The 576,716-nt window shown below is 38.8% G+C and overlaps 1 protein-coding gene and 2 long non-coding RNA genes across 4 annotated transcripts; 2 read left to right on the top strand and 1 right to left on the bottom strand.

The window, feature by feature from the left end:
• Positions 1-212,542: 212,542 nt before the first annotated feature.
• CNTNAP5 (contactin associated protein family member 5) lies at positions 212,543-480,973 on the top strand. Its single transcript, XM_066190217.1, has 24 exons — positions 212,543-212,718; positions 281,390-281,500; positions 287,802-287,995; positions 332,855-333,002; positions 339,893-340,096; positions 342,059-342,243; positions 345,818-345,961; positions 355,671-355,935; positions 358,275-358,424; positions 359,498-359,669; positions 375,593-375,699; positions 389,028-389,147; positions 400,897-401,097; positions 427,818-427,974; positions 436,691-436,818; positions 437,008-437,178; positions 439,255-439,473; positions 445,246-445,485; positions 446,803-447,027; positions 463,116-463,246; positions 464,589-464,673; positions 473,456-473,674; positions 476,604-476,675; positions 477,664-480,973. Exons 1-24 carry the CDS (start codon positions 212,643-212,645, stop codon positions 477,858-477,860), a joined length of 3,921 nt encoding a protein of 1,306 aa, XP_066046314.1. The 5' UTR covers positions 212,543-212,642; the 3' UTR covers positions 477,861-480,973.
• Positions 480,974-493,592: 12,619 nt separating this feature from the next.
• On the bottom strand, positions 493,593-498,225 carry LOC136293437 (uncharacterized). Its single transcript, XR_010722149.1, has 4 exons — positions 498,152-498,225; positions 497,153-497,224; positions 494,857-495,026; positions 493,593-494,659 (listed from the first exon to the last, which is right to left on the bottom strand). It is a non-coding gene; the product is annotated as an uncharacterized lncRNA (long non-coding RNA).
• A 3,961-nt stretch (positions 498,226-502,186) lies between these two features.
• Positions 502,187-509,078, top strand: LOC136293436 (uncharacterized). 2 transcript variants are annotated; one of them, XR_010722148.1, is made up of 5 exons: positions 502,187-502,302; positions 503,016-503,132; positions 505,722-505,770; positions 507,596-507,764; positions 508,930-509,078. It is a non-coding gene; the product is annotated as an uncharacterized lncRNA (long non-coding RNA). The 2 variants fall into 2 exon arrangements; XR_010722147.1 differs by having other exon boundaries at positions 502,187-502,306.
• The last annotated feature ends 67,638 nt before the right edge of the window (positions 509,079-576,716 follow it).

The following is a 576,716-nucleotide window of genomic DNA, read 5'->3' as shown; positions in this document are numbered from 1 at the left end:
GAAAACTTTAATTAGCAAAGTTTTTAGGAATAAGCAGAAAACTGAGACACATAGGAGCTCCCATTGTTTTAGGAGCTCATTCAGCTGAGAGAAAATATTTCTATTTTAAATGGGAAATTTTGGCCAAAAGAAAGAAAAGTGCCCTTTCTTACCCGCCAGAATTGCCACCTAGTGCCCAAATATTTTATTTGACTAATGTATTATAATTCATTATTTCTCAGTGAACTGTTAAATTTTGAAATTTAATTTTGAGGGTTTTAATGTTGTTTTGAAAAATTATAATTTAATAATGAACATAATTAAGGCTCTGTACCATATATTTCCGTGTTTACTAGGAAAAATCTCAGAAAGATTTCAATGGAATATTTTGAAGAAATGGAAGAGTCATCCTAAAAAAGAGACAGGCAAATGAGATACAGAAGTACTTAAACCACAGACCTTCCACACTCAGAGTTTATATGTTACTTCAGTGACTTCAGAAGAAATCTGCTTGCAGATATTCACTTTCATTTATTCAACAATTTTCACTCAGTTTTGGAGAAATGAGTTCACTCTTGTTCGTTGTTTTAGCCTAACTTAGGAGTGAGGGACCTCTGGAGGTCACCTATGCCCATCTCCTGCTAAAGTGGGGCCAAATCACCTTGCTCAAGGACCGAGATTTGTTGTTCCTTTATCTAGACATAACCTCTGTAGTATTCTGTTCTTCATAAGTAAATCTCCTTAGCACTCAGCCTGGAAGTCAAAACTGGAATTTTCCAAGAACTGCTTTTTCAGTCTTTAATTCTACATCTTTCGGGTGGTTTTGATAAAACAAATATTAGAAAATAAAGAAGTCAACAACAAGAGAATGTACGAAAACAATTAGAATAAAAATTTAGAGAAAATAACAAAGGAATCAGACTGAGTGAACATGAATGATATACTCATGTCTGGGTTGTGTGTGTATGGTTTTGTGTGTGGTTGGTTTTTTGTTTGTTTGTTTGTTTTTGGTTTTGTTTGTTTGGTTGGTTGGTTTGTTTTGGTTTGGTTTGTTTTTTTTTTCCCAATAATAACCACTTTTTATCCAATCTAGAGTGACTGGATGATAAGAAAAATGTGTAATGAGCATACTTGGAAATGATAAGCGTGTCTTCCCAGGCTGGTAATCACCCATAGTCAGCTGGAACAGAAATATTTGCATGTTATGGTTAATGAAGCCATTGCTTTCTTGTTTTTTGAGCTAATGGAAGTCCACAGATGTTCCGAGTGTTAAAAATTAATTTATTAACATCTTGTAGTACAAATTCCCTTTCTGACTATATAGAGCACATTTACATGTTGATTATTCTTAAAACCTTTTGTCTTTGTCTATAATTTCCAATAAAAATTTGGATTATGTTGTTCACTGGTCTGAAATCCCATGAAGACTGCAGTGGATTATTTTGCTCATTGTTCTGGAGTTACCTGAAGTGGATTATGCAGTTCGCTGGACTGGAAGCCTTGCACTGGGCTACTGAATCCTATTATTATCTGAGCTCGAGGCAGATCCTTGGAATTTCTGCCAGAGGAACCCACTTTCCTTTGTTCAGTAAATTCAATCTTTTGTAATTTCTAAGATGTTAAAAGATGTTCTGTTTAATCTGGGCAACAGTAGATTCACCCATTTGCCAGTAAACATCCTCTGATGAAAGTGGGAAGTGCATTAGAGCTTGCTAATAATTTTAATTGAGGTGAAAAACCCAATCAGTTATTCAGAGGCTGGAGTTCTCCAATTAAGTCTTCCTTTCATCTTTCTGTGCACCTGGTTTGACTAAACACATCTCTGTGACATTTAAACACCCTAAGAATATGGTGATTATTTGCACTCCAGTAAAACCTAAAGGACCTATTGTGCCAGACTTTGCACAGAAGACAGATCTGTAATCCCTCTCTACCCTCAAGAAAATACAAGCAGAATTTGATGACTGAGAAGATGTGACGGAAAGAATTGAATAAAGGCTGTATTTCTTTGAAGTAATTATTAAACTTCCAGGTTGAATTCTGTTAGAAGGTACACTGTATTTAATTATAATTCAGCTGGGATTTTTATGCAATTCTGTGAATAATTTGTCCCATCAGTTCAGCTTTAAACTAGAGTAAACAAACTGAGGTGATGTCATGGTTTAGTCCCAGCTGTTAACGTACCCACACACATTCACTTATTCGCTTTCTGCCCATAGGATGGGGAAGAGAAGTGGAAGAATAAAAGTGAGTAAATTGATCAGCTGAGATGAAGCATAATAGGTAAAGCAAAGCCAAACTAACAAAGCCTAAGCAAGGAATTCATCCATCACTTCCCAAGGACAGACCCTGTTCAGCCATTCCCAGGACAACCAGGTTCCATCACATGTAACAGTGGCTTGGGAAAACAAACACTGTCTCTCCAAATGTTCCCCGCCTTCCTTCTTCATGCCCCAGCTCCATATGCTGAGCATGATGCCATATGGGATGGGATACCCCTGTGGTTGCTTGGGGTCAGCTGTCCTGCCTCTGTCCCCTCCCAGCTCCTTGTGCACCCCCTGCCTGCTCACTGGTGGGTGGTGCAGAAAAGGCCTTGGCTGTGCATGCACTGCTCAGCAATAATGAAAACACCATGAACCACGAGCACTGCTTGCAGCACAAATCCAAACCACAGCCCCGTAGTAGCTACTGTGAAGAAACTACTCCAGCCAAAACCAACACAGGTAGAGTAGTCACTGAGGTGAGAAGAAGAAGAAAAAACTTTCATCTTTCAGCAATAAAATGTAACAATAAAGGATTACAGAGATAATGCAGGGGAGTTGATCTTAAAGGAGTGATCATTGACATGGAAGGGATGAGGGAAATTCTTTAAGTCTTTAGGATACTGGCAGAAATTATTTTGTCAAATACAGGGATTTATGTCTAATAGGCATGTGATTTTTTCCTAACTAGAATGCTGCTGGGAATGGGAAGGCATCACTTGGTTATCATGAAGAGCTTTAGAATTAATTAAACACAGTCTGTTTTTTCTTACCACAATATTCTAGAGAAACTACTGGAGACAGAGTTCCACATGACAGATTTATATATTCCTTTGTAATCCAGTAAAATAATGTGAACAAAACCCCCACCTTGCACTGATATCCATCTCTCAGCATATCAGCATATCTAAAGATCCACAGAAGTGGAGGAACCTGAGACAGCTTAGTTTTGGTTTCACAGAGCCTGTTGTGAAAACAGGTGAACAACATCTAAATTCTGATTTTTATGTAGACAGACTAATAGATAGCAGTGAAACCTGTTAAAATTACCTGTGCTTTTAAGTATTTCAGGAGTTAAAAGCAGTCTCTGAAATGTTCAAGAGAATTCATGAAGGATTGATGGAAGCTGAAAGGCTAAGTGTTAGGCAAATACCTGAAGAAAGAGGAAAAAAGGAGTTACAGTAGTAGAAAAAGAGAGCTGCTTAATAAAGTTAGGACCCAGCTTTCTGCAATTCCAAGCAGGCAAAGCTGGGGCAGCCATGCATGATTTGGGAATCAGGTGCTGAGTTTCAGAGTGGCCTGAAGATCTGGGGCCAGTTTGTAGCTTCACACCAGCTCTGAATTGATCGTGACCAGGGGGATGTTGTGAGGCTTCTTGTTTGTGAAAACTTTGTCACTGGCTGCAAAACCAGTACTGTGCAGGTCATACACACGGGAAGAGCTGTTATCTACCACCACAGAGGAATAGTTCACATGTTTAATAGACATCTATTTTAGAAATTTCAAGACATACATTTGGAGTTGACTGATAAGACCTGGGACCTAGAAGACACCAGTACCTTTTCATTGTGGAAATTGGAATGTTGACAGAAAACTGGAAGTGCTCATTTTAAGCATTTACATTGCTCCCATAAATCCTTTTTATGTACCTTCCAGAGATGAAAACCTGTTCAAGGACTATATCACCCCTAGCTAAATACAAGAAAATGTGTTGCATGTGAAGTTTTCCATAGAAGTGGGAAAGAAAATAAGGAAACTGTATGTTAGCCTACAGCAGCCTGAAGGTTTGCTGAGGAGACGTGATGTAACCTTACAAAGTGAAGCTCTACTGGGACTACAGCTACTCTGGTTGAACACCAGGGTTTTTCTGCCACCTGTCAGTGAACTTCAGGACAAAGTCCCTGCAACGGAGCCTAAGTGTAACCCAGAACTTCCCTCTGTTTCTCCTCCCACCTCAGCCCCCAGGTTTTCTTGCCTCCAGCATCAGTCACTCAAAGCTGAAACTAAAATGACAGCTAGGCTGGAGATTGGACAGAGAGGACTCAGGACCTTGGATTTAGTTACATTACCTAAGATTTAAAATTTAAATACTAATATACTTGGTTTTCCTCTCAGTTATAAAGATGGTGAAGGCCCTGGTCAGGAAGCCATATGTTAGGAAAAGGCTCTCCACCCAGAGGGTGGACACTGGAACAGGCTCCCCGAGGAAGGGATCACAGCACCAAGCCTGACAGAGTTCAGGAGGTCTTTGGACAATGCTCTTTGGCACATGCTGTGACTTTTGGTGATGGTGCAGTGCAGGGCCGGGAGTTGGACTCGTTGATCCTTGTGGCCCCCTTCTCACTCAGCATATTCTGTGGTTTTGTGATTCTGTGAAAACATTCACAGAATGTTAGCAGTAGCTGAAATCCTAATAAATGAGTTTTGCAAGAGTAAAACAATTTTCCCCAGGTAGCCGAAAAGTACCTGCTGTTAGCAAGGTAGTCCTGACATGAGCATAATTTTAAGCTAGAATTTTCCATGAAGCACTGCCTGGCGCAGTGTCTTGTTTCTCTCTCTCTGCTTTCTTGGTGCTCACCCTTTTCATGACCAGCTGTTTACATGTTACTGTCAGCTACTAACTGTGGCTGAACAAATGTATTTGGGCACATGTAGTGTCTGCAGTGACCATGAAAACATTTTTCATGGGCCACCAAATTCCAGTGAAGGGATTCCTTTTTAATCTCCTAAATGATAGTAGTATATGAATAGGAAAAAACCATTATGAATAGAAAATTCAGTTTGTAAGCTTTATGCAACAAATAATAAAATGTCATTAGTTTCTATAAAATATAGATAATTTTAACTTAGTAAAACAAAATATCAAACAGCAAATCCATTTTGATGAAGATTTAATCACCACGTTGGAAGTTAACAATTACTTGGGGAATGCTGTTGTTGCAATTACATTTAATCCAGTAAAAAAAATAGAGCAGCACAAACTAGTACTATATTTAAATTCACAGTGTTTTAGAAGGCTTTATTTCTGAGAGAATTGGGAGGATTTAGGAGGAAAAAAGTGAATGAAAACAGGAGGCATGATAGAAGCCCTGATGGCCAAAAACCTGTGATTCTGCAGTCTGCGAAGAAGACAAGAAGCTATCACTATTCAATTTGAAGGAAGAAATTATAAACAAAACACAAGAGAGAACAGAACAAAAGAGAATGTATTTTTATCTTAAGGAAGAGAGTACCATTTTTAACATAAAAAGCAGAAGAACAATTAGTGAATCTAGAAGTGTCCCAGAAATATTAGTATCTAATAGTGTTTGAGAATAAGCAGGAAAAAAATGTATCCAGGATAAAACAAATTCTTTGTAGAGCTTTAAAATTTAGGTACCATATGTCATTAGACTAAGTATACAAACTAGGGGGACAGCTGGCCAAGGGCATCAGTCAGTTCACTGTGAGAGATTATTTTTCATTTGAACCTCTTGTTAAATACGGGGTTTATTTCTCTGTCTTTTTGATATTTTCCTTTTCATTGCAATTGCCCTTTAGTGTTTTTAATATCTATTTTATATTTAATTTTGTTTAGTTTCAATTATTAAAATAACTCAACTCAAGAGCTTTCTCACTTTTGTGCTTCTAATTCTTTACCCCATCCCACTGAGGAGGAATGAGTGAGCTGCTGTGTGGGGCTGAATTGCCAGCTGGAGTTAAACCATGACATCATTGAAGGTATATAGACTCATATATCCCCAAGAAAACCTTAAATCCTCCCCTTGTACGTACCAGAAAGTGAAAAAGTGTGTCAGAATGATGCCTTTCTATCATATGAAGGTGTTAATGAACCCTTTAGAAAGACTCTCTGACTTAATTTTTCATTAACTTCATTAATACCAAATTTTGTATTGCAAGTGTACTGAAATCTAATCAATAGACTTGCTCATGGAAATACCTTGTCTATGGCCATCATTCTTAGAATCAATCAATAACAGCCAATTCCCAATGTAAGCAAGAAAGAATTGAAGACTGCTTTTCTTATTTTTATTCTGAAATATGATACTGTGAGTTAGCAGCTCATAGCAAGAAACTCAGTAAAAATTATATAAAGCACACTAATACAAATTGTCAGAGTATACCTCGTTGCAAAAATTGCCATGTAAATGGAAACAAGTTCCTCTAATTAAATCTAAACCCTTTACAGCTGTGAAACTATAATTTCTTATCTATACTAGTAGTTGCTGTAAAATTAAATCTAAGTTGAAGTAGATTTTTCTCCCCCTCCTACAAGAAGATTTACATGGAATTTGAACATGCTTTTTAACTTCTTCCACATGAGCACTACTTCTCAGACATCAGTGTGCTCTTCCCAGCAAAAATGTTTATCAGGCTTATGCTCATTAAATATTCTCTTTCATCCTCCCCTTTCTTTTTCTGTGGAAATGGTTTTATTTTTAGTGAGAGAGGAGAGAAACACAACCTTTTTTTCCTTCATATATCTGATGACCTTGTAAAAATAAATTCAGGTTTTTGGGTTGTGCTGACCAGCTGTGTTTGGTGCTCCAGGGAGCTGATTCATAGTTAGGGTAACTACTCTTCTGGGCTCATGTTTGAACCTCATGAGAGAGGTTTTTTAACCAGTTCAGATTAAAGCATTTAGGAATTTTAGGTGGTAGCTATATTTTTATTAATAAAAATAAATCAAAAATAAAAACAAACTAAAAAAGGTCCAAGAAAGATTCTAAGTAGGGGAAGTGATTTTCACAACCTCAAAATTCTCCATCTGATTCATCTCTTGCATTAATCTGCTTTGGATTTACAGTGCTAAACCAAACAGGGACAGAGTCCTGTGGGCTGGTGGGGTAGTTCCAAGGGCGGGACAGTCTCATAAAGACAGTGTTGCCATAGCTCAGGCCTTCTGTGTAAAAAGCATAAAGAAAATCTCAGGGCACAGTAGGATAACTGGCCAGCACTCCTCCACAGTTCTAGCCTAGGTAGCAAATCCTTGAATATCCCTTCAGCAGCCTCATAAAGCAATTTTATTCACAGCCTTGGGTAGTCTGGGTTTTGTTTTTGTTGTTTTGTGTGTTTGATTTTAATTTCTGCCCTCTGAGAGAATCACTTTTCTAGCAGTAAGAACTGCGAGAAAGAAATAATTCACAAAGACATTCAGAATTCACACTGAGGCCTGTTTAATCCAAAATCAGATAAGTTTCATATTTATGGTGATGATGAGGAGGAATGTGTCAATGCAGTTAATCCAGTTATGATCCTCTCAACTTCAGTATTTTATTCAAGTTTGATCTGCAGTGTGTTCTGAGAGTTCATGCTATATAGATCCAGGTCTGGCTGATACAAGCCTCTGAGGTGCTGGTCTAGCCTGGACATTTTTCATACAATCCTGTTACATGTTCTCTGAGAAACAGCATTTTTGCTGGGACATTAAAACCAGGTCTTTTTGGATACTAAATATTTTGTAGCATTCTTGTAGGGATATAAAACCCAACACAGAAATACTGGCCACTTCCTAAAGGAGAAAATGGCACTGTTGTGCCAACTGTAAATGCTGGGGTTTCCAGCTGGATATTTGCTAGCAGTAATGGAATTACACTGTAAGACTTGAGCTACCACAGAGTAATCTAGACCTTCTTTGAGAAGTGGGAATTCCTGGAGTGGTGTGAAATCTCTTGGTGCAGACAGCAGTGCAAATCTGTCAGTGTTTGTTGACATTCCAGTGTGTGATGGCTGCTGCTGCTGACACAAATTAGCTGGATGCTTATAAACAAGCCCAAGCAAAAGGAAATATCACTGCAGTGGGAGAAGCCCACAGGGAACATAAGGTATGAGGGCATTAAGGTACAGGCCTGTGCTGATATTGAATGTCTAATTCAGTTCTTGGTGAAGAACAAGAAGAACAAGTTGCATAACCTCACCCTGTACCCATTCCCAAACTGCAAATTAAATCCTTTTTGCTGTAAGGCTGAAAAGCAGAGCTGGGGCTGGACTTTTATTGTGCTTATGTGCAGTACTTAGAATTCTTAATAACCCAATCCTAAGTGAAGTGTCCAAGTACTATGAATAATAATCAAACTGTAACAGCAGGAGGTACCTAATGAACAGAATTAATGTATCTCTTGTTCCAATTTACTGAGATTAGTACACTTGTTATAATCCTAGTGATAAATACCTGGCACTGATATCTTCACTGTTGGCATTGTTGGAGGATCTTTTGATTACTTCTTTTCAGTGCTGGTTTGTTTTGTTTTGTTTTGTTTTTTCCCAAATGTGTTGCTAGACATTATATTTATGCCCAAAATCAGGTTCTTGTATACCGCTCCTGACTTATCTGTCATGAAATTAGCTTGGCAGCTTCACAAGTATTTTCATCACTATCAACACATGAAAGAGTACAACAGGCAAGTGTTGCTTTCACGGTAATTCAGGGCAGTGTTAGCCTCCATTAGTGGCTTTTATTGAGACTGGGCATCCCTATAGGCAGGGACAACTGATCTGTTTTGTTAGATGGTAAAGGACCTTATGATTCTTTTTAATAGAGCAACACTCTGCTTAAAAGCCACAGAACATAAGTGCTCTTTTTAATAGTTCATGTTCAAGTCATTGTTTCTACTGTGATGCTGGAGAACAAAAGTGAGTGCAAAGAGGACTTTTATCTAATCCCCAAATTTAGAACATCAGACAGTAAGATATACTGCTAAAATGCCAATTTTCTATGCCAGACTTGGTATTGTGTGTATGTGTGTGTCTGTGGCTTGATGTAACTTTCCAGAATTTTTCTACTCATAAATACAAATAATACAGCTGTTCTTTTCAATGTTTTTTTCTGGGTTTCATATACTGCAGTGAGAATGTTTCCTTGAATAGTGTAATTTTTCAGTTAAAAAGATGACACTGAACAAGAGTATTCCGGTAAACAGCGTTAGACAGATGGCATAAATGATGAACTTTACAAATGTAAATCTTTTTTTCTACTTTCAAGCGCACACCTTGACAAAACACTTCTTTTGGAACCCTACACAATTTCAGCTACTTAGAAACATTTCCTGTGTCAGATCTCCCTAGCTTTAAAAAACATGATTTTGAGTGGAGTGTGATCATAATGGCACTAAGATGCTCTAAGTGATGCTTTATAGGGAGGAAAGTGGGGGGAATCTACTTTCAGTTTTTCTATATCAAAAGGCAGAAGCAGAGAAAACAGAGCCAGACTTTGGAGGGGCAAAATAAATGTGCAAGATGCAAAAGAAGGTAAATCCAATTAGTTAACAGGAAAAATAAATCACCAAGAGGATTGTCAAGCATGGAAAAATGGTCCAGGGAAGTGTAAAATTTTCATTCTTGGAAATTTCTGATGGTTCTCTGGAAAAACCTATACATCCAATCTTAATTTTTGTTGGCTCTTTTTTGAACAGGACATTAGACCAAACAAGTTCCAGAGCTTCCTTCCAGCTTGCTTTATTCTGTGAGCAGAAACAGGGAAGTCTGCAGACAGTTGATTATTAATTTTATTTATTTTTTAAAATTTCTTTGGTTTTGTTTTCCTTCCTTCTCCGTAAGGGCTTTCTGCACGGAGATGCCAAAGTGCAGTGTGTGCAAGCAGGGTTTTACAGCGCGTTAGTGTTCTCTCCTCCTCCACACACTCACTCTTCAGGTTCTGATTCATGAAGGACAATTTAAATTGGCAGATCTATTGACATTGCTCCACTGTTCAACCTACTGCTTCTGCACTCAGGTGAGCTGCTCTCCTGCAGTTTCCAGGCCAGTGCTTTGAGGCCAGCCAGTGTACCTCAGACCAACAAACTGGGCAGTTGTGTGATTCATCAGCTGGTTCTCAGGGTGCTCGTTTGTCCTTGAGATGGGGCTGCAGTAAGATTACTTCACCTTGACGCACTAAGATACATGGACTTTCAAAATCACTTTGTGCACTGCAAGGCTCATTTACTGCTTCATAACTTTCTACGGGGATCAAGGCTATTATTTTCTACTTTCAAAAGCAAAATTTAAAGCTATGTGTTAGTATTTCCTCATAGGAGATACTGTGTTTTAAACTACACAAAGAAAAAAGAATTAGCTGTATTATCAATGCAGTCACTCTGAATTCACTCTGAATTCACTTGTGAGTAGCTATCCAATGAATCTTTACAAAACAACTTGTTAATCAGAATTTCATAGTGGGGTGCTACTTTTAAGTATTTATCTTGATATATACTGAATTTCTCAAAAAATTCCCTCCTCAAGTCTAATAATAAACATAAGCTTCCCCATGGGAATTTTCCACCTAGATTTTGTCCCAGGTCTCCAAGATAGAGGAGAATAATAAAGATAAGTATTTTTACATAGTTTCATCAGAAAAGTACAAATTAAGTCAGTTGTATAAGTATTCCGAGAAAAGACAAAACCCATTTACCTTTAGTAAAAGGATCAAAAAGCATTTCCAAAGAGTTCTCAAAGTATTTTGTGTTTATCCCTGAACTGGAAGAGTTTTTCACAAAGGGACAAAGGACTTCAATACAAATAGTTTGATGAACTTATTTTTAGTTCCAGTGACAGAAACTGATACTTGGCTTAATTCAGGACCTGTTCATGGTTCCCCAGAAACTTGTATAGTTTGAGTGGCAATTGTGTTTCCTCTTTGCCCCGGACTGAAGATTTTTGATAAAAAGAGAGCTGAAAACACATGTATTTGAATAGGATATGGGGAAATTTAGAAGAGCATTTTTAGGTGTTTTTAATTGTATGGAAAGGAATTACTGCATAATGGATGCAGCTTCTTATTCATAATCTAAAGAATTGTTGCATTAGTTTTATAACTTTTGTACGAAGCTTTATATACCTAGATAAGTAATTTCAAAAAGCATTACTCCACTGCACCTCATAAAACAGAGTTTCTGCACAAATGAAGGGTCACAGTAGAATTCAAAATGAATTCTAGATCCATAAACTCCCATTAGCTAGAGCTGGGTATTATTGCTGGTACCTGAGGGCAAAGCAGCCTTATGGCAGGAATTAGTACACCTACACTGACATAAGCCAGATTTAGGAGTAATGGATATTCCAGACCTACAGTTGTGCTATTTCTGGACCAGATGCTGTATATTTTGGGCCAGTAGCAGCAATGTCTCCAATTAAAAAAAGGTATCAACACAGTTCATTCTTTGAAAAGTCTCTGCCTCTATCAGTATCTTTGTTGTTTGTGCTAGAACGTTAGGCCAGATTCACTATGCAAAATGGATTTCACCTTCAGTTATCATTTAGTTGGCCAAATTCTAGTTACTTAGCCCCTGAAAAGGTGAGCCTTGGTTCACCGGCAGAAATAGAAAAGATGGCAGTTTTGACACAGGCTTCAGAAACCAGAGAAAATTACCCAGGGAGTGGCATGCTTGATAACACTGGACTTTTAGAAATAGGGCAGGGAATTTAATATAACTTCAAGGAATCAGCTTGTTCTAAACACACACACACACAGATCATTTGACTGGGGTTATATAGATTATTTGCAAACATGTATGGGAGAATCTTAGTGATTACACTGGGGCTGGGATGGTTCCTGTACAGAAGACCATTCACTCACCTCAGCAGAGATTTATTTCACCATCCTTGGTGCAGCAAAATATCAGTGCCTGTTGATGAAATGCTTACTGTGAATCTGTAGGCTTAGTTGTTGACTAGTCCTCTGATTAAAAAAAAAAAAAAGAAGATATTGATGAAAGATGTTAGGGAGCAAATTAATGTTTTTTACACTTGATTAACTGCTTAATATTCCTAATGTGCTCAAAGTACTGGAAACACTTGGAGGGTAAACACAGAGACAAATCAGGACCTGAAAGTAAAAGTCAGTGAGGCCAGATTTTAATTAAATTTAAATTAAAAAGAGACAGGAAATTAAAGTATCTATCACATTTAAAAAATTAAAACATGTTCAACTGCTAAAAAAAACCAACTCCATTTAAAACTAACAGTGTAGCTTTAAAGAATCTATAGAGAATTTATTGTTACAGTGAAGGAGTTTTCATGATCCTCTGAGGCCAAAAGTCATTTGATTCTTGTGCTGTTAAAAGAACCAGGAACCATATAAACATGCAGCTTAAAATCTAAAGTAATTAAAAAAGTTAAATTCTTATGAGATTCCATTACTTTGCCCAAGAAATCTGTCTATCTATGTGGGCCAGAAACTCAAAGTAAAAGTGCTTTTGCCACGTTTGAAATCCAAGCATTGCTGGTGATACTTTATTGCATGTTCCTTAGGCAGGAGGACATTAAAACCCACATTTGTGTGATGAGGGTATCCATCAGTTACATTTGTGGATCCTGAATACTACTTTGGAATGTGACTGACAAGAAAAAAGGAAAAACAGGTGCATAAAGACAATCCAATTTTTTGGTCACTCCTGTGTAGAGAATCAATATGTTATGTGCCATTTTATTTACAAATAATTCTCACTTTATATTTCATTTGTAATATAGAGTCTTTACAATCTTTTAAATTAACTGAAGTAATTTAGATATTTACTTTTGAACTCCAGATTAAATTGAAATGGAAACAATTTTTTAAAAACTAAAAACTTGTGAGTTGTAAAGACTGAATTTTAACCACAATAAAAAATGCCTCTCATTAAAATCCATTTACTTTAAATCTTTGATATGATACTTATACCAAGATTCCTGTGTATATATGTTACAAATTTGAAAAGATAATTAATGGGGACATTCTTAGGGCATTGAACTGGGTGAAAGAATAGTCCTGCAAAAAGACTGTATTCCCTACATATTCCCCAGAGAGTGAAAAAACGTGATGCAGTTTCCTGTGTGTGTCACAAAATATTTCTGTTCAGATGACTGGCTCTACTGAAGATTTAACTGATGTCCATACAGTTGGAATTCCAGTGCTGCATCAGTCTGATCCCTTTGTATCACTTTACTATTGCTCCAAGGAAAATAACAATGCCTGTTTTAGACTGATATGGGGGATATAGGTGTGGATAAGTTAATTAATTTATGTGAGGTGCTTAGGTTGGTAATGGAATATAGGACAATCAACTAAACCAACTAAATTTAAAAGCAGCCTTGGTAACTTTATGAGTTGATTGATTTAGTTTCCTTGAACTCAAGGTCTATTAGAAATTTATTGTTCCAGTGTTCCCTTGGTTTCATGTCCCCTTGAAATGTAAAATAGGATGGTGTGTTTGTCCTATCAAAAATATATGCTTAAATCCCAATTAATGAGGCACAAAAATAAGAAAATGAGTTTTATATGGATGAGTGAAAAGTGGACAGGAAGATCAGGAGAATGGCAATTTATATAAATTGCACATTAAAATTTCTGCCTGTTTTTTGTGTTTTTTTTTTTTTTAAATCCTGATTTTTGTTTTAAAATAAAACCAGTTCTGTAGTAAGCCAATCAAATTAGTTTTCACTCTTAGATATCCAGGAATTACTCTCCGACTTCATGATAAAATCATCTTCATTACAGACAGCGACTGCCTTCCTCCTGCTGGCAGTCATAACACACTGTGGCAATATCACTATTGTTATGGTTGAAGAAACACGATGCTGCCTTCAAGAACATAAAACTAAAATAATGGCCCCCTAGGCTGAGGTTTCTTACACTTGTTTTTTACCCTAAGGTGATGTCTTTTTTTTTTTTTTTTGAAAGCTTCATAAAATCCAAGTTGGGCATTTTATTACCTATCCCAACTTGAAGCACAGAAGCAAGTATTTTTTCTCAACTCACATCAGCAAAACAAACAAAAAAATTAAATGCATTTTATATGTGTCTGAATGTGCATATGCATGCTTTTCCTTTGAAATTCTAAAGATATACCAAAAATGCTTTCAAGAACATCGAATATCTGCATAAAAATCTTCTGCTGATCTCTAGCAAGGAATATATAAACCACTTCTATTCCTCTTTCTACGTATGCTATCAAAATCCAGAGTAACATCTGAATACATTTTGTGGGATAGAAAGAAAAAGTAAAGGGATTTACCTCTAAAACTCATCCCTCTCATTTTTGTTACATAAATATTTCAAGTAGCTCTGACCAGTTCTTATCATGCAAGTATCTTTGTAACCCCAGACTTTCCACTTGCTTCCAATTTGCCATATTCCTTGTGTCACTGCATTTGTTGCCAGATATCATCAGATTTGCAGCAGAAGCTTGAGCAGTTATTTTTATTCAGATTCCAGTCTTGGGAGTCAAATAACTTCTATTACTAAGCCCAGTTTTAATTTGGACTGAATTTCTAGTCCTCATTAGCACCTTGTGAATACAAATTTCCATAACAGAATAAATATAAGAAGGGTTTTTATTCATCTATTGACAATTTAAAAATCACCTCAGACTGCTGATGGTTACATCTTCTCCCTCAACTGCTAAATTTTTCATTTTCACAACAGGATCGTTAATCTCAGAGGTTTTGGTAATGGCTGTATTATTTAAAAACAGTGTGGGTGGACTCATATAAACTATCTGAGATATTCATTATAAAGATCCTATTCACCTGTACTGTAGCCTGTACAAACCCTGATTTGTGCCCTACTCTTTTGTCCACCTCCTGCTGCTTGGCCATTTTAACATTCAGCAAAACAGAACTATAGAATTGCAAAGCCCTCATCTTGCAGGTTACTGGAAATGAGAACCAGAATGTATCTTAAGAGAGAATGCTGGACAAAACACAACTTCCCCGGAATGTCAAATGTCAGAATGAAGCATCCAAACTTCAGTTATGCAAGACAATACTTCTTGTAAGAATAGCTGGTTTTAGTGAAAAAGATAATTGCTTAGTTTTTTTAAAATTTTCTGGAGAAATATAATCCTTTCCTGCTTCAATCTACTTAAAAGCACTTTTAAAAACATAATCTGACGTTTCTGCTCTTGGTAGTTCAATACTTCAAAAATAAAAACCAACACTGACTTTTCACAGAACTGTAAAATACTTTCCCTACAAGATATCCTGACACTGGTTTATATATGCGTACTCAGTAACTCCTAGCACACAGAATTCAGAATTCAGTCTGTAGGGATGTGACTTGCAAAAAATACTACTCTGTAGAGCATTTAAAAGATGGCTTTGTACTTAAGGTTAACTAGGGAAATAATGTGACATTTACAGGGGTAATGCTGGGCTGTATCTTGATTGTGTTTGTCTTACCTTTTGTTTCTGTTACAACCAGGTATTTGCATGACATTTTTATTTAAAGAGAAAACACAAGAAGGAAATTGTGTTTGCACTTTATGCTGATTTCCACATGATCCTTTAGGAGGAAAACAATGGCGTTGATTATGAGAGAAGTTACTCCACAGACTTCACAGAAATCATGGAAGTTAAACTTTGGGTCTTCAAGGAAGGGACTCTGAGCAGATGAAATTAAAACCATTGTAACCTTCTTAAGCTGACTGCTTTTCTTTCAATCTAGAATTAATGTAAAGAACTCCACTTGGCAAACCAGACTGAGCCCACTACTGACTACATGCTCACTGTAGTGTAGGCATGTAAGCAGAGGAAGCATCAACATTTTTATCAGTCATTCTGGGGAAAGACTTGTGAGCAGCTGGAAAAAGAGGACAGGAAGAATAGATTAGAGATAATATCAAAACTCTAAGAGCCAGAATTTCAACCTGTGTAAATCAAACTCTCTTGGGGTGGGCAGAGCCCTGCTGTTTTTAAAACTGAGGTGCTTTCCCTCACCAGCAGTCTGAAATTCCAGTAGCATTCAAGAGGTCAAAAGAAGTTACACTTCATTGACTTGTGCAGGGCTTAAGCCTTATAACAGTTGTTACAGTGTATACTTTTCTCATGGTTAAGGAAATATGGAAACAGTCCGAGTATATACAAAATTGTGTCTAATGCTCTAAAGAGAATAGTAATTGATGACGATTCTCTTTCTGAAAATTGTGGCACAGTTGTTTATGGACTGACCCCTGATGTCAGTCAAACATTGTGTTGATTGTCACCCACTTCTCAGAGAATAAACTGGTCAATTTGCTTTTGTTTGCAAAATGGAAAATCACCATGTTTGTGTTAAATGCAGTGGAAAAACAAGAGTTGGAAGAAGCAAAATTCCTGTAAGTTTTTGACGTGACCAAAAGACATTGACACGATGTAGCATAGCCAAATAGTCGGAACTCCAGCTCTAGAGCTGTTGTATGTCTGCTTTATTTCTGATCAGTCCTTCAGTGTCCTTCTCACTTTCCCCCATAAACACTGCCAGCCTGATTCTCCACTGCGTTGCTTCAGTTTTCCACCAACACAATTTAGAAGATAAACCTGCAGTAATGTAGCGAGTAATCAGCCCCAGAATTGGCAATGAGCCGCCAAACTACACAGCACCATGTGAGTAGCATTGCCTCTCTTTGTGCCCAGTTTTGCCGTAATTTACAACTCTTCTGTACTATTCAGTCTTCATCTCTTTGGAGATGATGTTCTTTGTGGGAAAACCTGTTGTGAGGCAAAGCATCCTGCTGAAGACTAAACTAATTTTTGAACTCTTATTTCTGTGCAACTTTGCCAGTACCTCGGTCGCTCAGGTTCCTACAGGGACCTAATTACTGTTTTCTCTAAGTTGAGTAACTTTCTGCTTAACCTAGGATAGTCATGACTACTTTTACCTGTCAAGGATCCTCATTAGTAGCATTTTTTTGGTTCTCCTAAATCTCATCTTTAGTACAGCTAGATATTTATGATCAAGTGGTTTTAAAGGAGAGATTCTTGTACAGAAAAAGAGGGGTTTATGGCAGATTTACTATCTGTTTGCCAATGGCACCCTTACCCAATAAGAGTATAAAGTTCTCATAACAGGAATTGAGCTGTCATCCATTTTTGGAGAGAAAAACTGCAAACCTTTGCAGTCTTTTTAATCCTCAGTAAGGGGAAAGTTGGAGAGAAAATATTGGTTAGCTGAGAGTCTTTTTCTCAAAATATCTTCTCTTCTTCCCTTAGGAAAAAGTACAGTCTAATTATCCAAGCAGTGGGTGAGAAACATTGATACAAAATGTTAAATTGTGTCATTTTCAGATTTTTTTTGCTGTTCTTATTCCATAGGAGTGGATTCTTTTACAGAATGCTGTGTGGCCATTCAGAAGCAGCTCAGGACAATCTGAGAAAAGTTTTAGTGACATGAACTCCATCCCAAAATAACTGCAAGACAGATTGAGGTCCATTTTTGAATGTTAAATTAACAAAATGCCTCAAAGGGTGTTGTCTATTTCTGGTTACTCATTCCTTCTGCAAACAGTAAATCCAAGAAAAAAATTTAAAGAGATGACCACATAAAAGATGAATTCTACTAAACCATTTGGTTTATATCTCTGAGAACCTCCTATACTAAAAAGGAGAGTTGCTAGTTCTGTCATTATTACTTCAATAGTATATAGTAGGAAAAATAAAATGTCCCTGCTTCCCACTCCTTTACACACTGTGTGCAGCTGAATGACATGTAGTGGTACTTCAAAATCAACTTGCACTTACCAGCACCATTAAACTTCAGTGAACAGAAGATTGCTATCACCAGTGAATACTCTTCAGAATAAGAAGGGCTGTAAAATGTATTTCTTTGCCATCTTCAGACACTTTTCAGATTACAGTTGTTTATGTGAGTCTCTGCAAACCAAGCAACAAAACATTTTCTTTGATAATGTAATAATCTAAGCACCACTGGAGGTCAACTAAAGGATTCTTTGTGACTTTATTGGACTTGGATTCAACCTCTAATGGTCTGTGCCAGGCATTTTTACAGAGCATTTATGTTGGGCAGTGTATCAAATCTTATATTGGCCCCAATCCTACTCTCCATGTTGAAAGCCATAGCAGATCAAAACTTTAACACTTAAAAGAATCCCTCTTCTGGCTTGTTTTCACAGCTCCCCATTTTGCCTGACTTAACATTATTGAAAATTTCTCTCTAGTCTCCATTCACATTGATCTGGGCATCTTCTGAAGGAGTGACAGACAAGTTTGGAACCGCAGATCACAAAAGCAAGAAGGAAGAAAGCAAATCAGCATGAAACTTTCCAGAGGCCAGCACTGGTGAGGAGCAGGCTGGTAAAGCAGAGCACAGAAAAGAAATGAGGTGTGCGGTGGATGTTAATGGTTCTGTTTCCTGTACATTTCTGGATAGTGATTAATGAGGCCTTGGATCTGGAATGCAAAACTACAATTTTAATATATCGACAGGTAAAATAACAAAGAGCTGCAAAGAAAGTGTGGAGTGAGTGGTTTGTCAGGGTGCTCACTACCTACAGTTATTATGAATTTGAATCAAAGGGTCCTGTCCCATCCACAGGCCACAGTCTCTCTCAAGGCCACTCTTCCTCACAGTGTGACCTACTTGGTTCACTACAAAAGGGATACAAGAACAGCGCCTAGAAATAAGGCATTTTCTTTCAATATTGCAATCTTTCCGTTCACAAAAACATGAAGTGCCACAGAATTCCTGTTGAAAGAAGCAAGCTAAAGCAGCACTCTTCTTTATATGACCCTTGTCTGGTAAAGAGATGATCTCTGTCAAAAAAACAGATAAGGGAAAGGAAGTGACTAAGATTTGGTGTGAAGGAACATCAGATTGTTTCCTAAGAATTAAATAATGCTATATCTTGTCAGACCTGTAAAGCTTGCCATCAAAGAAGATCTTTTCAGCCTATTGCAAAGAGGAAAGCCCTCATTTTAGATCTGAACAAAAAACAATAGGCAAACATTTAGGGAAGCTGATTTCTTGTATAAATAGTCCTGTAAAATTTAAGGACATCATAGAGAAATGCTTCACAGAAGGTATTTATTACTTCTAACCAATTTATCCATTTTGAAGGTTGCTGTTGCTGTTTGAATATGTAATGTGTATAATAATTTTAAAAAATACTTAAGTATTCTGTACCTACTTGAAAGTTTCTATATGAAAATTTGCTGGATGTTTTGTTATCAGTAATTGCCTGGTATTGTGAACAGTGAGATATTGCAGGTAAAAATGCAGAAAGTTTATGGACAATCCTTAACTGTTTTCTGAAATAACAAGCTGTTTGAATTTTTTAAATATGGAAGTTTACTGGAAAGTTACTAATTATCAGACAACGCTTAGGCAACATCTCACAAAATGATAAGGGCAGGCTTTCCTTTGCTAGTGATTGGTAAGAAAGAAAAGACAATTCTTTCTCTGAAGTATTTTTTTCCCTTATTTTGAAGATTTCAAGAAATATTTAAGTTTTAAAAGACTGCTTATAGGGCAGAGAACTTTGATAAAATTGGAGCATGAGCTATTTTGAAATATAATTTCAGATGCTATTTTTAACTCTGATTGATATAAAGGGATGACAAGGAAATAGCACCAAAATGAAGAATTGAGACTTCAGTTTCAAAAGTAATACATGAATTTTCTCTTACTAAGGTCCAAACCAACGACAAATTTTCTGCATTGGCAGTTGTATATTCAAGCTTTGTCCAGAGCACTGTGACCATTCATGAGTTCCTCCTTTCAAAGAAGAAATTAACAGAGACATTCAGTTGTTACCTGCCTTTACTGAGACTAACATTCTTCTTTGGTCTGAAAACAAGTCCTTCTCATTTAATGATTTAGCCCTAAAACTTCTGTGCTTGGCTGTGTAATTTTAACAGTCAATTTCTATTCTGAGCAAGTTGTTCAATGAGATGTCTAAAATCAGTATTGCATATAAAACTAACTTTGCCCATGTCTGCCAACAATCACCTCTAGGTCAATAGAATTCACTAGGCCTATGTGTAACAGAAAGAAAATAATTCTACCTCCTTTTGACACTACAGGAAGCGTTCTAATACCTAATCATTTGTGGATGAGGTAGATGTCTCTATTGGTGGAAATGAGTCCCTGCAAGAATTTTATTTAATCTAACTCTTGGTAATTATCTAAAATTGCATTTAACAGTATATAAGAATCTATCAAATCTAAATGTTCTAAGCTGTTGAGATATTTTTTCTTTACCTCTTCCCAAAACTTTTGAGAATTTATTTCTCATCCAAACTATGCTTCTCAATGTTGAATAAATGACAGTGGGTCACTGACAATGCTGACTCATGTTTCATTGAACCATGGAGATATTGATCACTTTCTGAAGCAAGATATTCTCTACCTATAACATCCTGTTTTTTCTTGCAAGGTCTTTCATTTATGAACTGATCAAAGGCAACTTTTGTTTCCTTGTCAGAACAGAGAAGGTGCTTCAGAGATGATCTGTTGCTTGTTTTATTTCTAGTGTTCTCTCCTGTTATCTACAATAGCCATTCCAACTACACCATCAACTCTGTAACAAAATCACATGCATCAGTCTGTGGAGGATTCAAGTTCACATTGGCACTTAGGGTGAAGTTTTCCCTTTCTCTTTTCTTTACATGACAACAATCTTAAAGAAAAAGAGTGTATTGCCTGCATCTGCTAAGTTTTAGTAGCTACAGTATGTAGCATACATGTGTTAACATGTAAAAAAATTGACCAACATTTGATTTAAATTTGTTTCTATGACAGAATATAAAGTGGAGCAATATTGGTCTAACAGGTTTGTTCTTTTATGGATCAAGTCAAATGATACACAGAACATTGTTTTTTTTGGTTTTTAGCTAAATGTGTCTAGTCATGTAACACCCAGAGTATTTCAATGGGAGTACTAATGATAATAAGCAGACAGCACTCTATCCAAATCCAATGGACTTCGAGATGACTAATTTTCTTTTAGAATAACAAATGGACTTGTCAAGAAGAAACAGAAGTAGCCATAACAATGAAACACCTGTTATTTCTTTTTTTCATGGACATAGCTGCATATGGGCAGAGATACTTAAATATAAAGTAGTTGAAATATTACATAGAAAATTAATCACTCTGTGGTTTCAAAAAATTAAACAGATCTAAGAAAAGAAATACAGAGGCACTGAAATCTGTATCTACTAGCACAGTTCCAATGACTCCTCTACCCATGTTACCCATGTTACTGTTTTCCTAGGGATTTTGATAAAATGTTGTCTTCAAGCTTCAAATTGTCACAACGGTTCACAAGTCATTAGCATTGCTTTCTCAGTTTCAGGACACTTTTACAACAGTCTCAGATATCTGTTTAATTGCAGAGAAGACATTCTCTATGATTCTAACTTAAAAGATATCTTCTCTGATCTTTTCACATTAAGATATTAAAATTTTGGCTTCTCTTTTGAACCTAGCACCATTACTGGATAAACAATGATGATGTTTATGGATTCTTCAGTTCCCTGCAGGAATATATGATTCTATTTAGTTTACAATGAACCAGTAATTTACATATATATCAGCAGTCTGTAGATGGAATTATGATTCATTTAAAAGCCAAAATTTTAGAGCCTCTGATTTTAGCTTTCTTTTCTGTCATCATATGGCATGTGGCTTCTAAAATTTTTACATATGAAGGGAAAAATTCTTATTCTGCCAAGTCAAGTGGAATTTTATAACTTAAATGACATTTCATCATCTATCCCGTTTGCCAATCATAAAACAGATGTGTAAATACTTCTTCCTAGCAGACATTTGTTTTTATTTTTTCATAGGTGAATATACAGTACATATGAAAAGATGCCCCAGTGACTTCTGTTCCTGCTAGGGTAAGTTAATGAAATAATTTCAAAACAAACCATCTTACTGGTAGAAAAACATGGTACTTTTTCATAAAACTTTTAATCTTTTTAAAAAAGACTTTTATAATTGTTAGTATTACTAATCCTGATGGAACGCAGAGACTTATTATGATAAAATAGGATTTCATGTAGTATATCTTAATTAATAAATAATCAGCTATAGGGTATATTTCGCACTTAATTTGGCAAGGATCACTTCTATACCATATCAAAATTATGATTTGCCATTCTCTGCTCCTAAGGGATGTGGCTAGGTCCAAATGTACTATAACATCCAGAGAAGAGTGAGTGAGATATTCTTTCAAGTTTATAAAAGCCAAAGAACAAAGAAGCAAGAGAGAGGGGGAAACTGAAAGCTATCTAAATTATAAGGAGAGAAACTCTCAACATCAGAATTCAATGGGAATGTGACAGGTCAGTCTTGATGTATTGACAAATCTTTTTCAGGAATTCTTTAGTCAATTTCCTAATCCTATACCCGTAGAAAGTGGATCTAAGAGAGTGGAAAGCTGTGTGTATTTGCTTTCCAGGCAGCTTTTCTCTGTTTCCTTTCCTCAGCCCCTGTGCTCTTCCATGCCATCCCCCATGAGATGGAAGTGGCAGCAGAAGCTGCTGCAAGGGTGAGAGCAATGTGGTGAAAAATGCTGTCCATTTATAGGAATCTGCATGGATTAACTGATGTGATTCCCCGGGTGTTTACCATCCACTGAGTCTATTGTTGCAGGCACAAAGTTATTTACTGGCAGCAATTTCTGCTGATTTTTTTTTTCTTTTTTTTGTCATAGAAAATTAGGTGCTTTCACAGGTGCTTTCAGAGCTGTCTGACAGAGATTACTCTTTTCCCTCTATGTATGTTGTTTCCCATTGATTTTATTATATAAAGGGTCTCATTTGTGCTTGAAAGCAAGGTCTGTCTGCAAAAGTGTTTGTGATGACTGGGATGAAGAGAGTGAATGGGTGGAAAAACATAGAAGATGAAGTTTTTGTGGTTACAGTTTGAGTGTACTGACTTTCTTGAGTGAGTGTATGGCCCAATGAAGTTCAGGCAGCTGAAGTCCTGCCACTGAGTGCTACATATGCCTAGTGCTTCTCTCTCTGGAAATTGGCTTTTCAAGGATCTGCTTTGGAGCAGAGGATGAAGTGTGGCTAAACATGGCTATAGACATAGGTATCTAGTTTTGTTCAGATAAATAAGGGTCCCAGAGATTTGAGAAGCCTTGGGGTTCTTGCACTGCTATTTATTTCTCCTGGTATTGGTCCAGAGTGTAGTTAACTCAATCAGAAGTATTAGTTACTTCTCCAAATTCGTTTGCAAACAGTAAACCCCACTCAGGCCGGTAATAATACAGTAGTATATCTTTTACAGCACAATGCAGAGCTCTTTTGTGTCTGCCTCATTAATTTCAGTGGACTTTGCTGATAGTGCATACAAAAGAAACTGTTAGGTAAGAGCACTACAATGGCAAAGCTAAAGCCTGGCTTAACTGGGTGTGTTGATATAATTCTACTTAAATATTTTACCTGTGATATTTCACCTGCAGTTCATGATGGCTGAGTGCTAATCGAAAGTAGAAAAACAAAACTACACCAGCTTGCTTAGCAGAGGTGTTCGGTTGTGTGCTGCAACTCTTCCCCCTTTGAATAAATTGAGGATCAAGTGGAAAGTTCAGCTGTAAATAAAGAATATTTCTAATATTGCAATATTAGAACAACTGCTAGGTAAGAATCTGAAAGGGCTTTGGTCAAGTAACATGGAATATAATCCTCTAAGTCATGGGTGAGATATGTAACCCAATATGGTTTAGGGAGCAGTTGGAATAATTAATGTGAATGTGTCAGAACCCTGAGGGCACTAATAAGCCTTAATGACTCTGACCAGCCTCTTCTGGGGCCTCCAGCCACAATCATGAGCTCGAGAATTCTATTGAAGCTTGACCCTAGCTGGGTATGGCTGGGGGCTGTTAGTCTGCTTTTTATGCCTGGTCATGGGTTTTGCTAATTGTGACTTCCCCAGGCGTGGGCTGATGTCAGGACTCTGCTTTGTTATCATAAAGCTGTGTGTGACCCTGGTTGCCCTCACAAGCTGACTTCTCTGTCTTAGCCTGATTCCAGAGGTGCCTGATGCCTTGGGCTAAGAGCTGCTAGCTCTGAGATTCCCCTTAGCTCTTGGCCGTTGTGGTGCCCTGACAAAGAAAAAAAGACTTGGGGTTTTGACGTGGCTTTTTTGAAAATATGGATATGCCATTATCAGAGAAGATTAAATGGGGAAGGAAGAATCTAGATTATGAAATGATTTTGTTGTGTATCTTTAGAGGGATGATTATTTTACTGTTTACATAATAAAGTAATGGTAATTCAGGTGCAGTAGCATTCTTTGGAAACCTGTATCTTGTTGCAGCCTTTTCAGGCCTGAAGATCAATGAGGCAACACTACTATGTATCAAGACCATACATGTTTTATTGGCTTTATTTGATATGATTAAGCAACAGGTGGTTGGTCAACAGTCTTGTTCAGGTGTTTTTCTCAAATCTAGAAGTTGTCAGTATAACCAAAACCCCTTGAGGTACTTTATGGAGTAAATTACTCCCCCTGTATAATCAGTTTAGTACTTGTGAAGAAAATTCTGGTAGCATGTTTGGGCCTGATAACTGAAAAGATCAAGATGATGCTCTTATGAGATGTTCTCTTGAGGAGGAAGGAGGCTCTTAATTTTATATCGTATTGGTGATCATGTTTATTGATAGCAGCAAGAAAACTGTTCCTGCTATGGACAGTTTGTAGTTAAGGCTTAGTATTTTTTAGCCATGGTTAGAAATGTTTAATAATCAGATTATAATTATTTTGCATGCTTTTGGATGTTGCGAAGATGGTATTTCATGAAACTTTCATATTGTATCCTTAAGATGTGGAAATCAGAGACAAGACGAGCATGGCAAAATCAAGAACAAAAGAGACCATTCTACATAATGAACCATGAATTCTGTTCAAGTACTGTATGAAGTACAGACTCCTTCATACTCCTGGGAATACCCAGCAGCATAGAAGTGTGAACAGACATTGGTGGTACTCAATGAGTTTGGAGGGATGAAGAACATGACACGTTTCTACAATGCAATTTTAGATTAGCCAGAATTTGGGAGAATTCTTTGTTTAATTCCTGTTCTGTCTCTGGGAAGCTTCTAAGTAAGTATTTTGGAGGGGCTGAGACAAAAATATTAACAATAATGTGCATAAAATTACCATTATGAATTTGTCTTTTAGTCAGGCACAGGCAAGTTAGTGGAGTTTGAAAGCAAAAAAGTCAGATTAGCAGTCAGATGAGAAACTGCATTAAACATGATAATATGTATAAAGATCACCAATATGCAGAGATCTGTAAGCTGAGTCCAACCCAGTAAAAATCAACCGAAATATGACTTTCGCTGTTCAGTTGGTGCTGTCTGAGTGTTGAAATGTTAAATCATTTCATTGTAGAACTTGTATATCTCTCAGGATCAGTGTGAGGTTCTAGTTCCAGGGATGACTGCTTATCCCTTTTTATTTTTAAATACTGTAAGTATAAGGGTTCAGTATTTCATAGTATTTAAAGCTATAGGGTATAGCATGAGATAAGGGACAGTAAAATAATATAGATAGCTTCTTCCTTAAAAGATACATCTTGCGTGGGTAACATGCACCTTTAAGGAAGATAAAAGGTTAAAGGGCTAAGTGCTAAAATGTTCTGGTCTCCTTGCTCATTGTTGCAGTCAGTTTCTTGGTAATCATAACTTTTTTGGGTACTCTAAACATACGTTGCTACTATGCCTGGAGTGTTCTCCATCTCAGACTCCCCTAAATGGTGTACAGGCCTTACACATGCATGTGTTTCATAGGCCTTGTGAGCCCAGTAATTTAAAGAGTATCAACAGAGTTTCTCTTTGGTATTGAGCTCCTCACATGAAATTGCATCTCTATTACTGGATGTAAAACAGGATTTTTAAGTTCACCCATGCTCAAGCTTGAGAAGGCGTTCATTAAGGCTGAGAACTAATCCTCTTGATGCCTCTCTTGGAATGTAGAACATAATCTTCATTCTTGTCTGGGCATATGCATCCTGAATCCCTTTACGTGAGTCCAAGATTGATATGGTATCACCAGGCAGATTCATACCAGTAAGTGCAGGTAATAACAGCAGTACAGTCATTTTCAGGGAGCAGGCTAATAACTTCAAGACGAAGCTAATAGATTTTTCCAGTGCAGTCTGAACTCTAAACCACAACATCTTCAGTTATTAACCGTGTTGGTGCAAACCCAGTTACACTTGGCTGCAAGAACTCTTTTAAGTGCATTTCAGACACATGCTGAGGTGTCCAGACAGAAAACTATTCTGTGCTTTGAACAAATGGGAAGAATATCCTTATGCGACATAAATGGCTCTTCATAAATGACTTTTGGCAGGGGAAATCTTCCTTTCCTTCAGTCCATTTTTTTTTTTTTAATTTTTTTTTTTTTTTTTTTTTTTTTTTTTGTTCCTGAACTCAACTGTTTTCAGCAATTCTCCATGTCTGTCTCCTCCTAGACTTGGTCAGCAGGGCTACCAATCAATGTAGTAAAACTACATAGCACAAAGCTGGGTTTAGAAGCCCTGGAGCCTGGAGTATTACACTAGCAAGGTATTCTCTAGAGCCAAACCACACCCCGTGCAAAGAATCTGCATGAAGCCTTGTAATTAAATCTTGCATAAGAGTGAATTTCTCTCAAAGATCCCAAAGTATAGTAAATATTAATATAAGGTCAGAAGAAAGGAATAAATTATAGATTAAGACCTCACCACCACTGTTCTTTTTCCTACTTATATGTAGCTCTTCTCTACCAAATCAACTGGACTGAGTATTTCACTCTTAATTTCTCTATAGACCTTCATATAGCATGCTGAAAGTCCTGAAGTTTCAAGCAGCAATATAAGCAGGTGCTGCTAGGTCAGAACCCTTAATCTCTGAATGGGGCTCCTGGAGTAACTTTACGTTGTATTTTTTATTTACTTACTTTTTTTTCTAAATCAGTGATGGTTCACTCTCGAGCTGGAAGGCCTTGCCTTTGTTTCTTCCCATGTCTGTTGCAGGAAGATTTAAGATTTGTCTAAAAGGTTTCCATAATTTTTTGTTAGGAAAGAAGGATAGTAGGTTAAAAAAGGTTCTTTGGACATATAACATCGAGAGAGATAATCCTGACACGTAATTTGAAACACAACAGATCCAACAAATATCGTTTTAGTCTTCAGATGAAACCAGGGCTGTAAATTCAATGTGGGTGAAACATGATCATTTTGATTCGTGGAATGCCTTGGAATGTAAGATACTGTATGCCAGAACAATTTAAAAGGATATTTTTCTTCCCTATTTGGTTATGGAAGAACATGTAACTTAGAGGTAAGGTAGGAGTCAAGGCAGCAAGCATTTTTCTTTCCTACCCTGTGCAGCAAGAAACAAATTAAAGTCAGGAGAATTGAAAATGTTCTAATAGAAAATTGAATGGAAAATTGAGTATCTGTTTAAAAAAGCAGGACAAGTTCTATTAGTAACATCTAAAGCAACATTTGCATTTAATCATCATGATTATATTCATTTGACTACCTTTTGCAGCTGTAAGCACAGAATGTCTCCAAAAAACTCACAGGAAAAGACATTAAATGTTATAGTGCATTTAAAGTTAAAGAATCCAGCTTCATCTTCTGTCCCTAGACAGTCTGCTTTTAAGATGAAGAGATGGTAGGCAGCATCATTTTTATGTTTATCACTGTGAAGAGGCTGATCTTCACTGGACAGTTTAGTTGGCTCCTGCCATGAAGTCCATGTACAGCATTGAAAACAGCTATTGCACTTTGTGATGGAGGCCTCTATTTAAAGGCATTGTACTGGTGAAGAAGAGACAAATTCTTTATCTCTGTAGTTAATGCTGGTGATGTTTGCTTAGAATATAATTCATGGAAATTTACTTCATTCCTTTTCCATTCCAAATAAGATATTTTTCTTTCAAGGTCTGTTCATATAAGGTAGATCAGAAGCCATGTTCATTGTGAGAACTGTCAAGTTTTTTAACAGAGTACATATGAGGTATTGCCCAGCTGTAGTACCTGATGTGTTGGAGCTAGAACAAATAAAACAAAATAAAAATCCACAGAAGAAAGTCTCTAAAAATTATGTCCAGATGAAGTTTCTACTGGAGTCGCAATGACAACCTTTAGGGAGGACAAGACAACATCCAAACCTAATCAATTTCCTTGCTTGCATCTCAGAAGTGTTCCTTCATGTCTTTTATTCAATGGAGAACGTAATTCTCCTTGTTTATGTTCTCAAAGGTCATCTGCCCTTGATAGAGTTATTTCAGCTTTATACCTGTACAAGAACAATGTCAAGCCCAGTGAACCAATGTTTGCCCAATTAGAGCCAAGGAAATCTCTGTGCAGTCACAAATCAAATACCCAAGTCCTTCCTGGCTCTGCTAATGGTTATGTAGTGCTGCTCACACACAGATAAATCCTGGAGATTCCAGGCAGGAGTTACTCTTTCATGACAGCATGTATACACATCTATATGCAAATCTGTCTCTGAATATATGCGTATTGAGGTACTTATATGCATGTGTGTATGTGACACTTTCTTTTAAAGACCTTTTTTTTCAAGTATTTCCAAATACAAGAACCATTTCAAAGGAAACAGTTATGTAAGGCAGACCTGGACGCCACTGCTCTGTTTTCCTTTTTGGTGCCTGAATGCATATGAAAGTGAACTGTACTAACGTCTCCAATTTCATGTGTAAATATCTCTGCAAGGTTGGTTACCTGGTCTGCAGGTGTAGTAGGAAAATTGGTAAAGCAATACAGTTGGTCAATTAACTGACTGCCATGCAGTCCCAGCAACCGTATGTGCCACATGGTCATGACAGAAACCAAGTCAGACTGCAAATCTGTGCAAAAAAGTTTGTAATTGCAAAGATATCTCTGAAGATATTGCTAGAAACTAGTTCCAAGAGAAGTTTATCCAAGTGTGTAGTGGGTCACAACCCAACAGAGTTGTTAAACTCTGGTTTTAGTGTGTAGAATACTCTATTGTGACTCGCTGCACTAGCCTCATCTTCAGCTTCAGGGCTTCTTAAATGTTCACTGGCTAGCAGCTGCTTATTATGGCTGGGTTTTTTTCTTCAAAAAAAGTAATAATGGTACATACAAACCTCCCAAAACACATCTGAAAATGTCAAGTCCCAGAAGAGGATCTAATAAAACTGCAGAGTGTCCAGTTACAGTCAGAATGATAGCCATTAGTTCAGCTCTGAATATCAGGAGACATTTAGCCAAGTGCACTTGCTGGCTGTGAATCTGGTTTGACATAGACCCATTTTTCTACAGATTGACAGTTAAAAACTAGGTTCTCTACAGTCTGTAAACCGTGATTTCATACCCAACAGTGATTTGAAAAACTACTACTACAAATGCAGATTTATAATGAGCTCTTTGAGTGAATACCCCCATTAGCTGCCCTATTTTCAAGACTTCTTATAATATTAAAAGTTCTTATAATATTAAAAGTTGCCTCTTTTAAAATTATATTTTATTAGGACTGTGTTTTCCCCTTTGCATTTTTGTCATCACTGTTTTCAACAGGAAACCTCATAATTATCCTGGCTACTCAGTCCCTTCTACTTCTAATGATTTCTTTATCCATCATTATAGTGTGATCACACTAATGATTGTTTCCCATACCTCTGTGGTGTAATTAATGTAATATTGCAGGCTGAAAAAGATCATTTTCAAAAAGCCTCTTAACTTTTATATGTTCATTTGCAGCTATTGAATAATGTGCTTGTACTCTGAAACACAGGAGCTGCCATAATAGAGCACTGTAGCGGTCCATCTACTGTGATATCCCGTCTCAGAGCACAGCCAATCGCATATATTCCAAAAGAAAATATAATTTCCCCATTGGCTGTAACAGTAAAAATAACTGAATAGCACTGCCTTACCCATGGGGGAAGTTTCTTGCAATTGCATTTAACTGTTGTAGCATATCATCCACATCATTCACTCCCAGTACCAAGCCCTGCTAAATGTGATGTCTGGGGCACTTTAGAGATCCAGGGAGGTGAAGGGGGAAGATTAATACATCTCATTAAAACAATTGTATGCCTCTGCAGTCAGTCTGAACATAACATCCAGAGAGCTGCCTGAACTTGCACTATTCTGTCTTTGCTTTGCATTATTCTGATTTTACATAGTGCAATCCCTACTCTCTGACCTGCCCAAGTACTCTACTTCCTAATAGAAATCTGGACTGTCTATATCCCATGATGTTCTGCACATTTCTCCCTACATTCCCCAGTTTTGCTGAGATCTCTGCCCTGCATTTTGTTTCCTGGCCTGGTCTGTCTCTATGGGTGATGCAGGATACATAATGACAAGATTCACCTTGCTCTGACTTCCCAGGTGTTTGTGGTAGGTTTTAAATGCCAGTCTGTTAATTGGAATGGGAATGGTGAAGCAGAGCAGTCAGTGAAGTGTGGCTGTGTCTCCAACCTTTCATCTCCATGGAATATAGAAGCCTTATTTACTGGAGTTAGGAAATTCTCCTCCCGGAGATGCTTCACAGTATAGTGCTCTGTATGGCATAAACTTCACTTAAGTTTGAAAGATGTCTTTCTGACAGTTCATTGAATAATATTCATCTAGAATAGATACACCTTGGCAGGATTCCTTCCAGGCTGTCAAGAATAAGCTATGGACCACCTGCATTGCCTGGTCAGCTCAAAGAGTAAAGCAATGGATTTCAGATTCTCATGGGTTAATATTGTTACTCTCTTAAATGAGGATAGACTTTTACAACCCCTTCCCATTACAAATCTTCCAAATACCTAGAAAATTCTCCTCAAGTTCACAGCTGAATTATCAGAACTCCTAATTTTTCTGTTGATATTAGTGTGACTAATTTTGTGGCAGCTGTTGGGAGATTTTAGCCATTACAGTATCATCTTAAACCTAAAGTGTGTCTATAGAGTGACATTTGCCAAATAAGTGCCATGTAACCAGCACACAAAGAGTTTTATTAAAACCATTCCTAGCCTCACACCATCTGTTTGGAAGGAAGACAAAATTCATTGAGCAAAGTGACTCAGTCAAACAAACTGATGTGCAGAATGTTACAGTAAAAACAAAGCAAAGACAGAACGACAGATTCTGTGTTGTATTATCTTCCTCTGTTTTGGTGGGAACTCCACCTTTGATTTTGGAATTCTGGGATATGGGTTCAAAGGTGGACGCAAGGTATTGAGGTCAGAATGCCAGCCCAGAGGATGCTTGCTTTTGTTATTCATTTGGGCCTGATTTAGCACAGCTCTGCTCTGAGAAAGAGAAGGCCCGGTGGGTCGCTTCTCAGGAGGCAGTCAGATCTCTTCGCTACTGCCTTATTCAGTAACTTAGACAGGGTGCCTTTTCCATCATGTGTGTCATTTTGTCTGCTTACTCAAGGCTGTAAAAAAAGGTCCCAGTCAGCTTTGAAATCCTTGTAATTAAGATGATATTTTTGCAAATACTCTTCGTTCCCTCGTCAAATATTCAGAAATCTTTCCTACTAGCCCAGGCCTCCCTGTCTATTGCAAATGACTCCCCCAAGCTGTCTGCTCTTGTTGGTTTCCTAGGTAAACTTCAGAGTGGAGACTCTTTCTTAGAATTAGCTCCATTAAATTTCCATTAGAAATTTCTGTGAGTGGAGAGAAATCCTAGAAAATTAAAAGACTCTTGAGCTTTCTCTTTCCTCTATTAGACTCCTTTGCAGTGATATTTTGCTCACAAATTGCAGCTTTCCTCTGAGACTTGAGCTAGCTTTTGTCCCATCTAAAACCTGACTTGTAATAAATTCCCATGTTTCAGAGAAAGTTGTGTAGGGCCTTGCTTCATGACATCATTTCTGGGTTAAAAGCAGCAAGATGGAAAAAAACCCAACAACCCAGGGTTGTTCTGGTTGAGTCTTACAGCCCAAACTTTTGTCAGTCTTTCATTTAGAAGTTGAGGAAATTATTGCTTTGGTTGCTCATTTAAACTCCATCTGTCTGATGAGTAACAAACTCACCAAAATAAGATTTCAATTATAGTGACCAGAAAAGTTCTCAGATGTTAACTTCACATGGAAATGCTTTAGATGTGCCTGAAAACTGAGAGTTTTTACTCTACATTGGAGATCCCTACAGTATTTAGGAAATTTAGCTCACCATCTGCACATGGGACAAGGAGACATAATCATCCCATTAGAAATCGAAAAGGCTCAGGGAAGGTAACATATTTTCATGAAGTCACTGGAGGTATCTTGGCAGAGTGCTTATTTGAAAAGCTCAAGTTGTCTACAAGTAGAATTGGCCTTGGGAATTTGATCAATTCTTCTTTCATCACACTTAATTTCCATAGAAACAAAGGTAGAATTAGTTCTGGAAATCAGCTATCACCTAATCAGATCAGGCCTTTGGACTTATTTGATTTCAGGTTGGGGAAATCCATTTTTGCTTAATATTTGTGACCCTCCTCAGTGAGGATTCTAGTCTTGGAAACCAAGTGTGAAATAGGCACTGTCCTGCAAGTAAAGCCCAGCATGACCTACTCTTCATTCCCTCCTGCAAATCCTTGCTGGAGGACAGAGCCAGAGAAAGAGGCCTGCCAAGGGTGCCTAGAGATGCCTTCCTCCTGTAACTGGAGCTAGCTTTTTCTGCATCATCTTCATTTCTGAGGAATGATGGCTTGACAGATGGAAGGATTTCATGTCTTCTGCAAACAAGGACAAAAGCAACAGCAGCAATTATCAGGAAGGGGAGAGGGAAATACCTCCAAAGTGCTTTTGTTTCTGCTGCTGCAAATGTGGAGCTTGATATATGTGGTAATTTGGGCTTTGTTTTTCCGGCTATTTCATTATACGTTTACTGTTTTCAGACACACACAGTAGCCAAGTACTCTGGAATGTTTAAAAGGAGAAGTGATGCACTCTCCCAGCTCACTCAGCTGAAAAGACCAAATTCCTTGACTGTGTAAGGGCAAAATGATAGATATGATGTATTGCACACAATTCAAGATGTGAACAGTGAAGCAAAACACCTGCTAAGAAATATGTCTCTGGGATGAATTCCTGCAGAAATTAGCTATGTTTCAGGGGTGGAGAGGTGTTCACATGCATTTACTGCAGTTGAAGTTGGCAAAGAAACATTTTCTATTTCTTTAACATGTGAATTGCAGAAATGGATTTTCTAAATGAAAGATTTCCACCACTAAATCCTTTTAAGTGTCTCCTAGTTCCCACAAGACAGCTTGGAAATTGCTCCAAGGCAACAGACACTTATTTCAATGTGTAATATTCAGTGAACCTTTCAAAATATCCTTAATAATAAAACCCCCGAGTGTGGACATCAGACTAATATAGGTGATTTATTGATTACATTTACTCTGAAATATGAACTGGACTGGTTAATTCAGTACCCCTGCAAACCTGAGAAATGCAAAGTATAGAGGGGTGATTGCAGAATATGAACAGAAACACCTGCCTCAGCAAATTAACAGGTGTTTGAATTCTGTTCTGTAAGCAAGTGGACAAGAGATCTTTTTCACACTTCCTTAGGACAGTCACAATATATGATATAATGTGACAAAGATGACCATGCTGACATTCAGCAATTTTGTTTAAAATCTCTGTTGACAGAAGGGAAAGTACCAGCAAAACTGCAACTTTGGATATGAGGATATCAGAATTCAGGCTCCTCAGGGATCTAGTAAGGTCCTCCGAGGAAATGTCACTTTCTCTGTTCAGTCTGGAGAAGGGGAGACTGTGGGGAGAGTTCATCTCAGTTACAACTTCCCCATGAGGGGAAGAGAGGGGGAAGACACTGATCTCTGCTCTGTGGTGACAGTGACAGGACCCAAGGGAACAGGCTGAAGTTGTGTCAGGGGATGTTTAAGTTGGATATTGGAAAAAATTTCTTCACCCAAAGGGTGACTGGACACTGGAACAGGCTCCCCAGGGAAGGGATCACAGCACCAAGCCTTGACCACAGAGGTCAGGCAGTGTTTGGATGATTCTCACAGGCACATGGTGTGACTCTTGGGGTGTCCTGTGCAGGACCAGGAGTTGGACTCAATGATCCCTCTGGGTCTCTTCCGACCTAGCATATTCTCTGATTATGTGATTCTGTGATATTGTGCAGTGCTGTCTGGTTGATAAGGAGCTGTATGTCTTCTCCAGATAAAGGATGTTGATCCCAAGGTTGTGGCAGAGGATATTTTTCGTAATCTTATTTTTCCCAATGCATTTCAACACTTTTTGCTTAAAAAAAATCATGTTTGTCAAGTGAACTTAATGTTAGCAACTCCCTAAAATAGTTTGCAGACCTAGGTTTCTGGAAGTATCAATCATATGGCAGGCTAGATGAAACCAGAAAAATGTTTTGGATTACTTTTTTAGGTCTGAATGATGCTTTTCCACAGATCTCCTTGTTATTCATGTTTTAATCAACCCTCAGGTCAAGACTTCTATAATTTAATTTCATTTTGAATATTTCAGCTTTAATATGTACCTAGAAAGCCTTCATGAGAGGTGCATTTTGTAACTGCTCTTGGAGATAAATGCTAATTTCCATCACTGAATTCTTGAAAGCTTATAAGGTGGTTGCGTGTCACAGCTGTTTTTTACCAGCACAGGGTAATATGTCTTTCTGAAAACAGAATCTTTTGAGTAGCAGCTAATACATATTGCTAGATACTGCTGCTATTAGAATGCATAGTAGGAGTTCAAAGTAGCGATAAATACATTAGAAGAAAATAATTAATGATTATTAGTCATGGTTACAAACAACCTAACAAATAGTTGTCCTCTATAATTGCTGGTTTCAGAAAATGTCTGCTAACCATTCATTATTTTTCATTGTGATGGGTGTAATCTCCCCTACCACCCCCCAATATAATGTATGACTCAGCCCAATCTTTGAAAAATTATCTGAGGATAGCAGTATTACACTTCATTGAGCATTTTTTCCTTTGTTAAGGGATTATGAGTATTTTACCAAAAGAAGTACTGCAAAGCTTCCTTACAGTTCAATGTGGTGTTATGCTGTTATATAATCAATACTATAGAACAGAGCGTATACACACACATATATTAAACTCAGCAAAATATTTAAATTCATGCTGGAGTTACTTTGAAGTAAATAATATTTGTCATATTCTTTTATAATCCTGTCCCATAAGATATTGCTTGAGAGTAGCTTTCTTTGCCCCATTTACTAGATGAGTGTAATAGCTGGAGTCCAGTCACTTTTGGTGCTAGACTTAAATGAGATTCTCAGAGTTATTCACATGTATTAGCTTATCTGCTGTATCTGAAGAGAGAGATTTATTCTCTAATTAAAGTCAAAATTAGCTTGGTTTTTTTTTAATTGACTTCTGTAGCCCCAGGATAAAGTCCCATGATCATGTATATGTGGTAAAGTAGAAGACATTCTTACTCATAAATGTTTCCAGACCCCTGCATGATCAATAAGGTGCTACAGTGATTGGTAAAAATTTTTCTAAGGCAGTGATTTTCCCTGGATTTTTTTCCCCTTTCCCCCGTCATGAACATCAAGCTCTGATACCAGACCTCTACAAGAACAAAGATGCCATTAAACCTAGCTAAAATTTGGCGAATTATTCAGGGAAAAAAAAAAAAAAAGTTTTATTCTAGGTTTCAGGCGAGCTTAGTTTTCCCAGGGTTTTAAAACAATTTTTCATTTCACAAAATAGCCAACCAACTTTTATTATCAAGCTGTGTATTATGTTCTTCCTCAAAAAAGCCCCCCAACCCCCCAGTCAACTCCCTCTCCCGTCCCCTCCAACCACTTTTTCTTTTTATTTGTTTTGGTTTATACATACTTTCATTATATGGCTAAATGGAAAAGCAGAACTGAGTAAGAATAAACTTTTCTGCAAGATTCTCAGCCTACAAATGAAATAAACAACCTCAACAAATAGTCCCTTTTCAAAACCTGATTTTTCACCCTCACTCCCCCTTTTACTATTGTAGTCCTAAATTAGCTCCTAATCAAACAAGTTCAGAAGATTTTTCTTCAAAAAGTGCCCTGCAGGAATGAGAAAGACATTTCAGTAATGAGAACAGCTCTCTTTGTGCTTAACTTTTGTCCTATCTACTGAAATTTATTTGGCCAAAGTTTATGGCCATGAAGAAATGTTGGCAGCATTGGAAGAAGGTAACATGTAACAAGGAATTCATATAACAGATCTTAACTCAGCAAGCAAAATCATCATACAAAGCATTAGAACCACAAAAATATACTGAAAATAAAATCACATTCCTTTATTAATAATATCTGCCAGAATCTAATACATGGTTAAAAGTCTCTGTTGCCTTTTTTTTTTTCCTTGTAATGATGATCAAAAAATGAAAAAAAAGCTTCCAAAATATTTGCAATATTATTAGGAGGCAGAGTGATTCTCATCACTCTTTTGTGTACAGTTAAGAGGGAATCAGGAGTATTTCCAAGATCTCAAATTAAGCTGGGAGAGGGGATGTGCAAGTAGTGACTCCAGTTTCTAAAATAAAGAACAATTCCTGACCTACTGGGATTCAAGCAGTATGAATAAGAGTCTGCAGAAAATGCTAAGTGAGTATTCTCTTCAATTCAACTTTCCCCCCTCTCCAGTAATTTTCTGACACTTATCCTTTGTCTACTCTTTCGGTTTCTTGAAACAGAATCTGAAAATCAAATTGATGGCATCCTGTCTTGGTTTAGTTAAGTTCTCTGTGGTTAGCAGTACAGGAAGGAGTGTCTGTCTCCAGCTAAAGAAGTGTTAACTGTCCCTATCCTGTGGTGACAAGTGGCTTCATCAGTGAGTGAAGATGTGTGCCTGTGCAGTCGGTTTTCTTGATGAGACAGTTTATCCTGGGCAAAGGTCTGAGTCCTATTTGGTCAGCACCACTTCATTTCTTTACCCCCTGAAGTCCTATCAGCATTTAAACTAACAATTCTCACAGCTTTCACAGGCTCTAAGTAGTGCCAACTCCTTTAACAGAATCTAAAGGAAGAAACTATTTTGTCCCAATGGATGTGCACTCACATGAGAATACTGACAATACTGAATGGTGATTTAGGTTTTGCATTTAACATAATACAAGTCCATGGACCCAAGGAGTCTATTTAGCTGGAAAGATTTTTGGGTCAGGTTATCAAAAAAAAAAAAAAAAGGGCATAACACAACACCTTGTGAAGCCCTTGAAAGGCTATGAGAGTGAGTAAGAGTAATTCACTGAGAAAGACAGTTCAGTGGGAAGACATGAGCTCTCAGGTCCAGGAATGGCACAAGTTTTGTCCATGAAATCCTATGGAGTCTTGAGAAAAAAAACAGCTGAAAATCTCAAGTATTTTTGATCTTACATAAGTGAAGGCTTGGCTACTTCTGACTTGAAAGATCCCAGCTCCTTCCTTATTGCCTTTCAAAGAGTGTGGTCCCTTTCCTCATGCTTTCACTTGCCCCTTTCATATCCATGACACCCCATCCCTGAATGGCCAGGATCATTCAGTCAGCATTGCCAACTGCAATGGTTTGTAATCAATTAACCTCCAAAAGGTCAGATAATTCAGATGAAGAATAGGTGGAGTTTGCAGTGGGGCACTTTAAGCAAAGTCATGACTTTTTCATTCTGTAACATTAGTTAATTTTCTATTAATTTGCTTTTATTGCACTTTTTTCCCTAGGACTGAACATGACAATTTTAAAATGAAGATGAGAGGCAAAAAATAAATAAAATGAATGATAGTATTGTCCATTGATTTAGTGTTGTGCACCAGAAGGCAAAGGGAGTTTGATTTGAGGGCAAATATAAAATGAAGAGAAAGCAAAGGAACAATCTCACAAATGTGGTATATGATTCTGCCTCTACAATTTTATTTTTTAATTAGGACAAGTTTTAATTACTTTTTTGCAATCTTACCGTGTACACAAGCACAGCAATTCCTTTCAACATTCAGTTTCCTAGAGACAGCAGGTTAATGTTGGAACCATAACAAAGGATGCCTTACTCTGTACCGTGTTCCTTCACCCTCAAAAATGTATTACTGGCTCAGTTCAGTTCAATGCCAAATCTCAGCATGGGGCTTCTAGCAGTTTATTTTTCTGTGACTAAGCTCTCCATCCAGGTTACATAAAACCTCACACCTTCTAGGATTTCCACTATCCATAAAGCTCTAGTAAAAGAAAATGAGGACGTGCTTCATCCAACTGTCTCAATACCATATCCGAAAATCTTTAATTTCCTCTTCTGAGAAGAGAAGCAAGCTGCAGAACTTTCCTTTGTTTTTTCTTTACAACTAAATCTGCTGGAAGTCCACAGATAAATTACTATCCTAATAGTCGTATGATACAGCCTTCATAATTTATGGGACTTGAATTTTTAGTCTATTATATGTGTCCTTTAGCATTCCTACACTTTTTTAAAGCTCCCCTGTTCTTCCTGACTTTTAAGAAGGAAAGTTCCTAAAATAAAAACCACCCCAAAACTCAAGGGCTAGCTAAACAAAAATTTTACCTCTTTTCCCCCCACTGATGGTAACATGAATGTCTTCTCTTTGAAGATGGAGCTTATGTAAATATCATTACAGCCATGAAAGAAATTACAAGAAAATTAAAGCAGTTGAATATGCATCATCTTTTGGAATACTGAATGGTGGGGTAATTCAAGCCTATCTCTGGGAAAAATTAAATCTTTCAGTGAAGTGCAGAAGCAGCAAACCCTGGTCTGGGGTTGTAACAAGGAAGATGTTTTCCATTAAAGAGAAGGAAAGCCAAAATATGCTGGCAATAAGGCCGAAATTTGTTTGCCCAGATTTCTCCTTCTGTAGGCTGACAGTCTAAGATGACAGTGGTTGCTGTAGGAAACTGTTTTATACTAATATGAGTATCTGTTTAGCATGAAATAAATTCAAGGAAGGTTGGTTAACATGGGTAGAGAAGAACCACAATGTAACAGCAGGAAAAATGCCTCGAGATTAATGTTGGTAGCCACAGGTGAATAATCAAGCCAGTAGGAGGAAAGAGCTGACAAAAAAAGCAAGCCATATGGGTTGACACTTTGTCATACATTTATAGGCATGTCAATCCCATTAGTCACATGTTCTTTTGAACATGCCAGATGAAAAACATAATTGAACATTTTGTTTTCAGTTATTTTTGAGTAAGTCCAAAGCCTTTCTCAGTTATCCCATAGAATTACTGCAGATTTACTCCCAGAGAAATGGCAGCACAATTTGTTTCATTTGTTCATGAAGAGATATACAAGCACCTGTCACCTCTTGCTTTCTCTGGCAACCTCAACAACAGAGGAAAGTGCTGGCACTGGATAATGGAGAAAGCTTCAGAGAAAACCTCTTTCATTACTAACTACTGGGAAAGCATTCTTCAATTATTCAGTAAGTCTAAAGGGATAGAACAATTGTGGAAGGCTATTTTTATCCTATTGGAGAAAAGCTGTTTTCTCAGAGAAAACAAAAAATAAGACAAAAGCTGAGTACTGACCGCATTTCCCCACCTGTGTCCTGTAAAAGGCACAGTGAAACTGGGCAGAGGAGTGAACACTGTAACCCCAGGCCTGGCCTCCCTTTTAGCAACAGACTTTTCCAACACTGCTCAACAGGAAGGGAGAACCATTTTCAAATCTGGGAGCAGCATTCACTGCTTCTGCTGGGATTCTGGAAGGGTGAAGATCACAAAATTATGGAATGTTTGAGATGGGAAGGGACACCTGTTGGTCATTGTGAGCAAGCCCCTACTGCTGTGTTATCTACAGCTGCTGTGCCAGGACCATGTCCAGGCATGTTTTAGTATCACTGAGGACAGAGATTCCTCCAGGAAACCTGTGCCAGTGTCCAGTCACTTCTACAGTGAAAATGTGTTTCCTTGTGTGACATGACTCAGGGATTGCACTGGTTGAGGAAATGTTGCACGTTGTCAAGGGGAACAAAAGTTTCTGGGCAGGAGTTCCAAGAGCTTGGTTTCACTCCATTGCTTTGGAACAGTTTATTGGACAATGAGTATATATATCCCTTGCACTCTCCATCTTGTCATTAATTGTGGATATCAATTATTTTCACTGATCTTGTGTTCATTTTTACTGTTACTGGGCTCAGGGTAACAGGTGCCAGGATGTGGATGCACAAGAACGGTGGATGTCTCTGGTTACAGGTATCAGTGCTATAACAAGAATTAATAGACCTTCCCTTTTCATACAGCATGTAGATGTCTCCTGAGCACCCTCTAATCATTAAGACTCACACTTACACCAGTATCTTCTTTCCTCTAGAAACATTTCAAATAGGGATATGAAGAGTATTGTATGATGAGGTAATGTGACATGTTTAGACTAAGAGTAAAAAATTTCCAAATTGGAGCTTGGGTAGTGAAAACACAGCACAGATATGCAGGACTTTTTGCTAGCTAATGCATATGATTTATTAGGAGTGGAAGAGAGATGGTATTGGCTCTGAAGCGTGGTGAGAATAGGGGAATATGCCAAGGACGAAGTTAATCTGTTCTGGTGAGGATGGTCTACAAGAAAGTAGCCAGTAGAATGGAACAAAAAATGAGGGGAGTCAAAGAAAAGAAGACATGAATTCCTGGTTTAGGGGAATCTTTTAGAGGTCATTTGCTTCTCCAGTGTTCTGGACATTGATGAGTGCAACTTCAATAGATGCACTCTAGAACCTCCAATTCTCCCTTACTCATTTGTATGGCTATCCTCTGCCTACTTCCTTTCCTCACCTATAGTCATAACACCCAGCTATGACTATGTGTTGATAACACTGGAATGTAAACTATTTTTCAAGGTGGTGTGAAGGGATTGAAAACAACCTGGGTCGTTTGTTTTAAAATTTCATTTTAATTAAGTTATTCTTAACTTGAATTCCCATACCATCCAATTACCTGTGCAAATTTTAATGCGGTCTCTAAATGTAAGCTTCCTCCTCTTACTATTATTAAAAACAGTTATTAGTTTCATAAAACTTAGCACATAATTAGGAAAAAAAGTATCACAGCCCTGCTGGCTCATCAGCTTCTGCATTGGGTTTATTATGGAATTAAAAAATAAAGGTCTAAGCATTTACCAAATATCTACAAATAGTGCTTTTCAGTGATACCCATTTTTGGCAGGAAAAACATACTGCTACTTTTGAAAACACTTGTAATGAATGTTTTCCTCATTAGCAACAGGATTTGGTAAAACTTGCTACTTTTGATCTTGAGCAGTTCACAAGAGAGTCTTAGCCTTGTTTCCCAGGGAAATGGAGCTCACACACTCACTGTGTCTGTTTAATCTGCTGGAGGGAAAAGATCATCTATTTGTATCCTGTACGAGTAGGAAACTGCTCTGTCATCTCGAGCAATTTTAGACACTATGACATTTACATGCATTGTGGATTGTCTGTGCCTGAGCTGCAGAAAAAACCTTTGGTTGGAGCCTGGGCCTTCAAAGGCTGAGTCCCTGCCACAGGGAGGGTGGGCCATTTGCGGGCTCAGTGGTCTGTCTGGCACTTGTCTGACTTATTTTGGATATTTTGGAGAGCTCAATATCTTCCTTCCAGAAGTGGACAGCTGTGCATAATCTATCTTGCCCCAGCTTTGGAGAAGGTCAGAAAGTTTGGGAGACCAAGATTGCAGGAGGACGAGATTGCAAGGCAGATGCCATATGCCAGAGCTTTTTATGCCAAAGATACAAATTCTAGATCAAGTCAATCTTGTATGGCTCCAGAGTTCAAATACTACTTGTTTCCTTTGAAGTTTGCTTCAGCAAAATGAACAAGTGGTCACCATTGCTACAATATTTGTGACTCCTTGTGAACCTGCAGGCACTCCTGCACCCACTTAGTAAATCATAGAGAATTTACATTACCTTCTGTTGGGGGGTAAAACATCCACAACTAACAGAGACAAAGATCACACAGACAATAACCAAGCAGTTACAAATGTGCATGTTTCATAGCCATGCTTCCAAGGTGTGCTAGTAAACCCATGGTCTTACACTAATGAGTTTGATTTCCAAATACCTCCAAAGAGCTAAGATGAGAGTTTCCTATAACTCTGAACATGAAGATTAAAGATTCTTTTGTAACACATTCCAACAATTTGTAATGTTATAGTTCCAGGACTCATTGAACATCCATTTAATTTCATTACCATTTCAGACCCCTGAATTCACTGTCTTTGGTATTAGGTCTTGTACATTTTATGCACTTTTGGACTGAGTATCAGTTGAGGTTACCGTGGATCTGCATACTTAATAGCTTTCCCTTTGAGAATTTAGAGTCACTTGTATCAAGAGAATGACTAGACTTCAAAAAAATCTTGTGTATTTACATTTGCAAAAGAAATGGAGCTTTTGAAAAGCACATCAATGGAATTTTAAAAGTCTAAAGGCAGCTCTACCTTACAGTTTACAATGCACAGAATATAACATAATAGAGACTAAAATTTTCAGACACAGACTGTGTCACAGCCTGGTTCTTTCAAACAACACTATTAAGGTAGTGGGACGTCTTTCAGTTTCTTCCAGGAAGCATTCCTTTCATCTCAGCTGAAAGCCTTTCCTATCATTTTCTCTTAATAATCTTAAATAAAGGACTGCATATCTCCTGCCATGTTTTTTTCCTGGACTTCTCCCCAGTGTATCTATACTACAAGCACTCCAGGAACAATTTCAGCACAAAAAGCTCACATAGCCCTGTAGAGCTTATCCAAACTCTCTGCTTTCAGTTACCATTAGTGCCTGTCTAAGCTCTAGCCACTTGTCAGATGTCAGAACTCTACAACAAAATCAGTGCCACGATTCAGCCTAGCCTGACCCTTGTCCTGGGCCTTGTCACTCCCAACTTCCTCTCTAATCATTTGGAGAGAGGGAAATGGTCTCCCTTATTAGTTGCCTCATTATTTTAATGCAGCCCAGAGTTCTTTTCACAGTGACCCAATATTCCTTTTCTTACTTCAGCATCTTTACCACAAGGCTTTATATTGATTTGCTGTCATAAGCTTTCTTTTTTGAGCATCTCAGTCTCATAGTTAGTTCTCAAGCTCACTCAGTATGGCTTTAGAGGCTCCAGGTTGTTTATTGATGCATATGTTGGGGTTTTCTTCCCTCTTGCCTAGTATCTGATCAAAGCGATCAATAAATGAGTGCTGTTATTATATTTCTGAAGTCTTTGAGCATCTGTTACATAGAAAGCATTGCCTGCTTAATTGATGAAAGCAACGCTAAAAAGAGCCTTTTTGGTGGCACATATAGACACTCGAGAAGTATGAAAAGGAAGAGACATCCCTTTTTCCTCATAAGACCTTGAAGTCTGACTTGAAAGGCTTCTACTCACTGGCAACTTTTTAACTTAGAGGCCTCTGACTTACCTGCATCCACAGCTGTACCACTATACTCCAGTTTGGCAGGGTAAGCAAAGTACAGTATCACCCATTTTCTTTTTCTTTAAAACTCTTTAATTGTCAAGCAAAATTTTGAGATTACTCATCTAACTATATGTTCTGTGAAAAGACCTGAAATTCTTGCAAAAATTACACAATTAAATAGCCACGCATAGCTAAATTAGTGCTCAATATTACAGGAATTAGGAGTTCAAAAGAATATGATTTGCATAATTTATAATTACAACAGCCAGCTTATAATACATTTTCTTGTGTCATACTTGACTTCTTAGGCTTTCGGAAGACCTTGATCACTCTGAAAATAATCCCACCAAAGCTTTTTCTTTATGAACCTATGGATTTCAGATCAACTCTGAAGTGTAATTAGCTTGGGAAAAAGCCCACCCACCTGACAGACAGCACTTAGCAGGCACAGCAGAAATTCATTATATACATCTTTCGATTCCTTTATTGTATCCGTGACATTACTTAGGGCCTCAGAACTGGACTCAACTCTCAGTCTTCCACCTTTGATCTCCCATCTCAGCTTGGCAAGTGCTCTCCCAAGTGCACTGTTTACACATTTTGTAGGTACAGGGCAAGTCCCTCCTAACCTAACTTTATGACCCCAGTGCCTTTACGTCTGGTGTGAAATTGCTTCTGAATAGAATGGTCAGGTTGAGAGGATTTCATTAATATGTACCTGGGTGATGCATGTTGCCCAGACCTACCTTCTCAATATTTTATTAAAAATTGAGCTTCCTGTGACAACGATCTCTCAGGAATGCTAAAATTTGAGCCTGTGACAGTTAAAATCTATAGGGCTGCTCATGGGCATAAGTGTTTCTGCGGGATCATGGCCTCTCGGGGTGCATTGGCAGGGATACCTGATGGAGATTAATAGCAAGGAGGCCTGGAGGCCAAATTAATTTTCCTCATGGAGTATAGGAAGCAAGACTGTAGCTTATTTTTCTTTGTATGAAATGCCATTGAATAAAACAATTTGTCCTGCCAAAGCTCCAAATGGCTGTCAGAAGAGTAGTGTTACATTTATTTTTAGGCTGTTTTCCTAAGGAAATATGGCTTCTTTGATCATCCTGTATGCATGACTGTGAGTGAAACAATATGTGCATAACTGCTTAAATGTCTGATTTTGTCCCTCTTCCACCATAATATTGGGCTGACGGGGCAATTTCAACCACATTCTTGACAGTAGTACAGAGGTCTCAAGGAAATTATTTCCTACAGTGTGAAAATAGAAAGGCAGGTAAAAAACAAGAGGCCCATTTACTTTCCTCCCGTGAGAGAGGCTGGAGCAAGAGCTTGTTGCTTATTAGACATCTGAGAGGGCACATTGTTCAAAGTGATGGCATAAATCCATATGAAAGCGAGTTCCTTTCTTTCTGGTGGTCACAAATCTACTGATTTTATTCACAGATATTACTGTTTCCCACTTCCAAAATCCATGTGATATTCTGGAGTCTTTTCCTGTACTGCTTTAAAAGGTCACACTTCTTTAATAACAACGTGCATCAAGGAATTAAAAAGTCCCTGGATAGGGTATTAAAATGAGAAATATCAAATTTGACTTGGCCATGAAACAAAGGACTTCTCTATATACCTCTGTTGCCCCATCAAACTTCACTGAGTTTAGAATATTTTCTTTTTAGAGAAAACTACTCTACCCTGTAGACAGAGTATTCCGGCTCTGCCTGATTTAGGTTCTTCACAAGCTCAAAAAATTGGAAATTTTAATGATCTAAGGGCCTGTTTTTATGTGACCAAGGGATTTTTTTTAATTATTATTTTTTAATTTTTTTTTTAATTTGGGAGAGTTGTTTATAATTTACACCTCTTACCTTTGTGTTTGCTACACAGCTGGAAAGGTTTCTCTTTGAAGTATATAAATTTGAGATGGAGTGGATCTTCCTCTTGCACTGAAAGAGTCTGTTTCCCAGCCCAGTGTAATGGGTAGTGCAAAATGCTACAGTCAAAATTAAAACGTGCCTCGAGCGGGCTCCAGTAGGATATGAAATTATCAAAATATGTACTCAAAAAGGCACTAGAGCACACAGCTTAAACACCTTTTTGGATTCTCAGTGATATTTAAGCATTTTGAGATCTGTGTGCTCTTTAGTACATTTTCCCGGTGGAATACCCCCAAGGGTGGTTTTTACAGGGCTGAACTTATTAACTTCTACACACAATGGTGAGCCTTCCCAGCAGCAGAGTGGATATCCTGTGCCTTCTAATGTAGCCAGCTGAAGCAGGAATTATGAAAAGAAACAGACTGAACCTCTTAAATCTAAAGTACTACATGTGAACTGAGGATATAAAATGAAAGTATCAACCCCCAAATGCTTTGTTCTACCTTATACTGTTTTTCTCCAGAGGCTGAATGGGAGAGGGCAAAAAATAGAGATGATTCAATTTAGAAAATGAGGTGCCACTCTTCATGAAAAAGTTAATATAAAATGTAATTTCTTCCCCAAAAGAGATTGATATTTTGACACTTGGTCCTGAGTCAGGAAAAAATAAAACTGAAATATCAAAATTTTTCATAGGGATAAAAAGTTATATGAAAAAGTGGAGTTTTGAAATGTCAAACTGGTTTGATTCATTTCATGCGGATACCATACTGTGCTCTAGTCTATAGGAATGGTAGTTCTACATCACTGAAAGATACTTTCCTTAAGGCTTACCTCTTATCACACAAATTCCTCTGCAAGGAACGTTGGTTTTTCATTTGGTTAAAATACCATGGGATCTGGTGTGCCCAGCTGTGGCTGATCAATGACTCAGATGCTAATATTCTTTTGATTTCCAGATCCATGGAAGAACATATAATTTTTTCCAAAATAATCTTTGCCTCAGGGAAAACATTCATTCAGGTATTAGAGAAGACATGGAATAAACAGAATTTTCTAAAATGATCATATTTTGCTTGTACAAACAGACTTCCAGACTGCCTGTGTGGCCAAACAGTGGACATGTGATTCCTTTGTGATGGATCGTGGGGGCATTTACACCCTCCAGCTGGGCTATAATACCTTTCTCTTGAGATATTTCTTAATGATGAATATCACTTGAGTGTGACCCAGAGTGTGCTGAACAACACAACCCCTGCATGTTTGCTTGAACTTGCAGGGTGTTTTGCTTCATTTTGATTTGCGGTCCTCTGCAAACATTCCTTGTAAACACCAACATCAATGAGCTTCCTTAGTAAAATCCAAACAGCAAACAAATAAATAAGGCAAATAAAGTAGGTAAAATAATGAATTTCTCTCGGATCACCAGAAGTGCTTAGGAAAAAAAACAACTGTTCGAGTCCTCCTCGATGATGCACAGGAATTACCATGTCTCTTATACTGGCAACAATTTTCAGAATTTAAACTGCTTCATGTCCTTTAAAAATGGCCAGCACTGCACCAAGTGCCAGTGATTATTGCTTATGCACCTGTGCCTTCTCTGAAAACAAATGTGGGGCTTTTTTTACGTCTGTAAATTCCGAGAACTCTGACACTGACAAGATGATCAATTTATTCCAAGTTCAGAAGACAGTAATTTATTCCATCCTACACTTGCAGGTGAAAATGTTTTTTTCCATTTAGGAGAGTTTTGGAAACTGATGGAAATGGTTGTTTTTAAAAATAAGAAAATAAAAATCACTGTATAAATTCAATAATATAGAAAATGGCTAATTTTCTATACTAAAAAGCTTTCCTAAAATAAAAAGTTTACCTGAACTGCTTCTCCTGACCTCTGTGTAAGATGCATAACTGGTGACCTTAAATTAAAATCAATGCAGAAATAAGACTTTCTATGCCTTGGCTAAAACTCAACATACATGCATTCTTTATATAACACCTCTTATTTTGTGCATTGTATTGTTTGAAGGAGGGCTATCTAGACCCTAAGGAGATATGCATAAGCATCTCTTAGGATTAAGTTTTTATTTAATATGCTATGATAGTTAATTATTAGCAGGTGCACAAAAATACAATGGGAAGATATTTTGGGTGCTACAAATAATTGCAAATAAGATTGAGAATCTGGTCTCAATCTTTCTCACCTTCCAATTAATTTAATTTGAAGTCATGATCCTTTTTATTGATTGTATTTTAAAGCATTTTAACAGTAATTATTTGTCCTGTGGACCTTCTCAGGCAATTGCAATGTAAGAATCAAAACTTCTTTTCATACTTGTTGAAATATTACAGAAATATTACAGCAATATCTTAACCAAGAGCTTGGTGTAAGCCTTGATCTATATATTTCTTCAAAAACATCTTGAAAAACTAGATAATGAATTAGGGCAAAATCCTGGGGGAGTCTGTGTATTCCCCACACTCTTGCAGGGAAATTGAATGACTGCAAGTGCAAAATGAGCACTGAGTTTTAAAAGAAACATAATATGGACAGGAGCAGGCACAAATCAAGGCCAGACATTACTATCTAGACAGGTTTCTTAGTGATGTCAAAATCAGCATAAGTTTCTCATGGATTAACCTTTCTGGTGTGATGTTTGTTGTTAACTTATTTATTAGGGCTTATTTTGAATTCAATATACACTGCCTTTATCCTCCATGGAAGTAAGTACCCCATCCCAGACTGGCAAATTTTAACTTCACCTGTCCTCCTGCCTGGTATTTTCACGGGTAGGTCTGTACTTCTGCTTTTATTTCTTTGAGGAAATAATCCTGTCAGATTTTCTTTCCAATTAACATGTTATTTTTATTTAATTCATCCAGTCATGGGTCATTTCTTTATATTGCATTATCTGATTGAGTTTACTGTTCAATTTCCTGGCTTCCTTCTCCATCTCTCTCTCTCAAAAAAAAAAAAAAAAAAAAAAAAAGAATTCTTATCTCATTGTGGTTTGAATTCTGAGGAAAAGGACAAACAAAACCCCATCACCTATTCTTAGGGAAATACAAATATATAATTTGATTGAGGTCATTAGATCATTTGGAGGTTTTTTGGTTTTCTGTGGAGATGGGAAAAATTATTTTTATTAATTTAAAAATCTCTTTCAAGAACTTTAAACCAAGTTTTCAAGTATCAGATTCTTCACTGCATTGCCATCTTTCCCCCAAGAAGGGGAAATATGCTTTTCCTATATTTTTTTCTAAATGTTAAACAGGCTATTATAAGCAATTGAACTATTTTCCCATTTTTAAGGGCAGTCTTCAATGAGACTACTCAGTGTTTTTGTTGGGATTTGTGTGCTATCTACCATCTTTCTGAGCCAAAAGTCATGAGTGCAAGCAGCTCAGTGTTTCCTGTGATTTTTCCAGATTCATACAGTCCAGGAAAAGACTGAAAACTGTCAGGCTCTGAATTACTGATCCTCTTTTAACTCCACTAGGCAGGGATCTTTTGGCCATCAGGGCACACATTCAACTGAACAGGACAAGTCTGTGTGGCAGATTCATGACTGGTGTAAGTACATATCATATTTCTGGTGGCAGTTAATTTCTTCTTGCCACATAAGCAAAATCATTATTATTTCCTACTTTTAGGATGAAGAAGATGAAAAATATATATCTATCACTGTGAATTTACAAGTCTTGATCCATAAATCAGCCCTATGCTGAAGGTACTTCTTTTTTTGGTCCTATCTTTTCTATCTTAATTTAGCAAGGGAGAGGAGTAGGTATTACGAAGGGTTACATTGTCAGCTGTATTTCTGTTCCTTTATAGGAAGAAAAAGTTACTTTCCTTTGGCTTTTTGTCTTCACAAAATATCAGTCTTTGGCTCCTGAGTTAATTTCTTACACATAATACCTGCATATTTGGTTTCACTTGCAAATAACTGCCTTATAAAGCAGGAAGAGGGCTTCTAATCTGAGGACAACTGGTAATTTATTTCTATTTTCAAATATTTCTATAGAAACTAAGCAGAAATTGAAATATTTATGCCAGGTGGATTTGCTACTCTGATCATGCCTCCACTAGCTTGATTAATACTAAAAATAAATGCCTAAAGAGAAGATTTTGGTAGCACAAAGAGTTAGTTATGTTAATGATTCCTGATCTGTTACCATAAAATTCTAATTTACATTTAATAATTATATTAATATCAAAAAAACCCCATGCAAACCCAAACCAACATGTCTCTGTGCCTTGAAAGATCATCCTGAAGCTGCCATAATTTTTCATCCTGCAATCTGGCTTGCATTCCTGCTTGTCCAAGGGTGCACTGAGGTAGTGGGACATTGCAAAAGCTTTTCACTTGGCTTAGCACTGCCCAGTCACAGACCTTCCCCTGTAACTGGATGATTAAATTCAATTCTTCTCTTTGAGAGATGCCCTGGCTGGTCACAGGGCTCCTTGCAGTCTGGAGCACATCTGGATTGAAATCCCCATTTTGTGTGACTCAGAACAACAATTCACACCTAGTTATTTCCCATCAAAGTCGAGTGTTCTTGTCAGCACCTGTAAAAAGCCAAACACTCCTGAGTGTATTTTGAATATGTATGTAACAATAAAACTCCTTGCAGACAGGTTCAAGATATTCCTCACTTCTCTAACAACACCTGTGAGGACCTGTTTCAATGGAGAAAGGGTGTTGTATATTTAGCCAAAAATTTGCTTCTCATCTTTTCAATCAAGCCTGAGGTTTTGAAATTCCTGCTGATTTGATGAGGCAACATCAGTGACAAATGGAACAAATCCAGGTTCTGCTAATTCTGTTACTGTCTTCTCATCTGACAGCCGTTGTTAGAGTTTGCGTTTAATTTTAGCCAGCTCATGTGCTCTACCTGGCAATGCCCTGGTATTGTGTACCTTCCAGGGAGAATAAGGAAACACTTGTGCAGTCATGCTGTTCTAGACAGCTAGACCATAAGGCAGCTCTGTCATTTTTGTGAGGGAAGTTTAGAGGTCACCAGTTCAGCCCTGGATGTCAGTGACAAAATACTTGGCATTTCCTTGTTGCCGTTCATTCAGAGAAAGGCACTCATTCTCCTATTTTTAATTAATTAATGCTCCTTGTAATTAGTCATTGTTAATCTTTTCTGTTCATGGATTAACAATAATTATGGTTGCAAAAGTTGCTGAAATTTTACAAATTTTAAATGGTTTTATGTGGGAAAATGAGGCTGTATTTTAGTACAAACTCTTTTTGTCTTTTCTGGTAAACACAATGGACCTTTCTCAAAGTGACAAAGTGACACCCAGAGCAGAGGGACCTACATGAATTTCAGCAGCATTTACCTTCAAATTCCTGCTTAAACCTCTCATATATGACAGAATCACAGTAGCTCAGCTGCTGTTCTGCTTTCTGGCCAGTGCTCCTGAGACCAGCTGTATATGCCTGTTTTGGCCTCTCTTCCTTAGACTGCAAACCCTCTGGCACCGGGAAAGTCTTGCATTGTGTAGGGTTTTTGTAGTCTGCAGCACCACAGGCTTTTATTCAAGCCTGAAAACAAAGAAATTTTATGGCTTTGTCTAAGTTACAGGACCTGGGAGTGCTTCCAGGTGCTCCTGGGACTGGGTGAATGTTTTGATGCATCCAAGCTCTTTCTTTTGCCAACATTTGTGGAATGCAATGCCCATATGGGAGGGAAAAGCAATTAGTCTGCAATGGCATGTTCTGGTCTAGACGATCAAAGAATTGGGATACTGAATATGTTGGGGGTTGTATATAATTAGAATACCTTATACAAAGGTCATCACTATTATTAATTATAAAGATACTGTTGGAAATAAGAATTATTAAGCATTCAGTGAAACATAACCTTTCAACAAAAGAACGAGTTGTATGTAATGATGAAAACTAAAGAAAAGCAGCATTCATTTTCTGATAAATTATATTATTTGATTTAATAAAAATTGCTTATATAAGAAACATAATTTGAGTTTTAAAATGGAGAGCCATGTATCAATACTAATATATCTGGATATTACACAACACCATGGTAAATAAGCAGCATTTTAAAGAGACATAGCAAAAAAATAATAGTAATACATTTAAAAACTCTAGGCACTGACTGCATATGAAAGTGCAAGTCATCACTCTCAGCTGCATGGATTTCATCCAAAGCCCACTGTAGTGAATGGAAAGACTGTCATTGACTTTACTGAGTTCTGAGTTAGGTAATGTGGCTTGAAACACTTGATCATTGATTTCAATTAAAAATGTGTGTCTACTGTAATCCTCATATTCTTCAACAGGGAAAAAAAAAAAAGTCAATCAACTGGAAAGAAAAATGTATCTTTGTTTTGAATTCATCACTTGATTCCCCATGAATATTACCTGAAGTGATCATTTTCGTGTCTGTGCCAGGCCTGGTACTTTCATTAATAAAAGGCAGAAGAGTTTTAAGCTGTTTCCAGAATATACAGGAGGACAAGCACATCTTTTCCATGATCTTTGCCCCTCTTGTGCAGTAGTTTCAAAACAAACAAACACAGAGTGAGAGCATCTTCTGACTCAAAGAGGAAGCATCCAGCAAGTGCCTTTCGTCCTAAAATGCTGGGTCACCTTGTGCAGGCTCTGAAATTGTTGTCTCAACCCTGCAGTGTTCTCCTTGTAACCTCCTAACACCTGAACCTACAACCCACACAGAGACTGTATCTTCTCACCTTCTCTCTCTCCGCATATCAGGGCTCCATATCTTCTCTTTCCTGCTACTGTCCTGCAGGAAATGGACACAACTTCCCAAACGTGCTGAGTGTTCTCACAAATTATTCCCTCCGTGGAGGGTCTGATGCAATGCCTGTGGGGAATTTTCCTGAGCTTTGAGCTGTGGTGAGTGATTAAATAAGTGGTATTTGATAAGGTCTCAGACTTTCCTGCTAGAAATGCCAGAGTAGGACCCTATTCTTTTTCCTGCAGCTTGGCTAAAGAAGTGAGGAGGAGGTGGAACAGTTTCCCTGCCCAGCCAGCTGCTTGCTACCTCAGCAGCCAGCTATAAAGCCCTGACTAAACTGGAGTGCTTCTAGGTAAGGGCAGAAGCAGGATTTAATCAGCTGAAAGAAATGGCTGAGGTACTCAGAACAATAAATAAACAAATAAATAAAAATAAATAAATAATAAATAAATGGTGTTTTGGGGTAGAAAGGCACGTCTTAAATTTTAGGCTGGATATTAGAAACAAAATAGGGAAGAGGGAGTAGAAAGGTTTGCAATCCATGTCACTGCTTCCTGCATGTGTATCTAAAAAAACCCTCTTAAATGTTTCCAGCAGCCACAAGATGGTCCAAAAAAAAACTTTTCATGTGGATTTTTCTCAGCTTTTGAGAAACTACTGGGTTGCTCTATTTTACAATGTGAATTTACAATTGGGGTGGAAAATTTACCACATCTTTCTTTTTTTCCTCTTGCACGTATGCACTCACACAGACTAGTTTCTGTTTTAATTTCTTATCAGATTTCCCATTTGCACAACATCTGTGCACCTTTTTCACATTTCCAGCAGTGCTGGCAGTAAGACTGTGGCTGGTAGTCTGAGGCCCTTTGACAGCAAGCCTTACAATAGCCTTACACAAAGTTGAATTGCAGTGACTATATTGTGGTCTCAGTGGGCTAGGGACTGTATTTGTCCTTCCCTTCCTCCTGCAACAGCTCCTGCTACATCCCTTGAGGAGCTGAACAAATCACAATTTCAGGTATTGCTTTCCTGTGGCTCCAGAATTGTTCCCTGGGCTTTGTACCGTGATGTGAACTCCTAGCAGAATTCAGAGGAGCAAAGGAAAAGAGTTAACCTTGAACCTCTCCTAAATGTCTTGCTCATTCTCTAAGTACACAATTTTCTGCTTCCCTTCCCAAAGGTTCTTCGTTTACAGTTACATAATTGATAGCTCAACCCTCTGTCCCCTCAGACCATTTTAAAATCCAATATAAATAACACCTCAGAAACAACCTCCTGTGGCCTTCTACTCTTGGCATCAGAAACCAGAGAAACCAGGTGTGGGCCACTTTTGCTTTACTTATTATATGGAAATGTTTTATAAAGTCTTCTTAAAATCTCTGGCCATCCATTTAAGTGTAGCTTCCAGTTCCCTAGACATAGGGTTCCTTCCAGCACTTCATGCTCTCTTTAAGTGTTCATTTTCCATGGGATGCTTAGTGAGTAATCCTAAGGGGGAAAAAGGCATGGACCATTTTGGGGAATTTTGCTTGTTTGCCTGATTATCTTTTAAATGTGGCTTCTTTTTTTTTTTTTTTTTTTTTTTTTTTTTTTTTTTTTTGGGGGGGTGTGTGGGGGTGTGTGTGTGTGTTTTTGGTTTGGTGGTTGTTTTTTTTTTGTGTTTTTTTTTTTTTTTTTTTGAGGAGGAGGAGGATGGGAATGTGCTGTTGTGTCCAAAGACAGTTAAAAATAATCCATGGGGGTTCAGTTCCTGTGATTTATATCTGGATTTTTTTTTTCATATTTAGAACACTTGGGACTGTACTAGAACACTACAAAGAAAGAACACTTTTACCAAAATATGGACAACTCTATACAGACACTACAAAGTAACAAATACTTTTATTAAAAGAAAGGTAGCACTGTACATGGAATAGGCTTACTCATCATCTGCAAGAGGGCTTGCAGGTCTATAGAAGGGAGAGGTCCCCATCTCTGTAGGTTACTGTGGAGAGAAACACTGGTAGTTCAATAGGATCTCCAGACCCTGTACAACAAGATAGATACACTAACAGACACTTCACCAGAGGAGGCTGAGGCACTGCGAAGGCCCTCAGAAGAGCACATGATCTTCTACAGAGCAAACTGTTCAGCACAGTGGGGCAGCTGCAGTAGCCTGTGTGCCTGTGAAGGATGACTTAAGGAAGGAGAATATTCATCTTTATCACTTGTTTCAGTTTGGTGGAGGGTGCTGCCGCTTTTCTCCCTGACCCACAATGCTCTGCAACGCTTACTTGTGCCATTCCTTCAGCTTCAACAAAAAAACCCCAAAACCAAAACCAAAAAAAAATATTTTCACTGCTTGGAAGGCTTCACACTTTGAGTCGATTTTCCTCCGCTGCTGTTGCTCCTGCCTTCTCCCCCTCTGTGCAGTGCAGTACACAAGTAAGTGAAACCGCTGATGAATTGAAGCCGGCCAGAATGTAGGTATCAGTACTTTGCTGTCTCTTGAGCAGCATTTGATAGCTTGTCCTGGGTGTCATCAGGGAATTTGTAAAAGCCTTCTTGCGAGCCTCTTCACACCACAGTCATGGTGGATACTTAGCTTTTTTGGTGACCTCTTGAAATTAATAGCAAATGAATTCCTTAGGGTCCCATGGGTGGAGGCAGGGGGAGAGCAGTGATTTCTGTATTCCCAATGAAACCCTTTTAATACCACAACACAAGCTGTCTGAGCTGCTGTTGAGTTAGATACACTGCAAAGCTCTGAATCAGAGCCTCAACTTCAGCTTGAGCTGTGTTCTGCTAGTTCAGAGAGATGCTTTAGATTTCTTTTTGTGCATTTTCTATATTCAAATCTGTTGTGACTTTCAAAGTCAGATTTTCTCCTTCTTCTTCTTCCTTGTTTCCATGAATCATTCGGGGTACTTGGGAATCTGTGCACAACAGGCTCCACATTTCCGAGTATTGTATCTAGGAGTGTAACCTTTCAAATCCATTCTACAATCTTTCCTAACTGGAAAATACTGCTTTCAAACCAGGCTGAAAACCAGTCTTATCAGGATTAATAATCAGTGTGCAAATAGTAACATGTTTTCAGCTTACATAACATATGGAAAGGAAAGGGTAAAACTCCCAAAGCCTTCAGTGCCACACTGTCATTTTGGGTATGATGAAAACAGGGAAAAGATTGCTCTAGCGTGATATATGCTGGATCTAGGCAAAATTTATTGTTTGTTGCACACTACACAAGTCATGTAAAGAAATAAAAAGCACTAAATACAGTTTTCTTTGATCTGCCATACTGCACACACATTCTTATCATCTTGTGTGTCCCAAGTGAAAAAGAAATTCAGTGAAGAACTAGAAAACACCAGAAAAGGAAAAGATAAAAGCTGGGACTATGTATGGGTTTTGTGTTCTTAAGTTTTCTCAGTGAGAACTATTCTCTGTCTTCTTAAAATACAGAGAAGAAATTCAGGAGTTAAATAACTGCTTTTAATGATTGGCATTTTTTTAGGGGAAAAATTCTACTTTTTTTGCATGATATCCAGATTCTGAATTAGCTATAATGGGTGTCTGGATAATGAATCTTCCATGAATGTATCTTAGACCAAGGAATGCAATAGTCTCCATGTGGTATGGGCCTGTGATGATGCAGTTCTGAGAATGTGAGCTTACAAATTCTGCAGCTGACAGGCTGCCAAACTTCCCTGTGAGAGCAGAGCTCCCTCAGCTTCTCAGCTGTCTGTTGTGAGTGCAGTGCACAAGCACTGGCACCAGCCACTTCTGTATCTGGCACAAGGCTGACCACATGCAATTGTTAAAATCTGTTTATCATCCATTCAGATGCAGCACCACTGAGTGAGTTTTGGTTGGTGGCCAAAGCCAAGAAGCAGATTAGGCAGATTCTCCTTTTATTCTTCTTCCTCAACCTGCACCCTCATGCCCCCCTATTTTTATTTTTTTCCTCCTGTTTGTTTGGGTTTTAGTCTGAGTTTATATGTTAAGAGATTAGCTTGTCTGTATCCTACGGAAAAGATGTAGGGAATGGAAATGTGCCACTCCTGGAAGTTTTCTACTGGTAGACAAAGAATCCTTTGGAGAAGTAGGGATATTTTTAGATTATTCTTTTCAAGCTAGGTAATATTTTACTTATTAAAGTCTAGAGATAATGTTTTCTGAATTTATTAATAAAGTCTTCGGCTGTCAGCATTCTTGTGACAGCCAACTGTGAGCTCATAATTCTTCATGACCTTTTACTCCCTTCCCTACACCTGATTCCTCACCGTTCTTTTTTTGTGAGGCCCCTTCTTTAGTACACTGGGAAACATGAAGATCTTCTCTTTTGCTTTAGATTTTGATCATTCAGATCCAAAAAAGGAAAGTGACAAAGGCTCTTGGCCAAGTAAACATCCTGAGAAAGACCTAGGAAAGTCAGGCAAACCCTAGATACTATAATGTATACAGTATACACCATGCTAGGTGATCAACTTCTTTAGGGAACAAAAAACCAAACAAACAAACAAACAAAAACAACAACAACAAAAAAAGCAACACAAAAAAACCCCCACCTCAAACAAAGCCAGGGAGAAGGGAAAAGGGTTTAATTCTGGCTAAAATTTAAAAAATAAATATTTTTTATTAAAAAAACTCTATGAAGACCATTTTTTTGTCAAAAGTAGTTATTGTAAAAATCAAAATTTTCCAGCTAGCTTTAATCCCAAAGGAGTTAACAGATGAGCCTCTATTGCTATTACTAAGTGATCTGTGTGATTCTTATTGAAAATCAATTTTTACAGACTTGTCCTTATCACCGTCATTTTAACTTCAAAAAAACATGACTTCTATGAAGTGCAGACATCATCTAAGAACTGCCACTAACTAACAAGAGGGATGGGAAAGACACCAATAACTGAAATTAGGCTTCATGATTTGGATGCTTATTGCAACACTAATTGTGCTGCTCGTGATTTTAATGCTTCTAGATAGAAAGTGAGTATTTCAGAAAGCAGGAGTCTCACTGGGGGGAATGCATTGTTATTCATTCCTGGTAATTCAGGCTATCCTTAGCAAAGTCGAGTGTTTTCTCCAGATTTCTGCTTGGTTGTGTGGTTTGTTGGGGACTCTGCAGTATAATCTATCAAATATATACAGAATATATAAGAAGTTTTTAGAAATACTATCTTTCTTTTTTTCACAATACTTTTGTAAGGACACATCAGAAGTGCCAAAAATCCACCGGATTTCATGATTTTGACTACTAGGTATTACAAGCAGAAGTATAACAAACACTTATACGTGTTTCTTACAGTGAGAAACAAAAGTTGGGATTCTATTTACCAGCAGCATGTTAATTGCAGGCTGTTGATGTATTTGTAAGGTCTTGCTTAATCAGGGTTAGTTAATCCTAAATTATATACAATCAAGACAATATTAAATTGCTTAAGGGTTAGCTTGCCATCTCCTTCATTTACATAAAGTGAGCAGAATAATGTTTAGTCATTCTGCAGCATCTGATCTGAAGGAGGAGGAATTCAACTGGTACTGTGCCTCTTAAAGTTTTACTGTCATATTCAAGTTTATTAATGTTTAGCCTTCTTAGGGAACATTAATATAGAGTCATAAGAAAATTCTGTCCTGTTAACAAGTTAATCAATCACTAAATATGCTTTAATGAAGGATCTACAGAGACTATGTGAAAGCTTGCTAGTGGCATGCGATTTGTATAACAGAGATACAGACTCTGAACAAATGAGTGCCGTGTTACAATTTCTCTGCATGCCTGTCTGCCTGGTATACCATGGGTGAGCATCTGCAGGTTTTCTTCAGAGATTTATCTCAATTTTAGGCAGGCTTGCATTTCTTTCACACGCCCACATGAACATGCACACTGTATTCATTTCCCGAACAATTCGTGTGACATGGCACACAGAGCACTATGATTGAGTTCCATGGCAGCCAGCAGCTGAAGATGCCTCACACTCAGTAGCTGGGTGTTGTAACAAATAAGCAGTACTTATGAGAGGGAGGGTTATAACTTCCTATGCTATTAACTATAGCTCATTCATACGCAGACTATTGTCAAAAATCAATGAAAGCAGTATCACACAGAAGCTATATATTGATATTCATTTTCCTCTGGAATATGGCTGTATTTTATAGCCCCTTCCTTTTAGGCAGCCAGCTCTTTGGCTTGTGTAACTCCATACAGTTTCAGTGCAACTGCAGATTGATGGGTATATATTTATACATACACACACACACATAGGCACACAGGCACTTCCATATGTTTTTGCCTTGGACTAGATTTTTCCCCTGTAAAACTTTTGTAAAATAATTCTATATACACAGTAGAGCAGAATGTTGGAAGGGATAATTTGTATTAATTGGTCATGCTGTATAATATACAGTCACTACTCTTCCTTTAGCAGCATGTACCATGATTTTAATACTTTTTTTTCAAAGCTATCTTTTCTCTGAGAGGAGAATTTTGCACCTAGTTGGCTTCTTAAGAATTATAGTTGACTGGCAAAAGGCTTGGTAAAATGTCAGTGTGATCTTCATGAACTTTCCATCATTTGCCTTTTCCCCTCTTTTATTGCCTTTTTACTTCTCACTTGTCTTTTCCCAATTCACTGCCCTTTGTTTTTCTCTTGATAACTGGAGTTTTCCAGCCAACACCCAATCCACTTAACAGATGGCTGGCAGGCAGAAACCAGATGTGTAGTGAGTCCTTGTCCAACATTATGACTTTGGCTTAGTTGCATTCATGGCTTTTCTAGGCAAGGGTCCCAGATTTCAAGAACCCTGCCTTCATCCTCTCTTGGCTTCGTGTGTGTTGTACCAGAGGGACTGATAAAATGATGGGGACTGATACAGCTTAAGCAGAAAGACTTCCATTTGAGAAAAGGGCAATCTCTGACAAACTCATCTCAAGAGTCAGGTTTCTTCTTAAATAGCCTTCATCCATGTTAGAAAATTTCTGAAGCAATAACAGTATTCAGGAAGCTTGAATGGTATGGCCTTCACCAGACTTTTGCTGGAACCTGCCTATGACCTTGACTGCCTGCTATAAGGGTTATAATAAAGGATGTGCAGTCAGTTTCAGGAAATCTCTTGCTTCTCAAAGCTGACTAGATAAAGCCCTCCTCATGTTTCCCTGCTCTGTCTGATGTCTGTAAATATATAGGAAAATGAACACAGCTGTTAGTGTATACAAGCAAGTTCATGTAATATAGAACAGTTTGCACACCCTTGGCCAGGGGAATTTTTAAAATATTTTTTGTCAAAAAAATATGAAAGCTCATTTTTATATTGAGTGTCACAGCTGCCATGATAATTTAAATAATTTATCATAAATAACTTATTATATACTTGCAGATATCTTTAAGAAGTCTTAGATGGTTATTTAGGAACTATATTTGTGAGAATTGTCCAGTTTTGCACCAACATAGAATTTACCTGGCCTTTGTCTTTGTTACAAGGTGTCCTCCGTAAAATGAAATTTAATTCATCTCTTTTCATGTCTAAATGCCTCATAGTTGTCATATAACTGTGAAAGATGATCCTGCTTTTGGTCAAAACTGAATAATGGAGTCTCTGAAAACTCAAGGATGGAAACCTTGGAAGTCTGGGTCTGAATTTGGCACAGCAAAACCTGAAACCTGTCAACAATTATAGCGGTTATAGCAAGCTAATGAACAGTCAGTATCATAGAGGACAACAGCTAACTGTTGCACTAAATCAAATGCAAAAGGAACCTGAAAGAAAAGTAATTTCTTTCGTAGAATAAATCAGACCAGCTTCATTCCGTTAAAGCAATATCACTCTAAAAGAAGTAAATCCAGCCTGGTGAATGGAAAATCTCTAATGTGTTCCTGGTTTCTGACCAGTCCCTATCCTGGCCAGTAACTCGCTGGCTCACAGGCAGAGCTGTCATGCTTACCTAGCAGAGTGAGAAAGGCCCTGATAAGCTGAAACTGCTGGATATTGTGAACTGGTTCATCAATGCACAGATGGTTCATTAGAATAAAATATCTACTTTACATTTGTGGTAATGATTTGAGGAAATTCTTTTCTTCTGTGACCAGAGGAACTGGTTATGGTGTGCTGTACTTTTCTCTCTTGCCCCACCTTCCATTTCACTATGCCCTAATAACACCCCACTGCTTGACTTTATTACCATTCCTAACAGTTCCAGTCCCACAAGCAGCATACTTACTTCAAACTTCCAAATGGTGCACTGGTAATTTATGTGATATTCTGTGATATGACACATCCCCTTTAGCTACACAGGACAACAGGGCATATAAGAGCAGCTGACAGCAGCCCAAGTAGCAGTCTGGGAGAGTTTAATGGATGTACAAGAGAAAAATGCATTTTTTCCAGCTTTTACAATTCAAACCCTGCTCATAAGCAGTTAAACCTTTGTGACAAAGCAGAACATGATGCCTTCCTATGAATCTTAATGGATTACATTTGCTCCACAGTAGTGTTTATAGTGAGCATGATTTTATACATGATTCGTTAATTAAGCAAATTAGTGTTAACAGCTTTCTCAAAACCCCATTACCTTTATATCAATTGACTTTTTACAAATTAACATGATTAATTTAAAAAGCATGAAAAATGAGAAACAAGACTAAGAATATAAGGATGAAGCTTGAGGTCACTATTTCTGGATGTGGAAACAGTACCTTATACTAAATTTTCATTGGCATTTTACAACAAAAGGAAAAAAATACTGAAAGAGAGAAAAATACACTTGACCATGTAAACTTGCACTCAGCTTTCAACCACAAAAAAATTCATTGTAAAGCTAAACCTGATGGAGAGCTAAGATTTAAGAGCTCCTACCAAAAAGTAAAAAAAAAACCCAAACAAAAACAAACCAAAATGACCACCAACACCAAAAAGTCAACACACAAACAAAGATTATGCATTCTAATGGTAAAGCAAAATGTGGCTGGGTGAAACCCAGAGCAGCCTGATCCAGCTTTATAAATCTTTATAAAGCTCAGCCCTGCTTTGAGCAGAGCAGGTGGACTAGGTGATTTCCATAGGTCCCTTGTAACTGTATTTTATGAATCCAAGTATCTTTTTTCTCAGTTGTGAGGGATAAACTTAGGAATGTGCATATAAAGGGAAATGGGATTCTTTTCCATTGCTTTAATACAGTAAGGGAGGAGTCAGTCCTCAGGCAGAAAAGGGGAGTGAGCCAATTCTGTGGTTTCAGCTGGGGGAAAGGAAGGAAAGAATTGGGATGTTTTGCCTGATAAGACTGCACTTGTAGACGAGAAGCCAGAGACCTCTCTGTGTCAGCTGCTGAACACATCCATAATGTGAGAAGAGCTCTGCCTTGAAGAGTTTACAATTTAAGTATGAACCAGAAACGACAGGAGCAATATCTGTCTTGTTCAGGTAACTAAAGTGAATTAACTTCAGGTTAACCAGGAAGTCAAGAGAACCGAGTTTAGTTGTCAAAATCTATGTCCATCATTTCAAACATGAAACCATTTTTCCACTTCAAGTTCCATCAATCGTGTAAGTAATACCAGAAAGAACATAGCTCCTCTGCACTTTTTCAGTACATTTCAGTTTTCCATTTGACCTTGTGTTCACTCAGTTTCCCACAACATTTTGTGTAATTATTCACACAACATCCTGTTGTTAGTCTGGGTATCTCAGGAATTTATAGAGGAGGGAAAAGCACGTACATAATCAAAAATATATCCTTGTTAAAAATTTGCTTGGGGACTCCGGAACCAGAACACATCCTGAAACTGCTTTTAACTTTGATTTTTCACTGACAATGTGTCTCTCTGCATATGTGGAAAGAACTGTAGAATTTCAGTCTGCTCTGTGTGTTTATTTCTCATTTTATTTTTAGAGTATATTAGAGACTAGTAACAGTATTCAGCAGTTCTGTACGTATTTGCTGACCTGCTTTTCCTTACAATAGAAATGTCTGACAGCTGAAGCTTTTCTTTATCTTTAAAAAGTCAAACAGTTAATGTCTGATTTGGCATTGTACACATTATGATCACCTGCAGGACCTTTTAATTTCAGATTCCAGAGGCAAGTATTAACCTTTTAACAGCAGGCTAGTCCCATTTGGACATATTTTTAGCAAAGAATCTTACACAGTGTTGCTAACAAGTAGCCTAGTCCTCTTTGGGTCAACTAATGACAATAGAATGTTAAATAAACAAATAAATGAAATGCAAGTGTTTCTGACTTTGCCAATCTCAGGTACAGATGTCTGTAATTCCCCTTCCTATTTCTAGATGCCTTCATTATGGTAGTACTCATGATTCTGTCTTTATCTGAATTAAAAGATTCTTATTTTTACCTTTTTTTTTTTCCCTTCTCTCAGGAGCGCATTAACAGTTTGCACTCACAGTTCCTGTAAAGGTCTTGATACCTCCAGTCATAGAAGCCAAATAGAAGTCTTATGATTCACCTCACATGGGGTCAAGATTTTGTCTCTTTTCTTGGAGCACACATTTTCTTGTATAGTGACTATGGATTGTGCCCACTATGAAGCCCCAGGTTTCAATACTAATCAAAATAGTGCTCACTACTTAGAACCAATCCTCTGAGCAGTGTCTCAGTAATTTTTGTGGTTGGTTGCATCTCTTCAGATCAGTGAAAATTCAACTCTTAATGAGCTGAGGCAGGGGTTTTGTTACTGCTACATGTTTATAAATTCTTGACACCAACTGTGATCTTCAACAAAGAGATCATTCATATCAATACTCACACAGCTACATGAAGAAAAGGTTTCCTCATATGAAGGAAAGGCTATTTTACCACAGAGTTGACAGTGTGAACTGAGGTGTATCATCATTGTCATACAGTAATGCAGAGAAGTGGAAATGACCCCTAAAGTATTTCAAGTACCTCTTTATTTATTAAAAAGCTAATAGTGTGACAGGGCAATGTGTGTTGGGTTAATGAGAAGGTATCTGGCCTTGGAATTACCATGAAAGTGGAAGAACCAAGGCTGGATATTAATTTTAATTTCTTTTTTCATTGTTTTCTTTTGAAGGCTTTATTATTTGTTCAAACACCCATTCAAACTTCCATCCCCACATGTAATACCTGAACAAAATTCCTCCTGGGAAGTATCCAGGCTACGGAAGCTTCTACTGAGACACTACTCACAGTTATGGTTCTAATAAACCATAACTGTGTAAGTGCAGTAAATTTTCATTTGTGTCCAGGGGTCAAGTCCTGTAAAGGAGATCACAAGCAGAATAATCAAATGGGTATCTAAGATGAGATGAAGGAAAAGAGAATGCAGCAGGTCCTGTGGCTTGCAATGCAACTAGAAGGGCTTTCAATTTCCTGTGAAATAGTTCTTTAAAAACAAATCAATGACGTACAAAGAGCATTGATACTATCTTATTCAAACAGAAATATAAAATACCAGAAAAATTGACATATTGCAGACAAAAAAGACCTTTAGTTGTTCTAAGTTTTCTTCTCTCATTTTAAATGCCAGTGAGTTTGTTGTTTTCCTAAGGACTCTGTTCATGTAGGGCTAATCATCACTTTCTGATGGAAACTTGTTCTTTTCAAAAAATGTCCCGCTGGCCATCATTGTCATTTTTGTTTGACAGTTTTGGTGAAACACACCACTGCACTTCCTCTTCGTGTATTCCCAACCAGAGAAGTGTTTGTTTGCTTAGCATTAATCCATCTGTAACCTGAAGAAGTGGAGAGAATCAGCTCACACTGAGGATTGTGCTACTGCAAGGTGACTGAGTCCAGGATCCAACCTGTCTCTTTTAAAGCAACCTCCAGTATATTCACACAACTGCAGACTGCAGTATAGGCTTATCCTGAGTAAAGCCCTGGGAAAGATTTAAAGATTTTCTTCATATCTTGTGTCTTGGGAGTTATAAAATGAAAAGAAAAAGTGGGGATCCAGGGGGAAGATGTGTTTCTGGGAATTGCAGCCAGCAGTGTGTCAGTGAAGTTTTATTTTTGTTATTCATATCTCTTCATTTCAAATTGTAAATCATGCTCTGAGGCAACAGGTCTCGAAAGGACTTGACTATAGTGCTTACTTCTTTTCCCTTCATTGATGAAACAGCCCCTCCAGTTTAAATACTAACCCCTGATCATGCAAATCATGGCAGATCAAAAAGACAGTAGAACTGAAATACATGCAAATCCCTCCTGCCAGATTTTAATGGCATTAGCTGTAGTGAAAAGATCTTCCAGAAAAGCCATCACCACATGTGACCACAGCAGAGCGACTCCAGATGTTTAGCAGTATAGCTGAAAGCAGTTTGTCCTGCTTTGGGTATCATCCTTATGTGCCAAAATCCTAGTCATTTAGATGTCTCCTAGGTTAAATCAGTCCCAAATAGGATTTTTTTTTTTGTTTCTAATTACCCACTTGATTTCACAGGGAGTATAGTTCATGAAACCTACGGGTTACTTTTGACCATTTCTAGGTATCTAAATACTTCAATAAAATATTTCTTCTCAGTCTTGCTAGAGCTCAAGAGATTATTTCCCTTTTTTTCCCCCCATTTCTCTCCCACCTCAAAGACCCAAGGAATTAAGGTAGGAAGTCCTTCTTGACAAGTTATTGTTGCTTTTGTTGTTAACAACTAACACAACTGTCTGCAGGGTTTCAAGGAGAATTAAAAAAAGTGGGATTTTCACGAGCCGCAGCAAAAAAGTGCAGATCTTTGTTCCAAGATTACCCTTTGGTCTTCAGTCTCATATTGAGGAAGACATGTAGTGGTCTTGGCACATAGATTTAAGAGCCTGGCTGAACAACCTTCCAAACAGAGAGTGCCAATAGCTTTATTGTGCTGCATAGGTAAATATAACAGGGTCACTTGCTCTACTTTTCATCGTGTTTTGACTATTCCTTGGTGGCAATAAAGAGATTTGGGTTCCATGTTAGAGGTTACGAAAGATATCCTATGTCGCCATGGAAAGCTATTTAGGACACATTTTAAAAGTTCTAATTTCTTTTAGTTGCCTCCTTCCATTGCAGAAACTGAAGCTAATAAACCGAGTCTGGAAAAAGGGGAACAAAATTATCAAACAATTTTGAAGCCCTTGACCTTAATCTCCCTGTTCTATACTTTTTCCAAATGTGATATTTCAGTTTTTCCCAGATCTGGCTTGCAAATAATATAACTGGTATTCAGAAGGAAGTTAGGCCATAGATGAAGCCATAAATCTGTGATTGGAAACACCAACACTGGAATACATCTCACTGTTTTGATTTTGCTGAAATATTTTTGGTCTTATTGCTAATGCATTTCCATCTACTGAGTACTAAATTATTTCACCAGCATCCGGTGCTATACTTTAGGGGTTGGCAAAACTTTTCAGCCATATTAATGAATAAATGCTCATATAAAACTAAACTGAATCAAATATCAGAGATAATCAGCAGGAATATTTTGTCCTGAGGGTTTGCCAGGAGTACAAGAGAGGAAGGATGGTCAGCAACGGCTGCCTTTTGCCTCTACCCTAAATACTGACATTTTTTATTTGTACAAACTTTATGGTTCAGATTAGTTTATCTGACTTTAGACACTTATTTTTAAAAAGGTGTTATTTTAAATTTATTGAATCATGGTCTGAGAATACCCTCATTGACTATACAACTTGCTTCAGACATCTGAGTTTCACACTTAGTCACCTCTTTTAAGTGTTTAAAGCTGGATGAAGCTGATTCCGCCTGAAGAGAGCATTCTTGGGACATTTTCATTAGGGTACATACACTGAAATTCTGTATTGAGCTTCCTATGAGAGGATGGACATCATGTATCATCAATTAATGAAAAAGGGTCTGAACATGGCTCTTCAATTAGTATAATAATTTTTATGTGGAATTAGGAAACAAATGACAGGTTGACCCAGAATACTTTGGTGCTTAAAATCAGTAATACTAGAAGATGTTTGATCATGTCAAATGCAAACACCTTATGAATATTCCATTTTGTGTCTTCTTCTACCTTATTATTTTCAGTGATTCTGCCTTCTGACAAAGAAATATTTGTTCTATACGGCATTTCAAAGAGAGCCAGGAAAGAAAAAGAAATACTGTAATTGACTTTTATTGTCATTGTCAGTGGAAAAAACAGGTATCATTATAAAGACTTCATAGAGTTTTTGGGAAAAAATATCCCAACAGCTGTCAGCTGTCAGTGATATGTCAATAGGAACACTGTTTTACTTCAGAGCATGCCTTGGTTTGCTGCAGGAAAGTTAATATTTTAAAATACTTTAGATTTGCAATAACCCAAACTACAGAGTTTGGCAAGATACTTAGGGAGCAAAAACAAACCAATGTAGTGGGGTTTTTTTGCTTTTTTTTTTTAGAGTTATGAAAGCCCATTTTAAATTATAGTGAGGCAGGACCCCAGAAAACATACCCTGTGGGACCTGTACCTGTGCTGGCTCTGTGCTGTCCTAGGGTAATTTTTGCATGAAGAGCTTTTGAAACACAATATCCTTCCGTGATTGCTTTATATACACAGTGTATATTTTTAAAAATTCAGTAATATGTTGCTGGTGAAACCAGAAAGGAAGAGATCTAAAGACAAAGAATGCTAAGTGATCAGAGATATCATCTAAATCTGTAAAAAACCATAATTCTCCAATGCAAGCAAAGTTGAACTTGAAGTTATTTTTTTTAACTTTTCCTATTTGTGGATGCAGGAAAGTTTTTTTCTTTATTACTAGTTTTAATAATTTTATTCACTTGATCTACAGGGTGACTCCCCCACCAACACCTCTCACTCCCATTCCACTTCAATGGCCCCAGTGTTAGTACATGATCATCTCCAGGGGAAATAGAGATGAATAAAGGAAATGAACAATAGTATAATTTCCGAAATAACATTGAGGTACTAGCTGTAAACCACCACAGATGATTGCATCTTTGCACGCTGGGATGGAATTTACTTGCATTGATATTTCCTGATCTGAAAATGGATTCATTTTTAGCCTCAACTATTTTTACACCTCTTTGTGGTCCAATTTAATATACAATCAAGAATATAATGTAATAGTTTTAGTCTTCAGTCCTAGGTAATTTTCTTATCTATTTTTAATGAGATCACCATAAACTATGGGATGTTTTATTCTGGATATGAAATTTCAACTGTGTTTTGAGCTGCACTAGCAAAAGCTCAGCCAGTAGGCAGAGGTGAAAGACTGATCCCCTCTACTCAGTCCAAGACCACATCTGGAGGATAGTGTCCAGCTTGGGTCTTCCCAGTGTAGGAAAGATGCTGATTAACTGGAGTGACTTCAGAGGTGAATCACCAAGTTGGGTGAGTGCCTCGTTATGCTAGAAGAGGTTTTTGTTCAGCCTGGAGAAAAAAAAGCCAAGGGTGGTGCCTTCTGTTGTCCTCATCTTCTCCAGAATCTCCCATTAGGTGATTAAATCATACTATTCTCAAATTACCAGGTTTTGAGAGGAGTTGGTTACAAGCTGCAGCAAGTCAAACTGTGTTGGATATGAAGAAAAAAAAATCATGATGGTGGTTCCACCCTGTGTCAGGATGACCAGAGAAGCTGTAGAGTCTCCATCCTCAAAAATATATATTAAAAAAAAAAAAAAAAAAATTGGAATGTTTCTAAAAACCAAAAGGGAGGGTTGAAGTATATTGGTTTCCCCTCACTACACAAGAGATTAAAAAAAGGTAAAAAAACCACCAAAACAATTTCAGCAAACAATAAGAGGGAAAAGAAGTTAAATTTTATTCTAGAATTTTAACAAGGCTTTTCCTTGTCCCTAATAAAAATACTGATATCTGATATTTCAGCTGTAATGTGTCCTAACACCTTTCCACCCCAGAATTAAAACTCTAACTTTTCATGCCACATATAGATGACACCAAGACCGAGTTTGAATCTTTTTTTCCTTTCAGGAAAGACAAGGAATAACAGATGGTTCCAATTAAAAAACAGCAGGAGAATTTTTTTTTTTAACTGAGCAATCTGGGTCATGAGCAAATACATTTTTTTCTTCCTGCTTCATCTTGAAATTGCAAAGAATTTTGAAAAAAGTCATAACTGGATATCTGTAAGATAAGAAATGTAATTAAGCCTAGTAGGAGTCAAGCTGCTTTTAAATACCTTTAGGCAGATGGAAGAATGGAAGGAAATCTTAGGTGATACGATATATCCTTTGGAAAACTGACGAATTATACTCATTCCTCAGTGACTGCTGTATTCCAGTGTTATTCCCAATGGTTTGGGTAATCTGATACTAAATGCAACTATTTTGAAATTTGTCCATATAGGTTGTCCAATATAAAGACTTGGGAGAAACTACTGTTTTTCTGTTTCTAGGCAGAACACAAGAATCATCAGTACACCTCACAAAGTGCAAACACACCAAAATAAGTATTGCTTCTCCAGTCCCCAAACTGCTCACAGAAATAGTACTAAGATTTATTTTATTACTCAGTGTAACACTCTCTCAGAGGAGTATCATCATGGTGGGGGCTGGTTGTGCAGACAACAGAGGATTCCTGGTGCTCTTGATGAAGTCATCTCACTTATGAAAGGGGCAGAAATTGGTGGCAAGAGGTCTGGGTTCAAATCTGATATTTGATGCAATTCCTTGTATCAGCTATTGAATATTGGCTAATTAGTACCTATTTCTTCAATCAAGGTGCAGTATTGGTCTGTACAGTTGACAGAAATGTCTTTCTGCTATCACATAAGAAAACTGCTTTTTAAGTTCAAAGTGCTATAAATTGTGTCTTGGTATCTAAGATGCCAGGCTTGCAGCTAGGGTCAAGCCAGAATAACAATCAATCCCATGTATAAAGCATTTACTGTGTTCTACCCTTAATGAGAAACAATCCACTTCACACTGGAAAATAAATACATAGATAAAAGTAGTTCTTTAAATTATGATCAGCACCAGCAATTTAAAAGTGGTGCTTTATGTAATTAATGTTTAGCAACTAATACATTTCTTTACCAGTAATTAAACACTAATTAAATAATTTCCTCAGGAATGTGTTTACTAATGGTATTTCTGGATATTCATTTTCCTTTTAAATGTTTCATAACTGTTGTTGAGTAATTAATGTTCACTAATTAATTTTGAGGTAAAAGTCTTGACCCTTCCAGCAGTCTAGGAATGGAATTCCCTTAGCTGATGTGTATTCATTTAAAGCTATTCATAGTAAGACCAAAATATAGTATAGCCTAGAGAGGACAAAATACCAGTGCCTTATAGTTCTGAAACCTCTGGATTCTCAGTGAGATGTGAGTTCCCAGAGGCAGGGCTACAAGGATTTATTTGGGTGTTGGATCTGTGGTTGCACTGTGAGTGACTTGGGGATGAGCTGCTACTCCAGTGCACCATCCATCCAGGGGCCTTGATGTTATTGCAGTTCTCAGGTTAAATGAAGTGGCTGAAAGATTACAGTGTTTTTGGGTTGATTTTTTTCATGTTGTCCAAGCTCACTGGAAGTGCCTCTCTCTCTCTCCTTCCTAGACTTTGGAGTGGGAGCTTCCCTAAGGCTCGCGGGGATGTCAGTGCTAGGAGTTCTCCTGGCACCCGCAGCTGCAGACAGACCCTGGTGCAAAGGTAAGGTCTCAGGCAGCCTTGGAGGATGGATGTAGGATGGATGCACAGACTTTGCAGTGCCCAGCAGCAGCTACATTTAAAAGGTACCTCTGCTTTGTAAAACACCATGGATGGAGAGTCAGTGTTTGTGGTGCCATTGGCCTCACTTCCTAAAAACCACAGCAAGGCTTACTCACCTAGACATTGCTATAAGGTTTGGAAAATGAAGCTACTTCCACCTAATTATTTCAGACTTAAAGTATTTTTAAAAGAACAAGTATTTTGAAAAGTATTTTGAAAGAACCAGCTGCAGCTCCAATATCACAGGGTCAAATCTCATTTTCATTAACAGTGGCTTTAGAAGGGTCAAAAAGCTCTGTCTGAGTCAGTCAATATTACGAGATCACAAGTAGCAAAATGAATGAGTTATAACTGCTTGAATGCACATGACCTATCTGTGCTCAGTGGTAATTGACTTCAGAGTGACAATTTGTGGGCATTAAGTCAGAGCATGTTCTTAGCCCATGGATGTTCTCAGTGGCAGAGGGTTCTCTTTAAAATGCGTCTTTTCAGCCCAGGCATGTCAGGAGCAGTCAAGAGCTAATGAACTACTAAAACCACCATAAATCTTGAAGAAATAGCAAGAAACTATAGAATAATGATTCCTTCCTACCATTTGATTGAAAAACATGGCTTGGCTTCATTATGGCCCCATGATACTCACAGGCAAAATAAAGAAAGGAAATAATCTGAACCTAGTCAGAAAGGTAGGCACAATTCTGCTTTTATTCATGCTGAGGTAAATCTGGAGCCACTCATGTACTGCCTAAAGGTGGCCTTTATTTTTAATTGCTGTATTTTAGTGTTATTTGTTCAGTACAAAAAGGGAAGGCGTCAACCTGGGAAGCAGAGGTGGTGATATCTATGAGCTAATACTATACTACGAAAAGGGTGTCTTTATAACAGTAAAGAAAATACTAATGACTTAGTTGGAAAAATAATTAAAGGATATTGTTGACATTTTTGTCAATTGCAAACATATATTTTACTTGCTTTCAGTTTATGAAACAATGACTAATTTCACCAATTAATTGCTGTGATGGAGAACTGTGTATTTGAAGTTGACATACCCCTTAATTTTACATTATGCTTCATGAACCTAGTAATTTTAAACGAGTATCATTTAATTCTGAGGACAATGAATGAAATAAAGGAGACCCGGGAAGTTATGATGCAGTGTAGAGGAGTTTCTTCCCCTCCAATCAAGCCTGTATTATTATTTTTCTTCTGGTGTTTTTACAATATCTTATTCCTCAAAAGCCACTGTGAGGCCATTCCTACAAAAGGCTGCAAAATGCTCAAATTGCCATTTGGGAAGTGCAGCTCTGCTTTCTGATCCTGCCTTAGCTTTGAGTCATCTGTGGGTGACTGCAGCACGCTGTGAGTCTTGGCTGTGTCCCTGCCGCGAGGGGGGCGGCAGCGTTGTCGCAGCGGTGCTGCTTCTGCCCCGAAGCCTTCTCCGGCATTCCCAGGGCAGGACAGGCCAGTCCTCTGGCTCTCACACAGGACGAATACTGCAGAAATGAGGGAGTGTAGCATAAATAAGGTCCCAGCAGCGCCAGGTGACCTTTGCTGGGGGAGCAGGACCAGGATGCGACTCTGCCACAGGCAAACAGAATAGCGAAAACTCGGCAGGTGAGGCAGGCGGAGGGCAACCAGAGAAATGGAAATTAAGTGATGGAACAAGTGGCAGCAAAGGCTAGCAACACATACTGGATTAAAAAATATAGGTCCCCCGAGTCTGAGGTGAATCTGGTAAACCTAAGATTATCTGCTCATCTAGCTCTTCTCTAATTTGACCCCAGTGGGATTCTGTGTGGGAACGAGGAGAGAAGCAGGGAAAGGGAGCAGCAACTGGTGATCAGAGAAATGCTTAATTTCCTTTGTGCCATTTCTGCAAGCCTGTGCAGCCAAAACTGAAAATCCCATGACAGGTTTGCCCAGCAAAGTAACACAAATGACATAGTTTTTTTCAAACTGTGGGTATTTTCCAAGTAGCTCCTCCTTCCCAAAATCCAGAGATGAATATAATTGTGGATATCCGTGAAAATCATGTAGGAGTGACTAGTATGAGTGAAGGAGCTTTATACATTCAGATGAAGAACTGCACAATGCAGAGCTGAGATCTTGCTGCTTGCTGCTGGAGTTAGGCTGTCACCATAACTGAGAGAAAAGTGTGTGCATTAAAGAGGCTGCCCTGTGCTTTCCAGGTATGTTCATTTACTCCTTCGGGTGATTTATGTGTAAATGAGACCTAAAGCCTTAAAGGGAGGCTGGGTGGAGAGACTGCAAAGTGTTGGGCACACCATATTCAGGAAGATCGTGCACTTTGAAGGTGCACTTTGTGTGAAGTGTTATTTTGCCAGTGTTAGCCTGCCCTCTAGGTGCTAGATTTCTCTTTGAGATATATTGCACAGGTGGCGTGTAAAGGCTGGATCTCTGTGTGTGTGTGTGTATTTCCAGGACACAGCATTTGTTTAAAATGAAATTCCACAGCATTTGTTTAAAATGAAATTCTCTACCCAGAACTGGTCTTGCAGAACCAAGCTGCTTTATGCTGTGCTTCTTGTCACAGGTGCCTTTGAGGAAGTGTCAGAGTTAAGTGCTTTCCAGGCAGCCTGAGAAGTATGGGGAACTTGAAGCAAGAATAAAAATATGGTAGTAGTAATAGTAATAATAGTAGTGAAACAATATTATGCATGAACAAAATTAACTTCCTGAGCTTCCAAAATAATATATTTTTACCATCTTTACCTTTAAAACCCATAATTTTTCATCTCCATCTGCTTCATGGCTACATAAGATAAGATTAGTCTTTGAGAACCAACAGAAGGTCAATTGTCAAGGGAGTTATCGTGCCAAGAGGTATGAAACTTCATGGGGCTAATATAATTTATCACTATTATTTCAAAAAGACTTGAATTCTGTGCATTAACTAAATACTATAAAGATTTAGCTGAGCAGGGAAAGAAACACTTCTTGGTTCTTCCTGTGTCATGATTAGATGATGGGCTTGTTTGATATTCCTGTTGTTCTTTAAAGTTTTAATGGATTCAGCTTCATGGGATTACAGAGGTGGCTCAAGCTGACGATCAGTTAATCAAATTAATTTAAGTATTTCTTTGGTGAAAGAAAGGATAATCTTAGGAGTAAAATTGAAGTTTATGACAGCAAGAAATTTCTCTTGGATCTGTTCTCTGCTATTGTACTTCTTTGCTGCAGTGTTCACTTAGTTGACTCATGTCTCAGTTTCTCCATTTGTCTGAAATAAACTGTAGTAGCACTGACAAGTTTTTTGAATGGGTTAATGAGCTTTGTCTGAAGTTCTACTGCTACTGCTTTTTACAGCCTGATGTTCTGCAGGGCTTCTCCAGTTTTGTACATGAATGTACTGCCCTGGTAGTGAAGGAGGAAGGAAAATACCATTCTGCTGTGGCCAGGTCTGCTCTAAGCCCAGTTTTCTCTGCAGCCAAATTGAGTTTATCAGCTTGTTTATATTTATCTTTTGGAACAAAACTGGAAGAAAAGGATGAAGTTAATGAGGACAGATAGTAATGAGGGATGAAAACCATGATACAAATTTGCCTCTCTTGGGAAGAGGTGTTACACAGAGGGCACTGTGTTGTTGATGTATGTGCATAAGGAGAGTAGTGAAGAAAATCAGAATCAAACAATTTGGGAAAGAAATGGGGTAAATTGAAATGACTGCTGTCGGAGACTGTACTGCAACTCCTAACCTTCAAATTTCTTCTTTTAACTTGAACTTTACATTCTTGATTTTCAGGTATAATAGAGAATCTTTGGTTTGCAGTAGAGAGAAAGAAAATAACTCTTAGCTGATTGCTATTTGTTACCAAACACTAGCTGAGGTTTTCCAGCATTTGAGAGCTGGGCACTGCATCCATCTTAAGTAAATTTAATGACACAAGCTCTGGTTTATTAATGGATGAATACTTCTGGTTTCTGTGAGGCCTTTCTTGCAGGAGAAATGTCATCATCATACTTCAGCACTGCCTGTTGCTTGGTAATTAGGCTGCTTTTCTGTCAAGGAAGACACGTGAATTTGAATCCTTGTTAGGAAAGGAGCTGATTAGATCTAGCTCTTATTTTTTGCGATTCTTATTCTGCATGAGTAGATGAATTTAGGAGAAATCACTGAAATGGGGAAGATGCCCATGCCAGCTTATCTGGCAAAGTTTTGTACAGAGCCCAACATAACTCCTGGGTGTATTCATCAGATGTACAGCTTTTGGCAGGGGTAATGTTCATGTGTCTAGTGTTCATGAGGATGTGGGCTTCCATGTCATATTCTGTTATGACAAAAACAGTCTTGTTCAAGCTCAGCACTAGAAATCTGAATGCCCAAGAGGTCTAAAATTGACCACTGTGTAGTTCACAGATGACTGGAGGGAGAAGTGAAGCTGAAATCAGGGATCAAGGGCTGTGGTTCTGGAGTTGGAAACACATGTTCCAGTGCGCTGAAGTACATTCACAGATCTAGCCATCAGCCTTTACCGTAAAAATGTATCAAAACAACAGCATTAGAATCATCTTCTCAAGTTATCTAAGTATAGTATGGGTTTCAGCTGTCAAACTTGCTGGGAATATTCAATCTGACCTATAATCAGAGGCTTGTGTGTAACAGGCCTTTACAAACCAAGTGCCAATTATCTGAGGGATGAATGAGTCCTAACAGAGTGATAAATGGATATGTTTGTCAGTGATACTCCAGTACATGTCAGCTTGAAGTTCATCAGGTTCCCCACTTATATTCCCTGTTGCTGGCTTACAGTCTCCTTAGGTGCAGATGTTGGACATGCATTGGGTTTGTCCATGTGAGATCTTTGTATTTAAAATGTTGCTCTAGGCTGAAAAGAAGAAATATGTCAGCCCAAGTCTTCACAGCTCGGCAGACAGCTCTGCACTCCCTTTGTCAGTCAGATCTTCGGAAGCACCCAGCTTTGAGAAAAGGTGTCTTCTCAGAGACACACTGAGCTGAGCTCCAGCAGGATCCTTATTCTGTGTCAGATTTCTACACTGCAGTGTCTCATGAGTCATACAGGTGATTGAGTGCCCCCTGACATGAAACACAATGGGCCGTGTGCAATGTCAGATTTCCATTTGATGTGAGTAATAAACCATTAGGTGTAAAGTGTAATGATCACAGGGGTAATATTTTTAAATAAACTTGTTAATTTTCTCACTTTATTCCAAGAGTCACTAGGATTTCCATTCCTTGCAGCTCAAGTTTATTTTTTCCAGTCTTGGCCATTTTTAACTACAGTGAAATTTTAACAGGCTCTCTTGAGGTCCACAAGAATATGTAAAGTTCAGCTGCTCCCTAGTGTCCAATTCAAAAATCCCTAGAATAATTCTGTTTGGTAAGCAACACAGTAGTTCTCATTCCCTAATTGCCCCTGTTCCCTCATCATATGTCTTGAGGGAAGAGTAATCCTTGATGAATGATAAATTTCCCTTCATGGAGTTTTACTGCATGGTTTAAGGTCTCTCTCAGAGAACTTGTTGATTATAAATCACATGCAATTTCTGTCAAAGCTTGGGGATCTTAAGCCAATGATAACTTCTTGATTTATTAAAATCAAGCCAAACTTGGTAACAAAACTCTTTGCAAGAAGGAATCAGCTGTGCTGCTGATGTCTCCTGTAGCCTAAGACATCGTTGTTTGCTGTCCTTTTCTGAGATGAGAGAGCTTTTAGGCTGCTGATAATTTAGGGTCTCAGACAGACAGGATCAGGCATGCCATAATTTTCAGTCTTTAAAATAGCTATGTAGCTCTGACAGTTCCATGGGATATATACCATTTTCAAAACAAAGAAAACAATTTCACTTTGATCAGTACTAATGCCATAGGAGGACATTCCTCCTTTTAGAAAATCAGCTTCGTCTGAGGGGAAAAAAAAAAGAGCTGCAAAATACTTGTAATATTTTCACGCAGAAACATGAATTTTCCTGTTCTAGTTAATTAAGAAAATGTCATTGAAGTTGAAACTGTCATAGCTATGAAAGAATGCTTGGCTTCACACCTTGAGAAAGGAAGAAGTGCACTTTGAGATTCAGTACTGAGTCAGTAAATAATGATCTTGTTTTATCAGTGCTTAGATATGGAAACAAACAGCAAGAAAATAGTGACTAAAATATTTGACAACCAAATATATCTAAACAAAGCTCTTTTTTTGGAGAGAATGGGCTCATGATATAGAAAACTGGGAGCTGATTGTGCAACTCTTAATGCAACATGGACATGATCATATCTTGTTAATTTAAATTTGTGGAAGGATTGCTGTTTTATGTAGTGTGTACATGGATTATGATAGCAGATATATACACAGACTCATGCTATATAGAATATACTTTAAAAAATTAAACATTTTACAGTGATTAAAAAAGATATTCTTGGTCAGGTAGTAGACCAACACCCAACATTCAGGGAAAAACATCAATCAAATCATCATAGTGTTCCTTAAATATATGCAATATAATTTCTTGTTAATGTCAAAAATAAATTGATGCCCATTTGGGAAAAGGGGAATCAGCAGCCTTCTTGTAGCAATTATAAAAACTCAATACAGTTGAAGAAAGAGAGTTGCCATTCTAATTTTATTTTTCTCTTACAGCACAAATCGCAGAAGTTTGAAAAATTAATTAAATGCTTATCATATTTTCAAACATCTTCAACCAATTTTACCAAAAGTTGTGTAATGAAAAAAAGTTAATTAAAAAGCAAAATAATTTTAATTTCTGATGTTGCTTTTAATTGTTTCAGGAGTGACTGGCATGAAGTTAGAAGCTTAAATATGAACTTCTGCTAGCCTGCAGATGTGCAGGTTCTCTTTGTAACTCTGATCTCCTGACTGATTTATTCCTTCCGTTCTGTCTTTGGTGAGAGCTTGGGTTCATTCAAACAGAATAATTTCAAAGTGATTAGGCTCTGTCTCCAGTGGTGCAGGTAGACTTTCACCATTTTCTGCTTGGTTAAATTACATTACTTTGGACTAGCTGGGTAGAGAATAAGCTTGTACAACCACTTTACTACCAGAGGTATTTTAGTGATGAGAGTAAAGCCATGGCATGAAAAAGGAATATTCCAATTGTTCACCTAAGAGCGGTGTCACCAGTTTTGATGAGCTATGTACCTCAAGCTGTTTTTTTTTTTTTTTTTTCACTTAATATTAATCTCTTCAGGACAGTACTAATAGCTCAGTTGCACTAATACAAGCTGAATAGGAACCAGTTGCTGAATTAGAACTCTAGTTTGTAGCATGTAAGACAGTGGAGGGGAAGATGGCAGGGGGAAAGTTAGAACCTGGGAGTCCAAATAATGCTTTTGAATGTGGTCTTAAAGAGAAAACTTTATTTTGCTGAGAGAATATTTTTTCAGTAAATATTAACACATATGATCTGTTGAGTGAGTCTAAAAATACTAAAATGTTTACTAAGTTTTACAAACAAACATGCCTTTAGAACCTTTGAGCCTCCCATCTCATGCCCCAGGAAATTAGGTTATTTTGCTTCAGTTCCTGTTGAGCTCTTGGTTTACTTCAGGTCTGCTCACAGTTTTCTACCCCTCATATCTCCTGCATTTAAACAGCCACACCATCAGCTGTGGGCAGAGTGAGGGGATTTTGTACAGCCTGGGAAATATTTTCAGCCCCACTAAAACAAGTCCCACTCATCTCCTGGGCTTTTGAAGAACACCCCAGCAGATTCTTACCCACACATTCTCTAATCTCCAAAGGCTCCCTTTAGCTGCAAAATTCCCCTCTCTGTCTTGTCTTGGCATACATCTGCCTCATGGCATGTCCTGGTTTTTTTTAAGAGAGATCCAGCTGCAAATTACCCTGACACATGGGAGTTCTCTGTTGGTGCCTCATTAGTGCAGCTACAGTTATAGCAGCAAAATCCACTAACTTCACACACAGGGCACGCTGAAATTGTATCCTCATTCAAGGCAGGCTGCACCCATCTACAGACTAAAGTCCCTTCATGGTGGAATAATTTTTTTCAGGGGTGCCACAGACAGAATTTTTGGGAGCATGAGCCTGCTAAAGCACAGCACCCATTTACAGGGCCACTTGCCAGTGCTCAACAGCATAAATCTGAGAGCATGGCTCTCATGGGAGCCAGCCGTTGGCTTGTTGCAGCTTGTTCAGAAAACATGGGGTTTCTTTCCTATGTTGCAACACATCTTTCTGTTTACAGGGCATCTCATACTGCAGAGAATTATACATTAGAAATTAATGAAGGCTGAGTTAAAATTACCAAAATAGCACTTCCTATTTATAAATAATTATGTTCATTATGAATGTGTTATTTGTACATATAATCTCCTCCAGCTGAGGGAATATGGGTATTTCTAAAATTTTTTTTTCTCATGGGGATTGCTAGTTTTAAGTTTTTTGCTACCTTCTTCTCTCCTACGAGAAGTTATTTCCTTATTTTTAAGCAACTCCATGCTTTATGGGTGTAAGGATAAGGCTCATGGACAACTTTGTATGATCTATGGGAACAAGGATCTAGAGACAGCTTGAAGGGAAGAGCCAGGGCTAAAAGATAAGAGTCAACCAGCAGGTGGATGAGCAGCTGTGGGAGTGCTCAGAGCCATGGAGGTGAAGGACCAGTTAAATTGAAAGATTTTATAAAGCCTGCTTTTTCCAATGACAAATCGTGACAATGGTCAGATTCCTTTCCCAGCTGCAAGGACAGAGCACCAAATGCATACTCATAAACCTATTTATTTTTAATAATTTGAGACTTCAGTTTTACTAGCAGGATAGAGAACTGGATCAAGTAATAAGAAGAAGTACCCCAAGAGTCAAACACCAGACCTGGCACCTGCCCCTCTCTGTGACTGTGCATTGATGGCCTCTGTGAATTGCCCCTCATCCCTACGTTTATGACTTGGGTGTAAATTTCCCTGGTCAGACAATGTGAATCCTTCTCCCAGACAATGGGGAAAAGTCATATCAAGATGTAAGCAGTAGCTTACCCTGCCACTGTTCTTCCCCACTGTAGGCCATGCTTTTAAAACAAAAGGATGTCATGTAGATTACTGTGGGCAAGGTAACACCATGTGTTTAAATGGTTTTATTTATCACAAGGTTCCCTTGTGCCTCTCAGAACAGGAATAAAGAAACCCTTTATGCTCAGCTGATTAGGACCTCACTCAAGAAATAAACCCTTTTCACACTCCCCTCAATTTTTAGGCATAAGAATGACCATGCTATGGTTTACATAGCTGAAAATAAAAGCTGCTTAAACTCCTTTTGCCGGTATCTACATTGTTCTCTGTATGCTTCAGAAGTAGTTTTGTTAGAATACTGTGACACTTGCCTTTGCATTGCTGGCTAATCAATGCTATGCCTAGCACAGCTAGTAAATACTCATGGTATTTAATTTTTTTTTAAAAAGTTTGCTCTGGTTTTACCCAATTTTCTTACTGGATAGTAGATTTCTTTTCTCAGTCATGCTTTTGGGAAGAGGGCTTGGATTTGTATTTTTCCTTTTTCAGAAGAAAAAATTGGTCCAATGATGGCTAAGAAAAATTTTTACAGCAGAAAAGATTCTGCTTCATAGAACAGTGAATGCTTAGAGATTTGTGGCACATTGCTACTTTTTAAATGCAGCAAAATGTAGTTATTTCTGGACATTTAAAGAGTTATGTTGAATGTGTTTTCAGGCTTGTGCGTAACAATTTTATGGCACATAGGTAAAAACCAGTAATAAAAATGAAGGTTTTCTCATAGCTGTGGATGTCTTTCACTGTGCTGCTCAGTTTCTGAGCACCAGCCACAGGGAGAAAACAGGAGCTCCTTTTGTGTTTGATCTCCAGAATGAACTGGAGCAATCTGAACACTGGCCTGAACTAAACAGTTGTGGCTAACACCATCCTGCTCACTGGCCCTCAATCCCTTTTTGTAGTCAAAAATACTAGCTGTGAATTAGCTGTTGAGAAAGCTGTCCTGATCCATGGACATGCAACATGGAACGAACTTTCAGTAGAAGAACAGAAACCTGTTTTAGTCTTCAGTTATGTGTCTCAAGTATTACAGGAAAAATAAAACTAAGGTTTGACTTCCAAAGCCAGAAAAAGATGTTTCCTTGTTTTCTGTTGCCCAGAAAGGTGATCTGCTTAATTCTGAAGAGCCATAAGACATGTCAGTCATTAAAAATAGCAATAATTAAAGAAATGAAACCCAAACACAAACCTGATTATTCCTCTGTAATTTCCTTAGAGGTTTTCCTGTTTTGTTTTTTTTCTCCTCCATATAGTACAAATGGAGACATGGGTATTTATAGTACAAAGTACAAATACATATTTTCATATATAAAAGAATTCAAACATCTGAACTAACTTTAGTTTTTTAACTCTCATTTTGACAGTTTTGTGTTTCAGCTACATTTTTCTTCTAATGTGGAAGTGTCGGGCAGGAAAGAGAAAGGGAAAGCTTATCTCAAAAAAACCTTCTGTGGTATTTATTTGGCTTCTAAAACAGCAATGTCCAAAATAAGTACTTATAATAGTCTTGTGAAAGTGCTACTTAATTCTACAGGTCAGCGCACATAACAACTTTCTGAGGTAAAATTCTTGAAAAGAGTGTAAGCAGTCATGTCAGGTGCAGTAATGCGTAATTTTGAAGCGTGAGAGAAGGTTTCCTGGACTAAAACTTCATTTGTGAAAGTGTTAGTGGGTCAGTAAACTTATCTTCCAAACAAACTAGAAGGTTTTCCCTCATTCTCTGGGCAATTTAGAAAGATATTCATATTCAGAGCAGTAATTTAAACCAAAATGCCTAGAATAGGAAGTGACGTTTATCCAACTTTTTATTATCGTGGTTTGCCACAGTTTTCTCCTTGGTAGAAGATGTGTTAAAAAGGATAATTTAGCATGACCAAAGCTGGTGATGAGCTGTAGAAAATGCAGTTTCAGATAGATCATTGCAGCTGTCTGCCTCCTGGTTTGCTGGTGTGAATTTTGCTGCATGGGTTGTTCATGCTTTTGAATATCTGCCACCAACAGACCACGTGTGGAACCCTAGAAATGCGCAATACACAATTGTATCTTCCCAAAGAGGGACAAAAAACTAGAATCTGACAACTTTTTAAAGAAGTACAATATATGAGAGAAAATGCAATAAGCTGGGATGGCGTAACCCAAATGAGGCTCTGAATAAAAACATGGAAAGTTGTGGGGTTTTTTAATCCAATGATTTGTATTGTACCCCATTACACATCTGGTTTTGGCAGCTGCTCAGGATTTATAAAGATGGTCATCTACTGACATGAGTATTGCTTAGGCTGCACTTTTCATCACTAGAGCTACTAATGAAATACTAGATGCTGATCACTCCAAACATTCGCAGCTACAATTTTTGCTCGGTAGCCCAAAACTAATGAAGAAGAAAAATCCACAAAACTGGAGTTGTTTCCAAATGTCTTGTTTATTTTTTTTTCTTTTCTTTTTTGTTGTTGTTGCTGTTGTTGTTGTTGTTTTTCAGATTAAAACCTGAATTTTTAACTTTAGGAAGATATGTAGGGTCGAGAGAGACTGTGATATCGTATGTGTGGTTCTGTGAGAATGAAAATTTAATCCTAGTTCAAGTAATTCAAAACACCACTTTAATTCAGTCTGAGGGAAAAGTGTCAGTACTCCTGAGCCTGTTTCCTCAAGGAGAAGGGTTATTGCCAGAACATTCTGGGTCTTTCCAGTTTATGTATATTTTTGGTAAACAAACGTGCAATTCAGCTGCAAAGTGCCTTTGAAATGTCACTGGTTGGAAACTTCTCTGTCTACCTCTACTTTTATGGCTGCAGAGTCACTCATGTCATTTTTGAGAACACCATGTAAAGGGCTTCTCACCAGCACTTGGTGTTTCCCTGGTGCCATGTCATTTCACGGCTGGAAGCTGGCAAATGTACTGTGATTTTAACAGGTGGATATCTGTGAGAAATACTCTTTGCATTCATGGCAACAGTGTGGATTATAAAATTAAGAGAGACACAGAACTGTCCAGCTCGGTCTCCAGAAAATTTGTTTTTAGAAGCAAAGACTGCAGATACTTTGTAGACCCACACAATATTTAAACATTTTCTTATTTTTCATGGTGCAAATCATACAAATTCCATTGGTTTGGTGCTTGTTCAATCTCATCCTATTTTATTCAGCAAGAACTACAAGGAATTTCGTTCCTTAACTTTTATGTCTGGAGTATATGTAGCTTTTCTGCATCTTAATCTTTTATACCATTTTTAGTTAGACACACTTCCTGACCTGCTATAAGTGAAATCTTCTTTTGGATTAAATAACAGGTACAGTCACTAAAGAAATAAGGATAAAACATAGTCTTAAAGCACAGTGTCAGACTTGTTAATTGCTTGGCTTCAAGGCATATTGATTGACAATATTACTGCTCTGATTTCCAACAACGTGGTCCCGAGAGGAGTCTATCATGGAGAGAACAGATTAACCAACAGAAAAGGCTGCAGCAAGGGCAGCCTCTTTTTTTTTTAACCTCATGAAACCTTTTTCAGGATGTGATGAGGTGACCACTCAGATCCTGTGAGAGAAGAAATGAAGGTATATCCTAGCTTCCTGCTGTGTACCCACAACACCAGAATGGGCTGATGGGTCTAGGGTTATAAACCTCCATTGAACTGCAGAGAAGAGGAGCTCAGACTCTCTGGGATGCAGCTTTTTGCTACTTTTAGCATCCCTACAAGGAATGGAAGTTATTCATAGAGTTTCTTGGAAGAAGACTGTCCACAAGAACAGTCAGAAGGAACAAGGAAAATTCAGGCTGACTGTCTCATCACATACCTCAAATGGAAAGATGGAGGTCTGTCAGTGGGTGCCAGATTGAAAAGCAGAAAGAAAAGGGACAGTCCAATTTCCTGAGCAGTCTGTGACAGGGAGGGATGCAGGTGACATTTTCATTTAAATGGCTGTTTTCATTGCAAATACCTGTTTCAATGGCTGCTTCATACACCTTTAAAATATTTTTTGACTACAGAACAGACTGGAAAATTCTATGGCTTACAATTGCAGAAAACAAACAAAAAATTACCAAAAAACCCCATATTTTGCCTCTGTTATTGCTATTTTGAATATTTTGGCAAAAGTTGTTGTGTTCCAAATAAGTCTCATAGGTGACACTGCAGTTTGTGAGCCAAAGGAATAGAGCTGGGTTGTCAAGGAGCCAATGACTCTGCTGATTACCCAGAAACTTCTCACTGGGTATCTGAGTCTCATAGCAGCCTAGTGGTGGAAAGAGGGTTACATCAACTTGAGGAAATGCTGGTACATCTCTGTTGTGGGCTGGAGGCAAAAAGAACAAAATGGAATTTATACACAGGGTTTGAGACTGTCCAGATTTTAAAAACAAATTAGCCTGTGTTACTGTTGCAGAGCATGCACTCCATTCAGCTGGGGTGGAAACGCATCCTGATTGCCTGTGAAAAATGAAATTGCAGTGCCTGACCTTCACCAAAAGAAAGCAATCTCAGAAATCCATGCTCAAGTCTGTGCCCTGGCTAATTTTTTTTTGCATCTGTGCGTCAGGATGCAGTGTCGAGGCGTACACAAAGCATCAGTTTGACTCCAGGAATGCTAGAGAAGAAGTTAAGCACTGGGACAAGTTTTAAGAAAATATGAGATTTCTGTGGATAATGCTGACATTGACTAGTTGACAATTTGGAGTGTAGTTATCTACTTTATAGGCTAAGACCCTTCTGTGGGACTCTGCTTCTTCCAAAAAGACACAGGTAATGTGGCAGCAGGAGGAACACGTAAGTGGCTCCTTGATGAGAAAGCCCTTTAATGAAGCAAATACTCTGGCAGTCAACTTCTTTCTGCATAAGTTCCCTGTAACTTCTGGGAGAAAACAGATTGTGTCAATAAAGGAAGAGTAGAAAAGAGCATCTTGACATAGCAAAGGACAAGGCTGGGAAACAAAGGATGAGGCTTGCGAGAAAGAGGGCTATTGCTGACACCGGCAAGAGGCTCTCCTAGCATGTGAAGCTAAGGCATAATACTATTCTCTTAAGAATTAACCAGGGGAAGAAATGCTTCTGTTGCAATCATCAGAATTTTTTAAATGCTAGAGGATCCCCTGGTCTTATACAGTTGCCAAATAAACTGTATTTGTTATGAAAATTGCCATGCAGCTTTATGTTTTGAAAAAGGATTTTTTGATGAGGTGGTTTAGCCTACCCAGCTTAAACAAAGGCCTGAAATATATGGCTGTGGCTCTATTCAGCAAGAACTCTTCTGTTTCCATCTGGATATCAGCCATGCTCTGTTTCTGTGACTTATCTGTCTTGGGACAGCAAAACAGAGGTTTGTTTTGCACTTTTTTATGTATCAGTTTTGTTCCACCAGATTAATACAGAGAAAATCTAAATTAACCTCGTAGATATCATGTGAGGCTTGCACTCAAACGGGATTGGTAAGAAACTCTTTGGAGCAGAGCAGATATTTCTGTCTTGCTTTATATTTTGCTGTGACCATGGAATCAGCCAAAGCGACTAGCACTTCTTCAAGGCAGTCTTCTGTTATGCAAGTTTATTTCCACAATATCTGCCACACATCCATCCATTCCTGACACATTTTGTTACAAATCCAGCCTTTTTAATGTTTCTACACATCCTTTGTATGGAGGATAAGTATGGAATATACTTGCATTCTTTAGTGCTCTTAATGGATCTGACTCCACTCCACATGACTTCACTTTGGAGACCTCACAGAGAGACTGAGCAAATTATACCTTTGATAAATGTCTTACTTGAATCTGAACAAATAATTCAAAAATAACAAGTACACTGCAGCAATGAGAACCTTGCAAGGCTCTACGTGGGAGGATATACACTTAAACACAGGCATGTTCAAATGGTATCCTGGACCCTGTGTGTCTGGTTCTTCAGCCTTAAGGGCCTAGTCTGGAGTCTCCTTTCTCTGAGCAGCAGAGGAGGGTCAAAAAAGAAGCTTGCCAGTCACAACCCATCTGACCAGCTATCTTCAAGGTGGTCTGATAGCAGAACCATCATGTCATAACACTCCCATTTCTGCTTCCTGGAGAGCTCTTGTAACTGTTCTGAACCAGTCAGTGGGTCATACTGAAAAAAGGAATCAAATCCCACAGTGATGCCTCTTGGAGTGAAAAGAAGAGATGGACAAGAGCATGAATTATTTATTTTTATTGCCCTGTGCAGAAGCAGAAGTGTTTTAGAACAGTTTTTTGACATTTATTCGCTGCTTTGTACTTCTGGAACCTTTAAAAAGTTTTTGCACTGGATAAACCCTGAATGCTCTGGGCACTACCATTTATATGAAAGAATACAATAAACATTGCTGCTGCAATCTTGCACATATATATATATATATACATATATATATAAATGCATGTCTACATAATGCGGGGCTAAATAAAGATAGAAATCAATCCTGATTCATTTGTACCACACTATGCAGGCAAAATGAGTTGGTCACTCAGATGTTGTCTCACTCCTGAAATGCAGCCACCTCCAGGAAGGCTCACAAATGTTGGTTGTCACACTGCAAAAAAAATTGAGACAGGAAAGGTAAAAATACTAGCTACAACTGCCTCAGTCAGTGCATAAATTTATACTGTTGTAATAAATTTATCCACTAGATTTTCTTGCTTAGAAAATTCAGGAGCATATCTGATTTTTAAAAAAGTAAAATCAGTGCATGATTATCCCTCTTTTCTCAATCAATACAATCACCCCAGCAGTGTAGCTTATTCAAAAGCACTCATCATATCTGCTTTGTGTGAAGAAAGACTCTTAACACCTCTTTGTGATTTTATAGCAGTGAGTATTTTTCTAATGCTGCTTCCACTCAGCTGTGGATCAGGGTCAGATGGGTGGCCAGAGAAAAACAAGCATAATCTACTATCTGTTTGTGAATCTGGAAACTTTGAAAGCCATGCTGCTTAGGTCTTACAGCAATAAACTAGGCCTTCCAAATAAATCAGAGGCCTGTGTTTGGAAGCTGTGTATAGCAGATCCTTGCCTATGAACTTTCTCTTTCCCCTGGATAACTCACTCCTGCTTTCATCATAACACTCCATTTACATCCCTCTGAACTTAAAGGCTGTATTTCTCTCTCCTTCTCTGCTGTCAGGGGACTGCTCCTTCTTCTTTATCTTTCCTTCTTTCTGGGGCTCTGTGTCGGTCTTTGCGTGACAGACATACCAAGGTAGAAAGTACCCACAAGCCGAGCAGGACAGGAATGCGTGTATGCTGTTAAACATGCATCCAGTCCTACTGCCAAAACTAGATTTGCCATCCACCTACACTGTTACATTTCAATTTTGGTAAACTACTTTTTTCTCAACTCTTAGTCATTTTTTTGCATAGTCAGGCATGACTGGTGCTTTAGTAAGAGCATCAGCTTTGTGTTGTGGACAGACAGCTGCCTGCAGCTTGAGCCTATTCATGCCTAATGTAAGTCAAAAAAAATATTTTTCATCTGACAGCTTAACTAAGATTCTGTAAGCATTCCCACTCTTCCTTATCTTTTGTCTTGGCTGAGAACAAGTCACTGAAGAACAAACTCAGTGTCTTCCTGCAGACCTGCAGTGAGTGCCGCAGGTGTAATCAAGGGAGCTCAATAAAGGTCCTGAGCAACCAGGTCTGATCTCATGGCTGACCCCACTTGGAGCAGGAGGTTGGACTACAGACCTCCTGACTTCCTTTTTTTCCCAAGTGACCATCAGATGATCTTGTCTGTGATCCTGGTCTTGTGGTAGTGGGATGCTCTGTGTCTGCACCAGCCAGTGTGGTTTTATCACTGCAATATTCTTAGTCCAGGATAGAGTAACTTTAAGAAAAATAAGACATATGAGATATACTTTTGTTGTAGATTAGATGCACTCTAAAGCCTGCTCTGGGCTACTCAGACTCTGCTAGGAGGGGCCCTAAGTCTTGCCCGGACATTGGAGAGAGGTGAGGAATAATGCAGCTACTTGAGCTGCTGTGATTTTTTCCTTCTTGTACTTTGAACCATCGCACTCGGTTCTCCTAGCTTGAACGCAGATCTGTAAGAAGTCCTTGGAGAACTACTAGTATCTGAGTGATAGAGCCATCATGCTCACCTCAAGAGCATCTTTAGTAAAATGGAAAACTGAAATTATGTCCAGAGTGTCTCATGTTTCAGTTTCCTAAGAAGCAATTCCTCTCTTATTCACTTAACCCACCAACTGTCTGAAATTCCATTAGCTCCATGTCTTACAATCCTAGGATGTCCTGTGGGACTGTGGTGGTCAGGTCACCTGATGGTGGCTTAATCATGCTATTCTAATTTCAATCCAAGAGCCAGGACTGCTCCTAAATATACTGTACGTTAATCAGCAAGACAAGTATTTTGCTTTCTTTCTTCTTCAGTTGCATAGATTTGATGGTTGAATTCTGTTGAAAATCCCTTTTTTAATGTAATGAAATAGCTCAAAAATATTCTCTGTGGTCACTTCTCACTTCTGAACAGCTTACTGCTGCTGAAGTTATTTCAAAATAATGCTTCACCATATTTTGATATTGAATTTGCTTGTGACTGTCTCTTGTGTGAACTGAAAATTGCAGTCCCCTTATGTCTTGAGAGTGGCTTAACCAACCTGAAATCGAAATCCAAGCAAGTAAGTTCAGATTGAGTATCATTCTAGTGATATCATTGATTTCTTTCCCTGGCAAAAAACAATTCCAAAACACAGGTATTGACTAAGTAATTAGGGAGGGCAAAGAGATAAAAGTGATTAAAAAAAAACCAAAACCAACTATTTATAAAATAATTCTGTGAAGTATTTTTTATACTTACTGAGTACTGAGTGGGGATTTATCACCAGTTTTAAAAATTCTTCTTTCAAATGTTCATTTTAGTAAACACAGGGTTAAAATCAATTTTCAGTGGAGCAGTTTTGCAGTCCTTCCCATACAGTCTGTGGTATGGAAAAATGCAATTTTCAAAGAAGCCATTTCTTTCAGAGTGGCACCTTAGCAATCCCATGGAATTACACCAAGAATGACTATTTCTTTTTTTAATATGAATTTAATATTATTGAAACACTTAGTTGACAAGTACATTTCCAACTCTACCTGCAATGAAATCCATTCTCATCAGCCTCTGCTTTGAGAGATCTATGCACTGTAATATCATCTATTAGAATCTATGTGCTGTATCACTGAACATTATAGATAAACTTACAGATTTTCACCTAATGTTTGGGGGGCTGTAAAGAAGGAATGGAAATACAGAAAATGCTATAATCTCTTTAGCTCCCTTATGCACTTCATTTACTAAAAAACATAAAAGGGATAGTAAAATATTTACTACTACTTTGCAGTTCTCAAATGGCAAAAATCAAATTGTCTAGTGTCTCACTTTTACAGAAAGACAACTTCAAGCAGGCGGCCACTGAAAGAAATAGACTTTTTAACCAGCGTGCTTTGAGGACTAACAAATTTTTTACTGGTTCAATGCATCACTGGAATTGGGAATTTTGGCATTTATGGTGAATCCAGAAAAGTCCAGAAAATGTGCGTGGTTTTGGTCAACTCAGGTAAGAGATTAAGTTAATTTTTTGAGAGCTGCAAATGACCCAGTTGAAGTGATTTAAGAAAAAGTAAACAACAGAAAGTTTCAGCAAAGCACTTTGATTTTCTGTTGTAGCAGACAGCTCACCTATTGAGATGAACACTGACTGCAGCTCAGATGGGGAATGATAACCTTTAATTCTGTGTGTGTAACATGAAGTAAGTGTTTTACTAGGAGAGCTCTTATCAGAGTGACATTCTTGAGTGAGGTGTGTGTGTTTTCAGTTCCAATCAGAAATATTTCCCAACCCTGTAGTTCCACAAAAGGAAAGATTCTAATGGATTTTGGATCATGTTAAAATGTAACATAGTGGAAACATAAAATTACAGTCATCCATCTGAAAAACACTACTGGATAGACCTTAGAGTTTCCATCTTTCAGGTCATCCTTTTTCTAATTTCACCTCTACCTTACATGAATCAGTCAGTCCAGTTTAAGCTCTTTTCATTTCAACTGGATGAAAAGCAAGCGCTGCCTTGATTTTAACAGCCACCGTTGCAATGCAGGGATAATCCTCTTTCCAGTGTAAGTTATAATCTGAACATAGTTAACTCGTGCAATCTGTGTGGATTCTATGGTTTTTTCATCCATTTGATGACACTTGGAAATTACTTAATACAGACTTAAGCACATCCCATCGTTCTAGTATTTTGCAAATTGTTTTCTGTATCTCTAGGCAGAAAATCTTTTCTCAGTGTTTCAGAGGACTTACAAATTCTGTACATCTCATACTATCATATTTCATATTATTATATTTTGTCCATCATCTTTTTGCCACTAGATAATATATTCTTTAGGTAATGCAAATATACATATCCTGACATTTCATGTCTGAGATAATAGTCCAGCATACTTATTCTGGAATCCAACTCATGGATCTCAATTCTTATTCATGGAAGTGTAGAAAACCACAAAAAGAAATTAATTTGAAATGCAAATATACAACTTGGAACTGCCTACGGAATAAAAACAGGTTTTATTAATGCAAGCATTAATAAGACATTATGTGGCAAAAAACATTGTCTTTTTTTACCGAGGGAGAAAAGTCTTCAAAAGATGCACCTTCATCCCTATGTGTATTTGGCTAGTTTTTGCACTAATTGTTGAATAACCATCCTTTTAACTTGAGCACCTAGCCATGACAGATCAATGCATCCTTGTAAAGATAAAGAAGCAATATCACTTTTTACCAACAGAAGGTTTTGCTCACTAAGAGGTTTCCCTGTTACCACTGCCCATTTCTGGCACTTTCTTTTCCAGCATTTCACCAGTGGATCCCTAGGAATCCAGCTGTGACTCCCCAGCTGTTGATGGGTGAGGTGGGGACCATGGCATGGCCACAGCATGATGGTCTGATTCTTTCTGACTGGGAAGTCACCTTGAATAACCAAAAAAATGCTGTAAAGGATGGAGAGTCCTAAATGCTTTTCCTGTGGTGAGAATTAGGCACCCAAAGGAGGTGAGGATGTGTGGCTCAAAAGAAGCCCTGGATCTTCATAGTTTAATACTATCTTAAAAAACTTGCATGCACAGGGAGAACCCTAAACACCAGATTGCATATCAACCCGAGGGTGAAATGTTTTCTGTCCCTCATGTTCAGACCATGGTACTATGCAAAGAAGGGAATCAGGCCTTACTGAGGCACAGGAAAGGCTGTGAGAGGGATGCTTATTCAAGAACCTGGGATTTGGTTCTAGTTCTGGCTTGTTGAACCACGCACAAGATATTCTGTTCTCATTAGGAACCAGCACCCAGGGCCAGTCTCTTCTTTCCAGTTGTCAGTCAGGAAATCATCAGTGCTGAAGTCTCATCCATAAAGTCTTGGTGCAGCTCTTTTAACTGAACATTGAACTTTCAATTTCCCTGGACATTGTCAGGTTGTAGTCACCTCTCTGGAATACATACATTTATTTACATGGGACTTAAATCTCACTTTCTCACACTCTCAGTCTGTTTTGAGCTTTGTTGACACTTCAAGGTCACTTATGATTTTTACACATAATACAAAATCATTAATTAATTTTTCCATAATGAAAATTAGCATTTCTCTAAGAAATGCAGCTGCTGCGAGTGCAATCAGCAAAGATTAACTTTTTAAGTTTTTCTCATTACTCTTGCAATTCTGAAAGCATGAACATGAGGTCATAGAAACTGCTATTCTATAATTACAAATAATAAAACCATGTTGTGGCTGGCAGCTGTGGAGTGGCACATTAGAGTTAACCAACATCTCACAAAAGTTTATTGCTCTTTTATGAATTAGATGGTGGGAAGGAAAATGTGTGAAAAAAAATTCACAGCTACTTTGGCTAATTGATGAATCTGTTGAAATTCTTTGACTTTATAATATCATGACAAATATATATATATGCATATCCACCTGTGCAAAAATAGAAACCTCAAAACTGAAATCATAACTTCTTTTTCAACTAAATCTTCTCCTTTCACATACTGATTACACTAGACATGAATTCAAGAATTTAAGAAAAGCCTGAAGTAAGACCAGTCATTCCTTGTCATTTATCCTTGGAAAAAGCAGGTTTTTGGGTTTTGTATTTTAACTAGATATTTTAATTTCACTGACATAAGAAGAAAGTTTTCCATTTATTCCACTGCATCTGTAGTTTCTAACCCATGTTTTGCTACATATATTGAATATTACCAGGTCTATATAACACACTTGGGTAGCTAATTCACTTCAAAAAGGTGTTTGAAATAAACAGAGTCTGTATTGAAGCAGGTGAAAAATGCTCTTGTCCTGCTCTTTCAGCTCTGCATGGTGTGTTTTTGCTTGAGGGGTGGCAATGGACAGCAACAGGGAGTTAGTTGAAGGGTAACACTGGTGTTGCTGCTCTTAACCTTTCCTGACCTTCTCCCAGGGAGTGTTGCAGGAGAATTGGCAAACCAAGAAAGCCAAAGCTGAGACTCTCTTGCTGCAGTTGCCTGTTGAAGATTTGTCTGGGTCTTTCAGTTCCACCATGTGTTCGGCTATGCCTGACATGGTAGAGAGTCTGGCAAAAAATCGGCATAGAAATATATCAAGATCTATTTTCTATTGATGCAAATGAGATATTTAGTGCAGGAAGTGTATCATATTGGAAACAGGATCAGTGATGCCTTGTGTTATACTCCCTGTGGAAGCAGGATATTTACTTTTAAATTAGTTTCCTATTATCAACCTGTTAAGATATCCAAAGCTTATGAAATAGTATAGCAGGGGGCAATTGCTTGAATTGAAAAAAAATAAAAAGCCAAATTGCTTATTTATCATTTATCGGCCTCTCTCAGCTGTCAATCTAATTTTCCTGCCTTCACTGATCATATTTTTGCTGTCTGTTCCTTAACAGATTTTGTTTTGATTGCTTCTGTTCAGATTCTGTCTGTCATCTCAGTGTCTAAACAGACCATATGTTAGCTTGACCCACTACCAAAAAAACTTCAGTCTGAGTTCACTTGAGAAGTTACTCTTGCTATTATTTGAAGATTTATTAATTTTTCAATGGCATCTGGTTCTTTACCACCTGCCCTGAAATCTGCTTTTGTTTTTTTCACTACTGACAAAAAAAAAAAAAGACAATAATTTCTGCCTTCAAATACATTCAGAAATAACAACTCTTTCAGCCTTTTATCCTATCATAAGATAGATAATAACAAAACAGCATCTTTATGCTGTTAAAATACATTCTGAGATACACATTGAAATAATATTGCCATTTTGTTGCTTCAGAAGTTGAGCCACAAATGAACAATCTGATCCAACTGGCTCTAGTAAAAGGATGGTGGTGTAATGAAGACGTCTCCCAAGCTTATAATTGATGTTGGTAAACAGTTAAATTTTTTCCTTAATCTTTGATGTTGCAGAAGTTACTCAGAAGGAAAGCACAGCCAGCTCTGAACTCTGCCCTCTCTGGCACTCTTACAACTGGGGGTAGAACTCGCTAAGTCCTTTGCATCTCCTGCAAAAGCAAGAGAGGAGATTCTGAAGAAGGTTTGGAGACCCCATTGCTGGCTATTTCTAGTGTTGGCCTTGAGTGGAATGATGAATGACTTTCCAGATGCCAGAACATTGACAGGTCTGTTTACCCTCACTGAATGGAGGAGTCACCCAGGAATGAGTCTGTAAACTGCGGTGTCCAAGTTCCTTTCTGCTGCTTTGCAGTGTCCTAAGAGTTGCATTTTTAGTCATTCAGTGTTTTTGTGACAAACCCCTCAAAAGACTTGCATCTGAACCTTGTCTGTGCATGAAAACAAGACCTCTACAGTTTGTGCCCAAATCTGTTTTCTTTGTAATGAATTGTCCATCCTCTGTCTTTCACTCCCTGCTGAAACACTTCTAAATATTATCTTGCATTGAGCTTAGCCCCTCAAATCGGAGTGATATGTGAGAGTCACAAATGCTGGAAGATACCTATGGGAATGCACAGAAGAGAGCCTTGGGGTGGCAGAGGAGAATGCTGTGCTAGATACAGGTAGTTATTTTTTGAATAATGCAGAGATGTAACTTGAAAATTCATTCTCCATGTAGTGTTGATCTGGAGATAAATCAGACCACGTATCTCTTTATTGATCAGGGTTCAATAATCATTCCTAAATTTTTACTTGACTTTATAATTCCTACCTGTTCCCTTCAACTAGTCAAATGATAAGGAGTGCATTTGCTAAGCAGTTGTGTTGTTTGTGTTATCTCTCCACTCACTCAGAACTATAACAGGATGTTTATCTACTGAAAAAAACCCTGTCTCTCATTTACTCTGCATAGCACTCCACAGCCTTCACAGTAACGGCAACTGCAACTGCAATTATCATTGTTGGCATCCAGAGATAGTAGTTTTTCTATTTACACTCCATGCCTGGCCCTTGTGAAGTTTAATAAATGAAGTCAGCAGTTGCATTATCATTTGATAGACTCATCACCTGACAGTAGCTGCTGAAATATGCAATAAATAAAGGTCCTAGAGGGAAGAAAAAGGATTAGAAAAAAAGGTGTTATATGTTTTTTTCAAAGGAATCACATCTTTTCTTCTACACTATGTGAAGAAATTTAATTACAGTTTTGATGTCCTTTTTTAATATTTACTTTCTTCTGCATTTTATGAGAAGTCACCTTCAAGAATTCATTGAAGCAAAATTTAACTCAGGATGTAGGACACAAAGGAACAAACATAATAGCAAGAATTGCCTGGCATTTTGCTGAGGTCTTCACTGGCAGTAACTGGGTACGGTTTGTGGTCTGTAGAGACATGTTAATTCAAAACATGTATCCAGAAACCTACTCTAGCAGAGCTGTTGTGATGCTCCTTTGGTGGACCTTAAAACCAACTTCTCCACAGTGCTGGAAAGAGCCCAGCCAGCCTAAGACAAAAGTCTAACCCTCAGCAGCAAACAGAACCAGATCCTCTGGAGACAACAAAGTCTTCTTAATGGACAAGCCCTCTCTGTTGAGAAATCAACAGAAAAGAATCTCATTTCAGCACAGGGCTGAAGATTTCATGAATTTTATAAGTGATGCCATGCATTTTCCTAAATGGGTTTCTTCTTTTAGCCAGACAGTAAACACTATCATGACTAGCACCGTTTTCCTGGTAATAAGTGCTGAACATAAACTCAAATAGTCTATTCACCACTAGCACAGATTAATACCCACCTACACACATGCATGTTTTTCCTGGTACTCCTTTCATTATATTTTTCAAGTAGACAAGTAACAAAGTCATTGAAAGAATTTAGCTCACTCATTGTATTTCAGGTTCTCTGTGGCAGGAAAATACTAGTTCTAATCCCTGCAGAGTCCTAATGAGAAATGGACGTAGGCTAGATGGAAACTGGTGAAAAAAATGTTGATCTGTTTTACTATGTGCAGCTCTAATGGCCCCTGCAAGTAGCAAAAGCACACACATTTAGAAGAAGTATTATGTAGAGGCACCACTTTTATTAAAGCCACTAATAATGAGGAAGCATGGAAAATGTTTGTGTAGTTTAATTCAGAATAATCTTGTCAGAGCTGCTTGAACTTTACCCTCTGTAACAGATTTTGTATCTTCTGGAGATTCCTGGGTTGCTTGGCAAGATCTTCGCAAAATTTTCATTTGTGGAGAAACATGGATAGATGCGTGTCCTTCCTCTCAACCACCCCAACAGAAGAAGAGAGTTGGGGTGGATTTAATGTGTTTTCTGCTCCTTCCCTTTTGAGACTTCATGTTTTTTTTAGTTCTTCGTGCTGTTCAGCATATCAAATCCTTTTTTCTGCATCATGGTGAGCACTTATTCAGTATTTCTCATTCTTTCTTCATTCACAGGCAGCAGCAGCCTCTGCCTGAGAACAGGGTGCTTGATTTTGGACCTGGGACCTCTTCTGCTTCAGTTGGACAAGCTTTGCTTCTTCACTGCTCTGAGAATGAGCTACAGCTCTGGGCTTAAGCCAGAAATGATTGCTATAAACTGAATGTTCATTGGCTTGGGAGGGCTCAAAGGCCTTGATTAAACCATAAATCCTAGGAAAAAATACTATCCCTTTTCCAAACAGCACACTCAGAGATGGCCCCAAGAACAGCTTTGCATTTGGGGCCAATAATAAATGAAGCAGTGATTTCCTGGCCTCCTAGTTTGTTCTTATTCTTAAAAGCATTTAGACACCTGCCCCGTTAATTCTCAGTTAACCCTTCCTTGTCCCTTCTTACCAAAACAATGCACCAGATGCCAGTGACTACAAACATGGCCCTTAATATAAATCTACATAATATATATAAGATATATATAAGATCTTATCTATGGTATAGATAAGATGTATATGAATATATAAAGATATAAAATAAGAGTAAATATTAAAATGGTCCTGCTAGCATGGGCTTTTCACAGCAATTTCCAGTCTGTGAAGTATCTCTGCTTTCATTTTTTTCTTTAATGAAATAGAAATCAAAGGTGGAAGGGCTCAGAAAAAAAAATAAATAAACAAAGTGCAAATTCAAGGACCTGTGAAAAAAATAAAATCAGTCTAAGTTTAGATAATCTGAACACAAAATACATTGCAATAATAAAAAATAATATTAATAAGAATAATAATGATAATAAAAATAAAAATGAATTCTAAGTCAAAATGTTCCTAGCCAGATTTTGACAGAGCAAATTGTTGCTTCAATTAATTTTTTTTTTTCTTCTATGAAATGATGGTACAGTATCTTGTGGTCTCTAAATTCTAAATAACTATTAAGCATGTTTCTCTTTCAAATAGGGTAGGTTGTGTATTTTTTTAAAGGGAACTGGGCTGTTGAGAAGAAACAGTATAAGTCTGAACTGTGGTCATACTGAATATTGTCAAAGTCACCAAAAATCTACAAGAGCCAGTTGTTTTTCTTACACAAGTCTGTTCTTTTTCTTTTATGAGTTTTGGATCAAGTCCATTTTGAAACATTGTCTACTGACACCTCCCCATTTTCCAGAGAGAAATGGGCCTGCTGATGAAACAGTCATTTTCTGCCTTTGAACTGAAACTTATACATTATGGATGATCTGATTGAAAATTTTAGCATGAAATCCTACTCAGTTTTATATCAATACTAAAACTGCGATTAAACTCAATAGGGTTAAAATTTCTATCTGGATCCTTGAGGGAAGTTTGGATCAGATTAGAATGTTAAATCTACCCCATTCTAAAAACAGATAGGGAAAAACTGGAGAAGACACATGCCAGGAAATTCAAAGTTAACATAACTTTGATGCTTAACTCATCTTGGGAACCTTTATTTTTAGAACCATCCAAGATAAGAAAAAGATGGTGCCTGTAGAGCCTTAACAGGTTTTGTCATTTTGCATTGCAAAGTAACTTAGATCCTAAGATTTATATTATCTGTGAATATCAGTTTCAGGTTTCAAATTCTAAATACTATAGAGCAAAAAAAGCTGCAAAAATATCACCTGTCTTTATGGTGCTGAAACATGCCAGTGATTTTCTGAGATGTCAAAAGCAACTCAAACAATAAACCAAATCCTAATCAACAGAAGTCATCAGAGTTATTTTTTTTATTGCTCTCTACATCAGCTTGTTTTCATAACACAGACATTTCACTTTATGCAGGAACAGATGTATTTGTGACTATTTGCACTGAAATATCCAAACATTACAGTAAAGCAGCAATTTACAGTTGGCTGACTGTGTCTCATCTTTAGTAGACAATTAGTGAACAATGAAAAACTCATTATCTTCTTATTTCACTACAGCCAGGGAAGCAAACAATTAAATTTGGTGGTTTAAATGACATAGAAACAACAACAACAAAAAAGCATCTTGACTTCCCAGAAAGAACGAAGTGCAAATAATTCCATCAACAGCACTTAAGTGAAATTCATCAAAGGGGTGTGCTCCAAAAACAGAGTTCATCTTAAATGCTTTCCTTTAATTTTCATTTTTAGAGAATGATAGAGAATAAACTTATACATTCACCATCATCAAGATACTTATATTATATAGGGAGGTAATATATATGTAAAATGCACATATGTTTGTAACATATCTAGGAATCTAGGCATCTTTGAACTGCTTTAAAATATAATTCTTTTTTTTTTCCCTTTCACACTTGTTTAGTGTTTGATCTTGACTATAAAGCATGGATCATAGTATCTGTGTCAGAATCTCTAAATGTTGCTGATATATATTGACCAAATAAATGACCAAATGTTCCCTGAATTTCAAAAAACTCACATATACAGAAGTTTCAGTATTGCAAAATTTCATGGAGATTAATTTTAGCATGGAAATTTAACAAATTTTAACAGTTTGGAAATAAGCAATTCCTCATATTTACTTTTTTTTTCACTCATGCTTATGTTGCTAAAAAGAAAGAAATATAAAAGCCAGCTCAGTGAAATCTGGGCATGCCACATATTAGTATACAGCAGTAATTCCTGTCTTTCCTTCTTATCTCTAGCTTTCCAGTAGTCATTATGTCCATCTTTCCACTGATAAAAATCAAACATCTAATTTTCACTGTATCTAGACATTCATATTTTGCTTGTGAAATGCAGAAACTGATATGATTCACAGATTCAGAGGTTAATCTTCACCAGCTCTTTATCAAATCTCAGTATTCTTTCTTCACACTTTTTCATATGTCATAACTAGTGTAGCTTGAATTTAGAATCCACAGGGTAGACAAGGATTCTAATGCAATTCCATCAAAATTGAATTTCACTAAGCTATCTGCTCTTACAGTCCAATATTCTAGAATGTCTTCATTATTTTTCCCCTTTCTTTTTTCTGTCTCATCTGGAAAAAAAAAATTACTTTCATGGGTTTTCTACAGCTCAGAATCTTCTGTAATTTATGCATGTCCTGATGTCCTGATTTGTTGAAGGTTGTTTCATGCCACTAAAGCTACTTATATTGAACAGAGGCGAAAGGTACAAAGTTTCTGTAGTTTGCAACACTGACATAGAACTTCCCTCTATGACTCAGGGTGGTACAGGGAAAAGGATGTTCAAAAGCAAAAGGAGTTGTCAGTTCACTTACTTCATGTGGATGTTCAGAAAGAGCCAAGAAGGTTGTAGGGATCCAAGTTTCTTTACTTCACCCTTCACACCCTATGTCATTGTTCAGTTTTTTATTTCCACCGTTTAATATTGACTGATCCTGCTCCCTAGCTGCCCTTCAGATTCCATGAACATTCTCTTTTAAGATGTTAATTCTATTCTTTGAGGACACTTGCTTGTGGGTGTACATCTTCCTACTGTCTTCTTAGGCCAAAGATGATGCAGGAACTTTTAATTCCATTTTATCCTTCTCTCTCACTTGTCCCTTATTCTCATAACAACGGCAGCAAAGACTGAATGTTAAGTTTCGTTATGCCATTTGTATTTAATATTCACCCTGACTAATTTTAAAAAAAAATCCACATCAAAAATCACAACCACTTAGGGGTTATAAAGTTCTTGGGTGAAAGGAGATACAGAAAAATATAAGGTGCTAATACTGAATCCCACAGTAAAAGTTCTTTACTACATAAAATGAGCATGTCTAGGGGAAGACCTAAGAAAAAATCAAGGCAAGAATCTAATTTCATCTACTTTTCCCCATGGTAATCAGAGGAGAGAACTAGCGTTGGGAAGGTATGTCCTTCTGTGTATTCCACAATGGATAGATCTTCCTCTGTCAGGGCCTATGGATATTGAGGGAAGACATACAACCCTTACTCTGCCACAGTTATAGACAGAGAATGGCTGATTAGCTTCAACCGGGTGCCCAACTTTCTGGTAACAATAGACTAGGTGAGGTGAATCCTTACTTGGTGATGAAAGAACATGTATGAATTTAGGAGGATGCACCATGACTCTGCTCCTTCTGGAACAAAAGCAGATCATTGCACAGGTGCTTTTGATAACACCTGTGTCAGGTTTACATGGCACTGAGGAGAATGGATTAGATGAACTCGGGAGATCTCTTCCTTATCTCTGGACTCCAGGCTTTTTTTCTTCTGAGAGAGACAAAGCCAACAGCAATTGTTTTGAAGAAAGATTTAAGCATCAGAGCAAAAGTTAATGACAATTGCACTGATTAGAGCTGTTCAAAATCCCTGTTCCATGGGAAAGGTTGATAATCTGACATATGTTTTCTTTGAAAAATGGGACAAGAATGGTCTAAATATCAGCAATTTTCAGGGTAATATTTCTTCAGGAATGCTGCAAAGATGAAAAAATATTTCATTTTGGAATAGCTATATTTTCAGCATTTCAACACAACATTTGAAATATTTCCTCTTAGTTCTCAGGTTTTCACACAACACACGTATTTCTGTACATGTATATATAAATATTCATACACATATTTATATGTGCATATTGGGGTCTTTATAAACTGCAATATGCAATTTATGAAATAGTGGCACCTCCTCAGAATTAATTTATTGGCTGTGCTCTGAGACACAAAATCCATATTTTGTTTTACAAGTGGTCATGAAGCTTTTTGAAATGATTAAGAATATTGTTTCTAGATTTTTCTTTAAAGCTCCTCTCGGAAGCTAAATCCTGGTGTGAATACATAAGAAACTGCCAAAGTAAAACTTTGGAAAAACATTTAGAATATTATTAGAAGTTGAAGATCCACTATCACAGTAAGTATTTTCAGGGTCTGAAATCAGTACATCACTATTTTTTTTACTTGCTTGGGTTTAAAGAACACAGAAAATACTTTTAAAGCTTCCTGGCTTTATGTCTGCTTTGTTTGTTTGGAGCCTGTGTATTTTAGTGTATACAGTTTCTGGCTCTGTTTAATACCTAGAACACCAATGACCCCCTTGGCTCAGGCCACTGGCTGCAAATGCAAAAGAATGTCATTAAAAATACAGCAGGAAATCAATTTGGTGACTTTAAATTGCTTCATAGTGGACATTTTTGCCTCTAACTGTGAATTTTGCCAGAATGTTGCTGAACAAAAGAACATCCTGTGAAACCTAAATTTTAACTGATCCAAAGCCCATAAATGGCAATTTTTGCAAGTTACTCTTTTTATTGAGATTTCAGCTCACACCTCCATGCTTCAACCCTCACAACTACATTAGTTTGGGATTTCTTTTATTTATGTTGCCAAAGAAAAATCCTGTATTTCAAAAATGGTAATTTGAAACAAATGGACAACAAATTTTAGTATCAGAAAATAGTCCTACATTGTAATATACACACATATATACATAATATAAAACATATACATCTTTTAAATTACTATAGTGGGTGGCCAATTTATTTAATGCAAAAAACCATGAGAAGGCAGGGTCTTATTACCCCTCCTTGAAAGAAAGTATTAACCTGCATTGTGACACTGTAAAGGAAGCCCCATGAAGTAACACTATGTACACTTTTTTAGATATTTTTATTTCAGAGGAAATATATGCATAAAGTCAGAGTGCATTTATTGGATACGTTTCCCCAATCACACCATTTCGGCATCCAGCTCTTACGGGAGAATTAAGAGGGCAAAAATAGCATAGCAAAAATCTCTGTTGTTGGACAGGCCTGAAGAGTTTGCAGTGACTCTCAATGCCTCAAATGTTCAAGGCACTCATTCAAAAGAACAAAAAATTACAACAGATACAATCACAAATTGTTCTAACTTGTGAAAGTGTGTTTTGTCAGGAACCTCTGCCTAATAATGTTCAGATTCTTCATAATGTTTGGATGTTAATCAAGTGCACATTGCCAAAATACGCATTTTCTTGCATTATCAGTCTGATTCTACAGAAAACAAGAATAGTCAAAGCATAAAAAAAATAATTTCCTGTGTTTTTCCTTGACATTGATTTGCTAAGAGTTGAATAAGAGTACATTAGACCTCTAAGAAAAGTAATTTTGTTGAAAGAACATGAAGACAACAAGAAAAATTCCTTCAATAACTGCTGGGAGTTTAGGAGAAAACAGAGGCTTGTACATTTTAGGACTGGAAGTCCTTCTGGTATGGTTGTGCAGTTGAGCTGGCAGTCACAGTTTGGGACTGCCCTATCCTATTCTACAGCAAATGGTCTGTGAGTGCCCTTCCAGCCCTCACATGGATCATATGCAATGTGAAAATTTTTTTTTTCTAACTCCACCACTCATCCAAAGTTGCATCCTCCCTGCAGCCAAGCTTAAACAAATCAAGGACCAGATTCTTCTCACTCAGATACAGTGAAGTCAACTGTGGCATGATCTGTGCTTTCCTAAAATCAAAGGAAATTTTGCTTCAAAGATGGATGGACCTTGCCAAGGAAATCCTCTTGAACTGGAGGACAATACTGCAATTTTGTGCAAGGGCAATGATTCTTCGTTTAGCTCAAAGAAAATTATCCCTTAATAAGATCAGTGACAAACAAGATTAATCATACGTGTATATACATGCTTGAAATCCAGAGATCCAGGCTGAAACTTTTTTCTGACATTATGTGAGTACTGGAACATCTGTCTGATGTGTGACAGAGTGTTAGGATGGAGGGTTGTCTCAGGCTACTGCATTTTCACCACTGCTTGAAAATAAGGATTTTTTTAGGGTATTGTTTACACAAAGTGTCATAGCTGTCAGCCCTGCAGACCAAAGCCTGTTCCTCAATGGAGGACGTGCTTCACACAGTGTGTGCTGATAAAATGCTTCCTCTTCTACCGGGTCAGCCATGTTAGGAAAACACTTCTTTGCCTGTGGGAGTGGTCCCTCAGCTTTGCCCCAGCATCAGCCACTGCACAGAATCAAGGGCTTACTGCAGCAGCTGTGCTGGGCCTTTCCTTTGAGACCAGAGTCAAAAGTCTCTGCTTAGTATTGCTACCTGCAGATTTGGGGTGTGAACAATGAGAGAAAGATTGTAGAAAATTTTAAATAAAGTATCTTACTTAGTGCCATAGATTGAAAAAGGCTAGTCACAAAAATTAATTTCCTTCTTTTTCTCTGAAATACCATATGTAGGAATGCCACAGAAATAACTGTGTGCCTTTGGTTGTTTGCATATAAGCAAGAATTTAATATTTTATGTTATTTACTAATTTTTTCTCATTTTAGCTTTTTTACTATTCATTTTCATACCAAAATAAAAAGATAAAGGAACAGAAGATAACACACCGTAGAAATAAGAGTTCTATTTTCTTTACTTTGTAACACATTTTAGTTTTGTCTGTAGCACTTTAGCTCTCATGTAAGCAGGTATTTCTAATCATCTCTGCAATCTGAGTTGTGGTCTGGGAGTCAAATAAGCCGGGAGAAATAACAAGAAAGCCACAATCCAACATCAAACAAACAAGGACTACAAAAGTAATTCTCTTACCAATCAGAAGTGCAACCATACAAGCACATATACAGAGAAGCACTGCCACTCTCTCTGCTGTAAATCCAGGGTTTCTGAGATACAATCCTTATTTGTAATGATAGCCATTTCCGTTTCCCATCTATTCTGGCAATTGCAACATTCCTGCCCCGGGTTGCAGTGGATAGACTGGTTCAGATGAAATTACAACTGATCTAAATTTTCACCCCAGGCCTGAAATGCATTGTTATCCATAGCTGGAAGAATTATGATTTTTTTTTTCTTTTTCTGTAACTCCAAGTGGTTCAGGAAAAAACCCCAACAAAACAACAAAACAACACAACAACAACCGACCAAACAAAACCACCCAAAACCCACAAAAAAACCCCCCACCAAAACCCTAAAAACGACAACCAAAAAAAACCCCCCACACCACAATAACAAAACCAAAACAAAAAATAAACTCAAATAGACAAGAAAAAACCCAAAAAAACCAAACAAAACCCCCAAACCAGCAAACACTGAAAAGCTCAGAAAGGATCAAGCAAGTGAAAAATGCCAGATTTCTAAGATTTCACAGGTTTACCCTGAAGACATTTTTACAAGAACATTCAGGATAAAACTGACCTATCTCTGTTTGGAGGGATACAGTTATTTTTAAATAAATGAATTTGTAATTTTTTTCAAACAATATAACTGTTAGCAGTCAGTTTTCCAGTCACTGATGAGTTTTGCATTAGGTGTTTCTGGAAATCTGAAGACTGTCTTTAGAAGCAAAATGATTGAGAATCCAGCTGTTCCAATATAGGATCTGAAAGCAATACTTTGTAAAAATGCTTATTGTCAGCTGTTACGCACCTATTTTTAGAACTGAACATTGCTACCAAAGGTTGTTCTCATTCCCAACATTCCTCTGCCTAAGGGTATGCTCATTCCACATTCCCAAGGTATATTTGCAGCTCAGGTAGTTGTATTTGCTTTAGATCTAATTTAACAAGTGCACGTAGGAAAAAAATGAAAGAAGTGCACAGAGTCTGAAAGTCAGCACTGGGATTCTGGGAACTTCCTTGGCTTGCTACCACCCCACACCCCATTGCTGCATTGTCATGGCTCCTGCTGCAAAGTAAATGACGAAACCTTAAGTGTTTTGTAATTGCAGCTCTGAACTGCAGAGTAGGTAGACACCCACTTCTCTCCCGCCCCAGCAGAGCCTGTGAGTGATAGTGTTCTTCTGTTTCAATCAGAACCAGAGACTTGCAGTTGTGGGTGGACTGAATAGCCAAGAAACTTACCCAAAATCTATTATTTCATAATATTTTGAAGCACCAACTTGAGCCATAGGGCATCAAAATATCCAAACAGCAGCTGAAATGTGAAAAGAGTTGAACTGATGGACAGATCACATAATGACTTTTCTCTTTAGTTGTGGTTTTAAAGAATGGTTTCTCAAAGTCAAGCAAGGAGTGGTGATCTTGCCTAAGAAGGATGTGAAAACTAGATTGGATCCAAGATCCTGTCCCTAAAAATAGCTGCAGAGAGCACCAGCAAGAGAAGAGCTCGAGAGGGAAGGGCAATTTTACATTTGTTCTGCATCTTCCCATTTCCTCTCCTCTTCTGTCAAGTGGATATCCTTTCCTGAACTTGCTGCTTTTCAGCTTATTTTGGGCACTGCTCTGCTTTTGATAGGGAGATCTGAGAGCCCAGTACTGTCAGGAAGGTTTCCTCCCACATACCATTAACAGATGTAGCTTCCTGTCTTTCCACTGAAAGGTGCACACTATGACCATGGAACTCATGCTCTGGCTCAGCACTTGTATAGTACCATGGGGCTGCTAAAAACTCTGAGAGGTACCGCTGGAAATACAGAGATCTCACTCTTCCATTTCTCCTTTCCCGTTCCCAGGCCAAAATGATCAAGCAGGTCAGGATTTTTCTGAAGGCCAGGAGAGTTTTCCTCTGAAAGGCACTAGATCACCCAGAGCTAATTCCTGACTCTTTCTCATGCTTCATGGCTCACTATTGTTAATTTAGACCATTACGTTTCAAAAGCATTAGCTAGCTCTTGATTATGTTTCGTTCCTGGGGCAGAGCCACAACTCTGCACAACTCTGTGGTTGGTTAAGACCTGAAAGCACTGCTCTAATTAGCACTCCAGCTGTGCAGAAGGGTGCTTTCCTAGGCATGGAGGGAGGCAGATGGCTTTTGTGGAAAGAGATGTGACGTGTTCTTCCAGAGGCTAAAGCTTGTATTGAAGTACCTTTTAAAATGAAGTGTCTCCTTCTCTGCAGATTCCTCCCTCTCTTCATGCACTGCCAGGTGCTTTTCTGTGCTTCTGTGCTGAGTCACACAGCCTCAGCCTACTCCAGAGTGCCAAGTGTCACCATCTGACAAAATGACGCATCACAGTTGGACTGAAGATGTCTCCAGTTTTTTTGAGAAACATAAGAGACGGGAATCTTATGGCCCAGCCTGGTATTTATAATTCTAGCTTCACTCCTAAGCAAAGGGAAATGCCTGCCTTGAAAACTCTGGCTTTCCTGAGGTGTTACTGGAAATGTGAGCAGAGCTGCAGTGCAAGGGAAGGACGCTTTCTGTGTTAGTCATTGACTTGGAAAATCTGCATTGTATTCCTGTCTGGAATCAAGCCCCTAGTGTAACCCTAGGCAAGTCATTCAGCCTCTCAGTGGGTCTGCTCATGTCTGTGAAATGGTTTCCCAAATATATCCTGTCTTTTTAGTCTGTTTTGGCTATTCATACTGACAGCCCCTCAGTAGGAAGCCAGGCTATGGCTTATTATTAGCTCAGCACCTAGCCCAGCTGACCATTATTTCTTGCTTCTATCTGGTACTGCAGCATAAAGCAATAATTATGTGCCTATTCCAAAGCTGTATTAAAATAGTGTCTTAAAAAATGAGTACTTAAAGTGCTTCTTGAGGATTTAAAGCAAGCCCCTTTGTGGAAATGCATTAAGATGCTGCCTTAAGAGTATCTTTTATTCCTAGAAGACTGCTGTTTTCTTTCACACAGAGAATGAAACGAGCTTAGAGAATGACCCAACTGATCAATAGTTTTTCCAGCCATTATATCAGTGGGTGTTGATTTTGTCTTTTGTTTTCTTCTCTCCTTATCCCCCCTCCCTGAAGTCTAACCTGAGATTGCAAAGAATGAGTGATTGATCTCTTTGTACAATTATGATGTTTCAGGGAAGTCTTCAGCAAAACATTAAATTCCTCCAAAAAAAATGAATTAAATAATTTAAGCCTTATATTCCTTAGCATCAGAGGAGGCAAAACTGATTTCTGTATAAGAGAGAAAACTTATGGCATAATGAGAGCTACAGGGCAAGTCCTTCTGCAGTGGGGCAATAAGATATGAATAGGTGCTCTTTTATGGGATACAGAAGCTAGATGCACAGCATTTTATGGAAATTTAACATCCTCCTTAGGAGTATGAAAACTCAAGTATGATTACCCTTACTTGACACTCTGGAGATTTTTGACCTCATACCAATTTTGGTTTTTTGGTTTATTTTATTTAATTTATTTAGTTTATATAGTTCATCTAATGAAGATTGAAGAGAATTATCAGTGAGGAAACTGGAGTTTTTCGCTCCTCATTCATCCAGGCAGTTGTTTCATCTTTTAATAATCTTAGTAAGTAAAAGTCCCAAACATTTATAATCATCATCTCCTTCCTCTGGATCTGTTATTTTACTCCTTGCATGTGCCTTTTCTTTCCATTTGACTACTCTTTTCACTACATAGGTCATCTCTTTGCTTCTTCCCCCCCTCCAAACATATTTATTGCTGGGTAGCTCACAGCCCTTTGGGTATGCATTAATTTACCTAGGAACACTTTCCATTTCTCCTCTGTGTCCTTTACCTCTGTTGCCTCATTCCATTGATTTCAGTGAACACTTCTTGCATGTCTACACAAATTATCTCTGCTGAAATTCAGTGTCTTTATTTATTATTTTTTGTTGTTCTTTTTATGGCCCCTATTACTTATACCATACATTCTCCTCCTTTCATCTACCATCAATTTGTGTTACAGTAAGCTAATCACAAATTGCCTCCCTCCTACAGTTCTTTTTGATCATTTACACACTGTGCTTTATGTAGGAAAAAAAAAAAATAACCTCCAAGAAGCTGCCTATCAACTACTGGCTCTTTTTCCATAGTAGTAGGATTGGTTTGAAAAGTCCATATCAGTTTTTAAGGGTAAGCTGTTCTTTAAAAAAATGTTATATGTTTTCAGAATGCATATATTTAATTTAGGAAGTTTTCGTTTTCTCTTAGAAAAATTAAATTATGTTGGGATAGTTTACAAACATACACAAAATCAGTGCACTATGGGAAGTATAAACAAAATGATTTTGACATTGTAGGGAAAATAAACTAATCTCTTGAACAATTCACTCTCCTTAGACATAAATTGGCTTTTCCTGAAGACTTCAATACATCCTTATTTATTGAGAATATTTTTAGTGATATTTGCAGATTTTCAGGTAACAAAAATAATTGCCAGGGAAGATCCTGAACTGATGAGACTCTCTTCTGTTAAATAAATGGAGGTTTTTGCTTGGGGAGCTCTGGCCTGTGGTAATCCTAGCTCTGTGAGTCTTAAAATTTTAGGTTAGACTGATTTTGATATTCCCTCTCGTCTGGTATAAATATAACCTTTGGCTGTAGGGTGCAAAATAAAAGAATTAGCCATGATGTCTAAAGATGAAACTCCAAACTGAAGATTTCTAGATGTTTGTGAATCTCCATTACTGGAATTATTTCTTCAGATCTGGATGGACTGTCAGGTGATAAGAAAAATTACTCTGTCATGGATTCTGTTGCCCATCTTGGTGTATGGCTATTCACAGACAGGACATAATTTATCATCAGCAAGGATTGGTGAGATGAGATGTTTTTAAGGGACTCAATTGGTTTCATGCTCATAGAGTTTACATTCTGTAGTGGTTTAGCTTCCTAGCTGCTCTCCCATCCACTAAAATGGAGTTACTCTGTGCTGTCACTTTGGATCATAATTCTGGACTTTGTGTTCCAGACTTATATTTGGTTTACCCAGAGTTGTCATGACATTTCAGACCCAGAAGAAATCAAAGCTCTGCTCCTGGGGACTGTGGTGAGGGAGATCATTCTTGATTCAGAGGGTGGGGAGAAGCACTCAGATCCAAAAAGATGGGCCTCCAGCAAATTCACACAGGTAGAAATGGACAACCCTCTCTCCTGCCTCCTTGAATAAATTAGTCACCTTTTTCATGCCTCTCTGATGCCCCTTTCCAGTTCGTTGTTTCTTTCCCTGCTTATCAATGAACACACATTGGCTGACTTTTCTCTGCATCCTAGCTAGAGACTTGATCACTTTAGCTGTATTTTCTGTTTGCCAACTGTTGAGTAGATTCTCACTGCAGCTGTATTTTTCTTCTCTCTCTCTCTTTGCCTGTGCATGGGCTCTCCTAAGGACACTATGTATTCATTATGAGCTACCCGCACTGTAACTCTCAATTCTCCAAAGCCCAAATGTATGACTCAGGCTTCTGAAATAAGTGAGAGAGACCTAGGGCAAGGTACATAGCAAAAATAGCATTGGGAATGATGTGAGATTATTAGATACATATATTTTTTTTAATTAGAGATGGTCCCAAACCAAATCAGTCATTCCCAATGCACTGAAGTGTTGGGCTAGTTTGATATGAGATCTGGGTATGAACTTTGCAGTTCAGCCTCACCTCTAATTTTAATATTTATACAGTTTTCTATAAACTCACCTCTGAAGGTCAGAACTGAGAGCCAAGTTTTGGCTAAGCAGTGTAGGATTTTACAGCCATCTTTTGTGGAGCACCAAACACCTATATATTGCTGTGTTTTATCTAGCTCATTAAACTAATGAGAGTTTTTAATGTGAGCCTCCTATTGTGCCACAGTAACACTGTGAGATGCCCTGATGAAGAGACAGCACCAGCTGCCTTCTGAGTCCCACAAATCCATACATCCAGTTGTGCCTTAGAGTCATAATGAAACTTTAATTTTTTTGTTTGTCCTGCCTGTGTCAGTAAAAAAAAGGGGAGTGGAGCAGGAGTGATTATAGGGGAGAAAAAGAGTGTGCTCAGTGTGAAATATAAATAAAAAGCAGAAAAAAGTGATACGAATTTAGCCAATTCCTGCCAAAATAGATATTTGCATGGCATATTGTGTCCCTTAACTTTCCTGAGTTACAAAGGTGTTATCAGCATCTGAAATAGCTAGGAGTGGTGCACTGCTTGCAGCTGACTGGGCAGCAATAAAAAATTAATCAAGTAGCGGTCTCTTTTCTGCCATACTTCACAGTCCCTGGCAAGGCTGCTTGTCTTCAGTGACTCATTCCTTGACCACATTTGGATGTATCCGGGCTCTGCTGCCATATGTAGAATAAAAAGCCTTTCTAGGAACTTATTTGCAGTTGTGTTGGTTGTTCTTCTGGGGCTGTCAGTGGTTAGGGACAACTAGAGGAGCAGACCTACGCTCTGAATGTCAGAAAGGTGTTACAGGATTTTTCACCCAAAATAGCTGCAGGCAGAATTCCAATGCTTGAATGACTGAGCATGATTTTAAGTTTGAAAAATGAAGGAATGTGGTGGGAAAGCAAACTTCAAAGCCAGAAGCTCAGCTGAATGGGTTTCATTAAGAAATACTGCTTTCAGGCTTTGGTGCCCTGTAGGTTACCTTCAACTTGGCTCAGGTAATCAATTTAGACCTCACTGTGTCTTCTGTTGTTTCTTTTATTTGTATATGGTGAACCTAAACCCTTTGTGTCAGAAGCTATTCAAAAGGTGAATGTGCTGAAGATTTCGAGTCATTATGTTTTCCTATCCATAAATGTAAGAGAAATGCCTTCAAAAGACACTCTAACCTTTTCTATACCCTTCTACCAAGATTTTCAAATTATTTTGTAAGTATCACTATGAGACTGTGGCATGAAACCGTGATATTCTTATTTAGTCAAAACACCTTCAGCAGAGTGAAGGCTTCAGAACATGGACCATTAATTTTATGTAATATCTCTGACATTTTATGACTAGGTGATGAGGTTTCAGTTTGCTTTCACTTTCCGTATGCAAGTGTATTTGGATTTCTGAACTATTTGTATGTACTGCTGTGTATTTGTGCACACACCTTAAGTGTGTATGCGAGCGTCCATGTGCACACATTTTTACAACACCTCCACTAGAATGTTCAGTAGATTTTAAAAGATATGGTACTTCAAGAAACATTTCTCCACTTCATTTAATATCAGTATTTTTCAAATCCCATTTTAAAAACACCCTCTCTTCTTTGCTTGTACTGGTTAATTCCCTTGTCCACATAACACTGTCTTTATAAATTGTACACGTTTTAATATGCCCACCTTCTGGTGTGTTCCCAGGACTCCTGTCTGTGGTTTATAGCAGGGATTGCTATCTGTTCTGTGTTATTTAAGGACTCTGAGGTCTGTGCAGCAGGGGAGAATGGAGTTCTCTTAAGTAGTGCATGCTGGTGTTGGCTGAGATCACCACTGTCTTAGAGAATGAAGAGGAAAAAAATGTGGTAGAACGGATCAGGATAACTTGAAAGTAATTTTTTTCCATAGCCTGCTTAGTGTGTAAGGAGGTTCCTGCTAGAGGAAGAGCTACCAGAAAATAACTTTATTCTGAAGCTTTTTCAGCTGAGCATTGTAATGGTTCTGTTAATTGAAATCCAGTGGGACAAGGGCTATATATTTTGCTTGAAATTTAGAAATAAAATAAGTTTCAAAAGTTTGAATGCACTGTTAAATCAATTTCTTTAACTTACTGCAAACAGAGATTTTTATTTCCCTCTTGTTGTGCATGTGCATATATAACACAGGCATACTGGTTTTGGTGTTTTATCTTTTGCAGGGGTCAACCAAACTTCTGCATGCCATGTCATATGTAGATAAAGTCTGGCTATGGCTAGAAACCCAGCCCTTTGGTTTATGCACTAATCCAGCATTGGAATAAATAACTGCAACGCATAACATCTGTAACTTACAAGACTTCAGAGGCTTTTTCAGCCAAAAGTGTGTAAGTTCACTGCACACAATTGCATCAGGTACATCCAGGAAAGAAAGGAAGGCATGTTTATGATGATTTGCTGTAAATAAACAAGGTTTTTTTGCTATATAGAGGTTTGCAGTCAACACAGCAAAATGCATTTGTTGTTATTAAAAGGCTGAAAACAAGCCACTATTCTTCTGGTGTATGCCTCTTTTTTTCTCCTTTTTTTGTAGAAAATTGTAAAAACTTGAAAATTCTTGAGCAAGCTCTTAAGATGAAGTGGGGTCTTACATACAACAACACAGCAGATATCATTCCCTTACAATCCTTGCATTTGTACCACTGTTACACCAGCATAGGAAATGTATGACTCCTGTAGTTGTAAAAAATACAATTAATTCAGCCAAACCTGAAACAAATAATTACCTTTTTAACAGTTTGAATGAGGTGAGAAAATCTTAGCATCCCAGACTCAAAGCCTGATATTATCATCCGTGGTTTGCCCAATAATTTTTCACAAATGAAAATAGATTGGAGGAATAAACATTCAAGTCACAACAATTCAATCAGAATAATTTATTTATGAGTCATTTTTCAAAACACTCAGTGTATATTTTCCCATCTCTTTCCTTGCATGCACTTTGAGCCTTCTGGTGCTCTAAACAGTGCATGTATTATCATTTAGTGCAGACGAATTTGCAGTGATTTAATAAAGGAATTGGAAGTATCTTTCATTTTACCTCTCGAAAAAAGTTGCACACTATTTAAAATGCATGTTAGTTATATGTGAAAAGAATCAAATGTTGACATGTTTTCATACAGTGAGAATGTGTGGCTATTCCAGGATGTCTGCATTCATGTCGACTATTCTCTTGTGGCTTATTTTAAGTTTATTGAAATGAATATCCGTATTAGACCTCTCAAACCACAATCTATCTTTTTGCCTGTCAAAAACCCCTCCTGATTATCTACCGGTCTTTTTCTGGATGTCCTTGAGCGACAAGAATAAATAACAGTATTTAAAAAAAAAAAAAAAAAAAAACAAAAAAAAAAAACCAAAAAAACCCAAACCCACAACAACAACAACAACAACAACAAAAACCCAAAAAAACCCATCTTGATGCCTGTGCTAGTTCTACCCTCTTCAGGCCAAAGTCTAGCAGTCACTATAAATCCTTCAGGGTAAGATTCCTGCTCTGTCTGGTCTGTGGATCACCTGCCTTCCATGGGTGATGAGTGGGTTCCCTCCATTACACTGTCAATTGATTTATTTCTGTTGTAGCCACATTCACATCCTCAACTCCTGATACGTTGTAAACTTTACAAGTCTATCCCTGATCATTCAGTTTTGGATTGAACCAATCTTCAGAAACATGGAAAGGAAGGAGCTGTCTCCCAGGAATGAGTTTATGGATATGTCACTGGAAAGCACCACTAAGGCAGTGCTTTGTGTTCTCACCCACTCTGTGTTCCTGTTTCCACATATCCTTTTCAGTTGTGCCACAGAAACTTTGTATGGGACTGGGCAGAGAAGTGAATAATGGAATTGATCTAACATAAAATTCAACCTTTAAAAAACTGTGATGAGTATTTTTAATGTGGATAAATGTTTGAGACTAGTTCCTTGCCAGTCTCCAAAAGCACATATTTAATATGTATAGAGCAGCATAAAGAATAGGTGCTGCAGGGGTGAGAATAGGTGTGCATGAAGTTGGAGAGGAGGCAGCACAGGATGAGTGCCAAACACTCCTATGAAAAATGTCCTTGGAGTCTTGACTGTACATAAAAAGAGATAAAGTACAGCCCTCTGCAAAAGCCTTTAAAAAGGTGTCCCTAAACACACAAAGAAAGGAGGAAACTTGATGAGGAGAAGAAACTTGAACAAGCTGAGGGACTATGGATCAGAAAAGATATTATGTTGCAAAAGAAACTTTTCAATTGAGGTCTTGTTTTGCTTTCTCCGTTTCTAGTCTTCTAAGCTTATGAACTGTATTGATCCCATTTTTAAAGAATACTCAGAATCTCCTCCAAGTTATATATTTAATTTTAATTCTGAAGACATTAAGAAAGAAGTATTGGGAAATTGCAACAGGTCAATTTCCACTTACTTCTTGCCCATGAATGGAAGCAGTTTCCCATTATTGCTGTGCTGATATGTGGTTCTTCCTCCAGAGCCTTTCAAGACCTGTTAAGAATTTTGTTCCTTGTCTCAGTGCTGCATTCTCATGATTCAGGTCAGACTTGTCCTTTATATGCAGTAGTTTGTATTTGCATTACATAAAAACAAATATACATATATGAAATTGTATATTTATAGAGAGAGGGAGAGAGATCACAGATTCACTGAATACATTACATAGGAAGTTAGCAAACTGGCCCTGCTTTAAGCAGGGTGGAGTGTGTTGAGATGACCTCCAGTGCTAAATTTAAAATAAATGAGTTTACTTAGAGAATGATTTTGTTTGAAATATACATATGTGTATGATACACATTATAAATATAAACACACGCCTCTATATCTGCCTTAGGATTTTAGCTATTTGAAAATACCCAGTGCCCAAAGTGAACTAGAACCTTGCAATTTGAAGCAGTACAGGGTGTGATACATAAATGTCTATTCACTTCACACCTAAGGTCTTCATTAAACACGCTCACATAGATTTTAACACAATTATATTAGTCTGAAGAGACAGGTTGCAGTCTAGTGCTTCCTTGTTTAAACGGTTTCCAGTGACTTCACTGTTTGATTTCTTTGAATGCTTGCTACCTGCCCTCACCCAGCTCTCTTTTAGATCTTCAGCTGATAGATATGTAGCAAGGAGAAATGAATTTTACATTGAGAGCAAGAATTGCTTAAGTTGATAATGACTGCATTGATCATAGGAGCTGGATAAGATATTTACAGCTGTTCAGGTGTTGGTAGTTCTTTCCTTTGTATGAAACCATAGTGTTTATGGACAAGTAGGTTTTGAGCTATTGGTTCTTGATTCAGATTTCATTTCCCGCGAGCACCAAACTGGTGTATCCATATTTGTTGTAACAGATATTTTCCATGTTTACCTCTGTGTGTAAGGGGCCAATCCATCCTTTCTGATTTTTATGGCTGCCATATATTAATGTGTGCTGTATCTAGCTTATCATTTTCTTTATCCTTTGCTCTCTGGGTTTATGAGTTACATCTCTGCATAAAATGTCATCATATAACATTGTGCTTTAAAAAGCCCGTTACTTATATAAGAGTGTGAGTTTACGCTGCTGGAGACATTTTATTTTCCCGCCAGGAAAATGAAAATGTCATTGAGGTCTAACCAGACCCCTGAGCTTTTCAGGCAGACAAAAATTGTTTTTAGGATTCCCTGCAGGACCCAGTAGCCTTTGTGCACATACTCTATGTCTGAAATACAATTTTCCCCTCATTTATCTCCCTCCTCTCTTCCTAAAGAAGCAATGACACAATATTGCACCTTAAGGTTCCCAGTTCCTCTGTATTACTTTGCTTCTTGAAAGATGTGACACTGGAGCTATGTAATTATCCTGGCAGGAGTCATCTCTACATTTTTAGCTGCTGCTCTAAGAGCTAACTTGCAACCTGAGGCACAGCCCTGAGCAAGGAATCATGCATAAAATGTTCCCATTTCCCATCCTTAGAGTAACTCAAGGACAGTTTAGAAACATGCCAACATTTTCCCACTCTGCCCCATTTAGATCATATCTGGTTCTCTATAACCAGCTGTGTTGAGGTGCAGATCCCTTTCAGGACTCTACCACTGACTCTTTTCCTTTTCATGCTGTGAAAGCCTGGAAGTGGAATTACTTTTGAGTCACTGGCTTCACCCACCATCCACAAGGTTATCCTTCAAGTCTCTGCTCTTAGGACACCCTGCTTCAAGTTCTGCACTCCTCTTTCTAGAGGAAGGAAGCATTTGACACTTCACTGCTGAGCTCTGCTCATATTTTTATGCTCTAGAGGCAGAAAATGGCCAGAGAGGAAACTGTCCTATCCACTAGATGATATTCTGAACTTGAATACTACCCTTGCTCCAGCTAAAATAAAAATACACTAGGCTTTCAAAAATCACCATGACCGCTGTGAAGCTTGCAAATTCACAGTTCTTCTTTGGAACCTTCTCTGTCTTGGGTCAGAAGACCTGACTCAAAGAAGAAAGCCCATGAATTATTTTGCTTTGCCTGTTGCTGTCCCTGAGATAAGATGCTCTTGGCAACACAAGAATACTTGAATTTATCAGCCAAAGAGGAAGGAGGGCTGCTGGGGTCCTGCCCAACCACTTGGCAGCATTTAAATCCTTTTCAAAAACACTAAGGGAAGGATAAGACAGAACTGCTGTATCTGCACTGGGGCTTCCTGCTCTTTGTGGCTGAAAATGAGGTGGAGGCCGTGGACACTGTGAGATTGTCCCCTCTACAACTGAATGGTTCCTCTGCGAACCTCTACACAAAAGCTGGCAACACTTCACTTTATAGTGCCTATATCATTGGAATGGAGAAATTACTCACAGGCATCTTTCTTCAACACTGCTGAGAACCTATCTCACAGTGAGTATTATTTTCAAAACTAAAAGATAATGAAGACCACCAGAGGTAGAGCTAGTAGAAGTTCTGGAATGAACTTTTCTTTTAAATTTAAAAATGCATTTTTATAGTCAATTCTCCATAGAAAAGTTTGGTTCTGCTTTGTATTTCCTGATTTTATTCAATGAATTATCTCTACATGAATTATATTTTCTGGTTGCTTTTTTGTGTGGGTGTGCAGAAAGTTTAAAAATGGTTTAAGAAATTCTTCCTGCTGACATTTCCCGCAGATTTTAATGCTATTTTTGAGTAATTCTCATCTGTGAATTTTGTACATTGCATATATATTTATCAGCAATCGTATTTTTAAACTATTTTTTTTTCCTTAAGACTGGAGTGAACCTAAATTGAAGCTTAAATTCAAGTTATCTCATCCACCAGAGCAGTTAATGAGATGTTTTCTAGCAAAAGTAAAAATGCAAGAATTTGTTGAGTCATCCTTGTCTTCCAGGTGTCTTGCCAAACCTGAGGCAGGTTTTCTGAGCATCTCCTGGAAATCCAGGAATGAAGTGCTTGTTCTGGGAATCCATCTTGGAGCAAGCAGACAGACATAGATTTCTGGGTTATTGCACATGAATTTAGGGCTTAGGAAGCCCTGGAAACCTGGGTCAAACAAGAACTGCAAACCAATATCTGATCCTCAGAAAAGCATTAATTCCACTGAGCATCACAATTCTTGCAGTATATATATGCCTGTTTCCTGCATAAGCATTTCCAAATTTGTTTATATTTATTCAAAATTAAGTTGAATAATAATTTTGTAAGAATAACAAAACCCTAAGAAGCTGTATGTTTTCCTCTTTGGCTTGCTCTATTTGGCTTAATTCAGAGCTACACCATTGCATACATCATTCGACTGCAGTGCAAAATTGGAGGAGCAAAATGAAGACTCAAGATTTTCTTTTTCTTTCTAGTTCATTAGCAGGTGCAATGAGGATTAATAGTTATCAAATAATTCTCTGTTTTCATCTTCCTCCAGACTGAAACAAAGTCAGACTTTAGTGGACAGCGCCAATTGTTTGTGAAACAGAAAAGGCAGGGCAGGTCATTTGCAAGAACGATTAACAGTTTAGTAGTTTATATTTTCCAAAGATAAAATTTATTTAGGAGCATCTAATGTCTCCACGACTCTTCATTTCCTTTCAAGTTTGCAACCTGAAGACACAGAGTTATTTTAGCTCACAAATATTCTATTTCATCTGTATTTGACAAACAATTTAGAAAGAAGCAGGTTTGTTTTGTATTTCTCTTATGAGGATATCTGTGTACTGTAACAAGCATAATTTTCCAAAAGGACTTTATGTAGCCTGACAATATAGTGTTGCTCCTTGGGTTTTTTTACCTTTTCTCTTCATGTGGATTAAGGCAAATCTGAATCATCAGGAGCATTTTACAGATGTCCACATGATATAAACAGTAGTTCCAACCTGCAGTGACAAGGTTTCATATGGATTTAGATAAACAGATTAGGCTTTCAACATCAGGGGGCAAATAGATCAGAATACATTAGCCTAAAACACAATGAAAACATCACTGCTTCATGAGCTATGTGAAAATCAAAAATTTCAAAATCTACTACAGCTGAAGATAGAATTCTCAGAGACAAACATAAAGAGATGGATAATGTAGCTCAAGTAGAATTTCTACTTTCTGACAGAAAGTAGAATTGGTAAATACTAATCAAGAGTTTTCTGGAAGCTTTGTTTAAGCAGCAATTCCAGCTTTCAACAATGCTGAACAAATAATGCAGAGAGATGGTGTTGGGTTGTGCCCTTGCTGTTGGCTTCAGCTGAAAATTTTAAAGTTCTTATGGGGGACCAATAATGAAGAATTAGTTCTGACGATTTGCCACCTAAGAATGACAGGTTAAAGACCAATACAAAACTAATTAAAAGGTCATATGAAAGCTTTTTTTGATGCATCTCAAATCAAATGCAAAGAGTATATGTAGTCAATAACAAGAGAGTAAAGCAATGTTTGGAATGTGGAAGATGAACTATGAGTAGCTGAAGGAGCATCTTGAAGCAGAAATCCATTCCAGGCAGAGAGAAATAAATTCATCTAAATTACACAGAAATTTACAGGATTGTACACAGAAACTGTGCAAAACTATCCAGCAAAACAGCTAAAGCAACAAATAGTTTGGCTTCTGCAGACAACTGAAGGTTTCTTGGAACTTTAAAGTAGATATCTTGCCCAATGTGATACAAGAGGAGAAGGCAGGAAGATAAAAAATAACATCTGAGCAAGAAACACATGAAAATTTCGAGAACGACTGTGAGCTTTGCAGATTGAAAATATAACAGCAAGATTCTAGGGAATATGACATGAAAATTTGACATATGTCATATTCAGGAAGAAAATCTGATACTAATTAAAAATTATGCTCTTAATTTAGTTACAGTGTTCAGGTTTTCATCCTGTCTTGAATCAGGCATATTTTTATTAGTAAGGAGTTGGCAGAGCTAAGTGAGTTTTATCCATTTTCCAGCCTTATGAATTCCAACTGGTGTCTGATTTTCTCCATACTAAGGCCTAGAGCAATATCCATATAGTTCTAATGTCCTCTTACTTGCCTATTAGGACCATGGCTGATTTTACTCCTGTAAATACTGTAAAAATGTGATAACTTTAAATGGAAACATTATCTTTTAATTTCATAATAATTTTGTATCCCAAATCAAATATTAGGAAGATGAAAAATGAGGGGTGACCCATAACCTCAGAAGGGAGTCTTGTCTAATGATGTAAAAGAACACTTTAATGTGGTTCAGAAAGGAGAAAGAAGAGGAAATTATCTACTTGAACTGGCAGAGCAATTAAAGGCTTTAATAAGGAAAGATAAAGATAACAGGTAAATAGTTCTGAGGTAGGTCAAGTAGACACACAGAAAGGGGATTTTTTTTTTTAGCATATTGGGGGAAAAATATTAAAACTTGAGAAAGACACTTTCACCTGTAGCTAATAGAGTAGTTATTATTAATACATTAAAGGAGCACTGTTCAACAAATATTTGGTTTAGTATCTGGGAAGAAGGGCAAGGTACTTCTAGCAAAGTGAAAATAATAAAACAACTTCCAGTTCACTAACAATTAAGAACTTTAAAATAAAGCAAATTTTCTCTACAAGAAAAATAGGTTTTGAATGATAAAGCTCAGATTAATCCCCTTGGGAATTCCAGAGGGTTTTGTTGAAAATATCCTTATCTAGCCATTAACTTTTGATCCCTGAAGCAAAGCCAAAAGCCTGGGAGGGAATGAGTGACTGATGTAACTGTGGATCATTACCCTACCAGCAATCTTAAGTAAAGTAAAATAATGGAAAACTGATGCAGTATTCAATTAAAAAATAATTAAGGCCAAAAAATATAATCAATAGCAATGTTATTTTATGGAAAATAAATATCAAAAAAATTATTTTCTCTGATGACTCTAGAAGTTTGAGGAGTAATCAAAAAAATGAACTACTCTTTAACTTTTATGGAACATTTGATTAAGTACTGCAAAATATCCTGGAAAAAAAAGAAGTAGAACTATATCATGTTAAAAGAGCAGATATTGAATTAATTAAGGATTGGCTGATTGAATTGTCTCACTGCTGGAAGTAGCAGTCCACCTGAAGTTATTCTGTAGTTTTGCCAGTAAGTTGCATGTAATATTATTGCTGCTAAAACTGGGAGCTGAGGAGAAGGGTAGTAGATGTGATGGAAAAGATGGACTAGATTAAAATACATTTTAAAAAATCAGGGTTTCACACCTTGTTTCCATAGCCAGAAGCCATTCTATAGAGAGTGTGTAAAGGTAAGCATTTCTGACACAGTGCTGAGATAATATGTGCTTTCAATTTATAAGCTGGGAAGTGGTAGATACAAGGAAGTTATTTTAAAATTTAAATATCATACCAAAAAGACTGATAAAATAACTGTCTGTTTCTGGCCATAGTTTTAGTAGATTGTTTCAAAACTGGAGCAGATGTAGGAAATAATAAAATTTTATAGAGATAAGGGAAAACGTCAAACAACTTTGTGGACCTCAAGTTAGCATCAGGTTCAGAGTACAGCTTTCCTACAAAGGGTGCCCAACATCAGTGGGAATGAGTGGATACGGAAGCAGGATGGTAATTGGAAGGTGTAAAGCAAGATGTATCTTGGGTATTGTGGTTGGATATAGAAACTTACTTTTCTTAACCCTGTAAAAAAATCTAAAACCCAGGCCTCTGCCACTTCTGTAGGTTCTTCCCCATAGACAATGGGAAGATATTGCCACCTTTTGAAGATGATTCGTGCATGTTTGAGGTTTTAAGTTAGGCTTGTATTATGTTCTTTGCATACTTCATGCTCTGTGGGTCAGAGAGAGCCTGGGTAACTAGATGCTTACATTTTAGGAGGTAAAATTATATAGAAAGAATTTCACCTTAGTTCTTGTGTATGAGAAAGCAGAAGCCTAAAGCCTTTCATATGTGATGGATTTATGCCAAAACTGGCTGAGGAATAATTTGTATTAGTTCTGCATGCAGTTGTAGCCCTGTCTAAGGGCTTAAAGAAAAAGATCCCTTTGCAATGGATGCACAGCTTTTGGATAGGTTAATGTCCAGAGGATTCTGTGTTTGAGGGGAGGGAACTTGCTCTGAGCATCCGTGCAGCCAAATACTAAACAACGCACCTTCATCCTTCACACTCTTAAAACCCTGCATAACCAGGCAAATCTTTGCAGAATTCTCCACTATGCCAGAAATTAAACTATGATGCCATAAAATGCCTTTGCCATCTGTGAATGAATAAGTCATACTGAAGTCTACTTCCCCAATATGTGCCTGTTGGTTACTTTTGTACAGTAGCAATACACTCTGAAATTATGCCAGTTTATTTTAATTACTCTGGTTTATTATTCAGACCACTCTCTGAAGGAAGGCAATTATCTGCAGATACAAATGCAATATTGTAGTAGATGAACCGTCTGTGATTAAAACAGTAAGAACAATATCATTCATATTATGTGATATTACAATTTCTACATTCTTGGATCAAGAGGAGAGACAAAATTTAATTTATTTCTATATAAATATGCCATCCTTATTCAGTAAGTAGATAGGAAATCTCTTATTTTTAAAATCATCATGGATTGAAACGCATTTTCTTTTCCTAAAATGCAAATTTTTGTCTTAAAACTGATCAGAAATGTTTTGGAGGCACCTTTCCTGGCAAGTATAAGAGCAACTTCATTTGTGCTACCTCAACATCTGTTACTCTGTTGTATGTACCTTCTCTTCCAAGAAAAGGAATATATGTGCATGGTTGTGAGGGATTTTCTACTCCTATTTAATAAAACAATGTGATCCACTGTTATTTATGAATTTATTCTGTTGAGAACGGAACAAATCCTCCCTTTGCAGAAAGAGAAATACTAGAGATGAAAAGAAAGCCAAACCAAGCTTTTGAGTGTTCCCTGAGTGCTTCAGATCTGTATACTCCAAGAATATTTATTGGTGACTTAGTAGGCTGGAGAGAATTTCTGAAAAAGAGGGAGAGAAAATTAAAATTTGAGATCTCACCATTTCTTGTGTCCAAATGTGCCAATTATGCATTAAAAATTTATAGCACAAATTATTACTTCTTATGAATCAAAATAATACTTGCACCCTCAGGCAATAAAAAATATCAGATGCTATCCTTTCTTTCTTCAGACTGATAGGAAATCATGTCTAGATATCAAGGGGTCTTATTTTACTCCCTGATAAGTGTATCTTACATATAATGTGGTACAGAAATAAACATAAAATTAGATACAAAAGCCTAGAAGCAAAAAAGAAAAAAATTGTTTATGTTATTAAACTTATGCACTTCATCCACTTTACGTCATGTTAGTGACATGGCTAAGCTCAGAAGACTGTTCCAGGAGTCCTTTTAAAAATATACTGGTTTGTGTCTAATTATTAAAAAAGAAGAAAAAAAGAAAAAAAAAGAAAATTACAGCCTAGTACAATTTGGGAATATTGTTTTTAAGTGTATCTTGTACAATACACTGCTCTGCACTTTGGGAATCTGATGCAGCATGGTATATTTGAGTTGTGCATATATTTGTGTTAGTAAAACGTTGAATAAAAAGTTTATGCCCCCACCGGTAGGATTCCTTTTGTCAAATACTTGCAAAGTTAATTAGACTGGAGGAGTAATTTAGATGAAAAACTTACATGTCAGAGTGTTTGAAGGGATAAATAAACTGTCCAAACCAGTTCAATATCTTAATCCCTAGACTTCTGTGAAGATCTCCAAGGCCTTTTTTTCCAAAGCCTTTGCAGAATGAGGGAATGGATGTCAGGGGACAGCTGGTGGCAGGAGCAGTGATGGGAATGGTTTTACTGCTGCTCTGTTGGTGTGGGACTATTGGTGCCATACTCTGCATTGTACTAGCATAGGTGAGGTCAGAATTTGACTGTTGAAGAATCAAGGACAGGATTAAAGAAACTGCCAAACAGGATGTCCCACGTGAAATAATTATGGTATCTGGTATTTGAGATAATTTTCAATGTTTTCGATTTCATTGCCATGGGTTCATGTCCCTGACATCACAGGCAATCAGACAATGTCTATTTATCTTTGCCTTTTCTTTTTTTTTTTTTTTTTTTTTTTTTTTTTTACTTTAATGCTGTTAATAGTGAAGTAAACTTACTCCTTTTGTTTATGTGCTCAGGTAATTAGGGGGTTGTATTAGACTATTGTGAGTTCCTGTAGTTTTATGTGGTTGTGATCAAACTTAGCAAAATGAAAATTGTGCTTGCAGGTGAAACAACATCTAAAAGAAGCCACTGAAAAGGAGAGAGAAAGTAATTTAACTGACTAATTAAGGGCCCAATCTGTGTCTGATGGGACAATGCTTACCTCAGAAGTACTTAGCCTTTCTGGGTTTGTCCACTTAAGAGTACATTATAACATATTCAGCATAGAATTATATACTCCAGGGAATTCATTCAGCTGAAGTACCCACATTTGTTATATCTTCAAGGAACATGGCCCTCATTATACCACTTGAGTATGTAATTATCTTGGAACAGCTACACACCTTAGTGCATTTTATAATCTCCTTAAAATGTTATATTTACTCTTTTCTTCTAAAGCTCCAGAAAGACAAAAAAGTTAGAAACAGAATGATTAAGGTATTTTTTACAAACCTAGGGATTTGAGTTTCAGCCCACTAGAACTTATGAGAAGAACTTCCTTCAACTGGCACTGTTTTAAATGAGAATTTGGTCTCCTTTCTCAGGGAAATGGTTAGCATTGGGTCTAATGGATTGATCTGACCTCTTGAACAGGGTCAACCCACAAAAGAAATTGTCTTGCTTCTACCATAATAACCCAGAAAACTACTTGAGCTTCATGGAGACTTTTAACCTGGTATTATTCAGAGCAAAATCATCAACAAATGCATTATCCAAAATTATCTGATCTCATCCACGGCTGTTACAAGACAATGAAGCTCTCTAATATATTGAGGGGAGGGGGATTGATCAAGCCCTTGCAGGTTTTATTTGCTGCCTTCACATATGAAAAGGAACTTGTGCCATCCTTTATTCCCTTTATTTTTTTGAGAGCTGTACATGCATTTCCCTATAGAAAGATACTCCTCAGACATTCTTATCCAAAATTTTAGTTTATATGTAGAATCCTTCACAGGCATATTTTTCTAACTAACAACTCAGAAGATTGTATTTCTGTGGCTTGAATTAATGTGTGCTTCCATGTTTTGCTGGGCAATCAGATTGGAGTTCTCTGTAAGACATTAAACAAATAAAATTATCACATGCCACAACACCAGGAAAAAAATCCAGTAATTTTCATCATTCAGTTTTTCTCTATGGATAAAGCCATATGACCTTAGAACATAAGAACAGAAGAATTTGCTCAGACAGAAGACCCACCTGTGACTGGTACAAGTGAAACCAATGAAGAAATACAGTACTAGAGCAAACATCTCTCAGAATATTCCCCTGGTCCCCAAGAATGTTCAGCTTAGCTGTGTTTGAATTCCTCAATAGATTTTAGATCCATGAGAGTGGATGTATTTAACAGAACAGACTTCTGCATGGTGCTACCAGTGGGACTTCTCCTTTGCACCCAGTGCTAGTGTTATTTTTTTTGTTTTCTTAGTGCAGAAGCATCAAACTAGCACATGAACACTATCACAAGATCTCAGGCAAGTTGTTATTTCCTGGCAAGGAGGGCAAAACACAACAAGGGTAAAACTGTACTCTTGTTTTTGTTCTACATTTGGATTTTTTTTTCCTGTTTTGTGTTATTTTCAAAGGTAATTTTAATTTCCTCCAGCTGTAAATCTATCATGACTTGCATTTAAATGAATATAGTTTTATTCTGTGCTCATTTGAGAAACTGGAAACCTTCAGCTATTCACAGCAGAGTTGTACAAATCCCACACTTGTACCACGCTAACTACAGAGGCTTCCTGGAGTTACTCCAGATTTTCAGCAGGTGGGCACAGAAAGAATGTGATTCAATCTCCTACAATTATTTTCATGCCACTTAGATTTACTAGCTGCTAAACAGAGGTATCTAATATGCATTTACTTTCTACTATTCATGTGCCACTCTTACCAGCACATTGATGGTCAGTCACAATAGGATTTTTGGTGTTAAACTAGTTGCCAGTTGTGATATAGGAAAGTGAAGTTGTTCACATGTAATGGTAGAACATCAGGTCCTTCAGGTTTTGTTCAGTGCTTTTAGTCTTTTTAAGCAACTCTCGTTGTTTTTTTCTTGACTTCTGTAAATACTGGGTTTGTGTTGTGTGCTGGTTGACAATGAGTGAGCAAGTGGCTGTGTGGGGCTGGGCTGCTGGCTGGGATTAAACCACAACACATCTTTTGCACTTTGCAGTTAACTCCTTTTAATTGTTGTAGGGTCTTGTATGTGTTTTTCCTGTTTCTAAATCTACCCACGTTTTGTAGCTATTTCATCTTTGCAATACGAGCAATGAATTAATGGAGTTTCTGTGTGATTGACATGGAGGCTCTATGTCTGTCAGACACTAGCAGGAATTATTAATTGTCATGATAACCCAACCAAGGTGATCCATCTCCTAAAGAGATGTGCTGTACCAGTTGAGCTCTTATGTGAGATTCAAAGTAAGCACTGACATTGCTATCATTTAACCTCTTTTTAAAAATGACATTGAGGGACCCATTTTGTATTTTCTTACAGTCTTCTGGTTGTTTACACAGTATATCTCTATCATCTGAAAGTAGTATTATTCCAGGGACAGTCTCAGGTGTAATTTTTTGGTCTGTCCAGTTCATGCCAAACTGTAGATCCAAGCCAGAATTCAGAATTTTTACTTCTGCTGATGGCTGTAGCTAAGGCTGGATTTTTTCCTGAGTCAGGAGTTGGGGCTTTACTGCCACATCCTTTTCCAGATTGTCCTGTTATTTGTGTCTTATTGTCTTGTCCCTTTATATTTTTATTTGTATTTCACTTTATCATGCTTATATGGATATTTTCTTTCTGGGAATTTCCATCCACCGAATATTTATGTGTAAATGTGCTTTCCCATATCTCATTACCTGCATTTGGTCAAGATGAAGCCTGTGTTGATCCCTGCTCATTTTTCTAACCTGTCTTTCCCATTGTATAATTTTCCCTTTTCTCAATGGTGTTTGCAAAACATCTCTGTTCAGGTGGATCCACAGACTTAAATTAATGTCCTATTTGTGTCTTCTTCAAGACCATTAATAATGCTGTTAAGTAAAAGCAGGGCTAAGAGACCAGTGTCTCTCTTCTGCTGAATAGTGTCTCATCTTAGTGCATGGTTATTTATTCTTACGTCCTGTGTATCGTCCTTTAGCCTGTTCTCAGTCGACATGACATTGTTCCTTTCTGAGCCGTGGTATGAATGGTTGTGATTCAAATTTTAAACAATTCCTGGAAGAAAATAAAACAGAGGCTAATAAAAATATACATAAACATTGTTACAGCTTGTTTTATTGCAGGCTTGTGTAAGTCTTATGAAAGAAGTTTATTATCAGTTTTTCTAAGCAGTCTTCTGTATTGAGGTCCTGTCTCTAGAGGTGTTGCACTGGATTCATACCCTTGTAATGAAAGCAGTGGTGAAGATGGTACAAATAAACAGAACTGCTCCTGGCAAATGTAAAGCAAACCTGAGTCAAGAGCCAAAGGCACAGCTGGTATTATTTGTTATAGCTCTACTGAAATTAATAATTTCAAGTCATTATTTTTACATTGGGGAAAATTAAGCATTGGAATGACCCAGTATGGCATTTGGAAGATTTTTATTTGTGTACCTTTTCATCAGGACAAGGTATGTTATTTGCATATATTTTCTGAATGTGTAGCTCAGCTAAAAACTATGGGTCTAGTGGAAATCATAGAATATCATGTTTAAAGGGGAACTTAAGGATATTTGGTCCATCCTTTCTTGGCAAAATCACGGCCTAGACAAGATGTCCTAGCACCCTGTGCAAGTGAACCTTAAATGTGTCCAATGACAGGGAATCTACCACTTCCCTGGGGAGATTATTTCAATGGCTGACTGTTCTTACAGTGAAAAATTCTCCTCTTGTGTCTAATCAAAATCCTCTCAGGAATAATTTGTAGCCTCTTCCCCCCACCTTTACCATATGGCTCCCTGTGAAATAGAAGTCTACATCTTCTTTCTAGCCACCCTATAAGCAGTGGAATATGGTGATATTGTTTTTCTTAAGCCTTTTTTCTCAAAGGCTGAATAAACCCAGTTCTCTCACCCTTTTCTCACACAGCAGCTTCCCAGTCCCTTGCTTATCTTTGGCCTTTCTCTGGATCTTCTCTAGCCTGTCCAGCCTTACAAATGCATAAGGACCTTCAGCTTGTACCTTGCAGGTGGTCAGCCAAGATTAACATTCATGATTTTTTTTTTATTTTACCTTGTAAACTGATGAGTTTATGTTTGACACCAATAAGTGTATGTATGTAAAATACATTTTTCTTACATTCCTGTATTTCTTTTTCAAGATTATTTAGATCATAAGTAGTACAAGCAGTATAATAAGTAAGTCCACATGGGGAATAATATGAAACAGCCTTTTCCTTGCTAGCTCCTCTCAGTTCTGGGGAATCACGTTTCAAAACATTGCTTCAGCCATTGAATGTTTATTGAAGCAGAACAAAATTTGGGTAACATTTCAGATTTGTCTATAACTGCAAACACAACAGTCATTCTCTGTCCCTGGGTTACAACAATGGAGAAGATTAATAGAATTGTTCTCCCCAAGAAAACCTGATATCAAAAGACTAAAAACTGCCTTTGCTGAGAAACATCAAAGTGGAGGACAATCTGGAGACTTAGCAGAGCAGAGCACCTAAGTCAGTTCATATGAAATTACCTGTTTGACTCTAAATCCAGTTTATTAGTGCAGTGCTGCACCTGGCCTGCTAAACCCTGAGGGGTGCAATTGTCCTGTACACGGATTTGAATGGACTCTTCTTATACTCTTAATCCCAGGATTACAAAAATAGAGCTTTTTAAAATTATTTATTTATTTATACCATTTAGCAGCACAGGTCTACCAACAGTGCCCTGTCAGCTGAATAGGGTAGAGTAGCCTTTGTCCTGGAATGGAGGAGAATCTGCCTAGGAAAAAGGTGTGCTTTGCTGTGCCTATCACATGTGTGGGAGTACCTCACTTCTTGGAAAATGTAAACTGCAGATCACAGTGAAGGCCAAGAGGAGTCTTTGCCCAATTTTCCAAAAACACAGTCAGGCCCAGAAACAGTGTGGTTGTGACTGTCGCCATTAATGCCTGCAGAGATTTTGTTGTCCTGAATTTTTAATATGGGGGTGCTATTTGTACATTTATTAGAAGTGCAGGTCTGTGCACATTAACTGGAAGTGCAGGTCTCTGTATAGCAATGGCTGCTTTGAACCCACCGAGTTTTCCTTCACAGCTTTGCAGCATCCCAGTAATACTGGGGGAGGGTTTCTTTTTCTCTTTTTTCTTTTAATGTAGGATGAAAAATGATGAGGTAATTTGCCAGCCTTTATGCAACTGGCAGATGGGTTATATTAATATCATAAGAACATATTGTTCCCAATGCCTGCTTTAAAGGAGAAATACTATATCAGGCTTAGATTCAGCAAAGTTCCAAGGAACGTGCCAGTATTTATTCCTCCTTAGAAAACATATAATTATATGTTACATACGTATCTGATTTAATTGAAATAGACATTTTCACTGGTTTACCTCTGGGCTGAGGCATTAACAACATGAGACAGTTGATATTCTCATGCCAGTATTTTGGTTCTGATTGTTTAATAGCATTCTGTGACCCAGCATGACCAAGTGTTAGACACAGCTTTCCTAGAGTAACTACAACAACACTGTGTTGATGTTTGAGTACATGAAAGATTGTAAATAAAAGCCAGGACTTGTCAGGATGTGGAAGACAATTTCAGTTGCTGAACTGAGATCTAAAGTATGTCTGCAACAAATCCAATAAGGGTGAATATTTCATACACTGAGATCCCAATTCACTGTGAACATCATCTTGATTCTGTTGATTATACATAGTCACTGTATAGATGTCATTTCTGCATACTCCCCCTCCACACTTCACATTAAGGAGAGGGTTGTAAGTAGAGAAATCTTAAATTCATAATACACATGTTGGTATGCAGCTAATGAACCAACTGACATATCAGTAGCTTTTGCATAACTACTGTACTATATAGGCACCTCTGGTATTTTCTACAGGTACAGTTATAGACATATATATGTACTAAAAGCTCTAAGGTACCTGTAACATGCCTTGATAGTATATTGTTACTGCAGACACTCACTTTTACTGTTCAGAGAGACTCAGAATTCTGCAGATGATGAAACTGCTTCTTATTCTCTTGACAGGGATCTGAAGAATATTTTTCCTTTTCTTCAAGCGCCTTGCCCAAACAGAGCAAGCAAGATTTCTTCTTTCATCTAAAAACCATACTGCCAACAGAAAAAGTACAAAAGGGAATATTCCTGATTAGATTGTATCTTCCTTAGCTCTCCTTCCACTTGTGCAGCAGCAACAACACTTCTAAGCTTTGAACAAACTGCATTAAAATTAAAACTATTTCATTCAAAAACCTGTTCCATATCAGCAGCTCTGGTCAGGACACACATAATAAAGGACTGGGGGAATGGAAAAGCCTTTTTCATCTCCTGAGAATGTCTTCGATAGAAAGCATCACTTGTATTGCAAGATGACAATTAAACAAAAAAAATTAACACAAACATAAGCACATGAGCTGTTCTCTCATTTTCAATTTTTTATCCCAAAGAGAGGGATTTAACTGTGATAACAGACCATTTCCAGGGGATTAACAACCTGTACCTTTAGCCAATGTGTTCACACAGTCTCTCTCTGCATTCTGTCCAGCTCTGTAATTCTGGCTTGAAAAATGGATTGAAGCAAGTTAAAAAACCCCCAGCTGTTGGTCTGATTCTTCAAATTGATCTGCATGGGACATGTTATTAATATTTTTTATTATTATTTATGCATGGTGTTAGAGCATGGAAAGACTTTTCCTTGATTTTCTCATGCACACGTATTGACATATAAACAAAAAGACAGTGCTTGTAAACTTTAGGTTTGAATCAAAGACCTGCTGTGGTTACCTCAAAACCATGGGGCTCAAATATACAATGAAGTAGTGATTTTAGAAAATTTAGGATTCTTTCCCTCCAAATAAAGCAGTTTTAGGTGAATCAGAAAGGTAAGAAGCTGCATGCTGTGATTTCATTGCTCCTGCCTTTAGGAGACAGCTAACCTTTCAGAGGCTGGGACTGTGGAGAATATATTCATCAGGGAGGGGAAGAACACTGATGGATTTACTAGCATCTCCTTTCTATTTTATTACCAAAACAAATAGCTGTCTTTTTGATATACAATTCCATAGGTTGGCTCATAGAACATGGAAGGTAAAACACTATCAGGATTGAAATACAATAGTTTTTGACTTCAGCAAGGCCAAGATTTTGATCCAGCATAAGTTTCAGTGTTTTAGCTTTTAAATTGAAAGGCTGTGTTCTCTCTTCATAGAATTTTGTTGTTTGGGGTTTTTTTTGTTGTTGTTGCATTTTTTTGGGTTTTTTTTGGTTTTTTTTTTAATAAATCATGACCCCAAGTACCTTTTAAACTTATGATGATAACTTACAATGAAGTTATGATAAGTACTTTTGAACTTATATCAACCAAATAGATTAGACAGACAGGTCTTTCTCCTAAAATTTCTCAGAAGCTGTCATCTGACTAGAGGACAAATTTTTTAATACTGCTTCTAGTTGCAGAAAGCCAGTTCTGTCCTTTATCTGTTTCAAAAGAAGCCAGTAAACAACTACATATTGGATACCGTGGACCAGTGTATGCAGACTTGTTTGTGTCCTGCTGTTGACACATGTAGCATTTCCATTGTTGATAATGGATTTTTCAAACCAGGAAAAGTCTATGGTGAAGAGAACAATATACTGCTAACAGTAAAAAAATAAAATAAAATAAAATAAAATAAAATAAAATAAAATAAAATAAAATAAAATAAAATAAAATAAATACAGGTAGATCCACAATTTCTGGTGGACTTCACCCTTTGAGGCTTCGTTGCTTAATAAAATATGGAGTACAGAATAGAATAAACAACATCCTCTATAAATCTGTGTGAGCAGCCTCTGATAAGGGACATTTCTGTCCGCGCCAGCACAGGGAGTGGAAAGGCACCAAAAGCAGACAAGAGTAGATGCTGAGGAGGGAATGTACAGAGACATGACCCTCATGTGTCTTATACCTGTGAGGACACAGCAACATTCAAATAGGAGCCAGGTCTGTGGTCCAGCCCTTGTGTTAACACGCTTGTATCCACTCTGGCCAATGAAATATGGGTAGAGAGAGCTGCGGTGGTTGCACTGGAGGGCTAGGTAGTGCAGCTGCCAGGAGTTTATAGCTTAAAGCTGAAATTCTTTTTTCTGTCGGGGTAAGTGTTAGTACATACATGTTCTCACTTTCCCAGCTTACTCTTAGAACAACTTGTAAGGTACAGATTATTGCAGGTGCCTTGGCAGTAGCTGATGGTGCAGTGTGTGTCCTTTCAGAGAGGGATCCAAGGATTTCCATCACCTCTGGGTGACCCTTGAACTACATAACTGCATGACAAAAGGGAACATGGACATGGCCCTCTGAAATACTATGTGTGCTGGTGTCCAAACTGATAATAGGTGTGGAAAACGTGTGCTACTCTGAGTTGCTGCTGAAAGGAGTGCCTCCTACTGAAAACCACATAGGCCTTCAGTACTACCAAGTTTCACACAGCTGGCCTTAGCGCATTTACTAATACTTATTACTCTAAAAATTCAGGATTTGTGAATTCTGTGTATGTTATAGGGCTTGAGGACTATGACAGTGAGATTTAGGCACACACTTCCTCTGGTAAATCTAATCTATAGCCTTCCTTCCAGACTGTTGATTGCTAGAGTGGAGGATATCCTTGTACAGCTTAAATCACTATTCACTTTCTTGGCTGTGGTAGGATGCTAAATACTCACACATACTGTGAAAAGATTAACACTTGTTCAGATGTAAGGTGGCAAAAGAGCTGTTGGTTCTTAAAGATTCAGTAGCAGCTGCCATGAATCTGGAAAAGTTCCTTCAGGTAAAAGCACAACCCAATCTACTGTCTCATTTCTGGGCTTCCTCAGTCGACTGGGACTAATTAGGAAAACTGAGCTATAAAATGGCAGTGAAAAGCATTTCCTGGCTCTTCTGGGTAGCTGATTTGCTGGGGTGGATTTTGATGCACTATGAGCGGTGAGAGAAATGGAGCATGTTAATGCTACTGGCCGGGGAGAAGGGGAAGTTGTGGAATTCAGTGCTCTGCTAGAAACTTGCCCTCTTAATGAGGTGATCATAAAATGCCAATTCCCCAAAGCTAACACATATTTTTGTATAGTATCTTTATTTTTATAGGGCATAGGGATAGCTATTTTTCCACTTTCTCTGACAGCAGGCTGACCAAATACTACTCAAAGGAGTACTGTGGCTGCACTAGGCTTTCCTCTTTCCTTTGGCTGTACAGTTCTCAATTAGCTTTTAAGTTGCATTATAGATCTGCTAACAGTTGTGCAGTTAAATCATTAATTACCTTCAAAGTCAGTTGGGAACTCAATTTCACTTTGGTTTGCAGTTTGTGCTCCACAGTAGATTACTTAGGAAATCCATAAACATCTTCAGACAGTATAATTTAAAGAAGTTAATGATGAGGAAGTTCAGACAATTTTATCACAAAATAATTTTTAGTTAGGCATGTGAAATAGTGTTTATGAGGAAGAGAGTTTATCTATGCAAATATCAGCCATGTAAGCAAATGGAATGAAAAATTATGTGAGATTGTGGGTTTTTTTCCCCTGATGAGCAAGAAAATTATTGTTGTTGTTGTTGTTATTTTTATTTCTGTCTAAAAGATTGAGGGAGAAATAAAGATTCAGAGAATAACTAGATTGGAGATCAAAACATCTGAGATTGCTTCTAGCTCTGTTTCTGACCTGTGTTCTAAGCAAGTCTCTGGCCTTCTGAGTTCTGGTTTGTTTTTCACCCTTTAATTTAAATTAGAAAATCTTCAGCACAATCTGTTGTCAATATATTTACACCTACTCCAGTACAGTCCTAATTTCAATTTGCATGCTAAAGAAATACTCTAGTACTACTAATAGATTCATGTTCAAATGCAGCAAAGCTTTTAGGTGTGTTGTGGGTTTTGTCTTGGGACGGAGACAAAGGTTTCTACAACAAGCTTTTCAAAGCCTGTTGATTTTCTAATTAATCTAATTACTCTAGAGTGTTTCAAGGCTTCCTTAGTCCAAACATGATTTGCTTTGAGTATGGAGGCCTGGACTTGTTTCTCCAGACAGAAAAGCAAAGCTGTCTGGAGAGACTGTTATCACCCTGTCTCAGTTGTAAGAGTAACAGCAGAGAGAAGCAGAGATATTTTTATAGTGCCTGATGGTCATTTGTCAGGGAGCAGGAGCTCCAAAGAAGGGTCTGGCATTAAAAGATGTATTCTAGCATAAGAATAAACACCCATCAGATAACTATTTTCTGAGATCTGATAAGGCAATGCTCATAGAGGTGTAAAGTGTTTAAAATTAAAGTTGTCACTTTGCCATGTGTTCCCAGATTAGGGCAGTCTTACCTTTCCTTTCCAAACGGAATGAAAACCAAACTGAATATGCCTCCAACCTATTTTGCCATGCTAGTGACAGGAAAGTAGTTATGGAACAATTGTTTTTCTCATAACTTATGAAATTGGAGAGGAGATCAGAGTTAAGAAACTGGTGCGTAAAAATGGGAGTTGAATTCCAGTGAATGAAAATGCTCTTCCTCATCCACGAGGAGATAATTGAGACTGCTGCAGACTCTGCCCCCCTAATTCAAAAGGAAAATAGAAGAATCTCGGCTGAAAACATTAGGAAGAGAAAGGGAAGGACAGGCTGAGCTATCTTGGATGGCTCTAGGCAAGCTGACAGGATTCTGACCATCTCCTTTTATGGATCTGAGATTTATTCAGATGAAGGCTGAATGGTTAACAGCATAGAGCTTCAAACACAATGGCATGGTATATAAAATTGAATGAAAACACAGAAGCTTAACAGAGGACTTTGCTTCCTCTAATGCAATGCTATTTTGCATTTGATTCCCCACTGTTCCCTGGGAAAGGCCAGCATGCAAAATGTTCTTTATATTCCTTCATTAATAATTTGCCTCCATTATGTCAAGCTGTCTTGTTCCTCTTGTGCAGTAAGAGGGTAAAAGAGCTCTATTTTGTAATTATAATCATTTAACTAACGTGATAAGAAGGAAATGTTAGCAGTGCAGAATTTTCTCAGTCTTCTACAGTACAATTTTAGCCATGAAGAGACAGTTGACTGATCTATAAACAATTGAGGTGGGTTGACTGTGCCTGGACACCAGGTGCTACCAAAGCTGATTTATCTCTGCTCTCCTCAGCTGGACAGGGGAAAGGAAATGTAAAGAAAAGGTTTGTGAGTTGAGATAAAGGTAGGGAGAGGTTCACCAGTTACCACAAAACAGACCTGACTTGGGAAAAATTAATTGAATTTGTTGCTAATCAAATCAGAGTAGGATAATGAGAAAAAACCCCAGATCTTTAAATACCTTTCTCCCACTCCTGGCTTCTTCCTGCGCATAGCTTCACTCACAATTGTTTCTCCCTCTCCTCCAGCAGGATGGGGGAGAGGGGCTGCAACCAGTTTATCACACACTGTCTCTGCTGCTCCATCCTCCCCAGGGGCAGGGCTCTCACAGTTACCCTGCTCCAGCATGGGTCATCCCTGCAGCCCTCCTGCCAGCAAAACTTTGCCATGCAAACCCAATACAATGAGCTATTAGACGTGATTGGAGGGAGCAGCAGTACATTTTACAGAACACCAAGGAAATGCACATTATTTCATGCAATTTTTTCAATCCTTGTTAAATTTAAAAAGCTGGCATTTCAGTACAGAATAGTACTGAAAAAAGTGAAAAGCTGAAATGCTTTACTAATATTTTGAGGTTTAATCCTTTATTCTCTGTAAATGTTACTTGACAAAAATCGTGTCAATATCAGTGTTTTAGTGACATCAGCATTCTACGGGATATTATCTGTTTTGTTTTACCTCCTATTTGCAGGTACTTTTTTCCTTTGTCCTACTTCTCAGAAAGTTGCTGTGAATTTTAAATATTTGCAAAAATGTTTCTATTCTGTCTGGCCAACCAGCTCCAGGAGCATCATTACCTCTTTTCCTAAAGGCTAAAGGGAATTGATGCATGCCAAATTGCGTCCAAAACACAGACAGGGTAGGCACCCCTCTGACTACACTAATGGCTGCACTTCCTGCACACTTCTGAGGATTTGCCGTGAATCCTGTCACCTCCCAAAAAGTCATGTTAAGTCTGTATAATCTGTCATATTTTTGACCACTGCTTTTGTCATTTAAGTGTCTTGTGCTCACCCTTGTGCAGTACCCTGTGGTGCAGTGTGCTGGCAGAACTGGCCTGCCTGGTGCTTGTGAGCTGTATGGATTTGTGAGCTGTATGGACTCCAGATGTGTGCGGATGGGCTCATCATGGGCGTGTTTCAGCTTGCCCAGAAAAGAGGGGGAAGCACAAACATTGAACTTAAAAAAATTTCAAGGAGAGGGAATTGTACACAGCTTCCTGAAATCTTTAATAAAGGGTGTCTTAGCACAATAGACCAAGTTACAAAGGCAGCTTTATGTTCCATGTGGCAAATATATCTGAGATCCATTAAAGATACTGCCTTTGCCGTTTTTTTTTTCCTTTTGGTTGTTTTAGTTCTTTCTTTCTTTCTTTCTTTCTTTCTTTCTTTCTTTCTTTCTTTCTTTCTTTCTTTCTTTCTTTCTTTCTTTCTTCCTTCCTTCCTTCCTTCCTTCCTTCCTTCCTTCCTTCCTTCCTTCCTTCCTTCCTTCCTTCCTTCCTTCCTTCCTTCCTTCCTTCCTTCCTTCCTTCCTTCCTTCCTTCCTTCCTTCCTTCCTTTCTTTTTTTTCCTGGAGATAGGTTAGAGAAATTTAGTATTAAAAGAAAAGCTCAAGAAGGTAAATTCACTCTGTACTGGATCTCTTAAACAAACAAGTCATTCTTTCCCAAGGAGGATTTTCTGTCTGAATTGTTCCCTCTTGCTGATGAAGACTATCTGTAGAATTTGGCTCTCCTACAAGTACAACCATGAATAATGCATGTTGACTAGGAAAGAATGGACAGCAAATGACAACAGGAAACAAATACCACACTTTGCAGAACAAATTTCCAGGTGCACAATAATTCCTTCTAAAATCTGTGAACCTCATGGGATTCTCATATATTTTCATGAACACCTGCAAGCAATAAATATCCTGATGCCACATATTGCAGCTGAATTTGCTGCCTTCATTTGTGTGTGGGAAAAATCATATTCGTATATCTCATCTATCTCCTGTGTCAACTCCTCTGCTGTGCTTCACTGTGCTGCAGTTCAGTGTAAATAGTGGGAGAGTTTGCAGCTACCTCATACACTGAATAGCTTCTTGTGGGGATCCTGATTGCAGGCAGGTAAAGAATTGCCACAGGACCTGATTAAGTTTGCAGGGAGTACCTGACATATTGTTGATAAGGGCCTGCTAAGGGACCAGTCTTTTCTTCTGTCTCCCCTTCAGGCGTCCCACATCCAGCTGGTGGAAGGAAGGGTGATGTTGGTGGGGCTTTTCTTGTGTCCACCCTGCAGTGAGGATTTATTCCAGCAGCTACTGTAATTTCTCACTCTCAACAATTCTACAAAGTCTTATATTGTGGAAACATTGATAAAGCCTCGACAGCAGTGGCTCAAGGAGATAAGACTCACCAGCAGATAAAAGAGGATATTGCTGCATTTGTGGACAGAACCCCAGCATTGAAAAAATGTGGAGGACACCACACAGGTCTTCACTATGAAAAACTGAAGTAATTTGTGATATATGGTTTTAGTTAATGCATTTGCAACAAATGCTGTGATTTTTTTTTTAGTTGAAAACAGCCTTGAACTAAAAAAAATAATAAAAAATAACAATTGAAAAAATAGAGTAACTCAAAACTTGGGCTTGGGAAAATCAGAGAAACACCTTCCAGGACAGCTGATGTTGGCAACTGAGGGGAGGGAGTCAACATCATCAGATCAGCATGTAATTCAACTCACACAATGGCATTTGACTGATAGGAAATCACTTCTGTTAGTGTTTCCTCATTTTGAACTTCTTTATTTGTGTATTCAATTGGGGCAATCAGAATACAGCCCTTTATATGACTCAGGTGCAGCAATAGCAATGAAATACAAGTAAAGCTCATTGATTTTTATTTCAAGAACACTGAAATGAAGTCAAAAGAACCTCAAAGGTCATGTACCTGCAAGGAATGGATCCATTCCCTGCGCGCAGAAAATCCATGTGAATCCCAGGAGATTTCCACCCTCTGCGGACTAATCTAAGAACTAGAAACATTTTCTACCTTTAGTGTTCATGTGTTGCAACAGAATTGGGACACAGCAGCACTGTTTTGCAGTCTTGAGGAACAGGACAGTATATGCTTATAATTTCTTCTGTATTCACCTTATCCTGCCCTTTCTTCCAGGAAAAAAAAAAAAAAAAAAAAAAAAAAAAAAAAAAAAAAAAAAAAAAAAAAAAGAAGCTGTTTCACTCAGTCCTGCTGGAATTCTCACCCCTCACCCCAAGACAAATCAATGCCTCAACTGTCAGTGTAAGAAACATTTCCCAAAAGAATTTCTGGGCTTGATAATTTACCTTTGTGCCAACAGGTATTTTCATGAGAAAGCCAATGGGTCAAAGAGGCCCTTGTGACAGATGCAAATATATCGTGGTTTGGGTTTTATCAACATACACTTCAACAAAGAATGCATGCACTTTGACTGTGCAGAGACTTTATAATTTGTAAATGGAAAACCTGGAGATCATTAGTTAGGCTTCAAACAACTAGAAGGTGAGACAGCCTGTGGCTGTATGTTTTAGAACTAAACCTTGTTGCTAAAATAAATTACATATTCTGCATAGTTTACAGCTAAGAAAGTACTATGCAAATAGAATAAGAGTGAGGAAGAGAACACAGCTTTATCTTGCTTTGCAATACTATTCCTTAGCCTGATTTCCCAGATTGAGATAGAAGTTACATATTATTGCAAGAAAGGAAAACAAATCCAGATGTGAGATAAGAGAAGTCTTCCAAAAATTGAGCTGTGATTCCGTGATCGTGCCTAGCTTTCCACCTATCTACCTTTTTGAAGCCTAGTCTTGTTGTTTCATGTAAAAAGGCTTACCTGTACAGACTGTCTGAAATCTGAGCCATGGGGGTGGAAAGTGTTTTATCTGTTGTCCATTCTCTGTGGCCACCAGTCACAGGAAAAAAATGGCCTTGAGGACCTACTCCTTGAAGACTTTATTATAGCTTTTCAATATATTAAGGAGGCTTTTAAGAAAAATGGAGGAAGACTTTTTATCAGAGTCTGCAGTGACAGGACAAGGGGAAAAGGTTTCAAAATGAAACTGAGTAGACTTAGGTTGGATATAATGAAGAAATTCTTCACTATGTGGGAAGTAAGATACTTGAACATGTTTACCCAGAGAAATTGTGGAGAGCCTGTCACTGGAATTGTTCAAGGCCAGGTTGGATGGGACTTTGAACAACCTGTCCTTGTAAAATATGTCCCTGCCCATTGCAGAGGAGCTGAACTTGTTGATCTTTAAATGCCTTTTCCAACCCAAATCATTCTGTGATTCCATGATTCACCTGTTGTATGGGACATCTGGGTGCTGTGTTGAGGGAAAAACAGCCTTCTACACAAAGAAGCAACAACCTCCCAAGGTGGAGATGAGAGGGGAAAGTGGCAACTTGTTCTTAGGACTTTGAAGTTATTCAGTGACACACTGTCCCTTTGTCCTATTGATTCTGTAGTTGGTGTCTGCTCCTGTCCTAGGAAACTAGTAGTTAAGAGAGAAGGAGCAGTGTCTGGAATAAACAAAGCTGAGGTGGAGAAAGGAAGACGCCTGGCAATGCAGACAGACTGACACTGTCTAAGTCAGCAAGCATACCTTGCAGCAGAGCAGTGATGCCCTAGATTTTGAAACATCCTTTTCCATTCTGATTTGGACAGATAAGGCAGCAGTTGTGCAGGTGAGATGGATTTCCCATAAATGAGAAAAAAGAGTTGCTACTAACAGGGAGGACAGCAGGGTGGAAGGGCGTGAGAATAAAAATTTATCTTCACAAAGAAAATAACCAGAGTTCAGGAACACCATTCTGGCACTAGACTTCTGATTAAATAAGTTGCAGTAGACCTAGTATTACCTTCAATACACATGAAATCAGTTCAAAATTGGACAGGATGGAGTAACCTGTCTACCTTCCAGCTAAGTGCCTACATCATCCCACGACTCTGAAATGTAAGAAAAACTGGAAGGAGGGCAGGTGCGTAGTGAGCAAGGCCAGGAAAGATTGGATTTTCCCTTCTGAGTGGAACAGGATGAGAAATCTCTAACGCTCTACAAGTGCTGTCCTGGGACCTAAGCTAAGCTGGTGGATGCCCAGGGCAAGGAGCTTCTGCTTCATTCAGTGATGTCAAGCTCCTAAGGAAGGTGGTGCTGCATGAGTGAGACCCAAGAGAAAGCTAAGGCCAACAAGAATGCCATGGCATGGAGAAGGGATGAAGGCTGACGGACAGTTGAAAAAGAAGAAACCTGCTAATTTTTTTTTCCAGGAAAGATGACTATATCAGGCTTTTAAAATAATACATTTAATTTCTCCACATCAGCTTTATTTTGGTCAGCAGCAAGGCTCATGACAGAGCATTAACACAACCCTGTGTATCCATGCCTGCTGACTGCTGCCCTGGAAATGCACTGAGCTGCTTGCAGTCTAGTGAAACAAATTCAAAACCAAAAAAATAGACTAAGGGTCATGACTGGCCAATAATTCATTAATTCTTTCCTTCAAAGTATATATTCTTCTAGTGAGTTTCCTTTAAATGCAGTGGCTGTAATTTTTGGTATTTTCCTATTGAGGAAGCCATAAAATATAAGCAATGACATAAAAAAATACTTATTTCAGTTGCAGTGCAAAATGTTTCTGAATATAACTTAATGGTTTACATTTTAATTCTCTCATCTCTCTGATGGGCAGAAAATTGCATTAATATAAAAGCAGTTAAATTTGTCATTTCATATCTACATAACTTAGGTTTAAAAATTTATTACAAGCAGTATCAAATTGTTTCATAGCAATTTAGCAGATTTTGAGGAAGAAAAATGTGTCAAGTTGGAGGTTGAAGTAAATTTTTTCTCACATTATAATTAATGTACTTTTTATGTTTATTGTCTAATCAATTATTTTAAAGGAGACTGAAGGAATGTAATAAAAGTGATTCTTGGGAAAGTTAAGCTGTGCTTCTGAGAGTGCAGACAGATTTTATTCTTATTACTGAAATAAAAAGATCTAAAAATCGCTCTTCTCGGGTAAAAGTAAAAATGGCAACAATTTTGGATCAAAAATTCTCCAACTGTCCAGTATGTGAGAGATTAAGATGGGAAATAATTTATCTGTTTGATCAATTCAGATTCCCATTTTAAAACCATACTTCTGTTCCACAGATTCTGCCATCAACTTACTCAGGAAAATAAAAAATCATGGTCTTATACTGGGGAATTATATTATCAACTTGTCTGAGGTTGTTCAGAGCCCTTCCAGTGAAGGCACAAAGTCTGTTCCTAATATTATGTGTTCTTTGAGTTCATGTCTACCCAGCAGCAATTGATGCTGAAAGGCTTTTGTAACTTAGATCATCCATGCAGCATCACCAATGCTGTCCAAAGGGACTGTAGGTGTGCTTTGTCTTGGGCAGTGCTTCAAGGACATTTTTGATTTGGGACTTGAATTCTCTTATGTCATCTGGAATTAATCCTATCCAATAATTAATTAAGCGTTGTTTTTGTTGTTATTATTATTATCTATTTTGCATCAAAAGCCATCCCCAGGCAATGCACCGCAAAGGACAATAGTTTAATCCCAAGTCTGAGAGGAGGTTTTTGCACCAATTTCCCATACTGGGAAAATGATCTGAAGCAGGAAAATGTGACTCTCTCTTTTTCTTCTCCCCACCCCCATTTTAGAAATTGTTCATGGATTTTTTTCTCCAGCCCTGCTCTCTGTAACATCCACTATAACTAAGTGTACCAGTTACATTGATTTGTGTTCTGCCCGTGTGATTCATGGCATGCCATTGTGGTCATTATAATTGAGTTCCAGAATGAAGATAAGCAAGAAAAAGATAAAGCGATAACCTCCAAAAAGCGAGAGATTAATGAGAGGCTTTAGTCCTGGAGAAGGCAGTGAGTGCATGTGCTTGGGAAAGTTAGGCCTTGCCAGAAGGGGAAGAAAGTGAATGTCTTTAACTATTACGTGTCAAAAACCCCAAAAAGGGTAAAACTGTACACTTTAGATAAGATCTGGGAAAAAAAGTAAAGTTTCTTCCCTTTTTATTCCCTTCTGGCCCGCTTTCCATTTTAAAACATCACCTCCATTACTTTTCTTTTTGACTCCTTTCCTTTCTGCTGCAGGGTATCAGCTAATCATCAGAACACAGTGAAGAGATGTAACAGAATTTTTAAAAGTGTAGACTTGAGTTCTAAATGCCTATATCTGTTTCATAAAATATACTCATCAACATACTATCTTTTTTTTAACATTGATGAGGCACCCAGATTTAACTCATATCTGTAGGAGAACATAACTTCCAGGGAGAAAATATCCAATCTGGACTTAAATATACTGCTGATTTTTTTTTCTTCTTTTTTTTTTTTCTTTTTTCTCTGTAAGATTCATCTTCCAGTGAATTCATTCTTGAATTTTTCAATATCCTTCTTGAGTTTCAACTCCAAGTTTTCATGGGCAGTTGCAGCTCAGTATGGATAATCTATCCTTTCTCAGCTAATGTTCTGTCTTTTTCTTCAGATCTTGCCTTACCTTTTGTCCATGGCACTTCACTGATACCTCACATTCATTTCAGTGCCACACAAATCTCAAAGAAAAACTGTTCATTGCCATTAATTATTTCAACTTTGGTTAATTCTTCATTGAGTCTTGTACCACTATTCTAGTAATTTCCCCAGGATCAACGTGAACCTGACATGCCTGTGATCATGCAAATAATTCCATTTACATTTGTTAAGCAGTGGCATCCTACCAGTTTTTTCTAAGCTCTAGGAGCTTTCTGAGAAAGAAGCAAGAAAAACCCCAAAACCCAAAACACAAACAAACAGTAAGAAAACAACAACAAAAGCCTGTAAAGTATGAATGTTTCACATGTTCTCAGGATTTTTTCTCTAACTTTTAAAGAGAAATATTAATATTTTTTTATATCAAATGCACAGAGTGTGTATCCAATATTCCTGTAAGTTAGACATCCATTTCTGGCTTCCAGTTCTTCTTGCCCATTTGCTGCTTTTTTTTCTTACTCTTCTACTGAAATGTTTCCCAATTTACTGTAGAGAATGGGCTGTGAAGAGAATAAGCAAGAAATAACAAAGTCCATAATATGTATAATAAAAAAATATCTGATAAATATTTATTTTTCATTATAAAGGTCTTGAAAGCTTTGCTTTCAACTTCCATTAATTAAAATATGGAAATATATTGACATTCACAATGTAAATTTAAACTATTTAATTTAAAAATTGACATTAAAATGTCAAGATTTTTCTCTTTTTATAATACAGACGTAGCAAACTAGACCTTTCTCTGATAACCATTTTTGTCTGCCTTGGATGAAGAAAAGCATAGCTAGTTGAGTTGGTGAATAGGAGAATTTAGCTCAGCAGTTCTGCAAAGCCTGGAAGGAATGCTATTCCCCTCATCTGATGCCAAATGTACTCTGGATAACGATATTTGCCTGGCAGAAGAGACTGAGAACATCTGCTACCTCAGCACCCCTAGTCCCTGCTTTCCTGGGACTAGCAGGTGTGGATACTGGTTGGATTTATGCATCAGAAAGGGATGCATCCAGCAAAATATTTTGAAAACAGGAAACTGCTTGCCCACAAAATAAAATGTAAATACTTCAGGGAAAAAAAAAACAAAACAAAAAACAACAACAAACCCACTCAGATTTCATTAAAGAGTCTCAGAGACCTATTTGTGATACTTATTAACTATTAATGTGAGACAATTTATAAGTTTTAGTGAGTTTTTAACTATTGTGGGAATATATTAGCTGGCAACAAGCTGTAATGCAAAGTGTATATGGGTACAGTGTGTCTCAGAGCTTGCTAAATGCTTTGTTTTTTGTGCCATCTGTGTGCTGCTATCTTTATCTAGCTGAGGATTTTGTTTATACATCTATATTTAGTACACTGAAAAGAAGGGGGAAAGAAAAGATAATGATTTTGTTTTCTTTTTCAAATGAACCTAGGATGACATCCAAAGCCTACCAGAGCAGAAAACGTGGGCTGGGACCAACCTTAGGGTGAGGTATTTGTGTAAACACCTGCTATTCCTTAAATGAAAATACTGACCAAACAATCCTGAGAACCTCTTAAGAGTTTCTTTCAAAGGGTGCATTCAGGTTCTAGGTGCCCTCAGCATCTGCTGTAGGTTGGCAGATACAACAAAAGGCCTGTGGGAACTGTGCCCAGGAGTAACGAGGGCTGCAGTCAAGGAGTAGCTGTTTTAGGTTGTGTGCAAAGGCATTGGTTCAGATACTGTGCAAGTGAGGTGCGTTAAATGGATGGAGATGAGAAGACTACAGGGCTGAAAGATCCTCAGTCAGGGGTGGAGATGGAGCTTGAAACTGGGAAGAGTTGGGTGTACCAATATGGAAGGCTGAGGAAGTATGGACCCTGGCTACCAAAATCTCTCTTTATAGCTTAGTTATGGATATATCTTGACTAAAGAAGCTCTAATCTCATTATGCAAATGAGAAAGTAATGACACCTGTCATCTCCTTTCCATGGGAAAGGAGCTAGCACTCGTTTCAATTAATCATTTTGTAGCAAAGGAAAACCAAAATACTCATGTGCTTTTCTGACCCAGACATAAAACGGAGCTATTTTCTGGATAGGCAAAGCCTTTATGTAACTTGTGATGGACTGTGGGTGTGGGAAGACCTGAGCTCTGAGTTCCTCTGCAAACTTTCTGCCAACATGGGATAAATAATTTCACTTCTCTGTGCCTAATTTGTTAGATGGCATTTGGTAGAAGTAGGAGAAAGGCACCATAAGACTTCAAAAAATGCATAGATGGAACCAACATAGTTCTTGAATATGCCTATGTAATTCTGAAAAAGTTAATATACTAATTTATATTAACAAGTGAATTCTTGTCCCCTGGATTTCAAGATTTTCTTTGTTTATGTACTTTAAATCTTTGTTTGATCAGGGTGTTTAACAGGAAGGATGTGCATTTCTTTGGCTAATTTACTAAAACAAAGACATTTTTGGCTTGAACCAGACAGAAATAACATTCAACGGGAAGTAAGAAAAAGAGTTGATGAGACAAGATTTGTACTGTAAGCCACAGTCACTTGATCAGTGGTAAGCATTTGTTTCCATTGTGTGGGTTATTTGAATGCTTAACAGCATCTGAGCAGTTAAGTTAGTTCTGCCTTGAGTTAAGCAAAATCTGGTCTGCACTGCGATTTCGTGAGGATTTCATCAGCAATTCTTTCTTACTATCTGGTTTTCACCAGTTTTCCACTCTTACGTTTATACCTGGGGGAACATCTCCCAGAAGACCTGGTTTCTTTTTCCTAAAGTGCATTCTGTGGCTTTTTCTAGCAGTACTATAAACTACAGGAGAATTTGTCTGTCCTCAATAGAAAGATAACACAGAATGTCAAACAAATGGAATTTTAAAGCATTTATACTCCTGATTCCTTGGAAGTTTCTCTACGAGAGTGCTGGTACGAGTAATGATGTATCATTATGATGAGAGCCTGGTCTACCTGTGCTGCCAGAACATATCCCTTTAGACATATTAGATTGCTCAGTTTTAACTCTGCTGATCTTACTGCCTGATACTGGATCATAAAAGACCCCGGAGTCATGGTGACAGTTGGAATAAGGATAAAGAATGTGACCATATGGTGCTTTTCTGTGTTATAGGATGCAATTGTGTAACTTGGCATGGCTCATTTTGTGAACCAAGAATGCTGGAGACAGATATGTCGCTGGGAGATAACAAATTTCACATATCTGACACAAGACTGAAGCTCATGTCTCTGCTAGAACTGTTTTGATCTTATCCACAAACTTATCCCCATGCCATGCCACAGAGCTGTCAGTTATCAGTGCTGTATCTGCAGAACAGCTGGAAATTTGGATTTTAGGCCATCACAAAGTAGAATTTTGCCCCTGCTGAACAGATTGACGGGTAACTTATTTGGTTCTTTATGCACAGATTGTGCCTATGACCTCCAGCAGCATGGACAGCTGCCTATCTTTTAAAATTACCAGCCTCTCCAGTCTATTTTGTGTGCCTCTGTGTAAAATAGGATTAGATGAGTAGGAAATGCAATGTATTATTTTCAAGAGATCATTTGCAGCATTTAACTGGTAAGCATAGCCAGTCATATTTCTTGCTTAACGAATGACTCCAACTGACAGAGGTGAACCAACCTCTATAGACTAAAAGAAAAAAAAAAAAGTGCTTAAAAGTCAGGATTTTCAAACAGCCCCTACATAATGACAGACAAACCAGGATCTTGAACTTGAATCAATGAACTGACTAGTTCACCATATTAGTCACATGCAAAAAAGAGGCATCAAAATCACTTCCTGATAAATCATTCATTCCTTATAAATGCATTTGCATCGTTTTATAGTGATACATAAATGCATGAGCCCTTAATTTAGTCTGATGTCACTCTCCAGCCTCAGTTTGGGTCTCCCATGGTCCTAAAGCTGCTGTGAGACAGGGCAAATGCCATCGACCAGGGAAGAATGAGTGGCACAGTGTATTTCCAGAGCAGGTATAATCACCATTTTGTGTGCCAATTAATATTAGATTAAAAAAAGACATCCTCCAAAGAAACCTATTTATTATTTAAAAGCCCCCCAGGGTATCTTCTGACATGGATTGGTGCTATAGCAAAGCAGAGGCATGAAAGCAGCTGAAAGCAGACAAACTCTTAAGCAGCATTTAATCCTTTATGCATGTTTTATACATAAACAAATTGGAATGTGTAGATCAATGTCCTCCAGCTGTTTTTCAAACCCCATTCTGCCTTCATTAAAGATTTAGGGAGGAAGTTTCCAAACATAGATATGATGTCGGGAAAAACAGGATAGGATCTTTTTTCTTTTTTTTCCCCTGAGCGGTTTTCTTAAAACCACCACTGCCTCTCGCTCAAGTAGCAGTACACTGTTAAGTGTTCCTTTGCCACTGCAGCCTGCACATTAAATCCTCTATACAGTCTTTATTGCTGAGTCACGTTAATTAGACAACAGATATAACTGCCTGATAAAGTGTCCTCAGAGAGAGCCAATTTGGCCATATCAAGTTCACACGGGAGTCATAAAATACTAGGCTCAAATCAATTCCATGTAAACTCAGCCTATTTTCAGTGACGTAGTGCTCTATGGCTCCTTGAACATTTATGCTAACAGCCACAGTGAGAATTCATTGATTTAATCAGAAAGGAAGTTTTTTCAATTTGCCCCTTCTTGTCATTAAATATCTTGACAAAAAGGGAAAAATTGTTCTCCAGACTGAGGTGGAGAAGAGCAGGATCAAACGAGGGTGTTGGTGGTCTGCTCAGCATTTCAGAGACTGGCATTGCAGAGATACTGCCTTTGCAGTTCCAGCTCTCTTCTTTCCCATAGGTCTTTCCTGTCCTGAGGGCTGCACTCTTCTCCCAGCCTAATGGTACTTTTTGGGCTTCATAGCAGGAGCCGTCATGGCCAGGTCTCTATTTCAGCTAACAGAAGGGGTTTAGCAATAAATAGCTCCTCTGTATCTTTGACTGTACTATTGTTGTCTTTACTAGCCATATGCTGATTATAAACCCCCAAAGCTGAACCCTCTTCCATCTAATTGCACAAACATAAAAGGACAAATGTGGTGATTTGTGGAGACCTCTGAGAGGGCATATAACCCTGTTTCCTGGATCAGCATACAGCTCTGCCTTCACTACATCCCATTAACAGCAGCTTGAGTTTTCTGTTTTTACATCCTAGCTTTGTGTGTGCTGGAAACATTGAGCACTACCCTGAAACCACTGTTAAGAAATAGTAAGATTTGAGCTCTATCCTATGTCATCTCTTCCCTCTGAGATAGAAAGCAGTATCTCTGCCTTACTTCAAACCTGGCATGAATTTCAGAGTCAGATTCTTTACCTGACTGCTGCCTGCACTGAGTTAAATGGGCTGCCACAATGCCAGATGTTGTTTTTTTTTTTTCTTGCTTTGGTATTACTTGGCTCCCTCGAACATGTGAAAAAGAAAAATACCTCTTCCATGGCAAAAGATGAGCTAAGATTTCCACTCCATGTGCCTTGAATTTAGAATCCTGGGACCTGATTCTAAACAGCACTACAAAGTCAGTGAGTCTTACAGATGTTCAAAAGCTGTAAAATTCCTACCCATACACACAACTCCTAGACCTGCCAACTTTAAGCCCTCCCAGCAGCTGCTGTTAAATGCAGCTCTCATTTACCTTTTACTCCTACACTAGGGTTATTACTATTAAGAATTAATATCCAGCTGCTGTATCACAGACCTGTGGGGGTCCCAGTTTTGTAGTGGGTGGGTTCTCTGCACAGAAGCCTTGCAGAGCACTGTGAAGTGAACGGCATCATATAAAAGTAATAGATTATTAGAGCAGGCAGCCTGTATTATGAGTTTCCAGTGCATAAACACTCCAGCCTTTCTAGCTGGAGAAATTAAAATGTAAACACAAGATGCTGCTTTACTACTTTCACATCTGGTGTTGTAACTGGCTTTACTGTGAATATTTTCAAAACAGCCAGATTGTTCAGAACAAAATCGCAAATACCACGTCTGCTCCTGAAGGTCTCCAGGAGCTTTGCACCCGGATGAAGGCAAAAAAATGGAAATTTGGCAGCACTTGATAGATATCAGGAAATACAGGGAAATATAGTCAGAAGAACTTGCCTCATTTACATTAGGAAGAGAGCTGCTTTCTGACAACACAGGCTGCATACCTGAAATCTCCAAAGTATGAGATTTCATGACTTATATTGTATTCCATCTATGCTTGAATAGATGCATGAACTGTTGCATCTCAATCCTCTAACTCCATCTGAGGTGTAGAAGTAAAGATAAATATTAGCTGGAAATTCTGGGCATGTTTTCTTTTGTTACAAGTTGCTTCAGAACATCTTTATGGAGGACAGGAAATGTACCTTTATGAGCATGTAGATAGGTAGATAAAAGTAACCATCACTGAAGAGCTTTCCCCTGTCAGAGGTTCCCATTGGCTAAGACAGTGTTAGTATATGAGGAAATTACCAGGAAAGTATAGATTTGTCTTTTGTCTTGCCTTTTCTGCTGACATGAAGCCAACAAGTTGATCTGTCTTCTAAATCATGTGCCAGGTTGGAATTCCTTCTTCCCTTATCTTCATCTTGCTTCCAGGCTGCAAGGACACTACCGTGAAACCAGGTAATTTATAGATGCCTCTTTCCACTCTTTTCTCAGGCCTCTTTTCAATAACCTAAAGATCCAAGACTGAAAATGTAATTTCTCTCAGATCTCCTAGCAGAATTTAATAAACCCAAACCCCAAACAAACAGCTGCCTGTAATTTATTTCCCAATTGTGTGAAATCTTCACCCACATTTACAAGTGATAGATCTAGACAGTGCTGCTTGTTGGCAGCACTATTAGCCTCTGCCTTGGAGAGTCTTCTCTTCTCCAGACTGAACAACCCCAATGCTCTCAGCTTTTTTTCAAAGGAGAGGTGCTCCAAAACTCTGATCATCTTCAAGGCCGTCCTCCAGATTTGTTCCAACAAGTCCACATCCATCTTCTGTTGGGGACTGTGGTTTAGTTGAACCTTAGTGAGAAAAGTGATAATAGAAAAACTTTGCGTCCACACAGCATAGTTTGTGACTGCAAAGATACTTTAGAAACCTTCATGTGTGGGCGTGAATTCTCAGGATCACTCAGTGCTGGCTGGTGTTAAAATGGCTGTCATCCCACCAGCTGCAATCGAACCCAATGGACAAGCACAGAAATCAGAACAACCACGTTAACAAGGAGTCCTAAATACAAGCTGTGCAATGCAGCCAGCCCTGCATCTGATGTCGACGTGGTGTCACTGTTTGGTGGACGACCCCTATCCACCAAAGTGACCCTCAGGCAGGATGAATTTAGGCTTTGCTCCCGGCTCTGAGCAGCTGCAAATTTGGGCCTGGACGTCAACTCAAGGCTACTTTGGATACAGCAAAATTGTAATACTAATTTTGGTACAAAGACTCAGGATTTAATTTCATTTTCACAGCCAGTATATAAATAGGGCCTTTATCCAGCTGGACTGCCTGCAAACCTGCCCCTTGTAGTGTCTTCTTGGCTTGGTTTTTAGTCAAACTGACATTTTGGAATCCAAATACATTTGAACTAAAAGATAAAGCAAGAGAGGCCAGGACTGAGAAGCTCCATTCTTAGTAACGAGCTAATCTCCTTCTCTTAAACAAAACTCTAACTCCAGATTTGGATTTGCAGATTTTTGTGACTTAATGTAATAACTTTTGTTATTACATTAATTCCCAGTGTCACAATAAATATTTTGACAAAAACAACTCTAATTCTTTGTGTGACTGGATGCCTTTAGTTGCATGGCAGAGGTAGTATGTAGAAAAGGCAGTTCCTCGTTCGACAGGCACTGGTTTGATTGCACAGACTGTAAACTCTCAGCCTGGCATTCCAAAGAAACAGAAAATGCAGACAATGAGTACAAGACATGTTCTCATGTGTTTGTTACCTGAGGTAAATAAATACAAAATGGCCAAAATTTTTATATATATATATATATATATGTCCGTTTGACTTTAAAGGCCAAAAATAATCAATTCCTCAGAATGCTCCCCCATCTTTACCCAAAACTGAATTAGCAAGCCAAGAAAAACTATTTCTGTACAACTGCTGCAGTACTTTACATTTCTCTTGCTTGGTAAGATGATATTTTTCTAGTGGTATTAGAGTGTCTCTTGTGGCAATTTCAGGTAATTATGATTTAGTATGAACAAACCTGGAAAATGCATGGAGAAAAGACTGGAAAGATTATAAAGTCATCATTGAGTACAAATTTCATAGGGAGATGTACTAGCAGATTGTCTCTATTCCTTTTCTTGTTTTCTATCTTATTCAGAGGAATAGAATATAATTTTGAGAGATGTCTGAAGATAATTTACAGACCTTTTCTTTGGGCATCATCTGGGGGGACAGTCTGCATTAATCTAGGAGTGGATGGATAGCTTTACATTTCAGCCACCATATCCCTACAGGGGTTCTTTGGGAGGGAACAGGAAGGTGGTGGTGACATGCAATATCCAGGTGCACATGCAGAAGGACCTAGCCACAAAATAAACCTTTCCTGATTTATGATGGCTCTGCTGGATTAGGAATTTTCCTAGAAAGTGATCTACTGCAGCAACAGTGACACAAAACCAAATGGGAAAAGCAAAAAGGCAGAAGACAATTCTGGTAAATTTATGCAAGAGGTGAGTCTACCTCTCTGTGAGTGTCCCTGTTTAGCCCAGACATTTAATTGTTCCTTCTGTAAAGAGCATCTGCTGAATCTTTATAGGGTAACCTTCAAGCTAAGTAACTTCAGTTATTAAACCAAAGTTGATCCTTCCCTATAGACGTGAAAAAGTCTCCTTGCAGACCTGGGGACTGAAAGGAGTTTGATCCATTACCTGAACTTCCTTTGTACTGCAATTGGTCACAGACATCTGACCTCCTTTGGCCACAAGAAGCCTATTGTTATCTCTGAGATATGTTCTGATTCTACAATTTCTTTCTGTTTTTATCTTTTAATTCTAGTCTTTAGTACCAAGATGACTGTTGCTGCATCCTTCTAAGTGACAGTCAGGCATGAAATGAAAATAAAAGTTGTATAAACTATAAGAGTGAGAAAACACCCGGTATTATCACATCCTGCTTGAGCTCTACATTCTTTGTCAACAATCCATTAAGCTGTTCATAGTCTGAAGAGCAGATTTAGGCATAAGCCCCTTTGAAAGCACTTTGTCTGGCAAAACACACCCAAAAATCTCTATTTGATGGATTGTTGTGAGGACTAAGTTTTCCTCTGCATAAGAGGAAAAACTAAACTAAAACCCAGAATTTAAAAGTCAAGTATTGCCAGTAGTATATGAAGCATATTTATTCAGTAAACTCAAAGGCAATCTATCTTTCGAGTAACTGCTTTCACAAACAGAAATGAACTAATTTAAATTTAACTGAATGAACCTAAGGCATTACAAGAGAATGCACAAAAGCCAAATGCAGAGAGATAAGGTCAGCTAATAAAACCAACTTCTATACCAGCTGTAAAGTAACCATTTCAGTGAATCATTATTAAGACCTACTATTTTTGATAGGATAAAAGTTAAAATATTAAGTTCAATGTGTTGTATGGTTAGTAACTGATGTTTAAAAAATTAAAGCAGGAAAACACTTTTTTGTGTGTGTTTTCTGAGTTTAGAGTTTATAATTAAGGATAGAAAGAGATACAATAGAAGTGGTTTGCCCAAAACCAAAGGTTAAAAAAAAAAAAAAAAAAAATCAGTGGAAGAATGAGGTTTAAACTCCAGGACTGTACGATTTCCACTTTTGTATTCTTTCTCACAGATGTCTCTGCTTATCTTTTAATAGAAAAGCTATTAAAAATATTGAAGCAGATAGTCACTCTACCTATCCTTTCAAATCATTCATCTCTGCTTACTCTGTGCAGTGTAAACAGTTTAATTTGGAATGCTGGCCTCAGGAAATACCCATAAAGGATCAGAAACAATCTGTCCCCATTGTATTGGTGCTTTATAGCTAAGGGTTGGTCTCACAACATTTCTAAGCTGCAGCTTTTCTTAGTCAGGATTCTAAGTGGCGTCACTTGAGTGCCTCTATTGATAATCAGTATGTTATTTTGTTTACCTCCAGTACCAGCTTATTTTACCCATATGTCACCTACTGCTAGACATAAAGTCTAGGCAAGTTTTGTGATTGTATCTACCCTTACCACTGTGGTCCTGGGGCTTCCCTGGGACTGTAGCCAGAGCAATCTCTCTCCTGCATCAGCTCTTGGGGCCATCGATCAGCTCCAACAGGGTATGAATTTCCATTCTGAAAATCATTTCAAAGCCCCAGAATGCAGGGAGGGATGAAAGTATCTGAGAGAAGCTTCCACTTATACAGCCAGTACATGAACACCAAACCACTGAATTGTGATGAAACCTGGACTCACTCTTCCCCCAACTCTTCGTCTGGGCTTCATCTTCTCCCAGCAAGCCTCCTCTAGCAGGTGCAAGTTGTAGCAAGGAGAAAGCAGAGTGAGGTTTTGGCTCAGGCTGGGCATGAGGAATCACATCCAGCCCGAGCCAAAGGGCAGGGGGATTCATTGTCTGCCTCAAAGGTGCTCAGTCCAAGCGTGTCGAACAGGCTCTTGTCAGTGGAAAGAGGAAGGCGTTACAGAAAATGAACTGTCACATCTTAAACTAGGGAATCTGCAATCAGTGAAAAGACTCTCCCACCATGTCTCAGCTCACTCTCTAATTAATCAGTTAATCAATCAATCAGCAGAAAGGGACTGCCCATTAACCAATTGCCTTTAGATGGGGGGAAATCCTACTGAAACATCTGCCACACCACAACAGACTTCAGAATTTGTAAAAGAAAAGTAACCAACCAAAACTGCTTAAACCAAATCTCTCTACCCTTGGAAGATGTCTGTATCGTAAAGCAGATTCACCCTGCTCAGCAGCCATAAGAAATCTTTGTCTTTCAGCTTTCTCTGTAGCCTTTAAGGAGTACAACTTAGATTTAACTTTGTTATTTCAGTACATACATAAAGTTCATACCCCATACTCCCTCCTGCCTTGTATCTCATGCAATGACCAAGGTCCCTTCACAGCTCCCAGGAGAAAAGCAGTCTGTAACCTTCTTCACTGCTTCCTCTTGAAAACACCTCGAAAATTTTTTCCTTCAAACTTCCATAAAAATAGAGCTCACACAATATGGAACATAATTTAAGTGTCAGAATTAGTGACAAAGCTCTGCACTGTCCAGCTTTAATCAGCCCAGCTAGTTTCTGGAGGAAGTCTGGCACCAGCAAAAAAATATTGAAGACAAATAAATGAGCTGTGACTTGAATGATGGATGATTGCTCTTGTATTTTATTCTACGTATTTAGCGTCATTACCAAACTGGCACAAATTGTATTATGGTATCATCTTGTTCACTCAATAGTCTCATCAGTTTCAGCTTTTTCCATAAGCCATTTCTTAAACCTAGAGATTACACTTCTTTTTCTTTCTTCTACTCTCCTATTTCTTTAGCTATTCCAATGGATAAACAGGTTTTGAAATTGAATGTTTTGAAGGCAGAGTTAGCAATTTGCATGTTTATTGGTTTTGTTGTTGTTTGTTCCTATGTTTTTTTCCTCTTGTTCATTATAAATGAATAAGCTGCTTTTATATAACAAACATGGTTTTCTTGCCTGGATAGCTTGGCTTTTGCCATGACAGAAGAAGAATTTGCAATCTCAGGATTCCTTTCCTCTTGCTTTGGTGTTTCTTCAGTTTTCTATCCTGTTGCATATGGAGGTTTTAGTGGTGCTCAACATGAGTAAGGGATTGTTCTTTCACCAAACCACTGAGACGGAGTTAATATGCTTCCCCCTTTTAACTGGTATTCATTTATATTTGATGGGAAGAGGTGGGAGGGAAAGTATTTCATGTTCACTTAGAAATGCTGGCAATAATTTTAAAAAAACCCCAACCAAACACAACACAACAGGAAGAACAAAAGAACAGGGGGAAGAACATCATGTAGTTCTACTTATTTCCAAATTTACATATTTCTTATTAAAAGGAGAAGAGAAAGTGTCCATGGTAACAGTGCTAACTCAATTTATGAGAGGTTACAGAGAGCACTTGGGCCTGAAGGATATGAATACTTTGGGAATGAGATCCTTTTTCTGTTGTAGATTCATAATATTTCCAATGCCTTATGACTCTGATCATCTGTTCTGACCCAGTAGTTGAGAAACCATCAGTATGGCTAGTTTAGGAATAGTTCCTTAAAACAGCACTGTGAGGAAATACATAAGCTCAAAATCTTTACCTTCTGACCAATGCAAATTTGGCAAGTGGAATAAATAACTGGTCTCAACCTCATTATTTCTGGTCAGTCTCCTCAGAATTGTCATGAGCTGAGTTCAGTGCTCAGCTACAAAGGGTCTTTGCTCATCACAGTAAGGGACACTGTGGGACACGTTATTTCCACAGGCTGTTGGCTTTTTTTCTAATGTGTAGCTGGTGTCATCTGCAGGGGCTGTCTCAAAAGGCACACAAATGGCCATGTGAGGGAATAAAAGAAGAAACATGTTGAAATGAAAAAATACTGAATTCTTTGGCATAACTTGATGATTGAGTGTTGCCTTTTTTTCTCTTGTACTGCTATCGGAGGTCACATGGGAAGATGCACCATCCAATGGTTATCAACACGAACTGGTTTGGACCTAAATGTACTTTTTTCCCCTGATTTTCTATGTAAACTGAGGCAAGTGACTCAGCTCCTTTGTCATTATCCTACTGGGACTGTAGGCTAATCAGATCCTGGAATGTCTCTCTTGATTGTATTCTCTGCTGGGATTTCACCCGAAACATCTGATGCCACCAGGACAGGAAAAGTAGGGAGGGGAAAGACACCAGACTGTTAGAGTACTGAATTATCTTAAGACTGTTCTTGTAACTTTGTTCACAAAATTGTTGCCATAAATCTCTAATGTCAGGACCCAACATGGAGTACTCTGAAAATTCTTCGGTTGTCTTTCTCAGTACAGACTGCATTGTGGGGTTTTTGAATGGCAACATTAGCATTTTCTCCATTTGCAGACTTCTCTTTTCAATAGTCAAACACGGCTTTTACCTTAAAACTTCCTCTCCTTCACTGAGCTGGATGGATTTTTTTTTCCTACAAAATGCAAAAGTGTTTGAAGATGTCAGAGTGTTAAACCACACAAGTCTAGTGAGTGGTGGTGGAAAGGAAATAAAGGTTCTATTGCTTGATTATCTACACGAAAGATTTTTCTTGAAAATAAAGATCCATGACCTTTTAGCTTCAATTAAAATACCACCCATTTAAAGAATATATTCACATTACATGAATGTGTATGGACAGTGAGTGGAGAATAGCATTTAAAATTCAAAATGCAGGGGAAATCAGGAAGGCAGAACACTACAAACACACACACCCCCATGCATATATGGAAATACATGTGCTGCATTATGAGTGTTTCCTTTATTGTTCGATAACAAAATAATGCATTATTTCCAAATTATGACCATGGAAACAGCCACAAGCTTTTTTTAATTCTCCCATTCCCTCCCAGAAAGTTTGACTAAATCTACAAGTAAACTGTACACTGTGAAAGTACTGAAAGTTTGCTCATAGATGCTGAGAAATTAATAGAGGGGAAAGTGGAGAGTAGAGACTGAACAAAAAGAATAACACAGAGAATTGCTGTGTTTTCAGGATGCCTTAAAATGCAACAAATTCAGCCTTGACAAATGTGCAAAAATCTGGAAAAAGTAATGCTAAAAAAGACATTAGGGTAAAATATTCAAGAGATCTTATCAGTCTCACGGTAGGAAATTTTTACACGCACTCCTTGTCTCATATTACAAGTAATATTGTGGCTTTGCTTGCATATGATATATTTTTTAAGCTTCTGGGGTAGTATTTTTCATCCTATTTGGGAATTTATAATACATGGGTTAGGGTAATGCCATTCTGAGTTCTCTTACTCATTATTGTATATAAGAGACCTGGAAGAGCAGTGTATCTCTTGCTTAGTATTTGTTATGCCAAAAAAAGTAAATTATGACATTTATTGAATTATTAAAATCATAACATTTTAAGTAACTGAATCTGATTTTCTCCAACATTAGGAAACTTTGCCCAGGACCCTCAAAGGAATTTGGGGTTCTGACTTCCAATTTCACTGGCAGAGCTGTCAGAGGGGTTTATCCAGCTTAGTTTAAATGAGTAACAGGTTCACAGTCTCTTCAGGATACCTAAGATATTAATCAGAATTATTTAGTGGGTGTAGTTTTAGTGTTTGAAATTTCTCTTAACAGAAACTGTTTCAGCTACAGTCCTTTGTAATTATGGATTATTTGCATGAATTTCTGAATTTAATTATTGCTGACCTTGAGGCATTGGAGCTAGTTTACTGGTCCTGTGGGAAAAAAAAAATTAAAAAGGAAAAATATCAGAAAAGAACAACATTTTCTTTTCATCATTGTTAAAATTTCACCTTTTTTTCCCCCCCAAATTTATAAAATGTTTTCTAAGCCAGGTCTTTCTGTTTCTATGAGATTATATAATATTTCTCCATTCCTGCAAGTGCACTTTTTAAATAAGTGGATGTTCAGAATAGCAAAGTTTTCCTTCAGATCAAGAACTTCATTATATCCAAAATATATGTGTGGGAGGGAATGCTGGTTGGCTGACTGTATTAATTGGATTTGAGAAGTATTTCTGAAAGCTATCATAAATCCCTGTTCAGTAAAGTTGCTTCTGCTCGTTAGGTGGAATTGGAGATAGTTTTTCACAAGTTAGAACAACAGCAATATTAGTGTGGCTGAAGTGGCGCCGTGTTCAGCCTGGGTTGCACAAGGTACCTGAGCTCCTGGGTGAGTATATAGACTTCTACAAAATACTGATTTCTGTGGGCTGTATTTTGTTGCTTCTATTTTTAAGTTCAGTTTGTCCAAGACTAATATGTCTATTCAAGCTTCTCTCTGGTCTTTACATTATAAGCTTGATTTCCATGGGTAGAAAACATGGCCTTGCAAACATGAAGTCCATATCTCATTGCAAGTAATCTTTAATGTCTCATTCCAGCTTTTGTTTTGAAGAAATTTAGTGGTTTAAAATAAAAATTTGGTTCTAGAAACTGTTGAAAAATTTGGTATATTCACATTAGGGTCAAGCAGCACAACCCTGTAGCTGAAAAAATCAGTGTTGATCAGTTGCCTTCAATGGTGTTGTTCAGGTGATGTTTGCCTCAGTATTCCCAAATATACCTGTCATGCTTGCTTATTTTTAGCTCCTTCTATCCAAACTTTCTCTTCCTCTATCTTCCATTGCAGTTAAAGAACTAGCTGATTACCCAGATGGCTTCACAAGCCTGGTAAATGTTGGTCGAAGCAGGAGAAAAAGAGCAATGATATGACCTGTCTGGACCAACATAAAAAAAATTAAATATTTCAAAATAACTTTTATAGAGCTAAAATACAAATAGAACCTACACCATCTTCTGCTTTATCCTATGCAGTTAGAAAACACGAATGGCACCACAGGAGTGATTCTATAAAATAAAAGCTTTCTGAATGTTATAAGCAAATACCAGGATTCCTGGCTCTTTCTTGCTCCTATGCTTCAAATAAGTTCACTAATTTACTGGTTTTTCTACTCCTTTCATGGAGAGAAAAAGCTAAAGCTCTGATTATTCCAATTACAGCAAAATCATATTCACATTTGCAAACTAAAAGATTCATGTCCCCCACATAGACCTTGCACTTCACCTTCACCTACAGACTTTTAGAGGCAAAAATGTAACTCTCTCCACAGGCACTCAGCAGCTTAAAGTCTTGGGCTATGTCTTGAAACACGACTTCCATGAGGGCAACCCTCCTGACCCTCTCTTAATGATGATAGAACACATACAAACTAGCGAGCAAAGCAAATAAAATTCTCTTCATTTCTTATAAGAGGCCAGAAAAAATTACCAGAGAAGGAAAAGAGACTATTACACTGTACATATGTGGTTGTGGTTGGTTCACAAAGTGAACAGGCTGGGAAAATTGAGCTGTTTGTTTATGCTGACAGCAATGTGTATTTCTGCACTTTGCATCATGGAAACACTGCATAACTTCTCTCTGGAATTTCATGGTGAATCCTGTTTTTCAGTACTAGTGAATATTTATTATTTCAATAATTTAGAATATGCAGCAAAGGCAAGGATTACCTTGAAGGGAAGAAATTCCTCAGGTGTGTTCCCTGTTACAACTTTATAGCTTCACAGGTAGATCCTATGTTTGCTAAGAGGAACTGTGAATTTTTTTATGGTGCTTCTAAAAAGTCACTTACTAGAAGCATTGTCCTTGGAAGGTCCCTTTATTTATTTGCCATGCCAGTGCACTACTTTGCTCCCCACATTTGGCTTTCACAGGGTGACCTGAAACAAGGCAGCTCTGAAGAACTCTGATGGTCTGAGTGTAGGTAGAAGAGCTTGTGATCTGGTGAAACTTGAAAGCAGAGGGAACAGAGAGGGTAGAGAAGCAGCACTTGCCATTCATATTCCAGAGCACAAAATGTTCTATTCCCAGAGGATGAAAGCCAGTGAACAATGGTTATAAATTAATTAATTCTTCATGGAGTCCTAATTTTATATCTTTTGCATTAAATAGTCATGGAATGAAATGCATAAACAGTACTATTAGAGTAGATAGAGAGCCATATTTCTCTGTTTCCAGGTGAGTGCCTATCATGAGAACACGTAGTCAGGCTCGGCTGCGCTCTCTCCTCATTCCCTCCAGTCTTTTGTGCAATGCGGAACAGGTTTTTACAGGAGAAATTGAAAATGCCAACTCGCATTAGCCAGTTGATTAGTAGTTATTGCACTCTACAGAATTGTAGATTTGCATCTCAAAAAGAAGAGTTAAATCCAGGTCCTCTCCTTTTCAGCTGCTTGATGTAGCTGCAGAGTACTTTACATGGGTGCACATTGTGTATCCTGCTGTGTGGTCGGTGTGTCCCAAAAGCATTTGCTGAATTGGGTGTGGTACGTGGAGAAGTGCCCAAGGCATAGACTTCGAAGGGCTAAGAAATTAGATACCCCTTGTGTGAGTCAGATCAGAAACGGTGTTTTTGCTTAGCATATGGAGAAACAGAATTCAAGGCAACCAAAGCACTTCACATCCAAATTTTGATGCCAGCTAAGTGGAAATTTTAAGATTGTTCACCCAGGTACTTTAAAAAACACAGAGGTCTTATTTCAATTTCTAAAATTCCATCGTGTTCAGATCTGTCTATGGTGGTATCATAGGTATGGTCTAGGAGAATGACAGGCTGGCTGCAGGAAGGGCTTATGTTGACTGTCAGAGATGGACTATTTTCCACAGTGTCGTAAACTGCCCGCAATACACATTAATAGCATACAGTAAACAAAACAACAAGAAAAACAGGGGGGAAATAAAAACTGTAATGCCCAGCAGCTCAAATACTGTTAACAGCAACTTTTATCATAACTGTGTAATGGTCCTGATAATTGGTCCCATCATGCCAGACAGTATACAGAGGAGAGAGTAAAGGTAGTTCCTGCTTAGTAAAGCAGTAATAAATTTGATAGACCTCGAGGAAAATGTCTAAGTACAGCAGCTATGGGACAGTAAAACTCAATGAACTGAGGTGTCCTGAATCCCAGGGTAGGGCACTGTGCATCATTTATGTGTGGAAATACCTGTTGCAGATGGTAACATCAAGATATCAATCGCTATTAGCTTTTCAGAAACAACAATCAGGAAAGCAGGTTCAATAATGCTAACCCTCCACAGCCTCTGCAGTTGTCAGCTACAGCCTTTGACAATAGGTTTATCATTGCTTTGAGAGAGGTAAACTGATCTCTCTCAGGCATCTGTTGGTTTTTTTTTTTTTTTTTTTTTTTTTTTCCCCCCAAAGGAAGGGCCATTTTTGTCGAGTAACACATAATTTGTTTAGCATTACCTATAACATTTTATGATTGCTTTCATAAAACACCCACTTTTTGGCAGCTTTTCTTACCCCCAAAAATGTGTGAAGGAAGGAAAATAGAGCCAAGAGTAGTTGTCCTAGCTATCACCAGAGCACTTGGGTTGGAAGAAAGTCTTTAAATATGGGAACTAACTCAGAAGTGGGTGGAAGATAATTTGTGTAAATTTGCCTTTACCAATTTTATTTACTCTGGCTTATTTAAACCTATTTCGATTTCTTTATTTCTGGCGATGTCTGTCTCAACCTAATTTTTTCCTCACTATTCTTTCTGTAGTTTTAAGCTATTGTGGGTGTAAAAAGTGGAAAAAAACCCACAAAAACCGTCAGAGCTCTGACAGGTGTCCTCTGACAAGTCTTTCCAGGGAGTTTTAAAATGTTCCTTCTCCTAAGATTGCCCCATCTCTCCTCCCCCACACTATGTAGGACACAATCCAGAAGGAGCCTACACGTCACATTCACTGACTGACAGCCTGAACCACGAGCTTAACCCCGTTTTTATCAGCTGTTCAACCTAGAAAGTGCAGCTGGGTTCTGAAGTTGATAAACCTTCCAGATTTCCCTTCTGACTCTGCTCTGGTGGTGATCCTATCTGGCAGGAGAGCAAGCGCAGACGCGTGTTCAATCACTCCAGGAGTCAGAAAGAGATCTCAGATCCCTGCAGCTCTTTGCCTCACAGCAGCTCTCTGGTATTTTAGAATTTTCTCTTCTTCCACGTCCCCCAGGGAGGCTAATTTCATGGCTCAGCACATCTCGACTGTCCAGATTATTGTTTTTCCCTTCTGGATACTCAGCCTCAATTTTCCTCTTACACTAACCCCATTAGTTACTTGCATGATTAAACTGAGTGAGCCTGACAGAATGTGAGGTCCTCCAAAACCCTCCAGTTTTGGAGAGTGTAGGTTTGCGATCTGCATTTGACTTGGAGAATATTTTTGTCTGAATAAACACACACACATTATGGTAATGAATCATTAAAGTTGAAAACATGTTAAAAATATGTATATATCTATGTATAAAAACAGCTATTAAGGCAAAAAATATCATTGTGGAAGTGATCTGGCTGTGAACTGGGGATTCCTTGAATAAATATCTTTACATTTGTAGAATAGGCCATCTTCTGGCATTTCAGTGATGGTTAAAAGGATTTGAAACCCTTTTAGTTTATTTTCTCAAACAGAAACTGTAGTCACTATTAAAACTGCCATGGCAAAAAGAATATAAGGACAGAAAAATATGTTTTTTTTCATTACTCCACTGTTGGAAGTCCCCAACATTTTTTTCTTGATAATGTTTCTCTCTTCCTCAATTATTCAGTGTCTTATCACCTGCTTTTGAATTGGATACAGGGAAAACCATAGAAACCTAAAACCTTCCACTAAACCCTGCAAAATAAGGTTGTGGTCTTGTATATCTGTTATTAGAAGCTTCATGAGAACAAAAATAAACCCAAATAAATTATTTATGCAGTTATATCTGTGTTTCTAAAATTAAAAATTGTTAGTTCTGGAATAAGGGGCTGATAAGTGAAGAGTCCCACTGACACATGTCCTGAGGGTGATCCTCTGCAAGGGGCCATTCCTTGGGGTTTAGTGTGGTTTAGTGTCACAGTTCACCCCTGCATACTTACCCTTTGTCACAGGTCTCATAAGAACTCAGTAGCAGACAATGGACCATGTGAGCAATGGGGCTAATCAAGGTAAATAAGCTCAGTTTTATAAATGAGCAAATTTTTCAGAGCATCTGTAATTTTTTCTGCATTTAGTCATGTCATTTAAAAAAATGTCAGCACAATGGCTTTAAATATTACAAATTAAATTTACTACCTAAATGAAGATCATTGATATCACAGACAAGCAGGAATAATTTAGACCTTAATTGGACACCTAAAGGTAATTAATTTTCCAGTGATGTTTGGTATAAATATTCTGTTCTTAATTTATGGAAATAGAAATCTGAAATGTTGATGCATCCAAGTATGCTCCAGTTATAAAGAGAAAAAATTAGGAATGCCCAATACTGTCTCGTTCCTTTTTTCTGCAGTGCTAGCAGACCCTGCCATGAAAGTGGTACAAACACAGCAGTTATTCCTTAAAGGTTTTAATAGCTGATACCCTAATCCATAACCATCAGTACATGATGGCATTTAACATAAGTTATATTTGAAACCAAAATAATTGACTGTGTTCATTTAATGGGACATAGCTTATTTATCCAATTGGACCTAAGCCACTTACTGAGCTAAAGCCTAAATGATTTGGAATCAAGGACACGATGGAAGTGGGTCAGGTTTTTTTCCATGTAATATTTCCTGATGGTCTGTAGGTAGGAAAAGCCAAACTGTGTAGTAGGCTTGTGTTTGTTGTACAGGAGTCTGCAATTCCACTGGAAAAGATTTGGAAATCTGCAAATGAAAAAGGCTTAACACTGTGAGCTATTAATTATGAAGTTTCCATAGAAATGCCATTATTCCCTCTCCCTGAGAATTGAGTTCACACGTATTGTGAATGGAAGAACACTATTATTGACAACTATCTGTAACTCTCTAGATTATCCCCATACAAAATGAAGTCATGAAAGAAGTTCAGTGTGATGATGCACACAGCTTCCCCTTTTGCTGCTGCTGCATGGGATTCTTGTTCTTTTCTCTTCTTCTTCCTGTTCTGTTAAAGTGGGACCCCACTGATCTCTTTAAAGAAGTATGACTTTCAGAAGACTTAAGGATAGCAAGGTAGGAACCAATCAGCTCATGAATAGGATTTAAAGAAAATAAAGGATAAAATACTACTGGAAACAAAGACAATTGTTTCTGGTGGAATCTAAGGCTCCCTGCTGGAGCAATCAGGACATACATCCACTGACTGTGGTCACTGTTTAGGTTAGGCCTCAATTCCACCATTTCTTCATCCTTTGATATTTAAAGTATCTTCTCCAAAATAGAAATTACACATAATGCAGTCTGTAAACTGACATAATTTTCGATTTTTTGCTCTTCTATTACGCTGTGATGTTCTGCTTATCTTCCCTGTCTTTACACTAATAGTGGATAGTCTTCCTTGGCTCCAGAGGCTGCCCAGTTCCTCTAGGTCTCACCAGGCTTGCAACCTGCTCACCAGATCTCACTGCTTTGCTCTGGGGAGGAGGCCAACAGCCAATTATATCTGAGCTGCTGCCTTCTGCCTTTCCTATTTGTGTTAGCACTGGAGAATTTTTGAGCAGCTGATCAGGTCAAAGATTAAAAATGGTCCAAAAAAGTGATTAATTGCTTCAGTAAGCATTGACATGCAGAGCAGTAGTGTGAACTCATCTGGGGAGGGGGTGGGTGGTTACCCAGAGGTAATTCGGAATGTGGGTGCATTGAATTTTGTGAATAGTTCTAAAAATCAAAGTGGTTTTGATAATTAGTAAAAACAGATCATAACTTTTCCCCCAAATCGACATGCTCATAAATTCTGTATGAAAATATGCTAGTTCTAATTTGATTTAAATTTCCTCTGAGAAGTGGATGAGAGCAGCATTTCCCAAAAGCTCTATTCTAGCTCTTTTTTTTCTTTCAATTTACCTTCAGGTTTCCACTAAGTGAATAATAAATGTGTTTTCTTCAGAAATTACATGCCTAAAAGTGAACTTCTTTGCTTATAAGCTATGTAGGAAACCATTTTTTGTATTGTACCTGCATGAATAATATCTAACATTACACAAAACCTCATTAAATTTTTTTTTTTCCAAGACAAAACCTAAGCTGTAGAATGTAAGGATTTGACTTAATAGGACAATATTAATGTTCTTAAATGTTCTTAATGTTCTCATTTTTATATGCTTAAAAAAATTATAGGTAAAGAGTAAAAATGCCTAAGAATGATAAAAGGATACTGGAATGAGAAGGCCTGATTCTTTGAAGGCAGGAAACAGTAATGTTTTTCTCCTGACATTAGTATTTCATGATGGCACTATTTAAAATCCTAATTTTTTCAGTGATACATAGCAATTTGGAGTTATCTGTGAAGCATTAGATTATCAGTCACACTTCTATTAGACATTAAATAAATCATACTATCAAATGAACAAAATGTCAGTCAAAAGTAAATGAAAAATAAACCAACAAAAATCAAACCCAAATCACAAAAAGGAAGTCTAGGTTAAGAATGCATGGCTTTAGAGATAAAAATATCATGGCATTTACATTTAAATAAGCCAATGAACACAGTGTTCTGATCATGCAGAAGATGTAAAAGGATGAATTTTTGGCTATTTCAGGAAAAAGGACATAAACACCCAGATACCAGTGACTGCCTGCACTGTGTGAGATGTGTAATTCTACATCACTGAGTCCCTGACAGCAAACCTATCACCACACCAGCCATCAGGTGTACACAAACCATTTTCTGTCTCTGGGTAGAGCTGCACAGCCTCCTTAGAGGTGGAGAGCAGGTGGAGGAGGAAGAGGGAAGGCTCAATGTCATCCTGGGCTGGCCGGGTGGGAGAGCCATCCTGTACAGCTCAGACAGCCCTGAGGGTCCCTAAGTCCCACCACCCTGTCCCCAGACAGGGGACGGACTTGGGTTAGTTCCTGAGAGGGCCCTGCCTCTAAATGTCCTCAGTTAGTGCCATGCCCTCCCTGTGCTCAGCCTCTGAGTGCTCACAACCTGCACTTCACACAGCAGTTCTCAGCTGTGACTGCCAGGTTTTCTTCTGCCAGTGTTTGAGCATCTCAGAAGCCACTTCCCACCACACAGGGCTGTATCGGGGTTACAGCCTGAGACAGGATCACATTCTCTCTGCCTTATTTTCACTGAGAGCCCAAACAGTACCTCCCTTCCTCACCATCTGACAACTTGATTTAAAATCTTGGCTTGACTGCAAGTCCATGGCAAGGTTCCCACTGGATACTAAGTGAATACGTTGTCACTACTGACTGCAAAATCATTAGATGATGGAGAAGAGTTGATCTCAGCCTAACGATGCAGCAGGGCAGGTGATGCTCACAGGGATTGTGAAGATGCTGGGGACCATTTCCTCTTTCTGGAAATCCTTGGCACATGTGAACCTTTGCAACAGAGCCTGTCACATGCCAGAGAAGGCTCCAGTCCTTTACATCTCTTGTGGTGGAAAACAAGGGATCCAGGACTCTTGACTGAGGTGGAGAATCACTGTGTAAACCCAGTGTTAAACAACTCCTTATACACCTTGCTCAGTAAGTTTGCTGGCTTCAGGCACACCATAGATGAGGTGTTTTGTTAATGATTTGCAACAGAGAAAATTTTCTAATTCATTAAGGCCTGAGGAACAGAATAGGGAATCCAAATGTCTTTAAATGTGGATTCCAATTACCAATAGCACAGCACTTTGAAGAGGGGACAGGCTGTATAATCTGTTCAGCCTGTTCATGTGACTGGAAAGATTGTCCTACTGATTATGACACAACTGACATAATTGTTCATTTTTTGCCTATGCTAAAAAATAAACTACAGTAAACAGATATTCGAAATAAAGTGCAGACTTTTCTCAGTGCTTTATCCCACTGTAATGCAAGATTTATTCAGTGCCAAGGTAGTCTTCACAGGATTGGCATTTGAGTTTTTGTTTTCTTTCTCTCATGAACTTGTAGCTATACTTGTCAGCATAGTTGAACAGCTCCTTTGTTAATCTGATTGAAAGATCACAAGGCTCAGGGGAAAAAAGGATACCAAGACAACTCCAACCCTGGCACAAACACAGCCAAGTGCATCTGATTTCAAGTATCACAAAGACATTCTAAGACTGGAAGGAAACTGTCCATTTAAATTTTGCTGTTTTCTTAGGGAAAGGTCAGAATCTTTATTCAGCAGTGCTTTATGTAAATTGGAAAACTATTTTCAAATTACTTTGGTGGGAAGAAAGGAGTATCATTACTTCTACCCAGCTTGTGCTGCAGAACTAGTCTTTAGAATGACCCTTAACTGAAGCAGAAAATGGAACTACAGTCTACCAACTAACCCCTCTGGTTCAATCTAGCTGTCTCTTGAGACTTTTTAATTTCCTTTAACAAATCCAGACACAATGATAGCAATGGCAATGAGAACTGCAGCTTGAGAAATCAATATAAATTACTGCAGCAACCAAAGCTGTTGCAGTTGTGACTTGTAGGGTGCCAGAGAACCAAAGAGGTGTAACAAAAAATACAATGGATGGTAGATACAATTTTATTTTACAGAATGCATCGTTGCTATAAAAGAATTCTCTTTCCTTCCTGTCTTCTTCCACACAGGACTTTGATTTGCCAAAAAATAAGTACAAAATAAGATATCAAGTTTTAATGATCAGTGTTTGCATTAGCAACCTTTTCCAGTCTTTCTGCAGCAGACCATGCCTAGCCTCTGGGCTGACGCTTTCAAAATCATACAATATCTGGTCCTATGTTAATGGCATTTGGGTTGGTGTGTTTGATTTAAAGATAAATATGCATTATTAAATGTAGAATAGTAAGCACAGTGAATGCACCATATCCATGTAAAATATGGTAGCATTCTGAGATGAGAGAGCTGTGTTCATCACTATTATGTGTAGGGACTAAAAGGGGTTATAGTAATTTTTTACAAGTTGGAAATTCTGTGAGAGATGGATTTAATAAGTATAAAGAGAAAGAAAATACAATTAATTGAATTATTGCAAATAATATATATTACTTGACTTTTCAATAAATTTTCCTGTATCAAGTGTAAAATATGCAAACAGTGGCATTTACAACTCTCTGTGGAGGCTGATAATGTTACTTTTTCTGTATTATCAAAATGAGTTAATTAAGAATTTCAAGTCTAGTGTTTGACATGACCTATGGATAACTATATATATTTAGCTTTAGGGTTCAGCCCTTTGGGCCTAGAAGTGCTCACAAAGTGAAACTTACTGAGCTCAAGACAGTTTTAACTGGGAATACTGATAACAAAAGCATAATTCAGATATTCAACTGCTCTTCTACCTGAGAAACCATTTGTTCACCTTGTTTCAAACTTGACAGAGACTTCTATTTGATCTTCCTCTGGCATTTACCAGGCTTTGAAATTAGTAAGTTAATATGCCTTCAGTTAGAGATTCTGTTAATCATTGCATAAACTGCAATGTTAAAGAATTTCCTACCAAGTTGATGTGGATGAAGTTTTGTTGGCTTCAGAAAAAATTCTACTGGACTCCCTTTGACTGAGGGAACTTCTGCCTTCATTCAGGTTGTATGAAAATGAAGTGGCAAATCCACAGGGCAGAACCTCAGCTGACACAGCCTGACCCCCGTCCTCAGATTTTCTGCAGCTAGAGACAGAACTCTCCTCTTCTCATGGAATTACTGGAATCAGGGTCATCCATCCACAAAAGAGGCAGAGATTTCCTGCTCAACTAAGTCACGTCTCAAAGACGTGGAGGATTGTGTTTGATTCCTGCTGATCTCCAGCCAAATGTAAATGTCACCCCATAACACCAGAGGAGAGAACTTATTGGTTGCTTCACTTGGGAATCTGATCTATAGAAATTCCAATACATTCAAAAGTCCTGAGCATTGATCCCATCCCTTTGTTTCAGTGTGATTTGTTTGTTGCCAGTCCACTTGAAAACTAGGCCTTAACTGAGGATGCTCAATTGTGAAAATAATGATCTTTGAAATTAAAGCTTTGATGCCTCATTTTATTTCTGCAACTGATTTTAACATCTTTGAACGCTGAGAGTACATAAAGTGTCTGCCTTTGAATTTTGTACAGAGTAGCTCAAAAATTATGGTGCTAGAGGAAGTCTTATATTACATTGGACCTGTTCCAGTATTAGTTATTTAACTTTGAGTATGCAGAGAGTGTAGATGGATGCATTTCATTATAGTGGTTTGGTTTTCATGTGAATCAAGAAAACGCTGTTTAAATTGGGGAAATGGTTTGGAATTTAGATCTCTAACATTCAGATAGCTGTGGATTTAAATAGAGAATAGGCCTCAGTGGACAGCTTCTCTTCCAAAAAAGATTGCATAGCAAGGTCTGAATGCCATCAGTTTTGAGAATTCTGAGACTCAGATGCCACACCAGAATTCAACTGTATACAATATTGAAATCCTCCAATGTTAGGCATCTAAATTAGGGAGCTTGATTAGGATTGAGCTAATTTGTAAAAGAAATAGTGAAAACCCACTAGTTTTAATAAACTGAAAGCTCTGTTGTTGAATTAGGAAGGATAAACACCTCATTTAGATACCAAAACCAATGTAAGTTTATAGATGCATCTGTATAAAAACATTCTGCTCCGCCAGAAGCAGGCATAGGTTTCAGTTTGAGCTGTTTTGGTACAAGTTTCTTTTTTTCACTCCCGAGCCAGAAATTGCCCATAACCTTTCAAAGAACTTTAAATTTCCATTTGTTTACTGAAGAAAAGATCTAGGATCTTTGAGGAGCACCTTTGAATATTTGTTTATACAGAAGTTGCTGTAAAGTGCTAGTTATTAAGTGCTTGCTGGGCTTAGTAAAACAAAGGCCTCTCAGAATTAAGTAGATATGCCACTAGCAAAAAGACATATTGAATAATAAAATGCTCAGTGTGCCTAGCATCATTTCGTGTAACTCTAAATTTATTTATAGATTTTGACTTTATAATAGGCTTCAATGTATCTCTACTTTACGGTTTGCCAATGCACCCAGAGGGAAGGTTCATTCTAATCAAATTGGGTATCACAAAAATAAGCATGGGAACAAATCAACAAACCCCTGGCATTGTAAACATCGTAAAAAGACAGATGATTGTGTTGCTAAGTTTCTTCCACCTTGAAACTAATTCTCCATGGTTGAGCTGTTGCTTCCCAAACCAGAAGGTGGTTCTGGTTTTTGCTGCAGTGCTGTCCTTCAAGGCAGACAAGGACTGAGTGTGGGCAGGAAACATGGCCTGCTGAGTCAGCTCTGCGCTGTCTTCATGTCTGGAGTAACTCATCAGGACACAGGCCAGGGAAATGTCTCATGTTAGGAAAAATATCTACAAGGAAGTTCTGGAAAATAAACTCTGCCTTCATCTTTCTTCATCCAAATCTGTTGAGGGGAAGGCTTTTATAGATAAGGATGGGACATGGCATTTGTGACGTCCTTTCCTGGTATCTTTGAACTGACTATCTCTCTTTCCTGTGGGAAAGGCTGTTTAATCCTCTTCAGGCTTTCCTAAGCTATAATGGCATTACAGATTATTTTCAGGAGTTTCTGTTTCTCATATTTAGCAATATTGCTAAGTGATTTGGGTCTGGGCACAGGTGGCTGCCTTTGCCCTTGCCCTATGTCCTTGCCATGGGAAGCTGTGCTGCTGACACAGTGCCCCAAAAAGGGGACAGCCACCATGCCACTGGGTTAAACATGCCCTTATGTTGATTGAGGGCTTCTATATTTCCAGAAGGTGACTGTGGGGACATACCAGCAACAGGAATTTGTGTGAAAAAAGTATCATAACTAGCTCTAGGTAAATCATTAATTATAGAGTTATTTGGAAAGTATTTTCCATTTTATATTTATATTATAGATAAATATTTATAATATATGAATAAATACATATGTATGATTTTTTTACATTTTAATGATATATTTATTTTAGAAAAATAATTCCTCAGATTAAAAAGAAAGCCCTTTCAAGTAGTTGGTTCTCTCAAAAAAGCACAGAAATGCAGAAAGTCAATATTACCTGGAAAAATATTAATTTAAATCAAAACCTATTATCCATCAAATATTTTCAACAAAATCCTTTTATCAGGAATCGTAATTAGTTTTCAGTGTTTTCTTTGCACCCTTCCACCTTTGTTTTATACTTTCATACTATATTCTCTCATTTGAGTGACAGACTTTATTAAATACTGTGGGATAGTGACTATTCACTGTGCAACCAGCCAAGACAGTCAGCCCTGAGGATCTCAAGAGATCCTGTCCAATCTGTGATTTGGGTACCTTTTCTGAGGGGGAAGCCTCAACCTGTTTTGACAATCTCCCCAACTATTCCATGTAAATGGTTTTGCACAAGGATGACAAAGGAGCAGGTCTTGACAGGTGAGCAGTTCTTGATTTAGGCAAATTTTCAAAGCCTTTTTCTTTTATTTTCTGCTCTTGCACCTCATTTTTCTGACTTCTCAGCTGATCTTGCACAACTGTAGCCCGAGAGCTGCCATGTAACCACACTCATTTACAACAGCTTCACACAGGATTTATACCAGAGAATTTTGCTGTACCTGATCTCTTGCTTCATGCATTACTGTGTAATTATGATCTCTTATGCTTCATTAATTAATATTCATTTAAGCAACACAGGCAACATAAGCACACAAACAGGTTTTAGCTATCTATACTACAAGATAATCCTAAAGGAATAAAGTTATTCTACAGTCTTCATTTGTTTGTTTTTAAAAGTTGACAGCTAAATCTCCAGACCAGGAAACACATGCACAGTTACTGACATCAGACCAAATTGCTTTCCTTGTAACATTTCAACATCTTGTTTATTTGCAGCTGCAAATTTCTCAGCTGAGAATCTGGACAGAAATACTACAAAATTTTATAGACAAAAAAGGGGATTCATCTGCTAAAGAGAAAAATGAAAATGAATGTGTTGTTGGAAAGGCTCAATATTTTTTTCCTTCACAAAATAGAAAAACTACACATCTAATTTCATTATTTTTTAAGTCTTTTGAGGCTACTTGATGTTTATTCAATAGGAGGACTTGCATCATCTCTCCTTAGGTGCATTATGTGAATTTAGTATTTCACTTTTGTGGCCAAAAATATGTCACTCGTGTGAGGAATAGCACAAACCCCATAACTATAGACAAGTTGAATTGTATTCTGTCATCTTCATGACCACAATATCTATGCCTTAAAAAGTTGTAGCTGGCTCTATTTCACCCTGTGCTCAGTATTGATGAAGCAATAAAAGGTAGGTATTAACATCAAAGAACCAATAGTCAAATAATTGTTTAGCTGTGTGGGAGATATCGAGGCTGCAGTCAAAAGTACATAAATTTGAAAACAGCATCCAAGTCCATGGCTGGAATCCGTGGAGAGTTGTCAGAAAGGGCAGGTTAGAACAAAATATCATAAACAATCAGAAACCATTACTCTTTCCCATGTTTTATCTACTGTTAAAATTTTCTTCAGTGCTTTACAGACAGGTCTGAAAACACAATAAGAAATCAAAGAGTGAAGAGACTTCTGCAGTACTTAATAATGCAGACATCACCATCTAAGCAAGCTCAGTGGGAATATATTTTGCTTTTCAGTTTAGGTTGTGACACTCACAAACCACTGGAGGTGCACCTAAGTTTTTCAGGCAGGCTGTGAGCAGTGGTGTGGTAACTGATCCATGTTAAAGCTAGCAGCTTCTGTCTGCTGGGCCGAGCAAGGAAGGTGCCTTTGTGCTCATATGCGGCTGTGAACTAGAGCAGATGAAATGTAGGCACACATTCTTCCTATCTGCTGCCTTTGCAATGAACCAGGGAGCTGAACCTGAATCTTCCACATCCCAGGTCATGGCCCTGCCCCCAGGGAATACTTCGCTGAATGCCATTCCATAAGGGAGGGAAAAGCAAGTGTTTCCTCACCCCCTCCTTGCAGGCTTCTCCAAAGCAAGCAAGAACTGTGACTTATGATAATTCTACAAAAATGTCATCTCACTGCATATCTGCTTCTGTGCCAGAATTACAGGCATTGACTCCAGCAGGCTTAGCCTGGGATTATTAAAAAGAGCTTCCTGGAGGCAGCTGATTTCCCAGCAACTCAAAGACTTCCTAGAGAAAATCTGGGAACACTGTTTATTCCATCATTAGAAGTCAAAGCAAAGCAGATGAAGATGCCTCTCAGAAAACATACTGCCATGAAAGGGTGATGGGCTGAATGTGGCAGCGAGGACTTCCTCTCAGATCCCCTAAGATGAAAGAAAGCATAGATTTGGAGTCCTGGCATTTCAGAATTACTTCTTTGGGACTACAGTTTGTCTGGGACACTTCAGACAGATTTAACACTCTGGACTAATATGCAGCAAGGTCCACATCACAGCACATCATTTCTCTCGCCACTATGAAACATCACAGGCTATAGAAAGATGTTAACTTGTATGGGTGTCCCATAATTCACAGAAGGATTCAGCCGTTCTGTCTAAGAGGGTCAATTCCTCTGCCTACAGCCTCATTTACAATAGCAATTCCAGCTTAGATATGGACACTTAATCTTTTTTTCATTATTATTATTCTTTCTGAACAATAGTAATTTCCAGGTTGAGGACACACCACTCTAATCCCTTCTTTTCTCAAAGGCTGTATAAATTGGTGAGGTTGTACCTTGTTTTGTAGCAGCCGCTGCAGCTGACATTTGACTGTTTAAAAACAAAAGAAAAAAGAAATAGAAACTCCTGAACCAATTCTCCACTTTTTTACATCAGATTTAACCCTCTACAAAATGGTATCAGGAGACAAAAAGTGCAGTGTAGTGATATATAAATAATTTCCCATTACCCATTCAACTTTTCATTGGAGAATGACTAAAGGAAAAAATGCCTACTGTGAAAAAATCTGATAATGAATATGTACATTCATACCTTATTTTGATATTTATAAAACTGTGATTTATTTTTTTGATTGCTAAGGCCATGGGCAGCTGAATAGACCAGCTTTAGAAAGTCAAGCTATTTCAGTTTTAAAGACCAGCAGACATGTCTTGAATCCCTGAATAATGAGGTAATCTTGCCACAAGAGTAGAAAATTTACATTAAGATTATTTGAGATTGACTTTGACTCTCTTTGGATTCCAAATCTTCCAAGCACTCAGTTCTCTTATCAGTAGAAGTGAATTTAAGCACTTCAAAAGAGGAGGTGGGGTAACCTTCTTGCCATGGGAGGGGGGAGGAAGAGGGAGGAGAGTCTCATAAGGCTGAGCCTGCTGTTGAGATTGTCTCTATTTCTCCTCTTCCATCTCATTTTATATGTGTGTCTCATCCTCATCCCTGATTCAATGACTGCAATATTGTAGAAATATTATACCACTAAGTGCAACGTGCCACAGCCTCCCCCATACCTGGCCTGATGGACCTACACTGAATGTTGCAGATGGGAAGTGGGTACAATAAATATGCTGAAAATCTTCTCTTTTTTGCCATCTCTTTGATGAAACTTTCTGGAGACTCTGGCTGCTTACCTGGAGCCAGACTAAATCTGATCCTTGTGTGCACATCAAGCTGATGGCAGCTTGGAATTCCTGCTGTGAATTTTTCTGGGGCAAAGTTATGTACAAATGAATGCATTAAAGATGCATTTGAAATGCAACAGTCTCTGCAGATTGTGTGGAAGCAAAAAGGCTTTAAAGAAAAGAAATGGGTCTGGAAATGCCAGGGTTCAACATTTGCAACAGTCCCAGCATGAGCACAAGAGGGCTTCTTAATTAAAGGGGGATGAGGGGGGCAAGCAGCCTGCAATCACAGTGTGGGGTCTGCAAGTACTCTGAAGATGGCACTTTACGATCGTGAAATGTGCTCCTCTCACAATGATGCCTGCCTGCCTGCCTGCTTTAAGAGGTGATTATCTGGCTGGCAAAGGATCACATCAGCAAAACTCCTGAATGCCACTCTCAGGTGAAGCCTGCCCTGGTCTCAAGGGTAGCACAGAAGGGGCAATGTATTAAAATGTGGCAACTCTTCCAGTTTGGGTGAAACAGCTCCCTGACATTGCATTTTGTATCACAGCTTACCCAGTGCAGTTAACTTCTAAAAAACTTCTGGAAGTACTGGTATGAGAAAGGAACTTAAAGAGAGTAAAACTTTGGGTATAAATAAGATCCATTGTGCCATAAGCAGGCAGCAATAGCACAGAGGCCAGGTTGCCTTTTGAGATCATGCGTGTCACAGTGTGGGACCTGGCAAATGTCTTAGACATCTGTGAAGGTTTTCAACTTTTGAGAGAGTGAGACATTCAAACAGAGGCACTGGGGAGGTGAGAACTTAATGAAAAAAAAGCCCTGTGTGGGACAAGTTGTTGTCCCAGACTCCTGGAAGTTTTGATGATAGAGGCTTTGAAAAGTCAGGTCACAGGCAACTTGTTGCTGCTAAAGAACACCTTTACAGAGCGTATCAAAGCACCTCTCTCCCAAGGACTGCTGTTAATCCACTCCCTTCTCAACACAGAGACTTCCCATCACTGTAATTTGCCTTTGCACATCTGGGAAAATTGTCCTTAGTGATCAGTTCAATAGAAATACAAGGAGACTGACCGACAGATGTGTTGCTGGATCCACTTTCAAGAATGAGGCTGAAAGACAAATTCTAAGGTTTTTTTGTTTTGCAATCAGAACAGCAGTCCCAATGAGACTGGTTATTACAAAAACCATGAGCAGAACAACGGTCTGGACCTTTGTAGAACTCACTGCAGAAGTGAGAGGTGTAGGTATATGGAGGGGAGTGTATTTGTTTATCTGGGTGTTTACACAGGCTACTAGTTGAAACTGAAAGCTTTGGAATAGCAGGAGGGTAGTTGTTTTTTTTTTTTTTTTTTTTTTTTTTTTTTTTTTTTTTTTTTTTCTCCTATTTCACAATTTTGTGTGTTATTTAGGCCGTTCCAGTATGAAACTATTCTTGTGGCCCAGGCTTAGGCTCCTCCTTGAAACCTGTTCATGAGGTCTGAAACCTCTTCATCAGTGAAAGAAGCTCCTATTCCCTTCTCTGCTACCCAAGTATCTTGCTCAGAGATGCTGATCACGTTCTTTTTTCTCTGTGGCAAAACGATAATTTTTATTAGAAATACCATGAAATCAGTGCAATCACTCAAATAGTAATTTAAATGGGAAATTGAAAAGTTTGTTCTAAACACTGTGGAGTGAAAAGTCTTTCAAAGGAAAGCATAACATTGACAGGTGATGCACAAATAGACAAAGGTGTTTGTGTTTATAGAGAAAATATTTTGTGCAACTGTTTGGATACATCAAGATATGAACAGATTGTGTTCAATCTGACAAAACATATTTTTTCTTTTTCTGATTATTTTTTGTTTTAGAAGACATTTTTGGTGAAAATTTGAATTGTTGCAGGGTCCATGTGTTATTAAAACACTAAAACTGGTGTTTAAACTCTAAGAAACTAGAATCAGTAGAACAACTCACCTGTTTAATCCTGAGTACTTAAAGGGATTGATGGAGTAGGGTACCTTGTTATCCAAAGAACAGAACTCCTAATTTCTTTGTTAATTGGTGTTATCTCATTCATTACAGTTATAATGAGTATTCACAAATAGTAAATCCTCTCTTTCTTATCTCTGTCAAAGCACATGGTCCTAGCAAAGGGACCAAGATAAGAGTAGCCTAATGCAGATGTCCTCTAAATTCAGGATACTGAGTGATGATGTCCAAAGAAGCTGAAATGAGCCTTAACAAAACTTAACACTTTATATACTTGGTACGGTCATGAGGAGCTAATTTTGAAGCTTATCTGTTCATCCATCCTTAGATAAACTATGGGTAAACATACTACAGTTTTAAAGCAAAAGACTCCATGTTCTGAGTAATGCCTTTATTCCAAAAATCACAGCCTATAACAAGGGGTGGAACTTGTCAGGAATCTTCCAATAAAGTGTTTTTCATTGGAAAATGACAGTTAGTAAGAAGCAGTATGCTTCATGAGTTTCTGTGGACCTTTTGATGAAATTAATTTTAAAACAAATCTAGATTTTCAAATATGAGCATTTATTTTTGAAACCATTTCCAGATCAAGCAACTCAATGCTTTTAAATATCAGCTAAAATACATCTCAGAAAGATAAAAATTATGAGAACTGCAAAATCAAATAACAGTAATATTTTATTTTTCATAGCTATATTTATATTTATATTTATATTTACTCTTTTTTTGTGTGTTGAATTCTGGGCCTAAATATGACATAGAAAAATGTTTCAGACTCTCAAAAATTTTAAATGGCAGGAAAATACTGTTTTAGGATAAAAAATTCACACTTTTTGTCAGTGACATCCTGGGGTACAGACAGGTCAAAACCCAGATCCCAAAAGATCAGTAGATATGTTTCTCTTGTTGATTTCATTGACACATTAAGTGTTTGTCTTTTGCTTGGTCATAGCATCTTCCTCCATAATAGTTTATGTGGACCTGAGAGTCTAAATTCCTAATTTAAAGTTCCCTTGATCCTTGCACTTTGAACATTGTTAGTTGTGGTGCTATTTATCAAACATACAATTTTTGAAGTTCCTGCTGAAACTGCTTCCCAAGAGAAGTCTTTTCCTCTTCAGGCCTGACAGTACCATAAATTATTTTAAGATGTTATAACCTTCTGTATTTTCTAGTGAGTTATACTGCTAGTTAAAAAAGGCTCTATGTTTCTGAGGAGTTTCCAATTTGATTGTTTGCTGGGAGCAACATTGTGAAGAGAAAATGCGGCCGTTGGTCTTGAGCTCTGATACTGTCTCATAACAAATGGTCTCAATTAAAGACAATTCAGGGAAGTCCATGGAAATATAGTCAATTATCAAACCCTGAGAAAGAAATGCTTTGAGAACACAATTTGACTTCATTTTGCACGGTATTAAAAAAATCATGCAATACAAATATGGGAGAAAAACAAAGTCACACCAGGCAGAAAACAACAAAAAACAATGACTAGAAGACATTTTTTCTGCACTTGAAATTTCTTTCCCCATGTCATTTGCAATTTGAAAACTCCTTACTTATAGTAAATGCTTGGATGAATGTTCATTTAGTTCTATCTATTCTGTTTTGTTTCTCTAAAATCGATCCTTAATGCCAGCTGAGTAAGAACTTACAGGCAAGGCAAAGAACCTGAAAAGTTAAACAATTTTACATCATGAAGGGAAACATCCCTCCTGTCAAAACTCTGCTGGTTTTTGAGGCATGGAAATTCATCATCACTGCAATTATTATCATAGTTTCATTCAGCTCCTCCAGAATCATAAGAAAAGGGAGATGATGACACGATAAGAAGCAGTATTTGCTATAGTTACACTCATCCACCATGTAATAGCAGTCGCATAAAAGCTACCTAAAATCAATGCACGTATTTTGGACAGAAATTAGTGTTTTACATCAGAAGCATTCTTCTAAGTTATAATTATTATAAGCTGGTTCACTGCTTCCTTCTTATTCACTATATTTCTGCATTCAGAATTGCGGGGCCAAAGAGATACGAGGGCTGTGAAGTCTAAAAAATGCATTAATGGTTGGGGTGGGGTCTTCTGTAAATGGATTGCAGACTAATGGTGCAGCTCAGACAGAGGAAGTTTTAACATTTCTAACTACTCAGACTGAGAATAGAAGTAAATAAGTGTAAACACAGTATCAAGATCCATCTGCTGGAAATGTTTCTGGAGAAAAACAATCTGTGAATCTCCATCGAATTTTACTCCCATTTTCAGTGCTAAGAGGAAAGAGCTTTGTTCAGTGAGAAGTGGGAGGATGCTTCTAGCCATGGGCCACTGGCATGATCCAGCAAAACTCCTCCTAGCTTCTTCCTTCCTCAGCCAATAACTCCACCATGTGCTTAACACCCGCCCTGTGGGATTTGGACACGCAGTGACAAGGACTTCTGTTAATCAAGGTCAAAACAGCTAATGCTGTATTTAATTGCCTCACTTTAAGGCAGGGTGGTTTAAAAATGTTTTTCTAGTTGCTCCTCAGGCTGCCTGGCATGTTTTTGGCTGCTACAAGCCAATAAATAACAAAAGTAACAATCAAAATAAATAGTAAATATTTAATATTGTAAGAACAACATTGCTGAGTACACAGTATTTTGAGTGACAGATGTGTATTTGTTAGTGATATTAACAAACTAGAGGGTGCCTTGCTGTTTCTTTAATAGCCACAGAATTAATCACGCAGATTAATAATGTTGCCATGCACAGCAGGAAAACGATTTCTTCTCGGCACTGACTTTATTTTTGCTAAGAATGTTTTCAGCCAAATCACGTGGTGACACACAAACAAGTTCCCGAGCTTCTTAAAACTGATTTTCAAAGATTTTACACGCTCACTTCAGAGAAAGTTTTCCCATTCAGGTGAGGATGTGATCCTTCTGCTGAGAAGCCAAGAGCTGTTACTCAGCCCCCTGCCTGGTGCAGTGGGGATTGCTCATCTGATGCTGCAGAATAGGAGTGGGAATTTCTCCACCCAAACACATCCTGCATTATGTGTAAAGCAGCAGTTTGTGAGAAAAGATTAAATATTTTTCGTTTGCTCGAGAGGATCACCTCTTGAATATGAAGGTGATTGAGTTTTAGGAAGCACAGCACAGAAGTGCTTTAGCTAATTCTCGATGTAGTAGGCAGAAAGGAAATTAGCAGAGCAGTGTGCCAAGGCCAATATGACCTGTCCTTGGGAAGGAGCACTGCACACTGTCTTTTTCCCTGGCCAGACTGTAAAGGAGACAAACTTGCCTAAACCAAAGTCAAGGGTTCCCTTTTGTTGAACAAACTTTTACTTCTGTGCTATCCCTTCAATTGCAGCTGTTTTGACATGAAGATGATGCAGATTGAATGGATGACTTGGTATCCAGTCAGATTCTGAGCAATAATGGCTTTGGCATGAAAACAGTGCTTTGAAAAGTCAGGTTGTGTGTGTGCAAATATCTGTATTTGATGTATCATTTTCTGGGCCATATAAAGGCCAGTTAAAACGGTATCCAGTGACAATGTGTTATCCTGCAGGATCAAAGTACCATGTAGCACCAAGTACTAAATAAATTATGGTTGGACTGCTGGGAGAGAAAGCAAGGTCACGAGCTTGCTATAGCAAAGCTTTACTTTGGAGTTAATAGTCTGCAGTAGTTTGCTTGAAATGAGGCAAGGAACCAGCTAAATTGAAGGCAGGCTTTTGTGCATACATTACATTAGGCCAGGAGTGTTTTACATACACTCAGAACCTTGCATTGCCTTTTGAAATAAGGAATACAAAGTGGATTTCCTTTGAAAATGGGAAATTAAAAAACAAAAACAAAAACAAAAACAAACCTCTTGTGCTACAGGCATGCTGTGAAGCAATTGCTTTGCAGATAAGCCCTTCTAACAACCATATTGAATAGAAAGTCACACATCAGGCAACTTTACATCAAAATAAAATTCTAAAATACAGTGTAATTCAGCCAGAAGGGAGTGATATGTTTAAAGATGGGATTTCATCAGTGATGAAAGGTTGCATTATTTCTGTCAGGGAGTCCTATAATAAAACTTATTTTAAATTTTAAAATAAATAAATAAATACAAGAATGAATGGATGAATGAACAGCAATATTTTGTATTTATTATTCTAATAAAAAATAATTTTCACTTAAAGCTTGTTCTTATCAAGTACTTTCAACCATGACAAAATTGGATTTCCCCTACATGTAAAAATTCCTTTCTAAAAATTTTTTGCCCTCACCAAAACCTGCATTAAAAAAAAAGAGAGCGAAAACAAAAAAAACTTTTCCAAAATTTGTATACTTCATAACAGAATTTGAGGATCTGAGGAGGAAAAGCAAATAGACAATAGTTGTACTGAAATGAAAAGAAAGAATTTCAGTGGATTCAATATCATTCACTTCTCAGACAGAAAGAAAATTGTCTTTTCTTCCATTTTAGAAAGAGATTATTTGTCTGAAAGTTTGACCAACATTAAGAGAAAAACTTTACATTGCTTCCTGGGCTCCAGAGCATCATTTAAACTGGAGGAAGTCCTAAAATAACCCTTGATTATCATCATCGACCTCTATGAAGAACTTCATCAATGTTTTGTCCATTCTGGTGGCAGTGGGCAAAAAAATCAGTGATTCATTGGTAGTATAAGCCCTAACATCCCTCCAGCCCTCCTCACCATTAATTTTCCATTATCTGTTATTCTCTAAGCTCAATAAAGGGCAGCACTGAGCCCCATTAAGAGATGATGTTCTGTGGTGAATGGGCAGAAGAAGATAAATTCTTAGATAAACTAAGAGCCTGACCAGAGCTCATTGTCGTAAATCAGATTTCTTTTATCCCAAAGACTGGCTGAAGCCTGACTTTCCCCTCCTACATTCCCCAGTCACTGTCACACCTGGGCTGCTGCCACAGTGCATCAGTGCTCTCTGTTGGAGCTGTGAACCAGCCTTTGAATCAGGGCTTTGGAAAGAGCTGCAACATTAAGTTGGTTGATACATTTTAAGGAACATGGGGAAAATAGTTGAAAATTTGATTTCTGCAGCTCTAGGAAAGTGTTTTGTCCTTTCACATAATTGTGGAAAGGTCTAAGAATAAATCAAAATATTGTTATTGTGGTGAAGAGAACAGGCAAGTCTGTCTCTATTCACAGGATGAATGAATTTTAAATGATGCAGGTCAGACACTTAGATTGCTCAAATGTGGTATCTTAATTTTTTATTGTCTTTTGGAGGAAGGAAATCTTGTTTCATCCCATTCAAAGTCTAAAAGTTGTAATAAGTGCTTTGAATGTGGAACCACATCATTATTTTTTCATTCTCGTGAAGAAAAAGGGAAGAGTGAACAAAGAAACAGGACAGTGGGGCTGTGTTCCTGGTCCTCATAGACCTTCAGAGCGATGGATATGTGCTAAGATCAGCCCTGGAAAGCTGTAGCTCTTGTCTCAGCTCACCCCGTAGCCCATGAAGAGCACAGATTAATCACACAGGGAGTGATTGTTCCTATCCAGACACCAGTGCATGTGCTGATTATAAAGTAGGTGCAGCAAAACCTTCTGAATTGCTCCTTCTCTCCACTTAATAGAGAGGAATACTAGGAAGCTAGATTGACCTGGGCACTGATTTAGATAGCAAGTGTAAAGCTGTTGGGATATTAAGATTTTAGGAAAATTATCCGTGTCACAAAAACTGAAAGGCTACCCTCCAGTTTTCAGAATCCTGTAGCTGAGGTGAGAGACCAGCTGAGAGGCTGTTAGGGTCATTACATAACTGTGGAAGAGGTGTTCTAAGGAGATCTAAATAATGCTGCGAATCAGCAAACTCCATCATAGTTTTTTGCAAGAGTTTATCTAGCCCGGAAAACCCCTAGTCATTCTGGTCTGTAAAGCAGAATTCTTTGAGTGGCAGCTAATGGGAACAGAACAAATATCTGGGACATCACACATGGAATATGTGGGAACACAGAAAAACTCGTTGGAGTCCCATATGCTACCTGGAATAAGAAATTAGAAGTCAGAGAAGAAACACTAAAGCTCTTGGGAACTTGCTCAAAGTTGCCTTATGGGATCTGTGGCACGCAGCACTACCAACAGAACTTTTTCATTTTGCACTGACCTAGCACTGGAACAGGATGCTCAGAGAGGCTGAGGAGTTTCCCCTCACTGGAGATACTCCAGAACTGCCTGGATGCAATTCTGTGCCATGTGCTCTGGGATAATCCTGCTTGAGCAGGCAGGTAGGACCAGATGACCACTGTGCTCCCTTCCAACCTGGCCCATTCTGTGATTCTGTGATCCGGGCATTCTCCTCCATCACTAAATGCTCTGTTAGCAAAATAGCGATAGAACCGTGATGCAGTGGGAATCCACTGCCAGGCCTTCTGGCAGTTCGTTACCATGTATTTCCTTTTCTTAGCTCATCTGCTCCTGAGAAAGTTATTATTATCATCATTAGAATTCTGCATGCATTCATGACCTCTCCCATAAGTCCCTAAACAAACAGATTAGGCAGCTGCAGAATTTCCCCAGGTAAGTGAAGAGGAAAATGCCACAGACCTTTCCTGTTTGCTTGAGAACAGACACACGATGTTTGTTTGGCACTTTTCTCTTTGCTTGCTTGCAAACCTTTCCTTGTTAGGTATTTTCCCAGATTATGCAGAAGTAGAAGATTCCAAGCCCTAGTTCTCTTGTCCACAGAAACTAATGGATATGTGAAAGTTTATGCAAAGAGAGCTTCTGAGTCAATGGAGCTTTTTCCTCCTCACACAGCCTTAGCTCAGTGGAATTAACCATGTCTTCCTTTATACAAATTTCATGCTGAGGCAACTCAATTTCAGACTTAAAATTCAAGGTGAGTCAGGACAATCTACTTCAAAGGAGAGTTTTCCGGCTCACGTAAGTTAAAGAAATAACAGGTCTGTACGTTGTAGAAAGAAGGAAGATCAATTGCTCTTGGGTGTCAGAGCACAGAAGTGTTTTGAAGGGACTGGTGATAGTTTGTGCATTCCACTAGTTCCAGATCAGGGCATACAGATTGCACAAAGCTCCCTGCCAGAGTGGGTTCAGAATAAGCTGTATTCAATCCTCTTATCTGATACTGACCCATTTTTTTTGTTTATTCATATACCTGAGACATTGTTTTGATTGAAATGGGTGTAGAGAATGGAACTCCTGATATTCACTTCCTTTCCAGCTCTCCAAAATGTTGATAGGTTCCATGGAAACAAAAAGGTATCATTGTAGTTTTTTCTATTTTTTTTTATAATATAGTCTCTTACCACTCAACTTATCTGAGTGAGAGACTGAGCTGCTCTTCAGAGAGATGCAAACATAGAGTAGTTGTGACATGTTAAGTAAAATTACTCCATGCCTTTATTTAGGGAAATGATCTGGCATGATTTTTAAACAACAACAAAAATACCTGACACCACATCCCAGATAAATTTTTAATTTATGGTAACAAATCCCTGTTATCCTCCTGTTTTTTCCTGGCATTATAGTGAGGAGGGAGGAGGCAGTTGATGTATTTTAATGCATCTTTTTTCATGAGACAAATACACCACAAAACATCACTGTGCCTTCATAAGCGCTGATATTAAAAAATTATATAATAGCAATGATTACTGCAATCAGACTCTGAATGCTCAACACTGTGTGTATAAACTCCTTAAAAAAGAACTTAGAACTTTTCTTCTCCAGAGAGGTGACTGGAGAAGAAAACAGACCAAGTTGCTGAGCTGTATAGCAGAGGAATAAGATAACCAGGTAGAGAACACAGAAATTCTGTTTCATAGTCTGCTTCAGATGATGATATAATTTCCCCTAAAATAATAATTTCAACCTAGACAGAAAGATGTGATTTTTGAGAGAACTCTCCTAACAGGTTTTTAAACTGTCCTTCAAATCCATGCAATTTTCTCCAGTTTTACTTCCAATGTGACTGACACCACTTTGGTGTATGCTACTTCTAGCTCCATTTCTTACGATGATGTAACAATTGAAAATATACTGTTAAATGTCTGAGTGTTCCCTTGGTTTTAATGGGATCTAGATTAAATGACAGTAATAAGCATCCCTTTGTGCACAATTCTTCCAGAAGAGTTGCAAAAGTAGTACTAAAAAGCTCTCTCAAAATCTGTAACTTCAAAGTAAGGTAGGAGGATCATTGTGGTTTCTTTTTCTTCCAAATGCCCTATTAACTCTATTAAGCTTGAAACTTCAAATCACTCACTACTTCTGTGACCTGAGCAGCCAAAATGCTACTTGTTCTGCTGTCTGGAGGGAGCTGGAAACTACTTTATACCTTTTGCTGCAGTTTTTAATTCTACTTCACTGACAAAATTCAGCATAAGGGAGAAGAAACTGAGGTTTCATCTGCTTTGTTCGTTCTCAGCAAAATCTGTAGCTAGATCCCAAAGCCTTTTTGTTTAAACTAGTTCATTAAAACAAAAAAAACCATGTAGGATATTTTCTTTGGTCTTATTTGTTATGGAGTTGCTTCAGGGGCTCCTATGGGGAAACTGTTGTGACAGCTTTGATGCAGAAATACAATAATATAGAGATTATATAGCTGATTTTTCAGAACATCAGCTTCTTCTCTAGTGATTATAAAATATACAGTTTATCAAAGAACAGAGAATTCCAGAATTCCCCAGTGCTCTTCATGGGAGACTGTAAAAATAAATAATCCAGACTCGAAAAACCAAACTAAACCAAATAAAAAACCAAACAAAAATAACAAACAAAAACAAACAAAAAAACCCCAACCAACCAAACAACAACAACAACAAAAACCAAGCAAACCAAAAAGCCAAAACTCTTAGGACATTTAGTAAAAAAAGTGACAAGTTAGCATAGAAAACCATAGGGAATCTTCATGTTTAGGTTTCTCTTCCTTATGCACCACTTTGTGCCAGTTATTCATGTCTAACTATACATCTCTAATATCTTAATTGATCATTTCAGCTATTGAAAACACGTGGTTTAATTTGTTCAAGAAAGACAGCACTGTCCAACAATGCCATTAAATATTTCATCTACTGCTGTGACCTATGGATGGTTCATCTCAGCCCCTTATACCCTTCTTTTACCATTGTCACGCTGCTCTTCACGCTGATCACGCTCCACAGTCTTTGTTGTGCTGTTTGATAAGTGATTTCACTTCCTTCTTTCCAATCTCTTCTGCAAACTGGTTTCGCTATGGTACCCTCTCACTATAGATGTCTCCATCATGCTATCTATTCCTGCATCTCTGCTAAATGAGTAAATAAGTATACAGCTGAGAGCTGTGTAAAACAAAAGTTATATGATCAGCTTTCTGTAAAAAACCCAATGATCTCTTCTCATATTTAGTCTCACCTCTCTTAGCTCTGAAAGTCCATTATGGCTAATGATAGAAAAAGATTGAAATAACTGAATATTGCTTAGTTTAGAGAGGAGCAGAGTTGGAAAAATCACAATATAGAGAGATGTGACCTGAGGAAGGTAAATCTGACATTCTTATTTACTTTCCCAGAACAAAGAAATTATTCTGTCCAGATGTAAAATGCAGGGGATAAATTACTGCTCCACAGAGCACGCTCTGGGGCTTGCTGCCTCGAGATATTGAGGGCAAGACAAAATTGCTGCTTACGGAATTGGCCAGTATAAACATAATGCCATGAAGAAGGAGAAATATGGTGGTGAGCAGAACAGCCAGCAAATGTGGGGGATCTCCCTTTATTTATTACAAGCCACTCCAGCCCTGGCAGTTCTGTTTACCCAAACTATGCTGGACTCTGTAATTATGACCAGATATATTCCCTTTAGGCAGCTCAAATTGCTTAAACCAAGGTGAAATTAAACTGCAGTTTATTGTCCTTTGGATCATTAATTTTCCAAAGAGGTGCAAACAAATATGTAGGGGACTGGTCATGAAAACTAGACCCATCTTATGTTTTTATAAGCTTCTGATTACATTTTAATAAATGAAGATATAAGGGACTGGAAAGGCTGAGATCTCTGGATCCATGTCACTGAAACCACCATCCATGTTAGCATGCACAGGTGCCCCATTGGTCAAGAAGCCTAAAAGGACACAGACCAGCTCATGCATTTGCATCCTAAAGGTGCTTCACCAGTTGAGAGGCAGAGGGCAGTGACTAAGCACAGAAACTTTTATATTCCTAACAAACACAGGACACAGCTCTGAAAACTACTAAGGCCTATGTACCTTATGACCATTAAAGCAAACACAGAAGGAAAAGACTTTGAGAAGGAAATCCATAATTCATGTATCTCCCCTTAAGATCTGAACTGGAAGAGGAACAGGGAGCAGAATGATGTCCCCAGGATTCAAATGGAAATGTTCAGTGACCCATGACACCACTGTGACACACAGGTCTAGGGGGCTGGATGAGATCCCCCCCGGGGTACAGAGTCAGCTGACAGAAGAGCTCACGAGCCACTTTCCATCATTTACCAGCAGTCCTGGATAACTGGGGAAGTTCCAGCTGTTTCAAAGTCAGAAAATGTGATGCCCATCCACAAGAAGGGCCAGAAGGACAACCCAGGGAATTACAGGCCTCTCTGCTTGACTTTGGTGCTGGGGAAGGTTTATGGTATCAATCCTAGTTTATGGTAGGCAAAAATGTCCTTGATTTTCAGAGAAGAAAACGAATTATAATCTATGAAAAAGTGAGAACCCAATTTTAAATAAACTGATTGCACAGGTAACACCATTTACATTAGAATCTAGTGGTGTTGCTCATTATTACAAATCTCGTAATTTGTATAATATTTCTTTAAGTTTAAGTTTTTCATTTTTGTTCAGAATCAGGAAAATACAATGTGTAACAAGTTTTGATAACAAAGAAGAACCAGCACTATTAATGTGCTGGTGAAGGTTAGGATGCCCATCTAAGAGGAAGACACCATTTACTCTTAAAGCCATAGTCAGGCTATTTGATTTCAAAAATGCTAAGTCACAGGTATTACAGAGTGCTTTAACTGCAAACCTCTCCTTTCCTGCTGTATACATTCACACTGAGACTCAGACTTACCATATTTATCTTCCACTACCTAACGTACCAGATGACTGCTCCAATACCTAAAATACGAAATCTCTGCAGAGTTTCAGATTAAATGCATGGATACTGAAAAAAAAAAAAAAAAACCAATATTGTGGCTCACCTGTAGGTATGCAAATTACAAGTTTGGACAATCTGGATAGTATGAGCAAAATCTTGCTCATTTCCTTTCTTTCTCCTCTTCCATCTTTTGTCATATTGACATTACCTGCTTTAACTCAGGCAGTATCCATTATCACAGTAATTATCTGAATGTTTAGAGCTCGGATTAGTAAACAGTGGTTTCCTATTAACAGCCTTTGTCAAGTACTTAAAAATTACTAAGAACATTTAAAAGATTTTCTATATGCCTGCAGTTTCTCCCAAGGTAGGGACTTCAAGTTTCAGTTTCAAGTCTGACTGCAAAATGTCTGTCATTTTTCTCTAGGTCAGAATTCAAAACAGAATGAACACAGAGACAGAAAAGCATTATACTTCCGTGCTATTTTTTTTCTTTCCATATTTTTACATAGGCCATATCCCTGTATTAGTTACACTTATTAAAGTCTAGAAACTACTGTTGAGTCAGTGGAATAATCAGAGATCAGTACCACTGTAACCAAAAGCACAATATAATTTGTTATTTTCTATTGACATAGGAAGCACCATGAATATTTACCACACTGAATAAATACATTGCACTTAGATAGTGTTACCTTGTATTTCTAAAGTGCATTATGCATATATAACTATGCTCAGAATAATAGTCACAAAGAACCAGATTGAGTTCTAATGCAGAACATCTCATTATATCAGACTGTTTGGAAAACTGCTTGAAAAAAAAAGAAATATTGTTGGAGAATTCTGGTTTATTAACTGATGTGCTGTACTTGTATAAGCAAATGCATGTAGGAAGGAAGTTTCAAAGAAAAAACATCTCATGAATTAGTCCAAATTTTTTAATGAGCCTGACAATTTTATAGTTCTGATTTCTCACGGCTAAGGTTTGCATTCTTTTTTGTTTTTATTCTGAGTACTGGCCTCTTCCATTTTATGCAAATATAGATGATTATAAATACAGACACATACACTTGCATAAGGATCCTTAATAAAAGTTGGTGAATAAAATCTTTTATGAAGGTCTGTGTGTACAATTTTTAACAATACACCAAATGAGAAACAAAAAAATTGGCAGGAGTTCCTTCCTTCATCTGTTTGACAAGAACAAAGGAGATAGCAGAAGATGACACATAAAGGAGATTTTAAATGCAGAGTACAATCTCTAAAACAAATCTTAGAATAATACCTCACTTGTACAAAGGAGACAATTCAAACCCAACTCAAATAATGAGGTGCTCCTTTTAAAGAGGGAAATGGCTATCTGAGGATCTCTCTCCCCTGATAGATTATCTGACCTCTGCGAAGGATGATCCTTGGATTTTTCTACGAAGTTCAACAAGTAATTTACTAATTTTTTTTCTGCATCATGTGCTGTTTAACAGTTTATCAGCCATGAGAATACATGCAGGTCTGAAAAAAACCAACCATATCACAGCTGTATCTGGGGACTTTTCATGAAAAGCTATCTTTTTTCAAATTCTAAAATTTCTTAAATAACATGCAAAATAGTACATTGAATTTTATTGTGTTCTTTCCATAGAAACAGAGTAAAGCTCATTATCTGGTGGCCCCAAGCCTGCCAGGACACATCCAGGTACCGTCTGTTGACAGGACAGAACCACTATGTGACAATGCCAAAAATTATGGTCAACCCTTTTTCTGCCCAGACTAGGAGAGTGGTGGGAAGAAATAAACACTGATAAGGTAGAGGGGGATGTCTGTAAGTCACAGAGGCAGGGTCAGCAGGAGGGGCAGCCAGAGGGGACCTCTGCTTTGCCATCCATTCCATCTCAGATCAACTGTGTTGCAGTCCCACCATTGTAGTTGGGAGTGGTGGGCTCCTTCAGTTCACTGAACCCTCCAAGAGGTTTGAATCTTGGAATTATGCAAAGGCAGGCCAAGCTTGGCTTTTGGCAGACACAATATGATTCTATATTCTAGAGATGACAGATAATAGAATTGGTGGGTGTCAAAGGCCATTCTCCATTCCCATAATCCTGCCCAGCTCCAGAAGATCTGTAATTCTCATGGTCTTTTTCTTTGAGCTGTAGGGTGATGCAGAGGTCTCAGTTCCCTCACCTTGGGAATACAGCTCCATTTTCAGCTTTCTAAAGCTGGCAAAGAATGAGCCACAGGCTCAAAGATGAACTTGAGTTTGTCCCAGGACACAGGTGAGCATTAGGAGATGCTGTTTACTGACATGTTGAGACTGGGGAGAGGAAAGTTGCTGCAGTTTATTGGCTGCTTTGCTTTACTTTACTTCATCGGAAGAGTGTTAGGAGTGGGACTAGAGGACCTTTAAAGGTTCCTTCCAATCCAAACCATTCTATAAAGATGTTTTTTTGTGTGACTGCATTTACATGTTTCCCAGTGAAATGGTAATGACAGATATTCCTATGGAGAAGCTTGAAAACAAGTGTGAGTTTAACCATGTCTTTGCAGATGTTTGTGAGAGCCAGAAACAGCAAGTCTGGGGGGGCAGGGTGTGGCAGATAAATTTGTAGTCTTACTGTAAATCTGTCCTGGTCTAAGGAGATTTTCCAATGCTTTGTGAAATTCTGTGAAATTCTGCCTACTACAGGATTTGATACCGATATTGCTCCCAGCACTGGTACAAGAACTTCTAGGAGCTGCAGTCCAAGCAGCAAGAGTTGAGCTTTCTGGTCTCATGTGTGGTATTCTCCCTCCTTTAGGAGGGACCATTTTAAATCTTTTTGCATGGAGCATGTGCCACACAAGCTATTCAGGGTACTCCAGTGCCTTGCTACATCCTGTTATAAAACATGTCTCAAACTCCAGGGCTGGGTAAAATTCTAAATCACTTGTTTGATTATAGAATATGTCCAGCCAAAGTTTTGTTTTGTTTTGTTTTGTTTTTGTTTTGTTTTTGTTTTGTTTTTGTTTTGGTTTGGTTTTGGTTTGGTTTTGGGTTGGTTTTGTTTTGGTTTGGTTTTTTGGGGGTTCTTTTGTGGGTTTTTTAATTTTATTTTAATGTGGTCATAAATAAACATGATCTTCCAGATTTTATAGTGGTGTTGGAAATCTTAGTAACCTCTAATCTGTAGGGAATGGATTAGCATTCCCTAATCCGCTTCAGATGAAATGAGTGGGGTAAATTCAATCCACTTTCCTTAATGGTTTAATGAGTCTTTTTGAAGCAGATTAAGGAAAGGTCATAAGACCTCAGTGTCCAGTGGAGGGACAGTAAGAAATATTTCAAAATGGTTTGCAGAATGAGCATTTATTTGACTGCTGTGCTGAGCAGGGCCTTGTTTCACTAAAGAGGATTCAGGACTGCAGTCATTTTCATATTAACAGTTTTAATGGCTTCATTCAAACATTTAAGTGTGAAGGAGCTGTTCCTCTTGTGAAGTCCTTTCCAGTTTTCTCTCCATATTATATTTTCTATGAACCACGAAGAGGTCAACTCATTGTTCCCAATGTGTCCTAATCCCCACTTTACCTGATAAATTTTCAAGCAAGCACTTAGTGTTTTTCTGTCATTCTGTCCGGGTCTCTGGGAGATGTTTCTCAAGTAACACACAAAGCCACTTCATAGTCTCCTGTCAGTTCATCTGTTGAAGTATTTTGTAGATGACTGATATAAGAAATATCCACAACAGAGAAATTTTCAGACCATGATTTATCCTTCTGTAAAATATTCTTAGATTCTGTTTTCTTTTTCTGTTTTTCCTTAGATTCTGTTCTCCTGTTTTCTCTTATTTTATTTTTTCTCATGAAATTGGAATGAACACTTTTCTTTGTTCCATATTCTTCTACTATGCTCACAAAATCCTGCCTTAAGTCTAAAATGTATGAAGACTGTGATAATACTACATAATGATCACAAGTCCATGAAATGCTCCATACCATACATTCTCTGTCCACCTGGGATCTTGCCATGGGAATATAAGAAGAACAGTGCCAGCATTTCACATGCTGCTTGTATTTGATGTTCCAGGTGTCTTTGCATGACAGCTGGACTGTTTGGAAAGCGTTTCTAGCAGACAATGCTAAAATATTCACTGGTTTCTTGATCTAATTCAAACTTACATTTGCAAATTGCTTTCTTCCTTCTTAATTCCTAGTGTCAGAGAGAAAATAATAGGTGTATGCCACCTTAATATTTGCTATGCTACTTCTCTTAAAATATTGGAATTATGATGAATGTGCCTTTTTAAATTATACTCCAATTATCTACAGTTAAATTAAGAATCAGTATAGTGCTATAATACCAGCCTGCTAACATACAAAAACTACTTCCTGCAAACATTTGATTTTCAGAGCTATTTGATACAATTGAAGGTTTTCCTAAAATGTGAGAAATTGGGATTTTCCTGGTCTTGGGCCTATATATAGAACAGCTCTGTGAAAAGGATGCCAATTAGACTGCTGGGCAGGTACTGCTGAAGATGAAGCTTTGTAGCAGCTCAGAAGCATGTTCCTGCTACATGATTTCTTGTTCAATGCTTGTCTGAGATCTCAGTAAGTCTCATATGTATTTTGGTATCACTGTTTTTCAATCAATGAAACCATTTATATCAAAAGACCTCTCCAAAAGCAGACTTTACGATCTGACTAAGACTGGCATAAGCAATGAAGACAACCTATTTAATTGATGATCTCCTGATTTCTGTTGTAATTACAAAAGAATAGAAATGATTTATGAAGCTGCTTTGCAAGTGAACATTTCTGTTTCAGTTGCTTGGATTCCTGCTTCGTTTTGTTGGGGTTTCTTTTATCTTTTCAGTATACTTTAGGAAATAAAAGGAAAAAATGATATCTCAAAGAGTGAACATTGTTTTAGCAGAATACCTGAGAACATGCATAAATACAAGCTCATAAGTAGTCCTGTTGTGTGACATTCCTGAAGTTCTCATGTAGTTAAGTATATACCCTTAAGTCAGGGTCAAATAAAAGTTTGTAAAGCTGAAGAACTGGACTAGGTGTCAAAAGTTCACCATCTAATTTGTCATATGAATAGAGGCTGTTACTACAACCCTCTTCTTCTTCTATACTGATCCTATTCCTCCTGAAGTCAAAGTGGGGTTTCTTTAGATTAATCCATCATGCCCCGAATCAGGCACTTTCACCCATCTGCAGATAAGCAGAGAGACAGTGATGTTCTCTGTTTAGTTGTGAAGGATGGGTGCAGGAGTTGAAAAAGACATATTCAGTTAAATCCTTTTTAGGAAACTTATATTTTCAAATTCTTGTTCTTGCCTCTATTCCTCTGTTGCATGAGTCAGTGGACACATCAATAAATCAACATATATAAACCTCTGATGTTGTTAATAAAATGTAAATTGATAAAATAGACAAATAAAGAAAAAACTTCAGACATTAATCACTGAAAGATTGATGAGTGAACTAAACCACTGACTGAGTGGTTTGCAGTTTCTAATTGTAAAATGGAGGAATTATTTTATTGAAAAAAATCCTTAAAGACTAAAGAATTAATAGCATTCCTCCACTGAAATGCTGAAATCTTAGATGTGTGGTAGACTCCAGAAAGCCATGCTTTTTCAATCTGTTTTCCCAATGACCACCTTGCCACGGTGACAAATTGATCGCTTATCAAATTACCAGACCAGCACTGCCTTGGCCACATCATGCTTTCAGGCTCAAGCCCAAAGTGCAGATGGGTTATGCCCTAACTCCCTCCTTTTTGACAGTGACACACCAGCCATGCTCTGTCAGCATCCCATTCTTGGTGACAGTGACACACCAGCCATGCTCTGTCAGCATCCCATTCTTGGTGCCACAAACTGTACGGGACCGTTTTGCTGTGCCTCACAGGCAGAGGTTTGATGGCTGGTCTTTAGACCAACGAATGATCTGGCACAGCCAAAGCAAGGGTGTGGTCTGTCACCTGAGGGGTATTCGGATTTACATTCCGCTCACACAGTTCCAACCTCCAGTCTGCTTCCCTCTGTTAAAGCATCTCGGCATCTGCCGATTCCTGCAGGGTTTTGTGTTCCGTGATATAGCACAGGCAGCTGGGACACAGCAAGCGCTTTAAGCACAATGGCACTGCCGCCGGGGACCGCCTTCCCCATCTATGAGGGATAAATCGACTCCCAGCGCTGGAGCGCCCGCAGAGCAGCCGCGTTCGGAGCGCGGCCACCGTGTGGCCACGCCGAGCTCCGCCGCTGCCGCCGGCACACGCCGGGACCTGCCCCGGGACCGGCGCGGACACACGCCGCTCTTCGGGAGGGTGCACCTGCCACTGCGATGTGCTCCACCTGAATTACCCACCCCCCCCAACTTGTTTTAAAACAAATTTTATCACCGGGTTCTGCTGGGATATAAAGGCCCAGGTCCTTGCTTGATACAAATCAGCGTAGGAGTCTGTAAATCAATAGAGCTACATCAATATACACCAGCTGTGGGAGCCATTAGATTTTACACCAGCAGAGGATCTGCTCTGAACTGTCTGAACTGCTGTAGTTTTTTCTGCACATAAGTAAGATGAAACCTAACAAAGATCACAGAAGTTTTCCAAGACCTTAGACATCCAAATTTCTTTATTGATGGCTAGTCATTCTAGAGCTATTTTAAAGCAGAATTTCCCCATAGACTTTGTTGGGATGAGTCCTAACAGAACGGATAGAGAAAAAAAAAAAGGAGAAATATGCAAAATTTCCACTAGTTCCATGCTTTTCTCTTTTCTGAGGAAAAACTGAAATGCCCAAAATGATCTAAAGCTGATCAAATGTAAAGAATAGTTTACTTTAGAGGAGTGACAAAAATAACTAGGACTTAGGCATTCGTTGCAGGATCATGAGTAGGTCAGGGAAAGTCAGTGAAAAACAATTGCTCATTGCTTTATAAACACAAAATTTGGACAAATCTAATCAAATGCTCGAGTGATGTGTTCTGAACAAAGAGCAGACAGCATTTTGCAGGATGGGTTTGCACAGCTCATGCTGCAGAAGGATGTGCATCCCACAAAACGCTTTTGACAAATAGAGGAACAAAAAACTACACAAAGACCTTCGAACACCAAGACATTGACTCAGGAAGTTTCTGAGATCCAGCTTAGGTGAAATCTGGAAAGACACAGCGAGAAATCATTACCCTTTTCTTGATTCTGTATAGTCTGTCTCAAGTATCTGTCACAAGCCCTGCTTGGCCAATGGGTGCTGAGCTGAATGGCCAGCTGTGCCTGTCCTGATGCTCGTGGTGTTCCTGGTCTCATGTGGCTGATACCACATGAATTCCACACTGCACTGATTCACAACTTCACGTGCTTTCAGGCTGGCAGGATTTACCTCTCTGACAGAAGCACAACACCTAATGAAATGTTTCTGGAGGCTGTTCTGCGGCCAGTGAGCATCAGCAAACTCAAATTTGTCACAATGGGTAATCTGTAGAGGGTTACAAATACTGTCCTTACTTCTAAAAATAGGTTTTTTAAAAAATTGCTGCACTTAAGGTGACAATAATGGTGTAGTTCAGTAGGCAGAAAGAATCAGAATCCTTAGCAGCATAAAAAGAAGAAGTTTCATAAAATAACTTAGATTAAGAACAAAAGCAAGCTATAAAAATAGCTCATTAATGTTTCATGATTGAGGGACACTGCTAACAAGTACTAAATGTAGGAAACTCAGGAAACAAATAATAATTTCTACATCAATATTTAATCAGAAAATTTATCTTAGTTGTTGTTTCCTCCCATTATTTTTATTATTTGGGGTCAGTGCTGCTTGTGGAATATCTCTCAGATCAAACATTTCTGTGGTAGTGCGGTACTGATATGTAATGTCGTAATGAACAGTGGTTTGAAGGGCAAGTAGGGTTAATTTTCACATATACAATGATTTTTAAAGTGAAAGCAAGAAGAAAGGCCAGATTTGTAGTGCTGACAGTTATTTGAGGGCTACTTGTTTCATAGTCTCTTATTATGTCTCATTTTGTTAAGAAACCCAGTAGCAACCATAAAACAATAGTGAGTTGTTTGGGGTTTTTTTGCTTTTTTGCTACTGAGATACCACAGCTATTTATCTTCTTGCTTGTGAGCATCACAGTTTTTAATGCCTTTATGCTGGCAACATTATAAGGAAGAACTTTGAAGCATATTTTGAAAATAGAAAAGGTCAAAGAGTAAACATTTTCAAAAGTACTACAGTAATTAGGGGGTCTAACTTGCTTCAGCCTTTAATTAAATTCTTGATTTTATCTTCAGGGTTTTGCCAAGATTAAATAAAAAATTATGGTTGAGCGGAAGCTTGAACCAGATCATCTGAACTCCTCTGTGTCTCATGGGACTCACACTAAGCATTTGGGCCCTCCAAAGAATTAAGATTTCCAGTTCTGGAAACATCAAATTCCTGGGCAAAACCTCTTTTAAGTTAGATTGTGTTTTGAATTGGACTTTTTTAGCAGTTTCTGTTCTATCAGGAACATCTTTCATTCCTCCTCCCTTTACCCCTTCTGCTCCAGATCTATAAACAGAACATGACCATGTTCAGTTGTGTGCATGCTTCACACGTGGGAGAACTGGCACAGCACTGGCCTTTCAGCTTTACAATATCAGAGCTGACCTGTGATTTCCCAGCTCTGACTGCCCTGCCCTGGTCACAGTTTGTGGGATCGGCAGAGACCCTCAAAGGGAGCAGCAGGCCGGGTCACAAGGAGTGCTGCGAGGGAATGGAGGAATGCACAGTCACGTTTTGGTCCACTTTGATTCAGCAACAGGTTAAAAATCCCCTGAGACATATTTATTTTTGTTAGCTGATGTATTGAATTGAAATGAAGGAATCAGCTCATTTCCCTTTGAATTTAGAAACCTTTGAAATGTGATTCTTTTTTCCCAATAATAAGCAGAGGAATGGACAGTCCTTGGAGTGGGATCCTGCAAGGGAGGTTTCTCTCACCAAGAGCTTTTACTGTTGGTGTACACATTGCTAAAAGGGAAGTGAAATGTAGTCAAGCCAAACAAGTGTAGTTTTTTCACCTAATTCATAAACCTCCCACATTTACAGTCACTCCTATCCTATCCTGAGCTCAGACTTTCATGAGACTGAGCTGCTGGTAACTACACTGGCTGGTGATATTCATAGAATGATGATGGTGATCATAAAATGAAAGAAATTTCATATTTTTTTGCAGAAGGGTAATTTAGAGGATAAAAAATGTGCTAGAATAAAATAAAATAAAAAAAACAAACCGTACACCAAAAAATCCCTTTTCCTGTGCTTTCCTTGATGTCGTTGTTATATATGCTAGTTTCAAAAGTGGTGAGTTGCCTGAAATGCAAACCCAAGCAAACACTAATTTTGCTGACTACAGCCATGTGTATTCTAATAAATTATGGCCTGTGCAACTAACAGCTGCTTCTACAGCTCCCAAATTGTGTTTATTTTTTAAATTTTAAAGCCCCTAGTTTTTTTTCCCCAATATTCTTTTCTTCTGCTCTTGCAGAATAGCAGAAAAAAAAATGTTCCAGAGAAATTTGACAAGAGCCAACAAAAGGGGAAGGCAGAAAATAAATAAAGGGAGTCAGAAAGATAGCTGACAGCTCACTGCTCCTGTAGGGAAACTTCACTTTTTATTAGAAATGTGTTCATGTACTTTATGGTCACTTGAGCTGAGTGCTGAATTAGTATCTGGAAAAGAAAAAAGAAAAAAAAGATATGCACCACAAGACATTCTGTTATTGTGCTATGAATGGTTCCAAAACACTCTCAAGCATTTTTCATGAGCGTTTCACAGGGAGAGAGGCAACAGTTATCCCATAAGTCTTGGGTATTTCTAGTTAGGAATATTAACAGTGTAAGGTGAGCCTGTTGTAGCAAGCAGTACTAATGATGCATTAAGCATTCCAACCTGAAGCCTATTGGTGAGAAAGTATTATAAAAACACTGCTTAGACAGCTTGGCCATTTGATTAAAAATTAAATTTCTCAGTAAAACCAGTCTGGAAAATTTAAAGATTTCTTTAACCAACATATTTGCATATTTGGACATTATAACTGACATAACGCACCAGAGTATGCTGAAAAGCCTGTAGTCCTTAAGTACCAGAGAATGCTTAAAAATCAGAACTGAAAGGGAACAATAAAAAATAAGACGTTTACACTAAAATTCTCAAGACCGTGATCAGTTTTCTGGAACTTTTTGCCTGCATTGACTGCTTTCAGATATCGCCCAGGCACAAAACTTCCTTCCTAAGAGCGAACACAGCTCACCACCTTGGTTTCTTGACCAGAACTGTTCTGCCTGATTACTCAAAACCTGAAAAATGCTGCGAGGCACAAACCTAGCTGGAGACTGGCCGGTGATCACAGAGCCTGTGGCTCCTGCCTCTTCCCATCTCCCCTGCACGTGGCTGCATGCTGTCTGCAGACATCTTCTCCAAGCAGATCTGGGAGCTGACTGCTCCACGGAGACTGCTCAGGAGAGCAGAGGAGCAGCAGCTGCCCTTGGTAGGGAGCAAGGATTCCGCTGTCTGGCCCGGGGAGTGGGAGGTGTTCTCACCATGCCCCGGCACTCCGACCCCTTTAGGCTGGCGGGTGCCCTAGGGAGCAGCAGCAGAGTGATCCCAGCATCTGACAAGCCAAACAGCTGTACTTGTAAACAGGGAAAGGGGAGTGAAAGGGGAGTAAAAGGGGAGTGGGGAATGAGTCCTCACAACCGGTGCTCAGCCACATCTATGAAGCATTAGTCAGCGACAGGCACTAAAGGCGCTGCCTAAATAATGGGATGGTGGGAGTGTCAAAGACAATTACAGTGTCCACTGCAGGCAGGCAGTGCTAATGCAGGAGCCTTAGTGCTCTTAGCCACCCTGGGAAAATCTGCATTAGGAAACACACAGAGCACCACAGCAACTGCAGATAGGATAGGAGCACCATCAAACCAGAATAAAAATATCCACAGTAGTGGCCAATTGTGGGGTGCAAGGAAAAAGCAGGCATGAAGTAGTATAATCTATATAGTGTGATAACACAGACCAGAAGATAATGAAAGCAGGAGAGGAGGCCTACAAAAATGTCAGAAAAAGGGCTTCATAACAATGTGGGAAGGTTATTACCATCCTGCAAATAACGGAAACTATTCACATCAAATTATGGGGGATGGAAAAGAAGATAATAGCAGTTAACTCAACAACTATCTGATAAGTGATCCGTAATAGGATGTTATTAGATGTCCCTGACACACTGTAAATTATGCAATGATAATGGAGGCTGTTCCAAATCTTTAATTATGCAATTTACATTTTGTTTTTACAATAGCTATGAACAAAGAAATGCAACCAACTCAAATAATCAGCATAAAAAAGGAGAGGATATCTTCTTTTTCCCCCCACTGGCATTGCAGTATTAAAATAGACTCCTGCCTTTTAAATCAGTATTTCCATTTAAAATGACCTTTCAAAACTCTGTTTAACAATGGTAGTAAAAGAGTATTTGCCCACTACCAGAATAACTTTCAGCAAAGGAAAACAAAATCTTTCAAAATTATTTGCATCTCTCATCTACTACCTGTCTCTGCACAACAGGCAAATCATCATTAGTTCCGTTGTACAAATGGTTAAAATTCTAAACAGAAAAGGTTTGAGACTGGCCCCAAACAAAGCAAAGAAATTTCTCCAGTTGCTGAATATCTGCAGTTATAGCAACTAGAAGTGGCATACTGAGCTTATAGCAACCGAGAAGTGCTCAGTTTTTTGGAAAACTGTGCTTGTCAGGAGTCAAAGGCAGAAGCTACAGTGAGCTGCTCTGACCTGTGGGTTCCTGCCTGCTGCTGACTCCTCCCATGGGCAAAGTCAGGCCCATGACCCCAAACAGGATTAGCTTGTGCCATCCTCTCCTTTCCAGATGCTGGTTGCACTTATGTTACTTCTTCAGTATCTGCAGAAGATCTTAAGAGGCTTTTATTGACTTGTCAGAGCATTTTCTGTCCAAAAATCTCACACTGCTTCCTTCACACTCACTTGAAAAGAACATTCAAAAATTTCATAAAATTAGTTCAAGGGAAAGAAAATTGTTTTGAGGCAGCAATCTCCTCTGTGCAAAAACACCCTCAAAAGTTTCCATATTACCATTGTCAATTCAAAACTTTGCAATTTCTGTGTTGATACAAAAAAATTTTAATTTTTAATTTTCTGTATTCCTGCAAATGGAAAGCAATAAAAATCATGACATTTTGTGCAGAAAGAACATTCTGGTTTCGTTATTTTTAGAGCAACTCCTATGTATATTTTAAACTGAAATCTAGAACAGCGAAGGTTGTTTTGAATCCTAACTGCAAAAGGAATAGTCCTGACACTAAAGCTTATTTAAGAGCCCCAGGACAACTCTGTGTTCACACTGAAGGTGTGCTGTGTCTTACTCTGGCAGACTTACGCCTTCTGTGCAATTACTCATAGAAGTGCTTTGTTTGCTTGACTCTTGTTGTTTTTTAGTGTTTCATAAAGCACTTCTGTGAGAATAAAACCTCTTAACTTTCTGGGAAGAAGAAGCTTCTCTAGAAGTGCTTAGGTTTTAAATAGGAGAAAACCAGGGGGGGCTCTGTGGGTGCTCTGAAGAAAGGGCTCCATCAGGTCTTTCCATCCTCCCTGATGACACAGCTTGTACCTGTGTATATACATACCCACAATCACACATGGAAAAATATAATATTTAGGCTTGCAAGAACTGTGATTCTTAATGGAAGTCAATGGAGGACAAGAAGTGTTTGTGAAGTAGCTCTTCACATTTTTATGCTTGGTCAAAATCAGAGCATCTGAAGCACTCACATGCTGTTTTGAATGCTCAGTTTCCACTCTTCACAGAATCTTTTCTCCTTCTGAAAAAAAAAAAAAACAACCCAACCCACATTTCTCTGTCTGACTTTCATCACTTTTGTACACTGACACCATCATTTAGTGGTGAATGAACTGATTATTCCATGCCTACCCCACCAAAATTGCAGCACTGGCTTCCAGAGGTGGAAAGGATCCAGACCAGTTTCCAGCTCTGCCCTGAAAACAGGTGAATGCTGATGCTGAGGTGTGATTTTCTGTAAAGAAAAATAATAAATAAACATAAATATTTTAGCCAAAGCATATGAGCTTCTAGGACCCTTTCCATTTTAGAAGCCATAGATTTTGTGAAGTGACTTATGGCAAACTAATAACATCTGTTGGCATTGAAAACCCTCTGTTGTAAAGGCAGATCAGAAGATCACAAGTACAGTTCTATATGAAGGTTGTTCCAGTGGCTTACTTTAAAGTAGAAGGAAATGTTCTCCCTTCTATTTCCAAGAGATACTTTTGTTTTATATTAAAAAAAAAAAAAAAGCATTCTCAGGGAGCATGAATTTGCCTTACTTTATGACTCTGTACAAGCCTTGAAAGTTGTCCATCTAGACCCATTAAAAATCTTAAAGGGGCAGAATTGAACACGCGTTCTTCAGTCTTGTGCTTCAAAAGTGCTTCTGATGTTTCAAAAGTTTGTTAGAAGTCCTATGAGGAGCAGTTGAGGGAAGTGGGATTATTTAGCCTGAAGAAAATGAGGCTCAGGGAGATCTTATCTCTCTGTACAGCTACCTGAAAGGAGACTGTACTGAGGTGGGTGTTGGTCTCTTCTCTCAGGTAACAAATGATAGAACAAGAGGAAATGGTCTCAAGTTGCGCCAGGGGAGGTTTAGATTGCATGCCAGGAAAAATTGCTTCACTGAAACTGTTCTTAAGCATTGGAATACTCTGCCCAGGGAAGTGGTGGAGTCACCATCCCTGGAGGTATTTAAAAGAGGTGGAGATGTGGCACTTGGGGATATGGTTTGGTGGTGGACTTGGTGTACTGGGTCAACAGCTGGACTCAGTGACCTTAACAATTTTGAGTATAAAAAGAAAAAAAAAAGCAAGAATTCCTTCTGTGTTTTTTTTTTTTTTTTTTTTTTTTTTTTTTAATAAGAGCACATTATTAAAAAATACTCTCTTCTTACTCATTCTTTCAGTTAGGCTTTGCTTTATGTAATTATTTTCATTTTTGTTCACACTTATTTTCAACACTGTGACAAATGGCAACATGACATGGAGACAGAGAATTACAATAATTATAACTCCATGCACAAAAGGCTTGAGCAAGGTGAGATCTGATACATAAAATGCTGCTTCTTTGTGCTTTGCTCTAATTCCTGCTCTATCCAGATCACACGAAGGACAACTTTTGGAATCACTGAATATCCTCAGGCTCCTTGAGCCCATCCCTGAGGAGATGCGAACCTAGAGAGAGGCAGGAGACTTCTCACCCTCACAGCCAGGCTAGAAAATAACCTCCACAACTGCTGTCCAGTAGCCAAGAAATGCAGTAGATGATTTTTTGCTTAGGTTGTGTTTGGGTAGTTTGTGCTATCTGAACTGCGACACAGCCAGGGATCTGCCTCTGCACCTTCAAAGCACTGTGCCAGCATTATGTAATTAATTGTCACAAAACTCTTATGAGGGTGGTGCACTATATATGAATTGTTCCCTACTAATCATAGAAGAGAGGAGGTTTTAAAGCACTTACGCCTTGTAGCTATTGATCTTTCTGAGTGAAACCTGTATTATTAGTGCAGTATCTGTATCATTGCCTTGCCAAAAAGCTCCAGCCAAGATCTGTGTCCTCTTGCGCCAAGCACAGCCTTTTGCAGTAGATTTGGTCAGCTTCTCCCAAAAGACCTTTCAGCTTACAAAGAACAGAGGGTGTGAGGAGACAATTAGATACTGAAAGTGAAGAAATTGATACACCCTTCGCTGAGCTGGCTACTAGGACAGCCGTGCTTCTCCACAGGCACTGCTTTGTAACAGACCATGAGCCTCTTCCAGGGGTAGTTTCTGTCTAATATTGTTGCTGATAAAATGCAATAAGGACATCAACAGCAACCCCAGCCCGCACCCTAAGAAAAATAGACTTTCCTGCAGTATTGACATGATAGCCTGAGATATATCCTGAAGCCTGTAAATAGTAGTAGATTTGAGTTGTGTATCATCCTTGATAACAGAAAAAACCCAATAAAGTGTGAAAAGACATTTTAAATGTTAAAAAAGCAAAATATTTTTAAAAGACAGAAAAAGACATGAGGAGAAAATGTTTTTAGGGTTTTTTTTTTTTTCCTCAGATTGCAAGTAATTGTTTTATGCAAAATCAAAAAGTTTATTTCCATGGCTAAAAGACTATTGTTATAATCTTGAATAATCCCTCAGAGGATCCCTACTCAAGCTCCATTTAGTGTTTTTGGTTTTGCATACTGGTTCATCCTACAAACTATCACTGCACATATCATGCCTGTGATTTCAAACCTTATTAAAATAATCATTTTTATCCAGGATGGAGAGCTGTTACTTACCACTGAAAATGCATGATTATCTCATCCTAACTAAATTGCTCATTCCTCACCAGTAGAAGTTAGACACCTGTCAACATTTCAATATTACCTCTAACATTTAGAGACTCCCTGTAATTACAGAGAATTTTGTTGGTAGTTATTTTAAAGAAATAATAGGTGGAAATTTCTGTCTTGACTTTTCCATGTGGGATATGAAGTCCATAATCGAAGGAGGAAACAAATATGGTAAAAAGGAGACATTTTTTACATTCTAATTTATCCATCAATAATGTTTAGGGGTTTTTTGTAAGACATAAATATGGGTAAAGACCTCATACTAATGAGTTTATTTCAGTGGAATTACAATGGGTCTCAGATCTTTGAAAGAGGCACTGTGAAAATCATTTTGCCCCTGTAGTAATAAACAAATGTATGCCAATCTCAATGCACACAGCAACACTACTCCAAAACAGACTATAAATGGATTCAGGGGAAAAAAAAATATGAGAAAAGGGGAAAAATAAGTGTTTCCAGTAGAAGATTATGCAGAAGACCTGCAGAGCACAAAATTCTCAAGGAGAGGGTTAAGCTAACACAAGCCATAGAGAGGGATGTGGCAGTCCAGTCTGACCTCTGTGAATGCTGCATTTAACAGGGCTTTCTGATAAGGCAACATTTGATGTTTTATTTTGTTTTACTTCTATTTTACCTTTTTTCTATTTTTCTCTTTCATTGCTATGCCTGACTCTGCATTTTCACTCAGAGTTCTTAGCACCAGGAAAGTATTGCTCTGTAGTGTGGGTTTGTCTCCCATTTGCTATAATTTGTCTGTCAGTTTGAATTCTGCACAAGTGTGACTCCTCTGACTTCCTGAGAAGCTGGCAGAGGAAGCTTAAGATGGCAAGATAAGATGAGAGATGCTGTGTTGTCAGTAACAGCCATTTAATACTCAGCTGCAGAAGGGTAAAACACCCTGCAGCAGTATGAGCCATCTGCATGGAGCACACAACCTGAGAGAGCCTCACACCAGTCTGGAGAGGTAATAATTGGCCAAACAGGAAACCCTACAATGGTTAAAATAACACTTTGTGCCCGTACTCACACTGCTGAGTCCCACCCAAAGAGCCTTTGCAAGATGGCAAAAACACTTCATCAAATACAAAGGAGTGATAGCAAGTATACACAGCAAATAGCAAATACATTTCAACATACACAGAGATGAAATATGAAAGCACTAGGCCAGATGAATCTAATCTGTGGTTGCTTCACTGTCATAAAACAGCCATAGATCAAGAAGACGAGGTTGTAGGGAAGTCTTGCATAGAAAAGTTTGAGCATTTTAGCCATTGGCTTTAGCCATACAGCTTTCTATGAGCAGCATTTCCTTCACACAGCAAGATACATGGCCTGCCCTCCATTTTTTAAATCAAGGGCAGACAGTGACAGGTAAAGATAGGTTTGGAAAGATAGTAATAACAAAGCAACATGCAAAGTAATGAAAAAGAGTGAATAGGGAAATTGCTGCTAGTGGGATAAAAATGTTTCTCCCAAACTGGAGAACAGGAAGCAAAGCTAAAGATAGCAGAGCTCTCACTGGAGCTCTCTAAGCCTGGAGGAGTACTAATGGAAGAGTCAGAAAGCAGAGATAGAAACAATGCAGACAGTACAATGGACTTTCAGGGAAGAAGAAGCAATTATAGCCACCATCAATTTCAAACGTGAAGAAAACCCAACAAAACCAACAAACCAAAACAAAGGAAAACCAAAACACACCATTGATGCTTTTGAGAACAATATGAGATCCAACAAGGTCATAAGGAAGAGCCTAATTTGATGGCACATAACCTGACTGGTCCATGAACTACTTGAGAAGAGAAAGGGTACGGATGGAGTGGTGAAAAGAAAGGGAATGAGAAAGAAAGCAGAGAAAACTATTCACACGGAAGGAGCAGGAAAGAACAGAGTAACGCAAGAGAGCTCTTCAGCCATTTTCTGTCTAGACAAAAGGACAGCAATAACTTTCAGCAAGACATGACACCTCCCTGGGATGCAATTTCCGTAACTGCATACCTTCACAACTGCGATTTCAGTAATAATTTCTTTACAAGTGGGAAAATGGCATGGAAGGGAGGCTCTTTACTGCTCCAGGCTTCCTATCCACCTCAGAAAAAAAAAAAAAAAAAAAAAAAGCACCATACTGAAAGCAGAAAAGTAACATTCAAAGTACATAACAAACATGACTATAACCTACCACTGAGATGCCTTCCTACCTCACCACCCACATGAAAAATGTACGTGCCATTTAAAATGAAATTCCCCTGATAATTGCAGCTTCTCTTCCAACAGACAAAGAATATATCTGTTTGTTCATTAAAAGACTCTTTTAAAAGTCTCTACAAAGGCTTTGTTTTAAATATTGGCACAGTGGGGTATTTGGACCAAATATATTCCCTCCCCCTTGAAGAAAGAACTATCCCAGCATGCCACAATGACAGAAATGACAGAACAGCAAAGCGTAATGTCAGGAAGATGGAAGGTTTCAAAAGGAAAAATATAAAGGTGCCTCCAGGTTTATCCAAGTCTATTTTTTTTCCTTGAGAATTGTAATTACTCAAGAGTACAAGATTTCTTCTTGATTGTCTGCAGGGGGTTTTAAGGGTTTTTTTTTCCTTACCCGTCTTGACAGCACCTCCTGCTGACATCAGAGCGACAGTCATTACACCTTCCTCGTAATGTCAATGAAAAACTTACCAAATGCATTTTTACATTGTATAGCTCATCTGGACTTTAACAGAGAAATCTGCAGCCAGTGGAAAGCTCAAGGACTTCACAATGATTATGCAATCTCCAGTTCCAGTAAAATAACTGGTTATGTTCAGAAAAGCATTTAATAGAGAAGGAAAGTGTGTAGACTGAAAGCAGACTGCAGGTCAACAGTAGAGAGCTTGTGGCCGGATGCTGATCTTTTTCACATTTGGGGTACTCTGGAATTGAGGGATGTTTGTTGCCCATCACTCTGGTGTAAGAAAATTTGGGCTTATTCTTGGGGTGAGAGAAAAGCTCACTAAACAAGCTGGCCAAAAAGCCATTGAAGTCCGAGCAGTGATTTTCAATGCCTTTGTTGGAGTTTAGTTCAGACTCTTTCAAGACCCCTCTGACATTCAGGGGATCCCTTGTTCAACACTTACTGAGAATGTTGTATGATGCCCTCTCACCCTAAATCTCTTGCTATCAAAAAGACAGAACTTTTATTTTTTCAAGTGTCTTTCTAACCTCTGCTTTACAGTTTATGCTTCATGATTTGACATCACAGATACAGATTATGGAATGCAACAAAGTGGAGTTCTCTTTAGGGCTAGATAGCAAGATATCGCTCTTTAATTTCAAATGTTGGTGTCCCTGTAGAATAAGATCTATGGAGAAATGGATGTGTACAACACTATCCTCCTAACAGGATTATTCCCAGTAAATAACCTATCAAATACACTTTAGGAAGAGCTTATGAAAAAAAAAAATAGAAGAAAAAGAACTGTGAAGATTAGCAGAGAATTTTAAAAAAAAAGAATCCATTTGCTCCTTGTCCTCCTCATTTTGCTCCATGTCCCCTTCATTTGGTGTTATCTTCCCTTGTTTCAGTGTACAACAAGGTAACACAAAGGTCCCAGAGCTAAACACTCCCAATTTATCCAGATAGTTTAAAATTATATAAAACTTTTAGAATTTGGATACTGCATTTCGTTTTAGCACCATGTGACATCCAGATGATGTAAGTGAGCATTAAAATTAGATGGAGCTACATACAGTTCCATTAAAAGGATGCTTAACCCAGAAAGTTTAAGCAATAGTTTTCAAAATAACAGTTCCCAAGGGCAATAGGGCATATTCAGCAGATTTGGGAATTAAACAATTCCCAAAAAAAAAAAAAAATTTAGGTACCAGAAACATAAACTAGAGATTATATCACCTAACAACCTCAAAATCATAGATTTAAACTTGACCTTTCATTTCAATCACCTTCGAGGTGATAAAACAGAGAAAGATTTCACCTGCGGATAGCCACGTATCTGATCTTTCATTAAGCATCCATTTTTCTCCTGAAACTGACCAAAAATACAATTGTTAACAAACACATTTTCTAATTCAGAACCAAAATTATTGCTACACGGTTCATTCTTTAATTTCAAAATACTCAAACTCTTTAAAAGCTGGGTTGTAGTTTTGCTAAAATCCCTAGTGGAAATTGATATCTGTTTTTGTGAGATACCTCAATAATGCAATCATCTCAAGTGAAGCAGTGTCAGCAGACAACTGTATCCACTTAACAAAATGGGTGTATCAGTAATGTTAATCCACAGAATGCATCTCTAGTGACATGGGTTTGTGGTAAATGAATTAACCCTTCATCCTCCTTAGATCTTGGTGATTATTTCCTTTTTTGGTATTGTGACTTTTGCTCACTGCCATGCTGGCAGTGTGCTAATTGTTTGTGTAATCCTTGACCTGTGGTAATACTGTGATTCTACATCCTTCACAGTGGGGTCAGAACTACAGCATGTGTAGACATAGATAGGGAGAAAGGTGGCAGTTTCTCAAAGGCTCATGATCTAAATAGACAAAAAGGTGGATTAAAAAAGAATGGAAGTGGGGGATAATGATTATAGCTGATTGTAGTCACTGCTCAGACTTTGTCAAGGAGAACCTGGTGGACAGAATAGATCATGTTCATCCCCTATACAGCTTCCCTAGATTTTATACTGGGGAGTTAATTTCACTCATATCACACATTCATATATCTTTGTCTGACAGCCTTTCAAGGCTTTATTAATCAGTGTTTCATGCAAACAGTAAAAGCGTTGAAGCTGGAATTATGTGATCATTGTCATAAAGTGAACAATATATTGCATCTTGTTTATCCATCTGTTATAATTGCACTATGGGAATTAAGTTGCTTATAATAAATTCAATTACTTAAGTGGTACTAACACACATAAATGCCAATACATACTTCTCATTTCCACATTTGATTCTTCATATTAGACAATGCTAAAGGTTTTTACAGAGCACAGCTGTGTGCCTGTGACCTTCCTGTCACTGCTGAGCTTCTCTTCTGCCTGGACCTGCCTGCAATGAACATCTTAACCCCTAAGATGGAGAAACAAAGTCTCTGCTGTATTTTTCTGCCTATTCAGATAGGCTTAGAGTTGTATGCTGTTGCCACAGATGGCTATAATTCTCTTGAGTTGTTACATTTATAAAACTAATTTTCAGACTGGAGAGATGATATGGGACAATGAATCCAATTAAGAGAACAAAGAGAACCTGGGCTAACCTCCTAGCTCTGCCACTCTTTCTGTGGCTTGATCCCGCCTTTTGACCCTGGATACATCTCTGCAACCCTTGAAAGTGAGTCTGAATCCAGTCTCAAGGCCAAACTTACCTCATATTCACACTGTGTGGATGAAAGGCTAAATTCTGGGGTTAGGTGAACTCCAGGGCACTGATTACTGCACTTCTCCCCTTGGTCTTCAGCCCTGAACACAGCCAAGAAAACTCCCTTCATGCAGCCTCTGTGAAATTTGGGCTACTCGTGCACATTTTCTGCCTGAACCTCGACTGATTCAACACACAACTAGGAAGTGAGCAGAAGTTTGGCCTGCTGGGATTCCCCCTCATTAATGGGAACATGGCAGGACTTGTTTGCTCCAGTTTAAATCCTGAGCATAAAAATTCCCAATGGTGAGTTTGATTTTCTTCCCTGCCCTGGAATTTACAACACCATCCAATATAACTGCCCTTATAACAAGCAAAAAAAGATTCTGAGAGTCAGAAAAAAATTAGTGCATCAAGTAGGACTTCTAATTTTGGCTTAGTTTTGATAGTGGTTGCTCAAGTCACTAATGATTTTTTTAATAACTAAAGAAAAATACATCGATTGCTAGAAAACTCCTGAATATCCACCCTTGTACTTAGTTACAATATGTTAATATTCTCATGTTGTCAGCAGATCTTTAGCGAGTAGGAGGGATTCATTAACTCCAGTGCAATCTGCAATCCAGACTGGCAGAAAGCAGAGGCTTCCTATACCTCAAGCTGGCTGCAGTCAGAAGTAAGATGAGCGTGTCTGACTCAGGCCTACACATTACTGTATAATCATCTCTCTCACCGAGTTAAAATCACTTTGCTTTGAAAAGACAGTGGTAGGTCTACACGGAACTGTTTCATTTTGATGCAAATGCATTCACTTCCTAAAGGAAATAAACATTTTTAGTCAGTAGGTAGGAAATAAATGGATCTCCTAGTGAGGGGTGAGTTTACCTTGTTTGATTTCCTGTTTCACACAGATTTCTGTGTGTCTGTATATAGTTATGTACAAACTCATGTGTATATATGCATGTGTATATACAGATATACACACACATACACAACATAAATAAATAGAAATTTTCATAATTTAGGCCAGATTAACTTTCAACTCAGCCCTCAGCAAGTACTTTGTCCAGAAGCAGGTCAGTGATACTGTGACGAAAGAACCTCTATTAATCTCATTTTCTGTTCCATGTCCTTTAATGTCTGCATCAAAGAAATTACAGCATCATCCTTTAGAAAGGCAGGCTTCTGCAAAAACATGGGCCCAAGATACTGAATATCCTGTGCCTATGCTGAGAAGAGGGCAACACAGGAGTGCTCAGGATCTGCTCATTCCCACAGGATTGAACTTAGAAATCCTGACGGCTTTTGAGACAAGGTGTATTCATTTCTTCCTCTTTTTCAAGGGAGTCTAAATTACTGTCTTGCCTTTCATTATTCTCAGTTGACTCCTTCTGTATGATAATTGCAGCAAGGTTGAAAATGACCTAATGATTGCATTAGCTTCCACACAACTTTCCTCTTCTCACTTCTCTCTGACCTCTATCCACAATGAGAGATTAGTGAAGGACAGGCAGAAAAGTAAGGAGAATGTCTGAATATAGGTTGTCATATCCAGCCCAGCTGTTGCTAATAATAATTTTCTGAGTGCAAGCACTGGATGAGCCATTTGTCACAAATGATTTATTTGATGAAATTATCTCTCTTTTTCACTCCTTGCAAACTTCCTCAGTAAAATCACGGAGACATTCAAAGTTGTTTGTTATGTATATAGGCCCAGGTGATTGTTTCTCTCCTAGAGCATGAGACTATGGATTAGTGGTACACTGAGGTGCAAATGTTCAATAGAGGCTAATGATTTTGGATGCCTCTCCTTTTAGCTGTCTTTTTGAACAGGCAGATCATGGCACTGAGCAAGTAAAGGCCAAAATCATTCTGAAAAAAATGCCCCTTAAGGGATACCTTGGTTGTTCATGCAAAATCACTAATTGCTTCTGAAAATCTATCACCGTGCCTATTCATTATGTGTCATTACTCACATTGGTGACATGGCAGACACTATAATTCCATGACTGAATGACTGACTCTCTGCAAAATGGAGTCTTGGTAGACACCAGTGAGTGACAAGTAAGGCTGTCTTCTTCATGTCTGGAAAAGGCATTCATACACAAAACATTCCTCCCTTCTACCTCTGTAGTCTGAACTGGGATGCCTATCAAATAGAGATTTTTTGCTAAATGCTCTCCCAGCTTCTGTAATTTCTTTTGGTCTTGTTTGCCTTGAAGTTTCTAAGTACTGTGAGACAGATGCTGGGCTTTGACCTCAGCTGGGAGACTCATTGACCTTATTCCACTGTGTTCCTTTTAGTTAGCCAGCTGTACTCCAAGGATTAGATCCATCCTGTGACACCTAACTGTCCAGGGACCTTTTAAAGGTTTCTTCATTCTAACTTGTGTGGCTTCAGAACAAGGGGGAAAAATTGCATTTCTTAGTTTGTGTGGGTTCTCTCGTCAGGGCAGATTGTGGTTGATGAGACCACAGGGATGGGGTTTGCAGTTATGCTAACATCTCGTGAAGTCCATTTCTTCATTGAACACTGGTGGAAAGCTGGTTCTGGGACAATAACTGTGCCAGGATTACGCTGCATTTCAGTTAAAAAGCAGGGTTGCTCAGGGAGACAATGGTGACTGGCCCAGCTGGAGCTGAGCACTGTGTGTGGTAGGGAGCCGGCACAGACAGCAGAGCACGGCTGTGTCCTCTGTGACTCCTTCTGGCACTGCAACACACAACGTCACTGGAATCATACCAGGGAGCAATGTGTCCCAAATAAGGCCTATTTCAGTCCCTAGGTAATTTGTAGCCATAGCCATTTGTACTATTATTTACTCAGGTTATTGATCTTTTAAGGCCGGTAGCTGTATCTGACCATGATTGACACAAGTGTCTTCATAGGCAGACAAGATAATGTAATGAAAGCAATAATACCAGCAGACAGTGGTAAAATAATGGGGGGAAGGTAAGGGGGAGGAAGTGGTGATTTTAGTTTTTTGTCTTCCAATAATCGCTGCTCAGCTTGACATCTGATTTCTTTTACCTAATCTCAGCATGCATCTCAAAAATGCTACTGGCCATCAGATTATCCCAGCAGATCATTAAATTTTCCTATCCTCCAGACTTAGGTATGCTGTGGAACTATCCAAGGATAATGAGCAGCCTGCTGTTGCACTCACCTGGTTAGGGTCGGTGTGTTTTATAAAGCTTCCCACATATTCTCTTTAATGAATGAGTCCTTTCTATTTATAGGGGAATACTCAAAGGGAAAAAGAAATAAATGACCTTTAGGGGTTTTTTTTTTTATGTGACCTTTAGGTTTTTTGATGGGAAACATATTCTTCAGACAAGTTCTTAGTTATCAACAGGAAACTGCAATATGTGATCCCAAAGCCATATACAATTAAGTTTGAATATAGGTAATGCTATTCTCCTTCCATGAATGCTGTACGGTCGGGGTCAGAGATAAAGCTTCCAGCTGCAATTACCCAAACAGCTGGATTGTTTGTATTCATGGGCTAAACAGCTATTGCTTCTAGTGGCAAACTCAACATGGGTTATAGCAGTACAAATGCTGTTTACTGACTCTAGGAAAGAAAACAAGTTTATCTGATCACAGATAAACTTACCTCCTCAGATAAACATTTAAATAAAAAAGCTTTCTCCTTCAAAATGCAAAAATGCATCCCCTAACTTCCCTAGTGGCATTCAGCTTTTCCTGCTCTTCCTTATGTGTTCATGTCCTTCCTTTGCTCTCCTATTCATTAATTCCCACAAATGCTTCCTTCAGCTCAAATAACAAGGCTCCAGACTGGTAGAATAGACTTGAGGACACTGAGGCTAAAAAACTCAAATGCTCAATTTCAGCAATTTGTGGCTTGCATTGTAAAGCCAGTGATGGGACCAGCTATTGGTGTAATGCTGCACTGCCTGTGTCCTGGGCAGCATTAACAGGGGCACTCAGCTGCCATCGGGATGCAGAGAGTAAGGACCTGATTTCTTTTCCCATGTTAGGATTTCTCACCCAGAGCTAACACAGTCATGTCAGTACAGCCCCGGACGACCTAACCATGATCGGCATTGTCTCCGAAATTATGATCACCGTGACTGCAGGTTCTGAACAGGAGCCTGACATTCAGATATGTCTCCTCCTGCCACATGAACAAAAGGAGGTATTGGTGTGTTCCCCTTGTTTAATAAACAGGGAGTGAACATGGAGTGACTGGCAAAAGGGTATAAATGAAATTTATTAAAGAAGAGGCAGACACGGAAAGGAAAGATATCAGGGTCTTCACTGTTAAGGTCAGTTTTCCTTTCATTGAGGAGAAGAAAATGTGCCACAGAGAATGCAAGAGTTGGAAAGGAGTTAGAAAGCTGGTGAGTTAGAGATGACTAATAACTACAGGTATAATAAAGCCTCCACTCATAGCCAAGGCGTTGAAACACCTTCAGTGGCAACCATCATCATGATTTTGAATAATGTCCAGATACACTAAAACGAAATAACTGAGTTTTCCCAAAATTCAGGGTACTCAGATCTGTAATTGATGATGAGCCACAGTTTTTGTCTGAATGGCTTTAATAATAATTAATAAATTTACTCTAATAAAAATCTTGCTGGCAAAAAGCCCTTAAACATGACATTATTTACATAATTTCCTGCAACAAACAGCTGCGTAGCCCTCCACTCTGGTCATAACTTCTCAGTTGTAGTGCTCCTGCACCCAAACATTCACAAATCTTAAAGAAATGCCTGGCATTTATGATACAAAGGAGATTATAGAAGAGGTGTGTCTCACAAGGATGATTTGAAAACCAATATTATAACTGGGGTCCAGATTCTGCAGTCAGAACCATATTGGTGACCACTGGGATGCATTGCAAGATGGGGCTCCTATTTACTGATAGCTTTTAATTAGTCTGCATAATTCATTTCCACATCTGTTTTCCTATAAACAAGCCACTAATTAGTTCTGTGAGTCAGTTAAAAAGTGTACCAATGTGCCAGAGAGTTTAAAGAGACACTGAAAATATTTGAAATGCAGTCAATTTAATTTTAATTATTTCTTAAAAGGAAAGCATGAAACACCCCTCCCCATATTTAATTTTCTTCTTTTGAACTCCTCTGCTAATTTCAGAATACATAGTTGCAAGGTTGTGAGTGTGTCAAAGACTTGTGTCTCCAGAGAAAATCCACTCCGGCTTAAGATTTCAGATATATTCTACTGCTTAGCTTTACTCAAGTGGTAGCCCTGGAAGTACTGCTAGCACTTCTAAAACTTGATCACTCACCTGAAAAAGTCAATTTAATATCATAATTTTCTCAGTACTCCAGCGTCTTGGCCTAATGCAGCAAAGCAATACAGTTCTTATTTCCCAGACCAGAGTCTTATATATGATTGGTATGGAGAAGATGAGATGTTTCTGACTAGGATCAGAAAACATGAAGAGGAGACCCTCTCTCTCCCCATCTGCTGAGGGAAAGGAGCAGAGCTCACTACGTTCAAAAATGGGTGTCTGTGCCCTTGCACAAAGCTCTCCTGGGTGGTCAGTTTAATATCTCCTCCAGGACCTGTGTAAAGGGAAAGCAGACACTTCATGTAGATGAGTTAGCCTTGATCTGACTGCCACCCCTAATTTCCAAAATCTCATTCTGCTCAGACACAAGTGTAGAGCAACTGGGTCAGGTCTTTACATGAGCAAAGATGAAACCTTGGTGTGTTCAGATGTGTTAGAAGTCAAAAACTAAACATCTGTAGAGCTCATTAGGCTTTTAAGTTCCTCCTAAGTCTTAGTTTTGTCTGACTAAATCCTTTATTGACTCTGACCGAAAGCCTTGGTGCTAGGCAGCTATCCTTCCTGTTTAACCTTGTGTCACTTGTGTCACTTGTAACAACAGAAACTGAAATAATTAGGTCAATTTTTTAATGTGGACTTTTGCTTTCCAATCTGACTACCCCTTTAAAGATAAGATGTCCCCCTGACACCTCTCTGATACAGTTAGGGCCTAATAGCTAAGCACAATGTCTTTTCTTCACTTTCCTTCCTTTTTAAAATGAAGTTTACAACATGCCAGCAATTTAAACTTCTGCTCTCCGTTGGCAAGTCAGGATGGCTTTGGTGAACAGTCTATTTCTTCTGAATATTCCTTGCCACTGTGAGGGATTATGGCTCAGCATCAGCGGCTTTGGAGCACCAGCGGCTTCCTCCTCCCTGCCCCCAAAGGCTTGACCCAAACACACTCTCCTTGCAGATTACAGCGGAATCGCTAATGCAATTTTGGCCTGACTTTGATGCAGCACTCTATTGATGTGGGGTGACGCCGCAGCAAAGCAGCAAGGTTAGACCTCAGCAGCGATTAAGCCGGAGTCCCTGGGCTCAGGTGTGCCTTCCCCCACCCGTGCGGCTCCCAGCGCTCCGGCCAGGGGAGGGCAGGATGCGAGTTCAGCTCTGGTTCCCTGTGCGCCCCTCGAGAAGACAATCCCGGCCCGTTCAGCTGCTGAACAGTCGGGTAATCAATCAGTCAAGCAGTCAGGAAATCTGATTTTTGCAAGCATCATCCTCGCCAGCCAGGAGGGGGGCGCAGACCATGGGTGCGGATCCGAGTCCGCTGTCTCGGGGGTCGCCTTCCTCTTCGGGCCGGGGACGCTAACGAGAGCTCCTCGTGTCTCTTCTGGAAGGTCTGGGGCCACCTCTGATCGCCTTCCGGGAGGGCCAGGCAGGGAAGCGCTGAACTAGGCTTGACAGAAGAGCGGATAGAGCATCAGTCCCGTCCGAGACTCATCCGCCCCCCCTGGACGTGAGGCTGAGCCTCGGCAGAGGGGCTGGGGCTCGTCGGGCTGTGTCGGCTCTGTACGTGCCAGGATACCATGTATATTTTATGTATATAACATACGTATCCATAAGCAAACAAACGTCTGAGCCGGGGGATCTTTAAAATGTTCCAGCCACAGTGGTACCCAAAGGAGAGGAAAAAGGTGGGGATTAAAAAAAAAAAAAAAAAAAAAAAAAAAAAAAATTTTTTTTTTTTTTTTTTTCTCTAGGCATCTGATTTACTCCGTGACTCTGATGCTTATCAACAACGCGTGAAGATTGCAGTAAGGATCCTCCCTGGAAGGCGAGGAGGAGCAACTTCCAGGGGGCTGGGAGGAGGTGGAGTGCAGCGCGGCTCTCGCCTATAAGGAGGTGCCCAGCGAGCGGCTGGTGCTTCCCACCCAGCCGCCGCTCGCAAGGTGAATCGCCGCGGCGGCAGTCGGGGCAGCGGGCTCGGCTCGGGCACTGCCGCCGGCGTCCGGAGCAGCTCCTCCAAGGGCTGCAAAGAGTCCCCCGGGCGGCCCCGGCTTCCCTTCACCCGGAGTGCTTGGATGCTGTATGGAGTAAATGAGCGGAGGCAGAGCGAGCGCACAGAGGCTGAGAGGCGCTCGGAGACCGGGACCAGGAGAGACAGGCGGGCGGCTGGCTTCCCCCTCCGGGGCTGAAGATGGATTCCCGAGCCCACGGGGGCTTCACTCTGCTGCTCTTCACTTTATGGCGTCTGGGATTAACTGCAACAAATTGTGAGTAACGGGAGTGCAAGGAGTTGCCTAGGGTTGGGGCGGGAGGAAGAGATGGGGAATAACTCCCGGAAAAAGGGGCTTCTTGCGCCATAACCTCTGAGAAACTTAGCTCGGCTCCGCTTTACTAATGGAGCTCAGAAATGCAAAGTTGGGGCCAGATGGAGGGGACTGCTCACCCCCGTCCTGCCGGTGTGGACGTGGGGTGAACGGGAGACGCTGGAGCCTGCGAGGCGCCGCTCTGGGTTTTCCGCACGGTTTGTTGTCCTTTCGCGGGCTGCCTCTTTTTGCGGTCAGTGGCCGCTGTCGCCCTGCCTCGGTTGCGGGCCACCGGCCGGGGTCGTGCCTCAGCCTGGCGGTGAGGGTCGGTCCTTCTCGCTGGGGCCAGGGGATGCCGCGATTTTGCGGGCGCAGCCTGGCTCCAGCGTGGCGGAGCAGCGCCGGTGGCACTGAGCATCTTCTCCTGGCGGTACCGTCGGTTCCCCGGGCGCTCCCCACGGGCGCGGCTGTGTCCCGGGGCGTGGTGCTCGCGGTCCCTGCTGCCACAGCATTTCCTGGCTGGAAAATCGTCGTTCGCTCTTTATTTTTCCTCCCGGGAGATCCGCTCGTAAGGTCGCCAGACATCTCCGCCGGCCCCGCGGGGTCGTTTCCCGCGGGCAGGAACATCCCCGGCCGCCGGGCTTTGCGGTGCTCCGGCGGGCGGGCAGCGGCGGCGGCTCTACGGGCGCGCTTGGGCAAGCCCCGTGCAGCCGGGTACCGGCGGTGCGGCGAGTGCTGGAGCCCAGAGCAGCGCCGGTGCTCCGTGGGCTGCTCCCCGGGGCCGGGACGCTGTCCGAGGTGCCGGCGGGGCTGCGAGCGGTGCCCCGGTCCGGCCTCCCCGCGGTCCGTCGGGCCGAGCGGCGCGGGGCGGGCGGGCCGCGAGAGGGCGCTGTTGCCCCGCCGGCGGCGCTGCCCCGGCTGAGCCCCACGGGCTGCGCTGTCCGTCCGTCCGTCTGTCCGTCCGCACAGCCCGGCCCAACCTCTCTCCTCTTTCCTCTCTTTAACTGTGTATGTGTTCTCCTCCTCTATCTTCTTTAATTTCCAGTCAATTAAATCGCGGTTAATATGTTTTAATAACGCTCGCGAATACTAAATGGCAGGCGATTTAAGGCTGAGGCTTGCCATTACGGATGCGGCCATAAAGTTAATTCCTAACACTTAAAAAGAAACTCCGCGTTAATGAGTTTTACTATTTCACGGGTGACAGTTTAATTTCACAGTGCCAATAAACATTTCCATTGAATATGTGCTGCTTCCTAAATATTTAGGAGTCAATCTTAAAGCATGATGATCAATGGTTTTATTATACTGTACAGATTTTACTTATTCATTGAGCAATGAATTAGCATGGAATCAGCTGTAAGTGCTTTCCCAGGAGCTGAGTGAAGGAGCCTGTGAATCTGTAATAGCTGCAAGTTCCCTAGAAACCTCGTTAGATTCGCGTGTGAAGATCTATGTGTGCTTGCATGGACCTCAATAATTGCACCCAGTATGAAAATTCATCACCTTCTTAAATAAATCATCTCCTTGTGCTGGAGCTTAGGGAGGCTGTGCGCTATTCCTCAGTTTTGGGCCAAGAAAGCTTATACACGGCCTAGAATATTGAAGCCGTATCCTGAAATATATTCGAGTAGCTGTACGAAAGTGCTATCGGTTTAAAGGGTTTCTGAGCTTCCAGGTACCCAGTAACCAAAAGAATTCCACATATGAGAAGCTTCGGTGCAGGTGACTGTCAGAAGCTTCTATTTGAAAGCCTAAGTGCAAATGGGAAAGGATTGGTTCTGCACCCTCCTCGATTTGAATACTTTGCAAAATATTTTGCAAAATACTATGTATTCAGATGCCAGTACTGGTATGCTCACAGTGACTTCAGCAGGTTTGTTTCTGACAGATTTTGTGAACAAGAACAAAACTGGGGTCATATATGTATATGTATAGTTGAAAAGGACTATGCTTGGAGGTGGTGGGGGGAGAGTGCAGCTTATTTAATTTTCCTCCTAATATCTAATATGTCTTTAATCTAATTTGGGTTTTTTTCCTTGCTTCTAAATTGTAAAACTCTTAAAAATTATTCTTTTCTCACTTATTCAATTTACTGTAAAATAACAGTCCTGAATAAGTAAAAATCTTCTCTGCCACTGAGATATTTGATTCTAATTTTCTCTTTGGTAATAGTTTTTAATTAAAGAAAGAATTGGTGGAGAAACTGCTTTGAAACACAGTTACAGGCTAGGGGTCAGTAGACATCATTAGAAAGATCAGAATTGCCTAATGCTAAACATTAGAAATTCCTCCCACTTTGCATTTTGCAATATTTTATTAAATTAGGTAAATAGAGTGGCAATAGGATTTCTCCCCAGGATACTAATTACTAGAAAATGAATAAATAGCCATGTACGTAACACTGGAAATGTACTGCATATGATGTCTGGGAGAACTGAAACTTCATCATTTATCAGATAGACAAGGAGACACAAAGCCTTACCTGCTAAATAACAAATTAATTGCTCTTTAGCAGCATATTCTGTGATCTGAAAACTTTAGTAGCTTTGGTGAGTCGAGACTTCTTGTTGAGCCTTTTTTTTTCTTTTCGTTAGCTTTTTCATTTTAAAGTTGGAAGGAGGGAGCAGTAGTAAAAACATGAAAGGAGATATGAACTCCTGTTTCTCTTAAGCACGTTGCTATATCAGTTCAGGGCTAGTCTGCAGCTGCAGAAAAGAATTGCAGGAACCATTAGTGATCTTCCACCCAGTTTAGTGTTGTGTATCTTAAAAATGCCCCCCTTGCTATTATACTCCTTATGCCTCTCTTGTATCTTTCTCGACTGACTTTTCACACATGGCTTGAAAAATGTAGCCTATAGAAACACCTCCTGGTCAAGTGGCACCTTTTAACTCCCATTGTGAAAGTTATTCACAAATTATTACATCTTTCTGTTCCAGAACTCAGCCGCCTCTGCCACCTACAGCATCGCTGATGTTTATTATCTCTGTTCACCAGCACCTATTAGCTGATCAGGAGCCTTTGAAAACTTTCACTTAAACTCAGTCATAAGTGTTAGTCAAAGCTGCAGAAATTCAACGTGTAGTAGAACGAGATCTTCCACTGAAGTTCTTGCAGAAATATATGGTCAATATGGTCCATTACTCTGCAATAGATTTTCATGTGGCCTTATGGGACACATCTGTCTTTAATAATTCTGTTCAGTTAAAAATAGGCAATACGTGTCTTTTTTATTTATTTTGAAAAAAATACTGAAGAAAACGTAATTTTTTTTGTACATGCAAGTTATATATGTTATTTATTTATTTATTTATTTATTTATTTATTTAAGGCAACCAGTGTGATTTTAGCCTTCCTTTCTCTGCAGTGGTGATAATTACTCAGGAGTCAGACAAGTGTAAGTGAAAACTTACAGGAGCAAATCTGACTGGGTATTTGAGGCCATCAAGATCAGGAAGGTGTGTTTAGGATTTGTGTAACAGCACAAATGAGACCTGTTCAGTCAACTGTGGCAAAGGCAAGAGGTCTCTTAAACAGTGACCTTTCTATCCGTGTGGTCAGAAATGCTAAGTTTGAAAAGCTGTGCTGAAATAGGTAAAACATTGATCAGTTTGTGGCTCGTGTGCTTGCAGGCTGAGTAAAGAGCATCGGACAAATCTCTGGCTTTTCCTCTGCCTCCAGTACATATTCAGTAAATATTCTTGACAAGAGAATTATATTCAGACATGCTTCCCTCCCCTTAGTTTCATATGGGGGGGGGGGGGGAACAAATGTTAGCTTTTTCATGCCTTCAGATCAATGGAGAAATGGTGCAAAACACTGAGATTTCCTGAGAGAAAAGCTGTGAATGACCACAGCTGATTGGTGCCTCCTTTGCATATCTGTCAGTATCTAGCTTTCAATCCCTTTGACTCAGGCAACACTCTGGCTGTGAATCACTCTCAAGATGGTCTTTCCATGGACTACAAATGGTCTTTGGATTCTGCATCCACCAGGCAGATGGCATTGCCAGCTACAGGAGTACATCCAGGGTTATCTCAGCATCCAATACATTATCTGCTTGGACATTTTCCTCTTTTTTTTTTTTTTTTTTTTTTTTTCCTTCGCTTCTTTTAATGTCATGCAAATACAGCAGGTTTTTCCTTATAAATTAACAGCAAGAACAAATTGTTTTCAAATGTGCTTGGTACATTTGTACGAAGTATATACTTCAAGTGGAAAATACGGTGGGTAGAACAACCTACTTGTGAAGCTCTCCCTGCACAGGGCCTCTTCAGGCTCCTGCCAGCACTCCAGTCTGTGTAGGACTGGTGAAGTTTTTTTTAAGTACTGTTATCATTCTTTCACCAGTGGGAAACTGAAGGTGTGTATGTAAACAGGAAATAAATGTACAATCAATGTGAGAATCTAAGTAGCTAAAATAAAGCCGTAGGGGTCAATTGAGTTGATCCCATATGGAATGGTTGTGTCCCATTCTCTGTTGTTAATTCATATTCATATTTGCTATATGTAGCAGTTTCTAAATCCATAGACTACTCCTCATTTCCTCTGCTTTCTCTGCTGCTATTTGAAGCAAGTGGAGTTTGGATATCTGAATACTGAAATAAATAAGAATCCAAAGGCAATAGGAGTGTGAGGTAGCATTTATTTTTAGCCCCCATAATGGATTTTCTGTAGATGTGACAGGTTTCAGCTCTATTGGCAAACTTGAATTACAGTTTTACCTACCCCTTTCTCTGAAAGAGACACAAGAAGCCAGCCTCCAGAATCCCACCAAGTGTTCCTGGGCTGTCTATACAGGGCACAGGTCACCAGCTGGTGTGGGGTTTTTTTGTTGTTGTTGGTTTTGTGTGGTGTTTTTTGTTTGTTTTGTTTTTAATAATAATAATAATAATAATGAAGAACTCTGCTGTGTTTTTCTACTCAGATTTAGGGGAATGACATTCTGCTCCTGTAACATCCACTTTTTCAGTCTGCTGTGGCCTTACTGATACAAGTATTGTCTCTATAGGATGTGGTTGCTGCTGGATTCATCTCTACTGGGGCTGTGCAAAAGAGACAAACTGGTAGATCTGTATGAACATTTTTCTTCTGCTTCCAGTAAAGTCTTTAAGAGACATAAACTGTTTTCTTTTTGCTTTTAACTAAGCTCCCTCTACTCAAACCAAAAGAAAGGGGAAGACAAAAAAATAATTATGATATAATAAGGGTTTAAAATCCCAGGCAATTCTTGAAGGCTTTGAAAGCATCACTTGATAAGGCAGGAAGTATCAGCAGACATTTTGTCATGTCTGTGGAGTTAAAGAAAAACAAGATTATATATATATATATGTATATATATTACACAGTGCTGGGCTGATTTAATTGATTATTAATTTCCTTGTGTTAATGTTGTCACTGATTTTTTTTAAATTGCCCTGTGCAGCTTCTCTTGAGCTAGTAATGCCATTTGTTACCTAGATGAGTGCAACTGATATTTTAAATGATGAAAACAATTCAATATAGAACTTAGAGGGAAAAAAAATACGGTAAAACACGGATTTACTTATTGTTAATTATCTGCTCTGCTAAGTAGTTAAAAAAGTTGGTAGTTCATAGTGTGGTGATCTAACTGCCCTTCTACACAGATATATTTCAGTATATGCAGATAATATTTAATACTTTGGCTGGTATTTTCTCCAAAAATAAAGGAAGGTAGCTTAGTAAAAGAGAGGGCTTGAAGCCATTTGTAAATGTCATGTAGGGTCTTGCTTGATCTGTATTCCAGGGGAGGAATCTCATTTTTCTGGCTGTGTTTTTCCTTTGCATGATGCAAACTCTTTCTCTACATTCTTACAAACATCTGCTGGAACTTGGATAGCTTGGTCCATTTCCTGCAGAACTTTGTGCCCAGAGATTATCAGTGCAGGTTCAGAGTAAAGCAGTGAAAGTCTGTGTGAACCTACTTATCTACAATACTAAAAGAGTACTGGTCCATTCACTTACTATGTTGTATTTTGTAACCTGTGAATTAGAGGCCTGCAGAGTTGATTTTTTTTTTTTTTTTGAATGTACAATTGTAGTACTTAAACTGAAAAGAAGGTACAGAATACAGTGGTGCAGGTTTTATTTTATCCAGTGTTTCTCTACCATAATAAAGACCTCACCAGTCTCTAACCTTGCATTCTCCAGTGCAACACCAGGGATCTCAACTTGTGTAGTCCTTGAATAATCCAATTACCATGAGTGTGCTGCAGCCTGGACAGCAGGATGTGATGAGTTCATGGACACTGGTGGTTAAAATTTTCTTTCTTCTATAGCAGAAGTGGTTTGTGGAAATAATTTTGGAAGGGAGATGCTTGTATACTCTTTTTTCAAACACTGTATACGGAGTTGGAGACTTTTTCCTGGTTGAGAAGAAGGTTTTAGTGTTAGAAAAGTCAAGAAATTATTCATGTCACAAAAGCAGAGCTAGGCCCTTAGTCTATTCTCTATCAGTGGCAGGCCAGCTTTTGTCCTCATTTTGCACATGCCAGATCAGAGAGGCATGGAATCAGACCCCTGTGTGCTGGTGTGTAGCAGGTAGGAGGAAGCTTCCAGTGAACCCTCAGTTTGAGCCTGATAGAAACAGTCTTTGGGTAACAGCAGCTCAACAATTTGTTTTGTTATGAATGGAGATTATCCAAATAACTAAATTGAAAGTAGCATCCAGCACTGCTGGGGCTCATGATCTGGAGGGTGTTTCAGCTCCAGGATTGTACTGTGTTGAGAGAGGGTAGCCCAGATTTCTGACCATAGAGACTGGCTAATCAGTGAGTTGCATGTAGGTGCTGGAGGTTTTCTGGGAAGTGTCTGTGACTCCCTCCTGTCATAGTCAGCATCAAATATGTTACACCAGTGATAAATTTGTAAAATGCTTTCACTGTTCCTGTGCTGGACAATACAACTCCAAATCTGAGGTTAAGGGGTATTTTTAATCACCATCACTGTAAGGTGAATTCCTAAGAGCAATATTAAGAAAAAGCTAATTTTGTAATTGCTCAGTGAATACCATTCAAGACTATAAAAGGCTTTTAGTAGCTAGTGTTAATGTACTCTTTCCCAAACTGTTAATTGTCTGGGATCTGTGATATCTTTATGGCATAAAGAGCATTGAGTTGCAGTGGGACACACAGCATTCCGTTCAGCTTGGTACTTGGAAATACTCAAAAGACATTCAGCGACAACCCCAGCAGTGGAAGCTGCAAAGAATAACTGGTATCATTCTGAGGAACGTTTCTCTTTTGACACTGGTAATTAGGGTTCAGCACAGAGCCCCAGCACATGAAACAGAATGGTGTTCAATGCTAACCACCGTGGCACTGCAGCAATTGAACGGGGAAGGAAACAAATGTGTTTTCCTTCTCTCTTTTATTGTGTGTATTGAGAAAGATTGAGTGTTGACCCTTAGGAATTCCAGGGCGTAAATTTTTCTTCTAAAACTATTCAGTGCACTGTGTTGCCAATAAAGTAGTAAATAATAATAATAATTTTCAAATGGGTAGAATCCTCTCTTTGTTCCCAGCTGGGCAATAAGGAGTTGATGAATGCTGTACTGCCTGGATAAGAATTGGCTTGTTCCATTTACTGCTCTAAATGGTGAAGCATTGTTCCTCGATGACAATGGTTCTTCACTGATGACAGCTCGTCAGCACTTCAGGAACAGAGACAAATGCCTTGTGATCTATGCCACCAGTGACACATCTGTAATCATTCCCATAATAGTTCAGTGATGTCTTTATGTTTGGGCATCAATTGCCCCCACTTAGGATGCAGATACTGAGCCATTGCGCTTTGTCCCCCCATAGGTAATAAAAGCAACCTGCTAAGCATTAATATATAATTTTCTTCCTTCTCTTCATGCAGATTTGTCACTGAAACAGGAGGGAAAATGGCATGTTCTAACTGGAGAGTATGTGTGGTGTCTATAAAATTATACATAAGGAATGGAGAAGGAATCTGAGGTGTGCAGGCAAAAAGAGGAGGTCACAAAGAATGTTCTTCCACTTTCCTATTACCAGTACCAGCTTCCTAATGCACTCAGGGAAGAGGTCTAAATTGATGGTCCAAGTGAGTCATCAGTGAACCCTTAGTGGGAACATGTTCATTTGTGGTAATCAGGATTGATTTATGAATAGGAAAAAAGGGACCAAATAAGCTATGAAAATGCATGTCGTAGATGTTTTTTCCCCTGATGAATAATTCATCCTCTTCTAGTATCCATGAAAACAAAAACACTGTGCACATAAAAACCCATTAAAAAAGTTAATCCCGCAAATGGCTGAACACGGAGAAAATCAGCTTTTGTTTTAAAAGGTAGATTTTCTCAAATCTTCTCTAATTTGATTTGCCAGTGGGGTATAATTTAAGTCAAACAAGTTAGCAGCATTACTTGCTATATAAAGGTCTAAATATTTAATAGATTTTGATAAATGCCTGCCCCCCAGGATAAAGAGCTAAGGAACGCTCATTTTCCACAGTGCAGAGGGTAAGCTAAACCAAATAGAAATGGCAAACACAATGGAGAGGGAGCTTCTGTTCACAGGATATGGTCCTCCAAATCTGGCCCTGGGAGAACTTTCAGTGCACCTACCTAATCCTATAAATAATCCTGAATCTAAATAATCCTGCACAAATGACCTCAAATGAAAATGATGGAGGCTTTTTAGTGACTGTAAAGACTCATGGTCTCCACACTCCTGTGAAATTGCCGACAGTGAGCCTGTCTTACGCAGGGCACATGCTCTGGGACATGCAGGATGCTGTGTATTCACATAATCCTGGTGGCCATCTGCCCATCTCCCCCTGGATGGACATGTCAGTGGGAAGGGGAGCATCAGTGCTCCGGCAGGGACTGGTGCTCCAGAGGAGCTCAGGTGCTCTGTGTAAAGCTACATAGGAAGTCTCTGGAAAAAAAAAAAGGGTATGGACTTCGGTGTGTTGGATTCTAGGTGGGCTCTTTACCCCTAGGCTGCCCAACCATTGGTGCACCTCTTGTGTCAACACTAAACAGAGCATCAGAAATAAGGGAGAAACCTTACACAGAAAGAGCAGTGCCACTGGACTGCTTCCTAACTGCCCCCAAAAGTTCAGAGGGGTTGGTTTGTGTTGTTTTATTGCTTTTTAATTTTGTAGAAAAATAGTTTGCATTTTAATTTTAGAGGAAGAACCTCCTTCAGCAACCCTAAGGATGATTAAACAGCCATGGCATTTTTCACAGAGACTGTTTGTTTGGAAAAGAAAATGAAAATTTGATGAATTTCAATCAGATGTAGCTTGCAGCATTCAAATATTTATGGATTATCAAATTCCCTTTTCCCAGCTCTACTTCTTAAGTACAGAGCTCATCTTATATGTAATATTAATTCTCATTATTCTTAGACAGTTATTCACTGAATTCTTGTGCAGACTCAGTTCATCTAGGACCTGGTCTAAATTTCAAGAAAATGAAAGGAATGACTTGTACAAGATTTTCAGATCATCTTTTCCTCGGAAGCCTGTTCATCCAGCATGCAGATTCTTGGTGTTGTTCTCCTGCAAAGTTTATTTGCCTTAAAATCTGTCTGGCAATATATGCAATACAAGTGGTGTTTGTACCTGTCAACAGTGGGAAGAGCTCTCCTTTTTCCTAATGGTTTCTGTTCCTTTTGAGCACCTCATTTGAGAGTGAGTTGACCTGTTCTACTGTCATATTCTGTGCCATCCTTGCTGACAATACAGTTGGTTAAAGTTGCACACCCTTTTGCCCACTTCTTTTCATTTTTTATCAACAATTGCTCTGTTTTCTGAACCCTCTTGTTCTGCTGAGTTGAATGCACTCCACCGCAATACATAGGATGTCATACATACACTGTGATAACAGCATTTTGCAAGCATTACAAGAAAACATTTTAGATGTTCAGAAAAGCTGATAGTCCAAGGGTATTTCTTCCAGGCAATTATGAGGCCAACCTGTATGAAGGAAGTTGCCTCCTTTCTTGGGACCTCAGCAGAAGTGAGAGAGAGCAGACCTGCTTGCTAAACAAAAGTCATTTGTCCACTTAAGCTTGTAAGGTGTCAACTTCCATGACTCATCCCATTTCACCACAAATACATGTTATTTCACTTGCCTTTGCAGCCTTGATCCAAACATCACCAGTTCTGCCATTGGGTTTAGTCATTAATAGCTTCTCTGAATTAAATAAGGAAATCCTGATTTGAAAACCTTTCTCTGATAGCAAGCAGACAGTGAGTCAGAGCTATAAGAGAACAGATTTTCCTCCTACCCTCTCCATCCTAGACCCATCCTAACCTTAGTAGAATCTGATTTATAGAGCCTGGACTTTTTTTCAATTTCATCTAATTAGCACAGTCACTGAGGTCAGTATTCTAACACCTGACAGACTTTACCAGGGTACACCACAATTACAAGTGCAATTATCTGTTTTTCTGCTGCGCTGAAAAATGTAGCATGTGAAAATTAACGCAAACTCCCTAACTGTTAGGATGAAAGTGTGGGTGTTAGGGAAGAGGCACCTTCTTCAAATTTGAAAGGCTAGGACTTGATGCTTGACTTTTTGAAAGCCTTTCCAGGCATCATTATGTGATGTGCTTAATTGTTTTGAGCTTGAGTTTTCCCGTTCTGTTTCAGTAGGGCTAAATGTTCATGTGTGTGCAGACTTTCACCTGCCAACAGAGATTGGAGAAAGAGGTTCTCATGTTAAGCAGTAACTTAATATCAGCAATAATGCTTCTTTTAAAAGTACCAACTGCATCTGTGAATAACGGAATCCCCAAACCATTATGATTGTACTGGCCCTCTCTAGTGGGGTCAGTACGCAGCAACTTTGACAGAGTCTTTGTGTAAATCTGCAATTATGAAGTGAGAGCTATGGGCTTGTCGGCTGACAGCCAGGAAAACAAAACGTCTTTTTTGAGCAATGTGTCCTTCCAGTCATTTCCATGTGGCGTGCAGGTAGAGCTGACTTGCATCTCCCTACAAGAGCATGTAAGCTTGCTCTTGGGTACTAAAGAAATTGCTTGCCTGGTACTAAACTAAAACTGTGTGATGAAAATGATGCATTCTTAGTAAACTGAAGTATAATATCAGTTAAATATAATTATGAAGTACTGTCTTAAGACAGTCAGAGGACCTGCACAAGAGAAGGGCTATCCCATTTATTTCTTACATTAAGGGAAACTATAATCATAGCTTAGCGGAAATTTAGAGCAAATCTATAAAGTTGTATTCAAGCTAAGCTTTGTAAATTCAAAGACAGGCACTTATTTCAGTGTTCAGGCAGGGAGAAAAACAGTTCACAGCTGGAAATGCCTGTTCTTCTCTTCCACAAGATGCACAGAGAAGGGTAATTGATTTAGACTCCTTCAGGACAGGAATGGGTTTTCTGTGTTAGTAAGTGTGAAGCACAAGGTCTTTATCCTAGTGGGGGGATCTCTTCATGCCAGTGGTAACAGAAAAGTCTCTGCTCTGAAGGCTCTGTATTGAATGCAAATGTATTTTCTGCTTCTTTGGGAAATTTGTATGTCACTGACTGGTGGCAGTCTTTAATAGCTAGTTTGATGAATACATCCAGACCTTTGTGGTCTGGGACTAGTAAATTAAACCTTCAACTCTCAAAGAATGAGAAGTTTCTTGCAATAGCACTTAACTAAGAAGCGTGAAACTCACTAAGCTGATATTGAAGAGTTCAGTAGTTCTTAGATATCCACCATCCATATATTTGTATTTTCTTCAGCTAGGAAATAATGGTGATGGAAAAACCCTCCTCCCTTCCATGCCTCCTTTCCTGTAACATGCTTTTGAGGTTCTTTCATAAGCAAATGAAAGAAGTCAGGAGTAATTAATGATACTCCAAAGCATTATGTTAATTAGTAAGTCCATGTATTTCATTGAGGCTGTTCTTGTATGAAGCACAGTAACAAAAAGGGTCTGAGGGTAGCACCAGGATGCTTGAAGCCGAGTGCAGCCATGTGATTATCCCACTCTATGATAGTTTTGTCAGAATGATTATTATTTATTTTACTACTATATATTTGTACTAACAAATGAATCTTGTGCTTGTAGTTAGTGTGTTATGAATACATAGCACATAATACATTGCCTCACTTCACTCACTGAAGTGACCAAGAGGATCAGAACAAAGTGAAACAGTCCTCAGTTATGCAAATGAAATGCAAATTAGAGTGAATCTGACTATATTAAGTCAGAAATCTGATTTTTTTTTAATATATATTAAGCTTCCCTGGGGGACGGAAAAGTTTAATTAAAAAAAGATTCAATGAGGATTCAGAATAATAAGTCATGTCTATTTTTCCTCTGCCAGAGCCTTGGAAAAGTGGTGGTTTCTGAAGGAACATGTTGAGATGCAAATAGGAAAGAAATAGGACCACCTCCTTCATGAGTTTGGACTTTCCCATGTGTACAAGTACTGATTTCAATCTCCCCCCTCCTGATAGCAAGAGACTCAGCAATGGCTGCTTTTCCTCAGCTTTGTCCTATTTTTTTTTTTTTTTTTTCCTCTGGGTGAAGCAATTTCAATTACACTGTCTTGTCAAAGACCCCCAGATCTGGCAACATCCAGCCACTTGGGCATTGTGGTACCATTTCAGATAGATTAAAAGCTGAGTCCTTCAAATATTGAAATCCTGGTAGAATCAAGTGTGTCAAATCAGCAGTAGAAAAGACCTCTCTGTGTACAGACAAGCGCTGGTATTTTTCAGGTCAGTAAAGGATTTGTCTCAGATGGATGTCTTCTAGAAATGGCTGAATAGTTTTCTAAGGTTGTTGGTCAGTTTTGATGGAAGAACAAGTTTAAAAGCACTTCAAGAGCTATTTCTAAGGATTTTTGGGGAAATTAGCTTCATTTTTCAGGTCACATTTTCTGTGACTGATGCTTTGTTTTTTAACATTTAAATACCTGCCTTTATAGTTTGAAAAGTAAATGGCTACAGAATCTCATTAGGACTATTGGGGTTGTGTTTTACAAAATAAACATGTTTCAGTTCAGTCCAGAGGATTTAATTCTTAGCTTAACATTTAGAAAAGCAATAACACAGTTAAGCCATGGTAAACTGAACGGAGTACTCTGTGTGCTCACTGAAGTCAAATGTTCCAGTAAACAGGATCAGAAGCCAGAAGGGTTCAACTGGAAAAAAAGTATTTATAATTCCTAATTGATTCTTAATATTGAAAAGTATGTAGAGCTGATGAATATAAGTTCTCTCTCTTCCCCTTCTTTTAAAGGAATTTAACTTCCTATTATTTATTTCATTGTATCATCCAAATATTAGTTCTTCCATCTTGAAATCAAATAATGAATGCTCAGTCTTTACAATGAGATATCAAATCCTCAAAAGATGCTGTTCCTGAATTCTGCTGACTGTTTAGTTCACTGGAAATTTGATCTTGAATAATACTTCCAGATCCTTCCACTGACTTCTGTGTGTGCATTTACCTATATATGACATTTTAACAGAAAAGCCATAGGTGTGCACGCTGTCAGCTCTTCATACAGAGCAGGATAATATCTTAGATGTTGCTGCTGTTATAGAAATCCATTTTGTTACAATTGCTAAAATAAAACAAAAAATGAGGTGTATTGAAAGTGTTTCCTGATTAAATCCATCAATTTCAATTTTTGTATTATTGCCTTTTTTGTACTCCTTTTCTTTTGAGACGAGAATAATTTTCTAAGATTGAGTAGCTTCAATATCCTGGTTAATTAGACATTTACGGTTTTTTTGAAGATGAGTCATTAGGAATTTGACTTGTATGCAATCCTTCCCAAGAATGACTCTAATTTGTGACTTGTGATCATTTCCCATTTAATGATGGCTAGTGAGGAGACGCTCTGCATTACCAAGAAGAAGACATTGTGATGAGCTAAAGGAATCTCTGTGATTAAACTTCCCCTGTTTCACTGTACAGTTCATGCACTGAAATGTTTCTGTGGTGTCAGGGCTGGACTCTTTGTACTGATTATGTCTGATTTTAAGAATACCAAAGAAGTTGCCTAGAAAGGGACATCATTAGTTACCCTTACACCTTCAAGCTCTCTGCTCAAGAGCCTGCTGCTGTTTCTGATAAGAAGAAAGAGTACATCTAGAAGGACCTTTATGCAGGCAATGTGCTCTGATTTCTTGTCTCTGCTATTTAGTCATTCCTCTCTCTTGCTTTCAACTTGTCTTCAGTCACGCTGCAAATGCTTGACCTCTTTTTTTCCCTTCTTTTTTTCTTTTCCTCTTGCTTATTCTGCTCAGCCCTCTGATTCAATGACTAATCTGTGTCTCAAAGTCAAAAAAACCAAAGGGTGAGTTGCTTTTTCTCCCATGATCGCACTAATTCTCACCACTTTTAAGTTCAGGAACACTGTCCTCCCTGTCCTTCAGCTTCACTGTAGACTCTGTAGACTCCCCTGGCTTTCTGCAGTCCAGCCTGTGTCCAGATCTTGTTCCTTCCTCAAAACTGAATGCATATTTCTACAACTCTGTGTCATGCTGATGTATGCAATCCTACCTCTCTTCTATTAGAAGTGGTAAATAATGTGGGAAGTGTTTTATGGTGAAAGTGTACATAAAGTAGAAAGAAGAGGAAAACCAAGGGTCCTATAATAATAATAGTAATAATAATAATGATAATAATATAATAAACACTAGGAATACTCCTGATTTCAGGAAAATCGCCTTCCAAGCAGAGACACAACCTCTGCTAGAAGCAGTAAAACACATAATTTTATCTGAAACTGCAGATGGGGTTTGTGAATGTTCAGGCTAAATGGGCGGCTCAGAGACAGCAGAGTCTCCTTTATCTGCTCCAGGCTAGCACCTCTCTTTATTTCTTATTTGGCCCTGGAAAGTCCTTTCTTCCAAGCCATGGGGTCCAAACTTTTGTGGAATCTGGCATTTAAAGTTCATTCCCATTTCCTTTTAATGCTCTTATATTTACACCCAAGTATGTGTTTGTTTATGTATGTAAACATTCAGAGGTAATTAGCTATACTTTATGTATGTATAAGAATATATACAAATATGTAGCTTAAAGTAAACAAATAAATAAAGGTTTTATAGCAGTTTTCAAATGTTCATGCTCAAAAATCATCAAAAGCCTGTGCAGAGCTGTATAGAATAATATAATATTGTTCTGTAGAGACAGGGGAGTTTCTTTACATCTTCTCTGTTCCCTCTATATGAAGCAGAGCCTGAGCATTTCTGTAGGATGCTTTTAGCATCTCATCTGTAAAATAAATCAGATACTAAATTTTTAATTAATGGGATTAGAATGGTTTTAAAGGTTTTGCAGTTTAAGGCATAAATATCTAGATGTTTATCAAGTCTAGATAAGTCTACAGACTTGTCCTCTCTAAAAACTATATGGTTTTTTAATGCAGAAATAAGACTTGTAAATTACTGCAGCTAGTTAGTTAGCCAGCTGGACAGCATCATTAAGAAGAAAGATTTCTTCTGTGGGCTTGAACAAACTACCAGCTTTATACCCCACATTCTGCTGGATCTTCTTGCATATTCTACAGAAGTAGAGAGAGTGGTTTGGTAGTGCTTTAATTTTATTGTTCTCTCAAAAATGCTGAGTCAGTTAAGCCACAGAACACTTATCAGAGGATGTTTTGACGTATTAAAGATACTTCATTTATTTAATCGGCATTTTTACTGTTCAATTTATCTTCTAATGATCTGAACCACATCCTATCTTATTTTGCATATATTTTTTTTTAATTTCAATTTATGTTCTGTTTTAGAGTGAAGTGGGAGGAGAATGGAATGAACACAACTAACTGTTGAAGTTTGAAATTTTCACAAGATAGGAGATCATGCTTTTTAGTTCTCTGATGTAGCTACCTTGTTTTATAAAACATGCTAGCTTGCTTGGTTTAAAGGTGCAGTTGTTTCAAGATTTAAATATTTGATGGATTTTATCATATTTATTAAGACCAATATAAGAATATTTTTTCTGATAATGAAGCATAGTTACAAATAGGAAATTACTTAGCATATAATTAAGGTTATTAAGGAAATAATAAACAGATAAAAAGTTTGAACTATCAAGTTCAAAAACTCACATAACTTTCCTATTGCATGATGGAAAGCAGTGACTGAAGCAGAATAGTGAAAATGCAATATGAAATAAGCAGATTTCCATGAATATTCATAAGCACACAACAACAAATTGATCGACTCTATATCAAGGAACAAGCAGGTGCCCCAAAACAGCTCCATGGATGCCCTGTGCCAGGGTCTACCCTGTGCTGTATCCACAGGTGTATTGGTTGTAAACATCCCTTGGATGGCTTTGCTCATTTTTGTTGGAAAACATGAGGATTAAGTGCAATGATCCACAACTAACCTCAAGTGTCTCACATGGTTGCTTTGCTGGCTTTGTACAGTGTCTTAGTTTTCACCACTAATCTTACAAACTTACATTCTCCACAGGGAGCTGCAGCAGGCTCCTCTCTGCCAATAAGGCAAAGCCACTTGTGCTATTTTGGTTTTGGTTGTAGCATCTCTCCCCAATGGTTTGTGTGCATATGTGTCATCCAGAAAAATACTGGTGCAGGATGAACTGGGAAATACTTCTCAATTGCTGCTGCCACAAATCTTTTCGTATCACTGTCATCTTTTAAACAGGCCTTTTTTAGCATTTCTAATGTGGCCTTGGTCTTTCTTTCAGTCCCAGATCATGTGTCTTGGTAGATTGACCATGTCAGGGATGACATATAAGTGTTACATTTGGTTAGTGATGGCAGATTTTTTATTTCATTTTTAAATATCTGGGAGGGAGAGAATAGCATTGTGGCAGGATTTGCAAAACTTTTTCTCTGTTAAGTCAAGCAGTCGTCACAGAGCAACTGAACTGTTTGCCTTCTGAATTCAAGAAAACAATCAGTATTGACCATGGAATATTTTTTCCCTGTACAATATTTAAAAAATGTTTTCAGCCCAAAACTCAGACTTAGACTTTAGCATCTCCTTGGGACTTCAGGGATGGCAGTTAGCAAATGTTAAAGTGTGTAGAGCTTTAGGGATAGCAGGTATTACTCTATGGGTTCAAGTTTGAACCCATAGAGTAATACCTTAGCTGAAGATACCCAGAGAATGGTGGGTCTCAAAGCACTATTTATCACAGTAGAAAGCTGAGGAGAAGGGTGAAGTTTACTGTGAAAGTTAAATTTAGTTTAAAAATGAAGTGTGGGTTTTTGTAACTCTGTGTTGAGAATTCTCAGAGGTAATCTGAGACTCAAAGAAGAAAGAGTTTTAAATCCCCTTTTACCCTTTCATAGGGACATGGACTCCAAAATCCATTAACAGAGGAAAAGTATGCAGAGAAAAAACTGCAGAGAAATAATGATTTGTGCAGCACACAGAATCCCACTGGAGAAATGGGCTGAGAATGTTCAAAGTGTTTCTATATGCAAAGGGTCAACAGTTGGAATGAAAAGTTTTTTAAACAGAAATGAGTTTGATTCATTAATACAAAGGGGGCTTCTCATTTAGTTTTTTTATTAGTTCAAAGAGGCCAACAGTTAGACTTCCTCTTCTATCCCCTTTTAGCTCCCTGCTTTTCCTCCCTTCCCCTATTTCATTTCTTATCTTTGTAAGTTTTTTCAGAGCTGGAGTAGTTTAGAAAGAATATGAGTCTCTCCATTTGGAGGGAGAGAAATAAAGAAGCGGGAAGGAGAGACTTGATAATTGTTTTTCTCTCCAAAACCTGTTTCCATTTTTTTAACATAAAAATGAAATTTTGATGCAAATGTAAATGTAGGAGTCAAAAAAATGGGGATGTGTGTCAGGCTTTTTTTCTTGCTCTTTTCTTTAACAGTTCTTTTATTTCTCTGTAATGCATCCCTCTAGGAATCTCTGCCCTTTAGACTGCAGTGGACTCAACCCCTTTTTATCAGATAGTGGGTTCAATCCTGTAGCACCAAATTGACTGGAGAAATGTCAGAATCATTTTAGCAGGCTGACTGGACCAGGTGATGCTATAAAGATTACTACTGCTGCTCCACATTATCTTTCATGTCTTGCAATTTGTGCTATTCATACAAATTGCTCCCAATGATGGTATTCAAAGCCAAATTTAAACATACTACTAAACCATGGGAACATAGCATATAACAAGCCACAAGGAAATCCAAGAAGTATTGGATCTTATTATCATCTCGGGCTCAGAAATACCTAGTGAACGGTAAATGCAGTTCAGTTCAGCTAATGTTGAATAATTAGCTCAGAAACAATGATGAAAGAGAGCTGGTCTGATGAAAGGGTGGTAGCACAGTAAGTGAGGAATAAATGTGAGAGTTATTAAAGGCAAAACTCCTAAAACTTTGAAGCAACAATTTAAGCTTACAGCAAAGGAACAGGGTAGGCAAAAGATATATGTAGCCAGAGAAAAACAAGTCACTTCTTAGAAGATGTTTACTTGGACTTCTGCACGGTGAACTGAGGCAATTTCCCTTTACAGATTGTTAAAAAAGACTCAAGTGTGTGCCATAGGTTAATCTCATATTTTACCTAACAAACTTTATTTAAATCAAAAGAGAGAAGGAGACCTGTCAGTCAGATTAATGAGGAGTTATGACGCCTGCCTTGGGAGGGAGAGTAGAATCATCATTAATTGTAGGCTAAGTGGGTCTCAAGGTAGCACATAAACCTTCTATTCAGCACCACCTCTGTGCATCGTTTGGCATGGAAGAGAGTGAGTTCCTGCTCAGTCCTTTCACCTGTGCCCCCAGCCCAGTTCATGTACAGCTCCAGTTTTGCCCTTTTTCTAAGTGGTGTGGGCAGCACCCTCTGTATTTCCCATCTTCAGTGCCCAGCCCTCTCCCACTAGGAAGCTTCCTTTTCTGTCCCACAGAGACTCGAGTCTCCTCCCAACATCAGAATCCAGAGACATTCCCAGGTGGGGAATCCTTTCAAAATTCTGGATCCAAAATCTGCAGCACAGTTTGTTTCATCACACAGAACACCTCACTCAGGGCAGGGATTGGTTTCTCACTGCTTGTACGGCAGGTTGGAAAAGCTGGGGAGAAAGAGGGTAGTAAGCTTCCCCGCCTGATGGCAAGAAAAAAATTGTATTTTGCACATATCTTCACAATAAGATCGTTTCATTTATGCATTCAAATGAACTGGACCCAGTACACCCGTGACACTTTGCTCTCTGAATACAGAGAACAGGTTACAGTTTCTCCCCATTTCTTACTTTAGGGAAAGAAGCAGCTTTTGAATCTGTGGAAAGTTTTGATAATGTCGTCTAGGGTGAGATGTAGCACCCATTTTTTTTTTAATAATTTGTTGTTTCTTAGGTGTGCCTAAGCAATAATTGGTCAAAATGAATATTTTTGTGAAAGGCCTTTGAGCAGTAAAGGATGTTTGCTATGTTTCTTATACTCTGAACCTGTGCTGTCTTTATAGGAGAATCATTTACTTAAAACCACGTTTGCTATATGCTGCTGCTTCAGCCTTGCTTTCCCTGAGAAATAAGCATTTCTATTTAGTCTGCTTAAGGCTTCAGTGTATCTTAAGTAACATGCTCTTGGCAAGGGTTAAGTAGACACGAGCAGAGTAGCAGTTTGTCAGCCCCTGCATACTCCATAAGCAATTTCTTTAGAAGTTTTAAATTGAGAATAACACAGCTCTGTGTTAGTGATGTTTTCCTTCTCCTTCTTTCACTGCAATCCTTTGCTTGTCTTGTAAGTGGATGAACTGCAAGCAAAAATGCCGTCCACCTAAAATGTAATTTGCTCTGAATGGTGCTGAAGGAATAATTTATTGAGCTAACTGAGTACAGCATGTCATAGCACTTGATCAGATATCCTTGTCTGCTTGGATGGGTGATGGAAAAAAGCTCATTCAGCTTTTGTTGTGGTATAAACCTAAAAGTAGTGAATCTGTTATGTCTTCTATCTCTGCACAGTCTCTCATGTAAGCCAAGACACAGAGAAAATTACGTTTGGCAAAGAATTTATGCAATCAGTCTTCTGATAACTTTAAGTCTTTTTTTTTTTTGTCTCTGATATACTTAACACTGCTTTCTGCACATGGGATTGCAGGTAGTTATTGAATATTTTTTTAAATGTTTTGTGGAAACTTCTGACATTCTTTGATGTGTTATATTTATCAGTGCAATGACAGCGCTTGTGTCAGCGATGCGATGTATTCTAAAATGCACAGCACACAAAAATTATTGATCCTTTCAAGAAGCCCAAATGATTTTTAGCTTTGCCTCAGGCTCCATTAGCAATGTGGAAAATTGAAAAGGGCTCTCAAGAAAAAACTAGCATAAGATTGAAACTGCAACTGAAGAGCTGTCAAGTGGAGAAGTGCTTATGAATTATAATGAGCATGATCTAAAGATGACATTATCCTTTAGGAGTTTGGTTAAATCTTCCATGCTGTCATAAGACTCGCAAAGGTCCCTTAGAGCAAACAAAAAAACAAAGTAAGAGCAGAAGAGCAGTTTTAGGAAATGTATTTGGAGGTGGTGCACATGAAATACAAAGGAGATTCACAATGATGGGTGCCAGGGAGGGGCTACAAAGGAAAGCTCCAAACTGGCTGGTCCAGGGGCCCAGGGTACTAGCAGAAGGAATTCTCTTACACACCTACAAAGAGATTCCTATATTTTTTTTCCCCTTACACTTCATGTAGTTTGGAACTTGTGTCCAAAACATCACAAGACTTTTCACGTTACACATTTCCAAATATTTATATCCATGTAGACATTTACTTCTAATTCACATTTTTGATGGAAGGAGAGACCATTTCTGTCACTGTCTGGCACTGGTTGTGCAGTGAGCTCTGGGTTGCCCCATCTGGGCTGAAAAGAAACCTATTCCTTTTCTGCAGGTTTCTCAAACACGTTTCACCGGGCACATTAAGAGATATGTTAGCATCCACTGGCAATAATATGATGGAAAAAAATCTTCCTGTGAACTGCATGACTGGAATAAAGGGCCACAGTTGATCCACAGGCCACTGCTTCCAGGAGCTGGCCATAAATACCAGTCAGCAGTATTTCTGGTGAAGGGAATGATTTTTTTTTTCCTCCAGACTGCAGATATTTTTTCTGTTTATTCAATACTTTGTCACATAACTTTTACTTCCAAAAGAAAAAAATAAATTCATCACAACCCTAAACTCTGGCAAAAGATTTAGGATACATATTTTAATTCACCTTGATACTTGGAAGGAATGCTCTCACCTTTGACAAAACAAGCAGATTTTTTTTAATTGCTCCCGTGTTAATGGAACAGATGAGAAATGCAATGAAGAACAGGTTCAAAAGCATTTCTAGGATCAGAAGAATGATTCCATCAGAGCTGTACTTTGGTGCTACTAATATCACTTTCCTGGATATCTTCCAGGTTATTTCTGTTAAGATTTGCTGCCAAGGAAAGTATTTGATTTTACTGTTGTCAGCACTGTGCAGACAGTGTGGATATAGAAAGGTACCTGTTTTTTTTTTCTCAGCTTCCATGTATTTCAGAATATATATACATGGGAAAATTGCTAGCAATGGGCTGTGTGAAGCAAGAGGGGTCTGGACTTTTCCAGATTCCAGATCACTATGTGAGCAGCCATTTAGAAAAATCTCAACTTGAAAGTTATCATGCAAGCCACTGAGGAAAAATAAATGCAGAAAATGAGGCAGCCTTTACAGCCACTTCTGAATGCATCTCATGTGCTGATACATCCTTCTAACAAAGTTTATAAAGATGTTTCCTCCCCCCATATAAATGTACACTTCATTCATGGCTAATATGTGAGCTTGTGTGTTTACACAGTTACAAACTGAACTACAAAACACAAAATTGACACAAGCTTGCCCAGAGAGAGGATATTACTAATTAAATTGTGGTGCACTAGAAATACTGCAAATCAGTTTCATTGCACATCATGAAGTACCTCAGTCAAAACCTTGAGTAGTGATTGATTAGAGCTGGATTTCCTGGCAGTCTCTGACTTCACTTTTATGTGGGAGAGGGTTGGGATCTGATCACAAGTGTTTGCCTGGAAGGGAGACTTGGGAGGAGGGATTTGGTTCTTGGTTTTCCCTGTGCCGTATAAAGTTATTTGACATTGTTTGCCATGTGGAGAGCAAGAGGTGTTAGTCAGGAGGGGTCAGGCAGCCTGGAGCAGCTGATGTCAGGTGTCTTCCCCCTTTCTGGAGGACACTGAACCTTGTGTCTCTCTCTGCGTGTATGGACAGAGCAGCCTTTTGGTACTCTCTGAGCACACACAAATACGTGTCATTATCAACATAAATACTTGTGCCTGAATTTTACAATCAATATCATAGTAGATATGAAGAGTATGAATTGCTTCCTCTTCTGCTTCCTTTGAAGAGGATCTTCAAAGAGAAGAGCTTGTGTTTCCATCTTTCTTGTTAGATGTCTGGCTTGCAGTATTTGACATGTTATAATACTGAAGAAATGTGGTAGAGAGCTGCATTTATCGAAGGAAGATTTGGGTACTTTGTTTAAGAAACTGTTTTAGATGGCTGAGATCATATGAATGCAGTTTGGTTGTTTTTTTTTGTTTTTTTTTTTTTTAATTGTTGTAACTGTTTAAATTACACCTTCCCACAGACTTGGTTACAAAGTATTTGAAATAAAACCTTTAACTTTGTTGAGATAAGAAACTTTCTTAATACTGCCTGCCTGCACAAAACACAGTGTTTTCCCCCTCATATGATTCTTCATCCCCTGATACAGAGTGCATGCCTTCATTCCAAACTGCACCGTCTCCTTTTCAGAGGGCAACAGGACACCAACTTTCTCTTCAAAAAGCTCACTAAAGCACTTTTTTTACGCATTAAATTCTACTTAGAATGGTTTGGGTTGGAAAGGACCTTAAAGATCATGTAGTTCTAGTTCCCCTACCATTGGTAGGGTTACCTTGCACTAGACTTGGTTACTCAAAGCCCCATCCGATCTGGCCTTGAACACTTGCAGGGATGGGGCATCTGCAACTCCTCTGGTCAGCCTATTCCAGCGTCTCATCATCCTTACAGTGAAAAACTACTGTGTTCTATATAACCTAAACATGCCTTTTTCCAGTCTGAAGCCATTACTCCTTGATCTGTCACTCCATGCCCTTGTAAAAAGTCTCTCTAGGACTCTCTTGTAACTCCTTCCAGGTACTGGAATGTGCTCTAAGGTCTCCCCAGAGCCTTCACTTCTCCAAGCTGAACAAACTGAGCTTTCTCAGTTTATGACAGAGTGGTTCCAGTCCTCTGATCATCTTTGTGGCCCTCTGGATTCTCTGCAACAGGCCTACCTTATGACATAGTCTCAAGCTCGGGGAAAAATGAGGTCGTCTTGCCAGGTTGTATCTTATTGCTTGGGAAGCCTTTATCAGGGTAAATGGATAGTGTGGTGATTACATTTCTGAAACCTTTCCCCAAGAGAAAATTATTTTTCCCTGATTAAAAACTGGCTCTTCAGATACAGGCTTGCTGCTTGGAAAGTAATTTTGAAACAGCTGTCAGCTGTTACATCATTTAATCTTTCATTTTCAAAGCCACTTTAAAACATGGTCATTGTTAGAACTTTTTCAAACCTTAGTCTGCCTGAAAACAATGAACTTTCAAATCTTGTAGAAGGATTATGCATGATTTTCTGATGGTCTGTGAAGTGTGACTTGACAGCAGTGTTGAAGGCAGCTTGTTGTCCTGACTCTGCACTTTAGAAGAGGGAAGATAGAGGGGGTGGAACTTCCCTGCAGCATATCTGGGCCAGCTGGAGGAAAAGGAAGGAGAGAGATGGGCAGGTAGACACCTTGAGAGGGAAGCAGAGTCACATACCTGCAAACATCACAGACAAGCACTTATCCAATACACAGCCATGCCCTACCAGGGAAATAGGTTAGTTTTTCTAGGAACCTGAGGCAGACAGTGAAGAAATGTTTGTAACACAAAGACTGATAATCTTTTAAATATGTACTGGACTGACAACAGGCCTAGGGAAATAACCTGCCATTCAGGACACTGGAAATCTGGGGAGATTCGTTAGTCACTATCTCTTAAGTTTTTTTTACTTTAAAATGTTCTTCATTCTAATTTATCTGCCAGGAAAAAGTTTTTTCAGGTTGGAAGCACCTTTAGAACTGTGGAATTACTTCAGGTAGAAGAGGCAGGCACTCCACCAGGTCCACCTCTGGTTCTCATCATGGTGGAATCCTCTCAGAGTAGCTTTACCAAGGCTGTGCAAGAAGACTTTGACCTTGTGTGGATCTAAAAGCCTCATGGGGCTTACCTATGTCTTTCCTCAGTGAAATCCTGTGTGTTTCGTCCTTGTGTTGCACCTTTTCAGTAGTCAGGACTGAACTTCTGGAGATGGGCCCTGCCCTTGTCCATAGGGACTGGCACAGAAGGGATAGAAATGCAAAAGAAAGGCTGGAGGCAGGGGGTCTGGTGGCTGTTGCTCTGATCCCTGGCAATTTCCTTGTGGAAAAGTCCATGCTTCATGAAAATCAGCTTCAGTGGTGCCCCAGGGAAGCCCTTGTCATCTTGTCTTTTCTGCCAAGGTGAAGCTTGTTCTTTCTTGCTGCAGAAACTACTTCAGGATAAAAACTTTCTTTTAAGCAGCTGTGCTGCTAATGGGTGTTGAACACGCATACCCCAGGAATGGTTGGAGAAGCATAAAAGGGCTTTCTCCTGTCAGAACAAATGTTCTTCTACATTAAAGTACATTCCCCATATCTTTACCTCTGTTCATTCCTATTTTTCCCATATTTACTTCAGTATTAATGTAAACAATGCAGTATGAATGTTCATGATATTAACAGGTGTAGTCAGAGGTGCTACGCATTGTTTCCCTCAGCATCAGAGAAAAGCTGAAGCATTATTAAAATTTGAAGGAATTTTCAGGTCAGAGTTTGGGCTTCAGCTAGGAGATAGAGTCATTGCATGTGTTGTGATTTAGTGCAATTCACCCAGCAAAGTGTATGGGCAAAAAGCACTGGGTGGTTCAGATTTCATGGGTCACTCTGTAAGACAGATTCCTATTTCAAGGTCACTAGACTATGACTGGTCTTTCCAGTGGACTTGATTTTCAGATCAAGAAAGCAGAGTTTTTTGTTTTGACAGATACTGAATCACACATATTTATGTAGATTTCCAATGCAAATGAAAGATTCTGCCCCAAGGTTAACTACTAACAACAGCACAAGTTCCCGCTACTGTGGAACCCATCACATTCAGAGCCCTGCTCTTATCCTCTACCTTTATGACTATATGAGAAAAAACATCCTTAAGAATAAATAAAAAAATGGAATGGTATGAAGATACTTAATGAATAATTTTAGTTTACCGAGGTTTAAAATATTTGATCGAGTGATCTTAAAACATGAAGGGAAAAAATGACACTTTTTAGTGGACAACACATACCAGGCTTTGATGCAGTTGCTCATGGGACTGTTTTATTCTCAACATCCTGCATTTCAAAATGTGATGGGGAAAATGAAGGGGAGGAATTTTCATGTTGAATTTTTTGCTAATTTGTAAAGGCCAAAGCCTAACTAATGTACATTTCTCACTACAATGCCTTAGCAAGTTCACAGGGCTGTTCGTTCGAAAGGCTCATTAGGGACCTAATCCATCTCATGCTGCTATTGTAATGAAAGTAAGAATTACAAGGACAATGAGATTTTCTTCATTTAGGGGAAAGAGGTGCAGAGCTACTAAAACTCTCACCATCCCAATTAAACTGTGGGGAAAAAAAATGGGTAGAATCTTCATGGCATTTACATTAATTGCACTTAGGCTGTGGCTAGTAATAATGTTTTCATTAATGTAGAAGTAGTTTGAGAACAAAATATAGGAAGCTTTCATTACACGGAAGAATACTGCATTGAATTTATTTATTTATTAGCTGGCTAGCCATAAAATGAATCTTGCAATGATGGCATACAGACAAATGTTCACTTTAGACAACTTCAGCAACATTTTGTACAATACATAATTAAAGTCTTCCATTTGTGTGTGTGTAAAATAAAAAAAACAACCAAACACTTACCAAGTGAAATATATGAGACATACAGAAGGAAAAAAACCCCACCCTAACTCCAGTTTGAGAAACTGAGTGTGTTTAGCCCAAAAATTGAAATGTTTTCTTTCTTTTCACTCAGTATTATGACACACCAGCAAATTCCACGGAGATCTAAAATTCCTGCATGAATGTATCAAGCTTTGTGTCAGTGCCTGTATTTGGGGGCTGTGTATGTCTGCCAGTAAGGACTTTTCAAGAATCCATCTGTGTCCCTCTGGACAAATGAGAGTGATTTATGAAAGATGCTTTAAAATGTTAAATACATAATTCACACATTACAGGTGGGTGTGAGCTGCCTCTTGATGGAGGTGGGAAGCATACTTAATCTTTATTGCCCATTTGACATATTCACATTACCACACAGATATTAACTAATCTTTTCTGTAACTCTAAGGTAAATTAATAAATGTTACTAATCCAAATTTTATACAGGGGGAAATGGATGGATTGCCTTGACCCTTGTGAAAAAAGAAGGGGCAGAGCCAGGAACGGAATCTCAGTTATTACTCACACATAATCTCCTTTCAGGTTTTTCACTTCATCATTGCCATCTTTAAGGTAAACATCTGTGCCAGCTGGCAATATCAGCACCTTTCTTTTCTTATGAGTCTGTGCTGGACACTCCCAGTTCAGTTGTGCTGCTGGAGGGATTTGAGTCTGGGGATGTGCATTAAAAATACATAAAGGTCGTAGACAAGGAAAAAAAAACCCAAACCACCATAATTAAAACACAGGCTAAATGTTGTAGGATTGCTTATCTCTGAGAAGTAGACGTTCACAGATTATCCTGAGGGACCTGCTATGAAGCAAAGCCCTGGTACCCCTGCACAGGGGAGTCCCATCTCATAAATAGGTCTTTTACATGTGCTCTGCTGTAGCCAAGCAATAAATATAAGCCTTCTCCCATGAATGTTTAACTTCAGCTTATATTTGAGTACACATTGAGCAGATTCAAGTTGCTAGGTCATAAGTGTAATTCTTTTCTAGTGAGTTCTTAACAGCTTCACCTGTAAATAACAAACCTATTAAGAAATACTGTTTTTTCAACGCTTAGTCTATTAGGTGTGAAAAGTAGCAATGCTCTGAGCATCTGTTTTATTTCCTCTTCCTAGTTTTTTATTTGACACAACCTCCCCCATTTGCTTCAGCAGGAACTTGTTTGGTTTTAACTATGTTACAGTGAGTTACTATTAAAGTTCCTAGGAGGAACAGATGGCATCATTTTAAGACTCACAACAGTTCAATAGAGGTGACTTTTGTGAAGATAGAGATTAACTTCTGCTCCATTTATGTCCATCTTTAGGTTCAGAGCAAGCTCACTTACTTGGAAAGTTGTGATGATTTACTAAGTTTAGTGTGAAAAATTTGCAAATGAGACATTCAGTCTGGAGACAGTACAAGGCAGCCACACCTGGCACCATTAGACTTCTGAGTGGCTTTCAGGATAGGCTGTGTAAGGCAATTTGATAGAGAAAAATCACTGTGTAAAATCCCAATAAATTAACTCCATTCTCAGTTAACAGTGGGATAGGATCTATTCTGCCAGCTCCTAGAGCAGTCCCTCCTTAGAGTGGTTCTGTATTTACTGATATGGAGGCCTTTGAGGGGTCTTATTAACTGTTATTAATAATCTCATGTGTTTTGCTTTTGTAATGCCACCAAAGACAAGGAAAGAGTTTGAACAATGCCAAACATCTCTTTTCTTTTGTTAAAGTCTTTTATACCTGTCATTACCTCTCTTCAGTCATTTCGATGTTTTGGATTAGATGTCTGCAGCAGCTACAGTAATGTCTGGAATTGACTACAAAATGTTCACTGAAGTACATTTGTGCAAGGTGTCTCAAATCCCTTCTCATTCTGCTCTAACTGTAAATAGACAAGTGCATTCTAGGACTTCTGTATTTGCCTTTGGATTTTTACTGTAGATATGGAACTGCAGACCTGCTTTAACAGAGCACAGAACTGTTTGCTTTCTGCTGCCTTTGTTCCCTTTTTATTTTTCTAAGCTCCCTCTTGGTACTCCTCTGCAGCTCATATAATTTTCTGACTTAAATATACTAAAAGGCAGCAAGTTTGTTCTTCCAACTATCAGTAAGGACATAAACCAGCTGAAAAATGGACATATTTAAAAAATGTGTGTCTCCTCATCAGCTGGATAATTATCTATTAGATGTTTTTGTTTTTAAGACTCCAGAACTCCTGCTGCCTAGATCAGGGCTGGTTCAGATTAAGAGATCAACATGCTGTTGGAGTGTCCAAAGACACTGATGGCCTCAGCAAGTCCAGGGGGATATTCTTATTCAGAGTCAGTCTCAGTTTTTTCCCTGTGTTTCCTCCTACACTGGAATCTTACAATGACTACATCCTATGCATCATTTTAGGGTTTTTTGGGTCACACACATTTCAGGCTCACACTTGAAAGTGTGATTTTGAGATAGACAAAGGACTGGCAACAAGTCCATGTGGGTGTGTGCGTGTGTGTGGGAGTTTGCTTTTCTTCCCTAATCTCATTTCCCCTTTCCTGAATGCAGTGATTGGAGCTGCATGGCAAGGATTAAATTTATCCTTTTGATAGTTTCATGTCCTACAGCAACATAATTAAGATGGCATTGTTATATTCATGGTTTCTTCAGTGGAAAACTTACCATGATCTTGAACAGTATGTGTGGGTTGACTTCATTCAGGGAGTTTAAATTGGATCCATTTCACATAACTGCATATGGCAAATAATTCAATGTAAAAATAAACATCTTGCCCATGTAAATACTACTCATTTTCACTGAATCTTTTTTTTTTCCCCCATGTTTCTTTCCAGCAATTACTGCCTGTCAAGTTGTTGTATATATATTTCCTGCTGTCTTGGAAAAAAAACCCTGTGTATTTCTTAGCTTTAGTTTCCATTGCACTTTTAGCAGGGAAGAGTCTCTATACATTGCAGTAGTAGATAAGGAGTAGCAATCAAGTAAAAATACATTCTATAATTCAGATTCATTAATAAAGTCAGATTGGCAGTATGCAGTGCTCATTTGAAAAACTAAAAGTTTTGAAATTTAATAGGGAGTTATTAACCAGTATTGTTCCTTCTTTAAAACATCAGAGAAATGCTCACCAAGGAAAATAATTGCAGAGTCCATGTGAATAACTCTACACTATGAAAATAACTACTATGAAACAGACACCCAGGGCTTGTCACTAGGAAATAGTGCTGAAAATTCAGAAGTGGTTGCAAAACCAAACAAAACCACAACTTTCTGAAATTGCTACATTGTTCTCTTTTATGGAAGTTTTGCCACTGCCTAACTGCTAATGATCTTCCTGGGTTATAAATATAGAAGCTGTCTTTTGACTTTGCAAGTATACTTATCCATGGAACAAATGAACCACAGGTGGTCCAGCAGAGACACCTTTGTGGTTTCAGCTGTGCTCTTGCCATGTGTCATTAGGGTAGTGCCTTTTTCCTCTCCTGGTTGTTTCTTAGTGAGTATCACAATTCAGAATTAATTCAGCATGGCTACATTTTGTCTGTATTTTTGATGGAAAACACCCTTTGTGCATTAAGAAAAAGTATCTTTTTGAGTGCACTGCCTCAAAGTTCTTAAAAAATGGGTATTTCTTTCTTATGCTATGTTACATCTCCCTGCAGTGATTTCTGGAGTGAGTGTAAAATAGATTTATTCCACTTGCAATCGGACTTGTCAGTTAAGATACAAAACCAGAGGGCTGTTGATAAATTTCAGTGTTGTTCATGTTCTACCTATATTCTTAATAAATATGAATCTGTAGAATGTTACGTCAGATCAAAGATGGATCTTCTGAAAGAAACTGATCATCACAAAGTGGGCACAACTTTGTAGCTCTTGGAACATATGGACAAATCTACATAGACACAACTTTGTCCTACCTAGCTATCACATATACAAATGTATAAATATCTGAGACACTGTAATTAAAGCCCAGAGGAGAGGAAACAGGTCTGGAATAGTGAGGTCCACAAAATTCAGAGTCCCATAGTGAGTGAGAAATGACCAGGAAGATTATTTTCTGGCTGTAAAGTAAGTAATTTACAAGAGTTAAAGGCCATATGATAATTTCCATTATGTTTAGATGATTAGGTACACATTCCAACACATCATGAAAGCATCCATCAGTGTCACCAAGAGGTACATAACATATTCTTGCAGGGAAATGTATAAATTTATAGCTAGTCAGGCAGTGAGTGACTTCAGTGGAGCTGAGGGAACAAACTCATGTTTGGAATGGGATCATTTTGCTCTGTAAATAAAAAAATACTATATTTTATGGCTGAAACAGATCACTGCAGGAGTATGAAATTTTTTCCCCCCACGTATACTAATGCATATGTGTTTCGAGAGCATTACTCAGACAGTTTGGACACATTCTGGAACTACAACAATCAGTAGCTCAACCTAACAAAGCACATCTGAACCATGTTTTGCTACAGAAGTACCTGCTACCTGAGGATGGCTTCATTCACTTGCAGAGCTAAAGCTGCATGATTGCTTCTATTAGGAAAGAAAGGCAGGGAAAGGAAGAGGGCAAGAATGGAAAAACCTGAATTTTATAATGAACAAATGCAACTGAAAGAAAAATAATATTCTAACCTAAAAAAAAAAAAAAAAAAAAAAAAAAAAAAAAAAAAAAAATCCTGAAAGTCTGTAGCCAGCAGCAGTCTCAAAAAGCTCTCAGTTAAAAGGAAAAGAGCAAGAATTAGTGCCTTAGTAAGCAGAGGGGATAAGAACCTGCAGAATAAGACATGGTGTGAATATTTACTGCTGAAAATTTTCTTACAGAGAAGCTATGTTTTAGCCATCTCAAGCTGCATATGTCTTTTTCCTTGGCCTCCATTCTGTCTATCATATACATATCAGATGTAAATTTGGGAGCCAAGTCAGCTGCAAAGTACATATATGTGTCACGGGGTTAATTACCATAACTGATGTATATAAATCAGGTAAAACAAAAATTCTTACAGCACACATAGAGAATAAACTGGGCACAGCCAAACAAAGTGCAAATAAAATGCAAATATTCTGAACTTGCTGCAGCCTTTTGACAATAACACTAAGTTTCCTGGCCTTTGTGTTCCTTTGAAGTGAATTAAGGTTTTTTCACCTGTTTAATTCTCTTGAAGACTGACTGGGATGTACCAGGGGGGGTTTTATATATATGTTGTATGTTTATAATATTTTCAGACTGAAACATCCTTGTCTGAGGCTTTTTTCCAATGTAAAATAAAATTGCCCAGAAGCTCATCTTTATAATTTTCTTTCTGCAGGAACACTTTGTGGACCATTTCATTCCAAATGTTTTAGATCTATGAAACACTTATATAGAAAATGCTTTGGTGCTTCAGAAACTTGGATTTTTCATGGTCTTAATGTGCTGCTTCTCTTACCTAAATCAGGCTTTCTGGCTCAGTTATGTCATGCGTGATGTACTACTGTCTGCATCCTTTCTCATCCCACCACAGAGCACCACAAAAGAGGAACTTTGAACATGGACTATGGCTCTGAGAAGAAGAGGAGCAAAGAAAGAATCTTACAACAACTCAAGCGATATAGCTTGATTTATAGGAGAGAAAATAAGCCAGATTTTCTGCTTTCCTCTAAGATTTTGTGTCAGAAAGCTTTGTCTTGTGTCATACTTATTTGGAAAGGAATAACAACATTTTAGAATTTTGAGAAGGTCTGAAGTTTTCATTTTGCTTTAAAATTTATAAAATATATAGGAAAAAGATGGGACTTTGCTGGACAGCTGGCATTATGAAAATTAGATGTATGCTCTATTTCACTGGCTACAATTGAGCCACTTGTGTCCTTCACGTTTCAAGTATGCCTAAGTGTGCTTTTGGATTGAATCCAGGGGTAAATGTCCTTTCTCAAATCTTGTAAGAGGGAATGCAGAAATAAGAAAAGTCTAGTAAATTGGATTATGGCTGCATGGGGAAAAAGAAAGCCAAGAGAACTATTGTAAAATCTCACTGAGTATGCAGGGACATGGAGACCAAGCAGAAACATTCCTCTGGAATAAGTTTCATGATATTTCATGACCCAGATTTCTATGCTCTCTTCCTCTAGCACAGGAGCCTCCTGAGGTGTTTGATATTCTGTATTAAAGGTTTAAATTTGCTGTTGAGATGTTAGCTTGCAGATAGGACACTGCAAAGTAAAGATGTCTTCTCTCCAGTGCTGCATTGTAGTCCAGAGCACAGATTTTATTTTCAGATATGTATGCTGGAATCATTTGGAGCAGGGCACCTGATTAGTACTGCCCAGTGCTTAAGGAAGATAAATTTCTAACAAGTTTGCTTCACCTATACTTTTTCACTTGATTCCTCAAGTGTCCAGCTGTCCAGGACTCCCCAGACTGTCCCTAGGAGCTCTTATTTGCATTCCACCCATTTCTGCAATAGTGGTGCTGTTAGTAATGGAGTGCTTTGCTCACAGCCTGAAGGCTGGGTAACACTTGGCCTGGGAAAACCCTAGAGAGAAAACTGCTGAGATGTGGCAGTGAGACACAGACTGAGAAACCAGTAAGCACATGGAATAATCTGTCGATGTACAGGACAAGAAGAGGCTTGAATCTGCACAAGAACAGTGATGTGCTGCTTGTCTTCTGAGTGAGGCAACTGGTGTGGGAAACGTGGTGGTTTTCAGAAGTAAGGAGCCCCAGGTTCCAGCAGTCACTGTTTGGAAAGTGTTTTATGTCTCAGTGCCGTCTTGTGGCATCCTGAAAATGCTCCCTTATCCTGGCATGATTTAGACCTGAGGTTTGATATGACACAAATAACAGACATTTTGGTTAAACTGTTGTGGTGGCTTTTGGGCAGTTCTTCAGTAGCTGGTTATTTAGTCGAAGTCTCTGAACTGCTTAGCTCTTGCTTCTGTGTGGAGTCATATTAAGAAGTTTGTGGAGCTTGTGCAGCTGCTGGGAAGTATTGGTCTCTGACTAATACAGTAACTGTGGGTCTGGAGGGGATCTGTCAGGGAAATAAAGCTCATCTAACTACGGGTATCTTATTAAGCACATCTTGCATGAATGCTTAGTGCTGTAACTTTTAATGGGATCTTTGTGAAACCCAATCAAGATGGGCATATAATAGCTACAGATAAAGACATTGTGGTGCTCAGAAAGCAATGAGGGAGGCTGCTAACTTCTGTGTTCTTGTCTTCAGCTTCAAATAGGTTACCAGCCTTAACTGGCCAAAGACTAGAAGGTCAAAAGAACTCTAGAGTTTTAAAAGCCTTTTTCAGGAGGAGGGAAGGAGAACTGACCCTTCTTCCATGGTGTGTAAAGGAAAGTATATTTGAAATAAAGTAATTTGGAAACTGTGGCCCTTATCAGCCAGTAGAAAAGATTTTTTAACTAAGGTTAACCTGTGAACAGGCCAGGTAACCAAGACAGTTTCACTTGGGTTAGGGAAGCCAAAGCTGGACTGTAGTCACTGTGGGGGTTGACTAAGATGTGCATGAGCCATCCTCTTTATCTCTGCCCTCTTTTTGCTCTTGCTGCTCTTAAGGAAGACAGCAGGGTTTTGAGAGTGATGCCACCATAGCAGCTCTCAAGGAGTGAGGCACAGCTTCAGTAATGAATGTTTCAAGAAACAAGGGCATCTGTCCTGGTGCTGTAGCTTTGTCCCCTCATTAAAAGATGATGTTCTTTAATCATAAATTGGCAGTTGGTGTTTGTGTGCATGTGAATCTCTGGGGGAATCAAGGAGGCTGAATACTCATCTGGGTCTGTCTTGCCCTCAATTCTTTCTTCTCATCTCAAAAAAAAAAACAAACCCAGTACAAGCAAAAATCCCTAAACCAAACTCCTGCTTTTCATCCCAAGCTACTGTGTTAGTGACACAGTCACTCAAGGCAATACACATCAAGGCTTACCTGAGGTGGGGAAGATACACTTGCTTATTTTGTAAAATAATTCAAAATTTCTAGCTGATCTGAGTTTGAACAGAATGGTACCTCAGTAGACACTGGCAGTGAATTTATGATGGCTACAAAGCATAGAGTTCACAAGCTGTGACCAAAGCTTTGTTACAGAGCCCCGTGTTTAAGGTTAACATGAGGCAATTTCGCTCTTTGTGCTGCAGGGTTTGTAAATTTATATTGTACCAAATATAGGAAAGTTCTATTTCTTTTTGACAGCATACTATGCACTTGGAATTCTGACTGTACCTTGATTTTTGTCTGCTGCAGTGATTCCATGTTCCTTTTATGAAATGTTTAAATAATAAAATGCATTTTTAATATTTAAATTGTTCAAACTGTCTTCATAATTACTTGGGAGCTAGAGGCTTTTTGAATGTTTGCAACAAGTTGGACAAACAGCACATGCTTCTTTGCCCATGTGTATACTTTTTCTTTTAATTTTTTTTTAAATGAATTTTTCAGAGATTGCAGTGCACGTACCACAGCCCAAAGAGGCTTCAAATGTATAGTGCTGCAAACAAAAGCAGCAGGAGCATGGACTTGCAGAGTATGTGTCACTGGAAAAGATGGGTGTCAAAAATAATGAGGCAAGCTAAGAAGATACTCTGTTTGCTGCCCCAAGAAAAAGAGGAAATTATGCCTATTAGCTAAAGGAACCAGGAGTAGAAATAAAGTGAATTATGGAAGTCTCAGCTGTAATAAAAGTTAGTAAGGCAATAAGTGAGCTGCAGTAGAGAGTGAAATTTTGCAAAAGAGAAGTCACAAAGATTAAAAGATAAACGACTAGTTTAGGGAAGAAGGAGCATCTGAATTTTTTTGTTGCAATAGAATGTCATTAAGCAATGAAAAAAAGTATTGCCTATGAAACAAGTTGTTTATGAGTTTTTTCCCTTTTTTTTTTTTCTTTTTCCTCTTATTATTTCAGCTGAAATGTCACAGTGTAATTAGGTTAGTTTTCTTCTGAAAAGGAAGAGTACGGACTGATTTATGTAGTTGTTGCTGCACTTGAAACCTAAAGTGAGTGCTTGTTAGACCAGTCCTTTCTAGTTAATTTGTGAGTTGAAGATAGTCCCATTGTGGTGGGAATGTAAAAAAATATCTGTCTGGCTCGTCTAGCTGTTTAGCTGGGTAAGAGGAAAACCAGGTAGCTACTAATGATACTTCCTTAAGTTTTCATTTCAGTCATACTTACGCTAGCAGTGACTTCTTCAGCTTCAGTAGGATTGCTCATTACTTAGTGTTTTTTATTGGTGCCTCAGGGGAAGATACTTCTGAAGGGCCATGTGTGCTGTTTAGGGGAGGAGTTATGTGGAGCTTCCAGTGACACAGATCTGTGCCTGGTCATAGGTGTGCCATCACCATATCTCATACTGCTTTATGTGTGTCTTGACCTGCTGCAGCTGCAGTTTTGTCCCAAAGTATCCACACAAGCTAATTGATGGAGAGCTGTATCTGATGGTATGGGACCATGAATATTGAAGCAGTGGCTAAAAGGAATCCAGACCACGCAAAATGAGGAAGTATCAGGTGGGCGGGGAAATATAGGAAATACATTGAAAGGGATAGAACAGTGGTGTTTCCTGCCACCAATGCAGCTACTCACAAAAGTATTTATTGCTTCTTGAACCTGTTGTTTTAAACAACATGCAGGCATTTTAATGCTTGCTTGTCAAGAGAAGCCACTGGTTATTGTGTGTATTGAGTGCTTGTCCTAAGCAAAAACTCTGTTCCTTCACCCAAATTAACCCAGGATACACTGGGGAAGAAAATCACCAGCTAATCTTCCAAAGTAAAAGATAAGATGTTATGTGGAGCAGCATCTTCTTTCTGTTAGAGTTGAAGATGTGTGCTTCCCTCCCCCTCACACTTTAGATCTGAGGTTGAGGTGTAACTTACATTTATTACTTCCAGATTGGGTTACTACAGCAAGCCCTCAGCTCAGTGAATTGTTGTGTACATCCTATTACTGTTTCATATATTTCAAATCCTTCAGTCTCAAAGCATGTTGATGGGACAAGGGATATACAGCAAAGCCGTGCTTCATTTGTGCCTGACTGACAATATCCTATTCCAAGCAAGCTTAAGGACGATCATCAAAAGATCTACAGAGAATACAATCTTTGTGTGACAAAAGGTAAGATGGGATCAAACCCCATCACACTGATACGGAATTATCAACTTGCAGAATGAAAAGAGATGCAAAGGGGAAAATCACATGTGAAATCCTCAAAGCACAATAGCCTGTAATTCTGAATGACTGTAGGGAGGGTTTAGGTGCTGTAGTGTGAGATGCTCTGAAATACTGAGGATGCAACACAGGACTTGCAAAAAAATGTTAGGTGAATTTTATTGTACTCCATGTTTGAACATTTAAAATTATAATAAATGACTCTTAACAAAGAAGGGGTCTTTATTCTAAAGCATTTAAACATATATCACTTCTATAATGCTTCTCTTCTTGATGAATCATCGTTATTGCTCTTCCTTTGTATTATGCAGGGCAATGCCTCAAGAGCAAATGCACAATTTTAATATACATAAAAAACTGCATTCTCCTACTACAGAGAAGAACCCACTCCTTTTTAGTGTGTTGAGGGCTGTCTCAGAAGCTGTTACAAGTGTTACCTTACTGTGTGTGCTTTAAACTTCTTATTTTTAAAGTGCTTTTGCGCCAGTTTCAAATCGGTGGCAGTCTCCACAGTGAAGTCGTGAGGTTTTGGTTTGTGTTTTTTTCACCAAATGTAGAGAAAGGCAAAGTTCTTTTTCTGTTTGTTTGATAAATGATTTGCATTATGATTACTAGGGAATTGGAAGTGAGGAGAAAAAGTTTGGTTTCCTATGTCAATAACAGCTTCTGTGAGTGTTGTACCAGTGGCTTGCATATTTTACAAAATGAAATTAAACTTTTTGGAAAACAGTTTTCTTGGCCATATAGCATCATTGAGAAAAAAACTTCTGCCCAACATAAAATATTCCAGTATTGTGTTTGTCATGTATGTTGCTGTTTATGCGTTTCATCTAGAAATAAGCTCCTCTTTAAAAAAAAGCTGTTTTATTATGGAACTGCCTGTGCATCTTCTCCACCTTCCAGTCCTGGATGATTTCTTTTTGCAGTTTTTTTTCCAAAGGCTGGGTGCTTGTGAAGAGGTTACAATATTCAGTCAGTCTGGTGCCTTAGGTCTGGAAGGATAAAGCTCAGATGGTTCCTATTTTACTTTTTCCTTATTGCCCTGCCCTTGTCAAAGGAGATTGAGATGCACCAAAAGGTGGAAATCAAGCAGTGAAGGAAAGCTCAGAAAATTTTTGTTGCCAGTTACTTGTGGTAGAGTTGAGTGCATGCAAGCCTCAAAGGTGAAAACTCTGAGGGGAAACCAAAAGGACCAGTTCCCTTGAATTCTGTTTCCTGCTCATAGATTTTTAACAGAAAACACATGCTCTCTGAATTATGCAGAGGAAAATCTGCTGTGCTGGACACTCATGTGCTTACATTGACCATATCAATACCATTTGTGTTTCTGTAATAGAGTTGCTCAATATTTGCAAAAGAAGTCAAGCATGTTTCCAAGGAGCTTAACTCTTCCCTTCTAAAGTAACCAGCTGCTGAAAAAAATGATGGATATTCACACAGCCCCTCTTTTTAACAGCTGTTCCTGACAGCTTTAGGAACCCCCTTCTGCCATGTTCATTCCTGGCATGTTTAATTACATTATGACCTGTTCGTATAATTCTAAATAATTCAAAACAGCCATTATGTTCATTCAGAGCTGGGCCTGAGCACATTACAGTGTGTCTGGGGGAGCTGAAGGTCTCTCCAGAACACAGCTCCTGCTGTCTCTGAGCACCAGGAAGAGCCTGAAGTGAAAGTAGGACTGGCAGTGGAAGAATTCCATTTTATACTATGTCCACCATCTACAACACAGAGTATCTGGGGTGTTTTTGGGGGTTTTTGGTGGGAGGTTGTCTAGGTGTGTTGAGCTGAGGGCTCAGTAGCTTTGTAGCTCTGAGGTGGTTGGTACCTTGAGGTAAGTTGGTACCTTTCTGTCTCTGGTGCTGTTCCCTGTAGAAATGTCTCTTCAGTCTGACTTGTTACCTGCAGCATGGAGAAGGAAGTTGCACATCCCTGTATCAATTTATGAGCTCTTAGAATAACAGAGAAAGCAAGCAATTTTGGTGAGGGAAGTAGGTACCATAGGTTTTACTGTAACAGTTTGGAAGCATTTGACAGGACATGGAAACAATCAGTTAAAGTTAGACCTTTTATTAAAACCTTTGTGGGGTGTGGTTTGTGGTTTTTGGTTTGGGGCTTTTGTTTGTTTGTTTGTTTGTTTGTTTGTTTGTTTTTAAATTAAGGAAAGACCACCAAAACTTGATATATCAAAATCAAGTCTCTGAAAGATAATGGTATTTTTTTCACCAGATTCATTGTTGCTTCTTCAAAATTATTCATGTAAGTGAATTTTATATTTTCAATTCTCTTTCTCCTGCAAATAAATTCAACTTTCTTTCCCTTAAACTTTAGGCTGGTCTTTTACAGCTTCAGGTTTCCTTTTCAATTAAAACAATTTAGACTGGCATGGGGAAAAAAATCATAATGACTCTACTGGGTTTGGGTGGTGTATCTGTGGGTGCCATCTTGGAAAGGTGTATATTTCTGGGAAGAAGGGGCAGAAATATTGAAAAACCTCTCCTGAATTTCAGCCATGGTGGACTATAATTTTTTTTCTCTCTTACTGTTTCTAGTTTTTAGACATGCTAGAACTTAGAATTGAAGTGATATAAGAAAGTATTTAGTCATGTAAAAATGTTTCACACTTCTTGAAAAATATTTAAATCCAAAAACCCAAGAAAACCTCTTAGATTTTCATATTTTATCTGACAGTTAAGTTAGGAGAGAAATGTCAGTCATTCCTCTTACGTATTTTGAGTGTGTGCTGCTTAATGATATTTTTGGTATTTTTTTTCAGATGAAACAGGATATGTCATAAGCCTTACTAAAATATCCTCCTACCATTAAAAGAGGTTTTGTTTTACATTAGTCTGCTGCTTGTCCTGTAATCATCTGAAAATGCAGAGGAGAGGGAAGGATTTTTGAAAACTCAGCTACTTAGCCTTCCTGTGATGAAAGAGATCTTAATTTACTTCTAAATGATGGAGAGGGGTGTATGGTCGTTGGGTTTGTTGGGGTTTTTTTAAATAAATAAAATACTTTTTAAAAAAGCCCTGTTGATGCCATTATCCATCAAGGGACTTGCTTAAAGGGAGGGGCTCAAACATCTGGGTTATAGAGAAGCTAAATATCAACAGTGGCAAGGTTTGCAGCTCCCTTTGTTTTTTCCCAAAGGCCAGGGCCTTGCAGAGCAAGGTTCAGTTCTAGCTGAAGACACTTTGCTGTGACCATGCTGCAAGGGAAGGACTCTGTTCTGCATGGCTTTCCTGGGAGCTCCTGGCAAAGTCTGAGGGTTTTTTGTTTGATTGGTTTTGTATTGCTTGTTTTGTATTGTTTTGGGTTTTTGTTTGGATTTTCCCTCTGAAACTAAAGATCATCTTTTGCGAACAGCTCCTACTTTTCCTGTACCTCCAGCTTCCAGGATTTTCTAGAAAGCACAGCTGTTTTGGCCTGTAATTTAGGATAACCTTTATTTGGCTTTTTTTACTCATCCAAAGTCCCTGGAATCTGCAGGAGTCATTGAACTGATTGTGCCAGTTTGGTGACACAGTGCTTTAGTGAGAATAACACCTTCAACACCTGCTCGTTGAGGAGCAGCATTTCATTGTGTTTCATGCTTTAGGCTTTCCACGGCAGAGTCCTGTACTTTGTGGGAACTGTTTGCTGTGGATGATATTAGCAGTGCAAACAAAAACTGTCCTTGGATCATATGAAATGATTGTCTGCCTTTATAACTGGGAACAATCACCTATTAAATGACTGAGGGTAACTGGTTTCAGACCTGTGTGGTACTATAGAAGAATACCAACTTTGCTGAAACTTTACATGTGGGATGAAAAGAAAACTTTTATTTAGACCAGTAAATATAGCCCATATTGGGTAGTTGATTTATGTGCTCCCAAGTTAAAACAGATAAACGAAAGAACACTGGGACTATAAATGTTGTCGTCATGGTAGAAGCACAAAAGATCAAGAAAATGGTAGAATGGGGCCCTCAGAATTTCATTTCAGTGTTCTGAAAAGTAGTTGACATCATAAATATTGTACCAAGCAGCTCTATAATTGGGTCATTATTTACCTATGCCAGGCACAAGTATGAATGAGTCCAACACGTTAGCAGCTGTTGAACTGTACATAGGGCATGGATTACATTGCACGCCCTATTGTTCAGTTTAAAATTAACATGCCATAATCCTCATTAAAACATCATATGTGATATTTCATTGTGGTTATTACACAGTTATCATTAAAGCAAATTGTATTACGGAGTTACATTTAATAATGCAGTGCACTGTAACAGTTGCATATATTTCAATTAGAAAGTAGATTATGCCTGTAGGACAATTTAGCATTTTCTTTCAGCCTGCAAGAAATGAAAGGAAAAAATACTTTTTGTTTGTTTCTTTCTTTTTAAAAAGTTGTGGATTGGCTGAGATTTTTTTTTTTCTCTTTCATGCATCTTTCCCTTCTTATCCACTGTCTTTTAGCTTTGAGACTGAATGAGAGGGTGAAGGTGGAAATAACGTCAGTAGGACAAGCTCTACAAGAGAAAAATAAGTCCTTCTCTGACTGCCTTTTACCTTTTTCTCTAAGTTACAGAGAAAAATTAATTTTCACTGCAGCCAGTCATTCTCCTTCTACCAGCCTAAAATTTACCGTAGCTCTAAAATATTTAAATTTAGTGTGTCATATTCTTATCTTAGTCAGAGGAACCTTGAGCTTCTTTTTTGCTGAGGAATTGGCTAGATAACATAGTCACCTTCCCCTCTTGAGTATCACCCGCGGTTTGATTAAGAAAAATTTTCCTCAGTGCTGCTGTCCTCAAATGTTGCTGATCTAAAATGTCAGACAGGTTTAATTCTGGTCTGCTGCTGTTTTCAGCATTTATCATCAGCCTGGCACTGTTTTGCTCTTCAATATGAATCTCTCACAAAACCCCCATATGTGAATTGTCTGTCGAATTTGTACATCAGCATGTTTTACATGAACAACAGCTGTGTAAAGTAGAATGCAGATACATGTTTACGGGTTCAGGTGCTTTCATTTTTTTTCCCCTGCTATTATGGAAATGCTTTTGTTTTACAGAATAGCTGTAATAAAAGCTGAATTTAATTCCAGTTATGAAGACTGGAGCAACGGGTTTGTGGGCGTGCATTACAGTTGAGATGCAAGTGAATGTTAGCTGCTTCTAAATGCCATGGATCTTTGCTGCAGATAGTTTTCTAGCATTCAGATGCAGACCTGTGAGACAGGTGTTCAGTAGTGTAAGTGAGCTGAAGGTTGTAGTCATGCATCTCGTGGGTAACAAATAGCATTTGGTGATAAATACAATAATGAAAAATTGTAGCTATTGCTTCACCCCCATATACTTTGTGCAGTCGTGCCTACATAATGAATGTATTCACACCCAAGAACAATTTGAGGTGAGGTCAAGTTAACCTTATTTGCCTGGTGTTGGCTATTGTAGTTTAAGGAAAATTTACTTACCTGGGCATCTTCTCTTCTTTTCACTAGACCCTTACTTGACCGAGGCATACCTAATATTTTCACTGAATGTTTTCTACCTCTAATGTGTTGAGAATATGTTCTTCAGGATGATGTATATCTCTCAGAGAGCCATAAAGGTCTAATAGACAGTGTCAGCATCTCAATATAGAAGCGAATGTTTATGCTCAGTCACACAAAACCCCAGGGGCAATTTTGAAAAATGCCAGCTGAAGAATCTGACCAGGTACTTCTGCTGTGTTTAACAAGAAGGGTATTTATGTGGAAAAACTAGCAAGCTTATGTGAAAAGAAAAGGGCTCTTGATATAATCTCAAATTCTGTAATTGCAAACTAAAGGTCACATCTTTTAGTTCTTACTTTCTTAATTTATACCAAAGTAACCTAAGTGCAAACTGGGTCGAAAGCAATGGCCAATTTGGGTCTCCAAGTTTTGAGTTTAGTCTGCTGATTAAGAAAATGTGCACAAAAGAACTGGTGAGTTTAAAGGATGCAGTCAGTTTTCACTTTGGTTTTCAATCAGAGAAAACATACTCCATGGAAGACTAAGCCTGTAGCAACTGGCTTTGATAAGCAGGAAATCATGACAGAAAATTTCCAGACAGCTCTAAGAATGTAGAAAGGTGATCTTAACGTCCATTTACTAGTATTATACCTTAAGGGAATTAGATACAGAGAAGGAAAAAAGTCATAACTTCAGTACTATTGGCTTGAAGTGTTGTGCAGAAATTAATAATGTTTTTGCAGTATCCTCTACTATCTCATTCATTGTTCAGGACTTGTCCTTGTTTGCTTGCTGAACATTAAATAAAAATAAATCCTTCCTAAATATGTCAAATAAGTCTTTTGGCTGAAGTAATTGGCATGAGGATAAAAATATGCCAGGCTGGGTTCCCAGCAACACAGCTTGTCTTTGAAGGAGATGTGGAAATATATTGATATTTTGCATGGGATTCACACTGTTATTAGGAAGAACATAATTTTCATTTAAAATGAGATAAAAGACGCATTCAAAAGAATTAAATACATACTTTACTGTATACTCTTGCAATTTCTAGCTTCATTCAGCTTGCATGATTCAAGGTCCTGGTTGAAACGGGAAATACAACACACATCTACAAATCTTGTACAATACCATGACAAAGTATCTTCTTTCTACAGTGTGAGCTGAGACTAGGAGCTGCAAACATCTATTTTGTTTACCTCTGCATAACTTATTGTTAAACAGAAGAAATTAAAAGCCTCAAGTCATACTCCTCACTGCAGAGGTGAATTGCAGTCTGGAAGAAAGTGCAACCATGTTTCTGTTGATGAATGTCATACATATTTATTAGTCCTCACTTAAAAGATTACTGTAAATCAGTATCATGCATGTAAAGTTAGCAGGGAATTTTACTAATATGAAAATATAAAATCTGTTGACTTTCAGGTGTGCTTGTACTTTTAATATTTGCGAAAACGATACAGCATCTTGAAACACCACCTTCTGCAGACCTTGGTAGTGAGTGACAATAGAAGTTGAGATACCATTGTGAATCTGATCATCTAAGACCAACTAAGCAGAGAAGAAGATTTTCTGTCCTAATTTGTCTGAAGGCAGGAGTGCTTCAATTTCCTTTCACTAAAACCCTCCTAAAACCTGCATGGCTTTTGGAGGATTAACAGAACTTTAGTGCATCTATGATAAATTTGATTTTTAGATTTCAGCAGCTGGTACTTTACCTTAGACGGACTGTGTTCATCTTTCCTCCCTGCTGACATGTGTATTTTAGAATTTTCATTTTAAGATCTTCATCCAGGTCAGGTAGATCTTGGCAGAGAAATAAAAATGTAATCTTTTTGTCATTGTTGTTCCACTGTGATTTTTAAAGAATACACGCTTTCAGCTGTTTGGATGAAAATGTTTTCTGCAGCAATTAAATAGAAAAGAAAGGTGATGTAAAAACAAAATTAAATTTATTATATCCAAAGCTATCTTTAAAACTAATGTAATCAATTATGATAACTAATAATACTCTTACTTCTTTTATCCAAACTGCATTTAAACCAATTCATAACTTAATTAGTTGTACACAGGAGACTGAAAACGGGGATAATTCCGAGCTGACACTAGTCTGTATCCCATCTTTACCCTGGGAAGCCCCTAAGGAGTTAATTAAGAGATCTCTGCAGTTCCTTTGCCCAAAAGCTGTATGAAAAGATCTCCAGGGTAGTGAGGACACTAAAGTGTTTTCAGAACTAAGTCCTTAAAGCTTGGATCTTGCTGTAGCTGGTGTTGACATGCACAAGCAAAAGCTAATATAATACGATGCTACTTCAGGTTTTTTTTGACAAGTGGTGATGGCTCCAGAGGCTGTCAGTGGTGAATGTGGAGGTGACAACAGAAGCTACCTTTACACACTCTAAGGTGAGGAAGCCCCTTGCTGACTGGCAGATACAGGGAGACCACCCTTTTCAAAGCCCTTGTGCTTGCTTATCTTGATGCTAAGCCTCTCTCTGCACATAGCTGGTGTATTTATGTAAGCTTTAACCCTTCCACAAAGCAATCCCTGTCTTGCTACTTCTTAGACAGCTGTGAGATCTCCTAGGCAAAGGACAGGGTTGAAACTGCCTTTCTCTTCTATTCTCTACTGTATTCACTTCATGTTCTCCAACATGAGTGAGATGAGTGGTCCTGTAGAAGAATTATTGAGGATATTTGTGTCATTCACCCCACAGACTTCATTGTCCAGGCTTTGATTTCTGTCTGCTGGGAGGAGTGACTTGGAGACCCTCTGGATCCCAGGGCTGTGATATGGAAAGACTTCAGATCCAGGAGGGTTCAACTAGCATTTCAAATATTTATCCTGGCATTTCTATGACATTGGCCCCTTTTGTTTATTTAAAAGAGTTCAATAGCTGTTGATTATAGCACTAAATAGCTCTAAACGTGTTTCTGAATTTACTTCTCTCTGGCAAGGAACCGCCTGGAAGTGCTCTGCAGTGAACTCGCTCCCTGCCTGCAGTGCCCGTGTGCTCTGATTGCTCTCGTTATCTGTGGGAAGCTCTACTTCGCCACTCAGTGTTCACTGTGAAAATATTCACTGCTATGTTGACAGTGATGTAGTGCTTCTAAGTCCTGCTCAGACCTAAAGAGGGGTTTTGTTTTGTGCAATGATACTATTTTTAAAAGATAGGAAATAAGGTAATTACCCCAGTGTATAAATTGTAATGAACTGCTTGCCTATTTTTTTTTTTTTGTCTCTAACTCTGTGTTCAGTTTTGTCTTAAGCTAAAATAAGCTTTAAAATAATTGAGATCTGTGTTACTTTTTAGCAGAAATATCTGTGGTGGCAAATACATTTTAAGCTAGAATGAGTTAGAGAGTGAGCACAATTTCCTGTGCCTGCAGTAACTTCCAATACTATCAAGAGGCAGCTTCTTTTCTTTTTTTCATTTATAGATATAGGTAATACCTGGTGTGCAGAGGTAAATCAGCAAAGGCAGCCTTCATTATGACAAGCTGATGTGCCAGGGTATATAGGTGAATTTGATGGAGATAAATGGTTCTATCTGTTGCTTCAGTGAAGTTTTTTCAGTGAGGAAATTGGGTTTTCTGTTTTCCTGTTCAATGCCAGAATAAATTAAAGCAGTGCCCAAACAAAAAGCATACTGCAGTTTTCCCCACAAGTATTTTGGGACCAATAGGTCTTGCTCTTTCCTGAAAAAAGAGCTATTATGTAAAAGAGATATGGTGCACACCACTGTAGAAGAATTTTTGGACATAAATATGGTCTCTTCAATATATGACCACAGTAAAAGTGCTGATTCTGATGAGGTTATCACCCAGTCATGTGATTTGGAGAATAAAGTCTTTCAGAAAAATATTATCTGGGGTAACTGCCCTTTGAAACACCTGTTTCTAAAAGTGGGTAGAAAATAGTAATGAAAGGAAGTAGAAAAACCCAAGAAAAATATTGTTTCATATATTCTAAGACTGTTTTTTCTCTTCCTACACCCCCTCACATTTAGGGCTGCACAAGATTTTTTTTTTTTTTAATCATATTTCAGTTTAAAATTAAATATTCCCAAAGTCATAAACTGACCTTTAAATGAAAGAAAACTTAGTAAGGATGTAGATTTTAACGGGCTTAGTTATAGGGAAATGAAGGGCAAATTCCAACCTTTTGAGGCTTCTCTTATGGTTGTAGGCAGTAAAGCTTGCACTGAAAACTCAGCCTCGGGAACTCCCCAGTAGAATGGAAGGTAACAGGACACAGTAGCTGAGCGACCAAGTGCATTGGCATACACTGCTTATGAATGCATGGCTTTTCCTTGGAGTTCATCTCCTGAGCTTGTCCTTGCACATGAGTCATGTCCTTCAGGGCACAGCTCTCAGCCTCAAGAAACTGAAAAAGTTTCACAGGTGGAAAAAGAGGTGTATTTTCCCCTCAAGAGCGATATTCATTGGCACTTCAACACCTTTGTGGTTTCCTAATAGTAGCAGCTGTAGGGCTTCTATTTCCAGCGCTGCTTGAAACACTCTTGGGATGAACCTGAATGATCTGCATTTTGTTCACATTCCCTGAGGCGTTGCTTTCCCTGAGCCTACCCAAATGTAAATATAAAAACTGGGCCTGACATTTCCTCTACAATTATTACCAGTTTTTCCTATCATACTGTAAGTATGATATACTCTATGTAGGCAGGACTGTGTACTTAAGCATCATCTCTGCATGAATTGTTAATCACCATGAAGTAGCAATAATATGCCTGGTTTTGAGCCACTGATACAAAACACATGAAAATGGGTCTTATTTGCCTTTAGTTGAGGTTTAGTCTAAGAAAAGCACTGATGTCTGCATGGGGGAAAGCTCTTCTTTACTCAGCTGGTATTTGTTCTTAATATACAAGCTAACTAATATGCTTGTACTCCAGGAAGATACAGGATCTTAAAACTCTCCTGCTTCTTCCCCTAAGAGCTAATTGCTCTCCCTAGCACTTTGAGGGCTTCCACTAGGTGTTTTTAAGTCCTAAACATGTAGAAAAAGTAGTGTGATAAAAACTGGAGTAAGATCTTATGAAAGGGAAAGGTGATACTTATGAAATGTTTCAGCAAGTCTATTTTTAAAGTGTTTATACTCTGCAATCATAGATTTCATTCTCTCACATCTGTGAATTTGCAAGCATCAAGTTGAGCACATCCAAGTGGACTCGTTGCAGAGAATAAAGGACACAAGTTGACAATACCTCATTGTGTCTGAGAGGGTACCTCTTGATAATGGTGATAAACTAGTTCCTGGAGAGGTACTTCATGATGTTCAACTCTTAGAGTGTAGCCCTTTGTCTCCAAACCTTGTTGACTACAGCTTCCATAAATCTTCACCTGGCTTGTTGCCTATTTTCTGGTTTTTGAGTTATTTTGAATATGGAGGAATTCTGCCCTCATTTTGTTTAACACGAAAGGAGTGAGTTTATATGGTATGCTGGAATCTTCTGGCCATTGTGGCTTCGTGCTTGTGACAGAAGAAAGGTGTTTGTATTCCTTCTAGAACTGTTGTCCTGGGAATGGGGTCCTGCACTGTTGTGTAGGCTTTTTTCTTTTGCTTTGTGCTCTTTTTTAGTGCTTCATACATCCACCAACCTCTAGATAATACTTCTGTTAAAAAACTGTGTGATCATTCAGCAAAAGACTTGGTACTGCTATGCCCTTTGCTTAGGTTGTATATAGGTAACCTCTTCCTGCAAAGTACCTTTTGAAAACTTTATCCTTCTTCTCATTCAAGCACCCAGAATGCTTATTCCTATCAAAAAAGGAAGAGAAACTCTTCAAATGAAACAAACCCAGAGGCATTTTGGCTAAGCATGCAGTAAGTTGTTGCTTCTGAATGTTCTTTTGGGATTGTTATAGCTTCCTATTTGGTAGCATTAAAAAAATCCTTAAATTCAATGTGCAACATTAAAATATAAACTGATACAGCAAAAGCAGTTACTGTCTTCCTTGTGCTAAGCTGTGTTGAACTATATTGGCTGAAAGAGAAGACATTGCTATAACATTACCCCAAGAGTTTATTGCTAGTAGTAATGTACAGAGTTTTGACTGTAGCTCTACAGGCAAGAAGTTTCTTGCCTGTAGAGCTACAGTCAAAATTCTGTATATTACATGTATATCACGTATATATTATGTGTATATTCTGTATAGGTATGTGGCATATTTTCTGTTTTAATTTAGTCCTTATAACGTCTTGACCACTGTACTTGTTTCTGTTTGTTTTCATCAGGAACAATTTTTGCAATATTTCTTTGTTTAAGGCTCTGCATGGCAGTTGTCTTCAAAACCCAGCAGCTGAAATAGCAGAGCAGTTAAAAATAACTGCAGGATTCTTGGTGGGAGAGGGTGGTGGTGGAAATAGGTGCCATGATATCGTTCAACCCCTTTAAACTGTTTTCATTTAAAATTGGAGGTAGAAACGTGTGGGTTCTATAGGCATTTTACAGTGTTTGTATAACTCTTGGGGGTATGTGCAATTTGCTGAGAGTGACAGATGATTGATTTTGTGCTAAGAGAAAGTGGATGGTTGCATTTGTGAGTGTTTGAGTTCAAAAGTCCAGAAGTTAGGTGTGTGAAAAAAAAACTTTATGATGAGAAGTTGCATTTTGACAGATACAAAGTTAAGCAGAGGACATGTCTAATTATTAATGAGTTCCTGGGCTATGCTTTTTTTGACTTATTTTTTTTAAAGTACTTTCTGTTCTCTGTGAAAGGTTCTAAAATGAAAGAAAAAATTATACCTTCTGCTACGTCCTGCTATTTCTGTGTGAAGAAGCATCACATCTCTATTGGATATAGGCAAGAAGAAAGAAATAGGAAAGATTAATGATCTGGAGTGTTTGTTGGTTATGTTTGTAGGCTTTTGCTTTGTTGCGTGAATAGGTGTTTGCATCTTGATATTGGATCAGAGGGAAAATTAGACTTTTTAAATATTCTAAAATGTGTGTGTTTCTTATTTCTGTTGGTGGGCAATTTTTTCTCCTTTTCATTTTTAAAATGTTTTGTTCTCAAAATAGTCAGATGCTGGTTTTTCCTAATTTTCTTATTTAATTTACTTAATCAGTCATATTCCTCAGAAAAGTGAGGTGAAGAGCTGAAGGAAAAAAATAGTTCTTCAAAGAAACAGATGATTTATGCATTTCTTACATGGAGAAAATGTGGAGTTTTTGTTTGGTTTGTTGGGGTTTTTTAAAGTAAAATGTGTTGAGTGTTTCCTTTTTTTCTTTTTATTACTTCTTTGCAAGTGGAGCAATAATCTAGATATTGTTGCACTTGTGCAATTATCTGACCTTTTTATTGATCATAAAATCCTCTAAAGTTCAGTCTGATCCACAGAGTGCTGAGAGAAAACTTCCCCTTGTCTCTGGTCTCCACATCTGCAGTTTTCTAATCATTTTTCTGGGCCTCATGGAAGAGTTTCTGAAGGAAGCAGGTTGCTTTGTTGATAGCTGTTCCTCTACCCAAATCACTCTTTTCTTGCTTGTTTTCTGGTCTGTGAGGCTTGCAGAGAACCCGTGGGTCCGCTGGGTTAATCATGTGGTTAATCATGTCTGAAAAAATTTTATCCTGGTGTGCTGCAGTCAGAGCAGAGTATCTCGGTTCTCAGGTCATTCATCTTTTAAAACACACATCCTTCAACTGAAGCTCATTTCTCAGTTTCCTTCTTTACTTGCCTCTCAAATGATGCTGGCAGATTGCAGCACTCTCCATGCTTGATTCCAGACCTCCTCCTTCAAGACTTGCAAGATATTTAAGAATAAACCTTGCTGGCTTTGCTAGGAGAGAATTGACGTGGCTCACTGATGGTTTCAGCTTTGTGTGGCAGCAGCATCATGGTGGTTTTTGTCTTCATTTTTTTCTGCTCCCTAAAATAGCAACCAAATATAATAATTACTTTTATTATTCTATTACTTATATTATTATTTTTATTAATTTTGATATTAAAAATACTTAATCCATCTCTTTATGTCCCCTTTTCTGGGTTGTTTACGAGCAGTCATCCAGAGTCAGCAGTGCAACACAGGGGTGTCAGTGTTCGGAGATCTTGACTGATATGGATGGAATACAAGAGGTGGAATGAGGTTCATAGGGATGAGCATTTTCTCTATAATTTAAGGGGCTGAATCTTTTTTTTTCTCCCCCATTTTATCAGAACAGCTTTACTTATGTGCATTTATGTAGCACTGCTGTTTAGAGGCTTGGGGCGATCTTTAAATAACACCTTTGTTAGGGTTCTTATGCAGGAAAAATACAGGAAGAAACATTTTCAGAATTGCCTTTAGGGGAGCTGGATATAGTCAGTGCTGACCCTGCAAATGTGCAGAAATGAAAATAATGGTTGGATTACAGTAATTCACAGTGCAGGAAGGAAGCACAAGATTGCACTTTAAAAAAAAGAGTAGTTCCTCATGCATTAAAAGTACTACAAATTTCTCCTTGTATATAAATATGTATATTGTGTGCATGTTTGGTGTAAGAACAGCTATGCAGAGTTGTAGAGCCTGAGTTATTTTGGAGGTTAAACAAGGTAACAGTCCCTTCAATCATCAGAAATTCATAGATCTAGATAGAGAGCAAAACTGAGTAAAGATCCATTAGTAGGAGTTTCTTTCCATGCCACCCACAATTAATAGCCAGTTGTGAATAGTCCCGAGTATAAAGGAATCCTCAGGAATTTGGGTTTGCCTTTTTGAGCTGGTAATGGGACAAAGCCTGTAGTGAAATGCCTGGATCGAAAAAGTTGGTGGCAGTATTTGGTGCATCTAGTTCAGCAAATAAGACCTTCCTTTGCTGGTGGTGAAATCACCTACAAAATTATGAAGAGATGGCCTGAAGGAAAACTTACTTTGAGTGTTATGTGATGGTTCAGTTTTTATCAAGTCTTGCAAAAATGGAAGCATAATACCGTCGAGGACTAAAAAATAATTCAGATGAGATCTGGCTCGAAGCACGTTGTCATGGAGAGAGGTCCCTGCAGTGTCTCCTTGTACAGGCACAACTGGAGGTCCTGGCAGGGTTATGTTAGGGGCTTCTCCATCCCGGGGCAGCAAAGGTGGGCAACAGAGGTACTTTGCTGTAGTGCACTGTGCAAGGGCTTCCACTGCTGCTTTCCAAGGATAGGGGAAAGGATGACCCAGAAGCAGTAGTGGTAGGACTTTCTTCTCTGAGGAGGCTTTGTGTTGTCTCATAAGCTTCCACTGTGAAACCTGTTGTTCCCAGATCATTTGGGAGGAAGGGAGGAAGGAGCTATAGGGTAAGACTCTGAGAGTGCCATATCTCACCAGAGAGCATGCTGAGGTGTAGCTGGGCTGCAGAGTGCTTCAGAATAACAGGATGTATAAGACCTTTAGGTTCCAGAGGTTGGAAGGACCTGTGGTTTAATGAAAAAAAAAAGGAGTGAAGACAGTTGACTATAAATCTTAATAGTCATCTAGAACAGAAACAATCACTTTCAAGTATAAACCATAAGATATAATAAGAATTTGGTAAGAGTAAAACATGGTCCAGTCCTGGAGAACCTTTAAGAGCAATGCAAATTACATTGCTTGGTAAGTTTCATAAAAAAAAAAAAAAAAAAAAAAAAAAAAAAAAAAAAAAAAAAAAAAAAAAAAGACCCCACAACTTGTCATGTTTAAAAATCAAACTTTGCTTTTAGAATACCAGTTTTTTCCAGGTCTGAACTGAAAAAAGATTCCAGTCTGTAGTTTGTTTGAGCCAGATGATGCAATGAGAAAAATAACCTTCCCTTATGTCAAACATGTAAATGGCAGGTCCATCGTACAGCTGGGTGAAAAAAATAATCCAGACTTCCAGTGTAAGGTCTTAAAATGAGAAATTCATAAAAAAAATTAGGTGAAGATATTTGTTTATATTAGGTTATTAAAGTGAAAATTCCTTCTAGAATATCCATGGGATTTAATTATGCATTATTCAGGTTTCTTCTCCCAAGAGGGGAATGCAGATACATATATTGATGTTTGTTCAAACAAGAGTTAGACACTTCTAGTTTACTGCGGTACTTTTCTGTCTTGGTTGTTGGTTGAAGCTTTTTCAATACCCAGTCTGTTGAATTATAGAGAGAGAGATACAGGTACACCTTATTTCACATGCCAAGTTGATATGAAAGCATACCAATATTTGAGTTTGTTTAAAAGAAATGTGACTGATTTTGCTTGTACAAAACTTGTGGAATGTGTTGATAGAGAATGGTTAGCAAGATTGGAAATGAACTAGTTTTCAAAATAAAATGAGCTGTAAAATTATGAAACTTTTCCTCTTGTACAAATAGCCTATAATTTTATGTGGTATTTGTTGAACTATGCATTGCTACTTGGTTAATAAAAGAAACTAAAACCAAAGCTGTTTGCTAGGGGTTTAATAATAATATATCAAAGCAGGACTAGGAGACCTAGTCCTTGTTTGTGTGATCAAAAGGCACTTTTTCTTAGTAGGGTCTCTGCTATTTAGCGAAGTATTAGGATAGTAAAAGTTGCCAGAAATCCATTTTGACTACATAAGGTGTGAAACACTTGATTGTGAATGAGTAAGCACACTCTGGTTGGCATGGAAATACGGAAGCTAATTTTGCAGCAGTCATATTTTCATGCTGCAGTGGCTTGACTTATTAGTTGTTGCTTTCCCATTAGCTCCAAAACCCAACCTTCTCCCTCTGCACTTCCAAAAATACTAACTTGTGCTTGCAGTAATAATGCAATGAAAATGTATCTTGTTTGAACACAGGTAACTCACCTTCTGAGTTGTATCTTTAGCCCATTGAAACCTAAGATTTTCAGACTACATAACTCAGAGGGCCAGGAAGTAACAAAACTCCCTAAATACTCTAGATTGTTTTTGTAGGCCAAGTTTTCTGAAAATCTTCTTTTCTTCCAACTCTGGCTGAGTAGTCTGGGTCCGTATGATTTTTATGGAGAAGTTGTTTCTGAGAGCAGACCTGAGTTGAACTGATCTGGATGGTCATGTGCAGAATCAGTGGCTTGGGCATATGGAGGACACAGTGGAATCTGAGTCATAAATACATCTGGCCATATAAACTGCGGCTGTACTTTTCCATTGAGCCAGGGTTGGGTACAAGCTTGTAGAGGGAAAGACCCGATGTCTCTCTTAATTGGAAAGAAAATTAAATATTTTGGCTTCATAGTGTACCAAAAGAGAAATTTTCTCATTTGCAAGAAATATAAATAGTTATGCTCTCAAGTAGGTATGTCTCAAGAATGCCCATCTAACCACTTGACAGGTGGAACTGATTCAGTTCATGTTTAAGATGCTGTTCAGGCCTACAAAAGATTTTATTTTCAGGGCATAATTACATGTCTGCCTTGTTTTACTGCATTAACAGTGTAAGTCAAGTTTCTAAAGGTTGCCAATGACATGAATTACTATGAAACTGAGAGTATCTGCAGTGACAGTGAGTATTTTAAAAAAATGCAGTTTCCAAGAAGTTAAAGCCTTTGACTTGTATAGAAATGTCATGAATTTATGGATCTCTTAGGAAACTTAAACGGTTTTGTTTTTTTAAAAAAATTGAATTATTGAAAATATAGAAGCCATCCCCTATAGTGCATGTATCATGCAGCAATGAAGCTTTCCAGATGAAGTCTTATTCCCTCGAACTTCTCAGACCAGCAGTGGGAGAACATGCTTTCCTCTAACATTTACTGAATTTGATACTTGGGGAGGAGGCAGGGAGCTGGCAGATTGGGCCGGAGGTAGGGGACTTGAAACCAAATAACATGATTCTGTTGAATGACTTGCATATGGCTTAGTGCATCTCTACAAGGTCTTACTGGAGTCAGTAGAGCTATATGATAGCACAAGTTGGCTGTTGTGATTATTCTTACAGGATTAATGTTGTAGCTCTGCATTCAAAGTGCTCTACAGTTACCCACATGTGCCTTGTACGTACCACTTGGTAGGCTGGTCTAGTGATAGGGAAAAGCAATGCTGTTTAATACATTTTTCCCTTGTGAATTTTCTTGATTCTACAATCTGTTAATAAAATTAAAAAGAGTATTTTCATGCTAATTGTCATTAAATCTTTCAAATTTCAGAAAAGGGGCTTGGAGTCTTTAGCAGATGGTTGAAAATGAAATGCACTTTGGGGGAAACAGAAGCTCTGCCAAATCTGGACCTTGAACAGAACTAGTCAAATAAACAGAAGTGAGACACAGCAGGGATGGTTTGGAATAGGCTTTATTATGGCCAGAAAGCTTCAGGCTGTGAATGACCTAATCAACCTAAGCTCCAGACATATACCTAAATTAGCTTCCACTCTACCAATCCTCATAGTACTCCATTTTTCTTTACTCAAACACCATCCTAACAGAACTGAACTCTTTAAAAGAATGGAAGGCTATAGCTGTCCATACTTGTCCTCTTTTCATTGTATTTGTCCTATTCAACTCTCCTAATTCCTGTATTCTTAATTTTCTTGTTTATTTTTCCCATCATTTTCCCTGGCTCAATTCTGGCAATTTTCATGCATTTGTTGAGTTTCAAATGACTTGTTCTATGAGAACAAGAAAAAGAAGTAATAGGAGCAAAGCTCGTCAGTGTTGAGGGACTCTGGAAGGCTGTTCAGTTCCCCCTTAACCAAGAGGATGTCTGTGTGACCTTGTCTGCTGCCTCATTTCCATCTCTGCGACGTGGGGATAAACTAATGCGCCCTGCCAGAGGAGGGGAAGCCATGCCTAATGTCATATAAAACACCATTCCAAAGGGGTCCCTTGCTGTCTGCATTTGCTACCCTGTGTGGCCCCTACTGCACTTAAGACTGCTGTTTACAACTGGAACCACAAACAAGCTTGGGCTCTGTTCATTTAGCCAGACTTGACTTGATTTGCTGTGTGCAGCCCACAGCCATTGCCCCCTTGGACAGCAGCTGCAGTGCATGTCCGTGAATGTCACATGGACGTGGGCTTGTTCTGGTGCAGGCAGGAAACTGAAATGGAAAAACACGACTCTGATCGTGCTTATGCATTAGCCAGGGCAATGACAAAATGCTATAAACATCCTCCAGGTAATAGCTAAATAAAGGCTGCATTATTTCGTGTTGATCTCCAATGTTTAAAGAATGGTTCAGCTTGAAAATCAAATGGCAACGGCTTGTGTGTCACTGTGGTGTGAATTTGATCAACAAATTGGTCTAGCTTTATATAAAAAATACTATATTGTATACGTACATATGTTATACACTAGTATATATTATAATGATATACTAAACATACATCTTTATAAAACTTCTGCGCTTGACAGTTTTTATTCAGCAATGACAGTCTCATGGCCTTTGAATCAGTCATAGACATGACTTTTCAAAATCTTTTTGTGAGAAGTCGGTTACCTTTGAGAGTAGGAGAAGCTCTTTAGGGGGTTTGATGTGGGTACATAAATAGTCACTTGAATTTATGAGGCATTATTGCTCTGGAATTCAAGAGAACAGGAATTAACCTGGTGTAGTAGGTGTTGGTTTGCATCACCTGAGGTGGTGTTCCTAAATTCTGCTACAATATCATGGTTTTAACATGAGTTCAGTGGTTCACACAGAGAGATGCAGGGGATCATTTAATTTCCCTTTGTCATTCTGGTTTCAAGTGACCACAGTTGTAATGATTTACTGGAATTCTAATTCCCTTAACAATTAGTAGGCACACTGTAGCCCACTGGGTTTTATTCAGAGCTCATTGAAGCTAATGGAGGGGAAAAAATCCCTTTGACCTCATTTGGCATTGGCTCAAGCTCTTTGCAGTTGGAGCTGATGGCTTCATCAAAATCCACTTAACCTTCCAGGGATGAGCGTGTGACAGGGACTGGTCGTCAGGTCATTCTGGAGCTTCATGCGTCTGCTGGGAGGGGCTTCTATACTTACCATGTAGGTGAAAGGAGCAATTTCAACAGTAGCAGAAGCCAGTGTGATGTCTTTCATGGTCTCTAATAAGGTGGTCCAATCTCAGCTTGTTTGGGTAACCCAGGATTCATACAGTTAATAATAACTGTATCAGAAGATATGCCTTAGAATTAACATTCTGATATATTTGTTTTCCTTTTTTTTTTTTCACAATTTGAAACATACTGAGGTTAAAAAACAAATTATATGCCTCCCTCACAGTCCACTATTTAATCATATCCCTGAATCTTTCCATATTTTAGTTGTGCCTTTCCAATGAACAAACCTAGACAAATCAATACCTAAATATAAGCAACTAAACTTTTTCCTCATGTTGGTTTGGAACTGGTTTCTATTTCAAGAAAAAAGAAAACAAGTAGGAATAATACAGATGAGAAGAAGAAAATTATCAGCCTTCCTTAGTTCTTCCTCAAAAATGTGACAAATTCTACACAATCATCTCTTTAATGCTCTGCATTATCATATTAAAGTTTTTTCTTGTATCCTGGAAAAAAAATTTATCTGAAGTTTACCTGATTCTGTTCAGCTCAGCAGGACACAGAAGGAAGGTCTTCATAGAGTTTCTCCAAGTTAAAGCCTATCAGGACACCACAAGAACTTTGTTATTCCTGAACACCACATACTGTTGTATGAAAGGATACACTTACTGGATCTACAAACTCAAGCTTGTTTCACTGCCCCTAAGGATTAGGGAAGAGTCTTGCTAAGAGAGATGTGAGTCTCAACCTGGTCTTGGTCAAGCTGCTGTAGGGTACCCTGTGTGGTCTCCTGGGCTCCTTCCCAACCTCAACCACTCTTTGATTCTGAGTTTCATGAGTGATCCTCTTCAATGGCAAGGCAAGCAGTGAGATCTGCTTGTTGTCTCCTCCAGGGCAAAACTGAAGGGAAAAAACCTCTTTCACCTTTTCATTGGGCTGATGTGCTGGGTTATGATGCTGCCAGTAACTGCCTGTGAGGTAACCAGGCTCTGCATTTCTTGTGTTGGTGGCATTGGCCATGGATCTTCTGAAAGCACATCCTGTCCCTTTGATTAGTGCTAGCAGCAGGGAAAGCTGTTTCCAACACTGAGGGATATGTTTTCAAAGCAGTGTGTAGGGCTTTGGAATGTGACACCATTAAATGTTAACGTGCATTTTCAAATAAGGAGCCTCAAGGCTAGAGGTAACTCTTTGATCTTTAAAAAGCTTGCCACACAGAAGAGAGAGTTTGAATGTATACTTACATCTGCAAACACTTGCAGGTAATTAGATTTTAGTTTCAGGGCTGCAGGACTTTGCAGAAATTATTCAAATTTCAAAAGGCTCAAAATAAACATCAATTTCTGTTTATCTCAAGGGATTGAGAGGGGCATGAAACAAACCTTTAATGGCTTGAGCCATTGCTTTGTTGAAGAGATAAAACCTGTGGGAGTTTGTATATTAAAATGGGATGTGAACCAGCAGAAATCCCAGCAGGATCTGATTTTGATTTAAAGTGAGTAAGAAAATACACAGCTGAGCTTTCCTCTGTTGTTTAAAAGATTATTACCCTAATATATACAGTTGCTTTGTTTTTAAAAAAGTATGTCTAAATTGAGCCATAATTACATGTGAAAGCATTTGAGCTAGTCATTCAGTATTGAAGGAATTGGATCTGTCTAAACAAAATGACATGCAATTAGGGAGCATGGAGGAGTTGTCTGTTTGCCATATCTGAAAATAAAGTTATCAAATTATTACCCAAATTGTTCCACATCTGACAACTGTAACTTTGCAATGATGGCTCAGGTTTGTATACTGTTTGTGACAGGGGGCAATGAAATAGAAAGTTTGGTTGGTTAGATTTTTTTTTTCTTTAATTGAGACTTTTATATTTTTTTTGTTTGCAAAGTTCCTCACAAACTACTGATAGAAAGTGAACCTGTTTCCTTGTTAGGTGAAAAATGGCCTCTTTAGACAAAACAAAAGGTAGATGACTGCTAGAGCTCTGGTGGCATTCAAACTGATACATTAATCAATACTTTAAATCAAAACTGCCATCCTGTTGAATTTTGCCATTTTGATTTTTTAGTTGCTTGAATTTTCATTGTGGTGTTTTTTAGATGAAGAATGCCTGGTTTTGTTTACTCCCATATGAAAGAAATACTGCAATGCAATCCTTAGTGTATTTTATAGCTGTTATTTATTAATTCTGTTATTAATGTATGTGAACTCGCTGCAGAACAAATTCTGCATAATCCTCATGTGGACAGTTCTACTTGTTCTGGGTATGTCCTTTTCTCTTCTTTTTCTCTTACTCTGTTTTCACATAGATTATGACAGTTTTCTCCTCCACCTCCAGTGTTCTGTGATAAATCCAGGAGTTACTGTCAGTCTCTGAAAATAATGCAGAAAAAATTATATGGGTTCAAATTATCATGATAATTAGCAGATATATTTTGCAGAGGGTTAGGAAATACCTTCCACTTCAAAGAAAATACAGTGATAGAGATGCTGAGGTGGATCTGAATTTTGGGTCAGAATTACAGTGATGTAAAGTCTGAGGACTGCGGTCATACAGTGCCAAGAGTCTTGTTCAGAGCATGAGATTAAAGCCTAAGGTTGCGTAAGTTTGTAATGAAGACTGTAGCATCAATATAGTCTCAAATACTGATTCTCAACATAATCATGGGTAGTTAGAAAAGTTTTTGTATAAACTGTCTTGCTTGTTTGCTATCATGTTAAATCTAAGAGATCTGTATGTTTCTTTATTCCTGTGTCACTAAAAATGCCAATATGACTGATGAAGAGAGAACATAGTGCCCTAAGAAATGCCTGGAAGAAAATGTTCATCTTTAAACTGATATCAAAGCTGCATTCACCTTGCTTTAGAATGGGAATTTTTAACTTTTTTCAATCCTGTCCCTTATCTAAACCATTAACTTGCATAGAAGAGTCTTAAAAATTGGTGTTTCGGGGCTAAATAAGGCATTTTTGTTGGAGGTTATTGAGACATGAAATGATTACTTATCATCCCTTGAAATGACATTACATTTAAATGCAATGGTACATGGGCACTTACTGCTACCTTCATCTCTGTTAATCCTTGCTCACAGCCTGCAAATTGAACATTCTCTCAGCCTTATGGGATGCACTGAAATTCTCAGAGATATAATTGGTTTTCAGTGTGCCATCCTGCATGTTGTACAATTTGAAGAGACTCTCTTTCAAATTGAAAGCATTTAGTGAACCCCTCCAAACAGAACACATTTAGTGAATCTCATGCTGTGTATTCTTTCCCCTTTAATCAGTTTTATCCATGAGTTCACCAAAGATTCAAAGGGAAAATAAACATTGAATTTGTTTTATCATGATTGATTTGAAAATTCAGGGGACAACCTCTTGGTTATTCATGTCTTTTAAACTGCTGTGCATTGTTAGCTGGGCATGCCTGTGAAATTCATCAGCATTCCACAATCTGCCTCTGTTGTTTGCTTACAGATAGCAGCTCTAAATTTAGATGTGCACAATATAACCTCAACAGACAAAGTTATGGCATAGTCTGAAAGTCTTTGCAAGGTCTGCCTGTATAAGTGAGCCCTTTTCCACAGAGGTCCAGAGGAACCAGAGCAGAAAAATCTTCTTTAGGAAGGCGAAAGCTGCAGCCTGGTTGAGTTTCCCACATGATGGATGTTGTCCAGCCTCATTGCTCTTCTGAAGCAGTAGTTGGGTTAAAAAGAGAGAGAATAGGAATGAGGCGTCACACTCATGCAGATATTCCTGGATCTTGCTCCAAGGTGGGGTTAAACCGTGTGGCTTCAGAGAAACTGGGAGTATGTGAACTGTGGTACTGTGCTGGGGAAGCAGGACAAGATAACAACTTAAAAAGGGCTGATTCTTCCATGATTTTCCTTCTTGCATTCATCCGGGAATTAATGAAAATTGTGTGACTGCCCAAACGGAAGCCTATCATGGTAACTGGACTCTTGCTTTTCCTCTCTAAGGTACCCCAGCTAACACTGTGCATCTCTACAAAGGCAGCAGAATCTTCACTTACAGGTCTGATCTTAGGTGTCCGTGGTCACAGGTGTGATGGTGATAAGCAGTTGGTGTAGAGATGCTCCACTGAAGTTTGCAACAGCGCTGCCACAAGCATGCTAAATTTGAAGGAGACTCAAAATGAGGGGAATAGCATAAATGTCCATCTGTATGGAAGGTTCCTCTGCTTGGAGAGGTGGAAGAAAAGCCTGGAGAAAAGAAGATTCAAGGGAGTCCTTATCACTAACCACTGCTACCTGAAAGGGGGTTGCAGCCATTTGGAGGTCAGCCTCTATTTTAGGAAACCAGTAACAAGACAAGAGGAAATGGCCGCAGGCTGTGTCAGGGGAGGTTCAGGTTGGACATTTGGAAGAATTTCTTTACTGACAGGATGGTAAAACATTGTCATGGGATGCCCAGGGAAGTGGTGGAGTCACCATCCCTGGAAATGTTCCAGCAATGACTGGACATGGCACTGCTCTGGCTTAGTTGGTGTGACGATGTTCCGTCAAAGGTTCAATTCTATGCTCTTGGTGGTCTTTTTCAACCTTAATGATTTTGTGATACTGTTCTGTGATTCTAAGTAGTCAAAACTGTGTTTCTGTCTCATTTGGCTGAAAATTAAGTGGTAGAAGATATAACGGCTCTACTTCAATAATTGAAACAATTCTTTTTCCAAATTTTACTAGAAAATGGATTTTTTTAAAATTAGTTGTGTTAGTTATCTGAAATGGTAGTTTTCTCCCACCTTCAAATAAAGCACTTGTATTTCCCAAACTGGTTTTCATGTTCTAGTCATCATGATAACCTATGTGCTGCTGCTTTTGTGCAGAATTTTTTCTTATTTCTCTCCTGCTTGTTTGGGTTTTTCCTCAATAAACCCTATTCTCAGTGAAACAGGTATTTACATTCTATTTAAAAAACTGTATTTGGAAAACTTAGAAAAACTGCTTCACCAATGAATTCCTGAACAATTTTAACACTGAGTAACATCAGCAGAAAATCTGCCATACCCCCTCTGCATTTTAATTTTCTGTAGGTGAATGTCTATAGAGCTCAGTCCAGCTGGCTCTGATCATTCTTGTGTTTTTCTTCTAATAATGATCCTGGCAGCCTTGCTGATGGGTGCCCATACATTAACATTTTTCCTGCAAATTTAGTGTTGTTTTAATTGTATTATGGTATCTTAAAGGCAAATGCTGTTCTGTCTTTTAGAATCCGTTGGTGAACTCCTTCAGGGAATGGCCTCTGGTGAACAGAGCATGCTTGTAGCAAGGTCTGATGCTTTTGAAAGGCATCAAGTTTCTCTTTTTGTGAGTGCTGCTAAAACTTCTGAAATGTTAAAAGACAGTGTTGATCTTTGGTATATATAAACATTAAAACTTTGCTTGAAGTGCATGAGTTACAAGTCTCATCTAGGCTGAGATAAAAAGAGTACTTGTGATGATGTGATGTTGTGTGGCCAGAGAAAAGGGCCTCCATGTTCTTAGATTTTTGGGTTTTTTCATAATGTAGTAAAACTGCCCTGTGCTGAAAAAGTCACTTACTTGCATGTGTTTTCCTGTACAGAAAGGAAATCTCAGGATACATTTCCCTACCATAGTGTGAGGGGATTTATACCATCTCTTCCCTAAAGTGTGTTAAATGTCAAAAGGGCAGACTTCAGGTATTAAATTTGTTTTGTCTGTTGTGTCAGCTTCGTAGGTTTCTGCTCTCAGGTCAAAAGTGAAAGCACTCTTACATTAATAGGATATCAGAAATGTGGAAAGGAGAGGCAAATAGGCACAAGAAGCATTAGATTCTGCAGAGAATGTAGTAAGACTCTCTGGCAACTGCTGTTACACCTGCTGAGAGTAAATCACGGCTTTGGACAATAATATGCTTTTTCAGGTTGTTCATTGAAATATAAATGTTGGAAGGCTGAGTCAGCACATCCTTTTGTTGTGCTCCTTTTTTAGTTTTCCATATAGAGCAATTTCAGTAATTTTTGAGTGCCAAAAATGGATTTCTGTGATGGATTTGCTGTTCATTGACAACAGTTCATTCCTGTCTGGCAACGAGCCTCTGATCTAATGAAAAGCTTATAGTATAAGATAAAGTGATGGTACCTTTATTTTGTAGCTGCAGACATGACTCACCTAAATGACACGGACTATGACAGAGCTGAAATCAGAGAACACTTCTTCCTTTAACTTCAGATCATTCTTCTTTAACTATATTTTGTTGGTAATTGGCTTAGTCTGATATTCTTTCACCCTCTCAAAACAAGAATTGCTTCTGCATATTAGTTTACTGGAACTGCACTGATGGCTATTGGAAATTTATAGTTTTAGCCCTGTCGCTCTCTTCCTCAAATGCAATTCTACTTCATTATTGTGAGTAGGAGTTACATGGCAGACATACTTGTTTCAGTAAAAAAAAAAAAGACCCAGTATTGAATCAGTTTTATGAGAGCCCCTGGAGTCATTCAAAATCAGACTTGACCACTTTTTGTGAAACAAAGTTATACGTGCACACTGTATCATGAAAGAGACTATAAATGCACTGATTGAGTAATACTTTAATGTCTTTACAGGCATATGAAAGAACACTTATGTAATTTGCAGTTGCTTAGGAAGAGCTCATGATTAGCTTAACTATTGACGTTTATTTGCAGTATAGCATGAAAAGAAAAAGGAACATTGTGTTGTTAAGTACTTTCTCTAGTGTCTTGTATCTTGAAAAATATGCCATGTGTTTCAGCTAACAGATGGAGTTCACAGCTGTGCATGTACGTGTAGCCAGTCTCTAGGAAAAAAAAAAAAAAAAAGAAAAAAAGAAGGAATTTCTTCTTACAGAAAAAAAGGTTGTTTAGGGTTTATTTTATTTTTTTCTTGTCATGTTTTCAAGCATAATTTACTAAGGTTGTTAAATTGGTAGTAGAACCTAGTGATAGGTGATAGTTGCCGTGAGAGGCTTTTTGTAGGGACTGTTGATACAGAAATAATCTCCCAATCTCTTCCAAATCTGTAGCCATACTTCGCGTTGCTGCACTTCCTGTATCTTTTGTGTATGTATCATTTTTATCCCTAACATAATCTCTTTTTCCTATGCACATGTATCTCATTGGACTATAACAGTGAAGGTTAATTTCCACAGTAAGTCTAAGTATGTATTTTTTTGCCTGTTTGAAGGAGAGTTGTACCTACAGAAGGCAGGAGAAAAACAGCTGAAGTGAAAGGCATCAGTGGTCACTCCTGAGGACTGTTAAGAGGCATGGTACAAAAAGCATGGTTTACATCTTTAAAACAAAGTATGCCATTAAGTGGGTAATGCTAAGAGGAGTTTTATCTAGCCTATAAATACCAGTGAATCTTTTCAACTTCAAATCCCAGTACAGAGACAATTTACAATTGCAATCAAAATGATGCACACAATTTAACTTCAGTACCATCTGTAACTCTGCTGGTATTTTAATAATGAATAAAATTATATCTTGGCAACAAAAGTCTCACTGTGATAATATACCTTTAATTTCCAAGTGAGACCTCTTAAGACTAAGCCACAAGGCCTCTGGTTTACCCTGAAATCTCCGTTATGTTTATTATAAAATGAACATATCTGTATTTAAATGACTATCAGTGTGCAAAAGGTCTGTGATTCTGCAAAGCCTTTCTAAAAGTCCCTTTGAAATTCAGGGATTGTGGTTCAGGCAGGGGTTTGCACAGCTGATCACAAGCACTCCTGGCCTCATTGCACCTCTTGCATCTGCTTCAGCAGAGATGTATGAGCAAGGTCTGTTGCAGGAGCTCTTTGGTGATGTGCCAGGCCCTGTGTTCCTGAAGTAGGGCACCTACAGGAGGCACCTTCCCTTCAAATGCTTTTATTACCATAGGATAGAGCAGGAGGCATGACAGTTACCCTCTTTTGAATTTGTCTTTTTGACTCCATCATGGGGCCTAACCACACCATTGACTGGGTTATAATTCTTTCTTTTTTCATCTTCAATTTTTGTATTTTGCAGAGAGGAGGAAATTTTGACTCTGTTTGCACGCTATGTCCTGTCCCCCACCCTTCCCTCGGTTGCATCATTGGGTGGCACCAGTCCCTCCTTCTCTGAGTGCTGCTTTCATGGTATTTATAATTATTTTGTGATGCTTATGGTTGCTAATACAGTAGCTGCAGCATAGATCTGAGTCTTGTCAAGTGCTTTGCATTGATGGTGATATGAGATTGTAGGTGTGAGTACCAGTACAAGTAATTACTTATTAAAATGATAGAAGATCTTGACAAACAATGTACTACCATATAAAAAATAGCAAACTTTGCAGTATTTTCTGCACATTTGTCCTGGTGAAGGTACAGCAGTACCAAAAGGTGTACTTTTGGTTAGAGGCTGATGTTTGGAAAATCTGTGGAGCCCAGGGGCTGGAGATATTTCACTGATGGTGTCCTCTTTATCAAAGCTTTTGTTCAGGAAATGTTAGTGACCTTTCTGGATGGCCTTCACAAGTGGAAATCAATGTGTTTTGTCGCAGTGACTCATCAGGTGAACCAGGGAAATAGGAGCAGGACAGGTTTGTTAACAAATCTCTGTTTGGGCCTGTAATGACCCTGCCTGTGTTCCAGGGACTGATCCTCTTTAAAGGGCCTGGTCTAAGAAGCATTAGTGTGACCATGATGGGTTTCTGGGGTTTGTGATTTTCTGAATATCTTCAGTGCCCACTAATCAGAAATTTTCTAAATTTGTACCAATTGCTGCTGATGAAGGCTGTCTCAGCCTTGAAGAAGGTTAGAAACTGGATTACGCCAAGCATACCAACACCAGTGTGAAATGTGTACTGGAGGAATTAGTAGAGTTAGTCTGAATCTCTGATTTCTGTGCAAACTCTGTTTTGGTAATATGTTAGCTGTATTTGAGAAACCTGCTGTTCTTCAAGAGCATTTGAAATACTGTGTCCCTAGGACTTGGATACATATTTTTCTGTTGTTTTTTCATACCTGTCACAGATGTTGTAGGCCTTCACAACATATAGAGCCTAATGAGGTATTTGGGCAAAGAGGCCTTCTCTGAAATTCCATTTTGTGTACTATTAGCTAAAGCTTGTATTATCTGGAGTGTATCAAAGAAGCCTAAATGTTAGTGTCTAAATGTCAGTTGAATGATTTTGAACTGATGACATATCTCCATATTTGTAGGATTGTTCAAAGAATTCTGAAAAAAAATTAAAATACATGGGCAAAAAGGGAGAAGATTATTTTCTTGCTTTTATTTAGAGGGTAATTAAAGCCACAAAAAAGAATCAAAACCAATCATAAACCACTTCATAAACCCCTTCATAGTATGAAAATGAAAAAAGGTAATAGATTAACTTCTTCTATTTTTTTGTTAATTTTATCCTTATTTTCTACAAAAACATTAATGAATAAACCCCAGAAAATTCAGGTTGATATATGTAACTATTTTTCTTAATTTCACAGGCAAGATTGCTTATGAAAGTTCTGTTAACACTCATGACACTGTAAATGCTGTTGATAACTGCTTGTTTTTCAGAAGTTGGCATGTTCAAAGTCAGGTCAAAAGGGTCAACCCTTTTCTCAAATGCAAATCGACATCTGTATTGTTGTGTGGTTTGCGTAAAAAAAAAGTTGGCTTATAGGTACAATTAGACCCTCTTTTTCATTATTTCTTTGCTAATTATCCTGTCAAGGAAAATATAGAAGAAAACAACCAAACAACTGGCTAGTAAATGTGCTTTTGTGAGTGTCCAGATGTTTTAAATGGTTCTGTAGTGTCGAATTATTCATTGCTAAACAAATGTTTTTAATGGGCACATAAAGCATTAACTCCAAGTAGCAAAGTTCCTGTTCTGACAGGCAGACTTCCAAAGCAAATGGAGAAATAGGTCAGGAACTATAGGTAAGGAGCTGTAAATGTGAGAACACCTGAAATAATGTTTTTTTTCTCTCACATCCAGTTTGGGGGGTGTGAAGCCTCTTGAAATGTGTGTGTTGGGATTATATGGGGGATACGCTGGTTTTGCTTTTGGTTTTACCATGGGTCTTCTCTGATCATGCATAAGCGCAAAGTTTTTCATCTCTTTCTTGTCTGCATCCATCACAAAAGGAAACATGATAGTAACGTCCTTTATTGCAGAGTTTTTTAATCTTGAGACATGTGTTGGTAGTTGTTTGTTTGCTTTGCAATGTTGCCTTCTCACGGAACCAGGGCCAATGGATTTACCCTCGCTGTAGATGCATATCCCACCTTTTTGAACTCTGTACCCTATTTCAGCTAAGTTTTACAAGAAGGTATCGGTCTCAAATGTGTATGTGTTGGGTCTCTGACAAGGGATGTATCAGAGCTGTTCTGCAAATGATCTGAATTATTGTGCATCTACACGCTTTCTGGTGGATCCCAAGCACTTTGCTGTACTCTGGAATTTCATTTGATGTGTAAAAACTGTGCCATGTTCTGCATTGTATGTCTGTGCATGTAGAGCTCTTGGTTCAACCTCCAGTGCAAAGTTAGTTTTGACTGAGTGAGGGGCAGAAGAGTGTTCTTTTGTCTTGTCAGAGAATCCATTCAAAAATAATCTTCACTTGGAGGAAATTCCTGCATGTACTCGGAGTCAATCAGTCGTTACTCTCTTATCTGTTGAAAGTTGGGCTGTATTAGTCCTGGTGCTCTCAGAGCTATCATCAATTTTTTAATGCTGTCCTAAATCCTGAAGCCTTAAACTTACATGTTTTTATAGTTAGATATTAATTCAGAGAAGGTTTCCTAGCTGTACTTCAGCTGTTTTTTTCTTTCTTTCTTTTTTTTCCCCTTTCTTTTTTAGAACAAAGCAAAATAAGGATCCCAGAATTCAGTGTGGAAATGATGTTGCAGTGCTTTAGCAGCAGAGATACAGATGAATGTTCATTGGGATAGAAGCAAAGGATATGGAAATTTAGAAAAAGCACATCATAGTTACAGGAGCTAATTGTCACTTCTCAGCCTGGAGCCTCTAGACATCCCAGGGAAAACCTTAAATGGGTTGCTCTGAAATGGTTTCCTCTTGCTGTGATGCTGAGATACTTGGTGTCCCATGGGTATCCAGTCCTACCTTTGGGGAACAGTGATGGACAACTGGATTGCAGGCTGATTGACACATTGAAATCTCTTGTGGCCTAGGAGCAACCGCAGGGAACTGAAGAGAGCCAACAGTCTAGTCACTGTTTAAAGTGAAATCCCTGCTATTTCCAGCCAGTTATTTCCAGCCTTTTTTTAAAGTGTTGCTGAATAGTGCTGTTGATCTGTCTGCCTGGATTTTGGACCTTCTTTTGAGAGGTTCCCAACCCCTCTGCTGGTTTTATAGAATGCAGAAGTTTTGGTAAATTCTTTGCCCTTACGAACTCAAACATTTCCAACATTTGTTTAAATCTCTGTTCAGGTAATGAGTGACAGTGAATTTAAGACCCTCAATTTACAGTTGTTTTGTTTGGGATTTTTAAAAGTCTGAATAGAATATGATCTCCTGTCCTGATCTCATGGAGTACCAGGGGACTGGCACTCCAGAGACCCTTCAGAAGTTCTCTTTGAGATTCAAAGGGTGTGAGTTACAGGGAATTGGCTCAGGACTGGGATACTTGTTTTGTTGGCTTATTATCCTTGTGGCTACAACATCAGTGCAGACTTGTCCCTAATGTATCTGTCTTGCAGTTCTTGCTAGGCCTTTTTACTCTCGGGAATCTAAGAGATAGAAAGGGTTTCTTATAGAAGTTTGGGTTTTGAGATCCATCATTCAATGCACTGATATAAATTATATTGATTACATTGATTTTCTTTCATCTAGAGCTGGATTTTGATTGCAGAAGTATCTGGGTTGTTTTAGAGGGTCATTGTAGAAACAGATGTGAAATGTTTTAATGTAATCTGTCTCAATATGGTAAAAGTATCACTCTGTTTGGAATAATCTGAATTAGTTTTCATAACTATCAAGCAAGTTTTGCTTTTATTCTTTGTCTTTTGTAGCCCTTCCTTCCCCTACACCCAATCCTTGCAAACTGCATTTTTACTCTCTGAGTGCAAGAACACTGTGGTGGCCTGAGATCCTGGTGACCTGTGGGCCTTTTCCAGTAATTAGGTCCATGTTTGCTCCATGGGAGATTTAATTAAAAATGAGAGGGGTTTATTATTAATATTGTTATTATTCCCTCCTGAAACCCTGCATCATGTTCTTGAGCGTTTGTGTGACAGCATTGTAATGAGAAAATTTATTTTATTTAATTCCATCCCTGTTCAAATGTTATGGACTCAAAAGTTCCACTTGAGTGTTAGCATAGCCCATCTGTCCGCAGAAGCAGAGGTGGAAGAAGGAATGGAGAAACGTAGAGGCTGCTTATATGAGTGAACAAAACTAATTTGGCCCTGCACGGTTGTGTGAGCTTTGGGAAGAAATGACGAAGATGTTCAGGTTTTGAGATTTTAGTGCAGCCTGAGACATCTGTGAAGTACAGGACACGCTTTTACATGTTGCAAAGACCCCCATGGCATGTTCCCGTGTGTCGCCTCCACACAGAAATATGAAGTTGTAACTACATTACACACCTGTTCTGTGGAAAAACTGTTCTGAACACAGAAGCTCTGGGGTGTTCTCTAAGGTCTGCTAGGGCATTACTGCACTCTCCCAGTGGCTTTTGCAACAAGAGGCAATGCCCTCTCTACCTGCAGGGTAGACAATCAAATCTCATCCACTGAAAGGACAACATTTTCTAGTTTTTCAGTTTTTTGAATACTTATTCAATATCATAACAGTAGCTCCCATGTGATTGCCGTCCCATCAGACTGGGACATTGTGTAGGGTTAATTTCAATCCTCAAGTGTGAACTCAAGCACAATTCAAGCTGTGTATCCACTCTCTGTCTACTAAATAGAAAGAGCACCACCTGGAGATAGCAAAAGCTGGCGTATGTGTTGTTCATATGATGACGTCTATATGTTTTGTTTTCCTTTTTAGATAATTGTGATGATGCATTGGTATCTCCCTTACCTTCAGCTGCCCTTACGAGTTCCTCTGAGCTCTTCAGTACTCACAGTCCCAGCTTTGCAAAACTCAACAGGCGAGATGGTAAGATTGCAGTATGAAATGTCTAAACTATTCATTTTAATCACTTGTACAAAGAATAACTTTCTATGCTGTTGGTATGCAGTGTGTTCAGAGCCAAGCTGAATAGAGCCATTAATTTATGCTCCTGAGAATGTGCTATGTAGGAGTAATTTCCTCCTTTATTATAGAAAGCTTCTATTAATTTGAAGATCTCCATTTCTCTTGTAGAGATATTATTAGAGGAAGTTCCGATAGTGTTTTTGCTTTGGATGAGTTCCCATATTTTAAGAGTTTAAAGGTCATTAGGTTTGAGAGCCTATTCAAAAATGTAAATGTTAAAGACAATAGCAACTAGGTATAAAATTCCAGTGAAATTCAGTGATTACACAACTCTGCAGAAATAGTGAATGTGAAAAACTTTTCAGACATTTGCCATCAAGAATGTCTGAGGTCCAAATAATGAGTTTGCAAACCAAGTGGAACCATGAATATGAAGCATAGTACCAGAAAGGAGAAGTTGGCAGTATTTGGGGCATAATTTGACATCCTGTTGCAAGTTTGAGTTGTCGGCTCTCATCTTGTTTCCAAGGTAGAGCCTCTAAAAGTGGAAAGTCCTGTATTATCATATTACATATGAATTTAATTTTAGGAAACACTAGATAGATCACTACTAGAAAAAAATTAGTGGAGTTCCAGCCTGCTCAGTGAACAGGAACAGCAAAGATGTCCTGGCCACTTGCCAGCCCAGGAGCATGGGCATTGCTGTTATCAAAATACTCCCAGGCCCAGTAGTCAGATAATAAGCAGTACAGCAAGCAGAAAAAGCAAAAAGTAGCTACTAATGAGCAGTAGATTCTAATAAACAGTAAGGGAAGCAAGCCCCATGGCAAACACAGAAGTTGCTGATTAATAGCTAACCAGCAGTAACAGCTGTAAATTCAATCTAGTACATTCCAATCAAATCTGCAATTACCTCAAGCCCTTTGAGGCCCACGTTGGGCACATGTCATGGACAAAGCCCAGCAGCTCAGCCCTACACAGCCACTCACTTCCCTGGTGGGATGGGGGAGAGAATATCAAGAGTAAAAATGAAGCCATCACTCAGAACTCGGGAAAGCCATTGCTCTGAACATCCCCCTTTTCCTCCTCCTTCATCCCCCCGCTTTCAGTGCTGAACAGGATGTTATATGGGATATCCCTGCAGTCAGCTGGCATCAGCTGTCCTGGCTGTGTCCACTTCCAAATTTTTCTTCCCCCTACCCTCCTCACTAGTGGTGTGGTGTGAGGAGCAGGAAAGGCCTTGGCCTGTCTGTAAGTAATTCTCTACAATAACAGAAACATCTCTGTATTATCAGCGTTCTCTCCAGCACAATTAGCCCTATACCAGCTACTGTGAAGAAAACTGAGTCTACTCTGGCCAAAGCAGTGCCTGACCTTGGGTTGGAGGAGCAGTGGTAGATGGTGACTATAGAAACTTTCTTTGACACTCACTTGAATGCAAACAGTAGGTATCTTTACAGGAAATAATATTTCCTAACAAAGACTGGGCTGTGGCTTTCTGATCACGTTGAATGTTTTGATGAGTTGGTTTAGCTTTGCTTGTAATTGATAAGAGAGTGCTGCAGGGAACAGAGCCTCCGGGTAGAAAGCCAGATGAATATAATATATGTGAGTGTATATATATATATATATATATATATATATATATGTAATATAATGTAAACACAAATGTAACAAGTGAAGATGAATTTATAAAGCACAACCCAGTCTTTATTGACAGAAAGTTCTAATTCATCAAGTTTATGCAGTAATAGATAACAATACGCAAAAGGCTGTTGTTTAAAAAAAAAAAAAAAAAGGCCCTCAGTAGTGGAATGTGCCATTTGGAAAAACAAACACAGAAAGTACCCATGAGTAATGCTTTTTGTGAACAGCTGAAAGCACTTAATTAAAATGCTGATAAATCTGTACTGGTAATGCTAAAGAACTAGTATAATTCTGATAAATATGATTCTGAGGTATGAAATACATTATTTGCCCATGAGAGGGATTTATCAGCTTTTTTGTATACAGTAAATAAATAATGAAAAATAATAAGAAAATTGCTACAGTATAACTATATCACCTAAGATTTTTCAGTTCTTATTAGCTCTCAGCCTGAGTAGTCAGTATAGGCAATTATGTATGAGAATATAAAGTATATATAGTGTCAAAAAGAATTTGTTTTCTGGCCAGGAAGTGTTTGATCTGGGCATTAAAGTAAAATTCTGCAGCAGGGAAGCACTTAGTTGCAGTGGGAAGTCCAGGAGTATTTAGTGCTATAAAGCCATTTGAGCTGTTCGTAAGGCATGTAGGGTGGAAATAATAATTCCCTTTGCTTTGTAATAATCAACAGCAAGTAAGTATGGGCATCCTGAGCAGCCCTGGGGAACATCAAAAAGCACTGACTGTGTAAAACTGGGCTTAAATGCATTTTTTGAAACAACTATGGCAGAATGTACAGTCTGAAAAAGAAACAAAAGAATTTGATCATATTTCTTGGAATCATATGGGTCTCCAACTGAAAAACCATCAGATCCTTGCTCTCCACATATTTCTAGCATTATGATTTGTTGCCATGGAGAATATGAACAATATATCAGATTCCTGTGGTATTGTTTCTCCATTGGGTATTTTCCCCATACCATGCTGAATGCCTCCTTTGAAATGATCCCCAGAAGATGTGAAATGTGTGAGCTGTGAGGAATGATGGTGTAGCACAATGTGCAGAATCCTGTCGATGCCCTGGTGGGCAGAAAGGGGGAATACTGAGCATCCTGTCTCTTGTTTTTGTCTGAGAGACAGTGTGACGTCTTAACACATCTAAAACAAGTGTGAGGATCTGATGGGCATAATCAAAGTCAAACTTTTTGCTTGGTTTGCATTTATGCCGCACTTAATAAAAGTTATACGGTCCTCTTCAATATCTTTGTGCCCAATTGCAGGAAAAAGATGTTGGGTTATGCTTGTATCTGTTCGGAGGAGTTGATGTCCTGTAAACTGTGTGTTCAGTAGCCCATGTTGTTGCCTATTAGAGCCTTCTTGTCTTTTGTCTTGGGCCTGGGCTGGCAAAGAGTCCACAGGGCAAGCATCAAGGTGGGTAGAGGAGAACAGGACTCTCAATAGTTGCTCTGCTTGGGTTGTGCTTTTCTGCTACTTACTAAAAAAAGAAGAGGATTGACAGGTTAGGAATGATGTGCATAAAAGAAGTGTGCAGACAAAGACTGTGCTGGAAAAAATGCCAGTATGCCTTGTGCTTCCTACTCTGTGTAATGGAGTAAATGTGGAGGAAAAAGAACATTCATTTATTTCTGGCACTCACAGCAGTATTTGGTGAGGCTTTGGGATAACCACAGAAGCAAGCAGAAGCTACCTGTTTGTTTTATTAGCAGAAGTGAGAGAGGCCCAGTGGGAAAAGCTTCAGTTCTGCTCTCAGCCACGCAGCTAAAGCAGCTTTGCTGTTGCGGGGATTTTAGCTGCCAGTCTTACTAGCAGTAGAATTACTGTCCACCTGTGGAAATGGTAATGGTGGAAGTTTTGGGAGAGGGAAACACAATGAGCTTTCTTCTCCACTGTAAAAAATATAGAAAGCAGCTGCTGTTCTGTGAAGACATAGCCTGTAACTGATACCTTTCTTGCAAGACCAGCTTTGGAGAGGTGATGCTACGAGCTGGTGTCAGTGCTGTCTGCAGTGCTTACATCTAAAGAGTGACATTCTCAGTGGACAAATGTGCTCGTGTAAAGAGAGATGAGAGAGATGCAGTTCAGAGACACCGTGTAATCTATGATTTTGGAGCTCAAGCTCAGCACAGATCTCCCAAATTTCTGTTCAGTGTGTATCATTTATTTGACTTTGAAATTATAAGGCTGTGGTGTTGTGCTCAAGCTGGAAAGTAGCAGTGCACAGTAAAGCCAAGCACTTTTGTGGAAAACCTATCACATTCCTGCCACTTCTAGCAGCAGAAGGCAGAAAGCATAAAGCAGATATTTAGTTATGATTGGCATACTACTGGGAAGCATCTGTGCTAACAGGCCTGGCTTAAGAACATATATATAAACTAGAACATAGGAAGCAAAGGTTTTGTGTTTTTTTAATGGAAACCTCACCAAATATTTTTGTTATAAGTTATTTTTCTTCATCTAGTTCTTGTTCTCTATGTTGAATGAAGGGAAGATGAAAATGCCAACTTCCTTTTAATACGTGCTGAAAATATCTAGAATAGGCTCTTTTGAGTCATGAATGGAACAAAACAATTTTGCCAGAACTTCTGAAACAGATTTTTATATCCTATCAGTTCCTGGAATAAGACTTCAAAAAAAAAAAAAAAAGAAAAAAGCAGCAACTAGTGTGTTCAGAGTCTATTTTAGATACTGGATATTACAAACCAAGGGAAGTTTGCCCTTGGTTCTTGTGTGCAATAATCACAACTGTGTGTAGGAGAAATCTGTAGTTTGTCATCTTTGAATACAACTCTGTTGTTTGTACCTTAAAGGCAGAAAACATACTTTCTAAATGATACTTAAAAATATCAAAATTAAAAAAAAAAAAAAGAAACCCCACAGTGGTGTGAAAGGTAAACTTGTTAGGACTTTTAACAGGAGGTATTATGGTCTTATATAAGCTATGTATAGATATGGAGTTAAAAGAGCTACGAAGTAGTCAAAGAAGAAATCAGTGATGAAATTCCTAGTATTCTTGTTAGGTGTTTCATGGTATGCTCATAGGAGAGTGTATTCTATTTAAGGCAGGTAAAATAATCAGTGATGATGAAGACTTCTATTGTGATTGAAAAGGGTAAATCATAGCACTAAGAAGCAGTATGCATTGGTTTGGTTGCAAACTCTTTTCCCTGGAGAGTTCTTGTAGAGGAATGAAGGCTGAGTCATCCAGCAGAGCAGGAACAATACTCCATTACAGGTATGGAATAAATATTGTTCTGTTTCGGGAGTTCAGAAAAATCCTGTATTAATAAATTGTATATAATGACAATTCTAACACCTATTCTTAGACAAAGGGATTTCAGTTGTGGGTTGGAAAGTACAGTGCCTTCCAGGAAAAACAAAATGTTTGTAAAAGTGCAGAGTTATTGAAATCGAGCTCATTGATAGAAGCCACATTTTTTTAATCTTTCAACTCTATTCACTTCAATGAACTTTTCATGGAGCAACTTTGAGACAGATCAGTTTAATTTTATTCCTAATGTAGTGTTCACTGTAATCATATTGGAGTACTTTTCCAAACTTCATTAATAATGACAAAGCAAAAAGGTGTTGGGTTGCAGAAGCAGTGGCACCCTCAAAATTTACTGTATTGGCTACTTGGTTCATGGCTTGTGTTCTTCACAACTGTATTGGTTGCTTATTGGTGAAGCTGAATTGAACATCACGTGTATGCAGAGAATAAATGTGTGCAAGGATAAACAAGTTAAAGGAAAATAGACATGCCTTGTAATTTTAGGGTGTGAAAGAAAGCAGGAGACCACAAAATAATATATTCCATCTGGAATGGAGTGGAATCTGGAATGATTTGCTTTTTAATCATAATCTCCCATTTATTGTAGTGAGCAAAGTGGTAAAATGCAAGCAGTGGTTGCAGTTCTGTTTCATTGGCTTGGTGTTGCCACAGGTTTTGTGTAACCTCTAAAGGAATTCAAGGGATAGTGCAAATCTTTACTTATGAAAGACAACCATGAATTACAAGTTCATGTCAGAGACAGCCCACTTTCCAGTGTGAAGGCAGTCCTTTTAGTCAATCAAATGGTTTCTAGCTTTACAAAAAATTATCTGAAATGCATTTATAAGTAATTAAAGCATTCTTTCAGATACTCAATAGGGCTCAAATAAAAATAACCAACATTTTGCATTTCTTTCAGAACATAGCAAAAAGGAAAATATCAAAGCAAACTGCAAGTTAAAAGTCCACACTCCCAGAATTGCAAGGAGGGAATAGATATAGATATTATTTTTCCTTTATTTTTTTTTGTGGTTGAGCATGGGCCAACCTCATTGATGTTTGTACAGCTGAAAAAGAATAAATTTCCTTAAAATGTCTTAGAAATTCGAAATTCCTCATGAGCTTTAGGTTAATGGAGATAACCTGATGGAAGCACCCATCATGTAGTGTATTTCCTAATACTAAAATATGAAAAAAAATCTGCATGCTCAAGTATAGACCTCTGTGATGGCCTGAAATAATTTAATGGTTCTTTATCAAGCGTAATTTTTTTTTTGTGCTGACATTGTCATCTAAATTCATCTAAATTCTCTCTGTCCAATCTTTCAGGAGCTGGTGGCTGGTCCCCTCTGGAGTCCAACGAGCAGCAGTGGCTGCAGGTTGATCTGGGAGACAGAGTGGAGCTGGTGGCGGTGGCTACGCAGGGCCGGTACGGGAGCTCGGACTGGGTGACCAGCTACGCGCTTATGTTCAGCGACACTGGCCGCAACTGGAGGCAGTACAGGCAGGATGATGCCGTCTGGGTAGGTCTCAACTGGCAGTGCGTTTGGCCCCAGATCCCTCTGGTTCAGGCACATGTGGGCATTTGGAGAGGCAGCTCTGGTTTCACATCTGAGGAATTGCTGCAGTGGTGAGAGAGCAGACCTGAGCCACTCCGCGGGGTGTTTTGATCTAAATGGGTTGTGTCACCCACGGTCTGTGTAATACAAGTTTAGGCCCTCAGGACTACATTGTTTTTCAGACTTTGAGGATGATCAGGGCACTTAAAATGACCTGTGTGCATTTGTGCCTGCTTGGCTCTGATTCAGGTACACCAGGGTAAATCGGGCTAATCACCTCCGTGCTTTCTCCAGGAAAGATGAAAATTAATTCTATGCCTTATACGTGTTTGGCCAGAACAAGAGAGATCATGCTGAGGAAGATGGGTGGTAAATTGTTCCTCAGCTGGAGAAGGCCGGAGCTGCAGCATGGATTGTGGGATGATTTAGGAGACACACTAGAAGTGATCAAGGCTTTTTCTAATACTCTAATGCAGACTTGACCATTGCTGTGTCAAAAGTTCAGTGTGTGGCTGTGCCAGGTGCTGTTGATAGGAGTGCATGGGGCAGCACTGGCACCACAGATGTGGATAGAGAAGTTGACAAGCCTTCCTTTAGTACAGAAAATGTCAATTGTTGATGAATGGGTAAAAAATGGTGGGATTCTTCCCATACTATGTGTTGTGGATCAATAGCCCTCAAAATGTGTGGTGTTAAAAGAAAAGGATTCTTCCCGAAAATAAAGGGGAGCATGTTAAGAGTAATTAAGTAGACTTAAGTTTTTCCTTTGGTTAATACTTTGCTTAAATGCTGTGTCACAAAAGCAGTTTTTGCTTCCAGAATGTAATGACTGTGAGTCATGGGAGCTGGTCTACAGCAGGAGGAGGGGAGGAGGGCTGCTTAATTATTCCTGGAGTGTGTGGTGGCAATGGAGATGCATGTAGAGGGAGGTGAACTTCTGCGTGTCTAAAATCCATTGTATCATCACTTTGCTTTATCATGGTTTGATTCAGGGAAATCCTTCTTCCCTTTGCTCCTAAGATGGTCATAAAGCTGTCAAGTGCTTCACCTGTCGCTTAAAATGTTATGTTAGGCTGTCTTCCCTCCGATAATTTTATATATTTATATATATTTATATATATATGTGTGTGTGTGTATATATATATATATATATATATATATATATATATGTATGTATGTATGTATGTATGTATGTATGTATGTATGTATTTAAAAACAGTGGAATTTCAGTTTTGGACTGAATATAGTGATCATTTAATCTGTCTCTTGACTTCCACCCCTGGGAATCTGGAACCCATGCTGAGATATTTTTACAGATTTGGTGTCAGTTAAGTGCTTCTTTGCCTGAAAATATTATGTGGCTTGTTAAAATTTTATATTAGGACAAATTAAATTTTTATTACATGTCAAACTTTTCAGACCTTTTCTTTCTGGAAACACTTAAACTTTTATTTTCTTTTGTAAATTTTTCTTCTCAAAGAATGGGAAACTTGAAAAGACAACAGAATTTGCCACAGCAAGTCTTAATGCCCTAAGGATCCAATTTATGAGTTTCTTATCTGGCACCTAATATTGCACATGAGAATAAGAACAATTCATTTAACAGTGAATTAAGATTTATGAGCAACTTGGACGCATGTTTTACTAGAGTGATCGGGCATGAAGTTGATTCAGGGCAGATCCTGACACAAGTTCCAAGGCCTCAGCAGACCTGGATGCTTGTTTTCTGGAGAGATAATTTTTGTACATGTTTCCAATGGAAACCACCATAGACTACAAAGGATAATTTTCTATAAAATTGAGGGAAAAGCGAAATAGACATTTGGTGTGGAAAAGGAGACAAAGGATTTGAATAATTTCTCCCTCACATGGGTTTCTAGGAGTCACACTGACCAAGTGAGCCAGTAATGTAATTCCAGTCCAGAAGAACCATTTGCTCCATGTTCCCAGAGGGACTGAAGGGTTTGTTAAATGCCTCACCAAACTTTCCTGGTGGAAATATCTGATAATGTAAATCCAAAGTGGGCTCATTTGACATTTCATTAGACACTTCAGTCCACCTATACTGGCAAACTCATTAACACTTAGGAGCTTGTATGTCTACCCATGGAATTAATGTAGATCAAGAATTCCTTCTGTAACATTTTTATTCTAACTGAAGAAAAAGTTGATTTTTTTTTCCCTGGTACTTTTGGATTTGCTTCACTGAATTAAATTAGATCTAGAGAGCCATTCAGAGCACAAAGAGGAAAGCCAAAGAGGCTTTCAGAAGCATGTGTAGAATTATAATTTCAAATTATTCAGTATTCCTCTTTTATTGGCAGTTATCCTTTCCTTAGGGTTTTTTCTAACTGAGAAGAAACATAGAAGTGTGCTGTCCAGCTGAATGTTAAAGGTTTTTTCAAACCCTTGGATGAAATGAGGACAAGCACAACATGGTGCTTGTCCTAAACATCTGGCTCTTGAATAGCTGTAAGGGAAATTCTGCATTACACACCCCTAGGAAAGAACCCTTGTCCTTGACTTAAGATAGTGGACTATTTCACAGGGTTGGGAAAGCAGCCCCCCAGGGTAGCCTCCACTGTCACAATCTGTGGCAGTGTACACTGTACCAATCTGTCACTAGTGTGGTAGTTCCAGACTTGGGATTCTGTATCTGTGCTAGCTTTGGTTCAGTGATGTTTTTATTATCAAGACTTTTTCCAGCACAAACCCAAAACAGACCCCCATACTAATTACAATGGTATGAAGAAAATTAATGGTTACACCCAGCATTATCCCTTTTTCTTTTCTTTTTTTTGGGATGGGTGAGATGGTCTGTCAAAGAAGGACTTAAGGCGGTAGTTTCCTCTATCACAGTGAGGTGGCAATTTACCAGTCCTTAATTTCTACTCAACCCAAGTCAGATTTGATCTGCATTTTCTCCCAGTCCATGTGCATGGCTCAGAAAGTCATGGTTTATTTGGTGATACTGCAGTGGTCTCTTGGAGGAGCATGCACTGGCCCAGCCTTTCCCCACTGCATGTCACGGGGACATTGACCACATTTGGTGGGAACAGCAGGAAGGCAGCAGGGCCTTCAATAATCCCCGAGTAAATCCATCCAGATGAAACTTTTCCTAATCATCCCATGGATGTCTGATGGTCCCTACTGCAAGTGCTCTGACGCTCTGAGGAGTTATTTCTGTAGTTAAACTTATGCTCTGTGGGTACAAGTTTGGTCCACCCATATGGCAGAAATGTTTTGCAGTGCATTGGAGACCTGGGCACATAAATTCTTTATTGGGCTGCCAATAAGACAGACGATTGCACAGCAGCATATATGACATATCACCAGTAAAAATCCCTTTCTCTTTATAGAGATTACAAGGCTTATTATCCTCCTTTCCCGGCTTGCATACAGCTCCCATCAACTTCCCTGTTAATGAGGACTGCATAGACAGATCGCAGGGAGAATTAGAAAACCTTTTAAGTTTTCACTCAGCCTGTGTTTATGATGTTAGTAAATTCTGCAGCTGGAGTTGAAGACAAGACAGATTAGCCATTTAAAACCAATTTTCCAACCCCATTTGTATTTAAATAATCTTGTTACAAAAGGACTCTGTGGTTCAGAGCAAACTAGACATAATTATATTTTCAATATGGATAAATCAGCTATGTGTGGACACACTAGCTATTGATTGGGAGACATAAAACATAAATCTTATTGCTTGTAACAAGTAAATGATTTTTCAGTGTTTTTAAGTGTTGAATAATTCAAAATTTGCTTTACCTGCATACACATCACAGCTTGAGTCAGTCCAAATTGTGTATTTTACTGGGGAAAAAAAAAAGTGTGGGTTGTGATACAGTGCTATTTCATTTTAGATAGCAATTTTTATGCTATCTGTATTGAAGAATACTTTACAAAGCTGAAAAACACAATTATGCAGGAAGGCACAAAGGAAGGGATGAAACAGGCATAGATGTATGTAACAAATGGAGAAAAGAGATGTTCTTTATAAAAAGTTTTGAAAGGAGAAGGGCAAGTTGTGGAATTGGAGATAAAGAGAGACTGTTCTGACAGTGGCAGAGAAGGCTTTTATATTAGAACAATGAATCTGTGCAGAAAGGCAATGAAGAGGGAAAATGGCATAGATAGCAAGGAGATAGTTCACACTCTGTGCAGTCCCATGCACTTACAGTGCACATTAAGCAGGAGTGGGTTGGTTAGTAATGGTCAGATGTTATCAGCTGGCTTGGTTGGTGAACGTTCTGATAAATCTGCTGTCCACTGCACATGGAAGGCAGAAGATGGCTCTGGGTGGGAGAGGGGCTGTGAGCCTTAGCCCCAAAGCTGTATCACAAGATCTGAAATGCTTCTCTAGTGTTGGACCATGACACCTTCATCATGCAGGGAGTAAAGCAGAGCTCCCCTCCTGGGGCAATGCCCCAGTGGTGTTGTACTTCTCTCAGGTGGAAGGATGCTGTGCAAGGGCCAGAGAGTTGGCAGGAGGCTGAGGATGCATTAGGAATATGTAATTTCCAGGGGAGCAGGAAAAGTGTTTAATAGAGGTGACAAAGATCCCTTGCATTCCCTTTCATTGGGAGAGTTCTTGCTTGCATGTGTGAGCTTTTGCTGAACCAGAGGCTTTTCTAATGAAATCTAGAGGAGGGTCACTCTTAATTGGCTTATAAATCTACAGGGGTGCTGTAAACTTTCCCATTCCACCCTAGCTGGATAATGACTCTGGAACTGTTTTGGTGAGTTAATTATTGTGAACATAGTTAGAATATTAATCTTCTTGTCAGATTTATAATTGTGCTAATTTATTCTAAAGCATCTTTTAGCTCCTAGTCCTAACACCCTCCAAGCATGACCAGAGCAAAATTTCCACATGTAGTAATGAGAAGTCCCACATTGTTTGCTTGGGTTAGAGAATTGAGTTTCTGCTTGTCTTGTTATAATGCTTCCTGTATACTAGCAGTAAGATATATTTAAACTCCTTTACGCACAGTAATTATTGCCAGTCAAATAGGTGTTAAGTGGTGAGTATCTGTGGATTATTTCCTTTTCCATCACTTTTGTTTTAAGAAAAGAAAAAGAAGGAACAAAAAGCCAATGGCTACTTTCAAGCAGCAATGAAGAAAACAATTCAGTGTTGCTGCAGGGAAGCAAGGTTTTCCAGAAGTTTTCATTGCAATGTTATTACAGTTTTTGAAGAGGCAACCATTATCCCTTTATTGTAATTAGGACTGTTCAGATTTAGGATTGCCTGATTCTGTGATGCTGTTTGGATGTTACTAATTTGCTTCTAATTCTGGTTTTGCTTACTGAGCTGGCTGCAAACGTGACCTCCTGAGTACGTTCTCAGGAAATCTGTCTTTCTTCATGTTGCCACGGCAGTTCTTCTGTTGGGGGGATAATTCAAAGTGTCAGTATATCTGTTTTTGTTAAGTGCAGTCTGTATGGATTTATGTCTGAATAAAATGGATATACTTAGATTTCAAATAACCCTTTACTGTTGAGATACTGAAGCTGGCCTTATGCTAACTGAATTTTGTATGAATTCTATGACCTTACAATGTGCTTTTATTGTTGGTTAACTGTAAAGTGATATTAAGGTGGAGCCTAGAGAATTTCATACTGATATTAACATATTATCCATCAGCAGTGTCTTCAGTAATTCTCTGAGCTTGGTGTTTGGCAGCAGTTCACTCTGACACAGAAAAAAATTGCAAGAAACATGGTTATTGACAGTTTGTGCTGCTGTTACTGACTTCTCAGTCTTATGCCTTTGCAAATTGCCTAAAATGCATCTTTTTTGTAACATTTCACACAGGAAGGCTGAGAAATGCTCTCTAATTTCTCATTCCCACATCCTGGACCTTCTCTATGATCTCATCTCTCCACTGCTTTGTGCTAGCAACTATAGGGTGTCACTCCCTAATGGACTGGAGTGGGAAGAGTGGTTGGCATGGGTCTGGTTGGTGATGCCTGGTCCCAAAACATGAGTGTCTTCCGACCATCTCCAACAGTTTGGTTTGCCACAGCCAGAAAGCTGTTGTTTTCCCCTCCAGTCATCTACTAAGAGACAAAATATTGTTTGTGGCATGCTAGGATGATAACGTGGAAAACAGGATATTTCTCTTAGATGGTGGAGTTTAGCCAGCAACTCTTTTATATCAGTAGACCAAGTTTCATTGGTTTTGTTTGCAAATTACGTTCCATTGCATGTGAAGGCTGAAATAGGTGCATTTACAAATTCTGAATAAATATGGAATAAATAGTTATATAAATCCATATGCCTGCAGAGCTCATTGAGTTTCTTTGCAGTTTTTTTGGTACATTTTTGGAACAACTGAGTGGCTCTAGCTGTCTGAAAAAGCAATTCTTCTGTAGGGAACCAACTAGCAAGAGTACTCTTATTGTACTTTTATGTACTGTAAAATAAGACAAATTTCCTGCTGTTAAAAAGTGTTTCACTTCACTTCTACTAATTCATTATTAGATTAGATTAATCCAAATAAATAAACTGGTTTGAGTTGTAGTGTTCTGGTCTTCAGTAGCTGTTACGAGATTGTACTGATTTTGCTCTAAGCCCTTTCTAAATGTTGGATCAATCCTGTAGTGAGAAGCTCATGAGCAGAGAAGAAGAAACCTATTGCTTGTGGCTAGTGAAAATGGCACATGAGGAAGAGACGCAAGCAATGAACAAACCATTGCAAACCCCTCCAGGACTGGCAGAGGAGTGTGATCTTTTGTAGACACCAGGTTTAGGGATGAGAATTACCTCTAAACTGATTGGAAAGAGGAGAAAGGAGAGAAATGGAGATGAGGGGAGAGAGCGACAGACGGAGAGGTAGAAAGCTGTAGTCAGTGTCCAGAGCTTTGGTATCTAAGATGGAAATAAAGAACAGTTTCATTACATCTTCAGTCAGCATCCGCAGAAACCGAGGGTCTTTAATTTCTGCTCATCCTCTTCTTTTCTCCTTGGGTAGCAGATTTGTATTCCACTTTGGGTTAATGTACCCAGTGTTTGCTGCGGTGAGACACCTTCCAGCTGCAGAGAGGCCCCTACAAACTGTTTCTGAGGTACTTTCTTGAAAAAGTGTTGTCCTCACAGAAACATTTTTCAGCTCTAAGATTGGATCTTTGCATAGTGGCAGTGCAGGAATGGGGAGATGGAAAAACAGAAAGGTCCAGGTGATTTATGGGGAGGACCCTGATTTATTAAAACTTTAATTTTCTTAGGCTATTTGTCAAAGGTCCCATGCTCTGCAAGTGTCTTTGGTTGTGTAGATACTCTGCTGCATTGCTCCTTTATGGTCTGATTGGGAGCCTTTTGCTGTCCCTGGGGCCCTTTCTCCTCAGGGATCCTGGAACTGTAAGGATAATGAAATGTTCTTCCTTGGATGAACACAGGTGCCAATGCCTTTTTTTGCTTTTTCTTCTTACCTGATGTGTAAGCTAAGGTGACCTTGTTAAAAAGTGTAGTCACACAATTAGAATTGTCTGATAAGTAATATTTTCTTGCTCTATTTAAACCCAGAAATTCTGTAGTGACATCATCTTTATATTGCTGGAAATACAATCTTTGCAGAATGCCTTCCTCCCAAACCCCTAGTCATTTCAGTTAATACAGATTTATTTATTTAGGCTAAAGGGGGCACTTTTTTACCTTGCATAAAGAACTTTAAAAGTATTTGTTTTCATTGTCATTTAGAAATGAGTTTTATGAGATTTATTATTTTTTAACTGTCCACACTTGTACTGGGATATACCAAGTCTGGAAACAGTGTTTCTCTAATGATTAATATAGAAAAAAAATCTAATATTTTTTTATAGATTATTTTATTTATAGATCTTTTCTCTAGTTAGAAAAGAAAGAACAATTAGTGAAAATAGTGATTTTTTAAAATAATCAATTATTATGGTATCTTTTATGTCTTTTAATATATTTCCTTTCCAGATGTGTAGCGCATCTTTTACATTCTTTCAGTAACTTCCAAATTTTAGTGCGTGAGAACTTTCAAAACACTTACATAATCATTAATCTTGAAGGTTATTATACCAATTGTACTTTTGATTCTCAAAGCTGTTTCTCAGGGAATGGGGAAAGATAGAAGTCCTTAGAAGATCCCTTGAGGTACAAATAAATAAGAATAAAATTTATCTGTGGAATAAATAAGCCTGTCCATGTTCCTTTGAAATTTAACTCAACTGAAAATTTTTGATGTGTGTCTGACACTTTTGGGGAGCTGCCTACACCTGCTCTACAAGAGTTTGCTGACCTTTGTGAGGTTAGTAATCAAACATGAAAATAAACTGTTAGCAAACCAAAGTAGAGAGTGAATCCTGACACAGCAGTACCTCATGAACTTTTACCCTTCAGGGGACGAATACCCTTATACTGAGTTGAGGGTACAAATGCAGTTCTGGAAACATGATGAAAGGTTCCATATATAGACACCTTTACAGCCTGAAGGAGAGATGAGATTTGACTCAAATAAAAACTAGTCAACTGTAGTGCTCAGAGAAACTACATGTGAGTCACATTTTTATTTTAAATATGCAGACTCCCATATGAGTGATAAGAATGGACAAGTCTTCTCTGTAGAAGATTCTAGCTGTCTTGAGGTGAGGTTTCCTAGACTTTATGGAGAATTTGAATGGAAAGACTTTGCCTTGGAGTATTTCAAGTCTAGGTTCAGCTTGCAAAAATAATGATTTCTTTTACAATAACTTCCATTTGGAAATCAGACTTATAATTCTAAAATCCATGCGATGGTTGCCTCAGGAGAGTCTTTGTCTTGATATAAAGTCAAGAAAGCATTGAAACTTGTCCTAGTTAATTTAGGAAGGCTGATCCAAAAGAACATTACACCTTTAGCTTGGGAACTGTTTTAAAGACTAAAGCAGTTCTGGCAATGACTAGAAATTCTATTCACTCTCCTTCCATAAATCCCCATGGATCCGAGAGGTGCAGGTCATTTTGCCACTGGCATGATAGCCAAATTTGGCTGATGATTTCAAATCTTTTCTCTGGGTGCTCTGGGGAAAAGCTGAGATTCTTAAGGTTGCAGGGCAGGAGTTTACTTCTAGTATGAAAAGAAAACTGCAGTCTGTATTCTGGATCCAGATTTTGTATTTCTGTTAAACAGTTTGCTGACACACGGGGACTTTCTGAACATCTAAAATGTGTTTTACCTCCTCTGTGTCGGACAAGAACCTCTGTTTTCCTCTGGGCACAAATGCTCATGCAGCACTACTGAGCTGGTCCACAGTTACTCATCTCTCCTTGCTGAGTCCTTCAGACCAGGAGTGTTTGTATGCCAGTCAGAATATGTGTGTGCCTGGTGGAAAAATCTTAATGTTAGCAGTATACATTAATGGTAATACTTGCAAATTCCATATGCTCAGCAGATGCTTTCTCATTTAGGCTTCAGTTAAAAAAAGTTAAATAGGATAAGGAGAGGAAAAATACTGAAAGCATTTCTCCTGAGAAGCCTTCTGTGATCTGTTACTCAGTAAATTAATAGTGATAGATTTTAGTCAGGAGAGCCAATACTAAGAATCATCCTCTTGAAGGACACCTCATGAAAATTGCCTTCTTGCATCACACACTACTTCAGGGAAAAGACTTTGTCTCCAAGGAAGACGGCACACGTCAGTATTGTTCCCATAAAGCAGTCATGGGGAAAAAAACCTGTTCTTTAGAGATTTAGGAAAGATTTTCACGTCATGGTGTCTGCATTATTTTACAATAGAATCATTGTTCAAGCATCTGTCACTTTGTTCATTATGTGTCTTTACAAGGGGTAGTTTTCCTTGCTTTTAATTTGTGTTCCAGATGTATATATTCAGGCTTTTATGTGCATCCAATATGTGATCCTTCATAAGCACTCCAATATCTTTACAGTTTCTAACTTATGCTTATTTCTTGTTACAAATTCACAAGCACACTATCAAACCTATGTATGATTTATGCTGAAGAAGGTTTGAGATTAGTGCACTGAAACGTTCAGCCTTTTCTTGGTTTTGTTTCCTCTGAAAGGGAGATCAAAACTCTTGGTTTTAGTGTTGAGAACAGTTTTGTAATGTCTAAAGCAGAATTAGTGCCCAGAGTTAGAACCCAAGTTTCTTTTTATGTCAGTGCAGACAGCTGAAGTGTGCAGCTGACTTTTGTAGAGAGCACTTAGTATTAACAAATTACACCCAACAAACCATAACAAAGTTCAGTCAGCCAAAGCCAGGGCTACCCCGAAGGAAGGATTTCAAAAATTTCAAGTAGTTGTGATTTGTATCGCAGTCACGTAGTTCATGATTGACACATTTACAGGTAGCAACTCCTTGTTGGCAGCAAACCTAAAGTTTAGGTACTATAGCAAGGAGAAAACATTCTGATGTGCTCTGCCATCTGCAGAACCTCTGGGACTCATGAAAATATGCACAAGGAAAGGGAACTATAGTCAACCTTTAGGAAACTGACTGACTCTCTGAAATCTGATGGCCATTGGAGGTCATGTCTGGTAGCTTCTGGATGTGTTGACTGAATTTCCTCATAGGAGAAGGGGAGTTTTGAGTACTGCAGGAATTAAAAAAGGCATCTTCATGCCTTCTGTTTCCTGTATTTTTTCTTTTTTTCTTCTCTCATTTTAGTTTTTCCCTTAACTACTCTTCTGTCCTACTAGACTGGGCCACAATAGACTGTTTTTGTTTTGTTTGCTTCTCCAGCTAGGGTATATATTATAGTGAAGAGGATAGCAGAGATTAACCTAGATAACCTTTATTTATTAAATTCAGAGGTATGTTTATTTCTCAGTGGAAATTATCAAGGGGAAAAGGATCTAAAGACAGGTAGAGAGATTCTAGAAGTTCTTAATATCTCCTTTTTAGTGGAACACTTCCTGTTACCTCTACTTAAAGCAAATAATAACTGAGTTTGAAGAGTGCTTTCTAAAATCTGTGAGGTTATTCAGGTACAAGTAACTACTCATCTGAACGAAGGTTTTAGCCCGTGATCTGGCAAACATATGGGCACTTAACTCATGCATTTGCATTTACAGAATGAGCCATGAAGCATAGCAATTTAGGAATAAGGAAATATGAAATGTTGATTTCACATAGCTCTGTAATAAAACTTCCAGTGGTGCCAGGATTTCATCCCACACCTGCAATTAGGTGCCCGACATAAGATATTGTAGAGTAGGGGCTTTGCAACTACATATTTGCTGAACTTGAGAGTTACCTACTTAGTTGTCTTATTTGCTCTGAAGCTTGTTTTTTCTCTTTTTTTTTTTTTCTTCTTCCCTGGAAAACTGTTTCTCTGCCAATTTGTTCATCTTGAAGGGCTTTCTTTTTGCCTACATTTTGTGGATGGCCATAGTCATTAGAAGCAAATGCATTATCTTCAGTCTGATTTTTAAAGCAAACTGCAGCAGCAGCAAATTGCCATGAAATAAGGCCTTGGTTTCACACTATCCTTCACCTAACTTTGCTTCTTCTTTTCCCTCTGTCAAGCTGGAGGTCAGCTTTTAGTGCTTAGCCTTAGTATTTGAAGGCTTATAATGTTATCGATGTTTATGGACACTGGTTTATGTCCATGGACATTATTTGGTTATAGCCCTGTAAAATATGTGTGCTATTCCAGCCTGAAAAATATGTGCATGTGGTTATGCATACATCACTACAAAGGTTAACAGAAATGGTGATCTGCAAGGAATATTCTTATGAGATTAAAGATTCACAGATATTTAAGGCAAGTTTGAAGAGTTATTGGCAAACATGCAGAGCAGTTGTGTGTATATGTGTAAAAATAAATTAAATTCATAGGAAAGTGGAGAAGAAAATCTGAGACACAGAGGGAAGGCAGAGTTTCAGGTGGCATTCATCCAGCCATATCTGCAAGAATGCAATGATAATGATTTATAATTACTGTGACAAAAATAACGATGATTCTGCTGCCACGTTTTTACCATAGCCTTGGGAGTATAATTAATTATGCAATGATCAGTTGATTCTACATATTCACAAATTTAGCTATTTATCATAATTGGTTTAGTCCCTTGGAATTAGTCCAGACTTTCACTTCATACAGTTGGTTGTAAAAGAGAGGTGGAAGGAAGCAGATTTCCTTTAGCTGCATACACCAAATCAAAGCCTGATCTACACTAACAGAATCTTCATTATTGATTGCAGTACTTGTTTATTCTTCCAGGTTTTTATAAAAGCAACAAATTTTAAAAAAACCCAACAATAATACCCTCACACAGAAGCCATCTGTGTCTCCTCTTTGGAGATATCTTCAGTGGGTATCAAAACTTAGCTGATTCACATGTCAAAAAACACCTTTTCTGCATTTTATCTACATTTTATCTTCTGGATATTCAGTGGTTAAATTGGATTGAATTAGGGGGATTCAAGCTTTGTGTTTGCTTTCATGCCCACCAAAGACTTTCCCTGGTTGTCTCCATCCTAATATTGTCACTCAAGGAAATATTCTGATTTCATGGCCTCCAAAGCCCTTGTTACTTATGAGGCCATTTTATTCTTGACTGTGTTTTTGGCAGCTCTGTGGCCAGAAAATATTTTGTCCCAAGTCCTCTACCCTCCACCAAATAAAAAAGACCCTACCAAAACTAAAAATGCAATTGACTTTGAGGTGAAAAGAAAGAGGCATGCTAAAGAGTAACTGAAGGGTGTCCAGGTACACAGCCAAATTCCTGGATATTACCACAGAATTTCATGTTAAGCTGAACATCAATTCTGATGCTGTTTGTCTGTAAGCTTACAAAGTAACTAGAATCCTCTTGCTGCCTTCTAGGGACCCTTATGCATTCAGGCGCAAAACCTAATACAGCGTCAAATGGTCCCAGAGGGTTTGTTTGTCTGGGCAGCAGCAGGCAGAGTGATAAACAAAATGTCACAGATGAAGGAGCAGTGCAGGCAGTCCTACATGTCTAGCAGCCATAGACAGCGAGCTGTGGCACGTCTGTTATCAATTTGTTTTAAATCACGCAGTTAGACGTTGTTCTTTATCACATGCTAATCACTACCTTCCTGGCCTAATTATACCTGCTAGCTTTCAAGCACATGGGTATATAAATGGGTTCACTGTAATTCAAATTCAGTAAATAGATTGAACTTTTTCCATGTTATTTAATAGCTGGTTACAAGCTGAAATTGCAGCATTTATATTGCTCAAATCACCATTTCTTCATCTCTGTGCAGCTGTATACTTCTTGCTACCTTGGGTCGTTTTTCTAGGTCTTGGTATGCCTTGGACCTCCTTCAGAAGTAAAAGCACAGCTGATCAACACCAAATGCCTCATTTCCTGAGGTATTCCCATGATAAGGTGAGTTGTTGTGGCCCAGAGACACATTAAGGTTCCCTGTGGTTTTCTGATCTTCTGGCTCAGTGAGCCAGAATGAAATGACTCTTCTCTTAGTGGCAAACAATGAGAGAAATGATGGCTCCATGGCGAGGCTTCCTTCAGATGAGATGCAGAGCTGAACCTGAGTCCTTCACTTCCAAATGAGCACAGGTGTTTCATTCCCAAAGTGTCTGTTTCTTGTTATCTTGAATTCTTTTCCAGCCATTTCCATTTGTAATGACATTGAAGGCACTGCTGGCATCAGAGACCACTGCCTGTTTAGTAGGTCCACCTTCAGGAGGTACAACATTAGCGGAAGCAGCAGCAAAATATCTGACTGGTATTCAGAGAAAGAAGGCTGCCGGAAATTGGGGAAACTTTGTGTCAAATGGTCAGAGTCCAGTCTCCTGGGTCAACCAGATGTTTTCCTGAGTGGTTTAGGATCCCAGCTTTAAATTTCAAAGGCTTAAATCTGCTCAAATCCTTTTGCGAGTCTTTAGATGAATCTTGTTTTATGATTACATAAATTTTTGGGCAGTGGTAGAAGGGACTCTGTTCCACTGCGAAAGAACTGAAATAAAATGGCAGTAGACTTAGGCAGATCAATATCACTCTTCTGTGCAATTTTTAAAAACCAAAGTTGCAGCAGAAAAGCCAGTTATTGCAATGCTACTTAATTCATTTAGCAATAGAGTGCATTGATTGATATTGTCATAAATAACAAGCCACTTCATCTGTGCCCCCTCACTGCCCTATCATATTACATGTACAGGCTAAGATGAAAAAACAGCTGCAGCCCTTCTGAGCCTCAGGCTAACAAGCCTTATTGATTGCTCTTGTCCTGAGTAATCTAAAGCTAAAAGATAGCAGCCCATAGGATTTGTATCTAGGCATCATAGTCTAGGTTTGAACTCACACCATTTTCCAGGTCGGTAGTGCCTGTGGAAGCTGTGCTGATTTCTAGGCAGCTGACATGTTTTACTGGAATCAAGTGCAAGCATAAGAGTCATGTTCTGAGCAGTGATTGGCAAAATCAATCCTAATTAGGCTGCAGATATTCAAGGCCACTTCTAAACCTGAGCCTTTTCTTGATCCCCTTTAATTAGGTATTCAGATCAAAATGACACCCTGAGCTATTATCCTGCTTGTTAAACCCACTCAGTCACTTGTTGTCTGAGCAAATGCATTTACGTTTCAGCAAGAGGCATAAACGGTTGTCTCTGTCAGTCTCTGCACTGAGGGAGCTGCAGCAGCTCTGTCCTTCAACATCTTGGATTCCAGGGCTCACTGCTCAACTTTGGAGTAACTTTGGGCAAGTTGGCTTCGCACTCAATCAAACTTGAACTGTCACTTGTTCTTTTCCTCTGTGGGGCTTCAGAGGTGCCTCCTTTATAGGTGTTAAATCAGAGCATTTTAGAAGTAACTATAAGGGAACAAAAGGCCTTTTGTTTAAAAAATTTATTTTGTTTGCTTGTAGGTTCTTATCTCACATGTGAGCTATCACTCCTAGCCTTGCACTTCCCAGAAAAAGGAAGAGAAGAACATGTTAGGTGTGGGAGCTTAGTAGCTTGAATTTACTAATTAGGGGGGCTGACAGTCAGGGGCAAGAGAGGAGCAAAGGCTGCTTAATCAGTGTGCATTTGGGGGCTCATTCAGTATTGTAGACATGACCTTTTCTTTAAAATCTGCTGCAGACACAGATTTCTTGGGCCACTGTGGCATGCTGAGGTGTGAGATGGTCAGCGACACTGGGCAAAACACCTGAGCTAGCAAAAAATTCCCTCAACTTGCATATGGGTGAAATAGCAGGTAGAACAGGAAGGTAATAATAAATGTATTAAAACCATGTTTATAAAACATTGAATTTTTTTTGAAAGGGATGAGCAGAATACTTTGAGGCAAGGTACTGTACTCCTGTGGTTGCTCATTTAGTAAAAAGCTAAGCTGTGTATGACAAAGCTAGAAAATTTGCAAGTGTTAAAATAGGTGCTGTTGTGGGGCACAGTGAAGGTTATGCCAATGAAGGTGTTTGCTTTACATGGAGATCAGCAGATTTCAGTGTTTATTTAGATCAATGAGTCATCTTCCCTGCTTACAAAGACTGGTCGAGTTGCAGACTTCCTTCTATAGAATCCCTCCCTCTTTCTTTTTACCTTTATTTTCTAATTTTTTTTCTTCAGTGTAGTGTTGCTGCTTATGTTATTTAGTCATCCTAGCAGCTTTTCTGGATGTAATTTCCTTACATACTATTTGTTCCAGTGTTTTTTATTAACTTTTATAGTGCAGGTTTTGTTGCCACTTAGCTACTAAACATTAATGTAGTGCATACAAATATAGAGTTCACTACTTACTCCGAGAAGTAGCAAAGGGAATACATTGGTACCGTTCCTGTAAGAAACGCCATGAACTCAAGATTTCAGGGATAAAAATGAAGGGAGAAAAAAAGTCTTGGTTTCATCAAGCTTAGTTCTCTAAAAGTCATTGTATACTAATTTTGCTAGAGAACAAAATCACATTGGCTAGAGAGGAGTTTTTCATTTTCCTTTGACTTTAGGATACAACTGAAAATTCTGGTCCACTACTGTTCTCAAAACGAAGGCTGTAAGTAGGGCTTTTATTTGTGTCTGTTATATGTGAACTTGGACGTCATTCTGTGATCCCAAGGGTTGTTTCCAGGGTTCATTAGTCCTTGTGTGCTGCAGTTTTCTGGTAATGTTGGAGACGGTTCTGGACCTGCTACCCAGTGGGCAAAACTTTAAGGGCCTGTTTGGAAATACACACCAAATAATGCTATTCATGTTCTAATATGCCATAGGTTAGTCAGAATTTGCTTTCTTCAGCTTGGGATGTAGTTGCTCCGATAAGAGTTGGGACACCTGGTGACTTTGTCACCAGTGCTGTCTGATTTCTTAAGCTGTTGTCATAATGGAAGCCATTTGTACTGGAGTGAGACATCTTCTGGATTCCCTTTAGCAAGGTACTGACAAGTGTTCTTGCTGAGCAGCACATCCAGTGCAGGGATTGCAGTGGGAGCTGCGGGTGGAGCTTTGAGGGCAGAAGCCAACAACCCACAGACTTTCCTGCCTTAGAGTGTGAGGGCATAAAAGCCCAGAGGTTCCTTTGTTCAGAGTCTGTCCTTAGAGACACCAGCTCAAGCTGCTGTTTTGTTACTTAGTAATTGCACCAGGATCAAATTATTTCAAGAGCTGTTGGGGAAACCTGGTCTGACTGCGAGTGTTGGGTGCGCAGCTCAGGTGGTGAGAGTGTGACTGCCAGGGTGGCTCCTGGGCCACTGGACAGGGAAGGTAATTCCTTAACATCCTGACCAGAGAGGCAGGACTTGCAGGAAGGAGGGAGTTGTACACTGGACAGCAGTATTCTTATGCTTAGCCCCAAAGGATCCTATTATGTGAATGGATACTGACAAAATCTTTAAAAGTTTGTTGTATCTTGGTTTTAAGGTTTACTATATTCAATTCTTGGAACTGAGAGAAAAAAGCTTTATTTACCTTTTCAAATAGATAATATAGTTGTTTAATGAGATATATGTTTTGGGCTGCAAACACTGTAGATAAGGCTTTTGGTCTTTTTTTTTAATTGAAAATTAAGGGGAGAAGAAAAAGATTTGTTGGGCTGACAAAATATTAGGGCTACCCGGTTGAAAGGATCTGAAGTTATGAGCTGCCACTTAAATTTATTACTGTATTGATTAATATGCTTTATCAATTTTCAGCATGTAGTCCTGAAGTGCTTATAATAAATTATGAATCCAGAATTAAAAATAATTCTTTATTACTCACTTTAGAAAATGAACATGGCAAGATTTACCAGTAGTAGAGAAGTCTGTCTTATTTCTATTCTTTTTGGCCAAAATCACGACCTTCAACTTTTCTGCATCACTGCTGGCTAATCACCAAGTTTCAGATTAATATTCTTCTGTGTAAGTGATCACTGCAGCATGATTTCACAAAGTCTGTTTGAGTTTTAGCCTGGATTCATGTAAGTCTAGATTTATAAAATATTGTTGCCAGGTGTCCAAGAAGGACGTTTCCTCTTCCTGAGGCTATCAGATACCCTCAAAATTAATAATAACATTAGCTGTTAATTTTTTTTTTTTAATTTTTTTTTTAGTTTTCTTGATCCAAGTGGCCTGGAAGCATTAAGAGATAGGTAATGATGCTCACGATCAGGGCTGGATCTGACCCTTTATTATCCATGACAAAACAGAGGGTAAATAAATCCCTTCAGAAAGAACTTGACATTAATTCCACCTTATCTGCCCAAACCTGTCAAAGGTTACTACTCATCTGGGCTATTAAAATGCTAGTGTTTGCAGACTCAGAGAAAATTGCTGTCTCTTGGCAGAACAAGAGCCAGCAAGCGAGAACAACAGTTAGAAAGTACAGTTTTTTTCACTCTGCATTAGAAACTTGTTTTTAAGGTCTTTCCTACCAGCTTTCTCCAGATAACATTTATGAAAGTCATATTTTGCAGTGATAACTTGATGGTGAACCAAATCTTTATTTGAGATAATTAGCTGCTGTATCTTTGATGTGCACTTTACAGTGTATCATTATTTTTTTCAAAAGTATTGTGTTGCATTTTCAGGAATACTGACTTTCCCTCCAATTATTTGCAGTAACACAGATTCTTTTTTTTTAAACTGATGTGTAAGAGTTAGTACTGAGGAGCTCTGTACCCTATTACTGTCACTACCCAGTAACAAAGGAACAGGAACCAAACTTGGAGAAAATGGAGTACAAATAGAAAAAATACTTACATGGAGACTTACAGAAAGCTGAATTCAAATACAGAAACACAAGGCAATGTTCATTTGTGGAATAATTTACTTTTGGGTACTACTCCATGTCTAATCACCGTTTGGCTGGATGGATACCCAAAGCCTAATTCTCTTTTTTCTTGGCTTTTAAGAAAAGTTCTTAAAAAGAGGTTAGGCCTTCATGATGAAAAAAAGTGATGTATTTTATTCTTTCTTAAGAGAGTTGTGGACTAAGAGATTTCCCAGGGTTTTTCAGCCACCCTAAATGCAGGACTTTGGGGAGATACTAAAGCACATTTACCCATGCACCCTGACATTTCCCAGCCCAAATATCAGCATGAACAACACCATCTTCCTTCCTGACACATTTCATGGTGTGCTTGTTGCCACTGGAAATCTGGATGCCTCGGCCTGGAGGGGCACAGGCACTTCAAAAAGGAGTGGGCACAAATGGAGAGCCAGGGCAGTGGGGCTGCCTCTGAGGCTCATTTGTTCTGCAGTCCAGGCAGAGCATTTGTATTTGCATTTTCAGACTGCAGTAGGGATTTCTGTAAAAAGAGTCTATTAGCAGTCATGACTGGTAACTTCAAGGATGCCCTTTCCTTATTGCAGGCTGATGTGTGTGTGGCAAACTATAAAGTCATGCATAACATTTACGATGGTGAAATATACCTCTGGCATGCTACAAGATTTTGATTTGCTCCAGGAACCAGCTCTTGTCTCACATCAGCATTTTATGTAAATAGAATGATTTTGTTTTTTCCCACAGACAGTAAAAATAAGAATGTAGTTAATGTCCTTGACAAAATATATTAGAAAAGAATTCCACAAATGTATTTTCTTTTCCCTGAGGAGAGCAGTTAGAGATGGCAGAACAAGAAGGCGTTGCAAGAAAATTCGCCCATGAACACTCAGTTTTCTTCCTCTTGCTACTTTAAGTTAATGCTACACAGGACAAACTGTAATGCTGACCTCATATTCCTGAGCTAATATGTAATTCAAACACATAAAAGTGCTGAGCGAAATCAGCGATATCATTTGATATCATTCCAGGCACAGCCTGGTATGTGTCTCCTTTATGCTTTCCCTTCTGGTAGTAGCTACTCCAGTGAAATGTGCAACTTTGGTGTTTTCTCTCTCCCACAAAACTGTCCACTCAGCAGATACTTTCTTTTTATAATTATTAAGCAATTGAAGGTTTGCATTGCTTGGGATATAAACATAAAATTTCCATCCATATTTAATCAACCTGGAGGAATGTCCTTGACCAGGACTGGGGTGTCTTGTTCAGAGCAGGTGAAGACTGGCATTTCGTTGATGGAAGTGGCAGTGAGGATGTCTCTGGTATTGTCACCACACTGCATTAAGCAGTTCTGAGGTTTGATTATTATGATACACCTTCTCTGTTTTCAGTTGCTGTTTTCTCTTTATCTGTAACTCCAGTTAAAAAGGAAAGTTTATGCCATTTGGAAAAAGGAGCAGGCAACTCAGGAGGACTACAAGGATGTTAAGAGGTCATGGATGGGAGGAAATTAGAGGGGCCAAATCCCACATCCCAAATCCTTAGACTGTACTGTTAATTTTGTTATTCACAGTAGGGGACACTCAGCTGTACAAATCAAACTCACAAATCTATTAAAAATTGCATTCATCTACACAATTATGTACAAATACAAATAGCAAGGCTACAAAGCCAAGCAGAAAGTTAGGAAATAGTAGAACTATTTGCCTGGGCAACATTACTCTGGTTAAGTATTTGCTTTTTTATCTAGGACTTCAGGGGCCGTATTTATTTGCCTTTTTTTCCCCCGGAATGGGAATGCCTAGAAGGGAAAAAATGGCTACAGTTTTACTAACTCTCACATTAAGTGTGAGATAATTATAATAAGGGTCTCTTGCAGAACTCCTATAATAACCTTTATCTTTATTGCATAGATAGAAGGAAAGGTCAAGATCTGTTCAACTAGTATCTTTGTGTGACAGACTTAGTGTTAGCTCCATGCTTATATACATAATATGTCCTCAGAGACTGCAAGGAAAGCAAACAGACCTCATCAATTTCTCTAATGATTCCTCTGAAAGATACTTTTTTTTTTTTCATCTTGGTTTGTATTTTTAGCTCACTTTAACAACACCTCTATTACCAGGCTGTCAGAGACCTCGTACCTAGAATTTATGTTGGCTTTCATAAAGAAAAATTAGATGCTATCTCAAGGACAGTCTCTACTTTTAATGTCATTAAAGCTAAATGAGTTATTGTTGATATTCACTGAGGAACAGCAAATAGAATTAGATGGAGAAAAATCTTAGTGATAAGATGATGTGCTGGCTGTAACTGTCCACTGCAGAGAAGAGGTTATTTATAAGTGCTGGTCTCTTTAATATATAAGTAACCTGTACTTTTTACTGTGCGGTTGGTTCTATTAATCCTAGGGGAGGGATGGAGGCAATGGGGTGTGGATATTAGTTATAATACTCCGCATTTCTCGAGTAGCACTGCCTGTGGGGCTGGGCAGTTCAGCCCCAGGCATCCGCAGCACACCCAGATACTGCAGAGGAAAAGGCATCTGGTCTGGGCCTGTTGGCTGCTGGAGAAAAGCAGAGCTCATGAAAAGAGGGAAGGATTATAAGTGTGTTGCTGAAAGGTGGTGTTCATCAGCACAACACTGATACCTCAGTTTTGAGGTCTCTGTCATGTTGCACAGGATGGGTCAGGCTGGAAGGGACCACAGTGCTCATCTGGTCCAAGCTCCCTGCTCAGGCAGGACCATGGATTGTGACCAGGAAGCTCCTGAGTATATCCAGTGAGGGAGACTCCACCCCCTGTCTGGGCAGCCTGTTCCAGTGCTTGGTCACTGCACAATAGAGAAATTCTTCCTCATTTTCAGATGGAACTTTGCATCAGTTTCTGCACAGGAAGTTCCACCTGATGGTTTCTTAGGGTACAACTGGTTATGACTGAATGCTTTTCAAGTTTAGTATGAAAAGCTTCCTTCTCTATTAGGATAAAGAAGCAAAAGTAGGCCAGTGGTATTTCACACACCGGAAGATTCTAGCATCTGCATACTTTGCACTTAACACTACAATGTTTGCTTTAAACAAAAAGAGAAAATTGCTTCGTAGAAGAGTGAGGAAAGAAGCAAAATGGGGTTGAAGATTTCCCTGTTCTTACCCAGCTTGCCCAGGCTCATAGGGAAAAGCAGAGAACTCTGTAGATGATAGAGAGTTTTGTAAAAGGCTGTTTTCTATGGTAATCCCACCTATGTATAGATCTGTGGTACAGATGCCATCAACTTTGTTTCTTGTGCAACTAAGAGCTCTTTAGCTGTTAACTCCAAAGCTGGAGTGGAATGAATATGGAGATCCCACAGCATATTCTATGGGCTCAAAGTGTCTGTGGGAAAAAAATGAGGTATTGAATTTCCTGGTAGGAAAGAAAGTGCTACATATTTCATTTTATGTCTGTGGTATAAAGACTAAGAAATTCTTTTAAGAAAGATCAAAAAGCAGATGCATTTATATGTAACATCTTAATGCATAACTGTTTTGTTGGGGTATTGCAGAGAGCTATTGCTAATAAAAAAGAAATGTTAAAAGAACATTATTAAGCTATGAAGTTAGAAACCTGAAGGATAGAAAATGTCATTGCAAAATTAATTAGACCCCCTAATGTGTGTGCAGTGGGAAGGGCTTTAATTACCTGATCACAAACTATTTTTTGCACAGCATCATCCATTCCTTTCAGCATAGAAACCGGATACTCTTTAATTAATGAGCAGCTATTCAATATTTTGTTTTCTCCTCAATATGCCATCTTAAGTTTTACTCACTGTATGCTCTTCAAGCCCAGTTCCAGGCCCATAATTATTAATTTCTTGATGAGAAATTCTTGTGAAGTGTACTTCATAAGAAAATTTATTTTATAAATATTTTTTATTTTCATACCATCCAAAAGACATGATGGGTTATCATGATTTTTTAGAAAGTTAATTGTGTCACAAGGAAAAACTATAAGTTAGTTTGGAATCTTAAAGCAAATAAAACTATTTCATGAGTTTATGTGTATTTGAAGAAAAAATTCAAGTTACTTAAGCTGCATATACTACTGGGTGAAAAAAAATCAGATCCCAGCATTTTAAATAGTTTTTTTTATCTTCCCTCTCTCTCAGCACCTCCCTCCAGCATAGGCTGAAAACAAGAATTTGACCTGTTAAAAGACAAAAACAAGTGAGAGCAAGACGATGCCTGGTGCCAGAGAGAGCTGTTGCCTCCCTGGCTGTGTCATTAAGGCACTGAGCTGCTCTCTGTGCATTGGTAGGAAGCCGCATTTAAAATTGTTGCTGTGAATCAGAAAGACCAACCCTGGTGATAGTGAGAGGAAGCTTTTGGAATAAAGTACCTCTTCTATTCCCAGGAATGGATATTTGCTCTGCATTTAAGAGTCACTGGGTGGTGTACAGGTGTGCTCCTGGCAGCTGGGGCCTGAGCCTTTTGCTGATGAGCAGTGTTGTGCTTGCTCCTTCTCCTTGGCATGTCCATCTGTGTGGTTTTCCTCATCCCCTGTCCACAAGGTGGCCTCTCCAAATTATTTAAGGCAGAGTAATACAAGTGGTTGCCTGAGAGGCAGGAGTGACCTGTAACTGAGGCCACTCTTTCACTTCCAGATCAATCTCTTGATAAGGGGATTAGTGTTTTTTAAGCAAGCGGAGAGAGGTACCAGCACTAAATGAAGTGACCCAGAGCTTTATTCCTTAGAGCATAGTTCAGAACAAATTTACAAATTTCTATTTAAGTGCCCACATTCCAGGTGAGCATAAGCATAAACAAGGATTTGAGCCTAAAATTTCCAAATTGTGGTTGGAAGCCTTGAAATCAGTTATTCTGCCTTGCTGTCATAGACTAGGAGCTCTTCTTATGAATCAGCATTTTCTGATGAAACATAAACAGTACTTCAGAACAGCTCTCTTCATTGTCCTTCTAGTTTGTCTCCATAAAACTGGTATCTCATAATTGGTAGTTCCATCTCTGAAGTGCAGATGGGGATAAAGTGTATTCTCACAGGCCTGATGAAAAACTCTTTTCTGGCTTCCTCTCCTCTTGCTTATTTACTGTGAACCCCTCCACCCCCCAAGTTATGCAAGGATAAGGATATTAGTGGGAACACCTGCTTTATTGAGCAACTGCAAATAGCACTGGAGACTTCCAGAGACATTCTCCACTGCTGGCTGCAGCCAGGGTCCTGCAGAAGTATATAAATGACCATGCAACAGAGAGGAAGGGAGGAGTTCATGGTACAATCGACTGAAGTTAATGCTGATCCTTCCCAGCTTTTTAATACCTGCTTGGCAACCTTAATATTTTTGACAAAGAATTGTGGATGAATGGGTGTGTATGTGTTGGTATCTGTGTGAGCATGCTGGTATCTTAAAGAAACCAAGTAAGAGTGGAATAAGCAAACCTGATTGTGTGATTTTATTGAGTCTTACATGGATCAGAACTAGGGTGAGAGCTCCATATTTGCTGCTATTAAATGTCTGCAACAGGCAGGAGCACCTAGTTTTTTCCTTGTTTTATCACTGGTGAAAGGCCCTGAAAAATTGGATCCAAGTTTTTTCAGAAAGACCACTGAAGCAAGGTGATAATTTTGAAATATGAACAGCCACATTAAAACTCATATTGTTTCTCCTGGTCAGCTCAATGAACTTTGCGATATTTTGGGTTGGATAAACCATTTGAATGATGGGCAAGGTCTAAGAGGACAGTTCACAAGGGCATCCTGGAGGTGCTCTTACCCTCCCTAGGATGCCTCTTACAAACATAAATTCTGTTTGCTGGGGAAGGGAGAGTTGTGTCTGTGATGAAGAATTTAATATGCAAATTGTTATTAATTCTGCCTTCAATCAAAAGTGCATAGAGCAGCTACAAGGAAGAATAATAACTGTTAGAATAATTGCACTTAGATCCCCTAAAATGTGGCACTTCAGCTTGTGTCAGTAATTTCAACATCTAGCCAGGGAGGCAGCATATTTATCTTGTCAAAGAAGTAAAAGTTACTCCAGGTTTAAACAAGCATACATCATTTGAAACCAGTGCATTTATTCTATTTAACCCTGTGGAGAAATTGTTGAAGTCACTCTTTTAAAATAAGTAAAGATTCTGCACCTTTTAGGTGATATGCTGATACACTGGACTCTTTGTTTGTTTAGTTCTTCTAACTGTTAATGTTACAAGACCCTGGGATCTATCACTGTGTATTCATTTAATTTTTAGGTGAGAGGCTCCCCCTAAAATGACCTCCATGGAAATATTATGCAACATCCAAGAGGTTTCTTAGAGGCCTTCCTTCTGTCTGTCCTTCCTTCCATCCTTCCATCCTCTTTTCTTTATCAAAATTCTTTAATTTCCTTTCACAAGCTGCTTATATTCTAAAAGTTTAGTAACTTCACAACTCCTCTATCCACTTTTTTCATCTGCTGTTTAGCCATTGCAGTTTCTGTATACCTTGAAAACCATTTGTAAATTGAATTATAGAACTTCTTTTCAGTTTTTAGCTCTTTTAAGTGATGTCAAGTTTCTTGACACCTGCAGTTAGTGGTAATAGCTTGGTGTACTCTGAATAATGGTTCTCTAGCAAGAGAGAAAGATCTGTTTCTTCATGGCTATTACTTTATAGGATTTTTACAGAAGTGTAGAACAAGTTCTCAGCTAAGATCAAAGCTTTGTGCTGCCATGGGCCAGAAACATCCATCAAGTGAGATGATTTGTCCTGAAGAGAAGCTGTAAGTAGGTGAAAAAGACTGACAAGGTATTATTTACCCCTGTTTGACAAATGAGAAGTCAGGACCCAGGGACTGTCTGGATTAAGTGGCAAAAAAAAAATAAATGGCTTTGAGTCCTGGTGTCCTGTTATTTTTCAGCCAGGGAGTTGGATCTGGAGAATGTTAGAAATTTCTTACGGTTTATGCAGGTAATTTCTGTTGGCATGGGAGTGGGAGTGGGCAAGATGGGTATGCAGTCAGTGTAGCATCTTGAGACAAGGCCAAGATATCCACATAAACAGGGAGCTCGGTAAATGCACTTCAGATATCACCAGAGAGACTGTGCCCACCCTGAGAGCAGCCCAGGTAGGTTAAACTACGGACTGGTGAACTTTCTTCCTTGTATTTAATCTGCTAAATAGCTGTAATGGCTAATTCTGAAATACTTCTGTGTGTTTGTTTAATGCATCTTCACAGGCAAATGCCAAAGTTAACAATCTATTATAAAATATTTTTTCTCAGTGTCACTGAAAATAATGATAGATTTCTTTTTCTTTAAGAAAAAAGAGAAAACAACATTATTTGGTAGGAGAACAACATGATGATTTTGTGAGAAAGACAGGGGTTTTTTTTTAATTTCAGTCAACACTGGGGGCTCATGTGCTCATCCTCTCTTTAGTGAGATCACAGCAACTTGAAATTGGCTGGGGGTGCAACAGCTAAAGGTGTCACTTTGTGGCATTAATTTGGAAGTGCACTACACAGGAATGCTGAATTAGCCCTCCTGCTGTGTGGCCCAGGATGAGCTGGAGCTGAGTGATTGTAGTGTCAGAATGAGAAGTAGTTCAGTGGCATAGAGGGAATATAATTTCTGTGGGTACCTCGGGATGTGCACAGAACAGGCTGGGCTGTTAGTGGAGATCACTTCTGAGAGGAAATACGATTTCCTGACTATCTCTAATAATGGTAAATCTAATTCATATTTTCATATACATTGCTGAGTATTATGCAGACTTGGCAAGTTTTTAAGGACAAAACAGAGTAACTGTAAGATACACTAGCACTGAAGCACAAGAAATTGTAAAATCATAGATCCCAGGAAGCAGGAAGTTTGTGGGATAGGAGGAATGAGCACACTGCTGTCTTGGAAATTTTCATGCCAGGCTGTAGCCTGAAAGAGTTTTAGGTGCTGTTCAGTGTAAGGTGTCATATTACTGCAATAAATTAGATATATTTTCTTGTACACTATTTCAAGGGACAATGGAGGGTAAAAGAATTGTTGAAAAACTCATACTATATGTCTACATTGAAGAATTTAAGCAGTCCCATTTTAAAAAACCTTTGCTGTCCATCCCCTCGACCTAGCTGAGTGCCTTTTAATACAACTATTCACCACTAAAGGCAGTTTCAGCAGTATTGCTTCTTTTCTAAAAATAGACTGCAAGAGCATCTTTGTTATCTGCAGTGTGAATTGTTTTAGTAGGAAGCTACTTTTCTACAGTATCATTTCTTAAACTGCATATTACTTTACCAACCACATCCACCCAAAACATAATGATTGTGACTGAAGAAATGCAATTCTGAGTCACAAAGTGGAATGCACAAGGGTTTAGATGCAAGTGACGGCAGTTTTCATTCTGCATATGTACACAGGAGTTGTGATCACAGCTATATGCATTTTTTTCTGTTTGTGGCAATTCCAAGCCAAGACCAGGCTGGATGCTGAGTAACGTGGCTTAGTGGAAGGTGTTTCTCCCCATGGCCGGGGGGTTGGAACTAGATAATCCTTATAATGGATAATCCATTCCAACCCAAACCACTCTATCACTCTATGAAACCAAAATTCAAGTGTAGAATAAAGTATGTCCCAGTGAAATGAGCAGAATTTCAGCGATGAAAGAATGTATTGCTGAGAATCGTTTTAGTGACATTCCTTAATCATGTTCTCAGAAGGTGCCATGTATTTCAGCAGCTGTAGTGTGGGTTTGTGAGAACTGTTGTCCAGATCAGCAGAAACCTTGAGAAGTGAGCTGGCTTTGTGCATTCCCAGCAGTGGGTTAACCACTGTTTGTTGCTGAAGAGTGTCCTTCCCTCCTTCTCAACACATTTTGCCTTGCAAATCCAAGATTTGGACTGAAAATGGTTGCAAGAGCCTCCTGTAGCAAAGAGGCAGAAAGCCAAGGACTGGCAGAGCCTCTGTGGAGGGCTGGCAGAGAATGTTGGGTTAGCATGACTGAGACAAGTCAGGGGTGCAGTAGATGCACCAAAAGCCTTGGCTTGGCAGTAGTTGCTGCAGGCAACACCTGAAATGGCTTTTCTAGCCCTGGGTAATGCTAGAGTCAGTCATCAGAGGGAGTCTGATGGGCAGAATTTTCAGTGACCTAAACTAGTACTGCACGTAGTCAGTAGGGCAGACTCGTACTCCTCAGGAAAGGTTTTTGACTCCTCAGTGTAGGTTAGGTAAGGTTTTCACAGCTAGGAACTGAGGAACTTTGATGACGCTTATGCACCCTTCCCACACATGCCCACTCTTCCCTGGAAATGGGGAAAAAAAAGCTCATATTTCCAAGTTTACATTAGTTATGTTCTGATGAGTTCATAGTGGGGCAGTTAGTAATGCATTTAAGAAACAAGATACAGTCACATTATTGTTTCCCTATTTCATTTTTTTCTTGTTTTAGTCTATTTCCTGCATTTAATATTTAAAGTATACAGGCACAAGAAAACACAGAAAAAACTTGGAAGGCTAACAATCAAAAAAACCACAGAACCTTTCCTCTTACATAATTCAATTAAGCACATTCTTCCCATGATGCATTGAGGAAATATAACAGACACAAAGCACTTTGTAGTGTTGTATTATTAACTCCTTCTGGGGCCAGATGATTTTTCTGCCAGATTAGGAGGAAGGAGCAATAGGATGTAATGTCAATTAACCTAATTGCTGTGGGTCTTTCAACACTAGGGCTTATGTGCATTCCCAGAATGGGGATACAAAAATGTGTGCATTTAGGATTTCCAGATCTTTGGAGAGAGTTTAAAATACCCTGGATATTACCCTGGTGAGACCTGTGTGCTCATCTGCCTGAGCAGTAAAAATAGGCTATTTTTATTTAATTGGATGGTGGAAAGCTAGAGATTTTCTCACATCAGTCTGATGGCAGATTCAAGATTTTGCATATGTCAAAACAAAGCCATCTGGATTTGTTTATGTTGCAGTTAGTCTTTTGCAGGAGTCCAAGTGGCTATTTGAGAGCCACTTACAGCATCAGCATAACAAATAAACATAGGTCACATTACAGCCCTTTCCAGTTTCTCGGGTCTACATGGAGAATCCTTTGCTTACACATCTGCAGGATGAGTGTGTGTTAGCCAAAGTTGCAGAAATGAAGACAGGGTCATAAAAAGTCACATCTAGATATACGAAATCAAATGAGTTAGAAGACTGAGTCCCAATTTTAAACATTCTCATTGCCTTGTCTTTTTTCTCCAATTCTTTCCCCTCTCAATCCCGTTGTGTTATATGGGCAAAGATTTTATTTTTGTGTTTACAAATGCAGGCTTTCTTCAACAGAAGATTGAGGGTTTCTAGGGTGTTTTACATAAATAAAACATTTTATTCCTGAGTTAAAAACAAAACAAAACAACAAAACAAAAACAAAAACAAAAACAAAAACAACAAATTTCAAGCATTCCGGCTTGAAATAACAGAAACCTGTTTTAATTGATTGAAGGCAATTAACAAGATTGATTGCCCAATCCCCCTTCAATACAGTTAGGAATGGTTCATTGTGCAAGTGATAAATGAAGATGGTTTGTGAAGTTCCTGGTGAAGCCTTGACTTGAGGTTATGATTTTGTAGCAAATGATGACAGCAAAGCTATCAAATGATACTGTCTCTCTGTTAAAGAGACCTCCAAGTCAGCGGGCAAAGCCTTTTCTATTTGTCTATGAGGACAGCAGTCGCTCAGTTTTATGGTAGTTCAGGATGGGAATGGCTTAATAAAGCTCACTGAAAGAGAAATTAATACATAAATAATGCATAATTAATGGGATCACCAGCACAGGTTAGGTTAGTTTGTAACATTTGTTAGCCAATGGATCCAAAATCTTTCAAGTCCACTTCAATTTAATTTTCTTCAATTGTCAGAGCTCACAGGTAGGTTTTTCTGGCCCTGTGCCATTATTTCATTTGTCTAGGGTGGGGCACAGATCTACTCACCCATTGTCCTAAGCACCAGGCCTGGAATTTGCTCTTTGCAGCATATGAAGTAGTTTGAAGCAGTTTGTATTTGAGGTGATCGTGATCTGATTGTGCCTTGGGTCGTTATGGTAAGGAGGGGCAAAGTTTGTGATTTTTGACCCAACTGTAATGAAAACTAATGCTTAGGGTGACCTTAGGAATAGACCATGTCTTTTCTGTCTACCTTTGTGGTACAAAATGAAAGAAAGAAGGGTTCAGCTGCTTCAGATGTTCAGTTCTGTTTTCCTTATACGTAATGGGAGCTCTCATGAACATTAGGAGTGTGTCCTGGCCCTCCTGATTTCTGCCAGCTGCTCTCCACTGGGTAGGGGAGGTTGGTAGTGTGGCTGTAAGACCTAGAAGCTGGAGTGTTCCCCAGTTTGTCCCTCTCCATCTGTTTGGATTTGGAACTGGAAATAGTGTTTGGATTGAGAACCTTGGAAAAAGTCAGCAAATCCCTGAGAGCTGCCAAGAGGGATACTTCCTGGTGGCTGAGATAGAGCTTGATGTTTTGGAGACTTGGAGGACAAATAAGTGACGGTCCTCGCTGGGGTGCAGCTGGACTTGTCTAAGCCCTGGCAGAACAATGGCATGAATTAGATGCATTAAAGAAAGGTGCTGCTTTTGTTGCATCAATTGAGTCAAAACGTGATGGTGATGATGGATGGGTCTTTGTGCATCTTCCCCATGCCACACACCCCCTCTCCCTTTCTGCTCTTTCTGATGGGCAGTGTTTTGGTTCGCCCCAACCTAAAAACATGTGTTGGGTAAGGCAGGAAGAGCTGTCTGGGTGCTTGCATGAAGTATTCCAGAGATGGGGGAACTGAGATGTTCACAATTGACTTTGTGCACATTGGCCAGCATGAAGGTCTAAAATGCTGCTGGAAACTGGGCCAACGGGACAAATTGGTTTCCTGAGGTTGCCAGTAGCTTTCTGGTGAATCCCCCTTGCCCCCTGCAGGGACACCTGCAGGGTATGCCCAGCCCAAAGATAAAGATTTTTTTTGTAAGAGCTGTCTGAAAATGTTCAAGTAGTAATCTTCAGTTCTTTAATTCCGGATTAATTTGAGGCAGAAATGTCTTTTTAAGATATCTTGTTTTGTTTTGGTTTGGTTTTGTTTTTCAGTAGTGTGGATGTCCATTCAGATACTGAATCTTCCTAAGTGTGATAGAGTTTGTAAGGATGGGCGGCTAGGAGGGAGGGGAAGGAAACTGATGGATCATGATACCAGGTCTGTGTTTGATTTCCAGACAACTTTGCAGTTATGATCCCTGCTTCTGACTAGTCAATTTATGGATAAATTTTCTCTTTGAAAAACTACCTGTGTCAGTGCTGGGTTTTTTTTGTTCAAGGAAAATGATCTTTTTTGGTGACATTTTTCAAATAGAAACTTCGAAATTAAATTACATTTTTATTGTTTTTCAGATTTCTCCTGTTCAGTATAGTTATTGGAAAATAAGCCAATGAATAAATAGTTCACAAATAAAATTAGTTGGGTTTTTGTCTTTTTTTTTTTTTTCATTTATTCACAGTTTCCTATGAAATGTCACCAGCTTCAAATAAGAAATTTTCTTAATATGTTTCACTGGGAGAAAAGGAATAGATGTTTTTCAACTCTTCTGTCAGCATATGCTTTGAGACACTGAATAATTATGAATCTCAATATACCCCTTTATCTAACAGCTTATATGTTTTATTAGTTTTGCGGTTTCTGAGGTTTTGTTTTTTTTCTTTAGAGGGTTGGTGATGAGATCAGTACAATTTAGCAATAGATTTGGCAATTCATATAGACAGACTTAGAAATCTGACAAGAAAACACGTCTAGAAATCCCTAGTAAAACAAAAGCTGCTGGGTCCACAAGTTTTCTGAAAATTATGTTGGATGTTTGGCTTTCATGTTCTAGTAAACATGAATAATAATTCCCCAATCTCCTGCTATATCTGTTATTCATTATTTTATAGCTCCATGTTGTATTCTACTTCAGACAATTTTTTTTTTCAGGCTAAAAAATCCCAGTCTGTTTAATCTTTCAACATTCTGAGATATTTTATATCATTGGCCTACTTTATGGCTGTTTTCTATATTTTTTTCCAATTCAGCTATATGTTTTTCAAATGGAGAGGCAAAAGTTTCAAAGTTTTCAAGTTGGGGATCACATAACTGTTAATATGTAAAGTAATTTCAGTGCTTTCTGGATGGCTGGTTCACTTCGTTTTCCTGCAATTCCTAATAACTTCTTTGGGTTTTTGGCCATTTTTGAATCCTGAACTGATGTTTGCATCCAGCAGTTTACAGGGCTTCAGGATCCCTGAATGACAGTAGGAGATTTCCAACCTATTTCAGATGGGGTGTGTGGTGAGGATGATTTTGTTTGTGTGGTGTGGTGCTTTACATTTTCTGATCCTCTTTATTTTCCATTTTGCTGCCTGATCTTTCCATATCGGTCAGATCCTTGTGCAGCTTTTCAGTCAGTCTTTATTTTCACAAGCCAACAACTTTCGTGTTATCACCGAGCTGTGCTAGTTCTCTGTACTCTGTGTTTTCTTCAATATGACATTTAGGAAGCCAAAAATAGCATAGATCAGACTAGACCCCATAACTGCACATTTTATTTTGTCATATATGAGTTTGGTTTGATTGGGTTTTTTTCTTTCAGTGGCTTTCAACACAAGTTGATGGAAGTGCAAGGTATCAATTATAGCATCATTATCAATCCATAAACTGATTCCACTGAAGGCTAATAATAAATTTGTAAGGTCTGTATTTCCTCTTAAAAAACAAGATGTCTTTTAGTCATTATATAATGATCTGCTTGTTTGTTTATTCTGATTTTTAAAATAATTTCTCTTAATTTATGAATTTATTTATAAGTGGGTACCACAGTCTTTCTTAAAGCCTCTTAAAACATGTCCCTACATTTGCCACCTTCTGTTTCTCTGCTAATGAAGTACATTTCCATGACAGGATAGTCATCACAACTAATAGTTGAGCAATTTTATACTAAATTTCTAAATTGTGGTAGAATATTAACTGAGCTTAGTGGATTTTCTCTTGGTTTTTTATATGCTAATTCAGTACTTCAATTTAAAATAATTTTCTCACCCATAACTGAAAAAGAGCCTAGAGCTGGAAATACCCTAAGCTGTATCCTGTACTCTGCTCTCATGAAAAGAATTAATTCACCATTTCAGTGATGGTCTTGTCTTTTTAAAGGCTGTCTTGCAGCATTTTTGTCAGTTTTTTGTGTTTTTTTTTTTTTCACATCACATATTCAGAAAGGTATTATTACTGGTTTTTATGCCTTATATCAAATGATTTAAAAAATTTAAAGTTCTGTGTTATGCTGTTATTCTGTACTTACAAAGCTAATCCCAATTTCCATTTTTATCCTTTAATTGTGACTTTTTCTTTAGAGGAAAGTTTTCCTACTTCAAATAGCTTCTCAGTCTCTGATTTTACCAGATGGTATTTACTTCTTTCCTTTTAAAGAAATTTTTTTTCAGCATAAGTGGTTTTGATTTATTTTAAATCTCCAATATGATGACTTTTAAATACTTATAGGGTTCTCAAAATAATTTATCCTGTTGTAACCTTTGATTTCTAACTAACAAATCCTAGGTTTTATGGTTTTTGTTTCTTGAAGTTAATCTCTGCTTTAAAATAATACTTTGTGTATAGTTCTGCATTTGTGTGTTGAATTACAATTTTGTGTGGAGTGTTGCAGAGAAGCTCCTCAGCACAGTGTTTTCATCCTGAGTGCTGGCTAAGTTTAAAGAACACGTTGTGTCTGTGTGTTGGGTACCTTGCCTGCCAACTCCAGCAATAATGCATTTCTGTTTTCTAAATTTTGGAGTTTAAGATGATAGGACAATTACACTCCCTATTCAGAGGTGACAACGGCTTCTCTCAGTTTTCTCTAGCCTTGAATCTTTTCTTAATGCCTTATCTACCACTGAGTGAAATAATATCTCTTGGTCATGTTTTTGATAACCCAGACATAACACACTAATGTGGAAGCATTTCAATCCATATAGATGCTAGAGTGTCCAATAGTAACTAATTGTCTCTATTGGCTTCTAACCTTTCTTTTAAACAATAGCACCTTTTTTTTTTTTTTTTACCACTATTTCCCACTGCATCCTTACAAACTTTGTGCCCTTTACTGCCTCCTCGATGTGGCTGCTTTCCACTCATACATCTGCTGGGATATGCTTTTGAACACACAAGGCATAACCCAGGTTAGTTACCCTTCCAGAGTTAGCACATATGCCTTTGACATAACCACAGAGACCTGTGTTGACATGCTCAGCGTAAATTTCCTGAGGCCATGCTCTGCTGGTTAAAGGGAGTGTATTTTGTCCATTTCTCTCCTGTAATCAAGAGTATGGACTTTAGCAAAATTCGTTCCTCAGTAAGTTGCATAAACACCAGTATGGGGAGAAATTGGACTGTTTGAAAATGCTAATCTGATGCTCTCCAAAGATACCATATAATAAACAGCCTGGGACCCCGCAGAATTTTCCTTTAGTCATAATGTGTTGATTTAGTGGTGTTTCAAAGAACTGCAGTCAAAGCTATGTGTTCTCCACATGGGTACTGGTTCAGGTGTTCATTAATGCTATTCTGCAGAAACTTGATGAGTTCAAATGGGCATGAGACTGAGGCATTGATGCAGAAGCACTTGAGAGTATGTCAGCATCCTTCTTTACTAGAAGTTAAATTTGTGTATTTGCACAGCTCTATTCTGTTTGCCAGAGAACAAGCTCCTCTTTGAAAACTGAACTGTGAACGTACATCCTGGCCCAGCTTATTATTCAGGCCTCACTGTGTGCAAAGGGTTTGAAAGGAAATCCTGTAATAGATTAATTTTCCTCTCTGTGGGTTGCATTGTCTAAAAACACTTGCTTCTTTCTTCCCTTCTTTGTTACTTTTCAAGGTGTAGCTACTCATACTGCTTTCAGGGTAAAAAGAAAAACACCTTAAGCACAATGCCTTCATCTTAATATTTGCAAGAAATGTTAGGTGTTCTTATTTCTTGTTCTAAAGACTGAGCTCTTTCATGGATCCTATTCATGGATCCTTTCTTTCACCTATGATCAGGAGATAAAAAAAATAAAAGAGCCCTGTGTGCTAGATTTCACACCTCAGGAGAAGGGCTCGTTAAGGACCTATTGATTTTCTCTCTCCTCAACTCCCTCCTCTTTCCCATACTTCCCCTGCACCTCAACTCCAACCTCTTTTGTCATACTTAAATGGGAAATATTGATACCATTGGAGAGGCTTCTGAAATTTCTAGTTTTTAAGTGTTTGCCTAGCTATGATTTAAGGAAAAACTCAATGGAAGTGAAAGGAAAAAAGGCAGCTTACAAAAAGCAGCATCACAGATCTTGCTGTTAGAGAGTGCCAAGAAACAGGTTCTCTAGGATGATCCCCCTTGGGGAAAGGACAAGAATGAAACTTATTGAAGGTCCTAGGGACAGTCTATTGTGATGAGTCTATTGTGATGCATTCCAGTCTGCATGTTTACAGAAACATCTATTGCATAGAAATTCCTCTTATTGAAAGAAACTATTTCCACCTTTCTCCTTGTGTGTTCATCCACATGGGGGTAATGCTAATTTCAAAATCTGGGGTTTTTTTGCAGCACTGAAATTTCAGACTCGCTGAGAAGTTCCCATAATCTTGTAATTTCTAAAATAAAAGTAATAGAACAGTTTTTATTGATGGTCTGATGTGATCTTGGGCCTGCCAAGTGTATCATGACTCCATATGTCCTACCATAACAACAGTAATAAGGTGTTATTTGTATGCCAGCAGAAATTACACTTGAGTCAGAATTTTAGGCCTCCTCCTTGGATCACTAACAGAAAGTTACTTTTTTTTGTGCTGTAGTTTAGAGAACATCATGATCTTCAGGGCCTACTACTGCGGATTGTTTGGTGTGGTTGATGTAATGAAATGTGTGGTTGAATCTTAATGGGCAGATATGTATTTGGACAACACTGCACATTTGCCTGCCAAGATGCTGCAAAAGCTTATCTTACTCTATTGCAGGAGGAAGAGATGTGGTTTCTTTAAGTTGCTTTAGTGTCCTCAAGATTAATTTAATGTGGTTCAATGATGGACCTCAATGTGAAAGTGCAATGACAAGACTCAAATGTAGGATGCTGCAAGCATTGCAGTAATGGTTTTGTAGGAGGAAAATATGCCAATTAAATCTAGCCCTCCTGTGGTAGAGACAAGTCTGTGTAACTCACCAGGCCAAGAATAAGGCCGATGTACTTGAGCACAGTTTCACTGCTCTGAGGGGTGGGATTGTGGCTTCTTTGCCACCCACATGGAAGACCAGCAACGGGTAATGGTCTGAGGGCTCTACCATGCTGGGAATTTTCCTGGTGATGTCATTAACCCAATTCCCAGGAAGGTGCAGACTTCCATAAAAGGAGGATCTGTCCAGTGTATTGAACCCTCTGTTCCCCTGAGAAGGGAGTTGCCTACTGCTATAACCTGTCTGTTCTTCCTCCTGGAAGTTGCTATGGAGCAGTGGGGAGGAGGGTATAACAAAAACATGTTTGTAGGCACCTGCATTTCAGTGCTTTATAGAACACTCGAGAAAATCAAGCCTACCTATTTTTCTTCTTTCACAGGATATTACTTTACTGATCTAAATGCAAACGCTATCAAACCTTATAACAGCAAAATAATGTAACATAATGAAGCACAGTATTCATCTGAGGTCACTGTTGCATGGAATAACTAACACCTCTCTGGTGTCATCTTGCTGGATCCGTCTGGCAAATTACAACCAGAGAGATACTGAGTGTACCGCACTAGCTATTGAAATGTACTTTGATGAAGCTAAACACAGGGAAGGTTCCCAGAGTTCCCCAACACTGCCAGACATAAACACATTCACTGCATTGTTAATCCCTCTAATTTAATGTAAAGCATGAAGGTCTCCATGAGATTTATGCAGAACAGCTGAAATCTATGATTAGTGTTGGCAGCAGAAGAGCAGTTTCAGTCTGTTGGCTAAGGTTAATCTAGTCAAGGTACTAGGGAAATATTTATCCTTGTTGTGATTTAGTTTAAAATACTATCTTTATGTAGGATTGCCTTTAAGATAAAGTGCAGGAGGGTGAACACAAGCAGGAATTAGCTGCTGACTTTTAGCTTAGATTTTTAATTTACAAGTTTAATTTTTCTGCTTGCTTCTTGCTTCTATTATTTATTTATGTAGTACTGATGACATTAACAGTGATAACAGCTTCACCTCCAGGTGCTCCAAAGACAAAGCTGATTCTAAAATCTAAAGGTAGGGATACATCTCCACCAATGAAATGCAATTTTGTGAGGTGCAACTTCACATATGTATGCCAAGGGTGTCAGCATGGTAAGGAAATTGCACTTGGTTCATTTCTGGGAAGAAGAAGGGAAACCTGCCCAACTACAGATTGGATCAGGCACTTAGGCTACATCTTTGTGAGGAAATAGAAGACAGAGACTATTTTCTCATCCTGAGGTCAAATGATGTAGCTCGTGTATTATCCATTTGGAAAATTTGCTTTTTTTCAAAAGAGATCCCTGTACCCAAGTTGCCTCTTGGGAAAGGTCTTTGGTAGATACAGAATCTCAGACTTTGCCAAGGTACAGTTTGGCAGACTCTGGAAACAAATCAACGTTAATTCCAACTGTTTAAAGATCAAACTGTCCATTTCTTATAGAAAGGTGCTGCTGAACAAGGCAAGAAAATAAATTAGAATTTTCTAGGGGTGAATCAGAAGAGGGAAAAAATACACAAAGGGTTAAAAAGTTCTCCAATATTTTGTTTCGTTTTCTTTGGTCTAAATAGAAGTGTTTCACTGTCCTTAAGGGATCCAAGAAACTTCATGTTTCTAATGTCACCATCATTACACACATTTTTAACTTTGATACACACCTATTTCAAAAAGAATTTTATATAGATTGTCTCAATGTCTACTCTTTATTTTTTTTAAATGCTTTTGCTTGCAAAATATTTTGATGATGTAAAAATGATAGGTTTTATTGGAAATGCTGTGATTAGTTCTACCAACTGTCAGCAGAAGGATAATAAGCAGCATCCTTAATATAAATGTAGTTTACTTTGGGCAGTCATCTATCTGCTGTTAATGATGTTGTTAACAGCATTTGTTCCTGTATTTGGAAAGTAACTAACCAGACAGAAAGGTATGAACGCAGTGTAATGGGGTGGATTAGCAGCAAATAACCTTCTCACTTGAGCAGATCATTTAGGGAAGTGATGAATTAGTATGGACCCTGACACATTACTGCATGTCCTCTCCCCTACTTGTACAGAAACTGCCAGTAGCTCAGAGCCCAGGTGGACACTGCATTGCTGGAGCACAGCAGTCAGCCCCTCAATAAGTAACATGTGTAATGCAGTCCCAGTAGGACTCCTGCTTGATCAGGACTCATTTTAATCCTTGCTGTATAGGGAAGTTTAACTACCTCTTTGTAGACATTTTTTTTTCCAGTTAGGGGGGTAGAGGGATGAGATGGAAAGCTGTCACTTCCTCAGATAATATGTTATGGGAGGATAATTTTGACAGGTGCTTCTTCTATTCTTACCCCCCCCCCCCCCCCCCCCCCCGCTCCTCCCTAATAGCAGCTCTGACAGTGTGCCAGGGGATATCGTTTCTGAGGTTGTTGTCTGACAGTGTGCCAGGGGATATTGTTTCTGAGGTTCTTGTCAAGGATGGGTGTTTCACAGAGAAAAATGTAGCTGCTGTTGGGGAAGAAGAAACATAAGCAGAAAGGAGGCTTCTCTTTATGAAGGTAGGATAGGGTTTAGACTGGCTTGAGTCAAAGTATTCAAGCTGGAAGCCGAATCACGATTCTGGAAGCATGCAAATCAGCTCAGGCTGTTAACCAGAAATTATTGTTTACCTTTTGTCATGAAGACTGTGGTGCATTTATAGGAAAGAGACGTGAAGTGGTAAGAGAGGCTCAGAGGTGACTGATGTGCTAAGTGGACACAACCTGCCCTCCAGCTTTTGGCCCCTGGACCAAGCTGACGGCTGTTTCCTCTTGGGCTCAGGCTGAAACCTCCTTAAATCAGTGGAAAAAAATCTCCCATTTACTTTCCTAAGCAGGCAAGTTCCTCCAAGTAAATTAACTTTGTTTTTACAGATGCTTTGAAAGAATACTGAAAGAAAATTTAACTTTTGAGAAAGACAGGTGGGAAAACAGAGTACTTAGGTTTGCCATCCATGTACCAAATGTAGCTGTGTGGTATTGAAAACAGAGATCTAAACTTCAGCTCTTAAAGGAGCTGAGCAGTTCTCCTCGTCATCCTTTCCTTCTCCCCAGGGTCTGGCCCCCTGTAACAGCAAAAATATTTTTTTAAGGACGGATCTGGAAGAGAACAATTCCCAGGGCCCAGGTCCTGCTGTGAACTCCTGAGCTGGGCAGCTGCACTGAACTCACCCTCCAAACCAGGAGGAGCTTTTAGCAGCTCCCAGTCTGGGCACAGGGCAATGGAGAGGACAGCAAAGCAATTTCACTGTGTTTCTTTGTGACAAAATATTACCAGTTCTGGCTTGATGTGTTAGGCAAGACTTTCTCCATTGCATAAGCAAAGCAACATTTTTCACCGCTGGCATTCACAGGATGCCGAAATGGTAAAATGTGATAAAAAACCCCAAACATTTAGACTTTGAAATTATATTTTAGTTTTTATATCTTTCTGTGTTTTAGGGCTGACCTGAGGTGAAAGGGGCAAGTTTCTACAATTGCCTGAACTGACAGTTACTTGTGTTTTGCAGCAGAAACGAAATGTATTTTTTAATTTCCATTGTTGCAGAAACCTGTAGCCACAAACCTGTCCAGGCCTAAGGTGCAGCTAGCAAGCGCTGATGCAGTATAATGATGCACTGATAAGCGCTGATGCAGTATAATTTTTCTATGAAAAGAAACCCTGTAGCATCTCATTAAAATGAGAGGGTGCTCAGTTTTCATAGGGTGTATTTATGGCAGTATTGTGTCCTTGTTCTGGTAGCCCTCAGTCTATTTCCACACATACAAGCAGAGACCTAGGACCCCTGCCATAACTTGGCTTTAGTCACTGGTTTTCCTCCAAACCTGGATTTAGTACCCACACCCAATAGCCCCTCTGTGTTGCGTGCCAGGCAACACAAACTTCAGCAGAACTGAAATCCCATTGCTTTTGGAGAAGATAAAAGTCAGTTTGTTTCAGCTTGAAAAATGTGAAAAGCTAAGCAATGCTTTCTCCTTCCTCTTTTAGATTTTCATGTTGTTTCTTCATTGAAAACTCATGCTTTCCTTAAAGTGGATGTACACTCAAGTACTTGGGAGTCATTCTCCAGGAAGTATGTTCTGGATCACAGTGCAAACTCCTAGATGATGATCTTTCTCATCTGGCTAAGGAGGTTTAAAGGAGAGGATGACACTGTTTTACTCCTAAGTACTGCAGTTTTGGGATTTATGACAGTCTTAGCTGCTTTTTGTCTCCCTTTGCCTCCTTCACTAAGCTCTGGATAGCTTGAATCAAGTGCCCTCTTGTCCTTTTCTTCAGGCACTGGAGACAGCACACTGTGATGTCACGGCTGAGATTTAAAGGTGGAATGCTCCTTTCTGTGCTTGTATTTCTTTTACTGAAGGTTGAAATGTTGTAAATTGCTGACATCTGTGTTGTATCCCCTCTGCACATTTATAATCTGATTACTTCTTTTCCCTCAATTCTGTTCTACTTTGGCAGAAACGAGAGTTTTCGATGTGTCTTAAAGTACCTCCCCTAGAAGGTAGTTAACCTCAGGTCTGCCTGCCCACTGTACAGGGCTGAGGATTGTGCCGACGTTGCTGCTTGCACACTCATTTTGAGCCCATCCCATTACCTGCCTAACAGAGTGGGAGAGCAGAATGTATTCAGCAGAGCCATTAGGGAAACCACCTTCTGCAAGTCTGTAAGTAAGTTGCCATTTTGGTGTGCAGAGAGTTCATACAGGGGGAGGCTGAGATAAAGTCCTGCATCTGATCTTATCTTTTGAATTAATTAGATTTTCATGAGCAGACACTTGCACCCAATTTCTACTTGAGTGTTGGGAGGTGGAGACCAGTCTAAGAGTTTGGCCAAAGGATGACCTAAAGCTCATCAAACCTCACTGGTATGATCTGGCATAGCTCTGAATTAATTCGTGAGGTAAAGAAACAAATATGTGTCTTCAGGGTTACATACAACTCTCATATTTCACTGCAGCTGTGTGACATTTTCCTGAACTGCCCCTGAAAAGCTTGTGGGATGCCTCTGAATGGGAGAGCTGAAAAAATAGCCTATTTAGTGAACCATTGTGTTTTCTGAGGATGCAAATTCCAGGCAACAACAGCAGTTTTGAGATTTATGCTTCTTTTCAAAATTTTCTTTTTCCTTTAAACTGGAAGTCCATTTTGTCCTATTCCACTATAATCCACGAACCAGGTGATCTGAGCATTGGGAGGAGCACTGTGTGTGCTTGTCTCATTGCCATTCTTTCCTACATGCTGACAGCTGGTGCCCAGGAGGCAGCACTGAGCCGTTTGGACCCTGCTCCAAACCACTGCAGCTGCTCTCCCCTCACCTTTTCATGCCAGGGGGACCTGCCTTTGCTAGCTCATAAAAAAAGTCTCATAAAATATTACTGTGGTCTGTGTCACAGCAGAGCACCGTGCAGCCAGGCATTGTGAAACAAGCTTGGTCTGAGGGGCAGCCCTGGCCGGCTGTTAACCTTGCAGCTGCTGGCACTGGGGAAAAGCTTTTGCCTTCAAGAAACTGGTGGCAAAATTTGGCACTAATGGAGCTCTTTGATTTATAAGCCCCATAGAATGCCAGAGGCAGAATTTCCCATGTAAATCATCCGTCTGTTGTGTTTACAGGGCTTGTTAAAAGATACAGATTGAGGTGCTGTGCTCCCTCCCAGAGCAACTGCGTTGCATGGGAAATGCAAGTGCTTTGTTTTCTGCACTTGTTTGTCATTTTATTCCTGGGAATTAATCCTTATCAACAACAGGTTGTAATAGAGGCCATTTCTCAAGAGTACTTCTGCCATTCTCACCGATAGGTTTACTGTTAATCAATATTTGAACCTCCAGGGCTGTGAAATCTGGTACTGCATCCTCGTTTCATCTTCTTTAATGGATGGATTTTTTTTCTGTGTTGGTTGTGGATCTTAAGTTTTCAAGTGACCGTCTGTGGCAGTTGGTATTATTCAATCAATGGTCTACAGCCCACAGGTGGTCCATAAAGCATCAAAAGGTGATCTGTATAGCAGTGGGAGTTGGAAGGGAAAATCAAAGCAATCCTGAAGGCACACACACAGTGATGCCCTGCTGGTAGCAGCATAGGCAGGGATGTACCAGCAGCACAGAAGCATCTCGTAGGCACAGATCAATGGGTACAGCACTGCATGTGGATTTCCTTTCCCCAGAAGAGTTATTAGCTCTTTGCATATTAGAGGAGCTTGAGAAAATAAGTGCCGTAAGGGCTGTATTGGACCTCTGAATAGTTTATTTTTACCAGTGTGGCTCTTTCAGTGTGGGAAGGATGGTTTTACATAGCTGCCCATTGGGTTTGGAGTGAACTGATCTGGAGGCTGGATATGAATAACTCTGGCTCTTGCTTGAGGTGTTGAGGGAAGAAGATACCAAGCAGAGATGCCAGTGGGTAGGCAGCGAGATCGGCTTGCAATGGGTATGGAACAGCTGTGAATCTTTCCCCTGACAAAACCACAACCTCCTTGATGCCACAGATAGTCCCTGAAGTATGCTGGACACCTCAGCTTGTTTCACAATATTAAGGCATATTTTTTCTTTTGTCTCTTACTTTTCACCTTTACTTTCACTCTAGTCGCTGCATTTTAAGCTTTTCTTCACAACTGGGAGGACTGGAAACTCTCTGTTCCCCCTTTGTTGTTGTCCTTCTTTCTTTTTTATCTTATTAAAGGTGATACATTTACATAATCACAGGACTACAAGAACATGAGCCTTTCGAGCAAACAAACAGAAAGCAACAGTCTCCTTTATGTGTCTTATGTATCCATTAATGTCTTACTAAAAATGTGAGGACTGCCACAGCTATGACTGTGAGGTTTACTGTCTACTGAAAATTTCATTATTGAGAAGGGCAAGATTTTTCACTTGAAATATAAAGAAAAAATCTCTGAAAGACTCTCTGCTGGAATTTGAAATTGGCTCCTATGTGGAAAGCAGTATGAGTAAGATCAGGACATATGGAAGTACTGTTTGTTCCACTCCTCAAAACATATCTGCCATATTTGGTTAACTTTGAATTAATATCCACAAGAATCTCCATTTTAAAAATATAGCTAAATTTGTGAGAGGTTGTAAATTGTCGCATAATACTTACAGAAAAGAAGATCTTGTACATAAGAAGTTCAGAATTAGGAGGTATACAAAAAGCAAAGCATTGAGGGCAACTGGGATAACCATTTTTTTTTCCCTTTTCAGGCTGATAAGATCCCAATAGAAATAATTTTACAGATCAGTAATGGATTAACCCCAACCATTATCTGAGCCCCACACAGCTGCTCACTCTCCCCACATGGGATGGGGGAGAGAATTGGAGGATTAAACCTGAGAAAACTCATCGGAGGGTTGAGATAAAGACAGTTTAATGGGTAAAGCAAAAGCCACACACACTTTTGCAAGCAGAAGGAGGAGTTCATTCTCCACTTCCCAGGGGCAGGGATGTTTTCAGCCATTTCCAGGACAGCTGGGCTCCATCACACGTAATGATGACTTGGGGATACAAATTCCATCACTCTGGACATCCCCCTGTCCTTCCCCCAGCTCTGTGTGCTGAGCACAATGGGATGGGATATCCCTGTGGTCAGCTGGGGTCAGCTGTCGTGGGTGTGACTCCTCCCATCTTCCCTTGTCTCCTCACTAGTGGGGTGAGGAGCAGAAGTGTCCCTGATTCTGTGCAAGCACTGCTTGGCAATAACTAAATCATCTTGTATTATCAACCCTGTTTCCAGCCCAAATCCAAAACACAGCCCTGTCCAAACTACCATGAAGAAAATTAACTACACTTCAGCCAAAACCAGCACATGATCATGTTTTGAAGGGTGGTTTTTCAAGGAGTTAGCTGGGATTGTGAGAGATCATTTCAGTAATGTTGTTCATCTTCAGAGGCAGGCAATAACAGCAATGAAATGCAAAGAATGATTTAGGAAGGAAGATATGTGGTCTTTTGCATTCATGACTGGGTGGAAAATAAGGCTTATTATAAATAGAAGAGAATTTCCCCAAGTTACAGTTTTTAAGGTGAAATGATATAAACACGGTATGGTTTCAAAGGATTGTGCCTTAGAAATATTCTAGAATATTGTTTATTTAATACAGTTCTAATAGAACAATTGAATGCTGAGTTTAGTAAAACAAGAATACACTGAATTTGGGGTTTTATGCCACCTATAATAACATTTGGAAAAAAGTTGGAATGCTTGCATTTGAGGAAAAGAATCTAGTAGAGATGAGCCTCTAATCTCTTTAACACATCCTTCAACCATCAAAATGAATTGTAGGTCTTTCTTAATGGGCTTATCCCAATTTTGCTTACAATTGTATTGTGTAGTCGAATGGTGCCTATTTTTGAACTGCAGAAGCATTTTAAACTGGTACAACTTTTTGTGATGAAATTTTATGCTTACAAAATACAGGACCTCTTTTACAAGTATGGCTCTCCTGTGAGATTATGTTTTTGTGCGTTCTCTCTTTGGTTTTCATGTTTTACAAAACTGTTAGCTTCAAATTTCAATCCTAGCTGAATTGCTCAAATGTTCTGAGGATTGCAGGAAATCTGTGATATTCCTGGGCCAATATTACAGATAAAGGTGTACAGATGAATTGAAAATGCTTCAGGCAGGAATACTGTCTTGATGTTTTTTTGCAGGTTTGTCTTTGAAATCCCTCGATCATTCTTCATCCATGAGAGGATTTCCTCTTGTTAAGTTATAATTCTGACTAGGGTCATTAATTTTGGCTTGCTGTTGCAGGCAATTAATTAAATAGGTAAGGAAAATAATTAAATTATTATTACTGTTTGCATGCTTTAGTTCTCTCGGGTGCAAACACAGGCAAAATGCTGATTCTCCTGTGTACTTACTCAGGCTTTTATCTCCTCCCATTCCTTGCTTGAGTTTTCTGTTGAATATCTGGAAGTACACTGTCCTGTTCTTCTTCCCAGACTCTGAAGAATTTCAGTGGCTTGTGTGTATCGTTTAATACTTCCATGAGTGCACCAAAGGCTAAATCAAGCCCCATCCTTCACTGTGCCTGTGGAACTCTGACTGTTTTAGGGGTTGATGGTGTATTATGGTGCACGGGAATAGCCTGGGTTGGGAGAAATTGTGCACCATCTTCAGTATCATCCCCATCTACAACCTGTTTTTGTATCTCTGTGTATACTTCCCCCTGCTCTGCTGGGGTGCTCTGTGTGCTGGTGTCTCCCTTGTTTCCCTTCATAAGAGATGCAGCACTCAGAAGAAAACTTGGCAATCAATTTAAATCAATTTAAGTAACATTTGAGACTAAGAATCGTGAAGAGGGGTGACAGTTCACAGCCTTTGTTCAGAGTGTTGCATTCACCTCTTGCTGCTTAATGCCTCACCAAGGCTCTTTGTCCTTCCAGGTTTTCACAGGGAACAGCAATGCTGACAGTGTGGTTCACCACAAACTGCTGCACTCCGTGAAGGCTCGATTCTTGCGCTTCATCCCTCTCAAGTGGAATGCTGGTGGGCGGATAGGGCTGAGAGTTGAGGTCTTCGGCTGCTCTTACAGTAAGTGCCTGCATCTTAACCCACATTTTGTCAAAGAGCTTTTAGTTGGTGCTGGCGGTGCTATGGAAAGAGTGCAGTAAAAGTTTTATGAGTTAAAATGTAACATGAAATACATTGCCGTTGTTTATTTTTTTCAGTAGCTGTTCTTGCCTTTCTGCCAAGGGATGTGCTGCCCATCTCGCTCAGCTGATGAAGCCTCCTCAGGGCTGAGCCCACCACAGAGCAATTTGCTGCTTCTGGGAGTGCCAGGCAGTCAGATGCTGCAAAACCTCCTGCCCACTGGAGGTCACAAAGCTACTTGGGATCTTTATAGGGCTATATTTGCTTAAAAAGTTCATTTCTAGATTTAAGGCAAGTTACCTAGTTGTGAAGTGCTGTGGATTTTGCAGCTCTGGTTGTGTTTGAGGCTGATGACTTTATAGCCTCAGAGTGTAGAGAAGCTGTCTGCTGATTTAATTGTTTTTACACGACAGCTTTCTTTGGCCACTCTTAACATGTGATGGTCTTTGAAGATATGGTCTGCAGTGTTTTGGGCTTTGGAGCAGCCTGCAAATGTTGCTGGCTTGGGGTGTTTTGGCGACAAATCATGTTGTAGTGCTGCAGATGTATGACCTATTGCCGTGGCAGACTGTGAATGTAAGACAAAAGGACTGATGCTGCTCCATTGCAGAAAATGGAAGTCCCCTCATGAGGAAATCCAAGTCTAATATTTGTTTCTCAGGTGGCTTTGTGTTCATTTTTGTGACTTGAGATGCTACTGGCAACAGAAGAGATTCTGTTCTGGAGAGTTCAGGGGATTAACAGCATTTTACTGATAAATTCGGTGTGGTGTGGCACAAGTCACCATCATGTGACACCACTGTACTGGTACATCTCCCCATTTAGCTTAGGTCTTTATCTGTTCTTCCCGAGCACAGATAATGGGCTGTAACAGAATAAGCTTAAAAACTCTTTGTGAGACAACCTGAATTCATCTAAGATAAATAAACGAGAAGTTTATTAAACTCTTTGATTCATATGTTCCCACTGAACAGAGACACAACTCCAGGGCTCTCTGGGGCCTTGTCACTGCACCTGGATCTTAGGACTGCTTCTCATGGTTTCACAGGGAGATTCTTATGGTCTCTGTGCATGTCCGTCACATCCATTCAGCTTCTTCCCGATGCTGTTTCTCCACCTGTACAGGCACTGTGGACTGACCTACAACAGCCTGGTGTGGATGCAGTCTTTAGGGCAAGACACCTTTTCCAGGTATATTAGTGAACAGGATATTAGTAAACTGAAAGCTGAAATTCAAAATCAACTGCCCTTGGTGACGTAATTCTGAAACAGCCAGCTAACAACATCCCTTTTCAAGAGCTTTCTTCTGTTAATGATGCCCAAATCTCTGCAGTGAAGTGTACACTTCAAACAGTTGTGTAACAAATAGAACTTGAACTTAAGGAAGATTGGAACTTTTGTGGCTGATTTTTCTTTTTTTTAGTGCTAGTCCATGTGATGCACTACATGAACACTACTTTCATGTCAGACTGTGGTTGTATTTTCTATGATACAAAGAAGATTTCAGAGTCACTTGCAGGCTGAGTTGCCTTGTGTTATCATCTAAGTCTTCATCTTTGTCCTGTACCCTGCAGTTGCAGGAAATAAAAGTGCTTGTGCAGAATTAAGGTATGAGATTAAAGTGAGACAGGAAAGAAATAAAGGGATTCATAAAACTTTTACAGGGTGTTGAAATATTCATTCCATTTGTATAAATGTGCCATTCACATTTCTCTCTGGCAAATTGCATATGCCAAGCAATGCTTGTCTACAAGTTGTGCTTATATAGTTTCACTGACTTGGCTACTCCTTACCCAAACACACCAGCACTGTACAAAAGATGTTTGATCATTTATAAAATGTCATCTCTAGTGGTATACTGACAGCATATCTGCTGCAGATCCTGAGCTGGTGTACAACTACATAACTGCATTTTGTAAAGTTGATAGCAGAGAGGCTCATCCACTGTGTTCAGTTGCAGCACAAGAAATATTAATAATCTGAGAAAAAAAAATTAAAAATTACAAAGCTTAAGTTTCTAGAGAAAGTTTTGTTGAACAAGGCAGGAAGGAAACTGAACTAGAAGAACAAGTATATTGAATGTGTACCATTTTCATGCATGTGTCTTTATGTGTATGAAAGAAGGGATGTGCTGCTGAGAGTAGAAACAGAATCATCTCATCTGTAAGAGCCGTCTATGGCTTCTCTGCTGCCTTTTTAGGTGAATGTGACAGTCCTGTGGCAGCAGAAGGCTCTGGTACCTCATTTTTGGTGTATGACTCTCCTGTGCAGTATTCCCTGCTTGAGAGGTCCCAGGAACACAGTCCTGTGGTAACTCGTGCAAGTGCAGCTTTCAGCGATGGCTGTTTAGTAGGGGCCACGTGGAAGGCATCAGGTCTTGTAGGTCACCTGCAGGTGACACACTGCCAGGACTCAGCAACAAAACATACTGAGGATTCCTGCTGTGTGCATTGGATGCCAAAGTGGGTAACTTAGCCTGTGATGGTACTGTGCTGCTGAATGGCACTTGCTGTTGTTTATTGCTTCTGCTAGAAATAATTTACTATGAATTTATTCCTCAAGTCTCCCTGTCAGACAAAAGAACTTTCAATTTTTTCGTCTTTTTCTTTTTTCCTTTTTCTTTCACCCTCTATTTGGCTGCCATTTGACATTGTTTCTTTGGAAAAATAAAAATATGTTTTGAACAGAAAAGCTGCTTCAGATTATGGGTGTACCTGATCCCATCCCATACAGATTGAAGTTCCTATGAATAAAGAACTCCAAGGCTATCATATAAGCTGTAATTCATAGATAGCCTGCTAATTGTTTACTTTCTTCAGAAAGTATGCATTTAAATGAAAATTGATTACATTTATTTGAAATTCCTGTAAGAACTCATCTGGTATCCTTAAAATAGGTACTGAAATAGGAAGGAGTTGATGATCTGAAAACATACATTAATGTTTCCTGTCCAGAAAAGGATTAATGATGAGTTCTATGGAAAGTTCCATGCAGAAATATGCATAATCCCTTGCTGTCCCTTTGCAGCAGTGGCTCCAGCAGTGTATTTGCATCAGATAAGCAGAGCTGCAGCAGAGGACATGCTCAGACAAATGGCAAACCAATTGCTTTTGATGCTGGAGGTGGCAAGGGGCGACGAGTGTATCTTTATACTTGGGAAAAGTCTTGTTAGCTTAGCACAAGAAAAAGGAAATTGCTGACACAATTGCTTTTATAGGATAAGATTTATAGCTGCATTGAAGATGCTGATCATATTCTATAACTGGTTAACAACCCAAGGTGCATCAGCAGAATTGGGTGTATTTGCAGTTAACAGGCTGGGATACCACAGGAGAAACAGTGATATGGTGTGAGACAGGGTGTCTTCTGAGAGCAGAATTCTTCATTTGCAGTTCAGGACTCTGATTTCTCATATTTTGCTGTCATTGCTTCAGGGAATATGATTTGATATTGTGCTTTTTTATTAAATGATACTTTTACTGGATTCTTTTTCTGTCTCTTTTTTTTTTTTATATATTTTTACTTTTCCCTCACCTTCCTTCATCCTCTCCTTTGTCTTCCTATGAGATAGATAAGAACTCATTGCAGAGAACTGCTTAATGTCTGATGGTCATTGACCTGCAGTGTTTGTAATTGAATGCACAAGGTAAATACCCAAATGATTTCTTAACCAAAGGAAGCAGAAGTTTGTGATAGGGATAAAGCTGCATAGCAGAGCAGTCACCTCGGAAATAGTCATCCACATGCATGCCTTGGGTCTGAGAGGGAGGTGGACGTGGCTTTAGGGTCATTCAAGCCAGTAAGCTGTGACTGGACAGGGAACGCATCTGTTCTGACCAGGAGCTCTCCTCTTCCCTTCTGCCAGGAGTTAAAATTCTGTTCTTCGGTGCAAGCGCAAGACTGAAAGTTCCTGTCTCACATGGCAATTGCTCCTAGAGTTATTCCTGTTTTAGAATGTCTCTGCTAAGTAAGTGTTTGTTTTTCCCAAAGTCACTAGGAGGAAGGACTGTCTTCTTAAGTATGGCTGTGTATCTTCTCTGCTGCTGGGAGCAGATTGCTGCACAAGCAAACTCTGTGCTCTCATACTGCTGGCCAGCCTGTCATCAGCCTTGTTGATGAGGACAGTGCAGAAAAGAGCCCAGACTGAGTAAAGTCTGTCTTAAGGAAGTGTAAGAACACCAGCAGGCAGTGCAGGATGAAATCACATGTTGTGTTTTCGTCTGTTATTACTACAGATTTTCTGAGACTGGAAACATTTTTATCCTTGTTCTCTTGCTGCAAGAGGGTTATGGACATACATGGACTAAATAAACACTAAGCCAAACACTGAACAGGTTTTCTGGAGTGTCTGCTTTTAACAGGAACCAACGATTTGTTGTCATGCAAACTTCCACCAATGACTTTTGGCTGCCAGTGTTAGCATTTATTTGACATATTCCCCTTTCATTCAGGGCTATTTATCGGCCAATGTGCTCACAACAGATAATTAGTGGAGCAGAGCTTTTTGGAAACAGGTTTTCCTTTGTGTTATACTCTGTAAATGTCAGTACTAGAGCTCTTCAAGAAATCATGTTATGCTGTGGCTTAGTGGAGAGTTAAGAACAGGAACTGAAGTGTCAATTTAGACTGGCTGGAGTCTTGGATCTTAGGAAAAAGATTAAAAAAGGGCCGCTTTTGCAGCAACATTGAATCAGTGCACCCTTGCTCTTGCAGTATGTTTGGTTTTAAGGGCTAGGAGAAAAATCAACTTTAGTTGCGGAATGCTCTGGAAATCAAAGACTGTAAATTCTTTATAAGCTATTTCCTCATTCCTGCCTGTGTTGAAATGAAACCATTTTTATAAGACACTTGTGATTTACTTTAACCAAATTATAGTATTTAATGTAGTTAGGGGAAATTCACAAGAACTAAACTACCAATTTAACTCCCTTTATAGAAACTGGGAGTCAAGGTGTCAATAGAGAGAAGTCAGCAATTCTGAAGGAGCTGTTTCTTAACACCTAATTCAGAAGTTAAAAACAGATGGCAGGAATACTTTTGTATTTGTGATTATTCCTAAACTAGCAACTGTTCCACTAGTGGTGGGAAACAGCATGTTACAATTCTGACATCACAGATGAGAAGTTGGTCTTAGTTTATCCAGGAGTGAATTTTCCCCAGGACTGAGTTTCTTTGTAGTTTTTTTCTCATAAAGAAAATCAGTTGCCTTCTGATTTGGAATGAAGTTAGGTCTGGAGTTACACAGTTTTGCATCAAATTTAAATATTTTGGTCCCTGCAAGTTTGTATGTGTGCCATCAAACTTCTGTACAAACTGTCATACTGACAGGCAAAAATTTTCATGGTAGTTTCCATGGTAACAAATTGTTAACAGCTGTTTTATTTTCTGAGCTTTTAATAGTTTTTAATTGCAAACCTCTTTAGATTTTTTTATTAAAAAAAAAGAAAATAAGGTGAACCCCTCCCCCCCCCCCAGCTCTTACAATTTTTGTTTTTTAAAAAGGAGAAGACAAAACTAGTGTTGATGCTTGAAAGGATAAAACAACTCTCAATGGAATTTAGGTGACTTAAATTACTGACTTAACTCACAATACAGTTGCTGACTGGAAGTCTTGATCATATGAACCTCTCAGTTATTTTTCAGAAGAAAATACAAAGCTGATAGCATTGGTTTATCATTGAAATGTATGGTTTGCAAACAAAGATTGTCTTAAGTTTTTTCTTCTTGGGCACTAGGAAGGTGTTACTTGTCTTTGTGCAGGTGCCTCAGTAATTCTGTAGTTTAGTAAACCTCTGTTTGGAATCTTCATTGTCTGACATTCTTAATTTTTAATATTTTTCTTAGCAACAGGAAATACCAATTGGCAAAATGAATATTTTATACATAGATTGTGTCAAATTGCAGTTGGATAGAAATTGCAATTGATGTAACGTATGTCAGTCGGATGTTTGTGTACAACATATTAGTTAAAAGTATTTAAAGTTACCTGAAATATTCTGGTTATAGATACATTTAAAATTTTGTTTAAAAATATGTTTTGCTTAAAAGACCACTTTATAAAGCAGAGAGAGTACTGCAGGCTGCTGCTGCCAAAGAAAATATTAATCGCAACTGAGGAATAGTAAGCTTGTTTCCTACCAGAATGATTGGGATTTTAGAGGCTGGCTGAAGGGGAAAATATGTTTCTAATAGGATTTTCAAAGGTGTATAATCAGTTTAGATGCCCATTTCCCATGAAATCTCTTCAAAAGCTTTTTGAATTGATATTTGAATATTCCTGCCAGCCTAGTCAATTTGCATGCAGAAACATGGCTGATAAATGCCCATCACAAGCAAGCAGCCAGCCCTCAGAGCCTGAGGGGATCCTTATTTGAATGCAGAGGTGGATGCACGCATGGCTGACATGCAGGAACAGCTCAACAGGCACTTGTGAAGCTACAAAAGTGGAGTGAGTGCTGAAGTGTTCAATGTAATGAATAACATCCTGAATGCATTTGAGATGAACAGCAAATGTGGCAAGGGATGTTCTGGAGATCTGAATATGATGGAAGGCACCTGTTCTGCTCTCAAAAGTTAAATGAGAGACAAGTGTTGTATGAGGAAAGCAAGTGCAGAGGAGTTCTGGTTTTATCCTGGTGTTTCCTTTCTCCAGCAGAGGGAGAGGATTGGAAATGGATGAAATGTGGTTGCCCAAATGACCTGTACATCCTGTGGATGTACACTCAGGACAATACCTGACTCCAAATTGTATTTGAAAAGATCCTGAAAAAAAATAGAGTCCCTCATTTGATGCTGCCCCTCCTTGCCATTTTGCATTTTCTTTCTTCCAGAGTCAGATATTGCAGACTTTGATGGCAGAAGTTCACTTCTCTACAGGTTCAATCAGAAGCTTATGAGCACATTCAAAGATGTAGTTTCCTTGAAGTTCAAGAGCATGCAGGGGGATGGAGTCTTGTTCCATGGGGAAGGACAACGTGGGGACTACATAACCTTGGAGCTGCAGAAAGGGAAGCTCTCCTTGCACCTCAACCTGGGTAAGGCTAATTAGAATTACTGGTTTGCATGTAAATCTATTAATTATTTTAGACAATATCTGCAAACTCTAGCTGGTATCAACAGAATGTTCTGTGTGCTGATGTCATGCAGGACATGGTAGCTGAGCCCAGAAGAGACATTGGCACTTCTCTGACTAGTGCTGAGTGACTCAGAACTGCTCAATGGCTAGTTCTGATTCTTCACAGATCGCCTTTTTTTTTTTTTTTTTTTTTTTTTTTTTTTTTTTTTTTTTTTTTTTGTGGGGGGGGTTGTATTATTTTTAGGAACAGCATTCTCAGGAAGTGGTCTTTGGACTGCAGAAATGGTTTATTTTTGGTTTGTGTCTATTTTTTTCCATTTACTCAGTGATTCAGAGCTGAGCTGAGAATACAGAATTTCAATGATAACATTCTGGCCAAAACATTGTGCACGCTGCTGTAGGTTTCATTCTTGAAAACTGTGAATATTTCTTCTTCAATATCTGTAAGGCTATCACTGTACGTTCATGTTGGATCAGAGCATCAAAGGAAAGGCTGTCTTAATTTCTTTCTGTAGAAGGTTGCTTGTTTTTTTCCCTGATGAATGAAGTACCCTGAAGCACGTTGATAATGGTAGGAACTACTGCAGTAGGAGTGATCATACCACCTCTCCCAGCCTTATTGCAAAATATTCACTGGCTTCATGTGTGGGTGTCCCATGGTAGTGGCCTCAGCAGTCTCTGCAGACTCATGTTTCTCGTACTGAGTGTTTTGAGTTGGGCATTTTTCCCCTTGTGCTTAATTATGTTTGTTTTAAAAATCAGTAACTATTTTCCACAGCTGTTGGACTTCATTTTTGCATAAGCTCATTAGTTGCTGAGTCCCCAAATTGTGCTTTCTTTCTTTTCTTCTTTCTTTTTCAGCAAAGATTAGAAATGATCATACATCATTTTCGGATTTGGGATTTGAATGTTACTTGGACCAAAACACTACATCCCAAAGCTCTGAATGGGGGAATCTACCCTACTGAATTGTCCTCTTACAAATGTTTTATTCTAGGATAAGAATATAGTACAGTTTATTATATCATGCAACTTCTTCTAGAGGTGATACTGTTGTGAATGTGAATCCTGAGATGAGTTGGGGTTTTTTCCTTCAGCTGTAGCCCCAAGTTTTACAAAATTTTAGCCATTCCAGGTCCTGTTTTTGCATCCATATGTCATGGGCAAGGGTTTTGATGACTTCTCTCGAATCTGCTTGCATCTTGCCTGGCAGTTTTGGAGCATGTGTTCTCTCCATTCTGTGGGAATGTGAAAAGGGGTTCACACTCCCTTTCAGTGAGAGGTTCTGAAGTGTTCAGACATGGAGCCAGCTGAAAAACAGAAGAGTGCTTGAAATTAACGGGTTAGGGCCTAAATATTTTTATGAGTTGCGATCTATACTTTTGGAGAGCTAGCCAAGTTTAAGAATTTTTATGAGCTGAACAAAGCACTCATTGCTTCACTGACTTGTGCTTTTTTTTCTCCCTGGTGAAAATGGACAGGTACAATTTTCTTGTTAAAATGCAGAAAGCGCAGAATTGACAGTGAAGTGTCAGGAGTTGTCTGTTAATGTGATTAGACAAAAGATTTTGGTGCTACCAAAAGGAAGCCCTTAAACTACCAGGACCAAAAAGGTCTGGCAGAACCAACAGTACAAAGTAGCAATGCCCTGCCTGCTGCAATGTGTGGGTACAGTATCAGTAGCACCTCCTGATTCCTCACAAGGATTTCACAGGGAAATAATGGTAGGGAGGGAGGGATATACATACGTATATGTGAATAAGAGACCCAAGAAATCTAAGGCAGTCTTTGAAAAGTATCTGTTTCCAAGAGCTCTGGCTTGCATCCTGGAGCTCTGCTCTGTGCTTCCCTTGAGCCCCCATGCTCCTGTTAAGAGTCTGGTGATAACTCTGGTGTCTTCTGACTCTCTGTGCCACTCCAGGGGACTCCAATCTGCACTTCAGTAACAGCCACACATCTGTCACCTTGGGCAGCCTCCTGGACGATCAGCACTGGCACTCGGTTCTAATAGAACGCTTCAACAAGCAAGTGAACTTCACAGTGGACAAGCACACCCAGCACTTCCGAACAAAGGGGGATTCAGATCATTTGGATATTGATTATGAGGTGTGTGAAGCCCTTCAGGTTATAACCTGTGAGTTATGAATTGCTATAAAATGAATATGATGGAAAGCAACCACCCTATGAGCTGTTTCTTTCCAGCAAAGATCATTATTTAATATTTCCTTCCTAGAGAGCTCCTGTCATACTTTACCAGCATAAACTATGTAACTCCATATATGCCAGCGTCAGAAAGTGGCCAATCTCTGTGCAAATATGCCTTGCATAATGTTTGCACTTCAGAGTATGGCAGACTTTGAATAAATGAGAAGTCATGGCCTGGGTTCTAGTCCAATGTTCAGGGAGCAGCTGTGTTATCATCTCCAATATGATTTTAATGGCATCACTGTGCATCATCCCTGCATTGAATTGAGCATGAGTACTTTGATTCCAGCCCTGAGTTGTCCCTCTATCCAGACACCACATGCTCGAATTACAGCTCTCCACACAGAGATGAACAGGTCAAAATTATTGTGTTCCCACTAGGAAGGGAAGAGCTCCAGAATGCAAGGAAGTTTTAGCAAGGTAGACATCTGTGTCTTCTTCCAGGTAGCAAATGACATGACAAGAGGAAAGGGCCTCAAGTTGTGGCAGAGGAGGTTTAGTTTGGATAGCAGGAAAATCTTCCTTACTGAAAGGGTGGTCAGACATTGAAATAGGGAACATTTCACCCAGGGAAGTGGTGGAATCATCACCCCTGGGGGTGTTCCCCTGGAAGTGGCACTTGGGGATATGGTTTAGTCATGAACATGATGGTGCTGGATTGGACTCAGTCTTAGAGATTTTTTCAATATTAGTAATTCTGTGATGCTATGACTCTCACAACCACCAGCCCTGACCCAGGTCCCTTCACATCTGAGCATGTTGCAGAGCATGCTGATCTAGGGAACCAGTGCAGCTCGGCAGGGAAGAACTGAGCAGAGGAAACATCCTGCTGGACCATAAACCCGAGCCTGGTGTGCTCCCCTGTGATGAGACCAAGGTGTGGCAGAGTGTAGTTTGTATCACCCCAGCGGTTCAGTGCCTATGGATGATAGTTGTTAAAAAAGCACCTGAAAACCCTAGATATCATCGTATCTGTATGCAAAGCAGTTCTTCATCTGTTCCCCATCAACGCACACCTGCATGCACATTACCCATGGTCATTTCCGTCCCCTTGTGCTTGTCTGCCAAGTCTTCCTCGCCCACAAGGCTCAGGGTTGTGCTTGCACAGAGCCATCACCCTGTCTGGATATGTTGAGCTGGCACGGGTCACTGCTTCAGAGACCACAAGTGTCCCCTTTGCTCTTTGAATTCACTTCTCTGGAAAGGATCATTTTCCAACACACCCAAGGGAGAAAAGAAGACGGCTCAGCAGTGGCAGGTGCCTGCTCTCTCTTCCTCCAGATGAAATTCCTTTCTTTACATTTCACAGAGCAGTGTGGAGAGAGTGGTACCTGTCCCCTGGCACTGCTCTACCAAATCATGAGCACATTTAGTAGGGACAGCACATGGAGCAGTGGGATTCTGCAACAGCTTTAGACTGAAATATCACAGATCAAAACTGTTGCTGCTTGCAAGATGGAGTCGGGAGAAGTCGAATAACTGAGTCATCAGCTTTCCTAATTTCAAAATAATAAAATTTCTCACCTCTTACTTGGTGCCAATTAGGGGAAACTCAGGCTCCAATCTAATTTTCTGAACATTTTTTCCAGATGTTCCAAAATAGGGAACATGGCAGAAAAGATCTTCAGGTGTTGTAAATCAGCATCATCACCAACCACTGTGGCACTTACACCTTGTCCCCTGAGCTTAGTTTTTCACAGTGTGTTTTTTTCTCCATTTGCACTGAAACAGTCTTTCAGTCAAACATTGCAGCAATGCAGTCTACTGAAAATTTATCTCAGCACACTTTAGGGATTAAAGGCCTTACTGAGGGTAATAAAATCATTATTTTTGTAATTAAAATTATTACTAATCACAAAGGAAACTGTTTTCTTAATAATGCATTGGTGTAATTGATATTGATTTTTCTTCTGGTTTTGAAACCCTAGTACAGAGTCCCTAAACAGGAGACTTGAAGAATAGGACATGAAAGAAGGAGAGTCTGGTGTTTTAGAAAAAAACTAATGATTTTCACTGGAAAAAAACCCATTGCTACCAGATAAGCCCTCATGCCAATAGCAAACCTGCAAGTGACGTAAAGTAGCAGTCTGTTCACTCATTATTTCTCTGAAGTGATCAATTAAAACAACTGAGGTGCAAGTTCATTAAGAACTTGTTTTCGAGTAAGTGTTTTCAAGGTTACCCAGGGAGGTTTCATTTGCTTACGTATCCCAGCTGGTTAGGTGGAGTGGGAGGAAAAATAACCCCCAAATTGCCCTTTATTTTTGTAATAATGAGCTGAGGTAAGGCTTTGGGAATTGTGACAGGGGAATAGGGCTGACCAGGTTCCAGGATCCATCAGCATGTAAGCAGTGTCACACAGCAGTGCATGCTCTTGCTGCAGTGGATGCAGCAGGATTGCAGCACATGTCCTGATCAAGTGTGGTGTGGGTGCAGGATCCCCATCTGTGTTCTATCACTCACTGTTCTGCTGGCTGTGATGGGAAAAATGAGTAAAGCTTCAGTGGTACCACCAGTAATGCTTTGCTAGAAAGGTCAGTAAAGTTAATTAGAAATGAGCTGTGACATTTGGACAATGAAGGTAGGATTATGAGAATTTTTAGGGATTGTGGGGTTTGTTTTTCTTTATTTTTACTCTCTCTGTTTCTTTTCTTCAGAATCTAAACAATTAGGCTGTGTTTGGGCAGCTTTATTTTCTTAGGCTCTTTGTCCTCCCAGGGCTTTCAGCCCTTCAGTTGTGCGAGGAGCTGTAATCTGCACAGTGTTAACATCTGCCAGTACTTAGACAACAGCACAGCAGAAGTTTTGTTCCAATATGTGTAGCCTGCAGAACTTCTCCATGACAAAGTTCAGTCCCAAATGCCACATGTGACTGTTGTAAAGACCAAAACACGGTGAAATTGCAAGGTGCAAATGGGATATTTGTGTATGTGATAGTAGCAAACCAGGACTGCTCAGACACGTGCCTGGTGGAAAGGAGTGACCTCAGCTCCCAGGCAAACCAAGAGCTCTGAGGGCAGGGAGAGTTTATTCCCCCATTGCTCAGAGGTTCCTGAGCACTGTGAGCTGCAACCAGGTGTCACCCTCTGGGCCAGTGGGTTGCACACCATGGGAAGGTTTTCTTCCTTGTGTGTGGGTGTTCCAGGGAGGGCAGCTGGTGGCACAGGTTGGTGTGCCAAAGCACTTCAGAGCTGTTCCCAAAGCAGTGAGCTCTCTGTGCCAGAAATGTTCTTCCAGCGGCAGGAATGCAGTGGGGGCGGTAAGTCTCCCTGGGACATGGCCAGGCCCTGCCTCATACTCCCAGTGATATTGTTGGTGGAATTGGTTCTTAAATAATGCCCCAAGTGGATGTATGGGTTGGGGCTCTGCTCTCTTGCTTTTGGGATGATAGAATATAATTTATTATATATAACGTAATATAATACATACATATATATTATATTATAAATAACGCTGTTCTTGTTCTTTCCAAAAGCTCAGTTTCGGAGGGATTCCTGTCCCGGGCAAGCCAGGAACCTTTCAGAGGAAAAATTTCCATGGGTGCATTGAGAACCTTTATTACAATGGAGTCAATATAATTGACCTGGCCAAACGACGCAAACCTCAGATCTATACTGTGGTAAGAGGCAGCACCATGTGCTTTCCTTCTTTGCTTCCATGCTTTTTGTGCTCTCTTGGTGCTGCTGGCTGCATCAAATGAGCAGAGTTCAGATTTGGATAGCTGTGGGGATAATTAGCTTGTTAAAATGATATTGCTGATGTTAACACCAGCCAGCACTGGCTCCTGTGGTGAGAGTTATTCAGAGACACATGTGGAAACCAATAAATTTCTCTGATTTTCCTGGTGTATTGGAATTTGCTTGGGGAAACATTTAATTATTTTTTTCAAGATAAAAATGGGTATGTTTAATGGCATGATAGAAGTGTGAGAGATTTTTTTTCCTGGTTAACTCAGATAAAATCTTATTTTCTGAGCCATTATCTGTCACTGTTGGGAAGTACAGCACTAGCAGAATTCTACTTTGATACTTCAGTTCATAATATAGAGGAGAAAAAATACTCCTGTTATCACTGGAAATAGTCTCTTTTGTGCTGCTTCTTATTGTATTGGCAGTTCTGAGAACCTTTGTATTAGTTCTGAGGCTTTGTACTATGGTCTCTAAATGTGGAATGGTAGAGAAAGCAAGAGGAACTACAGTCTTATCCAGCTTGATAACATAAACGATAAATATAACTTAACACATAATAATGTACAAAATTACAGATATATTTAAATATATCACAAAGATAACAAACATTTTCTTTTGCAAGAAGGGTGAACTACACTCCCATGAAGGCTTGAAAAACTGTATATAATACAACTCTGTTCAGCTTTTGCCTCGCTCCTACACTGTGGTTTGTTTGAGAAACGCCTTTTGGCTAACACTGTGTCTTTGGAGAACCTGGAGATGAAACTGCTTCTGGCTCCCATGGCATCTTCTAGTTTGTAGTAAAGTGTATGAATACACTGAACCTAAAACAAAGCAAGCCAGAAGACCAAGGAAGTTCTTTCTGTGCTTTCCCTGCCTAGGGCAAGGCTGAATACACAGGGAGCTGGAAAAAATGGAAAGGTGATCGGTGAGAAGTTCCTCACTGTGCTGTTGGCAGTCAAGATTGCCTCCAGGATACTCCCCTGGGACCCAGAGATTTTGCTTTAATCATCTTGAGTTTGATTGTTCTGACTGAGGACTCAGAGGCACAAGTCTTATGAGCTGTGTTAAATTGCTCTTTCCCTCAGCTTACTTTCTAAGAAGGAGAGCAAAGAGCCCTTGCCTGCTTCTTAGCTCATTAAACAGCTGGTTGTTTTGCTGGCTGGATAATGGGAAGGCCTCTCTAAAGGGGAAGAGCAAAATTTTGTGATGCACTTTTTCTCAGAAGGGCATTGTCTGGGTGTAGGTGGCCCCAAGCAATGAAACTCTGTTATCACAACACTTAGTTCAGACAATGCCAGATGAAAGGTCTAAGAATTCAGCTCCTTCTCTCAATTTAAGGTAGTGGGGATGAGCCTCCATCCTTCAATCTCTTTCACATAAGTGGTGATTTAAACACCATGGTTTCCAGAGGCAGGCTGCTGTACTGCATTTTTTCAAGGTTTATGAGCTGTTCTGTGCTGTGTCTGTGACACTTGGGTATGCAAAGTGCATGGAAAGGTTGCCATGCTCGGAGTGCCTCATAATCTTAGATGAACACACATTTCTATAGGAAATGGGCCCTGTATATCTGTTTTCCAACATTCTTTGCATCCCAGCTATTTCTAGCAACTCTCGGGTAGTTCTAGGTTATTCAGGCTGATCACCTTTCCCTTTTCTGCTCTTCCTCACTCCTTAGCAATTAACTTCCTCGAATTAAAATAACTTGTTCTTGTTAAATTTAGTCTTCTGCCTGCCAGAGTTATTCTGCACTAAATGCTTTTACTCAAAGTGCATTGAGGCTTTCAAGCAACAAGCTCTATCTGCAGGGAGCTTCAAGCTTCTCTGCTTTGTGTCTTTGTAGTCACTAAGGTTGCCTAAAGCAGAAATGGAAAGCAGAGGAAAAATTAAATGTAGCAGGGACTTGGAACTACTCCTTCCAAAAACGTGTTGGATATTTGCATTCTATTCCCACAAGTTGGAGTTCACCTGAGATGGTTCTGCATTGTTAGTCCCCAAAATACCTTTGTCTCCTAACAAAAGATAATTCACGACAAACTGGTTGGTTTGGGATTAGAAAGCCATTGGTGCTTAGAGACATCAGTTTTTGCCTCCAAAGGCAGGCAGACTTCAACACTCACTCTCTGCTTCACTCTGTGCCTTTGTGAGTGATGCCACAGTCAGTGAGCCAAACTTGGGGATTTTCATACCCATCCGCTTTGGGTTTGTTGTTTTTACTTCTGACATCTTTCACACAAGAAGGAGAATGACACACCAGCTTTGGAGGTATAGATTTCCTCTTATGATGTAGTTCCTCACCCATATAAATAATGGTCCCAAATCAGCTGCATTTAAAGTCAGAGGAAGAAACTACAGGTTGTCAATAACAGAGAGCTGTACTATGTATTGTACTCTTGGGTGGTGGCTGTGATTATCATTCTGCCTGTTCTTCTCTGTAACTCATTTGCAGTTTTCAGACTTGCAATAAATCCCCTTGAGAAGGCATCTCAAGATAACGAGGCAGCCTGTCTTTTTGAACTGGAACTTGCCTTCAGAATTCCATTTTTGTATTGCTTGATACTTCACCTCCCTACATAACATTGTCTGTTTGGACAGGCTGTCTTTCTTCTCTCTGGGGTTTCTTCTGTCCCTGATAGCATGATGTAGGCTTAGTGGTTTTTTGGGTTTTGTTTCTCTGGGTTTTTTGTTTTGGTGGTTTTTTTTTTTTTTTTTTGGCTGGTTGGTTTGTTTTTGGGGGTTTTTTATGTTTGATTGGGAGGGTTTTTTTTTTTGGTGGAGGGGTTGTTGTTTTGTTTATTTGGGGTTTTTTGTTCATTTTATTTTCTCTTCCCTTGGTCATGGAATGTAGAGTAATTATAGGGAATCTTTTATGTGCTTTCTAAGCAATTGCTACAAAAAGTTTTGAGAAGTCAAATTTCTGTTATTAATCACTGTCATGGTCATCAGGTGGACCCTTGGGAAATCTCATAAAATGCTTTAAAATAGTAATCTAAGGGATTGCCCTATTTACTAAATTTCTTCCCAGCACAGGAGAAATGCAGACTGTTTATTATGAGAAATCATACAGCAGTAACACTTCTTGGGCACTTAAGTGGGGGCAAGAAAATATGCAAGTAAGAGCCACAAGAAGCAGAAGGGAAATTGTTCTTCACAGAAGGAGATTTGACCTGTTGATATCTGGGACGGAGAAGTCTCCATTGAGGGATTTTGAGGTTGTTAAGAGTGTATTGTAGATGCAGGAAGAAATGGGGTAACTTTTAAGAAGATAAATCCATTGAGAATTGTGAAATGCATTTGGTTGAGGGAGTAGATAAGAGAAAAAATAGCTATAGCATCCTGAAAATATGGGATCCTTTCCACCAGTGGTTACCTAATGCTAGATTCTGGTTGCAACTTTAGAAACTGCTCAAATGTGACCTGTGGCCAAGGTCTTCAGTTGGTTTTGTGCTTCACTGATTTGTGATGCCAAAATAGGAAGTTGTCTAGCTGATGAAAAGAAATCAGGAGGTCATGAAAAGATGCCTGGTTTGGTCTTCACAATGTTCCACCCTACTTACTCACTGAAATTGAGAAAAAACATGATCTCCCTTTCTCTTCCATTACCTCTGGCTAATAGAAATTGGAGTTGCATTTTTGTTTTAGCAGAGCAGACCCTGTGCTGGCTGGAGAGGAGTGCAGGGTACTGCAAGGCAGAAGTAGTCAGCTCTCAGACACGCTTGGATTTCTGTGCTGGGCTGCCATGTTGAGTGTGAGAGTGACAGCTCAGCACAGCGAGGGCTGTGGTGACATGTAAATGTATCACTGTAGTGCCTTGGGGAAATAACCAATTGCCAACATCAAAGAGCAAGGAAAGACACCTAGTGACAGGAGAGTGTAAACTAATAATTCATTCTCTTTATAGAGAATCCAAACATGCTATTTTATTAAGCTGATTTGAGATACCTTCACATCCTGGGAAGAATTTACTTGTCTGCGAATCTCTTGTTCTACCAAAGTGCTCTGGCAAGTGTTGATCTATCTGTGAACATCAGGCTGGTGATTTGTGAAGGCCCCTCCCAGGGTTTGGAGAATCACAAGTTAGATTCCTTTTTTTTTTTTTTTTTTTTTTTTTTGCTTTCCAATAAGACTACAGGAATCATATATAAAAATGTTGGAAGTTTTTTGTGACATATTTCACAAATTCTTGTAAACCAAGTTGAATTTCCAAAAAAAAAAAAGTTTTATTCAATTATTTAATGGAAGCATTGGGTCACATGATTAAAGAGAGAACTGAATTTGCTATTTTTTAGATAAGGCAGGTAAACTCAGATTCCAGAAATACTTGGTTCTTTTAAAAATAAGTTTTTGTATTTTCTTGTATCTTTCTGTGTGCTCTCTGGGTCTTCAGAGGAGTCTCCTTTGCATTCTACCTGCAGTGTGGAGTAACAAGGAAGTCTATATAAATAGCATTCCTTCTAAGGTTCTATTTTATTGTTGCTGAAGGGTATAACAGGATTATTTTGAAAGAAATTAAGTGTGTCACCTCAACTGAGGTCTTGAAATAAAGTCTATTTAAATTACATCTTTCCCATTGATTTCAGTTGGCTTTGTCCACAATTCTAAAGCGTTTCAGCTTGCAAATATACTATCCAGCACATAGCTGCATTAATAAACTCTCCTTGATATAAAAGCTTCTTTGTGTTAGGATTTTGATAGTTGTGATGACAAGTGAAACAAGTCTTTTGGGGAGGGAGACCATATTTTTTAATAAGACTGGATGATATGCAGAAAAAAATTACATATTTCTCAGCAAACAAGGCTTTTTTGAGAGTCATCAGACTTCAGAAAATTACAGGTTAGAAACAATTGTTCAGGGTTTCATTTATTACATTATCTGGATAGTCAAATTGAATGAATAGGGTAGTTAGTGCCTGCTGAGCAGAGGAGGATGTTTCAAGGTGGGAGGTGATAAGGCTGTTAGTCCCTGTAGGAGAGCAAGAGAGATGGCTAATTATTGTCATAGGAGTTAGCAGGGGATAGGGAAAATGGGAGAAAATGTAATTTTCTGCAAAGCCAAGGCTTTAGTGTATTTTTAAAGGTCTTATTCCAATCAGTAAGGCCTTAGGAACTCTTTGGCACTTGGCATAACAGAAGGGGGCAAGCTGAGCCCATCAGAGCCAGGAGGCTGGATTGTGTGCAGTTCACATGAACCATTTTGGCTGGTGTGCTGTGATACACAGATAATTGGAATTTAAAGGAGGAAAATCTATTAAAGGAAACTAATACATTAAAAAAAAAAAAAAAAGAAAAAAGCTGATAGGAATTGCTTTCTATACACTTTTCTATTTTAAGGTAGATGTGGTTCTGTTTTCATAATAATAATGAAGAAAAAAATCTTGTTGCTGTGTTTTGTTCCAGGCAATAAAAACTAATAAGCTGTAGATCACTTCACCTTGAAGTGGAGCAAAAATTGGACTTGGACTGTAATAATTTTCCAGTTTGATCTAAGACATCTATCTTACTCACTTCTAGCAAGGTGAATTTTAAAGGCTGGCTTCATTCCTACTTGTTGCTTAAAGTGAATATTCCCCCTCACCAGGAGATTGGGTGTAGGTGAGATCATGGAAGGAGGCATAGCCAGGACAGCTGATACAAACTGACCAAAGGGATATTCCACACCAAATAAGTCTGCTCAGCAATAAAAGCCAGGAGAAAAAGGAAGGGAAGAGGCACTTATTATTGTGGAGCAACTTCTACACATGCTGAAACCCTGTTTCCTAGGAAGTAGCTGGGCATCACCTGCTCACAGAAAGTAAAGATTAAGTCTTTTGTTTTCCTTTCCTTCTGTGTGTAGCCTTTGTTTTTGCTTTATTAAACTGCCTTTCTTTTGACACAAGAGGATTTCTCTTCCTTCATTTTCTCCCCCCACTTCATGAGGAAGGGAGTGATAGAGGGGCTTGGTGGGCACCTGGCATCCAAAGTCAATACACCATAGAGAGAAAATATTAAGTGATCACTATTTTCTGTGTATGTGTGTGTTATCTCCTGTGGTCTTTTTTCATCCCTTTTTTCCTGTTTCTCTGAGAAAAACATTGTGGAATATTTCCAAAATATTTCTGTATTTTCTCTCATCTTTTGTCAGCATCTCTTATCTATGGCCCTATGTAATGAAACAATTATGTAACAATTAGTTACTATGACCATAAAAATGGCAAATTCCTTTGTTCTGCTTCTGGCCAGCGGCACAGTCAGTTTAGGAGACTTGAGATAAAGAACATCTGGAAAGGTCCAGCCAAGCATCTAATCCCTGATTATCTCATGGTCACAACGTCATAGGTTTTCTAAGCCTTCGCTGTTTTTGTTAAATGTTACTTTCTCTCCATTGGGAACATTATTGTAATGTAAACAACTTAAACCAATGTGATAAACAATTAAAATTTTATTGGAATTCATGGTATCTGCAGTAAGTGGAGATAGGGCAGTTCTCTGTCATGAGATTGATTATCACAGGGTCATACTAGTTTCAATGTAACTTGGATCAGGAAAGCTGTCAGATTTCCGTATAGAAATTTTTCTCACGGAAAGAGAAACTCATCTCAGTGCAGGAACTTCTGGTCCCCTACTCTTAGGATGGACTGGTTTCTCACTCAATGGACCCGTCCTAACTGAAGGAACACTGTGTGCCTTGGTGCTCCTGTGTCCTTTTTGAAAACAGTTTGCAGCAGTATTTCAGAAGGCTGGAGCTGGTATATCACTTTGATTTGCTTTTCATTTAGTTTTCAGCATGGTCTTTAGAAGTGTTTGAAATATGTGGGTCTCCTGACATTTGTTCTGTTGAGAGTTAATTTAAAAACAGAGCTTGAAGGAACCTCCCTCATTCTCAAAGTCCAGTTTCACAGAGTTTGATGCCAATTTTTCATCTTACCCTTTCAAAACTGCATCAGAGGTCACCTTTTTCTTCTGTTACTCTCCTTGTAAATTTGTCTGCAAACTCAGTCCCCTCACAGCTAGAAGTAGTTCTCCAGTTTCCAAGCTGGAGATATTCTTGCCAGTTTACCACATTTGTATCTCAGCCAGGCCTGGGATCTTAGTCCCTTTATACCTGTCATATGAAATCATCCTTTCTAATCCTCTGCAGAAAGCCAGATACCTTTTTTTATTGGACAGTATCCATAGAGTGATTAATGAGGAAATTTTAAGTGCCTATTTGATGCTCTAACCTGCAGGTAGAATGAGAGCTCAGAAATACTCATTTATTGTTCTTTCTTTTCAAGCTGTGATCTTGGCCTGGATCCTCTGGTAGGCTAAGTGCTGAGAATTGCAGTGCAGCTGTCAGTTTGAATAATTTCCCAAGTGCATATTATTTTTGATTAGTATTCTCTGAGAGCAAGGAGGATGTATAAGGAACTTGTTACCAATTGCCCTGTCTGTGGTGTTGTCTTTTCTCTTCATTGAACAGTACATAATACTACCTGAAGAAAGGCCAGAAAAGACTGAAATGGTTCATTAAAGTTATATAGGTTTTGTTGAAGCCCCACAGAAGTCACTGGAAAGTCTCCAGTCGGTTTTGGATGAAGTTTATGGCTCAGAGGATCTTCTATGTAATCCACTTTTATCCTCATCACTTAGCAACTGTGTTCTTCCATTCTCTTTTAATAGGAGAGGCTCTGGTTCTTCTTTAAAATGCTGTAACATGCTGCTGCCTGTTCATGCAACATCTCACTTGAACAGGAACGACCTCTAAAGCTGTACCCTGCCTGTAGAAATCTGGGCTGCCTCCACTCTTTTCTTAAGACAACTGTCATGGCAGCCAGTGAGAAAACTGCAAAAAATGGCATTGCCTTTTTAGGTTCAGAAGTTTTCTCTTGTAAGAACAATAAGAACTATTTTGTAAAGATTTCACTGCTTGTTAGAGTCATTAATCAGTCTGGAGATGGACTCAATAGAATTCTCAAATGCCGCATGATAGCTAGAGTTTCTAGCAGCTGGTAAGAGCTGAACGTCTCCTTTATTTTCTCTCGGGATTAGACTGTTCTTATCCCATTTCCTAGCCAATGAGCTTTTACTTTTCAGTTAAATTGGGTTCAATTATAAAATCAAGTGTCTGCCAGAAATCTGGCATATACCCTGGAGAGTTCCAGAACTGCTGCCAATTAAAGCAAAATGCTCATGATCAGATGAATGTTTAGAGGGAGCTGTTTACTTTTCTGACTTAGACCTGCTGGAATAATTTGTTTGAGAATAACACTCTTGGCATATTGAACAATTTTTGTAAAGAGAACCTATCCCACTTCACTGGACAAATGTTTTTCAAAGTAGCAGTTGTGTATGTCTTTTTTCAGGGTTTATTGTTACTGTCTCTAGGAAGGTAGACATGTTGGTCAGTGTAAGGATGTCAACAACTGTTGTTGGTGTGTATTAACTACATCATCTGGCTTTGCTCTGGAACGCTGCTTTTAGTCAGTTGAATTGATGTAAGTTCTTGTGGCATCAATTGTTTTACTCAACTTTTTTTTTTATTTCCTTTTATTTTTTACAAATCCTGTCTAGTTTTTTACTCTGCAATTACTTATGGCCCTTATGTCATGGAGGTCTCAATTTTTGAGAAAGAGTAACAAAAGTACCTCATGAAATACCTCATGAAAAGATGAAGCTCCAAAGCATCAAATAAGCTTTGGATTATATCTCAAAACACATTTTAATGTGATACACCCATGGATTCCTTTTGCCAAATCTGGTAGGTAGCCTTCTGATCCTAACAGGGTACTATGCAGATAGCTCCATATAGATAAGTATCTATCAAGGATTGTTTCATCCAGTGATAACTTTGTCTATTTCTGGCACCTTAATTTCCGCATAAAAAATAAAGACTGGAAAGACATTTGAAAGTGATAGGGAGCAGTTCCATCATCTGTCTGAGATTGCAGAGAGGAATTCCCCAAGCACTGTGCAACTTCCTGCACATCCATCAAGTGCTGTTCATTATAATTATCCTGTTAGAGTGAGGTACAGGCTCTGATGAGAAGTGTTATCATGGAGAAAGCTTTACACTCTGATGTTTTATTAGATTACAGTTGGTATTTTACAAAGCAGCCCAGTTTAAAGCAACTGGCTGCAACAATCTCCTGGAGTGAGATGTGGCTCCTTAAGTGCATCCTGGCTTTATATATTGTTAAGGTTTTATACCATGGCCTGATTGACCTCGTGGGGTAATCTACAGTGGCTGAGCAAACTGATGGAGTCATTTGTTCCACCAACTACAGTGATACAAGCTGCTGCAGATTCTGCAGACTGTTTGAGTAAATGTGCTTCTCTTCTGGGCAGATTGCACCATTGGTCTCAGGGCTGCATGTCTGAGATGATCAACTAAGGTGTGGCATTGACAAGGACATTTGATTACATTTAGATCCTTCTAAGAAGGAAGGTTTTGATTTTTGATCCTCAGCATTTGGGACAAAAGTAAAATTTTGAAGTTAGATATGTTTTCCCAGCATGGACAGATACATTTCCTATTGATTTCCAAAGATATGTGTCTGAATAATAATACTTATTTCAGCCTTGAGGGCGATTAAAAATCCAATGAGCTTATTTAACTACAGACGTTTTGGGATGACTGAAAAAAAATGTCATGCTGTTTGTTTGATTTTTTTTTTTTTTCAGGGGAATGTGACCTTTTCTTGCTCAGAACCACAAGTTGTTCCTATCACCTTTGTGAGTGCCAGTCGAAGCTACTTGCTGCTCCCCGGCACTGCTCAGATTGATGGTTTGTCAGTCAGTTTCCAGTTCCGAACATGGAATAAAGATGGCTTGCTTCTGTTCACTGAGCTCTCTGAAAACTCAGGACATCTCTTGGTTTACCTCCATGCTGGGAGATTGATGCTACTTATTCAAAAGGACACTGAGAACCCAGTGGAAATCACTGAAGGTGTTTATTTTTTTGTTTGCTTTCACTTGTCTCCTCCTAAAACACAAAGGTTCAGCTCCATGGGATGAAAGGATCAAGCAATAAGGAAATACCCAATCTTCCTTTCTCTTCTAAATTTTCTCTTGCTTTCCAGTGGTAAAGCCAATCTGTACAGCTTGATCTAAGCTTCAAAAATTGGCATCCTGAAATCTCCAGACTCTATCTCACTGACAGTTAGCTAAGCCTCTATGTTCTTAAGCAGTCACACTCAATTTTCTTCAGTCAGGTCACATTAAGACCTTCCTGTTCCCATCTTCAGACTGTGCGGAAATCAGCTGGGAGCCACCTCAGCCACATCATCTTGCCCCAGCAGAAGTTAAGGGAGGCTCAGAGCTGATTTTCTTTCTCTGACTGTAGCTTTGGACTCCTCCTTCATGCTACACTCAGAAGAGAGACTGACCATGGGCTTCCTCTCCTTACACTCCCTATCAGGCTTTCTTAGCCACTTTACAAGTTGCTTTGTATAGTGAAGCTGGTGGGATGCAAAAAGGTAAAATAGGGCTGCCTCTCTGATTTAAAATTTGGGGGAATAACGATGATGATGATGATGATGATGATAACAACAATAATAATATATTTTCTAAAAGAGCAGATGTTTAAAAACATGTAATATTAAAATATTCCCTGTACAGACTAAAAGAGGGCAGATGTATCTATTAAAAGAAGCAGACATAAAAAACTGACAGAGTTGTCAAAGCAGAGCTATTCTGTATGCGTGCTTTGTTCCCCTTTATGATAGAAAATGAGGCAGCCCTGCATCTATCCTTACTCATGTAGATTGCTACAGCCATAGCTTGCTGCACTTGAACACTGAAAACTGAGATTCCAGCCTTCACTGCAGTCCTAATTAAATTGTTGACAAAGCTGAGACAATGTCAATATTTGGTTGGGTGTTTTTATGTAGTTCTGAAATCATTAACCTGGGTCCAGCCTATCCAAAACATGCTAAACTGCCTACTTGTACATGGGAAATATGCAGAAAATGCATGTGTCATGTTCTGCAGATGTCAGGTATTCACAATAAACTCATGCTTGCTCAAGAATGGACCTATTTTTCCCCCAAATGCGACCTATTTCCTTTTGTAATCGTTTCAAACCTCAACGATATATTCCACTTTAAAATACACTTGTTCTAGTCGAAAAATCATCCATTTTTTGCTGGAAAACCAGCCTTTAATTCTATGCTAATTGTGCATGTGTTAACAGCCATTACTGAGTAAGTAGTCTCATTTTAAAATTCATGATAAAATGGCTTTACACACACCTAACACCCCCTTTTTTTTTAAATTTTGTTTTGAACTGTTCTCACACCTCTTTGTGTTCCTAAGTGCTTGTCTGTTTTCTCTGAAAGCAACATTAACAAAAAATATTCTGTTAGGGTGGGGAGTAAATACTAGCTGTCTGTGCCTGATCTCAGTGACTTCAGCCTGATGGTAGCGTGTTTTGAACTGTAATTAGGTTACTTTTGATCTGCACCTCTGTGTGTGGGTTCAGAAGTTTGCCCACTGGTTCTCATGGCTGGCAGAATGCAGGATGTGGAGTTTCTTTGTAGCTCTGTGGTGGTATTTCAAGAGCCACATGATGCAGCACTGATTTTCGGAGTAAGGAAACAAGACAGGTATTTTTCCACTTTGCAGGAGTGTCTCAAAGAGAAAGAGACTGCCCAGTATATCCCTCAACTTTTAGAGGTTCCTGGTCAGAGTAACAATCCCATTTCTCAGAACACCCACATAGAAATCCGACTTCTGTACATCCATTAATAGTACTGTCTGCTTCATTGGTGCTGGAGGGTTTTAAGAAACACAGATCCTGCTGATACCTACTGGAGTCAGTCGGGTTTCAGACTGGAGCCTGAGAAGAGGCTATGAGTGTCTCACTGAATCTAATCCTCTGCAACCTCACGCCTGTGTTTAGTACCAGCAGCTCAGTAGAGACCTCCGCACACTTCTGGACTTGTGTTTACCAGCAGACTGAAGATAGACATGAACACCCTCAAAATGGTAACTGTGTGCTATCAGAAAGGTGAAGGATTGCGCTAGCTTGATGAGTGCCTGCAGTACTACCAGGTTAGATTAAAATGTGAGATGACCTACTTAAATACTCTCAAAACTTCCCTTTTCCTGGGCCTTTTCTTCTATCCTAGCTTGTTTCCAGAGGTAGTGAGTTCTTTTGAGCTACAGTTCTCACTTTTTATAGCTCAGCTGCGTATTTGCGGTCACAAGTTGGAAGCAAGAGGAGATTTGAAGAACACAGTTGTCTCCTGCATGTCTTTTTTTCACTTTGTACATGTTTTTTGCCAGGCACCAATCTCCACGATGGGCTTTGGCATTCTGTTAACATCAATGCCAGAAGGCATCGCATCACCCTGACGCTGGATAACGATGCTGCCACTGCCAGCCATGCAACCACTGTCTCAAGGATCTACTCTGGGAACAGCTACTATTTTGGAGGTGGGTAGTTTTAGGGGGGGTTTCGTGATGCTTAACCTCAGATGCTCACCACTGAGTCCTCCCTAGGTGCGCTGTTGGCAGCTAAGAGCAAAGGTGAAGACTGATTGAATTGCAGAGCTGTAAAAGAGGGCTACTGGTACTGGTGGTCAGTGGGTACCTACATGTATCTGACAATATATGCAAAATCTACAAAGCTGTATTACCCATGGGTGGTTTTTGTTTTGTTGTTTTGATTTTTTTTTTCCTGGTTAAAAGGCCTTAGAATTATTAATGTTATCAGCATTCCTGTAGGTACCACTGTTCTGATCAGGCTCAGTGACTTTTTGGGTCTTAGGTGACATATGGCTCAAATCTACAAAGGTGTTTATGTACAATGCTCTTGTGGAAAATGAAGGTAGGTTTAGCTCAATTTAGAAAATGGAAAAAAGTCTTGAAAAATACTTTCTTCTGCTTTTTGAAGTAGAGTGCAAACATTAATTTAGATAGAGGGACTGTCATTAACTGTCTTTTAATCTAATATATTTCTGTGTAGTGCTCACTGTAGTATGGTTCTGATCTTGATGAACCCTGTGGATACAGCACTAAATGAGGATGTACAGGAGGCTTTGGATCTCAGAGCTGTCTAAATACTGGAGAAGCTCAGATACAAATGGCTTTCTTGCTGCCCACAAGATTTCATCTGCTCATTGCTTCAACAGCAGAATTTAACCCATAATGATTTTGCATTTTGTACAACTCTTTTAACAACTCATGTTTTAGTTGCTGGTTGCTGTCAACTATGGAGTTTGAAGAAGATGAAAAAAGTCACATTTTGATTTTGCTCAACACAAGTATATTTCACAAGGTGAAAACCTCATAATGTGGTTCTTTCAGTGGCTAAGTTCTCTCTCTCTCTCTCTCTTTTTTTTATTTTTTTTTTCCCTAACTAGAGGATTTATAGCACAGGAGGTTGCATAGCAGAAGGAATAAAAACATTTGGAATAATAAGCCTCTGAGTTCTTGCATCAGGAAATCCCAGTAGAAATAGTTGAACATTACAATATTCTTCTCTGCTTCTTCTCTTTTTCCCACAGGGTGCCCTGACAATTTCACTGATTCCCAGTGTTTAAATCCCATTACTGCTTTTCAAGGCTGTATGAGGCTCATCTTTATTGATAATCAGCCCAAGGACCTTATTTTAGTACAGCAAGGCTCCCTGGGGAATTTTAGTGATTTACACATTGATCTGTGTGGCATCAAAGACAGGTAATTATTATTTCCTCTTTCTTGTATTTGTTCTTTTTTCATCCTGGTGGTTTATAAATACAGGTTGCATTAAGTGAAAATTCTAATCTGCCAACATTACAGATATTAGGCATAATAGAGCTACTAATAGAAAATACTGCAACAAAGATAGGAGGACTGGAGGGGAAATGGTTTCAATTACATGAGGCTCTCTTCACATTGACTTGTAGGAAATAGAGTATGCAAATTCAATCAAACTATAGATTGGTGGAAGGATTAAATTTTATGCATAAACAACATTTGATTGCTTTGAAGTTCTAGAGGAAATGAAAGAGAAGGAAAAATTAGTTGATTCATCAGAACATGTCATACCCTTAATATATAAGCTTGTTCTGCTTAAATAAATCATCTACAATTTTTCTTGTTAGCCATTACAGCACATTCATGATGAAGATATGGTACATCTCATGTGCAATACTGCCCATTCAGTGGGGACAATATAATGATGGAATGTCTGCATCTGCTAGAGAAACATTTCAGTTTAAATAGTGATCTGTACTCCTCCTAAGATGAAACCTGACAGGAACCCCAGATCTTCCCATAAACAGCAGAGAGAAAATAAAAAACCCATTTTTTGTTTAAGTATTTTGTAATTCTCTTTTGCTTCTTATGGATTTTTAGTGTCTAAATATTTCTGAATCATTTATGCAAATGTGTACTTTGAAGTTAGTATGTGGAATTGGAGGTTCTGTGATTTTTTTTTTTTTAATTTTATTTTTTAATCTACCTAAGATCTAAAAAGTAGAAATGGAACTTCTGGAAATTTCATGTGCTTCAAATGGTTAGGGGAGTTATAAGGATATTTTGAAAATACATTAGGACCATAGGCATTTGATGTATTTTTTTCAGATGTGTTACTTAGATGAAGTTGACAGCTGATTTCCATTATTCCTTTCTGTAGGAGGGATCAGCCTGCTGGAGCTGCAGTGTTTTGATAAGTGGGCAAAACGTCTATGGTGCAAGACCTTTGTGCTAATCTTTGCATGTTCATTTTTCGTTGATTTGTATGGAGAAATTACTGACTTGGCTGATCAAATCTCTTTCCACATTCATTGATGACTGAATTCAGGGGAATGTGAATTTCATATCTGGTGTGCGCGAAATGGTAGATAGAATTCTAACATTCCAAGGTAGAGTGGAAAAGGATGCAGCTAGTTTTACAAAAGGAAGCAAAATGTCATCTTTCCTAAGAACTGAGAGAATTTTGCTGTTTTCATGGAAAAACAGATTATTTAAGATTGAGTGGACCATTTAAAAGCACTTTGTGTGATTGTATGTTGAAACAAAAGAGAACTCTTCTGGTATGATGCAGAGGTGCTGTGGGACATCTCCAGTGCCTTCATTGTCACCAAGTCCACATCATGTGCAACTCAGTGGTACTACTGAAAATATCTTTCTTATCTTTGGTGTCCCAAGGATGACAAGCATTAGTCTGTGACCATGCCATAAAATTATTTAGGGCAAAGATCCAAACATAATAAGAGTGGGATTATTTTACATCATGCCACGTTTCTTGTTAAATACATCACACAGACAAAAAAAAAAAAATTATGTGTCATCTCATAAAGGACCTGGGGGGCTGGCTGACAGAAGCTGGACAAGCCAGGGTGGGCCCAGGTGGCCAGGAAATCCAGTAGCATCCTGTCCCTGTGCTCTTCAACATCTCCATCAATGATTTGGACATAGGACTGGAATGGATATTGAGCAAGTTGGCAGACAATGCAGAACAGGGAGGAGCTGTTGACTCCCTCCAAGGCAGAGAGGCCCTGCAGAGGGGCCTTGACAAATGTGAGGGCTGGACAATCATCCATTGTATGAAGTTCAACAAGGGGGAATGCTGGATTCTGCACCTGGGATGGAGCAACCCTGGATATATGGACAGACTGGGGAAAGATGCTGGAGACCAGTGTCACTGAAAGGGAATCCTAGAGGGTCCTGGTTGATGGCAGATTAAACATGAGCCAGCAGTGCCCTGGCAGCTAGGAGGACCAGCCCTGTCCTGGGGACATCAGGGACACCATGGCCAGCAAGGTAAGGGGAGGGTTTGTCCTGCTCTGCTCTGCACTGGGGCAGCCTCACCTGCAGTCCTGGGCGCAGCTTTGGGCACTGCAACGTAAGAATGATATTAAACTATTAGAAAGCATCCAAAGGGGGGCAGTGAAGATGATGAACGACCTTGAAGGGAAGCGGTATGAGGAGTGGCTGAGGGCTCTTGGTCTCTTCAGTCTGGAGAAAAAGAGACTGTGGGGACATCTCACTGCAGTTACAACTTCCCTATGGGGGGAAGAGGAGGGGCAGGCACTGTTCTCTGCTCTGTGGTGACAGTGACAGGACCTGAGGGAATGGCCTGAAGTTTTGTCAGGGGAGGTTTAGGTTGGAAGTTAGAAAAAAGTTCTTCACCCAGAGGGTTTTTGGGAACAGGCTCCCCGGGAAAGTGGTCATAGCACCAAGCCTGACAGAGCTCAGGAAGAAGTGTTTGGAAAATGCTCTCAGACACATGGTGGGACACTTGGGGATGTCCTATGCAGGAACAGGAGCTGGGCAGTGGATTCCTTCCAACTCAGCATATTCTGTGATTTTGAATTCTAAGATTTATTGCTGTGTGCACTGTAAAGCACACGTTTTTGTAATTTTAACGCATGTGGGAATTGTGTAGTTTAATTAACATGTAAATGGGACATTTGTCTTAGTTATCTAAGCTAAAAACTCTTTGGAGGAATATGCTTCTATTTAGAAGCAGTTTATATGTTATAGGCTTGTAGGCCAAGCTCATTCAGACTTGGACTCTGAAAGCAATGGCTAGGCGGCTCACTGCAACTTGTGCCTGCTCTTAAAAAGAGAATTAATGACTATATTTTGGAATATGATGGAAGATGATAAATTGGGATGACTATTGATGCCAGCAGTACATTTCGGAGAGAGAATCCAGTTGTGCAAGCATATAATGCACAAACCCACCCACACATACCCTGGGATTATCTGTCTCAAGTGATGAGCTTCCATTGATTTAGATGTAGCCGTCTGAAGGACTGAGCCTTAATGTCTCACTATCAATCATCTCTAGTATTTGAACAATATGTGTGCTTAAATGAGCTTGCCATGAATGCCTCCTGTCCCCTGTATTTATTATTTCCATTCTTCAGCAACTATTTCTTAGTTATCCTTCTTTCCATTTGGTGGCCAGGGAGACAGTGCTTTTGGGGAACAAGTGAACGATATGACCCTGTTGCTGAACCCTCTGTGAGCAGGCAGCTTTTGTTGGAGACATTCAGAGGCTTCTTGCAGTCTTAGGGAACAAGGCCATCATGTAGCTGGTCTAATCCTATCTGAAGAGGCAGTTCAGGATGTTATCTGTGAGAGCTGAGTTCAGCAGATAGGACATTAGGACATGGTAGGGTCTTGAGCAATATGGGCTGTCCAGGTGATGGAAGAAGGCCCATTAGCACCATCCCCTACTAAGACACTGCTTGTTTGTAGCCCTCAGTGCAGTGCCAGCATTGCTGATGTCCCTGCTGCTGCAGGTCAAGTTATGTCTGAATTGCAGTCCTTCTTGTGTGGTACCTGCATGTTTTTCTTAGGTGACACATCCTGTATAAGGAGACATCCCCAATCTGTTCATGTCAGAGCAGTGTCTGTTCCATAAGCCCTGCAAAGTATTCCCTTCTTTGTCTGCTTCAAGACAAAGCTGCTCCCGTAAAGTGTTCCCAATGCTTTATGGAACAGGAAAATAGAATCTGTAGAAGGAAGCAATTTTTGTGGTAGCAATGTATGTGTAGAATTCTTGGCATTATCCCCACTGCCTGCCTTCTGCTAATCCAGCTAATTCTTTTCCCTTTGTTCTAGTATGTATGTTTATGATGATTAACCAAATACAGAGTGCGTAGTCTTTTCTGGGGATGTTTCAACCTGTGGTGCTTGCACTGGTTATGTTATGAAGTGTTAGAGGTCCTGCCTGCAGGGCATCTATCCCCCTTCCAGTGAGATGCAGAGAAAAATTAAGACAATATTGTGCTAAGCCATGGAGGCCTGTTCCATCTTTAAAAGGAAATAGATTTCATTTTTACCCTCTTATTTTGTTGCCTTTTCAGGATTTATACTCCGTTAGGAGTGCACAATAGGACTTGTTGGCTTTACATTGAATTAATAAGTCAGAAAACACAGTTTGGTACACCATGCTGGCATTTCCCCTGCATGGCATGGTACAAAGCAGGAAGTATCAAAGCAGAGATGCCTGGAAGTGAAGGTGCCATGAAGTCCTTGAATTCAGAGACATTTTGTTGGGGATGAAAGGAGCTATCTTTAAACAGTCTTTTGCAGCAGGATGTGCACTGTGTTGACCATCTCTGACCAAAAACCATCTGATATGAGCCTAACCAAAAAAAAAAAAAAAAAGAAAAAGACTCTTTGAATTTATTTTCAGTTCAGTGTGATAAAGATTAAGTCCATGGCTACAGGAACCATGCAGTCTCCACTCCTGCTGTTTTGCACTTTTAAGTGTTTTTCGGGAAAGGAAGCAGCTTCTGGGGATGACATATTAAACCTAAAAGCTTCTAGGAGAAAGTCTGAGCACTAAGGAAGGCCAGTGAAAATGGAATAATTCTTTTTGTCTCTGACCCTTAATCTGCAGGGAGGAGGATGTCAGTGTTAAGGGATGGGGAGGTGGCAAGCAGCAAAAAAAAATTGTTTGCTTATAGACGCAGTAAGTCAGAAGGAATTCACTCCATTATCTTGATGCCCACCAAGGCTCTAGCTGTAGGTGTATAGCCAGGCTCCCTGTACACCACCTGCAAGTTAGGGGCTTCACAAACACAAGATGGACTTTCCCAAGTACTTTAGCTTTAGAGAAGAAAATACCCAAAACAACAGCATACAACAGAATGTCTTTTTCCTAATGGTGTCTTCACTTACTCATTTCCCTCTTCAGTATTTTAGTGTTTGCAAAGACTTCTTGACCCTGCCAAACAGCCCCCTGGATATGGATTAGGGATGCAGTTACAGAGACTGGCTGTTTTCTTCATGTGGTGCTTTATCCTGTTAACTTAGAAAGAAAACACTTGAAGCCATCGGCCTGATCTAGCCAGGAGCCCTGAGCCGTAGCACAGATACCAAAATACTAGTCTCTTGGCATCATCTACAGCCTTCATTTTGAAATTTGGCATTACTGGGAGCTGGACAAATTATGTAACACAAATTAGCAAGTGAACAAAACAGGTGAATGTGTCCAAGTGAGCAGTAGCAGGGGGATGAGCAAATGACGTTTAGTAAGCACTAACCAGAGTTGCCATTTTGTGTTTAGGTTTGCTAGCAGTCATGCTTCTAAATTTCTGTTCTCAATAAAGATATACAGAGCCCAGACTGTTTCTTCAAAGGTCCCCTCTAAACAAAAACAAAAACAAACAAACAACCCCCCCACAAAAACAAACAAACAAAAAAAAAAAAAAAAAAAAAACAAAAAAAAAAAACCAAAAACAAAAACAAAAACACAAAAAAAAACTAAAAAAACCCCACAAAACAGGACTGGAAAATATCCCTTGCAAAGAAAGACTGACTAAATTCTTTAACCAGAGATTGCTGAGGGGAGGCAGCATAGTGGTCTTAGGTGCTGAAAGGCTGCTGCAGCAGTGAAGGCAATAATCGTCCTTTCTGCCCAGGATGTATAGGAGACCTGCCGTGGCACAGACTGCCTGAGGACACTGTCAAGCCTCTGTCACTGGAAGGCTTTAGGAAAAGTTAGACGAGTCTGTGAGAAATAATGAACATGGGTGTGGGTGATCCTGCCTTGGAGTATGAGCATGGACTAGGTGATCTTCCAAGTTCCCTCCAGCTCTGTTGCATTCTCTCAGGGTTTTCCTGCAACTGGAACAGCTGTGCCTTGTTCTTGCTTTGGAGGCTCTGAAATGTCAACAACAACAGTGCATAAATTTAAAAAAAAAAAACAAAAAACAAAACACAAAACACAAAAAACCCCACCAAAAATGGGAAAAAAATCATGCAGGAATTCAGCTTATAAAGTCTCAGACCTTTGAGAAAGCTCATTTTGGTAGATGTGGCAATCTCTTAGACAATCTAAGGCAGTGCTGCAGCTTTGAGTAGGGACTGTGTACCCAAAGTTACATTTGTTTGGGGTTCTTTTAATAACCTGATATTTGTAGATACGTGTAGGTATATATGAAATGGGAGAGAAGGAGCAGCAGTTCCTAGTCATATGTCCTGACTTGCTCTTTTTGCTTCTAAAAAACACATTATTCGTTTTTACAACTCAGAGGAAAGCTATGTGATTGCAGATTTTATAGCTCTGGGGTTTTTTGGGATACCTTCCTTGCAAATTTCATGATGTCTAGAATGGTGGTTAAACTCCATTATGGTTAATCATATTTTTTTCTTTGAAAAAAAAGTAACCTGATTCCCTTCTACTTGTGTCTCTGTTTATTTGAGGTCCTGTGACTTCTTGGAGGTGCCTGTCTCTCTTTCAGATATGGTACAAATGAGGATGAGAAGTTTGGAGAAGGCAGGGACTGAGGCATTGGATAACTACAGAAGCATCTTCCCTCTAGTAAATTAAGATAACAGCTCTGTATGGATCCCTTCACAACCCTCTGTTTTAGTTGCTAAAGGATGAAATGCAAATCCAGTTGGATGTATCCACTGACTTCCTCCTTGGCCTGACCAGCCGTTGGCAGGAAGTATGTCCTCTCTGGGCCACTCAGAGGAGCTGCCGTGTGCAGCTCTGACTGTGCAGTCTGTAAGTCTGTCATTCAGCCCTCGTGGCTCTTTCTAAAACTGACACTCTGTTCTTTGGTGTGCTACAAACTGTTCTCTGCAAGGAGAGATGAAATAGGCTTGGACTCTTCAGCTTGGAGAGGAGAGAGCTGGGCAGAGTTGTGCTATGAGGAGCAGCATGAAGGAGGTGAATAATAAACAAGAATGTGCAGTTTCTCACAAGTTGAAATCCTACACAACATCAAACTGGATATTGTTAAATGCTGTAGAGGTCAAATGTAAAGGAAAAAGCCAGTTAGGCATATGTGAATTCATAAGCCACAGATAGCTGGAAGCTGACAAAGTGTTCAGTGGGATGCTCTTGAACTTATTTCATCAGCATTTTTGCTGTGGCACTGTCAGAGTAAGGAAATGGAAGGAGAGGCACTGTTGATCTGAAGCAAATCTGGAGGGAGGTGTTAAACTTAAGACTAGGAAGTCCAAGTCCCTCACTGTTTCTAAAACAGTTGTTTTTATTGTATGAAGCTCTCTATACCTCTTTTGTTCAAAAAACCCCCAAAACATTTCATCATAGCTGTACGAATCTCAAAATACATTTGAATCTCAGTGCAAATTTTGCTAAGTACTAATGTGTTCTGCACTGTGTTTTCTCTTCCTTTGTGTCAGTGGAAATAGTGGGCTTGTGGGTCTGTCTGTGTGTGGGCCAACAACGAAAGGCATAGGCTGGGGAAAATTCAGTCAGCCTCTCATTTAAAAATAAATGAAATGGGTAGGAAAACAAATATGCAAATACTGAGAATTTGGCCACAGGGTTGAGAAGCTCTGGGATTTCCCATTCAGCAATTTACTTGAATGCCAGATTTTGTGACTAGAAATACTAGCTCCAGTCCTGAAGCTGAGTTGGTTGTTTGCTGTGGTTGGCATCCTGTTCAGAGAATAGATGCAGGAATGTGGTCTCAAGAGATATTGCAGCTCAGGAGTTACCATGGTTATTAGGAAAATGTGCCAGAAAATCATTAAACCTTAGTCCAGAAACACAGTGGATTTCCAGTCCTTCATCATACGGCACAGATGCTCCCTTTGGGCTGAGCAGGGCTGGCTGCTCTTACCACAGATGGACCCCTTGGAATACAGCAGCAAGGGCTGCAGAGTTGCCTGGAGCCTGAAGGCATGGCTTGATTAATCTCATGCATGCAGCATGCAGCGAGCAGACTCCTTAGCAGTGTTGGTCTCAGAGTAGAAAATTCTATTTGCAGGAGTTCTTGCACTCTGTGCATACACAAACAGGTGTGGCTCCCCCTACCAGCTCCTCCAAAGTCTGTAAGGAAAAGTGCTTAGGAGGCATTGCCGTTTGGGTAACTTGTGCAGAAGAGCTGTTGTGAGAAGAAAAGTTGTCTCTTTTTCCTTTGAATTGGCACTTCCTATTGAAATAGTCTCTTTTGCCCCTCAAGGCGGTGCTGGACTAATGTTTGCATTCACCAGGCTTTTGAGGCAAATCCTCTTGGAACACACCCATAATGATGACATTGATTACATTCATGTTTTTAACTCCTCAGCCCCATCACAAAGGATGAGGTATTTTTGTTGCCCGGTGACAGAGAAAACTCTGTTAAGGAGTCTGAAATGTCACGATTCCGTAGTTCCTGCCAGAACTGAAATACCTTGAAGTGATGGACTTTTTAGTGACAGTTTCCCTGGACAGAGGTGGGGCTGAGGCAGATGGAGAAGCACGGTGTTCCACCTCCATTGTTTTATTGTCATAAATTCTATGTGCGATTTGCACTTGAGTACATTAGACTGGGTTGTCTTCTGGTTAGGAAAGCCTTTTTTGTGTTAAGCCTGTCATTATCCATAAAGGAACTATGAGGGCAGCCAGATCCTGCTTTTCTTTAGGCTCAGGTTCACAAGTTTGCATAGATAATGCATGTGTTGCTCTCCCTGTCTACAGCTGCTGAGGTACTTTAATCAGATTGCTGCAGCTCATGTTGATTTTGCGCTGATGAAGCTCTGACTGGGCTGTCCTATTTTTACTTGGCTGGCACCTTGCCCTTGCTGTAGCAAATACTGACAGTGCTTGTCAAGGACAACACCAGGGACTTTAGTTCCCTTAAGTGACCTGGGGGAGAGGGGGAGGAAAAAAATACTCGTGTTGAATTCACCTTGGCAGATGGACGGATGGCACATCTTGCAGGACATCCTGGGAATTCCAGTGATGTGCCATGAGGAACACAAACCTGACTTCAGATATTTTCTTCTGAATCCTGGCAGTGCCCCATCTCTGTAGTATCAGCAAACAGACGCAGGCACGCACTGAAGTTACCACCCTTTTTAAACCAATCTGCATATTCCAATTCTCCCAGCAAATCCAAACGGGGAGAGGGGCATGGGGTATCCATTATAATCACTGTGATGAGATTGGTGTTTATAGTTTTAGTTCATTAGGGAGAAATATATGGAGTTGATTCATGAGTTGGCTTCCCTCAACTGCTTCAGTTGTGGAGCACAAGTAATGTCCTTAGTCCCTGTTCTTTTATCCCTACCCATGTTTTATCTGTGAAAATTCTTCATAGTATTTTCTAAATATATTAGCTTAAAGTGTTCTTTTTCATTGCTAAATAGAGCTGACCTTTTAAAACATGCTTTATGCCTATTTCCTTTGTAGATTCTATTATATTTTATTATCAATTTTTCCTTGTAAGAAAGAATATTTTTTTTACTTTTTCTTCCTTTACTTTTGGTGCTGAACTTAACATTGCTTTGTGTGTTGTACTGTCAAAATGGGCCTTTGGGAAATTAATTACTATTGCAGGTGAAGGGTGTTAGGATAAATCCGATAAAAGCATAGTGTTTTTTTATATTTCTTAACCCTCCTCTTAGATTTAATGTATGCCCTGCAGCAGAAGCCAAACTTGATATGATCCTTTCACCCCCCAGCTTGGCCATGCAAGTGAAAAAATACTCTGGCTAATTATGTCCAGTGAATTTTAATTTTTTTGTTAGAGTCCCAGGCTGGGATTAAAAAAATCAAACATTTAGTATTGCATTTAACCCCACATAAATATCTGCAGTGCATTGCAGAGAGAATAATTAAAAAATCCCAACCCCCAATTTGGCATCCATCCTTTTCATTCTCTATAGTTTTTCTATCTTCATTATTCAGTGCCTTCTCTGCAGAAATGACAATTATTTTATAGTGCATATTACTTTCTCTTTGCAGGAAATCCTCCTATGTTTTCCCTTTTTGGTTTTATAGCAATGAGTGGGATGTTTTTGCATCACATTCCTTGAATTTGGATGGTGATCAAAGCTGGAATGAGCTGAAGACATAAGAGGGAATGTCATGGCCTTTTTCAAAATGTTTCTGATTTTGGGTAAATCCCAGGTTTGGGTTGAGAATTGCCCACCTATGTCTCCATCCTCAGCCAAAACAAAGCATTTGGACTGCACACCTTCAGAAGCTGGAAAACCCAGATCTAGATTTTTTTTTCCTTTAAATGCTGCTGGAGAGACTGTCCTGGCTAGTTACAGGGATGTGATGGTCCAGTTAAGTAGTTCTTCTGATGTTTTGTTTCACCTTTAAAAGGTGACTTCAGTGATGTGGGTGAAAATTTTCCCCTTGTCTTTTGTCTCTTTTGCCTGTTTTAGGATTCAGTGGACAAATAGTGCAGGGGTACTGAAGTTTCTTCTAGTTTATGTATTAATTAAGGAAATTGGGAAAAAAAATTCAGAAATTTTCCCTTTCTCGTGCTTGGTACTTTGTAAAGCACTTCGCTTTGTGTTTGTTCAGCAAAAATTAGGATACTGTTAGAAATGTATCTTTCTTTTTCATCATATTGCTCTTAGAGAAATTCTGGGGTTTTTGTACTTCCTCTGTACTAAACCCAAAGCAGAACACTGGAATGGGGTTTGGGGAATGAAAAATGGATGCAGAAGTGGAATGGAGAAGATATGTAAAAATCCACAGGATGTGCAATGCCATGGTAAATTAAAGGCCAGATGTGAGTATGCAAGTAGAATATAATATCATATCTTTCTTTGTTTGATTTTTGCAGATGGCTTTTCTGCTTTTGCTTTGTAAAATGATGAATTCTAAATGGAACAGCTGTCTGTACAGGGTGGTTTATTTGTTTCCCTTTTTTCTTTTTCAAATTTATTTAAATAAAATCCTTTCTGCTGATGCTAAGCCAAACTGTCAGCACTTTTACCTGTATTAAAAATGTAGGTGTTCTAACAACAAAGCAATCAAACCTTAAAAAAATGCTTTTTATCTAAGGCACAGGTAACAGGCTTTTCCTTCGGTGGTGCCAGTCCCAGCACAACCTCCTCCACAGTTCTGTGCTACTCACATGCCCAAGGGCTGTTGACATCAGCGTACAGATCTTTTAAATGTTGGTCTCACAGTGGTATGCAGAACCAAAGTGACCAACAGTGGAAACAATAATACATTTTAAAAGTTCTTTCATCAAGTTTTGCAAATCTCACAAAGAAGAAAAACCGACCTTTGTTATAAACTCTTGAGGGGTATTTTTGTTTTGTTTGTTTTTTACATCAGTTCAGTAGGATAAACTGGAATATTTCCATCATGGAAAAGAAGAATTGTCTGTTCACATTATTCTTATTTCTTGTTTTCTTTGTTCTCCATGACATAATGAATTTAGGAAAGAAAACTTAGATGACTTAAAAATAAAGAATGCCACAGGACTTTTTAGTAAGTTTTTGTAACTTACTTTGAAGTAAGTTTTCTAAAGTTGCAAGAGGAGAGAGAATTTTGAATGTGTGGTGATGAAGAGGAAATGTCTGCTGAGGAAAACCAGAGGTCTTCTTTTGCAGCCTGTTGTAATACTGCTTTTACACACTTGTTCTCTCTTCCTCTGGTTCTGGTAGCTCTTCTTTGTTCCTTTAGTTAAGGGCACCTGGCCCACTATTTTACCACAAAAGGACATTCAGGGGAAAATAAGAGTGGGATATGCTTTCGCAATATTTTTTCTGATGCTCCCAGATCTTCATAGTTTTCCCCTTGGTAAACCTCTAAAGTTGTTTTACGTTGTCTGTCTGGTAGCATTGCTAAATTTCTCTTCTAAATGATTGTCTGGTCTCCCCTTGAAGTCATTTCTTGTATCAAAAATAACCTTTGGCAAGGAACTTCCCAAATTTACAGCTCTGCTCAGCAGGGCTAAAACCCATGCTGCTGCAATTGGCCTCAATCTATTGAGTTTAGTGAAAAAACACCATTTTACTAAAGCAAAACATAGTCTGTTACAGCAACACCTTGAGTTTCATCAGACATATATGCCCACTATGTGAAGTCATCTCTTTTAATGTTAAATTTTGTTAATTATAAATGAAAAAATCTGCTGGCTGTAAATAGGAAAACAAGCTGAAATAAAATTAATTTGATACAATATTTAAGGCAATGCTTTATTGATAGATAATCTTTCAAAATTTCATATTTTTTTGTTATGGCACTGAGTTTTAGAGACTTAGTGCTCATCTAAAAATTATGTATATTTACAGTTTTGATATTTAGGGGGTGTGATTCTTTTTTCTTTCTCTCTGTGATGGTTCCCTTTCCTTCCTCTTTACTTAGGAGGAATAGAGGTTAGTGCTGGATGTATTGTGCTGACTGTAACAAAATCTCAGAGGTGCTTATTGAAAGTACACTGGGTTTATTTCCAGTCAAGTGTAACATCAAATGTGTAGAGCTCCTTTGCCTCCTCACTCAAGTAATTTTGCCATTGTTATTTCTTCATCATTCCCATCAAAGGCCCAAATTTCTCCCCCCTAATGTGTGTGCAGTGTGTCCTTTGATTTCAAAGGAAGCACACATATGGTTTTGGAGATGAATGTTTTCATCCAAGGACAGTGAAGGCTTTCGTGCAGGCTCTGAATATTGCTTGATGGCTAGGGTGTGCATTTTCCAGCTTGGCTGAATGAAGGAAAGAATTATTTGCTTCACTTATTTTTTTTTAGTGTAATTTTTCACTGTGATATATATTATATGAATAAATGGGGAAGATCAGAGTCTCTGGTCTGTCACAAGCTTTATTGAGAAAATCCCTACATTTTTAAGTGTTTCATTTAGGTCACTTGCAAAAATTGAGCAGTTTGTTCTTTTCAATTGCAAATAGGTCAGGGACTGCCTGATGCAAATTTTTGTCTATGACATGTTCTGTGATACCACTGCATTTTTTGTTGAAAGTGTTTGTTTCTACTGGAATGCAAATATTAATTTATATTTTAAATTACATGTGTTTAAATTCTTCAACATGAGTATCTAGGACAGTTCACAGATGGAACAATCTGTGACTTATCCATGCCTTGATTAATTTTAATTATAGCTATTTCTTAATTTTGAGTTCTTTCACAATTAGGAAAAAAATTGCTTCTAATGAAGACACAACTGCTCAGCTAGAATGGGATTATGGTAATTATTAGAGTTGCAAAGAAATTTGTTTCAAAAGCTCTTAGAAGGGTTAGTTATCTGACCAAAAACAAGATCAATGCAGTTGGTGCTAATTAAAGCAAATAGACTAGGGAATAAAAAAAAGATTTAATCCTGAATTTATGAATATCATTAAAAGCTGACATGGTTAGTTTGACTTGCATTTTGTGCATTGTTGGGAGAAGAAAAAGTGTTTGCATTCGTAAGACAAGTAGAAAAAAGAAGTGACCTTCAACTTTCCAAAGTCTTTAAAAGGAAACAGTTTTAAGGGAATAAATGTGGCTAAGCCTCTAATACAGGCCTTTGGCAAACCACAAATGGCTAGTAATTAGCTCTACTGCATTGAGTTAATTAATAAAAGGTAGTTTAAAGTAGGCAAAAAGCATATTTGTCCCTTGCACTGATGATGTAAGTTATGGTAATAACACGGCACTATTCTTTTTATCTCTCCAGAGAGCTCTATTAACATCATATGTTTCTTCTCACCAGCCTCGCTGAGATGTGAATAGAGCTGCTGCTGTACAGGTGACAGAAAGGAGTGTTTATCACTAAATAGCAAGTGGAATTAAAGGCAGTGTGCTGTGGGCAAGGGCAGGCACCACCAAAGTACAAATATGAGTAAATGGGCTCCCAGAGGGAAAATTCACGTATATCACCACAGAGCTGTTGCACCCCTGAGCTTTGCCTCTGGGATGAAGCTGCTGGTTCAGGTATCTGGCAGGGTCCAGCAGGGCACAGCAGGGTGCAGGGCACACCACACAGTCCTTTTTGCACCATCCCAGAAGGCTGCTCCGGCTCTCTTCAGCATCCATCCAAAGCTTTAATTCGCATTTCAGTATTGCCAGGAGTAGGTTTGATAGCAGAGGGGCTGGCTGGGCTCTCACTGTACCAACAGGATGATTGCCCAGCATTGCCAAAATCTCATCCCTTCTCAGAATTCCTGCCGTATCAGGGTAGGGCAAACCCAGAGGTTTTGGCCTTCCCCTTTGTTTCTTTCTTGTTTTAGAAACAAGATGTTCTCCCACAGCAGCGGAAACAGCTTCCTGGAGAGCTAGAAAACTAGGAATGGAATTCTCATACTCGGTCCTCATTTTGTATTTGAGCTCAATGATTAATAGAAGCCATGACAATGATTTTTATAAGACTGATAGATCTTAGAAATGTTTTAAAAAATGTTACAGATAGTTACAAATAACATACTTTCTTCTTGAATTCCTTATTTTTCTAGTATTTGAATAATAAATAATTACTGCAGTAATTGAACAAGCATTTATAAAAATAATTAATCTTTCATGTTAATATTTTTATATGACCTTTATAATTTTATGTATAATGGTATAAATGCCAATCAAGTGAACCTGTGTTCTGGAATGAATCTTAGACTCACTGATAGAGATGAATAGATGTAAGTTTGTATGAATGAGCACAGAGCATATCGAGGACGAGAGGTTGTTCTGATAGGCCTCTGGGCACATAACCTTATGAGTTCATTTGGGTTGTCAAGGTTTGGCAGCTCCAAACAGACTTGGATTCAAGTAAGTTGATGAAAACTTGGCTGGTGAGGCTCAGAAGGCTGGTGAAGATGGCTGTTAGTGACATACAGGTTTTCTGCTTGCATGCATAAAATGGGTTTTCATGGTATGTAATCTAGAAGAAACAGATTGAAAGCCACTGCTAAGGGCAATACATAAATGCAGAAAAAACTCCTAAGGATGAGATGAACTGCAATAAAACCATGTCTTCAGCTAGAGAAAATCAAGATGGCAACAGTGATTTCACACTAACACCCTGGAAAGATCTGGGCACTGAGAGTTTTGAAGCTCAAATTACGGCAAAGCAAATCCTAATGGAGTTCTGTAGTGTAAAGGATAAATTGATTGCCTGTTTCCTTTCCACCCACCCATCACAATTGAATCAGCAGTATAAACAAGTTACTTATTTTTCAAAAGACAGACATACTGTGTAAAAGAGATTAATATACAGTAAGAGGGAAAAAATAAAATGAAAAAAAGGCAAATAAGAGAACAATATGTTTCCATTTAAGCTGGTGTAACTCTATTGCACTGCCTGCATCTCTACCAGGGGAGTTCAGATCAGCATTCACTTCTTGTCCTGGAGATTGTATTTATCTCCCACAGCTTTTATTTCTGTTCATTTCCTGAGCTGCATGCTGTTGTGCCTCTTTCTTCTTTTAATAATTTGTTTCACAATAATACTTCAGAGGCACACCAACTAAAATGAGGAAGAGTACAGAACCCATAATTGAAGCATATTTTTCCTCTCACTTCAGAGATTTGCATGCTGTTAGTGCTACCACAAATGTAACTCAGCCTAATTTTGATAACAGTGGTGCCTTTTTCATCTGAGAACAGGGGAATCTCCTCTGGAATGAGATTTCAATAACATTTTCACGTGCTACTTGCCTCTGTGGTCACCAAGTTCATGACACTTTAATTGCTAACAAGTGGAATGTTTTTATTTAGAGTGATCTTTACCTATCTTCTGGATAGCTTAAATGTTGTTTTCTTTAGTGCTTGGATGTGCATAACAGAGAAAGAAAGAATTATTTCATTACACAGCGATTCAGCCCTGGGAAACTCTTGCCTCAATGAGGAGTTGAGACAGTTCTGTTGTTTTAAACTTTTTCTCTTCTTTCCCCAGCACGTTATTTTTTCAGAAACACTTATAATTAATTACATTTTTTAAAATTGTCTCAATTCAGATGTTTACCCAACTACTGTGAACATGGAGGAAAATGCTCCCAGTCCTGGACCACCTTTTACTGTGACTGTAACAATACAGGCTACATGGGAGCCACCTGCCACATCTGTAAGTAAACCCACGTGCAGTCTTCATTTGTATTATGTCCACATCATAATCAGAGTGTTCATTAGACATTTAGTAGAGTTTAGCTGGGCTGAACTGGCTGATTTTATTCTGTGTTTGGGGCTTTAAGTCATTTTACCACCATGGGCTTTGTTTTTAGATCATATGAAAGTCTATGTTGCAAGAACCCAGTTTTCAACAGTTTATGATTTTGAAATTTTGCTGAACTATTTTCTCGGCTGCTGCTATGAAAAACAATACAGAAATATTCAGCTACTGAAATCAACAGCAAAGGAATATTAAGGTGTCTTAAAAGTTAACCCCCCCCCCCCCCCATCAAACAGTAGAGGCACAAAATGCTTTGAATTCTGGTAAAAGACAGAGAAAGGAAAACCCAAAAAATAAAGCCTTTTCATGCGGTTGACTAAAAGGGAAAATAGAAAATGAAGGTAAACTTCCAGTTCTAACAAAGGAAATAAAGAGAAAAAAAAAAAAAACAGTGAGTAAGACTAACAATTCCAGGAATACAACTGTAACCACTCTGGATGCTTGGTGAGCACTTGGACTGCAGATAGGATGACATTGGTGAGATGGATTTTTTTTTTTCCCTGTTAAACTAAAAAGCAGAAGAGAAGAAAAGGTACTTAGTGGTTTGAAGCTGAGAATATTAGCAACCATACTGTCATTTTGGAGACTTTAATGGTTTACTAGTTAACAGTGAAAGCATTTGTGGGTTATGCAGCTGACAAGAGAGTCTGTTGAGAGATCTGTTCATAGATTTGTCACCTGAACTCCACATTGTAAACCCAAAGGAAGCCAAGGGTTTTGTGTGGAAATCACACCAAGCCAGATGAAGAGAGGGAGAAAAAAAAGGCTGACTTTGTAGTTTTAAAAAGAGGGCTTACTTTCTCTCCATTGCTTTTGTTGTTCCAAAACATGTCACAGCTCTTCAAAGCTTATAGGGCCATAGCAGAGTATTTACACCAGCTCATGACTGGCACAGAACTAGGTGGGCAGATCAGGTGGTGAGAAAGGAGAGGCTCCCTGGGGAAGGAGGAGAGCTGTCACTATTGACTGTCAAAGGTGATTAAGGACTCTCAACTCTGGGCTGCATCTGTGCTGTCGTAGTAGCTTGGGGCCTGAGGCTCAGGATGTCTGTGCCAGCTCAGTGTGGCTTCTGTCCAAAGGAGACCCTTCATTACCACAGAGAACTGGCTCATTATTAGTTTTCCCCACAGACACTTCCATGGAGCTAGTGAAGCCTCCTGCTTCTGTCAACTCGTGTCTGCACTTCAAAGGCGCATACATAGCTGCTGTTATTTAAGGTTCACTGATGTGAAACTGCTCTGAAAAGTTTCTCAGAGAGCTCTTGTGTTAAGCTGTGCACACCTGTGATGTACAGCTATTCACCTGCTCAGCTTATTTACAACTGATTTATCAACAGCTAATTTGATTCCAGATAGATTGTGGAGCCAGCTACCCTGTGAGCCAAGCAGTGCTGATAAACAGCCACATTAGTCTGGAGAAATGCATTCATCTACTTAAAATATACAATGAAACCAATTCAAAGACAGTGGGCAAAGGCAGACTGTTGATAAGAAACTTGCAGAACAAGAGACACTATCACTTTCAGCTGATAGTGGTTGATGTGCAGGAGTACCTTTTAGCAGGTGAATGAAAGGCACAGATTTGATCACAGCATAACTCCAGAATATCCTCAATGTATGGGAAACTCTTCAATCATGTAATTCAGTGCAGTTCTATCAAAGTAAAACATCTAATTCCATATGGTTTGAAACAGTACCTCAAGAGATTTTTATTTTTCTAGAACACTGATGCTGACAGGCCTGAAATTGAACTTATACCACTATGGAGAGGCTATTTCTTTTATTAAACTGCCCGTCAGACCCAAATCCATGCAGCAGCAAGGGAAAGATTTAGCTGGCAATCTGCTGCAAGCAAAACAGTGTGAATTGTTTCAGTGTTGCCTGGATTTCTTTTTTATCTGAGTTACATCACCATAGGTTTTGCCGCATTTTGGTATGGTAAGAAGAGGGTGCCACTGGTTGGAAACCATAAAAAGACCCATTCTTTGTCATGCTTTTAGGAGAAACTGGATGGCATGCATCTCCAAGCCATATTTAATTGGTTTATTTCTCACCACCTCAGACTGGGCGATCTTACCATTTTAAGAACTGAGATCTTGAGAGAAATTGCCCCTAACTTACTGTCATCAAATATGAAGTGTTGAAATACATTTTATGGTTGGTAAATAAACAACAGAAACTTGGCAGAATAAGGGAAACAGAAATTGGCGAACCTGAAACCACTACACTTATTTTTAGTTCCAAATATTGACAGACCACACTGGATCCTGCTGTGAGGAACAGCTAACAATACATACTCTTTTTTCTCCAAAGAATTTGCAGTTTAGTTTCTGAGGGTATAAAAACATGCTGGCACAGGAGATGGAATGCCAGAAAGGCTTCATCAGCATCACAGGTGGCAGTTTCTGTCTAGTAGGTGCATAATTATTTCTAGCCTTTCTTATAACAAAATAGTCATAAGGGAGAGATTAAAAAGAGGAAGAAATTGAGTGCTTGCAGACATGGAGTGACATGGGAGAAAGCAATAATGTGCTTGTTTGAAAAATATAAGGCTATGGCCAAAGGAGTTTGACATTTTTGACAAGGCAAATGTCAGAGTCATGACAGGTAAAGAGATTGGAAATGTGCCATGAAAAGAAAAGATAAATAGTTTGCATTTGATGCAACATAAGGGAATTAGACAGTGTCAGAAAAGAACAGTAAGTTGATAGAAGACACAGCTGGGACAGTTCTTGCAAGACTGTGTCAGATATGTGGGACAAACTTGTGTCTGGCATGTCTGAAAATGGGTAGTTGAAATTCAAGATGTGTGGATGAAGCAAAAGCATGCATATGAAGATATATGGAAAGAACTACCTAACTCTAGACATGACCTTAATAAAATCTTACTAGAGGCAGCTACTTGCCTGCAATCCTCAGGTATCCTTCTGTTCACTTCAAACCCCTTCTGATCCTGAAAGCTCCTAAACCGTCACAAGATGTTCAGCTATCTGCCTCCAGATAGCATCCACTACTGACATGGGGTGTGGTCCTGTCTTATTAGAGTTATTTTGTGGCAGGCAAGTTTCACACTGAAGTGTCATCTGGTCCTGCCTCCATTCTCCTCTTCTCTGAACTTAACTGTAAATGCAAGTAAAATCTTAAAAACTGTTTGTGTTTTCTGGGTTTCACTAGTCTCACTGTTTTCTAGCAGGTAGTTTCTTGCAAAGCTTATTGCCTGATCCATAAGCACATTTCTTTGTTTAGTAACAGTTAATCCTCCTTTGCTAGCTGCCACATGGAATGTTATCAATGCCTTCCAAGTCTGTTGTTTTTTCGGTTTGGTTTTGGCTTTGGGGGTTTTTTCCCCTTTTGGATTTACCTCTCATCATTACACCTTCCAATGCAATTCACATCTTCTCCCTGGCTAGTCACAGCACTGATGAGCCCTTGTGTTTCCATCTCTGTACTCTCTGTAGCTGTGAAACCCCAAAGCACATTCTCAGCCTTGCTCTCACAAATGCATGTGGATGTACAATTTGATGGTAAAGGTAGAATTGGTACTGACTGTCTCCAGATGCCCATTTCACTGCTCATAGTTTGGGGAAACCAGGACTCATGGAATAACTGTATAGGATGTGAAGCCAACTGTTGGTGATTTACATTTGATTGTGTAAGAGTGTTTTTGTGCCTTAGTTTCTCCACCTCTGTTGGAAATAGGATCCAATTTGCAGATACATTAAAAGGTGTGTGATCTATATCATCTCCTGAAATTGTGTGGGCTCTTTCTTTTCAAACTTATTGCTACTTGAGCTTATCTGTAGCTGAGAGAGTGCTTTGAGGATACAATCGTATTTCAATCTCTAAAATGGATGGTTTTGCTTTTTGCTTTATCTTTTAAATGTGCTTCACATAGCTTGCATTTAGGTGGGTTGGAAGATGAGCTCAGCTGAAGCCTTTTGATGATTATACTTTCCCAGTTTCTCCAGTGTGGTGGGTAGCCTGCTGATCTGTCAGGTATTGGAGCAGTCTGATAAAATCCAGATAGGAGAGGATCCATTATGTAATCACATGTGTGAACCATGGCAAAACAGATAATAATGCAATGTTCATTTTCTCTTTTCCTTCTTTAGATACAAACACTGATGTTAGCACACAGCTTGGGGAAAAGGCCTGGGTGGGATTCAGCTAATCTCTCTTTTGATGTCTGGTACTGTGGCATCCAAGTTATGATAGTGGTCTGGTCTCTCTCTATATGTAAAAAGGAATGTGAGCTGCTTTCAGAGCTTAACTAATCTCACTGTGAGATGGGGTGTCCGTGGTTCATGGACTACCTCTGAAGTCTATTATCTGTAGAGGGAGGCCGTCCTAGCTTAGACATAGAGTAGGCAACTGAAGGTAGGTCAAAGTTAGAGGTGGGAAAACCTAGATAACTGACTTACAGACCTTAATTTTTATATATCTAGATACATATGTATATCTATATACATACCTATAAATTAATATATGTATTGATTGAAAGTGTATCGTTTAAAAGCTGCATAGTCATTCCTCTCATATTAATAATTCTTGTAATTATCATGTGATAGTAAGAGCAGTAGACCAGTGTAAAATGGCCCTGAGATACAAAATGTTATAACTTTATTGCAAGATAATGATTAGTAATCTTATCTTCCTGTGAGTTATGCTAGTCCCTTAGAAAGCCTCATCTTGCCCTTCTGTATTTCTATTATTTTTATTTATGATGGCTTTCAGATGGTTTTTAGTCTTGCATGAATTTTTTAATTCCAAAGAGTGCTGAACATTGAAATAAAAGATGTTGAGAAATATAAAATAACGATTTTATTCCTCATATTCAGGGGCTGTCAACATGTCCCAAAGCTTTGCAAGGTGATAATTAACAGAATGTAATTTAATTCTGGGTATTTGCTTTGGTGTATGATCTGTCTCACACATACAGGCATATGTCTTATTGGCCTAGGTAATTGCTGGAGGAAAGAGTCATCCAATAATGGAAATGTCACATTGTCATTGATATGGCGTAAACTTAACATTACTTCAGGCTTTGAAAATGTATTTTTTAATATTAATATGCTTACTGCATATATCATTTTTTATCTGGAAAGCTTAATATAGCTTCAGCCAGATTGTTAGCAGTACTGGAGCTGCATCTTAAAATGACAGCTGAGGGTTTGGTGATTCTCCTGCGTTCCAAGGTAGGGAGATGTGTACAGTTTGCTGGCTGGGCAAATGAGGTGTTGAGAGTTTCATTCTGACAGATGCCTACTAGTGAGTTTGGTAGTGCAATTTGCATGTCCTGAGTAGCCGGTTTTCCTGTCTGAGGTTCTTGGAACAGTTTTTGTTGTTTTTTTTTTTTTTCCATGTGTGTTTAAACACACTGGTTTTCTTTGACTAAAGAAAACACATTTCATATTCATATCAAACCTTCAGTACTGCACTTGGTGTTCCTGCATATTTTTGTTCACACTGTGCTTTTGGAATGTGAATTTTCATTGTTTATTTTGTAATAAGTTACTGTGTTATTAATGCTTTCCCTTCAATGGTGTTCTTTTAAAAAAAGTTGTTCCCTTTGCCTGAGCTTTTAACGCACTGAATATTCCTCTTTGGGACTTCCATGTGAGGGACTCACCCAGCGCTGTTTGAAGCCAGCCCTCCTCAGGTGTGACCATCCCCTGGGGGACACACGGACTTTCCAGCAAGACCGAAATACCGCGCTTTGCACGGCACCCTTCACCTCTTTGATTACTCCTGTCCCCCCAACACTACCCTAACAATGGTCCAGCTCTCCCTGGCTGCTTTCCTGCAGCAGCAGGACTTGCAGGGGACCTGCACCAGTGCTAGGCTGAGGTCTGTGATTGTCACAGCCACCTTCCAGCCACAGCAGGGAAGTGACAGGGGAGGATGACTTGACACGACCTTTCCTGCCTTGTCCGGGGGGAGCCTTAGCTTGGATGGTAGGAGGTTGTCTCATAACCAGGTGAAATGGGAGTGTCTCTCCTGAACAACCATTTAAGTGACCCTGTGGTAAAAGGCATTTCAATTCTATCTATGGAAATAACATATTCTTTATCAGTAAGTGCATATTTTAAAAAGGAAAAAATAAGCCGTCTGTCATCCAGGCACGTCACAGCAGAGACTGCATTATTCTGTCAAGAGCAGAGCTGTCACAATCCAGGTTTTGAGAGTACATTTTTCTGGCATTTAACAAGACAATTGTATTTTAAGGGTGAGAATGATGATCATTCCCTGAGTTCATAGCTGTACTAATCACTCTGTTGTTGAAATAAGAAACCTGCCATTGCATATTGCTTTATATTTATTTAGAAAAATCTTTTGTTCATTGCTCTTTACTCCAGGTCTGTAAGAGCAGATCTGTCAGGCCTGAGGTACACGAGCAGAGATTGAAATAGTCATCTCTGCTCTGCCTCCAAGAGCTCTGAGCATATTGTTGAGAATGCTTAATTTGGCCTGCTCAGCAGTTGTGTATATCTGTTTTCCCAAGGTCAGTCTATAGCTGGTTGAATATCCTGGCAGAATCCCCAGCTCTTACTGGCCTCTCCAGTCTAACCAGTACATAAGTTCTCACCTCTGACTACAATAATAATTATCATTATAGGGGTCATTATTACTCTTTTTGTCTAAAGTGCAAAGAATTACAAAATTATTTCATGAGTCTGAAATGGTGTTGCCACAAGTATTCTGTTTATATTTTTTCATGACTTTACAATTTTTAGAGATGATAAAAGCAACTCACTGCTGCTACATTTTAGGTGGGAAGTGGACAGTGTCAGCACCTCCTAATGAAATCGAGAATTAAATTTCTTTAGGTTTCTTTAATGTATTTTATTTATTATATCACCATAAAATGTTCTATCCCTCTGAGAAATTGAAAATTATCAGCTACTTTAATTAGATGATGAGAATCTAATCTTGAAGTGGGAATACTACAGGATTCATTTTGGTAATCATGACTGGTACATCTTAAATTCTGAATCCCTAGCTCACATTTCATGCAATGAAATCAATTTCTAAACTAATTGGGAATAGAGTTGGAACAAAATATTGGGAATTTTAAGGTTTGCTTCTATTTTCTGAGGAAAGTTTTCTTGGTGTCCATTAAATCTGAAAAGGAGAGAGTCCTTTGAGGAAAAAAAATCCAAGCAAACAAAAATTGCTTTCCGTTTGGAACTTAACATTCTTGGTGGTAACCAGATTAGTAACATGCTGCTGGGTGCTGCAGAGAAAGATTCACCTTGCCTGGTCTTCCCAGCAGCAAAACTGAACAGTGTAACTGTAACCTTTACATAGAGTCCAACAGCAAGCAGGATTTTAAATATGGGGTGAGAGATGCATCTTACTGGGTGAATAACAGGTTCATTCACCTGTTGAAGAGAGGAGGCTTTAAATATGTTGCTCCTTTGAGGGTTATTTGCAGAAGTTCAAGGCTTTGTGCAAAGAATGGCCTTTCTGGTTTTAGCAAAAGTAGAACTGGAGGTGAAAAAACAAAAAGGTGGCCTGAAAGAGAGCGGAGATTTCATAAGTTAGGAACATGAGGGCAAAGGAAACAGCTAAGAGCTTAGGAGCTGAGACCATCTAAAGGCTCATCTGCTGAGCAGCTCCACAGTAGAACAGGAAACCCGTGCTTAGCAAAGGCTGCCATGGAGACCGCACATGAACTACATAGGGCAAAAGTAAGATTGGAAGCCAGATATCAATATAATAAGGGGCAGTCAGTGAAAAACTGGACAAAAAAGATATTATATTGGAAGAAATGGAAGTTTGACCTTGGAAATGTTTGTGCTGAGCCACGTACTGTTATAGATTTCAGCTATGGCAGGGGTAAAATCACCTCTGGTTTAAGGACTGTAATTAAAACAGTTGGATTAACAAGTTCAAGATACTTCAGAGAACTGAACAGTGATGCAATTGCTCATTTAAAACCATTTAAAACCTTTCAGGCTTGTGAAGCTGACTGAATAAATGATGAATTTTCAACTGCAGACCCCAAGCCAAAAGAGACCCCAGCACTTTCAGACCTGACTGTGGAGTAACAGAGAGTTCCTGCATGTGTTGTGGCTGAGCAGCCATAAGGCTCTTGATGCAGAAATTAGAAAATTAAATTCTAAAAGGTTTTTATACATAAAAGATCAAAAAAGGGTTTTATTATAATGATACTAAAATTGGATAATGCTTTTCTGACACTGAAGTCTGAATCATGGATCTATAGCTTGAACCATGACCAATCAAAGTGAATATTTATAGTTTTTCTAGGATAGTTCTGTGGGGGGGTGTAGTGTGTGGCTTGAAAAAACATGGGATGTATACATTCCAGAGCCATAGTTTTGATTTTTGAGCTTATGAATGTTTATATTGCAGAAAATATGAGAAAACACGTAGAATTGGGTGATGTTGTTCTGTCTGGGGATAAAGTGTTTATTTTGTGAACACTGATCAAAATTTGACAGGTGATTTCCTAAGCACCTGCGAAGATGAACAGTGAGAACTGAAGGAAAAGGTAGGCACTATGATCAGTGAGTAAAGCAGTGCTATAAACGAATGTTCTGATGTGATGAGCTGTTGATCTGGAAAGCCAGTTCAGCTTGAGGTACTTGAGACTGAAAGAGATACCTGAGGGAGAAATTTGGTATATGTGTTTCACATAGGATTATGAGGAGCTGGGAGATAGATACCTTGAACTCTGTCAGTACAGTGCATGCCTGCACACCACCAGCACAGCCCATCCTAGCAGGTAGGCAAGAGCACAGATAGCACTTACTTAGAGAAGCAGCTCTTGCTCTGAAGGATGTGGCTCTCAGGCTGCACCACTTTCAGCAGCCAGCTCTGGAAGGATTTTAAATTTCTTTGTGAAATACAGCAGTAGCCTTTTAAAAAAAACAACCTTATAGAGCAGAAATGTCAGCAGAGGGTCCATCCAATGTTATAACTTACAAGTAATTCTGGCAAAAAAAAAAAAAGGCAATGAAAGACATCCTTTGTGAACAAGTAAAACAGATATTTCTGATGTTGTTTCCCTTACTAAATCTGGGACCTTGGAGTCAAGCTGTTTCTTGTTTGGGTTTCGTGGTGTAGCCAGTTACCAATAATAGCCCTGTGACACCTTATACACTGGGGTTTTTTTGCTTTTTTTGTTTGTGAGGTCCAGGCCGAGCTTGCAGGGGTTGGTGTGGGTTCATGGGGCTGCTGACATCGCTTTATGTCGAGCGCTATCAGAATGCAGCCCCGTGAGTCAGCTCCACCCTGCTGCCTGTGGGAGCTGCAGTGCCTCTGCTGCCTGGCAGAACAGCTCCCTCCCAGAAGGGCCCCAGGAAACACAGCAGGGGCTTAAAGTCCTGAATTGTGATCTTCAGTGTTTCTGGCTCGCTGAAACAAATGGTGCTGGAAACCATAATTTTATCTTAGTGGATGGTGTTAGTCGAAATTAGCCAAAAGAAAACCAAAAGAAAAAACCCAAACCAAAAAAAAAAACAAAAACCAAAACAAAACAAAAAAAAACACCACAAAAAAACCCACAAAAAACCTACAAAAAAAACCCAACTCCCCCCCCAAAAAACACCCAAAAAACCCCTACAAAACCAAACCCAAGAAAAACAAAACAAAACAAAACAATTTAAAAAAAACAAACCAAACCAAAACAAAAAACAACAATGGGAGAGTTGGAGCAGGAAAGCTGATCTTGCTTCTATGAGACAGAAAACAAGTTCAAGGTTTTATTTTTGAAATTATGTTTTTTAAAAAGTATTTTAAATATGAGAAAACAAGCTTTGCATGAACAGCCTATCAGGAATGCCATTTTTGTTGTTTCAGTCCCATTAGGGTGAACATTTTACAAATTTGAAAGGAAAAAAATTTGAAGGAATAAAAGTATAAACACTATTGAAATACTTTATGGAAAGGAATAAAATCACTATTTTCTATTTTTTTTTACTTGAAAAATTTAAAATACTGTTAAAAATAACATTTGAAAATTCTTGGTGGGTTCTACTCTGAATGAACTGATGAATACCTCTCCTTTATTAAAAACGTGCAATTACTACAAATGCTGTTTGCCATTGAAATGTGTGCACCTGTCAGCAGTTCCATCATTACCTTTGGTGATGGCTTTTTGAAAGTGGGGCCTTATATTCCTAAATGGTTGGTGACTCTTTAATGACAATTACAATAATGATTTCCCTAGCATTCCCAAAATGAACACAACCCCATCTACACCAGAGAAGCCTGACACAAAACAGAACAGAAATATGAAGGCAGCTTTCAAAGTTGAGGTTCTGGTCTTAACAGTCACAGCTGTTTGCCTGGTTTTTACTTTCATATGATATTTCTGATTGCAAAAAGAAAATAAGGACTGCAAAGAGATCTTGTCTTTCATGGACCAATAAAATGGCTTCAAGTTGTTGTTACTAGCATAATAGGGCCTTTTTCAGCAAATGGAATTGCATAACTTTATTCCAGAGCAAGCAATCATCTCAGGCCACCATCTCTGTTCAAAGGCATTGAACAGAGCTTGGAATGGTTGGTGCACTCAAAATGTCTGTAGGGGCATCTGCCAGTGACTGAAAAACAAAAAAAATTTTCTTCTTGATACATTATATATAGAAAAAAATAGCAAAAAAGAGAATTAAAATCAATGGCCCATCCACTTTCAGTCCAGAAGTGTGCAGTGCCAAATGCTGCACATACAGACATGTGAAACTCTGTGTGCAGGTATGAAATAAACTGCCTACCAAAACCGCTTTTCACTAATCATGATGGAATATGTTTTATGTGCTAGAGCTTGAGGTTTATAGCCTTTTCCCATTTCTTCTGCTGCTTCCCAGTATGTAGTGCTGGATTTCTCAAATAAGTGAAAGGCAAACATACCAGGATGGATTTCCTTCTGGCAGACATAACTGTAGTTTTATGGAAGCTTGTGTATCCTTTCAGATTTATACCAGTTGAGCACCCTTAGCCTTATTTCTAGCTCTCTATAGCCTTTTTTTCCCTAAAGTTACAGTGACAGAGGGGCCATCTAAAGGTGAGTAGATCATCTCTGTTTGAATCTGCCCACATTATTAATGGCAGAATCTTCACATCTTTCCTTACTAATTTGTAAAAAGTAGATCTGGGCTCCAGCCAAAATGACAGTCAAGAAGAAGAACACTTAGGAAGAACAAGTTGTGATGAAGAATGAGATTTGCTGTGCCAGTTCACTGACAACATATTTGTTTTATGTCTCTACCCCTTGCACCGTCCTTTGTCTTCAAAAACACTCAGCAAACAATTCAGAGGAGGCAATTGGCATATTCCCTAATGAGACAAGATAAAGTGTCCTGTAATGACGATGACAGCAAATTCACTAAGTGAACTGCAGTTTAAGAACTTTGCAAATTGTTCAAACCATGATTCCTTGGTTGCTTACTTAATTGCCTGTTACCATCTCTCTGCTGACCTCCATATGCCCACTGCTTCTGTCAGCACTTCTGCAACTCAGGGACTCTCTGTCAGCCCCTCAGGTTGTGAACACTGGAAGGATAGGTTCTGGTTTGGGGATTTTATTTAACTTGAATTTAATATGTGTTTGTGGCCAGCTGTCACAGTGGGAATTTAGAGATATTCTGGCCTCCTACCATGCTTGAGTACATCAGGCTGTAAGGAAAAAGCTTTCCTAATTCTATTTATTATGGCATGGATGCTAATTAAGGCACTATCTCATCAGGTGCTGAGTACCTTAAGCAGCTTCTTAACCCTGGGAACGATAGTGCTGTGCTTGTTTAGCACTCAGTGGTGTTCTGTCTGCTAAAGATACCTGGTCAGGCAAGAAATGTGCAAGGGAAAAGCATATTTTGGTGAGTGTACAAGTGATTGAATCCATAATCATTTGATGATTTTAATCCATAGTCAGTTTGGACCAGGGCCCCTAGAACTGTGGTTCTATTTTGTAGGCAGAAGTGAAGAAATGTCCAATATGTAAGTGATGAAGTATCTTACATCATTCTTCTGACAAGGCTACTTCAGGGCTTACCATTTATGCCTTTTGGAAAGTTTCATTAGAGAAATTTCTTTAAGGGAATGAGGGAAAAGGAGGGATGTGAGTCTGTGTGTGCACAGGAGTGGGAGTAAGGAGCTATTCCTGCTGCTGTGGAGCAGTTGCTGTCTTCTGCAGGGGTTGTGTTTAGAAGTGGTGAGGAAGTGCTGGCCCTGCCATCAATCTGCAAAGGTCTCTGAGTTCCTTTCAGATGAAAATCATTGGGAACTTTGCAGTTGTATTTACAGCCTCAACACAGCAGTCATAAACTGTTATGGAAAATAATTTTGCCAGTATAATCAGGTAAAGTGTTTAAGCAGGTGGGGAGAAAAAAAAATCAGCTCTCCTGAAATGAGATGTAAAGTTCTTCTTCAAGGTCCAGGATCATACATGTGACTTTCTGATACCTCTGGACTGCCTCTCTGCAGGAGTTTTTTCCTTGCCCCATATGAAGTGACAGTTACATCTTTCCTGAAAATATGCCTCAAATACACAGATTGTACTGACCTCTGGGTTTTCTTCCTTCTTTTCTTGCTTTCGGTGACCTGCTGTACTTGTTTTATTAAACACTTGGACTTTCATGGGCACTGCTACTCTGAGAGAAGAATGTTGATAAGCACAAAGAGTTGGTTGTATAAAATTAGGTCTAAAGCATAAAAATATCACCTAGGCTGGGGACCATGTATGAGCTTGCTGCTGGAGGACAGTGGATTTAATTTGCATAATAGACTATGGTAGGGCTTTAATGCTTCCTGCTAACCTTATCCTGCAGGGATGGTGAGAACTGGCAAAAATATCTGTGTTGTCAAGAGTTAAGTGTATGCCTGGGTGTGTAAATCATGTGTACCTGTGTGTATGTAGGTATGTTTTTAGAACACCATAAATGGATGAATATCTGTATCCCTCCAGAACTAGATGTGTCACATTTGAAAGCTCATATCCCTTTATTTATTTACTTCAATCCAAAATTAAGCAAGTAACTGTATCTTTAAAGCCACCCTGTATTAAGTTCAAAGAATTAGTTAAAAAATATCTGATTTTGAGTATGGATTCAGGCCCAAATGCAGTAAGATTTCACATGTTATTCAGCTGTGTGCTAACAGGGTATGTTATGACAATAATTGACACAGAATTCATGTATAAAACGGGTCTGTCTGTGTTCTGTCTGTCTGTGAGGCAATCACTCTCTCTTTCTTTTGAAGCTGTCTATGAACAATCCTGCGAGGCTTATCGACACCAAGGGAAGACATCAGGTTTCTTCTACATCGATTCTGATGGAAGTGGACCACTGGGACCACTCCGTGTTTTTTGCAATATAACAGGTAATGACCTAACCTTGACTTGGCTGCCTGATGTCGGGTCTAATTTGATTAGAGGTGGTCGGAGTAGAATGATAGACATGTCAATAATGCGGCTCAGTAGTGGGGAAGAAGCAGGGAAGTTTTAACCAAGGTTTCACTTTGAGATGTTTCCTTAAATAAGATCCATGTAAAAGTGATTTTTAAAATAAGTTTGAAGGACTTGCCTTGCTAAATGATATGTACAACAATTTCTGCACCTTTTAAAGGGCACTTCATAGTATCATAACTTTTGATGAGATGTTTGTTTTCTACTAAAGAGGTAGAAACTTAGAATCCAAACCATTCTTTTGTAATTGAATGGTTCCTCTGCTTTATTAGAATATGAGACCTAGGAATTATTAAATTCCTCTCACTGAGCTAGCTATAAACCCTTCTAGTCTGACGAAGGCAGCAATGCATCCCCTCGTACAAGTGTGCTTCCTTTGCCATTCCATAGATTGGAAGCCTTGATTGTCCCTGGTATTTGTATGAAGGAGAATGCATGATGATCTTAGGAGAAGGGACACCAAAGAGATGAGTAGCAGAGCAAGAGCCTAGCAAGGTGACCTGTTTGTTGAGAATTCCTTACCTTACAGTTCCATAGGATTGAAATAAGAATTGTTTCAAATGAACAGACCTGTCTGGCAAATTCTTCCCATAAGTGGGTCCTGTTTTGTACATAGGACTGTCAAGCCAAGAGCCTGAGAAAAGATAACATGGCCCTTACTGTGGATGGGGATAGATGGTAGGGCTCTCTGTCTGCTTTTTATATTTTAAATGGAGGTGAAATTTCCCACACCATCTCCTGTTTGGCATTTTTTGCTTCCTGTGGCCAGGTACGGATGAAGGAATGTTTTATTACCCTTTCTAAATTGCTAATTCTGGCTGAACTACTTTGCCACATATCACCTCCACAGTCAGTGCTGAAAACTGAGGACTCAGGACATTCATATTTTATCTTTAATCTCCTTGTACTTAAAGTGCTTCAAATTAAATTTTCATTTTTATTTAATTGAGCAATTATTATGTTAATTAAATGCACAAAAGTTAACTATTAAGTATGTTTTTTATTCAAGTGTAACAAATATTTAATAAGATGTGTCTCCTTCACTGTTGAATCTCTTAAGAATTGAAACAGAGTTTCACCTTTCTATCTGAATATCCTTCCTTGATCTTCAATATGGGAAATGTGCTCATTTTCATTATTTATCATATAAATATGTGTGATCAAAACATTGTCAGTGCTTTTTATCTCAGCTGAAGAAGTTGGGGTTTTTACAAACACCTTGCATTTGCTTTCCTCCAATAAACTTTACCTGGCAGAAGTCCAGAAGGCACATACCTGATTTTCTCTCTATCTGTAATGAACTTGCTGACATTCTCATAGCATTGGTTATGAGAAAAGTGGAGGTGGGGAAAACTGGCAGAACCTCCTAGCCTGGAAAACCTATGCTTCTGTTTCAACTAAATATTGTTTGGGTGCCTTAATCACAAGAGCTTCTTTTCTCTCTGGGAACTTCCCTTATTGTTATTCTCATAAAAATTGTTTACAGTAATCGATTAAGTGCAAAGTAGGAAAAAATTTACTTCGTGTACACAGGGATGGATTCTCAATTTGCTTCTTTTTTAGATGATGCTTCTGCTTAGTTTTCCAAATGTAGGCCATATTCAGGGAAAGGCGAAATATTAAATTCTCTGTTGTTACACTAGGTACATACAAGGAACAGAAAAAATATTATTGTTTAGTGACATAAATCTGTACCAGACCTCCTGTGAATGGGAAAACGTGGGTGGTCATGAATGTAGACGGCTTCCATGTGTGGGGAGACTAAACAAATTAAAAAGATGGTTGGGGGTAACTGTCACAGGAGAGCATGGAGATCATGTGCAGCATAGAGAAAACACATAGAAATTGATTCTTTTTCATCATAGACGAGCTAAGGGACACTTGAATGATTACATAGCAGGCTTTTGGAGTTTTTTGTTTGCTTGCTTTTTACTGATGCAGTGAATTCAACTTGAAACCACCATAGGACAGGAAGGAGGCTGATAGATAAAGAGAGGGAGTAAAATCCATCTGGAAAAAGCCCCAGCCTTGTCTGATAGATTCAGAAGGTGCAAGTAAACACAGAGGGAAGGTTGCAGCTTCCCACTCAGGCATCTGTGAGGCAAAGACCATTGGGAAATGGGAATGAGCTTCAGGAAAACCTTTTGGCTTCCTTGGGTATCTCTTCACCCTCAGAGGCAGAGGTGGGCTCCTGGGCTAAATAAAGCTTTTATTTTACTCAGGCTGGCAGTTCTTTCTGTATACAGTTCAAGAAGCAGTAACCTTTTTATGCCAAAATGTGTTCAAGCTGAAGAATTTGAAGGTGGAATGGAAAATTCAGGGCAATGACTCATTTAGTGTTTTTAAAAGTGGAGGTGCAGAGAGCTAATGCCTTCTGGGAATTACAGTGCCTTTAATCTGTAAAGGATGAATTCAAAGAAGAAATCAGACCATCAGAAATGAGCAGCATCATTGCATTTAAAGAAAAGTGTTTTTTCTTAATGTTCACTTACATTTTTTTAAATTCTTTCTAATTCTAATTTAAGTTCTTTCTATTTTTTTAAGGTTCTTTCTAACAGCATTTTTTACCTGTTTAATTGAAGGGATTCAGATAGGGAACTTGTTTGTAGCCAGTTATTAGCTGGGGCAGATAAACACCAGGTTTCTTGCATATTGGTGTCTGGTCATAGGTATCCAGTGTCTGATGTGGATATGGAAATATCAACATTACAAGTTAGTTTACTGTGTTTATTTTTGCAGTGGTTTCTCTTTAGCCTGTCAACTTTAGCAGCCCACTACTGAATAGAAATTCCGAATAAAGCAGAAAATTGTATTTGTGTGTGTTGAGAGGGAATTGGACAGTTATACAAAGAGGGAGAGAGATAAGAGAAAGGAAATGTTACAGGGATGAAAAAAGTATAAAAAATATAAAGTCAATTTTCAGCATGGCAGGAAATTTAACAGTAGTGTCACAAAATATCTGATGAATAGCTGATAATAGAGTGGGTAAATGTACTTATCCACTGAAGAAGTGGCTGAAAAAGCAAGGTGACAAAAACTGTAGATGACATGCTACTATTTAATAACATGCTTATTGGTCAAGAAGGGAGAAGAAGCACTTTAAAAGGATCTTACCTGGGGGGCTGTTTACTTCTATAAAAGGTAAAATATGTTGTTGAAATAGGAGGTTGTCAGGAACACTAATATATCTAATTAAAGGCATAGAAAGATATCTGTACAAAGAGAGGTTAAAAGTAAATAATCCAGGACTATTTAGAATGGGAAGACTCAAAGTGAACGGGCCTGACTGACAGAAGCAATGCTCATTTGCATTTTCTTACTATAGGAGAAGAGAGACAGTTCAATGACAGTGAAAGACAAAAACCTCGAAACTAAATCTAAGAGGAAAAGACAGCTCCTTATTAACATAATGTTTTCTTCATCTTATATACCCGTTGTCTACAGAGCAAAGTCACTTTCACAGGGAAATTCATCTTTTGTAAGAAACCCTGAGGAATCCACACCAAATATGCATCTGTGCATGAGGAAGTGAACCAACGTGTGCCCAAACCATGACTGGGTGTAGGTGGACACCATCCCATTCCATGAGGATGTGAATGGAGCCATGCAGGGATTATTAAATTGGGGTGGTTGCATTGAGTCATGTGGGAACACATCTGGCATTTTTCCAGGGCCATCCACATGGGAATGTGGGCTAGCTGTGCTTGCTTTTCCTGGGTCTCCAGTCATCCATGGGGGTCTATAGCCACACCTTTTTGACATGAAGTGCAGAAAGGATGTATTGTGTCATGTTTTGGGGTAATGAACAGCCACCAGGGCTGGGAAAGATTTTTGTTGTAGGCTGGTTGTTCGATAGCCTACTTGAATTAATCTTAGTTGAAGATTCATAACAGTCAATAGAAAAGATGACTGATAGACCTTGTGAACCTCAGATCTGGCAGTCTTTCTGTCATTGTGATGCTTATTTTTTTCATGCTGCTTAGAAATCTATTGGGCTGTCTGGAGTACTACTTAAATGCTAATAACCATGTTCTCCAGGACAGAGCCTATAGACGTGCAATCTACCTCTATGTGCTTGTTTTGCTATCCTGTTTGAAAAGTCAAATGACCTTTTCTCATCTCCTTCTGCATAAATTTTACCCTTGAAATTTGAAAGATTTGCTTACACTACATTTGAGTCATCTTGTCACTGTACTTCTCTACTGATGCTGTTTTACAGTATTCAGACCCTGGGCTATCAAATCAGTTATGCTTAGAAATAGCCATGACTAGATCAATGGTTCAGTTTATCTTTGCTAGATATTTTTCCAGTCTTCAAATAGTTTGCCTTTCCTTTCTTTCCTTTTTTTTCTTCCAGGACTGCAGTTTGGGGAAAGATGCAACCTTATCTCAGGTCTTGCTGCTGGTCTAAGATCTGTTTTTGAAACTGCCACGGTGAAAAAAAAAATTAACAAAAATATATCTCTACTTGTTGCAGATAATTTCTGTTTTGTAGTCTCATCTCAAAGTGCAAACACTGCTAATTTCTCTCATGCAGGACAAAGGAAATTTTATTTTCTCTGTCTCAAAAAACTGTATAGAAACTGTGTCTAAATCTCAAAAAAGTAAGGGATTCTAATAAGATGTGAAGCAGATTGTCAAAGTTATGCTAAATTTTCTTTTTAAATTGTGTCCTTTTTTTTTAATTCAGCTAACAATGATTAAAATTTTTATTCTTCCATATAGTACATATCCCCATTGATGGTCCTAAAACAAGCAACTGTATTGTTGTCCATGACATCCATCTTTCCCCTTGTTTACACATGTGAATCTCAGTTCATCTGCTTATGTAATTCCTTATATATTCATCTGCTTATATAAATCCTCTATTTTCCATAAGACACCATCTCCTTTTACTTTGTATAGCAATTACACGGATGCAGGAGTCACTGTGTATTCAGCCCTTCTTGCATTTCTTTTGGACTTGGGAAATTCTCTTGTGAAAAGGAGGGCTGCCCCTGGGCAGGCTGGAGGAAGACCACAGAGAAGGAGGTCATGCCCTTAGTTCTGCTTTTGATACCTGCTGCTACAGGATTTTGCAACAACAATTTAAATAGTCAAAATCCCTCTACCCTGTAGCTTACTGTCTGTAGTTATGATTGACTTTATCACAAGAGAAAACAACAACTGGAAATTCCTTACAAATTATTTACTACTGTTTAGATTAAAGGCAGCTCTTAAAGATTTACAGTTTATCCCTCAAACACTGCAGGTCTTTTGGCACACTGTAGTTTTGACAATTGACATGTTTCTCTTTTGAATTTTCATTAAATATTCTTCCCAAACCTTACAGAATGAAAAAATCTTTAATGTGAATATTATGTCAAAGGCATTGTGCTGTCAGCAGCTGCCTTGCTGCTTACAATGAAATTGTTGTTTTTTGAATGAGCATCACGGCAGAAGTCCTGAAGGCTGCCTTCACTGTCACACTAGTAGGTGTCCCCTAAGGAAGTTCTAATACTGAAGAATGTAACTAGGTATTTTTCTCTAGCCATTACCTTTTAACAAAAGTTTACTGCAAATTAATCCCTCTCCTGCTTCATCTGCAGTGCTCAGAAGTTAGAAGTAAACTGTGTCTCTGTCCAAGTCACTCCAGTTGTCTTGGTTTCAAGGGGTGGACCCATTTGCCCCAGACATGGGCATCTCCTGCCCTGCTGCAGCCCTGCAGGTATCACCCAACCCTCCTGGTATGGCAACTGAAGAACAGCAGGTTTGCTGTGGGCTCTTCTTCTTGTCTGCCAGGCTCATGCAGGTATCAAGACATGTGAAACAGCAGAAACCTGATTTGAGTCTGTCAACACTCACCCTAGATGAAGGAGACTGAGGCAGAGTGCAGTGAGTGGAGAAGTGTCCACCGTGCACTACAAGGTAGATCAGTGACTGCCTCTTCAGTTTTTGGAGAGGAAAATTTCTCACTGCTCATTTTCAGATACCCTCTGTTAAGGAACTACTGAAATGGAGGATCATCAGGAAGTAGGCAGGACAGTGGTTTGCCAGCTCTGGGCTTCAGCACAACATGGGGGAGGAGGGTGCAAGATGTCACAAAAGTGGGGTTATGTTGTCATCCATCAGAGACATCTGGCATGGTCATTCTGCTGAGAATTGCCTTGAATGCATTGCTGTGCTTCTGCACTGGATGGACATGGCTGAATCAGAACTCAGGAGGAAGCAGATGAGCAGGAAACAACCTTCAGAAGCATTTATTGCTGGGTCAGCCAGCAGAAAAATAAAAGTGGATATAAAAACAGTAATGAGATTCTTTCAGAGAAGACTCAGAAAACACTTATTTGGAATCAGTGAATTAAAGCTGTCTGTGAAAAGAAATAGGTGTTTTAATATCCTTTGGAGGGAGTGCAACCCAGGGAGCAGCTGGGTTCACCTGCCACTGCAGCTTAGAGCAGAGCAGTGTTTAAGAAGGAATGTCTTGTCCTTTTTGTGGTGGTTCTTTTAGTTATAGGTATAGCATTCTGGATAAAATTTGGCATTCAGTGTGGAGCACCATGAAGCAAATGCATTGTATGAGCTCTGAGAGTTATTTTTTTCTCTCATGTAGCATTTACCATATGTTTGGCTTGTTGGCAATTTAATCAGTCTGAATAATCTTGTTTTGTGAAAAACCTCCTAAATCACAAAGGAATGATGCAGTTTGTATGGGTGGAATGTGCTCTACAGGGATATTTCAAGTTGAAGAATAAAAATGAGAATTAGACAATACAGAATTCATTGAAAGCCAGTTTTCCAGCTGCTCTAATTTCCCACAATTTAATTTGTGTGCCGTCAAAAGCAACTTGGAGGTTTCCAGCAAGATGATAGAACTATGGGCTAGGCTAAACAGAGAGTCTAAAATGTGCTTAATGCATTGCAGTCCCATGCTGTAAAAGCATCTCCTAGGGCCAAAAGCAGACAGCATAATATCCTAGTGAATTGAACCATTAAATAAAACTGTGAAGTCATAAAGCTGTAGCATTACCCTGAAATTAAAGCATTGTCACCTTTGAATTATGGAAATAATTTAACAAGCATTTAGGAAATCTGCTTTTCAAGGCTGCATTAAACTATTCCACATTATACAATAGAAGATGTGGCTGCAGTCTCCTACTTGGTTTTGAATGACTTCCAGCTTGTGTTTAGTTTGAAATTTTACCAAGCTGAGAAAGTAATAAAAGAGTAGAATGGAGTAATAGAAGACAAAAATAAACAGTAACCTATGCCTAGACAACAGCTTTGTAATTCTCATTGCAGATTCACAAGCGCAAGGAGAGCTCATTAAATGGAGTAAACAGGAAAAAGATGTGTAGTATGGACAGATATAAAAATATAATGATAACTTCATAGTTGAAATACATGAGAAGAGAACTTTATCTATGTAACTTAATGGTTTCCAGGCATGGAAGTGACTAGAAGGACATAGAGGCACTCAGCTCGGTTTGCATCTGTGGTTACAGTGTCATTGTGTAAAAACGTAAACAAAACAGAGCGAAGATTCAATAAAAATCAGAGTGAAGATTAAATAAAAATCCTTGCATTGTGAAACAGGAACAAGTATTTGAAGCCCCATTTTCAAAAGCTGTGAGCATTAGTTGTGTGGAGGTGTGCCTCTAAAGGCAAATGCCAAACACAGATCCAAGGTGCAGACAGCTGCTGTGGTGTTTGCTGGAGGGATCTGTGGGCATGTTCAGAAGGGAGCTATGTGTCTTACACGGGTCCTGAACCTGCCTGAAGTGCCAGATCACAGATCACTGTCAGGAACCTTCAGAGGACCTGTCAGTTGAGTAGAGAGGGTAGAATGCCTTGACCTCATTCTGTGGCAGGCAGTGATATTTTGGAAGCAGCCCCAGCTAAACTTGTGCAAGTGAAGTTGAGAAAACAGAATGATTTTTTCCTAATTGTTGCCAAGTTTGAGATGGAGAAACTGGGGTTTGAACAAACCCCAAAGGCTGATCTGAAAGGTGATGGTCTTCAGAAGAAATGCTGGGATTATTTTTGAGTGCTTTTCTGATCCGTGGAAGCAGATGCAAAGGTCTTACTATTGTCTTGGAGTGGTTCAAGGATTTACTGCCCTCCAGCTCTTAGTAACTTCTCTCTCAACCAGTGGAGATGCAGGAGGGAGCACTGTTGGCTCTTCTACTCTGTCCAAAGTAATTTAAAATTTAAATAATTTTCAGTCTTATCTGCTGCATTTGAACAAAAGGGTGTCCTTTTGAAAGAAGGAACTTGGTTTTTTTGAGGGTTTTTTACTGTGATGTGAATGTAATCCTTTTTTCTTGTAGCAGGTTGTGTTTGGCTTTGTATGCATTCCCTTGCCCCTCCACAACTCACGTGCTGCTTTCTAAAATGGAAGTACTTACTCTTCCCCTGGGAAGTGGGAAAAAGCATGACTGGAATGGTGGAATAAATTTCTCCTCCTTTTCCTCTTCTCACCTTGTTGCCACCAGCTCTTTTGTATCTGTGTTGTGTTGAGCTGCCCTTTTGATCCGAGGTTTGCTTGCTGGTGGCTGTGACTTTCCTGTCACTAGATCAACGAGAAAAACACAGATCTTTTTTGAGAAGCTGGACTGATGGTCACCTTTACTTCAAAGGTGAAGCACAGAGGGAAACTTTGAAGTGCCCACTAAAGCATAGATTTGATCTGTATAAGTATTAAGCCTAACAGAGTAGTCATGTGTAGAGTAGGAAATCTGTGAAATGTAACATCAGAATTCTTCTCTTCTGCTATAACTTTCTTAACTCTGTTCTGATGTACTTTATAAATCGGAATTATTTTGAATACAGTAAGAAACTTGATTTGTTTTTCCTTTCCTTTTGTAAACTAGAGGATGGAAAACAGGTTAACTTATTTCTAAATGATCCTGTGGAGAAAAGCAGGTCTAGAATGTCAGAGTTCAGATCTCAGGAGAGCTGTGTGCAGCCGTAATGATAACAAGACTCCTGGAAATTGATAAACAATGGTAGAGGAAGATAAGAGGAAGACCTGTCATACTGCCTGTCCAATGCTTGTTAATGAGTGCTGGCTGCCTACAGTATGTTTGCTGATACCTTGTCCAACCTCATTTCAAACATGTCAATTAATTATATTTCCAACAGCTTTTTTGGGAGGACATTTTGTGCTATGCTATTTTTAATTAGCTTTTCCTAGTAATCCTTCTTTGCTTCTAAATTGCTAGCTCTTGGTGCTTTTGCGTTTTCAGGTACCCACATGGCACCTTTCTTGATGCACAGCCTGGAAAGTACAGCAGTGTTAACTACTATACAACTAGAGCATTAGGCTGCTCTACTTCCTGAGCAGCACTGTAGCCACTATTGTGAGCATGGATTTTATTGTATTTTCTTAAAATTATGTTCAGAACTCTCAGTAGGGAGGTGCTTTTGGCAGCCCACCTGGAATTTCAGCAACCAGTTTATTCTATCATCTCCTGGTTTTATGTCTCACATTATCAGCAACTTGATGTTGGTCTTTTTAGTAGATATTTCAGTTAAGGTAGAAGTTAAACTTCTGTCAGCTTTTGTGAGAGGAAAGTTAACTCACCCTCAACTGCTTCTGAAAAATCCACTCTGTCCTTGTCAATATTGCCTTGAGAGAGCAAAAGCAAACAGAGGGACTGGCTGATAAGGATTGCTACTTTGAGATGTACAAGATGTCTGTTACGAAGTCATTGAGGTATATTGTGTTGGAAGCAATATAAGTGCAGGACTCTGCAGGGTATTGTGCAACAGTGTTCACTGTGATTACAACCACTGGGACAAGCATTTCAAGCAATAAATTTGTAGTATTTCTTATCATTTTACTCTGTCTTTTGTGTATCACACATTGCAGCAATGTTTCTTTGAGCTCCAACTCCGAGGGTCCACAAGCAGCTCCCTGAAGTCAGTAAGAACCACAGAATTGCAGACCTACGAGCAAACTTTCTGTTTGCCATCACAGAAATGATGAGAGAGTTGTGAGTGAATGTGTGGTTTGCTGTGTGTTAACTGTCCTTACAGTTAATGCAAGTTAATTTCTCTGTGACTAGCAGCCAGGTCTTGGAACAGACCTCTTTAGACAGTCTCCAGATGGTTGTTCTTACTTGCCTTTCATTTGAATGCTTCCATAATGACAATCCATTAAATCATCTAAGTGTCTTTGCACAGATAGTCCATTTAGGATTTTTATACACCTATTAGCATTCTGTTGAAGTAATCTGGGGGATATTTGTAGCTCAGTGAAAAATATTTTGACTGCAATGCGTTGTAGTGTCCACAGAGCTATTGGGCTCATCATGCCAGTGCATTAGGGAGTTACTGGAAAGCTCAGGCTCTGCCTGAGAACTCAGGCCAGGGAATGTGGTAACGCCATCCAAATCTTTAAATGCACAGTTTTTAAGATCAGCTTAGAAAATAAATGAGTCATTGCTATCTAGGGTTTCCCTGATGAAGCATAAATAACAAAATAGAAATCTATTGCCTAGATCTCACTTCTTCCTCTGTAACTGTCTGCGTGTTTCTGCAAGTGAGATCGAAATCTCCTTCTCATCAAATGATTGAAAATTGCTGCCTGAAATTTTTTGCCCTGTCAGTAACTTGTATTCTCCCTAGGCAAGCAGAGTCTTTGATAAAGAGGAAATTTTCTGGATGTGACTTGACACTCTTACTAATAGTGTTGGACATGTGCAGGGCTCAGCCATGTGAATTCTCACTGAAGAGTTTGTCTTTAACTCTGTGTCAGCTCAGCAAATTGGCCATTTAGATTGTCCTTTCTACCTTGCCCATTGCTATACCAGAACCAACTGGGAAAAAGCCTCCCTGGAAGCTAATTGCTCCTAAGTGTGATGTTCTCATTATGCCAACTTCAATGCTGATTGTGAGCTGGGTTGTAGGGTGCAGGTTGTGCTTAAGCCTAGATTCTGCTTTCTGCCACCTACACAATCCCTTGCTCTGCCAGTAAATGCAATGAAGGAAATGAGAATGTGCTCCCCAGCATGGAAAAAGCATCAATATTTAGAGTTAACTACAGATGCCAAGTCATATGGCGTTCTGTACCATCATCCAAGTAGGGCATCACTCAACTTATATGCAGAAAAATCTGAGAACTGAATGATCTGACTTCCAGCTGGGTGGTAAGAACATACTCTCAGTTTAACTTTCTGGCAAGAGATTGTGCTTTCTGCTCATGGTGAGTTTGTGCAAGCTCATCAGCTGCAGTTCTCTGCTTCCCTTTGTTGTTACAACAGCATGGGCTGTGCTCTCAGCCAAAAGGTGAATGTTACCCCCATAAGCCACATTACTCTATGTTTTCTCTCAGGGACAAATCCAGTTGAAAGGTATCTAATTTTATGCAGATACCTGGTAACAGAAAAAGCTGAAGGTTGCCTGTGCTTCCCAGGAAGCTTCTAGTTTCACTCTTGCTCAGCAGGTAGTGTAGTGTCTGCTTGAGCTGGTTCAGGGAGAAACATCTTTGTAGGGCACACTGACCTTTAATGAAGACAGACCAATTGATGTTCATAATGAAGTGCCCACTTTGGAGCCTGGGGTCCTGCTGATTCTCTGTCCACTGCAGTAAAATGTTAGATTTCAGTTGTGTTTTTTGTTCCCTGCTTGTTGGAAATGTTTTGCTGTTAACCTCCCGTTCAATCGTTTTTCGTTTAACAGAAGATAAGATCTGGACTGCAGTGCAGCACAACAGCACAGGACTGACCAGAGTGCAGGGAGCTGGTCCAGAGAAGCCCTACACCATGTCCTTCAACTACAACAGCAGTGCAGAGCAGCTGGAGGCTGTGATAAACAGTGCTGAGTACTGCGAGCAGGAGGCAGCCTACCACTGCAAAAAGTCACGGCTCCTCAACACCCCGAGTAAGTGCCACCCTCCCACATCTTTCCTTCTTAACTACTATTGATTGTACAGCAGGTGCAGGTCACACGGCAGCTGAAGAGAAAAAAAAATACCCAAACCAATAAAAACCCCAAATTAATAGTGGCAACATGGAATAGAGTGAAAAAGCTTTTAAAATTTTGGATTCTACTGTGCAGTGCCTGTTCCCTGGTGCAGGAGGGTCTGAGCTTCACAGGGGAGTTTTCACTCTCTAAGTTCATGCATGCCCAGACTCTGAAAATTTCTGCACTGGAAAGTGCTACCTAGAAACCACAAAAAGTGTATTTAGCTGGTGGCAAATAGATGTGTTTATTCATTTACAGTTTTTGCCTGTATATTAAAGATAAAAAACATCCAGATTTCTCCAGACTCATAATGTTAATGTAGGGGAAGAGTGTAACATCTTCTGAGTCCCACAGCCCTGAATATGATGTTCAAAGTGCTTGGTCGTACAGTTTCTGGGGCAAAACTAACTATCCCCTTGAAATGGAATACATTTTTTCCCGTGGCTCAATGTAACAGAAGAAAAAGCAGAGAGTCTCACCAGTTTGTGTTTCTTTGCAATACCAAATTTCCAGTGGCTACTCAGGATGTCTGGCTTCTAGTCAACTCTGTCTTGATGTCAGGATTGTATGTTTGTTTATGTGGTGAGATGAATGACATTAAGGGCAGACTTCTGAATGTCATCAAAGTCTCCTCTGTTGCTTGTAAGGTCTGTATTGTCCTGGTGATTATTTGATTATTAGCAACTTGTATATTTGTTGGTAGTTTTGAAGACAGACCATGGAAAGCCTTAAGGGGAGCTTGCAGTGGGAGTTCCTATTGTCTTAAAACCACATTGCCTAATGAGATGTGTCAAAACCCTCCTGGTTCCAGAAAAGTTATTATAACACTGAATGTTTATGGATCCAGTATTCAGATGCCTTACAGTCAGTTTATTTTTAAAAGCTGTGAATTATTGTCTTTTGTTGTCATCAGATTTACCAGCCAAGAGTTGCTTGTATTGCTAATTTTTTTTTAAAGAATGAAATGTTAATATCAGCATCCAGGGTAGAGAACAAAGGGAAAACAAAATGTCGGCATAACTGCTCATAATAAAGTGGAATTGATGTCTTACAAGTACTTTCAGTGTTGATGGCTTCTGTATCCTATACCACACTTGATATGGCATAAAGATAAAACCCCACAGAGGCTATTTCCAAAATGTTGTTTTAAGGATGAATGCCGTAATATTAGAGCAGGTCTGAATGTGTTTATTTTTGCACATTTCTGTTAGGCACTTGATCATGTGTTTGCAAGAATGTACACTGTGAATAGGTTTTGAGAAGCCTCTTGTGTATATGGGGCCTTTCTAAAGCTGGGGGCACTTCCTGAGAAACAAAACTTTTGAAGAAAAAAAAGTAAAGGTAATCTTGTATAAATTGACAGTGTGTAAACTGTGCATCTTCAAGGCTAAAGCTGTCAAACAACAGGCAGACTGGCTAAGAAGGCACCTGTCAGGCAGCTCATTTCTCCACTTGTCCAGGGCCAGAGCCATGGCTGATTCCTTAAGGGAAAAGGTGTGAGGATGGTGTCCAGTAGTCTGGCTTGTGCTCTTGAAGCTGCTGCAGTGCCACTGTGGTCCTGACAGCTGACCATGCAAGAATTGCACAACTTTAGTCTATACCGTAGCTCCAGCTGAGAAAAAAAAATATAAAATTGCAATCTAGTGCTGTGCATGTGGTAGACACCATCATTTTTCCCTCTTTTTTTCTTCCTTTTGTTTGCTTTTTAATTACACTTTTGAATTTTCCTTTTTTTTGTTTTTTTTTTTAATCCTGAGCTTTCTCAGTAGTCTACAGCTTTAAATTTGGCAAGATGTGAAACATGCTCAAAAATAGCATTTCATTTCTTGATATGACAAGATAAGGGTAATTTGTTCTTAACTGAATATTAAGTATTTTTGTAGAAAAACATTATTTCCCCCAAGCTCTATTCATTGGTATTTATTTTGTAGTGAAATGCTGTTGTATTACAGAGGAACCTAGGGACCAAGTAGGGCTGAACATTATAGGTGTCTTGAAGTTCCACGATTTAAGGAATTTCCATTCCTAAACTTGAAGATAAGCTACAAGTGTGAGTGACCTTAGGGTATTCTGCTGGGCTTGCTGCAGAGGTTCTCGCCTGTGTTGTTTTTGCCAGATTTGGGGCCAGAGCAACAGAACAAAGATCAAAACTCTTGGGTTTTGTTTCTTCGTTTGACCTAGACTTCTGGATGCCTGAAGCACTGTGTTCCCTCTGTGTGGCCAGGGTACCCTAATGTGTAATTGCTGTTAATGAGCAACACTTCAGATCTGACTGTAGAATTCAATATGCAATGCCCATGTATTAATGACACTACTGTCTCCGTAGGCCAGCAGGAAATGTTACGTGACCTAATCCAGCTTGCTGAATGTCTCCAGTCATTACCAGTGGTGAATGCCTGATGGAAGGGCATCTCCCAGAGGTATATCTAATCTTGGTAAAGTTATAAAAGTTCCTCTTCCTGCAAGAAATGCAATCTATTTCTGAGCTTATGCTCATTCTGGGATCCTTTTTTTTTTTTTTTTTTTTTTTTTTTTTTTTTCTCCCCCAAAAAGAGATGGAACACGTGATTAGGATATTACAGGTGGTAGCACCAATACACCAAATCGTTGTCTTCAGGATCTAAATACCATCATGTTTCACAGAGAAGCAATAAAAACATTTCTTTCATTATACATAATAGTGCAAAGATGTATGCTGTTACATAGCAATTTTGGCTTTTACAGCTTTGACATGGGGCAAATGGGACAAGCAAGGCATTCTGGGCTGCCTCAGAGAGAAGCTCAGGGAGGCTCCTGGCTTGCATAAAATTGTTCCAGTTCATATCAAGGAATTTCTTCTTTTGCTGCTCCCTCCTGCCCTGAAGACACAGGCACATCCTCAGCGGGTGTGACTGAGCGTAGTGTCCCCGTTGAGTTTCTTGGATTTACATCTGCAGTGTGTCAGACGTGCAATCTGGCAGTTGGCAAAGGAGTTTACTCATCTCCACCTCCTGCTGTCTGGAACAGCCTTATTGGCTCTCCCTGTCATACTACAGCTTAGCTGCAAGCGTGTCTGTGAAAGCAAAGATTAAATTGCCCTGAAATGTAGTTTTGTACATCTCTGACATCAGACAGATTTTCAGGAGGTTTGTGAACACCACAATAGATGTCTGCTCATCAAGGCATAGCTGGCTTTCTAAAGAAGGTGGCAAAGGAAACTTGTGTGACCAGAAATCACAAGTCTCCTGTGACTTTCACAGGCCTGTTGGAGAAACACTCACTTAACCAGAGCAAACACAGTTGGCATTAATTAGGAAAGTAATCCACACTCTTAGGAAACCATTGCAGACTTCTCCTTACAAGTAGAGGCCAAGTCAAGCGAGCAGGAAAGGACTGGGGTGGGCCGAGAGGTTGAATTACCTCTAAACGTGCTCTATGTATTCTGAGAATATGAAAAGAAACATAGCCTGCCAGGGCCTTGATTTCCTTAATTCATGGAGCATCTCAGGTAATTCCTAAGGAAAGAGCATGTGTACAAGGATAGGCACATGTGTGTAGATGCATGTTTAATTAAACTGTTAACATACAAGGTGTCTGAAGGTATGAAAACACTAACTGAACAGACCCCCAGCCCTTGACTGAATTTGCTCAGTTTTCTAGAAGCAGTGGGTGGGCTCAAATGCTTGTCACTCGAGAAGCTTCCTCACATCCACCTTATCAAGGACTTAGCGTAGTGACGGCTGTATCAGTGGCAGCATAGCTTGCTTTACAATACTTGCCTGACAGTCTGTCAAGTTCATAGCACATTTGTGTAGGCAGGGACTGATAAAAGATCAGTCCAAGAGCAAAATCAAAGAAATAGGAATGTCTGTAGGTGGTGGGTTTTTCCTGATTTCTTCCTTATTTTTCTTTTTCCAGTCGAATTCCTAGACCATGTCACCTTAAGCTTTGATTTCAAACATTGACCCTAAACTACATCCATCCTAAACTACACACCTCTTCCCTGAAATTATGGTCTGTCAAGTCCCACTATTACATGACATGTGCCCAGGTTTCCGCCTCCTCTCCTCTTTGGCTCCCAACTAGTCCCATATCTCAGTGCCAAGCTGCACCAGGTGCTGTCCCACAGTCTGTGACCCATTATGTCAGGCAGCTGGTTGCCCTCACTGGTGAGCCACTGCATTTGCATTTTGTAACTATTGGAGGGAAAGATGTAGTGCTCCCTCACAGCGGGAACACATTCCTTAGTTTAGACTTAATTCCATTGCTGAGGCAGGTCAACTTTTTTTTTTTTCTTCATCTATGCCCTGTATGTTGCTAGAGCTTTGTCTGTGCAGGCTTCCCCCCTAGCTCCAGATGAGGCCAGTGATGTGAGGGCATAAGGTGCTAAGAGATGCCCTTCAGGGCCCTGGCTTCAGTAGTGGCTTCTGGGGAGATGCAGCTTAATGTGAGTACACAAGTTGATGTCTTTACCATGTCCCTCAATATGTCTCCATCAGCCACAGCTGCTCTAATAAGGGCATTAGCGTTTGTGCTACTGCCAATCCCTTTTAGTATCCACTATGGATCTGTTCTTCATAAACTTGTCTAATCACTTTTTGAACTTTATTAGGCTGCCTGCCCTGCAGCCTCCTAGGAAAGCAAGTTTCAGGAGATTCCCACTTGCTGTTTTACAGAACTGCATTTTTTTAATGTGTTTTTAACTACTGTTTTCTCAGTGCACTGAGTTCTTATATTACAGGATGCAGTGAAACACAGTTTTGTGCTCATCCAGAGATTTTATAGTGCTTTTAGTTGCTCATCTAGGACTTTCACTAACTAGTATTTTTTCACCTGTGCCCAAAGTTTTTTGAGGCACAGTTTGCAGCAAGGTTTCAGCATTTTAGCGTTAACCTTTTTGAAGAAAGGAGTTTGAAGCCTGGGTTCTGATGGAGTATTTTACATAGATGTATCAGGAGGTGATATAAAATGACCCATAACAAGCAATCATTTACCAATAGGGTTTTGTTCACTAGCATTTTATGCCTTATAAATATAATTTCCAGTTTATCATTTCAGTACTTTCAGTTGTTAATGCACTACCAGGGGACTATTTGTTCTTGTACAAAGTAACTTTAAATTGTTATTGCATTACCAGGAGACTGTTTTTCATTGCACAAAATAGCATAGAACAGGGCAGTCTGCCCTCAAAAAGTGGCTTGTGTTGAAGGAGTGGTGGATAGGTGGCAGATGTGGATTGTGTGCTGTGATTATTCTTGGGCAATTAGGATCCCTTTTTTGAGAATGATTGACTTGCTATCTGTGTTTCCATCACCATACCCTGTCTCTCCCCCCAAAGTGGCATTGACAGCTTCTCACAAGCACAACTTCAGACAATTTGTGCTGTATTTGGAGACTTTGGATCAGAGTTCACCACAGTAATGCAATGCACCCCCTTTATTTGTAGGGAGGGATTTGGAGGCCATTTTTAAAGATGCTACGTTGGTTTTTGTGTGCGGCTGTTTAAAATGCAGGGGGTCTAAGCAGAATACAAAACCTGTGGTGTGGTAGAGGTAACTTGGCATGGAGCCTGCACACACCTGTGAGCAGTGGAAATATCACTATCCCAGTTTCTGACCCTTTACTCCCTTTGCCCTATACTATCCTCTGTGGCTGGCAGGGAGGCACAGTGTACTAGAGCTGCCAAGGAATGGCAGATATTTGCTGCCATTACTCTTCATTCAGTTTTGTTGTGTTTTTCTGAGATCAAAATGCAGCCAAGAGGCTAAATAATGGAAAAAACACGGGAATAAATCCTAGCTCAGCCAGACACTGGATGTCTTCTAATGCAGTGAACGGAAAGCATGCTCCTTGAAAACCACTGCAGGAGAGGGCAGGCTTATAATGCTGCGTGACATAATTCTGCAGTGACACCAGCAGAGCAGGAATCTCCTGGGATAGCTCCAGTGAACACTGGAGCACCATTATCTGTGTTTGCTTTAGACACAATGTGTCAGGTGAATTTAAAAAAATAGTTCTCAAAGTGAGGACTGATGGAGTCGTGAGAAGAGCTTCTATGGTTAACTCCTGTTTGCTTCTATCAAGTACATCCTTCATACTTCTGCTGTCACAGGATTTTTCTGTTGCTTTTTTGTTGTGTGTTTCCTTTTCCTTTCCTTCCTTGAATGAATTTGTTTTTGTAAGTCTAAGGAGCAATTTTGCAATTATATTTTTATTTTATTTTATTTTATTTTATCAAATTTCATTTCATTTGAGACCTTTCACAGTTTACATAGAAAACATGTTTGCACTCCAAACTAAAAAGATCTACTGTGTTTTACTGATGAGGAAATTAACTTTTTCAGTATACAGGAAGCTTAACCAGGGGAATTAATACAGGTACATAGGACAGGTAAATCTAGACAACAGATTTTGAGCCTGGAATCTGGAAGTCATTACATGCACTATTATGGAGGTCAGTGCTGTGAACTGATGCTGCAAGATATTTACTTGACCTCTGCAATCTGTTGGTTTGGGACTTTTGATCCCAAAGAACTTCTGGCTTGGAGTAAAGTCAGTGATATCTTTTGTTCAACCTGTGAAACCTGTGGGACTGTGTAAATGCTCATAGCTCAGTAATGCCAAAACGTTGAGTTCAGGGGATTCTGCAGTCCAAATAAGAGTTTGGGAATGGATAGTTTTATGAGGCACACTTGTGTGCCAGAACCAAACACATCTTAATGATACCTCTGTCTTGAGAGACCCAGTAGTACAAACTATTCATACACACAGTTTGAAGAAGGGAAGGACAGAATTCTTTGAAGCTATTCCAGGCAACATTTCCTTAATCATGACCATTAATAGCCTCTTTTTTTTTTTTTAATTTTCAGGATTTAGCATATTGTTAGCAATAAATAAATAATGGTGATAACAAACAAACAGCTAATCCATGGTTTGTTATATTAGTAGGTCATTAACTATGACAGGAACCTGTTCTCCATTCATGGAAGAAAGCAGGACTGCTGCTTGAGCAGAAAAGTGTGTCTTCTCCCTCATTAGGGCCACAGCAGGGAGTGTGTTCTCATCACATTTCCATTTGTCTGCTTCTTTTGGCTGTCCTATTTTAAACATCTTGAGCTCCATTAGACTGAGATTGTCTTACTGACATTAAACTAATTTGTCTGTCAAATTTGGGCCAGTGCAGAGAGTGATGTTTTCTGATTTTGCAGAGCAGAAGATGAAAATCATAGCAGTGGAAGAGTTCTCATCTAACCTCTTCTACTGAGATGCCACATGAGTGGCAATAGTAAATGGCAATAGTAATTTTCATTGATATTTACATTATTTTTGAGGATAAAAAAGCATTTGTGGCTGTAGTCTCGCAGTTTTGTGTGTGTTTTGGGTTCATTTGACTACTGTTTTGGACCTGGGGAAGAAAGTAGGTGCATAGCAAGGCACCGGCTGAAAATAAGATGGGAGGGAACCCCTGTGCTTAGATTTTGTTTGAATTGGTTTGACCAGTGTGGGAAAACAGAGGTGTTAGGAAGCTATACACAAAAACATCAATAGCATAGCTTAATCAGGTAAGTAATTGGGAGAAAAGAAAACGCAACTGTATGGTAAAAAAAGACAGGTTTTTGCTCTGAATAATTAGGTTAGTGCTCAGATTCATTGCTTGTAAATCTGAAGACCAGGAATTTTACCCCCGCTGCAGTTTGAAAGTAGCCTGTGGAAAATTTATTTTTCTGTTTGAAAGTGTGAACGCAGAGACAGGAGAAAAGAATCTATGAGAATCAGCTGAAGGCGGCATTTTGACATTGCTTGGTGTTCAAACAGCAAGGGAACAAAAAATGTTCCCTAAGCAAAACACTGAAGTAAATACTCTTACATGAGCTATCTGGTGCTAAGAGGGGCAGAAAAGTAGCTCTTCTAAGTGTCTCGTACTTCCTTTTGTAAAAAGAACACCCCAAAATGTAGAGGATAAGCAAGCAGACTTTCAGAAAATGTCTCCAGACACTGGGGAAAAAAAGTTGTGTACTTCTTCCACTCACAAGAAGCACCTAAAAGCAATTTAGAATTGTTTACATCCCCCCAACCTGGACTGATCTGGAGAGGAGCAGATCTGACTGAGACTTGACAAGTAGCTAGAAAGATGTGGTGACCTGAAAGAAAATAACCCCTTTAAAACCTTCTTTAGAGAAGCTTTTTTGTTATCTGCTTGGCCCAAAAGATTGAGAACAAAAATGAAAAAGCTTTTGAGCCTGAATCTTTTCCAAGTCCTTTTGACAAGAGAAAGACTCAGACTGGTTTAGCCAAGGCGTGTATTCCCACTTGAGCTGTCCAGGACTCAAAACAACATCAAGAGCCTTCTTCCTTTACTCTCAAGCAGAATTCAGAAGCCCCACAAGAAAAGTTTTTTTTGTTGTTTTCTTTCTTTTTTTTTTTTTTAATTAACATTTAGAAAGGTTAACCAATTAATCTATGCACTTCTCTAAAGGTTGCTTTCTTGTTTAGTAGAGAAGAAAATTGGGGCATCACGCTGCAACTGACACCAATTTTGCTTGAAACTCAAGTGGACCATTAGATTGATTTAAATGCACCCCTCTAAAACCAATGGCCAAGTTCTTGTAGCCATAAAAAAGAGCCATACAAGTGTTTCCTCTCAGCTGAACACCTCTGATGTCTTTCACTCCAAGTGTGAGCTTTCTGTAGGTACCTCTTGTGCCTTGCCCTTGTAGGAACAAAAGCTCAAACCGAACATTCATCCTAAACTCAACTGAACTTCATCACTACCCACTGTTCTTTCATAGATCTTTGGACCTTTGCTATTGTGCTAGATTCAGTCCCTGTCTTCATGTGCTGACTTTTTGTTCATCCAGGATGCTTAGTTCCATGTCCCTCTTTCCTTAAATTTTCCATTTCCCCAAAAAGTTTGAAGTGACATGTCTAATTCATAACATGTAATGATTTCAGTATATTAACATTAATAGCACATGAAAAGTACTCCCAGTAGTTTAGACTGCAACCAGTTTTGTTCAGGCTGTTTCATTCAATGAGATCAAAATGTTCATAGTAACATTTGTTGGTGGGAAGGAAAAGATAACAGTTCCTGGCTGTTCTTTTCCTCAATTCTGTGTTACTGAACCTAGTTCAGGTCTGACAGGTTTGTTTTACTGATGACTTCAAGCCTGTGATGGGCTCAAAAAATGAGCAAAGATCTGAAAAGTGGTTCTGAAAAAAGGGTAGCATCAATTTCATGATATGTTTGTTTTAAATACTAATGTTCCCTTCATCTGATGATTCAAATGATCAGTAGAGTCCATAAAGTTATGTATTCATACAGATAGAGGCCTCTCTTTTTGGGAAAGTATGTGTTTTTATATTTATGTAGGTATATGTAAATCTACTTTCCTTCTTTTAGGAGGAAAAAGTAGAGCGGAATTTGGCTGTAATTCATTTTTGGGCCACAAGGATATTGTCAGGCCTGGTACAAGACAAAGCAGTGCCGGTTACTCTTTCCTCCTTTGAGCTAAAGGCTTTCTGTACATTAGCATTTGTTTGCCTCCCTTTTGTCACCGTGATTTCAAAGTCTCAGATTTTATCCACATGAAACTCCTTTGAGGTGTGGCAGAAGTTTAGGGGCTGTTTTTCAGAGAGAAATCTGCATGACTGAATGCTAAGGGAACAGAGGATGGGATTCTAGGAGAAGCTGTCTTTTAAAGTGGGCTCTGTTTCAGCTCCTTTGACTTTTTCTCTGGACATGCAAAGTGAGTTTGATTCATTTGTTTTGCCACTCTAATATCTGCCATCGAACTGGGAAAAATTCTCCTATAATGAGCATTTTTTAAGTCCTGATTTGGGGTCCTGTTTCCTAGAGCCTCCCTGTCCAAAGCAGAGGCAGCTTTCTGGGTCACTTCCTTCCCAGTGCACACTATGTTCTGGATTCAGACAAAGAGATTGTGTTGCATTTTGTTTACTATCTCTGTGAGACATTCTAGGGCCACTAGTCAGTCTGCAAAACATTAGAAGTACCTACTTAATAGAGGCAGAGTTTTACTGAGTGAATAATTATATCCTGTTAGTGCTGAAGTAATCACCTTTGATACACATGATGCCTCCAGAGGGAGGTATGTTCTTTCCAAAACGCCACCCTGGATAGTTCATTTTACTTCCATACAAAGCTCCAGAATCTGTCTGACCATATTGTACTACAGGTTGTCGTGTTTTCAGAGGATGAAATTTATGTTCCGTGAAATATGCCATTGGCAAAATTAATAGGTAAATGAACAAAGTGAAACAGACCATTAGAACAATTGTAGTGTCACAGTTGCTGGGTTGTGGCACAAAAGCAGAAACTAATGGGTAAACATAACCATATTATAGCGACAGGACCCATCAATGTGCAGTACACAACTGTGGTTACACAATGGAAGGCACTCGACCGATGTGAAATATGATCTAGCAGCCAGGCCAGTTGCAGGTAATCTTGCTTGGAGCAACACTTCCCTTGGCTGTTTTTATTTTTTTTTCTGGCCGATGGAAAATTATAAATATCAGATATTTCACTCCTGTTCTACTGGAATTTCAGCTTCACTTTGATGATTTTCATTATTCTTTCTTTTTATATCAATATGGAGAGTGATACTGAGATTTTTGTCTTTGCAGAAATTTTCCAAGGCATGAACAGATTGTTCTTGAATATTCATGCAAATAGGAATTCAGCCAATGACCTTCAGAGTAAATATTCACTCTAACACCTTGAAATGTTTGATGGCCTTGCCTTTATTTCTGATCTAAAGCAGTGCTTCGTATTTTAAGTGAGCACTCAAACAATATCTAATCAGTATAAACAATTCATAGACTGAGCTGTGTTTATATAACATGGTTTAAAAACTCTGAATAGCTAACATAATCATAACATTCTATTAATGGACAGCTTGAGAAAAGCTACAGTAACGAATGATTCAACTAAAAATATTACAAAGCTCAAAGATATGCAGGATCAGATCCATTGGATTCAGTATATTTATACTGATTTAGGCAAGTAAGATGGTGGATTAACTCCTAGTTTTTACATCTTTAATTAAATTCCACTTTAGTAGAAAACAAACTAAAAAACACAGAAACGTTTTAATAATTCAGATATTTAGAGGAGCTAACAAGTTCCTCCAGAGCTTGTTAATGCTGTATTTACAGTCAGCATCTAAACACTTCAGCACTGATAGATTGAAAAAGCCAGCACTCTGTTGTTAAAGAAATGTACCCTGCAATACTGAAATAGAGAGGGGTGGAGAGGCATCTTTAAGCCTGGTTACTGGAGTGGTGCAATGTAAATTAGAATACCATCTCTGGCCATTTGCTGGCGCCAGGAGTGGGATTGATGCAGGAGCTCCTCCAGATCGCTGTGCCACTCAAGAGTTTACTCATGCAGGAGGACTTTGTCAGTGACTGACTAAAATAGATTCAGGGCTGCTTTATTCTGCTAAAGTGGTGCAAAGTAGCTAGAGCACAAGAGAGACTTGGGTGCTCAACTGTTTAGCTCTCTCTCTCAGAGATTTCACTCCATGCATATGCAAAAAAAAAGTCAGTTGCTTTGGTCTTCACTGAGCAAGGTCTTGCTAGGGAATATGTAGCAGCAAATTGGGTCCTAATAATGGTCTGTTACAGAGAAGGCTGCAATAGTACAGAGGCAGCCTGAGCTGCAGCCAGTATTGCTAATTACTTCCTTGCATGGCAGACCAACTAGGGGTTTCTCTACACAGCAAAATAAAATTGTGGAAATGTTATATATGCGTCATACATGTAATTTAGCATATGTTTCATCAGCACGCAAGTGTTTCCACCGAACAGTATGTCAATTTATGTAACTTCAGCCACCCAATGCATTAGTTGTACTTGTGCTTTGACCTTACACTAGTTCTTACTGAACAGATACCCTTTACTGCTTTCACCCATGGAAAACACAAAGCCAACTGAGGTTTAAAATGCACAAGTAAATCTTGAAATTAGAGTCCTCAAAGTCCCGCTTCCATTTATCAAGAGAATTCTGTCTTACTGTTACACCATGCTACTTAAATGTGAGATATTGCTATGATGAGTGTAACCTATGACAAAAAAAGTGAAAACTTGAATACGTTAAATGCAGAATTAGGTGACTAGTTGAGTGATAATATATTGCCTAACCTAATGAAAAGACATTACCTTTGAATAATGGACCACATCATAGATTAAATTATCCCAAGGCAAGGTAGTAGGTGCTTCATGCAGACAAGGTCAATTACCTTATCCGGAAGAGCCTGTTTGAAGTGTATTATGAATAATTCACAGACATAGAAATTAGCTTTGAAAAAGTGTCCCAGCTATAATGTGGTGAAAGCATTCAATTTCTTTTTTAATGTATTTAAGATAACACCCAAAGGACAATTATGGCTGCTTAACTGTAAGACTACTTAAATGACGAGGAATGACAATTGTGTGGTCAAATTCACATTAATGCATTATGCAAAGCAAAGCATCTCCACGATGGTGAGATGCTGTCAGGACACAGGTAACAGATTTCAAACCTCATATTGTATTTTTAAATGCTGAATGAAATTTGATCACAGACTGATGAATTTATTAGCTTTTCTCAATGGAGAAGACACAGTTTTTGCTGTACTAGTTTTGTTTGCTCTTGTGGTTCAGGCCTTTTAGCTCTTTGACTTTCTGATATGGAAACGAAGTTTCAGAGTGATTAAATCACTTGTGCGATTTTGGAGAGTCTGACAAGTGCAAGGGTAGAACCAGAATATTTAATTTTCCATCATTACTCAGAAGACCAGTCTTCTGCTATAAGCACTAAATGACACTATTTCCAAGTTGGTATTGTTGCAATCTACAACTATTTAGCATTAGAATTAAAATGATGGCAGTAGCCATGGTAGCAGAATACATACTCACTTGACATATGGTGACCTTAGGTGTGAATTAGAAATGCAATAAACCTCTAAGTCTGGGGAATAACATGCCCTCTCAGCATATTTTGATTCCACAGGCAAAACAATAACCTTAGCTTTCTCTCTTTGACTTTGCAATAAGTGGTAATGGCCAGGGGAAATCCCTCAGGGGCTGCAGTTTTCTAAGATGCCTGGGAAGAAGATGGCTAATTCATCAGGTACCTCGGTTTAAGTGTTGAAATGTAATAGTGACATTTCATGGCCTCTGAGTTTACCAGCTTTATTTGCTTGAAAGGGAGAGTTCAGCAGAATTTTAGAGGGTGCTGTGGAATCATGTATCTAATGAGGCGTACAGCCTTCCCAGTCCTGCTTCCATTCACCTCAATGTCAAGAATCCCATTTATCTCAGCAGGAACAGGTCTGGGACCCTGGAACTTTCAAAGGATGGTTTGAATAAAGGGGGATAAAAATTTGGCACAGAGTCCAATTATAAAACAAGCTGTTGAAAATTTGATGCAGTTAAAATATGTGATGAAGTAGGAATCCACCACAAACAGATAGGAATGGAAACTTCCATTAAAGCAAACACACTGAAAAATGTTGGCTTTTTGCATGTAGTTAGGTTTTTGGTAGTCTCCATCATCCATCTTTTCTCCAAGGATCAATTCTCAAAAAAAAAGCTCAAGAATTTCCTTTCCTCCCATTTCACACAGTTGTTGGCCTCCACCCCCATGTTTTTCTGTGAGGACTTGATAAAGACTAATCTGAGTCTAAGAGACTTGCAAGCTGATGTTCTCATTTGCATGCAGGAATGTGAACAGATGTTTACATAGTAGTGTTTTAAGTAGGACAGCTGTTTGGGAGTCATTTATGTTTTCCATTAAAAAGCAAAGCTTTATGGTTAAAATTTTTACTCACAAAGTGGAAGAGAAAAGAAACCTAAATTCAGACAAATGCATTTCTTCCTGTGCTAGGGATAGCTTCCTTTATACTCATCAGTGTCCTGTATCTCTAAATTCACAGCATCATACAGATACCTCTTACCTAAACCTCTGGGCAAATGCACCTTACCTTGGCCAGTTGCCTGTGGGTGGAAGAAAATATAGGGCCCAACATCAACATTGCTAAATGCTGTTTGACTGAGGGAAGAAAAATAGCCCTGAGATTAAGGGAGGGAAGTAGTCCCTTTTCTTTGCAGGAGATGGCTTATTGCTGATTGTTTCTGCAGTCTGTTTGTAATGAAGCGTGCATCAGGGTAATATTTGCCTTTGCATTTGTTCTGCTCTTCAGATGGGAGAAAATCCTTGAAGTGTGTTACAGCCATAAATGTGTAACTTGTATTTATTAATTTCCTAACATAAATATGCATAGAAAAACTTCCATTATGGAGGTGTACATATGCATGAAGCGTATCTGTGGAGAGAAGAGGTTGGAGAAAGGGGCTCTCATATATATTTTAAAAGAAGTTTGCCCCTCAGACATTTTTATTTTAAATATGAGGCTTGGGTCTGATCTTGTTCATAACTCCATTTCCCCTGATTCCTGTCCCCCTATGGCTCCATATTTGAAAAGAGAGCAGGAAAATGATGCAGACAATTAAGTGGAAGCTATTGATCTCTGTTACTTCTTGCACCGTGTTTGGAGAACTCTAATGTATTAATGTATACCTGGTTAATATCCTACACCAGTCTGAGAGAAAAACTTATCTGCCTCAGTTGTCTTGTTTCTACCCAAACCTGATAGACATGCCTGCATCTCTTCAAGCAAGTCAACAGGCTTGAAGTTGACAGGATTTGAAGTAAGTTATACTTGGCTAGAGGAAAGTACACTCAATTAAGGAACCTTAAGGAAGATGGTGATGGATGTGATGATCTCATGGACTTTTGATTCACGGCATTGATGCAGCCCACAGAAGGGGTTTGTTTTTTTTTTTTTTCATCAACTATGATGAAAGGCCTACATACATTTTGTAAATGAAGTTCTTGATTTTCACTTTATGACACTTGTAGATAGACAGAATGGCTCCAATGCTCGTTCTTTCTCTGACCATTCAATGCAGAAGACACATAGGCCTGTTCAGCTTTGGGAAAGAGAGGAAGGGCTAGGGTTCTCAAAGTTGCAGGGTTGTCATTCTTCTGCAGCTTCTGCCCTTTCCAGTGTTCACTGCAGTGCTAAAGTACAGCTCAGTTCTTCCTTAAGCTCTAGGAGCAGAAAACTGTCTTCAGCTGCATAATAATCTCTGTTAGTGACAGCAGAGCTACAGAGCAGAGCTGAACAGTTCATATTCTGTCCACTACAGTCTGTGCAGGAATGTAAATACACACCCATGTTTGTTATAGCTGTATAGAGAGATACACAGGAACCTGAGACCAATTAAGTAACAAAACATAGAAGATCTATTTGAAAAATGTAAACCTGTTGCTAACAGGGTGAAGAAAAAAGAGCTGCAAATTGATTAAGCAATCCCACAGAGAAGACAGATTGTTGTCATCCTGACCTTTAAGGCTGGTCAGGATATATCAATAGAAGCATCTTCTGAGTACAGTGTTTTATGGTTTTTTTTTTTCATTTACACTCTCTTGTTTTACTCTTTACGTGCTGGCTTGAAGCCAGTTCATTTCATGGTCTTGCCTATACATATGTTCTGCTACAGCTGCATTTTTCCAAAGTGCCCAATTTCACAGCACTCCAGCCTTCCTTAGGATGACAAATGGTGCCCCTGCTGCTCTGACCAACAGAACTGTAATTGCAGCCTGAGACAGGGACAGCTGAGCTAACGCCATGCTGCAGTTTGGGTATATCCTTAAGTTGAAATCTGACTGCATGTGCTTATCGTAGCTGAGTTTCCGATTCCACCACTTAAGGCATTAACTGCTGACATTAATTGTAACATTGAGGAAAGCAGAATTGCTCTGCAGTTGAAAGCAGTGTCAAATCAGCAGTTATTTATTTACCATTGCTCTGTAATGTGTTGTAACACATCAGACTATAAAAAAGTTTAATGAGTTGCAGTAATGCCTCTCAGAGATACTGGAATGCAGTTTGACAAGTTATTGGGAGGTTTTTTGTTCACTTTTTTGGTTGGTTGGTTTTTCGTTGGTGTTTTTTTTAATAAAGCTTAAACCCAGACTTTCTGCACTGCTGTGCTGGACTTTTTGATCATAGGAAGTACAACTCAGAGTTGTCTTTCGCCGACTAAAACACTTTGAGAAATAAGCAATCCAGTTCAACTGGCCCTGTGAGATTTCAATTCAGTAGGGATGTGACAAAAGGGTAGGAGGAAAGGCTCAGAGTGTGGTTTATACACTGTCCAAGCTGCCTTGCTGGCTCATAATTGGCGTAAGGCTCAGAAATGTGCTTATATTATTCTCTAAGCTCCTCTCTGGGTGTTGATGTCATTTTGTAATTGTTTACAGTGCCTGTCTTGTGGAAGACAATGGATATATTGCATGCTCTTCCCAGGAATTTACAGCTTTTTTTTTGCCATTAAAAAACCAACCAACCAACCAAAACCAAATAAAAAAAACAAACAAACAAAAATCCAAAACCAAAGCAAAAGAAACAAAACCCCGAAACTTAGGGCTTTTTATCTACAAATTCATGGGGAGAGACACTGGACTTCCCTCTTACCCAAGATTCTCATTTATGCAGGTAATATTACAGAAAACTTGACATGGGGAACTTGATATATGATCTCATTTTCCAAAGGTGTCTTTTCAAAACAGAAACACCGTCCTAATAATATCTGAGAGTGTTACTATCTGTTTTAAGAAAATTCTCTATTTAATTAAGGATTGCAGCTTTAAAGTGATTAGCAATATGTTATTATCTCTTCTAATTTATGTTCTATTAAGACTGTTTTTCTATTTTTACTCCAGTCCAGATATTCACTAAATTTACTGATGATATTTTCTGATTTCTTTAAGATCAATCTGAGCCACGAAATTCAGTAGTTATAATCAGCCACTTGCAGGAGCCAGCCAGTGGTTGCACTCCAAAAAGGCATACTGTGGAAATGACATTGTCCTAATGACTTTCTGGTTGGATTCACCCCATGTAAATAGATGTTATTCTCTAACTGTCAGCTGTGCTGTATTAACCTGGGAGCTGAAGGACAAGGTGTGTTCTCGTTGCTTCATGAATCAATAGTGCTAATAAAGATTCTCAATACCTGAATCTAGATTTTATTATTCCTAGAAGCTGCCATTGCAAGTGCAATGGGAACAAAATTAATCTGTCTTTTGTGGAGAGTTGTCAAATCTGAAGGCAGTCCATTTGAGCCACTGGTGACTGTATTGGCGCAGTGTGAGCAGGGGTAAAAAAAGTAATAATAAGGATCCTTTTCTCATTATTAATGCTGGTAGTTAAAACTGCATATACAGGAAACAGTTCTGTTGAGTAAGGTAATTCCATTTTTACTCAGACACTTTTCAAAATAAAGGAGTGGGGAAGAGCTGTTATTAGTGTATGTAGTTTCTCCCAAAGGACCAAGCAAAGATTGCTTTCCACAGCATGTTTTTCTGTAACTCATCAAGTCTCCTATTAAATGTCCCAAATGTCCCCATTTTATCTTTTTTCTTTTTCTGGTTTATCCAGTTGCATCTCACTGTGGGCGTAATCCAGCCAACTGTCCATGATCTCTAGCAAGAATTGTATTAATCTTTGATTAATTCAACTCAATTTTACTCCAGCTGTCTGTCTTCATAATTGACTAGCCTGGTATGAGTTATACCCTGACTTTCAGACCACTCCTAGGCCAGGATGTAGTCCTGGAGTTTTTTGGGCTTTCTTGGTGAAAGGCTCAGGCTGGTAGGCAGGTGGGAGTTGTGCAGAGCCGGAGACTCCATTGCTGCACTACCTGGAGTGCAGGAGGTGCAAAGTGCTACAGTTAAGGTCCTTACTCTTCATCCATGCCTAGTCCCAAGGGTTTGAGCTGCCACAATGGATAATTCGAGTAAATGGATCAAATATGTAACTATTTTTTTTACCCCCTTTAAAAATAGGTCCTGCAGGCCTGGATATCATTTGCTGCATACCTGCAGATAGTGTTTGCCTGACTCAGTAACAGCCACAGAGTTTTTCTGAGAAATTCTTACATCCTGAGTCTGTTTCAGAACAGTTAGAAACAGGAGGCTGGACTAAACTGTCTCCAGAGGTTATCTCCAGCCTCAGTTGTTCTGTCTTTCTATGAGCAGCCTGATGCTCAGTGAGTGCAAATCAGCATGGCTACCCTGATTTCACTGGAGATGGAGGCTTCTATACTGGTTGCAGGATCTGTCCATTATTATTCCTGGAAAGTAATAGTAAATGAATGAGCTACAAAGAGTTTCTTCCTGTAAGTCTTTCCTGGGACAGTTGCTTATAATGTAGTTTTACTGTTCTGTGAAAATTTTCTCACTTCAGCCTTTCCATGAACATTAGCTGATATTCTGTAGTTGATATTCTGTTCTCTTCTTGATATTCTCTTGAATACCAAGTTTTCTTGTGGTAAAATGATTGGTTTATGGTTTGATGCACCATTCATCGTCATTGATGCTTCAAATATTCCCCTTTGTCCTCTGCAATCTTATTTCTAGCCTCCGAAAGTGCTTTCATCTGTGAAAACTTAAATAGCATTTAAGAACAAAAACTGCTGTGATAAACTACTACTCTCACCTTGCAGTATTTTATAAGGTGCATTAGTTCAGTGCTCTCTCCTTTCCCTGTGGCCCTTTCACATCCATTATAAAAACCTTTAAAAAGTAAGCTCTGAAGAGCATATGATGTGTCTAAACTTATAAACTTACTCATCTCTTCCATACTTTCCTCCATTCCATGTGGGCACCTCAACCAGTTAGCTCATAAGATAATGTGGGTAAGACTTCAGTAGGACATGGAGAGAGTGGGTTGTGTTACTGTCTGACTACAGTGGCTGCAAATGTCACTCCTGTTATCTTCCTCAGGCCCTGGAGAACCACTGAGTAGTGTTGGTCTGCTGCAGGTGCAGAGAACCTCAAAGTCACACATGATCATTCAGTGTCCCATAGCAAGAACTGGAATTACATAGTCTGGTTTGTTTTCTCTTTCTTATTCTGCTAATTCAGTACTCGCTACTATTTATTCTCACTAACCATTTTTATACTTCTGCAGAAGAACTGATTAAGAGTGCAAGACCATTTCCTGGGCACTGATTGAGCCACTTTATGAGGTGGCATTCCAGTGGAAGTGGGTGAGAGGATACTGCTAATGAGGATGAGAATGAAAGCGGAAAAGCTGCTTGAGCAGTGTGAGGGCAAGAAATGATGGGTTCATCATATTGCCATTATTCCTACTGGCTATACCTATGCCATAGGGCAAAAAATCCAAACATCTTCTGAGCAGGAGCTGCACCTCTGGCCCAAGCAGGGTTGTATTGGAGCCCACTGTGGCTTATCTATGGTCATTATTCACTTGCAATTGAATCCAGAGCATTGATGGGTTTCTGGTCCCAGTGCAGTGTAAGGATGTGGTAGGACACGCATCAATGTCATAGGCTTATCCGTTAAGGCAGTGTCAGGCTTGTTTATCTGAATTTACCTGCAGGACTTAGGCTAAACAGAGAAATTTGGAAAAGAAAAAGGGATTGAGGAAGAGGAAAAGGAGTTGAAAGAAAGAGGGAAAATTTTGAAGTGAAGGTGAGCTGGAATGCAGAAAATAAACGAAATTAGATAATTTTTTTTGTTTGAGCAGGGTAGGATATCCAGTTCATCCTCAGGAAAATTGCTGAGGATTCAAAGCTGCCATTTCCTGTTTTGTCATTTGTCCCTAAAAGCTATAATCTTCTTTGGGTTGTTTGTTGTTGCTTGTCCTTCCCAACCTGCATGCCTTCAACTGTTCACATAATTTCTGGTTTTTGCTGGAGTCCCACTTGCATCTTTGAAGAAACTTGTCACTTGGCCAGAATTTTACTGAGAAAACAACCCAGCCTGGGCTGGCAGAGGAGAATGCAAGTACTCATTTTCAGCCTTCAGCCTTCTTTCAGCTGGGACTTTCATGAGGCATAAAATGTTAGTTTGTATGTAGCTTTAATGTTCCTCAACATCTAAAAGTGTTTGGGTTTGAAATCCTTATGCTCATCCTCAAATCTGTCTCTCGAAGGCTTGATGGTGATTTTGCTTTTGGTGAGGCACTCCAAGTGTTCAGTGGCATTAACGCTGTCATTGCAGCTCAGCAGTTCGGCTCATTAGGCTCCTGTTAAATGTAGAAGAAGCAAAGGTCCGTGTTTATTTACCTTCTTTCTGCCCATTCTCATCTATGAGAATATCTTGACTCCAGAAGAACAGAGCACACTGTGATAACAGCTGCTCTAGAGGGAGAGCAGTTTCTGTGCTTAAGAGGAGCAGACAAATGCTACTGTGTGTTTTTTCCTTTGGGTTTTTTTGGGGTTTTTTTTTAAGCCAATTACTTCAGCCTGGGTCTCTGTGAATGCAGTGCACCTTGGCAGCAAATTTGTATAACAAGAAACAAAATGTCAGCAAAGTACTGCCTTTTCCCTGCTTTTCCTAACCACACTTAACAAAATAATTTTAGAATGAGGAGCAAACTTTGTGATCTTGCCTGTTGGGTAGTTCCACTGGCATTATCAGGACTATTTCACTTTTGGATAGCTGATTTGAATAATGACAGAACCTGACCCGAAATTTTAATCAAATTCAGTGAGATGCTTAGCAGTGTTGGCTGGCACAGTTGGTACTCAGCACAAAAAGCGACTTGTCTTTGTGTTTGACCACCTGTGATTTCCAACACAACCATGTTTGTCATGTCTGAAAATTAGGGCAGTGTTATGTGGGTTATAGTTTTAAGAGAGAAAAAGGACTGTAAAACTATTGGTTGGTATGATTGCCATTGGGAAGGTTTTAAGTAAAGGAAGGAAGTATTGAATAGTCATTATGTCTGCACTGAAAAAAATGAGACATGCATAAAGCAGGTGTGTGTCCCCATGGAAGCAGAGTAGTGTGGTACAAACCCGAATGGATGACTTGGTGGCTCATCGTATAAATACTGTTCAAAGGAACCATGTCATTGGGGATTCTCATTTTTTCCTGGTCCATATTACATTTTTTTCCCCCCAAGGTAACCTGATCTTGACTTAAAAGCAGAGTTGATTGTGAGGTGCAGAGAGCCTCACATCTCAGGGGGTGAGTGTTGCTTCCACATGGCGGGGGCAAAGCCACGAGACCCTCCCCGAGGGTTGTAAACCAAAGAGCAGCATTTAAATCTCTGCACTGTTAAATATCAGCATCCCTTCAAAGAATGGGCAGCACGTCGTGGTTAATGCAGCACAGCCTGAGCTCACCCTGCCTTGAGTTATCAGTTTATTTTCCCAGTGGTGGGAGTTGTTGTTTAAACCAATACAGATTCTGAGTCATTAATACCACAGACTTCACTGAACAAACAGCCTCTAAGAAGGTAGTAATTATGTGTTTTCAACTAAGTATGGAATATTTCTCCAATTTGTCCTTTTTTTCTTCTCTGGAATTATTTTTAAATACTTTTTATTTGATTTATCAAAACTGTATTTTTTTCCCTGGTGAAAAATCAAACAGGAAGACTCTGGTTTTGTGTCAATTGAATGTTAATAATTCCAATATAAAAGGCTGTAAAAGTGTTACGATGGAAAAAAATAAAGTGTGGGTAAACAAAATATTGGTAAACCCTTGCAAAAATATTGAGTCAGTTTTCCCTTCTCACTGCTTTCTTCATTTATTCAAGAGCCAATGATTATCTGAGATGATAATTTGTACTCTGATTTGGCCTCCGAATTCAGTTACTCAGGTTGAAATTGCCTCATATGTTTGTGTATAGACACGTGTATGAAAAAATCTTCTAACTGCTTGTTTCACATATTGTTCAATGTATCAAGTTCAATGTATCAGATATTTTATGGTTTTGAGCAAGGTTTCAAAGAATTGGCTTTTATTGCTCTGTGCAATTCTACAATCAGTATTTTCCTAATTTTTGCTAGCTCTTGATATGTGATTTTTTCCTTTTAAGAGAAAACAGCACAGATGTAAATTAATGTACATTTTCATCAGTAAAACTTACAGATGTAAACCTGGTTTGAATTTGGAGGACGAAATGAACATGAAGATTGCCAAGACAATGTTGTTGGAATACAATATGCTTTCAGTGTTTCAAAAGACAAATGCAAATAAATTGACCTGAAATGGTGGTGAAAAAGACCTTTAACTGACCTGTTTCAATAGCTTTGGTACCCCAAAAACCTTGACTGTCTTGGGGGCAAGTGCCATGTCAGACTTTAGGTTTATTCAGTGCAGGAGTTTAACACAGGATCAAATTTATCTTGCTATGTTTCCATAATTAGATTTTTGTTTGTTGCCATAGCAAGAACAAACTGACAAATCATGCAGACAAATCTTGACAAATATTTTAAATACAATGCTTCTAAAAATGCATGGCTTTGTTTTAACTCACACTGTATAAACATAAAAGTCAGTACTGAGACTTTCTGCCTGTATAAAGGCCAACTGAGTCCACAGAGTTGCTTGGAATTCATACACACAGTGATATGTGTATAATGTGTATAAATGCTGTTGGAATTTGCTGCTTCTGCCACTCCTTCAGCTTCTGAGTGCCTATGCAAACAATTTTTTTAGAAAATGCCATTTAAAACATGAGCAAACCTACACCTTTGAAAATAACTTGTATTGCTACAAATGTCAGTGCCTCCTAATACAGAAAATGAGAGAACTGTCAGTATGAGGAGGATTTAAGAAGAGAGTTTCTTTTAAGCTGGTGGAAGGACACCAAATACAAATTCAGCCATTCTCGTCCCTAGAAGAGACAGATACACAGTGCAGGTGAATTTGATCTCAATCTGCATCTCCTCAGGATCACTAGAAACCAATTCTATGTGTCTGTTACACTCTTCATAGTCCTCAGCCTCTGTGCTGGTGAAGAATAGGGTTGGTGCTGGCCTTGCTGCTGCGAGGCAGATTCCATACAGGAGCTACCAATGAGCAGCTGAGTTTAGCACACTGGTGGAGCAGATATGGGAAATCTGCTGGAGAAATGAGAGCTGACAGGAGCCTGACCCTCCCTGCCTTGCTGGATGGACACAGACAGAGTTCTTGTCCATGTACTGCAGCATTGCATATGTCAGGGTTTCCAGAGACTTCCTCGGCTCTTTGGATGCACTCACCCAGCTGTTGAACAGAGAATCCACAGAAGATGATACCCCTTATTCTTAACTTTCGGAAGATCTGTGCCAGCTGTACCTTCTCTAGCCTGTGCCTGACAGCATAAAGGAGTACTTGGTTTGACACAAAATTTGGTCTGCCTGCTCAGTTCTTTTCTATTATTTCATAATTCATTATAATTATATCTTATTATCATTATATTATTCATATTATTTACACTATGCTTATGTTATATTTATTATAATACTACATTAAATTATGGTAAAAACCCCCATAATTAACCATAAAAAACCCCATAAAAAAACCAGTGGTGTAAATACCACAGCCGTTTCTAGAGGCTTCCAGACAATGACATTACTGTCATCCTGTCCTCTACAGGTAATACAACCAAAATATTGCCTTTTTTGAGGATTTCATTATTAAAATTGAAAACTTTCTAAGGCAGCTTAAGCAGTGCAGAAGGAAACCACTGGAAAGAAACTAGTCATTGTTCTACCATTGATGAATTCATTGACTTGGGACTTGGTGTTTTTTTTGCCTGGTTTAGGATATTTTTTTCACACATATTCTCCTTCAAAACCATACCATGGAGTTCAAAGAACACATTAAAAATCTTTTCTTATAGAGGATTTTTTTTTCATTATAAACAGAAAAAAATGCATGTAAAAGAATACTTTTATTTGTGCAGTAGGCTTTTGACTATTTTTTACTAAATAATGCATTGCTAGGAACAGTGTAAGCACTGTGAGTACACTTACAGTGTAAGTGTAAGCACAGTGTAAGCATACTGAAGAATTAGTAGCACTTCTTATTAATGGACTGTTTAGCTTAGAAATATTAAAATAGAACTCTACCTGACTTTTGTTACCATAAGGTGACAGGATAATTTTTAGTCCTTCCTTAATGTCATTGATTTGGTCTGTGGCTTCACCACAGAAGGGAAATTAATTCATTTTGAGGTGGCAGAGAATTGATAATGCTTGAAAAAATTGTAGTACCATGATTTACAGAAGTGAAGATTCTACAACAAATCTACAGACCTAGAAAAAGAATTTTAATCAACCCAAACTGGCCAAACTCAATCTCAGTGTAAGACATCCTCTAGCTCTGCTAAGGTATAATGGTTTAAACTTTCTGTAAAGAACTCAGATTGATTGGCATTGCTTGTGAAGTACTGCCTTACTTCACCATTACAGGTATGTGACATACAATATAAGTTTCAGAATGCCTAAACTCAGCAAGTATCGATGAAGTACTGTTGATTTGGAAGAGCTTTGCTGAAAAGCTCTGATTTGTCATGTGTTAAAAATTAAGCACTTGGAATAGTTTTCAAGAATCAGGGCATAATTTTCCTTAATACTTCAATTGATTTATAGGGGACTAGTTAGTGAAAAAAATCAACTTGTCTTGGGTAAAGGTCACAGAACTCTGCCTAATAAATAGAATTTTGAAAAAGACACTGTTTTTTCATAGCGTGTTCCCTTAATGATCGGAGATGGTTTCTTATAATGTTGACTGCTCTATTTTTAGCACTGTATTTAATTTAGTTGTAAATGACTCAAACTGTGGTGCTTCTACCACTTCCCCAGTCTATACCATAAATCTGAATGTGCATGTGTTTGAATGTGAATGTGCTTGGTGTTGTTCAATAAAACAAATATCAACAGATCTGAAAAAGGTGTCAGAAAATTATGTATTCTTAATACACGCAAAGGATTGCTTATTTCACTGTTATGTTTAAGTATATAATGACTTCCTCCAAAGGAAACTGACACAGATTGTATTTGATTAATGAACACCATTATTTGCTGTTGGCCCAAAGAATTTATCTTTATCTAAATATTTTTTTCCAGAATGGGCACTTTTAAAATTAGATTAAGCACTTCTGTATAATATCTATTTCTAGTCCTAGAAAAAATCACCCTTTTATTCAATTAACATTACTATTTCAAGCTTTACTGAGTAATTTCCTAATAATATCATATAGAACTGTTTCACTGGCTGCAGCAATCAACTTCTGCAAGAAAATCAGCTGAATAGAAAAGAAGGAAAGTATAAATGTGTTGACAATATTATGAGGCCTAAAATGAATGTGTACATTTTTGTAAGATGAATCCTTAGATGTACTTGGATTGTGTTTTTCTAATGAGTACCTCTGGGTATTGGTCAAATTCGTTATGTCTTAAGTGTTGGTATCATGAGAATGGAGTTGCTCTTCCTATTTTTATTTTCCTTTTTTCATGCATTTACAGTTCAGCAGTCTAAGCTTAGAAGAAAAATAAACATGAATTAATTTTGCCAAGTGATTCTAAAACTCATTTTAATTAGTCCCCTACATTCTACAGTTAACCTTGATTGCATTTCATAATTTAGATTTTCTTGCCTTGTATAATGAGAAATGCTCCCTACTAATAATGTTAGTAAATCAGAAGAATAAATGGATGCATCTTTCTTCATTAGCCAAGCAGTTTACTTTTCCAAGCTCCTTTGATTGAAAAGTCTTGATATGTCAGTTTTGTTAAATTTTGCCATCTACCTGTACGTATAACTGATTGCATTTCTTTATAGGAGGATTAAGAAGTCAATGAAAAAGTTAGCCGAGCTGGAAGACAAAGTCAGTCTTAGAAAATGTTCATCTGTGAATTTCATTACATCGGATTCTGCTTACTCTATCTGACTATTAATATTTAATCCTTGATGCATAATGGATTCTGAAATGTGAACAAAAAAACTGTCTTGGTTTATATAAATACAGAGGTCTTAAAGCTTCTGTAGATAGCAAATAGCTTCACAGAGATAAATTGATTCTCAAGCAGGGAAGTATTTTTCCCACTTATGTCCTACCTGTTTTAATATCTTACCAAGCTTTACATTTGCAAATTCTACACATGGAGAACACATTAAAATTCCTAATCTTTCTCCCTGAGAAAAAGAAAGAAATTTTAGTCTTATTTTTGACAGTAACTGTGTTAAGTTCATAGTAATCAATCAGTTAGGGTGTTATTTCTGTAGATTTTTGTTCTTTGTTTCTGATTCTTAAGGTAAGAAATCCTGATCAAGGGCTAGAGGCTCCAGCAAAGTTGACACTACAAGAGGTCCTTGTCCAATACTGGGACTGTATGGGACAGTACAATCTGTGTGGTGTGAGTTGTGGCAGGAGAATTGTTTTCAGTCTCCTTCAGTGATCAGATCTACCCCCCAGTGTCACACAAAAACCACGGGACACAGCTGGTGCAGACAGTGGTGTTGGGTTTTCCATTCTGAAGTCTTTGTAGCCGAAAGGTGCCAAGGTTCTCGTGAGTAACTGGCATGTGAGCCTTAAGAGGAAACCAAATGGGGTTACAACAGAACCTTTGCTTTCTCAACATGTATTCCATAAAATGGAACTTGGGGAAAAGTTTGTGGTTTGTTACTTTGCAGTTTGCATCTTTTCTTTGAGTGTTGTCTAACATGTCCACCTCCATTCTCTTTTGCATTCTCGGGAGAATCCAGTTTGCTTATCAAGTTCTCTTTCTCTCTCTTTTTCTCTTTTCTCTTTCCCCCTCTCTTTTTCCCTTTCATCCAGATGGAATGCCATTTGCTTGGTGGGTTGGCCGTGCCAATGAAAAGCATCTTTACTGGGGAGGATCTCTTCCGGGCATTCAACAATGTGCATGTGGATTGGAAGAAAGTTGTCTGGATATGAGATATTTTTGCAACTGTGACGCAGATAGAGAAGAATGGTAATAATTTTAACATGTTTAGCAGTCTCTGTGTGAAGAGTTGGGGATAGGAAGTAGGGCAAGAAGGCTTAAATCTTTCCTGCTGCACAGTTCAGGAAGCTTGAGTAGCTTGAGTATAGTCTGATGAGAATGAAAATGAAACCAGAATTTTGACTTCTGATTTCATCTTAAATTTCTTTTTCGAACCAAAGACATCTGACTGAAGCAGGTTGCTGGAATGGGTGGTCTTCAAAAAAATCTTTTTTGTTGAATGCCAAATCCAGTAATTCTATTTGCTTAAAAGTTTTGATTCAACCTGAGCATTGCATGAATAAAGGCTCTGTGAGTTTGTTTCATAGGTGTACATTGGAGTAGAAAATTGAGGCCTAGACAGCAAAATTCAGATACAGCTAAACAAGAAGTATGTACTACTTAACAGTCTCATTTTTCTTATTAAACAGTATAATGTGCCTTAACTTTCTTTTACATTGGATCTCAAGCTTTTTAAGGTCAATAGGAAGAGTTGTTTGGCTTCTGTACATTTTGGTTCAGTCTCCGTGTTAAAGAGTCACAGCATAAAAACTCAAAGCTTTCCTTGGGTTCTGACCTTTTTTGTGCTCTGATGCTGCATGGATTTGGGGAGGCCACCTCACAATCTTCTGTCATTATCTTAACTTTCAGAGACACTCCAGCCACGTAGAGTTAGCTGGTAAACTTTCCAAATGTGTTTGAGGGGACTGAAATGTCATATGAGAGTTGGAAGTACAGTTTGAAACACTGAAGATACATGTGAAAATTCTGCTCACTCAGTCTCCCTTCTAGACCACTCACTAATAGTTTCGGCTATCCTTTTTCTGAAAAAAAAAAATTTAACCTCGAGTAGTTGAGAAATTATGAATAATGGAAGTAGACAAGAAATGTCTTGCTGTCGTAGGCTGTTGTGTTTGAAACACTGTCTGAATTAGCCCTGTGAAACCTTCACTTTAAATGAGTAGAAAGGAACAGTAAGGGATCTTGAAACAAAAACAAAAAATCAGTAATTACTTGTCACTGTAAGTGTTGGGCTTTTTTGGTTGCTTGATTTCTAGACAGTGTGATTATTTGCTTGGACCCTTTGTATCCCTAGGGTCACTATTCACTTTCAAAAATTGTAGCTGTAAGGGAATTTCTTCAGGAAGATGTTTATGTAAATATTGGCTTATGAATGTGATTTGTATTGCATAGCCTGGCTGTGCATGTTAATCTGTCTTTTCTTTAGTGTTTGGTTCTCAGATGCGCTTTTTGCGAAGTTTCCACATGAGCATCACAAGCATCTGTTTTTGCTGGTGCTTGGCTCTTTTCATGATCCACATTCCATTTCTCACTGCTCAAGCAGAGCAGGGTGTTAGGCTGGCAGACACTGGGGTACCAGTCCTAGACTGCAGAGAACTGCACCACTAGGTTGTACAAACCAATGCAAGGTGAAAGCTAAATGCAGTTTTGTAATATTTCAGCTGAGTCTCCTCAGGAAATGAGACAGATTATGCTGTGAGTGTTTATCTCCATTTCCCCCCACACACTCCCAATGATTTTGAACAAGCAGATATGTTTCAAACATCTTAGACAGAGAAGGAGAAGTCTCAAAAGTATAAAAAATTACACATTCTATGAAAATTTATGCCAGGTTGAGGGGGGAAAAGCCAATTAAAGCACACAAGAAGGAAGTTAAGGAAGTGTACACTTTTATTAGATTTTGGAAAACCCTCATGGGACAAAGATATTGGAAATCATGCATCGTTAGCTTGGCAGTGCAGAGAGCTACTTGTTTCTCCTAATTTCATGATAATAACAGAATATGTTTACAAGTTACCTCCACTAAATTGCCTACTGTTTGTTGGTTTGGGGATTCAGTTGCTTAGGTTTTTAATCCATGAGAAAAATTTAGTTTGGTAGTATTCTAAACTGAAGGTTGGCTTTATGAAAGCTAAAAAAAACCCCCTGACCTTTATGAAGAGTTTCAAAACATAAGAAATTTCATGCCTCTTGAAGATTGCTTTTGTGTTTCCCTGCTAGAACACTGACCCCCTGATATATAACGAGCATTTGAATCTGAAACCTGCTGAGATCTGAACTGTGGCTTTAACCTGCTATACATTATAGTGGAAGGATCAAGACAGCAGTAGATGCATTTATTTGCCTCAGCATGAAATAAAATGGGTGCTGCAGAGTGGAAAACCAGAAAATCATTTTTGCTCCTTTCAGATAAATCATGCTGCTCCAAGGTAGGAACTCTCCAGAATAGCTGAAGCATCCTCCTGAAGAGGAGACAGTCCTAGGAGTTTGCTTTGATTTGTTTTCCCTAGACTAAATCTTGGGTGCAGAAGAAGCTGCTAATTTCTCAGAGCAGCATAAGAAATGATAAACAATGGAAAGCAGACCTGACAAAGTCCTGTGCCAGGTGTTTGGCAGCAGACATTATGCACTTCTAGGCATGCTGACTTTTGAATGATATCTGAGCAGACACCTGAGCCAGCTGCTATTTTTGGGCTCTTATTTGGCATCAAGTTAGTCCCCCTGGCCAGATGAATAGGGATCTTTAATTAAGCATTCTAGATGGGAAAGGCTTTTGTATTTTTCACCTTTGTTTTTATTAAAGCATTGTACTAATAAGTATCTTTTTCCATATGGCTCATCATGTTTCCAAACTGCACAGTATAATGACAGCGAAATCTGTCACTTCAGAATAGTGAAGCAGCTTCATGGTATTTTCTGGAGAATGGGAGATCACTGATGAGGAAGCAGAGGCACCTGCAACTGCTCCCTTTTCGCTGACCCAAGCAAGGGATCTGAAAAGGTGTAAGACATACCTTGGCTGCATGCTGCCAAGAGAAGAGAAAGATTTCTGACTGCTGAAAGCACTTGCTAGTGGGTAGGAACATTCATAAAAATCCACTGGCTTCAAGCTGAAGCTAAACCTAGTTCAGAAAATGTTCGTTCTTTCTGTCTATCTGTCTGTCTTTCTATCTTTCTCTTCCCCCACACTGACAATAGTTAAATGTTGGGACAAATTGTATATGATGAGACATATTAGTGGTTGTCTTTCAAAATATATACTCTGTTTCAAACAAAAATGCATTCTTGATTAGGGAAATGTGTTAAACTGACCTACAGAATAGAGCACTACTGAAATACTGACAGGATAGGGTTATCATGAGATCTTTTGGATCTTCAAATACCTCTCCCAGGTGGTCTTTCATCTCAAGCAAAATTCTCTTGCCTTGGCAATTAAGGTCTTGCTGCTCACCAAACCTTGCATTTAAATGGGAGGAAATTCTTTCATGCTGAGGTGAGGCACATGGCTGTCTTGAAGTCCTTTTGCTACTTTGCTACCATTTTCCACTTCACATGCAAACCCTTGACCGAAGCCAGTCATCAAACCAAACCCTTTTGATGGTATTTACCTGGAAACGTTGTGAATATTTGAGACTTTTGCAGCTTTTTATTTTGTACAGAAAGAGAGGTATTTTTTGAACTCATTTTCTACAAGAAGCTCAAGCATCTCAGCAAAGTGTGGTGGATGGTGTTGATTCAAACAATTAGCTGAATTACCGTTTTTTATTTCTATTCTGCAGTCTTATTATTCAAACTGGAGGAGTATCCTCCTCTTTTGTCTTCCAGAACAGTCTTCTTCGCTGGAGAACTAAACCTTTGAGTCTTGCTATTTCCAAAGTAACATGCATTCACCTCAGTATCATGGCTTTGGGGCACTAGAAGAATAAGGAAAACCACAGGACATGATAAGAAGGGGAACAAAATAGAGGGTGAATATTACTTTTGTCAGACCCAATATTACCTTGTCTCCCAGAGGTATATTGAGTATATTGAGCTTTTTTTGAGGAGGAGCAAAGCCAAATGGAAGGGAATTAAGCCCTGCTTGAATGAGCTATATGTGTGCTAAGCTGTGCCAGAGCCAGGATGATAAAACTGGAAGGGTTGAGGAGAGCAGGGCAGAGAAACCCTGATGAGCCCAGACTTGACTGGTTTTGTTTGCTCAACCACTATCCCACACTGAATCCATTCCCTGAGAAGCAGTGCAGGCAACTCCAGAGAGCCCACGAGCTCATAAATAACCCCTGCCAGAGGTGACCTGGCCTGCATAGAGTTGTCTTGGATATCTGCCATTGTGACTACATTTGTCAACAACTGGGAAGAGCTGCCTGCAGAGAGCTGACTGTAGCAGGTCCCTGAGGTGTCAAGAATCAGTTCATTACTCTAATTACCAAACTCTGTTTCTGTAATTCAGCCAAATATAGGCAGTGCATCTTGCCTTCAACTATTAGGTGTGTCCCCTTGTGCTGGTGTTTTTTAGTTTATCGTGACTGTACATTACTTTACCCAGTAAAGCATTTTATTTATATGGCTCATGGGCAAGATAACAATTAAAATGTATTCCTTTGGATTATTAATGGTGTGTCCTGCACAGGCCTCAAAACTTTTCCTGATGGTATCCTGTGTCATGGGCCCATTCCTTATGTGCTTCCTTGCCATCTGCTGATGATAGTATTATTTTCCCCAAATGTACGGTATTCCTGAAAATCTGTACTGAATATCTGAGCTACTGAGGCTCAGATCCCGCCAGAGTTTCCATTAATGTGCAAGAGAAAAACATACCAATAGGGGATCATATGAGAATAAATTATATATAATGGCACCACTGTTCTACCATCTGTTACAAAAAATATGGAAATGGCTACCTAGAGATTAGCAATTTATGATGGCTCACACTGTTAGAACACCATCGAGCAAGGGTTTGTTGAGCCCACTTTTAGTAGTAGCCAGGAAGAAGAAAAATAGTTTTATAATTTTATCATCCAAATAGTTATTTGTCATTTACATGTAAGTCTGTCTTTACTACACCTTGAAATACCCAGCCACTGCACTATCACCTCTAGTAGCAAATTATTTTCATCTTTTTTAAATCGGTCCATACATAGAGCATTTGTTTGATGTGTGACTTGCCTCATGGCTTATTGAGGAAGTCCGTTGGGTAGATTTAGGCATTAATCTTCAGACATGGATAAACAAATCACATCCAACTGTATTTAATACCTATAAACAAAAAATTTTCAGTGATTTAATTTAGAGGGCATTATTGGATTTGTTTGGTTTGGGTTTTGCTTGTGGAAAGGGCAAATTGATACTATCGTTTATGTAAGGAGCTCAGAGAAACATCTGTGAGGGTTGTTTCCACCCTCAAAACATTCAAATTTTCATCTGATTTTGTGCCAAATTAAGTGCCAAGTCAGGTAAGCAGGAGGTCGACTTCTGAAGTTTATTAATTTATTCATACCATTTTCTGTGAGCAGGGGATTCCTTTCAGGAAAGTGATAAAACCTCCCGTGATTTTTTTGAAATCAGGACTTAACTTGCAAGGGGTGTGCTTGGTGGAGGTAGCCACAGAGTGCCATGTGAAACACACTAAAGAGAAATAAAGTAGTGGACTTGGCTAACCTGAGAAGCAGCTGTGGAAAAGCAAATACAATCTGGTTTCAAGTGTGTGAAGTCATAAATTAAAATATATATAAGTAAAAATGAGCTCTGGGAACAAATACAAACATAATTAATCTAACAAGGTTTTACTTTCGTTTAAAAGACAAAAACATGTATTTGCACATCAGGGTGCAGATGCTTTTTATCAGAAAACAGCAATTTTACTTGAAAAGTGTAGTACATGAAAAGTGATCCCCAAGCCACCTTCAGGCAAAATTTTAAATGTTTTGTCCAAACCCTGGTATATTTGTATTTTGTAGTGCCACAGCAGTGCCTCCAGGAAGTTATTGTACTGGTACACAAAGCTGTTTTGCTCCTCTCTCAGGAATAATACATTGTATTTGAGAGGCTGCCATGGTGTAGCAAATACAGAGGAGGAATAATGGTGCTTTGTAAGAAATGGAGTCTGAAATAAGTTCAATTTAAGGAATACCAGGAATTTGAAACAGTCGCAGTGTTTTCCACTCTCTTTTCTGCTTTTCTTAGTTGAAATTGCTTAGGTGTTGATCTTTCAACAAAAACTTTATTTCCTGCTATGAAATAATAATTAACTGCAACAATAGATATGTTGTTCCTCGCACTGTCATGTTCTCTGAAGGACAGAATATTTTTCTGATTGGTTTTATTTCAGTGTCTGCTTGTGTGAAAATACGTATCATCATGAGGGGTTTTTACCATTTGTGAGAGAATAAAATGCATAAAATGTGTTATTTGAGTTTCAAGAGAAGTTTGATGAGTTTTCAAGGCATTAACAAAGAAGTGAAGATTTTTATTAATTCTAGAATATATTTCTCTCACACACTTGAGCTATGCTACGAAAGTTCACAGTGACACTGGTATATAGGTAGTAAAAATTCAGTCATAAAATTTGATATGAAAGAAATTCATGCAATACAGCAGAATATCTAATAAGCAATGCAGTTTTCAGAGATGTGGAATAGATATCTTTAAAATGTCACCATTTCATGATTTTTTGTATATATTTTGAGTGCTAGCTGTAGAAAGATACGGATTTTTATTTTAATGCTGATCATAGCTAGTAAAAGGACTGCACTATTTTTAAAAATTAAATAAATTTACAGGAAACCCTCCCTTAATATTTTGCAATTTTTGAAAAAAAATTATTTTAAAAAAGAAAATACCAGCTTAGTTACTCATGTGTATATTGGATATTTTATGTCCCATTACTGTGCATCTTTCTGCCTTTTATTTCATTCATTCTGCCTAGTCTTCTTCCTCCCAGACACTGGAATACCTTATTTAATTATCTTCCTAAGAAATGCTAAAATATTTTACCATTTGTCACAGCAGCTTCATAATCTGTTAAGAGTATTTATACTAACTTCCAAATATTGATATGAGTGTGATACTGAGAGTCTGACCTGAAGAGATTTGGAGACCATGTACCTTTGATTCATACATGATAGTTTTCCTCCTGAGTCTGTGCTGAAGGCCTCACTCTGCCTCGTGCCTGGGAATTTCATCTTGCTGCACTTTGTAATTATTTGCATGTCAGACACCCACTGGAGCAAGAAGAAAATGTTAGCTTCAGAGAGGGTACCTCTCCTTTTCCCCTTGGCATTATGAGGCAATTAACTATGCTGCATGCAAATTATAAGCAATGAAAAATAAATGCAATGTATGCAGCCTTTATGAAAAAGATCAAAATACTCCTTTTTTTGTCTAACATTAATCAGAGTAGAGCACTTAGCCAAGCAAACATTTGAGGTGTGTGTCAGAGCACAGCTGCAGTGTTTGTCCTGATTATTATATCTTTGCTAGGAGTCTCTGTCCGTTCCCTATCTGGAACTTCACCGAGAGGTACGTTTATGGAAGCTGGTATTACAAGCAGGATATGGGCAGGTCTGGGAATCCTGCCTGGCATGTCAGACTCCGGCAGTGTTATCACTCAAATAGTGATACCTGTTTCCTGAGGAGCTGTGTAACACCTGCCTGGAAGAGCAGTGGGTATAAATTTGGGATTACTGGAATTTTGGATGTGTTGCCATCCCCATATGTATGAGGGAGTCTTTCACCTGTGAGCAGACTGGTGAATTGAATCCAGACCCTGCTGAGCTCTGCAGAGGTAGATATCCTTTCTCCAAAACTGTTGATATTTGCTTCTATGAAGGATGCTCTGCCAGGGTTTTGGGCCCGGATGTACAGCAAACCTTAACCTTGAGAAAAAGAGAAGGAAAAACACATCACTGTGGAGATGAGATTCAGGAGCACTCACCTCTCTATTATCAATCGATAGAGAAAGACCTCTAAAGGGCAGTTCTTCCCTGGTAAGGTCAGGGTTGGTGCCTGAGGGACTCAGCTGGGTTCATGTAGTGCAGTGGGCTGAATGCATGTCTGTGTATTCTGCCAGAGCCAAGACCACTCAGTTGGCTTAAGGACCTGCCATGAAACATCACACTTCATTTTGAGGACAACTTTTTGTCCAGCTGACCCAGAATAAAAACAAAGAAATTATCCTTTAAGAATCAATCTATCTTTTCCTTTCTAGCAGCCATGTGTTAATTAGTCGCAGCTGAAGAACAGACCCAGCTAAACAAACATGAGGAGTTTGACAATGCAGTAAATCCACCTTGAGCGTTTCAGTTGCCAAACCAAAATGTCCCCTGGCGTGCAATGCAAAGGATCGATTCTGTCCCAGCTCACTCTGTCCATTCAGTGGTTTTTGCCGTGTGCAGCGTCAGTTGTGTCCCAGCCATGTTGAAGCTGGATGAGTAAGGCATTGCCTGTCCTCTTCCTGCTTGGGTAAAGCATAAAGCCAGCATAGAACACTCTTATCTGTCTCCAGCTAATTTTACAGAAATGCAGACTTGGACTTAGACCTCATCCACAGCAAATACATCCTGCTGAGGAAACCCAGTAGAGCCCAGTTTACATTAATGCCCATTAATCAGCATGGCAGTGCTCTTCCTCGGCTTCACAGTTGTTCTCCACAGCTGAAGCTGATTTAGAGCCCATTCCAGCCAGTATCATGTATCCAAATGGTGTCTTCAGTGGTCAGTATTGCATATGAACATAGAGCACACATGGGAACGTGTTTATCCTAAACAGTGTGTACTTGTCATAATTCTTCTAGGTAATTTTGCAAAAGATCTTTAGGTAAGCATCTTTTTAGTATTGTATTGCGTGAGGAATGCTGGGGGGTTTGTCTGTGATTAATGTCTCTTTCTGTTTGTGTATTAAAATCCAGGACGAATGATACCGGCCTCCTTGCTTTCAAAGACCATTTGCCTGTAACTCAGATTGTGATCACCGACACAAACAGATCAAATTCTGAGGCTGCTTGGAAAATCGGCCCTTTGCGTTGCTATGGCGACAGTGAGTACTAGCTCTTCTCCATTTCCATAGGTACAGAATGTTCCTTTTTTGTTGCTGTTGTTCTTGTTGTTGTTGTTGTCTTTTTTTATTAAAAAAATCTATTTCTCTGACAAAAGGTTGCTTTCCACATGCAGCATGCAGCTGCTGTCCTGTGCCAATTAACTATAGAGAAGGGGGTTGTGTTTGCAGGGCAGTTCTGGAATGCTGCTTCCTTCAACACGGAGGCCTCCTACCTGCACTTCCCCACGCTGCACGCCGAGGTCAGTGTGGACATCTCCTTCTTCTTCAAAACTACAGCTGTGTCCGGGGTGTTCTTGGAAAACCTAGGGATCAAAGACTTCATACGAATTGAAATAAGCTGTAAGTTCCACTGCTCAGAACTCTTGGTGTTTTTTGCCCAATTTGACACTTGCAGAGAACTGGGAAGGACATATTTTCTGCCATCTTTAGATGGTTGGAGGTACCTGGAGATGAAAAGATGGAGACATAAAGACTTTTATTGAGACTTGCCTACCTCTCTTGTCAGAGTTTCCCTGTATAGACTTACCATTAAACTTAATCTTGTAACGGCTAGATTAATCTTTCTTAAGCAAACAAGAGAATGAATTTATTTTTTCACCACTGATAGTTATTTTTTTGCTCTTTAGATAAAAAACTACTGGTTTGATGTACCTATAGGCTGTTTTGAAAGTTGAAAAAATTAATGCAGCCATTATGGTGGTTACTTTTATTTCCATCGCAGTAACATACCCAGTCTGATGCAGCCCTAGTGTTTCAGAGGAACTCTGTGTGTATGGTACAGCTACGAGGTGAGAGTTTAGGAAGGACAGAACACTAATGAAAGATAACTTAGTCACAGTTTTAATGGATCTTGAATACTTCGAAATCTATTAAGTGAGTGTGGTGTAACTGCTAGTCAGTGTATAAGGAAAATAGCAGGGAATTTAATTAGTGATATTTTGCCTCACTTCTGTACTGATGACTTCAAATATTTATTAGTGACAAAAGAGTATGGCGGCTTTGACATGAAATATGACATGTGTATTCCAAATTCTGTCAAGCTTAGAGAAAACAAACTGAGTGCTATGCATTTGATAACATGCTTGTAATAACCCCAAAATAAAATTTAATAAAACAGGGCCCCAAGGCCCTTTGATTCATTAAACCAGTGGTAAATGTCATGGTGGATTATCACAAGGTAATGAGGTGTGATTTACTGTTAATTGCACATCAAGGTCCAATTTGGTTGTACTTCAGGGGAGTGCATTTTATTCTCAGGGACACAGAAGTAAAAATGGCATCGAATATAACAAATACTGTAAACTAAGAGGATTGTTCAGTGAAAGCTTCTGGGTGTGTGTTACATCTGTACTTCCAGAGAAATGAGTCATTTAAAAGTTTGGGAAAAATCTTTTAGACTTAGGCTTCTCATCAGTAGTTTGTTGTTGTGCTTCTTGCTGCCAGATGGAATTTGCAGCCTAAAGGCCTTGTATCAAGGAAGCTCCATGGAGCAGCTGTTTCAAAGGGAAACAACTTTTTAACAGATGCAAGGGCTCAGAATAGATCTTTGTCTGTCCCTGTGGAGCATTTCCTATCTTAACTATCTAAGAAGAAGCTTCCAAAACCAGACTTATCCAATATTTGGGGCTTGAATTAACAAGGTTTTTAGGAATTTTCAGTCCACAACCTTCTGATGGTGTGATGTGTGAACCTGGTTCTTGGTCTTCGTGATGCATTTAGCATTTTAGGAAGAGGAAAATAATCAGTATCAAGAATGTTAAAAAGTTCTAGCCCCTTTTGGGCTTCCAGCAGAACAAGGTGGACTCTTGTATGTGGCTTTTGTTTTTCAAGTATTGTCCTGTTTCTAGGAGCCTTATTTCTAGATGTGTGTTACACATACAGCTTTAGTATAGGATCACTTATTAAGTAGCTTCACTTATCTATTTTTTTTTTTGTGCATCTTGGGTCAGATTTAGACAAAAAAATGCTTGTAGAATTCTCTCTTAGCACATGCAGCCAAGTTACGTAATGGTTAATTATCTGCATTTTGAAAGATCTAGTTGGAAAGATCTTCCTCTTTTCTCCCATCTTAGCATTAATTGTCCAAAATCTTCTGGGACCATTGTGTGACTTTTGTGCAGCATTTGGCACTTTAACTTCCAAGAGTGAAGTGCCGTTTCTAGAGCACTGTGATTTTCATAGAAAAAAATTATGGGTACCCACAACCAAGCCTAATCACAGCAGAGATCAAACAGTGGGGCTGCAGGCTTAAATTGATCTATAAGCTGCTGTGTAGGAGATGGGAAGTAAATGATCCTGTAATATTTGATGACATAAAAGTTAATGGATCCTATATTTATATAAGATTTCTTGATGTCAAAACCATGATTTAATTCAGACCTTTACTTCCTCTTCACATCTGTTTGTCTATTCCAGCCCCCAAGGAGATCACCTTCTCCATAGATGTCGGGAATGGCCCCACAGAAGCCACAGTGCAGTCTCCAACACCCATGAATGACAACCAGTGGCACTACGTCCAGGCAGAGAGGAACCTCAAGCAAACCTCTCTGCAGGTTGACAACCTCCCCAAGAAGGTCCTGGAGGCCCCTGCTGAGGGACACTTCCGCCTGCAGCTCAACAGCCAGTTATTTGTAGGTAGGGACAATCCAAGGATTCCTGTAGGTAACAGTATTTCATGTACTTAGGTGATGAATGCTCTTATCTCACCATTGAGCTTTGCATATGGTGGCTTGATTTTGCTTTCTCTTCTTCTACTCCTGTGTAAGCAACATGAAGTAAACCCAAATTACTCTCTTTAAACTCAAAGCACAAAGCTTAGTTCAACCATGCTATGCTTGATGGTATTTTTAGGGTCAAACTCTTGAAATGTATTTATTGCCAAAGAGTTGATAACCTTTCTTCTTATGCAGCACTGGCTGTGTAAAATGTTTTAAAAAATGTGACCTCTTTCTTTGGGCACATTGTAAAAGTCAAAAAATTTGTCTTACAAGGTTCTGGGTCAAAGCCTGATGGCAGTATGGTCTTTAAAGTCTGTTCCTTCAAGCATGCCTACCAAAACCTTTATCTGGCTAGAGAGTCCATGAGTGAGAGAAGTATGAACATATTCAATGCAAATACAGGTGTTTTATCTGAACGTGATTTTTCAAAGCAGAAAAAAGAAAATTAAAAGAGGAAAGAAAAATCTCTGTATGTATTTTGTTTTCTTGCTGCCCTCACACAAGAAACCTGGACTGGGACTAGTTTGTGTTTGACAATATGATAATGGATAATAAAGGGAATTCTCTCTTTTCCATATTCAAATGCTGTCTTTCTGAGTAATCTGCTCAGTTATGGAGTGAGTTGTAACTGTTCTTATGCAAGGTCATTCAGGCAACTTCTGATTCCTTCCTTAAAATGGATTTCTTTTGCTTAGCTGAAATGCTGTAGCAAGCCTCTATCTGTCAATGTATTTTTAAAAAAATTACATCTATATTCATACCCTTATATTTAAGTAGCTTTTGGGGTATTCATTTAAGCTTTTTATTGTGTATTTCTGCAATAATTAGTGGGCACTGAATATAAAGAATTAATCTGTTAATAAATAGACATGGCTGCATCAATGTCAGGAGTCATTCCCACACAGTTATTCATTTATACCTAAAATGATCTCTGTTAGACTCAGCTGTAGAGGAGAGCTCACAGAAGGGAGGCTTAAGACTGTCATAGTGCAAGGTTTCTGTTTTCTGGTATGAAGCATGATGCTAGTCATTTGTTTTTCAAATACTACGTTGATCCCAAGAAAATGTTCTCTGGGAAGCCAGGCCTGGAGGCAGCATGCTTGGGCTGCCAGACACCTTAGAAACATCAGAGAAACTTAGCCAACATACTGTTTCCAGTAAGAAAATTAGAGATTTAGTGACTGTTTATAGACTTTGTGATTTTTTGTTTGTTTCTTTCTGAAGGACTAAATACTGTGGGTTTATCATTGGTCATCTATTAGATATGTCATATATATAACAACTGCTTACCATCTCACACCTGAAAAGCAGAATTTGCCTGGAAGCTTGCTGCTCAGCCTCAGCAAAATAAACAGGTTACCTGTGTGAATTTCATGGTGATTTTAAAGTGACATAATTGATGGATTGTGATGTGATCTTCATGTGATGACACATGAAGATGAGGTAGTTAAGGACCTCACCAGAGCAATGTGCCAAGAGGAGCCCTTGTGAGCAAAAACAAAGTCCTGCACCTGCCACAGAACAGCATCCCCACAAGCTGGGGACTGAGTGGATGAGGAGCAGCTCTGCCAAAAAGGTCCCATTGGTTTTGGTGGAGAAGTGAATTTGTACCTCATCTAAATGTAGCTACACTTTAAGGAACAGGTTGGAGTAGCTGATTCCAGCAGGGACTTCCAACTGATTGTACTCTAACTGTAGTGAGTGTTTACAGAAAACTCTAGGATATAGGTATTTATTTCAGCCAAGAGGTGAAAAGTTCTCAGTGTGCAATAAATATGTTGCATTCTGTTGTCCATCCACACTTTTACTGAACCATGAACAAAAAGGACAGAAAAAAAAAAAAGATTTTGGGAGTGCTTTTTCAGGCCTTAACTCTGCCATATTGAAGGCCAAAATTTTCTGTGACTTGCTAAGTTTTCCTGAGAGCTGTCAGATAAGTTGGAAACCTGGGTAGCCTTCTGATTCTGGCACTATTTGTCCCTGGGTGCTCCAGGGACAGGTAGCAGGAGTCCAGCAATACACAGATGTGATATAGTTTGTCTCTACTGAAAGTCTCATTTGAATCGCACAATAAAAAGCTACTGATTTAATACCTCAGCCATGCAGAGAGAGTTTTAACCCATCTGAAAAATAAATGTATAAACGCCATTGTAAAAAGGAAAGAAGCAGCAGCACATAATATTATTCTCTACTCCCCCTATAATCCACAGCATATTTGTCTCTGCAGCGTTCTGCATACTGACAGTGATTAAGGGGTTTCCAGCCTTAATGACTGTGTGTGGCAGACTTTTGAGATAGCTCTGTGTGTCTGTGAAGTGGAAGAGAAAAATGACTTTGCATTGCCACTGCACTCAAAGAAGCTTGGATTTTAATGCAGTTAGAAAGGAGTTAGAAAACCATTGCTCACTTTCTTTTAGTGGGTCTAGGGTATCTAACTGCTTCTGGGTGCATTATAATCCTGCCAGACCATGGATATCCTTGCACCTGGCCAGATTTCTTTTGTAAATTTGTAAAAAGCACAGTAGAAGGAACAAACCCCAAACCCCAAACTAGGCTGAGTAATATCAACTGCACCAAACTGTCCAGTAACAAGCCAATTCAGCAGATTACTTGCTCAGAAGGGGAAAGCAAAACCCGTTCCTTTCAATGGACAGTCGTTTTCAGCACTCAGTATGTGTGACATGGTTTCGTATAGTGCAGCTCTCCCTGTGGTCCTGGAGTAGTTGTGTCATTGTCTCCTCTTGTGGTGTGGTCTGAGATGAAAGTGAAAGCATGAGCGTAAGACTCCCATCATGGGGATGGGAATAACTGTCCTCCCAGACCACTTTGAGAATCGGATTTGAACTCAGACTGGTAACATCAGAGAAGCAAAATAAAGATCCTGAGAAAGTAATCTGATGTACAAAGCTTTGGTCAGAAGTTTTTGTGCTATTTGTTTGGTACATTTGGGAAATCAGCAAAGCTGAGTGTTTGGGTTCCTGGTTTTGTCTTGCGAGGAAGTAAGCAAGGCATGAATCCTTGGGTGAATCTCCTCTGTCTGGTGTAGACAGTTCAAAGGCCACAAAACCCAGAGAAACTCAACATCTGAGAAACTTTCTCTGGAGACAGAGAGAAGAATAGAAGGAAAAGATGTTTATTTACTGCTGTTGGTTTTAAAAGCATTTGTAGACACCTTGGAGGCCAAGAGGAGGAATTAATGCCTAACTCTTTGTGTATCCTGTATGCTTTGTAGATTCTTCAGCTTGAGACTAAAAAGTGTGACTTCAAGGTCTTCTGAGGAACACCACAGCAGGCTCTCCTACTCCTGATTATGATTCCTATACTTCTCTGCCCTTTCCTTTTCTTTGTATCAGTTACACAAATGCTTCTAATACTTTTTGTCAGCCTCTGTAATCCAGTTTCTACTGACAAAAAGTCCTTTGTTTTTGTTTTTTTTAAACAGATCCCCAACTCACTGTTAGAATGTTAATCACTTAGCCAGTTGTGTCACCAAGCTATGCTGTGAGTGCTCAGTTGTGAGCTTCTTCTCCCCTCCTCTCAGACTCTCTCTTCTATTTCCAAAGTCTCCTCACAAAAACTCAGCTGCATAAACACCTTGCTGAAAACAGCTAGGCCCATTTGACGGTCACCTCCAGTCAGCAAAGTACAGCCTTAACCTTGGTGTTCATGGTCCTCAGACTTACCCTAAAATCTCTTTTCCTGAATAAAACATTTAGGTCTCATCCATTAAAGTCTGTAGTCCACCAGGCTCCTATTGGAGTTGGAATAATCTGCAAAGCCTAATTTGGGGAAGAGTTTTGTGTGTTTGTTTTCAGTTTTTCCTCTGTTTCGTGGGAATATAAATGAAGATTAGGTCTAGTCAGTTGGAGAAAACTGCCCAAATAAGCAATAGATTTGCTTAATCAATGCTGTGTGTATCTAGGATCACATAGCTGGTCCGTGTTAAGCTCTCCACTCTCCAGAAAATAGAAGAGGAGAAGAGTGAGAAACTTTACATGGCTTTCCAAAGTGCTTTAGAGAGCAATAAGAATATGAGGAGTGCAATAAACTTGACATCGGTAGAACAGTTAGCAATAGTTTTTACTCATTTTTGTATGTTATAGCGGGGATTTGTGTGTGTGCAGAGAAGAGGCAAGGAAACAGTTATTCATCCTTGTAGTATTTGTGGTGGCCTCCAATGCAAAAGAAAACAGAGTAACCAGTAGCCTTAAAGGGAGAAATCCCATTTCTACTTACATGGACTTTACTGAAAAATCTGTATGGTATGTTTTGTTTTGGGACAAAATCTTCAAACAAAAGGATTGTGTGTGCAGTGCATCAAATGCAGAAAGCCTGATTCTTGTCCTCAGAGGGCCTTTAAAATAAATGAGCTAACATTTACTCACCTGAAAAAAAAAATAGCTGACTAAAGAGGAACTTGAAGATATTTATTTCTCTGAGAAAGGCGTCATAAAATGAGCATGATATAAATGTGTCTCATGCATACTATCTATAGTTCAATTACTTTAATTCACATCCAGTATTTCTGTTATTAGTGTTCCAGGAAGTATGACAGAATGGTGTAGTAGAACACCAGGCCTTTTCAGACTGTTGCTACATTCTCCTCGGTTTGCAGAAGTCTTGCTTTAATTAATTTATGGAAAAAAAAACAAATGCTCTTCTGCTAGGGCTTATCAAGTGATGAAATCTCTTAAGTCATACACTATGAAACAGAGACAACTTCTACAGAAGAAAAATAACTTCTTTCATACTACTTTTGCGGGAGAATCACCAATAAAGCTAGCTTTTAAGAGTCTGCAAATGCTGATAACTCCTGAACCAGAATTAGATTTCCTAGCAGCAATCAAAATTGCAGTATCTTCAAAAGCAAAACATTGGCAACTGTCAAAAAAAAAGTGTATGATAAGAAAAATGGTTATATTTTCATAGAGAACCTCAACAATCATCATTATTATCATTCTCAGAGATTACCTCTTATGGAGAAGTGCCTTCACTGTAGCACTGTTAGCAGTTTCATTTGACAGATACGAAACTAGTTAGCTTGTAGAGACTGAACTGCCCTTTTGCATATAGGTCTGGTCTTCAGAAAGAAATGCAATTATGTTTAACCATTGTAATAAATAACATGCCTGTGAACTGAACTCATGTTTCAGGCCTACAACAGCCGTTGACATGTAACACATCAGGCTGGGCAGCCATGCATAAATTCAGACTCAAGTCATCTCCCTTCAGCCAGCAGGCTTGTGCTGAACATGATTCATCCCTGCTATCTGGACTCATCAGCATGTGTAACTCTCCTGCTGGTGGGGTTAGGGTGTTGTTTGTACTATGGCAACAAATAGGAAAAAAACAACAAAACCCCAACATTTTCAGTTTGGTTTTCTCATGTATTTGGTGATATGCAGACATAAGATAAAGAGGCTAATCCTTCTCCTAAATGAATTTGCGGTTTCAATGCCAGACAGGGCAGTAGATAAGCCAAAAAGGAGAAGAATGACAAAAAGAAAGTGACACATACAGCTTTCTAGGGCTTTAGTTTCCAGGGCTGTCCATCTGTCGTCTTTTGCCACTGTATGCATTGATATATTTTTTAAAATATGTGAATTCCTGTTTGTACCTCAGGATTGAACTTCATGGCTTTGATTACTGTGCAGACTCACCAATGAGTGCATTTTTCTCTCTTTCCCAGGGGGAACAGCTTCCAGACAGAAGGGCTTTTTGGGCTGTATTCGATCTCTGCATTTAAATGGACAGAAACTTGACCTCGAGGAGAGAGCTAAAATGACACCTGGTGTTAAACCTGGGTGCCCAGGACATTGCAGCAGTTATGGGAATCTGTGCCATAATGGAGGAAAATGTGTGGAAAAATATAATGGTTACTTCTGTGACTGTACCAACTCAGCCTATGAAGGACCTTTCTGCAAGGAAGGTAGGCAGCAAGCTTTGATCCCAGGATTTCAGTGGTTTGTGCAGTGACTCTGAATTACAGCAGCGTTTCAGCCCTGTCAGCTTCATGTCCCCCACATCTCAAGATGTTCTATTATGAGCTGTCCCTTCAGTGTTCCTACATGTTTATCTTAAGCAGGCTCTAACAGATTTTGGTTGACTTCTGTAGTGGCCTCAGAAATTAAAATGGTGTTAGTTGTGCTAATAAAGTTTACCACTATATCCCACTATGGTTCGTGAATTCCATTGCATGTAACTCTCCCCAGACGTTAGGAAATAGGGCTGAAATTTTTATAGCAGCTGTTTGACCATGTCTGAATGTTTAGGATGCTTGGTTTTTAAACCCCATCCTATTTTGTTCACCTTAACAAATCCTGAAGGCTTTTCTTTACAAAGTTTTAGAGCATTGATGTGACAAAAAAAGGTAGTATTTTTATGGAGTTTTTTTCTCATTCCTGCGACAACCCATCCAAACGTTAAGAAATTTTTAAAATAGGCATGAAGTATTCAGGAGAAAACTGATTTGCATGGTTCAGTCTTTGGTGAATGTGTCCTCACTGAACCTTTCTGGTGGCTTATAGGAGATGCTGTCAACACCAGTAAAAAGCAGGGCAAATATGGAACATCTAATTTAGAGAACATGCTTTTTGGAACCAACAAAATCACTGCTCAGTAACAGCAAGATGCAGTGTGAATTTTTAATTTCTATAGCTGTCCCGCACCTCACAAATGCAACAGGTTTGCTAAGTGGGCTGCATCATCTGATGGTGTAAATTAACCTTGTTGTTTAATGAAAACAGAAGCATGAGTTCTAAGGATCTGAGGATGCACAGGTAAATGTTTCTCTTTATTTGATGCTCCCAAAGACAGCTTTCCTTACTGACTGTCTTTGGTCAATGTGTTGCTTTCATAATAAATTTCTTTAAAAATGAGACTGGAAAGAACAATTCTATTGTGAGGGCAAGACAGAGAATATTGTCTTACATGTCACTGTCAGAAGATGGTGAACAAAGCATTTATTTGGCTGACAGGCATTTGGGCTGTTCCATCTTGTGGAATTCTGATTCCAGCACTGAAATAGTTGAAATTTATTCTCCATACACTGTTTTTCTCTGTGCTGGACAAACAATCTGTAAGGAAGGACACACTCTTACACAAGCGAAGGAAGGGTGATGTCAGCTGGATCAAGGGTGTTTTGCAGTGTTCTACTTCTGAGGCAGTTACTTCTTGTCCATTCCTGCCTGGGAGATCTGAAAATGCAGTTGCTGAAATAATCCCTTTGGTTTATATACGCTTTCAGAGGTTTCTGCATTATTTGAAGCCGGCACTTCTGTTACCTATACTTTCCAAGAACCTTATCCTGTCACGAAGAATGCAAGCACCTCAAGCTCTGCCATTTATGTGGATGCTGTTGTGTCCAAGGAGAATATTGCATTCAGCTTTCTCACGGCACACACTCCAAGCCTTCTGCTGTACATCAACACCTACTTTCATGAATATTTGGCTGTGATTCTCTCCAAGAATGGTAAGAAATCTTGATTTGCTACCCAAGGCAGACCAGTGTAACTCTGGGAAGTTTTTGGGTGTTTTTGCTTGTTTGTTTATTTGTTTGTGGGTTTTTTGAGGGAGAATAGTATAGAGTTCTGCACTGATTTAAGTTCATTTCTGTGTCTTCAACTTTATCAACTTCATGGTGTTCAGTTCATGGAATGGCCATAATTCTTCTTTATGTCCCTTTATTTGGCATTCAGTGCTACACTTGCATCAGTTTTTGAGTAATCATGTTGTTGGGGCTTAAAATGTGCTTTGACTTCCATTTGGCAAGGTTGTACAGTAGTAATTCCTTGCTATTTATTCCATAGTGAGATCCATTAGGCCACCAAGATAAGGGAATGAGAAATACCATGTACGTATAAGAGCGCTTGGTGGAGAAATAGACTATAATTTTATCCTTTGCCTTCTGTCTTGGCACAAGTATTGCTCCTCACTGCATTGTTTCAATGAAATAAGGCCATTTTGTCTGAATATTAAAGTCAGAATATGTCAAAGTTTTCTAAGTTAATTGACCAAAACATGAGGTGTAAATCCCTTTCCTGTTCAAAGATACTTGATGTGAGTACTTTTTGAAAATGTTAAAGATTTTCGGGGCATGGACCTTTGTCTTCTCAGTAAAACTCTGGCTTCTGAGTCCTTGCTATGCTTTTAGAAAACTCAGTCCAAACAAACATCATCCTAGATGAATGGGGAAATCTGAATTTTTCAAGAGTTGTCAGGCACTGGAGCACTGGAAGTGATGAGTAAGCTTACTGGTGAGTCAGTAGCCTGTGGCAGAACAATAGGAAGTTAATGTGATGTGGTTGAAATGACCCAGACCACTCTGAAGCCTTGAAAATTCCAAAATAACTAAGATTTTAAGTACCATCAAATAAAACCACTGAAGTTTGTTTTGGGGGTTTTGGGGGGTTTTCTTGTGGGTTTTTTGTTTGTTTGTTTGTTTGTTTTTGTTTTTTTGGGTTTTTTTGGGGTTTTTTTGGGTTTTTTTTGTTTTTTGTTTTTTGTTTTGTTTTTTTTTTGTTTTTTTTTTGTTTTTTTTTGTTTTTTGTTTTTTGGTTTTTTTTTGTTTGCTTGTTTGTTTTTTTTTTTTGTTGTTGTTTTTTTGTTTTTTGGTTTTTTTTGTTTTCCTTAAAAAAGAAGGAAAAAAAAAACCAACAAAAAGTCTTTTTCTCCCTCTGGAGTTGTCAGTAGTTTCTCTCTTGGTTATGTCAGCATTGAGGTTGGCTTGGGATAGTGGATTGGCACCCTAATCCTTCGGAGAGGCAACTGGAATAGGGACTGCCTGAATGGATCTACTCCAAGTGAAGTTTTGGCAGGGAGGTGGGACGACTGAGGTGATCCTAACCCTCTCCTGTCCAGTCCCAGATTTACATCTCTAATTCGCTCCTGTAGACAAGTGTTCATGATTTTCAGATGTATAAATATTCTAGTGTGTAGCTCCAGGGTGATGGAGGTTAGCCCCTGCTGAGGTAAAACCTTGGAATCTGCTTCTCAGTTACACTCAGGTCTCTTGATGCCACTCAGGCAATTGGAAATAGCCCTAAAGTTAATCACAATGTAATATCCATTCAAATCACCTTTATTGCTGCCAGAGTAGTCTGAAATGACCTTAGAAACATGAGTCAATTGACTTTTATTGATGGAATACAATATAAGCAACCTATAATTGTGGAGCTCTAGAAGGGGGTCTCTAATAGTGCTTGTGGAAGGGGTTGGGATCAAGACATGATGCCCTGTAGCAGCTCAGCAGGACCAGAGCTTGCAAAAATGAAAATGACCTTCAATTTTGTCAGCTGCAGTATCTGCAGATTTTGGCTTTGACTTGGATGGAGACAGGCACTCTCAGTACATGTGGAAATCAGGTGGAGCAGGTCTTGGCACAGTCAGGCAGTACAAACAATGGTGCTTTTCTCAGATCTGCACCTCTTTTAATATGGTTGTTTAGAGGGTTGGTGAGATGTCAGGCTCCAAAATTCTGGACTATGAAGTGTAGCACTATATGCAAAGAGTGATTAAGATAACTAGCTGAACTTTGTTAACTCCTGAAAGTCGCCTTCAGGATTACTGAGTGCATGCTTCTGTGACATTTTTACAAGACAGTAATTTCAGTCATGTATAGTCTCTGCCTTTTGTCCCAAATGGAATAATTCATTAGATTTCATGTCCTTTTACTTTTTAGTCTTGTTGGAATTGAAATTATTCCAATGAAAATAGTGTTCAGATATGTTACTCTTTCTTCCTCCAAGAGGTTTATGCTTGCCATAAAGTTACTGGACTATGAATATCAATGTCCTTTGTAGCATTAACAGTGAGTGTGATTCCTTCTCTCTTATTGGCTCACTTTCAAGGAATCTCGCTGAGTCTGACAGTGTATAGTAGGACATAAGCAGGTCCCTGCTGGATAGCTGATTGGTTAAATAAAGGTTAGGCTCCTGGAGAAATGGGAATGGGCGTTCTCACTTTGGAGGTGAGCAGTAATACTCCTTCCCATAATCTCAAGTCCCTTTCCACTTATTAAAAAAATATGTGGGAACAGCCTATGTATAATTTAATACTTAACCTTTTGTAACTATTTTTGAAGCTACTACTCACGTATTCTGTTATTCCTCTTTTCTATTATCCACAAAATAATTAGGCAAATTATTGGTTAATAAAATTAACTCTGAGAAGAATGTTTTTCCTACTTCTGACTTCTCATATTAAATATTTGACATTAAAGAAGTGAAACTGTTTGCAAGGATTATTCATAGTTAGATTATACTAAATGGGCGTATATGAAAGTGACCTTGTATAGGCAGCTATGGTCTAACTCAATCAGGTGTGAAATATTTCCTAAAACCTATTGATTTCAGAAAATTTTTATATATATATGAAATACTTCTAGAAGCAGTTCCCACCTATATAACTTATTCCATACCACAGAGTTTGTTCTTACAAATGGCTCATGTCCTGGAAGTTTATAGGTAAGGTTTCAAAAGCTGATGGTTTTAAAGATGACTTAGGGATTGTTTCCTCCATTAGTTAATGCTGATGCTTTGTAATCATATGTGTGATTTGAAAATTGTATGCATGTAAGAGCATCTTCCTTTCTTCTCCAATCTTTAATGGATTTTTAAATTACAGCTTCATATATATGTGTATGTATTGTATATAGATGGGTATGTGTATATATACATACATATACACACATGTATAGATGGGTGTGCATGTAAAGCTCATGTAGTCCCATTGGTCCCAGATCCAAGAGGTTAGCAGTACTGTAATGATTGGCATTTTTAATATCTCTTTCAGTAGAAATTTCAAATTATAGTGCCCGTTACTAAGCTACAGAAAATGGATAAACATCTCTAATTAGTCTTCTCAGTGTGTCAATTCACAGAAACTATCCATATCATGGGAAGATACTACTAAGAGAGGTTTTTTTTCTTTCTCAAGCTAGCTTTTCACTGTACATTTTTGCAATTACACAATTTTTTTCACAAAGTTACCAGTACCTTTCAAATATTATCTTTGCCTTGCTCCCTAAAGGTAATAAGTGATAGGAGAGAAAAATGTTAAAAGAAAGAATATTGAAATAAACTTTATTTCTTCTTTCTTCATTTTCCTACCCCCCTGCAAATAATCAAATGGGATATGAATATGATGAAATATATTGTCTAGAAAATGTTTTCACAGATCTTTGATTCTTAGTTTTGTTGGCTTTCTCCATGGAAACAATATGATTCCTAATCTAGAAAAGAAACAGATAGCTAGCATCAAAGAAGAGAGATAGAATCTCAAGCTATGCTAGAGTGATGGAAAAAGTATCTGTATTTGTTATCTAATCTCATAAGAAATTAAACATTCTGAGTCCTTTTTTTCCACCTTCCAGCATCTATCGCCATCACACTGAGCTGTGTTCTCCATTTCTTTTGGAAAGCAAGATTCTGATTTTGCATAGGAAAGATTAAATACAAGGAAAAAGGCACAGTTGAAAACAGCAGTACAAATGAAAACATCTTAAGTAATCTTTAAGTCTCTGGTCCTCGGCATACAGTATTACATACAGACTTGTATCAGCTCCACTTCCCTGACCTATAAAGTCTTGAAATCAGCTGATATTTGAAGTGAATAGGAAAAGAAATCACAATGTGTAACAGAGGTAAGCTGTTAACACTCCAAAAAAAAAAGCAAATAATGTCATTGAGAAGCTACTGATTCATTTTTGCCTATAAACTCATTATCTCCTGTAATCTCCTCCTGTCTCTAAGTCAGAAACAGCCTTTCTAATGAAAGCGTGTAAATTCTCCTATTGTTTTTGCCCTCAAGTATGTTGAGCTGCATCTCCAATGAGCAAAGCTTTTCTCACTCAGTGGAAAAGAGATGCAAAAAATCCAGTTCCGTCTTTGAGGCAAGGAGTCTTTTGATCCTGTTCACACTGTACACTGAAGTTTAATGGGTCAAAACTAAAACGGGGAAATAGGCCTTAGATGGACTTCAGGGGTGATTATTCTGGTTCTTTTTCCTTACTTACTTTCCTTACTTTCCTTCCTGTCTTAATTTTGGGACGTTAACCTACTGCTTCAGAAAGGCCCTCTCAACTACTCTACTGCTTGTGCAGTTGTCTTCTCTTTTGAGAACACCTGGTGCCTTACAGACTTGCAGCAGGCATTGAACAACCTGCACAGTTTATGTGACTGAAGTGGGAAATGGTGACAAGGTTCAGGTATAGTTACTTTTAACAGATCAGGAGCAGGAAAGAAAGTCATGTTGGGTAGTGTAGGAGACAGCTTTGTGGACGAGACAAGCAACTGTGAGTGACTGAGGATTTTCCCAGTCTAGCTCTGGTTCACAGCCATTATGTGGCAGATAGCCGATATGTCTTCTAAATATAACTGCAGGCAACTGTCGTAGTTGGCCCTTGAATTCTTACGTTATTTTCTGAGTAAGGGATCAGAGACAGTTTGATCAGTAATGATGAATATAAAAGAAATTTTCCCCAGTTCCCTTAAATGAGAAGCTGGCTTTGGTGTGCCATGAGTAGGCAGGGTTGGGGGATGGCAGGAGATCTGGCAGCTTATTTATCTAAAGAGAGAAACTTCTGTTGTTAGAAATCACATTGGTCACTTAGATGTTTCCCTGCTGTAAGCAGACTTCACAGAAAATAGGAATGCTGATTATAGTTTTCACTTCAAATCCAGTACTAAAAAATCTATGAGGAAAGAGGTGGATTTGGCATCCAAACCCAATTTTATCATATGTTTGTGTTAGCATATGGCACTTTAAATTTTTAAGTGTGCAAAACTAACTTGAAAGAAGAAGCTGCCATAAAATTCAGCCAAGGACTCTGGCAGATCTCTATCTCCGCTTTCCAAGGGGAGAGAACTGAAAGATCTGTCTCATTAGCAGAATTCATGGACATGTTTGTACTCATGAAGATTATTTTGCCATACTGGAGGGCCAAGAGATATTCTGGAGACCCACAAGGGAAAACAAGGGAACTGTAATTGGATTACGTAGAGCAGGAAGGGTTGAACAGGCTGAATAATTGATCTGTGCTCTGGTGATATACAGACTGACTTTGAACTTACTGCTGTCTGGCATGAAACTCCAGACCACTGGCTGCAGATAATCGGCTGGAAAGAAGATGTGTGTTCCCATTGGCTTAGAGGAGGTGTTATCTCCCAGAAGACTTGAGTTCCTAGTTCACATGTTTCAGCTGATAAGTCATTTTTATTCTTGGATTTCCCTGGAACTGTCCTGAAAAGAATGAGAGGAAGGGCAGAGGATCCTGTCTGAGTAGATGCTCCATATATATGTATATATATATACATATGTATACATGTGTATACATACACACACACACACACACACACACACACACACACGTATATATATAAATGTTCTTCAGTATTTCTGAAAGAAGGGTATTTCAGAACTCCTTTTATTGAAAGTTTTAGCCTTGAAAATCGATAGGTGTCAACTTTCAGTTACTTTTAATTTAAGATTATCTGTGTTGTGGACAGACTGAGCTGTGTACTAAGGACTGTAGTCCAGCAGAACCATTGAGTTAAGTGCTGCCTTGGAGCAGTGTAGCTGTTTGTACACAACAGAGAGCCTAATACTTGGAAGACTGAGTCTGGGTCCAAACAAATCTTCTCCTCTGTCCTGTATGTGGTATCCCTATTAACATGTTAATTTTTCCCACAGCATATCAGTTACCCTGACTACATCATCTTGCCTTTCTGGGTGAAATTGGGTGTTTATGTCCTAGTTTTTACAAGTGACAGTGGGCTTCAAGAACTGCAGGGGGGAAAGTCTGGAGCATGGTAGGTGTACAGTTGGTGAAAGAGGATCAGATCAAGGAATGGGCATTAAGCAAACTGGACACACATAAATCCATGGGCCCTGGTGGGATGCACCCAGAAATGCTGAGAGAACTGGAAGATGTCATTGCAAGGCCACTCAGAAGGCAGTGGGCACAAACCAAAACACATGAGGTTTCATCTGATTATGAGACTTTTAGTGTGAGGGTGACTGACTACTGGCACATCATGCCTAGAGAATTGTGGAGTCTTCATCCTTGGAGGTATTCAAAAGCTATCTGGACATGGCCCTGGGCAGCTGACTTGAAGGGTCCTTTTAGTGGGATAGGGATAGACAGCATGTCCTCCAGAGATCCCTTATATCCTCAGCCATTCCATGGTTCTGTGAAAAATCACAAAAGTATGCGTTTGAAGGTAAATTACTGGAAGTTTATGTGTATAAGCATATATTTAACTAGAGAAAAGTCATTAAAATGCTACCATTATATGGTTCTTGCAAAAGGATTTTTACTAGGTAAATTATTCATTCTTCCTCTAATTTTTCCCAGTAGATGACTTAAGAACGTGAGTCAGTTTTTTGTATCCCAGTGGTTGCAGCTAGTTCCAAACTCAAATATCTCCCTTGAAAGGTTGCTATAATCAGGAGGTCACTCACTAAAGGATCTGATTTTTCCATTCACAGAGACTGGCATAACCCATGAAATAAGCAATCCTTAGAAGGGCTTGCTGGTTGGAGGAGCAGAAATTTCCCAGAGATTCCTGACCACCCAAGCAGTTTTTCTAGAGCTCAACACAAACAAGCATTATTAACCTCAGAATGCCATTTATACACGAAGTTCTGTGTTGCCTTTATTATGAGTTAAGAATGAGAAGGAGGTTTTAGAAGAAGCATATGATTACTTTCCACTAGTTTTGTCTAAAAGATTATTGCTCGCTCTCCTGCTCAGGCATCATGCAGTGCTCAAGTTGCTTCTTATTTTCCTGTTCATACCATCTTTTTATCTGTATTCTCATTGCTGAACATAATGGCTATTTGTTAGGCTCGCATGAAACAAGTCCTTGCTTGAACAGGCATCTGCCAAAATGGAAAGAAGAATGGTTAAAAGATATTAAGAAAAATGGAAAATATGAGCCAGAATCTCTGAGGGCAGGCTGGGCTGACTTTCTCAAGGTATCAAAACAGGTCTGTCTTTTTTTCCCAAGAGCTGTTCTAACAGCATTAATGATGTTGCATAATTTGCAAAGCAAGGTTAAACTTTTGGAATAAAATTCATAGGATGATACTTCATATTCCATTCACTGGGTAAAGAACAAAAACTCTGCCTGCCATCCTGGCTGCTCTGAGTGTCTAAGGTAAAATGTATAGAGGGAGATGGAAGCCTGGAGGGATTCTTCTTCATACAAAGGTGAGTAAACCAGAGGGCCTGCTGAATGTCTGAATGTCAGACTATTGGCATCCAGTGTGTGTTTAAAGACAGAAAGAGAGATCTGAGCAGAGATATGAGTATTATTTCCAAGAGTGTGACACAGAGGCTTCTAGTCCTGAAGTTCAACAAGGCGAAGTGCAAGGTCCTGAACATGATTATGGGCAATCCCAAGCACACATGTAGGCTGGATGTAGAATGGTTTGAGGCCAGCCCTGAGGAAACATTGGGAGTGTTGGTTAATGAGAAGCTCAACACGACCTGGCAGTGTGATCTCACAGGCTAGGAAGCCAACCAGACCATGCATGGTCCCTGCATCCAAAGCAGTATAGCCAGCAAGTCAAGGGAGGGGATTCTCCCCCTCTGCTTCACTGTAATGAGATTCCACCTGGAGCACAAACAGCTCTGGGCTCCCAGCATAAGAAGGACATGGTCTTATTGGAGCAGTCCAGAAGAGGGCTACAAAAATTACCAGATGACTGAAGCACCTTTCCTGTGGAGAGAGGCTGAGAGAGCTGGGGGTCAGACTGGAGAAGAGAAGGCTCTGAGGAGACTCAGAGCCCTTCTAGTACTTAGAGGGGGACTACAAGAAAGCTGGAGAGGGACAGGTTACAAGAATGATGGGGCGAGGGGGGATGGCTTCAAACTGAAAGAGGGTATGTTTAGATTAGATGTTAGGAAGAAATTCACTGTGCAGGTGCTGAGGTCTTGGAATGGGTTGGCCAGAGAAGTTGTGGATGCCCAACCCTGGAAGTGTACAGGACCAGGTTGGAAAGGACTTTGAGCAACATGGTCTAATGAAAGGTGTCCCTTCCCATGCCCCTCTCCATGACAGGGAAGTTGGAACTAGGTGATCTTTAGGTCCTTTCCAACCCACACCATTCTATGATTCTGTGATAGTCTTTGTTAACAAAGAGTCCTAAAGTTGTATTAAAGGTGTTTTAAAATTCCAAAGAATCTGTAGAAAAGGTTTGGTTTAAAATTTACTAGAATAAATCTTGCCATCAGAAAGCAGATGCTTTCAGAGAGATTTGACTGCAACTGAAACCATCAGTTCTCTTCTTCATCTTTATCTTCAGTCACCTTCAGGGAAAAAAAATAGTAAATGTTGTGTCACTTTAAAAGAAAGAGTAAACACTTCTTCACCAAAAAGAAATACCTAGGAAGGTAGAGATAACGATAATCATTAATAGTGTCTTATTTAATTGCTCTTCCCTCACAGTTTTCATATAATTTTCCAGTGGATGAATGTTCATGTATTTTACCAATGGATAAACTGTGGCATAAAGAAAGAAGACAATTTGTCAGCAGTCATCAAGCTGGTAGATCCCAAATTGTGGCAGTGCTGTGTTTATTGCCTCCAGGGCAATAAACATACCACTGTGTATGCTTACCCATGAGCTGAACTGGAGAGAAAGTGTTTATTATTTTCCCACATCCATGGGTTAGTCCTATTCCCATTTTAGACCCAGCCACATCACCATGTACACAAGCTGTTTTGTTCAGATAATGGTCCCCTTAAAATCACTGGAATAAGCTCTGTGTTTATTCCACTCAGTATAGGCATCGTGAGCTCTCTGACTGTGGTCCTCTGGGTCATTTTTTAGATTTTGCTATATTTTCTACCTTTGAAGCAAGAAGCATCTGCCCATTTCTTGTTAATTGCTGGTCAGTCTGTGTTCAGCCAACTAGCAGCTGGTAGGAATGAGATGTCTGTGAAGGTTAAACACATTTCTCAGTCACGTAAGGGAACCAGCTACATTTATTGATGTTTAAGTGACAGTCTCAATCTGGGTCCAGCTGTCTAGCAGGATTGTAAAGTGAACTGAGGTCATGGGCCTCCAGATAGGCTCCTTTTGCTGTGTGGGTTTTTTTGTTTGTTTTTTTTTTTTTTTGGTTTGGTTTGGTTTGGTTTGGTTTGGGGTTTTTTGTTTGTTTGTTTTTGTTGGGTTATTTTGTTGGTTTTTTTTGTTTTTTTCTAAGTTGAAGAAATGCAAGGTGAAGAGAAAGTGTTGTTTTTCTTTTTTCTATTTTTTTTAATATAGGATGGCCTGAATATGATCCTTGAGTCCTGAATGTCTCAAACTTTGAGTGAGAGGCGTTCAAATAACCTCCTTTTTATTTTATTTTTTTTTTAATTTCAAGAAGAGACTGCAAAAAATAGAATGGTAGATTTTTCTTTTAAACCCTGTGTAACAGTAATGTCTAAGCAAATGCAATAGCTGAGTAGTGATATAAGCAAACATGTTCAACAGTTTTTCTTCTTTGTTTTTTTCCATGCAAAACAAACAGCAAGAGTCACCCCCTAAAAAAATGGAAGTACTTTCTTAGTTAAATGCCACTGGACTCTGAAGAGATGGGCTCTGTTCTTCAAATCACCAGCAGCACTTCCAGTGGAGAGTAAATTTACTGAGTAAATATCCCTGGGGAGAAGCTGCTAATTAAGGAACATGTTTCTAAGCCAGCTGCTCCTAACTGAGAAAATGGTGGTTCTTTTAAATAGCTAGGCTAAGAAGAGGGACACTGCCACAGTGAAACTGTGCAAGTTCCTAGAGATATATTTTGTGGTAGCGACAACTGAAAAGTGTCTTGTGTTGTTCTGCAATCAGGAGTGAACAAACATTTATACCTCATGAGCTGCAAATGGCTTTCGAGCTAAATAATTTAATTTTTTTAATTTAACTTTTTTTTTCATAATAGCAACATCAGTAACCTCACTAATATATTCCCCCCTTTGTTTAATTTGTGCTTTCCTTAATTATTTCTTTCAGCTGTAGCTTGGGTGAGTCTGGAGGGTGTATGTGGTGATGTAGATAAAATCTAGCAGTCCAACAAATGTGACCATTGATTTGAGACAGGTATAAGAAGTTCCGTTACTCCTAAACACTTTTCTGGGTAACTCTGAGGCAATAAGACATGCAGGGGTAGTTCAATGCCCTTTTATCTAATGCAGTGTTTCACTATTTCATATATACACATTTTCCCCAAATCAGAGTTGTCAGCTGTCCTGGTTTAAGTGTGTAACTGATGTTACACGATGGTGATAAATTTGTACATTCTACACGTGCCACCCACATGTGTTCCCTGAATTAACCTCAGCCTCTCTGAGCAAAGCAAGATGTCTTGCCAGCTGCTCCAGCCAGTTTAAGTCATTAAAAAGTGCTGTTGAAGTTGGCAAGAGTCGTTGGGCTCAATTTGGGCTCATTTAAAACCAGTTGCCATAAATAAAGGTCCTGCAGAGAAGTCTCAAACTCCAACCGGTGCCATTACCTTCCCTGCTGTTTGGTCCTTCAAGATGAAATGACACAAGACCTGTGTTCCTGGTGACATGTGTGACAAGAATTTGACTTAAGAAGGATGGATTTATAGACGAAATTCCTGATATCCATTTCCCTTTTCTGCAAAACTGCTGTAATCTTTTTGCCAAATAGCTAGCACTGGCTGAGGTCTTTCAAACAAGAGTCTTCTCCTGAGCTAGAATTCTCTGTGTAACATTTTCCCTTTTCTAGATGATGATTTCAAAATTACTATCTGATTTTTAACACAAGCTTTGGCAGACCAGAATGAATATAAAGTTGGTGGGAATAGGCCACAAAGCCAACAGATTGCTTCTGACATTCCACAGAGCCATTGCTGTAGACACAGACAAAAGAAAGGCAGCTCTCCTGTTGACATGTTCAATCAGCACAGGTTTGGGACATAGAATGTGTAACACCATGACCAAGCTATTTCTTCATACTGTGCAGTCTGGGAATACTTTTTTTATTCTTCAGACTGAACGCTTTGAAATCTCTAACCAGTTTTGTATCCTTATTACCACTAGACATAAGAGCTGCTACAGCAGCTTATCCTCAGAAAAAAAAAGAAGCAGTTTGAAGGCACCATGCTGTTTCTGTACCTGCCTGGAGGTTGGTTATGCTGACACTGATCATTAGTGTTATTCTAGCAAGTAAAAGTGCTGGCCTCTATCATCATTGAAAGAGTGTCCTGGGAGTCTTTTGTTTCAGAAGAGCCACCTCATACTTAGTCACCAGCATGGGATGGCATAAATACTGCCCTTTAGTCTCGGTTTCCCAGGACATCCCTCTGGACAAGGGAACCCCCAAGAATCCTGTTCAAATGGCTTTTAGCTGTTTGATATCACCAGGGGGATGACACTCAGCCCTACTGTTGTGGATTATGGCAGGTTGCAGACTGAAAACCACAGCAGTGTGCAGCAAGCCAGCTTTGACTCTGGCACTGGTCTCATCCCAGCAGCATGGCAGCTCACATGGAGTCATTTCCTCAGGAAGTGCTGAAAAGAGGCCATGCTGTGCTCAGTAACTCTGTGGCTAGGCTACGCCTGCCCCCCTCTCAGGCTGCTCTAGAGGCAGAATTCAAAGCTGAAGGGGATGGATAACTGCAATAATCATGTGTGAATCTACTCTTACCTAATACTGGTGGGGTAATGTGCCCACTAAAATTTTCCAGCCCAAGCCCAAAAGAAGGATACCTTTCTTTCCTTTCTCTCTCTCTCCCTTATTGACTTGATAACAATTGCTCCAAGTAATTCAATGTACATTAGTGAAGCAAAACAACTGGTTGTGCATTGCATGAGCATTATGACACTCCAGGTGTGCATGCTCATACATGGAAAGCTAAAAAGAGGATGACAGGCATAACTACAACAAGACTGACAGAAATTACACTGCTCATGATTAGTGTGAACCCCTCTTGTGAGGCAAAAATGATGCAAAATAGAGAACAGGGAGAATAGAGCTGGTTTATGCACTGATTTCCATTTGCAGTTACTGACACTGGGCTGATGTGATGGAGAAAGTCAGTGGACCAGATAATCAAAATCCAGAGGACAAAATAAAATTCTTAATAATAATTGTAATTAAAAAATCCATTTATTTTGCTTGTCAAATAATAAAATGGCAATTTAATCTGCCAGGAAAATTATTCTTTAATCTGAACGCAGAAGTTTTAGTATTGATGCAAGGCAAGGTCTCATCTACAATGGTAAAATTCAAAACACCTCGAAAGGTGAGCCCATGTACTTCTGGTTTATATTAATGCGAATTTGGCCCCAGGCAAGATGCCAACTTGAATTCAATAGTTTTGAGAAGCATCTGTCCATAAGAAAAGTTGCTGCTGGAACTCAAAGCAGTTTGACAAAATAAAATGCCATTCACAGATCTCTTTACATGATTTAAGGTGAAATCGCACCATTTTAGAAAGTAAGATCTATTCTTAATGGATGCCAAGAGCCTCCTCCATTGTCTCCCAAAAAATGGAGCAGATGGTTTCTGGTTTAAAATCAGAGCTTCCCTGACAAAATCAATGGATGAATCCCTGTTTGCGGCAGCTGAGAGCCTGGATAGACTGCATGTCATGCTGGCTCCCTTTGAACACAGATGTGCTGGTTGCTGTTGATCACCTGCATACAGTAGTACCAATTATAATTTTATATACATGTGTGTTCATAGCCTTCAAAAAGAGCAGATAATTTTTTTTCCACATTTACGAACTAAGGTCACAGACCACATTGTTGGGGGTTAGGTTTGTTTCTTCTTTCTCTAAAGAATTTTTTCCCCATAAGTTACCAAGGAGACCAAGTGTCAGATACTTGAGAGTACTTAGCTGAAACAAAGAGGTGGACAAAGTTGGAAGGAGAAGATAACGCAGGTAAAAGAGCTTGAGGCAGCTGCGGGCTGTTCTGTTTTTTTTTTTTTTGGCGTTCGGGGAGAGAGAACAGCTGGGCTGTTGCTGGCTGAAAGAGTTTCACTGTGGCCAAAAAAAGCCTGTCCTGAGAAATCTACTATCATCACTTCGGCCTGAATCCTGAGCCTTCTCTGCCACCCGCGGTAGCTGGGCCGGCCCTGCCTCGCCTTCGGCTTCTTCGGCGCTGCTCCTCTTGCTACAGCGTGACCCTGCACCCCCTGCGCTGCCGGGACATCCTGCCCCTGCCTGCCGGGACACCCTGCCATCCCAGCTACCAGCCCGGGACTTTTCCACTGTTTCAGCTTGGTGCTCTGAGGATCCTGCAGGGACACCGAAACCAAACTGCCCTGGGTTTTGTGAAACAAAGCCCTCAAGGTTCTTGGTACTGTTTTCTTTTGTTATTAATGCTGTAGTTGTTTGGTAGTTGTTTTTTTGTTTGTTTGTTTGCTTTGTAATACATACTAATAAAAAGCTGCTATTCCTATTTCCCAAATCTTTGCCTAAAAGCCTCTGATTGTAAATTTATAATTAAAAAACGGGGGGGGGGGGGGGGGGGGGGGGGAGGGGGGAGGGGCTTTACTCTCTCCATTCCAAAGGAAACTCCAGCTTTTACCTAGCAAATACCTGTCTTCCCAAACCAAGACACACACCTAGGCCCTGTTCCATTTTTTGCCTTTTATCCCTTTACATCCCTTTACATCCCAAAGTCTCCAGGTAAGAGGCAGCCTGTAAAGTGTTTCTGCTGAGACATGATTTTCAGTTTGGCCCAGTCTGTTAGACTGTCGTATTTTAGTTCCAGCTTATTGTGCATGGTCATCTTGGCTGTGGCATGCAGGGTCAGTCAACCTTTCGACTTTTTATCAGCTCTCTCACTGCCCACAGCAAATCTGAAGAACTTCCTTTGTACTTGGGCTTCTTTTCTCATGTATTTCTAAAGTGTTTCTAAGATGTTTACACTGCTAATCCCTGCTGATGCATCTTTCGTTCAGCACCAGATAATGTGATTGTGATTTAGGTTTGGACCTTTGAGCATGGCAGTCATGGTGATAGACAGCACCTCCTTGCCCTCACTATGCAATGAGGGCTGGGAGCTGTGCAGGATGATTTGGGGCAGCTGAATTGGGACCTGTAATATCACACTGAATAATTTAGCAGTTTTTACTGACCCTGATGTCTTCACAAACTCCCCTCTAATGTCCACAGCTATGTGTGAGAATTTAAATGCCTTTTATTGCTTTTTTATTTTCACTTCAAAATTTCTCCTGATCCAGCAGACCTCTCAATCACCTAAAAAGCCTTCAACCTAGTAGTCCATTCTCATTTTCCTTCTTGATTTTGGAAGATTTTTTTCTGTCCTACAAATCCCAGAGATTGTCAGTGCTCATACACTGAATTTTGTAAAACTTTCTTTTTTTAAGTACAGCTCTTATGAGGAAAACATCCTGGCAAGGGAAAAGGAGGGGGAATTTTCTTAACTGGACTAGGGATTCAATCTTGAAGGACTACCAGCTTCACTCTGAGGTGTGTAGAGGTGGAAAAATTCCTGACAATTTTCAGAACAGGGAATAAATGCAAGACCATTTTTCAGAGTTGGGGTGCTGTCAGCATTCATTTTCTCTTTGGAGACAGTTAAAAATAGCATGAGAAAAGCTTTTTTAACTCTATGGTACCATAGTTCCATGAATTTTGCCAAAGCACAAAGAGTTCAAAAAAAATTTTTTTTTTCTTTCTGCTACTTAATTCTCAGAAAAGTATGCTTGGAAGGATTTTACCAGAATAGATCCTTTTTCTTTTAGATTATGCCATACGTAGCTCCATGTGTGTCTATATCTGTATCTATCTGTATCTGTCTATGTCATCTATATCTATCTATATCATCTATATCTATCTATATCTATCAACTATACACATTCCCTGTAGTAATTTGTTGAGGGATTAAAATTCATACTGGATTCCTTGTTTCCTCATGCATCCTGATTTGTTATGGTACTGTTATTTATCAGAAGTCACAATGCTTTTTTTTTGATAGCAAGATTGAATGCGATCTCTGGGATTCATTTTTATATGAATTACATTAATTCCTTCAAAAATGTTAGAAGTAAAGGTACTTCTTCATTACCTATAAATGATAATGGAAGTACAGGCCTTTAACTGTTTGAAATTAAGTTATAATTCTTACAGATGTCACTTTCTTCGGTGTTGCATGTTATATCTGGATGAAGAGAAATGATAAAAACCCAGCATTATTAGTTTAGTAGAGCAGTGCAAACCCTGCATGCCCTCTGCTGGAAGTATTCCCTTACAGGATGATGTAGATCAGCTTCTGGCAGTGCTGGATGTCTGACCTGTAGACAGACACACTCGCCTTTGATACACTTAGTTACTCATTAAGTTATGTGTTTCCATAGCAGTTTGTTAACCCAGTAGGAAGCAAAGCTCCGCCCGTGCATCATTTTCTTCACACTTTTCATTACAGCTTGAACTTTCGACCTTCTTCGTGACTTACTAACCTTGTTACTACATAGCAATAAAAAAGAAAATGAATTATTTGTTGTGTAAAGTTGTTGAATGATATCACATCACTGACACAAGTTTTATACATACAATTTTGCTCTGCCTTTAAGGAAGTTTACAGGTCCGATACAAGCTGAGTAAGGATGGGCTCCTCATTTTCACCATTGACTCTGGAAATTTTGCTAACCGAGAGCTGCACCATGTGAAGATTAACAGAGAAGGCAGAGAGCTTGTCATTCAGGTATGCCATGGCTTATGTTGAGTGTTAAATAACACTTCAATCCACAAACACTGGCACTGGTCGCCCAGAGAGGTTGTGGATTCCCATCTCTGGAAGTGTTCACAGCCTGGTGGGATGGGGCTCTGAACACCGTGGGCTATCAGTGGGTGGTGTCCCTGTGCACATCAAGATGAACATGATGATCTTTAAGGTCCCTTCCAACCCAAGCCATTGTATGATTCTGTGAATTCTGGGAATCAGACTCCCTGATCTCAATGCCTGATCACCGGCAGGAGGCAAAGGTTTCACACTGATTCAGCAACAGAACAGCCCTATAGCTTTGAGCAAAGCCCATCTGGACCCTATTCAAAGAGTACCCAACGGTGGTGTTTTCCATTGAGGGGTCCTTCCCTTGCTTCTTACAATATGTGAATTAGGAAACACCTTTGGCCAGAAATTCATCTGGGCTACTGGGTGTGTTTCCCAAGGGAGAACGTGACCCCAACTGCCTTAACGTCTCACAGAAAAGGAAAAGCTGAGGGAATGCAGAGTGCAGTCACCATGTACATGGCAGTGCCCCATCCTAGAAACTAGAAGCAAGCCATGCTGAGTGTGACAGCATCATGAGAGACAAAACCCCTCCTCTGCCTTGTTCCCCTGCATCACCTGTTTTTCCAAGGCCGGGAGAGTACTGCTTCTTCTGCTTTTGTTCTAAGGCTAATTATAGCCATCCATATTGCAAAGCAGATTGGCTAGATATGAGCAAAAATCACTTAACAGGGAAGGTTGGCAGAGTCTATAGAGAGGTTGTATCTTAAGGAATAGAATGAGAAGACAAAAACACGCAGCACTGCATTTTTTTTTTCTCTACAGTTTCCATCTCTGGGTGGTAAAATAACACATCACACAACTATGGTGGGTAGGCCTCATTATCTAAGAAGGGTTATGCTAAAAGCCAGGGTTTTCCTCAAGTACCAGTCTTCTATTGTCTGCTGCTCTGTGGTTTTCTTCTGTGCAGAACTAATTCTTCACAAAACATTTCTAGAGTGGCCTCCTTCGAGTGTATTCTGAAGTGACTAGGCATGGATTTGGGGAAGCAGGGGGGTTTCAGGGTCAAACATTTTAAGCTTTTCTGCAGGGGAAGTTTCTTCAAAGTCCTATATATGACTGTCCTGGTATACCTTTAAGCTTCTCCTGCTAAAATCAAAGCACATTCACTTTGCTATCTTTAGAAACTGAATCACGCTTGGGAGCAGAATTAACTGATTTGCAACTGAGAACGTTTCCAGAAGTTTGCAGTACAATGAGATCTAGGAGTGTCCATGTGCTGTTGTACTGAAGTAATTTTATTGACCTCTTCCAGGTTGATCAAGTTCTCAAACTCAAACACAACTTTTCTGAGATTGATTTTAAGGCCATTAAGTCACTCACCTTGGGCAAGGTCACAGGTAGGTTCTGCTAAAAATATTCCTGATTCATGAGACATTACAATGCTGGAATTAGCCTGTACTGTGTGTTGCATTTTTGATAGAATTGGGGGTTTGTTTGGATGGTTTTGCTGTAAGAGTTGGCCTGAACATTCCAGTACTCCTATTTATATATCTCATCAATGCAAAACTTTGGCAGCTTTACTTGTTTGCACCGATGGCAATATTAAGTACTCCAGCTGCTCCCTCCAGTGAAGTGATTCATACAGCCTGTGTGGCTGCACAGGGCAGCATCTTAGCCTAATGATACCATTTTGCTGACTGCAGCTTACTCCTCTCCAGCCATTTCTGTTTCATAATGATAAGAACAGGACAATAAGCCTTCATCCTTTCTACCTTTTTTTCACTGCCAGTCTTTTTCCATTTGAATTCTGCAAAGAATATTGCATATGGCACTTAGGCCACGATTCTGCATGTTCTGTACATGGACCTTCTTGAACTTTACTGCTCTAAGCCATTACAAGACCTGCCTGAAATTTGTAAAATAGAACTCTTTTTTTTATTATTATTTTCAAGTATGTCTTATTCCTTTATATAAAAGAGTCTTGTTCTTTCACAGTAAAATTCTAAATGCTTCCTTCTTTACAGACATTTCCGTCCTTTGTTCAGATTGGACCTCCATATCAAGTCTGACATCTGTCTCACCATTGCAATTTTATATGTTTCATTATTAGCACAGGGGCCTGTGGAACTGGCAGCTAGACAGACACTACAGACATCCTCTAGTTCCTGCTTGTGCAGTGTAACTCCATGGAGTAACAGTAGTGCTTGCTGCATCACATTTAAGAGCAGGACCTGATTATCCCCTTAGTTATATATAATGGGGTTTTTTTTCAGAATGCAGCTGTCTTCCAAGCCTTTGTGGACAGGTTTGGGAGCCTGACAGTTTTCAGCCCAATTGAAAGCTAAGCTAAATTTCCCACTTTGTCAATGCTTAGCTGTAGTGCTGAAAATCTAAAAGAACATTACTCATCCTCACCTCTACCTAGAATTCAAGATATAAACACCAAATCAATAAAGCAAGGGTTTTTTTAACCAGAAAGATGGAAGGTAGCACAAAGACCTCCAAAAATGTAGCCAGAAAGCTGACATGGTGCAGCTCAGCATTATGGAGAGAAACTAGATTTAGTCGCAAAAATATGATTAACTTCACAAGTGCAAGTTGTTACAAAGCCAAAAAGCGCAGGTGTATCTTCAAAGATCAGGCATTCAGTTCCACTGAACACCACTGACTTTTCTCCTTCTTTTTATTTCTCTCTTGCCCCAAAGTTTATTGGGATTTTGTTTTAGTATAGCAGTAGTTCATATTCTGTAGTGACACTAAAGCCATAAACTTGGTCTTCCTAGTGGTGAGAGGTACTATTGCTGTACTGGAAATAACACAATGCATCCCAGAAAGTCAGTTGAATTCCAGCCTAATCCTAATTCCAATTTCTTTTTCATATGCTAAGTGAATTTCCACAAACTGTTTCTTCTATATTAGGATTTAATTTTTCAGGTTTTATCCCACAGCTGCTGAGTAGAGTCCTTGTGCCCTCAGAAAATCACAGATCTTCCTCAGTCTTCTCCCTCCAGCGTAACCAGTCCCAGCTCTATCAATCCTCTCTTTATAGGAGAGATGCTCTGGTCCCTAAAACATCTTTTCAGCCTTTCAATGAGCTCACTCCAGTAAGTCCATGATTTTTTCTGTCACTGGGAAGCTGTCTTTCTCTACAAAGCTGCTTTCCAGCTGCTCAGCCCCAGCCAGTGCTGCTGGATGGAGTTCTTTCTAACCCAAGTGCAGATCTTCACATTTCCTTTGCTGAAATGCAGTATTCTTGTTTTCTCACTCCTCCAGCTTGTCAACATCTCTCGGAATAGCGACACAACCCTCTGGTCTACCAACTGCTCTCCACCATTTTGTACCTTCTCCAAGCTTATTCAGGTTACACACTCATCCATGATGGAAAGAAACAAAACCAAATCAGAAATTCCCAATGTTAAGAGCATTGCTTTGTTGTACAAAGAGGAGAGCTGGGCTTTGTCATTTTGGGACTGTGGAACTTACGTAACTATGTTAAATCATTATTTATCCTACTGTATGGGTAAAATGTTGACTATAGCTTCTTTTAATGATGGCTCACCAGATGAATATGGGTGACTTAAACCACTATCTGACAAGTTTGTCCTTCTCATTGCTCATGCCCTCAGCAAAGCATAAACTTCCAGAGACATGTGATGCTTTGGATTAGACCTGGACTTCCTGTAGTGTTTATCCTGGGTAGACTTCCTGGGGAGACTTCCTGTAGTATTTATCACTGGGGTTACACCCCTAAAGGCATTCATTAGGAAATTTAATGAACTTAAATTCTCCACTGAAAGAGAACCATATAGAAAACTCTCTGTTCTACATGTTCGACATATCTATGCTATAATCTTCTGAAAATCTCTCTCTTCTCTTCTGTCACACCACTGCTTATTTGTCTGCTCTAACAGTCTGATCCTGGCTGCTTAATCAGATGTTTATACCACCTTCTTTCTTGACTCCACCATTAATTTTCCACTGACTGGGAGATCTCAAAGAGTTCTTCCAGCAGGACATCACAAAAGTTTGAAATTTCTTCCTCGCCAGATTTTCTTATGATAGCCATTTTAGCACAGCTGGAACTTTTGAAAAGTGCACTTTTATAAAATGACCAGTTTTTTAAATAATAGTGTTTCCCCTGCCTCTACCCCTCCCCAACCCAGCCCCATTACACTTACTTTAGGTACTCACACTCAAATATTTTTTTCCTTTTTTCAAACCGACTACGTTTTTTTTCCAATGGCTACCGTATACCCAGCTGTGAATTCTGGGAAAAACCCCTCTGCTTTAGGCAGAGGAGTCTCACCTGGAATTCAAAACATAGGGACACTCACTCTGCCACAGACTACTTGAATGACCTTGGGTCCATTTATGTGCAGATATAAAGGTAAGCAGGCATTTTATTCCCACTGGAACCAGTCTGAGCTTTACTATCTCCCTTCTCTATCAGTAAAGCGTAGATAATAGAACATCCTGCATCAGAGGGGTGCTGGGAGGATAAAAGCATTAAAGGCTGTGAGCTCTTCAGATACACAGTAATGGGACCATATAGCTGCCTTGGAAAGATCAATCTAAATATAAGTGTGGCTTTGAAGACAAGGGAGTAAAAGGAAGCATCAGTCAAGTAGCCAGCAGACATCTGTTGAATTCATCCTCACTGTACCCAACAGCAATAGAAAAATATTATTATCCTGTCGTTAGTTGTCATTTTTACTTCACAAATACAGAGTCAGGACACAAAAGGACCTATCCAAAGCTCATTGGTATCAATGGGAGCTTTTCCTTGCACTTTAGTGAACACTGGATTCAGGCCCCAAGTGGGTCATACAGTTTATAGCAAAGCCTCAGTGAAATCTTAACCAGAGTCCCAGTTAATTTACTTTAAGTGCTCCTTGCAGAAATCATACTGCTGTATTTAACCACACGAACATTCTGACCTAACTGTGAGGCTGGCTCTGCTTTGCACAAGGGATTGAACTGCATGACCTTCAGAGGTGTCTTTCAGCTTAAGTTATTTTGTAGTTTTTTGATCTCAGAAACACATTTGCATGTGTTTAGGTGTTGTCTACAAAAAGCTGCCATCCCATTGGAAAATATAATTTATTTGTTTGCGTGTTTACTTTAATGAATCCTTGAAAACATTGTATTGTGCCCCAGCAGGTCTAAATTTTTCACCATTATTGTCCCTGGGAAAAATAATCTCTGATGCAGAGAAGTGAATTTCATTGTTTATGTACTTGCATCTGGGGAATTTAATATAGTAGCTATGTAGGGATACCAGAGTAAAAGTGTAGCACTGAAAGGATTCAAGAGGATTTTGAAAAAAAACGTTTCAAGTAATTCTTTCGAACCTGTTGGTGTTGAGCTAATTTATTTAGCTCAATAAATTATTCAATAAATCAATTTTATTTATTTATTTATTGTTTTCAAAGTGATCAGTTAGCAGACCTTCCCACACTGGTAGCATAAATGATTGTGTATTCTAGCACAGGAACATGATATCTCCAAAAGCCTGAGCTAAAACACACTCAAGTTTCGACTGAGTCATTCAGCTTTGATATAAAGTGTACGTAAAAGAAAGTTTATCTGGAAAGTAATTTTATTAAAATCATTATCTAGGTGCAGTACAATTCTTATGATTTCTACAATAGCTTTTCTTATTAAAAGTTCATGGGGAGAAAATGAAATCTATACACTGAAGAGATCACAGAGCAGCTCATCCAAGAATATTACATAGGGGTAGATGATAATGGGATAATTAAATCATAAGGGGTAAGTTGTCATTAACTCAGAAATACAAAAGCTGATTTAAAGAATTACCTCCTTTTAGAAAGTTTCTATGAAAAATGCCTAAGTCCATTTTTACGGTTTTTTTTCTTTTTTTCTTTTTTCTCTTTTTTTTTATTGAAAGACATTCCTGTTTTTAAACTCACCAGATCACAATTTACAGTTTAAACAATACAACAGTGTCTGCAAGAGATATTGGCTGGACTCTTCTGGTCACTGCAAATCTCATTTCTTTACTTCAGACTCTTCTTGCCCTAAATACTTATTTCTTAGACTATATTGTGAACAAAGATCACTTAGATGAATTTTAGGGTGTCTTTTAAAGCCACTGGTCTTCCTCCTAGTAGCCTAGTAAAGCATTAAGGAAAATGGAAATTTCTCTACAATATAAAAGAGGAGAGGCTTTTGGGACCAAGATGGCAAGAGTCAAACTGGTTGACCTCAGTTGTTGTAACCAGGAGAAACTTCTGTGGTTTTCACTCCGCTGTCTTCGTGGCAGACTCACACCAGGTAATGAGATTATTCCAAAGTTACGTTTTTGGGTTCCAGGCTAACCCAAGATACACTTTCTGCCCTTTCTAACTGAATGATTAATGTCAGGAATGTTTACTGAGATTGTTGATGGACACAGCAGCACATTTTTCAAGGTACCTGCACAAAGCCTTGTAGTCAAGTGTGGTGCAGTGTGTGGAGACTAGAAGTGTCTTTTACCTCAAGGTTATGGGTTCAAATCTGGTGACAATGTCCAAGAAATAATCTTGCCATTTCTGTTCAACACCTTTGCAAAATGAGGTTTAAGTTTCTGAGTGAAATTAAAATAATCTTTATAAAGAAATAACAAAAATATATTGAATAATGTTTATGGTCCTGTTTTACACAATAGTACCTTTAGAAAGAGGGTATTTTACCCACTCTCCCTGCACAGAAATAACACTTTTGATTTCTCTTTGATTCTCTTTGATACCTGTCCTACTTGTTATCATTTACTATGTCAATTTGCTGTTTCATTACTGAGCAGATTGATGCTTGGTCCTAGAGAATTCTCGTGGAATTCTATTCATGATGAAAATTAATCTCCCATTACTGAGATATGAAGACTTAAAATTGCTTAATCTAAAATCTTAAAACAAGTTTGTTGTATGTGGCAGAGGTGTATAATGAAACAGCGGGGGAAGAGGATGTCTGATTTTCTGAGTAGGAATAAATCAGTGTATAAGTTATGTTGATACAATCCATAAAGTTTAAAAAATACAGTCACATGTTAGACTTAATACTCGTTATTCATTACCATGGAAAGCCATTGCAAATACATGGAAAACCAGCATAAAGCTTCCTGAGCTGTGACATTGCAGACAGCTTCCAGGGTTCAACCACAGGACCCAACAAGAAGCCAGGACAACTTATGCACAACTCAGCAGACAAAGATTAAAAATCACTTCCTAAATGTAGGGGTAAACTTAATTTGTGGAGAATGAGCAGTTTAATTACTAAAAGCTGAAAAAGATTGCCTTCTTATTCTCTGTGTAGCAATTAGCCAAAACATCTCATTCTCCAGTGCTGGGAACAGAAATGAAATGCTAAAATGTCAGAAGATTAAGCTATCAGCAGCAATTCAGTGTGATTTTCCAGACCAGTGAAATGCATGGAAAGATTTCCAGCATTGCCAGGTCAGAGGAAGGCCGCTGAAGTTTCTCATGACCTTGGCTGCAGCACAAACCATAGAACTTCACCAAGTTTCTTCTCTCACTGAGCACTGTGTCATGTAGTGAAGACACCTTTTGGAAAAACATTTTGTTGTGACGCAAAAACTCCAAAGGACAGAGTGTCCTTTAGTAAGCCTTTTGCAGAGCTAACCATGTCATAATCACAGATTTACATTATCCTCTCAAGAATTCAGAGGGCAGCACGAGTCATTCACATCCAAGTTGTGCAGCTTTCTTGTTGAGAGCAATGCAAGCCCCCCTTTCTGACAGACATTAGGCACACCTACAGCTGTGTGATAAGGCAAACAGAATCTATGAACGTGGAATTTTTACCAGAGGACTCTGTGATTGTTTTTTGTTTCTTTTGATTTCTTTTTTTCTCCAAATTTCAAAATCCAAGTTCTCATTCATGCAAAGCTTTCTTTGACAAAAGGCTCGCAGAATTGGCCCTTAATGTAACTTTTAAAAATGTCTGCAAAAGTACTGAGTCTTTGGCTTTTCAAACTACTGTACCATGAAAGAGGAACACATTCTTTCTTAGGCTTAACTTTTTGCACATTGGGGTAGAACAGAGCAACTTAGATTGCCTGGTTATAAAAGATAGCAACAAATTCACCTTTTGTGTCAGACCTAAGAAAACAATAAAGGCTGAGTGAAGAATGTTTACAAAGGGTTTTATAAATTCAACAAAGATGGCAAATACTGTAAATCAGTCTTTTAGTATAAATAAACCTTCTTGCAGGAACTTGGAAGTAATTCTTTGTCTGTTTTATAACATCTCAGCCAAAATCTCATTAAAAATCTGAATGCAGTCATTTCCTTCATAATTTCAGAAGAGCAAATGTGAACTTGTGCAAGATTGCAGGTTTTCCAGGGGCAAAGCCTCACTGTTTCACTTCCCATCTTGCAGCTCAGAAGCTGTGCCCCTGACAGCTCTGCAAACTGAGCATTTCTCCTGTAAGGCCCCTGGGAGAGCAGGCTGATTCTGTACCTTGCTTTGCTGAGAAACAGCCACACTCTTCTGTGTTATACTTTCACAAAGACACTCAAACATAATTAGTAATCTTTCTTGGCTAATTCCCTCTGGGTGCATGGCATAACAGTCACAGATCTTGAGCACAAAAAACTGTATGATTTGGGCTGGCTTTGAGATTTCTCTGTATTTTCTCATACAAAAAGAAGTTTATATAATTAAAATAGCAATGTCAGCTTTGAGAGAAGGAGTTTTTTTTTCCTAAATCGTGATCACTTGTAAAATCATTATATTTGAATAATAATGGAAGAATTAAACCTTATTTTAAAATTTAGCATCTTATTCTTTTAAGATTTGAAAAAAAATTTTAAAACCTAGGAACCTTAATTCCCAATGTCACTGGAAGTATTCCCAAATTGTTCAATGCTATGAGGTTGGGGGTTTTTTCTGCTAGCAGGTATTTTTTAATATTTTGAATAAGTTTTGATACTGTATCTGTGTGCATTTGTAGGCTTTTTTCTTGTTTGATTGACCTAGATATAAAGTGCATCATGTTTGAGACCTCTGAGCAGCGTGAATTTCAGTTTCTGGAAAGTAAATAATGTGAGTTTGGAGAAAATAGAAAATGGCTTCACTGTCCTTCCCTGACTTTCCCAAACAGTCTTTAATATTAAAACTTTTGGAAGTAAATTTTTTACTGTGAAGGTGGAACATTGGAACAGGCTGCCCAAAGAAGTTATGGTTCCTCATCCCTGGAAGTGTTCAAGGCCAGCTTCAATGGGGCCCTGAGCAACCAGGTCTAGTAAAACATGTCCCTTGTCTTTAAGGCTGCTTCTAAACCAAACCATTCTATGATTATATTAAAAAAAACCCCTTGCCTTTGATTTGCTTTCTCTTTGTGAAATTTAACTGAACACATACCAACAGATAAGTTGCTTGTGCTATTTTATCTACAGGCTGGAAAATAACTCAGAGATATTTGTCTTAATTTTGATTTAGATAAGAAGAGGTATAGTTTTATTCTTTATTTTATTAGTGAAATGGGGCTAGTAGAGTGAGAGCCTGACTCATAACTAGGAAGATTCGTAGGAATTCTGATAGTAGAAAAATAGTAACCTGAATAGGTGCTTCAGAAATGTTGAATAATAAACTCTTGAAGGAGGATGGGAAGCTGAGGTAGAAAGCCATTCAGTGATGGGCCACATAAAGCATTTTATGACAGAAAATAGAGAGCAGGGTCTTTCATCCAATGAGTGGAGGAGGCAGAATGCCTTGAAGGTATGGTCCATACATATGCAATTGATGCTGCTAGCAGGTACAAAAGAGTATCAGCCCCAGAATTCTATTATATTTAATGTAGGTATTTTACTTATTTTTACTAGTATTATTATTACTGTTGTTGTTTTTGTTGTTATTGCTGTGGTTAGTAGATATGATGTGCTAGATATTGTCCATTAGTAGAGAAAACGGATGAGGAAAAAAGTGCAGTGCAGGCTTTTATTTGCAAGACAATTCAAGGTAAGTAACATTATAGAGAAAGAACTTTGGGAACCTCATGGGTCAGGCCCGGGAGAACTTGTAGGCTGCTGAAGGAGAACCTGAAGAGTTGAAATCAGATCATAGATATAAAAGGGGTGGGTAAGGCAAAAGAGGATTCATTTTCTTAATGCCTTCCTAAAACTATCCATTGCCAGAAGTTTTTCTGTTGTACTGCAGACAGTTTGTCCCTGGACCCTGAAGTCTCCAAGGCAAATGCCTATGGTTTCACTGGCTGCCTGTCCTCTGTGCAATACAACCACATTGCTCCCCTGAAAGCTGCCTTACGCCATCCCACTGTTGCTCCTGTGACTGTCAGAGGTTCCTTGACAGAATCCAACTGTGCAATCATGATGGAAGCTGACGTGAACACAGCAACCACAATATATTCCTCATCAGGTGTGTCCTGCTGGGAGGGAAGTGGGGAATTTAAAGGACACTGTGGGGTGAGGCTTGCTTCCTTTTTGATGTAACACAATTGTGACAGTATGGATTGTGTCAATTGTGACAGTTTGAATAATGTCAATTGTGACAGTGTGAATAGTGGAACTGGGAAGTTGCATTTTCTCTCAGAATCAGTGTTGAGGATGGGCATCAGGACTAGTCAAGGCCCCTTTAAAGTCATTGTCCTGAAACAATGTTTTTAGACTAAGTTCCTGGATTGCCTAAAACCTGCCTGCCTAGAACAAACAAAAAAATCCCAAAGGTGTAGTGGAAAACCTTCAAAAGTTTGGTTACGCACCTGATTTGTAATTCCTGTCCACTCCAGATAATTCCGGTGCTGCAGATCTCAAAGGAGGACATAAATGTTACATAGATTGTATATCCCAGTGGTGATAAAGCAATAAAAGTCGTACAAAAAACAATTCAAATTTGTTCCCACCCTGACAGAAACGAGAAAAAACTCTTGCACAAAACCCTTGGCACGTATGACTTCAACTGGATGCTTGTACTTCATTCTCTTAGACTAAAGAGAGGGAGCACTACTTGAGCAGTACCAGCAAGATGATCCCAATTGTTTGTGTATCTTTTGCAATCCTGAAGCTGTCCTCTGGGAATCTGAAGTATTTTGCATATGTGAATTTGTATGCAGAGAAGGAAACTGAGAGCAGCTGGGAATGTTGTCACCATGAACAGGGACAATCAAGTTGCTGCTTTACTCACCAGTGGATGTGGCAGAATTCCTAATTACCAGAAAGGGCTGCAAATTAAGGGCTGTTTTTTGCCCCTTGACCTATAAAGCTACTTTCTCCTTTTTGATAACTGATAAAACTCTGGTTTAGATCATAATACAATTCCTTTCACATTTGTACTTGCATCAAATCACCATTTCCTGCAGCTTCTGCCTAAGATATTCAGCAGAAAACAAATGATGCTATTAGCATTCTGCATAGGGAAAAAGGCTGCTGATTACTCTGGAGAGTGGCTGCCAGTGTGCCTGTGCTCCTCCCCAGCCCCCACTTCCTTCTCACTGCCTCATGTTGTCCAAGGTGTCTGCTCTGACGCACAGAAAAATGTGTCTTGTGAGTCCTGAATGGGCAATCATACTGAAAATATGAACTCTTTGCCCTGTGATCTGTCACCTCAATGATCTAATTTTTCTAAGGAATTTAGAAAGCAGTAAAACCTGAGGCTCAGAACTTCAGGACAGAACAAAGAGCAGAGTGTAGCATTTGAACTTAAATATTTAAAGCATACAATCAGTTGCTCTCCATTGTTAAGGTTAAGCACTGTTGCATCAGAAATGCAGAATTATTATAAAAAACTCATGCCTGTCTTGGCACTCTGTGCTCTAAAATATGATTTCCTCTCAATGTGATGAATTATGTGACATTCCAGTCTCACTATTCACGCTGGATTTGATTAAAGCCTGAATAATATCTTTAGAACAAGTGAGCTCTGAAGACTTCATGTCTTTATATGCTAAAGTAAAAGCAATGGGCGGTTGATTCTTGTTTAAAAAATATTTCCAATTTGTAGCAAATTATAATTTCTATAGATGTACTCAAGCATTACATTTCTACATGGAAAGGACACATTTTAAGAAATAAAAAGAAAACAGAGTCAAGGATTAACTTTCAAATTTAGTGCTCTAATCTCAATTCATCACTTCCCAATTTCTCATTATTGAGTGTCTAAGAAGAAAAATAGAACTTCAAAGGAGGCTGTACATGTCTGCATCGATATTCTAATGTGCAGATACAACAAAAAAGCCCACTAGGACAACTCTTTAAGTGTGTGAAAAAAGCTTTCTATATTTGTAACTTGAAAACAATTGAAGCTGTTTCCTTCAGAAAGGAACAGTTGTGCTCAAAAAAGTTTCCTGGCAGACAGATATGGAATAAAATCCATTCACACAGTTATCTGAACACTTTTCCTGATTAGGAAACATAAAATGAGAGGTGACTTATTGTGGTTTTGAAATTTAACAAAGATCACTTTCTTCCTTGCTGAGGCACATGTAAAGATTTTGTTATTTTGAACTCTATATTGATGGTATAGAGATAATAGAGTTTTCCTATGGTGTTTTTTCTTAATATTAAAATGCAGTAAAAATTACAGAGGTGATTCAGCTGTGTGAATGGTGGAGTCTTGAGCTACCTGTCCTCTTCAGCTGAGACCAGGTCTTCAAGCATTTAAAGTAAAAAAAATCAAATACTTTCATAAGTCTGGAACTACACAGAAAAGATTCGCTTCTGAAAAGCACCCTAAACAGTGAAGTTCCATCTCATTGTGCTAATTGTGCTGGACCTGGTATTTCCAAACAAGCTCTGTCTGGCTAGGGATATGCCAGGACAGCCTCGGCTGTAGCAACTATGAGGTGGTGAAGTTGAGGATCCTCAAAGGAAGGAAAAAAGACAGAAATGCATGATTTTGACCTTCTCATGGACCAGCTTTTAAGAACAGGATAGAGACTTGAGAGAGGGTACATAATAACCAGAGATGTTGTAAAGTCTTCAACCTTTGATATATTCAAAACCCAAATGGATACAGCTCTGAAAACCTTGCTGTAATAGACTTGGATTTGAGTAGGTCTTTGGATTAGATGATTGTTCTGATGAACTGAAAGAACACTATCAGTTGTTAGTGTGAAACTTGCCGTTTCCTTTTAAATATACCCTTAATAGAATTTGCTCCTGAGAGTGTAGAAGAAAATTGTTCTGCAAACTCACTTTATTTTTCAGACCCTTCTGGTTCAGTTCTCCAAATCATATCTTTTGAAAACAGATTAGAATTCAAGAGAGTAAGATGACACTTCTGTCTAAACCACAGAGAAAATGAACAGTTGATACAGAAAATAAGTTCTCTTTTGTTTAACCAACTGCAGATCCTTTTGGGAAGACAGATGAAAGAGAACCTCTCACCAATGCTGTCAGAAGTGATTCAGCTGTGATTGGAGGTAATTTCATTTTTAAAGATTACAGTCAAAAAATAGTTCTGTCAAGGCAAAAATCTAGGAGACTTTAAATCTGGGCTCCATGAAATCTAGTCCAAGGGATTTTTTTGTAATCTGATCCAGGTCTAATATCTGCTCTGTTTATTTGCACGTATCTGTGTCAGGCTACCTAGGTAGGCAATGCATTATGGATTATTGTGGTTACGCATGGATCATCAGGAACCAGAGTCTTCTAAAATATAACTAAACTCTGCCTGCCTGCTTGAGCAGAGGATCTGGACAAGATGATCTCCAGAGGTTCCAGGTGTTCTCTGATGCCATCTGAGTCTGTGTTCCAAGACTCAGCTAAGCAGCAATTTTTTACACCACCCTGGTGAATACTTTGCAGAGCATTCACATATCTCGTACTTCCTGAGCTCTCTCTATGTAATCTGGTGGAGTAGTGGAACTCACCAGGTCATATGGAAGTATTTATATACTGGGGAACAATGTCCTCGTAATTTCATGTGTGGTTTTAATTTTCCTCCAACGGTCTAGAAGACAATTTATCTCTGTTTATTTTATAGCATGCCCTGTAGTGAGCTGCCTTTGATAATATCTAGAAGCTATAAACCAAAGTGTACAAGGCTTGTGCAAGGTTCCCAGAGATAACACAGAAGAAAATATGACAGAACAGGCATTTTTATGAGCATACAGATCTAGTGCTTTAAAAGCAAACACACTGAACTAACTTCATTTCCAGTGAAGGCATAATTTTACAGAAATTAGGTCAATTATATCCATACATGCTAGATTTTAATTGTTCTTAAGGTGACAAAATAGAGATAAAAACTACCAGGGAGGATTTGATAGAGGCATATGGTTGTGTATGGACTGAGATGAACTGATCTATCATACCAACTAGCTGCTGTGCATTGGTTATGCATTTTTGAGTTAACTGAGCATTTTGTTTTGGTTTTCACTCTTCTTATCCTTCCTTTTTTATTTACAGGTGTAATAGCAGTTGTGATATTCATCATCTTTTGCATCGTTGCCATCATGAGCAGATTCCTCTATCAACACAAACAAGCACATCGAAATAGCCAGAAAAAGGAGAAGGAATATCCTGAAAACCTTGAGAGCTCCTTTAAAGCTGACATTGACTTACAAAACACAGTGAGCGAGTGTAAACGGGAATATTTTATCTGATGGACAATGAAATTTCTTCTTACTCTTCCTCCCCTAACCTCCTTTTCTTTATTCCTTTCTCCCTTTCTTTTTTCTTTTTGAATTCTCTTTTTTTTAACACTCATTTTTTGCTAGCTTGTTTTTCATTTGGAAAAGACCGCCCTGCACAGGAAACACTGAGAACAATCACAGTGCCTCATTCTCTGCACAAGAATCTGGCAATCACAGTTTGCTTCTGCAGCTCAAGAGACCTGTTATCCCATCCTACACAAAATAATATCCACATGCACACCTGGTTTCTGCTGTCAGTTCTTGGATGTTTCAAAGTCCCTATATTTATTTGTTGGTTGTTTTTTGTTCTTTTTCCTCTGGAGCCATTTAAGTCATTGCTTTTACACTAGAGCTGGACTATGTAAAGTACAGATAAAGTAGTTGAACACATAGCTCTGCAGATACTGGGACAGGATAGAGGGAAAGAATGAGATCAAAACACCTGATTTATTTCACGGGCTCATTTACAACAATCATAAAGAACCAAAACCGGCCAAATTCTCAAATGCTATTTATTGATATATTGTCTATTGATTTAAATGGTGTTAAATTAATTTGTACCAGTTGAAAAGCTGGTGTGACATAAAGGAAAATAAAACTGTCCTCATTAAGCTCCTTCCCCCAACCTCCTGTCCTTTTACTGTAACTTTTAGGCTTCTCAGTACTTTTCCAACAATATATGTATCAACAATAAATATCATTCCCATGCACCTCTCTCACCTCCATCTCATAAGGCTGGCTACGTAGACCCAACATGCACTAGTATAACCCTAGCTGAAGCATGGAAAATAGTAGCTTGAATTTCCAAAGGGTTTAGGAAGCTGCTAGGACTTAGGTGCTCTATATTTGTCTGAAATTTTAGAAATGCAGCGTATGCCTGTTCATGCCACATGGAGGATTATCACACACTGAGGTTAAACGCTGTTGCTGCTGTGGAAAAGAAAAAGAACGTAGATGAGAAAAAAAAAACAAAATAGTTTAATCTTAAACATGACTCACACCTTCTGCCAGCTCTTCTAAAAAAAGAAAAAATTAATCCTACTACTCAACCCTCCCAAAACTGCAAGAAAGAATGATTGGTATTTCCTGTTTACAGAAATTGGAATAACTTGTCCAAAGATAAATAGAGAGAGGTCTGATGTCATGTCTAAAAAGATGAATATTTGATAAACCCCCTTTACAAGGAAGAACATTAGGGAAACAAACAGATCCCAAATACTCTATTTGAAATTAATTTTTGCTCCTTTTTTTTTGGGAGTCTTCTGTCTTTTCCAGATTGAGAACAGTATGAAAGAATCAAGTTCTGCTCATCTTACTTGTGCTGGATAGTTACAGTGTGAGGATGAAAAACCTCCTTTTCAATCACAAACATCCTAAGGGTAAAAAATGAAGGAGTCCCAGCCACTGAGGTTTAGAGCACCCTGTTGTGTCTGTGTGACATCTGCCTTTGCAGGGCTTCTATAGAGTGTGTAGAATTTTCTGGTGGTAGAATTAGGCCTAAAGTTAAGGGGGAAAAAAATCTTATTCATTGCAGTACTCTTGGTAAGCATTAATTCGAGACAATTGATTGTGCAGCTGAATCTCCTTCTTTGCCCTACACCCTGTGTAGTCATCCTGGGGTTTCCACACAATGGTTTTTTGTCCATAATTAAAGAATCCCACTATGAGGGAATAACCCAGAGCAAACTAGAGAGGAACTTGCAACAGGTGCTGTTTTTCTAGGCAGTCCATTGGAAAGGTATATAGGTGTTTATTTGTTCAAGGTTTTTGTTTGAGGTTTTTTTATGAGAGGAGAGACCAGACAAGGGAGAATAAATAAATTAATGACTGTTTGGATTTGGTGATTGCTTACCACTTCTTTTGGAGCATTCAGGGAAGAGAAAGCAGTCCTGGAGTGACATCATTCTTACATGAAGAGGAATATGAGGCCAGCCCCATAACCAGAACTCTTCACTGAGCAATTTTATAGAGCTATTTATATTGAAACTAGTTTGGTGCCATTCTTCCTCAGCCATGGTCAGCTGCAGCTGTTTTGCACTGGCTGTTTGGGTGACACAATTACTTGACGGTGTTTCTGTGCAGTGAGTATTGGAATGATGGACTGAGTATTTATTTCAGAATCTCTTTATGTTGCTTTGTCTTTAGCAGTAAGATCCTGGCAAAGCAGTTATCTTTTCCCTTCCCCCAGATCAAGCTGCTTTGTTTGGCATGGCAGAAGGGAGGAATAAGAGAGTTCATGGGCACCTTTGCCTGTGTTTGACTCATCTTTTCTGAAATGGCCTCTGTATGAGACATCTCTGATCTACTAATGTGCTTAATTGGCTACGTAAAGAATGGAATCGGAAGTTAAAACTGAAAATTTAGCTAGATTGGGGTTCATCTGAAAAAAGAAAGAACTGCCCATGAATGCATGCATGAGTATACAGAGACATGTGCCTCTATACCTGTGGAGGTACTAAGATGGGAAGATTTTTATGCCATAGGGCTGAACAAATGAACACATTTGTATGGACTTCTAAATCAGGATGTCAGAATTATTCTTATTAAAAGATAGCTGACATATACTAAATGAAGTACTCTAAATATTAACTTATTTTTGTTTTTAAAATTGTTTTGGTTTAATGCTTTCTTTAGTGAGGGCATGCTCAGATTTCCTTCAGTACCAGTTAAAGGCAATTAATAATACTTGTTTTATAAAAGAGAAGAAATACAGTTTTGAAAAAAATCTACTAGTGCTAAAATTCATTTTCCTTAGATCAAATTATAACTTTTTTTACATCTATTTAAAACCATTTCTGCTATTTTTTCTTAACATTTTGCTTTAAATTGGGTTTTACTTTTAGCTGTCAGTCTAGATAATATTTTTCAGTAAAGCCAGAGGATACTTTTCATACATAAAATTTCAGGTTTCATTTCAGTGGAAAACCTGAGACTGTCAAAGAGTTGTTTGGAGGCATTGTTTGGGTTTTCTTCCTTCCCCAAGATGTGTTTCATAATAAAAGTAAGGGACTGGTAGAAGGAAACTTAAGTCCCTTTTTTTCTTTCAGTGATATGATATGTAGCTTCTGAAAAGTATTATTGCTAGGCAGGGATTTTTGGACTGTGAAATTACATAGTATCTTAGATATGGATTGAGGTGCTGCAAATTCCTGTTTTCCAGAAAAGGCTTGACCAATAATAGCCATGCTGATAAAGATAAGTCATGCAGTCTGAGCTGGATGCCCCGAAGGACTCTCTGTGAATGCCAGTGCCTGGCTACAGAAAACCAAAGAAGGCTGGATGTCAGAAAGCTGACTCCAACTAACTTGGCTGCCACCTGGGTGAAGGATAGGCTTTACAAGGAATTTAGTCTCTTGAGGATGTGGATCAATGCTAAAGTGACTAAACAAAATGAGCATTTAACTCAAATTACTTTCAGTTGAGTTTCTGTGTCTGCCTTGTTGTGAAATGTTCTAACATTTAAATACCTTTAACAAGTCAGTCCTATTTCTCTTTTGGAAATAGAACTGTGGTCCTAAGTAAGTTACCTATGTAATTGGCAGTTAGTATTTCATCTGGCCTTATTCACTTACTAAAGACAAGAAAAGTCTTTTCTTGTCTTTCTGAGTATTTGGGGTCAATTTTTAACATGTACACTGGGGGGGTTGTTTTGGTTTGGTTTGGGGTTTTTTTCTCATTCTCGCTGTGGCTCAGCACTTAAGTTATGTCTGCAGTGAAAAAGCCAAATAAAAGACATGCCTTTTACTCATATGGGCTAAGCCAGAATTCCCACCTGGGTAAATATGACTGTTAAAGATAGACAAATAGAGCTGTGCTGTTATCAGAGTGTGTTCATCATGGCATGCCCCTGATATTTAAGTTAAAACTATAACCAGATTACAAAAATAAGATGCTTTCTCTTGACTTTATTTTAACCTGATCTAGATAGACTTAACTCATCCTGTTTATCAATTGCTCAATTTTTACAGTGTAATCCAAACCCTTTTTTAATGAGATCTTTGACTAAATTAGCATTTAGCTGATCACATATTTCACATATTGGCTGAGGAGCAATCAATATATCATATTGTTTCACTATGGTGAGAGGTTATGAATCTTTTCCTAATGAAGTCAGTTATTGATTTTACTGAAGATAAGATTGAAACCCACGAAGCACTTGGATATTGGTTTTATCTGAGTCTTTGGGGTTTGTTTCATTTTGCATTTGGTTTTACTGACTGCCTGTTTTACGACTATCGTCCAATCCTGTCCAGTCCTGTGGCTGGTGAGGACAGGGAAAATGTCTAAAACATCCTGTGAGATTAAATGAATCACTAGAGATACCTCTTTCTCTCCATTGATTATAAAGACAGGGTGGTCTCCTGGCAACAGATAAGTTACTTTTAGCAGAATTTGCCTATGAATCCAAATTTTACATTAGTTTCAAAGATCCAGTAGACACATCTCCACAGGTATTACAAGTGACTTTTTTTTTTTTTTTTTTTAACTGAGGTTACAGCTGGGGTCAAGGAAGGACACCTTGCATCTAAAATTACACTAAACATCTCTGCCTAGTAAAATTATACATCTCCTTGTAGCCAAATACATGAAAATTAAGGTTCAAAGTACTGCTTTGAGCCCGCCCACTAACACTGGAAGGATTTTATGGGATTTTAATGGATAAAGTGGCAATCTGATCAGTAATCTGTGGGGAAGTGGATAATTCTCCTTTCAGTCTGTTGTAGATCCAACATCCATATTTTGCCTCACTTGGGAGCTTTGGTAGATAGCACACATGAAGCCAGACCCACGCATTTCTGAATCTAAACCTAACTCAGCCCCCTCAGATGCCTTTCTACATCTCTGGTGCCATTTGAGATGATACTGGATTATCTCTGCAGCTCCAGGAAGGATGTAAGTCTCCTGTCAGTCATATCCTGGTATCTGTTAACCCCAAGTAGCTATGTCCGATACTTGCTGGCTTTTCAAATAATAATAAGTTCCCATCCAGAACCCCTAAGTTCTCAATGAAATGAATCCCTGAAAAAAATAAATCCCATCTTCAGAACAAAATCAACCTTCCTTCTGTAACGAAGCCAGTCAGTTGACGTGCATCTTCCACTTCAAATCAACAAGAGTGTAGAATAGGCAGAACTTGACCTCTTTGTGGTCCACTATCTCATGCCATTGTCTGTTGCCCTCACCTACACAAAGTTTACCCCAAACAAGACCATTTTCAAGTATTCTGCTGCATTGCTGTTTCTTGACAGACACAAAGGAGGTTTTTTCTTTTTTTTTTTTTTTTGGAAAGCAGCACTTCGTAAAAGACTTGAGCAAAGTCTGAGACCTTGTGAGTGCTATTTCAAAGCTTTCATGCAGTTTTTTAATGTCTACTTATCAAACAAGCCAAGTGAGGTAATTACACCCCTGTCAAACCAAGGGCCTTATCTAGAGTCTTCAGAGGTTGTTGGGAGGCCTCTTGTTTGACCACAGTTATAGTTGCACCATGCTCTTGAAGTTTTTGGGGGTTTCCTTCAGAGGTTGCTATCACAGTTTCAAAGCATGATTTGTTCTCTTGGGTTCTGCAGTTTGCTGCACTTTTATTCCCAGTGGAAAGTTCTTCATGTCCTCTTTTGATATGGGCGGCCCCCTCCTGCCTGCTACTTTTGTACATGAAACTTCTAAACACATTCTTCTTTTGGGTCTGAATTAGCTTTTTTCTTTGACTGTTTATTTCAAGACATGCATATAGAGAGTTTGAATATTTCAGTGTATTGGTACTTATTTTTATGATCTTTTGCACTAAGTTACTCTGACAAAAACAAAAATTGGAAAAAAAGCACACTTTTTGGTGAACTCTTGTAATTTGTAAGCTCGTTGTTTGTTGTTTGTAATGTGCTGAGTCTACAAGCCGAGCTAACGAAGAATTAAGGCAACAGTTTGTGTTGACAGTGTCACTCCATACCTAGTTCACCTCTGCTTTCTTCATCCCTCCATTGTCTTTAACATGTGGAGCTATCAAATTGCTGGTAGGAGTCCGAGGAACTTGTTTCACAATTGAAATTAAGATTTTTCTCCTGGAAGTCACAGAAACCAAAATGTCATCTGGGTATTCAACTGGAAGGGAGACTGCCCTGCATTGTGGAAATGTAGTCACCTAGAGCTGTGACCTCTAAGGGAAAAAGAGGACATTAACACTTCAAACTACCATTTTGATGGGGCAGTGAAGGCGACAAAAGTTCTTGGAAAACGTTCACTGTTTGAAGCCATACGTGGTAACCATCAGGTGGATATGAGGCTCTCAGTTATTTTTCAGTGATTGGTTTTTGCCATGGAATGAATTGCTACTTAGTCTGCCAAAACATAGTCTTAATTGTCCTGGTGGTTTGTAAAGTATCAGAGACATGCTTCAAACATGGGGGAGGATTTCAAAGCTCAGGCTGATACCAGATCCAAATCTCCCCAGTTAGATCACTGGAACTCTCCTGGATAACCCAAAGGAGAACTGGGGATGGTTTCTCTCAAATAATCATAACATTAATCAAATGTTGGGTACAACAGGTGATCCAAAGAATGGTGTTTGCTTAAAGACTTTCCACTCCCTCGTTCAGGATGCTTGTGGCAGCTTTTTTCTAGTCTACTGACTGCTGTTCACATTGCAACTTACTTTTTGAAATGCTAGTCATAACTCTCTTCACAAATTTCAATCCCACAGCCCTAAATAGAATCCATTTGGAACAAATTCTGCATGAGAAATTATTTACTCATTTTTACATGCCCTTTACAGCTCCTTCTTGCTTCCTTTAGGCGCACCCTTCTCTGATGTGTTTTGTCATTGCTGCCAATGCAGCACCCATGTTGTCAAGAAAAAAGAAGGATTGTTTCTTAGGTAAAGCTTAGATACAGCCGGTCACAGCCTCACTTTCCATTCACAACACAGTGGAATTGAAGTTTCAGGAGCCTAGGAGAGCAAACAGGTACATTTTTTTATTCAGGCACCCAGTCATAAAAATCTCTACTCTTGTGATTTTTGCAAATGAAATCTGTAACACAGACATTCTATCTAAACGATAGTGAGAACCTTAACATTGTCTTACCTCACCTGTTTTGAAACCCCCTTTGTGAAAGAAACAGAGACAGCTTCAAACCTGTTTGTAATCCTGTTTAGGTCAATGTAGATATATCACAGATGAATTCAGTCTCATATTGCTCTTGCTTTGATGATCTCCTGCAAACTGAGGCTGACATACATGAATCCAAGTCAGGACCTTGTATCTGTCATCCCTTACTGCCGTCAACGAGAGTTGCATTCACTGAAATTGTGTTGTTTCAGAACTGCATCATCAGAACTATGGAAAAAATTTGGGATAAGGCAATGAACTTCATCTCCACAAAGCCTACGATATGGCTTAAGTCACCTTCAGGAGTTTCTAAAAATTTGTGTTTAGAAAAGGTTGGTCTGTGGTGGTGTCTTGTTAACCAACTCAGGAGCCCGCCCACTAACACTGGAAAAATTTTATGGGATTTTAATAGATAAAGGCACCCTAAAAAATTTTTAAAAAGGGCAAAATGGCAGCTGTGATTAAGTATTTGTAATAATAAAAAAATGGTTTTTTCTACTGATGAGTCCTTCATCATTCATTTCACTTTGTTCTACTCAGATTGTATTAAATAAATCTCTCACAGCTTTGTTAATTTTATTAGCAAAGCAAAAAAAAAATAAATTAATGGTTCATCCAAGGGTAAAGAAAGAGTCTCTCAGTTACAGTAAAAAGCAAAATGGAGATTTAGATTATTCCCCTTTCACTATCTGGTTTTCTAAAGAGAATTCCACAGGACGTTGCCTCAGTCTAAGTCAGTTTTGTAGACAATGTAACATGTCTTAATACCCTGTTAAGGGATTGAAAGAATTTAGCCTTAGCTTCTTTCGTTTTCTATGGTTACTGTTGTACAGAAGAAAGACTTAAACTGTAAGTAATGTATATTTAATAAAAAAGACTTTTTGTATGATTTTGTGTCGAAGACAAATGTCTCCTCTTGTGTTTTTATTTTATCTTCTAGCTGAATGAACATTAAAAAGTGCTGATTATGGGAAAACAAATTTTCAGGTTGTTTACATGTTAACTCTAAGCCAGCACAGCTCACTAGATGATACTATTGATTTATTGATTTCAACTATGGCTAAAAGTTTATGTCAGAGGAAATCTGGTCATCGTCCACATCCCTGACATAACTCATTAATGCTGGTGGGCTGACTAAAAATTGTGTCTGCAGGTACACCTTGGTTAGAAAAGTTAGGAAACTTGGTTCTGGCTAGAAAACCTGCCCAGTCACAGCTCTGTAGCTCTGTACCCACACTCACAGGTGTGCACACACATTCTGCCATGCAGAAACATCCAGCGTTTCTGTTTCTTCCATGGGTCCCCTCACAGCAGCTGCACTTCTGGCTGTCAAAGGGATCACACTCACACCCTGCTGCCTTCACACGTGTCCCTAGCATGATAAATGGGATGTGGCTCAGTCTCAGGGATTCTGTATTGGCTTTAGGTGTTGGTCTGAAAATTTTTTTCCCCTTCCTTGGAAGCTGAACAAATAAATCTCTTAAGTCTCCTTTGAAAATCACAGTGTTTGATATTATCAACCAAGAACCAGTAAACACTGACTTAGAAAATAGCACATCCTAGGAGGTACAGGTAGGAGGATTCTTTTTCAAGAGTTTCACATGCTTGGATCTGCTGCAATTTTCACCGTAAACTTCTAGTACTTATATGCTCTGTGTTTCAGTCAGCCAAAGATTTTCATATTAATAGGGGTGATGTGAGTCCCATTATATTAGGAATTTCTCTGTGAGTTTTGGTTTTCCCTTTCATTTCTGGACAGCCTGTCACCCAGAAGGCAGGGTTAACAGAGGTTTGTAGTCCTGCCTGGAGATGGGCTATCTGGCAGGACAGCTTTGCAGTACCTTCTCTGGAGTTCTACAGGCGGTGGGGCACAGTGCCCTTCTCCTGGGGCTGATCCAGCCTAGCCCAGGCATCCCAGTCCACAGTCAGCCATGCACCAAGGGCTTCCTACCCAACAGAACCCTCCTGGTGCCCCTTGTCCCTGCTGGCTGTAGGAGCTGGGGTTAGGTATCACTTCTCTTAGATAAAACCTCACATAACAATTCATTCCACACTGAATTGCTTTACTCAGGGGGAAAAAAAAAAAAGGCAAGACAGAACTATATAAATCTTTCAGACTTTCTTCATAGCTAATATAGCGGGAGCAGTAACCTTACAAAGGTTTGTAGGGACAGTATAATCTCGTACAATTTTATTTTTAATCCAGACCTTGGAAATTGAGTTTGCATGGTTTACAGTCTGGAAATGTCAATGTTAATTGACTTTCATTTTTCTGAGTGGACAGAGAAAAACTGTTTTTTCTCCTTAACACCTTAAGTGGGTGCGTTAGTCACTCCCATGATTTTGGGGTGGTTTGGGCTTTTTTGGTATTTTTTTCAATGTGTTATGCTTCTTTCTTCCTGAGTAGGAACACAATGAGTTAAAGATATTATTCAGAGGTTACATTAAATAATTGCACTTGTGTAATGGAAATGCATATATCTATTTGGCAGACTGACAAAACTTCATTTATTGCAGTTTATGGCTAGTTAGCAATGTCTGAAAGAGGGGACAAGATATCATTGTGGGTTGTGGTCAAATCTCCTTATTCCTCAGCACCTGTTCTCCTTTTCTATCATCAGACAGAATTAAGGAGAAAAAAAAAGCCTCTTTTTCAACTTCCATGAGTAGCAGGTGTTTTATGTTAAAGCTTTGTTCCTTCAACCAAAGGCCCATGGGCAGGTGTATACAGGCAAATACCATTAAGTGAACACTGCTGTGAAAGAAAGGCAGGAGCCCTGCTGTAGTCAGCTGTGGCACTTTGCTTTTTCACCACAGTGTAAGTATTAGGCAGCTGCAGTCCGTGCTTATTTTTCTATACCTGTTGGCTTCCAAGTAATCATATAAAGCAGCCATACAAGGTCATATTTTTTTTCCAAACCCCCATGCTGGCAATGTCTGTATCTACCTCTTCTTAGCTTGAGACCATTTCTCTTCCTTTCTCAAAGCCTAAATTAAATAGCCTTTGCCTCCGTTTAAGCCTATTACAGCTTGTCCTATTGCCAAAGCAATGGGAAGAGCAGCTCAATCCCTTCCTGCCATGCAGCAGCCCTTCTTTTCCCATTTGACTCTCTTAACTATCTGTTTAGACACTCTTCTCTAACAAAATGTTTTCAGACCTCTGGAGTGATGGGAGGCAAACTACTCTGCAAACCAAAACACTTATGGGGCATCAATTATATGATTTAAGAGTCTGCTACAAATGCTCATGCATCAGAAAGGAGCTGCCTGGCAGACATCAGCTCTGTTTCCTATTACTGCTGGTGTCCAGGATGGAAAAGCACCTCAGCCCCAAATGGTTAAGCAAAAATCTTCTTTTGTTAGTTCACCCCATCTTCCTAAAAGGCAGCAAGCTGTTGTGAAGAAAGAAATCTTCTTCCAGCTGGGAGGAGACCATTTAAAAAGTGGCAGGGAAGAGATGATGTTGAGTTTCTGCTTCCCCCATCAACACTGCCAAGGTTTCAGTGAATAATAATGCAATAATTAGTGCAGGAGGAAAGGATTTTTTTTCCAGAGCAGACTATTGTGCAGGATCCTTTCAATGTGATCCCAGAGGCTCCTCAACACCATCAAGGTAATGAAACTGCAGACTAAAAGAAGAGTCCAAAGGGAATTCATGTATCTGTTGGAGCAGGTGATGGTCCTGGGATCTGAAACAAAACATATCACTTTGAGACGCTACTGTGGAAAAAAAAAAGACAATCAGTCATTCCTCAAGACCAATATTGGTTTATATGTGTATATACAAATAGATATATATACTCACCCACCCAATATATATACACACACCAGATAAAATACTTACACCTACATGCGCCTATGTATGGGATATATCTCTATATATTTTTATATGTCTAAGCCCTCTCTGGCATACATTTCCACTTCTCAGCTACTGGAAAAAAACAAACAAACAAACAAACAAACAAACAAAAAAAACAACAACAAAAAAAAACCCCACCCACCCTTGATTTCTATTTCCTTGGAAAAAATTCCTTCCTTTAAAGCAGAAGGACTTGAGTTTGCTAAGGCAAAAGAAGTTTTCCCTGCTTCTTGCCTCTTATCCCATGTGGTATTTAACACCCTAAATCCCACTTGTTGACTGGCACAAAATACAAGGCTCGTGCATTTGGGACAAGGCTCAAGTGCTGAGCTGCTGGCTGCATGCACAAGGACATGAAGGGAAACATCGGCTCTGCTTTGAATCTCAGTAACACGTGGGGTTAGTGTGGTATGTGCCTGATGAAACTGAAATTTGATCTTTTGATGGGGATACTGAGGACAACTAGTGAATGTGTTATGATCCACTAAAAGCTACAGGAGATAATAAGCCACAAATTGGCCAATATATAATAATCATGGTGCTTGAAAAAAAGCCTCCTTAATATTTGCTTCAGCCCCTGTGTTTCCTCTGCCTCTCATGACCCTAGCGTGGCTGCTGTCTACTGGTGAGATTACATTTTGATGCTATTAAAATAAATAATAAAAGAAAATATTTAATATTTCTTTCCATTATCAGAAATTTCTGTTAAAAACAAAACAAAAAACCTGATGATCTTACATGAAAAGACCAGACATCTCAAGCCAGAGAAGAATCATATAGCAATTTCATTATGAAACTGTCTCTGAAAAAGTTTTTTAGAGCTTTGTGAAGATTTTTCATTGAGTGGAAACTCCATGAAAAAGATAATGGAAATGCACTCCAAAGAAGAGCAGCAGCAACAGCTCTCTGAAACAAGATCTGCAAAACAGGTTTCTGCTGCCTTTGGGGCTGGCAGGTCCAGCAGCAAGACAGCTTCTTGTAGGTAGGGGAACTGTGTTTGTAAGGGAGCCTAAGTGGAGGAGAGCTGCAGAGGCTTAGGGGACTCCTGAGCTCAGAATTTTGGTGATTTTGGGGGCCAATGGGTCTGTCTCTCCAGACCTGTGGGCACTGCTGGTCCACCCCAGCACTGTCAGGCCTGGGTCTGGGGAGTGCCTACAGAAAATACTTCCCAGGGTGGCAAACTGGAAACATTCACAGCAGCACTACATATATGCACCAAGGAAGTGGTGGGGTCTGATACTTTCTGGATCTGAAGCCATCTTCTAAGTGGATTTTCTGGCTAAGGATTATGTTTCAGGCCCAGTCCAGCAATGTATTCATATAAACTAAACAGCAGAGGAACTTTCCAGCTATGTTAAGAAGAGCTTAAATTTAAAGTTCCAATATTAAACTAATTCAAACCATTTGGGCAGGGTCAGTGGGCAGGAACCACACAAACATATAATTCATTTCCATGGGCTTTTGGATGCTTAGCACCACAAAAGAGCCTGAGGCAGAATATGCAAAAACAGTAGTGTCATTATCAGTGTTACTTTGCAGGTTTAACACTATGCATAATTAAAAAAAAAAAAAAAAAAAAAAAAAAAAAAAAAAAAAAAAAAAGCTTTCACAGCTAGAAGATCATATCACGTATATTTTGAGTCTTGTTCTCATACTCATTCACTTTGCTACTTTCTCACTCAGAATACCTGACTGAGAGTCCAAACACAAACCTGCAGCATGTGTAGACCCATAAGGATGGGCAGCCTGGTCAGGACTAGAAAGGACTTTTGTCTGTTTAGAAGGTAACAGCCAGAGTGCTAATGCTTACTGAGCATAGATAAAAAAGACAGGAACAGAATCCTTATGATTAAATAGAAACTGGTGCCTGTCTAAGGTGAGACACTGTCCTCTACTTGAAAAGTTATGTGAATGTGAGGCTGAAATCTATCATTATTAATTGGTTAAGGGTGGGATTCAACTTCATGGTGGGTAACTTAATTAGGGGTTCAATTTGCCTCCTTAAAATACAGTCCTAATGGTATTTTCACTATGCAACAAGAATGTATGGTTGGCAGACAAGATGGAGGACTACATGTGAAATACCAGAATAGTAGATAAAGAAGCAGTGTAACCAAGAATGTCCATACTACCACCAGATGCCAGTATTTAGGCAACCAGATTTCACCCTCAACTTCCTTGTCAGTACAGCAATGCTGACATCCTGCTTTGCATAGAGTCCCCCACAAACAATGTGAAGCTGCAAGTGTGTCCATGTGAGATGTGCTGCAAAGATCTGCATGTTTTGAAAGGGTGCTAAGGTGTGTTGTATTTCAGCTGGCAATCTGCATGCTCTGTGTGTGTGTCTGTGTGCACAAGTTCCCATTTTAATCCCATTTTATTAAAATCTGTATTTTTTCACACACAGGCACAAAACACAGTGAATTCACAAGTCTGCCAGATAACCCTCTGATTTCATGGACAGCATGAAATCTGGATGAAGTTTCCTTTTGTATTTTCAGGAGAAAAGGTTGCAAAGGAAGGGAAATAGGCTTGCTGCTAAGCATCTGCACCTTATAGACAAAAATAAAACCAACAAATTTCAAAGGGATTCTGCCAGAAGGCACATTTCTTAGAAGTACCGTGGTAAGGGAGCAGCTTGGGTTTAAAGAGGCACTGAAATAAAAATAATCAGCATAGTTAAAAAAATATTGAACAGCTGTTTTTCCCAGCTAATGTTCAGCATGTACAAGCTGCAGCTTTTGACATTTAGGTGAAATGGTGAAGCTGACTACTTTTCACAAGTCTTACATCTGGGATGTCAAGACACTGATATTTCAACTCAAAACTGTCCCCTGCCTTCCCACTCCACCTCATCACTGCTCAGGAGCCTTTAAACAGTTCATCAGTACCTGAATCAAAGTCCCGTGTTCCTTGGAAGATCAGCAGGAATTTCTTGAGTTACGTCAATAGGTCAAAACTATCCTCTGATGAAGTCAGAAGGGACCATACTTTTCCCATTTCTATTGTTCCAGCAGCTTTCAATCATTACCTAGAACTGTCAAACAGTCCATGTCCTCTCAGTATCATTACATTTTTACAGTTTTTTACAGCTTGCCTCCATTGAAAGTGCTTAACAACTTCCTTTTGAGAAATCTTATATTTGAAATTTTACTTTACATGGCTTATGTTCCGGTTTGTGTGTGTATTTTGGTGGTTTTTATTTCTTTAGCTATAAATAAGCTCTTTTACTAAATACATGTCTTAACTTTCTCCACCCAACCTAAAGTTCTTTTTGTTATTTTGTGCTACAGACTATGCTGTTCAGAAGAAACAAGTTACAGCATAATAAATTCCTTCAGAGTTCACTGGAGTTACGCTAGCAAAGAATTACTGACTTACCCTTCTCATAAGCATCCTTATAGTAATGCAATGCCTGGGCCAAATTCACTAGTAACTATTAAGGGCAGGATCACCTTGAGAGCTCTGCATTTATATGATTATAAACCCAGTGAAATTTAACGCTACTCAGAAATGAATCAAGCTCAAAATTTACGCTGATTAAATCTGAGTTACGCTTTGTAGCCCTCTGACAAAGTTCTGGCTGAAATAAAGTAGCATAAAACAATAAATCATTTTCTACCTCCTGCATTTCCTTATCCCTGGGGAAGAAGGAGAAGTCTGGTTTGGGTTTTTTCATATTTGCTTTTTCCTTCCTCCTAAGTCCCCAAAGCATTAATTAGCCGCTTATATTTTTCTCTACCAAGTAATAGGTAGTGACGCAGTTTGTTAACCCAACTAGGACATTTCTCCCAGAACTAAATTCCCTTGTTATTGTTATTATACACCTTCCATGGGATTACAGTTACTGAATTACTTTCTAAACCATTACCACAATATCTCAGCAGGGATTTCCCCAGATAATTCCTTATCTTACCCACAGATTTGTTTTTTGAAAAATAATCACTTTTGCAGTTTTGTATAGTCCTCTGGTTTTGCTGAATGGTAGCCAGCTTTGGTCTAAATGCTGAGAATTGTCAAGCAACCTAACATGCAGAGCGATGTCAAATTATCTATTTTCTTATTTTTGCAATAATTCATTTTTCTTCTTCATCCATTTAATCTGTGCTCAAGGGTCAACTAGACCTAAATGAGATATTCCCTCCCTTTCTCACCCACACTCTTCTCTCTCTATTTACCTTTTTCACCTCACTGCAAGTAGAAGGTTCTAAATCTTACAAAATATTTTAGGGCTAATTGTGGGAGGTTAATGAATGATTTGATCTCTCTTCAGGATTTAAATTATGTGAATGTAGGAAGAATTCACAGTGTGGTAAAACTCATTGAAATCTGTTCCACTAAAACTGACTCAATGTGCAACTTGGCCAAAATGTTAAGTACCTGCTCCAACGCAAACTGAAAACAGTAGAAAATAATTCCTCTTTCAAGGAATAGAAAACAGACATGTACATTTGTACACTAAGTGTCTCTGTGTGATTTTGCTTCATGGAAAAATTCTCACTGATATAATTGTATTTGAACCAATACTCTAAGCCATTATAAAATGGAAATTCAGATTTGGGTCACCAAGATTGGCTGCAAAGTTTTATGGATTAGTGTTTCTGAAGCCACTTGGAAGGGAAAGGTTTATAGAAAACAAATGTAAATCTGGGTAATAATAAGAATTCTGGATGCAGTTTTAATGGAAAAGCAATGATTTATTTACATATATAAAATTTGCAGAAATGTGAAGATTTTGTCAACATTTCCATGAGTAAATTATTCAAAATCTTCTACACAATATGAAATATGCCATATTAATAAGGCTAGAAAGGGGTGCTCAGATGTATATTATGCATCAATGGAGAAAAGGTAGAACTGTTTGCAACTATGTGAAAGGAAAACAAACCCATTCTCAAAAACACTGCATTTTCTTCACAATAAGTTGTCAAAAATATTATTCAGCTGCTCATTTCGGATAAAAAGGCCTGTTGCAATGCCAGCGTTTTCAGGGGACAAAGCTGCATAATTTTGCCCATTACTCTGGCAAAGTGCTAGCGGAATTTCTTTCTCACATTAAAGCGAAGCTGTTTGCCTCCATCTACAGCTCTGAGGTCCCTTGTGGTAAAGTTGCTAGGAAAATGGTAAGTCGTATCTACAAAAAACTGCATAAATTCCACAAACACCCTCTACACCTGACATTTTTCTCCTTTTCTGCTATTTGTTCAGCCACAATAAATGCCTTGCCTTTGTTGTGTAATGGAGTAGCTGGCTATGGGACATTTAACTCACTAGACCTCTGCAGAGCACAAATGGAATGAAAAATATCCAAGCTATCTTAAAACCCTCTCAGCTCTACAGCATGGTGGCAGAGCTCTGGACAAGGTGTGGGGACTGGGTCATCAAAGGCAGCAGACTTTAACCACCCTTTCCTTAAAGCAGGCAACACAGAGAAGTAGAAAACTGTTCCTGTAGCAGGCACCTCCCTGGCATTCACGGCAGTATCGTGCCATGTCTTATTGCAGGAGAGCTGTGAACCCTTCAAAGCACAGGGAGGAGGTACAACTTCTACAGCATTGATTCCCACCACCATCAATAGCCCCAGTTTAATGTTCTTTTGCTGTTGCAACTCTCTAAAGCCCATCCTCTGCTGATGCTGCCTGTCCTGTGCAGAGCTCTCCTGCAGAAGCTGGAGGGGATCCCTTGACCAGAAGGGGAGAAAACACCACTGGGAGAGTTGTGGTCCCATTATCCAGGTTAATCTTCCTCTAAGGTTTCTAAACCCCAAAGACAAACATTGCTGGTCTTCCAAGAGCCATCAGGGGATCTCTCTATCGGGAGGGAAATACAATGAGTTAAGTATTTCCAGGGTGTATTGGAAAAAAAAAAAAAAAAAAAAAAAAAAAAAAAAAGTCTGCCTTTGTCTCTGTTGTAAGAAATTACAGGTCATCGTGTTACCATGGTTTTACTTTAAGACAGTCATGTCTCAGCTGTTACCCTTTGTCGAGTGGAGGCAGAAATAAATCACCTTTCCCCGGAGTGTGCAGATTGCACATTCCCAAGCGCCATCTACTGGTATTCCACCCGGGAGGAGCCGCTTCCAAGCACACAAGGCTCCTTGGCTCCTTCGTTCCGGCGTTTGGCAGCGTGCGGATTCAACAAATTTGTGTTCATACGAGTTTCAAGAAACACAGAGACCTGTAAGATAGGAAAAGAGAGCTCCTGCTCTGGACCTGGGGAAAGATAGACAGCTGCTAGAACCAGCTCCGGGAAAAGCTTAATCCTGGATTTCATTAGATGAGAGCAGATAATTTAATCAGAACGTCCAAAACCATGCAGAACTGGACCTCATTTGTTCTTATTCTTGTGAAACTTCCTGCTTTGATTTCTTCGCCCATGTAAGGAAAAGTCTCGAAAGAACATATTCAGTAAACCCAGATCTCTGAGATCATATAACTACATCCCCAGAGATTTCAAGATGATTTTCTACAAAATTCTCTAAATATTTCATTTTTCTCAAGATAGACAGTGAAGCAAAACACCTTTGTTAGTTGACTCTGTAATTCTTTATGATTTCCACTTGCAAAAATAATTTTTAAAATGTATTTTAGGCAATTTTACTAAGCTCTGTTTTTTATTTTTTTTTCTTTCCTAATTATCTTCCCTCCCTTTTCATAGTTAGTTTTGGAAAACAATCTTTTATTCTTTTCTGTCAAGACTTGGTTGAATTTCAAGCAAATTTTCTAAAATATTTGATACCTAAGCAAAGGATAACTTCTTACTAGGAAAAGTGCTGACTTAAAAATATCTTCAAGGCAACTTTGAATATTACCAGTTCTGAAGAAGTCTTTTGAAGATATCAACCCAGCTCTCTCACCTGGAGGCTTTCATACCCTGAAGTAGCTCGGAGCATCTACTAAAGTGTTCAGAGCCTCAGTGGCATGTGCCTTAGAAGTCATTACGGTAATGCATTCCTGATTTCTGACAAGTAACTGTTCCTACCTGATAGGACTCACCCATGAGGAAGGTATTTGTGGTGTTGACCACTGCTACCATTTCATAATGGCCTTTAGTTGGTGGGCAGCATTCAGGATGTTTCATACACCCACTGCTCCCATGTATGAATCAGGAGTCTGGTTTCTTCAGAGAACCAAAAATATTACACATTTCTATCTCCCCTCAGTTATAATAGACTTGGAAGTAGTTTAAAATATAAAGGCATAACCCTGTGGCCAGTAGTCAAAATATCTACAAGCGTTGTCTGCAAAATTTTGTTTGAACATTCATTTGTATGTTCTCCAGACCCTTACCAAAAAGATGGGGTGGTTTTCAAATAATGTTAAAGACTTGAAATAAACATGGCACTACATTCTTTGATACAAATTCCCGTTTTGATGAGCTTTCTGTGCAGAAACCTTCCCCTACTCAAGAAGTCAAATATCTGCAAAACCGCCTGTACAAATCTCAAAAGAGGATTTTTGCACTTGTAGTGGTCCTGATCTGTAACAAATTAATGTAATTTCCCATGAAGGAAAAGAATAAATCACAAATCAGGAAAAAGTGCCTCAAACAGCAGTCTCAGGAACCAATCTCCCCATCAAGGAAACAGACCTTAGTGTAAGTCACCACCAAAGGTTAAGCAGCAGACCTCCACAGCACCCTGCCCAAATCCAAGACCCCATGTGCTTTGTTACTTGTGAGAAATTCCAGCTACTAATTAAAAAAAAAAAAAAAAAAAAAAAAAAAAAAACCACCAATCACCAAAAAACAAGGGGGAAAAAAAAAACCAAACCAAAAAAACCCCTATAATCTAGCAATGTGGGCTTTAGCCCCTTGAAAAGAATGCTAATCCTCCCTTACACCGTGAGCCAGAGGAGAGTTGGCCTGTGACTGACAAACTGTCCAGTTTAGGATTCAAGACAGACTGGGTCATGGCCCAGGCTTATCGGAAGTGTGGCATCTTTCTGCAGACAGATTAGATTTTCTGGCATTTGTTTTGGCCTTTGTAAAGCATTTTCTGGCTGTCTCATTTTGATCCATCTATTGGGGGCAGGAGATTGGTTTTATATTGTGCAAAGGTAGTGCCACTTGTAGAGGCCTTATTCTTGTACTGTAATTCAATATAATAAGTCACCATTTCAAAGGAACTTCCTGTAATATTTTTGTGCTGCTCAAACTGGCTGCTTTACATTCCCTAGGCCCCAAACAAAAATAGTTACCACAGCATCCCTGAGTACCACAGTTATGCTCCCATATATTAATTATAATGAATATGACCTTTTAATATTGATAATCTGCATCTTTGTTCAGACACATTTCCTTACATGCTGGAGGTTAATAAGATGCACACAAAAGAGCCAGATGAAGGTTAATTTACTTCTGTTTACTCCTTGATCCTAAAACACAGGACATAAGGAAAGGAAAGAATAATTTCAAATTTTTTTAACCATTCTGCTGAGAACTCAGTGGATACTTTTCTTTTTTAATTATTATTAATGCTTTCTCCTCCCATAGAATGTAGTGCAGACAAGTTATCAGCAATGAAGAATTACAAAAACACATCTGTGCAGCAAAGGTCAGATAAGATTTAAAAAGCTAGTCCTATTCAGGTGTTTTGTAACACAGGATTCTGGGTCCCAGGGAAGCCAGGATGAAACAGTTGAGCCTCAGAGACCTCATACTTCAGCTTACCTAAAAATATCAGAAAGAAGCCAAGACCTTTGCAAGTCATCAGGGATTTGTTTTCTTTCTCAACTGACTACTGGAGGAAGCTTCCTCTAGAATAATCAATGCACTCTACCCCTAGCAGAATTTGTACCAGGCAGTGGTCAAATACGCTTAAAGCATGGTCAACACCTGAAGTAAATGCCACTGATTCCCCTGAGATCTGAGAGTTCAAGTCTTTAATACAGGTAGTTTAGTACTCTTATGCAAAGCAAGCCCATTCCTTCATCTAAAATCAGCCAAGCAGCATCTCACAGAGAACCTTAAAACCACCAGCCACTTCTCAGAGAGGATGCCAATAGCAAACACCTTTTTTAAAAGCCTAATTCAAAACTGAGTTCTCTGTATGTATATGAGGAATGCAGACTTTTCCAATTAAGTCCTCTATTAAAAAAAAGAAAAAAAAAAAAAAAAAAAAAAAAAAAAAAAAAAAAAGGAAGTATCTTTTCTGCTGTTAGGGCTGGTTTGGCTCAATTTTGCTTTTGCCTAATTGCTATTTCCACCTATGCTTCTACCTAGATTTGGTTTTCCTATTCCCAGTCACCCTCATATTACCCCTTATCATCCACATTTGGAAGAATTGAAATGACATTTATTACCTTCCTCCTGCCAATATAGGCATATTGTGCTGCCTTACAAAAATAGTGGCCACCTTACTGCAGAATAAAAATTCTATTGGATACTTCAGTCACAGCATCTGTGTGGTTGAACCCAATTTATGAAACATTTATTAACTTACAGGCATTAACTAATTGGGTCTATTTGAAACAACATGGAAACAGGTTTGTTTAATTTGGTTTGGTTTAGGGCTTTTGTCTCCTTATTTTAAATAACCTGGCCTGGAGATTATTGCAATTGACAGTTTGGACATTAAGAGGGCTGTTTGGGTGTACTGAGTGTAGTATGGAGCACAGGTTCAGCAGTTAGATAAAGCATCACATGCTTTTTATGTATATATATATATATATATAAATATATAAAATACATATTCTGCAGTAACAGAGTTGAGCATATTGCAGCAATTCCTCTCTGCATACAAAAGTACAGATTAGGTTAGAAAATTAGGTTGGAAAAGACCTCTGAGATCACCGAGTCCAGCCTATGCCCAAACACCACCATGTAAACCACACCATGGCACTGAGTGCCACATCCAACCTTTCCTTAACTACCTCCAGGGATGGTGACTCCCCACCTGGGGAGCCCATTCCAATGTCTAATCATCCTTTCTGGGAAGAAATTTTTCTTAATGTCCAATCTAAACCCCTCCTGGTGCAGCTTGAGGCTGTGTTGTCTCATCCTGCCCCTGGCTGCCGGGGAAGAAGAGCCCTACCTCCATTAGCTACAATCTCCTTTCACGTGGTTGTACAAAGTGTCAAGGTCTCCCCTGAGCCTCCTTTTCTCCAGGCTAAATACCCCCAGCTCCCTCAACAGCTCCTCATTGTACTTGTGCTCCAGAACCTTCATCAGCCTTGTTTCCCTTCTCTGGACACACTCCAACATCTCTACATTCTTCCCAAACTGACTGGCCAAGAACTGGACACAGCACTCAAGGTGCAGCCTGACCAGTGCTGAGTACAGGGGAAGAATCACCTCCCTAGTCCTGCTGGCCACACTCCTCCCCAAAAGCCTTGGCTTCCTGACTTTCCTGACAGACACAAATGGTTAGGATTAACTGCACTTCTGGCCCTGTTATGCTGGGCCTCCATGCGGAAGATTTTTCTCCAACAGTGTCACAGTTCTCAGCCATTGCAGGACACAGTTAATGCCTTCTTTCATCAGAGGGAAACCTAGCCTGTATTTTTACAACATACTGGCCATTCCATAAAAGCGACTCTGGAGTAGCTGATGTCTGTATCTCCTTGCCCTCACTTGTGATACTTTGCTCATGTCCCCACACACCTCTTCAGATCCAGCCTCTGTGTTAGCTCATATGCCAGTGAAATCCCTCTTTAAAATTCTGAGCAATGCTCAACTAATGTTCCTGCTCGTTAACCCCTGTAAGCCTTAATGAGCTTAACTTCTACTTGTCCTTATTCATTTAATACATAGACTATCACCAGTTTTCAGAACCGTCTAGATATTTGTTAGGTTTTTTTAATTAGCAGCAGCTAATTGAAAGGACACTTTCTGGATAAAAAAGAACTGTTAAAACAAATGCACGGGAATGCTGTGTTGTACCAAGTTAGCAGAAATGGAAAAACTCACAATGGCCTGGTGAGAATGCAGTGCTTTGACAAGCTATATAAAGCCATATGAATAGAGCTGTGTGTGTATATGTATACTTACACCAGCTGACATAATTCAGCCACCTCTGTCAGCTGGACAGGAGGGAAATACTCTTGTCCCTGTAGGCAGCCCCCCCTTCATCTGAGGGCCCATGAACATTTTATGGACGTGTATGTTGCCCAAGGATAGTTTCAGCCACCACAGAGGTGAATGCAGCCACCTTTGGGGAAGAAGAAAACTGTCACTTGGTAGAATATAGTAAATATTTTAAGAGTCAAGAAAACAACACAAAACCAAAACAGAATGCAGCATTTGAAGGAAGTTATGGGAAGATGGGACAAGTAGATGGCCTGTACTGGGATCAGGACAAGCGACCTAATCTTGTTGTCGACATGGACAAGACACAGTGCTAGGGTCTGGCTGGACAGCACTGGTGACATTCACTGGATCCCTCAGGAGCCAGCAGACAGCAACTGAAAGATTTCTTCATTTTTTCACAGGTAACCTCTATCCAGGAGTTGGCCATGGCTCAGTCCTGTTCCTTCTCACATACAACAATTTCAAGAAACAGCTGAGTGTTCCCAGATTTGGGGGACTTCCTTTGGTGTATTGACAGATATGTTTCAGTCAATTATGAAAACTACTTTATACTTATAATTCCAGTATTATTTTTCCTAATTGCTATAAATGCCATTGTGGTTAAGAGATTATATTCAGATTCTCAAAATTATTTAAAAGTCTAATGCCAATTTCAGTCCCTAATCCACACTGATTTCCCTAGGAATTAGAAAGTAAAATACCTTTAAGAAGTTGGGCTGTAGTTCTTGTAAGAAAATTAACATATACACTCAAGAAAGATTATAAATTATTTGATATGGTGTATTCAAAAGTCAATGACTTTAGAATGCATAATGTTTTGTAAGTGGCTCATCTATTTCAATATCTTGAAAACTTTTAAAGACACACTTTCTAAAAACATTATCTAATTATTTCTTAGCCAGCTTCAGAGATCAGGAGAACACAGACACTGGAAGATAAATACATAAAAATGTGCAAACAGTTGTTAACGCTGCTTTATATTTCAAGAGAAGTTTTAAAAAGTATGTGCCCTGTTCAATACAGCAGGACTAAATTTAGCTGTAAACTTCTCTAGCTGTGAGCATTAATTCTGGTAAACAGCATGTTTAGTATTAACTCCAGATCCTATACAACATTCTTGCAGTTCAAAATAACTCTGATCATGTTAAATATATTAAACATGAAATCTTCTCATTTTAAGCAATAGACCAAACCAGGTAATTTCAACGTGATCATGGAAAAAAAATATCTTCTAGGACTATTAAACTAGGAAAAAAGGTGTGTTTTTTTCCTCTTCTTGAAGAAAAATTTAGTTTTCTGTAAAGTTTTCAATAGAAAAAGGAGTAAAATAACACAAACCAAAAAGTTTGGTATCTGTTGTGTAAGCAGCAACTGATCGAGATTTTTTGTGCACAGAATAACTTAGTGTTTCAATTACAGAACTCATCGAGTTTTAAAAGCAGCTAAATATCTACTTCTAGCAGCTGGGAAATAGCCTTCTGTGTGAAACATGAATGGGAAAATTGGCTGTACTGTGTTAACTCAAGCAAAGGGAACAGACTCCCAAAGGGGGTCACACTTCCTTGTTGCTGGAAATTAAAGGTGGACAGGTTAGAAAAATTTAGAGTATTGAGTTATTTCTTTCTGTGGTCAAATTAGCTGGTTTTCTGCTGATTGCTTCTCTGGTATGAAGCCTAGAAGTCAGAGGGAAGAAAAATATCAGAGCTAACCTATGGAAAGTTGAAATTCTTGCACTGAATTCCAGGTTTCTGGACAGTCTCTGCCCTTTGCTGCCTTTGACTGGGAACATGTAATAAAAAGAGTTTAGGAAAAATAATCTCATACTGATAATTTTTGATTACTGACTCCAACCAGGATGATAAACCTTCCTGAAACAGCTACCTGGCAGAAAGCAGAGCAGTCACCAGTTGTGCCATGGGGGTTTACAACTTTTCCCAAGTATTTTGTTCCCTGCTCTCTTTCCTGGTTGACATACATTCCCTCCCTTAGGCTTCCTGAGAACAAGTTTGCAGTGCTTCAGCAGAGAAGGTTTTCTTTGCTCTTTGGCTTCATCTCCATTGCTGAAGATGAGATGGAGATGCATTTCTTTCCTCCAAGGACCAACAAAGCTGGTGAAGGGTCTGGAGCACAGATCCTATGAGGAGCTGTTGAGGGAGCTGGGGGTGTTTGGCCTGGAGAAAGGGAGGCTCAGGGGTGACATCACTCTACAGCCACGTGAAAAGGGATTGTAGCCAGGTGAGGGTCATCACTTCTTACCAATAAAAAGAAATTGGGCAAGAGGAAACAGCCTCAAGTTGCAGCAGGGGAGATTTAGATTGGATATTGGGAAAAATTTCCTCATTGAAAGGGTTTTCAAGCATGGGAACAGGATGGCCAGGGAAGTAGTTCAGTCGCCAATCCTGGATACTTCCTGTTAAGGAAAGAGGTGGGTAAGTGGCTTTTCATTTCACAAAAATACTTACTCTCTTCATTCAGGAAAAAAATATCTGCTATTCAGAATTCAGAACTCCAAAGTGAGGTGTGGTCAATCAGACCATGTCTTCACCTCAATCATAAAACTTTCAACTTGATTTCCTTTTTGTCTGGGCTGAGTACTAAATGACAACCCTCTTTAGCAAAGCTAGCAATCTGATGATCTTGATTTTCATTAAAAAACAAGAAATTCTTTGTTTTCCTGAGTAGCTGTCATTCAGCATTTATTAAACAGATCTTTCAGAAATAGGTTTCCCCTCTTTTTCCTTACTAATGGACTTTAGGACACTAAGTTTGATGAAAATTATATAGGAGATAAACATTATTGCATGTATGTTCAGAACATTCAAAGACCATTATGTCAGTTAAAATACAAAACCTTGTTTTGAGAAACAAAATACATATCTCAAAACTTTGTTAGAAAGGTTTGAAACAGGCTTAATTTTCATTTAGAAAAAAAAAACCTTCTCCATTTTTTTTATCTGAACTATTGCAACCTTCCATTTACTGAAATACAATTTTGATTAAAGCTTAGTATTTCAAAACTGAAAATTAATTTGATTATATGTGACATATCTTTTTGTCTTGAAAGCATGCTTTTCAGCCAGAAGATTCCATTACTTTCTTTTCTTTACATTGAATTATCCATGTTTCATTAAATTGCAGCAAACAGCAGTGCCCATGAGTTTCTTGTTTCCACCTAAGAATACAGAAAGTCAGTGTCTGATTCCATCTTCAACTGATCTACCAAATGTATTACTGAGCTACTGCTCTAAGCATTTTGTAAGTATTCTGGCCAAATTTTATGTGTTTTTAAGTGTATTTACAAAGCCATAACAAATACAGGACTCTTGTGCCCACAGCATTCTTTATGAGAAATAAAAGCAGCCAGGTTGGAAACATATTGCCCAAAGCTGGAGTTTGAATTGACTATGAAACCTGCCCTAAACTCTAAGTGTCTGAAATTACTCACTTGGGCATGTCCCTCCATCAGAAATGTGGCCCACATGGACCCAGTCAGTGAGACAAAAACTGTTGGAACTAGTGCTCTTGGTCCTTGCTAATGTTTTGAAGGAGGTTGACCAGCTGAGACTCCTCACATAGGAGAGCAGAGGTCACCTTGAAAACTCTAGCAACCAAAGACCCCATCCGGTCAGACATCCATGTTAAATTCCATCTTGGGTTGGACAGGTCCAAAGCTTCCATCCATCACCAGCTGGAATATGTCAGCTATTAAATATGTTGCTCTCACCCCTCTTGTCTCTCTGAGCAGCAAGAATTAGGTAAGAACAAAGCAGGAGTAAAAAACTAGGGCATGATACTGGATAATCTAGCTACTAGCTTATTTGTTTTATCTGCCTGAGGTTGGAAAGTCCTGGGTAATGGCAGTCCAAACTAATTTTGACTGATAAAAAAAAAATAGTTCCAAAGAGGTAGTTAATGAGGGATGGGCTTGCAGGGTCAGAAGTTGGACTCAGTGATCTTTTTGGATCCCTTTCAACTCAACATGCTCTGTGATTCTTATACTTCTGTCGCTTCTGAGTCATATGGGCACCCAAATACTTGAAGCTACTTTGATATCATCCAGTAGAAGTCAGCAGCTAAACGTATTAGAAGGCATAATTCTCATTTAACTCCTAAGATAAGTACTGACCTATCAGAATTTGCAGATCATGTTTATGCCATTCAATTGCATGACTTTTCTGGAGAGAACATATTTTCCCATTCAGAGTCGCAGTTCATACAAACTCTATTGCCTTCCAACTAATTTATGGATATGAAGATTTCAAGTGTTTAATTGGAAATATCTTCTCTTCTGCTGTCATTATATAACATTGATAGAGGAGCTTCATACCAAATGCTTTCCATGAAAACAATTTCTAAATCAAATTATTTTTAATGTTGTGAGTTTTTTGCACATGAATAAGTACCTCAATTGAGATGTATAAAACCAATTAGACCCCTATTTATCTCTGCTTAGCTACTTGGCTCCACTAATTTCTTTGGTCACTGTGTTTCACTTTGGAGCTTATTCTCTTCATACATTCTGATGATTGAATTACTCAACATGTATTTTAGAATACATTTATTTAGTGGTGCCCTTTCCAAACTACTTCATTTTTATCTGATTCTGAAAGTCCTGCAATATTCCTTCACAAATCTTGGAGATGATCATTAAAGAATAGCATTAGTTACCCTCTATGTGCTTGCATAGCAAAAATTCTGAGCAATAGATAACAACTAATTGACAGAAAGAAGAAATTTTCTTAGATTTTCCCCACTGTCATATTAAAACCTATGCTGAGTGGAACATTTAATCACTAGCACAAATACACCTGGCTATTTGGCTTTTTCCTGTCCCTCCTCTTGTCCTAGAAATGCTGACCATTTTCAATTTTAATTTCACTTTCATGATGCACTGTCACTTAAGATCAGGTGCTCTTTTATATCATAAGGATAAATCCCACAAAGACTAACTCTGCTGGGAAGAGGAGCATGTTCTTCATTAGATAGCCCCTTTATATATATAATACATAAACCCAAAGAAGCAATATGTCCTTTCAACGCTGCACCACTTTGGTTAAATGCATTACTGATGTCCAGAGTTTAAAAGCTTGGAAGGATACAGTATCGTAAGGCTGACAGGATGCTGAAAGGCAGTCTTAAGGATAAAATGTATCTATATCATGACCAGCAGATGTTCATGCTCATTTTTGACAGCATAAACTATTTTGTTCCATATGATCCATGAGAATAATTGTTAGGATTTTTCCTAAGGTCTAACCTATCAAGCTGCATTTTGAGCCAATTACTTCTTGAGTTACTTCTCAAGGAAGATGGACGATGGGTTATTTGTATTTTCACATACATTTTATATCTTTATCTATTTATATCTATATCTACAATTTAGCTATCTCTATATATATGCATATATATGTATGTATACATGTATAAGCAAATATTCTACATAGACTCTGCATAGGCTATGTGCAAATATATGCATAAATGTATTGAATAGGCATCTATAAATCTAGTATCTATCAAACATATAACTTATAGATATATATTACATATATATTATTTTTATACACTACATTTTTATGTACTATGCAATTTACATTAGTTATTAATTATTTTCATTTTATTTACTCAAAGTTCTTTATTTCTTTCCCTCCATCTTTTGTGTTGACCAATGTTATTCATTGTCACATGAACCATAAACAATCAGAAACAAAATACTGTCTATGGTTTTAATGAATTATGGTTCAGCTGAGGAGAAGTCAACACAACTATGCATCATGGATTCATACCTCACTTATTTACAACAAAGGTGTCCAGCTGGATGTCTAATTTGTCACCTTAATCTTGCAGGTCAGTTGCTCTTATCTTCTTACCTCAGCCTGAATATCACATTCTGCTGGTGAGCATATTTCAAAGATATCTAATCTTGTTGATCTCATGGTACAGTGGGCATTATGATGAGGCGTGAAGAGGATAAAAATATCAGAAGGAACATTAATCTCCTCCTAATTTCCCAGTCAGTATTTTCCAGATGTTGTAAAGAACATTAATGTTTGATACCACATTGTGAATCATCATTATTTAACTCCAGAATAGGTCTGTGGAAAAAAAAAAAAAACAAAAAAAACCCCACAGGATATTTTCTCCTCCCTAATGCAGTAAATACAGTGTCAGCGACAATGAGCCTTCAGGGAGGGTTCACATGGCATAGGTCTCACTTCCTTTAACTCCAAAACTTGCGATCTTACCAGCTCTCAACAATTCATCATGAATCTTGCAGTATTTGTAGCATCTCAGTTCAGAGAAATTCTCAGTTTTGGTTTCTGAAGTAGAAGTGCCTGGACATTTGAGGCTGTTTTGTTTAGCATCTTGTTCTTTTTTTTTCATTCTTGAAGTCTTATAAATTCCCTAGATCTGCCTGAGTCAGTTCTTCTACATCTTTAGCTGGAAAGAATCTCTTCCAGTGATGTCTCTGCAAAGGGTGCATCTCCCTTTTGGGCCTTTGATCAACCCAGGAACTCACCACTGTGGGCAGGTCCCTCACAACCAGCACATCGCAATGAACACAGAGACTGCATTCTCATGTGAGATTTAGCAGCATATTATCCCCTCTGTTATGCTAAGACAGGTCTCTGAAATAATTTGAGTTTTTCCTGGTTTACCTGTGAGTTGTTTCTTTAAAAAAAAAAAATTAAAAAATTGAGCTATTTACTTTTTTTTTTCCTTTTTCTCTGTTAGCATATTTTACTATTTTCTAATGTTGGTATATCTGGGTTAGAAAAACTTTAGGATAATTGCTATCAAAATTAAGAGTAAGTGACCTGCTTTCTGTTCCTTTGATACATTGGGATTTTTAAGTGCTCTACAGAATTTTATTCCAGAGGGAGAATATTTTTAAGTTGTTTAATTGGTTAATATCAATAAAAAACAAACATTACTGCCTTTGACCAAGATCCGTGAAAATCCCTACAGGAGGATATTCTGTTTCCAATTTCCATTTTGAGCTATTAAGCTCTATTCAGAAATTGAGCCTTTTTTTTTTGGAAACCTGGGCACATATCACCTTGCAAACTTGATGCCAGAAACCCTTCCAAGGATCACCTGGGAAAGAAAACGTATTCCACTGCTACATGACAAACTGAGACATGCCAAATCATTTCAAAACAAACATCCAGGAATTATTGTACAGTTAACTGTGCTTTTTTAAAAAATTTCCTCTTATCTTTAATAAAAAAGGGAACACAAATACTGTTTTTGGAAACTATTGGAATTAAAGAGAATGACAATTTGAAGGACAGCTTAATTGACTGTATATTTCTACCTGAAGGACACTTTCTAGCGAAGTGTCAATTATTTATATCACAGCACTGATAAGAAAGTTCAAGCAAGACTCAGCTCTCCTTGAGGTTGAACTGTCAGGAGAGCTTATCACAACTCCACCTTTTTTTCCAAAAAGTCTGCACCTTTTATCTTGTCTTGCATTTAATTAATAAGATATTTGGTGTCAGAAGAGCATTGTTTCTGTTTGTATAGCACAGCTCAGCAGGTCCAGGTAAATTCTTTGGATTCCTGTGTTCTGTGGCAGTAATGTTTTCTGTTTGTCAATTTGGGCCTGATAAATCCTAAGGTTGGGAATCACTGTGCTGTTTAGTTAATAAATAATAACAATTATGAAAACAGTAGAAATCATACACTGTTTGAGACTGAATGGTCTTGTTCTTTAGGAAATACACACAGCAGAGCAAAACAGGATTCTGGATTATGGTGAGCACCTACTACTGTAGCAGAAATAATACTTCTAGGGACATCTGGATCTGAGAAAGATGTACATTAAAAACAACCCTTTTTCTGTGGACTTCTAGATGTCATCTTTTAGAGGTAGAAGAACCACTGGTATGTAGCTCATATTACTAAGTTAAATGGAAATGAACCAAAGCAGTACAAATGCATTTGAAGCCAGAATCATATATTACTACAGTATTTTTTGTTGTGGTTCTGTAATAAGGGAAAGTGTATCTTGGAGCCATGCAGAGAACAGCAAATTTACTATAACTGCCAGAGACAAGTGGGCATGAAAAATGATCAGTTCCTAAAAGCTTTTAAAGCAGCAATGTTTGTCCTTCTTGGCTTTATGAAGGTCATAAGTCTCTCTGGTATGATCTAAGAAATGCTATAACAAGGTTCACATAAATGCAGCTGTGTCCTGAAACTGTGCTCAGAGAGCCAAAATTCCTTTACAGAAATAGCCACTCACTTTTATCTGCAGAAGACAATATTCTGCAGAGGACTTTTTCAGAGATGCAGCCAACTCCTGACCACAGTCCAGTGACAGAATGATCTATAGGAATTTTCCTGCCAGGAAAACGCTGTCCAAAACAAACATAAACTTAATTTATTACTTGCTTGGCTTATACATCTCTTTACTGTGTCTTCACTAGATACACACACTATTATATTTCTATATTTTATATGTAGACATATGTGTATAATATATTTACACATATGTGCATGCATACACACATATATGTATATATATTACATTCCTAATTGATTTTAGATATTATCTAGGGCACCCTACAGCCTGGTCCAAGCAAACCAGCAGACAAATTTTAGCAACTCCCAACAAAAAAGAATGACCAAGTTAAAGATGACTTCTCTCTCAGAGAACCCAACTGCACCCAACTACTTCTGCCACAGCTAAGTCCTGTGTCTGTGGTAACTTATCTGTGCTGGACACAGCATGAGGAAAAGGAGGAGCTGAGGCTCTGTCCAGCCCCAGCTGCATGGCTGGAGCAATTGGCAGTGCTGTAGGTGCCCAGATGTTCCTGCTGTGCGTCACTGTGATTCAGAGACACATAGCCTAGCTTCTGCAAACCTAATAAAAGAACCAGGCAACGGAGAGGAGTGACTTTCCCTGATGGGTTCTACATCCTTTGTAATTGCCTTCTACCTGGTGAGCAGCAGTAGAGCAGACACCCTGAACAATGACTGATGATCCTGTTCAGTGCTATTAGTAGTAGAGTGTGGACTCAGCCTTTGCAATTCTGTTATTCCACAGGAAAAGCTGCCAGCAAATATTTCCCAAATTTTCAAATTGGTAGCATCAAAAATAACATAAACTTGAAGAAAAGAGTGGCCCTGCTTATTAACCTGCTGTCGTTTTACCTCAAACTATGTTTGGAATCAATTAAAAAAAAATTATCCCCCTTTACGAAGAAACTCAACTCACTCTGTACTCTGCTGTCCCTTCCCAATAAAGTGTCTTCCTTTGTGATGGATGTTTCTCTGCCCTTTCCTCCAAAATGCTCAATGATGGAACATTCACAGCCTTTCTAAGCAATTTGTTCCAGGGTGGTTTGAGAGTCAGTGCTCCTTATTATGCTTACCTTTTAAAACATTTGTGTTGCAGTCAATACAAGATGAAATTTGGAACGTGGCTTTGTCCAGCTGAGTTCTTGTGCTCAGAAGACATGTCTGTACACAGTGTTAGAGAAAAATGAAAACAAATAGGAACAGCAATAGTTTTTCTATCTAATTCTTGCATAGCACTTTTCCCTTGACAGATTTCTAAGGATTTATGAAAAAAGATCTGTCTTATGTCTTTCTGATAGATGGGGCAGGGCAGGAAACAACCGATTGTAATTTGTATAATACCTCCATCACTTCACCAGAGGGGAGGACAAGAGAACACAAGCATTTGCTTTAACACCATCTGCCTTCGTACTTAATTCTTTTGTGAGAGTTTTGAAAATACTGCGCCAAACGACCAAGAAAAGGTGAATTACAGTCATTCCAGGTAAAAAATATTATCCAAACAACATGTATGTCAAGATATACCTTTCCATCTACTTTAGTGGAACGCAGGTGAGAATCATAAGCCTTAAAATGAGTATTTATAGTGCTGTTAGTATCCTGGAATAAAAACCTATTTACTCAATCATGAATTATGATATGAGCTCAAGCTTTCAAAATATGAAAAACAACTCTTTTTATCACCCATCGTATTTATGCTAATACTTCAGTAAAGTTAGGGAGTTTTGAAGTACATTACACAATCCCAACCTGAAGTTTAACAATTAACGTTTCAAAGGAGTTCTGTAGCAAGAACCCTCGGAAAAATATAATGGTAGCAATTTATTATGAGTTCCTCAATCTGGATAGCCTGGGATACAAAAAAAACAAAAACAAAAAAAAAAGAAAAACAAACAAACAAACAAAAATCCAGGTTAACTCATCAATTCCAAAGGAGCAACTCTTATTTCACGTTTTACCATTGCTTTAAAGGTACAGTGATTCCTTATCATCACACACTTGCTGCAAGAAGGGATGGATTCATAATAATATGCCATTTTTAGAGTGAGATATGAAACAAATCATCAGCATGCTGTCTCTTAGAAGATAGATTATTTCAATTTTAGACTAAAGGAAACTGGAATACTGAAGATCCTGTGTCAGCTCAAGAAATTAGACAAGAAATTCTGGCTTCTTTATATTCCATACTTAGAGATCTGAATTGAGCCTAGGATTTCCAGGCAGAATACAGAGTATAAATATTATTTTTTTTACTGATAAAGATAAACCTTAAGGTTTTCTTCAGGTCCCATATCTGATCATTCTCCAGTGGCTACAACCCTTAGTTTCGCTCATAACATCTCGCCACCTCAAATGTAGAAAATTCCTTAAGTTCTGCATCTGAGGGAGATTTATGCCTGGTGCTTACCTGAGTTTCACTTTTTCTACAATATTTTTCATATTTGTAGAGAAATAGAAGCATCAAGCAGAGGAAGCCGGTGGGAAACAATCCCAAAATTCCTGCTTCTGAATTTCAGCTTTCCTCCTTCTCTCCCTCACTCCTCTTTATTCTCTGTAAGCAAAAAGATGTATTATGGTGTGATGAGCCAAGGGTACATACCAGCATGCAGCTCAGTGAGAGAAGAGCTGTTCCATGGCCTTGGTTACAAAGCAGATGAACTCTCCTATCCATTCACCTTTTAATCCATGCTCACCAAATGAAGCACAATGGGTACTGTGGGGTTGTAAATCAGGATGTAAAGGATGTAAATCAGGAAGGAAAGACCTGTGTAGAACAGGCTAGAAAGCCACCTCAAACTACAAGAAGACTCACAGACATCACAAAACAGCTTTTTTTCTCCTTCTTTCCCCCCCCCCCCCCCCCCTAAATTCACCCTCTGTATCAAAGATATAAAATCTCAGTTGGAACCTGAAGCCAAATCCAAAACACAATAACAGTCACAGTTAGCTCAGGGGAAGTGTGAGAAACAAGAACAAAATCACACTTTCTGATGAGTTTGGATTCACAAATCAATAGAGACAGGAAAAGAAACAACACCAGGTTCACTTTGTAAGGCTGTGCCCTGCTTTGACAACAGGGGGCCTGGGTCATCATTTAGCCATACCACAAGCTGTTGTAGACTTTGAAGGATTGCATACATGAAATGCCACTGCAGCAACATTTAATTAAAAACAAAACAAAACAAAAAACACAAACAAGAAAAAAACCCCAAAAAACTCTACAATTTTCTGGCTGTTAATGCAATAGAAAGGAATTCCCAGCAGCTCTGATGAAGGAAGCACTGGGCAGCTATTCACAGGTCTTCTCCAGCACACAGATATTTTCAAAAGGATCAGCATGAAAAATTGTTTTGGAGACTCTGACAACATAAGAGGAGAAGAAAAGCTGAAAAAATATTCGCAGTTTAACTGTTGGCCTCTCAACATTGCCTCTGAGCATATTTACAAGGAAGGTCACAACCTTTGGTTCCAGTGAGTCCCTTGTTGTCCAAAGGGAGTTGTTCAGTGCAGATGTAATGAGGACAGGACACCTTTCTGCATTTCATCGTTCTAGAATCAACATCAGCTCTGCAGGTAAAATCTCCTTTTGCTGCTCAAAGACATAAGAGCTTTGCCAGGCTTTCCCACAGGTCTCAGCCTGTACACATGAAGCAAAGGTGGCAAACCGCCCTTCCCTTGCCTTAGAAGAGCAAGACAAATCAAATTTATAGATGTGAACTTATTTTTGCTGCATAACTACCCTCAACCATGAGGAAGGCAGTGGAGCTCAGGCTCTTGGCAGACTTGCCTCTACATCTACAGAGAGAAGAAAAAAAAAATGTTTCTTTGGCTTCTTTAATATTTTCCTGGTATTGGTGCATGAAGTGACTAAGTGGAAATGCAGTCATCATAAATATGGAGTACAACTAAGATACCTCAATGCACTTTCAGATTAAGAGAAAAATATGTTGTTACCCAATATAATTTGCAACTGCACAGTTGAAAGTTCTTTAGGAGAATCCAAAGGCTAAATTAAGGCTTCAGGGACCCTTTTAGGGCTTCAGGTTCCTCTTTTTACATTATTGTCATAGTTTCTGAGTATTAATTCAGAGAAATAGCCTCAAATTTCATTGAATTTCAAAAGCATTTGGGTACCTCACATTTACCAACTCTTTTCAAAAGTATAAACCAAAGAGAAAGAAAGAGGCAATTTGTCTAAATTTATGAGTCTATCCAAACTAACACCCTGATTTTTTTTTTCCACTGGCAAAATATCTAAAGTTTGATGATTGATGAGTAACTGAGACAAACATCAAATGCCAGTAATAGGAAGTGTACTTAGAAAGGAACTGCAAAAATTTCTTAAATTTACCTTTTAATCATGCTCAGGTGTTGATATAAACTTGTCAGCAGTATGACCACTTCTTTCTTTTTCCTAAACACAAAAGCCATAAATTTAATGATGTCTATAATGTACTTCCAGTATCTCAGAGATGAGCAACCCTGCAGCTACAACAGCAATAATAAAGAAACAAAAAAGATTCTGATTCTCTCGTGTGAGGCCAGAAGAGTTGTAAACAGCAGTTTATTCTTGTAAAAGTATTTTATGACAAGGATGATAACAAAATAAGTGCCTAATTTATACAAGTCACAAGCCAATAGGTGTTCACCCGTGCATAGTTGTACATAAGCACATAGATATACTGAGTACTGCTCAAGATATGAGGAAGTTAAAAAAAAAAAAAAAAACCAAACAAAAAAAACAGTAAAATATATGGTTTCTTTTCACGGAGCTCCCCCTTCCCTGATGTTGAGATAAACAAGAATTAGTGCTGAACTTCAGATTTTGGAGCTCTCTGCAGTGAGCTCTGAAGCAGCAGCTTGCAGGCAAAAAAGCCCATTGTGCAACCTCGCCAAGAATTATCTTGGTGTGGGAATAAAGAGGAACACTGACACACGAAAAATGTGCATTGGTTTGCTTTAGAGCTCACAGAGCAGTTTACAGCAGCAGAAGGCCAAATGCTTGGAATTCAAGGCACCAACACTGTGCCTGATGAAATGAAAATTTCATGTTGGATAAGTGCTCAAGTGAGATAACTTGGTTTTATTTCTACTTTCTAGAGCATGCAGTCAGAGATGGCTGGTGCCGTCAGCACAAGCTGTCACCAAAAATCAGCACATTAGGAAAATTTACCCTGGCATTGAGCTATTTCCTCAGATTAGAATAGGAAATCTGCTGGACCTGTAGGAATGATAACCACTGCAGAGTAGATGAGCAGGTTGGGTTGTGATCACTGTGTGTGTTGGAACTCTATCACTTTACACGTGTTAAGAATACTTATTTCCTCTACTGTAGAAACCTCTTCCTTTTCCTTTTTTTCCTTTTCCCCTTCTGGCTGTTTGACACACACTCGAAGAAACAGCTTTACTGACTGAGAAGGGAAGATCTCTGACTTCCATCAGAGATCCCTGAAACCCAGTGTTAATGCTTTGAGTTTGCTTTACACATTTCAAAAGAGTTTTGACTGACAGGATACACACAATCTGTTAAAATCTGCCTCCTGAAAAGGCTTAGAGTATATCAAAGCCATCTTCTTTGGCGTTTTGTATATAAATATATATCTCATGAACATGGGGAGACAGTTAACCCTCACACTTGGTTCAGTTGATCAGAAAAGCTCTTTTATCTCTTAGACATATTCTAAATGCTTTTATCATCAAGAAATGATTGCAGTAGATACTTTGGAGAAAGCATGTTACTTGCTCCTTCCACACTTTGTTGCTTCAATTATAAATACAAATTAACTCCAGATGAATGCAAAGCCATTAATGATTTTGACATTTCAAATACCGTGGCTCATTTTACCTACATGAATCTGCTGTTTGACTGTGCTAACTACTATTTCTTTTCCCCCTCACTATGGACGGGCTCATGTACATTATATAACATATTGCTGGAACCTGGCTAATTTGAAAGGATACAGTAGGATAAACTTCAGGATGGCCTGAAGACAAGACATCCTACGTCCTACACGATGAGGTATTGTCAATATTCTCAGCCAAATCCCTCTGGCTACCTAGTATTTAACAGCTCTTTTAGCATCCCACAGTCATCCATTCATTTTTCCCCACAATGTTCCCTGTGTGGTAAGTCATGTTCCTCAGATAGGAAAAGGAAATTACTAAGCTGTTTAGACAGAGTACTTTTCAAAAGGGATCCATATTGTCTTAAAACAAGTCAGGTCTTTTAAACATTGTTCAGCTGTTTAAGGGGACGTCTGGAGGTCAGAAACTATCATCCAATTTCTATTATAGCGAGTTTATGCCCATTTTTAATGACATTAACGTGCCTGATTTTCCACTGCCTTTGTGCCTTCTGAGTCTTCACCCTTTTTTTGCCAACCTCAATAAATTAAGCATGCTTGGTCTCTGTGAAGAAATAGCCATTTCTTCCTTGTGATATCCCTAGCCTCAGGGACTACACTGTCTTCGGCAACTTGTTTGAGTGTGCAGAGACAATGCATGGAGCCAGCTGTACCCACCCTGTTGGCAGGGTGGAGCCAACAAGCAGATTGCTCATCCCACTTTTGGGATGTTCCAGACTGGAGCCACACTGGAGTGGTCTGGCTAACGGCCAGGGAGGCACAGCACCTGAACTAACATGTTCGCACAGACCTTACCTGGAAGAGGAACTGAATAAGCAGCCTGAGCTACTAGTGGTAATCTGCAGCAAAACAAACCAGCATCCTTTCTACAGCACTAGGTCCTAACTTCACTGGTTAGTTTCTATGTTTTATAATCCTAAAGTTAGATTAGATATGTTAATGGTTTATAATCAAACTTCAACCTTTTTTTGTTTTGTTCTGGGTTTTTTTTTTTTTTTTTTTTTTTTTTTTTTGGTGGTTTTTGTTTGTTTGGTTGTTGTTTTTTGGGGTTTTTTTTTGCATGAGATATGACTAGAACTTAATTCTGTATGTTAAGACCAAATCAAACCTGTGCTTGTGCCCAGCAGTAGCATTAGAAGAACATAGAAATCACAGCCAGGTGAGATGCAACACAGTCAAAAGAACCCTACCTTACACAAGTAAGCTGGGTAAGGGAATGGAGTGACATCTATGTGGTTTCATTCAGATGTCAACCCTGCAGAGATCATGTGCATCTCCTTGGGTAAGTCACCCACACAAAACTTCACAAGGCTTTAAGTACCTAATTCCCAAGAAAGCCTTAGGGCACCTAACTTTCTGTGAGGATCTGGAATTAAATTAAAATGTGTATAAATTCTCCAGGTGCTAAAAATAAGGTAAATTAATTTTCTTCTACTGTTTTCCATTGCTTTCCTATCCTCTCATATCCTAACATTTGTAGGACTGGTAAGTTTTGCTTCTGCAGGTGGATGGAGCCTTACAAGAGAATCAGACTTTATCTCTGTTTCCTAAGGCCTTATCTCTACTTCATAAGGCTTGTGGATATTGCTTGCAAAAAAATTACTATTGTCAGTGTTTTACTGGGGAATGTGGGTTGCTGTGCTTTACCTGCAATGTGCTCTGACGGCACATCTTTCTCTGCACTATTACATAGTTAAGAAATAACTATTCTTTGCCAGTTCTTCCCTAGCCTTGTTTCTCAAGACACAGAAAGTTCCTGTGGTCATATGACATTAATGCACCCATCTGCCTTGACTGGCCATTTTCAACAAAATTGGTTACAGATTTGAAGGTACAATGTTCCTACAAGTTTAATGATAATATAAATGAGGGAGACTAAAAATAATTCTACCCTCTTTCTGAAATTAATTTATCTTAATCATGAACATTGTCTCAATCATGTGTCAGGAATCTTAGACACACACGAGATTTCTAGTCAGGAAACCTCATTATGATAGATACTCTACAGATACATAAATGCCCCGGGAATTCTGCAATGCAAATGAAACCAATCTCACCTTCATGATATCAGAATGTCTCAATCTATTCTATTTTTAGTTAGAACCAGAACTTGCAGATCCTGCTCTTCAAGAACAAACAGAGTGAAACAAATACAAAAAATGCTATGAAGAGGTCTGGAGGAGAACAACCAACATGATGAAATTCAGGGGGTTTGAAACAAAAGAAAACAAAAATACACTAGGTGAGAAAACCATTTATCCAGGCCAGTCCAATCTTGCTAGAAAGGAAAGGTCCAAAAGGCATTAATTCCACTTCTGTGCTATTATCCCCAAAATGCATCACTGCAATTTGGACATATAAAATGTCTTCAACAAGCTTGGAGAGTAAAACATTGACAAAGAAATATGTGTTATTAGTTTGAGCTGCTGGGTCACCCTCGGGACAGCAATACAAACAACCTGGCTAATATAGCCAAAAAAATAAGCCAGGTTCAGGCTGTAGTCAGAGCAGGAGAGGAGAAAAGGATCACTAATGTAATGAAGAAGGACAGAAAATGAATACCAGGTTGAGAAGAAGCATGTTGGTGGAATAAGTGTGTCAAGAGAGATAGCTGCATAGTTCATCTAAATGACAATATGAATGTTCTCTCCTCAGGCTCTGTTTCTTTCTGTCTTGTATATTTATTTTTTGTTGTTGTTGCTCTTGCTTGCAGCAAGTAGCTGGTAGGGAAACAATGTGAACCAATGATTACTAACTCACTAGTCTTTTAAGTCTTTAGACTTGTCCCCTTTCCAGAGGCAACCTAGAAAGAAACAAATAATCAGTTTAGGGAACCCAGAAGCATGATAAAGAGAAGAGAGGGAAAAAAAAAAAAAGAAAAAGAAAAAGAAAAAAAAAAAGAGAGAGAGAGAGGAAAAGCGGTACTGGGATGAATGTATGTGATTTTAATTTAAGCCTTGTTTTTAGATTGTTTAGAAGTTGAAATGTGTTATCTACTGGGTTGCAGGTCAGCTCCAACCATTCCCACTTGATTCCTGTTTTTTGCTAAATCTCAGTGACCTGAAAGCTGTCTAAGGAATCATACATATCTTATTTTAGCCTCATCAAACTTCACTGTGATGGTTTCTTTTAGCCAGAGCTGTGACAAGATGCAAACCTGAGAGGAATATTGCGGGAAATCTATATGTGGTTCCACTCAAGACAAAAGCATGCAGAAACATAGAAATACCAGGATCTACTGGGACTAGAAAGAGCCTAGAAGATGTGCTGGGAAAGTAAAGGTGTGCCTTGAACATTAATATGTCTTGACAGTACCCTGTCCTCAGCAGTTTCACTAATCAGTGCCCAGAGCAGTCCTTCAGTGGTTTTAGAACTACAGATCTACAATAATTTCAGTGAATCCCTATAGAGCTGAGACATGGCTGAAGGTACTGACACTTCCAAAATCACAGTCATAGGGAAACTTGGGCTGAAAGGGACCTCTGGAGACATCTAGCTCAGCCTACAACTCAAGAAAAGTTGTCTTCAAAATTGTGGATGCTACAACTGGCTCAGGCTGCATGTTTAGCCCAAGAGGAGCAATTGCAGCTGCAGTTTGTCAGGGTCAGGAAACACATGCTCTCTGATGTGTGCTCCACTCAGCCCTGCTTTGCACATCAGGATGCATGGATACAGCACATGCTGATGGTTCCCATACGTTCCTCAAAGAAAATCAAGTGAGCCTTTGTAAGGTTTTCAGTTTCCTCTTTCCAAGGCTGATCAAACTGGGGTGTTTTAAATGTAGATTTTCTACTCTTCCACTATCAGAGTTAAACATAATATACCCTAAAAGTAGGGATCCACAACTGTAGTAGTGATAGATTTATTAGGATATTACCACAAAAGCTGATCACACAAAAGGACCTTTGGGGAATGAGACAGTTCACCGTAAAAAAGTGATCCAAGATGCTGCAAAAACAAGGGATTCCTTAATAGGCTTTCAAAGACTGAAAAATAAGATTGCATTTTAGCAGCCTGGGGCCTGAAAAAACATCTAATTCCAGGAAAAGTTGTCTTTGAGTTGCACGGTATTTTCTTTTGATAAAGAACTGAAGCTTCAGTTTATAAAACCAGAGAGCAAAATCCTGGGATATTCAAAATGTGCTGAATGCTGACTGAACACTATTATCACTTAAATAGAAAGAACAGATTGACTGCTTTTGAAAAATCTCAACCCCAAATCCAACCAGAGTGTTTAATCTACCCGTCAAGACCAACACAAATTCACATTCCAGTGGATATATTATACTGTCCATTTTTAATTGACCCAGACTGTAAAATTCAATATTCCTCTGTAGTTTTAGCAACTTTCTCCTTAGAAAAAATTTCATCACTTTCAGCTCATTTATATCTTTTCTCCACCCACTTCTAACTAATTTTTATTATCTGCAAACAAGAGGCATTTGAAAACCCTCAACAGGATTTCTTGGAAGACATTAACTATTATTGCAGAAACAAGTTGCACACTGTGCTGAAAAAAGCTGAGATCAAACCAAACACTTTCCTTTCAACATGATACAATGAAAAGAGGTAAAATGTCTAGAGGGAATGACAACATAAAATTACAAAATTTATCCATACTAAGAAGTTCCATTTCTTTATACCCTCTCTGATTAATTGGAAGAAGCTTATAGAAATCTTGCCTAGTAATTTAAGAAGGCAAGGTGAGGTTTGAAAAATGTTTCCTTTAGGTTCTTTTTTGATTTAAAATTATTGTTCTTTTTTTTTAAATGTGTGTGTGTGTGTGTTTTGTCTTTCCCTTTTTCCCACAACAAGGCAAAAATCTAAGATCTGAATTGATTCACAATGCCTGCATTACCTGCCTGCTGGGAAGTAGTAACCACACATTGGCAAGATTACATTTACAACTTTGAAGCCAAAAAAAAAAATAAAAGCAGCTTGATATGATGAGCTGGCTTAGTAATATGGGGGAGGAGAGAAAAGAAAAACTCTTTAAAATTGAAATTGCTCACCTGCTGCTGCCTGACGGCCTCAAGCTTTAGCGGTGATGTCTGCCCAAATCCAACAGCAGCAACATGCTGCAAAAGCCTCTGCTAAAAACAGGGACTGTGCAGCAAGACATCACATCCTGCCATTATTTCCAAGCATATATTGGAACTGGAGAAAGTTCAGAGAGGAGTAGCAATGCTTAGCAAATATACAGAAATCCCTGCAGTCAAAGAAAGATGTTGAAAACCTGAGGACTGTGAAGAGGATTGAGAGTTAGGATGGGAGCTCATTGTTCATCTCTTCATGAGTACAAGATATAGGGTATGCTGTGGGAAGCTTCTTGCTGACAAGTTCAAATCAAACAGGAAAACCAGGAATTTTCTGCCCCTTAGGGTGTAGGAAACTCATAGAACATGAAGCTAGAGGATGCTATAGGTGTTAACAGTTGACATGCATTGAACAATAAAGTAATTAAGCTCATAACAGAGAACCCATCAATTATGATTATTGACATGACACTTCAGAGTGCACTGGGGGAAGTGGCATAAATGCTTGTGCTGTTCTTAGTCTACTCTAGACATTTTCTTGTACCAAAGCTAGAGACTTATCAAGAAGGATTTTTTTTTTTTTTTAATCTGACCCACTGTATCTACTCTTACGTTCAAGAAGGGTGGCCACAGCTAAGGTAGCACTGGCATTCATCTTGCCTGTGAAAAAATGCCATCAGTGGCACAAACCACTACACTGAGAAACAAACAGATACTGAGATTAAACCCCTCTTCTGCACCCCAGTGAGCTCAACCTAGGGTGAATCTGGTGAGGTTTTTCTCATCACTTGCAAAGCAAGTTCAGAGATTTCTTACTGTCTTGCTTTCCACTTGGCATGCATTCTCTCTTCTCCCTTTCAAATGACTTTTTAAAACATTTTTTGCAGCCCCTGTTTTCAGCCACTTGGCAACAGGGAACACCAGAGCTGGAGTGAGACACTTCTAATGGATTGGGAAGCATGGCTGTTTCTGAGATTACTGGAGAAAGCTTTTTCTCTTTGTTTAAGGTTTTGTTTTGTTTGGTTTGCTCTTTTTTTCCAGGTTGTTGACAGAAAACAGTGTCTGTAATAATTCTGGGCCTAATTTGATTTTCAAGCTGTTAGAGACCTGGCACAAGCAGAGCAGGTTTCTTCAGTGCTGAGGGATTTTCATTTGGAAGACAAAATTAACTCTGTCTTTTCTTCTTCCCTTTCCTGAACGATACTGGAAAATGTGGAGCAAAAGCAAACAAAAACAAAGCCAAAAAATCTGAAAGGCCTGGTGATGTAGAGGACACTTAGATTTTCAGTTTAACCTGACCACTGGGATTAGCAATCCTTTGGGTGAGACACAAACTGAGGTACCTGAAATAAAGGGGATTTACTTCAGGTTGTTTTTTGATGAACTCTTCATTATCTGATGCCCACAAAGATTTCATCTGGAACAGAAAATATAAGGTCATCACTCATAATAAACCATTGCTTAATGAAAATTAAATAAATACACAAACCCTTGCATTTTCAGTTCTGCTGCTTCTAAGACCCAGATACCAGAACTCAAGAGCCTTGAAGGTAGCTACATATCAGTACCATATAAAAAAGTGATGAGCTCACAGGCATTACTCAAAGAGATATACTGCACCTTTGGGTAACTCAGTAAACTGAAGGTATTGCATTAGTGACGTCAGACATGCTGCACAGGAGGGCAAGTGCCCTGGGAATTCCTGCTTTTGCTGAACATCTTGGTCAGGGCTGAGCTCTGCTGAGAGTTTGCTAAACTTCAAATGCTGCTATGAAATTGCTGCAGTGACCACTGCATAAACACTGCCAAACTGGTGTGGTTAAAGACAAACTGCAATGAAAGCATTTCTGCCATTAGTTGCAAATCTAGTCTGCAACAGATAATGAGTAGCTTGATAAAGCATACATCCAAGGAACATGTATGCAGAAGGAGAAATAGAAATAAAAGTAGTGTCCTGAGACTGAAGAGACCTGGCTTCAGATCCTTGTGCTTCCAAAGAACTTCTGCCCGACCATGCACAGAAGTCCTTGTCACTATTTAGCTTTCCTTAGGGTTGGAGGATCCCAGCCCAGGGCGCCCCAGGTCAGTTTTTGGGAGCCCAGGCATGGCCAGTCTGTGCTAATGCGTATCACTGGACCTCTCCATCACACATTTAAAAAAACCTCAGAGTTTTTTCTACTTTCCTAAGTGGTTTGTAAGTCATCTTGAGGACTTTGAAAATAGCAACAGCAGCAGTCTGGATCCTGACCTTTCACAGTTCATCCTTGTTGTTCGCTGGTGACCTGGATTTCCTGGAAGACACTTGATTTTGGGATCCACATCCAGTCTGGTAGCTATAATTGCTACAGAAAACAAGATTCTGTACAGCCTTGACATTTTCACTGAATGTAGACGTGTATTTTGCTTACTTCATTCTGTTTCTGGGAATTGCCTACAGGAGGAGGGGAGAAAAGGCCCTTTTTCAGAGTTCTGAACTTGAATGAGAAATGGAAAGGGGGAAGATGGGAAGATTTCCTGCACTGGGACATCAGCAGATTGCAGTTCACTCAAAACTGCTGAATTCCAAAGGCAGTTTTGTGGTCTTCATAGTTCAGGGCATTTGTAATGCATACAGAATGCTTGGGAAGTAAAGTAATTGCTTGAAAAAAAATAATTATCAATTCAAATTCCAATTAAATATATATAACAATATAAATCCCAGTGCAGTCCAAAACATCCAGCAAAAACAATGTGCACACTGAAAGAAAGAGGCGGCCAGATGTGGAAGCAGGTAGGTAAAACACTGGATTTGTCTGCAGTGAACCAGAAGGACAAAAAGATCCAGGAATCAACATCCTTACTCTCCCCACTGTTACACACCAGCTAGAAGAAAAGAAATCATATGGCAATTAATAAAAACAATTGGCTTTCTAAAGAAAAGACTGATTCCCCCCCATATAATGGATTGTGCTTTCACTTTTCTTTCTACACCCTCTCTTTGAATGAAGTGCCAGAGGCAGTAAACAAGGTGCTTTAATACCAAAATTACTCTGAAAAGTAAGTTTAATCACATACCTCAGGGTTTTTAGAAAAAAAGAAAAAAAGAGTATATAGACATATATATTATGTCACCAACAAGGAAGAAAAGTCTTGCGTTGGAATGGCTGAAATTTTTTTGTTAAAAACATCCTTTTTCAGTTTTGCAATTTTATTTTACTTTTGAGGCAGGCTCTCCTTCCCATGGTATGAGTTCTGCAGAACAGTTTAAGACAAGGGTAGCACTGCACTGCCTAGTTTAAGACTAGGGTAAGTTTAGGCCTCAGTCACAATGTAATGCAAGGTGTGGGGTGATGAGATAACCCCAGGTGGTGCCCCATTCTGCCTTGCTCTCCCCAGAGCTCATTTATTCCCACAGACAGCAAGTGGGAATCCTCTTCAGCACAGATCACAACCCACTGCTGACAAGTGCCAAAGCACAGCCCTGCCTTCTGATGCCCAGTTCTGCGGCCTTCTTAGCCCCACACTTCTTCAAGGTCTCCCTTGAGCAGCTATGTTCAAGACAAAGATAGGAAGAGGAAACTCAGCTGGCCCTTCCAGCTGTCAAAAAGCACTCGAGGACCCAGCTGATGATAAAAATAAAAATAAAAATAATAAAGGCAAACCAGCAGATAAAAGTGTAACACAGAGTTTTGATAGCAGCCAGGAAAGAGCAGTGCAGAGTGCTGATTTCAAAGTGGTAGACAGAGGTGTCCATTTCACACATTTCCATTCCAATCTTGCAATTCCAGTCCCACAATGTCAGGACAGATCCCTTATCTGAGGAGGAATGAAAAAGGGACAAAAGAGGGGAAATAACTACAAAGCCCAGGGCACAAAAAATGGAAAAGTGGAGGGGGTGTTTAAGTGTTTGACAATTTGCAGCACAGAGAATTTCCACTCTGCTAACTGATGTAGAGGCAAAAAGGCAAGATAAATCAGTGTTTTTTTTGGCATAGTTTGAGGAAAAACTCCATATGAAGGTATAATTGACACCATTTAAATTCCAAAAGCACAAATGCCAAGAAACACACAGGACTGTCAGACAATCAGAAGATCCTCTTATGACTCACCCTAATCCTCTGAGATAGCTGCCTGTATCTTGTGAAGAGCCCGGGGTCCTTCAGTGAAGAGGACGATGACATAATGAAAACCTTTGTAGCTCTGCTTTTAGGAGCCTTCATAAGATTGCACAGAATGAGACAATTTGAATTTTAGACTATCGACAGAGGCAAAATTGAGAACATGCAAGAGCTGAAATCCTGCAAAAAAAAAGGCATTGAGAGCCTCACCATGAACAGAAGCAAAAGCCTATTGAAGGAGCAGGTGTCATGGAGAGCTGTTGCTGACTGAAAAACAAAATCAAGGACAAGGCATGAGGGAAGGCCTGGATCTCTGATTTTCCATAGATGAAGGGAACAATACAGTGAGAGGTAGAAAGGGATGTAATGCAAAGAACCGAGCCAGCAGAAGTACTAGGAAAAGTTACACCCTAATGTTAAAATCTTTCCCAATGCTTCCTTTTATTTGTAACTATTTGTAAAAAAAAAAAGTGAAAAATATAGAATGTACAAGACATAGAGAGGCTAAAAGCAAAGATAGCAATGAAGATATCAGAAAAGATGAATCATGAAAGAGAAAGAACAGGTAACAACCTGTTAACAGTGGGCACAGCCACAGTTCCTTTGAGTTCTGATTTCTCCTCTCCATCTCCAGCAGAAGATACAGTACACATGTGTATCTCACTTTAAAAAAGCACCACAGACTCTTTGTTGTTATAGTCTTTAAAAATGCATCTTTAAACTAATGATAATCTTATGCCAGACTTACTATCATTTCAAGACATTAACTGAACTGGAATGGGAAGCCTTCATTTTCTTAGCAAAACTTTGCAACTCATAAAGGTTTTATCTGTTGCTATGGCAAAGGCTTTACCCAAAGGAGTTACTTGTAGAACACCACAAGAAGGGGGAATTTTTTCAGTTCTTTTCACATGCACATTTTTATATCCCAGACATTTTAATTTAATCATTTTTTCCTTTCATCCTCCAGACTGTTTCTTTTATTCCTGAATAAGACGCATGTCTACATCAGCAGCATGGAAGGATCCATTCTTATCATCTTTCCCACTGTGAATCAAAATCTACTTTTAATTATAGAATATAAGCTATTTCTCTTTGATGACATTCAAGTGCCTATTCCAAATTGAAAGAGCAATAGAATAACTGCCATGGTATTTTCATACGTGGAGTGATTGACCTTTTTAATATGATTTCATGGAAACAATGGAGTTACATTCATGAGATTATATAGAAACTTGCTGATTCTTATTTTTTTCAGACATTCCATTTTCAATTCACAATGACATTTGATAGGAGACATAAAAAGGCCAGTAGATCAGTGTTTTTCCAGCCACCTCATCCAATAAGAATTCCCCCTCCCCTCCACCCCATTTCTTTATACAGAGTTATGTTGTTCACTCATTTGGGACTACTTCAATTTGCTTATTAAATATGTAAGATCTTCATTATGCAGCCAGGAGCTGAATCGTGTAAGATTAACACAAAGCCCCTGTGAAAGGATTTTTTTAAACTTTATTAATATTAATAGTACGGGCAGTTCATGTAATTTTGTACTTTCCAAACCCAAATGTCAATACAGTGGATAAATTATACTTTTCTTCCTTGCCTTCTTAGCCTTCTTTGAAGAAAGGATGACATTCCTCTTAAATACAAAACTTTACACATTTCCAGCTATATTCCATTTTTACATCCCAAAGAGTCATGGACTCTTTTGCCTGGCCATTGAAGAAAGGGGAATCTGAGGAAACACAAGAATCCTAAGGATTTTATTCTTTATGATGACTTATGCAGCGTCATAAAGCATACAGTTCTTAATCAAGTAAAAGGTTTCACTGATGACTTATTGAGAAGTGCAACAATAGCTGAAGAATGGGAACTGGGATTTGAACCCTTGCACAGAACTGAAGGAAAATTCAGATGCTCAGGTTGTATCCAAAGCAGGCAGCAGCTGAGGAGGAGCACCTTACACCTAACCAGTAGGCAATAAGAGAGAAGAGAAAACCAAATTTTATCCCCCTTCCCGTCAGAAAGAAGCCTGAAACATGCTCCTGAAATGCTGGCTTGCAGGATCCTTTTTTTCAAAGAGCTTAGCACACTTCAGTCCTTCCTTTCCACACTTAACTGGAGGAGGAAGTATCACGTACTTGCCCTGGATATGCAGAGACTTAACAGATGAGGGTTCACCCAAGAAGTGGTTTCTATTCTCTGCTCTATCTGACAGGATTCGATTTCACATCTCAGAGAAATTCTACAGTGGAACATTTTTGACAATTGCCACGTTGTTACATCATCATTTCCCCATCTCCACTTCTGACTTTTGCTGCTGTGATTTTCTCCTGCTTGCCCCGGCTGCAGCAGGACAGCTCTGTCTGCTGCTGGAAGGCAGTGCCAGCCCTTCAGCACCCTGGGGATGTGCCCCTCACAAGAGACTGTCCTGAGGACACCTTACTGGATTATTTGTTTTCCAACATACAAACAACCATGCTGCCACTCTTTGAAAGGATCCTTCTATTCCTTTCTCCAGGATTGTCCTTTTACCAGCAGCACCACTTGTTATAGCATCTTCTAAAAGCAGGCTCCTTTCTCACAAACTGAGAGCAAATTGTTAATTGTCTGGCAAAATTTGTCACTCCTCTCATCTCCTGTTTCACAACCAAGTAATATAAATATTTTTTCTACACAGAGACAGTTTCAACAAGGAACAACCAACCTACAGTCTGCTACTTGCATCACTCTAGGGAGAGAATATGGAAAAGCAACAGGTAGAGATAGAAAGAATTTGATTCTTCTGCTTGTTTCAAGTTTTCTAAAAAAGAAAGAAAATCAGCTACATCTTAAAAGAAATCCATAATATTACTCTAATCTCTGGATGGCTCATTCCATGTTTACAAGCTATCCCATGCAACTTTTACAAAAATCCACAAACATTCATGAATATATTTTAGAACCACAGCCCAGTAAGAGAGAATGAAAATTTACTATGATCTTGTTGGATGGATGGCACCAAAGTTGTAAAAGAATAAAAATACTTTGCAATATTATGGAGCTAATCCTAAACCTATCAGATAGATCTTTATTCATATAGATACCAGGTGGCACCTTGAGCACATTTTCTACACTGAGAAATGATCACAGTGATTGTCTATTTAGACATGTCCTTTAACAAACAATTCTTCCAAGTTTAATGTTTTTAAATATTGGAGGTCTTCTCCTTCCTTGTTTCTTTATTTTTTTACATCTTTTCTGCTAAAGATTAAACGAAGCAAAAAACTTACTAAAAAATTGAATCAAGAAAAAAAATAACATGCCTGGAAGAAAAACACACTGGAGTTGCAAGGAAGAAGCTTGTCCACATTATACTTTCAGTCTCATTCCTCAGGCTGAAGACACTTCAATTTTTGAGGCACTGATCTAAAGCAAAAGAGATTTAAAAATTTATTTCTCTTAATCATGCACAGTGAAATGGAGTTTGAAAGTTGTAGCCCACAGGGGCACCTCCTGATTCAGGGTGGTTGCAGCTTTAGCTTGGCATCAGTAAACAATGAGCAGCTCTCTCTTCTGTGGTGCCTATAAAAACCTTACATTTGCATATACTGTGTTCTGGGAATGACTCAAAGAAAATGAAATCAATCACATTTATAAGCATCTTGTAACCTTTACCCGTTTCTCTGGAAGAGAAATAAAATGAAGACAATTGTACCTTGGTTTCCACAGTGTTGTCTGGGTGTTTGATAGTAATCTGACTGGGAAATGATACCGACAGCAAGATAACAAGAAAACCCATTTATCACTGTGACAGGTGCTCGGTTTCATAAGAGTTTAAATTACCAGTGATGGAGTAGGGTTGTCTTTCTCTCATCTCAACCTCATAACCACTGTTTAGACTCAACTAAAGTTTCCATTTCATAGTAATCAAGTTACATGGAGTCAAATTGTTATTCATGAATTCAAGGAGGTTAAGACTTGAGATTCATTAATGTGATGTTGTCAGCCACAGAAAGCAGGTCCATGGCCTAGAACAGTGTGGTAATTGGTAAATCTGAATGCTGGGTGGTTAATGGCTGTTTATTAGCCTCTAATACATTCTGTGTTATTTAGTCTTACAAGATTTGACACCAGATATTTCTAGTGAGTCACAACACCCTGACAGTTCACCTTTCTTGTAGATCAGTGGACGTGTAGCAGAACTTAACTATGCTATTGAGGAAAAGAAATACAAATCACCACTACAACCTTCTGCTGGGCAGAGTGATCTTCCCCCTTTGGGACCTAAGGAACTGTTCTGAAACCCAGGACACCATTTATAGACAAAGAAGCTGCTAGCTGTGTCATTTCCATGCCTCAATTACTTTTTTTCCTTTATCCTTAAGAATTCTCTACTCCCTTGACTGTTTTTCTATGGAGAAATCAAAACCAAAAGAAGCAAAAACATGCCTATGCTTTCTTTGGAACTTGCTCCATCAAGAGCAATCTTTTCTGTTTACTTGAGAAGCACAAAATTTTACAAGGCAACAATCTGTAGTAGAAATATCCCTTTTCACATCTCAGTTTGATGGTAGGATGGATTGTTAAATATGTAAGTTTGCAAGAGAAAGTCATTCACAGCGTGAGGGTCGGCTGGGGAGAGAGATGTGTAAGGCTAGGCAGGATTCAACTGAGTCACCAGGCCCTTCACAGGCTATCAAAGTCCTGTCAACGTTTGGCACCTCGTTTATTTCCTGCCCTTAATGTAGCATGCTGATCTGTGCTTACATAGGCAGGTTTCTCATCATTTGATAGCTCTGAAACTATAGCTCTGAAAATATGGGGTTTGTTTATATAATTCCAACATAATTAACTTATAAGTACTTTATTCCTTTTCCACCTTGCCTTTTATCTGATATCCATCCTTCAGGTCCCCTCTCTTGAGAAAATTAGAGAGGAGGAATAGACTTGAGTTTATTAGGTTAAAAAAGAAAAAAAAAAACCTCAATTCTCCTGCATAATATCTCTAATTCCTTTATTTTTCTCTGCACCTTTTTCAGTTTCAAATCATTCTCTGACACAAGTGACTAGAAAAATATATAAGAAATTGTGGTGTCCTGACTGTGGTTGGACACAGGATGCCCACCAAAGCCACTGTACCACTGCCCTACTCAGCTGAACAGGGGAGAGAAAATAAAATTAAAACTTTGCGGCTTGAGATAGGGACAGACCTTGGCCACCAGCAGGTCCACCTTGGAGCCATCTGGCATTCACTCCAACAGACATCAGAGAAGATTAAAGCAGTTTCTCACAGAAAAGGTAACCCCCACTTGCCACACAACCACAATAAAGGAATTAAGAACTGTACAGACTTTGCATATTGCTGCTAATACTTAGTTATTTCTGCTGTAAACACTTTGACTGAGACATAGTAGAATGATATTCTTTTTCCCATAGGTGTATCATACCATGACTGAGCAAACATGGAACGTATTTTCCTTTCCTCCTACTGCCCAAAATTTTTTATTAGTTCTGGCATGCATGACCTTCTCTTTCCATTACTTCAGGACCTCAAGAACACTCAGCAAATTCTGTATAGTACCTGGATTCTTACTCTTTATTGGTATCCTTTCTACCTTTGAAATATTAACATGTTTCAAAAGCATTGCATATCACACTGGTCACAATGAAAATGTGATTGGGCATATGAAGCAAGATCAGGATCTAAATTAAAAAGCTCCCTTCAGCCCAATACTTTCCTCAGTTTTATTTCAGTTTCTCGTGCATCTTTCCAGCCTTCTAGTAGTTCTGTTCCTTTAAATCTTAGTCAATCATTTTTTTCTAATAGCAAAACATGAAAAGCTTCACAGAAACCTAACTAGATTACATCTAAGGAACCTGGACTGATGAGGAGTTTTTTATGGTGTAATGCTATTGAGGTGCTTCTCACCAAAACTCACAGGAACACTTAAAATGAAACCCAAACCGACTGGAAACTTCCTAGATCTTATGCTTCATACCATACTTTGAATTCCTTCTAATTTCTCAAAAAGATATAAATATATATTGGGGTCAAGGTTGTGGCAGCATTCACAGCACTACAAAGGCTTTGAGCAGAAAGAACAAATCAAGGCAATTCCAACTCAAATTGTTTTTCACTTGGACTTCAGATGCAAACCCAACTCACAGATCTATGTGTGCGTATCCTCAGCCAGCCTTAACTGAAGATCTTTTAAGGAAACTCTACAGCGTCTATCATAAATCTCAGAACCCCAAATGTGTGAAAATCATTTCCCATGTACATTGTAAACAAAACTGCTCTTTATGAGGTATATGTAACAAAGGTATTATGCATATAAATTTGCTTTTCAAAAACATGATCATCTGTTCGAAATACGAACTGAGACTGAACCTCTGAAAAGATACAGAGACCTTGGCAGGGGTGGTTTTGCTTTTAAATGGCATTCTATCAAAAGAATGACAACAACAACAATAAAATAAACAAGCCAGGCTTGATAGGTTTCACATTGTGATACAGTGTCATGCATATTAATCACCATAATGAAACTTATTCCAAGTAATTCATGTGCTGCATAAACAGCTTTGTAAGCTGATATGTTTTAATTGTTGGCAGGAACATATTGTTCAAATCTGTGACAATTAGAGAAAAAATTGTGTCTTTGTACCATTTTTGGTCTGACCATTTTTGGTTTTTTCCAAATAATTTTAATAAAATCTAAAGATAGATCCTTAGGAAACAGTATGAAAATTCTTCTCTTTTTTTCTCAGCAAGAAATGGAGTTGGAGAAGAATGGTGCAACATGACCAAAAGCTCACACACCTGATGGGTTAAGCCTCTCACACGTGGTGGGTTATCAAGTCTCCAAAATTATTGCAACAGTGTCTATTAATTTGTGTACAATGGTGGTACAGATGATGAAAGTAACACAGTTGCTTTCATTATTAACTTCATTATATGATCTGTAACATTATTAGCAGCAAGACATCAAGCACAGAATGCAAGCTGATAATGTAATCAAGCACAAGATGCTGAAAAAATTGTGAATAATATGCTATTTGCATAAAAGAGCCTCTTCTTATTAAAATCACAGCCAGGGCAAAGAGCTTGAAGGTAAACCCAAAAGTTTTTTCAGTATAAACCACAAAAAAGGGTAAAAATCTGCAATAAGAAAGGTGTCTTTCAGAGCTATTTTTGTTGATATGTGGTACTAATTAATGACAATTATTAGTGGTTTTGTTGTCATTCTTATTGAAATTGCTTCAAGTAGCCCCAATCAACAATCAGAATACTGCTCAGGTAAATTATTTACCCAAGTATAAAACCACATGTTTGCCCCAAATGGACAGTGAGCTAAATTTAATGAGACAGATGCTTAAATTATTTGCTGAATGGCAATTGATTTTAATCTGTGCTTAAAGTTAGCGTGAACTAAATGGTCTTTCTCTTATTGGACTTTTTATTCCCTCCACCCATGGTGGTTTAACCCCAGCTGGAAACTAATTGCCTTCTCTTTGGTGGGATGGTGGGAAGAATTGGAAAAAAACTTGTGGATTGAGATAAGAACAACTTAATAACTGAACTAATGTAAAAGAAACAATAAAAATAACAATAATGGCAATTATAAAAATAATTTTAATGAAAAGGAGAGAAATTAAACCCAAGGAAAAGAAGTGATGCACAATGCAATCACTCACTATCCACTGACTGATGCCCAGTCAGTCCCCAGGCAGCAATTGATGCCACCCCACCCAATTCCCCCAATTTATACACTGAACATGATGTTCTATGGTATGGGACATCCCTTTGGCCAGTTTAGGTCAGGTGTCCTGATCCTGCTCCCTCACAGCTTTTTGTGCACCCCTCACTGGCAGATCGTGAGGCACTGAAAAGTCCTTGACTTAGAGCAAGAACTATTTAGCAACCACTAAAACATCAGTGTGGTAAGAAAAAAATTTTCCCAGCCAAAACCAGGACACCACCCAGGCTTTCTTTTGTGTTATAGATCTTTCTGGAAATTGTATCTTCTAGTTGAATTATACACAGTAATTAGAAAGATGATACCACGTGCCTGCTTGGAGATCTTAAAAAGTGATATAATATAAATACCAAGACTGCAGTGTGGATTAGTCCAGTCAAATTATTACTGTAAAATGGATCTGCAAAGCAAGATATCCATAAAAGTCAGGTCTTTGCCTTTTGTTGTTTAAATAATTCCTCTAGAAATTCACAAGGAAGGGATTAAAACTTTGATTTTCAACAAAGGTTTCATTACGTGTGACAGCACAGTCTGAATTCTAAACTTGAAATATGACAAATCTGAGACCAAAAAACCCACAATTATTCTTCTCTGTTTGCTTGGCTTTCTAGTCCAGCTCTGTTCCAAGAGGAGAGTTCTGTTCCTTTAATTGCCACAGTTGACTCTTACATCCAGATTTATCCTTGTAGTTACAGCAATGCAATAACCATACTCCAAGAGTTCTGCCAAAAATCAATTACTCCAAAGGCAAAAGAACCACAGTGAGCCAATATCCACAAAGGTGTTTAGATCCTGAACCTCTGTGAAATGGACCTACACAACTCTGTTCCCTTCCTGGCATAACATGCTGCAACTGTCAAATATTTGCTGTGTTTGTAAACTAGTGCTTTTAATCACAGTACAAATTCCATCTCAGTCATCAAAGATAAATGCTTTAGCAGTGCACATGTCTAATTCTATCTATAACATCAGGAGCTTAGTTAGGGTCCTTGAGCATGTGATGACAATTAATTAACTGCGGTCACGGGTGGGTTAATTTTACTGAGAAATCTCAAGCACTGAAGGCCTCCGTAATTTGCTGTATCCCTTGTTCCTCAGGAGAACTGATTCTGAGCTAAACTTCAAAAAATTCATCATAAAATATTACCATAAAACAAGATAAGAAACACAAATCCCTCTTCAAGAAAATAAATAAAACATCAGGTTTTATCACTCTCCTCTAATTAACATGGCAACCATTCTATTCCTTCCTGGAGCCTCCAGGGCAAATCAAGTGAGGTGGTGACATGATGCAAACACCTCAGTGAAAAAGGGGAGCAGCTGGTGTGGGTTTGAAGGGGGTTATTTCCTAGCAATGCAGACTCCTCTGGAATTCGGCTCACACCTTTTGCAGATAAATAACTTACACATGCTGTCAATATGTCACCTTTGGAGAAATTACAGTATGTATAGTATGCAAATTATATGCAGTCACTGTGCATTCTGATTTCTTCCCATTTGTAGAAAGAGAAAAGATATACAAGAACATAAAAAGAAGCACAGAGGACTGGGTAGCCACAGGCAAAGAAAATCTTCATTAGTAAGCAAAGTTCTTCTGTGACAGAGGAAGACACCCACATCTAATGTTTTGATAATAGTTACAGATGTGAGACTGTTACACTCCTCTTATCCCAAATCCACATCTGTGCAGCTTAAGAAACAGCTGATAAACATATATGATAAACAAATGGGTGGCTACATGACCTACATTATAAGAATGGTTAAATAATGGGATCAAAACATCATCTTTGGGCCTTAAAATCTGTTGATACCCTTTTCTGCCTCTTAATGTGAAGGTCTGTCACACACTCTGAACTAAACCCACAATATGGGTCTTTTCATCCACTTCCTGACATAATGTCTGAAGCCTACCCCAGGACTTCTCTAAAGCAAGTTCAAAAGCCTGCATTTTGTTTCTGTTGAACAGCATTTATAGATGACAGCAACAAGGTACTTGCAATATGTTTTGCCAACAGAAAAACTTTGATATTTGTCCGCACATCTCAAGACCTTCTTCAGTAGAGATCTAATCCAAATGTTAATGCAACAGGATTCCTTCCCATGATTTCAATTCTATCTGGATCACAGGAACTTTCCTAAACTGTTTTGATATATTTGCCAAGTCATTGGTGAAGGTATATAGTAAACAGACCAGAAGGTGGTCCACACTTTCTGGTAAGACTCCTCTGAAGCTTTAAAAAGCTAGAGCGTGTGTAGGTTGTAAACCCTGAAGTAGTTGTACAAAGCAGCGACAGCTACGTATGTGAATATTCTGTCACTGATAACAATATTTTGAGGAGATGAGCTGCTGGTGACCCAAGTCAGAGCAAAGTAGTGGAGTATAGAGCATTCACCACTCAAGGCTGCTCAAAGGAGATGAAAATTCTGAATATGAAAGTCCTTCTTTGCTTTCCCAGACATTTTGGCATTAGATAGGCAGTCATAGGATTTGTCAGTGAAGGAATGTACTAACTAGTGAGGGCTGAAGCCCTGTAGTTCAGGCACATCATTGCCATTGCCAGCACAGCCAGAAGAAGCACAAGTGAGGATGAACTGAGCCCAGGCCTGGCTGTGCAGGCTGGTTCTGATATGTAGGCGGGGGCAACCTGTGTAGATTAATAACAATGACTGTGCAAAACAACTGCCCTTTTCTAGTGTATGACCTTGTTTGCTTGGGAACCATTACAAGAAGTAAGAGAGTATAATTAGCAACAGATAATGACAACAATGGTAAGGAAAAGCGAGCTGCTTTCTGGGCATTAGAAATGGCAAAGTACAATTTGCCGTGCCCATTACCAGGAGACAAGCAATGAGATGATAACAATTCCGTTAAAGTTATTGGTGGATTCAAATTTCTGCCTTTATAAAAGAAATTCCAAGAGAAAAGCTAACAACAGGTGAAAGCACAGTGGATGGAAGAAGTACAGCTGTTGGGGGGAAGACTTTAGGATGTGCAACAGACATAAAGAAACACCAAAAGAAACACTAACACACAGACTTTTAGTGGTAAGAAGAATCTAGCCTGAAAGCACATAGCAGAAACTGCTGATTCAATGAGGATTTTTCCAAAAGGCCAGAAGTTTACAACTGTGTCACAAATTGTAGACAACAGTTGAGGCACTGATAACAATGAAGAACAAACAAACGAAAAAGAAAAATACCCCACACATACAAAACAACCCCAAAAAGCCCACAACCCACACTGTAAATAATTGACAGCTTATGACTAAATCCAATACAAAATGTAGTAAATTAAGGTCTTTGTGATGGCATACAAGTCTGTTTATACAATTACAAAGGCAGTCCCAGAGAATTTGTTATTCATTTAGCATCATGGAGTACCTTAGCACCGCATCTTTCCAAATGTGTAATTTAAAAGACATAACTCCAGAGTATGTCATTACTAGTTTTATAGATTAGAGAAACAGCTCTTAAAATGGAACTTGTTACAGAATCTGTGCTTTCTTCTGATTTCTTCAAAATTGTCAAGATTCTGAATGAAAGGTTGATTTTGGGAAAAACAGCAGCAGCAGCAAACAACAACTCATATTAGCATTCTGACTTTGATGGACAATTTACATAGCATATGGTCCTGATTGCCAAAACACTTGTTTGAAATTACCTCAAATATTATATTCAGTTACATGACACAGAAAGTAGAAGGGTGAATACTCTTATTTTTTCTCATTTTCTTTTTTTCTCTTCAAAGAAAGCAACTCTGGAGCAGATTGTAAATTACACTGGAACCTACTTCATATCCAAAGACATCTAGTTTGCTGCAAGATATGCCATCACATATGTCATATTGACTCTTTGCCATTCTGCCACAGTGCAGATTACTGCCTGAACTGATGCAGAATTAGCAACCAGTGCCCCATCAGCCTAATAAACTGCAGGTTCTAGCTACAACAGGTTGTGCTAGCAGTGAATCTCCCAGTAACAGAAAGACTATTTTCACCTCTTCAAGTATTTATGGTGAACTGCGAACCATTCTTTTCATCCTTTTGCCCTAAAAATAGTGAGTTCTGAGGTCTTTTTCTTCTTCCAAGGTCCACAGCAGTAATTTATCAAGCTTTTCCTGTAATGCCAGTAATGTGTGCTCTCTTCACATATTTACATACAATTTACATATTTACATTTAGCCTACGTGTAAAACATTTTTTGTGTGGAATCAAGCAGGCTATTTTATTAACAATGGTGTTTGGAGAGCACATTTAATGATCTAGACATGTTTACCTTGAGGAGAAATTTACAAATGGACTTTGAAATGGAACAAGCCAAATGAGAAAACAACTCCCTCACTCAACCAGCATGGGGAAAAAATTAAAAACGGTTGACTTTTGTTACAAAATGAATCATGTATTCCATGCCAGCTTGACCTATTAAATATGTCATGTTCAGCCAACCCCTGATTGTACTATGAATGACCTTGGGTTGCAGGAAGATATTGCCAATACAGATAGAGGAGAAATTTTCAGCACTTTTTCATCTCCTGTGTGACTTCTTGGAGACATTTTCCAGAGCCTGAAATGTTGATAGTGTTTCTACGCCCTTTTACTGCAAAGAAAGGAACCATACAATGCAGAAAGTTGGGTTATGTCCTTTTCAACAGTTTATAGTTGCCTTTGGTTCTGTCAGAGGTGTTGATCTACTGAAGTAGTCCCTCTGCATTTACCCTTAGCTAACAGCCAGGGTTGTTTGAAACTTGTACACAACCATGTCTTCTCATCATGTCCTTGATGTTAATCAGGAGAAAGAGCAGTGAGATTGAAAAGCTGAAAATTTCACCATTTTAAATGAAGTTAATTACCCAAAAAAAAAAAAAAAAAAAAAAAAAAAAAAAAAAAAAAAAAAAAAAGAAGAAGAATGTAAAAAATGGCATAGAATTACTCTTTTCCCCCCCTCCTCTCATTCCTCTAAAACTAGAAAAAAATATCCTTGACTTCTTTTCAGTGTTGTTTAACAATTTAAGAATTATTCTGGAACTTCCTAGTAAGACTGCTTTAACAACAACAGCACGAGGGACCGAGAGACACAGACTGAAAGCAAGTCCATTCAATTCACTAGCTATTTACACTCTGAGACTGTAACTTAACAAACAAAAATCTTGGTGAAATTAAAACAGCATTGGAAACCTGCAACATCATTGCAAGTGCAACAGAGAACATCCTTGGCATAAAACAACTATAAAGGAAAATAGGAGATCGATAAGTTTTTAGAAGGATGATAGAAGAGCCAATGAAAAAATTAGGGCAGAATGAAATAAGACACATTAAAATAGCCTTGCCGATGCATGTCTGGGTGCCAATACTTTCATTTGAAGTGTACCTAACTTCAAGCATTCTGATTCTGATCAATATGCTCTCCTTTCTGAAAAAGAGATTAACCACCAGTGATAGATGACTACTTTTTATCCATGTTCAGTACAATCGCTGATCCACCATCTTCAATCAGCATTTTCAAGGATGTGATAGAGGTCCCTATTTAATCTTTTGTGAGACTCCGGAAGGCCCCAGAGGGCAGTCAATAAATACTTGTCAATAAGTACTCTAGAGACTGGGCTAGAGGTGCATTTAATTTCCCACTGGAAGAACTGCTTGTCCATGCCTTGTTGTGAAATGATGGAGTGAAGTGTGTAGGCTTCCAGATGTTTGTACACAAATCAAGCACTGGACACCACATGCAGAAGATGTCTTCAGAGCACCTGCAGGTGGGTCTGGCTGCAAAACCCCATGGTTCAAACCCTTCCTGGAATGAGGGATGGACTCCAGGGACCTGTAAGCTCTTTTTTCAAATCTACAAGATGTTTTGAACTACCTGACTCTGATCTCAGCTCAAGAATATGCCATCATAGGAGAACTAAATGAAACCATCTAGTTTTCCAAGAAATAAACAAGAGTTGCACACCACCCAATTCCTTGCTGTATTAACTTGTGCTTCTCATTTCTCCTCCCAGCGATTTCTAAGGTCCTACACTCAATGCAAATCAAACACATTTGTAAATTCCTCAGGCTATTCAAGCACATGGAAGCAAAAAAAAAACCCTATCACACAGAACAGCAAGCATTCTTATAATTTTCCCATCCCTGGAAATATCTGACGGAACAAGTGTGCCTCATATAAAATCAAAGCAGAATCATGTATGCATCTCGTGTCATCGGAAACTTCAAGGTACATGAGGTCCTTGCCACAGGGAATGTGTGCTGCCAGTACTTGTGCTGGTGTCTGACTGTGGACAGGTTGTTTTGGTCAGTATTTCTTTAGTGCTTTATATGGCACTAAGATGCTGAGTGCACTGAGCCTTTCACAGCTATGAGTGCTTAAGAAGTTCTAAAAAAATTCTTAGAGAGCTGTTTGCACATGAGCATTTTACTTGTGGAATGCTTTATGTTGGCAAAATCCAAGGTGTCAGACAGTGAATGAGTAGAGCTGTCACCTGGAGCAGGCTGGAATACCTATGTTAGCATTTTGATGTGCTCAAGTGGCATGTTCTAGTTGTCAATTTGCCTGATATTTATAGTAGAAGGCCCAAGGGATTGTCTCAAGGGCACAGTGTATGCTCAAGCAGCTCCCTGTGACCAAAGCCATGGGCCAGTTGCCATGAAGAGTGTCCCATTCATGAGGTGGGTGCACCATCACCTGCCAGGCAGAGACATGGGGGTTGGGGCTGGCCACCTGCATCAGCCTCTTTGCTGGCACACCTGCCATGCAGGCATGGAGACCTCTAATGGAGTGTATCAAATCAGCTCCCACTTTTTTTTTTTTTTTTTTTTTTTTTTTTTTTTTTTTTTTTTTTTTTTTTATGGTTTGGGGTTTTTGTTTTCTTGTTTTTGCACTGCAGTGGTTGGTAATATGAAAAACCTGGCAACCCTCCCTTCTATGTATGACTGATTGATGCAGTAATCCCAGGCAAGGCCTATGCCCAAATGCCAGTGGATAATACACCTAACACGTGTGACCCTTCAATAAGCAGCCTGAGTTTAACTGCTGCTTATGTCTGAGATTTCCCAGTGGCATCTTTATACTGTAAGCAAGGTGTTATCAGCACATGGTAGGGACCACATGAATGTGGCACTTCTTTGCCAGGATCACAGGAGCCCAGAAAGAGTTTGAAGGAAAGATGATACTGCCATCATTTCTATTTTATCTAGAAACCATTGTGATTTTCTGTTCCCTTTCCCTTAGGATGCAGCACACAACTGGTTGTGGAATACTTTTGGGAATGACACGGTGTGATTGACCACAAGAATAACTGCAAGAGGCTTCTGTGGAGGACTGTTTTACCCAGTAATTCTGTTTGGGTGGCAGTTGATAGTAGGTACTGATACAGTTAGATATAATTATACAATAAGTTCATTCTGCAGAGCAAATAATAATGCTGAAAACTAACATCAATGCATCTCAGCTTTAGGCACTGGAAAAAAAAAAAAAAAAAAAAAAAGAAGTGGCAGGATGTTTTAGAGTAAGTTTATGAAGAGACAAATCTTTCAAGGTCAGTCACAGCAGTGCTGTTCCTAAGAAAATGAATTTTAAAATTCACTTCTAAAATTAAGTTATATTTTACACTGGAATTTGGATTCCAGTAGAGTTGAAAGGATCACCCAGCAAGTACAGTATCTCTGTTTGCCATGCCTGGGGTCAATAAAGGACATAACTATGGTATTTAGAAATCCTTAAGTTATTACTTCATTTAAGTCACACATTTTATTTTCATTTGGTTGCTTAGCCTGTGGTATATCCCAAATACTCTAATGTAAAAAATTCTTTTCAAAGGATTTTTAAGTGGCTTAGTGACAGGTCCCAGAGAACTATGAGTTGGACAGAATTTATTACACTTAACACAAACAGCAGTTTTGGCAGTATCTGTCAAAAGAGTACAAGTGATACCCTGTTATGAAAAAATACAAGGAGTGAAGGAAGTATGAAGTTGCAGGGCTCTGCTTCTCCAGGGAAATGACCTGCCTGACTATATTTTGGCTCATTTGTCTATGGTGGTTCTCAGCTGCTGAGTTGCCATGTGTAGGTAATCTGATATGAAAACATGTCACTGCTGGTCTGGATTCTTAGTAGGGGTAAATTAGACTTCAACCTCTGAAATATCATATCAGAAGAATTTGGTTTTTACTTATATTTAGAGAACTAATTCCCATAATCTACGAGCAAATGTTTTCAACTAAATAAAACAAATAAATTAAAAATTAATTTCTTATCTCTTTATGATTATAAGACATCACCAGGATGTGAAAAGGAAAAAAAAAATGGAGAGAGAGCTGTACCATAAAAAAGGCCAACATAAAAGAATTCTAGAAAATAGTATGATAATTAATAGTTAATAAAGCCAAATCATGATGTAAGGTAGCAATTTTAAAGACTGAAGCACTTTTAAAGACTGAAGTGTAAACTGATAATTTCCTCCAGCATCTTCCATATTACAGGCTAAATAACTTTGACTCATCTATTTACTCTTGATTGTGGATTTGTGCTTTGAACAATATGAGTCAACTATTGTCTGCCTTTCTGCATTGAGAGTGTTATTATAATTTTATCTACTTTTCAAAAGGTTTCCAGTCTTTGATTTCCAGGGATGGAGAATTCAACTTATCTCTAGATTAATTACTCCAATCATTAAACTACCTTTTGTCTTAAATAGGCATTGGGGCTATGCAAAAAAAGAGTCAAAAGTCTTCAACTTCCTTCTACCATGCACAGTTTCCTGATATAGATCATTAGTCTGCTTTCAGAAGTCTTTTTACTTTGCCGGTATTTGTTGACCTTATTCAAATCATATTCCTTCCAAGTCTAAACCCCCAAAACTGTCCTGATTCTCCTGCTCGTGTCAGGTCTGCTGTGCATAGACACTTTTCTGTAGGTCAATTTTGACCCCTTCTGGTATCAGTGGGACTCCCCCACACAAAAGCCACATCCCTTCTAATTAAAAATGGAGCATGCACCAAGACTCTTTACTGAGCTATATGCCCACTTAATGTCAAGCTTTGAACTAACGAACATGTAACATGAACTAACAAACATTATCCTCCATACCTAGGTTTTAATACTGGAATCAAGTTTACACATACAAAAAAAACCCCAAAATAACAATAAAAAAGAAATTGTCCAAAATGTAGGGATGCTTAATTTTAAATTCAATGTTTACATATCAGAATGGCCTTTTTTCTAATTACCAGGGCTTAATAAACTTATTTAGAAAAGCTCTAAATAATCTGTTTGAAAACTCAGTGCCCATATTTCTATGTAACTTTGAAATTTTGCCAAAAGTTAAGATGAAATTTTTAAAAAAACATGTTGGAAAGAACTTGTCATGAGGGTATAATTTCAGGTCAATAAAGATTGTAACTTAACTTACTACTGCTTTTGAATTTGTTTTTTGGAGGATCTGAGACAATTGTCTGCATGAAGCATTAAAACATGAATTCAGACCAATTCATATACACGATGAATTTAAAATACTTAGCACTATGGAAGATAATGAAGAAAAAAATTAATTTTGCTATCTTGCCACTGTGATAATTTGATGCATTAGGCACAGCCCATTCTTGTTAAGAAACATTAAATACTATTATAATTTTTGAGCTTGCATAATGCAAGAGGCAAGAGTTTGGGAAAATACACATATTGGCTGATAATAGATTCAAGAGCACATTTTTTCCTTCCCCCCTACCCCCTTCTGAAAGAGGATTAATCTTACTTTGTCTGGTGCTTAGCATCCAGAGACAATAATGTGTATAAAATTAAATGGGAATTACTTTAGAATTTTAGATGAAAAATGCTTTGGGGAATAAAGTGATAAAAATAAGGTCAACTGTCTGCATAGAGCAGCAATACAAGCAAATCCAGAACCAACGAGCAGTAACCTCAGCAAGACAAAGATCATTTTACAGAATTACTACTTTTCCAAATTTGCAGGGTGAATACGTAATAAAAAGAAGATTTGGGATTTGTACATGGATTTAAAAAAAATTTGATAATCACTGATTTAATGAGGATTTGGATCACCAATACACAGTCAGTCAGAGAATTGAGTATAGGAGATGAACATGATAATAACAAATGAAATCTTGTTTAAAATTTGGTGTCTTGGCAGGTGGTAGGTAATTAATGCTCCAAGGAGAACTATGTTGCAAGTCAAAAGGTATAACTAGGTTCATTTAGGAGATAAGAGATGTAACACAGGAGAAAGACTGTCGCTACCCAACTCTCCTGACAGCCATTTTCTAACTTTTTGGGATCCTATGTGTCCCTTGGCAATCCCTGACTGCTTCCCAACTCACACTACTAGAAATCTTTCCTCAGTGTCTAACCTGCTGAATTCAGTATGTAATCCTCAGAAATGAGTTTATTCTCTTCGTCTTTTCAGGGATAATTTTCACTTTTAGGGAACACCACAGCAAATTCCTATGAATTTTCTTTTTCTGAACAAAAAATCTCCAATATCTCTCATCTTTACTCATTTTATAGCTTTTTATGTCATTGTCCTCTTTTGGACTGTGCTCATTTAGTACCTACTATATGCAACTACAGCTTGAATAAGGGAAAAAAAGTATTATCCCTTTCCTGTTTTAATGACATATTAAGTGCTTTGCTTCAAAGAGTGCTGAGGTGAGAACAAGTTAAATTTGAACGAGAAAGATATCTGAGCACTTTTAGACAGTAAAGCCTGTTCTAGGACTGACCCAAGCAAGTTTAAGTTTCTCAGAAAAATTGCCACTCCCCCTTCAGTACTCACTCCAACTTATTCAACATCCACAGAGTTTATTAAAATCTTTCAATTGATTTTGGGGGACTTTAGAATACTTTCTTCACCCTCTCTCCAAGCAGCTGATGGTTTTTTGAGTGATTAGGGAAGAAGTTCTATTTCTACAGTTCTTCCGTTCCAAGTGAAGGCATTAGATATTTTTGTGCTTGCATAAGACGAAGACCATTTGCAATATATTGGTGATTTATACAAAGCCCTTTTCCCATTAAAATCACCTCAAACTGCACTATTTTTCATATATACATTATCTTTTTATGTACTACACTCACTGCAAAACTGTGAGAAAACTCTTTGACCTAAATATACCTACAGAGTAATGTATCTTTCTAAACAATATAGTGATATGTTACACAAAGCTCCAAAGCTAGTTCATATCTGGCTGCGCATGATAACTACAGCAAAAAGTGAAATAAGGAGATACAAACTCTCCAAATATTGCATCATTATCTTACAGGGAAGAATTCTCCAGAGACATTTCTCCTTTTAGGTAAAACTAGAAATGTCTTATTTTCACTTAGGAAATTTTTTTAGCAGTCCTATCCAGCTTCAACTGACACTAGTGGCATTTTTGTGCTTGATTCTGTGGGACCTGGATATTCATTTCACTGTTAATCCCTATGAACACATCCAGCAAACATCCTACATATCTCAGGTAAGCCCTTTAGCAGTTAGAAATGCGACTAATCCAAATTTTGGGCCTGACTCATAGAGTCATAGGGGCTCATAGAAGTCACGGTAAAAGTAATTACTGGGGGATCCAATTCTTTGTTCATGAAGGAAGTGTCAGGCAGTTGGTAATCTGTGTTTGACTTGTCCTGATGGAAGAAAATGCAACCTCACATAGCAGCTGGAATGAGCATCCTGTTGCTCGTATATTCTGCCAGTAGACACACGGGCTTCCAGCCACAGATGATCACAACAGGATAAAAGCAAATCTTTCTTATGTCACCTCAAGCATCCTGGTTTTGATACTAACTTTTGATATTTTTTTTGGTTTTTTGAGCCTTGATACTATCAGTATTTGCAAAAAGGGAAAGCAACACTCTGCATTTGTGTAGGAAGGGAAACTGAGGTGTGCAGTGGTAGGCATGAGGTCTTTGGGATGTCCTTCCACTTTGCTCTGCCACATTTCATTCTGTCGCCCCTCAAATTCCATGCACGTTGCTGGTTTTACTACACAAGAATGTTCTTTTCAGATGAAATATAATGGTGTGAAAAATATTATCACCTTGGCTCACAAACAAGCAAACATGGAAGTCTAGAATGTTTTTATTGGAAAGTTAGAGAGTTAGTCAGCCATATAGGACTAAAAAAAAATCAAAACCAAAAATCAAAATTTAAAAAGCAAACACCTTTTTGTTTATTACCTCTGACTAAATGCTATTTTTTGCAGATTGATGGTTACCCAGATATACAAAAAAAAAAAAAAAAAATCTCCAAAGTGTAATGCCGTCAAAATAATGGGAGGGAGGCCAAGAAAACAGACACAAAAAAACCTTACTTCTCTTACAGCATTTTCCCTCTCTGAAGCCCAAACAAGACATATGTCTTGTTTGCAGTGTCACAAATTGCATTTTGCAGTGTCACAAATCAGATGAATGAAAAAGGATTAAAACCAACCATGTACCCAGAAGCATATATATCTGCAGTCCAGCTATGCTGGCTTGGGAACTACAGAAAACTGAGACTATTGTCATAGCAAAGAAAAATCTTCAGATGCACTGGGATTAGTTCAACAATAAGTGAATGAGAAGTGGGAAGGGATAACAGAAAGCTTTAAATAAAAACAATAACAAGCTAGATTCGTGTCTGTGTAGGCACCTCTCTGGTTCCTCTGTTAAATGCTGACTCCAGCCAAGTGTGAAAGCAGGCTCTGGATAAGAAGGCACATGGACAGTCACAGAAATCCCCGTGGATATGGATGAAGGCTGTGAGGAATTTTGGAAGGGCCACGATATTTTGTATGGCTCATAGGAAGAGGCAGGACAGATAAAACACGTTGATGGCTTACTTAATGGGTTTACAGTCTGCATAAGTTGACATATTGCTATTTTTCCTACTTGAAAGAGATTACATTAAAAGTTTAGTATATTTGTTTATGTATACTCATACCATACAAAGTAATTCAAACTGCACCACATCACTGAAGCCCCATATTTGTTATTATGTTAGTGAGGCAGAGATGGTGCTATAGAACAGCATTTTTTTGCGCATAACACTATAATGATTTCACTGATTGGATATAACAGCCCACAAATCTGAAGTCTGAGAACATCAAATTACCCAGCTCTGCTTTCTTTAATGCAGGTCTGGACTAGAGCAATGCTGCTGTTAGACTTTAAAGGGTACTGCATGCATGTAGAGCTCAGGTTCTTCTGAGACCTCTTGAAATTTACTCCAAATGTCAGATGTAAATCTGCTATACAATAAAGCCTTGAAGTTAAAAAGCTGAAAAAGTAAAAGGTTTAGAGACCCTGCAAGGGCTTTTTTCTTTTTCTACGTAAATCAATACTCTGAATTCAACCTCTTTTAGAGAGATATAAATGCAATGCATTACCTAAAGGTGTTTCTTCTTGACAGCCCTTCAATTTCAAAAGTCACAAAGTTGAAAACACTTTAGTAATGGAAAAGAAGATTTTGCTTTAAAATCCCGAATTTATATGAATTTTGGAGTTTTTTGGTTATTATTTTTGCTATTACTTTTTTTGCGATTATTTAAGAAACACTGAAGTTTCCTCTGTGCTCACAGAACTTGTAATATTATTTGATTGGAGATTAATTTCTGAGTAAAAATATTTCAAACCACTTCTCTCAGTTCTTAGTTATACTTTTATTAAAAATAAGATATAGGAAAACACTGAAATCTAAATATATTGGACAAACATATTCTTTAAAAAAACTATTCTGTCCACAGAGACGTTTTGACAGAAAAATGTTTAATCACAGCTTTATGATCAATGTCTTTAGTCTTTAGTATTTCATTTCCAGACTCCTTGGCTTTTTTATCTCTGTTTTTCTGACATATTTTGAGACTCATATGATTAAAAAATTTTAATGAAAACAACTCTGCTCTTCTGCAATTTGGATATCTTAACATATGCAGAATCCTCCACAAGCTCAGTTCTGCCTGGTGTATGAATTCATGTTTCCCACCCCATGCACACCCTCCAAACATTTTCAGAGGAAAATATCAACCTCTTTCTCCTATTCACTTTCCACCTTCCAACACTCTCCTCCCTGAAAGTTCCTGCTGTAACATGAGCCACCTAAACATCATTACAAGTCAGAGAAAACTTTGTTGAACACAGAATAGTTTACACTGACAGGGAATGGCCAGTCAAGTCCCATCAGGTTTGGCAGAAGTTTAGATGGGAATTACAAAAGGCTTGACTGGTTTCTGGCCATTTGTGCAGGTACCTGCTTAGGATAAATTTCTTCCTACCACACGAGTTTCATTTCCTCTCCAAAGAGCAGTTTGTTGCACCCAACCAGCTTTTTTTAGGCTGAAAATGTCCATGGATAAAGTGGTCAAAAATATGTACCTGACATGCTAGCAGGGAGCAAGCTGGAAACAAATCATTATTTGCTTTTTAGGGTGGAATCGTTCTTGAGACTTCTCTATGAGAAATGCATAGTTTTAAAACTGTTATACAAATTTCAGATTTTTTCTCCTCTGTGCTCACTGCCAACGTATTCTAACATTTTGGATGCATTTTTATTTCTAAGTTTCACATAACTATGAAAATTTACTTAAACTTTGACCATGTTATATAGTTATCCCTCTCAATTTGACTTTATTTGAAAAATGAGTCGGAAATTCTTGTGAGCATATTTTGGGATATATTTCCCAAACATAGAGGTTTTTAGATGTGTCTCCTTCTATATTTTCTTTCTTATCAGATTATTCATTTTGCTTAAAAAAAAAATGGATGGAAATATATATGATCCCAGTCATAAAATTATCCCTGCCACCCACTAGTACCATCCCATTTACTGTCAAGGCAGCAGTTCCACAGCTGTGTAGCCTGGGCAAGAGGACAGAATCCAACCTTTCTGTAGGAAACAGATCCCAAGGATGCAGCAGAACCACCGTGTCATGGAAAACAGAAAGAAGAGCAAATCAACCTTAAAGCTAGTAGAGGCTATGGACTCCTCCAACATGCTTCCTCCTTCCACTCAAAATCTTTTCAGTGCTTCACCTTTCAAATGAGTTTGCAAATAGCATTTGATTTCAGTATTATTTCTGTTTGTTCACACTTGTAATATTCTTAAGAAGGCTTTTGAGGGATTGATAAATAAAGTTCCCAGTTTAAAGTTGAAATTTCCATGCATATTCAATGTTTTTTCCTGCCTTTTAGTAGCTAAATGCAGAAGTCAAGATATGTGGCCTTTTATTACCATATTCAGCCTAAATGCTCCATGTTTATTTATATCCCGTAGTTCTGGAGAAGACTGATATAAGAACCTGAACCTCACAAGCTTTCTTGATCCAGTTGTATGAGCTATAAATCATAAAGCTTGTACTGAAGATTGACTGCTTGTCAAGGGCAGGGGCATAGAAACAAACCCAAAAGCAAACCAAAACAAACTGAACTGTATAGAAAGAGTTTTGAAGCCTAAAATTATGTGCCTTTTTGTTATACTGTTAAAAGAAAGATGGATTCATCACAACAAAAAACAGCTGCAACAAAGGTTTCTAGCAACTGAAATCAGAAGTCCTAGTACAAGAGCACGTCTTCTTTACCACAGCCTAATTGTTTCCTAGTGCTTATTTGTGGTTATTTGACAAAGGGACTAATTGTTAAGGTTCTTTCAAGTTAAACACAATCATTTCATAAAAAGAGTATATACGAAAAAAAGAAGAAATAACCACATGCAAATGGAATAAGAATGGTTAATTGCTATTCACTGTTTCTTTCCTGAGTGATAGTTTGTTTGTTTGTTTTAATTAGCAATAATTTTAATTTTTTTAAATTAACTTAGCTATTTTTAGGTAAATAGGATTTCTTTCTTTTCCCAAACAAAGGGAACAGCATCCCATTTCTTTCTGACTTTCAAAATATTTTATGTTTTAAGCTCAACAACATTAAACCAGTTCACACTTCTGCCTTGGCTTTCCTTTTCTTGCCTTTTCACTGTTTTTCAAATAGATTTCATTCCTTGTGGTTTTGGAGAAAAGAGAGAGAATGTGACATAAATGCAAATTAAAGACTGAAGTGATAAAAAAAATCAATAAAAATCAAACTCGACTTTTATTGTTATTAAAAGAACCCTCACATTTCTCTGATTTCTCATAACCTCTTGGGATCTGGAAACTTTTACAATATTTTCAGGTAGACACTACAGCTGCTTCTTAATACATTTTTTTAAGAATCCTTGATATATGTAGTGACACACAGCTGAAACCTTGTATAGTAGAATATCAATAGAATGAATAGCAGTTAGTTTAACTGAGATTTTAGTCAATAGACAAGCTGCAGTGCTGGGGAATGGGAAAGACCTTCTATTTCTATGTGTCTGGGCTAAAAAAAGCTCCCTGTTCACCTAGCAGGCAGTCTGAGAGCTTGCTGCCAGTGCTAGGAGAGTGTGCAGGAGGCTTCTGATATAAAAATAACATTTGAATTGCACACCAAGCCCACCCTGGGCTGTCTGTCCAGAAGATGCAGCACAAACCACATGTTGAGTGCCAGCCTCAGCCTTTCCCACTAGTGTTCTTGCAGGGCTTGTGTCCACACTGCTCATGGAAAGAAGCTGCAGGGTCTGGCCCTCCACCAAGGTTTCTGCATATGGTAGGAGACCAGTGATCACTGCTTGGAGTGGGGCAAAAAATCTCCTTTCTGGGCCTAACAGTAAGGATTATTCCTGGCTCAGACAGAGGCCACACAAGGGTTGTAAGCAGCACCTAACACCAGAGATTTTTAGGTTTAGAGGCCTTTCAGTGGCCTCTGTTTGCCTGCTTGGTGAGAAACGGAGACATGTTGATGTCTTACTCACTTAGGTCTTTTGAAAATGATTATTTTAATTCAGAATTTCCCTACTTAATCACAACCAATTTATTTCTCATTTTTTAATGTTTACTTTTAAACTGCTGATTTTTTATGTTTTTAAACATTATTTTCTACAATAGAGAAAAAGTGACTTAATGCATAAAATCCTACAGATTATTAAGATTCCAAAGCAGGATTAGAGAGCACTTGAGTGATACACTGATACACACTTCCCTCTGATACCTGTCAGATATATAGAGATTACTGGGGATCTTCCCTCCCACTCCCCTTAACAGGCCCTTAAGAACCTGGATTTATTCTGACATGCTTCTATCATCTTTTCTTCTTAATGCCCTGTGATTCAACTCTTCTAGTTCTTCTGTGCAAAACCTTAATGGTTTAGGCCTTGAATTCACTGAGCTCATTGCATACTGCCAAAGGAAGGTGAGATAGAAAGGGTTTCTACCTCATTACTATGTGGAATACTGGATGGCAAAATATTCTTTTAAAACCCGTGCTTAATGTAATCACAAATTTACTCAAAATCACTTGAAACTAATTTAAGTGAGAGATGTCACAAGCTGAAATGTCATTTGTCACAAGTTAATGCCGTGCTATTTCTGGAGAAAACAAATTTAGTAAATAGCCTGATTAAAGGGGATTTGTGAGAATGTAAATAAATGAAGTTCAAAGGAATCAGCAATGTGTTTTATATACAGGCAGTGAGATTTCTCTAGGGCAGGAAGAAAAAGTATCAACCACATAGAGAACAAAACCAGAACAGATATTCTGTGTTTGCAGCCCTGCTTCCAAGCTGGCACCAAGGCCAAAAGACTGCAGAGAATCATCCTAACAACCTCAAGACGCAGATCACACTGTGTTTGGTTCCAGCTGACAGAAAAAAAACATTATTTTCAGCCTTCAAAATAAATTTTCTTCAAGCAAAGAAAGAGTATGAGATGCACTTGGACAGATGAATTCATTCTCTAGATATGCTCTTTTCAAAACAGATCTACACTTCAGATATCTGTAGGAATGGCCAGCAAATCTCATGGGAACCGTGTTAGTGAAATCCCAAGTGGAAAAAGCCAGGGAAGGAGTGCGAAAGGCTGCTTTTCCTCACAGCCAAAAAAATCAAACTTAAGTTTTCTCAGGGGGATGGACTACATCTGAGAATCAGGTTATTTGAGGATAAATAGTTTTTTGAATGTTTTTGCTTCCACAGAACCTTTCCTGCTAATAGAGACATCCACTTTCACTGAAAAATTTTTGTTTCCTGAAATTTTCCTAAAGAAAAGGATAAAAATAATCAGGAGTATGTAAAAAAAACCCTTATTCTCATTTTCCTATGCTCCTCTCAAAGGAAGAAAAAAAATAATCATCAAGTTTTAACTGCAAGTTGTAATGCTTTTATTCCTGTTTGAAGAACCCAAGTTGCTTGTGGCTGCAGAAAAAATTCCACTCAAAGGGACAGATCAAGTGCTTGCAATAGCAATCAGCAGAATTTCACCAACTCTAGCTCATAAAAACTGGAAAAGTTCTTGTGGTAGCAATGGAATTGACAAGTTTCAATTATCTCTATGAAAGTTGCTTTATGGATCTGCTGGGGGAAGAAATCTGCCCACATCACTTCCCACAGAACAGATTTCAATGAATTCCCAGTAGTGTGACTGATAAATTTTACCTTTTATTTTTGCTTATCACTGGGGAGGATAGGGTTCCTCAAACATATCCATTCTTCAGATATCTACATTGATATTTTGTTTCAGATATTAAGCCTACGCATTATTATGAGCCATTTGAGCTACACTATCATTTTTTTCCAAGGGTCAGGGAAATCACATAGTACTGTTTCCATTCTCCTTCTTGGGGCATTGGCTTAAAATCCACCACCACAGGCATGGCTCTGAAATTCTCTTTTTGTGAGAATTTCATGCTAGCAAAACTTGAATGGTGTGCTGTTACTAGGTGTGGTGTTACTACAAGGTGAAGTTCCTATAGATAGTAGTAGGATGAAGTCCTTAAATATTCAAGGTATGTTTTGTCTCTAGAAGAAAAAGACACATGGTCCTGTCCTCAAGGATTTAGAATCATGGGACATATTTTGTCCTATCTGAGCTTAGGTCCTGCAGAACCATAACCTAGGTTTATACAATCACATCTGCAAATATTAGTAGAGAGATAGTCAAATTTTGACTCAAATTATGAATGTCTATGGATTTTTCTTCACCCAGCTTTGTTCTACCAGACACAATCAGTAAGTTCCCAAGTATCCAATCAACATGAGATAAAATTCTCAGACCATAGCAACAGTGATGTTATTAATTGCTTCCATTTAGCAGGCATACAGCTCCATCTTGAAGCAGAAGGAGATGCTGCAGCCCTGCTTACCCTGCCATTGGGTGAATCTGGTTTTGTTGCTACTTCTGTCATACAAAGATGAAAGAAAGGCAGAGAACAACTAAAAGGGAATAGCTGGTGGCTGGCTTCCTTCACTGGAAAGGTACCAAAGGCTATTACATTAGGTGAGTGTTGGATAGAGTGTTGATCTTCAGAGCAGGCCCTAAGCTACACTGTTGTGTAATAATAATAATAATACGAAAAAAAAATTTCCACTAAATTATAAAAATCCACAAAAATTGCTTCCACAAGAAGCTGGAGGCAGAAAGCAATACCAACATCTTCAAAATAAAATAAATTGTGGCAAACAGCTCTTCACAGACACTGAAGGGAATGGGCAAGGATGTGCAACCTCATATTGTTAATCCAGTGACAGCACATGCACGAGGAGAAGCACCCACAGACAGTGCCCAGGCTGACACAGTCATGCTGACCGCTTTGGTGATAGTCCCAGGCAGGGCAGCCCCTTGGTCCTACTCAGCACTTGGTAGTGCATAAACTAGGTGAGCTAAAATAACCATGATCATCATGGATATTTGATTGTTCCAGGAGAACATGTCAAAGCAGAAAGGACAAAATGTTTAAGATGTTATCTGTGGAATGAGGATGGAGTGAAGCTTTCAGCCCCACATAGATTCAGGACTTGAGGTTTTGTAGGCCAAGCAAAAAATGCTTTGAAAAATTCTGTCCCTCATGGTGTAGTGTAGAGAGGCATTCCAAAGATGTGTCAGTGGGGAAATAAAACGAAGTTGTGTGGGCAGGCATGCTTCACCATGGCACTGAAGGCTGAAGAGAGCTGTGGCTAGCTGGAGGAAGCAGTTTCCTCCTTGCAGCAGCCACTGGATAAACATCATTGTTCTGAGACGTCATATTTCACTCCTCCAGTCACTGACCAGGTCCTGAGAGCTGAACACGACACAAGGAGCTGCTCTGCCTTTCGAGCCGGGAGCAGCCATGCTCCAGCTCTGACCACAGGATTTCTCACTCTGCATTCTGGAATGGGGAATGCATATGGCTATGAAAGTTCAGAGTTTTAGAAGCATATAACGGGCTTAAGGAGGTGAAGGGAAAACAGAAATATATATGATTTGCCTAATGATTTTTGCAAAAGTAGAAGTGCAGAGTAACTTGTTACGCAGAAAGAACTGGTAGCAGCGCACGTAGGGATTTAGTTGCTAGGTAGAAACTATTAAGATAAGATGTATATTGTGAAAATTCCGTAAAGCAAGACTTCGGTATTTTGAGCATTCAATAAAGCAAAAAGCTATGGCTTGAATCCAGCAAAATCAAGCTCCTAACCTTTGCAAGAACAATGACCTGGAGAATAGCCAAACCTCCACTGCACCTGCTCAGGAGCAAAGATCAACCTGAGGAAAACTTTGACCTTCCTGTCAAGACCCCAACTCACAACCACCAGGAGGTGTGGCAGCTAATAGAATATGAAGTGGGAGAAGGTAGGGAATGGGCGGGTGGGGAGGTGTGGGTTTGTGGGATCAATGCGTTTTTAAACCTGGACCTTGTCTTGACCAGGTACACACGGTTTGGAGGAGATATCCCCCCATGTGTCCCAGCTAGTATAAAACATTCCTGCTTTACAATTTCTAATTGTAACGTCCTTATTCCGCAACTCACATTCACACCCCTGCTTTCCTCAGATTAATCAGCTCCTGCTGCTGACATCCTTGGGCTGCTGCACTGAATAAGAAAGCTATTTGCTTTTTGCTATTTCTTTGCAAAAAGCTCCATCAATGTGGTCTTGCCTAGGGTGCCTTCCTATAGCATAACTGATTCCTCCCTGCCTTGTGAATTACCCCTGTATGTTTATGCCACTAGCAAATTATAGAAATTATGTATATGATGCTGATGTTCTTTCCTTTGGATAGAAGTTAGGTGAGATTTCCCAGCTCCTGCCCTCCTGGTGAAGGCAGGGAAGTGACAGGTATGATTCCTTTCTTTCCCAGACACTCTGCCCCATGGAATAGGTAGAGTGTACTTCTAAATATCCCATCATATACTGCAAAATATAAGGTGGCCTGATGTGACACAAGGAAATCTGAGTATCAGATAAATTAAAGCCACATCATGTTACCTGTCACATAAATCTGAGCACTGTGAATTTAATGTAATATACTCTGATTTTAGCAACTAAAGGGACACTGGTTTGAAACATCTTTTTTCATTGACATGTTGCTCCCAGCCCTGCACACAGCTGCCTGCATTTCCTACCCTTATTCAAAAAAGGACCTGGATACGTCAATGAAAGATGGCTGGTGACCATAGCACTCAGGATAGACATAACAAGATCAATATTCTAAGCTGTCCTGGCATCTCAGCACCTCAAAATACAGGAAAAAGCTTTTTTTTAGTGTGACTGGAACTGGAACAGGTTGCAAAGAGTGGTTACAGAGCCTCCATCCTCGATGATGGTTAGAAAGTACTGAACAGGGCTGTGGACAATCTGCCCTAGCTGTCCCTACTTGGATCATGGATTTGAATTAGATGATCTTCCACCTCAGCAATGCTGTGATTCTATAAAAATATGTTTAAGGACATTCCAGAGGTGTGGGATGTGCTGAGTGATATCCAGCAGCTCCTCTAGAGAGATCCTGGTACCCTGCAGGCCCTGTTTCCCCTCAGCTCACTGCCACAGAGCCCTGGTATCCTAAAGCAGCCCAAACGACACCTCTGTGAAAAGGGCTCAGCTGCACACTCTGCCCAGCCTGTCTAAGGTAGCTTTGAAAGCAGATTTCTAAAGAATCCCACAGGACTTGATGGAGCTCTGGGTGTAGGAGCCCACTAGGGAAAGCATGTGAGGGCTATGAAGGCTCTTGTCAAACAGATTTGGCAAATCTAATTAATGATACTACCATTAATAGCAGACTGACTTTTGGTAGTTTTTGGATTTGTTTCCTCATCAACTGAAAATTGCAGAAACATTTATTTAATGAATAAACTAGGGATTAGCCTCCAAAAAAAAAAAATCTGTTCATTTTTCAGGAAAGATTTAAATAAGTTTCTTAAGATATATTCATAAACCTTTTAAGTCATATCACCCAATTCTCACAAATTTATGTGGGCTTAAACTTTTACTCAAAATGTCATTGTAAGCAAATATTTCAGATTTAATGTAGGGAGCAATTATTTTTGAAAAAATGCTCCACTGTGCTGATTTTGGATTCCTTACAATTCAAACATGAGAAACAAAGCCTTGAAGTCAGAGAATTGAATGCAAAGAGCTTGGATGTTGAATCTCAGTGCTCAGTAAATACCACCCCAAAGAAGTGATATACAGCCAGTGAAACAGCCTTCCTTTTCCATTTTCCCTCAAACTTCATGCTTCAGTGTCCCTAATTATTCTCATACTGGATAACTTTGAGAAAACGTCGATCTGTTCACCAGAAGTCCACAAATAGAAGGCAGAATAAAGTCTCATTATAAAAAAAAAAAAAAAAAAAAAAAAAAAAAAAAAAAAAAAAAAGAAAGCGCGTTCTATACTGTACCAAGCTCTGCAAGACAGCTAATACCAAATGCAGCAGAGAGAATACAAGTCTGTGTGGAACAATAGGCAAATAGGGGTAAACTATATTTAACTATATTTATATTCACAGCCCCCTACAACGTGGGAAAAATAATCACCAATGATCAGGAGAGTAGGCACTGGTAGCATGACCTCTTGTTATCCTGCTGCAGGTAAGATAAATAACAGGCAATGAACACAGCTTGGGTAGGCATAATTTTAGCGCTGCAGACAATGAACTAAACCTAATCTTAGACACAGTTCTGCAAACCCTGGCCCCACCACTGGGCTGGGGAGCAGGTGCCCAATGTGTTTGCAGGAGCTTTCTGTTGGGAAAGCCGCACGCACCATTCCCACACTACTCCATTAGACCAACATTAAGTGTAAATGGCTTGAAGTACCCCATAAGTTTACAATATATCAAATTTTCTAAATTCTCTGTGGTTAGGCATGAGTGCGATTTTATTAATACTTTAAATCACGCTGGAAAGCATAAAACAGACTTGTGCACACCATCTTTAGAACTGAGGGCTCCTGGGGTAGAGGGGTCATTCTTGCAAGGTGCAACAGTGTACACGACTGACTTTCTAGCATACGACTGTTCTTGTATGAAAGGATTCTGAAGCTTAAAACCTGCAAGATATTTCCCATCATGTTCCCCTTTCTTTTTGCCCAGCAGATGTTTGATGGAAAACATCACCAGTACACGAGAAAATGTAAATAGGGGAACATCTACAATAGCTCAGACCAAAGCCTTCTAGTAGCCAGTCTCTGGTGATGCACATGACTAGTGAAGAATATAAAACTAGACCACACATATTACTTAACCTCCAGCCATTTTCACCTGAGGGATCTTCTGGAGACAATTTATTTTGAACCTGGCTGAAAGGAAACCTCTCTAACTCTAGGAACCAATAGAAATTATAGCTAGAATGAAAATTAACGAAGCTAATGTAGATCAAAGCTTTCAAATATATATCTGTAACATCAGGATGGCCTGTCACAGTGCTGCTCATAAATTAAAGTGTTCCAAGGTCTTCATTGGAAAGTCCACTGACCCAAAGAGAAACCCTAGAATGTGACAGCTAAAAAAACCTCCAAAACAAAATTCCAAACCAAAGCCAAAGAAGCAAACTAGTCTCAAACTCTTAATATACGAGTTCAAATGGGTAAACATAAATATCTGTGAAGCTGTGCTCTGCCTAGTTGAGCCATGCATTAGAGGGCAGCCAAAAAACTTTTTCCTTCCCCTGTGGATATTCATCCATAAAATAAATGCCTTTGCTACCTGGGAGCAGTGCTCTGTCCCCATGGTCTTGCAAGATTAGCAATAAAACTAATTCTGTTTAATTTCTGCAGCTGTGCTCTGTCTTGGGGAGGGGGTTCTGCTTGCTGTCGAGGCAGCAGTTACAAAGTCTTTATCGCCAAGAGATATTTTTATTATTTTTATTTTTATTTTTTCTTTAAATGTCAGCACACTTGCCAAAAGGCATTACTGTTGCAGAAAAACTCATCTTTAATATCTGCATCTTATTCCTAAAACAGTTTAGCTTTTTATTGCCACTGTTTATAGAAAGCCTACAGTAATATAAATGGCATTCATAAAAGTTGCCAGGTTTTTAGCAGCATGCTGTGCCTTCACAGCAGTTACAACAATTCTGCTGCCACAAAATAGTATCCAATTGCAGTATCTACTGGCAGAAGCACAAATTGTTCTCTTAGGTTGGACATTGCTGGAATAAGATCACATTTGCTAACACCTTTTCTGTTGTTGTTTTCTGTTTTTTGGCAGGATGAAATGTTTCTCTTTCTTTTGCCACATAAAAAGGAAGGATCAGGGAGTTGTTTGGGTTTGTGCCCTGTTAAGAGAATTATTTTTTTCTTCTTATGATATGAGGCTTAATTATACTTCCCTGTTTGATGCTTGTATTAGAAATTCAGCTTCCCACAACAGTATTTCTCTATGGAAAATATGCAATGTGTCTAGGGAAATCTGAACTTCTCTCATTTCATGATGCCAAGATTTTTGGACAAAAGTACTTGCTCTCAAGCACTCTAAGGGGCTGCCTCTAAATCAGGAGTAAGCCCTTTCTCTCCTTAAGCCAAACCATATCCAAAGCAGCTACTGTTCTGCAAAAGTCAGGTGAGAGAGGAGCACTAATAAATCCCTGTCCCAGGAGCAAATGCACAGACTAGAAATGAACATCAGCTTTGACCTGGAGAATGCCCTTTACTATGTATGTTATGAAACCACAGCCAGATATCCAAAAACTGGAAAACTTTCCTTTGCAAGTGCTGAATAAATACCATCTCCCTTGCCTGTCTCATGCCCAGCACTCATTTGTTCCTAAGCAGTACTTTGGAGTCTCTCACGTGTATTCAGTGGATATCAGAACTGAGTCCATGGCACAAAGGTAACCCCTGGTCAGTTTTGTCTAGGTCTTACCACAAAGCTTTTGAAAACATTCTGTCAGAGTTAGAGCTTTTTTTACATTTCTGACCTCTCTCCCTCTTTCAAGAAAAAACACCACCCCTAAAGCTTACCAAACGACAGCAGTGATCCATGCAAGCAGCAAGAAATGTCCCATTTGAGTACAGCATTGCAAGCTAAACTGAGTTTTCCATTTAGGACTGAGATTAGAGTTTGCTGGGAAAAGATGTCAGTACCTTAAAAAGGACGTGAGTTTTTCCCCGATTCACACACTGTTTATGATGGCCTGCCTGGCATCTGGCTGGCTGCAGCGCAGAATTTTGAATTTGTTTTTCCTCCAGGGAGTCAGAATACTAATCTACAGTAACACAGGCTGCAGGAATCTAATCACTGTACCATGACCCCAAATGATCTTGTTATGCATTCTGCTTCTGCCCAGTCTATCTTGTGGATTGACAAAAGTTTCTGCAGTCTGGAGATAAGGAATGTGGTTTCATCCATTTATTCTTACTTTACTAGCCTAGAGACAGCAATATATTCCAGTCATTCAGATGAGAGACTTGCTGATGAGCACGTGGGAATAAATGGGAACCAGTGAATTATGTGCACAGCCACAATGTGGCTTTAGTGAAGAGTAAAGCACACCGCCTGAGACGTGCTGCTGACAGATTCAAAAAGGGGAAGATGGGAGCATCAAGATTCTTGGGACATTTTGGAGTTAAGTAACAAAAGGCAGTACCATCACTCTCAAGGAGATTTCCAATCAGATTGAAAAATGTCCTGAAAGCAGAAGATGGTTTACCCATCATTTCTGCTCTTTTGTTTCATGGTAGTTTCTTCCTGAAAACTTGAAGGAAACATGCAAATTGTGGGGAAAAGAGAAGGCTGCTTGCCCTGACAATGTCACACTCTCTAAAATGGTGGCTCTGCAGCGAATAGCAACATGTTTAGACATGTCTACTCTTCAGTGGCATCTCTATCCCAGGCTGAGGAAGATAATTCTACCACAGCTTTAATGGACACTACCCTATGAGAGGCCTAAAGGAAGCAACAATCTGCTTCATCTCTTTGCTTACTTAGTACTTCTTCACTTGTTTGGTTCAGGGGATTGTATAGAAAAGTCAGGATATGCATGGACTTACTGCATAAAATTCAGCAAAGAATGAGGGGATGGCCATAAATTAAACATGATAAATGCCTGGGAAATCATTTACCTCCCTTGTTTTGAGAGGAATTAACCTATTGCTCTCTGTAGCCCCAATAGGCCAGGCATGAGAACCAGCCACCTGCACAGCAAAGCAGCTCTGTGCTCACTTAATCAAAGTGATAGAAAGTGGTATCACTTATTTAGTGGATGTATGTCTCTCAAATATCATAGCAAGTCTTCCCGTATCTGCATGGCAATGCTTCTCACAGTAAGGTCCATTTAGATATCTTCCTAATTCACAAAGGTGGACAGTTTTCCTTTGGACTTCCCAGTACTTTTTCATGTTGCTTCCCCAAGGACTACTCATTGCACTCTGCCTTTTCCACTATTTAATGCTCTCAGGAAAGAAAATCATCTGCCCTGCCCGATATATCTTCCCACCCCTATCCTATTTGCCCATGGATCCACCAGGATACAGAAAAAAAACGAGGTGAAGCAGTCTTCAGCTTCACCAAGGTACTCCAGGTAATCTAACATATCTTCCAGAGACAAGCCTAATACAGGATGAACTGAGTTACTTTACTTCTAGGTTGGTGCACTGCCAGTGAAATAATTATCATTTAAAGGTTAATTAAAGAATCTGCCTTTGCAGGTTGTGAGGAAGGCACTTAACAGCAGGAACTGAGCTCAGACGTTGTGGGTTTGTGTGCATAATACATAACATTACAGGCACTAAAATGCATACATCTTCCAGATTCACTTTGATCTCACCCACAGCAGAGTAAATGCCATCCATCCCTGGATTCAGTTGAGCTGTTCCAAATTTACATGTTATCCAGTGCAGTAGATCCAGGAAATAAAAATTCTTTGAAGAAATCCATTTCATCCTGTCTTTTTATCTGGAGCCCCACACACAGCCTGCTCCTGACATACAAAGAGTTACACATGTAAGGCTTGCCAAATTTACCAATCACTCAGCACTGAAAAATGCATTTCGTGGTGATCAGCTCTCAAGACCTGGTCAATGACTGGAGGAGTGAAATATGTCATCTCAGAATGATGGTGTTTATCCAGTTGCTGCTTCCCCAGCCAGCCACAGCTCTCTTCAGCCTTCAGTGCCATGGTGAAGCTGTACTTCCTGCCCACACAACTTCATTTTATTCCCTCACTGACACACATCTTTGGAATGCCTCTCTACACTACACCATGAGGGACAGAATTTTTCAAAGCATTTTTTGCTTGGCCTAAAAAACCTCAAGTCCTAAGTCCATGTGGGGCTGAAAGCTTCACTCCATCCTCATTCCACAGATAACATCTTAAACATTTTGTCCCTTCTGTTTTGACATGTTCTACTGGAACAATCAAATATCCATGATGATCATGGTTATTTTAGCTCACTTAGTTTATGCACTACCAAGAGTAATTTATGTTGCTGCCTCTATGTTTTGTTTTCCTTAAAAGCTATTGGCTTGATTAAAGAGATATAATGATGACAGTGGCATATATCATTCCTTCCTTATTTACATCAAGATTAAAGTAACATCATTTTAGGTAGGATGTGCATGTATTTCACACTGAGAGCATGGAAGAAGTTAGCAAAAATTCAGAATATGAACAACCTGCCAAAGGTGGAGAAAGGGATTCAACAGCTAGTGTTAGATTTGGAGCAAAGGCTTTCCTGAGTAGTTTGTACCTATCTCCCCACTGACAATGCTTTCAACAAGTAGACATGACATGACATGACATGCATTTCAAAGCATACCCCTGCATGCTTTTTTACTGGCTCTTCCCATGGTACCTCTTATGATGGCACACCCACACACTCAGAGTATCATTCAAGGCTTTTAGCAACCACGTTCTGAACAGAGGATGGGAGCTGATGTGCAGGTGAAGAATTTTGCATCAGATGTGAGGGTCACCCCTCCCACTGAGGACAGCTTGCAATTAGGAAATAAGCTGCTGAAAATGCTGTGGAACAGGGCAACACCAGCAGTCTCAACGTGCAGCCTGTGTGTGGAAAGGACAAGGGGGATCTGGCAAGAAAGCAGAGCTGTTAAGGGATAAGGGAAATAATGTCAATTAAGGGAAGAACAAATTAGATAAAGGGAATCCCAAGAGTCAATATGAAATAAGGAAGAAGGGAGGAAAAGCAGTAGGCAAGGGCAGGTACCAAACAAAGTGGAAATACAGAGACAACTTTTACGAGGTCTACATCCCTAGGGCAGCCGCTCAGAGCTTTTCCCTGCTTAACTTCCACTCTGTGTCCTTCAGTTTGGTTTTCTTTGCACACACTCCATTTGATCTCCAGCATGCTGAAGGCAAGAACTTTTAAAAGAAATGTTGTTGCCAATTTGGAAACAAAGAAGTGAATCTAATGAGTTACCTGAGACATATTTTTTCAAAGCCAAACCTCAAACGGTTTTATTCATGTGATGAAGAGCAGACAGAACAGATGTGAAACAGGAAAAATCATAAACAACAACAAAAAGAAAACAATTTACACGGAACCACATATTAAAAAATATGTGGTATAATTAGATATATATTTTTAAAAACAGGACAGCGTGTATCTTTCTGATAAATAGTTACTGTCTATTGGGAAAGACTTTCCTGTAACAGCCACCTACTATTTCCTTATTTTTATTTTCCTACTGGGAAGAAGCATCAAGGATGTGATGCCCTTGTATTTAGCAAACATTTAACCAATACATGTTTAATCATTTAAGAAAAAGCATCATAAATATAATGCTTTGTGTATAAGAATCATCAGGGAGTAATTAGAACTCTTAATGCCTACAGAATAAATATGACATCCTCCTGTTTCAGAATCACTCTCTAACTTTCCCACAGAGAAATACAGAAGAAGCAATTAAGCAGGCAAAAAAAAAAAAAAATGAAAAAGGTACATTGAAGGGAAACACTTCTGAAGTTCAATCCACACATTTCATTGTACTTTGGGACTCTGGGATCCCCTAGTGAGCAATAGACCTTTTAACATAATTGATCTTATTTCAGTTAAAGTATTCTACTTGGACATCTTTTGACAATAAACAGATTCATTCTGTGTTTGTCAGAGTTATCTCAGCTGGTCTAAGAAAACTTAGAGCATGTTCAAAAGGGTTTAGTTGTTTATTGCAATGAGAATCTTGGTGTGCAAAAGACTGGGTGCTCACCAGAAGTCACTGGAGAAAACATCAAGCTACAAGGCAGAGATAAGGCATGCCTGGGACTTAAATACAAAGAAAAAATGAGTATTCCAGTTTCATTCACCATGATGACTAATTTAATTTCTTGTCTCCTGCTGATTTTTAAAGAGAAATTTTACAAAATGAGTTGGAATTTTCAATAAAAACAAAGCCAACCACATTTCATCTGGAAAGGGGCACAAAAGTATCTGTGTAATTTCCCAAAACTGTTCTCTCTTATTTCATAAAATTCAATCAGAAAGCCAAGTTTCATAGTATAGTTTTTAAAAGTCACTGTCACCATCCCCCCAGGATTTCTTAAAATTATTTTGGACAAAGAGAGACTACTCTTGCACACGTCACAGAAGGAGAGGGCCTCCTCACACAGATGCAGTGCATTTCAGATCTCCCTGCCAGTGTGACTAAGAACCATCACACACACATGACATCCTCTGCATCACCACAACAGACCACGAGCGAGTTATGCAAACAGATTATAGGCTGTTACCATTCATTTCTTTCTTTCTAAAGAATTTCTTTCTTTACAAATAATTCAAGAAGTGAATGCTTTGAAGCTGTAGACAGAATATCAAAATGTACCATAGAAAAACTATAGCATTTTTCAGTTCTGCACATTATATATTTGCAATATTTACATTAAAATATAAACATAAAAGACAGAGTTCAAATATATTCTTTTTATAGATGAAAGTGAATGGGCAACCTCATTATTTTTCTTTAAAAATGGATAATACCAACTGCTTCTAAAGGGATCAACAGTATAACCCTTTTCAAGAATTATGTATGAAATCCTGAAAATTACTTAATCTTAGCTCAAGCTGTAAGAGAAAAAGGTGTCCCATACCTATAAACAGCCACATGTTTCAGAAAACAATTCAGTGTATTTCTCCTTTCATTAGGAAAATGGGATATATTTGATCTCCACAACTAGGTATGGGATTAGTTAACAAAAAAGGGGATGCAGGGAACCAGTGGTGAGGGGTCTTCTACTTGCTGTAACCACAGACTAATCACTCATCTCTGTGTCTTAGTTCGCCAGTGGCACAAGGCTGCTGTGAGGTCAAAGCTCTTAAAAACCTGAACTGCTGCTTTTTTACTAGAGCGGACATCCATATTCTTCCAGAGCCTTTGGCAGACACTTCACCATGGAGCAGGAGAGACTATGCCATGGACAACTGGACATTTCAAATAATTTCTCTTCTCTCCTGCAGCCCAATAAGATGCTTTGATCCTCCCATTCCAGATCTTTGATGTGTCTGTCTGTTCCTTATATTGATAAAAGGAAGAGGGGTTTCAAAGGCAAAAGGAGAAAACAAATAGAATAAAGTTTTGCCAATCATCCTCCCTACTGTGCAGGAATCTAATTTGTGGCTAAATCTGGTGAAAGCTCCACTAAAGAAAATACAAAATGATACCTTCTTCTTTCATCTGTGGTGAAATAGAGTGTGGTCTCTGAATCAGGGAGGCTATTTTCTTCAAGTAATCCCTTCACATGGATTCAGCAGACTCAGTGATCCAGTGTTTGCATTTTGCCCTCTCTGAATAAGCAGAGACTGAGCCAAGCTTACGTGCAGTGTTCTGAACTGATGCTAATTTACAGGTCTGGTCTAAGAATGAAAGGTTCATTGGAAGGGTTCATTAACTAATTACCACCATGCTTTAGTATAATGTAGTGCAGACAATTGAAAGAATCTGTCTGGACTCTTTAATGTAATAATTAACATTCCAGAAGTAACAAACTTCATGTTATTTAAATTCACAGATAATTTAAATTTAGGAGAGCACCCCTGCAAACACCCCGCAAGACGGAAACAACAAAGAGTCCTGTGAAGAAGAGCAAAAGAAAGTACAAAGAGATTCAGCTCAAGAAATAATGTCAAATGCTGGCATTACACAGAGGAAACCTATCCACCATGTAAACAGATAGAAGGAAGGAATAATATGAATATTTAGCATTACAGGAGGTGACCATCCAGCTGAATCCACAACCTTATGTTGTCACATTGTTTGGGTTCAGGGAAACCTCAGTGTGCAGAGCACTGTAAAAATGCTTCCCATGAACACCAGCACCAGCATCTTCCACTTAACCTCCTGTCCCGCCCCCCTCTGCCTTCTGCCTTTCCTTACTCCTCTGCTGTTTACTTCTTTTCTCCATTTCATCCTCATAACCTCATGCCCAGCAGTGCTGTGTCTACTGAGAACAGCCTGGCAACAAGACAGCCTATAAAGCTGCAGACCCAGCTGGTGACCCAGCAATACATTTGGTACCTGGGAATCTGTATAAACTTTTAGTCAATAAACCACAGTCACAAGAGAAATCAGGTTATAACACACACTCTCACACAAAAATGCTCTGCAGTTTTGCATTTTCATTTTCCAGGAAAGAAGTGTGATATGAAGGCATTTGGAGGAGGAAAATGAACATTTGCAATAATGTTTTCAGTATGTTTGCCCTATTTGGAACTTAACAGCTACTATTGTGAGTAGTTTTGAACATCTCAATCCTGCATTCCAACCACACTACTTTCTTTTTTCGAAAGGAAATAAAAGAAGGAAATTAATTTCACAGGCTGGCAATTTGATCCCAGCTCCATCCCTCTGCTTTGTTCTGACGTGCTGCATTCAGAACTAAAGCATTCTTGGGCATCTGGTGGTCAAGGGATCCAGGAACCAGCAGCACTTGCTTCCTCAGAAAATGTTACCAATACTGTCTGTGCATGTGCTTCTCTAAACATTGTTTTAGCTCTTTGGCCTCTATCAGCCAGATTTGACAGCAGGAGTTTGACATGAAAATAAACAGCAACCAGTTAAAGGAACAAGACTCTAATTATCTTACAAGAAAAAAAAAATTAAAAAATTCCAATCCCTCAAAACTGCACTGTGAATTCAAATGTTATTAGTTGATAGCTGGAAAAGAAAACAGATGTTGCAAATAGCCCATGAGTTGAAAAATATTTAATTAGAGCTCAAGACTTGGGACTCCAAAAGTTGTACACCAGAACGAAACTCACGGAAATCTGCTTTTATTATTTCTGCCCCTTGCTTGGCATAGTTGGCAGCTCTGAGATCTGCACTGAGTTAGAGCTTGTTTGTGCTCATCAGCTCTGCTGGGGTAACATAAAGTCACTGTTCAAGCTTCATCAGTTGAGAAGCTCATTACTTCCCATTTCAAATAGATACTGAGCATTTTGTCTCACACATTTGCAAGGAAAAAAAGAACAAAAAAAACCCCAACCCAAACCAAAAACAACCCCTCAAGCAGTTGTTTTAAGGATATTTCTACTGTGCTCTAAAATGTGGACAAGTATATAGCTCAAGTCCTATAGATTTTACTTGCAAGGGTAGGAGTCTTAGCACTTAGTCAACTTAGAAGAGGTCTTTAAATATTACTGCTACAGCTGTTTATTACACTGAAGCCCTCAGATCTTCTTTAGGCATTAATTTTTCAGTAATGCCTTACTGATCAAGCAGAATATTTTCTTAATCAGCATGTGGAGTTCTCTGGGCTATACCTTTCTTTCTCAGACTTGTGAGGCAAGCTATACTCTGCTGAGGAAATTTCTCTCATCTTTTCACCAGTGAGGATGATATGTTCAACACCAACGGAAGAAAGTTGACGCAGGAGAGAATGCATCACATCTCCAGTTTCAGGGACCACTGATTAGGACACTCACAATTTCACCAGCAGAGCTGATAATTCCTCTGCACTTTTCAAACACAGGGATTTTCTTAAAGCTAACTCAATATCTGATTATGTACAGTGACATATTGCTTGGTCCAAACATGATATAGAAAAGGTAATAATATTCCACTGTTACCAAAAAAAAAAAAAAAACAAAAAAAAAAAACAGGTACATTTTTTTGACATGTGAGCTGTGATTTTCTTGTCCCTTTACGACTTGAATTTTCAGTATCATTGCAACAAATGATTTTCCAAATGGAAATTTTACGAATGGTGTAATTCTGAAAATACAGCCATAAATACTTTTTTTTCGTTATAAAGATATCAGAGTTCAGGCACAATGTCACTTCCATTTATTTCATTTTGATAGGTATCTGATTACACCACCATCCTTCCAAATTAAATATCTCAATATACTTTCAGAGGGAAGGCTCTTTCAAGTCAGAAAAAGCTTTGCATGCCATCATTGACACTGTAGGTGGAAAGTATGAAACATAATCATATCTTATTAATCAGACGTACTTTGTCACTGCAAATAGATGAGGGTTCAGCATAGGGTTATTTTGGCTCTTTGCTTTCTGTATGTTTGGGATGTGATGTGGTGTTTGTTCTTCTGTTTTTCTTTTTTTTTTCCCTTTTTTTGTTAACGAGCAAGAAAATACAAATCCTTTTTGCATTCTCAGTAGCGCTTAGTGACAGACATAAAAAGAGAAAATATCCTTTAGCAAGAAGATTACACCATAGCAAATCCTACAAAGTGCAATAATTCTTGAGATCCTTAGTTATACAGCACAATAAATTAGAGTTTGGAACCTCTGAAAGCTCTTTAACCCCAGACGGGTTTGGGGAGGGGAGCTGCTATATGTATAATTTTTGAACAGAAGCATTTCTGACATAGCCAACCACAGTATTGAATGATCCTTATGCTTGTTTAATTTGCTGTGTGAGCATATAATTTGGAGAAAATGGCTTTCACTTGCTTCCCCTCCCCCCCCCCAAAAAAAATCAGAAAGCTTAAGAATAGCAAATAGTCATCTCTTGATTTGAAAGCATAAAGGACTGTGTAATTGCTAGATGACACATCCAGCACAATGTCAATTTTCAGACAAATCATCTCCCTAGATGAAAACAAAATTCCAGCCTGTATGTTCTGCCTGGGCATGAGATATCCAAGCCCTCATCTGAAGCCATGCCTTTGATTCTGCTGCTTTCCTCAACTCCATTCAGTGTAACTCAGACTAGATGAGAAAAAGAGGTGTGAGAGTTTTCAGTTACACCTGGTCTTTTGCACCTATATTATGTTGCTTTAGTACCTCACTAGACCCAATGACTTTTGCTTGAAGAGATTGTTTTAAATAACTCAAAGTGGGGAAGATACCACCATTCCCTCCCTGAGGGCTCATCCAGGAGTGTCCATGACAGGCTACAATGTAATGAAGAGCAATTAGAAATACCAAAAAACAAAAGCATGTCTGCCATTACCTGAAATCTAGTCCTCCTGTAATCCACTGCAAGTGTTGTTTTTGTTTTTTTCCTAGTCATGCATCCAAACAAAAGACTGCATTAGACTAAATAAGCTTTTCAGAGGGTCTGATCCAAACTGACAGATTTAGCACAGTATTACAATGGTTTGCCTCTAAAGTCCATGGTGCAATGGGATATTTGGATACAGACAGATTCTGGACATAAACTGCACATTCAACTGTAAGACTGCATCAAAAGTTTTGACAATGCTGCCAAAAATACATAAGCCATGTGGATTCTCTACTCTTAATAGCTCTTTATGTACCTCAAAGGATTGGAACATAAAGTTGAGTATGTAACAGACCAAGGTCATGACAATGAACAAAGGTCTCAGATTCAAAATACTAGCCCAAAATGTGATTCCTAGAAATGCTGGACTTTGCCTCTCCTGCCTTATCACCATCAAACTTAGAAATACAGTAATTTTTATCCTATAGGAAATACTTGCCTTTCCAAGGCAAAAATGCCTGTGAAAGGTAGGCAACACACTCTAGATACATGTCTTGGCTTTTAGCTCCCTGTTTGTGGACTCATAGTAAAATGATACCAAGAAAACAAACCAAAAGAAAACATCAAATTCTGCAAAATTAACCCAACATCCTGGAACTTAAGATCAAATCCCATTTTGGGTCCCCCTTTTTCACAGTAGAAGAGATGAAATTCTTCAATTTTAAAATGTCTGACTGCCATGAGGTTTTAAAACTTCAGAGATAAGTAGAGAGGGCATTAACTGCTCAATAAAAGCTTCAGCATTCCTCCCTCCATCTCTTAAGGAAACATCCTATTTCCATACATTATTTATCGTGCTGCTGTTTTCCTGAGCAGCTTAAATTTGCTATCATTTCCTTCTTTATTCAAAGAGTCTTTTAGTGCTTCTAAACTCCTTATTTTGGCAGTGCTGCTATGCCTATTTGTAGTGTGTAGAGATCTCTGGGTCCAGAGCTCTGCATTAGAAGAAGCAGGGAGGAGTTGCAGGTGGGACCAAACCACACATCCCTCAGGTCCCACGCAGGTTGCATTGTTGCCTGGGGGAGTGGTAATGACAACACAGGGGACCTTTTGGGTCTTCCATTTCCTAAGCAAGTCATCCTGGTGGCATTGAAGAAGAAGAGAGAGGATGCTTGAGGAGCTGCAAAGCAGTTGTTTTACCCAAGTTAATTTTCAACCAGCTAATTCAGAGATTTTCCCCTCTACCCCACTTATTTCACTGGCAGAGCTGGTGATTGATTTTGAAAGCAGCCTGCAGCAGGCAGTTATACAAATCCATCAGCTTTAAGATCTTATGAAAATGAATGAAAAAAAAAAAAGACAAAAGAGAAAAGCATTTTAGTCTTTTCTTTAAACCACAAAGAAAAAGGAAATAAGATCATTAATTTTTTACAGAATCAAATGCACTCAATTATCTTGCTTTTGTACAGGAAGGAGGAATTTCAGTATGAATTGATTTGAGGTGACTGCTTTGACAGAAAAGGGAAGGAAGGGGAGGATTTAAAACTTGGTTGTTTCCTACCATTTCCCCCCTCCCCACACACCCCCTTTGTGCATTTAATCCTCTGCTGCAAAGAGTTTTAATAGTGAAGGGTCTGCAGCGCTAATACTGATAACTGTATGGTGCTGTGCCTATTTGTCAGTTTAATGATTATGTACACAAGAAAAATTGTTGCCTTCCTTCAGCGGCTGATGAGCTTTTCAACACATTATTACCAGAATAAATGTGAAAAGTAAAGTAAGAATTTTCAGTGGAGGGAGTAATTAAGCAACCTCATCACTGAATTTTAATTAGTGATACAAGGACTATTTCATTGCTCAGCTCTAAATGCACTTTCTGATGAGGGTATAATACCTAAATAGATCTTGTGTAGTGTTCCTTTTGGAAGACAGGGGAAGAGCTCAGGTTTGAAGCAAACAGGGCCGTTCCCTCCCAGTCTAAGGCCTGCCCAGCACTAGGAGACTTGCAGCAGTGGCATTATCGGGGTATTTTGCCTTCCTCTTTTTTAATAAGAAAGAGCACAAAAGGCTATGTTATGTCAGGATCTGGATCTGGCTGGATAGTTCAAATATTTTCTTAATTATTTTGCAGTCAACAGAAAGCAAGGCAGTGAGACTATCATTGCCTAGTAATTTCCAAAATTTTTGCCCCCAAACTCATTGCAAACCTTCACAATTTCTCACAAAGCACCCTTTTGAACCACTCTTTTATTCAGGAAACCTTGATAGTAATATTGTAAATGTGAGGTGTACTTTTACCACGACCTCAAAGATTACCACCCCCATGTGCACCGTATCTGGCAACAACTACTACTGCTGTATGTTTTTGTACTGAAATCCTACTAATTTATAATCTGATTACCTCTTTTGTTACACAGAGAATGCTTTGAATGTGCAATAATCTTAAAGAAGTTGCTTGCATGAATTCCAAATACTGTTTCAGAACCTTTCATTCCCCTGATTGAGAATTGTGTGTAACCATATGTTTCTGTGTTTGTATATCTGTGTATGAGTGCAAACCCATCATATTACACAGTACTAATGGACACAAGACCACAGGCTGCAGCATTAATATGCAAAAGCCATTAAGTTCCTGAACACACTGCTATGATGAAACCCTTAATAGGATGTAGACTGCTGAATTAATAACATTCATCGTGATTATAGTGAGGTGCCAAGACTAATTGGAAAAGGTATTTGATCATAAAAATAACTACCGGGAATTTTTTTCCAATTTTTTTTCCATAATGAATTTAAATGTGCAATGAATAGGGAGAGAAAGCAGAGGTGGTTAAAGAAATTATGCCTGGTATTGTGTCTGTTAGAAACACAAGTTAAATTAATTGTACATATATTTCAACAATGTTTCATGCTTTGTCAAACTTCTGTTTTTAAAGTCCCAGCCTAGATGAATCTTTTTATAAGAACAATGACTTTAATGGAGTCGTGCACCTGAGCAAACCCATTTAGAGGTTCTTCACCTCTGCTACAGTTGATGCTCATGCAAGGAATAAACAGTCAATTAAACTTTACATCAGAGTAAATTCTCTGTTCTCCCAACATCTCACTAGCTTGCAGCTTACCTGGGTCTCAAATGCACACCCATGGAAATATACACCAATAAATTTCCTTGTTGTTTAAAGAGCTGGCAATATGAAACATGCTCCTGATTTCATACATGTGATGACTGACAGTATAGAAATACTCCTGGAAACAAAAGATACCAGAGTAAGAGTAAAAATGTGGGGCTCTTTTCACTGTAACTGTTTAATATTTTCAACTGCAAAATAGAAGAAGCCAAATTAGTTTCAACAGCTTTTCCTTTTATTTAGGTAGTGTTGGTTTTTTTGGGGTGGGATTGTGTTTGTTTGTTTGTTTCTCTTTTTGTTTGGCATTTTTTGCTTTGATTTCAGGGTTTTTGTATAAGAAATTATTTTAAATTGTGATTTCCTAAAGAGCCCTTTCAGAAGCAGGTCTTAAAAGTAATTGTGGGGTAGAAAATTATTTGTGGACATTATTCATTTTGATATATGAATAGCAGCTGCAAATGGGATCAATAGTCCTCCTCAATGGGAAGCCAGACTGAAGTACTTCATAGATATTTTATGAAAAGTACCTCTATAGAGCAAGGAAAACAAGCTTCCTAACATGAGCTGACTAAAAGGGTAGTACTGAAAACTAAGAAGCTGAACATTTTAAGAGAGATTTATCTCCAATGTAACTGGTTCAAATGATTCAGATAAAAGCTTCCTTCCCCTAATCCCTCCCTTCAGGATAGCATTTCATAAGTTTGTCATACAATGCTTAATATGGTAAGAAAAAAAATAAATAAACAGAAGACACACATTTCCTTTAGTCTATTTAAATATCCTTCTGGAGACTTCAATTATTCCTTTATTAAATAATAGAAGAAAATGGAAACATGAGCAACTGGGCAGTCTTCCTTTGGAAATCTATTCCTGCCCCTTAGTTTTTCTTTTTCATTTACTCCTTCAATGCTTGCAGTTTCCTTTTGCATTGAATCCTTCTCATACTTCAAATCCTGCTTATTTCCCTCTCCTTACCCACTACTGCTGCAATGAAGAGCAGCTGGAATGCCCAAGCATTACAGCAGGCAGAGGGCTTTTCCAGGTTATTTTTTCCTGCTGGCCCATGTCAGCCTTTGCTACAGGGGCTCCCTGTGCTGCAGAGATACAACCATACACCCAGGGGGAGGCAAATAAAGCCTCCAGCCCCTCTGAGCAGCACAGCAGATGTTAAACCCATTTCCTACTGTGGCTTGAGCAGTCCAGCTGCAGTCAGGCAGGGACAGCTGTGCAGTGATACAGGCCAGGACCGCAGGATCAAATGATGGACCACCAATATTGGCAGTATTTTCCTCTTTTTTTTAAAAATCTGATTTATAATCCTTTAAATACATGCATATTTAAAAGATACCATCATTCATTGATGTTGAAACAAAGTGGGGCTTTTTTTTGTGAAAAGGTTGTTTCAAAGTACCAATTACCTTGATTATATATATTAAAACTTCACTAAAACTACACACAAACACGCTTCTGAGGTTTTCTGAGAGCAACTTCTCCTTCACTGTAAATCAAATAACACAAGATTCTTAATAGACATGACCAGAATAAAATCTGAGGTCGAAGAGTTCCGGGAAACACCTTCCAACCTGTGCTAAAGTTGAAATTTGTTGTCTTTGCTTGAAGCTTAGAAGAACCAGAAGTAATTTGTAAAATCTAATTTTTTTTTCTAAGTTGCTAAAAATTATGTTGTGTGAAATTCAAGAGACTCAGATAGTTCTTGCTACTGTCTGTGGTAGACAGGGACAAAGTAGAAGTACATGAGCTCTATGAATTTTGGATAATAAATAAAATTAGCATTTAACAACTTGCAAACACATACTTATATAAAATGCATTTAAAAAGTGATTTTCATCAGTAAATACTTTAGAAATATTGTAATATATCAACTGAAACAGAGACCACTTTCTTCTATATTTGTACTAGAACTAATGGAACTTTTCAGTGACTGAAATTCATAATTTCATCTTTAAATGGACTGTTTATTGAATTAAGACTATACTATAAAACAAATGTCAAAACAAAACCTTGGAATAAAAATTTTGAGCTTCATCAGAAAGAGAAAATTTTTTCAGGTAGTTTCAAAATGAGATAAAATAAGCAACACACAATTTCTACCTCCCTTCATAACATGCATTATAATATAACTAACTTGCATTATAATGTAACTTTTCAATTTATTCAGTACCAAGTAAATTTGGAAATGCTGGAATCACCTATAGTGGGAATTCAAAGTTTAAGGCAAGAAGTCCAGACTCAACACTTTATTCACAATCTAACACTGAAGACCAGTACACTTTAAATAGGGAATTTCAGAGATAAAATTGGTTCAACTCCATTACTTTATCTTCTTATGCAAATACATGCAAAGTTGCTTTTCTGATCCATTTATAAACACTGCCTGTAAGGCAGAGCCTACAGTCATCAGTCATTTTTCAATAGAAAGACGATATATCAAAACAAGAACTTCAAGAGTACGAGAAAAAAGATTGCTGCTCTTGAATCAGACACTTCAAAATAAAATACATGAGGTTGAGTTCAAGAAAGATAGCCTTACTATTTCACCGGGGTTTTTTCACCAAAAAAAAAAAAAAAAAAAAAAAAAAAAAAAAAAAAAAAAAAAAAAGCAAATAGAAAGAAGAACGGCTCCCAGAGGAAAGTGGCACTTGCTAAGCCTAAAGACTTTCTCAGGCTCCATAGATGCTTCTTGCAGCTCATAACGAGGATCTCTTTACAGAGATCTTTCAGCCTAATACACTCACCCTGCATTCCAGGTACTGTTGGATGGAAAAGAGAAGTCTCCGTTGATATTAAAAAATGATACCAAAATAAGGACACCGAACTTGAAACGAGAAGCATGTGAGAATACACCTAATGGGGCAGCTACAGATATGATGCTCTGGGGGATATTACTGCACCAGCAGACACTGCTCACACTAATAGGGCACTGGACAAAGAGCAAGAAAACTCCTAGTGGAAAGCTCTCAGTATAAAGCTTGCACTGTAAGATGCAGGTTTTAGCTGACTCCAGAATATCCCTTTAAGAGGCAAGACATAGTGGAGCTAACCATGGCAAAGAAAGCATAGGCAGTGGTAGGTGTTTAATTACACTGAACAGAAAAGAAGTCAGAACTCAGAACCAGGAGAAGAGGCAAGGGCTCCTGTCAATATTAAAGCAAGGGCTGAAGTAGAATCCCCTTCCACACATGACTTGGACAAAGGCAACTCCTATTGAAAAATCAACACTGAAAATTATTTTAAACAACTCTACATAACTGTAATCCTAATCTATATATTTGCATCCTCTGTTCTTTTACCGCCCTCACACCTTTGGGAAAGGAAGCTTTTTTATTCACATTAGTAGTACTTGGAGCTTTCTGTGTATAAGCATGTATTTTCTTCCCTGGAGGTCCTATTTACAAGGAAAGCCAGTGTGGTGAGTGCTTGGCTAAAACCTGTGTAAGAAGAACTGCACATTTCAACAATGATGCACCTCAGCCACCAGTGCTGAGTTGGGGACAGGGATCTGTGTTACCTAGGAGCAGTACAAGCAACAAATCTTGCTGCAATAAATCCAGAAGCATTTTTCAAATTATGGTACATAGCAACTAACCAATGCAAAACTATTAAAGGAAGCGCGTAAGGCACATGAAGTTATTGAAAATTTAAACCATGGTTTACTGCCTTTGGAGTACTGCTGTACTCATAAGTGCTGAAGGCATAACAAAAAAAATATTTTGTGGGGTGTTTATTTAAATTTTTTTAAAAAGAGGGGAGTGGGAGAGAGAGAGAGAGAGAGAGAGAAAGAGAAAGAGAGTGAGAGAAATGCTTTGGAAACTATTTTTATTCTGGAAGATTTTTCACTGCTTGCTTAATTTGGTTCCCGGACTCTGTCCTCTTTTAATTCCCTTGTCATCCAGAATCTATTATGGGGAGCTAATGCCTTAATGGCACCATCTGGCATTATTTAATATGTAACACCATCTTATAAATCAAATTATAATTTATAATTAATCAAACAGTTTGTATTTTTAATAATCATAAACTCTATTAGAAAAACCTGTATTTATCTATGCACCATAGCATTGTGAAAATATTTATCACCTGTGGTTGTTCCTTTTCTCTCTTTCACTGCTTAAAAACAAAGGTTTTTATTGCAAAAGCAACAAAGTATTAATTAAAATGCTTCTTAAAAAAATACAGGCATTTTCCCAAAGTCTTATAGAAATATGCCGTCCCAAATATGAGATGTTTTAGAAAATTTTAGAAATGAGTTCAAATAGGCAGCTGCAAATTGGTTTTCAGCTTTACTCACTGTCTGTATCCATCATTATAGATGCTGGTCTGTGTTCTGCATCACTGGGATCACCAGCAGGAATTTTGTCCTTCATTTTAAGTATCCCCAACTTACCTTATAATGTATCCAGCTACACCCAAGGACAAATATTTTTATGAATTAGATGCTGCCTATACCTATTCAATATTTTATCTTTCTTTGATTCCACATCACAGAAAACAGATGCGGATTATCATTTCAGTAGGGGAAAAATAAGATAGGGAGGTTTTACTACCTCCCTAAAAATAAGTATAATCCTGGGGTTTTTTCAATGTAAATTATTGGATAGGTACTAAATCATTTCTTTAAATTATTTTTTTTTAGTCTGGGATGATTCAGTGGAGTTTTAAAAGAAGAGCTAGAAAGGAAAGGCCAAGGATGAAAAATTACTAATATTTGCGTCATCCTGCACCACATTAGAGTCTGAACTCTGGGTTCCACAGCATCAAGGGCACGGGTAGTGCACCAATGCACATAAACAAAATAGCTAAAGATATCTGTGGCCTGAACACTCCACTGCTATAAAACTTCTGTCTAAGACAGTGAGTTTCACCTGCTTCCACCCTCCATGAAAAGCTGCTGTGGCTGCAAGACAAAACAGGGCTTTTGTGAAGTTCATAAGAAGTGCAGAAGTGGGAAGAGGATCAGCAAGAATCTTGCAGCAAACCCTGCTAATCTTCCTATGTCAAAAGAGGGCAGGAGAGGGGAGAGGAAGGGGAGGAGAGAGACTGACTGGAGTCGTGCTTTAGCTGCCTCTATGGCACTGACTGAGACAGACATCTCACCTGCCCCCAGGGTCACAAACCATGGATCTGTCCCTGTGGGAAGGCACTCCTGAGCTGAGTTTAGTGCTAAATGCCAGGCACAATTTGAAGGCGAAGTGATGAAAAGGAAAGAAAAATGTGAGGAAGTGCTCCGAAGAAAAATGTGAGGAAGTGCTCCGATTCTGGCCAATGTCCCCAGCCACACCAGGTCATAAGCCACCAGAGTCCAGTGACAGGAAAGGAGGTACCCTGCCAGCAGACAGGGTGTCCATGTCACTCTGGCTGACCACTGACAGACAAGCACTGAAAAACCCCAAAAAACTGTACATCCACCTTCTCATTCTAGACTCAAACCTGTGCTTTTTTCTAAAATTTCCTTCAAAATTCAAAATCTGTTTCAATGAGATATTCCTAACCAGATTTTCAAAAAAGCAATATTCATTTACTTAATGGTTTTGCAAGGCAGAAAGACTTTATGGGCCCTTTAAAATACACATTGGATGTACTAACTTATATTAATCTTAGAAAGTCTCATTTTTTACCCTTGCATAGATCTTAATTACTAAGATACACAGAAAACAGGAACTTCAAGGAGTGTTTAAAGTGCACATTCTTCTGCTGTTGCTTCACTGTATGCAAGCATAATCCCCTGCCTGTAATGTCACGGTTAGTGCTTGCAAAGAAAAGAGATTAATTTGTCAGAAACAGAGGATTACACATTTAACTGGGGCACAGACAGGTGAACAGGGCATACCCCTGGGAAGGCAGCTCCACTCTCATGCAGATCTAACCCACCAGGTCATTGACTGGGATTATACAAGAGAAGAGTTGCGATAACCAGTATTTAAAAAAAAAAAAAAAAAAAAAAAAAAAAAAAAAGAGAGTGAGAGAGAGAGATCATGTTAGGCATTCCAGTATCATTTGGCTTTAAAAGCACACATTGAGGTATTGAGGTTACTCTGATGAAAAGAGAAGTGATTTGGGAAAGCAGCATCTCCGACCTTATGCAGACCTAAGGTGCCATGTCCACACTGAGTGGTACTACAAAAATGTGACGTTTAAATTGCCTGTTCCATTAACTTGGTGTCTGGGGCTCTTCCCCACACTCAGAACCTTTGTGTTTGAAGGCTTCCTTGGGCAGGAAATGTAACTCATTAAGCAGATGGTGGCAATGGACTCATGTACAGTGAGGTAAACCTTTGCATTGTTTTCTGGCCTGTAGAATTCATGATGTATCCCGTTCAGGACCTTAAAGTGTTTATGAGCTTTGAGTTCAGTCACACTAAAGACACATCATAGTCTTCCAGGGAGAAGAACTTGGAATGCTTAAGCCAAGCAGCTACACCATTTTTTACCAGGTGGACACGTAATTGAGACTCTAGAAAGATGTTTGAGAGGAAGATGATGAGCTAGACCATGAATCTGTGCACTGCAGAGTTGTGTAAAGTGAATTTCTGGCAACTCCTGCCTCATCCACATAGGTGTGTTGGCTCTGTTAACTGGGGCAGTGAGTGGGGAACAAGCCAGGCTTAGGCTTTTTAGCACAGCCAAAGGGAAGGGCAACTCACCATAAGCTGAAATGTGGGCACTAGCAGCTAATTGCATTCAGCTCCTCCTGGAAAATTCACAAGTTGATGGAAAATTCTATTGAGGGGTTTGGGATATATTTGAACTCTGAAAGAAAACACAGCCTCTCCCTACCTAAAAGCCATGCTTAAACTTACAATGAACACTGTGCTCACATGTAATAAATACTCACTTCAGTATTTAACTGAAGGTTCTTTTAATGTGGGAACTCATAAAGAACATGGCCTTATGAACCCCCAAACTTCCCATGGAAGCTTTATTCTGCAGTCCAAATATGTACTTAAACCCCCTTCCAGTCTGGATAACTGGAGCACTTGACTCTGTTCAAATATTGTGCATAAGTCTTTCATGAATTGGGATCTATAGGAGGGCGTGCATTGCTGCTAACAATGACAGAGTGTATATGATTGCAGGAAGAGAATGCCTACAAACCTGCAGGTGAGCCTGCTGCTAATTTATTGCTGCTGGCACCACTTCCTGCCTTAAATACTACAGAAATTTACTTTTCAAATACTGAGTAAATATATCTCTAAAGGGGAATATTTTATCAGATGGACATTTCAATGAAATATTTTATTTCTAAGGTAGGGCGAAAGGAAAGTAGCTAAGGAAATATGTTGATAATAAAATATGCAATCAAGGGAAGCACTTTCATAGCAGCTCCATGAATGACTTGCAGAAAAGTATAAATTGTGTTTATAAATAAGCACATGAGGATAACGTTAATATATGTGTTTAATTGAAATCTGTAAAGCCAGTCAGCTTTTTATCTCCTACATTTTAGCTTTTTTTTTTCCCCCGTGAAAGAAATTGGGAACAAGGTGAGGGGGAATATGTGCAAAGCACATGGTATTGAGTGAAAGAAATGAGACTGCCTGCTTTATGTTTACCTCTTTGCTGTGAGAAGCCTGGGTCCAACTCTCCAGAACTGCATTATTCATACAATGTATGCATGAACAAGCAAGAGCAGGATCTCCTTGGTGTTGCTCACAGGATCTGAACCTTATGAAGAGCAGCAGCTCGGAGTGATGACATCCGGGTGTGGTGTAAGAAATGCTGTGAGTTGGGGACAGCTCTGAGGCCCACCAGAGAAGAGGCTTGTTAGGCCCTGTTCTATCATCCTGCAAAGAAATTCACTCTAAACTTACATTCACATGCTGTGTTTTCTCGATCTAGCTTGAAGTGGGAAAAAGCAGTTTCACAATATGGCTGGGGGAGCAGCTGGCACCATGACTGTTCACTGATCTGGGTCTGGTCCAGACTGGCTTTTATTAATTTCTCCCACTTACTCTAATCAGCAGTTTCTGTGCCAGAGCCAGGTGGTCTCA

Source organism: Chamaea fasciata, unplaced genomic scaffold (assembly GCF_029207755.1).
Source record: "Chamaea fasciata isolate MVZ Bird 193981 ecotype frontalis unplaced genomic scaffold, bChaFas1.0.hap1 SCAF_8, whole genome shotgun sequence".
NCBI classification, from domain to species: domain Eukaryota; kingdom Metazoa; phylum Chordata; class Aves; order Passeriformes; family Sylviidae; genus Chamaea; species Chamaea fasciata.
Note: the sequence above shows the minus strand (reverse complement) of the source record. Positions and strands in the feature narration are given on the sequence as shown.

Bases quoted from the DNA above. Each gene is read 5' to 3' on its own strand.
- CNTNAP5 (XM_066190217.1), top strand. From the start codon at position 212,643: ATGGATTCCCGAGCCCACGGGGGCTTCACTCTGCTGCTCTTCACTTTA. The intron at 287,996-332,854 runs GTAGGTCTCAAC...TTGTCCTTCCAG, and splicing joins GGCAGGATGATGCCGTCTGG to GTTTTCACAGGGAACAGCAA. The intron at 358,425-359,497 runs GTGGGTAGTTTT...TTTTTCCCACAG, and splicing joins GAACAGCTACTATTTTGGAG to GGTGCCCTGACAATTTCACT.